At 43.6% G+C, this 576,716-nt stretch overlaps 1 protein-coding gene across 6 annotated transcripts; it reads left to right on the top strand.

Moving 5' to 3' along the window:
* Positions 1 to 231,434: 231,434 nt before the first annotated feature.
* On the top strand, positions 231,435 to 505,964 carry LOC122557046 (gamma-aminobutyric acid receptor subunit alpha-3-like). Of its 6 annotated transcripts, XM_087992291.1 has the most exons (11): positions 231,583 to 232,044; positions 252,512 to 252,644; positions 292,581 to 292,702; positions 312,518 to 312,585; positions 384,525 to 384,745; positions 440,009 to 440,091; positions 440,589 to 440,732; positions 457,744 to 457,896; positions 486,307 to 486,518; positions 496,782 to 497,076; positions 505,554 to 505,964. In XM_087992291.1, the coding sequence occupies exons 2-11, from the start codon at positions 252,559 to 252,561 to the stop codon at positions 505,568 to 505,570; spliced, it is 1,401 nt and encodes a 466-aa protein (XP_087848417.1). In that variant the 5' UTR covers positions 231,583 to 232,044; positions 252,512 to 252,558; the 3' UTR covers positions 505,571 to 505,964. The 6 variants fall into 6 exon arrangements, with proteins under 6 accessions (XP_043560219.1, XP_087848417.1, XP_043560218.1 ...); XM_043704284.2 differs by lacking the exons at positions 231,583 to 232,044; positions 505,554 to 505,964 and adding an exon at positions 231,435 to 231,571 and having other exon boundaries at positions 496,782 to 498,036; XM_043704283.2 differs by lacking the exon at positions 505,554 to 505,964 and having other exon boundaries at positions 496,782 to 498,036.
* Positions 505,965 to 576,716: the final 70,752 nt, after the last annotated feature.

The following is a 576,716-nucleotide window of genomic DNA, read 5'->3' as shown; positions in this document are numbered from 1 at the left end:
CTGTCCATTGAGAACACCAAATATTGAGAGACAGTTCTGGAACACTTTAAATAGGGAAGGAACATAAAGTGGCTGTTCTGAGCAGCTCAAACATTGCTGACCTCTGGTGGTCTAGTTCAGGTTGTCCCTAAATTGTTAAAGCTGGCTTCTGCAGGAGGACTGAAATATCCACAGCTTTGTTCCAACACGAGAGGCTGCCTTTTAAACTTTATTAACTGTAAAATAACCTGAATAATGCAGTCGCTCCCTGTCAGTCAGGGTTTGTGTTTGGAAATGGGGGAGAAACTAATTATTAAGTATGAGTCAATGCAGAAACAGGCCAGTCTGAACTCTGTGAAGATCATAGGCACAACCTTGGGTGGGGTGAGGGTTTGAGTGATTTGGGGAAGGAAAGAGAGGTAGAATGCAAGAGAAGGATGGAGAGAAAGTAAGAGAGAAGGAAAGAGAGGATGATAAAGGAGAATAGTGAAGAAAGGGAGGTGAAATGGAGGTCTATTAGAACCATCGAACAGGTACAAATTAAAAGGAGACCGTTCTGTTGAGCCTGGATCTTTAAGTATTTCAAGGCTAAGATAGACAAATTTTAATCTGTGAGGAATCAAGGATTATGGGGAAAGGCAAGAAAGTGGAGATGGGGTTTATCAGATCAACCATGATCTCATTGAATAGTGGAGCTGACTAGCTTACTTCTGCTTTGACATCAATGTCCACCTGTGTGCCCCATAATTTAGGAAGTGTTTGCAGGCATTAGCAAGAGTAAAGATTAATTCAAATGATATTGGTGATGAGGAGATTCAGTGATGTGGATAGATTGGAGAACCTGGGACTGTTCTCTTTGGAGAAAAGAAGATCGAGAGATTTGTTTTGTTCAAAATCGTGAGGGGTTTCAACGGAGTATACCAATTGAGACCCAATAAGTGTTCCATCAAGTTCTTCATCATGAAATTCCTTCTGTATTCTCTGCCTCTACTAGTTTTCAAATGCCTTTTTAACCATCATTTCAGTGGTTGGTGCACATACATTGCCAGATCTCCCTGGTTCTGCACTCAATTTTGCCATTTGTTTCATATTGCCTCTCCTTGATTTTCAAATCTAAATGCACTATTAAATTGGAAGGGTGGTGGTTTAATGGTAATATCATTGTATTCCAGAATCCTAGATTAATATTCTGGGGACGTGGTTTTGAATCCCAGCATGTCAGATGATAAAGTTTGAATCCAAATAAAACAAACTGCAATAGAAAGCTGACCTAATGATGACTATATAACCAACCTGGTTTACTAATGGCCCTTTAGGGAACAGAGTCTGCCTCCTTTACCTGTTTTGGCCTCCATATGGTCAAATTGGTTGACTGTTTTTTTAGATTACATTACAGTGTAGAAACAGGCCCTTCGGCCCAACAAGTCCACACCGACCCGCCGAAGCGAAACCCACCCATACCCCCACATTTACCCCCTACCTAACACTACGGGCAATTTAGCATGGCCAATTCACCTGACCCTGCACATCTTTTTGGACTGTGGGAGGAAACCGGAGCACCCGGAGGAAACCCACGCAGACACGGGGAGAACGTGCAAACTCCACACAGTCAGTCGCCTGAGGCGGGAATTGAACCCGGGTCTCAGGCGCTGTGAGGCAGCAGTGCTAACCACTGTTGCAGACCTAACCAGTGATCCCCATATCCTATGAATGAATATGAAAAAAAATTGCAGTCCAGATTTTCACCTCATCGATGAGCAGCTCCAACATGCCAGAAATGGTCCAAAATTGTGAGACCTGCCCCTCAAAAGCAGCACGTCCAAATTTCATTGGGATTGGAATGTGTTGGTTTGGACTTCACACCTACATTGCCCCTGAAGAAAGCTGACTGTTTAAATGCCAACTGCTTGCATGTCAGTCCCATCTTGATTATCCCACTGTATGGAACCCACTGTATACATTTCATTTGTATACACCTTTGGACCTGGGCAGGTGCGTCTGTGGTTCGGGTAATAAGGACAAGTTTGTCTGAAGGTCATTTTGGGGGGAAGAGGCCAGCTACCCTTTGATGAGTAGATGGCATCAGGTATCCTTTGAGCTAGCAATGCTTTTTGGGATGGTTAACTTCAGAGAAGATTGTGTCAAGGAGGTACATGTCCCCCTTGGAAATGTCAAACCTGTCAAGAACTATCAAGCCATGCAAAAAAGTGCCAAAGCTGACAAAACCTATTAAAAAGTACTTTTTTTTAATGAATGAGAGTGTTTTTTTCCTGTAGAATGCAGACACCAATATAGACTTTATCTTAATTCCTGTTTTCATGAGTCTGTGTGGATATGTGGTAAATTGGTATGGTGGGTGGAAGTTAGTTGACATGGGGCTGTTGGAAGTGGTGAAGGCCAGACGAATAGTTTATACTTTATTCATTTATTTTATTTTTTATCTTGAGGCAGTCTTTCCACTCTGCCCATCTGGCTCCCACCTTAACCTTTCCCAGATCACTCGACCCAACTCTCAATTCAGCCTGAGCCCTCAGACCAAAAATGGGAAGTGCAGATGGCTGTCTTTAAAGGTTGGATTTGCTGAGCTGAGATTTCTTATGCCTTTGCGAATCTGACCCAGGAATGAAAACTGGAGCCTTCATCTTCCAAGCAGCTGACCATTCTGACATCATGACTATGTCAGCACAAATATGACTGGCTGAATGGCCTTCTTCTGCGCGGTAAGCATGCTACATTTCCAAAGAACAAACAGCAAAGAAAATTACAGCACAGGAGCAGACCCTTCGGCCCTCCAAGCCTGCGCCAATCCAGATCCTCTATTTGAACCTGTCTCCTGTTTCTAAGGATCTGCATCCCTTTGCTTGCTGCTCATTTCCACGAATATCTCTCTTCAACTTTTCCCCTCTCACCTTGAACTCATGACCCCTAGTAATTAATCCCCCACTCTGGGAAAAAGCTTCTTGCTATCCACCCTGTCTATACCTCTCATGATTTTGTACACCTCAATCAGGCTCCCACTCAACCTTCATCTTTCTAATGAAAATAATCCATATGTACTCAACCTCTCTTCATATTTAGTGCCCTCCATACCAAGTAACATCCTGCTGAACCTCTTCTGCACTCTCTCCAAAGCGTCCACATCCTTTTGGCGACCAGACCTGTATACAGTGTTCCAAATGGGGTCGAACCAAAGTCCGATACAACTGTAACATGACCTGCCAACTCTTCTGCTTAAGATCCCATCCGATAAGTAGAGCATGCTTTCTTGTCCACTCAATCAACCTGCGTTGCCACCTTCAGGGCAAAATGGACCTGAACACCCAGATCTTCCTGTACATCCTTTGAAGTCTAACTGCTACTTCCCTTACAGTTCACAATATTTCCATGTTTAGTGTCATCTGTGAATTTTGTAATGTGTACTGAGTAACATTAATATACATTAAGTTAAACAGTATTAAATCCTGGGGAACCCCTCAAAAAACCTGCCTGTTTGAAAAGTAACCATTCACTCTTCCCTTCCTGTCAATCTACCAATTTGTTTCATCGCTTTCAGGAATTGCTGACAAGTCTGTAATGAGACATGGTGAGAGTGCAGACAACAGGAAAGGAGGAAAGACAGGCACAGTGCGGAGAACAAAAAGAGGAACGGAGGAGGAAGGAGGTAGGAGCCAGATTACTAAATAAATTAAAAGATTTATTTTTCTCCATCTATCTTGCCCTTTATATCTGGTTCCTCAGATTCAAGTTTCGCAGATTAAAAGCTGCATATGGAGGACAACTGGTTTGGTCATCCAAATGTCTGCTCTGCTCAGTCTGTTTAAACCAACGTTGGGGCCTGCTCTTCTTGCTAAAACGGTTCATTATTCCAGGATCATCCTGGAATTCAGTGATAACCTTTGGCTTTTTTGGTCAACTATAAACTTATTAAATCACTCTCCTGTTTCTCCTCCACTCTTACCTTCAACAACAGATCTGAAACGTTTGTCATTAACACTTAGACAAACCCACTGACTGTTCAGTCAGGTCCAGTGTTGTGTCTTATTGAATCTGGAAGACTTCACACTCTGTCTTACCGTTCCACCTTTCATCATAGGGAGCACTGCTTTCAACAGAACATTGGCAATGTACATCTCTTCACCTTGCTTGTATGGCAGCTCCAGACAATATCTCAGCAAATCAAGTCAGATTCTTTGCAGAAGCTTTGGAGTTGATAGAAGTGGTTTGAGGAAAACATTTTTGCAGTAGTTGGATTCCATTGTCACTTTATTTCTCCCAAAACAGAATTAATGAAAATGCTGAAGTTACGTGACACCAGGTTATAGTCCAACAGGTTTATTTGAAATCACAAGCTTTCAGAGCGCTGCTCCTTCTTCAGGTGAAGTGGAGGACAGCCCACAGGCATAGAATTTATAGGCAGAGAGATCATTGCAAGATAATTCTAAATAATTAAGAGTGTAAAAAAGAAGTACAAATGATGTGAATGGAATGTTGACGGGTTGAATAAGAAGTCTTTGCAGGTGTACAGAAGTGCCAAACAGTGTGGGTAAAGCTGGACATTTTGCCTCTGATCTTTGGGTAAACATCCTCCAAGGAGGCCTTCATGACATACAACAACGCAGAATTGTCGAGCAGAAACTGATACTCAACCCATGAAGACAGCCTCAACCATGACCTTGGATCAGGTCACACTAGATGTAACCGCACCATATTCTTCTCTGTTTGTAAAATCTTCCTTACTGTTCTGTTATGGCACCATCATCTTGATAACTTGTTATGGCAAAATCACTGGAGTCAGGGAAAGTCCCAGATGATTGGAAAATCACTGTTGTAACCCCCTTGTTCAAGAAAGATCAAGACAAAAGATGGGAAATTATAGACTGGTTAGCCTAATCTCAGTTGTATGTAAAATTCTAGAATCTATCGTTAAGGATGAGATTTCTAAAATCTTGGAAGTGCAGGGTCAGATTAGAACAAGCCAGCATGGATTTAGTAAGGGGAGATCGTGCCTGACAAACCTGTTAGAATTCTTTGAAGAGGTAAGAAGTAGGTTAGACAAGGGAAACCCAGTGGATGTTATCTATCTGGACTTCCAAAAGGTCTTTGATAAGATGCCTCATGGGAGACTCCTGAGTAAGGTGAGGGCCCATGGTGTTCGAGGTGAACTACTAGCATGGATTGGACTTTGGTTGTCTGACAGAAGGCAGAGATTTGGGATAAAAAGTTCTTTTTCGGAATGGCAGCTGGGGACAAGTTCAGTGTTGGCACCACAGCTGTTCACTTTATATATTAATGATCTGGATGAAATCTGGGGGCATTCTGGTGAAGTTTGCTGAAGATACAAAGTTAGGCGGACAGGCAGGTAGTACTGAGGAGGTGGGGAGGCTGCAGAAAGATTTAGACAGTTTAGGAGAGTGGTCCAGGAAATGGCGGATGAAATTCAATCTGAGCAAGTGCGAGGTCTTGCAATTTGGAGAAAAGATTACAGGCATGGACTATTTTTTAAATGGTGAGAAAATTCATAAAGCCAAAGTACAAAGGGATCTGGGAGTGCTAGTCCAGGATTCTGTGAAGGCTGATTTGCGGGTTGAGTCCGTGATTAAGATAGCAAATGTAATGTTGTTATTTATCTCAAGAGGGTTGGAATATAAAAGCAGCGACGTGCTTATGAGACTTTATAAAGCTCTAGTTAGGTCCCATTTAGAATACTGTGTCCAGTTTCAGGCCCCACACCTCAGGAAGGACATACTGGCACTGGAGCGTGTCCAGCGGAGATTCACATGGACGATCACTGGAATGGTAGGCCTAACATATGATGATCGGCTGAGGATCCTGGGATTGTATTCATTAGAGTTTAGATGGTTGAGGGGAGATCTAATAGAAACTTACAAGATAATGCATGACTTAGAAAGGATGGATGCTGGGAAGTTGTTTCTGTTTGGCAGGGAGACTAGGACCCATGGGCACAGCCTTAGAATTAGCAGGGGTCAATTTAAAAGGGAAATGTGGGGACATTTCTTCAGCCAGAGAGTGGTGGGTCTGTGGAATTCATTGCCACGGAGCGCAGGGGAGGCCAGGATGTTAAATGTCTTCAAGGCAGAGATTAATAAATTTTTCATTTCGCAAGGCATTAAAGGCTAAGGGAAGAGTGCGGGTAAGTGGAATTGAAACGCCCATCAGCCTAGATTAAATGGCAGAATGGGCTCGATGGGCTGAATGGCCATCTTTCTACCTTAATTACTTTGTATAGTTTTATATTACTTGTTACTTTGGTTAGACCTTTGTCATGCATCTCTTACACCTATCATGTTATTCCAGCCATTTGGTTTTTCTCTGGCACCATTTTATTTTTGATTTTTTCTGTAATAATCTCTCTGCCTTAATTAATCAGATCATAGGTCACTTGCTATTCAGCTGTTGATACTTTAATAACACCGTATGACACTTTTGATCACCTACACCTTATTCAATCTGTAGACACTCCACTCACACCATTAGTGCTATCTTTTGACATTCTTAATGACCTAGAATTATCTTACAATGATCTCTCCGCCTATAAATTCAGCACCTGTGCGCTTCCTTCCACTTCACTTGATGAAGGAGCAGCGCTCCAAAAGCTTGTGGTTTCAAATAAACCTGTTGGACTCAAATCTGCTTTTCATGTGACCTCTGACTTTATCCCTCCACATCAATTAAAATGCTGATCATTAAACACAATAGTTAGATGTTCTTTCTCAATCTCAGCACAGCATCATTCATAGAACATAGAACATACCCTGCAGCACAGGGTAAGGCCCTTCGGTGCTGTGCTGACCTTTTATCCTACTCTAAGATCAAACTAACCTATATACCCTACATTTTACTTTCATTCATGTGCCTATTCAAGAGTTGCTTAAATGTCCCTAGTTTGTCTGAGGGGAAAGTGAGGATTGCAGATGCTGGAATCAGAGTTGAAAGTATGTTGCTGGAAAATCACAGTAGATCAGGCAGCGTTCGAGGAGCAGGAGAATAAATGTTTTGGACATAAATCCTTCATCAGGAAGCCCTTCCTGATGAACGGCTTATGTCCAAAATGTCAATTCTCCTGCTCCTCGGATGCTGCCTGACCTGCTAAGCTTTTCCAGCAACACACTCTTGACCCTAATGTATCTGACTCTACTACCACATTCCATGCACCTACCACTTTCTGAATAAAGAACCTACCTCTGAAATCTCCCCTGAACCTTCCTCCAATCACCTTAAGATTATGACCCTTTGTGATAGCCATTTCTGCCCTGGGAAAAAAGGTCTCTGATTATTCACTCTATCCATGCTCCTCCTCATCTTGTACACCTCTATCAAGTCATGTCTCATCCTTCTTCTCTCCAATGAGAAAAACCCTAGCTCCCTCAACCTTTCTTCATAAGACATGCCCTCCAATCCAGGCAGCATCCTGGTAAATCTCCTCTGCACCCTCTCTAAAGCCTCCACATCCTTCCTATAATGAGGCGACCAGAACTGAACACAATATTCCAGTGTGGTCTAACCAAGGCTCTATAGAGCTGCATTAATGCCCTGAATGTAAATGCATCTTCTTCCTTGATACTTGAAAATTGCTCCAAATCTTATCTCATTGTCAGCATGCTGCAAGGTGACTTCAGCATAAATGTTGTAAAACCTCAGCACCAGCACTGTCATCACTAGTTGTTTAATTTGAGCAAAAGCTGGTGCTTCTTGTGTCCCAACCCTGCTGCATGTTCTCTGCAATGAGTTTGTGTTGATGTGCATACACTGACAACCAATTGGACAAGACATCCAACAAAGCACATCATCTGGTTACTGTGACTCTGCTGCAGCTCTCTCTCTGGGTGAAGTCCTGTCCCTGTCAGTGCATGACCATGACTTAAGTCATTTTCAATTGCATTTTATTTTGTTGTTCAACTTCAGTTGAACTAGAGAGCTCTCCCTAACAGTTGCACTAGATTCTAATCGTGGTCTGCTGTGGTTTTGTCCATTACTTCTCCAACATTGATAGATCAGAAAATCATTCACTGTGACCTCTCTTTTGGGAAGATCACTGATGATTCTGTGACCATGTTGAAACGTTTACAGAGCAGTAGGGATGTCAAACATCAGGCACAACCATCTATGTTCTGAATGACTTTGAGGATGTAATTAGAAAGTTGCTGCTTCCATTCAGCTTTACTTGCCAGTTGTTATCCATCACAAGGATAGTAAAGACCTTTGCCTTGGCGATTGGTGGCAACATTTCTTCAGTGGTTGGCTTGGCATAGCAAGACCTCTTCAAAGCTTCAATTGATAAATTAAATCATAAATTGATTATTCAATCTCTGTACACTCTCAATTTTCCAGGTTGTTTCTCTGCTGTCTCACTGCTAATCTAATCTGTGGGAGTTTCCACTTTCTTGATTACTCCTTCTGTTCCAATCCCCTGTCTTTTCTTTCAGACTGGCCTTGGGAGCAGTTGGAACTCTCCTCAGCAGATTGGGCTCACTTTCTTATCCATGTCCGGATGACGTAAAGACTACTCAAGATTTTTGTAATTGTCAATGGCTTAGTGCTCTGTGAAATGCTGTCTCTTTTGGCAAGCATCAGTTTTTTAAAAAAAAATCAATCTGTCCAGAGCTGTGATTGCACACCTCTGGAGCAGGTGGGATGTGAACCCAGGCCTCCTGGTATAGAGAAAAGCGCAGCAGGTCAGGCAGCATCCAAGGAACAGGAGAATCAACATTTCGGGCATAAGCCCTTCTTCCTGAAGAAGGGCTTATGCCTGAAATGTCGATTCTCCTGCTTCTTGGATGCTGCCTGACCTGCTGCGCTTTTCCAGCAACACATTTTTCAGCTCTGATCTCCAGCATCTGCAGTGCTCACTTTCTCCTCCTGGTATAGGGGCAAGGACACTACCATTGAACTGCAAAAGCCATGTCAGTTTCATTTTTCCTATACATTTAACATATGTTTCTAACCTACCTTGTTGGTTAATCTACACCTCTGGAGTAGGTGGGACTTGAACCTGAGTCTCACAGTCCAGGGGTGGGAACACTATCACGTCAGTTTATTATTGCAAACATGAGACTTGCTTTAGCTGTAGGGAGTAGAGTTTACTTAACATTTTCTTAATATGTGGAGCTCTAAGTCTTCATTCTTGCCTTTACATTTAGCTCTCAGCTTCATTTGCACTTTGTGGGTGAGAATCATTCTATCATATCCTCGGTCTCACAATGGGGACTTCATCTTCAGATCATTTTCTGGAGCTACCTTGCCCAGATTGCTGAAGTTCAGCATATTGCATGAAGTACCAGTGTCTATCTGACACTTGCCATTCATTAGGTATTCTCCTTCTATAATTATCAATTGAACAGTCGCGTACCATTGGACCTAACAATTCTTTTGAATGATATGGAATGATGAATCAGAATCATCCTCCTACATCTCTTCAGCACCATATTTAAAGCCTTGCTTTCCTGCTAAATACTTGTGTCTAAAGTGATGCAGTTGCTTGCAGTTAGAACACTGCTTTCCCCATTTTGGACATTCTCTCTTTTCCTTTGTGTGATGCCCTCTACAATATTTAAATACCGTCCTCTGACCTTAATCTTCCTGCTGGCTCTTCCTTTCAATTCCAATCTATTCTTTCTAATCATTCAGCAAATAAGAGTGGAGGAAATTCCATTTCTGTTTGCTGTCTCCTTTTTTGCCCACAGCAGCATGGAGTGGAAAATAGACACTATTTACTCACTCAGTAATTCAAAGTTGCAGACAGCTTTTTATTTTTAAAAAAATTCTCAACCTTCCTTTTTTTTTCCCCAGTAGCTGGCTCAATTATGGCTCAGAAAACCTACGCATTTCCAGTAGCATCACTCCTGATGTCATGTTTGAAGTGATACACAAAGAGGCACTGACAGCAAAGGCGGCACGGTGGCACAGTGGTTAGCACTGCTGCCTCACAGCGCCAGAGACCCGGGTTCAATTCCTGACTCAGGCGACTGACTGTGTGGAGTTTGCACGTTCTCCCCGTGTCTGCGTGGGTTTCCTCCGGGTGCTCCGGTTTCCTCCCACCATCCAAAGATGTGCAGGATCAGGTGAATTGGCCATACTAAATTTCCTGTAATGTTAGGTAAGGGGTAAATGTAGGGGTATGGGTGGGTTTCGGGTCGGTGTGAACTTGTTGGGCCGAAGGGCCTGTTCCACACTGTAATCTAATCTAAATCTAAATCTAAATCAAAGGTGAAGGTCACCCAACTGTGGCATGTCAGCCAGTACACTAAATGCAATGACTGAGTTGCAGCATTTCTCAAGGTAAGTCAAAATGTCTTTAAAGCTCTCCCTTGCCCAAGGCCTGACCAGACATAATTCTCTGTTTTTATTTGCATCACTCCTCATGTCCTCACCCTGCTCACCTTGTCGCAGTATCACAGAATTGTTATGGCACAGAAAGAGGCCACGCCAAAATGTTTCTATAACCTCGTGCCAAACACCTGCCTTTCCTCATCTCCCTGTACACTATTTCCATGTGGATAACCATCCAATGCCCTCTTGTCTACCTCAACGAAACCTGCCTCCACCGCATTTTCAAGCAGTGAATTCCATGCCCTAACTACTCTTCATATTCAGAATTCACATGACACCAGGTTATAGTCCAAAAGGTTTATTTGAAATCACAGGCTTTCAGAGAGCTGCTTCTCTGTCAGGTGACTTCACCTGACGAAGGAGCAATGCTCCAAAAGCTTGTGATTTCAAATAAACCTGCTGGACTATAACCTGGTGAGGTGTGACTTTGGAACTTGTCCCAGTCCAACACCGGCACTTTCACATCATGAATACTCGTCATGTGAAAATGTTTTTTCTTACATCATCTTGCTTCATTTGCACATCACTTTAAACCTGTCATTCGTTTTCTACTTTAATGAGCAGAAATAGCTCATAAGACTCTGGTGCGGCCGCATCTGGAGTATTGTGTGCAGTTTTGGTCGCCATACTATAGGAAGGATGTGGAGGCACTGGAACGGGTGCAGAGGAGGTTTACCAGGATGTTGCCTGGTATGGAAGGAAAATCGTATGAGGAAAGGCTGAGGCACTTGGGGTTGTTTTCATTGGAAAAAAGAAGGTTTAGGGGTGACTTGATAGAGGTGTACAAGATGATTGGGGGTTTAGATAGGGTCGACAGTGAGAATCTTTTTCCACGTATGGAGTCAGTTATTACAAGGGGGCATAGCTTTAAATTAAGGGGGGGTAGGTATAGGACAGATGTTAGGGGTAGGTTCTTTACTCAGCGAGTTGTGAGTTCATGGAATGCCCTGCCAGTAGCAGTGGTGGACTCTCCCTCATTATGGGCATTTAAGCAGGCATTGGATAGGCATATGGAGGATAGTGGGCTAGTGTAGGTTAGGTGGGCTTGGATCGGCGCAACATCGAGGGCCGAAGGGCCTGTACTGCACTGTATTCTTCTATGTTCTATATTCTATGTTCTCCCTATCTACTTTATCCAACCCTTTACAGATTTTGAAAACTCCTATCAAATCTCCTCTCAGACTTCTTCGCTCCAGGGACAGCAGTCCCAATGTCTTCAATATATCATCATAAATGAAGTTTCTCATTTCTGGACCCAGTCTTGTAAATTGCTTCTGCTCTCTCTCTCTCTCTCTCTCTCACACACACACACTCTCACTCTCACTCTCACTCTCCCTCTCTCTCTCTCTCTCCTGGTCTCCATGTTAACTGACATTAGAAACAATTTTCTCTCTTCAGGTTTAGACCTGCTATCCTTTGGATCTGATCCTAACCCTAACTCTAACCCTGCCACCACCACCACCGGTCCCACCCCATAAAAAGAATTGTCCTTGCCGTTGCAAAGTACTGTACAATCTTGAACTCAGTTTCCTCCACTTGTTAAATTCTCAGACCGTTTCTTTAACATCAAGCACTGGATAAGCAGAAATCTTCTCCAATCCAATATTGGGAAGTCTGAAGCCATAGTTTTTGGCCGCTGGTCCAACATCCATTCCACAGCTACCAAAACCATTGTAATTGTCTGTTTGCAATTTTAGTGTTATACTAAAATGACAAATCCGCTTCTCCTGGTACACCTGGTCCAAGTTAGTAAGTTTGCCGATGACGCAAAGGTCGGTGGTATTATTAATAGTGTTGAGGGCTGTTGCAGGCTACAACAAGATATTGACAGGATGCAGAGCTGGGCTGAGAAGTGGCCCATGGAGTTTAATCTGCATAAATGCAAAGTGATTCATTTTGGAAGGTCGACTTTGAATGCTGAATACAGGGTTAAAGACAGGATTGTTGGCAGTGTGGAGGAACAGCGGGATCTTGGGGTCCATGTACATAGATCCCTCAATGTTGCCACCCAAGTTGATCAGGTTGTTAAGAAGGGATATGGTGTTTTGACTTTCATTAACAGGGGAATTGAGTTTAAGAGCCACAAGGTTTCGCTGCAGCTCTATAAAAACCTGGTTAGATCACACTTGGAATATTGTGTCCAGTTCTGGTTGCCTCATTATAGGAAGGATGTAGATGCTTTAGAGAGAGTGCAGAGGATATTTACCGGGATGCTGTCTGGATTAGAGGGCTTGTCTTATGAAGTGAGCTGGGCTTTTCACACTGGAGAGAAGAAGGAAGAGAGGTGACTGGATAGAGGTGTACAAGGGAATGAGAGGCATACAGTACATAGGCAGAGACTTTTCTCCAGGGCAGAAATGGCTGTCACGAGGAACCATAATTTTAAGGTGATTGGAGGAAGGTATAGGGGAGATGTCAGAGGTAGGTTCTTTACGCAGAGAGTGGTGGGTGTGTGGAATGCACTGCCAGCAGTGGTAGCAGAGTCAGCGACATTAGGGACATTTAAATGACTGCTGGACAAGCACATGGATGGTAGTAAATTGAGGGATGTGTAGGTTAGATTGATCTAAGATTAAGATAAATGCTCAGCACAACATTGTGCACTGAAGGGCCTGTACTGTGCTATATTGTTCTATGTTCTATGTTCGCATCTCACTTTTGTGCCTTCACAATGACCACTCATCTACCTCAAAGTATCTGCTGCCTAATCCCTCATCTGTGCCTTTGTTACAAAGTTGACTTGACTTCTAGCTTTTATCTTCCCCTGTGGCTCATTCCCATACTTTCTCCAATAATGCTTCTGTCAAATGACTTGGATAGTGTCTCTAATGCAATGGGCTATTCCAAGTTGTTGTCATCAATACATGCCTAGGTTGTGTTGTCTGTTATATAATTGAATCCATTAAGCCACATTATTGTTCTGTGTCACACTCTCTTCAACATAGCTGAAAACAGAAATGTTTTTATGGTTAATTGAAAGATACATTTGTTCAGGAGGGTAAATGTATAATGTCCCATTTGGAAGCCCCAATCCTTCCTTGACCACTTCACAAACAGGGACATTGTACTGTTCAGAGATAGGCTTACAATCAAGTCTCACTATTTCTCTAATCCTTCGAACATGCTGATCTGTGGAAGACAGTGAGATTCCTCATAGGAATATCCCCCAAATATTCAGGACAATATTTATCCTTCAGTCTGAAAAGTGAATGTATTTTCTAACTTTGCTATTACAGTAGGCCGTGCACAAACATTCCCATAGTGATGATATTACAAAAGTATTTAGTATTTGTAATTTGTTGTAGGTTATCCTGAGGTGTTAAATACAGTGATCTGTTCTGTGTGTACAGAGCTGGGAGTAGGGGATGGGAATTCCATGTGAAAGAGAATGGAGTTGTTAATTGTTTTGGACAAAGAGGTGATAATAAATGGATAAATTATTGGATCAATTCAAACGGGAATAGTAGCTGAGGGTAACGCGACCAAGCCAATACTCAGCTCTAATGAAAAATCATACACAGCTTAAAATATGAATTCTCTGTCTGTCTCCATGGATGATGTCAGACTTCAAGAGTCAAGGATCAAGAGTAGTTTTATTTGTCATTTCTACCATATACGACTGATACAGTTAAAACAAGACAATGTTCCTCAAGTGCTGAAAGTGTGTTGCTGGAAAAGCGCAGCAGGTCAGGCAGCATCCAAGGAGCAGGAGAATCGACGTTTCGGGCATGAGCCCTTCTTCAGGATTCTCCTGCTCCTTGGATACTGCCTGACCTGCTGTGCTTTTCTAGCAACACATTTTCAGCTCTGATCTCCAGCAGCCGCAGTCCTCACTTTCTCCTCAATGTTCCTCCAGTAGCAAGATGCTACATGAATAACAACAATAACACAAACTACAATGTAATAATGAATGAACATTAATAAAAAAAACATTGTTTTACCAGTAACTCGAAAAGTCTTGCAACGAATTTCAGATGGAATAAGTGTGATCACACAGTTTTCAGGAGCCTGATGACTTGGGTGGAAGAAACTGTTGCACAGTCTGACCGTGAGAGACTAAATGCTCCGGTATCTTCTGCCAGATGGCAGGAGGGAGAAGAGTTTGAGTGAGGGATGTGTGGAGTCTTTCACAATGCTCTCAGCCTTGCGGATGCAGCGTGTGGTATAAATGCCTGTGAATGAGGGAAGTTTCTCAGCACTTTCTGTGTTTATTTCAAATCTCCAGCATCCACAGAACTTTCCTTTTACAATACCCCAGAGACCGTGGCTCCAGAGATTGACTACAATTCTCATCTCAGCAACCAGGAGAATTAAATGCAACTAATTCGGAACTGTGGAATTAAAAACAAAAGTGATTTGCATTAATAATTATGACAAAATTCCCAGATTGACTGACAGATATATTCACAAAATAATTCCTTACATCCAATCTCCCAGATTCCTTTGCCACCAGTGGTGATAAGAGGTGAACTGTCAGGAGAGAGGCCCTGGGAGATCCAACAGTGTCAGTTAATCATTTCCAGCCTCCACTACCCAGGGTTAGCTGCTGAATCAATACTTATCTATCCTGAGCACCACCTGACTGAGTATAGTAAGGGCACAGAACCTATTCTGCAACAGACTACTCTAGCTACCAAATGTAGCTCATGACCACCCCTAACAACTGAGTTGGCCGAGTTCTGAAAGACATAACTGCTAGATTGGGTTTTTGGCTGATGGTGAAGGAACAATTCGAAAAGATAAACTGATTTGACCTCAATTTCACCAATTTACCTCTCACAGCTGTTAGGAGGCATTAGCACAGTGGTTAAAATCAATTAGGTAAAAACAGTGACTGCAGATGCTGGAAACCAGAGTCTAGATTAGAGTGGTGCTAGAAAAGCACAGCAGGTCAGGCAGCATCCGAGGAGCAGTAAAATCGACGTTTCAGGCAAAAGCCCTTCATCAGGAATATTCCTGATGAAGGGCTTTTGCCTGAAACGTCGATTTTACTGCCCCTCGGATGCTGCCTGAACTGCTGTGTTTTTCCAGCACGACTCTAATCTAGGCATTAGCACAGTGCCTCAATCATGTTAAAATAGATTTCTCACAGATCTAGCAACTCAAGACTGGGTATCCTTGAGGATTTGTGGGCCATCAAAAGCAGCAGAATTATACTCAAACACAATCTGCAAACTCATAGTCCAGCATATTCCCCCTTTCTGCTATTGGCATCAAAGCAGTGCAGCAACCCTCATTCAGTGGTGAGTGCAGGAGGGAAGGAAACTGCTGTCTTTACCTGGGTTGGCCAATATGTGACTCCAGGCCCACAACAATATGGTTGACTCTTATCTGCCCTCTGAGCAATTAGTGATGGGCAATAAATGCTGACCTGGCCAGTAATGCCCAATTCCTGTGGATGAATTAAAAAAATACTTTAACTAAACATGGGAAAAGTCTGCACCTTGTCTTTGTAATGGTGACTGTGAAAATGTGACCATGAAACTTCCAAATTGTGTTAAGTACTCATCGGATGTCTGTTGCCTTTAGGGAAGAATCTCTGTCATCCTTCCCTGGTCGAGCCTACATATAACTCCAGATCAACAGCAATGTGGTTGACTCTTCACTGCCCTCTGAAAGCCACTCAATTGAACAGAAAAATCATAGAAGGATAAAGCTAGCTGACTAACTTGTATCAACCAAGACAATAGAAATGAAGGGCTTTTGTCCGAAACATCGATTTTCATGCTCCTCGGATGCTGTCTGACCTGCTGTGCTTTTCCAGCACCACTGTAATCGAGACTCTAATCTCCAGCATCTGCAGTACTCACTTTCGCCTAATAGAAAAGAGCTACTTTGCAGAATTCTAACAACTAACTTCCTATTTATGCATTTTGGAATTTGGAGTGTCTCTGGCTGAAAGCTCCTGAAATGATGGTGGTAAGCTGCCCCCTTGAACTACTGCAGTTTAAGAATCAAGAGAATGTCCACACTGCTGTTAGGAGGGGAATTCCAGGATTTTGATCCGGCGAAAGTGAAGGAACAGTGATATATTTCCAAGTCAGCATACTGAGTGACTTGGAGGGGAAGTTGGTGGTGGTGGTGTTTCCTTGTATCTGCTGCCTCTGTCCTTTTTTGTGATAGTAGTCATGGGATTGAAGGGTTCAAGTAGTTGATAGGATATCAGTTGAGTGGGCTGCTTCATCCTGGATGGTGTCAAGCTTCCTGACTGTTGTTAGAGTGTTGTTAGAGCAACATAGTACCTCAGTGGTTAGCACTGCTGCCTCACAGTAGTAGGGACTTGGATTCAATTCCAGCCTTGGGCAACTGTGTGGAGTTTGTGCATTCTCCTTGCGTCTGCGTGGATTTCCTCCAGGTGCTCCCGTTTACTCCCACAGTCCAAAGATGTCCAGATTTGTTGGATTGGCCATGGGAAATGCAGGGTTGGGTGGATCTGGGATGCTCTTCAGAGGGTCAGTGTGGACTCGATAGGCCAAATGGCCTGCTTCCACACTGTAGGGATTCTATGTGTACTCAGTGCCATTCACCAGTGGGTGATTTTTTGATTTTTGTAAGTCAGGGCTGCTTGAGTGCAATCTCTGCTCTGCCTAATATAAGCAACAGGGAACTGAGCTGTTGGATTCTGTCGGCCAGAGTTGGGAAATATGGGTAACAAACAAACTATGGCCAAATAATGCTCAGAATGCATCAAACTGCAGATGTGATCAAGACCGGTGCCACAGATTTCTCAGCAATCTGCTCCCAAACATAAGTGAAACTGCAGGCCACCAAATCTCATGAAAACTTGAGACAACCTTCATTGTTGAAGACTTGGCCTTTGAAACTCCCTGAAAGGTTAGTCTCAGCATGAGCTGCCACAGTGGCTATTCTCATTCTGGTGTAGGCAAACAGGAGGCTGAAAGAACACAGCAAGCCAGGCAGCAATAGGAAGGTGGAGAAGTCAACGTATCGAGTATAACCCTTCTTCATGACACCTGAGGAAAGGTTATACTGAAACGTTGGCTTCTTCACCTCCTGAAGCTGTCTGGTATACTACACTCTTCCAGCACCCTGTTTGTCTACTTTGGATTTCAGTATCTGCAGTTTTTATTTTATCTTTAACTCACACACTGGAAGTTTACCTTCCTTTCTTGGGGCTGGGTTTTCCTGCATTCTGAAAATTGCACTCGGGCACTTGCTCACATATACGACTCCAGCTTTTCACCAACAATGAACTTCACCTGCTACCCCAGGAATTTTCTTGTCCTGTTCTCTTATCTTGTCCAGTTACATAAAGCAAACGCTATTTGTGGGTTTCCTCCAGTCTTCCTCACAAACATTCTCAGCCATTAGTACTACCCAGCTTCTTCAGAGCTTGCGCAAGTCCTAGAATGCTTCCTAAGCCATGAATTAGCTTTGTTCTAATGTCCTGAGCTGTTTCTTCATTTCTAACAGCATAGAAGGAGAAAGTGAAGACTGCAGATGCTGGATATCAGAGTCAAAAAGTGCAGCTCTGGAAAAAGCACATCAAGTGGGCGGCACGGTGGCACAGTGGTTAGCACTGCTGCCTCGCAGCGCCAGAGACCCGGGTTCAATTCCCGACTCAGGCGACTGACTGTGTGGAGTTTGCACGTTCTCCCCGTGTCGGCGTGGGTTTCCTCCGGGTGCTCCGGTTTCCTCCCACACTCCAAAGATGTGCAGGTCAGGTGAATTGGCCATGCTAAATTGCCCGTAGTGTTAGGTATAGGGGTAAATGTAGGGGTATGGGTGGGTTGCGCTTCGGCGGGTCGGTGTGGACTTGTTGGGCCAAAGGGCCTGTTTCCATACTGTAATGTAATCTAATCTAATCTAAGTCAGGCAGCACCTGAGGAGCAGGAGAATCGATGTTTTGGTCATAAGCCCTTCATCACATTTCTGATGAAAGGCGTACGCCCGAAATGTCAACTTGCCCACTCCTTGAATGCTGCCTGACCTGCTGTTCTTTGCCAGTGCCATACTTTTCAATTCTAACAGCATAGAGTCAACCAACTACTATCGACTTTTCACTGATGCCCCAATGACACGAAGTTAAAAATCACGCAACACCAACAGGTTTGTTTGGAAGCACTAGATTTCGGAGCGCTGCTCCTTCATCAGGTGATTGAGGAGAATTATCCACAACCACCTGATGAAGGAGCAGTGCTCCGAAATCTAGTACTTCCAATTAAACCTGTTGGACTATAACCTGGTGTTGTGTGATTTTTAACTTTGTATACCCCAGTTCAACACCGCCCTCTCCAAATCAATGACGCAAATGTACAACAATGCAGTTGACATTCAGCAGTACAGTTTGAGTTATTTTCTGCATGGGCTTTCTTCTGCCTTTCCCTGAATTCTTCAATTAACTTTAACCCTGTAACTGCTTTCAGTGATGGTTATATTATCTGAGGGTTGTACATGAAAATAGATAGAAGGATGAGGGTGAGTTGGGATTTGAGAAAGTGCATGATGCAAGGATAGACCATCAGTTTCCTGGCTTAAGTGAAGCTCACTGGTAATTGTTCCAGTCATTCTCAGAAATACAGTCATGCCTTCTCTTCCCACTCCACCTCCTTCGTTACTGGTTTACTGCTTCTCCTGTCTCCTTGCCCTGCAAGAGAGGGAGAAGTGTGCCAATGAGTGTAATGAAAATATGTTTGGGTAATGTGCCTGTCGCAGTTAGCAGCTGGCAGTGTGTGCAAATCGTGGGATGTAAACATGAAGCTGATGCCAGGGCTAAGTGTGTGTGGATGAGAGGAAGTATTGGTTTAAATTGTAGCTGGTGCAGATTGTTAGTTGGTGAGTGAGAGTGGTGAATCAAATTTCTGTGAAGATTGTGGTGTTGTTGGTGGAACGTGTACTGTAAGTCTGTGTTCAATTACCTTGACCGTGTATAAAATTCTACCAGGACTTGACAGACTAGATGCTGGAGGATGTTTCCCCTATTGGTGAATCCAGAACAAAGGGGACTCAGTCTTGGGATATGGGATAGACCTTGTAAGACAGTCAGAGTAGTGATGACAAGAGTGGAGCTGAATCCAGAGGCAAAGTTCTAGAGGTGACACTCAAAAAGTGACGCAGGCTTGCTCAATTCTAGAGACAGTGTGAGTAGTGTCTGGAGGGAGTTAGAGTATAATGTATTTATTTTTGTCATTGTTGGTTTGTTAGGAATACAGAGCAAGAATGAGAAACCTGATTCAGTGAGGAGTGAGTAAGGCTGTGCAATTGGTTTCTACTTTATTGTTTGCGGTTGCTAAGATTCACAATGCCAGGAGAACTCAGCCCAGAGAATGCTCCTCCTGCAATATGTAGGAAATCAAGGCCACTTTTAGTCTCCATGGTGACTGTATATGCAGGAAGCGTGGCCAGCTGCAGCTTCTGATTTGCTGCATGGAGTGCCTGGAGATGTGGAATGCAGTTGAATGTGTTTGTCAAGAGGTGGTGAAGGAGGGAGAGCTGCAGATATTTGGATCATTGTGATCTTTTACAGGGCAGGAGGGAGCTGTACAAGAAGAATGGGTTGCACCTAAACTCCAGGGGCACCAATATCCTTGCAGGAAACACTGAAGAAATGTCATTGGACCCAAAATCTTAAATCTGCTTTCACTCCACAGATGCTGCCTGACCTGCTGAGTTGCTCCAACAATTACTATTTTCCTGACCTTGCAGGGAGGTTTGCTAGTGCCAATCGGGAGGGATTAAACACTGAGGTAGGGAGATAGGAACAAGAGCAATCTACTACTATGTGGAGTAATTGATGGGAAGGCAGAGGATAAACTAAGTAAATCTAATTAGGTCAGAAGTCACATGACACAGGCTTATAGCCCAACAGGTTTATTTGAAATCAAAAGCTTTTGAAGAGCTGGCCCTTCAAGTGAAAGGGCAACACTCTGAAAATTTGCGATTTCAAAACACCTGTTAACAGTATCCTGGTGTCACGTGATTTCTGACCTTGTCCACCCCAGTCCAACACTGGCACCTCCACACTAAGTCTAATGAGGAAGAACAGGGAAGACCAGATTAATGCACACAGTGGGCATGTTGGTCTGAAGTGTATTTATTTCAATGTAAGAATTATAGCAGTTAAGGCTCAGAGCGTGGATTAGGACATGGGACTCTGATGTTGTAGCCATTACAGAAACTTTGTTGAGAGAAGGGTAGAATTGGCAGCTCAATGTTCCAGGGTTTCAATGTTTCAGTTGGGACAAAAATGATCTAAAAAGGGGTGGAAGTTTGCACTACTGATTGAGGAGATTGTCAAAACTGTACTAAGACACCTTGGAGGGCCTATCCAGCAAGGCCATATGGGTAGAACTCAGGAATAAGAAAGGTGCAATTGCTCTGGTAGTTTATACAGGTCCCAATAGTCAACAAAAATTAGAGGAATAGATAAATAAGCAGATCATGGAAAGATGTAAAAACAACAGAGTTGTTGCAGTGTTTTTTTTAAACTTTCCCAACGTGACTGGACTTAGTGCCAGATGCATGGATGGTGCAGAATTTGACAGATGTGTCCAGGAGGGTTTCTTGAAACAATGTATAGATACCCCAACTAAGAAAGACCGATTAGGCCTTGTAGTTAGGGAAGGAACCTGGCCAGGGTATCAAAGTTTCAGTGGGGGAGTATTTTGGTAACAAGTGATCAAAATTCCATAAGTTTTAAGATAATTATTAAGGATAAGATTGGACCTTAAGTGAAAGTGTGAAACTGGGGAAGGCTAGTACTAGGCTAGAACTGGACAAATTAGATTGGCTCATGGCTGTTTGAGGAAAAATCCACATCTGATACATGGAACTATTTGACCAAGGTTCAGGACCAGCATATTCCTGTGAAGAGCAATGACAAGGATGGCAAGATTTGGGAATTTCTGTTGATAAGAGAAATTGAAAGTTTAGGCAAAAAGGAAAAGATAGCATATGTGAGATTTCAGAAGCTGAAATCAAACAAGGCACTTGAGGAATATAAAGGAAGCAGAATAGAACTTAAACATAAGATTATGAGAGTTACAAGGGACCGCGAAGTCCTTTGCAAGTAGGATCAAGAGAATCCCAAGGCATTTTATAAACCTTCAAGGAACGATGAACTTGCACTTCATGGCACAGTGTTAAGAGTTTAGATGGAGATGTTAAGTGTGTACAAGAAAATTTTCTGTTTCATATGTGGATGTACTTACTGGAGAAGGTGCAAAACCTGACCTACTCTTGGGAAATAAGGCAGGGCAGGTGACTGAGGTGTCAGTAGGGGAGCATTTTGGGGCCAGTGACCATAATTCTATTAGTTTAAAATAGTGAGGGAAAATGCCAGACCTACTGTTGAAGTCTAAAGTTGAAGTTCTAATTGGAGGAAGGCTAATTTTGATTGTATTAGGCAAGAACTTTCAAAGTTGATTGGGGACAGATGTTCACAGGCAAAGGGACGGCTTGAAAATTAGGAAGCCTTGAAAAATAAGATAATTAGAGTCCAGAGACAGCATTTTCCTGTTAGGGTGAAAGAAAAGGCTGGTAGATGCAGGGAATTCTAGATGACTATAGAAATTGAGGGTTTGGTCAAGAAAAAGAAGGAAGCATATGCCAGATGTAGACAGCAGAGATTGAGTGAATCCTAAGAAGGGTATAAAGACAGAAAGAGTATACTTAAGAGGGAAATCAGGAGGGCAAAAAGGGGATATGAGATAGCTTTGGCAAATAGGGTGAAGGAAAATCTAAAGGGATTTTATCAATATATTAAGAACAAAAGAGTAACTATGGAGAGAATAGGGCGCCTCAAAGATCAGCAAGGTGGCCTTTGTGTAGAACCACAGAGGTTGGGGAGATAATAAACAAATATTTTGCATCAATGTTTACTGTGGAGAAGGACATGGAAGATGGAGGATATGGAGAAATAGATGGTGACTTTTTGAAAAATGTCCATATTACAAAGGAGAAGGTGCTGAATGTCTTAAAATGCATAAAGGTGGATAAATCCCCAGGATCTGATCAGATGCACACTTGAACATAGAACATAGAACATAGAAGAATACAGCGCAGTACAGGCCCTTCGGCCCTCGATGTTGCGCTGATCCAAGCCCACCTAACCTACACTAGCCCACTATCCTCCATATGCCTATCCAATGCCCGCTTAAATGCCCATAATGAGGGAGAGTCCACCACTGCTACTGGCAGGGCATTCCATGAACTCACGACTCGCTGAGTAAAGAACCTACCCCTAACATCTGTCCTATACCTACCCCCCCTTAATTTAAAGCTATGCCCCCTTGTAATAGCTGACTCCATACGTGGAAAAAGATTCTCACTGTCGACCCTATCTAAACCCCTAATCATCTTATACACCTCTATCAAGTCACCCCTAAACCTTCTTTTCTCCAATGAAAACAACCCCAAGTGCCTCAGCCTTTCCTCATACGATCTTTCTACCATACCAGGCAACATCCTGGTAAACCTCCTCTGCACCCGTTCCAGTGCCTCCACATCCTTCCTATAGTATGGCGACCAAAACTGCACACAATACTCCAGATGCGGCCGCACCAGAGTCTTATACAACTGCAACATGATCTCAGTACTCCGGAACTCAACTCCTCTACCAATAAAAGCCAGTACGCCATATGCCTTCTTCACCGCACTATTTACCTGGGTGGCAACTTTCAAAGATTTGTGTACATGGACACCAAGATCCCTCTGCTCATCCACACTACTAAGTATCCGACCGTTAGCCCAGTACCCCATCTTTTTATTACTCTTACCAAAGTGAATCACCTCACACTTAGCTACATTGAACTCCATTTGCCACTTAGCTACATTGAACTCTGTGGGAAGCTAGGGAAGTGTTTGCTGGGCCCTTTGCTGAGATATTTGTATCATCGATAGTCACAGGTGAGGTGCCGGAAGATTGGAGGTTGGATAATATAGTTAAGAAAGATGGTAAGGACAAGCCAGGGAAGTATAGACCAGTGAGCTTGCCATCGAAGGTGGGCAAGTTGTTGGAGGGAATCCTGAGGGATAGGATTTACATGTATTTGGAAAGCGAAGGACTGATTAGGGATAGCCAACATGGCTTCGTGTGCAGAAAATCATGTCTCACAAACTTGATTGAGTTTTTTGAAGAAGTACCAAAGAGGATTGATGAGGGAAGAGCTTTGGACATGATCTATATGGACTTCAGTAAGGTGTTCGACAAGGTTCCTCATGGGAGACTGGTTTGCAAGGTTAGATCTCATGGAAAACAGGGAAAACTAGCCATTTGGATACAGAACTGGCTCAAAGGTAGAAGACACAGGTGGAGGTTTGCTTTTCAGACTGGAGAACTGTGACCAGTGGTGTGCTGGGTCCACTACTTTTCGTCACTTATACAAATGATTTGGATGTGAACATTGGAGGTACAGTTAGTAAGTTTACAGATGACACCAAAATTAGAGGTAAAGTGAAGAAGTTTACCTTAGATTACAATGGCATCTTGATGTTATGACCCGGGTAAACCCTCCTACTTAATTTAAACTGGCAACACAGAAAAAAACTATCCCATGCAGTAATCTGTGAAAATTCGAAAGGCCAAGAACTATTTAAAGTAAAAATTAACAACTTTATTTCTTAAAGTATAACAGCAAATAATAAACTAACAACTATTAGCAACATTTTCCTCTGATCTATCTTTTACTTTCCCTTCTATAACACCCGTCCAATAAAACCCCTGATCAAGATTTACCCAAAATTTAAATTTCGAAACCAGGCAGTTGTCGAATCTTTCCTTTGCATCTTCCTGTGTAGATTTTCTTCTTCTTAGGAATTTCTGTTTCACAGATCGTTTAAGAGATCTGTGTTTTGTGCAGTCTCTACATGTTGGTGGCTTGGCAGTTCAAAAAAAAAACACTGCAGTTAAAAAAAACACTGCAACAACTTTGTTGTTTTTACATCTTTCCATGATCTGCTTATTTATCTATTCCTCTAATTTCTGTTGACTATTGGGACTTGTATAAACTACCAGAGCAATTGCACCTTTCTTGTTCAATTTTCCCTAGTCTTATACCCCAAAGCATTGGATTGTTTCATAGGGTTTTTTAAAAATTTGTCAATATACTAACTTCAAATTTGATTGGAGGTTAGTTCCTTGAGGTATAATTTAAACAGATTGGCCGAATTCAAATTTGTTTTTGTCTCATAACAACTCAGCCAGTGTTAGGAGCTGGACCAAATGCTACATTGTAAATTCTCGAACACTCTGTGTGTTTGCTAAGTCCTTCACTCTCTTAAAGGTACAGTACACTTCCATGGGCTGGGGAGTGGCAGATGGAGTTTAATTCAGATAAATGCATTTTGGAAAGGCAAATCAAAGCAGGACTTATGCGCTTAACGATAAGGTCTTGGGGAGTGTTGCTGAACAAAGAGACCTTGGAATGCAAGTTCATAATTCCTTGCAAGTGGAGTCGTGGGTAGATAGGATAGTGAAGGAAGCATTTAGTATACTTGCCTTTATTCGCCAGTGCATTAAGTATTGGAGGTGGGAGGTCATTTTGCGGCTGTGCCGGACATTGGTTAGGTCACTTTTGGGATACACTTCTGGTCTCCCTGCTGTAGGAAGGAAGTTGTGAAAATTGAAAGGGTTCAGAAAAGATTTACAAGGATGTTGCCAGGGTTGGAGGGTCTGAGTTATAAGGCGAGGCTGAAGAGACTGGGACTATCTTTCCTGGAGCATTGGAGGCTGAGGAGTAACCTTATAGAGATTAATAAAATTATGAGGAGCACAGATAGGGTAAATAGAGAAGGTGGATGGAAATGTGTTGCTGGAAAAGCGCAGCAGGTCAGGCAGCATCTAGGGAACAGGAGAATCGACGTTTCGGGCATTAGTCCTTCTTCAGGAAAAAGCCCTTCCTGAAGAAGGGCTAATGCCCGAAACGTCGATTCTTCCTGAAGAAGGGCTAATGCCCGAAACGTTGATTCTCCTGTTCCCTAGATGCTGCCTGACCTGCTGCGCTTTTTCAGCAACACATTTCCATCTCTGATCTCCAGCATCTGCAGACCTCACTTTCTCCCTAAATAGAGAAGGTCTTTTCCCTGGGGTGCAGGACTCCAAAACTAAGGTGAGATGGAAAGATTTAAAAGGGACCTCAGGGGCAGCTTTTGCACACAGAGAGTGGTGTATGTATGGAATGAGCTATCAGAGGAAGTGGTCAAAGCTGGTACAATTACAATATTTAAAAGGCACCTGGATGGTATATGAATAGGAATGGTTAAGAGAAGTTTGGACCAGACACTGGCAAATGAGACTAGATTAATTTAGGATGTCTGGTCAGCATGGATGAGTTGGACTGAAAGGTCTGTTTCTATGCTGTATACCTCAATGACTTGTTCCTGACTACCCTGACTGTTTGACTTGCACCTTTGCCTAACTGCGCCAGTCTCAGAGTGATCTCTTTCCTTACTATCTCTTTGGGTCCTACCTCTCCCCACTCCCATCCCCTTACTAGTTTAAATCCTCCCGAGCAGCTTTCGCAAATCTCCCTGCCAGAATATTAGTCCCCTTCCAATTCAGATGCAAGCCGTCTTCTTATGCAGGTCATTTCTGCCCCAGAAGAAATCCCAATGATCCATAAATGTGAATCCTTCCCCTCACATCAGCTCCTCAGACACACATTCATCTGCTTTCTCCTCTTATTCCTCCCCTCACTTGCTCATGGTACCAGGAGTATTCAAAATATTACTACCCTTGAGGACCTCCTTTTTAGATTCCTGCCCAACTTCCTATATTCTCTCCTCAGAATTTTGTCCTTTTCTCTTCCTACACTGTTAGTTCCAATGTGTCCAATGACTGGCCCCTCTTTCCTTTGGGAGTATTCTGCACCCTGTCTTAGATATCCTTGATCCTAGCACCGGGGAGGCGATGCACCATTCTGATATCTTATTATTGGCTACCAAAATGTCTGTCGGTGCCTCTGACTAGAGAGTCCCATATCACAATTGATTGCTTGGAACCTGACATACCCCTCATTGCATTAGAACCAGCCTTGGTATCAGAAACCTGGCTGTCAGTGCTATATTCCCCTGAGAGTCCATCACCCCTCCAGTTTCCAAAACAGCATACTTGTTTGAGGTGGGAATAACCACAGGACTACCTGCTTACCCCTCCTACCTTTTCTGGAGGACCATCTACCAAACGGTATCTGTGGTTTTTCGCCCTTCCTGAAACTGGCATCCATCACCCCTCTTGGCTCCTGTAAATTCCTCAATGCCTCTAACTACCGGTCCAACCAATCCATGCAATCAAATAAGATTCACAATCCAACACACTTCCTGCACAGAGTCGAACCATGTGACACTGGAAAAGCACAGCAGGTCAAGCAGCATCCAAGAAGCAGGAGAGTCAATACTTCGGGCATAAGCCTTTCATCAGGAATGTGGAGAGGAAAGGGGGCTGAGACATAAATGGGGCAATGGGGTGGGGCTGGGAGGAAGATAGCTGGGAGGATGATAAATGGATGCAGGTGGGGGGAAACTGTGATAGGTCAATGGGGAGAGTGGAGCAGATGAGGGGGGATGGAAGGTAGACAGGTAGGACAGGTCAAGAGGGCAGTGTCAAATTGGAGGGTTGGATCTGAAATGAGGTGGGGGGAGGGGAGATTTGGAAACTAGTGAAGTCGCTGTTGATGACGTGTGGTTGAAGGGTTCCAAATTGGAAGATGAGGCGTTCTTTCTCCAGTTGTTGGGTTACTTGGATTTGATGGTTGAGGAGGCCCAGGACTGGCCCCCTTCCCCCTTCACATTCCTGTGCCTGAAACATGGGCATAGATTTAAGGTGAGAGGAGAAAGATTTAAAAGGGACATAAAAGAATTTGACACTGAACTGATGTTTGGGCAGACAACTGAAATTAGTGATGGTTCATAACCCTTCACAAAAGTCAATATTTTGAATATTGAAGTGTGAATATAATTCTTGACGCTGCTTGTTTCAGTTTATGATTGTGTACTCTGAATTGGGAAAGACTTTATGATTTAAATGTGGCACTAAAGAGGCTAATGTGGATTGATTTTGATTAGAATCTATTGTGTAACTATAAAAGCAGAGGGAAACATTCAAAAAGGAAGATTCAGCCCTGAAATTGTCGTTGCTATGGTGCCTGGCAGTTAATTTGAATTTTTCTAAGTACTTTGATATGATTTGGTTTGTGATGTTAATTTTATCTTCAGGTTAGATTAAAAATTTTTTTTCAGTTTTCTGGCAAAATGCCTGAAGAAAGCACTAAAAGAATTACAACACAATTTATTGCATTTTCTAAAGTACATGCTGTTTTGATTATCATATCTGTCCACTATCGGGGTGTTTAGTTAAGCAAAAAGTGGGTTCAAATTTAGAATGGAATTATAGGGGCCAAATAATTGATAATGTTGTGAAAGTATAACTTTCATTGTCACCACAATGAAATTCTGATTATTGGAAATTCTGTGGAAATCTCAAATTTGAATCATGAAATTATTTTATAGCCATTGGCAGATTTGAATTTCTTCAACATATAATGACTTGAAATAAAAATTGCTTTCTCTATGATTAAACCCTGTAATGGGTCTGCATTGAATAACAAAATGGTTAATTCTTAAGGAGGTTTTAAATGTTTCAAATGGCAAGTTGATAGCACTGTCGGGATCATGAAACACCATTAACCCCTACCAATTTGTAATTTATTCCGTGTGAGATTTGCCGATCTCTCACTGCCCGTTCACTTTAATAATTTCCACATGCAGTAAGCACTCCTCGTGCTGCTCATTGGTTGCACTTGTCAACATGGGCCCAATAGCATTGATAACAGGCGTTACTTGAAGTTAGCCTCCAGCTTGTGATGCATTGTGGCTGGAGCAAGGAATGATTTTTAATCCGAATCTAGCTTGGAAAATAATGGGGATGGTTGACTATGGAACAGCTGAGGATCCCTTGGCTTTTGGATATTGTACTAGTGGAGGAGTGGTAAGGAGAAACAAAATCTACTGCATCTACGGGGGTGCGGGTGGCGGCGGTTTGTGGTGGTGCCAGGAAAGTCTCCAGACACCCAGTCAGAAAGGCAATATGACCAGATACCTGGGCAGGACAACATCTCAAGTCAAGCCGCAAACCATTTGCTACAGATGATGTCACTGGAATGGTCAAGGTCAGTTAGTGCACCTTCAAGTATCTTGACTACCCCACTAGCTTCACACACTGCTCGATGCACCACACCCTCATCATTGATGTACCAACATTCTTTTTGGATACAAACTTATATGGCCCTGAAAGAGTTAATACTGAGGAGTGCCTTGATGGTATCATGTGGACTGGTGGAAACAGCTGTCCAAGATCATGAAGGAGTAAGATCTACAATTTGGATCTTCTTCCCAGTCATCGTGACAAATGCATTCCATTATTATAACTTGTTCCTGATTGCTCTCATGCAATGATCTGTGTCCTGCTTAAGACAAGAGCTCCCTCTGATTAGACTGCCATGTAGTTTTCCTCAAGCACATCTGTCCAGGCAGGTCCAGAAGATTCCAAGAGGAGGGAGGCAGCAAACCTACCAGATGGACCTTACACGGTGGTGAGCAAGGCTGAAGATTCATCGACAGCATACTTCACATCCATAGGCTTCAGCTCAAAGTCACAGCCTTAGCACTGCTGCAATTGGCACATTCACACAATGCAGCACATACTACTCTCAGCTATTCAACCATGATAGTTAGAATACCGAAACAGAATGAGCGACAGTAACTGATGTGCCTCTCTCTCTCTCTCTTTGCTGGAGAAGATGATGCAAAACCAGAAGCAGCAGGGACTAACAACCAGCCTGGACATGTTTATTTCTATCCTTGCAGGGTAAATGGGTATTCTCAGCATTTGCTGCCAATTTGCAGTTGTCCCTGAACTGAATGGCTCACTAAGAGGGCAATAAAGATTCAACCACAGTCCTGTAGGTCTGAAATCATAGATAAACCAGACATAGTGAGGACAGTAGGTGTCCTTTCCTCAATAACATAGTGAATTCCATGAGTTTTTAGTGACAATTCATTCTTGGTTATCATTAGGCATACATTTTTTTAACACCAGATTTATTAGTTGAACTCAAAATGTAATTTCTGCCATGGTAGGATTTGAACCTATGTCCCCATACTATTAGTCTGTGTCTCTGGAATTGCTGATGTCGTACAATACTATGTCCCCTAGCCACCAGATCTAATATCAGCAGGACAGAGACTCCAGAAGTGGCAACACATTGATTTGGCCGAAGCCACAAATAGTCTCCAGTTCAACAATCAGAATGTGATCAGGACACACAGCCTTTTCAGCATCAATGTTATTGGGTATTTTCTGATATCATGGAATGAATCAAATTGGCTGAAGACCGTCATATGGTGGAAGCTGAGAAAGGTCCTCTGGAGGAGGCTAAGATGGATCATCCACACATCATGTTTGGCTGAAAATGTTTTTAATACAGTAGTCTATAAGGTGCTATAAGTCACAGAAGTTATCCCAAGAGTCCTCAACATTGACTTGATACCCCATGAACTCATATGGCATCAGATCAAAAATAGGCAAGAAAACCCCATAATAATTAGCCATTTCCCCTTTCCCCACTCTCACTGACCCCACAAAGCTCTTCGCTGATGAATCAGTACTCTGTTATTGAACACAAATTAGAAGCAGCACTGAGGGTAGCAAGGGCACAGACTGTTCTCTGAGTGGAGATGGGTATCTTAAATGTTCATCAACAAGAGTGGCTGAGCTGTGCTACAGCTGACTGGGTTGGTCAGGTCCTAAAGGACAGACCTGCTAGACTGAGTCTGCAGCAGATGGTGAGGGAATCAACAAGAGGGAAAAACAGGCTTAACCTCATCCTCACCAATCAATAAGTGAGGTGCCATCCTCACCAATCAATAAGGGCCATCAGCAGCAGCAGAATCATACGCCAACACAATCTGAAACCTTCTGGTCCAGCATATCCCCCACTCAACCATGACCATCAGCCAGAGAATCAACCCTGGTTCAATGGAGAATGCAGGAGGGAAAGCTAGGAGCAACACCAGGCATACATGAAAATTAGATGTCAACCTGCTGAAGCTGCAATAGGACTACATATAAACCAAAATGTAAAAACAATTTCATAACCTATCAAAGTTCAGTCATCCTGCCACAGGCAGTTATGAATAACCGTGGCTTATAACACATTATAGGCTAATGTATTTATAGGAGAAAGTGAGGACTGCAGATGCTGGAGATCAGAGCTGAAAATGTGTTGCTGGAAAAGCGCAGCAGGTCAGGCAGCATCCAAGGAACAGGAGAATCGACGTTTCGGGCATAAGCCCTTCTTCAGGAATGAGGAAAGTGTGTCCAGCAGGCTAAGATAAAAGATAGGGAGGAGGGACTTGGGGAGGGGCGTTGGAAATGCGATAGGTGGAAGGAGGTCAAGGTGAGGGTGATAGGCCGGAGTGGGGTGGGGGCGGAGAGGTCAGGAAGAAGATTGCAGGTTAGGAAGGCGGTGCTAAGTTCGAGGGATTTGACTGAGACAAGGTGGGGGGAGGGGAAATGAGGAAACTGGAGAAATCTGAGTTCATCCCTTGTGGTTGGAGGGTTCCTAGGCGGAAGATGAGGCGCTCTTCCTCCAACACCTTCCGCCTAGGAACCCTCCAACCACAAGGGATGAACTCAGATTTCTCCAGTTTCCTCATTTCCCCTCCCCCCACCTTGTCTCAGTCAAATCCCTCGAACTTAGCACCACCTTCCTAACCTGCAATCTTCTTCCTGACCTCTCCGCCCCCACCCCACTCCAGCCTATTACCCTCACCTTGACCTCCTTCCACCTATCGCATTTCCAACGCCCCTCCCCCAAGTCCCTCCTCCCTATCTTTTATCTTAGCCTGCTGGACACACTTTCCTCATTCCTGAAGAAGGGCTTATGCCCGAAACATTGATTCTCCTATTCCTTGGATGCTGCCTGACCTGCTGCGCTTTTCCAGCAACACATTTTCAGCTCTAATATATTTATAGCCAAACATGATGTGTGGATGATTCATCTTGGCCTCCTCCAGAGGGCCCTTCTTGATCTCTTCCAGATGACGGTGTTCAGCCAATTTGATTCATTCTGCGATATCAAAAAATGCCCAATAACATTGATATTGAAAATCTGGGTGCCCTGATCACATTCTGGTTGTTGAACTGGAGACTATTCATAGCTTAGATCAAATTGTTCCAGTACAACCCTGGAGTCTACATAACAATGTTCAAATTTGCTTAGGATGGCCTGTTCACAAAATGCAGAACAAATCAAATCCAATTTATTACTGCCCATTGGTCTACTGTATATTAGTGAGGTGATTCACCTTGGAAGGAGTAACAGGAATACAAAGTATTGAGCCAATGGTAGTTTTTCTCACTTAAAAAGGGACTTACCTTGAGAGCCGGGCCTCCATTTTGAACAGAGCAGCGAGGAGAGAGGGCGGAGAGAAACAAAGGCTGCGGGAAGTTTTTAAACTGGTGTGATCTAAACACAAGACCCTACACCGTAGACCTCCCTGCCACCCACCTCCTCTAGCCTTACTAAGAGTTTGTAAACTTGGTAAGTTTTCAGGTTTTCTTATTTTTTTTCTTTTCTTCTCTTCATTTGTTTAGAACATAGAACATAGAACATAGAACAATACAGCACAGAACAGGCCCTTCGGCCCACGATGTTGTGCCGAACATTTGTCCTAGCTTAAGCACCCATCCATGTACCTATCCAATTGCCGCTTAAAGGTCACCAATGATTCTGACTCTACCACTCCCACAGGCAGCGCATTCCATTTAGTCCTGTGTGGGCTTTCAGATTAGCAGGGTATGGCTGATAGGGCAGTTGCATGTTCCTCCTGCAGAAAGTGGCAGGTGAGAGACATGACACATGCCTCTGCTGATCACATCCGCAGGAAGTGCACCCAACTCCAGCTCCTCGAAAACCGAGTTGGGGATTATCCGGGAGGCTGAGAGAGAAATTGAGAGGATGTACAGGGAGGTCGTCACTCAGACATTGGATAAGGACAGCTGGGTTACAGTCAGGGGGAGGAAAGGGAACCAACAGGTACAGCAGGAATCCCCTGTGGGTGTTCCCCTCAGCAATAAGTATACTGTTTTGAATACTGTTGGTGGGGACAGCCTACCAAGGGGAAAGCCACAGTTGTTAGATCTCTGGCACTGAGCCTGGCACTGTGGCTCAGAAGGGAAGGGGGTAGAATAGAGAAGTGCTAGTGGTAGGAGACTTAATAGTTAGACGATTGACAGGAGATTTTGTGGTCGGAACGGGACGCCCGGAAGGTATGTTGCCTCCCTGGTGCCAGGGTCCGAGACGCCTGGAAGGTATGTTGCCTCCCTGGTGCCAGGGTCCGGGATGTCGTCGATTGGGTTTACAGGATTCTGAAGGGGGAGGGTGAGCAGCCAGAAATCGTGGTACATATTGGCACCAATAATATAGCCAGGAAAGGGATTTAGGATCTGAAAAGTGCCTACAGAGAGTTAGGTTGGAAACTGAAGAGCAGGACGAGTAGAGTAGTGATCTCAGGTTTGCTACCAGTACCACGAGACAGTGAGGTGAGGAACAGTCAGCGAGTGCAGCTTAACATATGGCTGCGAGGCTGGTGCAGGAGGAAGGGCTTCAGATACCTAGACCATTGGGATACCTTCTGGGGAAGATGGGACGGACTGCACCTGACCTGGAGGGGCACAAATGTGGGAGATTTATTTGTGTTGTTCGGAAGGATTTAAACTAGTTTGGCAAGGGGGTGGAAACCAGAGCTACATATTTGAGAGGGGGATAGTTATAGATGGGGCACTGACAGTATGTAATGTATCTATTGGGAAGGTTTTCACGTGATGAAACAAAGGGATTAGTTAAAGTGTATCTGCTTTAACTCAAGGAGTGTCAGAAATAAGAATGATGAACTTAGAGCATGGATCAGTACTTGGGACTATGATGTTGTGGCCATAACGGAGATGTAGATATCACAGGGGCAGGAGTGGTTGCAGGGAGGAACATTTAAAAAGGACAGGGAGGGTGGACAAAGAGGAGGGGGTGTGGCATTGCTAATCAGAGAGTACATCACAGCTACAGAAACGAAGGTTGTTGAGGAAGGTTTGTCTACTGAGTCAGTATGGGTGGAAATTAGGAACAGTAAGGGAGCAACCATCTCATTGGGGGTTTTCTACAGACCCCCTAATAGAAGTAGACAGATTGAAGAACTCATGGGCTGGCAGAGTTTGGAAAAATGCAGATGTGGCAGGGTTGTTGTCATGGGTGACTTCAACTTTCCCAATATTGACTGGAATGTCCTTAGTGCAGATGGTTTGGATGGAGCTGTTTTTGTCAGGTGTGTTCAAGAGGGTTTTCTTATGTAGACAGATTGATGAGGGAGAGGCCATTTGGATTCGGTGCTCAGCAAAGAGCCAGGAGAGATGTCAGATCTCGCGGTGGGAGAACACTTTGGTGACAGTGACCACAACTGCCTTACATTTACCATAGCCTTGGAGAGGGAAAGGAGCATTTACCGAAGGAAGATATTTAATTGGGGAAAAGGAAATTATCATGCGATTAGACAAGAGTTGGGAAGTACAGATTGGGAGCAATTGTTCCACAGAAAGGGCACAGCAAACATGTGGAAACTATTCAAGGAGCAGTTGTTGTGAGTGATGCATAACTTTGTTCCTCTGAGACAGGTAAGAAGGGGTAAGATGAAGGAGCCTTGGATGACAAGAACAGAGGAGCTTCTCGTCAGCTTATGTAAGAAGGCAGCTTATGTAAGGTGGAGGAAGCAAGGATCTAGCACAGCTTTAGAGGATTACAGGCTTGCTAGAAAGGAGCTCAGAAATGGACTGAGGAGAGCCAGGAGGGGGCACAAAAAGACTTGGCAGGAAGGATTAGGGAGAACTCAAAGGCATTTTACTCATGCATGAGGAATAAGACAATGATCAGGGAGAAGGTAGGGCCAGTCAGGGATAGCGTAGGGAACTTGTGCGTGGAGTCTGAGCAGATAGGGGATGCCCTAAATGAGTTTTTTTGCTTCGGTTTTCACGAAGGAAATGGACTTTGTTGAGAACCTTGAGGAGCTGGGAAAAAGGCTTCAACAGATCAAAATTGATAAAGTTGATGTGCTGGAAATTTTAAGAAACATTAAGATTGGTAAATCCCTAGGGCCAAACCAGATTTATCCTAGGTTGCTCCGGGAAGCAAGAAAGGAGGTTGCTAAGCCACTGGCGAAGATATTTGCTTCCTCACTCTTCATGGGAGTCATACCGGAGGATTGGAAGGAGGCGAAAGTTGTTCCTCTTTTCAAGAAGGGGAATAGGAAAATCCCTGGCAATTACAGACCAGTCAGTCTTACGTCTGTGGTTAGCAAGGTTTTGGAAAGAAATCTGAGGGATAGGATTTATGACTATTTGAAAAAGCATCACATGATTAAAGGCAGTCAGCATGGCCTTCTAAGGGGCAGGTTATGCCTCACAAACCTTATTGAGTTCTTTGAGGAGATGACAAAACAGATCGACGAAGGTCGAGGAGTGGATGTGGTGTAAATGGATTTCAGCAAAGCATTTGATAGGGTTCTTCATCATAGCTCATTCATAAAGTCAGGAAGTATGGGATACAGGGAGGTTTGGCTATCTGGATTCAAAATTGGCTGGCTAACAGAAGCCAGAGAGTGGGTGTAGATGGAAAATATTCTGTCCGGAGGTCAGTAGTGAATGGTGTCCCACAGGGCTCTGTACTTGAGCCTCTGCTCTTTGTAGTTTTTATAAATAATGAGAGGCATGGATCGAGTCAATAGCCAGAGACTTTTCCCTAGGGCAGGATTGACTGGCACGAGGGGTCATAGTTTTAAGGTATTAGGAGGAAGGTATAGACAAGAGGTCAGAAGTAGGTCCTTTACGCAGAGAGTTGTGAACGCATGGAATGCGTTGCTAGCGGTGTTGGAAGCAGAGTCATGGGGACTGCTGGACATGCACATAGAGAGCAGTGAGTTGAGGGGTGAGTAGGTTAGATTACTCTATTTTAAATTAGGAATAATCCTCGGTATAACATCATGGGCCGAAGGGCCTGTTCTGTGCTGTACTTTTCTATGTTCGATGTTCTATGGTAAGAGTCTTGGTAGTGTGGATGAGAGGAGTCCACATACGTAGATCCCTGAAAGTTGCCACGCAGGTTGATAGGGTTGTTAAGAAAGCATATGGTGCATTAGCTTTTATTAGCAAAGGGACTGAGTTTTGGAGCCATGAAATCATGCTGCAGCTGTACGAAACTCTGGTATGGCCGCACAGTTCTGGTGACCGCATTATAGGAAGGATGTGGGAGCACTGGAAAGGGCGCAGAAGAGATTTACCAGGATGTTGCCTCATATAGAGGGAAGGTCTTCTGAAGAAAGGCTGAGGGACTTGTGGCTGTTTTAAAACACAGAACATTACAGCGCAGTACAGACCCTTCAACCCTCGATGTTGCAACGACCTGTGGAACCAATCTGAAGCCTATCTATCCAACACTCTTCCATAATCATCCATACGTTTATCCAATGATCATTTAAATTTTCATTGGAGAGAAGAAGGTTAAGAGGTCACTTAATAGAGACATATAAGATGATCAGAGGATTAGATAGGGTGGATAGTGAGAGCCATTTTCCTTGGATGGTGATGACTAGCACAAGGGGACATAGCTTTAAATTGAAGGGTGATGGATTCATGTCAGAGGTAAATTCTTTAGTCAGAGAGTAGTAAGGGTGTGGAATGCCCTGCCTGCAACTGTATGCCAATATTAAGGGCATTTAAATGGTCATTGGATAAACATATGGATGATAATGGAATAGTGTAGGGTAGATGGGCTTCAGATTGGTTTCACAGGTCGGCGCAACATCGAGAGCTGTCATGCTCTATGTTCTAATCTCAATCATCTATAGACTGATGGAAGATATTATTAACAGTGCTATCAAACAGCATCTGCGCAGCAATAACTTGCTCAGTTTGGGTATCCCCAGGGCCACTCAACTCCTGACCTCATTACAGCCTTGGTTTTTTTTAACATTACATTACTTACAGTGTGGAAACAGGCCCTTCGGCCCAACAAGTCCACACCGACCCTCCAAAGAGCAACCCACCCAGACCCATTCCCCTACATTTACCCCTTCACCTAACACTATAGGCAATTTAAAATGGCCAATTCACCTAACCTGCATATCTTTGGATTGTGGGAGGAAACCAGAGCACCCAGAGGAAACCCTCGCAAACACGGGGAGAATGTGCAAACTCTACACAGACAGTTGCCTGAGGCGGGAATTGAACCCGGGTCTCTAGCGCTGTGAGGCAGCAGTGCTAACCACTGTGCCACCGTGCCGTCCATTTCCATGGGTTGAAAGGTCTGTTTCTGTGCTGTACATCTCTATGACTCTATGACTATGACAAAGAGCTGAATTCCAGAGGCGAAGTGAGAGTGATTGTCCTCGATATGAGGCTGCCTTTGACTGTGTGTAGCATGAAGGAGCCCTAGAAAAACTGGATACAATGGGAATCAGGGAGAAGCTCTCTACTAGTTGGAGTTATACCTGACACAAAAGAAGATGGTTTTAGTTGTTGGAGGTCAATCACCCCAGCTCCAGAACATTTCTGCAGGAGTTCCTCAGGGTCTTTTTTAAAATGAATCTATTTTTCTCATCAACCTGTTCAGAGATGTTATTACAAAATCCTGGAGTATGTGGACCACCCAGCCTAAGGATAGGGACAGCATCACTGTGCCATAAGAGGACCCAACAATATGATGTGCTGCTGACTGAACTACTCAAGCTCCATGGGAATACCTCAGCATAGTGTCAGAGGCCTAACATCCTTCAGCTGCTTCATTATTGACTCCATCATAAGGTGAGACATGGGAATGTTAGCTGTGGTTGCACAATGTTCAGCACCATTTGTGACTCCTCAGATACTGAAGCAGTCCATGCTCAAGTGCAACAAGACCTGGACAGCTTTAGATTGTTAAGTAACATTTGAGGTGAGCAAGTGCAACTCAAGGGCAATTAGGGATGTGCAATAAGTGCTGACCAACCAGTGATGCTCGCATTCTGTGAGAGAATAAGGAAGAAGTGCTGGGCACTGACTTCTCTAACAAGAGAGGATGTATTTCCCTTAACATTCAATGGCACTACTATCACTGAATGCCCCAGTATGAATAGGGAAATAAGAAGCAGCCTCTACTGGATGTGTGGCTGCTTGTTCTGTAAAATGATCATCCGTTTGTGAAATGGGAACTGATCAAGATAAATTGATATGAGATGTTTTCTCAAGCATTTGAGAAGGGAACATTTATTTGAAGTTCAAGGAGATAATCAAAATTTCATTTAAGAAAAATAGTAGAAGGCAATCTAATAGGTTTGCAGTATTTGACAGTAACATCCCTCGAGGGCAAATGGTTGGGATTGAATGGTAAAATAATGGAATGTGTACAATTGAATGAGATCATACAATGGAGGATGTAAGATAGAAACAGGAAAATTACACCAGCAAATGGACTTTTCAAAAATCTAGTTAAAGTTAGGGAGATATGTGGGAATAATTAATGGGTAGATTTCTAAAGAGATCACAGAAGGCGAAAAAAAATTAATTGGAATGGTTGAATCAACTGTTAATTAGTGTGTGTGTGACTAGTTGGATACAGTATTATCTGGTTACTCACCAGCTATGTCTTGTCCTGGTCAGAAACCAATTGCATTGGTTATGACCAGTCAGTAATTGCCTGTTGTAAACAGTTGACACTGAACCTTATCTCTAACAGTGAACAGGTAGGAGCCTGGAAGAAACCTATGCAGCATCAGAAGGTGGAGAAGTCGATGTTTCAGATGTAACCCTTCTTTAGGACTGGGGGTGGGTGTAGGGGGAGCTGCAGATAAAGGGGATAGTGGGGGCAGGGTGGTGAAGTGGGGGTCGATGAAGAAAGGTAGAGTTGGACCTGATCAATGGGAGGAATGAATCAAGTTGGTGGCTGGGAGGAGTGGAAGGGAGGAGTAGGGGCTGGGAAGGGAGTGGGAGATGGGAAGGGCGGTTATTTGAAATTGGAGAACTCAATGTTGAGTCCTCCGGGCTCAGGCAGAAGATAACTACCAAGTTTTGGTTTGGTTTATTGTAGCAATGGAGGAGACCAAGGATGGTCATGTTGGAATGGGAGTGGGAAGAAGAATTGAAATGGGCCCAGCTGTGATGATTGGCAAACCGTTCCCTAATTTTACGTTCGGTCTCCCTGATGTAGACAAAACCACATCAGGAGCACCTGATGCAGTAAACTTGGTTGGAAGAGAGGCAGGTCTGACCTGGAAGGACAATTTGGGGTCCTGGATAGAGGTGAAGGAGGTGATGTACTGGCAGTTTTTGCATCTTTTCTGTTTTCAGGGGAAGGCAACTGGGGGTTCAGGAGGGTTGATGGGCTCAGTGGCGCACACCAAGGATTGACGAAGAGAACGACAGGTGGTGGGGTCAAGTTGGAGTTGGAAGTGTAATTCCCCTTCCCATTGCCTTTCCAACATGACCATCCTTGGCCTCCTCCATTGCCACAACAAACCAAACCGCAAATTGGAGGAACAACACCCCATCTTCCTCCTGGGCAGCCTACAGCCCAGAGGACTCAACATTAAGTTCTCTAATTTCAAATGACCTCCCTTTCCATCCCCCAACTCCCTTCCCAGCACCACCCCTTTGCTTCCACTCATTCTTACCACCAACCGGATTCATTCCTCCCATTGACCAACCAGGTCATATCCTCTACCTGTCTTCACCTATCCCCAAATCACCATCTGTCCCTGCCATCCCCTTTATCTGCAGCTCCCCCCACCTCCAGTCCTGAAGAAGGGTTACACCCGAAACATTGACTTCTCCACCTCCTGATGCTGCCTGGCTTGCTGTGTTCTTCCAACCTCTTGCCTATCTACTTTGGATTCCAGCACTGTCTCTAACAGTGAACAGCAGGCAGTTAAATGTTTCTTTCTGAGTGAATGGCATAACATATGAACACACAAACTTATGATCAAGAGTAGGCTGCTTGGCCCTTCAGGTTTCCAGTGCCATTCAATAAAATCATGGCTGATTTGATTTTAACCTCAGCACTACATTTCTGCATGTTCTGATAATTTTTCACCCCCTTGATAATCAATTATCTATCTTCCTCTGTCTTAAAATATTTTAAGTTTCTCTATCCACTGCCTTTTTGAGCAAGGGAACACTTAAAGGCTCACAATCTTCTGAGACAATTTTTTTCCCTTATCTCTACTTTAAATGTGACCCCTGATTTTTTATACTATGACATCTCGTTCTAGATTCTCCCATAAAAGGAAATATCCTTTCCACATCCTCCTGATCAAGCTCCCTCTGGGTCTTAAAGGTTCATTTCAGGCACCACTCAGTCTTCTAAACTCTAAAGCATACAGGCCTAGCCTGTCTAGTCTTTCATTATAAGGCAATCCACTCATTCCAGGTATTAGACTAGAAAACCTTCTCTGAACTGCTTCCAATGCATTAGCATTCTTCTGTAAGTATGGAGACTAGTACTGTACACAGTAATCCAGATATGGTCTCTTCCGTATTACTGAAGCTTCACCTCAGTTTTTGCATTCAGTTCCCTTGCAATAAAACATAACATTCTACTCACTTTCCTGATTACTTGCTGTACCTGGACACCTTTGTAAAGTGAAAGGTGGGCAAATGTACCTTGACTAGTTTGCAGTAACTAAATTTACAACTCAGGTGATTTTATGCTGTGAGGTAGACAAAAGAGACAACAGTCAAAGGAAGGTCCAACACAACTTTAATGAACACTTGATCAAGGAAACACCATATTTATCAGACTCTACTATTGTACTTCAATCAAACTCAATCAACATCAGCCTAGGACTCTTGAGTAAATGACCTTAAATTTCTAAGTAAACAGTCTCAAATCCTTACTTGTTATTTAGTTCTAACATATGCTTTGTAAATTTGCTACACCTTATCCATGGGTTCCTATCATTGTATTTGAACTGGTTTTCTGAAAGGGCTGGTTTTCTGAAAGGTCATTTCAATATGACTGGGACAGGCTGGTCCTTGGTCTTTGATTGTTGGCTGATGGTTCAGCATCTGCAGTTGTGAATTTGGGTTTCCTGTCTAGTCTAGTGGTGATTCTGATCTTTGGATTATCTCACCCAGGTGGTCTTCTGGGTCTGGTCAGCCTGACGATGCTCACTATGAGTTATGAAGAGCTGGAGATGCTGACTAGCTCGCCTGCCAGTTGAAGGTGCTCCCTGGAGGTGCCATTGAAGAAGGTGCAGAAGCAGAGTGATTTGGGACTCCATGTTGCCCCTTTTATCCCTGTCTGTGCTTCCTTCTTTAAGATTCTGTGACTTGTATCCAAACTAGTATCGGGCAGGTGCAGAAAGATCCAGTGAGATGAATAATTTCCAGATTTGAACCTGGCTTTGAACCTTCAACTGTCAAGTGCTGTCCCTGTCAAGCTGTGCCTCTGGCTTCCTGCTAGACAGGGTGCCACCCAGTCTTAGTAACATTTTTCCAACAAAGTAGCTTCACCTAAAATGTAAGCAATGGTTCATTTCAATACAAAATGGTAGTTTGCACTTGTTCAGGTAGTTTCATGCCTGTCTCATTTCAGAGGGAAGTTTATTGTCCAAGGCCTAGCTACATGAATATTGTCCATTTCAGCTCTGCAGTTTGTGAATTGCTGAGTCTGGCCAGGTTTAAATTTGGCTTCCACGTTTTGAGCTTTTATTGATGATCATGAAAAAATATCAATACTTCTGTAACAATCCTCGAGGCCATGCACCACCTGACTGCATTTCCTCCCGTTGATTGGGCGAGCATTATATGATTTGGATCACAGCACTGCCCAAGCAATTGCACAGGTAACTACTAGGTTTCCAAGCAAAGGATCCAAATACCGAACAGTAACTCACATTATCTTATTATAATACTGCTAATAAAATAGAAATAGAGAAACAAAAGAACAGTGAAGAAAAACATCCATTAGTTGGTTCTGAAATATTGTACAAATAACTAAGTACATGGTAAAATAGGATCTGCACAGCAATGGTGATCAACCTGTTTACAAGCTGTCTGACAACTTATACGTGATAAGTCACAGTAACCGATGTTGGCTGAACAGGGCTCTCTGCTCAACACTGTTACTATATGCAGGAATTCAGTGAATTCCCTTTTCTACCTAAAAACTTTAACTGCTAGGTCACTCACATACATTGAAGCAAGTAGAATGAACAATAGAGCAATGGGTGATAGGAGGTGGATTTGCAATTTTGTGCCCCTGTTCCAAAAGTCATCTCACCAGCTCATGGCTTCAATTCCATTAATATCTTTTTGTATCTGTTTCGCCTGTTGGACTACAGTCGAGAGAATGTTATATCTGTTAGCCAATTGTTTCCAGGCTGACGTAATTTTTCTAGTATGAGTTGTATTTTGCCAAATAATCTCTTAATTTTTTTTCGGAGCTCATCATTGACACTTACAAAGACCTCACTTCTCTTGTGAATGTCTGTGAGTTCAACTAGACTGACCCTGCCTGGTGTGTAGGGTCTTATGCCAAAGGTGGCGTTGTGGATGTCACAGGTGAAGGTTGTGTATTGAGAATGTTTCTCTATATATAGCGAAGTTGTGACGCAATATTCTTCCTCCCTTCTGTCTGCTATTCGGGTGATGTCAATGTCCATGCTCTTGTTTGCAATGGTGCTTGCCCAAAAACCAAAAAAAAGCATGAATACATGGGATTAGGGCATGCAGTTACTTGTTTGCTGACATTTATCCAGAGTAGCACCTACAAGCCTTCCCCCTTTTTCAACAGCTTACAGTAGGGTCCCATCATATTCTAGCCACATGACCTCTGGGATAATGCCAGTATTTTCAAGCTCAACGACTTTTAATCTATTTGTGTTTGGCATTACGATTGGTATCCACAATAACATGCCGAAGGCCTTTCCTGGGGTTCCTTGCAGTCATTATTAATCCAGACCTTGGTTATTGTGACTGGCAATTTGAAATATTGGGGTCTTCCTTTTCACAGAACAAGTGCTCTATTTGCTCATTACCGATCCAAGACCCCTTGGGCCCTTGGCCCCTCACCACCTCCTAACATTCCTGATGAAGGGCTTATGTCTGAAACATTGACTCTCCTGTTCCTTGGATGCTGCCTGACTGGCACTGCTTTTCCAGCACCATGCTGATCCAAGACCAGTCCAGTCTTGATTAGTTTGCTCAATGTTCTCCCTCAACCATTCAATCATCCACTGGCCATGGAAACTACACAGGACTCCATTCTGCTGCCTGCTAAGGTCATTATTTTGCTATGGATGAATTCCTGGTGTACCCTTCTAGCACCATTACCAAGTGTTGGCTAGCCTGATTCTCCTTTTATTCCTCTTAGACATTCTTGCCAATTATTTTGATTGATCTTATCCAAGGCTTGTGTCATTTGTTTGGATAAAATCCTGAGGTTGTTGTCCAAATGAGTCAAATTGAAGCATTGACTGTAGATACTCCTGCTCCATAAACTTCTGCCAAATCATTAATTATGCTTCTTTTACTGTGACCCGGTGATCTGGGTCTAACCTTGCCCATATCAATTCTCGTTTTCTGTCCAAGTAATCTATGTGTTACTTCAGTTTCTAAGCTGGGGAGGGCACCAAGGCAGCTGAGTTCTGCATATGTATAATACCACAGTTACAAATTTGTGATCATACAGGACTTCACCAGTGTATTTTAAAACTAACCTATTTTGTGGTCCTGCATAGTTCTCAGACAAGTACGGAGAGGACCACTTATATCTGGATTTGGTCTGTTCCTTATTTCAAATACTAAGTATGTACTGTCTATGAGTTTTCAGGGGCATCTTTGACTGAGTCCCAATCCTTTATCTTATCAATGGCTAAATATCCCAGTTCAGTGCACCTGTTGGTGGAGAATCTCCATCAGTCATTCATGGGTTCAACTCGTACATAACAATGGCCAGAACTCCCATTCTTTCTCATAACCTTCTCTCGCTGATTGTTAGATCCATATGTTACTGTGTGGTCTCGATGGACCCAAAGAATACCATCATTGCACTCGGCCACTATGGCAGGAGAGAATCACATGTAGCCAGGATAATTCTCCTGGTCTCCCCAAGGTGAAGTAGACGGTGACAAGAAAGAAATGGAGGCGAGAGAATTCAGGGAAATAAATATTGATGTTTTGAAAACAGTTCACAAAATAGAAAAAGAAATACTGGAGGCCTTAGAAAGCATAAAGGTAGATAAGTCTTCAGGACGTGATCAATTGTATCCCAGAATATTGTGAGAGGCCCGTAGCAGAAATATTTGTATAATTTATAACCACAGGTGAGGTGCTGGAGGGTAGCTAATGTTATACCTTTGTTGAAGAAAGGCTGTAAGGAGAAGCTCGAGAGTCTGGCATCCATGGTGGATAAGCTGTTGGAGGTAATTCTGGAAGGTAGGCTTTACAGGCGTTTGGAGAAGCAAGGAGTGATCAGGGATAGACAGCATGGTTTTGTGTGAGGGAAATTGTGTCTCACAAACATGATTGCATTTATTGAGGAAGTAAGTAAAGTGATTGCTGAGGGTAGAACAGTAGATGTTGTTTACTTGCATTTTAGTAAATCCTTTGATACGATTCTGTATGGTTGATGAACTAGAAAAGTTAGATCACATGGGATTCAGGGTGAGCTTGTAAATTAGACACAAAATTGGCTTTATGGTAGGAGACAGAAGGTGGTGTTGGTGGAGGGTTTGTTTTTCAGATTGGAGGCCTATGACCAGCCTATGATAGGGATCGGTACTGGGTCCACTTTTGTTTGTCATTTATATAAATGATTTGGATGAGATTATGGGAGGCATGGTTAGCAAGTTTGTGAGGACACCAAAATTGGTGGTATAGTGTATAGAGAAGAAGGCTAATCTAAGATTACAAAGAGACCTTGATCAATGGAGTCAATGGACTGAGGAGTGGCAGATGGAGTTTATGTTGAATAAATGTGAGGTATTGCATTTTTGTAAATCAAACAAGGGCATGACTTATACAAATAATGTTAGGGCCTTGGATTGTGTTATAGAATGGGGAAACCTAGGGGTTCAGGTATGTAATTCTTTGAAAGCTGTGTCACGGGCAGACAGGGTGGTTAAGAAGGCATTTAGCGCTCCTGTCTTCATTGGGCAACATGGTGGCTGAGTGGTTAGCACTGCTACCTCACAATGCCAGGGACCCAGGTTTAATTCCACTCTTGACTGACTATCTATGTGGAGTTTGCACATTCTTCCCATGTCTGTGTGGGTTTCCTTTGGGTGCTCCGGTTTCCTCCAAGTCCAAACATGTGCAGGTTGGGTAGATTGACCATGCTCAATTGCTCATAGTACCAAGAGGTGTGCAGGATAGATGGATTAGTCATGGAAAATGCAGGGTTACAGGAATGGGGGAGGAGGTGGTGGCTCTGGGTGCAATGCTTTTTGGAGGGTTGGTGTGGGTTGAATGGCCTGCTTCCACACTGTTGGGATTCTATAATCCATTGCTCAGACCCTTGAATAAAGGAGTTGGGCATCACATTGAGCTTGTATAGGAAATTGGTGAGTCCTCTTCTGGAGAACTGGTTTGCCATTCAATAATTCCCCTTCTGATCACCCTGTTGTAAGAAGGATATTATTAAACTGGAGAGCGTTCAGAAAAGATTTACCAGGATGTTTCCAGGCATGGAGGGTTTGCGGCAAGGTGGCACAGTGGTTAGCACTGCTGCCTCACAGCACCAGAGACCCGGGTTCAATTCCCGCCTCAGGCGACTGACTGTGTGGAGTTTGCACATTCTCCCTGTGTCTGCGTGGGTTTCCTCCGGGTGCTCTAGTTTCCTCCCACAGTCCAAAAAAAAAATGTGCAGGTTAGGTGAATTGGCCACGCTAAATTGCCCGTAGTGTTAGGTGAAGGGATAAATGTAGGGGAATGGGTCTGGGTCGGTTGCGCTTCAGTGGGTCGGTGTGGACTTGTTGGGCGGAAGGGCCTGTTTCCACACTGTAAGTAATCTAAATAGGCTGGGACTTTTTTCGCTGGAATGTAGGAAGTTGAGGGGTGACATTATAGAAGTTTCTAAAATCATGAGGGGCTTGGGTAAGGTTAGAAAAGGTCTTTTGCCTAAGGGAGGAGAGTTCAAAACTAGTGAGCTCTTTTTAAGGTGAGAGAAGAAAGATTTAAAAATGACCAGAGAGGCAACATTTTTACACAGAGTGGTTAGTGTGTGGAATGAACTGCCAGAGGAAGTGGTGGATGCAGGTACAGTTGCAACATTTAAACGTCTTTAGGATAATTACATGAATAGGAAAGATTTGGAGAGATATCATCCAAATCCAAACAGGTGGGATTAGTTTAATTTGGGAACATGGTCAGCATTGACTAGTTGGACTAAAGCATGTGTTTCCATGCTGTATGACCCTTTGATTGTAATACGGATTGTTTGCTGTTTTCTACTTGACTTCTGAAAGAGGTCAATGTAGCATCTGTCACGATCTTATTTAATACCTGTACGCTTTACCATCTACACAGTACTCCCATCCATGGAGACGCGTCAATTGTACAGTTGACCCGTGCTCCTCGATCAAATCTTTTCCACACTGTTTTAATTTTGATCCTTAAAAACTGGTTCCTTCTAATTCCCCTTTTTATTCTGGAATTGCCAATTTTGGTCAGGTACCAATTTCTCCTGATTAGCTTGACCCAAAGTTTGAAGTTGGAATGGGTTGGTGCTCATTGTTTATTGAATGAAAATTGATTGCCATGGGAATAATAATAATAATAATAATAAAGTGATCAAAATGTTAAAAATTCAATGAATCCCACAGACACTAGACTGCATTGTGAGGTTATAAATTTGAAAGATGATGGCAGAGAACCTCAGACTTCAGAAGAGTTTGGGGTAATGATGGTTACCAAACAAGCTGCATCTTAGTGTGGCTTGCTGATTACATACACCAATCATAGTGGGGTGTATGATTGTGGGGTATGACAGCAGGAATCCATGCTCCTGTGTGATCAAGTTGGATACCTGTCATGGGTATGTGGTTGTTAAAAATGGACATGAGATGAAGGGTAGGTGGGGTAGTTGAGGGTGTGCTGACATCAGGGCGAGGTCAGTGGCCGAACATGTGCTCAGGGAGGCTCCCTGCCTCAGTGGGAGGGCTCTGACAACCGAGGACTTATTCCTGTATGACATCATGGCTGGAGTGCCAGAGTGAATGCCTCAGCAAAGGCATAGTCTCTTTCTTGGCTACAACATTGCACTGGACACTTTCTCAAGGGGACTATTTTCTGTCCAACCTCTTTCATGTCAAGGCTGCTGTGCACTAAGGCATTACTCTCCTGGCTGGGGTGGGTGGGATCGGTTGTGTGTTGGGTCCTGAGGTCAATGCCTCAGAAAGGACAGTCCTCAGGGTTAGGGCCTGGATCAGTGACTGGGACTTGCTGGGGATCAGGATCAGGATTGGAAATATTGACTAGGACAAGCACTGGGTCAGGATCCAGAACTGCGACTGGGGCTTACTCGGGATCAGGATTGTGAACGGTGACTTTTGCTTGCACTGGATCAGGATTGGGAACAATAAATAGGGGCATACGCAGGATCAGGAACAGTGGAGCTCCAGTCACTGGAGCTTTCCCGGTATCAAGATTGGGATCAGTGACTGGGACTTGCCTTGGATCAGCAACAGTGACTGGGACTACTATTGAATCAGGATTGGAAACAGTGACTGGGCCTTGTCTGGGTTCAGGATCGGGATGGGCACTGAATCAAGATTGGGATCAGTGACTGGGATGGGCACCAAATCAAGATTGGGATCAGATTACTTGCAGTGTGGAAACAGGCCCTTTGGCCCAACAAGTTCACACTGACCCTCCGAAGAGGAGCAACCCACCCAGACACATTCCCCTACGTTTACCCCGAGTAATGCACCTGACACTTCGGGCAATTATAGCATGGCCAATTCAACTAACCTACACATTTGTGGACTGCGGGAGGACACCGGAGCACCCGGAGGAAACCCACACAGACACAGGGAGAATGTGCAAACTCCACACAGACAGTTGCCTGAGGTGGGAATTGAACCCAAGTCTCTGGTGCTGTGAGGCAGCAGTGCTAACCACTGTGGCACCGTGTTGCCCTTAGGATTGGGATCAGTGACTGGGATAGGCACTAAATCAAGATTTGGATCAGTGACTGGGCCTTGTCCGGGATCAGGATTGGGGTGAATGATTAGGATTGACACTGGATCAGCAGGACACACAGGATTAGGATTGGGATCTGCTTCTTCCAATCCCTCTAAATATAAGTGGGACTGTTGGCTATTGCTCTGGGCTCCCTGTGCCCAGACTCTATAAAATTTCATACATTGACACACTTGTCTTTTCCACGATGAAATAGGGCCCGGAGTATGTGGAGGACAGGAATGTTTCTGGCTGAACTTCCTGCAGCATGACCCACTGCCCTGCTTTGTATTGTACTGGGTTCACTTTCTCATCAAAATAAGCCTTAATCTGCTTCGCTCCCTTCACTATTTTGATGGCTGCTGCCTTCTGTGCATTGTTGTGTTGGTTTTTACAGTTTTCTCATGGCTAAGAGCTCTGACCCCAGGAGCTGTCATGTCCAATCCTAGTAAGGGTTTAATACCTTTTATGGGTGGGGGGGGGGGTCTTGTCAATAAAACATGGGAGCAAATCCCATTGAGTTGTGCGTGACTTCCATAGGATCAAGAGGACAAGGGGTAAGACTATGTTCCAGGTCGAGTTGTTTTATTGGACTATCTTTCTCAGCATCCCTTCAAGACAGCAGTTCATCCACTCTGCAATTCTGCTGGATTGAGGATGGTAGACAATATGAAACCTTTCGTTCATGCCAAATGTATTTATCACCACATGTATTACCTGTTCTGTGAAGTAGGTATTCTGTTCAGATTCTGTATGACAGGGAGGACTCCAGCTGGTGAAAATTTGTTGTATTAAAAACTCCACTGTAACTTGAGTCCCTCCGTGACTACCTGGTCAGGTCCACGCCCCCACTACAATCCACCCTCCCATCCTGGCACTTTCCCCTGCCACCGCAGGAACTGTAAAACCTGTACCCACACCTCCTCCCTCACCTCTATCCAAGGCCCTAAAGGAGCCTTCCACATCCATCAAAGTTTTACTTGCACATCCATTGATATCATTTATTGTATCCGTTGCTCCCGATGCGGTCTCCTTTACATTGGGGAGACTGGGCGCCTCCTAGCAGAGCGCTTTAGGGAACATCTCCGGGACACCAGCACCAATCAACCACACCACCCCGTGGCCCAACATTTCAACTCTCTCTCCCACTCTGCCGAGGACATGGAGGTCCTGGGCCTCCTTCACCGCCGCTCCCTCACCACCAGACGCCTGGAGGAAGAACGCCTCATCTTCCGCCTCAGAACACTTCAACCCCAGGGCATCAATGTGGACTTCAACAGTTTCCTCATTTCCCTTTCCCCCACCTCACCCTAGTTCTCAACTTCCAGCTCAGCACTGTCCCCATGACTTGTCTGGACTTGTCCTACCTGCCTATCTCCTTTTCCACCTATCCACTCAACCCTCTCCTCCCTGACCTATCACCTTCATCCCTTCCCCCACTCACCTATTGTACTCTATGCTACTTTCTCCCCACCCCCACCCTCCTTTAGCTTATCTCTCCATGCTTCAGGCTCACTGCCTTTATTCCTGATGAAGGGATTTTGCCCAAAACGTCAATTTTGAAGCTCCTTGGATGCTGCCTGAACTGCTGTGCTCTTCCAGCACCACTGATCCAGAATCTGGTTTCCAGCATCTGTAGTCATTGTTTTTACCTTTGTGGAGCATTAGTCCAGTATGGGAATACTTCTACCCACTTTCTACAAATGTTCATGATAACCAAGATGTATTTGTACTCCCCCTTTACAGAGTGAAAAGGGGCTGACATAATCTACCTGGAGGTCAGTACGTAGTCCTGCTACTGTCCCAGTGTGTCTTAATATTCCTTTGTTGGCATTGTTGTTCTGGTCACAGATAATGCAATTTTCAACATAATGTTTCATGTCTTTACTCATTCCTGGCTGCCAATACAGTCCCTTAATTCTCTCTCTAGTGTCATCTATTCCCTGATGGCTTGGACAGCATAACATTGATAAATTATCTGGGTATTGGTCTTGGAGCACTACCACGTACCGTCTGTCTTTCAGGACACATCTGTCCTTGATGGTCAGGTTGTCCTTCCTATTACTGTGCAAGGGTGATGTGTGTTCCCTCCTATATTTGCTCTAAATTGTCATTGCTACTCTGAACCCATATAAGACCCTTGAATTTAATTTGGCCCACAGAGAAAAACATCTATCTGTTCTGGGATAGGAGGTTGTCGTGGTTCTTCCCCATGGGTGCTCTGCTTGGCCAATTCATCTGCCCTTATGTTCCCATTTAAGGAAATTCTATGATGGACCATAACTTTAATTTTGTCATAATCATGGCCTTGGGCTGTCTGGAAAATACATTTAAGCAGTGGTATGCAGTATAAAGGTGTTCCATCTAAGAGGACATATCTTCCCACAGTAGCACAAAGTCAGTTACCTTTTTCTATTCAATCGTGGGATCTGGCTAGGCCAATATTTATTGCCTGTCCTTAGTTACTCTTGAGAAGCTGGTGGTGAGCTGGTGCCTTAACCGCTGTAGACCAAAGACTGTAGGTTAACCTACAATGCCCACTTAGGGAGGCAATTCCAGCATTTTGACCCATCGGTGGCACTGGGTCAGGAATGGGAACAGTGACTGGGGCTTACCCAGGCTCAGTATCTACCTTAGGGAACAATGACTGGGATTGGCATGAGATCAGGTTTGGGAACATTGACTAGGTCCTACCAGGGACCAGGATTGTGATCAGTAACTGGCGTTGGTATTGGATCAGGTTCAGGAATAGTGACTGGGGCTGGCACTGGATCAGCAGGGGCTACAGGATTAGATCTTGGATATGCTTTTTCCAAGTTCTCTAAAACAGGTGGAACAGATGGAACACTGAAGGAGTAGTTGGGGTGGTGAGTGACTTGGTGGTGAACCTGCAGGTGGTGGTGTTCCAGCATATCTGCTGTCCATGTCCTTCCAGATGGAACTGGCCATGAGTTTGAAAATACAGTCTAACGATCTTTTGTAAATTTCTACAGTGCATCTTGTCAATAATACACACTGCCATTACTGAGCATTGGTGGTGGAGGGAGTAGGCTGCTTTGTCATGTTCCTTGGATGTTGTTAGAACTGCGCCCATCCAAGCAAGGGGGGAGTATTCCATCACACTCCCAACTTGTGCCTTGTAGATGATGTACAGGCTTTGGGGAATCAGCAGGTGAGTTGCTCGCCACAGGATTCCTAGCCTCTGATCTGCTCTTGTAGCTGCAGTGTTTATATGACAAGTCCAGTTGAGTTTCTGGTCAATGGTAACCCCCCCAGGACATCAATAGTGAGGGATTCAGTTATGGTAAAACCATTGAATGTTAAGGGGTGGTGATTAGATTGTCTCTTATTGGAGATGTCATTGTCTGGCATTTGTGTGGCATGAATTTTACTTTCTACTTGTCAGCCCAAGCTTGGATACTGTCCAGGTCTTGTTGCATTTGAACGTGGGCTACTTCAGTATCCGAGGAGTCACAATAGTATTGTATATCATGCAATCATTGGTGAACTTCCGCACTTTTGACCTTATTAGATTACTTACAGTGTGGAAACAGGCCCTTCGGCCCAACAAGTCCACACCGACCCGCCGAAGCGCAACCCATTCCCCTACATTTACCCCGTCACCTATGGGCAATTTAGCATGGCCAATTCACCTAACCTGCACATTTTTGGACTGTGGGAGGAAACCGGAGCACCCGGAGGAAACCCACGCAGACACGGGGAGAATGTGCAAACTCCACACAGTCAGTCGCCTGAGGCCGGAATTGAACCACAGTACCACTGTGCCACTGTGCCGACCTTATGATTGAGGGAAGGTCTTTAATGAAGCAGTTAAAGATAGTTGTGCCTAGGACACTACCCTGACGAACTCTTACAGAGATATCCTGGAACTGAGATGACTGACCTCCAACAACCACAACCATCTTCCTATGTGCCAGGTAAATAACTCCAACAAATGGAGAGTTTGCCTGATTCCATTTTTGCTGGGGCTCCTTGATGTGATTCTCGGACAAATGCAGCCTTGATGTCAGGGGCTCTCACTCTCACCTCCCCCTGCAATTCAGTTCTCTTCTCCATGTTTGAACCAAGGCTATAATGAGGTCAGGAGCTGAGTGGCCCTGGTGGAACCCAAACTGGGTGTCACTCAGCAAATTATTGCTGAGCAGGTGCTGCTTGATAGCACTGTGGATGAAGTTTTCCATCGTTTTACAGATGAATGAGAGTAGACTGATAGGATGGTAATTGGCTGGGCTACGTTTTGTGTGCAGGAATGCCTGGGTAATTTCCAACATTGTCAGGGAGATGCCAGTGCACTGGAACAGCTTGACTAGGGGAGCAGCAATTTCTGGAGTACAAGTCCTCAGTACTATTGCCAGAATGTTGTTAGGATGCTTTATGGGTGGAGCTAAGAAATGAGAAGGTGGAAGTGACATTGTTGGTGTTGTACTATAGGCCCCCACATAGTCAACAGGAATTAGAAGAACAAATATACAGGGAGATTGTGGAGACTTGTAGGAGCAATAGGGTTGTTGTAGTAGGGTATTTTAATTTTCCTAAAATGGACTGGGACTGCCAAAGCGTTAAGGGCTTGGATGGGGTGGAATTTGTTAAGTGCATTCAGGAAAGTTTCTTCCAGCAGTATATAGAGGTAGCTACTCAGGAAGGGGCAAAACCTGACCTGTTCTGGGCAAATAGGACAGGATAAGTGCTAGGTGATACATAGGGAGCACTTTGGGAGCAGTGACCATAGTTCTATTAATTTTAAAATAGCTATGGAAGGGACAAACTGGTCCACAGTTCAATTCTACATTGGGGCAAGATTCATTTTGATGGAATTAGACAGCAGCTTGCAGGAGTTGGTTGGAGTAGTTTGTTTACAGGCAAAGGGACCTCTGGCAATTGGGAGGCCTTTAAAAATGAGATAGCTAGAGTTCAAAGTCTATATGTTCCTGTGAGCATGATGGGCAAGGTTGGCAGAAATAGGGAACCCTGGATGACAAGAAATATTGAGGCTTTGACCAGAAGCAAGAAGGAAGCGTGGCTCAGGTACAGGCAGCTGGGATCAAGGGAACCCCTGGTGGTAACAGGGAATGCAAGAGTTTACTGAAGGAGGAAATCAGGATGGTGAAAAGGGGGCATGAGATAGACTTGGCTGTTAAGATTGGGGTGAATTCAAAGAGGTTCTTTAAGTATAATAAAGGAAAAAGAATAACTAGAGAGAGAATAGGGACCCTCAAGGACCAAAGTAGACGTGTGTGTGGAAATGAAGGAGATGGTCGAGGTCCTCAATGACTATTTCTCCTCTGTGCTTACCATGGAGAAAGACATGAAGACTTGGGAACTTGGGGAAGTTAGTGGGCGGCACGGTGGCACAGTGGTTAGCACTACTGCCTCACAGCGCCAGGGACCAGGGTTCAATTCCTGCCTCAGGCAACTGTCTGTGAGGAGTTTGTACATTCTTCCCATGTCTGCGTGGGTTTCCTCCGGGTGTTCCAGTTTCCTCCCACAGTCCAAAAACATGCAGGTTAGGTGAATTGGTCATGCTAAATTGCCTGTAGTGTTAGGTGTAGAGGAATTGGTCTAGGTGGATTGCGCTTCGGTGGGTCGGTGTGGACTTGTTGGGCCGAAGGGCCTGTTTCCACACTGTAAGTAATCTAATCTAATCATATCTTGAGGGCAGTCGATATCACAGTAGAGGAGGTGTGGGACATATTGTATGAAGGGTGGATAAATCTCCTGGTGCTGACCAGATATACCCAAAAACACTGCAAGCGGCTATGGGGCCCTGGTTGATACTTTTGCATCATCATTCGCCATGGCTAAGGTCCCAGAAGACTAGAGGATAGTGAAGATTGTGCCCTTATTCAAGAAGGGTTGCAAAGAAAAACCTGGGAACTATAGACCAGTAAGCTTAACATCGTCGGTAGGTAAGTTACTTGAGAAGATTCTGAGGGATAAGATATACATGCATTACATGGCTTTGTGAGTAGGAGGTCAAGCCTTACAAATTTGTTGGAGTTCTTTGATGAAATGACCAGGAAGGTTGACGAGGGCAGTGCAGTAGATGTAAAGCCTTTGGTAAGATTGCACATAGTAGGCTGCTCTGGAAGGTTAGATTGCGTGAAATTCAGGGGGAGCTGGCAAATTGGATTGGACACAATGGGCTTGATGGTAGGAAGCAGAGGGTAACAGTGGAAGGATGCTTGTCAGTCTGGAGACCTGTGGCTAGTGGAGTGCCTCAGGTATCAGTGCTGGACCCATTGCTGTTTGTTGACTAATGATTTGGATGAGAATGTATGAGGCGTGATTAGTAAGTTTGCAGATGACATTAAAATAAGAGGTATTGTGGACAGTGAGGAAGGTTTTCAGAAATTGCAGCAGGATCTTCATCAGCTGGGAAAGTGGGTCGAGAATTGGCAAATGGAGTTTAATATAGATAAGTGTGAGGTCTTGTATTTTGGAAAGTTAAATCAAGAGAAGTTATGTTGCAGTTGTACAGGATGTTGGTGAGGGTGCATTTGGAGTATTGTGTTCACTTTTGGTAACCTTGCTAATAGGAAGGATTGTTATTAAACTGGAAAGAGTACAGAAGAGATTTGTAAGGATGTTGCTCGGTTTCAGCAATCTGAGTTATAGGGAGAGATTAGAAAAACCAGGACTTTTTTCTTTATTGTGTAGGAGACTGAGGAGGGACTGTTATCAGCAGTACTGTGATCTGTTGCAGATGTTCATGTTGTCTGAGTGTACGTGTGCTGGTGGGAGGAGCCTGTCTGGGTGGCTGACCATGTGGGCTACAGCTGCTAGTTAGCAGCTTGAGTGCCTGTTTTAACGGGGAGCTTTAGTGCTAATGCTCCAGAGATTCACTTCTATGTTCTCGATATGTGCCACGTCCAATCTTTCAGTGTCCATCCTCTGCCCATAGAGGATCAATCTACAAATATTTTTACAATTCTCTGTACTCCCTAGGTGTCCTTGTGTCATCTCCCATGTTTTGTTTTGGCACAAATGGTCATTTGGGATCATTTGTTGCCACTTTCTGACACTCACCAGATTCCACTCCATAGCTTCTGCTGTTGCCCAGGAAGCTTGGCAGCTTGGTACATTTGCCTGTAAAGTCATGGCCCTACAGAATTCGGGTCCAGTGTGCTTTGCAGGTTTTGGCCGAATGCATCATCTATATTTCCAACAAAAGTTGGATGGGTTGGTGTTCTGTGAGGACTGCAAAGGGATTCAGGCCAATGATATGGGCAAAGTGGTTCACCGTCGAGAACAAGACTAACAAATGCTTCTCTCTCTCTCTCTCTCTCAAACACACACACACACACATGCACGCACCTGCACACACCTGCTCATGTGCACAAATACACACATACAAACACACACACACAATCACACACACAAAAACACACACACACAGCCTGCTCTACTGGGGAAAGGCATAAAATACCAGTCTGTGTCTGTTATGACAGTCTTGGAGGAGCGTGGCTGTGAGTGGCATCCATGGCTGAAACCTCGAAGGCAAAGGGAAGCTCTGAGTTCAGACAGTTCCAGCTTGGTGGGTCTTCACCAGGGCCCACTTCATTTCAGAGGCAGCTTCCGTGTACTACTCAGCTCACTCTCACGGGGCATTCTTTTTCAGGGAGTCAGACAGAGAGTCAGCTTTAGTGACAAATCCATCAACGTGGCAATATCCCACTAAGCCCAGGAAAGAACACAGTTAGCTCATATCTTGGGGAGGGCCAATGGGCTACGGTCTCGATGCACATGCTTCCCCGGGCTATCACAGTTTCCAAGTCTAAGACCTGTGGCCTCATGATTCATGCTTTTTTTGGGTGGACCTTTAATCCTCAGGTGGTAAGGAAGGTTAACAGTTTCTTAGTAATTTTACATGTTCGGTTTTCATGTCAGTCAGTAAGAGAAGGCTGTCTACATTTTGTATTAAGCAGTCCAGTCAGAGAAACGCTTCCAGTTCATCAGTCACTCTCTGGTGAAAGGTAGAGGGGAAGTTGTGGAAACTGTGGGGCAAGCCATGTATATGCCTGACTCTGGAATATAAGCCAATTTATACTGGCATTGGAAACAAAAATGCTGGAGATCACAGCGGGTCAGGCAGCATCCATGGTTTTGAGTCTAGATGACTCTCTATCAGAGCTGGTGAAGAGTGGAGGGAACAGCATTTATGTGATAGTTGATGAGGGATTGATTTGAGTGCTGGGGGAGAAAGGACATTAATAGTTCAGATTAAGTGATCAGAATGTGAGAATGGCAGAATAATGGTTTGTCTAACTAGATGCAAAGGGGCAGGTGTTGCATCTTCTGTGGTTACATTGGAAATTGCCATGGGAAAGTGGGTAGCGTTGGTGGTCAAGGAATGGACTAGGATATCCAGGAGGGAATGATCCCTGCAAAATGCAGACATGGGGAGTGAGGGGAAGATGTGTTTGGTGGTGGCATTCTACTAGAGTTGTCAGAAATGGTGGAGAATGATCCTTTGAATGTGGAGGCTGGTGGGATGAAAAGTAAGAACAAGGGGGATCCGATCACGCTATTGTGATGGGAAGGGGCAAGGGTGAAAGCATGAGTGATAGGTTAAATGTGGTTGAGGGCTCTGTCAACCATATTGGGCGGGAAACTACAATGATGGAAGAAGGAAGCCATGTCAACAGTTCTGTTTTGGAAGGTGACATCATCCAAACAGATATGTAGGTGAAGGAATTGGAGGATGGGATGGAATCCTTGAGGATTTAGGGTGAGAAGAGCTGTAGTGAAGGTACCAAACAGGGTTAAGGAAAATCCCAAAGCCTTTTATTCATATATAAGGAGCAAGAGGGTAACTAGAGAAGTGGTTGTCCCACTCAAGGACAAAGTATGCCTGGAGTCAGAGAAAATAGGTGATATTCTTAATGAGTACTTTGTATCGGTATTCACTGAGGAGAGGGACATGACGGATCTTGAGGTTAGGGAAAGCTGTTTGATTACTCTAGGTCAAGTCAGCATAAGGAGGGAGGAAGTGTTGGGTATTCTAAAAGGCATTACAGTAGACAAGTCCCCAGGTCTGATGGGATCTATCCCAGGTTACTGGAAGAAGTGAGAGATGAAATAGCTGGGGCCTTAACAGATATCTTGCAGCATGCTTGAAAATGGGTGGCATCCTGGAGAACTGCAGAATTGCTAATATTGTCCCCTTGTTTGAGAAGGATAGCAGGGATAATCCAGGTAATTATAGACTGATGACTCTGATCCTAGGACAAGCCAAACAGAGACATGCATGAGAATTCCTAGAAGCATGACATTCCAACAGGAACTCTATCAACAAACACATTGACTTGGATCCCATTTATCGACCCCTGAGAAAAAGAACAGGAAATGACATCACAATAGGAAATGACATCACAACAGCAAATGACATCACCAACCCAAGAAAACCCAAACATATAAATAGAAAGCAGGAAACACCAGCAGTGCTTTGTCCAGAGGCTCATTGAAAGTGTTACCTAGTATGGTGGCAAAACGTCTGAAAGTGAACCTTCCAGCTCAGTGAGCAAATCTACATCCAGAACCTAAACCTGAGCTACAAATCTTCTCAAATCTTGCTAATAGCCTTAAATCTCTAAGTAAACAGTCTCAAATCTACACTACTTCTGACACGCGCGTCTGAGGATTTGCTACATCCAAGCCACAAGTCCCTACTGCTGTGTTTGAACTGTTCATCTAAAATGACTGGTAATGCCTATTAAATGCATTTGGATAGAGTGTTCCTTGGTCTTTGAGTGTTGGCTGATGTTTCAGGATCTGCACTTGTTGATTTGGGTTTCCCGTCTCTTCTAGGTCTGGTTCTGGTCTTCAGCTGATTTCACCACAGTGGGCTGTCTGGGTTTGACCTGTCTAATGATGCTCACCATGAGTACAAGAAGCTAGAGATACTGAGTAGCTCTGTATGCCATTGATGAAGGTGCAAAAGCAGACAAAGCTGGGACTCCGGATAATCCCTTGCTTGCCCTCTTCCCAAAACTTCTGTGGCCTATATCCATTACTAGCATTGGGTAGGGACAAGAAGATCTGGGCAGATGGCGCCTTTCCATGTTTGAAGGTCACAGGGCTTGTCAAGTGCTGGTCTTATTGGGCTATAGCTCTGTCCTCCTCCTGAACTGGGTGCCACCAAGTCTACATAATCTAACAAATCAAGTTTTACTGGATGTGTAAACAATGGTTCCTTCTGAAACAATATGGCCATTAGTGCCTTGCCAGGCAGTTCCAGATTTGATTTCAACAGGAAGTTGATTGTTCGAAGCCTGGCTGGCATGAATACTGTATTGTCTGTTTCCGCTCTGCAGTTTGTGAATTCGTTTCTCCAGCTAAGTTTAAACTTAGGTTCCACACTTTCCGTTCTTATTGATGATCATGAAAACAAAAATCAATATTCCTTAACCACTTGGTGGCACCCAGCTCAGTAGGAGGACAGAGGTATAGCCGAATAGGACCAGCACTTGAGAAATCCTGTGACCTTCAAATATGAAAAGTAGTCACCTGCCCACATCTTCCTGGAGACTGTGTGTCAACTGAAGACAATACTAACTTTTTGCACTTTATGCACCAATTGAAAGCTCAGTCTCTGAACAGCAGACAGTTTGAAACTTGTCTCTCTGTATTGTGATGAAACAGTGAGTTTTTAGATATGTATTTCAATATTATTTACTGTAAGCTTGCGTTCTTAGAATTCAAAGTTAAACAAATAGTTTTGTCTGTGTCTTCGGAGTTAACAAATAGCTTTTAAAAACTATAATGCCCATAATTCCAAGCAAGAGAAAGTGATGAGAGTTTCTAGGGAAGTACCCAGAGGGTTTGGTAGACTTTTCAAGTCTGATTGGGTAAGTTGGTTGAGGGCGAAGCATGCATCAAGGTCTTTTGATGGAGTAACCACTGTTAAGTGATATTCCAAAGAATATACATATATACATTTTATAATGATCATATCTGAGAATAAAATTTTGTTTTAATAGCAGAACAGAGAGTTAGGTTACAATCAGTTGAAAAGAAGTAAAGATGATTTTTGAATTTCTTAATGAAATAGAATTGAGGCTGCACCAGGGCTAGCTCAGCTAAGAAGGAGATGAAGCCAAAATCACAATAGATAACTGTTTGTTGTTTATCATTATAGTTCCAGCAGATGGCTTGAAATGTTAATTACTTCAAGATCATCAACTTATTAAATATGAAAAGTCTCTTTCTGCTTTGGAAATCAACTGGTCTTGTTCTTGCTGGAGGTGCAGCACTTGATGTTCACAATTGCACAATATTTGTGAGCTGTGGATTTGCTCTGATACAAAAGAGTTGTTTCTATTCAATCTATGAGGAATGCTTGCATTATTCCTACTATGTGTTTAAATATCTTTGAATCTCTTTTACAAGTAGAGTTCTTTTTTAAAAACTGTGTTTATCCTCAGTTCTGTTATTAAACTTGTGATTATTTGCATTATTATTTTCCAATATAATATCACTTAGGTAACAAAAATATTTAACAAATCAAGTTCATTATCCCACAACAATTGTGGCCATTAGATCAGAATAGAATAAACAGAAGAGAGCGTTGGTTGCATGTCTTTATATTAACAGCAAACAGGCTGAAACCTGTGCCACTGTATAAACAGCAGACTACTTCACGTTTGTCCCTTTGTGAACAGGAGATGGTTTGAATCTTGAATCTGCCAAAGCAACAGATTCTTTATGAATCACTTCTACGTATGATCAGCAGATAATTTGCTTCATGTTCCTCTGTTTGAGGAGCAACCAGCTTTAATTATGTCTGTGTGAAAAGCAGACGGTTTGAAAGTTGTGAATGTGAACATTGGACAGTTTAATACTTGTAGCTCTTTATGAACAGCAGACAGGTTGAAATTTGTCACTGTGTATGAATGCAGCAGTGGGTTTGAATGTCATCTGTGTGAACAGCAGACTGTTTGGATCATGTCCCTCTTTCTGAACAGGAGACCCTTTAAAACAATTCTCCTTGTGAGAATCGAAAATTGTTTAAAATGTGATCCCACCATGAACTGCAGACTGTTAAAGTCTTGCCTCTGCGAATGGCAAATGGTTTGAAACGTGACTTTCAGTGTGAACAGCAATTTGAATCATCTGTCTCTATTAAAAACAGACAGATTGAATTGTGTGTCTGTGTGAACAGCAGTTTGAATCGTGCCTGTGAATATGTGTTTGGATGTATCTCCATATGTGGACAATGGAGTGCTTGAAAGTTGTGTCTCCAAAAGTGAACAGTACAGTGTTTGTGTCTCCATGTGAGAAAACACGACAGTTTATAATTTGTCCTTCTGTCGGTTGGCAGACCAAATGAAACATGTCTCTCAGTTGTTCATACAGGGAGACAAGTTTCATACTGTCTGCAGGTCATATAGAAGTTCAAGTTTCATTTTGTCTGCTAGTCACACAGAGAAACAGGTTTCACACAGTTTGCTATTCACGCACACAGACAAGTTTCAAACTGTTTGCCATTCACGTGCAGAAATGTTCAGACAAATGTCTCTCTGTGAATGGCAGACAGTAGGAAACGTGTCTCTCTGTGTGAACAACAATTTGAAATGTCTTTCTGTGTAAACCAGAGACAGTAAGTACCTTGTCTGTCTGTGTGAATGATAGGTAGTCTGAAACTTGTCTCTGAGCAGCAGAAAGTATGAAACTTGTCTCTCTATATGAGTACCAGACAGTATGAAACTTAATTCTCAGTGTGAGTGGCAATCCATACAAAACTTGTGTTTCTGTTTGAATGACAGGTAGTACAAAGCTTCTCTCTCTCTCTTTCTGAACAGCAGACAGTATAAAACTTGTCTCTCTGTGTGAATATCAGATATATAAAACTTCTCTCACTGTGTCAGCAGCAGACAGTATGAGCTTATCTGAATTACAGGCAGCATGATCTTGTGTCTCTGTGTGAACAGCAGACAATATGAATCTTCTCTCCCTGTGTAAACAACAGACAATTTGAATTTGACTTTGTGTTTACAGCAAAAGGCATGACACTGGTCTCTCTGTGTGAATGGCACACAGTAAGAAACTTATCATTCTGTGTCAACAATAAGACAGTGTGAAACAAGTCTCTGTGTGTGAACAACATTTGAAACATGTCTTTCTGTGATAACAGTAAATGGCATGATACTTGTCTGTCTTTGTGAATGGCAGACTGTGTAAAATTTGTCTTTTTGTAAACAACGGATAATTTAAAACTTGTGTTTCAGCAAATCATATGAAATCTCTCTCACTATGTGAACCAGAAGCAGTATGATACTTGTCTCTCTGTGTGGGTAGAACATAGTATGCAACGTGTATGTCTTTGTGAACAGCAGACAGTATGAATGTTATCTCTCTGTGTAAGTAGAACATAGTATGTAACTTTTATATCTTTGTGAACAGGAAACAGTATGCAACTTGTCTCTCGGTGTGAATGGCAAACATTGAGAAATTTGTCTCACAGTGTCAGCATCAGACAGTATGAAACTTGCCTCACTGTCTGAATGGCACATACTGAAACTTGATTCTCTGTGTGAATGGCAAACATTATAAAACTTATCTTCCTGTGAGAACAACAGACAGTATGAAACTTGTTCATGTGAATGGTTGACAGTATGAAATTGTCTCTGTGTGAATGGATGACTGTATGACAGACTACTCTGGTCCCTGGGCAGCATGGTAGCCCACAAACCTACCACCACACTGAAACAGCTCCTGATGAATTTAAAGGACCCTGTACCAACAGCCAGCAGAATGAACTTCATGTACAAAATAATCTACAAGGACTGCAACAATCGTTACATTAGACAGATGGGCGGGAAGCTAGCCACCAGGATACATGAGCACCAACTAGCCACCAAAAAACTTGACCAATTGTCACTGATATCCATACATACGGGTAAAGAGAGAGACACCAGTTCGACTCTGACAACACATGGGAATTCCTAGAGGCCTGGCATTCAAAGCAGAACTCCATTAAAATAACACATAGATTTGAATCCATACATCCATAGAACATGACACACAGTAGAGGCCCTTCGGCCCTCGATGTTACGCTGACCTGTGGAACCAATCTGAAGCCCATCTAACCTATACTATTCCATTATTATCCATATGCTTATCCAATTCCCAGTTAAATGCCCTTAAAGTTGGCGAGTCTATTACTATTGCACGCCCCTTCTACTCTCTGAGTAAAGAAACTACCTCTGACATCTGTCCCTTCAATTTAAAGTTATGTCCCCTCATGCTAGCTATCGCCATCTGAGGAAAAAGGTTCTCACTGTCTACCCAATCTAATCCTCTGATTACCTTATATGTCTCAATTAAGTCACCTCTCAACCTTCTTTTCTCTAACGAAAACAGCCTCAAGTCCTTCAACCTTTCCTCATAACACCTTCCCTCCACACCAGACAACCGAGTAAATCTCCTCTGAACCCTTTCCAAAGCTTCCACATCCTTCCTATAATGCGGTGACCAGAACTGTACGCAATATTCCAAGTGCCGCCAAACCAGAGTTTTGTCCAGCTGCAACATGACCTCAAGGTTCTGAAACTTAATCTCTCTACCAATAAAAGCTAACACACCGTATGCCTTCTTAACAACCCTGTCAACCTGGGTGTCAACTTTCAAGGATCTATTTACCTGGACACCAAGACCTCTCCACTCATCTACACTACCAAGAACATGACCATTAGCCCAGTACTCTGCAGTCCTGTTACACCTTCCAAAGTGAATTACCTCATACTTTTCTGAATTAAACTCCATTTCCACCTCTCAGCCCAGCTTTGCAGTCTCTCTGTGACCTACAACATCCTTTGTCACTATCCAAAACTCCACTGACCTGAGTGTCATCTGCAAATTTACTAACCCATCCTTCTACGCCCTCATCCAGGTCATTTATATAAATGACAAATAACAGTGGACCCAAAACAGATCCTTTTGGTACCCCACTAGTAACTGAACTCCAGGATGAATTTTTCCCATCAACTACCACCCTATGTCTTCTTTCAGCTAGCCAATTTCTGATCCAAACCACTAAGTCACCCTCAATCCTACACCTCTGCATTTTGTGCAATAGCCTACAGGGGGGAACCTTATCAAACCCCTTTCTTACATCCATATACATCAGATCAACCACTTTACCTTCATCCACCTGTTTGGTCACCTTCTCAAAGAACTCAATAAGGTTTGTGAGGCATGACCTACCCTTCAAAAAACCATGTTGACTATCCCTAATCAGCTTATTCCTCTCTAGATGATTATAAATCCTTTCTCTTATAATCCTTTCTAACACTTTACCCACAACTGAACTAAGGCTCATGGGTCTATAATTACCACAGTTGCCTCTACTTCCCTTCTTGAACAAGGGGACAACATTTGCTATTCTCCAGTCTTATGGCACTATTCCTATAGACAATGACAACATAAAGATCAAAGCCAAAGGCTGAGCAATCTCCTCCCTGCCTTCCCAGTAAATTCTAGGAAAAATCCCATCTGGCCCAGTGTACATATCTATTTTTACACTTTCCAGAATTGCTAATATCTCCTCCTTATGCACCACAATCCCATCTAGTCTAGCAGCCAGTATCTCATTAAAAATCACACATCACCAGGTTATAATCCAAGAGGTTTATTTGGAAGCACTAGTTTTCTGAGTGCTGCTCCTTCATCAGGTGGTTGTGGAGAATAAGATTGTAAGACACAGAATTTATAGCAAAGCTTTACAGTGTGATGTAACTGAAAGTATATATTGAAAAAGACCCGGATTATTTGTTAAGTCTCTCATCTTTTAGAATGACCATGTTGATTTCAGTTCTTTCATATGTAAATTGCAAAACTTTTTTCAAAAGTTACATTCTCAAGTGAATTTTAACAATTGGTGTCATGTCGACCCAGATAATGTATTGAAGGTGTGAGGTGCCATGTGTGAGGCTGTCTGTGCCACAATGGTCAGACTGATTCTAATCTAAAAATGGGATTTACAGAATCCTATATGGATTCATGCAGTTTTTGAGCAAAATAAAATGTAACTCTGCAAGTACAAATTCACCCCACAAACTTATATGTGTATGTGTGCATGTGGGTGTGTGTGTGTAGTGGTGGTGGTGGGGAGGTGGTGTGGTGTTATGAGTGTGTGAGAGAGGGCGTGTGTGTGAGTCTGAGTGTAAAAGGGTATAAGTCTGTGAGAGGGTGTGTGTGGGAATGTATGTGCGAGTGTATGAGAGAGAGAGAGTCTGCCTGTGTTTTTGAAGAAAAGAGGTGCTGGAGGTCATAAAATGCATAAAGGTAGATAAATCCCCAAGATCTGATTAAGTGTATCTCAGGAAATTGTGGGAAGCTAGAGAAGAAATTGCAGGGCCCACAGTAGAGATATTTGTATTGTTAATAAACTCAGGTGAGGTGTCAGAAAACTGGAGGATGATTAATGTTACACTATTTTTTAAGAAAGGCTGCAAGGAAGTACAGGCCAGTGAGCCTGACGTCGGTGGTGGGTACATTGCCAGAGGCAAGTCTGAGAGACAGGATCTATGTGCATTTGGAAAGTCAAGAAGTGATTTTGGATAGTCAGCATGGCTTTGCTTGTAGGAAATCATGTCTCTCAAATTTTAATGAGTCATTTTGAAGAGTTGACCAAGAAGGAAGAGTGTTAGATATTGTCTACATTGATTTTGGCAAAGACTTCAGCAAGGTACTGGATAGTAGATTGATCAGTAAGGTTAGATCATATGGGATCCAGGGAGGGCTGGCCAATTGGATGCAAAATTGGCTTGATGGTATGCAACAGAGGGTGGTGTTAGAGGATTGTTTATCGGACTGGAAGTTTTTGACCAACAGTGTGCTGCAAGGATCGGGTCCACTGTTGTTTGTTATTTATATAAATGATTTGGATGAGAATATATCAGGCATGGTTAGTAAATTTGCGGATGACACTAAAATTGGTCATATAATGAACAGTGAAGAAAGTTGTCTCAGAGTACAATGGGATCAAATGGGCCAAGACATGGCAAATAAAGTTCAGATTATATTAGATTTCCTACAGTATGGAAACAGGCCCTTCAGCCCAACAAATCCACACCGACCCTCCGAAGAGTAACCCACCCAGACCCATTCTTCTACATTTACCCCTGACTAACACAACTACCACTATGGGCAATTTAGCATGGTCAATTCACCTAACTTGCACATCTTTGGACTGTGGGAGGAAACCAAAACACCCAGACAAAACCCACGCAGACACAAGGAGAATATGCAAACTCCACACAGACAGTCGCCTGAGGCTAGAATTGAACCCAGGTCTCTGATGCAGTGGGGCAGCAGTGCGAACCCCTGAGCCAACATGCCGCTCACAGTGGAGTTTAATGCAGATAAATGCAAGGTGTTGCACTTCAGTAACAGGGCAGACTTGTACAGTTAATGTTAGGTTCCTGGGGAGTTTTGTTGAACAGACTACAATGGGGTGCAGACACATAGTTCCTTGAAAGTGGCATTGCAAGTAGGCAGAGTGGTGAAGAAGGCATTTGGCAAATTTGCCTTCATCCGTCTGAGCATTGATGCAGGTATTAGGACATCCTGACGTGGACAGTCAGGACGTGGAACAGATGGACGTGGAATAGTCCATCTTCCGCAGTCACACTGACACGACCCTCCCACCTGTTCCTGCATTACATCGATGACTACCTCGTGCTCCCAGCAAGAGCTTAAACAGTTCATCAACCTCACTAACAACCTTCACCCTGACCTCAAATCCACCTGGTTCATCTCGGACCCCTGCCTCCCCTTCCCGGACCTCTCCATCTCCATCTCCGGTGACCGATTAATCACAGACATCCAATGCAAACCCACTGACTCCTGGACTACGCCTCCTCACACCCTACCCCCTGTAAAAATGGCATCCCTTATTCCTAACTCCTCTGCCTCTGTGACATCTGTTCCTTGGATGACCAATTCCACCTCAGAAAGTCCCAGATAGTCTCCTTCTTCAAAGACTGTAATTTCCCCTCCCACGTGGTTGATGATGCCCTCCAGCGCATCTTCTCCACTTCACGCATCACCGCCCTTGAACCCCACCCCTCCTAACACAACAAGGACAGAACCCACCCCCGCCCCCCCACCCGTGTCCTCAGCTTCCATCCCACCAACCTCTGCAAACACTGGATCATCCTTCACCAATTCTGCCACCTACAAACAGAACTGACCACTCGGGTTATATTGGCCCCCCTGCCCCGCATCTGCATTTCAGAAAGACCATTCCCTCTGCAACTCCCTTGTTAGGTCCACCCCCCCCCCCCCCACCAGCACCCCACAACCCTGCCCTCCAATCCACTTTCCCCTCCCTGCACCTTCCCCTGCCAACGCAAAAATTGCAAAATCTACGCCCACATCTCTCCCGTCATGTCCAACCAAGGCCCTAAAAAGGATCCTTCCACATCCGACAGAAATGTACGTGTACCCCCACCAGTGTCACCTATTGTATCCGTTGCACCCGATGTGGTCTCCTGTACATGGGGGAGACAGAACGCCAACTTGCGGATTGTTTCAGAGAACATCTCTGGAACACCCTCACCAACCAACCCCACCGCCCTGTGGCTGGACACTCCAACTCCCCCTCCCACTCCACCAAGGACATGCAGGTCCTGGACCTCCTCCAACACCAAACCCTTACCTCCCGACACCTGGAGGAAGACCGCCTCAAATTCCGCTCTCAAACCCTGCAACCACACGGGGTAAATGTAGATTTCACCAGTTTCATCATTTCCCCTCCCCCTACCTTATCCCAGTCCCAAGCCTCCAACTTGTTACCACCCTCTTGACCTGTCCATCGTCTTTGCCATCTATCTGTTCCATCCTCCTCTCTGACCGAACACCTTCTCCCCCGCCTTCATCTACCTATTGCACTCTCAGCTGCCTTCCCCCCAGCCCCACCTCCCTCCCATTGATCTCTCAGCTCCCTGGCCCACAAGCCATATTCCTGATGAAGGGCTTCTCCTGCTCCTCGGATGCTGCCTGACCTGCTGCACTTTTCCAGCACCAAACTCTCAGCTCTGATCTCCAGCATCTGCAGTCTTCACTTTCTCCTCCCTGTCTCTTATGACATTCAGTTTACTGCCTGTACTGTCTCCTGTTATAGTCAATCCACTGGTTGTATTGTGTTCTGTGACAGTCAGTGCATTGGCTGCATTGCCTCCTGTGGGAATTCATGCACTGAGTGATTTGTCTCCTGTTGTCAAGGTGGGGTCACATATAGTTCTTAGGGCTGAAGGGATCAAAGTGCATGTGGAGAAAACAAAAACAGGGTACTGAGTTGGATGATCAACTGTGATCATATTGAATCGTCGAACAGGCTTGATGGGTTGAATGGCCTTCTGCACCTATGTTCCTTAGTTGGCGATTATTGTAATTTGAAAGGTATAATCTTTAGAGAATTGGTCTTCGTGCTACGGTGGAACATTAATTGAAAAATCTAAAATTTGAATGTTCCAGCACGCTCGAAGAATCTTTCATTTTGCTCAGACTGTGTTTTCGAGTCAGACTGTTAGCATTTTCCCTTCTCAAAACACCCTGAAGAATTGAATTTTGTCTGATTGGTTGAGCCCCTTCAATGATTGCTGGATCTCAGCGAGCCCTTGGCAGCCATTACTGTGCATTTTGAAGGGTAGTCGCTGTCACAATATGGGAAACATGGCAGACAATTTTGCACACAGCAAGCTCATGGAGATTATCACAGCATGAAATTAAATGACAGCGTAACCTGTTTCAGCAGCATTTGGAGCAGAGGATTGTGTTTGCCAAGATACTGCAGATAGTTAGTTCTGTTGAGCAATGAACAGTGTCATTGAATCACCAACATTCACCTGATCTGGCAGGTGGCCGTTCAGTTTACAGTTTCATTTGAAATATAGCTGTGTCAGCACCCCGGTCAGTCCAACACTGGGCATCTGAGGAGCCTGGGCAAATTTCTGGAGTACATCTTGTGGATGGTGCACACTGCTGCGACTGAATATTTGTTCTGGATGGTGTCAAGCTTCTTAAATGTTGTTGGAGCTGCACTGAGCCAGATAAGTGGGGAGTATTCTATCACCCTCCTGATTGAGCCCTCTTGATGGAAAACAAGTTCTGGGGAATCAGGAGATAAGTTACTCACGATAGAAATTTACTGATTCAGAATAGAGCCGTGAGGTGGTTTGGACTTTTTGTGTACAGGACACACCTGTGCAATTGTCCACATTGTTTGGTAAGATGCCAGTATTGTAGTTGTACTGAAAGGGGTGTTGAAAGTCTGGGAGCTCAGGTTTTCAGTACTATTGCTGGAATAATAGGATTCAGGACCCAAATCCTTTGCAGTATCCAGTGCCTCTAACCATTTCTTGATAACATGTGGAGTGAATGGAGTGGGGTAAAGACGAATCTGTGATGCTGGGGGCCACTGGAGGAGCTAGGGATGGATCATCTACTCGGCAGTTCTGGCTGAAGATTGTGACAGGTTTATCTCTTACACTGATGTGCTGGGCTCCATAATCATTGAGGATGGGAATCTTTGTTGAGCCGAGAATATAGTGCTGGAAAAGCACAGCAGGTCAGGCAGCATCTGAGGAGCAGGAGATTCCAGATTTTAGGCAAAAGCCCTTCATCATTCCTGATGAAGGGCTTATGCCTGAAACATCGTCAGTGATACACTGAGCATCAGGGAGAGACATCCATCAGTAATACACTGGGCATCAGGGAGAGACATCCATCAGTGATACACTGAGCATCAGGGAGAGACCTCCATCAGTGATACACTGAGCATCAGGGAGAGACGTCCATCAGTGATACACTGGGCATCAGGGAGAGACCTCCATCAGTGATACACTGAACATCAGGGAGAGACTTCCATCAGTGATACACCGAGCATCAGGGAGAGACCTCCATCAGTGATGCACTGAGCATCAGGGAGAGACCTCCATCAGTGATGCACTGAGCATCAGGGAGAGACCTCCATCCGTGATACACTGAGCATCAGGGAGAGACCTCCATCAGTGATGCACTGAGCATCAGGGAGAGACCTCCATCCGTGATACACTGAGCATCAGGGAGAGACCTCCATCAGTGATACACTGAACATCACGGAGAGCACTCCATCAGTGATACACTGGGCATCAGGGAGAGACCTCCATTAGTGATACACTGGGCATCAAGGAGAGACCTCCATCAGTGATACACTGAACATCAGGGAGAGACCTCCATCAGTGATGCACTGAGCATCAGGGAGAGACGTCCATCAGTGATACACTGGGCATCAAGGAGAGACCTCCATCAGTGATGTACTGAGCATCAGGGAGAGACCTCCATGAGTGATGCACTGGGCATCAGGGAGAGCACCCCATCAGTGATACACTGGGCATCAGGGAGAGTCGTCCATCTGTGATACACGGAGCATCTGGAAGAGACATCCATCAGTGATACACTGAACATCAGGGAGAGACCTCCATCTGTGATACACTGAGCATCAGGGAGAGACCTCCATCAGTGATGCACTGGGCATCAGGGAGAGCACCCCATCAGTGATACACTGGGCATCAGGGAGAGACCTCCATCAGTAATACACTGAACATCAGGGAGAGATGTCCATCAGTGATACACTGAACATCAGGGAGAGATGTCCATCAGTGATACACTGAGCATCTGGGAGAGACCTCCATCAGTGATACAGTCAGCATCAGGGAGAGCACTACATCAGTGATACACTGAGAATCACGGAAAGCAATCCATCAGGAATACACTTAGCATCAGGGAGAGACCTCCATCAGTGATATACTGGGCATCAGGGAGAGACCTCCATGAGTGATGCACTGGGCATCAGGGAGAGCACCCCATCAGTGATACACTGGGCATCAGGGAGAGTCGTCCATCTGTGATACACAGAGCATCTGGAAGAGACATCCATCAATGATACACTGAACATCAGGGAGAGACGTCCATCAGTGATACACTGGGCATCAGGGAGAGACATCCATCAGTGATACACTGATCATCAGGGAGAGACGTGCATCAGTGATGTACTGAGCATCAGGGAGAGACCTCCATCAGTGATACACTGAACATCAGGGAGAGTCCTCCATCAGTGATACACTGGGCATCAGGGAGAGACCTCCATCAGTGATACACTGAACATCAGGGAGAGATGTCCATCAGTGATACAGTGGTCATCAGGGAGAGTCCTCCATCAGTGATACACTGAACATCAGGGAGAGATGTCCATCAGTGATACACTGGGCATCAGGGAGAGACCTCCATCAGTGATACACTGAACATCAGGGAGAGATGTCCACCAGTGATACACTAGGCATCAGGGAGAGTCCTCCATCAGTGATACACTGAACATCAGGGAGAGATGTCCATCAGTGATACACTGAGCATCTGGGAGAGACCTCCATCTGTGATACACTGAGCATCAGGGAGAGACCTCCATCAGTGATGCACTGGGCATCAGGGAGAGCACCCCATCAGTGATACACTGGGCATCAGGGAGAGACCTCCATCAGTAATACACTGAACATCAGGGAGAGATGTCCATCAGTGATACACTGGGCATCAGGGAGAGTCCTCCATCAGTGATACACTGAACTTCAGGGAGAGATGTCCATCAGTGATACACTGAACATCAGGGAGAGATGTCCATCAGTGATACACTGAGCATCCTGGAGAGACCTCCATCAGTGATACATTCAGCATCAGGGAGAGCACTACATCAGTGATACACTGAGAATCACGGAGAGCAATCCATCAGGAATACACTTAGCATCAGGGAGAGACCTCCATCAGTGATATACTGGGCATCAGGGAGAGACCTCCATCAGTGATACATTGAGCATCAGGGAGAGGCCCCCATCAGTGATACACTGAGCATCAGGGAGAGATATCCATCAGTGATACACGGAGCATCAGGGAGAGACATCCATAGTGATACACTGAGCATCAGGGAGAGATGTCCATCAGTGATACACTGGGCATCAGGGAGAGACCTCCATCAGTGATACACTGAACATCAGGGAGAGTCCTCCATCAGTGATACACTGAACATCAGGGAGAGACCTCCATCAGTGATACACTGGGCATCAGGGAGAGACCTCCATCAGTGATATACTGGGCATCAAAGAGAGACATCCATCAGTGATACACTGGGCATCAGGAAGATACCTCCATCAGTGATACACTGGGCATCAGGGAGAGACCTCCATCAGTGATACATTGGGCATCAGGGAGAGATGTCCATCAGTGATACACTGAGCATCAGGGAGAGACGTCCATCAGTGATACACGGAGCATCAGGGAGAGACATCCATCAGTGATACACTGAGCATCAGGGAGAGACCTCCATCAGTGATACACTGGGCATCAGGGAGGGACATCCATCAGTGATACACTGAACATCAGGGAGAGACCGCCATCAGTGATACACTGGGCATCAGGGAGAGACTGCCATCAGTGATACGCCGGGCATCACGGGGAGCACTTCCTCAGTGATACACTGGGGACAGGTGTTGTTCCATGAAACAATTGGGATCATTGTCAGCTATCCCTCTGTGGAATCTCCCAAGTGTCAGTCTTGGTGACCTTGCTGTTTGTTGTATATATAAATGTTTAAGACTAGACCATAGAATGGTTAACAGTCAGTTTTTGGAAGTTATGAACATTGGTGAGATGAAAAACAGTGAGAATAGTCTGAGATTATTAGATTATAGGAGGACTGATCAGGTGACCTGATGATTGACAGTGGAATTCTATCTGGATAAATGTGAGGTAATACACTTACACAGGACCACAAGGCAGGATCGTGGGAAGTATCAAATGGATTTTTGTGTGCATATACAATTCTTCTTTAAGGTATCAGAATATTTAGATAAAGTGGTTAAGATTCATAAATTTGGAGGTGCTGTTGTTGCCCGGGGTGGACAAAGTTAAAAATCACACAGCACCACTGAATTGTCTGCTCTGAAAGCTTCGACATCCAAATAAACCTGTTGGACTTTAACTTGGTGTTGTGTTATTTTTAAAAAGGTTCATAGAGTCATAGAAATGTACAGCATGGAAACACACTCTATGGTCCAACCTGTCCATGCCGACCAAGTAACCTAAATAAATCTCGCCCCATTTGCCAGCACTTGGCCCATATCCCCCTAAACCCTTCCTATTCATACACTCATCCAGATGCCTTTTAAATGTTGTAATTGTACCAGTCTCCACCATTTCCTCTGGCACCTCATTCCATACATGGACCACCCTCCATGTGAAAAGGTTGCTCCTTGGATCCCTTTTAAATCTTTCTCATTGTAACTTAAAACCTATACTTTCTAGTTTTGTATTTCCCCACACCGGGATGGGTGGGGGGAGGGGTGGGGAAGGGATAGACCTTTTCTATTTATCCTATCCAAGTCCCTCATGCTTTTCCAAACTTCAATAAGGTCAGCCGTCAGCCTCTGAAGCATCAGGTAAAATAGCCCCAGCCTGTTCAGCCTCTCCCTATAGCTCAAACCCACCAACCCTGGCAACATCCTTTGTAAATCTTTTCTGAAACCTTTCAAGTTTCACATCCTTCCTATAGCAGGGAAACCAGAATTGCATGCAGTATTCCAAAAGTAGCCGAACCAATGTCCAGTGCAGCTGCAACATGACTTCCCAATTCCTATACTCGATGCACTGGCCAATAAAGACAAGCTTACACACTATCCTGTCTATCTGGGACTCAACTTTTCAGGAACTATGGATCTGCACTCCAAGGTCTCTTTTTTTCAGCAACACTCCTTAGGACCCTTTACATGTATATATCCTGCCCTAATTTGCTTTACCAAAATATAGCATCTCACATTTATCTAAATTAAACTCCATTTGCCACTCCTTGGCCCATCTGATCAAGATCCCATTGCCGTCTGAGGTAACCTCTTTCACTGTCCACTACACCTCCAATTGTGGTCACATTTCCAAACTGACTAACCACATCTCCAATGTTCACATCCAAATTATTTATATAAATGACAAAAACCAGTGGAGCCAATGCCAATACTTGTGGTACACCGCTGGTCACAGGCTCTCGTCTGAAAAGCAATCCTCTACCATCACCTTCTGTCTCCTATCTTTGAGTCAGTTCTGAATCCAAATGGCTAGTTCTTCTTATATTCCATGTGATCTAACCTTACTAACCAGTTACCATGAGAAATGTTGTGGAATGCCTTACTGAAATCCATATAGGTCACATCCACCGCACTGCCCTTTTCAATCCTCTTCGATACTTCCTCAAAACACTTCCTCAAAAATCTCAATTGAATTAGTGAGACATGATTTTCCACACACAAAACAATGTTGACTATCCTTAATCAGTCATTGCCTTTCCAAATACATATAAATCCTGTCACACAAGGTTCCCTCCAAGAACGGGATGGCCCAGTGACTCAGTGGTTCACACTGTGGCCTCATAGCAGCAGGGACCCGGGTTCAATTCCAGCCTTGGGCTGTGTGGAGTTTGCATATTCTCCTTGTGTCTGCATGGGTTTTGTCTGGTGCTCCAGTTTCCTCCCACAGTCACGGTGTGATTAGCCATGGAAAATGCAGGGTTACAGGGATAGAGCAGGAAGGTGAGTCTGGGTGTAATGCTCTTCGGAGAGTCGGTGTGGACTTGTTGGGCCGAATGGCCTGTTTCCACACCAGAGTGATTCTATGATTCTAATACGCCCACCACCGATGTCAGGCTCACCGGTCTATAGTTCTCTAGATTTTCCTTACCACCTTTCTTAAATAATGATATCACATTAGCCAATCTCCAATCTTCTGGCACCTCACATGTGGCTTTCGCTGATACAAGGATCTCAGCAAGGGGCCCAACAACCACTTCTCAAACTTCCACAGAGTTGTAGGATACACTTGATCAGGTCCCAGGGATTTATTCACCTTTATGTATTTTAAGATATCCAACGCTATCTTTTCATGTGTTTTAAGATGTTTAGAACCACATTTTTCAAGATGCCGCTATTAATTGCCCCACATTCTCTATCTTCCATATCCTTCTCCACAGTAAACATTGATGCAAAATACTCATTGAGTATCTCCCCCCTCTCCCATGGTTCCACACATAGGAGGATATATGGTGTGCTTGGCTTTATTTACCAAGGCATATAGTTTAAGAGCAGGGAGATAATACTGGAGCTGTATGAAATGTTGGTTAAGCCATAGCTGGAATATTGTGTGCAGTTCTGGAATTCACATTTTTGGAGGGATGTCATAACACTGGACAGGATTCAGAGAAAATTTACCAGGACATTGCCTGGGCTGGAATGTTTCAGTTATGAAGAGAGATTGGTCAGACCGGGGCTGTTTTCCTTAGACATTGAGAGGGGACGCGATTGAAGTATGTAAAGTTATGAGGGGCATGCATAGGATAGAAGGTGGAAGGTTTTGTCCTTGATGGAGAGATTAATAATCAGGTCAAGGCCAGAAGGTTTACAGAAGATGCGAGGAAAAGCTTTCTTACCCAGAGATTGGTGGGAATCTTGATCTCACTGCTTGTAAGGGTGAAAAAGGCATAAACTCTCATAATGTTTAAAACATTTTTAGATGTTTACTTGTGATGCTAAGGTGTACAACAATTTTGGGCAAATGCTAGAAAATAAGATTAGAGCAGTTGGGAAGATGCATCTGACCAGCTCAAGTTCATTGGGCTGAAGGGCCTTTTCCTGAGCTGCAGACATCTTTGACTCATTGACAGATCTCCTTCAGTGATTCACTAGACATCATTGACAGCTCTCCCTCACTGATACTCTGGGGATCACTGACAGATCTCCTTCAGTAATACACTATGGATCACTGACAGATCTCCCTCAAGGATGCACAAGGGTTCAGGGGCAGCCGTCCCTCAGTGATACACTAGGGACAATCAACAGCTCTACCTCAGTGATGTACTGGACATCACTGGCAGCTCTCCTGTTCTGATACACTCAGCTATTCGAAGTGGGAGTCAAACTAGGCTGAGAGTGTAGCTGACCTGATGATCTTCAACTCCACTTTCCTGCTTTTAGCCTCAGCACCTTGATTCCCTTTCTGAATAAAATCTATCTCAGCTTTGACAGCTCTCTGCAGTAAGGAACTCTTTGGACTCATCGCCCTCCGAAAGAAGAAATTCTCTCTGTCTAAAATGTTTCATCCTTAATCTGATGTTATGCTGTCTGATCCTAGACTCTCTCACAAGAGAAATAACCTTTCTGCATCTACCCTGGCCAGTCCCTTAAATCTTAAATATTCCAATAAGATCACCTCTCATTCATCTAAATTTAAATGAATCTAGCTACAACCTACTCAACCTCTCCTCATAAGACAGTCTCTCCATGCCTGCTACCAGCCTGGTGAATCTTCTCTCGGCTGCCTCCAGTGCCAATATACCTTTCCTTTTATGATGGGCCCAAAACTATTCACAGTATTCCAGCGGTGGTCTGATGTGTGTCATGTACAGTTTTAGCAAAACCTTGTTAGCTTTATACTGCATTCGCTTTGAAATAAAGTTCAAAGTCCGCTTGCATTCCCTGTCATCCACTGAACTTAGGAGTGAGTCTTTTATTATTATTAATTAACCAGGATCCCCAAATCACTCTGTTCTGAGTTTTCTGCAGATTTTCTCCATTTAAATCATCAACTCCTCTACTCTACCTGACAAAGTGCATAATCTCACATTTTCCCACATTAAGTTTAATCTGCCATGTTTTTACACACTTACTTGATTTATCTATCTCCCTCTGGAGACTCTTCATGTTACCCTCACCTCTTGCCCTCCCATTGATTTTTGTGTCATTTGCAAACTTGACTACAGCACAATTAGTTTCCTTATTCAAATCATTAATACATATTGTGAATAATTGTGGCACACCGCTATCGGCAATCACTCACTAATGAATATGATTGTCCATCGAGGGAATTGCATGTCACTGCTCATGGGTTCTATAGATCCTCATGCGGATGAGCCTGATCCTAGAATCAGGTCTCAGACCCGCACAGTTGGCAGGTGTCTCCGGGAGGTGGAATTGGTTCTAGGCCTCAAAATTGCTGGCATTACTTTCTCTGGTTCCTTTTCCATATGTCCTCTTGCTGACGGGTTTTCTCAAAGAATTGTGTCTTTTCATACAGGGAGTTCCTCCAAGCCAGATTCTTCTGGATGAGGGTCTTCCATCTGTTGAGATCCATGTTGAATTTGTTGAGGAAAGCCAACAGGGAGTCTTGAAGTACTTCCTTGGTCCTGCTTGTGCAAAAAGGATTTGCTTTGGCAGTCAGAATTCAGAAGAACATGACACAACAGGTTGCCATCCTGAAAATACCTCCTTTGCCTCAACTCTGTCCCTTTTAATTAGTCAATCCTCTATCCATGCTAGAAAATTACCTCCAATGCATATCTTACTATGTAGCCTGATTTATGAAACCTGAGCAAAATGCCTTCCGAAAATCCAGACATATTACATCCACTGCTTCCCCTTTATCTATCCTGCTTGTTACCTCCTCAAAGATTTGTAATAAGTTTGTCAGGCATGATCTCTCTTTAATGAAGCCATGTTGACTCTGCTTGAGGAACCTCGATTATCCAGCATTCGATTATCTGAATTTCGGATTATCCGACAAGATCGCAAGGTCCCGATACTTGGATAAACTATATTACCGGCATTCGATTATTCGGAATTCAGTTAATCAAATGAAATACTCCCCTGCTGTGTCCTTTGGATAATCGAGGTTCCACTGTTCTGGGGAAGTGGGGAGCTGTTTTGATGGTATGTGCTCCACTTGAATCATGCTGAGACCAGAGAGCTGGCGAATTCATAACTAGGGCCATGGATAGGGCTTTAAGCAAAATAGTTGAGTTCAGTTGCATGGAAAATTATGAACAAAGTTTGGGGAGGGGCACAGGTGGGGGGTGTGGTGAAGGAGAATATTGTTGGTTTGGGGCATGGCTTAGTAGGAGTTATTACAATTTCCACAATAAGTAATAGGACAGAGTCAGGAATCTAACTTCAGGCACAGCAGACAGGTAATAGAACTACGAGAGGTGGGACAGTCAATGCAGGACTGAGGGTGCTGTACTTAAATGAATGCAGACTACAAAACAAGATAAATGAGCTTGCAATGCAGATCGAAATTGGCAAATGGTAGTGCTAAACTTATAAATTTAGTTTTTACTTTATTGTTTCTGTAATTAATATTTCGTTGTAGGTACCTCCTACTGAAGATGACACCGTATGGTGACATTGTACACTTATCACTGTATTCTTACACCCCGTACTTGAGTACACGTGACAGCAATATTTAAAATAAAAAATATAAAAAGTACGACGTGCATGCAAGGAGATCAGAGCTGGGAACTAAATCTCCAATGATACACGTCCTATCGAAAAGATAGGCTAATGGGCAGAGGGGGTGGAGTGGTCTTGTTAGTAAGAAACAAAATGCAATCGATAGCAAGAAGTGATATAGAGTCAGAAGGTGTTGAATCGATGTGGGTAGAGTTGAGGAGCCACAAAGGGAAAATAGACCCTGATGGGACTATTGTCCCAGCAATAGTCAGGATGTCAGATTAGATTTAGATTAGATTACAGTGTGGAAACAGGCCCTTCGGCCCAACAAGTCCACACCGACCCGCCGAAGCGCCACCCACCCATACCCCTACATTTACCCCTTACCTAACACTATGGACAATTTAGCATGGCCAATTCACCTGACCTGCACATCTTTGGATTGTGGGAGGAAACCGGAGCACCCGGAGGAAACCCACGCAGACACAGGGAGAACATGCAAACTCCACACAGCCTGAGACGGGAATTGAACCCGGGTCTCTGGCGCTGTGAGGTAGCAGTGCTAAGCACTGTGCCACCGTGCCGCCCACTAGGAAGGAAATAAATCAGGAGTTAGAAAAGGCACATAAGGAAGACACTATAACAATAATCATGGGGACTTCAATGTGCAGGTGGACTGGGAAATCAAGTTGATAGCCGATCCCAAGGACAGGAATTTGTGGAATGTCTACGAGATGGTCATTTTTAGCGCAACTTGTGATAGAGCTTACGATGAAACAGGCAGTTCTGAATTTGGTGATGTTTAATGAGCAGACTTGATTAGGGAGCTTCAAATGAATGAGCCAGTAAGGGCCAGTGACCATAATATGGAAGAACTCATCAGTCTGAGAATGAGAAGCTGGAATCAGATATAACAGTATAACAGAATTCCTGATGAAGGGCTTTTGCCCAAAATGTTGAATGTCCCGCTCCTCAGATGCTGCCTGACCTGCTGTGATTTTCCAGCACCACTCTGATCTATAACAGTATTACAATTGAGTAAAGGCAACTATAAAACACATGGGAGAAGCTGGCTCGAGTTGGAAGGGGAGCCTGGGAGAGAAGATGGCGAAACAGTAATGGCAGGAGTTTCTGGGAGTAATTCGGGAGGCACAGCAGAAATTCATTCCAACAAATAAGATACATACAGGTATTTCTAGTATAACACAGAAATTGGTGAATTGGCTATAATGCGATTGACATATAGTGAACCCTGTTTGGATAGCACAAACTTTCTACTGCACAGGTATAGCGATTTTTTGTAGCAATCTTCTACAGTGCGATTTTCTATAGTGCAAGGTTGCACAGGAACACAACTATCGCGCTATACCAGAAATACCTGTACTAGGGGGAGGGCGAGGCAACTATCGCTGACAAGGGAAGTCAGGAACAGCATAAAAGTCAAAGAGAAAGCATACAATATCGTGAAGATTAGTGGGAAGCCAGATGTTTGGGAAGCCTTTAAAAACCAGCAGATGGTGGTTATAAAAAACAATAAGGGGAAGAAAATGAAATAAGAGGGTAAGCTAGTAAGTAATATTAAAGCATGAGGTTTTTTGATACATGAATGGTAAGAGGTAGGCAGGAGTGGCCATTAGACTGACCTGATTCATTGCCAAGTAACAGATCCAATATGGCCTCCCCTCTAGTCAGCCTATCTACATATTGAGTCACCCCTGACAAAATCTGTTCCATCCAGACTATTTGCACAGGGGAGGGTCCAATCAATATTAGGGAATTTAAAGTCACCCGCGACAACAACCCTGTTACTTCTGCACCTTTCCAAAATCTGCTTCCCAATCTGCTCATCCGTGTCTCTGTTGCTATTGGAGGGGTCCACAGAAAACTCCCAATAAAGTCACTGCTGCTTTCTTGGTTCTGACTTCCACCTATACTGACTCTGTAGACAAACCTTCCTCGGCGACCTCCCTTTCTGCAGCTGTGATACTATCCCTGATCAGCAATGTCACTCATCCACCTCTTTCACCTCCCTTTTGAAATAACTAAACCCCGGAACATCCAGTAACCATTCCAGCCCCTGTGATTCCAAGTCTCCGTAATGGCCACAACATTGTAGCTCCAAGTACTGATCCATGCTCTAAATTCATCACCCTTATTCCTGACAATTCTTGCTTTAAAATACACACACTGACTGCAAACTCATCACACTGACTGCAACTTTCTCTATCAACTGTCTAACCTTGCTCACAGATTCTCTGCACAATGTGTCTGCCTGTTCACCAGCTACCACATCCTCTGATCTGTAGCTCCAAGTCCCATCCCTCTGCTGGACTAGTTTAAACCCTCCTGAAGAGTTCTAGCAAACCTTCTGCTCAGGATATTCATGCCCCTCCAGTGCAGGTGCAACTCGTCCACCTTGTACAGGTCGCATCTTCCCCAGAAGGTATCCCAGTGTTCCACATACCTGAAGCCCTCCCGCCTACATCAGGTCTACAGCCATGTGTTCAGCTACACTCGCTCTGTGTTACTAGACTCTGTATCGGTACCAAGCCTGAGATTTGTACTCTGCTCATCCTGCCTTTTATCTTCCAACTTAATTCCCTATATTCACTTTTCAGGTCTTCATTCCTTTTTCTAGTCATGTTAATGCTACCAATGTGTACCACACCTTCTGGCTGCTCACACTCCCTCTTATGAATCCTGTAGATTCAATCTGAGAGATCCCTGGCACCCGGGAGGCAACATCCGGGAGCCTCGTTTGTGAATCTCCTGTCTGTTCCTCAGACCATTGAATCTCCTATCCCTATCACTCTCCTATTCTCCTCCCCTTCCTTCTGAGCCACAGAGCCATTACTGTGTCCCTCCCAGTATGTGTTCCTTTTCAACCTGGTATTCCAAACCTTGGCAAGGGGCAGAAACACTGGTGCCTGGAGGAAACAGTTCAATCCACTATACTTACAGACAATTCATGCCGTTTTCTCCCCTCATTTGTGAGTTACCTCAACCACCTTGCAGACAAGCTGAAAGAATCTCAAACCTGTTTGAAATTGCAAAAACACTCCAGCTCTTTAGGCCCCCTTACCTGCCTCACTTGACACTGAATTGACAGACCAGGGCAAATCAGAAGACGAATTGAAGAGGAGTGACTAACTCCTGGTACAAATAATCCAGGTAACATTGCTTCACCCTGAGGTACTATAGTTGGGCCTCTAGTTCATAATCTCCAAGCCAGGTCTCCTCTGGCTACAAACATGTGCTGGAGGTCTGTTTGCCTTTGATTACACTAGCAGCTAGGAGGTCCCACATGATGAAGCTGTGACACATCACCTGTCCCGCCTTCATTAATGTGTTTTAAATAGCTACTTAATTATGTTATTAATTTGTTTTTCTTTTTGATAAAGAATATGAACAGTACAGAACAGGAAGAGACCCTTCGGCCCATCATATTTGTGCCGACCTAGATGCCATTCTAAACTAATACTATCTGCCTGTCCATATCTCTCTATTCCCTGCCTGTTCATGCATTTGTCCAAACACGTCTTAAATGTTGCTCTTGTATTTGCTTCTTGCACCTCCACTTGCAGTACATTCCAGGCACCACCCCCTGTGTAAAAAAAGACTTGCCTTGATTAACCCCTTCTCATCTTAAATATATGCCTCCAAGTGTTTGAGAATTCCATTCTGGTAAAAAGACTCTGACTTCCACCCTATCCATGTTTTTAATGATTATATATACTTCTTTCATTTTGTCTTTCAGCCTGTAGTGAAAACAACACACGGTGGCTCAGTGGTTAGCAGTGCTGCCTCACAGTGCCAGGGACCCAGGCTCGATTCCAGCCTTGGGTGACTGTCTGTGTGGAGTTTGCACATTCTACCCGTGTCTGCGTGGGTTTCCTCCCACAGTCCAAAGATGTGCAGGTCAGATGAATTGGCCACGCTAAATTACCCATAGTGTTCAGTGCATTAGTCAGAGGGAAATGGGTCTGGGTGAATTATTCTTCGGAGGGTCAGTGTGGACTTGTTGGGCCAAAGGGCCTATTTCCACACTGTAGGGAATCTAATCAATACAGTTTTATCCAACCTCTCTGTACAGCTAATACACTCCAATCCAGGCAAGGTCATGGTAAAGCTCATTTCCACCCTTTCAAAAGCCTTCACTTCCTTCCAACAGTGTGGTGACCAGAACTGTACACAGTACTCCAAATGTGACCTAACTGAAAGTTTTAAACAGCTGCAGCATTATTTGCAAATTTTTACACTCAACTGATGAAGACAAGCATATTGTACACCGTCATCATCTTATCACTTATGTTACCACTTTCAGGGAGCTTGTTTCCCAAGATCCCTCTGTCTATCAATGCTGCTAAGGTATATGAATATATTTTGTTCATCTTACTATTTCAAATCTTAGAAACAGATACTCACTGACCTCTGAGCTTCTTCCCGTGAAGTGGAGAAAGGACTAATTCCTCTGGCAAAACATTTAGAATCTGCTAAAGCAATGGAGCACTTCCTTCCTTTCCTCACGTCACTTCACTAGTCACCAAACTCCCAGCACTCGTCACTCCCACCTCTCTCTCTTCTTCCATGTCTACATTCTCCTTCCCCTCTGTACAGCTATCATCCATTCACCAAGACCAAACCTTGACCTCCAGCCCTTAGCTGTGTTGCTGACTGTACTTCAAATTTGAAATCTGTCCTGAAGTAGCCTTGGTATCATCTGTGTGTATGTGTGTGCATGTGAGAGAGACAGCCTGTGTGTTTGTGCAATAACTGTAATTCAATCTTTTTTAAGAAAAAAGTGCCTCATTGGTGAGCATAACTGCCTCGAAATGCCAGCGACTTGAGTTTGACTCTACTCTCGGGCGGCTGTTTGCCTGGAGTTTATATATCCCCCCGTGTCTGCTTGGATTTCCTCCGGGTGCTCTGGTTTCCTCCAACAATCCAAAGCTGTGCAGGTTAGGTGAATTGGCCATGCTCAATTGCTCATAGTGTACAGGGATGTGCAGGCTAGGTGAATTAGCCTTTGGAATGAGGGTTGCAGGGTTAGGGGAGAGGGTGTGGGTCTGGCTGGGTTGCTCATCGGAGGGTCAATGTGGACTCATTGTGTCAAATGGTCTGCTTCCACACTGTAGGGATTCTATGATCTATGAACTGTACAAATCCGTCTCTCTGAACCCATAGTCACCAAGCTGATTCCCAGAGGGAGATGAGCTAGCAGCTGGGAGCACTGAGGCTTTTTCTCGCGTGACCTTTTGTGGTACTGTAAAATTGACCCACTCTAAAATTCCAGACAGGACACTTCAGTTTCAGGAAGCAGTGGAAGCCTCCAAGTGTTTGTGATTGACCTCTCCAGGTGCAGCTACACATACACTACGGTTAACCTGCATGTAGCTGCATTCACTGTTGTTTGGGGTTTTACATTTTTGCTACTTCAGACACGGCAGTCAGATGTAGATTGTGGGCAGGTTGAGGCGCAGGCCCAGTGTTAGTGAATAAACATCAATGTGTGGAAACGAGATGTGGCTTGGGTTTATGATGGAAGGGGTTGATGTTTTCAGAGCTGAGACAAGAGGAGTCTGGATTCAGAAGTGGGGATGAAGGTGGAGGTGGAATATGAAGCAATCATTGCGGAGTGGGGATACCTTTTGGGGGCAGGCTACTGCAGCATTGTTCCTTCACTACACCAACTGCATGGCAATGTATATTGCCATAGAGATAGAGAAACACTGAATCTGTAACTAAGCAGCTGTAGCCAATAGCTGCTGACATCGGGCTACATTTCTATCAAATGAAAAGCTGCACATCACCCAATTCCAATGACAAGGCTCCTGGGACAGCCTGAGCTCATTATACATGGGGGTAGAGCTCACACAGAGAGCACTTCAACAACAAACAGCCCCAACCACACCCATACCCACACCCACACCAGGCCGCTCCCCACTGAAGGTGCTGACTCTCTCTCTCTCTCTCTTTCTCTCTTTCTCCTCTCTCCTCTCTCCTCTGAATGTTTTGTCTCTCTCGCTTTCTCTCTTTCTTTCCCTTGAAGTATCGACTCTATCTCCTGAAAGTGCTGATTCACTCACCCTGTTGTCCCTGACAGCTCTGACTCGCTGCTTTCCTGAGAGTGCTGACTCTATTCTGTCTCCCTTGAACATGCTGAGTCTGTCTCTTTCCCCAAAGGTGACGATTCTGTCTCTGTCTGCCCTGAAGGTGTTAACTCTCTCCTTTCCTCCTCTGAGTTGCTGCCTCTCTCTTGCCTGAAGTTAATTGATTTCATAGAATCCCTACAGTGTGGAAATGCTATTCAGCCCAACAAGTCTACACCCACTCTCCAAAAGGCATCCCATCCAGACTCACTACCTCTGCCAGACACAGAACAACCACTCCCCCTTCTCCCCCATCCTCACCTCTCCCGACCTTATCCCTGTAACCTTGCATTTTCCATGACTAATCCAACTAATTTACATATCCCTGGAGACTATGGGCAACTTAGTATGGCCAAACTACCTAACCATTGATTGATTTATTGTCACGGTGAAAAGCTTAGTTTACGAGCAGTACAGGCAGATCACAGTAAACAAGGATGTACAGACCAAAATATTTCAATGAGGCATGCAGGTAACATTGTACAGGGCGTACAAGAGAGATCAATGTTAGCAAGATCAACATTATTGGAGGCTGGAGAGTCCATTCAGCAGTCTAATGACCGTCAGGAAGAAACCGCCCCTGAACGTGTGAGGTTGGAGGAGATTATGGCCGGGGTGCAAAGGATCTTTGATGATGTTGACAGTCTCTCCGCAGCTGTGAGTAGTGTAAATGGAGTCCATGAATGGAAGGTTGGCTTCTGTGATGGCTTGGGCTATGCACACCACCCTCTGTGGGCAGACCAGTTGCCACACCAGGCCGTTATGCACCTGGAGAGTATGCTTTCAGTGGTGAATCTGTAGAAGTTGGTGAGGGCCCTTGTGGGAATACCAAATTTCCTGAGCTGCCCAAGGAAGAAGAGGCATTGTTGTGCCTTCTTGACCATCACAACTACATGGGAAGACCAGGACATGTTGCCGGTTATCATCAGTCCGAAGAACTTTCCACTTTCCACCCTCTCGACCTCAGTTTCATTGATGTAGACAGGGGCATCTTATATTCCCTACTAAAGTCAGTGGTCAGTCCTTTTGTTTTGCTGATATTGAGAGAGAGAGAGAGATTGTTCTTATTGCATCATGTCACCAAACCCTTCATCTCCTGACTGTATTTTGACTTCTTGTTGTTAGATATGCATCCTACAATGGTGGTGTCATCAGCGAATTTGTGGATGGCATTCATTCAGAATTTGGCAACACATCTGTGGGTGTACAGGGAGTACAATACAGGCCTAAGGATGCCTCCTCCGCGGGGTCCAGTATTGAGTGTTATTGTGGAGGAGGTGCTGTTGTCTATCTTCACTGATTGTGGTCAGAAAACTGAGGATCCAGTTGCAGAGGGTGAGGCTGAGACCAAGATTACGGAGTTTTGAAATCAGTCTGGAGGGACTAAAAATGTTGAAGGCGGTGCTGTAGTTGATCAGCAGAAATCTGCCATTGATGTCCTTGTTGTCCAGGTGCTCCAGGGATGGGCCCAGGGCTAAGGATATGGCATTGCTGTGGGCCTGTCATGCTCGTAGGCAAATTCGGCTGGGAGACTAGACTGATGTGGGACATGTCCAGCATTGAGAAGTACTTCATGATTATTGAGCTCAGAGCCACTAGGCGGGAGTCATTAAAACAAATTGCATGTGCTTCCTTAGGTACGGGGATGATGATGGTCTTCTTAAAGCAGGTGCGGACTACGACTTGTAGGGGGGAAAGGTTGAATATCTCTGCCAGTTGGTCTGCACAGGATCTGAGTTCTGAACTGGGGCCACCGAGCCCATTGCTCTCCTTGGATTGACTCCCAGGAAGACCGATCTGACGTCTGCAGCAGTGACCAAGAGAACAGATGTGTCCAGGGCTGTCAATGGAGGAATCACCGCACCATTTGCTTTCTGCTCAAACTGAGCATAGAGCGTATCAGAGACGGATGTGTCTTTGCTATCTTGCAGTGCTTCATTTTGTATCCCATAATGTTGTTTTTGGCCTTGCCACAGGTGGCGAGAGCCTGGTGGGTATGGGCCTCTAACCTGGTCTGGTACTGCCTCTTGGCATCCCTGATGGCTTTGCAGAGGTCATATCTGGTTTTCTCATTTGATCTTGGTCTGACTTGAATGCTGACTCTCCCTCTATCTCTACTCTGAAGGTAGTAATACTCCCTCGCTCTCTCCCGTGAAGTTGTTGTTTCATCCTACCCCTTCTCCCTGTACTCTGAGGGCAATCAGCAATAAGGGCAATTCAGATGTCCAATTCACTTAACCTGCACGTCTTTGGATTGTGGGAGGAAACCGAAGTACCTGGAGGAATACCACGCAGACAGGGGGAGGACGTGCAAACACAGACAGTTGCCCAAGGCAGGAATCAAACCTGGGTCCCTGGCGCTGTGGTGCAGCAGTGTTAACCACTGAGCCACCGTGCCACCCGTTCAGGGTGTTATTCCTTCAGGGTGTCAGATGTTCACCCATCCAATGAAAACTGGGCTAGGGATATTGGAGAAATGTATAAATGTGGACAAACTTGGTGATAGTGCAACAGGAGAAGAAATAAAGATGGTTAAGTAAAAGGGTGTTAATCATGTGGAATACCCTCTATTACCAAAGCTCTGAATGTAACAATGAATCCTTGACCCAGGATTGTGGAGCCTGTAACAGCAGCACCGTGCACTGACTGACACCAAGCCATCAGACAGTAATCATTCCTAAATACGACAGGAGCAGAATGAGGGAAACAATGGCAGAAAGTCCCCAGCCTCTGAACAATGCAGCATTGACAGGAGAGTTGGTAAAATCAGATGAGCTGGGCAATGAGGAGCTATTTGATACTGAAAGTAAGAAATTGCATTTTCTTGAACAGTGAGGTGTTACTTTCCCAGGTGAGCATTGAGAGGCCTGTTTACAAGTAGTAGCATACAATAATTTCTCATGAATCTTGTGAAATTTGCCTCATTGAAAAAAATGCAAATCTTTCTCCTACCTAGTTAGATGGTTACAATTCCTGATGTGAAAATCAAAAAGGAGAGATTGAGTGTGATGAACAGAATGAGGTTGTTGTATATGAGAGAACAGGTAGGGTAAAGGTGATGAGGTATCCTGAATGAGTAGGCAGTGCAGACTCCATGCAGGGTTAGTCATGCAGGGGTTGGATGGATGAGATTGTGATGGAAGATGTTGCAGATTCATAGTTCCAAGAAAGTGGAATCGCAGGTAGATAGGACAGTGAAGAAGATACGCTTGCCTTTATTGGTCAGTGCATTGAATATTGGGTTGGGAGATCATGTTGTGGCTATAAATTGATTAGGCCACTTTTGGAATACTGTATTGAATTCTGGTCTCCATGAAAGATGATCTGAAACTTGAAAGGGTTCAGAAAAGTTTTACAAGGATGTTGCCAAGGTTGGACGGTTTGAGCTGTAGGGTGAGGCCGAAAAGGCTGGGATTCTTTTCCCTGGAGAGTCAGAAGCTGAGAACTGACCCTATAAAAGTTTATAAAATCATGAGGCGCATGGATAGGGTGAAAAGCCAAGATCTTTTCCCCAGGATAGGGGAGTCCAAAACTAGAGGGCATAGATTTAAGATGAGAGGGGAAAGATGTAAAAGGGACCTAAGGACATGCGGAGGGTGATGCATGTATCAGTTGAGCTGCCAGAGGAGATGGTGGAGGCTGGTACAATTACAACATTTAAGAAGCATCTGAATGGGTACCTGAATAGGAAGGGTTCAGAAGGACATAGACCAAATGCTGGAAAATGGGATTAGATTAATTTAAGCAAGTGTGGACAAGTTAGACCTAAGGATCTGTTTGCATACTGTATAACTCTGAGTCATTAGGAGTGGCAGAGCTTTAGCTTTGGTGGGTTGTTTGTCAGAGATTGTGTGTGTGTGTGTGTGTGTGTGTGTGTGTAGAAGCAGAGAGAAGCACAGCGTTTACCATTGTGGAGCTTACGTTGATGTGGCATTCCTCCTGATCACCGATATTACTCTGAGCCAGCTGGCAGCCACAGACCAAGCTGGCAGAGTCTGGTGGCATGACCACTTCTGCCAAAGCTGAGAGAAGAGAACAGTCCAACTTTGCAAATGCAAATGTGAAATGATGCATTTTGGAAGATCTAGTTCAAGAGCGAACTATACCGTAAATGGAAAACCCCTGGGGAAAGTTGATGGGTGTTCAGGCCCATTGCCCTGAAGGTGGCAACACAGGTCTTTAGTGTGATCAAAAAGGCATACGGCATGCTTTCCTTCATCGGACAAGGTATTGACTACAAGAGTTGGTAGGTCATGTTACAGTTGTATCGGAATTTGGTTTGGCCACATTTGGAATACTGCAGAGGTATACAGGTCCTTAGAAAATAGGCTTCCAGCACCACTGATCCAGAATCTGGTTTCCAGCATCTGCAGTTATTGTTTTTACCCCTTAGAAAATAGGTGACAGGTTTAGAAAGAGGATCTGTTCTGTACCAACCTATATTGTATACCCAGGAGCAGCACTCATATCAGTAAAACAGGGTACCAATTTCCTTTTATTTAACATGCCTGGAGAAATTGCAGGGACTGTGCAGGGAAGCTCCAGACTGACAGAACTTGACTTGATACATCAATATATTTTAAATGTGTCACTGGAATTGATAATCTAGGGAGGTTCCTCAGTAGGGTTGGGTGTTATGTCCTGTGGAAAGAGGGAGAAAACAATAAGCTGGATGTCATAGGGGTCGGTGCAAAGGCAATAAGGCAAGTTTGGAAAGGTAACAGAGAGGAACCATCCATGAAACTTGACAAAATTAACACTTAACCAATTTTTGGTAGATTCAGGTCTTCAGATTAAGATCAAGTGGCCCCTATTGCTATGGGTGGTAAAGTTAATGTGTCCATTCCCTCCATCACCAATGCTCATTACCAGCAGTGTGTATTATCTACAAGATAGCCTGCAGAATTTCACCAAAATCCTTAGATAGCACCTTCCAAACCCACAGCCACTTCTATTTAGAAGAACAAGGGCGGAAGATACATATGAGCAACAACACCTGCAAGTTGCCCTCCATGCCACTCATCATCCTGACTGAGACATATATCACCATTGCTTCACTGTCACTGGGTCCAAATTGAGGAATTCTCTCCCTAATGGCATTGTGGGTCAACGTACAGCAGGTGGACGGCTGTGGTTCAGGAAGACAGCTCACCACCACCTTCCAAAGGACAATGAGAAATGGGGAATAAATGCTGGCCAGCCAGTGACACCCACATCGCATGTGAGAATGACAAGAAAACCTCTGGTGTAGAGTAACAGATGAAGCTGATTGTTTCATGCTGTTACTGTGCAGCAGCAGCGCAAATGTTGTTCACCATTAACAGGATGCTGCTGTCAGCTAGATGATTACATGAAAAAAAAAGCCTGAGAGTTGTAGGAGTCGAATGCATTGCCAGGGTGGTTGTGAAGGCAGATACGATAATGGTGTTCAAGGGTCTTTTAGATAAGCACATGAATGCGCAAGAAATGGAGAGATATGGACCAAGGACAGGCTGAAGGGATTAGTTTAATTTGGCATGAGGGTTCGGAACAACTTCGTGGGCCAAAAGGCCCGTTCCTGTGCGGTTTGTTCTAACTCTGCAGGAGTTCCTCAGGGTTGTGTCCTTGGCCCAACCCTCTTCAGCTGCTTCAAAGACCTTCCCTCCAGTATAACATCTATGGTGCGGTTTACAAGGCAAAAGACACATAGAAGGAAAGAAAGGGGCATTTGATACATGAGCAGGTCCCAGTTGGAGAGATTCAAATCTGGAATTTTGGGAAAGATTAACACAGATTTGTTCAGTGAAATGCTTAAGGTTTTCTCAGGAAAAGAGGTTTGGTGATGGAACGGCACTTTGCAAAGGTGGAGGAGTTGTGTTGTTTTGGATGAAGAAAGTAGTAACAGTGGCAGATTTGAATGAGGTAGGGTCTTCATTATTGAACAGTGTCAAGAATTGGGCATGACTTTGGGAGGTGATGACCTGTAAACTTAGGAATCAGGAAGGGAAGCTGGATGGTCCGTGTTTTAGTGGCAGTAGGGACAAGGGAACAGGCGGCAAAGTAAAAGAGAAACTAGAGAAAGATTTCAGTTTAGGATTGGACCAGGGAACACCTCCCAGGAATGTATACCTTGTGAAATAGGGGAAGAGGGGACATGCCAGATTTAAGTCTAGATTAGAATGGTGCTGGAAAAGCACAGCAGGTCAGGCAGCATCTGAGGAGCAGGAAAATCGACGTTTCAGGCAAAAGCCCTTCATCCCTATTCCTGCACCACTCTAATCTAGACTCTGGTTTCAGCATCTGCAGTCCTTGTTTTTACCTATGCCAAATTTAAGTGATGACCTAACTCCACTTGAGATGCAACTTCCTATTAAAAGGACTGATAGTTAAACCCAGTCAATTATCTGAGGAAGGAATCAACTGATAACCCACATCAAGTTCGCACCTTGTGGGATTTATTTGTTTGGAAAATTTAGTTTCAGGCTTGTACTTCAATTCTGCGTTCCATTCATTTCAGTTTAGCTTATATAAAGTTTTCAGGTTAGTTTTGAAGTGGAAGGGAGAAGTAGCTCATCTCAGGAAACTCAATTGACAGCCAGATGATGATGGTGTGATTTACAAGTCCAGTTATTGTGTCAGAATGCCTGTCTCATGTCAGAGTGATAGTTCAGCTTGTAATTACTGAACACCTATTGTGTTCCTTTGCTTCAATTTGACAATCCAATTACTGGTTAATAAACCTGTCGAACAGTTTATAGCCTCAGCCATGCTCTCATGATGTGTTTACTCAGCTTGTATCTGAAGTAAGAGAGAATCATGAGAAGCTTTAAGATCAATCAGGGCCTGGAGCATAACATGAGGTGTTAGTTGTTGATCTCTGTGTGCCCTATACGTTCTGCAACTAATCGCAAGGGTGCGTAATAGGGAATGAGGGTCCAACTGCAAAAATACAGTGAGCTCAAAAGAAAAAATGCACCTGCATAAAAATCTAGCGATATCACTCATCTTGGAGTTCATTGGGAGATTAGCAATACCAAACAAAAGTATGACAGTCTGTGTAACAAACCATGTGAACGACTGTGTTTCAGACAATATTACACAGTGTAATAGACCGTGTGGCAGATAGGCATGAGAAATCATATGACATGTAAGTATGCCATATAGGTGTGCCAGATCTTGTGGCTATAGTAACTGTAATACGGTCATCCAGGTGGACCTCAGAGAATGAGTTCCCTGTTTGGGGCTGGCTCTGAGGGAGCTGGATCAGTGTCAAGGACTCTCCACATGTAAATAAAGGGTGATTTGGTGACAGGATGGTGGTCTCTTTGGAGTTATTTCAGTGGCAGAATAACATAATCAGAAGTAAATGCATAAATATAGCTAGCAGAATTTCTATGTCATTGCTAATAATGAGTCTGAGAGCATGATTAATAGTCAGTGGATGTATATAAACGAATAGTACATTAACAATATATTGGTATTGCAATGACATAGTTAATTCTGCCCCAAACTGATCAGACACACAGAAGGGATAGACCTGAGAAAGGGATAGCAAATGCTTTGTTTTGCCTGTCCCCCATGCTTTTTTTCCAGAGGAATGGAACAAAGGATGGCCTGCAGATGAGTCTCAGTGCCTCCTGGGAGAGAGTGCACTTTCTGCTCTATAACAGTTTCAGCAGTAGGGGGAGGCCATGAGCCGATGCATTGTCCAGAAACACCCATCGCCAGCAACTCCCATAACCGGGGTGGGGTGAAATGGTGGGGGGGGGGGGGGGTGTGCGGAATGTGCCTGTGAGGGATAAAAACTAACCTACAAATTCCACTAAAACACACTTATGACAACAACAGCAATTTACATTTATACAGCACCTTGAACAGAGTAAAATGTCCATTGGTGCTTCACATGAATGTTATAAAATTAAACGATACCGAGCCATGTAAGGAGATTTAGGTTGGATGAGAATATTTTAAAATACTTTCATGGGATTATTTTCCCAAACTTTTGCATCGAATCTTCGGAATAATTTGCCAAATGTGGATGTTTAATGCCGAGATAGATAGGATTGAGTTAGACAGCAGAAGACTGATTGTATTCACTTTATTACCTTTAGTAACATGGTGCTGACTTTGTGGTCCTACCAATCAAGCTTGATCAATTGCCTAAGATAGTCAAAGAGTATGAGGCAACCAAAAGGAGCCCAAGCACTGGATATAAATTGTAAATTCTATACCTCTGTCACCATGTAGTCAGAGATGTGCTCAGGACATACCGATGTGATTTTCTTTCAGTCGGTATGCTTGAGGTCCTCCTGCTGAAGGTTAATGAGAGTCCGTTCAGTTATCAGACCCTCCTAGTGCCTCAAATATATGTAATTATTACTATTTTCTGTTTAAGAAAGGTTTTTGGGTGGAGTCGAAGTCTTGGTTTGTTTATTTACTTGATATGCAACTGCACAGAACCAAACTACTTTTGTGACAATGTATATGTGCAGAAATGTTTATGAATAAAGTTTATGTTTGAAATAAAAAAAATTCTGTCACCAATTTGTCTTGTTAGTGTAAGTCCAGGGATTTATTTTAAATGGTGAGGAATGACAATACAGAAGACTTGGCAGAGGAGATACACTCTTGAGTAAGATTACATAGCAGGATAGCAAGTTACAGCAATACCAGGCTAAGTTTTATTGTTGTTTACAGTTGGCTAACAGATTGGAACAATTAAAACTGACCAGACTAAAGCTAAATGGAATAAACTAGCTGCTTCAAAGATTGTCTGTTTGCATATGGTTGGGTAGAGTTATACAAAAGCTTTAGATTTAACCCTTTCATGCTTTGGAGATGTCGGTGTTGGACTGGGGTGTACAAAGATAAAAATCACACAACACCAGGTCATAGTCCAACAGGTTTATTTGGAAGCGCTAGTTTTCGAAGCGCTGTTCCTTCATCAGGCTCCTTCATCAACCACCTGATGAAGGAGCAGCGCTCTGAAAGCTAGTGCTTCCAATTAAACTCTTTCATGCTAGCATCTATCGCCACAGTATTGTATATACATATTCTTCTGACACCCCACACACCCCACACCCAAATTCTCTGACTTTATAAATTCAACCTGGAGGCTTGAGGATTCTCCCAGACTGTATATGTATTGAATTCAGAGGATTGGTGTGTCACTGGCCTGAGGATGGTGGATTCAAATATTGATCCTGGCACAAATCTAAGGAATTTCTTATCTGAGAGTTAAGTGTCTTTGGAACACCTTGCCACAGGGAATATAGGGGCAGAGTCCTTGTCTATGTTTAAGGCTGAGATAGATTTTTGATCAGTAGGGGACTCAAGGGTTATGGGGAAAAAGGCAAGAAAATGGATATGAGGTATGTCTGATCAGCCATGACTGTATTGGATGGTGGAACAGGCTTGAGGTACTGAACAGCCTACTCCTGTTCCTATTTCTTATGATTTTATGTCTCTTACTTCAATGTAAAACTTCTTGTTCAAGAAGGGGACCGGAGACGTTGTTCAAGAAGGGCAGTAGAGACAACCCTAGTATTTATAGACCAGTGAGCCTTACTTTGGTTGTGGGTAAAGTGTTGGAAAGATTATAAGAGATAGGATTTATCATCATCTAGAGAGGAATAAGTTGATTAGGGATAGTCAATACGGTTTTGTGAAGGATAGGTCATGCCTCACGAACCTTATTGCGTTCTTTGAGAAGGTAACTGAACAGGTGGATGAGGATAAAGTGGTTGATGTGGTGTATATGGATTTCAATAAGGTGTTTTGTAAAGTTTCCCACAGTAGGCTATTGCACAAAATATGGAGGCATGGGATTGAGGTTGATTCAGCAGTTTGGATCAAAAATTGGCTAGCTGAAAGAAGACAGAGGGTGGTGGTTGATGGGAAATGTTCATCCTGGAGTTCAGTTACTAGTGGGGTACTGCAAGGATCTGTTTTGGGTCCACTGCTATTTGTCATTTTTCTAAATGTCCTCGAGTGTAGAAGGATGGGTAAGTAAATTTGAGGATGAGACTTAGGTTGCTGGAGTTGTGGATAGTGCTGAAGGCTGTTGCAGATTACAGAGGGACATAGATAAGCTTAAGAGGTGGCAAATGGATTTTAATGCAGAAAAGTGTGGGATGATTCACTTTGGAAGGAGCAATAGGAATAAACAGTATGGCTAATGGTAAGATTCTTGGTAGTGTAGATGAGCAGAGAGATCTCAGTGTCCATGTACATAGATCCCTGAATGTTACCACCCAGGTTGGTAAGTTGTTAAGAGGCATAGCTTTTATTGGTAGGGGGGGTTGAGTTTCAGAGCCACAAGGTTATGCTGCAGCTGTATAAAACTCTGGTGTGGCTGCACTTGGAGTATTGTGTACAGTTCTGATCACCATATTATAGGAAGGATGTGGAAGCATTGGAAACGATTCAGAGGAGACTTACTAGGATGTTGCCTGGTATGGAGTGAAGTACTTATGAGGAAAGGCTGAGGGACTTGAGGCTGTTTTTGTTAGAGAGAAGAAGGTTGAGAGGTAACTTAATTGAGACATATAAGATAATCAGAGGTTTAGGGGCAGCATGGTGGCTCAGTGGTTAGCATTGCTGGCTCACAGCACCAGGGATCTGGCAAGTGTTTACGTGGAGTTTGCACATTCTCCCCGTGTCTGCGTGGGTTTCCTCCGGGTGTTCTGCTTTCCTCCCACAATCCTATGGCCCATAGTGTGCAGGGATGTGTAGGTTAGGTGTGTTAGGGGTAAATGTCGAGTAATAAGGTAGGGGTAATGGGTCTGGGTGGGATACTCTTCAGAGAATTGGTGTGGACTTGTTGGGCCAAAGGGCCTGTTACTACACTGTAGGGATTCTATGTCATTCTATATCAGAGAGTGAGAGCCTCACTGTCTGATATAGAATGACATAGATGGTGATGTCTAATACGAGGGGATATTGCTTTAAATTGAGGGGTAATAGCTATAGGACAGATGTCTGAGGTAGTTTCTTTACTCAGAGAGTAGGGGCATGGAACATACTGCCTGCAACAGAAGTAGACTCGCCCACTTTAAGGGCATTTAAATGGATAAACATATAAAAGATAATTGATGGGCTTCAGATTGGTTCCACAGGTCTGCATAACATTGAGGGCTAAATGGCCTTTACTGCGTTGTAATGTTCTACGTTAAAAACAATACTCTGGATGCATTATATATTACCTTCCTTCGTGTTTTGCAACTTCATATTCATCGAAGAGTATGGTTTCTGGAAAAGCACAGTCGGTCAGGCAGCATCCAAGGAGCAGGAGAGTCGACGTTTCAAGTATAAGCCCTTCATCAATTCTCCTGCTCCTTGGATGCTGCCTCACCGGCTGTGCTTTTCCAGCAATACACTCTTCGACTCTGATCTCCAGCATCTATGTCCTCACTTTCTCCAAAGTCATATTTATATCAAACTTAAATTGAGTTAGAAATTCAGGGACATAGACACGATCCATCATGTGTGGCTCAGATAGGTCACAGAATAGCTGTGATGTTTCTTCTATAGGAACTAAGCAATCATCTAAAGATAAGTTCAAATAGAAGTATATTTTGGGTAACAGTATCTGATTCGGGAGGGTTTAAGCTAGTTTGGCAGGGGAGTGGGTATCAGAGCCACATATCTATTACAGATGGGGTAGTGACAGGATGTAGTGAATCTATTGGCAAGGTTTCTCACGCGATGAAACAAAGGGATCGGTAAAAGTGTGTCTGCTTTAACGCAAGGAGTGTCATAAATAAGAGTGACAAACTTAGAGCATGGATCAGTACTTGGGGCTACAATGTTATGGCTTAACGGAGATGTGGGTTTCACAGGGGTAGGATTGGTTGCTTAATGTTCCCGGGTTTAGAACATTTAAAAAAACAGGGAGGGTGGAAAAAGAGGAGGGGGTGTAGCATTGCTAATCAGAGAGTGCATCACAGCTACAGAAACGAAGGTTGTTGAGGAAGGTTTGTCTACTGAGTCAGTATGGGTGGAAATTAGGAACAGCAAGGGAACAGCCACCACATTGGGGGTTTTCTACAGACCTCCTAATAGCAGTAGAGAGATTGAAGAACTCATAGGCGGGCAGATTCTGGAAAATGCAGATATAGCAGGGTTGTTGTTATGGGTGATTTCAACGTTCCCAATATCGAACCTCCTAACTGCAGATAGTTTGGATGGAGTTGTTTTTGCCATGTGTGTTCAGGAGGGTTTCCTTACTCAGTATGTAGACAGACTGATGAGGGGAGAGGCCATTTTGGATTTGGTGCTCGGCACTGAGCCAAGATAGGTGTCAGATCTCGCGTTGGTAGAACACTTTGGTGACAGTGATCACAACTGCCTCACATTTATCATAGCCTTGGAGAGGGAAAGGAGCAGTTACCAAGGGAAGATATTTAAGTGGTGAAAAGGAAATTATGACACTATCAGACAGGAGTTGGGAAGTACAAAAGGGAGCAATTGTTCCACAGAAAGGGCACAGCAGACATGTGGAGACTGTTTAAGGAGCAGCTGTTGCGAGTGATGCACAAATTTGTTCCTCTGAGGCAGGTAAGAAGGGGTAAGATTAAGGAACCTTAGATGACTAGAACAGAGGAGCTTCCTGTCAAAAGGAAGAAGGCAGCTTATGAAAGGTGGAGGAAGCAAGGATCTAGCACAGCTTTAGAGGATTACAGGCTTGCTAGAAAGGAGCTCCGAAATGGACCGAGGAGAGCCAGGAGGGAGCACGGAAAAGGCTTGGCAAGAAAGATTGGGGAGAATTCAAAGGCATTTTATTCATATGTGAGAAATAAGAGAATGATCAAGGAGAAGATAGGGCTGATCAGGGATAACGGAGGGAACTTGTGCATGGGAAGCCCTAAATGAGTTTTTTGCTTTGGTTTTCACGAAGGAAAGGGACTTTGTTGTGAATGAGAACCTTGAGGAGCTGGGAAACAGGCTTGACCAGATCAAGATTGATGAAGTTGATGTGCAGGGAATTTTGGAAAACATTAAGATTGATAAGACACCAGGGCCAGACCAGATTTATCCTAGATTGCTCCGGGAAGCGAGAAAGGAGGTTGCTAATCCGCTGGTGAGGATCTTTGCCCCTCACTCTCCATGGGAGTCGTACCGGAGGATTGGAAGGAGGCAAATGTTGTTCCTCTTTTCAAGAAGGGTAATAGGGAAATCCCTGGCAGTTCCATACCAGCCAGTCTTATGTCTGTGGTCAGCAAAGTTTTGGAAAGAATTCTGAGGGATAGGATTTATGACTATTTGGAAAAGTGTACCATGAGTAAAGGCAGTCAGCATGGCTTTGTGAGGGGCAGGTCATGCCTTACAAGATTAGATTAGATTACTTACAGTGTGGAAACAGGCCCTTCGGCCCAACAAGTCCACACCGCCCTGCCGAAGCGCAACCCACCCATACCCCTACATTTACCCCTTACCTAACACTACGGGCAATTTAGCATTGCCAATTCACCTGACCTGCACATCTTTGGACTGTGGGAGGAAACCGGAGCACCCGGAGGAAACCCACACAGACACGGGGAGAACGTGCAAACTCCACACAGTCAGTCGCCTGAGGCGGGAATTGAACCCGGGTCTCTGGTGCTGTGAGGCAGCAGTGCTAAGAACAAATCTTATTGAGTTCTTTGAGGAGGTGACATGACAGGTTGACAAAGGTCGAGCAGTGGATGTGGTGTATATGAATTTCAGCAAGGCATATGATAAGGTTCCCCATGTAGGCTCATTCATAAAGTCAGGAAGTATGAGATACAGGGAGATTTGGCTATCTGGATTCAGAATTGGCTGGCTGATAGAAGGCAGAGAGTGGTTATAGATGGAAAGTATTCTGCCTGGAGGTCAGTGTTGAGTGGTGTTCCACAGGGCTCTGTTTGTAGGCCTCTGCTCTTTGTAGTTTTTATAAATGACTTGGATGAGGCGGTTGAGGGGTGGGTTAGTAAATTTGCTGATGACACAAAGGTTGGAGGTATTGTCAATAGCATAGAGGGGGCTACTGCAAGCTGCAGCGCAACATAGACAGGATGCAGAGCTGGGCTGAGAAATGGCAGATGGATTTCAACCTGGATAAATGTGAAGTGATGCATTTTGGAAGGTTGAAATTGAGTGTTGAATGTAGGATTAAAGACAGGATTCTTGGCAGTGTGGAGGAACAGAGGGATCTGGGTGTGTAAGTACATAGATCCCTCAAAACTGCCACCCAAGTGAATAGAGTTGTTAAGAAAGCATATGGTGTTTTGTCTTTCATTAACAGGGGGATAGAGTTTAAGAACTGTGAGGTTTTGCTACAAGTCCCTGGTGAGACCACACTTGGAATATTGTGTCCAGTTCTGGTTGCCCTACTATAGGAAAGATACAGAGGCTTTGGAGAGGGTACAGAGAAGGTTTACCAGGATGCTGCCTGGACTGGGGGGCTTACCTTATGAAAAAAGGTTGAATAAGCTCAGACTTTTCTGTTTGGAGAGAAGGAGGAAGAGAGGAGACCGGATCAAGGTATAAAAGATAATGAAAGGAATAGATAGAGTCAATAGCCAGAGACTTTTCCCCAGGGCAGGATTGACTGGTACGAGGAGTCATAGTTTGAAAATATTAGGAGAAAGAGGGGACATCAGAGGAAGTTTCTTTACACAGAGAGTTGTGAATTCATGGAATGCGTTGCCAGCTGTGGTTAGGGACATTTAAGGGACTGCTGGACATGCACATGGAGAGCAGTGAGTTGAGGGATGCATAGGTTAAGTTATTATATTTTACATTAGGATGAAATCTCGGCACAATATCGTGGGCCAAAGGGCCTGTTCTGTGCTGTACCTTTCTATGTTTTATGGTCTATGTTCAGCATTTCTTTCTCATGGTAGAGAGTCATACTGAATTCGAAACATAAATTGTGTTTCTTTCACCACAGGTGCTGCTGGACCTGTTGTGGCTCAGTGGTTAGCACTACTGTCTCATAGTGCCAGGGACCCGGGTTCAATCCAACCCTCGGGTGACTGTGTAGAGTTTGCACATTCTCCCCATATTTGTGTGCTCTGGTTTCCTCCCACAGTCCAAAGAACTGCAGATTAGGTGAATTGGCTATGCTAAGTTGCCAATATCATTTAAGGATGTCTGGATTGGGTGCCTTGGTCAGGGGAAATCTAGAGTATTAGGGTAGGGGATTAGATTTGGGTGAGTTGCTCTTCTGAGGGTTGGTGTGGACTTGTTAGGCCAAATAGCCTGTTTCCATGCTCTAGGGATTCTATGATTCTCCAGGATTCTGTGTGTTTGGTTCTGTCTGATGGTGCTTGATGTTGTTTAAGATTTGTTTCTGACTTTTACACTTTTTTAAAAAACATGTCTCTTGCAAAGGTGACTTTCTTGTGATGGAGCTAGACACTTTTTTTTGCGTGGGGCTTTTTGCTCTATTTGTTGGGTAGTGATTCCTTGCATCAAAAAAAAAGAATTCTCTTTATGTGTGTTTATTTTGTGACTGCTTAGAGTGTTAGAGACCAGGCCAGACCCCCTCAGAATATTTTAAGAAGATAGCCTAGATCCCAACTTTTCTGATTTAAAAGACAGATGTGAGATGGATATGAACAAAAGAGAGTGGAGGTTAGGATAACTTAACTATTGGAAAATTTAACCGACCTGATACAGCAACTTAACTAAGGAACTGTTCCAATGCAGTAACATCCCACAAACACACCCCTTGACAAAAGCATAAATTAAAACACAGATTCTTACAGGCAGGAGGGAACAACACCCAAAGAGATTTCAGAAAGAAAGTCAGTCAGAAATCAGCATCTTGTGACTGCCACAGCTAAACTGAACTGGAGAACAAACCTGAACTGAGAGAACTAGCTGCTCCCCTGCCATTGGTAAACTAGAGTGTTCCTGGACTCCTCGGCGCCTCTGCTTTTACGACCTCTCTTAAAAAATATTCAAGGACAAAATAACCTTGTAAAAGTGACAGCATCATCTCAAGCGGGTTTGCACCTCATGAAGTTCTGATAGTTTTAGAGTTAACTTTCCTTCTGTTCCCCAAATTGTTCACATTTTTTCTCCCGCCAAAGTCTGAGATTCTAACACAATCTGAATGATCTTTTCTTCTGGGCCATCCTCCCTCGACTGTAGTAGATCTAAGAGATGAATCAGAAATTTTGATGACAATTCTGTTTTTAATTTGTTCTTGTTGTAATGCTCCATATTCACTTGACTGAAACAAATACGAACATGAGAAGTAGGAGGAGGAGTAGGCAATTCAGGTCCTGAAGTTTGTTCCATCATCGAAGCCTCAATTCCATTTTCTGCTCCCTTCCCATAATCCTTCAACCCATGCTAATTAAAAAGTATCTGTCTCCTCAAATTTATTCAGTGTCTCAGCGTTCATCACATTGTGGGCTAGTGAATTCCACAGATTTACGAGCCCTTCAGAGAAGTAATTCCTCCTCATTTCTATTTTACATTCACCATCCATTAATCGAGAAGATCTCTCATTCTAGATTACCCACAAGGGAAAACATCTCCAGTTCTACTCTGGCAATCCCCTTTAGCATCCTGTTTACTTCAAGTAGCTCTACTCTCATTCTTCTAAACTCTCGAGAGTAGAGGACTAAACTGCTCAACTGGTCTTCATAAGACACGCCTTGCATCTCTCGAGTTAAATCTAATGAACCTTCCCTGAACTGTTTTCAATGCAACTGTATCCTTTTTCAGCTAAGGAACCTAAACATGTATACTCAGTGATTCATGTGTAAAGGTAATTTTCAACAACTTTTTTATTAAACTTTGTTTTTTAGATAAATGATAGGTTCTTAAATTTTTTGTCATATGCTTTCAAGACATGATCATTATTCTATCTTTAACTTTTTTCTCAGTTCATAATATGGTTGGCTGATGGCCCAACTGAATAATGTAATGTATTAACTTGTCCTGGTTGTCATTTGGTATGTAGGAAGCAACTCTGTATCTCCCATAATGGTTTCTTCCATGTTGACCAGTTAATTTTCTGTTCTGAAGTATCTATAATCATGAATTTGCCTAGAAGTGTAATGACTTGCTCATTTCTTTGTTTAAATTAAAATTCCTACTTTAATTTCTGAAAGTTTTCTTAACAAATTGAAAATCTGCAGTATCTTCCATGTACCTATCGGTTTGAAATGGGCTTTCAATTCAATTACTAAAAAGTTTGAGAGAGAATTTCCATGTATAAAAAGTTTTGAAAGTATAATTGAATTTTAATTGTTAATAATTAGGAAAAATCTCTTCAAAATCTCCTTTTTAAAATAAAGTTTCCTTCCTTAAATTCTTCCTCTTGAATTTTTTTCTACACTTAAGTTGTTGAAGGTTTGAAGATGTGAAGACTTTTTTAGAAGTTATTGTAAGTCATTTGAAGACTGTAAAAGAGTCTTCAAATTTAAGACTGATATAAAAGAAATGTTTTACCATTCAAATAATTGGGTTTCTCGCCCTTTTCAAACATTTCAGACCATTTTCAAATGTTGCACTATTTCTGCTTCTTCTTCAACTCACTTACACCCCTTCAATTCTCAAAAAATAATCGCATTTGGAGTGGAGCATACAGTAGAAATTCAAATGAAGTTAAGAATAATTATTTTTGATAGATTTGTCATCTGACTTCAAAGTCTACACTGTAATGAGATGAATTACGTTATTAATTTATAGAATCTGTGAGATAAGTGCACAGAGGCCAGGTCCCATCACCAAGTCACCCTTTATTTAATAGTGAACAGTACTGCCAGCCAGCTCAGAGTCAATTCTACACTGAGGAAATTCTAATCTCCGAGCTATATAAATTTTTGTTTTTTAAACGGTGGAGATTCTAATCTCCTGGTTGTGTTGGTCAGCCAAGGCTTTCCTGATTGGGGTTAACCTTGGCCAACCTGATCCCAATCACTACACTCTTTCTCCATTCCCCCCTCCCCCCAGCCTGGGGATGTAGGCCTGGTCTGCCGCTAGAACCTTCTCTTGAGATGCTTTCGCTGTGCTTCACCCAACCCAGACACAGGTGGCATGTACTGTACTGGTGGCCCGGCTCTTGCATCTGGAAAGTCTTGGAAAGGTCTCCCCTTCTTCCAGCGGCAACAGTATCAAGGCGGAATCTGAGGTTTCCTCGACTCTAGACAGAGGGGAAGCACCTGTGGTTTCTACTGGGCCTTTGGGCTGTTCTGAGGGGCCCGGTATGCTTTGCGCCTGCTCCATTTGCAATGGCATTCAGATGATCCACGTGTTTGTTCTAGACTGTATCACCTACCCAAACTTGGTAAGTCTCAGGATCTGACCTTGCATCAGCCGCACACCCATACAGGACCATTTCCATGGTTCTGGCACAAAACTTCATCCCTGATTTAAAATTGTCTCCATCACTTAGGGGAGGTATTTGAACAGTATTGGCATTCCTGCTGCCATGTCACCCTGCTCCCCCGCCCCATGTCTAGGAATATCAGGTTTAACCTGGAGTCTTCTCCCGATCAGCAACTCAACTGGAGCATTCCCTATAGTTGTATGTTGGGTGGTCCCATAATTTAACAGGAACCAGGACATTTTGGTCTCGATTGATGCCTCTTTAAGCCTTACTTGGACTACTCTTTCCACCAGACCATTGGATGATGAATGGTATGGAGCTGTCCTTATGTGCCAAGTGCCAGTGGACATTAAGAAATATTCAAATACCTTTCCAGTAAATGCTGTTCCATTGTCCATGACCAACACTTCTGGGAGTTCAGAGTATCACAAATGATGCTCGCAGCTTCTCAATCCTCAGAGTTTGCTGTATGAACTTTCTGCACATCCAACAACTTTCAATGGGTGTCCACAATGACCAGGAACATTGAGCCCATGAAAGGAATGGCAGGGTTGACTTGTAACTGAGTCCAGAGTTTACCCGGTTTTCTCATGAATGTGGGGGTGCTGCCAATGGCAATATTTGCTCTTGTTCACACTTGGGACACTGCCCCACCAGCACAGAGACATCAGCATCCATTCCTGGCCACCAGATAGCTTCTTGCCAGCGTCTTCATCTTGGAAACTCCTGGATGACGTTGGTGGAGTTTGGTCAGTATCTTGTAGCGACCTGAACTGAGGACCATCGCCCTTGTTCCCCACAGTACTATACCAGCCTGTACAGTGATCTGGTCTTGCGAAGTGCTGAAAGGTCCTGTCTAGCCCATTACAACCATCTGTTTCAGTTTTGCTAGGACAGGATCTATGAGTCCACAATCAGATGTTATCCGCAAAGATTGGAAAGGTGTCCAGAAAGCTTAAAACCAAAACGGATTCTTCCAGGGAGGTGCCACCAGGGGAGTATCCAGTGGGAAGCGGCTCAGAGCATCTGCATTAGCCACCTGATTTCCTGGATGGTGTATGTGTTGAGAATAAGGGCCCAGTGCTGAATTTGGAGAAAGTGAGGACTGCAGATGCTGGAGATCAGAGTTGAGAGTGTGGTGTTGGAAAATCACAGCAGATCAGGCAGCATCCAAGGAGCAGGAGATTTGATGTTTCAGGCATAATCCCTTCATCAGAAATAAGGCAGGATCTCTGATAACAGTTCACTCTGGTGACAGGTGAGTAACCGGATTCCATTGATCAATTCTGTTTGAGATTGAGTATCTTTGTGACATTTTGAGAAGAACAGGTTTTCCTCATTTTTTAGACACAATAATTGAATGGGTGTCCTTCACGTCTTCCTTCAGTAGCCCTAGCAGAGGTTGGCAATCTGTTATGGGAACAAATTCTGGTCCGCAAAAGGTACTGGTGGAACTTGCTCACATCAAAGGTGACCACCAAACCTTCCTTCTCGATCTGGGAATACTTGTGTTTGGCATTAGCCAAAGTCCAGGAAGCAAACACTATCAGGTGTTTCTCTCCATTAAGCCACCTTTGAGCCAAGACTACCCTGATACCATGTGGTGAGGCATCACGTCAGCACTACTTTTCATTCAGGATCGTAGTAGACCAGCACCTTCGGTGATTGCAGCTACTTCTTCACTTCCCTAAAGGCTGCTTCTTGTCTTCGCAACCAGTTCCAAAGCTGACCCTTTTTCAGTAGGTGTAAGGATGCCAAGGTGGAGGCCAGGTTACATATGAATTTTCTGTAATAATTCACTAACCCAAGGAAAGACCTCAGCTCCTGTACAGATGTGGGAACTGGGGCTCCTTTGATTACCCTCACTTTCTCTTCAAACAAGTGTAACCTTGTTGTCCACTGTGTAACCCAAGTAGGGGCACCTGGAACACACATTTTTCCCATGTAAGCTCACCTGGGAGAAATGTTGAAGCATTATGTCCGAAGTTCTCCAAGTGCTCTTTATTGGGCTTCCCTGTTATTAGTACGTCATCGAGATTAATGGCAACCTGGGGTAGGCCTTGTAGAATGATCTGCATGGTCTGCTTGGAAAAGAGAGCAGGCTGATGATATCCCAAATGGCAGTCTTGTGTATTGGTACCTTATGGGTATTCAATCTTAGCATAGTTCTGGGACCCCTCATCCAGTCACGTTTGCAGATAGACCTAGCTCATGTCCAGCTTTGTAAAGAACAGCCATTGTCACCAATTTTGCACTCAAGTCCTCTATGCAAGGGATTGGGTATATATCCAGCAGTGAGAAGCAGATTACAGAACTTGTTGTTAACAATTCCCACAAAGGTGATCTGGGCCATCAGGTTTCACACTCAATATCACTGGTGCCCAGGCAAAAGTGAGGACTGCAGATGCTGGAGATTAGAGTCAAGATTAGAGTGGTGCTGGTAAAGCACAGCAGGTCAGGCAGCATCCGAAGAGCAGGAAAATTGAAGTTTTGGGCAGGAGCCCTTAATCAGAAATGAGGCTAGAAGCCTCGGAGATGGAGAGATAAATGGGAGGTGGTGGGGCTGAGGAGAAGGTAGCTGCAGTTCATTAGTTGAATGGAAAAGGGATAAAGGGGATAGGTCGGAGAGGAGGGTGTAGCGGATGGGTGGGAAGGAAGATTGACAGGTGGGACAGGTCATGACGATGGTGTTGAGCTGGAAGTTTGGATCTAGGGTAAGGTGGGGGGAGGGGAAATGACAAAACTGGTGAAGTCCACATTGATGTCCTTGGGTTGAAGGGTTGCGAGGCAGAAGATGAGGCACTCTTCCTCCAGGCGCCGGGCAGTGAGGGAGTGGTGGTGGAGGATGCACAGCACCTGCATGTCCTGGGCAGAATGATGTGGGAGTTGAAATGTTCGGCCACGGGATGGTGGGGTTGATTGGTGTGGGTGTCCCAGAGATGTTCTCAAAAGCCCTCTGCAAGAAGGCGACCAGTCTCCCCAATGTAAAGGAGACTGCATCGGCAGCAACGGATACAATAAATGACATTGTGGAAGTGCTGGTGAAACTTTGATAGATGTGGAAGACTCCTTTGGGGCCTTGGATGGAGGTGAGTGGGGAGGTTGGAGGGTGGGTTGTTGGCTGGTGTGGACCTAACCAGGTAGTCACGGAGGGGACGGTCTTTGCGGAAGGCAGACAGGGGTCGGGAGGGAAATATATCCCTGGTGGTCGGGTCCATTTGTAGGTGGCGGAAATGTCAGTGGATGATGCAGTTGATGCAGAGGTTGGTGCCCACGCTCCCCATCCTGGCACCTTCCCCTGCCACCGCAGAAATTGCAAAACCTGCGCCCACACCTCCTCCCTCACCTCTATCAAAGGCCCCAAAGGAGTCTTCCACATCCATCAAAGTTTCACCTGCATATCCACAAATGTCATTTATTGTATCTGTTGCTCCCGATGCAGTCTCCTCTACATTGGGGAGACTGGACGCCTCCTCGCAGTGTGCTTCAGGGAACCTCTCTGGGACACCTGACCAATCAACTCCACCACCCCGTGGCCGAACATTTCAAATCCCCCTCCCACTCTGCCAAGGACATGCAGGTCCTGGGCCTCCTCCACCGCCGCTCCCTCACCACCCGACGCCTGGAGGAAGAATGCCTCATCTTCCGCCTTGGAACACTTCAACACCAGGGCATCAATGTGGACTTCACCAGTTTCATCATTTCCTCTCCTCCCACCTTACCCCAGTTCCAAACTTCCAGCTCAGCACCATCCTCATGAAATGTCCCACTTGTCAATCTTCCTTCCCACCTGTCAATCTTCCTTCCCACCTATCTGCTCCACCTTCTTTCCGACCTATTATCTTTACCCCTTCCTCTATCCACCTATTGCACTCTCAGCTACCTTTTCCCCAACCCCAACCCCCTCCCATTTATCTCTCCATCAGCATCATTCCTGATAACTGGTGCCTGCCTGTTCCCCAAACTGATGATTCCTTCACTCTCCAGCCTGATTTCCACCTCTATTTTTGCCTGTAAGGCAAATGGCACTGGGCAGACCTTGCAAAATCTCTGAATTGCACTCTGGTCAACATGTAAAGTGGCTTTAGCTCCTTTGATATTCCCAAGCCCTTCCTGAAATACTACTGGGTATTTCACTAGGACTTCACTGACGCTGCCATTTTCCAACCAAAAAAAATTGAATCAAACTTTCTCAACCAATTCCACCCCAATGGACTTGGGCCCAAGCTTTTTGCTACCATCAGTGGTAACTGCACCAACTGCTTCTCATAGGAGACCAGAAATGAAGTCATGCCCTTAATTTGTAACGGTTCCCCAGTGTATGTTCTCAGCCTGGCTGTGGTTTTGCACAAGCTAAAAGGTTGAAGTGAATCTCATTAAAGACAGATTCTGCAACCACAGGTACAGCTATGCTGGTGTCAACCTCCATGGGAACTGGGTGACCACTTGCCAAACATTAATTATAATTCCCAGTTCTGAGGAAGGGTCACCGGAACGTTAACTCAGATTTTTCTTCACAGATATTACCAGATCTGCTGAGCTTTGCCAGCGATTTCTGGTTTTGTTTCTGATTAATTGTAATTGGCTCAGGTTTAAGTATCACTAAGCAATTCAAATTATTCCAACCCACATGTAGGGGAAGTTTCCAAGGTGTGCACTCTCCTGGGTACTGGCCTACATGTTTTCCTACTCGAGTCAGGCCTTTGCTGTCTACAGGCGGAAGTGGGTACTGCAATGCTGGAGATTAGAGTCAAGATTAGAGTAGTGCTGGAAAAGCACAGCAGGTCAGGCAGTATCCGAGGAGCAGGAAAATCAATGTTTCAGGCAAAAGCCCTTCCTCAGAATGATGCTGTCTACAGTCTGCATACAGACAGCAAGGACAATGGCTCACCGGCTCAGATCCTGAAAGACTGTTTAGCCACTTGGCCGAGGCTCGGCTTTGTCATGCATTCTGTTGTGGGCTGGCCTAGGGTCCCTCTACTCCGGACATGTCCTGTGTGAGGCTCTGCGATTGTCTACACTCAAGTGGTGTTCCCCAAGCTCAGTGAGGGTCTCCACTTCTACTGGGATCAGGATTAGAGTGGTGCTGGAAAGGCACTGCAAGTCAGGCAGCATCTGAGGAGCAGGAAAATTGATGTTTCGAGCATAAGCCCTTCATCAGGACTGAGGCTGGGAGCCTCTGGGGTGGAGAGATAAATAGCAGAGGGGTGGGGCTGAGGAGAAGGTAGCTGAGAGTGCAATAGATGGATGGAGGTGGGGTAAAGGTGATAGGTCAGAGAGGAGGCTGGAGTAGATAGGTGGGAAGGAGATTGGCAGGTCATGATGATGGTGCTGAGCTGGAAGGTTGGAACTGGGGCAAGGTGGGGGGATGGGAAATGACAAAACTAGTGAAGTCCACATCGATGCCCTGGGTTTGAAGGGTTCCGAGGCAGAAGATGAGGCATTCTTCCTCCAGGCGTCGGGTGGTGAGGGAGGTCCGTTTGTAGGTGGCGGAAATGTCGGCGGATGGTGAGGTTTACTTGGAGGTTTGTGGGGTGGAAGGTGACAACTGGGGGGTTCCATCCTTGTTGCGGTTGGAGGGTGGGGTTTGAGGGTGGAGGTGCGGGACATGGATGGGATGTGTTGGAAGGCATCTTCAACCACGTGGGAAGGGAGATTATGGTCTTGAAATAAAAAGGCCATCTGGTGTGTTCTGTGGTGGAACTGGTCTTCCTGGGAGCAGATATGGTGGAGGCAGAGGAATTGGAAATACAGGATAGCATTTTTGCAGGAAGTAGGGTGTGAGGAGGTGTAAACCAGGTAGCTGTGGGAGTCGGTAGGTTTGTAAAAAATGTCAGTGTTGAGTTGGTCATCGCTGATGGAGATGAAGAGATTCAGGAAAGGCAGGGAGGTGTCAGAGATGGTCCAGGTGAATTTAAGGTCAGGTGGAATGTGTTGGTGAAGTTGATGAACTGTTCAACCTCCTCGTGAGAGGAGGTGGTGCCGATGCAGTCATCAATGTAGCGGAGGAAGAGCTGGGGAGTGGTGCTGGTGTAACTACAGAAGATGGACATTTCAACTTCTACTGGGATGTCCTGTAGTTCACATGCTTCACTTGCTGCATTTTCTAATGTTTGATGTCCAGTTTGGATTCTGTCAGTAGGCACTTCCGCATGGTTACAATCATTAATCCCACATACAAACAGTCTCTCAGCATCTCATTCATGGTTAACCCTCACATGCCTCTCTGGTCATTGTAACCTCATCAAAAGTCCTGATATGGATTCCCCTGCTTCTCTAACAGCCAAATAAAACCTTAGGATGAGAAGAGATTTAGGAACATAATATTCCCTAACCAACCCTGTCAACTCTTGGAAGGTTTTGGTGTCTGGTGCCTCTAGACAAGTTGTTTGGGAAAGTTGCTGGGAAAGGGTGCCCCCTAGAAGCAAAAAGGCTGCAGGTCCACACACAGTCAGAAGGATTACTCATTGCTTTTCATCTGCCCTAATGTCATTTGCCCAGAAAAAAAATCACATTCTTTCAACACAGTCTTTGACAGCAGTGTCAAAAGAGTCAAGCTTCCCAAATTCAGGATGATGTCAGAATTGCCTACTCCAACTCAAAGATACAGTTGCAAGCAAACGTTCTTCAGGAAGGGCCTACTTTCTTCCCATTGCCACTGAAAAAAACTGCACAGAGGTCAGTCCCATCACTAAGACATCCTTTATATAACTAGGGCACAGTACCCTGACTGTGACCAGCCTGCTCAGAGTCGATTCTCCATTGAGGAGATGCCAGTCTCCTGTTTATTTTTTCTCTCCTGGTTATTTTGTTTCACTCCAGCTGGGCCCAGGTTAACAACCCCAACCAATCACTTTGTAGTTGACGAGATCAACCTGATCCCAATCATTACATTCCCTTTAAAAAACGATCCTGTTTTAGAATAATGTTTCTGCAGTTATCATAGTTTTAGAAATGAAAATGTTGAATAAAACATGCTTAAACTTTCTTTATGAGGTAAGAATTTTCTCAAAGGAACTGAACTTATTTCAGGAGTCTGATATTGTCCATTTTTGTCCTGAATTGCAAGTCAGTTTTTCCCCTTCCAACATTAGTGAGACATTTCTGATCTACACAAGCATTTAAAGACTTTGAGTCCCTGTTTCTTGCTGAAAACTGGTTCAGAAAGATTTGCTGTTGCAACAGCTTTCCTTGTTCTGTGCATCTAGCTAGTACAGGCGCAGAGGCTGACTGGGTCTATGCTTCTTTTTGGAAGCTCTTGTTGTTGGCTGGTGATGGATCCTTTGCACTAATAATGACTTCTTTACTTTAGGTAATAGTGGTCCGTCACTGCCACCAATACTGTAAGGTGGCTTGATGAAATCCACACCACCGCTACCACGTTCTCAGTGATGTTTTCAGCTCTGGCTGGATCTTGTTTGGGAAGACATGCTGCCACTAATCCCCCCTTTATTACAAGTCTTTAAGTTGAAAGATGATCATATGTAATTCTCAACAAAGAGGAACTTCTTGAAGAGCAGGAAAGGTTTGTCACATAGTAATACGGTAGAACCATACAGTACAGCAAGTTAAGAGGTACCAGGCTAACCTGAGTTACATGGTTTTTAATAATAGAGGTTGCGATTATTAAATCACTACACCTATAACTGAACTGATGCGAACTGAAATAGCTCCTCAGAGAGTCACTTATCTCCTGGTAGATGGAGCTATACAGAAGTTTTAAAGTTAACCCATTCAGGCCAAGTGCCTTATATAACACTGGAAAATATCAGGAATAGTTGAAATTCTTAACTAAAAATAATTATTCACCTATGGGAGGTGAGTAGCATGTCTACCATTTCTTGCCCATCTCCAAATTCCTTTGAGAAGGTGGGGATGATCTGCCTTCTTGAACTCCTGCAACCTTTTGGAGTATATACACCCTCCAATACCATGAGCAAGGGAGCACCAGCAACACTGAAGGAATGGCAAGTACATTTCCAAGTCAGGATGGTGAGTGGCTTGAAGGGGAACTTGCAGTTGGTGGTGTTCCTATGTATCTGCTGCCCTTGTCCTTCTGGATGGAAGTGCTCATGGGTTTGGAAGGTAATATGGAAGTCACAGATAGCTTAACATTGATTTGGGGAAATTATTGAAGTATATAATTAAGGATACTGATCACCTTGAAAACCTTCTGTTAATCGGGATGAATCAGCATGGATTCATGAAGATTGAATCATGCCTGACAAACATCATAGAGGGGCAAAAGTTGATGGATTTTGTTTTCTTGGATTTCTAGAAGAGTTTTGATAAAACACTCGAGACTGTTAGCTAAGGTGGAAGTCCACGGAATTGAGGGCAATCTATTGACATGAATAGGAAATTGGTTGAAAGCAGAGAAAGGATAAGTACTCAAATTGGAAGCACATGGCTAGTGGTATCCCATAGGGATCTGTGTTTGGGTCTCCATTATTCACAATATTCATTAACAACTTGGGTAAGGTATAAAAAGTCAATTATGCAAATTTGCTGACAATAAAGAGTGATAAGGCGAAGGTGGGTATTGCAAATGCTGGAGATTAGAGTCAAGATTAGAGTAGGGCTTTTGCCCAAAACTTCAATTTTTCTGTGACTCGGATGCTGCCTGACCTGCTGTGCTTTTCCAGCACTACTCTAACCTTAACACAAAATGGTAGCATTGTAGACAGTTTTGAGGATAGCACAAAATTGCAACAGAATATTGATGGATTAGGTACAAAGGCAAAGCTGTGCAGATGGACTTTAAAAGAAGCAAGTGTAATGTTATCCATTTTGGACTGTGAAAGGATGGATTAGGTTATCTTTTGGAAGGAACATAGTTAAATACAGTGGATGTCCAACGAGATGTGGGTGTTTGTGTGCTTGGCTGTTTAGAATACCACAAACAGGTGCAGAAAATAGTCAAGAAGGCTATGCAAAACTGGCCCTCATACCGAGAGGACTGGACTGTCGTGATGCTGGTGTCATGCTGCAATTATACAAAGCTGTAGTTAGTCCCCACTTAGAGTACAGTGAACAGATAAAAATAAACTATTTCCACTGCTTCCACGAGACATAGTCTGAGAATTAGGATCAGGCTATTCAGGAGAGATGTGAGAAAGTACTTCGACACGCAAAAAGCAGTTGAGGTTTAGAACTTTCTTCCCCAAATGACAGTCAATGCTCATTCAAATGTTAATTTAAACTAAGACAATTTTTTTATTAAGCAAGGGTATCACAGTCTATGGTCTGAAGGAGGGCATATTGAGTTAGGCCACAAATGAGCCATGATCTTATTGAGGCTGGAGGAGCAGGCTGAAGGGGCTGAATGTCTTACTCCTGTTCTTATGCCCCTCTGACCCTTGGTGAAATTCTGCAGTGTATCTTAAAAATGGTATACATTGCTGTTACTGAGCTGCAACTGTGCAGGGTGTAAATGTTTAAAATAGAGGATGGGGTGCCAGTCAAAGGAACTGCTTTAATCCGGATAGTCCTGACCTGACTTTTTTAAGTGTTGTTACAGCCGCACTCACCCAGCCAAGCCAGGAGTATGCCATTCCATACTTATGAATATAAAGACAAACAAACAAATCACAAGCAGAATGAGGTCATTCAGTCCCTCAAGCCTGTTTGGACATTCAATGTAAATAAATCATTCTGCTTATTCCACATTCCTGTTTTTCCCTATAACATTTTACCTTCTTATGATGATGATCAAGAATCGATCATTTTCCGACTCAAAAATATTCAAGGACTCTACATTATTGCCTTTTCAGGAAGAAAGGCTCACAGCCCTGTTGGAACCTCTTCTCATCTCTGTTTTAAATGGTTCCTTGATTAATATCATCACTATTTCATCGTCACTAACACTCAAGATTGAAGCCCCTGAGGGGTGCATACTCAGCCCCCTATTGTACTCACTGTATACCCACGACTGCGTTGCCAAATACCAGACTAATGCCATTTACAAGTTTGCAGTTGACACCACCATAGTCAGTCAAATCTCAGATAGCGATGAAACAGATTACAGACAGGCGGTGGAAGACCTGGAAAAATGGTGCACTGAGAGCAACCAAGGAACTCATTATTGACTTTCAGCCAGATGTTACTCATGCCCCCCTACACATTAACAGCACAGAGGTGGAACGAGTGGAGAGTGTCAATTTCCTTGGAGTGGTCATCGACAACAAGCTTTCTTGGACTCTTCATGTGGACTCTTCATGTGGTTACAAAGGTCCAACAACATCTCTCTATACGGGTGTGCAGGTGAGGAAATTTGGCATGATGGCGAATACCCTTGCCAACTTTTATAAGTGTGCCCTCGAGACCATTCTGTCTGGATGTATCATTACCTGGTTTGCCAACTGTACCATTCCAGATCGGAGATGGTTACAGAGAGTGGTGAACTCACAAAGGCCAAGCTCCCCTCTATAGAATCCGTCTACCAGGCCCGCTGAAGGAAAGGCTGCCAGCATTCTTAAAGATCCATCCCACAACCTCTACCACTGGGGAGAAGGTACAGAAGCCTGAACATACGCACCAGCTGGTTTCACAACAGTTTCTACCCTACTGGTTTTAGAATACTGAATGGACTCACAAACTCTTAACATTTGCCTGTACCTGTGTTTTTGTTTTTGCCACTGCTTACCTATTATTTACGATCTATGCTACTTAACCCTGTGATCTGCTTGTATTCCTCGCAAGACAAAGCTTTTCACTATGCCTTGGTACACGTGACAATAAATTCAATTCAATTCAATTATTAAACACTGACATTGATTCTCCCACAAGAGGGATAAAAGGCTCCATGGATATAGATAAGTTAGGAGAGTGGGCCAAAATGTGGATAAGTGTGAGGTCATGCATTTTGGTCATAAAAATGGTAAGGCAACCTGTTATCTTTATAGGGAGAGGCATCAAGGTGTTACAGTACAAGAGGGATCATCTTTCCCACATACACCCAATAAGATATGGGAGCAGAATTAGGCCATTCTGCCCATCGAGTCTGCTTCACCATTCGATCATGGCTGATGTGCTCCACAGAGCTTAAAAATGTGTTGCTGGAAAAGCGCAGCAGGTCAGGCAGCATCAAAGGAGAAGGAGAATCAACGTTTCGGGCATAAGCCCTTCTTCGGGAATTCCTGAAGAAGGGCTTATGCCCGAAACGTCGATTCTCCTTCTCCTTTGATGCTGCCTGACCTGCTGCGCTTTTCCAGCAACACATTTTTAAGCTCTAATCCCCAGCATCTGCGGTCCTCACTTTCTCCCTGATGTGCTCCTCAGCCCCATTTTCCTGCCTTCTCCCTATAACCCTTCAACCCATTACCAGTTAAACATCTGTCTAACTCACTGTCCCAGCATCCACCGTACTTTGGGGGAGTGAATTCCACAGATTCACAATCCTTTGGAGAAGTAGTTTCTCCTCACCTCTGTTTTAAATTTGTCCTTATCCTAAGACTGTCTATCAACCAGTCACCGATCCAAACTAACAACTTACCTCTGATCTCATATAATCCAATTTTGGCAACTGCCCTTTTGTACGGCACTTTGTCAAACTCCTTCTAAAAGTTCAGATATGTTCCATCTACAGGATTCCATCTACTTTACTTGTTACATCTTTGAAGAACTCTTAGCAAATTAGTCAAATGTGATTTGCCCTTCATAAAACCATGGCATTTTGACTTTCCAAATGTCCTGATATTGTTTTCTTGCTAATTAATTCTAACACTTCCCCAACAACAAATGATAAACTAACTGGTCTGTAATTTCCCACAAATTGCCTCCCTCCATTTTTTAATAAGGGCACTACATTGGCATTTTCCAATTATGTTTCAGTTGAGTCACCTCTTATTCTTCTAAATTCCAGTGGATATAAGCCGAGCTTGTCCAACCTTTGCTCATTAGGCAACCTTCCTGAACATTTTTCCTTCTTCCTGTGAGAACATCTTGTGCACAATACTCCACATATGATATTTCCACTGACATATGTAACTGTGAACATAACCTCTCTACGTTTATATTCAACTCCTTTCACAACAACACAAAACATTCTGTTAACTTTCATGATTACTTGCTGTACCTCCCTAATAACCTTCAGTGATTCATGTCATAGGACACCCAGATCACTCTGAAACCTCTTACTGTTAAAATAATATGCTATTTTATTCTTCCTGCCAAATGGACAATTTCACATTTTCCATGTTACACTCTATTTGCCAGATCTTTGCCCACTCATTTATTATATTCCTTTGCAGCCTCCTTATCTTTTTTCAAAAAGTATTTTTTATCTTTTCCTAATGAACCAGAGATTTCGCAACCATACCTTTACTCCCTTCAAACAAGTAATGTATATAAATTTTAAGAAGTTGAGGCACCAGCACTGATCTCTGTCATTAGGTCTTGCCAATCAGAAAATGTCTCATTTATTCTTACTGTTGGCTTACTGTAGCCAGTCAATCTTCCATCCATGCAATATCCATCCTCCTACAACTTTTAATTTCTCCAATAACCTCTGATGTGACATTGCATTAAATGCCTCTTGGCAATCAAAGTACAGCACGCCCAGTGATTCTTTGTCCACGGCATATGTTACTACCTCAAAGAAGTCCAAGAAATTTCTTGAATGTAATCTCCCTTCTCAAAACCAGGATGACTCTGCCTGAATACCTGGACTTTTGCAATTAATGCCCTTTAATAATAGCTGCAAATAATTTTGCTCTGACAGACACAAAGGTATCTAACTTGTGGTTTCCTGCTTTCTGACTCCCTGTTTTCAAATAATAGAGTGACATCCACAATTTTCTAATCTAATGGAAACTTATTTTAATCCAGGGAAATTTGGAAAAGTAAATTCAACTTGTCTACTTTCTCATTTCACTGCTTCTTGTAAGACACAAGGAGGAAGTCCATCTGGACCAAGGGGCATGCCAGCTGCCATGTGGTTGCTGCAACAATGATCAGTATCACTTCTTCATTGATAGTAATATTTGTCTGTTTCTCTTTTCCTCCCATTTGCTGATTTACAGCTATTTCTGAGATGTTATTTATATCCTTGAAGTAAAGGCAAATGCAAAACTGCTGTTTATTTCATCTGCTATCCCCATATTTTCTATTAACAATTCTACAGATATGCATCATAAATGAGCCACATTCACTTTAACTTTGTCTTTAAAAAAATCTAGAGGAGCTCTTATTATTGGTTTTTATATATCTAGTTAGCTTTCTCTCATAGAATCAATCATGGAAAGCATGGAAACAGACCCTTCAGTCCAACCATCCATGCCGACCAGATATCCCAATCCAATCTAGTCCTAACTGTCAGCACCCGGCCCACATCCCTCCAAACCCTTCCTATTCATATACCCATCCAAATGTCTTTTAAATGTTGCAGTTGTACCAGCCTCCATCACTTCCTCTGGCAGCTCATTCCATACATGTACCACCCTCTGTGTAAAAAAGTTGCCTCTTAGGTCTCTTTTATATCTTTTCCCTCTCACCCTAAACCCAATCCCTCAAGTTCTGGACTCCCCGGCCACAGGGAGAAGACCTTGTCTATTTATCCTATCCATACCCCTCATAATTTTGTAAACCTCTATAAGATCACCTCTCAATCTCCGACTCTCCAGGGAAAACAGCCCCAGCCTGTTTAGCCTCTCCCTATAGCTCAAATCCTCCAACCCTGGCAACATCCTTGTAAATCTTTTCTGAACCCTTTCAAGTTTCACAACATCTTTCTGATAGGAAGGAGACCAGAATTGCATGCAATATTCCAACAGTGGCCTAACTGATGTCCTGTACAGCCGCAACATGACCTCCCAACTCCTGTACTCAATACTTTGACCAATAAAAGAAAGCATACCAAACACCTTCATCACTATCCTATCTACCTGCGACTTCACTTTCAAGGAGCGATGAACCTGCACTCCAAGGTCTCTTTGTTCAGCAACACTCCTTAGGACCTTACCATTTAATATATAAGTCCTGCTAAGATTTGCTTTCCCAAAATGCAGCATCTCACGTTTATCTGAATTAAACTCCATCTGCCACTTCTGAACCCATTGGCCCATCTGCTCAAGATCCTATTGTGATCTGAGGTAACCTTCTTCGCTGTCCACTACGCCTCCAATTTTGGTGTCATCTGCAAACTTACTAACGATACCACTTATGCTCGCATCCAAATCATTTATGTAAATGACAAAAATTAGTGGACCCAGCACCGATCCTTGTGGCACTCCACTGGTCACAGGCCTCCAGTCTGAAAAACAACCCTCCCCCACTACCCCCTGTCTTCTACCTTTGAGCCAGTTCTGTATCCAAATGGCTAGTTCTCCCTGTATTCCATGAGATCGAACCTTGCTAATCAGTCTCCCATGGGGAACCTTGTTGAATGCCTTATTGGAGTCCGTGTAGATCACATCTACTGCTCTGCCCTTATCAAACCTCTTTGTTACTTCTTCAAAGTCTCAATCAAGTTTGTGAGACAAGATTTCCCACGCACATAGCCATATTGACTATCCCTAATCAGTCCTTGCCTTTCCAAATACATGTACATCCTGTTCCTCAGGATTCCCTCCAACAACTTGCCCACCACCGACATCAGGCTCACCAGTCCATAGTTCCCTGGCTTGTCTTTACCGCCCTTCTTAAACAGCGGCACCACGTTTGCCAACCTCCATTCTTCTGGCACCTCACCTGTGACTATCGATGATACAAATATCTCAGCAAGAGGCCCAGCAATCACTTCTCTAGCTTCCCACAGGGTACACCTGATCAGGTCCTGGGAATTTATCCACCTTTATGCATTTCATGACATCCAGCACTTCCTCCTCTGTAATCTGGACATTTTGCAATGTGTCACCTTCTATTTCCCTACATTCTATACCTTCCATATCCTTTTCCACAGTAAATACTGATGCAAAATACCCGTTTAGTATCTCCCCCATTTTCTGTGGCTCCACACAAAGGCCGCCTTGCTGATCTTTAAGGGGCCCTATTCTCTCCCTAGTCACCCTTCTGTCCTTAAAGTATTTGTAAAAACCCTTTGGATTCTCCTTAATTCTATTTGCTAAAGCTATCTCATGTCCCCTTTTTGCCCTCCTGATTTCCCTCTTAAGTATACTCCTACTTCCTTTATACTCTTCTAAAGATTCACTCGATCTATCCTGTCTATACCTTACGTATGCTTCCTTCTTTTTCTTACCCAAACCTTCAATTTCTTTAGTCATCATACTCTTTTTAAAACCTTTTAACATTTTTAAAAAAATTAACGCTGACTAACTTGTCTAACCAATGCTGACTAACTAACAGATGGCAAGTCCTACCCTTGGAACTTTTCTTTCTCATTGAAAAATATCTCTTCTAAGCATTCAGAATATTCCTGAAAATAATCTGGCACTGTATTCGATTATGACGTAGTCTTTAAATTTATTATCAATTCACTTTCATCAGCTCTGCATTCATTCAGTCCTAGCTGTACCAAAACAAGGATGACCAAGCTTTGATGAGGCAGGAGATGAGTTACTCACTGCAGAACTGTAAATACAGCAAAGTTTGTTTTAACCAGCACTTTATAAACAGGCAATCTCAATAAACAGTCAAACATTACATACCTCAAATATGGCAATGTTTACTGTTTTATTCTGTTCAGTTGTTATAGTTTTAAAGATTTATTTACCTCAGTATAAAATACTTGTTGTTCAATTGAATGGCCGCACAAAGTACCAACTATTGATTCAATTTCAAGTCAATTTCTCCTCAAATACTGAGATGTCCAAGTAGGCAGTGGAGGATGTGACTGAGAAAGTTTTTTTTAAGATTAGATTACATTACAGTGTGGAAACAGGCCCTTCGGCCCAACAAGTCCACACCGACCCGCCGAAACGCAACCCACCCATACCCCTACGTTTACCCCTTACCTAAGGCTACGGGGAATTTAGCATGGCCAATTCACCTGACCTGCACATCTTTGGACTGTGGGAGGAAACCGGAGCACCCGGAGGAAACCCACGCAGCCACGGGGAGAACGTGCAAACTCCACGGGAATTGAACCCGGGTCTCTGGCGCTGTGAGGTAGCAGTGCTAACCACTGTGCCACCGTGCCACCCAAAGTTCTCTGCTGGTAAGTTTTATTTCAGGCAAAGTTGCAATTTTATATAAGTGGTTTATGCTGTAAATAAACCTCTGTATTACATTTTTATTACTTAATGTGTGCTATATTTATATGTATTTCTTGATTGTCTGGAATATTTGATCCACCGACGCAGTATTGGTTGCATGGGTGCTGGTTAATAAAACATTTGCTGTATTGTTGGTGAGGAGTTGCTGTTTGGTGGAGGGAGGATGGTGTATGCCCCTCTGATACATAGGGGCTTTACAGAATTAATGCATTCAGTTTTTCCAATGATCTGAAGTACCTGAAGATGAGCTCATGGAACATAGAACATTACAGCGCAGTACAAGCCCTTCGGCCCTTGACGTTGCGCCGACCTGTGGAACCAATCTGATGCCCATCTAACCTACACAATTCAATTCTCACCCATATGCCTATCCAATGACCATTTAAATGCCCTTAAGTTTGGTGAGTCTACTACTGTTGTAGGCAGTGTGTTCAATGCCCTGACTACTCTCTGAGTAAAGAAACTACCTCTGACATCTGTCCTGTATCTATCACTCCTCAGTTTAAAGCTATGTCCTCTCGTGCTACCCATTGCCATCCTAGGAAAAAGGATCTCACTGTCCACCCTATCTAACCCTCTGACTATCTTATATGTCTCCATTAAGTCACCTCTCAACCTTCTCTCTAATGAAAACAGCCTCAAGTCCCTCAGTCTTGCCTCATAAGACCTTCCCACCATACCAGGCGGCATCCTAATAAATCTCCTCTGAATCCTTTCCAAAGTTTCCACATCCTTCCTCTAATGTGGTGATCAGAACTGTACGCAATACTCCAAGTACGGCCGCATCAGAGTTTTGTACAGCTGCAGCATGACCTCGTGGCTCCGAAACTCAACCCCTCTATCAATGAAAGCGAACACACGGTATGCCTTCTTAACAACCCTATCAACCTGGGTGGCAACATTCAACGATCTATGTACATGAACATCAAGATCTCTCTGCTCATCTACACTATCAAGAATCTTACCATTAGCCCAGTACTCTTTATTCCTGTTGCTCCTTCCAAAGTGAATAACGTCACACTTTTCTGCATTGAACTCCATTTGCCACCTCTCAGCCCAGCTCTGCAGCCTATCTATGTCCCTCTGTAACCTGCAACAGCCTTCAGCACTATCCACATTTTTACCAACCATAGTGTCATCCGCAAATGTACTCATCCATTCTTCTACACCCTCATCGAGGTCATTCATAAAAATGACAAACAGCAGTGGACCCAAAACAGATCCTTGCAGTACCCACTAGTAACTGAACTCCAGAATGAATATTTCCCATCAACCACCACACTCTATCTTCTTTCAGCTAGCCAATTTCTGATCCAAACTGCTAAATCACCCTCAATCCCATGCCTCCATATTTTGTGCAATAGCTTATCATGGACACCCATACCAAACACCTTACTGAAATCCATATACACCACATCAACTGCTTTACCTTCATCCACCTGTTTGGTCACCATCTCAAAGAACTCAATAAGGTTTGTGAGGCATGACCTACCCTTCACAAAATCATGTTCACTATCCCTAATCAACTTATTCCTTTCTAGGTCATTATAAATCCTATCTCTTATACCTTTTTCCAACACTTTACTCACAACTGAAGTAAGGTTCACTTGTCTATAATTATCAGGGTTGTCTCTACCCCCCCCCCCCCCCCCCCCCCCCCCCCCACTCTTGAACAAGAGGACAACATTTGCTATCCTCCAGTCTTTGGTACTATTCTTGTAGACATTGACAATATAAAGATCAAAGCCAAAGGCTCTGCAATCTCCTCCCAGGCTTCCCAGAGAATCCTAGGATAAATTCCATCTAGCTCAGAGGACTTCTATATTTTCATACTTTCCAGAATTGCTAACACCTCCTCCTTGTGAACCTCAATCTCATCTAGTCTAGTAGCCTGTATCTCAGTATTCTCCTCAACAACATTGTCTTTTTCCAGTGTCTCCAGCACCACTGACCTTTGTGTCACCGGTAAACATACTAACCCACCCTTCCACTTCTTCATCAAAGTCATTTATAAAAACTACAAACAGTAGAGACCTAAGAACAGTTCCTTGCATGCTACTTGTAAAAACAATTAATCTCTGGTTTTAAGTAATATCTTTAACAGACTGTTAGAGTGAAGGGTAAGGCTGGAAAGATTAAGGAACAATAGCTGCGTAAAGGTATTGAGGTTCTCGTCAAGAATAAAAGGGTATCTTATTTTAGTTATAGACAACTTATTTCATTGAATCCCTTAATTACTATAAAGAGTGTACGGGCATTCTTAAGAGAGAAATCAGGAAGGCAAAGAGGGAATATATGATAGCATTGGCAGATAAGGTTAAGGATAATTCAAAGAGATTCTACAAATGCATCAAAAGCAAGAGGGTAACTATAGCGAGAGTATGGCCTCTTAAAGGTCAAGGAAAGCATCTTCGTGTTGAATCCCAGGAGATGGGAGAGATACTAAATGAATAGATTGTGTCAGTTTTTACTGTGAAGAAAAAAATGGAGCCTAGAGAATGCATTGAAATAAACTTTGATGTTTTAAAAACAGTTCAGGAAGCTCAGGAGGTCCTAGAGAATACAAAAATGAATGAATCTCCAGGAACTGATCTAATGTTCCTGAGAATGCTATGGGCAGCAAGAAAGGAAATTACAAGACTCTTTGCAGAAATATTTGCATCAATCATAACTACGGGTGAGGTGCCTGAGAACTGAAGGGTGGCTACTGTTGTACCTTTGTTTAAGAAAGTTTGTAAGGAGAAACCGGGGAACTATGAACCTGTGAGTCTGATGTCGGTTGTGGCAAATTGTTGGAGGTGTTTAGAAAAGATAGGATTCATGGATATTTAGAGAGGCAAAAAATGATTAAGAATAGTCAGCGTGGTTTTATGTGAGGAAAATTGTGTCTCACAAGCTTGATTGAGTTTTTGAGGAAGTTACCAATAAGATTGATGATGACAGAGCAGTAGACATTGTTTATTTGGATTGTAGTAAAGCCTTTGACAAGGTTCCACATAGTAGACTAATTAGTAAATTTAGTTTACATGAGATTCAGGGTGAGTTTGCCAATTGGATACATAATTTGCTTGATGGCAGGAGACAGTCAGTAATGGTGGAGGGTTGCTTTTCAGAATGGAAGCCTGTGACCAGTGGTGTTTCACAGGGATCAGTTCTGGGTCTTCTTTTGTTTGTCATTTATATAAATGATTTGGATGAGAGTATGGAAGCCATCGTTAGTAAGTTTGCGGACAGCACCACAATTGGTGGCCTTTTGGACAGTAAAGTGGTTTTCTAAGATTACAAAGGGATCTTAATCAAATAGGTCAATGGGCTGAAAAATGGCAGATGGAGTTCAATCTGGATAAATGCGAGGTATTGCATTTTGGTACAACATTAGGAGGCGACACGGTGGCTCAGTGGTTAGCACTGCTCAGTGGTGAGCACTGCTCAGTGGTGGCTCAGTGGTTAGCCTCACAGCACCAGGGACCCGGGTTCAATTCCAACCTTTGGCAACAGTCTGTGTGGAGTTTACACATTCTCCCCATGTCTGCGTGGGATTCTTCCAGGTACTCTGGTTTCTCCCCACAGTCCAAAGATGTGCAGGTCAGATGAATTGGCTATGCTAAATTGCCCATAATATTAGGTACATTCATCAAAGGGAAGTGGGTCTGGGTGGGTTACTATTCAGAAGGTTGGTGTGGACTTGTTGGGCTGAAGGGTCTGTTTCCACACTCTAGGGAATCTAATCTAATCAAACAAAGGTAGGGCTTATACAATTAATGGTAGGGTCTTGGGTAGTGTTGTAGAACAGAGGGACCGTGAGTGCAGGTACATAATTTGTTAAAGCCTGTGTCACATATAGACAAGGAGGTTAAAAAAGCGATTGACACACTTGCCTTCATTGCTCAGACCTTTCAGTCTCGGAGTTGGGATGTATGTTGAGGTTGTACAGGACATTGTTGCAGCCTCTTTTGGAATACTATTTCCAGTTCTGGACACCCAGTTATAGGAAGGATGTTATCAAGCTGGAGAGGGTTCAGAAGAGATTTACCAGGATGTTGCCGGGTATGCAAGGTTTGAGTTATGAAGAAAGAATGGATAGGGTGGGACTTTTTCACTGGCAAATAGGAGATTGAAAAGCAATCTGATAGAAGTTTATAAAATAATGAGAGGTATAGGTAGTGTTAATGGTAGTTGGTTTTCCCCTAGGATGGGGGATTTCAAGACCAGGAACATGTTTTTAAGTTGAGAGGAGAGAGATTTAAAAAAGACATAAGAGTCAAACATTTTGTGCAGAGGATGGTTTGCGTGTGGAATGGATTTCCTGAGAAAGTGGTGGTTGTGGGTACAATCCCAACATTTAAAAGACATTTGGATAGATACATGAGTAGGAAAGGTTTGGAGGGATATGGGCCAGGAGCAGGTAGGTGGGACTAGTTTAGTTTGGGATTGTGTTTGGCATGGACTGGTTGGAGATGGGGGTCTGTTTCCGTACTGTGTGACTTTATGATTCTATGATGTCCCAACTATGGAGCTCAGTGCAACCGCTAGAGAAACTTTCACAAGAAACAAAAGTTTTTCAGCAGATGCAAGGAATTTCATTTTCCTAAATTAAGTGAATAAATCTCTGTGACTGTTGAGTTTGCTATTCTGCCAGTCTTGGATAGGGAGGATGTGCCTGGTCTGTTTGAGGTCTCCGTGGTTCATTCATCCATTGATTTCCCAGTTAATTAGCTAGTGAGACTGAAGCATGAACTGCACCTTCCAAAACCCAACAATTGATAAACTGTTCAACGAACTGAATGTCAAGAGATGCTTACCACAGCAAATCTCCCAACACTGTCCATTTCTCTTTTAAACAAAGTCTTTATTAAATTCACAACGTTTTTGGTTTCAATAGAGTCTGCTCAGCGGGAATTTGGGAAATGTGTCATTATACCTGCAAATGCAAGTGTGCAGGTTGGAAAAGACTAAATAGCTAAACGACTTCAGTCCTCACTTTATGATGGCTGAAGTACTGAATGTATAATGACCCTTCCCCTGCACTGAAATAACCTATCTGAGAGTCCCCTGCCCCCGGATTCCAACTTGCCACAGATGGTCCCTGTTTCAGACTTGTCCTGCCTGGAAATCCTCTGTGCAGCTACCTCTTCCCCTGTCACCCTCAACCCTTGTTCCCTCTGCCCCATGGTAATCCAATCCTAATGTCCTACTGCCCCAGATGCCCCTTATTCCAGATACTCTCAACTCTAGATGCTCCCTGCTACAGACATTCCATGTTCCAGACTCCCTTTTTGCCAGACTCCCACAGTCATCTGCAATCCAATCCCAGGCTCTGTCTGACTCTGACAGCCCTTTTTTTAGAACCCCCACCCCAGACCCCACCCTCTCAAGATTCCCTCCATTTCCCCAGACTCTCCCTGTTCCACATTCTCCCCACTCCAGAATCTCCCGACTTCAGGCAATCTTTGCCCAGACTACCTTTATTCGTGACACACTCTGCTCCAGAATCCCTCTTCCAAATTTCCCTAACATAAACAACTTCTTGTCCTTGCAAGCATATTGCCAAACTCTTACCGTGAACTCTACGGAAACTGGCACTCAGCCCAAACTATCTGGAAGTCAGTGTGTTGCCAAGAAAACCCCATGTACATCTATGAGTGCAAAAGCAAAATATTACAGATGCTGGAAATCTGTAAGATGTACTGACTTGTGACCTGTAGGTGCTGGACAGGTTTTTGAGGGTCAAGAGGTCGGTTACTTACTGCATGATTTCTAATCTCTCAGCTGGTCGTGTAGCCACTGTGTTGATGGTTAGTCAAGTTCAGTTTCTCAACAATCCAGTGACGGTAATGTCATCAAAGGGTAATGGTTAGATTCTGTTTTAGTGAAGATGGTCATTCCTGGCATTTGTGTTATTTGCCACTTTTCCTGGATATTGTCCATATCTTGTTACATTTGAACCTGGACTACTTCAGTTTCTGAGGAATCGTGAATGGTGTTGAACACTGTGCAATCATGGTGTACATCCTGACTTCTGACCTTATAATGGAGGGAACATCATTGATGAAACAGCTGAAAATGAGTGAGCCGCAGACACTACCTTAGGGAGCTCCTGTAGACATGCCCTGGAACTGAGATGACCTCCAACAATCACACCCATCTTCCTGTGTGCCAGATAATACTCCAACCAGTGGAGAATTCTCCCTGGATGCCCATTTACTTCAGCTTTGTAGGGCTTCTTGATGCCACACTCAGTCAGGTGTGGCCTTGATGTCAAAGGCTACCATTCTCACTTCCCCTCTAGAATTCAGCTCTCTTGTCCATGTTTGAACCAAAGTTAATATGAGGTCAGGAGCTAAATGGCCCTAACGAAACCTAAACTGGGCATCACCGAGCAGGTTATTGCTGAGCAGATGCTGCTTGACAGCACTGTTGATGACACCTTCCATCACTTTACTGATGATCGGGAGTAGATGGATGGGGCAGTAATTGGCTAGGTTGGATTTGTCTTGATTTTTATGTGCAGGGCATACCTGGGCAACTTTCCACATTGTCAGGTAAATGCCTGTGCTGTGATTGTACTGGAACAGTTTGGTCAGGGGTGTGACAGGTTCTGGAGCACAAGTCGTCATTGCTATTGCCAGAATGTTGTGAAGTCCCATATTCTTTACATATGCCTCCTTCCTTAATATCACATGGAGTCAATTGAATTGGCTGAAGACTGGCATCTGTGATGCTCAGGATCCACTGAAGGAGACCAAGATGCTTCATTGAACCAGGGTTGATCCCTTGGCTTAATGGTAATGGTAGAGTGGGGGATGTGCTGGGTCATGAGATTACAGATTGTGCACTTGTTCAGTTCTGCTGCTGTCGATGCCCCTCAGTACCTCTTGAATGCTTAGTCCTGAGTTGCCTGATCTGTTTGAAGTCTGGCCCATTTTTCACAGTAATAGGGACATGCAGTAGTAGAGATTCTCAATGTGATGATGAGACTTCATCTCCGTAAGGACTGGACGGTTGTCAATCTTACTGATATTGCCACAGACAGATGCATCTGTAAAAGCAGATTGACGAGAATGAGGTCAAATATGTTCTTCCCTCTTGTTGGTTCGCTCACCATCTGCCAGAGAACCAATCTAGCAGTTACATTCTCTAGGACTTGACCATCCTGATTGGTAATGCTGCTACCATGCCATTCTTGGTGGTAGACTTTAAAATACCCCACCCAAAGCACATTTTGCACCCTGTCACCCTCAGTAATTCCACCAAGTCTTGTTCAACATGAAGGAGTACTGATTCATCAATTGAGGGAAGACGGTACATTGTAATCAGTACGAGGTTTCCTTGCGCGATTAACTTCAGGGTGTCCAGAGTTGACGTTGAGGACTCTTTGGGCAGCTCCCTCCCAATTGTATACCACTTTATTGCCTCCTCTGGTGGGTCTATCCTGCTGGTAGGACAGGACAGATCCACAGATGATGATAGTATTGACTGGAACATTGTCTGTAAGATGTGATTCTGGAAGTAATGACTATGCTACGATGTTGCTTGACTAATCTGTGAGACAGATGTCCCAATAATGGCACTAGCCCCCTGATGTTGGCAGGATTATGTGGGAAGCAAGAGAGGAAATTGCAGAGCCGTTGGCAATGATCTTTTCGTCTTCACTGTCAACAGGGGTGGTACCAGGGGACTGGAGAGTGGCGAATGTTGTGCTCCTGTTCAAAAAAGGGAATAGGGATAACCCCGGGAATTACAGGCCAGTTAGTCTTACTTCGGTGGTAGGCAAAGTAATGGAAAGGGTACTGAGGGATAGGATTTATGAGTATCTGGAAAGACACTGCTTGATTAGGGACAGCCAGCACGGATTTGTGAAGGGTAGGACTTGCCTTACAAGTCTTATTGAATTCTTTGAGGAGGTGACCAAGCATGTGGATGAGGGTAGAGCAGTTGGATGTAGTATACATGGATTTTAGTAAGGCATTTGATAAGGTTTCCCATGGTAGGCTTATGCGGAAAGTCAGGAGGCATGGGATAGAGGGAAATTTGGCCAATTGGATAGAAAATTGGCTAACCGGTCGAAGTCAGAGAATGGTGGTAGATGGCAAATATTCAGCCTGGAGCCCAGTTACAAGTGGAGTTCTGCAGGGATCAGTTCTGGGTCCTCTGCTGTTTGTAATTTTTATTAATGACTTGGATGAGGGAGTCGAAGGGTGGGTCAGTAAATTTGGGTCAGTAAGGGTAGGTTCTTTACCCAGAGAGTGGTGGGGGCATGGAATGCGCTGCCTGTGGGAGTGGTAGAGTCAGAATCTTTGGTGACCTTTAAGCGGCAATTGGATAGTTACATGGATGGGTGCTTAAGCTAGGACAAATGTTCGGCACAACATCGTGGCCGAAGGGCCTGTTCTGTGCTGTATTGTTCTATGTTCTATGTTCTATCTATGTCAGTGTAGTCAGTTGGCAAAGTGCAGGCTTAGGTGAAAACTGGGCCTCAGTGAGGAAGGCGAGTAAAGTTAAGGCAAAGTAAGATTCTTTTATCTTTTATAGTGGATAGGGACAGAGATGACAGGGCAGTGATGTCCTCCTCCTGCCAGATGTGGGAGATTAAGGAGCAGTCTAGTGTCCATGATGTCTAAATGTTCCAGGATATATATGCTTCAGACAGGACAGGGAGGGAAGTTAAAGGAGGGGGGTGGGGGGGTGGAGTTGCACTGCTGGTCATGGCTGTGCTAAAGGAGGATACTATGGGGGTCTTGGGTAGTGAAGCATTGTGGGTGGAGCTGAAAAATAAGAAGGGTGCAGTTACATTGTTGGGGCTGTATTACAGAGGCCTCCCAACGGTGAGCGTGAGGCAGAAGAACAAATAGGTAAACAGATTATGGAAAGATGTAAAGTCAATTGACTAGTGGTGATGGGAGATTTTAATTTTCCCAACATTGACTAGGATACACTTAGCGTCAGAGGTCTGGATGGGGTAGAATTTGTAAGAAGCGTCCAGGAGAGTTTTCTGGAGCAGTATGTCAATAGTTCAACAAAGGAAGGGACCATATTGGACCTGGTACTGGGGAACGAGCCAGGCCAGGTGGTAGAAGTTGCGGTGGAGGATTTCTTTGGGAAAAGTGACCACAATTCTGTAAGTTTTAGAATAATCGTAGATAAAGATGAGAGTGGTCCGAAGGGAACAGTCTAAACTGGGCCAAGACCAATAATATCAAAATTATGCAGGAGCTTGGAAATGTGGATTGGACACAGTTATTTGAAGGGAAGTCCACATTTTATATGTGGGAGGCTTTCAAAGATAGGTTAAAGGTAGTGCAGGATAGGCATGTCCCATTGAAGGCAAAAGATATGAAGGGCAAGATTCGTGAACCGTGGATGACAGGAGGAAAAGGGAAGCGTACATAAGGTCTAGGCAGCTAAAAACAGAACAGGCCCTGGAGGAATATCGGAAGAGTAGGACAAGTCTTAAACAAGGAATCAAGCAGGCTAAAAGGGTCATGAAATAGCTTTAGCGAGCAGAATTAAGGAGAATCCCAAAGCATTTTATTCTTATATAAGAAGCAAGCGGGTAACTAGAGAAAGGATTGGCCCACTAAAGGATAATGAAGGAAGGCTGTGTGTCGAACCTAAGAGAATGGGTGAGATTCTGAATGATTACTTTGCATCAGTGTTCATGGAGGAGAGGAACATGATGAATGTTGAGATTAGAGACAGAAGTTTGATTAGTCTATATCATGTTGACATAAGTAGGGAAGATGTGTTGGGTCGGTTAGAGGTTATTAAGGTGGACAAATCCCCAGGACCGGATAGGATCTATCCCAGGTTGCTGAGGGAGAAGAGAGAGGAAATAGCTGAGGCCCTGACAGATATCTTTGTGGCAACCTTAAACACAGGTGAGGTGCCGGAGGACTGGAAGGTTGCTCATGTTGTCCCCCTTTACAAGAAGGGTAGTGGGGATATTCTGGGTAACTACAGACCAATGAGCCTGACATTGGTGGTGGGAAGGTTGCTAGAGAAGGCACTGAGGGATAGGATCTATTTATATTTGGAAAAGAATGGGCTTATCAGTGATAGGCAACATGGTTTTATGCGGGGGAGATTGTGCCTTACCAACTTAATAGAGTTCTTCGAGGAAGTGACCAGGTTGATAGATGAAGGAAGGGCTGTTGATGTCATATACATGGACTTTAGTAAGGCTTCCCCATGATAGACTAATGGAGAAAGTCAAGTCACATGGTGTGCAGGGTGTTTGAGCTAGGTGGATAAAGAACTGGTTGAGCAACAGGAGACAGAGAGTAGTAGTTGAAGGGAGTTTCTCGAAATAGAGAAAGGTGACCAGTGATGTTCCACAGGGATCAGTGCTGGGGCCACTGTTGTTTGTGATATATGTAAATGATCTGGAAGAGGGCACTGTTGGTATGATCAGCAAGTTTGCAGATGACACAAAGATTGGTGGAGTAGCAGAAAGCATAAGGGACTGTCAAAGTATACAGGAGGATATAGATAGACTGGAGAGTTGGGCAGAAAAGTGGCAGATGGATTTCAATCCAGACAAATGTGAGGTGATGCATTTGGGCAAGACTAATTCTAGAGCGAATTATGCAATAAACGGAAGAGCCTTGGGAAACGTTGATGGGCAGAGAGATCTGGGAGTGCAGGTCCATTGTACCCTGAAGGTTACTGCACAGGTGGGTAGAGTGGTCAAGAAGGCATATAGTATGCCTGCCTTCATTGGACAGGGTATTGAGTATAAGAGCTGGCAAGTCATGTTAAAATTGTACAAGACATTGGTTTGGCCACATTTAGAATACTGTGTACAGTCAGATAGATGGGTGACCACCAGAGAGGCAAACAGGTGGTTCAGAAGTCTCCTGTGATATACCGTTTTGGATACTGTTGTAGGGGCATAGCCTCTTAGGGGATATAACAGCAGCAGCCAGACCTGTGGCACCACAACTACCTCTGCTGTAGAGCAGGAACAAGCGAAGTCCAAGAGCATTCAAGGCTCCAGGATGGGGTATTGTCTCCTGGTGCCAGGGCCAAAGATGTGTCTGAGTGGTTGCACGAAATTCTTAAGGGGGAGGGTGAACAGCCAGAGGTGCACATTTGTACCAATGACAGAGGTAGAATGAAGGATGAGGTCCTGCAGAATGAGTACAAGGAACTTGGAAAGAGGCTAAAGAGCAGCACCTCGAGGGTAGTAACCTCGAGGTTATTTTCAACACCACGTGCTAGTAAAGTAAACAACAGAAAGGCAGGGTGTATGTATGCACAGCTAAAGAGCTGTTGCAGTGGTCAGGGTTTTAGATTCTTGGATCATCGGGACCTCTTCTGGGACAGGGTGACTTGTCCAAGACGGATGGGTTGCACCTAATCTGGAGGGGAATCATTAAGATTGCATGAAGGTTCACTTGTGTAACTCAGGGGGGTTTAAACTAAAGTGGCAGGGTGCTGGGAACCTGAGCAGTGGGTCAGCAAGAGGATGGATTGGGGGGAAATTAGACATTAAGACCAGTAAATCAGAAAGAAAGGACAGGCAGAGACAGGTAAATAAACACAATGACACTAATGGGCTGAAGTGTGTTTATTTCAATGCAAGGATTATTATAGGTAAGACAGATGAGCTTAGCTACTGAATCTGTGGCCATTACAGAGGCTTGGTTGAGAGAGAAAGAGGATTGGCTGCTCAACGTTCCAGGCTTTCATTGTTTTAGATGAGTTAGAGAAGAAGGTAAAAGAGTTGGATGAGTTGGATTACAAATCAAGGAGAATGTTATATTGGCACTCAGAGAGGATATACTGGTGGGCTTATCCACTGAGGCAATGTGGGTGGAGCTTAAAAATAAGGTGGGTGCATCACTCTGATAAGATTATACGTACGCCCCCAGACATTGAGGAACAAATATGTAGGCAGATTATGGAAAGGTGCAGTAAAAACAGAGTTTTCATAGTGGGTGACTTTAACTTCTCCAATATTGACTGGAACTCCCTTACAGCAAGAGGCATATTCAGGTTGGAATTTGTTAAGTGCATCTTCAAATAGTATGTGGATAGTTCAATTCGAGGAGCGGCCACACTGGACTTTTTTTTTAGATTCCCTCCAGTGTGGAAACAAGCCCTTTGGCCCAACAAATCCACACTGACCCTCTGAAGAGTAACCCATCCAGACGCATTCCTTTATGCTATATTTACTCCTGACTAATCACCTACACTATGGGTAATTCAGCATGGCCATTTCGCCTAACCTGCACACCTTTGGACTGTGGGAGGAAACCGGAGCACCCAGAGGAAATCCACGTAGACACAGGGAGAATCTGCAAACTCCATACAGTCGCCCGAAGCTGGAATCAAACCCGGGTCCCTGAGCCACCGTACCGACCTTGTATTGGCGAATGAGCCTGACTGGGTGACTGTCCTTTTTTTAGGAGACCATTTTTGAAACAGCAATCACAACTCATTAGCTTTAAGATAGCTATGAACAAAGGATAAATCAGGGCCTTGTGGGAAGGTACTGAATTGGGCAATAGCTACTGGCCTACTTAGTGAAGTCCACACCTTCAGAATAAATAAAGAAAATTGCCAATAGAATACTCCCATCTCCTCACTACTCCCTGACTTCACAAATTCAGGTGGTTTATTGTTTTCACAGTTCCTCTCAATTCTTTCAGAATGTATTTTCTTCTGAAATGGAAGATTGGTACAGCTTTATCTTGAGGTCTTTATGTTGAGCTTGATTCTGATCTTCTGTAAATCATTTCTCTGCTGAAGAGATTTCATATCTCTTGGGTTTTCTTTGTAGAGGGTGCAACTCATGCTAAGCGTGGTAGTTGATCTTATGTAAACAACCTTTTAATATCCTGAATTTTCTTCCCAGAGGAATTCATCTCTAGTAATGTAGATAGTTTTACCAAAACCTCATCCTGAGTACTTTTAATGGCTTGAAATCCATCATGGAAGATGTTGACATAAGTACTTGCTTCCCTGCAGTATCTTGGATATTTTGACGAAGTTATTTCTTCTTAACTAGATCTTGAACTTGTACAGAAACAAATTACTGCAGTTGTTTCAATTTGTACTGAAAAGAAAAATGCTGGAAATCTCAGTGTGTCAGGCAGCATCTGTGGATCTACCTTTTCAGTGACTCTTCATCAGAGCGAATATGAAGGGTGGAGGAAGCAGCATTCACACAATGGTATGCAATTGGAGTGCTAGGGGAGAATGGGTGCTGATAATGCAGATTACATGATCGGAATGTGAGAATGGCAGAAGAATATTGTGTCCAACTGCTAAAATGGAAAGAACAAAATGGAGTGGTGGGGAGAAGAGAGAGGACATGGTGACTGAGGACGCAAAAAGTAAAGCTAAAAGAAATGGAAGAAATTGGAGTGAATTTACAATCTGAAGGTGTTGAACTCAATGGTAAGTCCAGAAGGTTGTTAAGTGCCCAGTCTGAAGATGCAAGTTGTCCCTCCAGTTTGCACTATGATTCACTGGAGCACTGCAGCATGCTGAGGTCAGCGGGCAAGTGAGCAGGAAGCTGTGTAAAAATGACCAGCTACGGGAAGGTCAGGGTCATGTTTGCACATGGAGTGGAGGTATACTGCAATATGGTCACTCAGGCTGGGTTTGGTTTCTCTCCAATATAGAGCAGGCCAAATTGGTTGCAGCGAATGCAGTAGCCCAGATCAGAGGAAGTGTATGTGAAATACTGTGGAAAGACTGTTTAGGCTCTTGTATGGTGAGCAGAAAACTAGTGAAGAGGCAGATGTTACACCTTCTGCGATTATGTGGGAAGGAGGGATGGTGTTGATGGTCATCGAGGAATGGATGACGGTGTCCTGGAGCAAAATGCAGACAGGGAGGGTGAGGAGCAGATGTGTTTGGTGGTGGCATTCTGCAGGAGTTGTCTGAAATGGTGAAAGATGATCCTTTGAAAGCGGGGCTGGTGGGATGAAAAGTGAGAACAAGGGGAACCCGATCACGCTGTTGTGAGGGATGGTAAAGGGCAACGGCAAAAACATGGGTGATAGGTCGGATACAGCTGAGGCCCTGTATCCACGGTGGGAAGCCATGGCTTTGGAAGAAAGAAGCCATGTCAGCAGCACCACTGAAGGTGGCATCATCCAAACAGATGAAATGTAGGCAAAAGAGAGTTAGGAGAATTAGATGGAATCCTTTGGGACATGGCATGGTAAGCAGAGGAGAGTGGTAGTAGACTGATATTGTTCAGGTTTGTGTTCGAGGAAGAAGCTGAGTTCTCTCAGACTATCCTGGTAGGGAATGGAGGTACAGAAGGATTGGATATCCATGGTGAAGAACAGGCGGTTAGGACTCGGCAACTGGAAATTGTTAAGATGGCGGAGGGCAGAAAAGGAATCACAGATGTAGACAGCCAAGGTTTCAACAAGCAGAGAGAGGATGGAGTCAAGATAGGAGGAAATGAGCTCAGTGGGGCAGGAATAGGCTGATACAATGGACCTACTGGGACAGTCTGGTTTGTGGACTTCGGTTAGGAGGTTGAAGTGGCCTATCCAGCGTTCCAAGACCAAAAGGTTGGAGGCAGTGAGGGCAAGAACTCCGAAGGTAATGAGGTTGGTGACAGTCCTGGCAATGGTGGCTTGATATTCAGATGTGGGGGTCATGGTCTAGGGGGAGGTAGGAAGAGATGTCCAAGAGTTTGCATTGCATCACTGCAAGGTAAAGATCAGTGCTCCCGACAACAATGGCATCATCCTTGTTGGTGGGTTTGATGACAAAGTTAGGGTTGAACCTGAGAGAGTGAAGTGCGGTGATTTTAGAAGGGGACAGGTTAGGGTGGGTGAGAGGAGCAGAGAAATTGGGACAGCCAATGTCACTCTGACAGCTTTCAATGAAAAGATCGAGGGCAGGTAAGAGGCCAGACCTAGTGGAGGGAGAAAATTGGAGGCAGGTGAAAGGATCAGTGGGACAGGGATTGGCGAGGGAGTGGGGGTGGGTGGATTCCTGCATAGAGTCAGAGGTGGCAGGAAAACAGTTCAACATCACGGTGAACCCAAAATACATTTAAGGTGGAGACATAAGTGAACGAAGCTGAGTCCTTTGCCAAAGACAGTATGTTCAGTTTCAGAGAGGGGAGGGTCAGGGAATATGGTGGAAACACAGCAAAAGCTGAGCCTGTGGATAGTGACCTCTGGGAACAGAAAGGGACAGCATCTGAGGGCTGGGAAGGGGTGGGTGCTAAGGGGCCATAAGGGATCGGCTTTGAGTGATGGTAGGGATTTGGTTTAACTCCCATGGAGTCACATGCAGCTCCTCTCCATTTTGTTCAAGTGAATCCTTCCTGTCCATCTTCTGATACATCAAGCATATGAATTGGGTGGGTTGGGTGTCTTTGTTCATCCTCTATGATTGGTGAACTAGACACTTTCACATCCACAATCATGTTACTGGAAGATTGCTACTCACAATATTATCTCTGTCACTGGTTCTTTGAAAGATACAAGATTGAAGAGTTGCCCTTGAGCCTGTGCCAGTTCATCATCCAGCATCAAAGTCAAATCTTCCATTTCAATTTGTTCAGTGGGCTGTTTTGCTACCTGAAGAACTTCAGCACTCATAATCAGTTCAAGTGGATTGTACTGCTCATTAATGTTTGCAGTATTGGCTTGTTCTAGCAAACTTTGCTAATTTTCCTGATCTGAACTTTTTTCAGTGATGATAAGGGTTGAAAACCATTCCAATAAAATTGCATATTTCCTTCCAATGGATAGTATGCAATAATTTTCTGATGACAAAGCTAGTAATCTCACCAGATTCCTTCCTGTCTATAAAATCAAATGATATCTTCTATTGTCTGTGCCTTAACTGTTTGAACAATAAGTTTGTTCCTTAACTATGTTGTTCTTTAGTTATTTCAACTTCTTGACTTTATTTACCCTATGCCAGTTTGCCCATGAATCAGATAGTAATTAAATTAGATTCCCTACAGTGTGGAAACAGGCCCTTCGGCCCAACAAATCCACACTGACTCTCCGAAGAGTAGCCCACCCAGACCCATTCCCCTATCCTATACTTACCCCTGAGTAATGCACCTAATACTATGGGCAATTTAGCTTGACCAATTCACCTCACCTGCACATCTTTGGATTTGGGGAGGAAACCCACACAGGCACAGGGAGAATGTACAAACTCCACACAGGTAGTCACCCAAGATGGGAATCGAGCCCGAGTCCCTAGCACTGTGAGGCAGCCGTACTACCTCACTGAGCCACTGAGCAACCATGCCACCCAATAATCCAGAGATTATTATGTTAGAGGTGCTGCTTTTTAATTTAGCTCCTAACTGTTCAAATTCTTTAAGCAGAACTTAGTTTAACATGTCATTGGTACCAAGATGGATTATGAAAATTAATCCCTTCCCTTCATCTTCATCTTCTTCTCCAGCCCTGAAGGGATGTCCTTAATCCTGGCACCCGGCATGCAACAAAACCCATTCATGGTTACTGAGAACAGTATCTTTCACCCCACCTTTACTGTCCCCCACCGCTACTATGTTCCTATTTCCTTCCCTAACTGAATACCACAGTGCTCAAGATACTGTGGTCATTTTGCTCAAACCCTCTGCAGTCCTCAATCTAATCTGCCCACTCACAAGAACCCTGTAAATGTTGGGCAATTGCAGGCGCTGAGACTCTTCACCTGTAACTCTCGGGTTCTCATGCTTGCTTCACCATCAGTCACACCCTCCTGTCCCTGATCAAAACCAATTTTGTATGAGCTAGTGTGAGGTATGGTATCACCCTTCGGAGCAATTGTGTCCAGGTAACTTTCCCACTCTCTGTTGTGTCCCAGTGTCTGCAGCTCATAATCCAGCTCCTCAACTCGGATCTGGAGTTCCTTGAGCTGCAAATGTTTACTACAGATGTGTTCACTTCAGATCACATTAGTGTCCAGCAATTTCCCTTTCTAATGCTACTTACACTACTTTGCCAATGGAGTTTTGAATTGAAGATAGGCTAAACAGATGGTGCCGTTCAAGGGTCCATCTGGGCCACCTCAGAGGCTGTTCAACAGTGAAGATGCCTACAGAACATTCACCACTGAATCACTGTCAGTGAATGCCCAGCAATGCTAGAAATGTGTTCCAAATGATTTTAATAATTGCTCCCTTCATGGGACTGAGTCTTGTGAACAAAAAATATTACATGCTTGAGATGATTTTAGTTTAGAAACTTCCAGTCAGGCTATCTTGAGGATTGCTACATTCTCAATGCCAATATGATGCTAGCCTGACGTATGAAACAAGATTTACTGCCTCAGTGAAAACTTTGGGGCAATCTACTTCAGAAGAGTTATATTGAGTTGCAAGCATCATGCGGTTCGATAAATGCTGCACGAGACAGTTTTCAGATATAGGAGAAAGTGAGGACTGCACATGCTGGAGATCAGAGCTGAAAATGTGTTGCTAGAAAAGCGCAGCAGGTCAGGCAGCATCCAAGGAGCAGGAGAATTGACGTTTCGGGCATGAGCCCTTCTTCAGGAATGAGAAGAGTGTGCCAAGCAGGCTAAGATAAAAGGTAGGGAGGAGGGACTTGGGGGAGGGGCATTGGAAATGCGATAGGTGGAAGGAGGTCAAGGTGAGGGTGATAGGCCGGAGTGGGGGTGGGGGCAGAGAGGTCAGGAAGAAGATTGCAGGTTAGGAATGTGGTGCTGATTTCGAGGGTTGGGACTGCAATAAGGTGGGGGGAGGGGAAATGAGGAAGCTGGAGAAATCTGAGTTTATCCCTTGTGGTTGGAGGAGGATTCCTAGGCGGAAGATGAGGCGCTCTTCCTCCAGCCGTCGTGTTGCTATGGTCTGGCGATGGAGGAGTCCAAGGACCTGCATGTCCTTGGTGGAGTGGGAGGGGGAGTTGAAGTGTTGAGCCACGGGGTGGTTGGGTTGGTTGGTCAGGGTGTCCCAGAGGTGTTCTATGAAACATTCCGCAAGTAGGTGGCCTGTCTCCCCAATATAGAGGAGGCCACATTGGGTGCTGAAAAGACCACTCCCTCCGTGACTCCCTTGTCAGGTCCACACCCCCCACCAATCCAACCTCCACTCCCGGAACCTTCCCCTGCAACTGCAAGAAATGCAAAACTTGCGCCCACACCTCCCCCCTTAGTTCCCTCCAAGGCCCCAAGGGATCCTTCCATATCCGCCACAAATTCACCTGCACCTCCACACACATCATTTACTGCATCCGCTGCACCCGATGTGGCCTCCTCTATATTGGAGAGACAGGCTGCCTACTTGCAGAACGTTTCAGAGAACACCTCTGGGATACCCGGACCAACCAACCCAACCACCCCATGGCTCAACACTTCAACTCCCCCTCCCACTCCACCAAGGACATGCAGGTCCTTGGACTCCTCCATCGCCAGACCATAGCAACACGACGGCTGGAGGAAGAGCGCCTCTTCTTCCGCCTAGGAACCCTCCAACCACAAGGGATGAACTCAGATTTCTCCAGTTTCCTCATTTCCCCTCCCCCCACCTTACCTCAGTCCCAACCCTCGAACTCAGCACCACCTTCCTAACCTGCAGTCTTCTTCCTGACCTCTGCGCCCCCACCCCCTCCGGCCTATCACCCTCACCATAACCTTCTTCTACCTATCGCATTTCCGTGGCCCCTCCCCCAAATCCCTCTTCCCTACCTTTTATCTTAGCCTGCTTGGCACACTCTCCTCATTCCTGAAGAAGGGCTCATGCCCAAAACGTCGATTCCCCTACTCCTTGGATGCTGCCTGACCTGCTGCGCTTTTCCAGCAACACATTTTCAGTTTTCAGATATACCCAGAGAGGATGTGTCTCAGCTTGTGAGTGTCTCTGAAGTCAGGTAATGTTGAGGCACAGTGAGCTGGTGATGAAGATACCTATCAAACCCAACAGTGAAGGTTGAATCAACTTAGTGCTATATACTGAGTTAAAGCAACTCCTGAACATCTATCAGGGGGTCCTGGAGACATTGATAGGAATGGTGATAGTTTGATGCTCTGACCCAGATAACAAGTCAATGTATGTCAGTATATCATCGAGTCCCATAGACACAGCAGGACAAAGGCCATTCAATCCAGTGATACCAATGTCTTATCATAGAAATCATAGGCGGAGACATTGTGAGCAGTAGGTTGAAGATAATGAACCTCATGGTGTGAGAGTTTGATCAAATAAATCACCTGAGGGTGGATGTGATCACAGTATGCTGCCTGGTGCATCAGTGAAAACTTCACTTTTGTCTACCCAACTACATCGAAGAGGCATTCATCGTAAATTCAACAATAAACCTGTCCTTGAGCTATCCACAGAAACTTCAAGTGAGACTGAGTATCAAAGGAAATTACTATTAAGGAAACTGGAGTTTGTAATATTAGGAACAAAAACAGAAATTGCTGGAGAAATTCAGGTTCCTCTGGGGAGAAGAGCAATTAACTTTTCAAGATGTGGAGTTGCCGGTGTTGGACTGGGGTGTACAAAGTTAAAAAAATTACACAACACCAGGTTATAGTCCAACAGGTTTATTTGGAAGCACTACCATTTGGACCGCTTCTCCTTCGCCAGGTCGCCAGTGGGCCAGGATCATAAGACACAGAATTTATAGCACAAGATCATAGTGTCATTCAACTGAAATGATATATTGAACAAACCTAGATTGCTGTTAAGTCTTTCATCTTTTAGAATAGGTTGCAGGTTTCGATTCCTGTTAATAAAAAAAAAGTGACAGTTCAGTTCAGACAATGCATTAAAGGTGGAGATTAGAGTCTGTATGTATTCCAACCTTGATTCAGACTGGTTCTACTTCCAAAGTAGGAATTTATAAAATGTCGAATGGATTGATGCCTGCATTGACTGCCTGCAGATTGTGCATATTTTGAGCAAAATAGAACATATCTGCAAATGCAAATTCACCTTATAGACTTATATGTGTGCGCATGTATGTGAGGTAGAAAGAGAGAGTGTGTGTGGGAGAGATTGTGAGTGTGTGTGTGTTTGTGTATACAGTGCATGAATACAGTTTGACATGAATCCCAGCTTCTGATTGAGGCCATCCTTATAGGTATCCAACCAAGTGTGAGCATGTGCCAGTTTGAGTGTATGCAAGTGTGAGAATGGCCTCAACCGAGACCTGAGGTTTATATCGCACGATAGGTGACCCCACTACACTATACACTCTCACACACAAGCACACATACACTTACACCCTGACATATTCACACACTCATGCAGACCCTCTCATAGGCTTATTCTCCATCACACTCACGCACAGACTCTACCAAGCACGTATGCACACGCATGCACACGAACGCGTATGCACACGCACATGCATGCATGGATACGCATGCACACGCGCGCAAGCACACACTCACACTTGCACAGACTCACACTCGCATGCACTCACACTCGCACTATCTCCCACACACACATACACACACACAGACACGAACACACAATCTCTCTCCCTCACATGCACGCACACGTGCGTACACACATACACACACGCACAAATATGTCTTTGGGGTGAATTTGCATTTTAAGAATTGCATTTGCAGACACATTCTATTTTGTTCGGAATGTGCACAGTCTGCTGGCAATCAATCCACGTGACATATTATAAATTCCTACTTAGGAAATAGAACCAGTCTGACTCAAGGTTGGAATACAGCCAGGAATAACCTCACACGGTGGCACAGTGGTTAGCACTGCTGCCTTACAGTGCCAGAGATCTGCCGCAGGTGACTGACTGTATGGAGTTTGCACATTCTCCCCGTGTCTGCGTGGGTTTCCTCCCACAGTCCAAAAATGTGCAGGTTAGGTGAATTGCCCGTAGTGTTAGGTGAAGGGGTAAATGTAGGGGAATATGTCTGGGTGGGTTGTGGGTCAGTGTGGACTTGTTGGGCCGAAGGGCCTGTTTCCATACTGTAAGTAATCTAATATAATTTAGTGCATTGTCTGAGCTGAGATGTCACTTTTTTTGATGAAACCTTAAGTTATCTTGAAAATGTGACTTGAAAGGAGTTCTGGGATTAACGTAATAATGAAGTGAAACCTGCAACCCATTCTAAAAGATGAAACCCTTAACAGTAACCTAGGTTTGTTCAATATACCATATTACTTGCATGATACTATGATCTTGACCTATAAATTTTGTGTCTTATGAGCCTGCTCCACTGGCTAACTGATGAGGGCACAGCACTCTGAAAGCTAGTACTTCCAAGTAAACATATGACTATAACCTAATTTTTCAAGTCCAGTGATGCTTCTTCAAAACAATAATACATCTATACAAATATAGATGAAGAATGCATTGTTATGGGAGTCATATCCTGAATACTAAATATGCTTGTTGCACCCCAAAATAGTTAAAAGTCATGAAACCTATTGAGTCATAGAGATATACAGCACAGAAATAGACGCTTCAGACGAACTTGTCCATGCCGACCAGATATTCCAACCTAATCTAGTCCCACCTGCCAGCACCTGGCCCATATCCCTCCAAACCCTTCCTATTCATATACCCATCCAAATGCCTTTTTAATGTTGTAATTATATCAGCCTCCACCACATCCTCTAGCAGCTCATTCCACACACACACCACAAACATTACCCCTTCAGTCTGTTTTATATCTTTCCTGTCTCACCCTCTAGTTCTGGACTCCCCCACCCCAGGGAAAATACTTTGTCTATTTATCCTGTCCATGCCCCTTATGATTTTATAAACCTCTATAAGGTCACCCCTCAGACTCCGACGCTCCAGAGAAAATAGTCCCAACATATACAGCCTCTCCCTAAAAGCTCAAATCCTCCAACCCTGGTAATATCCTTGTAAATCTTTTCTGAACCCTTTCAAGTTTCACAACATCTTTCCGATAGGAAGGAGCCGAGAATTACATACAATATTCCAAAATTGGCTTAACCAATGTCCTGTACAGCCGCAACATAACCTCCCAACTCCTGTCCTCAATACTCTGACCAATAAAGGAAAGCAGACCAAACGCTTCTTCACTATCCTATCTACCTGCAACTTTACTTTCAAGGAGCTATGAACCTGCACTCCAAGGTCTCTTTGTTCAGCAACACTCCCTAGGACCTTACCATTAAGTGTATAAGTCCTGCTAAGATTTGCTTTCCCAAAATGAAGCACCTTGCATTTATCTAAATCAAACTGCATCTGCCACTTCTCAGCCCATTGGCCCATCTGGTGAAGAACCCGTTGTAATCTGAGGTAACCTTCTTCATTGTCTACTACACTTCCAATTTTGGTGTCATTAGCAAACTTACTAAGTATACGTCTTATGTTCCACATCCAAATCATTTACATAAATGACAAAAAGTAGTGGACCCAGCACTGATCCTTGTGGCACTCCACTGGTCACAGGCCTCCAGTCTGAAAAACAAATCTACACCACCACCCTCTGTCTTCTACCTTTGAGCCAGTTCTGTATCCAAATGGCTAGTTCTCCCTGTATTCCACAAGATCAAACCTTGCTAATCAGTTTCCCATGGGGAACCTTGTAGAATGCCTTACTGAAGTCCATATAGATCACATCTACTGCTCTGCCCTCATCAATCTTCTTTGTTACTTCTTCAAAAAGCTCAATCAAGTTCATGAGACATGATTTCCCACACACTAAGCTATGTTGACTATCCCTAATCAGTCCTCGCCTTTCCAAAAACATGTATATCCTGTCCCTCAGGATTCCCTCCAACAACTTGCCCACCACAAACGTCAGGGTTGCAAGAGTCGCAGATAGATAGGATAGTGATAAAGGCATTTGGTATGCTTTCCTTTATTGGTCAGAGTTTTCAGGACAGGAGTTGGGAGGTCATGATGCGTCTGTACAGGACATTGGTTAGGCCATTTTTGGAATATTGCGTGTATGATTCCTGGCTTGTCTTTACCACCTTTCTTAAATAGTGACACCACGTTAGCCAACCTCCCGTCTTCCAACACCTCACCTGTGACTATCGATGATATAAATATCTCAGCAAGGGGCCCAGCAATCACTTCCCTACCCTCCCACAGAATTTTGGGGTACACTTGATCAGACCCTGGGGATTTATCCACCTTTATGCTTTTCAATAAATCTTGCACTTCCTCCTTTATGGACATTTTTCATGATGTCACCATCTATTTCCCTACAATCTATATCTTCCATGTCCTTCTCCACAGTAAACACTTATGCAAAATACTCATTTATTATCTCCCTCAACTTCTGCAGTTCCACACAATGGTCACATTGCTGATCTTTGAGTGGACCTATTCTCCCTTGTTACCCTTTTGTTCTTAAAAACTCTTTGGATTCTCCTTAGCCGCACTTGCCAAAGCTATCTCATGTCCCCTTTTCGCCCACCTGATTTTCTTCTTAAGTGTACTCCTACTGCCTTTGTACTCTTCTAAGAATTCACTCAATCTATCCTGTCTGTACCTAACATATGCTTCCTTCTTTTTCTTAACGAAACCCTCAATTTCTTGAGTCACCCAGCATCCCCTATACCTGCCACCCTTTCCTTTCACCCTGCCAGGAATATACTGTCTCTGGACTCTCGTTCTCTCATTTCGGAAGGCTTCCCATTTTCCAGCTGTCCCTTTACCTGCAAACATCTCCCCAGTCAGCTTTTGAAAGTTCTTGCCTAATACCGTCAAAATTAGTCTTCCTCCAATTTAGAACTTAAACTTTTAGATCTGGTCTATCCTGTTCCATCACTATTTTAAAACTAAATAGAATTATGGTCTCTGGCCCCAAAGTGCTTCCCCACTGACACCTCAGTCACCTGCCCTGCCTTATTTCCCAAGAGTAGGTCAGGTTTTGCAGCTTCCCCAGTAGATACATCCACATACTGAATCAGAAAATTGTCTTGTACACACTTAACAAATTCCTCTCCATCTAAACCCTTAACACTGTGGCAGTCCCAGTCTATGTTTGGAAAGTTAAAATCCCCTACCATAACCACCCTATTATTCTTACAGATAACTGAAATCTCCTGATAAATGTGTTTTTCAATTTCCCGCTGACTATTAAGGGGTCGATAATACAATCCAAATAAGGTGATCATCCCTTTCCTATTTCTCAGTTCCACCCAAATAACATCACTGGATGTATTATCCTCCCTCTGTACAGCTGTAATGCTATCCCTTATCAAAAACACCACTCCCCCTCCTCTCTTGCCTCCCTTTTTAACCTTCCTGTAGCATTTGTATCCTGGAACATTAAGCTGCCAGTCCTGCCCATCCCTGAGCCATGTTTCTGTAATTGCTATGATATCCCAGTCCCATGTTCCTAACCATGCCCTGAGTTCATCTGCCTTTCCTGTAAGGCCTCTTGTATTGAAATAAATGCAGTTTAATTTATCAGTCCTACCTTGTTCCCTGCTTTGTCCCTGCCTGCCCTGGCTGTTTGACTCGCTTCTTTTATCAACTGTACCAGTCTCAGATTGATCTCTTTCCTCCGTGTCTACCTGTGTTATCCCCTCCCCCCCAACCCCCCTCCACCTTACTAGTATAAATCCTCCTGAGCACCTCCAGCAAATCTCCTTGCCAGTATATTAGTCCCCTTCCAATTCAGGTGCAATTCATCCTCCTTGTACTTCTACCCCAGAAGATATTCCAATGATCCACAAATGTGAATCCTTCTCCCATACACCAGCTCCTCAGCCATGCATTCATCTGCTCTATCCTCCTATTCCTTCCCTCACTCGCTCGCAATCTAAATATTACTACTCTCGAGGACCTCCTTTTTAATTTTTTTGCCTAACTCTCTGTAATCTCCCTTCAGAATCTCATCCTTTTCCCTTCCTATGTCAGAGATGGGTTCAAGTGTGTATACTTCAACGCAAGGAGTATCAGAAGTAAGGTGGGTGAACTTAAGGCGTGGATTGGTACTTGGGACTACAATGTTGTGGCCATCACGGAAATGTGGATAGAAGAGGGACAGGAATGGTTGTTGGAGGTTCCTGGTTACAGATGTTTCAGTAAGATTAGGGAGGGTGGTAAAAAAGGAGGGGGTGTGGCGTTGCTAATTAGAAATGGTATAACGGCTGCAGAAAGGCAGTTCGAGGGGGATCTGCCTTTGGAGGTAGTATGGGCTGAAGTCAGAAATAGGAAAGGAGCAGTCACCTTGTTGGGTGTTTACTATAGGCCCCCCAATAGCAGCAGAGATGTGAAGAAACAGATTGGGAAACAGATTTTGGAAAGGCGCAGAAGCCACAGGATAGTAGTCATGGGTGACTTCAACTTCCCAAACATTGATTGGAAGCTCTTTAGATCAAGTAGATTGGATGGGGCGGTGTTTGTGCAGTGTGTCCAGGAAGCTTTTCTAACTCAGTATGTAGATTGTCCGACCAGAGGGGAGGCCATATTGGATTTGGTACTCGGTAACGAACCAGGACAAGTGATAGGCTTGTTAGTGGGTGAACATTTTGGTGATGATGACCACAATTCTGTGACTTTCACCTTGGTTATGAAGAGAGATAGGCGCATGCAACAGGGTAGGTTTTACAATTGGGGGAAGGATAAATATGATGCTGCAAGACAGGATCTGAGGAGCATAAGTTGGGAGCATAGGCTGTCAGGGAAGGATGTCATTGAAATGTGGAACTTTTTCAAGGAACAGATACGACGTGTCCTTGATATGTATGTACCTGTCAGGCAGGAAAGAAATGGTCGTGTGAGGGAACCTTGGTTGACGAGGGAGGTTGAATATCTAGTAAAGAGGAAGAATGAGGCTTACATAAGGCTGAGGAAACAGGGTTCAGACAGAGCGTTGGAGGGATACAGGATAGCCAGGAGGGAGCTGAAGAAAGGGATTAGGAGAGCTAAGAGAGGGCATGAAAAATCTTTGGCGGATAGGATCAAGGATAACCCTTGATCAAGGCCTTTTATGCGTATGTGAGAAGCATGAGAATGACGAGAACGAGGGTAGGTCCAATCAAGGACAGCAGTGGGAGGCTGTGTATTGAGTCAGAAGAGATAGGAGAGGTCTTGAATGAGTACTTTTCTTCAGTATTTACAAATGAGAGGGACCGTATTGTTGAAGAGGAGAGTATGAAACGGACTGGTAAGCTAGAGGAGATACTTGTTAGGAAGGAAGATATATTGGGCATTTTGAAAAACTTGAGGATAGACAGGTCCCCCGGGCCTGACGGGATATATCCTAGGATTATGTGGGAAGCATGAGAGGAAATTGCAGAGTCATTGGCAATGATCTTTTCATCTTCACTGTCAACGGGGGTGGTACCAGGGGACTGGAGAGTGGCGAATGTTGTGCCCCTGTTCAAAAAAGGGAATAGGGATAACCCCTGGAATTACAGGCCAGTTAGTCTTACTTCGGTGGTAGGCAAAGTAATGGAAAGGGGTACTGAGGGATAGGATTTATGAGTATCTGGAAAGACACTGCTTGAGTAGGGACAGCCAGCATGGATTTGTGAGGGGTAGGTCTTGCCTTACAAGTCTTATTGAATTCTTCGAGGAGGTGACCAAGCATGTGGATGAGGGTAGAGCAGTTGGATGTAGTATACATGGATTTTAGTAAGGCATTTGATAAGGTTCCCCATGGTAGGCTTATGCGGAAAGTCAGGAGGCATGGGATAGAGGGAAATTTGGCCAGTTGTATAGAGAACTGGCTAACCGGTCGAAGTCAGAGAGTGGTGGTAGATGATAAATATTCAGCCTGGAGCCCAGTTACAAGTGGAGTTCCGCAGGGATCAGTTCTGGGTCCTCTGCTGTTTGTAATTTTTATTAATGACTTGGAAGAGGGAGTCGAAGGGTGGGTCAGTAAATTTGCAGACGATACGAAGATTGGTGGAGTTGTCGATAGTGAGGAGGGCTGTTGTCGGCTGCAAAGAGACTTAGATATGATGCAGAGTTGGGCTGAGGAGTGGCAGATGGAGTTCAACCCTGTTAAGTGTCAGGTTGTCCATTTTGGAAGGATAAATAAGAATGCGGAATACAGGGTTAATGGTAGGGTTCTTAGTAAGGTGGACGAGCGGAGAGATCTTGGGGTCTATGTTTATAGATCTTTGAAAGTTGCCACTCAGGTGGATAGAGCTTGTAAGAAGGCCTATTGTGTATTAGCGTTCATTAGCAGAGGGATTGAATTCAAGAGTCGTGAGGTGATGTTGCACTGTACAGGACCTTGGTAAGGCCACATTTGGAGTACTGTGTGCAGTTCTGGTCGCCTCACTTTAGGAAAGATGTGGAAGCTGTGGAGAGGGTGCAGAGGAGATTTACCAGGATGTTGCCTGGAATGGAGAATAGGTCATACGAGGATAGGTTGAGATTGCTAGGCCTTTTCTCATTGGGACGGCGAAGGATGAAGGGTGACTTGATAGAGGTTTATAAGATGATCAGGGGAATAGATAGAATAGACAGTCAGAGACTTTTTCCCCGGGTACAACAGAGTGTTACAAGGGGACATAAATTTAAGGTGAAGGGTGGAAGGTATAGGGGGGATATCAGGGGTAGGTTCTTTACCCAGAGAGTGGTGGGGGCATGGAATGCGCTGCCTGTGGGAGTGGCAGAGTCAGAATCATTGGTGACCTTTAAGCGGCAATTGGATAGATACATGGATGGGTGCTTAAGCTAGGACAAATGTTCGGCACAACATCGTGGGCCGAAGGGCCTGTTCTGTGCTGTATTGTTCTATGTTCTATGTTGTTGGTTCTAATGTGTACAATGACCTCCTGCTGGGCCCTCTCCTCTTGAGAGCATTCTGCACCCTCTCTGAGGCATCCTTGATCCTGGCACCAGGGAGGCAACAAACCATTCTGATTTTTCGCTACTGGCCACAGAAATGTCTGGTTGTTCCTCGGACTAGAAAGTCCCCTAACAAAACCGATCTCCTGGAACCTGACGTACCCCTCATCGCATTAGAGCCAGTCTCGATACCAAAAACCTGGCTGTTCGTGCTACAGTCCCCTGAGAATTCATCATCCCTTACATTTTCCAAATCAGCATACTTTTTTGAAATGGGGATAGCCACAGAAGACTCCTGCACTACCTGCATACTTGTCCTACCTTTCCTGGAGTTAACCCATCTACTTGACTGTATCTGCCAAAAGAATTTTAAGCAGACCACCAGAATATCAAGAAAGGGAAAAAATAATCCAAATCATACACCAGGGAAACATCAGTTGATATCAGACACCCAAAATAAGTTAAGGAAGGTCAGAAATTCTCACATTCAAATGAAGTTCCAGGCTGAGAAATTAATAGAATGCTTCAGCTTTTTATTTAGTAAAAATAAATCATTGTTCTAAATGTTTAGAATTGTCAGGAAAGCTGCAGAAAAACCTTGAGAAAAGTATACTCATTAAGATAATTGCTAGATCTGTGGTATAATTTGACTAATTAGGGTGTAGAAGCTGAGGACAGAAGAAGAATTTGTTAAACATCATTGTTTTGATGTTTAAACAATTTTTTTGTTGTGTAGCTGAAAATAATCTTCAAGATACCAAATTTTACAATTTAAGAAGGTGCAATTTTTTTGGGAAGGTGATTGGCTGCTGGTATTATTGCTCAACTATTCATCCAAAGACCCAGATAATGCTTTGGGGATCCAGGTTCAAATCCTACCATGACAGATGGTGGAATTTAAATTCAATAAAAAAAATCTGAAATTAAGAATCTACTGATGACCATGAAGTCATTGTCGATTGTTGGAAAAACCCATCTGGTTCACTAATGTTATTTAGGGACATTCTCACCTGGTCTGGCCTTAATGTGACTCCAGACCCACAGCAGTGTGGTTGACTCTCAATTGCCTTCTGAAATGGCCTAGCAAGCCACTCTGTTCTTCCAATCACTCCAAAGTCTCAAAGAAATGAAACCGGATGAATCATCTGGCTTTGAGCTAGGGTCCGGAAAAGACTAACAGCAGAAACAGCCCTGTCAATGATGCAAAGTCCTCCTCACTAACATCTGGGGGCCAGTGCCAAAATTGTGACAGCAGTCTTACAGAGAGGGAGGGACTTCCTCTGGAAGTCCTCAACATTGAATCTGGAGACCACGAAGTCTCATGGCTTCAGGTTAAACATAGGCAAGGAAACCCCCTTCTGATACGAAAGTCGGAGGAGTTGTTGACAGTGAGGAAGGATGTGGCAGGTTACAGCAGGATATAGAGAAGCTGCAGAGCTGGGCAGAAAGGTGGCAAATGGAATTCAATGTAGCTAAATGTGAGGTGATTCACTTTGGGAAGAATAACAAAAAGATGGGGTACTGGGCTAATGGTCGGATACTTGGTAGTGTGGATGAGCAGAGGGATCTTGGTGTCCATGTACACAGATCTCTGAAAGTTGCCACCCAGGTAAATAGTGCGGTGAGGAAGGCATATGGCGTACTGGCTTTTATTGGTAGAGGAATTGAGTTCCGGAGTCCTGAGGTCATGATGCAGTTGTATAAAACTCTGGTGCGGCAGCATCTGGAATATTGTGTGCAGTTTTGGTCGCCATACTATAGGAAGGATGTGGAGGCACTGGAACGGGTGCAGAGGAGGTTTACCAGGATGTTGCCTGGTATGGAAGGAAGATCGTATGAGGATAGACTGAGACACTTGGGACTGTTTTCATTAGAGAAAAGAAGGTTTAGGGGTGACTTGATTGAGGTGTACAAGATGATTAGGGGGTTAGATAGGGTTGACAGTGTGAACCTTTTCCCGCGTATGGAGTCGGGTATTACAAGGGGGCATAGCTTTAAATTAAGGGGGGGTAGATATAGGACTGAAGTTAGGGGTAGGTTCTTCACTCAGCGAGTCGTAAGTTCATGGAATGCCCTGCCAGCAGCAGTGGTGGACTCTCCCTCTTTATGGGCATTTAAGCGGGCATTGGATAGGTATATGGAGGATAGTGGGTTAGTATAGGTTAGGTGGGCTTGGATCGGCGCAACATCGAGGGCCAAAGGGCCTGTACTGCGCTGTATTCTTCTATGTTCTATGATACTGTCCTCTCTCAGCAGATGAATCGGTACTTCTCCATGTTGAACAACACCTAGAGATTAGATTAGATTAGATTAGATTAGATTACATTAGATTAGATTAGATTACATTACAGTGTGGAAACAGGCCCTTCGGCCCAACAAGTCCACACCGACCCGCCGAAGCAAAACCCACCCATACCCCTACATTTACCCCTTACCTAACACTACGGGCAATTTAGCATGGCCAATTCACCTGACCCTGCACATCTTTTGGACTGTGGGAGGAAACCGGAGCACCCGGAGGAAACCCACGCAGACACGGGGAGAACGTGCAAACTCCACACAGTCAGTCGCCTGAGGCGGGAATTGAACCCGGGTCTCAGGCGCTGTGAGGCAGCAGTGCTAACCACTGTGCCACCGTGCCGCCCACAGGTGGCACAGAGGTGGCACTGAGGATGGCCAGGCACAAAATATACACTGGGGTGGGGGATTTCAATGTCCATCATCAAGAATGGCTCGGCAGAAGTACTACTGATCGACTGGTTGGATCTTAAAGGACATAGGTGCCAAACTGGGTCTGCAGCTGGGTGGTGAGGGAATCAACAAGAGGGAAAAAACATACAGCACATTATCATTACCAGCCTGCCTGATGCAGATGTATCTGTCCATGACAGTATTGGTAAGAGTGACCACCACACAGTCCTTGTGGAGATGAAGTTCTGCCTTCATATTGAGAATAACCTCCATCATGTTGTGTGGCAATATAACCGTGCTAAATGAGACAGACTTCAAACAGATCTAGCAACTCAAAATTGGGCATCCATGAGATGCTGTGGGCCATCAACAGCAGCAGAGTTGTACTCCAACACAATCTGTAACCTCATGGTCCAGCATAAACTTTACTCAAGCATTACCATCAAGCCAGGGGATCAACCCTATTATAATGGAAAGTGGAGGAGAGAAAGCATAGAACAACATCAAGCATACCTGAAGTTGAGGTGTCATTTGGTGAAGCCACTAAACGGGCCTACTTGCATGCCAAACAGCATAAACAGTAAGTGATAAACAGCAAGTGATAAACAGAGCGTTGCCACAACTAACGGATCAGATCTCAGCTCTGCAGTCCTGCTACATTCAGTCAGGAATGATGGTGGTCAATTAAACAACTCATTGGAGGAAGAGGTTCCACAAATATCCCCATCGTCAATGAAGGATGAACCCAGCTTATCGGTGCAAAAGATAAGGCTGAAGCTTTCACAGCAATCTTCAGCCAGTAGTGCTGAGTGGATGATTCACCTCGGCCTCCTCCAGTGGTCCACAGTATTACAGGTACCAGTCTTCAGTCAATTTGAGTCACTCCACATGATATCACGAAATGGTTGGAGGCACTGGATATTCCAAAAGCTACAGACCCTGACAACATTCCAGCAACAGTATTGAAGACTTGTGCTCCAGAACTTGCCACTCCCCTAGCCAAGCTGTTTCAGTATAGTTATAACAGTGGCATCTACTCGACAACGTGAAAAATTGCCCAGAGATGTCCCAGACATAAGAAGCAGGACAAGTCCAACTCGACCGATCACCGACCCATCAGTCTAGATTAGATTTAGATTACATTACAGTGTAGAAACAGGCCCTTCGGCCCAACAAGTCCACACCAACCCGCCGAAGCGAAACCCACCCATACCCCTACATTTACCCCTTACCTAACACTACGGGCAATTTAGCATGGCCAATTCACCTGACCCTGCACATCTTTTGGACTGTGGGAGGAAACCGGAGCACCCGGAGGAAACCCACGCAGACACGGGGAGAATGTGCAAACTCCACACAGTCAGTCGCCTGAGGCGGGAATTGAACCCGGGTCTCAGGCGCTGTGAGGCAGCAGTGCTATCCACTGTGCCACCGTGCCGCCCACCAACTGTTGATCATCAATAAAGTGATGGAAGGTGTCATCAACAGTGCTATCAAGCAGCACCTGCTCAGCAATAACGTGCTCACTGACACCCAGACTGGGGTCCGCCAGGGCTGATCAGCTCCTGACCCCATTACAACCTTGGTTCAAACATGAAGAAGAGAGTTGAATTCCAGAAGGGAGGTGAGAGTGACAGCCCTTGACATCAAGGATGTATTTGACCAAATGTTGAATCAAGGAGCCCTGGGAAAACTGGAATCAATGGATATCAGGGGGAAAACTCTCTGGTAGTTAGAGTCATACCTGTCACATAGAAAGATGATTGTGGTTGCTGGAGGTTAGTCCTCAGCGTAGTGTCCTAGGCCCAACCATCTTCAACTGCTTCATTAATGACCTTCCCTTCATTATAAAGTCAGAAGTGGGGATGTTCAATGATAATTTCACAACGTTCAGCACCATTTGCGACTCCTCAGACACTGAAGCAATCCGTGTCCAAATGCAACGAGATCTGGACAATATCGAGTCTTGGGCTAACAAGTGGCAAGTAACATTCGTGCCACACAAATGCCAGGTTATGACTGTCATCAATAAGAGACAATCTATCCATCACCCTTTGATACTCAATGGTGTTACCGTCACTGAATCACCCGCTATCAACATCCTGGGAGTTATCATTGTTCAGAAATTCAACTGGACCCACCGTGTAAACGCAATGGCTACAAGAGCAGGTCAGAAGCTAGGAATACAGTGGCAAGTATCTCACCTCCTGACCCCTGAAAGCCTGCCACCATCTACAAGGCACATGTCAGGAGTGTGAAGGAATACTCCCCACTTGCCTAGATGAGTATAGTCCCTACCACACTCAAGATGCTTGACACCATCCAGGACAAAGCAGCGGGCTTGATTCATATTGCATCCACAGCATCCACTCCTTCCACCTCCAGCGCTTTTAAACAGCAATGTTTACTATTGATAAGATACACTGCAGAAATTCACCAAAAACCCTCAGACACACTTTACAAACTCACAACCACTTCCATTTAGAAGGACAAAGGCAGCAGATATATGGGAATAATATCACCTCCAAGGCACTCCAAGCCACTCAACATCCTAAATTGGAAGTATATTGTTGTTCCTACACTGTCGCTGGGTAAAATTCCTGGAATTCCCTCCCAAAGGTATTGTGAGTCAATCCACAGCAGGTGGGAGAAAATGAGGACTGCAGATGCTGGAGATCAGAGTCGAGGGTGTGGTGCTGGAAAGCACAGCAAGTCAGGCAGCATCCGAGGAGCAGGAGAATTGACATTTCAGGCATAAGTCCTTCATTAGGAAGGCCACAGTTTCAAACCCACAGCAGGTGGACTGCAGTGGGTCAGGAAGGCAGCTCTGCACCACCTCAAGGGCAACTATGGACAGACAATGGATGCTGGCAAGCCAGCAGCACCCACATCCTACAAAATAAGTCTTTAAAAAATCTCAAGGACAAAGAGCAGAAAGAGTGTGCATCATCTGTTTTGTTCAAAAAGCTATTAAACTTATCATGGAGAAAAGAAACTGGAAAAATAAAAAGAGTCCTTCCTTCCATCTTTTCTCTGATTTTCAATAAATAAAAACACGGTATTTTTTTCATTATAAAATACTTCACCAATCATTGAAAATTTGAAAATATTCTTTTCAGCATAGGTAGAAGGTTAATTCTGAATGATTTCTGAAGTTTTTCAGACTTAATTAACAGAAATTAAAGAACATTACTGATACGGAAAATAAGAAGATAGAATTTAAATATCTTCATTAAAACAACAAAGCTTCTTAATGACAAAATTTCAAGTAATCCGTCTTCATTAACCATTAATTAAAGAAAATTAGTGCAATATTCTTTTATTAAATGCTGAAGAAGAAAACATTTAATGCAACTGAAGTGATAAACATTGAATGGCAATTCCAGCTACATCTACAAAATAATTACAGATTTCCAGTGAAACATTTAAATAAATAAAGTAACACAGAAGCCTACAGTGACAATGCATCAATATATTACACCTCTAACAGATTTAAGTTTGCAGATAGTTTTGATTTCCTTTTATTCAGAGGATGTGGGCATCACTGTTTGAGCCAGTATTTATTGCTTTTCCCTAGTTGCTGGGTACTTTCCACCTACTACTACCCTCTGCCTTCTACAGGCACAGTTATGGATAGGACCAATCAGGGATAGTGGAGGGAACTTGTGCCTGGAGTTGGGGGAGTTAGGGAAGGTCCTTAATGAATACTTTGCTTCAGTATTCACTTGTGAGAGGGACCTTGTCATTTGTGAGGACAGTGTGAAACAGGCTGATATGCTGGAACAGGTTGATGTTAAAAAGGAGGATGTGCTGGAGATGTTGAAAAATATGAGGATAGATGAGTCCTCTGGGCCAGGTGGGATACACCCAAAGTTACTACAGGAAGTAAGGGAAGAGATTGCTGTGTCTTTGGTGATGATCTTTGCGTCTTCACTGTCCACTGGAGTAGTACCAGATGATTGGAGGGTGGCAAATGTTATTCCCTTGTTCAAGAAAGGGAATAGAGATAACCCTGGGAATTACAGACCAGTCAGTCTTATGTCATGGTGGTCAAAGTACTGGAGAGAATTCTGAGAGTGAGGATTTATGATTATTTGCAAAACTATAGTTTGATTACAGATTGTCAGAATGGTTTTATGAGGGGCAGGTCATGCCTTACCACCTTATTGAACTCTTTGAGGATGTGATAAAATACATTGATGAAAGTAAAGCAGTGGATGTGGTGAATTTGGATTTTAGTAAGGTGTTTAATAAGGTTCCCCATGGCAGGTTCATTCAGAAAGTAAGGAGGCATGGGATACAATTGGCTGGCATAGAAGACCGGGGTGATGGTAGATGGAAAGTATTCAGCCTGGAGCTCGGTGAACAGTGGTGTTCCTAGGGGATTTGTTCTGGGACCTCTGCTCTTGGGTGATTTTTATAAATAAGTTGGATGAGGAAATGGAAGGGTGGATTAGTAAGTTTGCCAGTAACATGAAGATTGGTGGAATGTGGAGGACTGTTGTAGGTTGCAATGGGATATTGACAGGATGCAGAGCTGGGCTGAGAAGAGTAGATGGAGTTCAATCTGGAAAAAATTAAAGAGATTCATTTTGGAAGGTTGAATTTGAATGAAGATTACAGGGTTAAAGGCAGGATTCTTGGCAGTGTGGAGGAACAGAGGGATCTTCGTGTCCACATCCACAAATCACTCAAAGTTGCCACCCAGATTGACAAGGTTGTTAAGAAGTTGTATGGTGTTTTGGTTTTCATTAGCAGGGGGATTGATTTTAAGAGCTGTGAGGTTCTGCTGCAGCTCTAAAAAAAACTTGGTTAGATGACTCATGGAATATTGTGTTCAGTTCTGGTCGCCTCATTATATGAAAGATGTGGAAGCTTTAGAGAGGGTGCAGAGGAGATTTACCAGGATTCTCCCCGTACTGGAGGGCATGTCATATGAAGAAAGGTTGAGGGAGCTAGGGCTTTTCTCATGGGAGTGAAGAAGGATGAGAGGTGACCTGATAGAGGTGTACAAGTCTTAGATAGAGTGGATAGCCAGAAACCTTTTCCCATGAGGGGGCATAATTTTAAGGTGATTGGAAGAAGGTTTAGGGGAGATGTCAGAGGTAGATCCTTTACACAGAGAGTAATGAGTGCATGGAATGCACTGCCAGCAGTGGGAGTAGAATCAGATATATTAGAGACATTTAAGCGACTCTTGGATAGGCTCGTGGATGATAGTAAAAATGAAGCGTATGCAGGTTGGTTCTATCTTAGAGTAGCATAAAAGTTTCGTACAACATAGAGGGCCGAAGGGTCTGTACTGTACTGTGCTGTACTGTTCAATGTTTGATGCTCTAGTTGCCCTTGAGAAGGTGATGATGAGCTGTTTTCTTGAACTGCAACATTCTGTAGGTAGACCCACAATGCCATCATGGAGGGCGTTCCAGGAATTTGACCCAATAACAGTGAAGGAATGGCGATATCTTTCCAAGTCAGAATGGTGAATGGTTTGGAGGGGAACTTGCAGGTGGTGATAGTCCCATGTATCTGCTGCCCTTGTCCTTCTAGATGCTTGTGGTCGCGAGTTTAGAAGGTGCAGTCTAAGTAGCTTTGAAGGATTTCTGCGGTGCATCTCGTTGATGGTACCCACTGCTGCTGCTCAGCATCAGTGATGGAGAGAGTGGATGTTTGTGGATGTGGTGTCAATCATGCAGACTGCTTTGTCCTGGATGGTGTCAAACTTTTTGAGTATTGTTGTAGCTGTATTTGTCCACATAAGTGGGGAGCATTCCATCACACTCCAAACCTGTGCCCTGGAAATGGTGGACAGGGAGTCAGGAGGTGAGCTACTCACCACAGTCTTCCTCGCTTCTGACACGCTCTTGTGGCTACAGTGTTTATGTCACAAGCCCAATTCAGTTCTGGTCAATGGTAATCCCTGGGCTTTTGGTAGTCAGGGATTCAATAATAGTAACATTATTAAATGCTAAGGTATAGTGGGTAAATTGTATGCTCCATCAAATACAATGTTGAGACATGGAATGGAACTGATTTTTGTGGAAGAGTCAGTGTACAAAATACAGAATTTTTCAGAATTATAGAAGAATTTCAGTGAAGAAGTAAAGCTATTTAGGCCCTTGATCTTGTTTTAAAATCTTAGAATATAAGAGAAGAGATAAATATGTTTTATGATATCATAAAACCATTTGGCAATTAAAGAACACTAAACACTAATCATTGAGTGGAGAGAACACCATTTAGTGAAAGAATACATCTTCCTGTTAACACTGTTACTAATGATCAATATACACTGTCAGAATATTGTGATTTTACAAATTTGCAGCTAATGGGCGACAGAATTATGATTGGAATTTCTGACGTTTTTCTTTCAGATATATTACAACCAAAAGAGCGTTTTGTTGGGGAAGAGTTTTCCAGATGGTGGGAAAACTGCACAGCAGGTCAGGGAGCATCCGAGGAGCAGGAGAATCGACGTTTCGGACATACGCCCTTCATCAGTGACCAGATGGTGGGAGAAGCTGGATCCATAACAGCTCAAAGGAATGATGGGAATAGAAAGTCAAGTTCTATGAATTGGATCTGACATCAATTTTCTAAAGTATAATTACGCCAAAATATCTTCATAAGTTGACACAACATGTCTTTAGATTCTAGACACTAGAAATGACTGTTCCAGATGTAGGTTTAAAATACCACACAACCTGCTTTAACATGCCAATGTAATCTTTGTAAGAAAGTGGGACATTTACAGAAAAGTGTAAAGAACCTTTGAACCTCAGAACTAATAATGTCTACTTGGACAAAAAGATGATCATCTCACAGCAAGCATCTTTGGAAGAAATTCCCAGACTACAAAAATATTGCTTCATTGGAACTTCTTCTATCTAAGATGTGAGGAGAAAGTGAGGGCTGCAGATGCTGGAGATCAGAGTTGAAAATGTGTTGCTGGAAAAGCGCAGCAGGTCAGGCAGCATCCAAGGAACAGGAGAATCGACGTTTCGGGCATAAGCCCTTCCTCAGGAATCCCTGAAATCCTTTTAAATCAAAGCGATATTAAAAAATAATCTTAAAAGACCGATCCCAGATGGAACAGGTGTACATTGCTGAAAAAAAACACTTCATTTCTGAAAAGAAACTTAAAATTCACTGGTAAAATTTGACAGTGTATTACAGATGTCACTCAGCTCAGAAGCCATAAACAATGACCAATGTAACTTTATTAAAATAGAGGAAAACTTTGCAGTTCTCAGAAGACTGCTTCCTGAATGGAAAACAACAGTACACGACATGCCTTAAGTTAGTTGATACAGCACATTATCCCCTGCCATTTTCACCACCTACAATCAGACCCCAACACCAGAGATATATTTCTCTCCCCAACCCTAACAGCATTCGGCAGAGACCATTCCTTCTACGACTCCCTTGTTAGGTCCATACACCCCCACCCTCCACTCCCAGTACCTTCCCTCGCTGCCACAAGAGGTGTAAAACCTGCACCCACAACTCCCCTCCTCATCTCCATCCAAAGCCTCAAAAGATCCTTCGACATCCAGCAGAAATTTTCCTGCACATCCAAATACCTCATCTACTGTGTCCGTTGCTCTCGATGTGATCTTCTCGACATTGGGGAGACAGGACTCCAACTCCCGGAACGTTTCAGGCAACAACTCTGGAACACAGGCACCAAATAATCCCACTGCCGAACACTTCAACTCCCCCCGCTCACTCGGCCATGGACATGCAAGTCCTGGGCCTCCTCCACTGCTAAATCCAAGCCACCCGATGCCTAGAGGAAGAACACCTCATCTTCCACTTGGGCACCTCCCAGCATCAATGTCGGCTTCACCAGTTTCCACATCTCCCCTCCCCCCACCTCATCCCAGATCCAACCCCCCAACCGGGCACTGTCCTCTTGGACTGTCCTACCTGTCCAGCTTCCTTCCCACCTATCTGGTCCACCCTCCACGCTGACCGATCACAATCACCCCCCACCCACATTTATCTATTGCCTTCGCAAACACCTCACCCCCACCCCCATTCATTATCCTCCTATTTATCTCTCAGCCCCCTTCCCCCCAACCTGATGAAGGGCTTATGCCCAAAACATTGATTCTCCTGCTCCTCGGATACTGCCTGACCTGCTGTGCTCTTCCAGCACCACACTCTTGACTCTAATCTCCAGCATCTGCAGTACTCACTTATCCTGTAACTCAGATATAATGCAACTAGCAATAAGTTAATATATAAAAATGTACTGTTTATCAAGACTTGTGCTGAAGATGTCAGGTGGGCATCCATCCTTACTTGGTAACAGCAACTCAGAACATTACCATTAAGAAGGAATTATAACAGTAGCTCCACCCTAGGCATCCCAGATGGCTCAAGTGGTTACAACCATGGGAGCAGATACCTTGCCAGCAAAGATCGCATCTGAAAATATACCACATTGACAGTGATTGCTTGTCCCAGATCTCACTTATAGAATGATATCAGTGCCTACTGCAATCAAAACCCATCTCTCCTTTTAAGAGATACAGGGTTACATTAACCACTTATGATATTTGGCCCTCGGATGTCACACCAATTGCTGAACAACATGCGGACGACTGTGTGTTCACAGAAATTAAGTTAGTCAACTGAAATGTGCTGTCTTGCTTTTCCAAATTGTAAAGGAATGGATCAATCACTATGCTTGTGGTTATATTGGTGGGGGAAATTAACTAATTTAACTTGTGAAATGTTATCATATAACATTTCAAAAGGGCTTCACTACACATGAGCCAATTGAAGAAGAAATGAGTGAATCATTTAAAAGGAATAATGAATGATAAATCATATCAAATAATGGAAGGGATGGAGGGAAAGGAGAAGGCAATTGGATGAGGACAGATAGCTTGAATTAATGATTTAATTCCATTAAACCCAAAAGAGGATGTAGTGTCATAGTGTTAATGTCACTAAACTGATAATTCAGACACCCAGGACGCGGGAACTTCGAAGTTCACAGTTTCAAATTAAATGTGTTTAGTAAATTTAGAATTAAAAGCTACTATTGGTATTGGTAATGGGGCTATGGCTAATATAATTGTTGTTTAAAAGTCCATCTGTTTCCCTGACGTCCCTTTAGGGAAGGAAATTGATTGGAAACTCCTTTGTTTAAATAGTTTGGATGGAGCAGTTTTTGTCAGGTGTGCCCAGGAAAGATTTCTGACTCAATATGTAGATAGGTTGAATAGAGGGGAGGCCATATTGGATTTGGTGCTTGACAATGAACTAGGTCAGGTATCCGATCTCTCAGTGGAAGAGTATTTCAGTGATAGTGATCAGAGCTCCCTGACCTTTACAATAGCCATGGAGTGAGATAGGAGCAGGCGGTATGGGAAAGTAGTTAATTGGGGAGGGGGAATTATGATGCTATTAGGCAGGAATGGTGGAGCATAAATTGGGAACAGATATTCTCAGGGAAATGCATGACAGTAATTTGAAGGTTTTATAAGGAGTACTTGTTGCTAGTACTGGATAGGTTTGTCCCACTGAGGCAAGGAAGGGATCATAGGATGAAGGAAACGTGGGTAACGAAGGATGTAGGACATCTAGTCAAGAGGAAGAAGGAGGCTTACTTAAGGTTGAGGAGGCAAGGATCATACAGAACTCTAGATGGTTACAAGGTAGCCAGGAAGGAACTAAAGAATGGACTTAGGAGACTGAGAAGGGGGCATGAAAAAGCTTTAGTGGGGAGGATTAAAGAAAACCCTACATTACTGTGAGGAACAAGAGGATGGCCATAGTGCAGGTAGGGCCAATCAGGGATAGTGGAGGAAACTTGTGTCTGGAGTCAGAGGAGGCAGGCAAGGCTCTTAATTAAAACTTTGCTTCAGTATTCACTACTGAGAGGGACCTTGACATTTCTGAGATCAGCATGAAACAGACTGATATACTTGAACAGGTTGATGTTGAGGAGGAGGATGTGCTGGAAATTTTGAAAAAACATTATTATAGATAAGCCCCCTGGCCAGATGGGAAGTGTGGGAAGAGATTACTGCACCTTTGGCAATGATCTTTGCGTCCTCACTGTCTGCTGGAGTATTGCCAGATGATTGGATGGTGGCAAATGTTATTCCCTTGTTCAAAAAAGGGAATGGGGATAATCCTGGGAATTACAGACCAGTCAGTCTTATGTTGCTGGTGGGCAGATTATTGGAGAGGATTCTGAGACAGAGGATCTATGATTATTTGGAAAGCTATAGTTTGATGAGAGATAGCCAGCATGGCTTTGTGAGGGGCAGGCCATGCTTTACAAGCTTATTGAATTCTTTGAGGATGTGACAAAACACATTGATGAAGATAGAGCAGTGAATGTGGTGTATATGGATTTTAGCAAGGAATCTGATAAGGTTCCCCATGTTAGGCTCATTCAGAAAGTAAGGAGGCATGGTTTACAGGATTGGCCCATCCATAGAAGACCAGAGGGTGGTGGTAGATGGAACATATTCGGCCGAGAGCTCAGTGACCAGTGGTGTTCCACAGGGATCAGTTCTGGGACCTCTGTGCTTGTAATTTTTATTGGTGGAGTTGTGGGTAGTGTGGAGGGCTGTTGTAGATTGCAACAGGACAGTGACAGGACGCAGTACTGGGCTGAGAAGTGGCATATAGAGTTCAACCCAGAAAAGTGTGAAGTGATTCATTTGGAAGGTTGAATTTGAATGCAGATTACAGGGTTAAATGCAGGATTCCTGGCAGTGTGGAGGAATAGAGGGATCTTTGGGTCCTTGTCCATAGATCCCTCAAAGTCACCACCCAAGTTGATAGGGTTATTAAGAAGGTATATGGTATGCTGGCTTTCATTAGTAGGAGAGCTTAAGAGCTACGTGGTTCTGCTGCAGTTCTATGAAGCCCTGGTTAGACCACACTTGGAATATTGTGTTCAGTTCTGGTCATCTCATTTTAGGAAGGACGTGGAAGCTTTAGAGAGGGTGCAGAGAAGATTTACCAGGATGCTGCCTAGACTGGAAGGCATGTGTTATGAAGAAAGGTTGAGGGAGCTAAGGCTTTTCTCATTGGAGCGAAGAAGGTGAGAGGTGTCTTGATAGAGGTGTACAAGATGATGATTGGCATAGATAGAGTGAATAGTTAAGAGACTTTTTCCCAGGGTGGAAATGGCTGTCAAGAGGGAGCATAATTTTAAGGTGATTGGAGGAAGGTTTTAGGGAGATGTCAGAGGTCAGTTCTTCACACAGAGAGTGATGGGTGTGTGGAATGCACTGCCGGCAGTGGTAGTAGAGTCAGATACATTAGGGACATTTAAGCTACTCTTGGATAGGCACCTGGATGATAGTAAAATGAAGGCTATGTAGGTTTGTTTGATCATGGAGTAGGATACAAGGTCAGCACAACATCGGGGGCCAAAGGGCCTGTACTGTGCTGTACTGTTCTACGTTCTATAAAACACACTGTCTTTACTCAGTCTGGTCTACATGTGACTCTGGACCCAAAGCAATGTGGCTGACTCTTAACTGCCCCTTAAAGTGGTGCAGAAAGCCACTTAGTTCAAGAATAATTATGGATGGCCAGCAAAGATTGTCTTTAATAGTTATGCCTACGTACTATAAAAGAGCGAATTCGGGCGAAACCAGTCTTTACCTTGCATATTCTAACCTATATTTATTATCTCTGGTCATAGTTTTCAGTTGGAGTTCATCATGATAATCTACATTGTCTTTTTGATCCCAAATCGATCTTTGCACATGATCCCTGCACTCTCGTAGCAATGATAACTTGAAACAACTTTAAATCAGTGGTCATGGCTGTCTCACTAGCTTCATTTTATTTTTTGTGTAATATCTTCTAAAATGTAATTAAGTGTATTGCTTTTATACTTTTAGAGTTAAAATCTGAGTGATTTTATTTCAGGAGTGTAATGTGTTCGTGATGATAAGATCAGTACATTTGCCTGCAGGGATTCCCTGAATTTGAACACAGCTCGAGCAATTAGGAGTTCATTTTCCCATAACCTATTGCAGCAGATTTTCCTGTATTGTTAAACAGAGTGGCACACTCAACATGACAGACAACTCACAGGGGATGATAAATGTTCACAGTATGGAACTCACAGCTCTATGCCCACGAAACATGCATCTACTCAACATCCTGCACAAATGCAAATCAGTTTATTTAATTTTGCATGGTGTCACTTATCACAGCTAACTTAATTAAAAAAACAAAAAAGTCTTTTTTTAAATGTCCTATTTGCCTTGCTCCTGTGCAGCTTTTTAGATTTGTCGCTGATCCTTTCTTGCTTGGTACTCAGCTGTCCTCCAGCTGAGGTGTCTGCCCTGGGGCCTTGACTTTGCAATGTGTTAACAGCATCAGGACTCACTTGTTTCCACTCAGAGACTGGAACACTGCCCCTTCCATAATTCAGAGAATCAGGCAAGGTGGCTACTGGTCAGAAACATGCAGTCAACTGATTTCAATGCTCCTTTGCCCAGTGGACAATGGTGGCACCCCACCTGTGACCAGTGCAGCAGCCCTAGCAAGGGTCAGAGATGACTGGGTATTCAGGTCTCCTATATGAACTGTGGCTCTCCATTTCACAAACTTTTCCAGAGGGAGTAAAAAAAGGCAGAAATACAGGAATGCTTGGAAATGAAGGCATGTGTCATACTGGAACTCCATTTGGAAGTGGGTACAAGATGTGTCCAAACACAAAAAATCTAAAGCGTCTGAAAGATACTGACATCTGCTTTCATTCATCACTTTCTTCCAATGATGGTCACCACTTGCAAAGGTTAGGAATTACCTTGAGCAGCCAGAGTCAGACTTGGGTAATTAGACCCCACAGTCAGACTGGCAAGTCAGGACTTAATCTTTCAGCTGATGATTCAACAAATCTGATCCCAGCAATAATCAGGTCTCCATTCAGGTGTTTGCCAGACACTACCTGAGCAGGAGAAAGTGAGGACTGCAGATGCTGGAGATCAGAGTCGAGAGTGTGGTGCTGGAAAAGCACAGCAGGTCAGGCAGCATCCGAGGAGCAGGAGAATCGACGTTTTGGGTATCAGGAATCTGCTTCAAGATGTGGCTGAAGAGCTTCAGGGCAGAGGAGATGACCTGGGGTTGCGGTTAGAGAGAGACTCACTGAGATCCTTATAGAGAGAGGAGAAGAACTTATCAGGAGTTATCAGGATGAAGGGCTTATGCCCAAAACATCGATTCTCCCTATCCTCGGATGCTGCCTGACCTGCCGTGCCTTTCCAGCACCACACTCTTGACACTACCTGAGCACAGTGAAATATTAAAATAAATAAAGTGAGCTCCTAGCCAATCTTGGGGCTGGTTTTGACAAATTATGGCTTGGCATAGCAATCATGCCGAAATAGGATAGCGTGAAATTGATGAGCAGCCAATGCTTTCTAAGGAAAAGTTGCATTGGACTCAAAGCATTAACTATGTTTCTCTGTCTACAGATGCTGCCAGAGCTGCTGAATGTCTGCATCACTTTCTGTTTCTAGGTCAGTTCTCCAGCATCTGCAGTATTTGCTTTTATTTTGCTAATTATTGGCTGTTTGGGCTTGGAATTGGATTGAACGCTCACTAATGCAACTGGGAGACTTTGGTATCCATTAGAAGTTGCTATTCAGAAAATCTCGATGGCTGGGATTGATAAAAGAACAGGACTTGATTCACAATGTGAACATGGAGAAAGAATGCACACAACTGCCTCCTGTGAAGAGCAGAGTGCATGGTCATCATTGGTTCCCGAATACTCAAGAACCTATCCATCTCAGTCTTAAACATACTCAGTGACTTGGCCTCCACAGCCTTCTGTGGCAGTGAATTCAATAGATCTGGCTGAAGAAATGTCTCATTATCTCCCTTCTAAAAGGTCTTCCCTTTACTCTAAGGTTATGCCTTCAGGTGCTAATCTCTCCTACCAGTGGAAACATCTTCCCAACATCTACTCTGTCCAGGTCATTCAATATTCTATATATTTCAATTAGATCTCCCCTCATTCTTCTAGACTCCATCGAGTATAAACCCAGAGTCCTCAAATGCTCCAGAGCCAGTACATCCTTCCTGAGTTATGAGGCCCAAAACTGCGCATAATTCTCCAAATGTGATCTGACCAGAGCCGTACAATGCCTCAGACAAACATCCCTGCTTTTATATTCAAGTCCTCTCAAAATAAATGCCACCATTGCATTTGCCTTCCTCAGAATGCCCTCAGTTTCTTCATCTTGATCATTAATGTATAAAGTGAAAAGTTGTAGTCCCAACACTGAGCCTTGCAGAATACCACTTGTCACTGGCTACCATCCTGAGAAGGACCCTTTCATCCCCTTTCATCCCCACTCTCTGCTTCCTGTCAGACAGCCAAGCTTCTATCTATGCTTGTCTCTGACACCATGTGCCTTTATCTTACTCAGTAGCTTTGCCCTATTTTACTATAAACTTCCAAGTATTCAAAACTCTCATCCCTCACAATGGATTCCAAGATCTTACCCACGACCGAGGTTTGATTTATCCATCTGTAATTTTCCACCTCTGCCTTACTCCCTTTCTAAACAGTGGTATCATGTTAGCGATTTTCCAATCCTCTGGGACCTTCCCTGATTCTAGCAATTCCTGAAATATCATCAATAACACCTCCACTATCTCTTCAGCTATCTGCCTGAGAACTCTGGGGTGTAGTCCATTTGATCCAGCTGATTTATCCACCTTCAGGCCATTCAGTTTTTCTAGCACCTTTTCCTTGGTGATGGGTACCATACTCAGCTCTGCCTCTTCACTGTCTTGAATTTTTGAGATATAACTCATGTCTTGCACCATGAAGATTAATGTGAAGTAATTCAGTTACTCAGCCATTTCCTTGTTCCCCATTACTAGCTCTCCAGCGTCATTTCTTTTGCCCTTTATATATCTAAAGAAACTCTTACAGTCTTCCTTTGTATTACTAGCTTGCTTATTTAATCTTCCCCCTCCTTATTCCTGGGGATTGTTGCTGAACAAAGGTTCATAGTTCGTTGAAAGTGGAGTCGCAGGTGGACTGGATAATGAAGAAGACTTTTGGTATGCTTGCCTTTATTGGTCAATGAATTGAATATAAGAGTTAGGAGGTCATGTAACGGCTATACAGGAGATTGGTTTGGTCATTTTTGGAATACTGCATCCAATTCTGAAACCCTGCTATAGGAAGGATGCTGTGAAACTTGAAAGGTTCAGAAAAGACTTACAAGGATATTGCCAGGGTTGGAGGGTTTGAACTATAGAGAGAGGCTGAATAGGCTGGGGCTGTTTTCTATGGAGTGTCAGAAACTGAGGGGTGACATAACAGAGTTTATAAAATCATGAGAGGCATGGATATGCTAAATAGACAACTTCTTTTTCCTGAGATTGGGGACACCAATATTAGAGGGCTTAGGTTTAAGGTGAAAGGGGCAAGAATTAAAAGGGACCTGTGGGGCAACGTTTTCACACAGAGGGTGGTGTATGTATGGAATGAGTTACCAGAGGAAGTGGTGGAAGCTGGTATAATTACAATATTTAAAAGACATCTGAATGGGTCTATGAATAGGAAAGGTCGAGAGGGATAAGGGCCAAAGGCTGGCCCTCTCACCTGGACTAGATTTATTTAGGATATCTGGTCAGCATGGACACATTGGACCAAAGAGTCTGTTTTCGTGCTATACATCTGTACGACTCTGTGTTTATAAACTCCAACTTTAAATAGATAGGAAATGAGAGGTGAACTCAGTGACAAATTGGTTATTCAGTTTTATTATTGAGTGAAAGGTGAGACAAGTTGGTAATGAAGAATATTAACCAACAAAGTTATCAGTGTTCACTTGCTTCAGGGCCTTGCTTTGCTGTAGATTTCCAGTGCGCAAGATAAGTTATGTCAGATTTGGCAAGTTGGATACAAGGAAAAATTATCACTGGAAACAAACCTTATGACTGAATGTACTGTTAATTGGCAGAGAAATCTAATTAATCCCATTCTCCAGCCCTTTCTGCTGAGCCCTGTCATTATTTTTTTCCTGCCAGGTATTTATCAAACTCTCTTTTGAACGTCACTCTCGAAGCTGTCTCCGTCACCCTTTCAGATGGTGTTTACTAGATAACAACTCTGACTGCAAGGAAAGAAAACTCCTAATCTCCTCTCAGGCTCTTTACCCAATTACTTTAAACTTGTATTCTTTTGCCACTGGGAACAATTCCTTTTTATTTATTCCATCAACAAAGCTCCTCTGTTAAATCACCTCTAACCTTCTCTGCTCAAAGAAGCTGTTTCCCTGTTTCTTCACTGAACTGATATACCTCATAGCATGTGAGAAAACCTCTTCCTCAGCCTTTCTTCATGCCTCATATCATTCCAAAAGTGTTGTATCCTTACCTGTACTTTTCTGTCTGTCCTCCATAATGGTGTCCTCCTTGTCAATCAAAATCTGTCTGGCCAGCCTCAAGTATATTTGTCCACTACTTCCTTAAGAATTCCAAAGACTCACGACCCTTTTAAGAGAAAAAAATTTCTCAGCTGCGTCTTAATTGGAAAATCCTTTATTTTAAAACCATGTTCCCTGTTTCTTGATTCCCCCGCAAGATGAAACAACCTTTCAGCGTGCTCTCTCTTTAGCCCCTTCAGAATCTTCTTGGTTTGTGGGATTGCAAAAATTGTGAAGCAATCTCTCTCAGTGAAACTCAGGAGTGTACAGTGAAAATGGACCTCACTGCATTGAGTGATGCTTATGCACATCAATATGCTGGTAGTTAACATTGTCCAGAAATCAATCTGAGCTATCCATATGAATACAATAGCTACAAGATCAGCTCAGAGGCTAGGAATCCAGGAACAAATAACTCACTTCCTGACTCTCCAGTGATTTCCAAAGGAAGAGTTGACCACGGGTGAAAAAACTACAGAGGCCAGTATCCCATCACCAAGTCACCCTTTATTTATTTGTGGCGAGTCCTGGACATTGTGCCAGCTCTCAGAGCGAACAGGATGATTGACACTACTGTTTATTTTTTGTTCTTTTTTTTCTTTTCTGTTTATCTTTTTTTTTTAAAACCCCCACACTACCACCTAACTGTGGTAGTGCTTATTTTTTCCCCAGCACCCATGTGTGTGTGCAGGTGTGAGACACAGTGAAAGACACAAGGTGCACAAATCTTTATTCAAATTTCCACCACCAGGAAGAAAGGAAACAACCGAGTGGCCAGTGACAAGCAGACACTACTGTTTATAGCTGTCAGCCAGGGCTCCCTGATTGGTCTAGATTAAAAACCCCAATCAGGGAACTCATTTTCTCTGAGGTACACCTGGCTGATATCTTTGCATTCGCTATGGCAGGAAAAGGTGATCATTGGAAGGAGCATTCAGGAGTATGTGCTCATTATGGGAGCGGTGAGTTCTCAGGAGGACAGGGGGACATCAGTCAGGATGGTGTGTATTAGATAACAACCACTGACCGCAAGAAAAAAATGCCCAAATCATGTCAGGTTCTTTACTCAATTTAATTTAATTTAAACTTGTGTTATTTTGCAAATGGGAACAATTCTTTCTTATTTACTACAAAAATGCAGATCTTCTACTAAGGCGCCTCTTAACCTTCTCTGTTCAAAGATGTAATATGCCTGTTCTCATTATGGAAGGGGTGATCACTCAGGAGGACATGATCATGTGGGGAGTTTTGATCACAAGGAAGGGTTAATCACTAGAGTTTGGCAGCAAGGAGAAATCAAATCATTTCTGCATCTCGCTTGAAATCTTTGTCAAGAAATGCTGCTTTAGTCAGTGACACCTAAATTCCATCAACGAATAAAAAGAGAACTTGCTTGTGGTAAGAAAATGAAACACAAAGAGAGCAATATCAGTCAAGCGCTTGATCAAAAAACTGACAGTTATTGGGGATGTTAAAAGTGATGGAGGAGGTAAGGAAGAAGTGAATTCCAGAGGTTCTGGGTTCTCGTCCAAGGTGTGGATGAGGTACTTTTAACTCACATACTTGTATGCTCATGTGGGTGTTTACTGCAATGCCATTTGCTCTTTCTTGTCCGGCAGTTGTTTAGAAAGATAATTGCAGAGCATGTGTTTCAAAAAGTGTGAGAGATTCTGAGTGTCAGCAAGCGTAAACCCAGGGAAGACAAACAATTAGTCCCTTCTGAAGGGGAGAAGCCTCTTCATTATTTATAAGAGAGCAAGAACACTAGCAGTGACAGGAGACTGCAGCCATCATTGCAAGGTGTTGTCATGGTGACCAAATGGCTCCTGTTTCAGACATCAGGTTTGTATGATTTTGCATGATTTGGAGGGTGTGGTAGAAGGTGCATTAGATGCATGAGAAAGAAGCCTGTCCCACAGCCATAACACAAGTCTTTGGCAAAAATAGGCAGAGAAGGTGTCTCCTTCTATGAGTGGAAGGAAGTTATGCCTTCAAGCGCTGCTGGGCTCGTAGTGAATGACCACCAGCTACTGTAGCAGCACCAGAGCTCAGTAACGGACATTGTCTGGACTGTGAGGAAGATAAGGATGATGTGTGTTGCCCACCAAAACCAGATATGTTGCATGCTCTTAGAGCAGGGGGGAATCTGAGGGCCCAGGAAGGGTGGAGAGGGGACTGGGATTTGGAGGGCATTCTCAGAGATATGAAAGGGAATGGAGGGGGGTGACACCTGGGGAAGGTGACCTAGATACACTCAGATGTCCCCAGATTCAATCATGTCCTTTCTCTGCCTGGCCTCGACGATCGGTCTGCCAACTGCCATCTACATACCCATGCCAATGCTGTCATGATGTAGTCAGCACAGAATCCCACGCAATTAATTAACTTGGTGACAAGTTTGATTTTGTTTACATCCAGAGATGCCATCTGAAACCTACAAAAGTCTGACCATCACCTTACGGTAGTGGGTGGGGGATTGAAGGGGATGGCATGGACAGCTGTCTTACTGTATTTGCCTCTTCACCTTAAACATGAGCAATGGGGGTGGCCATAAAATCCATCACAATGATTTAGATCCAGTCCGACCCCAGGCCATAACAATGAAGAACACTTTGAGATCAGAGGAAAACTGTCTGGTAAAACCCAAACATCCAGACCTGAAGAATATCATCGATTCACAAATTTATGGGAAGTCCATGAATTGCACTTGGATTTAGACACAGGAGTTGGGAGGAGAAAGTGAGGTCTGCAGATGCTGGAGATCAGAGCTGAAAATGTGTTGCTGGAACAGTGCAGCAGGTCAGGCAGCATCCAGGGAACAGGAAAATTGACGTTTCGGGCATAAGCCATTCCTCAGGAGTTGGGAGGTCATGTTGTGGCTGTACAGGACATTGGTTAGGCTACTGTTGGAATATCGCGTGCAATTCTGGTCTCCTTCCTATCGGAAAGATGTTGTGAAACTTGAAAAGGTTTAGAATGATTTACAAGGATGTTGCCAGGGTTGGAGGATCTGAGCTACAGGGAGAGGCTGAACAGGCTGGGGCTGTTTTCCCTGGAGCGTCAGAGGCTGAGGGGTGACCTTATGGAGGTTTACAAAATTATGAGGTAAAAAATCACACAACACCGGGTTATAGTCCAACAGGTTTAATTGGAAGCACACTAGCTTTTGGAGCGACGCTCCTTCATCAGGTGATTGTGGAGGGCTAGATCGTAACACAGAATTTATAGCCATAAATTTATAGCTGGATTAGATTACATTACAGCGTGGAAACAGGCCCTTCGGCCCAACAAGTCCACACCGACCCGCCGAAGCGCGACCCACCCATGCCCCTACATTTACCCCTTAACTAACACTACGGGCAATTTAGCATGGCCAATTCACCTGATCTGCACATCTTTGGACTGTGGGAGGAAACCGGAGCACCCGGAGGAAACCCACGCAGACACGGGGAGAACGTGCAAACTCCACACAGTCAGTCGCCTGAGGTGGGAATTGAACCCGGATCTCAGGCGCTGTGAGGCAGCAGTGCTAACCACTGTGCCACAGTGCTGCCCACAGCTATAAATTCTGTGTTACGATCGAGCCCTCCACAATCACCTGATGAAGGAGCGTCGCTCCGAAAGCTAGTGTGCTTCCAATTAAACCTGTTGGACTATAACCTGATGTTGTGTGATTTTTAACTTTGTACACCCCAGTCCAACACCGGCATCTCCAAATCAAAATTATGAGGGGCATGGATAGGATAAATAGACAAAGTCTTTTCCCTGGGGTCAGGGAGTCCAGAACTAGAGGGTATAGGTTTAGGGTGAGAGGGGAAATATATAAAAGAGATCTAAGGGGCAACATTTTCACGCAGAGGGTAGTACGTGTATGGAATGAGCTGCCAGAGGATGTGGTGGAGGCTGGTACAATTGCAACATTTAAGAGGCATTTGGATGGGTATATGAATAGGAAGGGTTTGGAGGGATATGGGCCGGGTGCTGGCAGGTGGGACTAGATTGGGTTGGGATATCTGGTCGGCATGGATGGGTTGGACTGAAGGGTCTGTTTTCATGCTGTACATCTCTGTGACTCTATGACTCTATAAGTAAGCAATGTGAAACTATATTAATGGTAGACAAGAAGAAAGATGAAGGGAATGAGAGCAGTAAATCAATTCCATATACGGGAGAGCAGGATGAATATTGACCAAGTGTGTCAATGGTGAAATCCACATTGATCCCATGTGGTTGGAGGATCCCAAGGCGGTAGATGAGGTGTTCTTCTGCTCCCTCCGCTCCAACCCCCAACCTCATGATCAAACCAGCGGACAAGGGGTACGTTTAGTAGTTGGGCGCACTGACTGCTACACCACTGAAGCCAGGCATCTACTCATGGATACCTCCTCCTACTGCCTCCTTGACCATGACCTCACCTCCCATCACCAAACCATCATCTCTTAGACCATACAAACCCTCATCACCTCGGGGGATCTCCCACCCACAGCCTCCAACCTCATCGTCCTGGAACCCCGTACCACCCATTTCTACCTCTTACCCAAAATTCACAAATCTGACTGCCCTGATCAACCCATCATCTCTGCCTGTTCCTGCCCCACCAAACTTATCTCCTCATATCTTGACACCATCCTATCGTCCTTGGTCCAGGATCTCCCCTTATACATCGGGACACCACACACGTCCACCTCCTCCATGACTTTCATTTCCCCAGCCCCCAATGCCTCATCTTCACCATGGACATCCAGTCCATATACACATCTATCTGCCATGATGAAGGCCTCCAAGCCCTCTGTTTCTTCCTCTCCCATTGTCACCAACAGTACCCTTCCACTGACACTCTCATTTGTTTGGCTGAACTGGTCCTCACCTCAATAATTTCTCCTTTGAATCCTCCCACTTCTTCCAGCCCAAAGGGGTAGCCATGGGCACCTGTAAGAGCCCCAGCTATGCTTGTCTCTTCGTCCAGTACATGGAAAAGTCCAACATCTGCAGCTACACTGGCACCTTTTCCTCCATTACATCGATGACTGTATTGGTGCCACGTCGTGCTCCTACGAGGAGATTGAACAGTTCATCAACTTCACCAACACTTCCACCCTGACCTCAAGTTCACCTGGACCAAATCGGACACCTTCCTTTCCTTCCTGGACCTCTCCATCTCCACCAACGATGACGACTCAACATGGAAATCTTGTACAAAACCACTGACCCCCACAGCTACCTGGATTACAATCTCCTCCTATTCTGCCTCCTGTAAAAATGCTATCCCTGAATTCCAATTCCTCTGCCTCCACCGCATCTGCTCTCAGAAGGACCATTTCCACCATAGAACACACCAGGTGGCCTCCTTCTTCAAAGACCACAATTTCCTTTCCACGACATCTCCTCTATTTGCCACACCTCCACCATTGAACCGCACCCCTCCAACCCCACCAACCTCCGGATGCATCGCATCATTCTCCGCCATTTCCGCCACCTACAAACAGACCACACCACCCTCCCTACCCCACTTGCATTCCGTAAAGACCATTCTCTCCGTGACTCTCTTGTCAGGTCCACACCCCTCAACAACCCACCCTCCCCTCCTAGCACTTCACCTGCCACTGAAAGAATTGCAAAACTTGTGCCCACACCTCCCCTCTCTCCTCCATCCAAGGCCCCAAAGGAGCCTTCCACATCCGTCAGAAGATTTAACTGCACTTCCACACATGTCATTTACTGTATTCATTGCTCCCGATGCAGTCTCCTCTACACTGGGGAGATAGGATGCCAACTTGCGGATCGCTTCAGAACCATGCAACATCCTAGTAAATCTGCTCTGAACCCTTTCCAAAGCTTTCACATCCTTCCTATAATGCGGTGACCAGAACTGTACACAATACTCCAAGTGTGGCCACACCAGACTTTTGTACAGCTGCAGCATGACCTCATGGTTCCGAAACTCGATTTCTCTACTAATAAAAGCTGACACATCGTATGCCTTCTTAACAACCCTATCAACCTGGGTGGCAACTTTCAGGGATCTATGTACATGAACACAGAGATCTCTCTGCTCATCTGCACTGCCAAGAATCTTACCATTCACCCAGTACTCTGCATTCCTGTTACTGCTTCCAAAGTGAATCACCTCACACTTTTCCACATTAAACTCCATTTGTCACCTGTCAGCCCAGCTCTGCAGCTTATCTATATCCTACTCTAACCTCTAACATCCTTCGGCACTATCCACAACTGTACCGACCTTAGTGTTATCCGCAAATGCATAAAATACTGTGAAGAGGTTTGGGCCCCTTATCTAAGGAAAGATATACTGGAATTGGAGGCAGTCCAAAGGAGGTTCACTAGACTGATAGCAATTATGGAGGGTCTGTCTTATGAGGAAAGCTTGAGTAGATTAAGCTTGAACTCATTGAAGTTGACAACTATGAGAGGCGGCCTTGTTGAAGCATACAGAATTCTTTGGGGATTGACAGGGTAGAAGCAGAGAGGTTGTTTCCCTTATGCAACAGTTTAGGACCAGATGGTATCATCTCAGCAGATGAGTCATGGAGTCATAGAAATGTACAGCACAGAAACAGACCCTTCGGTCCAATTCGTCCCTGCTGACCAGATATCCTAAGTTAATCTAGTCCCATTTGCCAGCACTTGGCCCATATCCCTCCAAACCCTTCCTATTCATATACCTACCCAGATGCCTTTTAAATCCTGTAATTGTATCAGCGTCCACCACTTCCTCTGGCAGCTCATTCCATACACGTACTACCCTCTGCATGAAAATGTTGCCCCTTAGGTCTCTTTTATATCCTTCCCCTCTCACCCTAAACCTGTGCCCTCTAGTTCTGGACTCCCCCACCCCAGGGAAAAGACTTTGTCTATTTACCTGCCCCTCATGGTTTTGTAAGGTCACCCCTCAGACTTCGACGCTCTCGGGAAAACAGCTCCAGCCTATTCAGCTTCTCCCTCTAGCTCCAATCCACCAACCCTGGCAACATCCTTGTAAATCTTTTCCAAACTCTTTCAAGTTTCACAAAATCCTTCTGATTGGAGGGAAACGAGAACATGGATGCAATATTCCAAAATGACCAAACCAATGTCCTGTACAGCTGCAATATGACCTTCCAACTCCTGTACTCAATACTCTGACCAGTAAAGGAAAGCATACCAAATGCCGCCTTCATTATCCTACCTAACTGCGACTCTACTTTCAAGGAACTATGAACCTGCACACCAAGATCTCTTTGTTCAGCAATACTCCCCAGGACCTTACCATTAAGTGTATAAGTCCTGCTCTGATTTGCTTTTCCAAAATGCAGCACCTCACAATTATCTAAATTGTACTCCATTTACCACTCCTCGGCCCATTGGCCCATCTGATCAAGATCCTGTTGTAATCAGAGGTAACCTTCTTTGTTGTCCACTACAGCTCCAATTTTGGTGTCATCTGCAAACTTACTAATTATACTATCTATGGTCATATATAAATCATTTATATAAATGATGAAAAGTAGTGGGTCCAGCACCAATCATTGTGGCACTCCACTGGTCACAGGCCTCCAGTCTGAAAAACAACCCTCCACCACCACCCTCTGTCTTCTACCTTTGAGCCAGTTCTGTATCCGAATGGTTAGTACTCCATGTATTCCATGAAATCTAACCTTGCCAACCAGTCTACCATGAGGAACATTGCCGAACATCTTACTGAGGTCCATTTTGCTCATGTCCACATCTCTGTCCTCCTCAATCTTCTCCTTTACTTCAAAAACCTCAATCAAGTTCATGAGACATTATTTCCCACGCACAAAGCCATGTTGACTAGCCCTAATCAGTTCTTGACTTTCCAAATGTATGTAAATCCTGACCCTCAGGATTCCTCCCAACACCTTCGGGTGGCATGGTAGCTCAGTGGTTTGCACGGCTGCCTCATAGCACCAGGGATCCCGGTTCAATTCCAACCTTTGGCGACTGTCTGTGTGGAGATTGCACATTCTTCATGGGTTTCCTCCCATGATCCAAAGATGTGCAGGTTAGGTGAATTGGCCATGCTAAATTGCCCATAATGTTCAGGGCTGTGTAGATTAGGTGCATTATTCAGGGGTAAATGTAGAGTAATAGGAGTGGAGGATGGGTCTGGGTGGGTTGCTCTTCAGAGGATGAGTGTTGACTTGTTGGGCCAAAGAGTCTGTCTCCACATTGTAGGGATTCTTGTGTAGTAACTTGCTGACCACCAATGCCAGGCTTACTGGTCTATAAGTTCCCTGGCTTTTCCTTACTTCTTATGATAAATAGTGGCACCATATTAGCCAAACGCCAGTCTTCTGGCACTTCACCTGTGATTGTTGATGATATAAATATCTCAGCAAAAGGGCCAACAATCACTTCCCTAGCTTCCCACAGAGTTCTAGGATAGACCTGATCAGGTCCTGGGGATTTACCTACTTTAATGTGTTTTAAGACATCCAGCACTTCCTCCTCCATGATATGGACATTTTTCAAGATGTCTCCATCTAATTCCCCACATTCTATATCATCCACATCCTTCTCCACAGTAAACACTGATGCAAAATAGGTTGCACATTAATGACAGAATTGAAGGTAATGAATCTGTGTAATTACTTACTACAGATGGCATCAAGTCTGAGTCATTGAGTACATTCAAGACAGACAGATTTTTAATCATTAAGCGAATCAAGGGTTAGGAGAAAAAGATTTGAAGGTGGAGTTCAGAACCACCAGGTCTGCCATGATCTCATTGTTAGTGGAACAGTTCCAAATTCTTAGACTCTACATTGAAAAATAAACTCATTGACTTACTTCTGCTCAATGTCTTATGGTCTCATCCATCTCTTCTTTCCATGTTCATTGCCTGCATCTGTTTTTCCCTCTGTGTCTCCCTCTCTGCTCATTTGTACTCTATCTGAAATCCATCCTTCCACTCATCCAGTGAGGCAGATTCCCAACTGTAGGACACACATGTTTCAGCCACTCATTTCTTGGATTATTTCAGACTGGATCTGTTTCACCAATGCTTCATCTGATCCCCAGCAGAGAGCACTACAGCACACTGTATTAATTCTAACTCAATAAGCCAGTGTACATGAATCAAATTCCATACACCCAACCTACACGTTTACATCCTCATGGAGTTATGACAAGTTGACTGGAAGTAATGTGTGACTTGGATAATGTAATCAGTCACAAAGTCAGAACAAAACAACTGCTATATTTATCACACTGGTGAGAATGCTCAATTGCGTTGTCTGTCTCATTGGTTAGTTACATTATGTTGCTGGTTAGTGATGTTGCCTTGCAGGTTAGTGAGATTGCCTCACTGTTCGGAGATGCTGTTTTACAGGTTGGTGATGTTGTGTTAATCATTAGTAATATTGTCTCTTTGCTGAGTTATATCACATCATGTAGTGAGGTTGCCTCCTCAGTTAGTGAGGTTGCCTCACTGGTTAGTGATGTTACCTCATCGGTTAATGATGTTGCCTTGGTCATTGGTGATGTCATCGGTCAGTAATGTTGACTCACCAATTAGTAATGTCTCACTGGTTAGTGATGTTGACTCAGTAGTTAGTGATGTTACCTTACTGGTTAGTGATATTTTCTTCCTGGTTAGAGATATTGTCTTACTGATCAGTAATATTGCCTCACCATTTAGTGGTGCTAACTTGTCAGTTAGTGATGTCATGCCAGTTAGTGACATTACCTCGCCGAGTAATTTTGTTGACTTACCAATTAGTGATGTAGCCATGCTAGTTAGTGATGTCTCACCAGGTAGTGATGTTTCCATGCAGATCACTGATGTTGTCTTGCTGGTTAGTGATGTTAACTTAAACATTAGTGATGTTGTCATGATGGTTAATGATTTTGCTTGTATTGCTGATCATATTTCCGACTTTCCAGCTTGCCTTGGATTGAACATAAACCTTATTCCTTCTCATTTGCTTTTTGGTCTTAATAATGTCTAAGGATGAAGTCTCTGTTGCACCAGTACCTTTCACCGGGCTTCCAATTTCCAATATAAATCATGTACATTTACAGGTAGTCCTTTCAGACTCTCAGATGGGGGTTTGCCATTGGCTTGTCCAAGTGTTGATCTCCTTCTTCCTGAGCTCCTTGTGGTCTGACTTACTTACTCCAAGTGAGCAAGTGTATCATGCAAGACAGAGTTGTTTTGTGTCTTTTTCCATCCTACTTCTCTGCAGGTGGTTTTATGTCAGTCCCTGAGGGGTGTAATCAGACTGACAATGAGGCAATGTTGGGATCGTCCCTTGCCCTTTGGCTTTTCCTTAAAGTCTATGGAGGTGAACTGGATTATCACATCTTATTCTTTCAAGAATCCCTCATTCACTGAATATAGCTTATATTGCTGAGATAATAATCAAAACATTCACCTTTCAGCTAGAAGGAAGCATTGAGCATTCTGTGACTTTGAGAAATCATTCCTTATTACATGTTACTAAATCAACTGGCAAATGAATCATGGTCTGAAGGGAGTACTTCAGTGACTGCCATCATTACCTTCTGCTGTGTGCTTCTCCACTCCTCACATACATTATATATGGGTCCCATTCTTTTGCTGCCCTTGTTAAAGCCAATCCTATACACAACTGATCTGGCTCTGCATTGACATTTCTCCATTCCCTTGTGGCTTTCCTGCATGATCTGTATAATCTTGCTGCATTGCTGTAGACTATAAGAAGCAGGAACACAGGAGTAGGCCATTCAGCCCTTTGAGTCTATTTTGCCCTTCAATGGGATAGTGGCTGATTCATGGATTTAGCCGTGGATTATTCTGGATCTGGATAGCTGAACCATATCTTCAAACAAAATGTCAACTTTGATAGACTATACTACTGTATGTTGGTGGAGTTTGCTGTATCCTATCAACACACCCTTGGGCCACTTGCTGAAAAGCATCTAACTTTTCAGTTTTGCTCCTCTCATCTCTGATTTAATGGCATTACATTCACCAGATGGTGATTTTTTAATACTGCAGTTTCCATTTTGTGTTTCTGCTCTGCTTATCACTAATCATTTCTTTTACTTCTGACTGAAATCATAGCCATGAATGCTCAAGGATCTACAGACTTGTCGTTATTGCATTTGCAAATGGGCTGCTTCAGTATCTGAGGAGTCACAAATTGTGCAATCATCAGTGAACATCCCCACTTCTAACCTTCTGATGGAATGAAGGTATGATGAAGCAGCTAAAGATGGTTGGACCTAACATTAACCTGAGGATCTAATGCTGAGATGTCTTGGAGCTGAGATAACTGACCTCCAACAACTATCACCATCTTCCTTTGTTCAAATATAAACCAAACCAATTGGAAAATTTTCCCCAAATTCCATTGACACCAGTTTTGGTAGGGGTCTTTGATGCCACACTTGGTCAGATGAGGCCAGATGAGAGTCACTGAGAAGGTTATTGCTGAGCAGGTGCTGCACAATAGCTCAGTTGAACCACAATTGTTCCCTTGGCTTGAGGGTGATGGTTGAGTGAGAGATATGCCAGGCCATGAGATTCTAGATTGTGATGGAGTACACTTCTGCTGCTGCTGATAGCTTACAGCACACCATGGATGCCCAGGCTAGATCTGTTTGAAGTCTGATTCATTTAGTACTGTGACAGTGTCACACAACATGTTGGAAGGTATTCTCAAAGTAAAAGTGGAACTTTGTCTTCACAAAGACTGTGGTAGTCACTCTTACAAATAATTTGAAGGACAGATGCATCTACAGCAGCTTGATTGGTTGAGAATGAGTTCAAGAAGGGTTTTCCTAATTACCTGTTCCCTCAGCACCAATTGCAGGACCACTCTACCAGCTGTGTCCTGCAGGGGTTCTGCATTGCATGGAGTTAGGGAGTTAACTTTGCAAAGTCACCAGGCACATGTAGGCTTCAGCCATGTTAGGGTGAAGTATGGCATGTCTGCAGGCACCCTGAAAGATGATATTGCAACCATGTTCCATTGCAGAAGCTGAGCTGAGAGCATTGCTGGGCTGCTGTATATGCTCACACGTGAATTCACTCCCACATGAAATCAGTGATGTACCTGAATTGATGCCAGCTCCAGCCAGCAGATTCCATTTTGCACCAAAAGTCTCAGCCCCTTGTCAGCGCCATCGTTGCCCTGCATACAGTTTCAGTCTGATCGGAAGAGCTGGTAAATCTCTGAGACCTCCATCTTGGTTAGTAGTCACTGTCTTAAACATTGTTCCTGGTTCTGCTGAAGGGGGGATCAGGTACAAAGCCACTCACATTTGATGTGTGTTTTGCCTCCCTCAGGGTATTTTACTAGATGTGACAATGCTTATGTTATCCCTCATAACATGAGAAGCTGGGCATAGCTAACATGGTTTCTAAGGATCCAACATATATTTATTACCATTGGTTGTGATATGCAATGATTACATTTGTGCTAATATGAGCATATAGCAGATGTGCGTGCTTCAGGTGATCCTCAATATGACTGAGCCTGAGATCTTTATGCCCTCAGGTCACATGTTTTGCTACGGTATTGAAATTGTCAGCATGCCTTTTAGGTGTATACTGACTGTAGACCATGTCGACCTGCTGTACAATTTGGGTGGCCCTGATTCCTGACTGGATGACAAGCCACAGATAATAATTTGGTAATGATCTCTGCATTGTATAGTTTGACCTGGTGTCAGGCATGATCCAAGCTATTGAAAGCTGCGAGACTGCACCATAAGACCAGTCTGGAGAGCATACAAATCCTGTCTGAATAGTGATATGGCAGAATGTAATTATGCTGTTAGATTGATGAAGATTCTCATATCTCCTGTTCTGCAATTGTAATTATCACTGTGTTTGGCTGCTGATATAAAGGATTTTATGCTCCAATTAGTGGGTTCATTACTTCAGAGAAGTTTTATTTTGTCTGTTGAAAATGATAAAAGTTTCTAAATTCAGAAAGAAAGGACCAGGGTCAGCTTGGAGACAGGAATGCTAATTAAAATAGTGAATGTAACACAAGAAGTTCAAATAATCAATGACCTCTGGATTTCTGAGTGACTGCAGTACAAAGAGAATAAAGATTTGCCCATGAAAAAAAACAGTGCGGAACACAGTTATGTGTGCGTGGGATATTGGTGTACATTGCATGTGAGTGTGTGTGGGATTTGGATGAGTGGGGAGGGTGCTGGTGTGTGTGAGGTGTTAGTTTATGTGGGATATGTATAGGTGGGTGTGCCTTACAGGTGTATGTGTGTGGAGTAAGAGAGTGTGTATGGGGGATGTGTGTGTATGGGATAGGGGTATGTGAAATCTGTGTCTGTGTGAGTGTGGATGTGTGTAGAGGACAGGTGTGTATGGGATAGGTGTAGATATATATGAGGGACAGATGTGTGTGAGGGGTATGGCTGTGCTTACATATTCCACACATGTCTACAGACCTTTTGATAGTCAATGCAGAACATTGTGGATCTCTCAGCTTGTGCGTGAGCACAACTAGAGAGCTCCAGCTGCTACTAGGCTTTATGAATTATGCTCCAGCATGTAGTTAATATCCTCCCAAACATGGGCCAGCTTTTCTGAGCTTCATCAATAAAAACGTTGTCATGGGCAATTTAACATGGCCAATCCTACTAACCTGCACATCTTTGGACTGTGGGAGCAAACCAGAACACTCAGAGGAAACCCTCAAGGAAAATGTGCAAACACCACACAGGTAGTCAGCCAAAAGTGGAATTAAGCCAAGATCCCTGTTGCAATGAGGCAGCAGTGCTAACCACAGAATCACCATGCTGCCTGTACTTGTCCCCTTCTTGATGGCTGTATTGCTTTATCATATCATGTGTTATTATGATTTTCCAATCTGAGCTCTCAATTTCACTTCGCCAAACTTCTTGCTTATTCTCTCTGGACCTCTGAACCAGGTGTTTAAGGGTTCACCTGATGTTAATAAGAGAATTAATACATGGTCTACTGGCTGAATGCTCTAGGTCCTGGAATGTTAGTCTGCTTTTTGGTTAATCACTATTTGGGATATATTCAAGTGTTTCTGGGTCACTTCACAGGCTTACCACAGTCGGTCTCAGAACCCTACAGTCAACATAGAGCCTTCTGCTATTCTATGGATTTCTCCTTAATTTCAGAGGCTCTCACACTTGGTGCCCACAAATTGTTTCAGATAGAATAAACCGGATAGACTCATTGGGTGAGCCCCTCTTGATGAACAGAAGAAAACCTAATGTTTCATCCTAATCAGGGAGAAACCAGTGGCAGTAAGCTCTGATTATTGTTTTAAGGGTCTGTGCTTCTGTTGGCCTCTGCAATGGTGAGTGATACACTGAAGACTACCACTGGGTCATGCTGATGTTGTCCATGAATTTCTGGAATTTGATCCATAGTCTAGTTGGTTTACTATGTACAGATCATTCCATATGAAGAATAACATCAACTCCATCCCTCACTGTTTTGACAGATATGATTCTCAGGGAAATAGCCTCTGGAAAGTAGATACCTACATCCATGATGGTGAGGATATACTTGGGGGTGGTGGGGTCAACCCCTTCTGTTTAATCACCTATGGATACATTAAACATTAATTCCAACATGGCTTATTTTAAAGAAAGGAATGATGCAGCCAGAGTAACATTCAGCCTGATAGCCTGAGGCTGACAGTTTAGATTAAGTGAATCTGAGTTGTCAACATCCTTTCTCCACTCCATCTTTCCCCACTTCCCCACCCCCTGCCAGGTACTACATAAATGCTGTCCCCCTCCACAATTCATATCAGCTCTGATGAAGAGTCATCTCAACTTAAAACGTTAGCTTGCTTTCTCTCTATGGATGCTGCCTGACCCACTGTGGTCTCAAGCATTTTTTGTTTTCAGTACAGATTCCATCATCTGTAGTAATTTGTTCCTCAACCCAAATGTAATCTTAGGAAGTTAGTTCAGACCGTGAACATGATGTGAGAAACAGACAGCAGTCTGAGTGAGAGACATGTTTTGTTTCTTTGTCTTTCAAGAATACTCAAGAACAGGGGTTAAAAGCTAGTTTAACCCTTGTCTGTATGTATTAGTGGAGGAAGGTGACCACATGCCAATGGGCTGAGGTATACATTGTAGTGATTGTAGTGAGGTCAGCCAAGTGGACTTCATAGAATATGAATCCGGATTATCCAAAGGGATTAGTTTTCTGTTGAGAAGTGTAGTTGACCTCTTAACTGTCTCTGTTTCCCTGATACCATACAGATGAGACATTCTAGGAACACAACATGCAGCTACTGAACATCTACCCAGAACCATACTTTGATTATGCGCTCTTTTTAAACAAGTACACACTGCAATTAATCATCCAGTACATCTGTAAGTAATTCAGGGTTCTGATCCATTGTCATAGAGTCATAGAGATCTACATCATGGAGAAAGGCCCTTCAGCCTATTGCATCTGCACCAGTCAAAAACAACCACTTAAATATTCTAATCCTATTTAGCAGGACTGTTGTGACAAGCTCTATTCATGTTAATCTTCCATGACCGTAGGCATTGTTAACATTTGTTGCACATACCTAGTTGTCCTTGAATTTACTGACAAAGCCATTTCAAGCAGTTCGGAGTCAACCACATTGCTGTGCATCTGGAATGTGTGGGCCAGACTGGGTAAGGGTAGCAGACTTTGTTTCTGAAAGGGTGTTCGTGAACTCGATGGCTCTTTAACGATAATTGTATGACCACTGTCAATTTTCGATTCCAGATTTATTAACTGCGTTTAAATTCCGCTAAGTGTCATGGTAGAATTTGAGTGCACATCCCCAGAGCATGGGTTGAGGCCTGTGGATTAATAATGTAGTGATATTGCCATGATGCTTCTGGCTCCCTTACTCCAGGGGCTGATGTGCTAGGCTGTCTGAATCTGGGCAGAGAAAACAATAAATCATGCAACATGGCTACATCCAGGAAAATCCTCATGGGGAGTGAGGAGCTGGAATGGAGTAAAATCTTGCTGAAATGAGGTGGGTCAAACTGCTACAAAAACCTCTGAGAAGTTAGAAAGTGATATTTTGCCTGAGGCTGCCAAGTTAACATCAAAGCTTTCATACATTCAACTGCTTCAAACAGGTTCTATATAAAAAAAAACCTGGGTTCAACACTTGAGCCATAAAGGAGAAAGAACAATGCTTAGAAGAGAAGGCAACAGTTAAAATTGTTGTGAGATGGAAAGAGGTTAAGAGTTTTCAGCATTCTCAGTATTTTTATTTGAAATGGAAAAGGCTGTGGATTTCTTCAGGTATGTGAATGTGTGTGTGTGTGTTTCAGATGCAGGAAGATAGCTGTGGATGGTAAACTTAGAAGCTCTAAGCATGTTCATAGAATCCCTACAGTGTGGAATAGGACCTTCGGCCAAACATGTCCACGCCAACCCTCTGAAGAGCAACACACCCAGACCCATTCTCCAACCCTATTATCGTACATTTACCCCTAACTAATGCACCTAATCTAAACATCCCTGAACATGGCCAATTCACCTAATCTGCACACCTTTGGACTGTGGGAAGGAACCCACACAGTTACGGGGAGAATGTGTAAACTCCATACAGACAATCGCCCAAGGCTGGGATTGAACCCAGGTCCCTGGCGCCGTGAGGCAGCAGTGCTAGCCACTGAGCCACCATGCATTTTTGGATTTGAAATACAGCAGAATTTCAGAGTTCATGAGCAAGAATCAATATTTCTATTGCACACAAAAATGTGAATATGATTATTGAACACGTTCATTTTGATTTAAGATTTGGCTCTCAAAAAGCTGAAGAGAAACGACTGACATATCGGGAAAGTGTACGAAAAATGAGTTTGGATTTTCATTGTGGAAACTTTCAGGACATGGTTTCAATTCAATTTAAATTTAAATAATAAATATGAATTGTACAATAATGGTGATCATGATAACTACCATTGATGTTTGTCCAAGCCTGTCTGGTTCACACATGGCCTTTAGGGAAGGAAATCTGCCATTCTTACCTGGCCCGGCCCACATGTGACTCCAGACCCACAGCAATGTGGGCAACTCTCAACTGTCCCTTGAGATGACACAGTAAACCATTTGGTTCAAGGGCAGTTTGGGAATGGGCAGCAAGTGTTGGCCTGGCTGTTGACACCCACAGGCCATGGAACAAGAAAAAAAACACATTTTACCTAAAATATCATACTTCAATGCACAAAGCGGCTTTGTAAGTTTAACCCCTTATTCAATGACCAAGGACCAAAAGGGTAAGGGAGTAGATGAGCAAGATACATTGGTCAAGTTGAACACAGGAAGAACAAAATCACGATACTTAATAGAGGATGTGGTACACTGTGTCATCACTTGGTCAATGGTTCTTGCTGCATGACTGACTGTGGTGCACGTTTCTCCATGATGTTCTGCTGATTGAAGATCTCTCTGGTCAATCTGCTTCTACTCCCAAAGGTGTGTGCTGAATGTTCTTGTCTTCATTTAAGCTGTCCTTCCCTACTCTTGTTTACCTTATTTGGTCATTGTCTATGTGGTTACTACCATGTCCCTTATCTAGGTGTTGTCCTATTAACCAAAAGTCATGTGCAAGCAACATGATTGTGTTAAATTACCCTCATGTACATCTGTAGTCACTTTGTAGGTCACACATTCCTTCTGTTTCTTTTAAACAAATATTTCTGGCCTCTGCCCAAACTACTGATGCTTCAGCTGGTGATTTCACGAGGTGAGAGTAACAGTTTACAGGACAGCTTATTGCATCTTTTAATTTTCAGCTAAACATTAGCTGCCTTGTATTTTGTATGTTAACATGCATTTTTAAGAAACATATTCTGAACAATCATTGATCAAGTAAAAGATTTAAGATCCAGCAAAATATGAATATTACAGGACAAATGAAATTAACAATCGTGTTTTATTTATCATTCAACTTATCATATTATACCTCAAATCAATTGGTTTAACATTTCTTGGTTTACCCCTACAACCTTGCTTTAAATAAAGCAAATTGAATGTTTGGAGAGCTAGGTGTAGACAGTATTATTGTGTAAGAAACAGAATGCTGGAGAAACTTAGCAGGTCTTGTAGCATCTGTGAAGAGAGAAGCAGAGTTAAAATCTTGAATTCAGTATGACCCTCAGAATACAAAGTTGAGGACCATTCTGAAGAAGATGGTTCTGAAGAAGGGGCGGTACAGTGGCTCAGTGCTTACCACTGCTGTCTCACAGCGCCAGGGATTTTAGATTAGATGATTAGATTACTTACAGTGTGGAAACAGGCCCTTCGGCCCAACAAGTCCACACTGACCCTCCGAAGAGCAACCCACCCAGACCCATTCCCCTACATTTACCCCTTCACCTAACACTGGGTTCTGGGTTTGATTCCAGCCTTGGGTGTGGAGTTTGCACATTCTCCCCATGTCTGCATGGGATTCCTCCCACAATGCAAAGATGTGCAGGTTAGGTGAATTGGCTATGCCTTGAAGAAGTTTTCCTCCTCTCTCTACAAGACTCTGACCTATCACCTCCATTCCCACCCCAATTCATCTATTGCATTCTATGCTACTTTCTCCCCACCCCACCACTCCCCCCCCCATTTATCTCTCCACTCTGCACGCACCCTGCTTCTATTCCTGATGAAGGGCTTTTGCCCGAAACGTTAATTTTCCTGCTCCTGGGATGCTGCCTGACCTGCTGTGCTTTTCCAGCACCACTCTAATCGAGACTCTGGTTTCCAGCATCTGCAGTCCTTGTTTTGACCTATGCTAAATTGTCCATTGTGTTAGGTGCATTAGTCGGGGTAAATATAGGGGTGGGGTGGGTTACTCTTCGGAGGGTCAGTGTGGACTTGTTGGGCTGAAGGGCCTGTTTCCATACTGAAGGAATCTAATCTAATCTAAACGAATTATACTGGACTCAGAACATTATATACTGCCAGACCTGCTGAGTTTCTCTAACATTCTCCGTATTTGTTCAGATTTCATGTATCCACAGTATTTTGCCCTTATTAAACAATTATTGTGTGACTGATTCCACCCACAACCTCTACGTATCTCACAAACAAGAATTAATTAACTCCCATGTCTTTCTGTCAGATTGTAAGACTGGATATAAGAAATGATGCATTAGTCCTGTTGAAGCATCATTTATAAGATGCAAAACAATACCCTCATGCCAGTGTCCACATGAACAACCAAACACTCATTTAACCAGCCAGTGCTTGCAAGTCTCAGAATAAGTATTTCCACAATTGCATGTGATTCTGGAAATCACTTATTAGATTATCTGGACAAAGTTATAGTGGAAACAAATTTAAGTTAATCAGTTAGGCTCACAGTGTGATGCATTCATCCATGCTCAAAGCCATATATTGAAATAAACAGTATCAGGTAAGATGTGATTTATACATGTTATAATATTACTTATTTTAGATTTATTAAAACTTTGAACTAGTGCACCTGAAGTTGTGTAACAGTTAATTCAGTACATAATTCAGTAGCCATAGTGATTTTTTTTAAAACAACTGAGAGAGATATTCATAGAGGCTAACGGGAATTTCTTCACTTTGGGAATTTATGAGCATTGTATATAACTGTGCACTAGGTTTTCAGTTTAGAAGGTCAGCTATTGACTTTTTTTCCTGAAGAATTGTCACTGGACTCAAAATGTTAATATTATTTTCTCCTCAGGGATGCTGCCAGACCTGTTAAATTTCTCCAGTAGTCTCTGGTTTGTTTGTTTCAGCTCTTCAGCATCCGCAGTTCTTTGGTTTTACTGATTTTTTTTTTCTTTTTCTTTGTGGAAATACTAATAGTTTGAAAAAAAATTATCGACATTACTTAGAGTTGAGGCAGTCTGTATAAGTCTTGGCTGCATCTGTCTGTGTAAAACTGTGGCTCCTAAGAAAGAGAGGTTGTTGGAACTGTTAAGAAAGAAGTTAGCTCAGTGGAAGGAGTTGATTTGAAACGTTTCAGATCAGAAGTGTTTGGCTAAAACCCTATCTCATTATGTGAAGCTGAGAAAATCTAAGCTCATGTTGATGAATCAAGGAAGAGGCTATCAGAATCTATAACAAGTCATTAAAATACATATGTGAGATGAAGAAAGGACTTTCTGAAGTTTCAGAACTGTTGAGATTAATTTAAAAATCACACAATACCAGGTTATAGTCCAAAGGTTTATTTGGCAGCACTAGTTTTCGGAATGCTGCTCCTTCATCAAGCGCATCTCTGAAGGTAAGTGCTTCCAATTAAACCTGTTGGACTATAACCTGGTGTTGTGGGAGTTTTAACTTTGTCCACCCCAGTCCATCAGCTCCTTCACATCATGGTTGAGATTAATGTGATTGTATTTTTACTGTGTGCTTCTAAATATTTACATTTGTGTAAGAAGTGCAGGTGTGTGTGTGTGGTGTTTGGGTCTTCACTAACAAGATAGACCTGCTGGCAGTTTCCATTTCCACCGTTGTAACTCTGGAAGGTTTATACCAGTGAGAGTATTTGGACACCAAAATACTTGGCTACATTTTAGAAGCTGATTGATCAGATTGTAGCAGTCTTGTCTAATTGTATCCAGAAAACCTTCAGAGTCTTTGCAAGGCAAACTATTTTACCCAAATATCACTGTAATCTTCTAGCTGGACTATTGGGTAGGAGTTGGTTTGTCTCATGATCCACAAGCCTGACCACCCTGGCCGACACATTGTCTCAGCATGCTCCTGCCCCACTGAACTCATCTCTACCTACCTTGATACTGTCCTATCCCCACTAGTCCAGGAACTCCCCACATATGTTCGAGACACCAGCCATGCCCTCCACCTCCTCCAAGACTTCTGTTTCCCCGGCCCCCAACGCCTCATCTTCACCATGGATATCCAATCCCTCTACACCTCCAAGCCCTCCGTTTTTACCTCTCCCGACGTCCCCAACAGTACCCTTCCACCGACACTCTAATTTGTTTGGCCGAACTGGTCCTCACCCTTAACAATTTCTCCATCGAATCCTCCCACTTCCTCCAGACCAAAGGGGTAGCCATGGGCACACATATGGGCTCCAGCTATGCCTGTCTCTTTGTTGGCTACGTAGAGCAGTTGATCTTCCGTAATTACACCGGCACCACTCCCCACCTCTTCCTCCCCTACATTGATGACTGCATTGGCGCCACCTCATGCTCCCGCGAGGAGGTTGAGCAATTCATCAAATTCATCAACACATTCCATCCTGACCTTAAATTTACCTGGACCATCCCTGACACCTTCCTCCCCTTTCTGGACCTCTCCATCTCCATTAATGATGACCGACTTGACACCGACATTTTTTACAAACCCACCGACTCCCACAGCTACCTGGATTACACCTCTTCCCAACCTACCTCCTGCAAAAATGCCATCCCGTATTCCCAATTCCTCCACCTCTGCCGTATCTGCTCTCAAGAGAACCAGTTCCACCACAGAACACACCAGATGGCCTCCTTCTTTAGAAACCGCAATTTCCCTTCCCACGTGGTTAAAGATGCCCTCCAACGCATCTCGTCCACATCCCGCATCTCCGCCCTCAAACCCCACCCCTCCAACCAGAACAAGGACAGAACGCCCCGGTGCTTACCTTCCACCCTACCAACCTTCGCATAAACCAAATCATCCGCCGACATTTTCGCCACCTCCAAAAAGACCCCACCACCAGGGATATATTTCCCTCCCCACCCCTCTCCGCCTTCCGCAAAGACCGTTCCCTCCGTGACTACCTGGTCAGGTCCACGCCCCGCTACAACCCACCTTCCCCTGCCACCGCAGGAACTGCAAAACCTTCGCCCACACCTTCTCCCTCACCTCCATCCAAGGCCCTAAAGGAGCCTTCCACATCCATCAAAGTTTTACTTGCACATCCACTAATATCATTTATTGTATCCGTTGCTCCCGATGCGGTCTCCTCTACATTGGGGAGACTGGACGCCTCCTAGCAGAGCACTTTAGGGAACATCTCCGGGACACCCGCACCAATCAACCACACCGCCCTGTGGCCCAACATTTCAACTCCCCCTCCCACTCTGCCAAGGACATGGAGGTCTTGGGCCTCCTTCACCGCCGCTCCCTCACTACCAGACGCCTGGAGGAAGAATGCCTCATCTTCCGCCTCAGAACACTTCAACCCCAGGGCATCAATGTGGACTTCAACAGTTTCCTCATTTCCCCTTCCCCCACCTCACCCTAGTTCCAAACTTCCAGCTCAGCACTGTCCCCATGACTTGTCCTACCTGCCTATCTTCTTTTCCACCTACCCACTCCATCCACCTCCCAGACCTATCACCTTCATCCCTCTCCCCCACTCACCTATTGTACTCCATTCTACTTTCTCCCCACCCCCACCCTCCTCTCGCTTATCTCCCCACGCTTCAGGCTCACTGCCTTTATTCCTGATGAAGGGCTTTTGTCGATTTTGCTGCTACTCGGATGCTCCTTGAACTGCTGTGCTCTTCCAGCACCACTAATCCAAAATCTGGTTTCCAGCATCTGCAGTCATTGTATTTATCTATTAACTTTTCAACACTCATTGCAGATTCTTGTGGAATTATTAGGCTTGTGCACCAGTGAAATGTACTAGGGGCAGTTAAAAGCCCTCTTCAGGAAAGTACAATCAGCTAACCTAGTGGTCAATATCACAAAGAGTGAGTTTTCCATGGCATGAGTGAGCTGTCTAGATCACATAGTGGGTCAAGAAAGAGCACTGCCAAGGGATCGAAAGATAGAAGCAGGAGTACAATTACCAATTCCCACAACAAAATGAAAGGTCATGCGGTTCTTTGGAATGTGTTGGTACTGTCAGCACATTAGCTGCCTCCTCGATAGATACACTAAAGGCAAAGTTAACATGCACCAACGTCAGAAAGCTTTGGAAAAGCTGAAGCCATTCAAATTAGTGAATCAGTACTGACAGCTCTGAACTCTAATTAAATAGCCATTGACATTATGGTAGGAGCTGTCCTCCGTCAGAGCTGAATCATAGAATCATAGAATCCCTATAGTGTGGAAGCAGGCCATTTGGCCGATCAAATCCAGACCCAGACCAAATCCAAGCCCCCACCCTATCCCTCTAACTCTGCATTTCCCACGGCTAATCCGCCTAACCTGCATATCCCTGAACTCTATGGGCAATTTAGCATGGCCAATCCACCTAATCCGCATATCTTTAAACTGTGGGAAGAAACTGGAACAGGCAGAGGAAACCCATGGTGGAATTAAACCTGGGTCTCTGGCACTGAGATCTAAGATAGAGTGACCAATTGAGTATTTTTCAAAACAAAATGAAAACTCAACAAGCATCAGAGATGGCACTTCACAGCAGGCAAAGAAACCCTTGGCTTATTATCTGAAATGGGTATCGGAAAACCACAGCCTGGCAAATTGTCATGACAGTGGATTTGAACCCTGAATTGCAAATGTACATATTGCACTTTTAATTCTGCCTTATGTCTTCTTTTTTTAAGAGGATAGGCAGTCACTAGATGAATGCAGATGTAAGCTCAGTCGCTATCTGATAAGTCCCTGTTGAAATCCATTGAATGTCACACCTGTAGAGTTTCAAAATAAAATCAAGCAGCGATGATGAGAATCTGACTTCCCACTCTTCATAAAATATCATCTCCTGTAGATCATGACCTAAACTCTAAATATCTTTGTATTATAACCTCCCAGGAATATACAAGTAAAAAGGTTAAAAAAAAAATTCCAAACCCTGGTCTCTGTGTGGTAGTGCGGTAGCATGGGCGAGTGTGCTGTGAAATTTACAGTTGGAGGACAGCTATTAGATGCCTAAGCAAAACAGGTAAAGTGTGACTGTTTCTCACTCTGTGTATTCAAATCCAGGCAAGTCTTTGAAGGCACGACTGAAAAGGAAACAGGATAAAAACCTGTCAGCTAATTTGCAGAGCCAAGAATCCCCAAATCAACTGCTGACTATCAACGCCAGAATTACCAATATCACACAACTTAATGGCCATAAAACTCCACTATCTACTCTTCACAGACACAGAGAGTGAGTTGCATAAAATACTTTTAAAGCATAAACGCACTTGGATTGGGAAAATGTCTTCGTATGGGAAAGAGTCTTGTTTTAAAAATACCCCAGTTGTGACTAATTAATAGATGGATTAAAGAAAGAGAGGGAACTAATTCATGCTTCCTCACCCAGGCACATAAATATTTGGGGGTATCCCATTTGGAATCATAATGTATTTGTAGACACTCAATGAAGGACTGGTCAGAGAAAGCCAAGAAATAACAAAAGGCAGAAAAAAAATCAGTGGAGTAAGAGTCCTAACAGCATCCACCTTGCGTCAGATGGAAGTTAGAACAACAGGTAACAAGGGAAATGCAATAATTGTGGAAGATTTAATCTCCAGACAGAAAATCAGAGAAGCCAAATTAATAAAAGTTACTAGGAGGATGACTATATAGAATGCTCTGAAGACAGTTTTCCGGCCCAAAATATTGTAGAACTACCTGGGAACAAGAAACCTAGGACTATCTTAGATCAAGTACTGTGTAATGAGTATTGTTCTCAGAGGGACAGATCGACTGGGGAGGAGTAAGCATAATAAAAGAGATTTTCAGAATTAAATCTGTGATAGGGCTACATTTATGGTTGTGGTGTTGTGGTGTTGAGAAATAATCAAGTGTCCTAATTTTAAACAAGATAATTTCAGAGGAATGGAAGGTCGATTTGCAGAGGCGATTGAAAAATTAGATTTAAAATATACTGAAGATAACCAACAATGAGCATTTACATAAATATTTCATTATTCTAAATTATTGTCTAAATTCCCTTAAAGAATAAAAACTTCATTGAAGGGGTGCTGAAATCATAGCTAACTGGAGAAATCAAGGATATTATTAGATTAAAAGAATAGGCTGACAATGATGTTAAGCCAATATTTTATACCCGATCTACAGTAAATGTTAGAAGGAGCATTTCCAGGGAAGTAAGGGCCTAATAAGAATTAGAACCTTATAGTAATTAATATTAATCAAAAAAAATTGCAGGAGAAATTAATTGGCCACCACAGTTCCAGGGTCACTATCAACATTCTCACATACATTCATCCTGACACATGTGCTCCTTTTTTACAACAGAGGGTGGCAGGAGCTGGGTAGAAGTGAGGGTGGAGCAGAGACGCTGTTGGAAAGCAAGTGATTGCTATTCAAGTAGGTGTGTTCTAAGCTCCAGGTCCTACACAGTAGGGCCTTCCTCCCACCCTCCTTCTCTAATCTAAATAAGAATCCACAGATTCGTAGCAGGAAGAGCAGGAGCATCGATGAGGGGGCATACAGGGAAGGTGAATCCCCACTTTAAGGTTTCAAAAAAACTTACCTCGACTGGCAGAGCCCTCTATTTCTGTTTAAGCCGCAGGAAGAACGGGAGCTCTAACCAAGAAGGACTCTTGTGTGTTGTTAAGGTAAGGCTTTCCAATTTATATTTCTTGTGTATCGTGTGATTGATTAAACATTTAATTGGCTAATTGAATAAGACTATTGCAGAGAGTACTAGAAATTATCTAATACATGAATTGTAAAAGTTAATTAAATAAGTAGATCTGGCGGGACAGGTGATGTGCTGTAGCTGTATGATGTGGGAGCTGGCTGAGCCCATTGTGAATGGCAGTGACCACATCTGCAGCAAGTGTTGGTTGCTGGGAGAACTCCGGATCAGAATTGATGATCTGGAATCTGAGCTTCAAACACTGCGGCACATCCGGGACGAGGAGAGTTACCTGGACACTTTGTTTCAGGAGGCACCCGGTAGATTAAGTAATTCAAACTCAGTTAATGATCAGGGACAACAGGGTGTGACTGTAAGTGAGGCAGGTAGGGGGATTCTGAGTTCAGGAGTGGAGGACCCTCAGCCCTTGACCTTGTCCAACAGGTGTGAGATTCTTGTTCCCTGTACAGGTGAGGAAAAGGGCTCTGGACAGGATGCACCAGCTGACCAAGGCACCATGGTGCAGAAGGCCATTCAAGAGTGGGGAGCAAAAAGACAAGTAGTTGCTATAGGGGATTCTATAATTGGGGGTCAGATGGTATCCTATACAAGCCGGACCGGGAGTCTTGCAAGGTGATTTGCCTTCCTGGTGCCAGGGTGCAGGACATCTCCAACCGATTTGAAAGGATATTGGAGCGTGTAGGGGAGGATCCAGTTTTTGTGGTCCACATTGACACTAACAACATAGGCAAAGCTAGGGTGGAGAACCTGCTTGGGGATTATCAAGCACTAGGAAGGAAATTGTAGAACAGGTCCTCAAGTGTCATAATCTCTGGATTATTACCCGAGCCATGTGCCAATTGGCATAAGGATAAGAAAATTAGGGAAGTAAACATGTGGCTAAGGATTGGTGTGGGAAAGAAGGATTCCATTTCATTGGACATTGGCATCAGTTTTGGAACCGTGGGGATCTGTATCGTTGGAATGGTCTCCACCTGAACCAATGTGGAACCAGTGTTCTGGTGAAAAGCATAACTAGGATGGTCAGTAGGGCCTTAAACTTCAGAGTCAGGTGGAAGGGAAAGCAAAAGCGACAGGGAGTATGGAGTTAAATGGAAAGATAAGCAGCAGGATAACATGTCTGCAGGTGGGTTTAAGCTCGAGGCAGACTAGTAATGCATTAGGACATCTTATTCTTTCCAATATCTCTAATAATGAGAAGAAAGTTAGCATTAAGGCACTTTACCTGAATGCTTGTAGTATTCGTAACAAAGCAGATGAATTAATTGCACAAATCATCGTAAATGAATATGATGTGGTAGGCATCACAGAGATGTGATTGCAGGGGGTTTAGGACTGGCAGTTAGACATCCAAGGGTTTGCAACTTATCGAAAGGACAGGGAGGTGGGCAGAGGGGGTGAGGTTGCCTTGTTAGTTAAGTATGAAATTAAATCTATGGCACTGAATGGCATAGCGTCAGATGATGTGGAGTCTGTGTGGGTGGAGTTGAGGAACCACAAGGCAAAAGAAAACCCATAATGAGAGTTATGTACAGATCTACTAACACTGGTCAGGACCAGGGATGCAAGATGTACTGGGAAATCGATAGGGCATGTCAGAAAGGCAAGGTCACAGTGATCATGGGGGACTTCAATATGCAGGTGGACTGGGTGAATAAGGTGGCCAGTGGATCCAAAGAAAGGGAATTAATGGAATGCTTATTGGATTACTTTTTGGAACAGCTTGTGATGGAGCCCACAAAGGAACAGGCTATTCTGGACTTAGTGCTATGCAATGAGCCAGGCTTTATAAAAGATCTTAAAGTAAGGGGACACTTAGGAGACAGCAATCATAATATGGTAGAGTTAAATAAAGGTAATTACAGGGGCATAAGCGAGGAGCTGACGAAAATTGACAGGGGAAGATAGTTCAGTACCAATGCCAGGAGTTTCTGGGTATAATCGAGGACACAGTACAGAGGTTCATCCCAAAGAAAAGAAGGCCAGGGGCGAGTTAGACAGCCATGGCTGACAAAAGAAGTCAGGACATGCATCAAAGAAAAAGAGAAAGCCAAGAAAGTGGCCAAGAGCACTGGGAAACCAGAAGATTGGGAAGACTACAAAAACAAACAGAGGGTAACATAGAGAGAAGTAAGGAAGGAAAGGATCAAATATGAAGGTAGGCTAGCTAGTAATATTAGAAATGATAGTAAAAGTTTCTTTCAATACATAAGAAACAAACGAGAGGCAAAAATAGATATTGGGCTATTCCAAATTGATGCTGGAAGGCTACTGATGGGAGATAAGGAAATAGTTGAATAACTTATTAAGTACATGAGTAATGTTCCAACAATTAAGGAGAGTCAAAGGGCAGAGTTGGGTATTATAGCCATTATAAAAGAGAAAGTGCTAGAACAGCTAAAAGGTCTAAAAATTGATCAATCTCCAGGCCCCAACGGGCTACATCCTAGAGTTCTGAGGGAAGTGGCTGAAGAAATAGTGGAGGCATTGATTGTGATCTTTTGAAAGTCACTGGAGCCAGGAAAAGTCCCAGATGATTGGAAAATCACTGTTGTAACCCCCTTGTTCAAGAAAGGATTAAGCAAAAGATGGAAAATTATAGGCCGATTAGCCTAACCTCGGTTGTAAGTAAAATTTTAGAATCCATCGTGAAGGATGAGAATTCTAAATTTTTAGAAGTGCAGGGTCAGATTAGAACAAGTTATCACGGGTTTAGTAAGGGGAGGCTGTGCCTGACAAACCTGTTACAATTCTTTGAAGAGGTAACAAGTAGGATAGACCGGGGAAACCCAATGGATGTTAACTATTTAGACTTCCAAAAGGCCTTTGATAATGTGCCGCATGGGAGGCTGCTGAGTAAGGTGAGGGCTCATGCTGTTTGAGGTGAGCTACTGGCATGGATTGAGGATTGGCTGTCTAACTCCTCGGATGCTGCCTGAACTGCTGTGCTCTTCTAGCAACCACTAGACAGAAGGCAGAGCGTTGTGGTAAAAGGTTCTTTTTCGGAATGGCAGCCAGTGACAAGTAATATCCTGCAGGGTTCAGTGTTGGGGCTGCAGCTGTTCACTTATATATTAATGATCTGGATGAAGGGACTGGCGGCATTCTGGTGAAGTTTGCTAATGATACAAAGTTAGGTGGACAGTACTGAGGAGGTGGGGAGGCTGCAGAAAGATTTAAATCTTTGAGGAGAAAGTGAGGTCTGCAGATGCTGGAGATCAGAGCTGAAAATGTGTTGCTGGAAAAGCGCAGCAGGTCAGGCAGCATCCAGGGAACAGGAGAATCGACGTTTCGGGCATAAGCCCTTCTTCAGGAATGAGGAAAGTTTCCTCATTGTGGGCGGCACGGTGGCACAGTGGTTAGCACTGCTGCCTCACAGCGCCGGAGACCCGGGTTCAATTCCCGACTCAGGCGACTGACTGTGTGGAGTTTGCACGTTCTCCCCGTGTCTGCGTGGGTTTCCTCCGGGTGCTCCGGTTTCCTCCCACAGTCCAAAAAATGTGCAGATCAGGTGAATTGGCCATGCTAAATTGCCCGTAGTGTTAGGTAAAAGGGGTAAATGTAGGGTAATGGGTGGGTTGCGCTTCGGCGGGTCGGTGTGGACTTGTTGGGCCGAAGGGCATTACTTACAGATTACTGTAAGTAATCTAATCTAATTTTCTAAAAGATGAGAAAATTCATAAAGCCAAAGTACAAAGGGAGTGCTAGTCCAAGATTCTGTGAAGGTTGATTTGCGGGTTGAGTCCGTGATTAAGAAAGCAAATGTAATGTTGTCACTTATCTCAAGAGGATTGGAATATAAATGCAGTGACACGCTTTTGAGACTTTATAAAGCTCTAGTTAGGCCTCATTTCGAATGCTGTGTCCAACTTTGGGTCCCATACCTCAGGAAGGATATACTGGCACTGGAGCATGTCCAGCGGAAATCCCTGGAATGGTAGGCCTAGCACACAATTAACAACTGAGGATCCTGGGATTGTATTCATTCAAGTTTAGAAAGTTGAGGGAGATCTAATAGAAACTTACAAGGTAATACATGGCTTGAAAGGGTAGAAGCTGGAACGTTGTTTCCGTCAGGCAGGGAGACTAGGATCCGTGGACACAGCCTTAGGATTAGAGGGGGACAATTTAGAACGGAAATGAGGAGACATTTCTTCAGCCAGAGAGTGGTGGGCCTGTGAAATTCACTGCCATGGAGGACATTAACTGTCTTCAAGGCAGAGATTGATAAATTCTTAATCTTGTAAAGAATTTAGGGATACGGGGAGAGTGCGGGTAAGTGGGGTTGAAATGCTCAACAGCCGTGATTAAATGGCGGAGTGGGCTCGATGGCCTGAATGGCCTTACTTCCACTCCTATGTCTTATGGTTTTATGCTCTTATATATACACAGTCAGTATACGCATAAGCATACATACACGTTCTCACATGTCCACACAGTACACTATGTATGGGCACAATCATATACACTCATACACAAACAAGCACATATCACACATGTATTTCATACACCCACAAACTTTCACTCCTAAACACTTTTACACATCCACACTTTCACTCATTCACTCAAACACATTTATAGGCACAATCAGACAGACACAAACTTTTACACACACACACACACACACACACACACACACACACACACACACACACACACACACACACACACACACACACACACACACACACACACACACACACACTCATCCTGTAGAGCCTGCCCGATTACTTCCCCCATCACACACACTCCACAACTCACATGCACCTGCACTCTCATTGATACATATGTACACTCACACACACATTCACTTTCAAACGTACACTCCTACACACACAGACATGTGCACACATGCATGTACACACATGCAGAACTATGAACAAAGAACAATACAGCACAGGAACAGGTTATGTGGCCCGCCAACACATGGTGCCTTATCCCACATGAATATTCTCACCACGTGTAGCCTGCTCCAATATTCCCTATCATAATTATACAATCATTGACAGACTAACACACATGTGGACATTCCCTTTCCCTTTCTCTCTCTCTCTCTCTCCTCTCTCATACACACACGCATACACACTCTTACTCACAATATGCAGCCAGTGTGCAAACAGTAAAAAGTCTTTATATTGTTATGCACAGAATGGCCACCATGATGCTATTGTCCCAGGTGAAGCCAAACTGCACACCTAGAATCTGAGATACTGGACGGCTGCTTGTAGTGATTGTAATAAGTTCAGCCACGTGGTCCTCAGAGAATATGGGTTCCCTGTTTGGGGCTGTTAATCCGGTCTGATCAGAGAGCCCTAGATGACAGATATGAACAGAGGGGTCAGAAATCCAGTTCACTTACAGCTGGCTCTGATTGAGCTTGATTAATGGACCTGGAAAAGCACTGCAGTTCAGGCAGCATCCGAGGAGCAGTAAAATCGATGTTTCGGGCAAAAGCCCTTCATCAGGAATACAGGCAGAGAGCCTGAAGCGTGGAGAGATAAGCGAGAGGAGGGTGGGGGTGGGGAGAAAGTAGCATAGAGTACAATAGGTGAGTGGGGGAGGGGATGAAGGTGATAGGTTAGGGAGGAGGGTGGAGTGGATAGGTGGAAAAGAAGATAGGCAGGTAGGACAAGTCATGGGGACAGTGCTGAGCTGGAAGTTTGGAACTGGGGTGAGGTGGGGGAAGGGGAAATGAGGAAACTGTTGAAGTCCACATTGATGCCCTGGGGATGAAGTGTTCCAAGGCGGAAGATGAAGCGTTCTTCCTCCAGGCGTCGGGTTGTGAGGGAGCGGCGATGAAGGAGGCCCAAGACCTCCATGTCCTCGGCAGAGTGGGAGGGGAGTTAAAATGTTGGGCCACAGGACGGTGTGATTGATTGGTGTGGGTATCCCAGAGATGTTCCCTAAAGCGCTCTGCTAGGAGGCGTCCAGTCTCCCCAATGTAGAGGAGACCGCATCGGGAGCAATGGATACAATAAATGATATTAGTGGATGTGCAGGTAAAACTTTGATGGATGTGGAAGGCTCCTTTAGGGCCTTGGATGGAGGTGAGGGAGGAGGTATGGGCGCAGGTTTTGAAGTTCCTGCGATGGCAGGGGAAGGTGCCAGGATGGGAGGGTGGGTTGTAGGGGGGCATGGACCTGACCAGGTAGTCATGGAGAGAACGGTCTTTGCGGAAGGCGGAGAGGGGTGGGGAGGGAAATATATCTCTGGTGGTGGGGTCTTTTTGGAGGTGGCGGAAATGTCAGCGGATGATTTGGTTTATGCGAAGGTCGGTAGGGTAGAAGGTGACCACCAGGGGCGTTCTGTCCTTGTTATGGTTGGAGGGGTGGGGTCTGAGGGCGGAGATGCAGTATGTGGACGAGATGCATTGGAGGGCATCTTTAACCACGTGGGAAGGGAAATTGCGGTCTCTAAAGAAGGAGGCCATCTGGTGTGTTCTGTGGTGGAACTGGTTCTCCTGAGAACAGATACGGCGGAGGCGGAAGAATTGGGAATACGGGATGGCATTTTTGCAGGAAGTAGGTTGGGAAGAGGTGTAATCCAGGTAGCTGTGGGAGTCGGTGGGTTTGTAAAAAATGTCGGTGTCAAGTCGGTCGTCATTAATGGAGATGGAGAGGTCCAGAAAGGGGAGGAAGGTGTCAGAGATGGTCCAGGTAAATTTAAGGTCAGGGTGGAATGTGTTGATGAAGTTGATGAATTGCTCAACCTCCTCGCGGGAGCATGAGATGGCACCAATGCAGTCATCAATGTAGCGGAGGAAGAGGTGGGGAGTGGTGCCGGTGTAATTACGGAAGATGGACTCCTCTATGAGCGAGCTGGATCAGTGTCAAAGACTCTGCATATGTAAGTAAATGATGCCTTGGTGATGGAAACTGGCCTCTGTGGAGTTATTTCACTGCTCAGAGACAGGAGACACAAACCTCTTACTGATGATTGCTCTCAGAAGGTTGAGGAATGCAGCGCAGAACAATTAGAGTGCGTGCCATGTAACTGTCCTGACTAGACATGTATGTGATTGACGAGATGAGTGCAGAGGTCCAAGGTAAATTTTCAGCTGGGAGGAAGGCAAAAAACAGTGTTATTCATAGCTTACACGAATTGGATGGAGGCATGAATAAACATGAGATTTGTTGAAGATACTAAACTCAGGAGTGTAGCTAAGACTCCGAAAAGGAAAGCCAATGCAATACAAGAAATTGTTGGAAATCTTTTAAACTAGGCACTTAAATAGCAAATTAACTTCAACTTTGACAAATGTGAGCTGCTGCCCCTTGCTTCCAATAAAAAAGAGAAACAAGCTTACACCATGGAAATGAAGAATCTGAACAGGGTGGCAGAGTAATGGCATCTCAGGGTGCAAGTGAACAAATCATCAAAGGTAACGTTGCAGGTCAACAGAGCAAATAAAACCACTAGCATCGACTGCAATTTATTTCTATGTGAATAGAATTCCGAAGTAGTGCAGTTCTATTAAGGATTCTAATCAGGGACACTAAAAGCAGTGTGTATGGTTCTGGTCTCCATTGTATAAATAGGATAGAGGAACACTGGCAGAGATGTGACAGTAATTTGGAAGTGGAGCTGAGAGACTGAACGGTTCAGAGACTATGACAGAACAGAATCCCTACAACATGGAAATGTGCCCTTGGCCCAAACAAGACCATATCAATCCTCTGAAGAGTACCCCACCCAGACCCATTCCCCTACCCTATTAGTCTACATTTCCCCTGACTAATGCACCTAACTTACACATCCCTGAACACTGTGAGCAATTTAGCATGGTCAATTAACCTGACCTGCACATCTTTGGACTGTGGGAGGAAACCAGAGCTCCCAGAGGAAACTCACACAGACACGGGGAGAATGTGCAAACTCCACACAGACAGTTGCCCAAGGCAACTGTCAAACCCAGGTCCCTGGCGCTGTGAGGCATCAGTGCTAACCACTGAGCCACCATGCCACCCTTTTCAGATTACCTGAGCCACACATACAGTGCAGCAGACAATTCAACACAGCTAGTCTGAGCTGATGTTCATAATCCGCACAAATTTCCTTTAATCTCGATCTTTCAGTTTATCTTCATATTCTCTTTTATTGTTAGTGCCTGTCCAGTTTCCTTCTGAAAATATATCAGCCACATGTCTCAACTACTTGTAGATTATTGGCCCAGTGACAATGAAGGATACATGTTGACACAACGTTTTCACTTGTTGGAGAACACTAGACTCAAGGACAATAAATATGTGTCAGGGAAATAGGTTGTTATAACGGTGAAGTTGGCCGCAATCTCTTTAGTCAGGGAGTGTGTAGAGCTCACAACTCAAGAAGTAGTTGAGGCATGTGGCTGATATATTTTCAGAAGGAAACTGGACAGGCACTTACAATAAAACAGGCGACTGACTGTGTGGAGTTTGCACGTTCTCCCCGTGTCTGCGTGGGTTTCCTCCGGGTGCTCCGGTTTCCTCCCACAGTCCAAAGATGTGCACGTCAGGTGAATTGGCCATGCTAAATTGCCTGTAGTGTTAGGTAAGGGGTAAATGTAGGGGTATGGGTGGGTTGCGCTTCGGCGGGTCAGTGTGGACTTGTTGGGCCGAAGGGTCTGTTTCCACACTGTAATGTAATCTAGTCTAATAAAAGAGAATATGAAGATAAACTGAAAGATTGAGATTGAAGGAAATTTGTGCGAATTGTAAACATCAGCTCAGACTAGCTGTGTTGAATTGTCTGCTGCACTGTATGTGTGGTTCATGTAATCTGAAAGGAATGTTTCCAACATTTGATATGACATTAATTTATAGGTCTAAATTTATAAGTCTACAGCTCATAGACAGAGAAAGAATAGGGTAAAGGATACAATGGAATGTTCCCAAGGTATAAGGTCAGTTGGAGTATGTACAAAGTATGGGCATGCAAGGGCAGATGGTTAACTTGGTTATTAATTGGATAAGTGATTGCAAGGCACAAAAATAGACTAATTATTCGTCATAGGTTGAAGGGGCAGTTAGAATATAAATAGAATGCAGAGTTAGTTGTGATATAAACAAAATGGAAAGGATTATTTAGGAAACTGATGTAATAAGTGAGCTGATCATTTCCATCTTATGAGGCTGACCTTGGGAAAATATGAACATGTTCAAGAGGTCATGTCTCGAACCCTGAATGTTTGTTCTGTCGACATCAACCAAATATGGTTGACAGGAAATTGCTCGTTAGATCACAAATATGCCAACTACCTTATTGAATCAAGCTTCTCTTATGCTCTTTAACTTCCACCAGATCAAACTCACTTAATGAATAACTCGTTCAAATTAGGCTTAGGCTTTGGAAGAAACCTGGATGATATTGGCCTGCTTGGTGCCTAACTCACTGTGTGCTTCACTGTGGAGGCTTCACTTGTGGTATTATTAATCTAACTGTCAAACCAGACACCCAGATAATGTTCTGGGGACCCAGATTCAAATTCCACTGTGAAAGATAATGGGATTTGAATTCAGTAAAAAAAAATCTGGAATTAAGAGTTGAATGATGACCATGAATCCATTGTAAATTATTAATGGGCTGGATTGAATTTGCTCTTTTTGTGTACAGTACATATCTGGGCAATTTTCCACATTGCTCAACAGATGCCAGTGTTGTACCTGTATTGGCACAGCTTGGTGTGGCAAATTCAGGAGCACAAATCTTTAGAGCTATTGTTGCAATGTTGACAAGGCCTATAGCCTTTGCAGTATTGAGAGCCTCCAACCATTTCTTGATGTCATGATCTCATGGTGCTCATTGGTTAGCATTACCACCTCACAGCACCAGGGACCCAGTCTCAATTCCACCCTCAGGCGACTGTCTGTGTGTAGTTTGCACATTCTCCTTGTGTCTGCTTGAGTTTCCTCCGACAGTCCAAAAATGTGTAGGTTAGGTGGATTGACCATGCTAAATTGTCCATAGTGTCCAGGGATGTGCAAATTTGGTGGAATAGCCATGGGAAATACAGGGTTAAAGGAATAGGGTAAGGGGGTGAGTCTGGGCGGGAAGCTCTTTGGAGAGTTGGTGTGGACTTGTTGGGCTGAATGACCAGTTTCCGCACTAGAGCGATGATATATTCTATATATTGATTCAATGCTGGGGACACAGTCCTTTGGCTGCAGATGATTCAAATCCTTGGCTTTGTGTTTTGTAGTGTTGTACTTGGGTGTCCGCCATCACTGGGGGTGGAATATTTGTAGTGCTTCCTGCTCTGGGTTACAGTCTGATGCTTTCAAGTGTTCTGACTCACCTACTGAGTTCAGTACCTGGAAAGCTTAGAGAGATTAAAACATGCACAAGTTCTTATACAAGTAAAAATACTGACTCCCTTGAATCACCAGGACTCTCCTCCATGCCCTTCTCAAACTCCACCCAAACTGACTCTGTCATAACTCACCCTACCACTTTACACCACTTACCTTATACTTATATCTTCTTCGCATCGTTTTCCAAACTGGCTTCAGAATGGTTAAACTCTTCACATACCAGAATGGTATTAATGCTGTTAAAAGAGTGCATGGCTTGTTCTCCCCCATTGATTCTACACTGAGATAATTCGGCTGGGTTAAAGATACACTGCATAATTTTGAAGGCTGTGGCATAGCAATCTAGGCCCATAAGTTCAGAGTATGGGTGCAGTGTAAGAAAGTAGGTTTGGGTGTCACAATCAGATCCAGGATACAATGCTGTGGCTAATACAGACACTTGTCTCAAAGAAAATCAGGACTGAATACCAGGTTTTCAGGAAAGACAGGAATGGAAGAAAAGAAGGAAGGCTGGCAGTGTTGGTTAAGGAGATGATTCCTGAAGAAGGGCACATGCCCAAAACGTCGATTCTCCTGCTCCTTGGATGCTGCCTGACCTGCTGCGCTTTTCCAGCAACACACTTTCAGCTAAGGAGATGATTGCAATGCTAAAGAGATAGGATGTCCCAGAGGGGTCAAGACAGTGTTATTAAGTTAGGGCTAAGGAACAAAGATAACAGCTGCATGCTTGATGTTGTCTAGAGGCTGTCAACTATTAAGAAAGACAGAAAGGGAATGTTTGCAGGGACATTACAAAGTGAAGCAAATGTTGAGTATTTATGACAGAGAGCTCTAATTAGAGTCATAGAGCCATAGGGATGGAAACAGCATGGAAACAGACCCTTTGGTCTAACGCATCCATGCCGACCAGATATCCTAAATAAATCTAGTCCCATTTGCCAGCATTTGGCCCATATTCCTCTGAACCCTTCCTATTCATAAACCTATCCAGATGCCTTTCAAATGTAATTGCACCAGCCTCCATCACTCCCTCTGGCAGTTCATTCCATACACACACCACCCTCTGCATGAAAAAGTTGCCCCTTAGGTCTCTCTTAAATCTTTCCCCTCTCATCTATGCCCTCCAGGTTTGACCTTCCTCACCTTGTCTATTACCCTATCCATGCCCCCTATGATTTTATAAACCTTTATAAGGTCACCCGTCAGCCTCCGACTCTCCAGGGAAAACAGCTTCTCCCTATTTCATCTCCCGTAGATGAAACCCTCCAACCCTGGCAACATCCTTGTAAATCTTTTCTGAGCCCTTTCAAGTTTCACAACATCCTTCCTATAGGAGGGAGACCAGAACTGGATGCAGTATTCCAAAAGTTGCCTAACCAACGTGCAGACATAGTCTGGAAAAAGAGGGGCAAGAGCTCCTAGGGAGTGTTTGGAAGAATTTTCTACAGCAGTGTGTTCGAATCCAGTATGAAAGGAGGCATTGTTAGACCTGGCTCTTGGGATTGAGATAGCCTAAGCAGATCAGGTGATGAGGGAATATTTAAGATACATTGATCATCATACCTTAAAGTACAGGTTGTTGTTATACAAGAACAAGGGACAATCCCGACTAAGAATAATTAGTTATGGGAAGGTCAACCACAATGTTGACATATCTATATCTGATCACCTTTCAACAAGCATAAATATAGAGAATTCAGAAAGGAAGAAATAGAAGGAAAGGAGATAAGCAAAGAGAGAGAGAGCGTATGCAAAGTGATTGGCAGCTAACATTAATAGAAATCCCAAAAGTCCTTTACAGGAAAATAAATCAGAAAAGGTGATAAAAAGAAGAGTGATGTAGATCAGGAAACAAAATGGGGAATTGCACATAGAGGCAGAGATATGGCTGAGGCATTAAACAAATTACTTACATGTGCATTTATCAAGCAGTAAGATGCTACCCATGTCATGAACGAAGAGACAATCAGGCAGTTGAAGGGTTTAAAGTTGATATGGGGGAGGTAGTGGATTGGCTATCTATAGAGAAAGTTGTTCAGGAACCAGACCAGATGAGATGCAATGAAGGATATGGAGGGAAATGAGTTTGGAAATTGCAGAGTAACTGGCCATAATCTTTCGGTCTTCCTTAGAGTTAGATGGTGCCAGGAGACAGAGGAATTATAACACTACAACCTTACTCAAAAGGGAATGTAAGGACAAGCCCAGTGCTTTGGATGGGCTGAAGGGTTAAAATTGTTGATGATATTCGACAGCTGCATGACTTTGAATGAGTCCTGTAAACATTCTTGTACGTGCACAATCAATGTGTTTTTCTGTAAATGTTTGGTTGTTTGTTATACTGTATTAGAGAGAGGGTTTCATTCCAAGTCGCTGGAGTTCACCTCGTACTGGGATTGCATATGGTGCTAGGAGCAACCTCAGTTTCGAGACCAGCTGTCGACTGAGGAATCCCAACGGGCAAAAAGGCAAGAAAATTACTTTTTGTTTCCTCTCCTTTTCATTATCTTTTATTTAATTAATAAATGTTCCTTTCTTTTATCATCTTTTATTATTATTCAATAAATGTTCATATTTAAGCAAATTGTTGTTGTCAAGAGTTCTCTTAACGACATTTGACTGAAGCCAAAAAGAGCTACTTGGATACATTCTGTTTTCCAAGACCCCCAACAACTACAATCGATTCAGCTCAATCTTAATCGTGGGAAAACCTCTACTGACAACGATTCCAAACAACGTTAATAGCCACTTGGTTGAATTTAAGGAATCGAGCTGAAAATGTGTTGCTGGAAAAGCGCAGCAGGTCAGGCAGCATCCAAGGACCAGGAGAAACATCAATTCTCCTGCTCCTTGGATGCTGCCTGACCTGCTGCGCTTTTCCAGCAACACATTTTCAGCTCTGATCTCCAGCATCTGTAGTCCTCACTTTCTCCTCGATGAATTTAAGGAAAGCCAGCACAGCTTTTTAAAATGCAAACTGTGTTTTAGTTAACTTGTTGGAGTCTTTTGAAGAAGTAACAGAGGCAGATGATGTGGTGCACATAGACTTCCAAAAGGCATTACCTGCCGCATAAAGGAATGGCCAGAAGAGCTAGAAAAGGTCATGGAATAACAGGGATGGGAAGTAATATGGATTTTGTGTTGGCTGACAGTCAAGATTTCCATGTTCAATACAAATGTTAGCTATTTGACTACTGGTTGTTTTTTCAGACTGGTAGAAAGCTTTGCAGTGAGAATCCTCAGTGCTCATTGTTGGGCCTCTTGTCCTTCCTGACATTTCTTAGTGACCTGGAGCTTCATACACACAGCACCTTTTCAACACCTGCAGATCATACAAACTGAGAAGCATCACAAACAGTATGCAGGAGAACGTGGAGCTTCAAAAGGACATATATTGTTGAAATTGGCGGACCAGTGGCAGATGAAAATTAATGAAGAGAGGGGTGAAATATTTCATTTTGGTGAGAAGCAAGATGATAGACAATACAAAATTATGACTGAAATCCTAAAGTGAAAACAGGAGCAGAGAGATCCTATGTCTCATATGATGGAATACGCGATTTCAAAGCTTTATATATTGTATTCATTCATAGGCTGCGAGTGTCACTGGTTGGACTAACATTTATTGCCCATCACTAATTGTCCTGGAGATGGTGTTGGTGAGCTTCCCTTGTTGAACCACTGCAGAACATATTGCGTGGGACAGTGGGAAAAGCATAAAATGAAAAAAAAAAGAAATCAAGATAGGACACAGAACTCTCAGTTTTTAAGGAGAATAATTCTGAACCTGAAATAGGAAGGCAAATCGTCTGGGAGACGGGAACCGGTTGAACAATGTGAAAGTGACACAAATGTACCTGAGCTCAGATAATGATTCTCGTGATACAACACAAGCAGGCTGAAGAAGGCGGAGGCTAGATTCAAAACCTGAGGACACAGTTGCTGCAGCAGTTTCTGTGACTTAAAGGTAACATTCATGGACATACAGCACTCAGACTAACACAAACAGAGATTGGGGTTGTTGTGCTGATGTGTACTGTTTTTAGCGAAGACTACATCTGTAGAGCTTGGTTTGGTTGTGCACTGCTGTCAGTTGAGCATTGTATTAACCTTTGAAGAATAGAAACTGATTTTTTTTGTGAGGAAGACAGGGTGCTGAGGGACTTTGTGACTGGAGTTGATGGTATATATCCTGCTGGACTGCCAGAATAATTGGTGAACTCTCTCTTAAGTGGCTATCTTTAGTTCTTGTTTTGTTTGCCTTTTGTTTGGTGAAATCATTTTTTAAAAAAAATCATTATGTCTTGCGGATTTATTTTTCTGGTAATTGTTGAGGTTTTGAAATTCTTTTCTTTGAATAAAAAGTTTCTGATCTCAACTGAGACCATAATATCTTCAAAAATAATAGAAGGTATCAGGACAGGTTGAGAGAATAGGCAATAAACTTTATAGAATCTTAGTCTTTATGAATAGGACCACAGAGAATAATAGCAAGGAGGTTATATTAAACTTGTGATAGAACCTTGGTTCAACCTCAACTGAAATGTTATTTTAACTTTGGGAATCAAACTTTAGAAAGAATGTGAAAGCATGAGAGAGAGAGAGAGAGAGAGTGTGCAGAGAAGATTCCCAAGCTTCTAAGCATGAGGAATTGTCGTTATGTGGATAGATTGGAGAAGTCAATGTTGTTTTCAGTGGAAAACAGAAGTTTGAGACAGATTTGCTCAATGTGCACAAAATCTCGAGATGTGTGGACAAATATAATTTATAAATTTGACACACACCAACAGGAGGATAAAGCAGCAGAATGGGATACGGGATAAAGCACTCAGAGTGAGATCTGGGATAATGTAGTGGAAAAGTGAGCTAAAAGTAATAAAATGGGAATGGGAGCTGGTTATACAATGGGAATGAGAATGATGATATTCCTGTGGGAATGGGAGCTGGGAAAATATAGCAGGAATAAAAACTGAGAAAATATAATAGAAATGGGAGCTAGGATAAGGTAGTGAGAATGGTAACTGAGAATGGTAACATGTGAATGAGAACTGAGACAATGCAGGGACTGGGAATTGAGATAATAAGCGGGATTGGGAACTGGAATAATATAGTGTGGGAATTAGAACTGAGATAATGCAGTGAGAATGGGAACTGGGATAATACTGTGGGGAGGGGAACTGGGATTATTCTGTGGAAATGAGAACAATGAAAATGCAGTGGGAATGAGAACTGGGATAATGTCTTGGGTATTGGAGCTGGGACAATGTAATGTGAATAGGAATTGAGATACTGCAGTGGGAATTAAATCTGGGTTGATGTAGTGAGAGAGGGAGCTTGGAAAATGTCATGGGATTAAGAACTGGGATAATACAATGGGAATGAGAACTAGGATAATCCAATGGGAATGGTTGCTGGGAAAATGTAGTGGGAATGAAATCTGCGATTATACAATTGGAATGAGGGCTTGTATATTGTAGTGAATCTGGTAGCTGGGATAATCTATTGGGAATGAAAACTCGAATAACATAATTGGAATTGGGATAGTGCAATAGGAATTGGAGCTGATCTATTGCAATCCGAATGAGAATGAAGATAATACAATGAGAATGGGAGCTGTGAAAATTTAGTGGAAATTAAAACTTGGAAAATACAATGCAAATGGGAGCTGGGATAATGTTGTGAGAATCAAAACCGGGATAATGTAGTGGGAATGAAAACTGGAATAGTATCGTGGGAATGAGAACTGGGATAATGCAGAGAGGCTGGGAACTGAGGTAATGCAGTCGGAATTAGAACTATGAAAATGCAATGGGAATTGGAGCTGGAATAATACAGTGAGAATGGAAGCTGGGATAATGTTGTGGGATTGGTAACTGAGAGAATAGTGTGGGAATGGGAACTGAGAATGATGCAGTGAAGGTGAGAACTGGAATAATGCAGTGGGAGTGGGAACTGGGATAATACAATGAGAATTGTAACTGGAAAATGCAGTGGAAATTGGAACTAGGAAGATGAAGTGGGTATGAAAACTGAGATGATGCAGTGGGAATTGGAGCTGGGATAATGTAGTGCGAATGGGAAGACACAATGGGAATTGGAACTAGGAAGATGACGTAGGAATGAGAACTGAGATAATGAACTAGGAAAAGGAGCTGGGATAATGTGGGAATGAGAACTGGGATTCAACTGTGGGAATTGGAGTTGAGATAATACAGTGAGAATGGGAGCTGGGATAATATAGTGGGATTGGTAACTGCAGTAATGTAGTGGGAATGAGAACTGAGATAATGCGGTGAGAGCTGGGATAATGTAACAGGAATGAGAACTGGGGTAATGAAGTTTAAACTGGAGCTGGAAAAATGCAGTAAAATTGGGAGCTGGGATAATGCGCTGTGACTGAAAACTAGGATAATGTTGTGGGAATTAGAACTGGGTTAATGCAGTGGGAATCAGAACTGTGACAGTGCAGTGGGAATTGAGCTGGGATAATTCAGTGAGATTATGAACTGGGATTATGAAATGCAAATTGGAGCTGGGATAATGGCATGGGAATGTGAATTGGAGTACTGTCGTGGAATGGGATCTAGGATAATGTAATAGGAATTTGAGCTGAGATAATGCATTGAGAATGGGAGCTGGGAAAATATAGTGGGAATTATAACTGGGATTGTATTGTGGAGATGAGAACTGGGGTAATGCGGTAAGAGTGGAAGCTGAGATAATTTAGTGGGAACAGGAAGAGGGATTATGCTAAGGGAATGAGAACTGGGATAATGCAATGTGAACTTTTCTATTTTGATGTTAAAATGTACTTGTTTGGTTATAAGCTGATTTGAAATGTTTGATTGTCATGGGCAAGTGATAATTCATGTGTTTTCCAAACCACATGCCAATTCCTTATTTTAGGCCCTTATTTCTATTTATCTCCAGTGTCATTCCCATTGCCAAGTTGTACGGTTTCTGATTTTACTGTGGCCTCACTCTCTCACTATCTGCTTCTGTTAATTAGTCACACTGACTGTCTGCCTCTGTTAAGTTGCTCATGTTGACTGCCTCTGTTAAATCACTCACTCTAGGGTGGCATGGTGGCTCAGTGGTTAGCACTGCTGCCTCACAGTGCCAGTGACCCAGATTCAATTCCAGCCTCGGGTGACTGTATGTGGAGTTTACACATTCTCCCTGTGTTTGTGTGGGTTCCCTCCGGGTGCTCTGGTTTTTTACCACAATTCAAAGATGTGCTGGTCAGGTGAATTGGCTGTGCTAAATTGCCCATAGTGTTAGGTGCATTAGTCAGGGGTACATAATGGGGAATGTTTCTGATTGGGTTACTCTTTGGAGGGTTAGTGTGGACTTTTTGGGTGAAATGACCTATTTCCACAGTGTAGAGAATTTAATCTAATCTCTCACTGTCGGCCTGTGTCAAATTACTCATCCTGTCTGACTGGCTGTATCAATTAATTAAGAGAAAGTGAGGACTGTTAATGTTGGGGATCAGAGTCAAAAGGTCTGGTGCTGGAAAAGCACAGCAAGTCAGGCAGCATCCGAGGAGCAGGAGAGTCGACATTTCGAGCATAAACTCTTCATCAGGATAGATATTTTCTGAAACGTTCCACAAGTTCCGCTGGGTTGGGAGGGTGGATTGGTTGGGGGCTTGGACCTAATGAGGCCACAGGGCGGTGGGGTTGATTGGTGCATGTATCCCAGAGATTCTATCTGACAGTTCAAACCCACTGACTCTCACAGCCACCTGGGCTACACCTCCTCCCACCCTTAAAACTGCTATCCCTTACTCCCAATTCCTCTGCCTCTGCCATATCTGCTCCCAGAAGGACCAATTTCACTCCAGAACATCCCAGATGGTTTCCTACTTCAAGCACCACATTTCCCCTACCCCTTGGTTAACAATGCCCTCCAGCGTATCTCCTCCACTTCCCACACCTCTGCCCTTGAACCCTCCAATCACAACAAAGGTAGAACCCTCCTGGGTCCCATCTTCCACCCCACCAATCTCCAGATATAACACATCATCCTCCACTATTCCAGCCACCTACAGTCAGATCACACCACCAGTGATGTATTTCCTCCCCACCCATTCCAGCTTTCCGCAGACACCAGTCCTTCTGTGACTCCCTCATTAGGTTTACGACCCTCACCAACACACCCTCCACTCTCGGCACCTTCCCTTGCCACCAGAAGAGGTGTAAAACCAGCACCCACACCTTCCCTCTCACCTCCAGCCAAAGCCCCAAAAGGATCCTTCCACATTCAGCAGAGATATCCCTGCACAGCCAGACACCCCATCAACTGTGTCGATTGTTCTCGATGTGGTCCCTTCTACACTGTCTAGATCAGAGTGGTGCTGGAAAAGCACAGCAGGCCATGCAGCATCTGTGGAGCAGGAAAATTGATGTTTCAGGCAAAAGCCCTTCATCAGGAATGGAGGCAGGGAGTCTCTGGGGTGGAGAGGGGATGGGGCTGGGGAGAAGGTAGCAAAGAGTGGATGGGGATGGGGATGAAGGTGATAGGTCAGAGAGGAGGGTGGAGCGAATAGTTGGGAAGGAAGATAGGCAGGTAGGACAAGTCATGAGGACAGTGCTGAGCTGGAAGGTTGGAACTGGGGTAAGGTGGGAGGAGGGGAAATGAGGAAACTGGTGAAGTCCACATTGATGCCCTGGGGTTGAAGCGCCTGCTCCTCGAATGCTGCCTGACCTGCTGTGCTTTTCCAGCACCACTCTAATCTAGACTCTGATTTCCAGCATCTGCAGTCCTCACTTTTGCCTAGTCTCTTCTACACTGGAAACACAGGACGCCAACTTGCGGAACATTTCAGAGAACAGCTGCGGGATACATACACTAAACAACCCCACCACCCCGTGACCGACCATTTCAACTCCCCCTTCCACTCCACCAGGGACATGCAAGTCTTGGGCCTCCTTCAACGCCAAATCCAAACTACCTGATGCCTGAATGAAGAACGCCTCATCTTCTGCCTTGGGACCCTCCAACCACATGGGATCAATGTTAATTCCTCCAGTTTCCTCATCTCCCCTCTCCCCACCTCATCTTAGATCAAACCCTCTAACTCAGCACCACCCTCTTGAACTGTCCTACCTGGCCATCTTCCTCCCCACCTATCAACTTCTCCCCCACCTTCATCTACCTATCGCATTCTCAGCTATCCTCCCCCCAGCCTCAAACACCTCCATTTATCTTTCAGCACCCTTGGGCATCCCCACTTTCCTGATGAAGAGCTTATGTTCGAAATGTCGACTCTCCTGCTCCTCAGATGCTAATCCACTGTCTGCCTGTGTCGAGTTGTATACTGTTTCAGTGTGTCTGTGTCGAGTATTTACTCTGTGCTGTCACTTTTACTCTCACTGCCTGCCAGTGTAGAGTAAATCATTACCTCACTGATGTCATGTGCTAATATCTTCCCTGTCCGTCTGTGCTGAGTAACTCACTATCTCCTTGTCTACCCATGCTGAGTTGCATAAACACTCAGTGTCTGTCTGTCACATTGCTCATTTCTTAGTCTTTCTCTCCCTTCTCTTTCCCTTTCGGATGCAGTTGTTGCTGGTAGTTCTGCCATCATGCTTTCACACCCTCTAGACACATTTTTGATCTCCTGTTTCTCAATAATCATTGCTTTTTGTTTTGCACAATCACAATCACATATTTTATCACCGTGTCGCAGACACACCTTTTTGAACTCTCCTCTGGTTTTCCCAGCCTGATTAAAAACAGCAGCTTTCATTGTGACAAAGAATTCCCAGCCTGAAATATCAAGTTGAGACATTCTGCGTTTCACCTCTTAGCTGTGAGCCAATGTGAGACCTACGTTGCCACATTTCAGGAAGCTCTACCAAACCAAACGTCAATGACAAGCTACCACCATCAAACAAAAAAGAAAAGGTGGTGAAATGGCATTGCTGATTAAAGAGAAAATTAACACTCAGAGTACACCGGGATAGAGTTCAGAAATACCAAGTATGAAAGGAAGCTTGCAGGGAACATAAAGACTGACACTAAGAGTTTCCACAGGGACGTGAAGAGAAAGAGATTGGTGAAGATCCCCTACAGGCAGAAACAGGGGAATGTATAATCGGGATGAGAAAATGGCTGAGCAACTGAATACGTACTTTGGTTCTCTCTTCAAAAAAGATGACACAAATCAGATACCAGAAATGTTGGAGAATGCAAGATTTAGTGAAATGGAAAACTCAGGGAGATCAATATTAGTAGAGAAACTATGCTGGGAAAATTGATGGAGTTGAAGGTGGATAACTCCTCAAGCCTTGATACTCTACATCCCAGAATACTTAAGGAAGTGGCTCTAGAAGTAGAGGATGCGTTGGTGGTCATCTTCCAGGATTCTACAGAACAGTCTCTGCAGATTTGAGGGTAGCTAATGTCACTCCAATATTCAAAAAGAGAGGTAGAAAGAAACCAGGGAATTATAGATCTACAGTTCTGATTTTTAAAAAAATATAAGTTCAATATTCTCTAAAGATAGAAAAATCTACTGATGGAATGCCAATGAGTAGTTAAAGGTGTTATCATTGGGCCAACAGAACTGAACAGTTACTCGTAGACAGCATTTTTGTGGCTGACTGATATATTCTAAGTCTAAGTAAGTCTAACATTGGTCATGGGGAAAATTCTTGAATCCATTATAGTGGACATTATAGTGGAGCTTTTAGAAAGCAGTGGCAGGATCAAACAGAGTCAAGCATGGACGTATGAAGGGGAAATCATGCTTAACAAATTTGTTGGAATTCTATGAATATGTAACTAGTAGAGTTGACAAGGGGGAGCCAGTCAATGTGGTATATTTGGAATTTCAGAAAGTGTTTGACAAAGCCCCATATAAGAGATTAATGTGCAAGTTTAAAGCATATGTGATTGGAGGAAGTGCATTGAGATGGAGTGAAAACTGGTTGGTAGAGAGGAAACAAATTGTCAGGCAGTAAGTAGTGGGGTGCCACAGGGATTGGTGCTGGGACCCCAGCTATTCACAATGTATATTAATTATTTAGATGAGGGAACAAAATGTAACATCTCAAAATTTGTAGTTGGGTGGGAGGGTGAACAGTGATGAAGATGCAGAAATCCTTCAGCATGATCTGGACAGGTTGGCTGAGTATGGCAGATCCAGTATAATTTGGATAAATATGAGGTTATTCACTTTGGAAGCAACAATAAGAAGGCAGATTACTACCTGAATAGCTGTACATTGGAAAGGGGTGTGTGCAGTGGGATCTGGGTGTCCTTGTTCACCAGTTGCTGAAGGTGAACATGCAGGCAGTAAAGAAGGCAAATGGTCAGTTGGCCTTCATTGCAAGTCCAGGAGCAGGGATGTGTTGTTGCAATTATACAGGGCCTTGGTGAGGCCACACCTAGGATAACGTGGAAACAAGGTTCAGACAGAGCGTTGGAGGGATACAGGATAGCCAGGAGGGAGCTGAAGAAAGGGATTAGGAGAGCTAAGAGAGGGCATGAAAAATCTTTGGCGGGTAGGATCAAGGATAACCCCAAGGCCATTTATGTGTATGTGAGAAACATGAGAATGACGAGAACGAGGGTAGGTCCGATCAAGGACAGTAGTGGGAGACTGTGTATTGAGTCGGAAGAGATAGGAGAGGTCCTGAATGAGTACTTTTCTTCAGTATTTACAAATGAGAGGGACCGTATTGTTGAAGAGGAGAGTACAAAACGGACTGGTAAGCTAGAGGAGATACTTGTTAGGAAGGAAGATGTGTTGGGCATTTTGAAAAACTTGAGGATAGACACGTCCCCCGGGCCTGACGGGGTATATCCTAAGATCATGTGGGAAGCAAGAGAGGAAATTGCAGAGCCGTTGGCAATGATCTTTTCGTCTTCACTGTCAACAGGGGTGGTACCAGGGGACTGGAGAGTGGCGAATGTTGTGCCCCTGTTCGAAAAAGGGAATAGGGATAACCCCTGGAATTACAGGCCAGTTAGTCTTACTTCGGTGGTAGGCAAAGTAATGGAAAGGGTACTGAGGGATAGGATTTATGAGTATCTGGAAAGACACTACTTGAGTAGGGACAGCCAGCACGGATTTGTGAGGGGTAGGTCTTGCCTTACAAGTCTTATTGAATTCTTTGAGGAGGTGACCAAGCATGTGGATGAGGGTAGAGCAGTGGATGTATTGTACATGGATTTTAGTAAGGCATTTGATAAGGTTCCCCATGGTAGGCTTATGCGGAAAGTCAGGAGGCATGGGATAGAGGGAAATTTGGCCAGTTGTATAGAGAACTGGCTAACTGGTCAAAGTCATAGAGTGGTGGTAGATGGTAAATATTCAGCCTGGAGCCCAGTTACAAGTGGAGTTCCGCAGGGATCAGTTCTGGGTCCTCTGCTGTTTGTAATTTTTATTAATGACTTGGAAGAGGGAGTCAAAGGGTGGGTCAGTAAATTTGCAGACGATACGAAGATTGGTGGAGTTGTGGATAGTGAGGAGGGCTGTTGTCGGCTGCAAAGGGACATAGATATGATGCAGAGCTGGGCTGAGGAGTGGCAGATGGAGTTCAATCCTGTCAAGTGTGAGCTTGTCCATTTTGGAAGGACAAATAAGAATGCGGAATGCAGGGATAACGGTACGGTTCTTAGTAAGGTGGAGGAGCAGAGGGATCTTGGGGTCTATGATCATAGCTCTTTGAAAGTTGCCACTTAGGTGGATAGAGCTTGTAAGAAGGCCTATGGTGTATTAGCGTTCATTAGCAGAGGGATTGAATTCAAGAGTCGTGAGGTGATGTTGCAGCTGTATAGGACCTTGGTAAGGCCACATTTGGAGTACTGTGTGCAGTTCTGGTCGCCTCATTTTAGGAAATATGTGGAAGCTTTGGAGAGGGTGCAGAGAAGATTTACCAGGATGTTGCCTGGAATGGAGAATAGGTCATACGAGGATAGGTTGAGAGTGCTCGGCCTTTTCTCATTGGAACAGCGAAGGATGAGGGGTGACTTGATAGCAGTTTATAAGATGACCAGGGGAATAGATAGACAGTCAGAGACTTTTTCCCCGGGTACAACAGAGTGTTACAAGGGGACATAAATTTAAGGTGAAGGGTGGAAGGTATAGGGGGGATGTCAGGGGTAGGTTCTTTACCCAGAGAGTGGTGGGGGCATGGAATGCGCTGCCTGTGGGAGTGGCAGAGTCAGAATCATTGGTGACCTTTAAGCGGCAATTGGATAGGTACATGGATGGGTGCTTAAGCTAGGACAAATGTTCGGCACAACATCGTGGGCCGAAGGGCCTGTTCTGTGCTGTATTGTTCCATGTTCTATGTTCTAATGTGGTCTTGCTCTTGCTCTCGAGGGAGTGTAGTAAAGGCTTATTAGGCTGCTTCCAGGATGGCTGGACTGACATATGAGGAAAGATTGACTGGGATTGTTTTCACTGGTGTTCAAATGAAGGAGGGGGCATCTCATAGAGACTTACAAAATTCTAACAGGGTAGATGCAGGAAGGATGTTCCCAATGGTGACTGCGCTCAGAACCAGGGAATACGGTCTGAGGAAACGGGTTGGATCATTTAGGATGAAGATGAGGAGACATTTCTTCACCTAGAGAGTGGTAAGCCTGTGGAATTCATTACCACAAGAAGTAGCTGATTCCAAAACATCGAATGTATTCAAGAGGCAGCTGGATATAGCACTTGGGGTAAATGGGATCAAAGGTTATAAGAAGAAAGCAGGGTTAAGACCATAAGACCATAAGAAATGGCCCATGGAGTCACTCTGCCATTCAATCATGGCTGATGGGCATTACAACTCCATTTACTCGCACTCTCCTTGTATCCCTTAATTTCTTGTGAGATTCAGAATTTATCAACCTCTGCCTTGAAGACATTTATTATCCCGGCCTGCACTGTGCTCCGTCGCAGTGAATTCCACAGGCCCACCACTCTCTGGCTGAAGGAATGTCTCCTCATTTCCATTCTAAATTGACCCCCTCTAATTCTAAGGCTGTGCCCACGAGTCTTAGTATTCCCACCTGATGGAAACAACTTCCCAGCATCCATCTTTTCTAAGCCATGCATTATCTTTTAAGTTTCTGTTAGCTCTCCCCTCAACCTTCTGAACTCTAACGAATACAATCTCAGGATCCTTGGCTGTACATAGTATGTTAGGCTTACCATTCCAGGGATCATCTGTGTGAATTTCCGCTGGACATGCTCCAGTGCCAGTATGTCCTTCCTGAGGTATGGGGACCAAAACTGGACACGGTAATCTAAATGGGGTCTAACCAGAGCTTTATAAAGTCTTAGTAGCTTTCTTACCTTCCAACTGTCTTGAAATAAATGACAACATTACATTTGCTTTCTTAATTACGGACTCAATCTGCAAGTCAACCTTTAGAGAATTCTGTACTAGCACTCCCAGATCTCTTTGTACTTTGGCATTATGAATTTTCTCACTGTTTAGAAAATAGCCCTTGCCTGTGTTCTTTTTTCCAAAATGCAAGACCTCGCATTTGCTCACATTGAATTTCATCAGCCATATCTTGGACCATTCTCCTGAACTGTCTAAATCTCTCTGCAGCCTCCCCACTTCCTCAGAACTACCTGCATCTCCAGCTGACTTCGTACCATTGGCGAACTTTGCCAGAATGCTCCCAGTCTCTTTATCCAGATCATTTATATAAAAAGTGACCAGCTGTGGCCCCAACACTGAACCCTGCGGGACACCACTTGACACCAGCTGCCATTCCGAAAAAGAACCTTTTATCCCAACTCTCTGCCTTCTGTCAGACAGCCAATCCTCAATCCATGCCAGTAACTAACCCCAAAACCATGGGCCCTCACCTTACTCAGCAGCCTCCCGTGAGGTAGCTTATCAAAGGCCTTTTGGAAGTATAGATAGATAACATGCACTGGGTTTCACTGGCCTAACCTACTTGTTACCTCTTCAAAGAATTTTAACAAGTTTGTCAGGCATGACCTCCCCTTACTAAATCTGTGTGACTTGTTCTAATTCGACCCTGCACTTCTAAGAATTTAGAAATCTCATCCTTAACAATGGATTCTAGAATTTTACCTACAGCTGAAGTTAGGCTAATCAGCATATAATTTTCCATCTTTTGTCTTGATCCCTTCTTGAACAAGGGGGTTACAACAGTGATTTTCCAATCAGGGACTTTCCCTGACTCCAGTGATTTTTGAAAGATTACAACCAATGCCTCCACTATTTCTTCAGCCACCTCTCTCAGAACTCTAGGATATAGCCCATTGGGACTTGGAGATTTATCAGTTTTTAGACCTTTTAGCTTATCAAGTACTTTCTCCTTTTTAGTGGCTACCATACTCAGCTCTGTCCCTTAACTCTCCTTAATTGTTGGGATATTACCCACATCTTCCACTGTGAAGATTGACACAAAGTACTTATTAAGTTCTTCAGCTAATTCCTTATTTCCCATCGCTAGCCTTCCAGCATCAACTTGGAGCAGTATACTTTTGCCTCTTGTTTGTTTCTTATGTATTGAAAGAAACTTTTACTATCATTTCTAATGTTACTGGCTAGCTTACCTTCATATTTGCTCCTCTCCTTTCTTATTTCTCTCTTTGTTATCCTCTGTTTGTTTTTGTAGTCTTCCTAATCTTCTGATTTCCCAGTGCTCTTAGCCACTTTATTGGCTCTTGCTTTTTCTGTGATACATTTCCTGAGTTCTTTCGTCAGCCATGGTTGGCTAATTCCTCCCCCTGGGTAATCTTTCTTTTCTTTGGGATGTACCTCTGGACTGTGTCCTCAATTACACCCAGAAACTCCTGCCATTGTTGCTCTACCGTCGTCCCCACGAGGCTCTGTTTTTAGTCAATTTTCATCAGTTCCTCTCTCGTGCCTCTGTAATCACCCTGTAATGGCCTCCTCCTGATCCTAACTTCTATGTTTTACCAGGACTTCAATAGAATCAAGACTCCAGGGGTCAGTCCTCATCTACCAACTGCTAATGACCAATCAGAGACTGTTGTGTTCAGTAGTGCCACTCATAGAGCGATCCAGTCTGGGAAGAGTGTACAGCAAGTCAGTATCACAGGGAAGCAAACTGTGTGCGTTAAGTCTGGAGTCTATTCTGATTTGAAGGGGAGCCAGATGGAGTGGAGCAATCCTGGAGTGAGCAGCTACATGGGGATTGCTGATAACAGTCTAATGAGCAAGGCACAGATCACAGTCAGCATTACACCCCAACAGAAATCCCACTAGAATTCAAAAAAGCTGATGAAAGTCACATCACTGTTTGCCAATAGGTAGGTCATGAGTATGTTGCTTTTGTCCACTTTAAAACTACATTAAGGAGACATGGCAGGGAGGTAGTCAGGAAACCTCCAAGGTGCAGTACACTCAAGAACAGATTTTCTGTGTTAGAAAATAGTAATAAGAACAGCTTGTCTTGGGAGCACACCCTGAGCCCAGCTGTAGAAGGTGGGAGGAGAAAGAGAGGAGAACTATAGTGGCAGGAGACTCAATAATGAGGAATACAGGCTGATGTTTCTGCAGCCAATAACAATGACTCCAGGATAATGCATTACCTCCCTAGGGCAAGGGTCGGAGATGTCCCTGAACATCTACAATGCATTCTGAAGGGGAGAGCAAACGGTTCAGATATTGTGGCTCACATTGGAACCAATGACATGAGTAGAAAGAGGATTGAGGTCCTACAACAATAATTTCGGGAGATTGAAAAGCAGGATCTCAAAGGTTGCACTCTCAGTGCCACAGGCTAATGAGTATAAGACAGATTCAACATAGAATCCCTACAGTATGGGAAAAAGTCATTCAGCTCATCAGGTTTGCACCAAGTCTTTCAGGGGCCACCCTATGGCCCAGTGGTTAGCACTGCTGCCTTACAGCGCCAGAGACCCGGGTTCAATTCCCGCCTCAGGCGACTGACTGTGTGGAGTTTGCACGTTCTCCCCGTGTCTGCGTGGGTTTCCTCCGGGTGCTCCGGTTTCCTCCCACAGTCCAAAGATGTGCAGGTCAGGTGAATTGGCCATACTAAATTGCCCGTAGTGTTCGGTAAGGGGTAAATGTAGGGGTATGGGTGGGTTGCGCTTCGGCGGGTCGGTGTGGACTTGTTGGGTCGAAGGGCCTGTTTCCACACTGTAATGTAATCTAGTAACCCCACATTTACCATGGCCAATCCATCTAGCCTGTACATCCCCAGACACTATGGGAAGTTTAGCTTTGCCAATCCACCTAACCTGCACATCTTTAGAGTGTGGGAGGAAACCAGAGCACCCAGTAGAAGCTTACACAGACATGGAGAGAACATGCAAATTCCACATACAGTTGGCTGTGGGTGGAATTGAACCTGGATCTGTGGCACTGTGAGGTGTTGGTGCTAACCACTGAGCCACTCTTCTACCCAACAAAGGGTAGAATAGACAAGCACGTGGCTAAAGAGTTGGAGTACTAGAGAGGGCTTAAGATTCTCAGATCACGGGGCTAGTTCTGGAGATGGTGAGTTGCTGGGGCCTGTACAAATCTGATAGACTGTTTTTGAATCATGATAGAACTGATATCCTTGCTAGTGTGGTTTGGAGGATGGTGTGGTGGTGGGATTGCGAATGCAGTTGATGGATGCTTAAACTAATTTGGTAGGGGATTGAGTTACAGTGGGAAGCTTGGGGGGTGATGAAAAGCCAACTCGGACTGGCAGGCAGAGTGCAAATAGTCAAGTTAGCACATGAGGAAGCTCAGCAAGATTGTATAGGATTTATTTTTAATGCAAGGAGTCTTCTGAGTATGGCAGCTGAGCTGAGAGTGGGGTATTATAAGAGAATGCGATGTCATTGCTCTCATGGAGACATGATTAAGGTAGAGGACAGGCTGGCAGTTCAATATTCCAGGGTACCGAATCTTTACAAGAGTCAGGGATGAGTGTAAAACAGGAGCTGGTGTCACAGTGTCTATCCCGAAGTGAATTATTTCGATAATGAGGGATGATATCTTAAAAGGTCCTCAATTAGTTATGGAAATGATGGCTTGATGATATTATTGTAGCTTCATAATCCAGAAAACTAGGTTCAAATTACACCATGGTAGATAGTGGAAATTGAATCCAATAAAAGTCTGGAACTATGAATCTAATGATAACCATGAAACTGTGGTTGATTGTCTAGAAAAATTTATCTGGTTCACTAATGTTGTTTAAGGAAGGAAATTTGCTGTCCTTACCTGTTCTGGCTAGCATGTAACTGCAGACCCATACCAACGTGGGTGACTCTTAATGGCAATTAGAGGCGGGCAGTAAAATTCAAACCATATGGCGAGAATTTGTTGGGAGTTTTCTTTTTATGCATTCACATGATTAGGGCTAGGCCAGTGTTTATTGTCCATCCTTACCACATGAATGTGGGTCTGAACTTACATGTAGGCTAGACCAGGTAAGGATGGCAGTTTCCTTCCTTAAAGGACTTCCATGAACCAGATGGGTTTTTCCAATAATTGATTATGGATTCATGGTCATCATCTTACTTTTAATTCCATATATTTACTGAATTCAAATTCCACCATTTGCTATGACAGGATTCAAACTCAAGTCCCCAGATCATTACCTGGGTCTCTGGATTAACAGTTAAGCGATAATACCACTAGGCCATGCCTCCCCCAGAAGGGTATACTATAGACTCACAAATGGCTAGGGAGAGATAGAAAGACAGACATGTCGAGCAAATCTCAGGGAAATGTGAAAATAATAGGATAACAATAGCAGATGATTTCAACTTCCCCAAATATGTACAGGAGAGTTTTATAAGCTCTATAGAACATCCTACAAAAGAAGTGCTTCAGCTAATTTTAGAAAATTAAGCTGGGTATGTGGTAGATATGGCAGTGGGGGAGCATTTTGGTCATAGTGAGTAAGTTTTAGGCTGTGCCTGGAAAAGACAAGGATGGACCAGAAATAATTGGAGGAAGGCTAATTTTAATATGATAAGGCAGACATATGGTTAAAATGGACTCAGAACAATGACTTGTAGGAAATTCTCCATCGGAGCAATGGGAGTTTTCAAAAAGAAATCATGCAAGGCCAACATGTTCCTGTAAAGATGAAGAACAGGAGCAAACATTCCACAGAATCCTGGTTATTGAGGAATGTGGAGGATTTAATAAGGAATAAAATGGTAAATACCGAGAATTAGGAGAGCAAAGAAGGAACATGAGAGAACACTACTGAGCAATACTAGGAAAATTCTTAGTACTTATACTAAGGTGTCTCCTTAGTATATTAGTGGCAAAAGAATAGTCAGGGAAGGAGAGGGGCCATTAGCAATCAAAGTGGTCAATGTTGACATTGAACGTTCAATTCAGTACTGTACTTTATATCTGTATTCATTATGAAGAACACCAATATAGGTAAAATCAAAGGGGAGGATTCTGAGATAGTTAAATGTATTCACAATTGAGAAGAAGGAGGTATTGGCAGTTTTGGATGCTCAAAATTGAATCCATTCCCAGGACCAGATGAGGTGAATCCCAGGCTGCTGTGGAATTAAAGAGTTATATAGAATAGAAGCAGACCCTTTAATCCAACTGGTCCATGCTGATCAGGTATCCTAAACTGCCTGCAGCTGGCTCATATCCCTCTAAACCTTCCCTTTCCATGTATCTGACCGAATGTCCTTTAAATGTTGTAATTGTACCAGACTTGACCACTTTCTCTGGCAAAGGAGGAGATTGCAGGGGCTCTCATGCTAATTTTCAAATTCTTTCTGGACAGATGGGAGGTCCGAAAGGACTGGAGGAAAGTTAATTTGGTACCGTTATTAATGAATGGTGGTTGGTATAAAGCAGGAAGTTACACGCCTGTGAACTTAACATCTGTGGTAGAAAGACTCCATGTCTTGCCCCCAAGGGGTGACAAACTCACCGCCCAGTTTTAATTGCAGCGCAACACTGTGGAGAGACAGGTCCACCTGATGTGGGATTAATCCAAGCAGCAATGGCATTATACCCTGTGGTGGTGATTATTAAAGAGTTAACATTTCAATTCCAGCACAGCACAGGCAAGAAAGGAGATCCCCCAAAACCTTTTCCGACAAAGACGTACCCCCTTCCTGCCTAATTACGTGCCCTCTCTATCTTCAGGTTTGTTACCAGAGTGGAAGGTTTTACCCGTTAACTCTGTTTCCCTTACACAGATACCCCCAAGGGAGCCTAGTGTTCCCACATGTTTTGTTTTTATGTCTGATCTTCAGCCTTCACTATGTTTTGCTGGGGAAGTGTCACATTTCATTTGCCGCCACTCCTATAAATCACCCCAGGTCATTTTTGGATGTTAAAGACACTGAAACATTTTATTTTGATTTTGCTCTTGATTTGAAACGAGGCTGTGAATCTCAAATTGAAACTGAATAAAGCAGTAACAATTTTCAGCAGTGATGCAATTAAATCCAAGTGTTTTGAAGGTGTTCACATGTATGCACAGCTACACACCATAGCAACTGTTCATTGTCATACTTCAAGGCTGAATCTCATTTTTTGTAAGTTATGTGAGTAAATTTTAGTCAATATGTATTCATGCAAACATTTTCAACCTAAAATGTGCATCCATAAATATTTTCCAGTAGGGTGCACAATCTTACATTAAGATGAATACATTGAACAACCATACCCACACTTCTACGCAGCTTAAGTATCAGTGAATGGAGTTTTAATCAGTGAGGTGCAATCTTTTTATGTGACATTCCCACATCACAAGATGAACCATCAGTCTTCCAATTTAAATCAAAAGCATAACACAATGTATATCAAAAATAATTTGCATGTATACTGTGTATGCCTTGAGAGAAGAAAACAATTTACAACTGTTCACACTTCTCGAAAGGCTTAAAATATTGCATATATCAAAGGCAAGATGACTGGAGGCTTAAATTGCTTTTCAAGTCATCGAGTCATACAGTTGTACAGCACAGAAACAGACCCTTCTCTCCATGCCAACCAGATATCCTAACCTAATCTAGTCCCATTTGGTCCATACTCCTCTAAGCTCTTCTTGTTCATGTACCCAGTCAGATGCATTCTAACTGCTTTAATTTTACCAGCCTTCACCACTTCCTCTGGCAGCTCATGTGATACACGCAAGATTGTCTACATGAAAGTATTGCCCCGCAGGTCCCTTTTAAATCTTTTCCTCTCACCTTAAGCCTATGTCCTGTAACTCTGAACCCCTCCCCTCAACAAGGAAAAAGACCTTATCTATTTACCCTACCCATGCCTCTCATTTTACAAGGTCTACAAGATCACCCCTCAGCCTCTGACTCTCCAGGGAAAATAGCCCCAGCCTATTCAGCCTCTCCTTATAGCTCAAACTGTCCTGCTCCAGCAACATCCTGTAAATCTTTCTTGCACCCTTTCAAGTGTAACAACATCTTTCTTGTAGCAAGGAGAACAGAATTAAACTTAGTATTCCAAAAGTGGCCTAACCAATGTCCTGTACAGCTGCAACATGATGTCCCAACTCCTATACTCAATGCACTGACCAATAAAGGCAAGCATGCCTTCATTATCCTATCTGCCTGTGGCTCCACCTTTAAGGAACTATGAACCTGCACCCCAAGGCCTCTTTGCTTGGCAACATTCTTCAGTGCCCCACCATTAAGTGTATAAGTCAAACCAAAATGTGTATTTATCTAAATTAAATTCCAACTGCCACTTCTCGGCCCATCTGCCTACCTGATCACAGTCTCATTGTACTCTGAAATAGCCTTCTTCACTGTCCAGTACACTACCAATTTTGGTGTCACCTGCAACATGACTAACCATTCCTCCTATAGGCACATCTAAATCATTTACAAAAGTAACAAAAAGCATTGGACCCAGCACTGATCCTTGCAGCACACCATAGGTCATAGTTCTCCAGTAAAGGAAAACCTCTCCCTCTGTCCCTTACTTTCAAGCCAATTTTGTATCCAAATGGATAACCAAATCTTCCTGGATTCCATGTGATCTAACATTGCTAACCAGTCTACCATGTGAAACCTTGTCGAACGCCTTACTGAAGTCCATGTAGATACTCATTCTGTCTTCATCAACTTCTTTGTCACTTTTTCAAAAAACCTCAATCAAGTCAATGAGATGTGATTTTGCACACACAAAGCCATGTTGATTAACCCTAATCCATCCTTTATTTTCCAAATGCATGTAATTCCTGTCCTTCAGAATCCCCTCCAATAACTTACCCATTACTGACATCAGGCTCACTTATTTATACTCCCCTGGCTTTTCCTTACCACCTTTCTTAAGTAATGGCACCATGTTCTCCAGTGACAGTCTTCTAGCAGCTCACCATCACTGTTGACGATACAAATTTCTCTTCAAGGTGCCCACCAGTCACTTCCCTAGCTTCCCACAAAGTTCTGGGATACTCCTGATCCGGTCCTGATTAGGTTTTAGCTCTGCTATTCTTTTCTAATTCAGCAACTTAACAAGCATTCACCGTGTCATGTTAATAAGTCCAATGTCATTTCCTCCTTTATTTTTACAAATTGTATTAGTCTCATTACTGCTTGAGGAGCTTCGTGTATGTCAGGAGTAATGGTACTATCCCTACTTGGCCTAAATTCATATCCTAAATTTTGGCACAGAGCAGTTTATACTTGGGTGGAACTAAGTTTAGTTTAGGGATCAGTGGTGCTGGAAGAGCACAGCAATTCAGGCAGCATCCGAAAAGCTGAAGTTTAGTTTAGGACAACGTGTCCATAGGAAGTGGACCAGCTCACAACATGATCACTTGGATTTGGTTCTGGTTGGTCTTGTAATGTTTGAAGGCAAGGTTCGATTTAGCTCTGACTAAAGTTTCTCGTTCAGAGTAATCGTCATCATATCACTGAACGAGAGCCCAAAAATACTGGTCGTGTTTAATAAATCATCAGCTGGGGAGTCCAGCCACATCCTGAGCAGTGCAGCTATATCAGGGTTAATATCACTGGATTATAGGGTTATTAATAGTTACAGGGAGGATAAATGAAGGGAATATATAACACTACTGTCCTATTAGTTATTAAGTTACCACAAGGAAAAAACAAGTGGGCGGCACGGTGGCACAGTGGTTAGCACTGCTGCCTCACAGCGCCAGAGACCCGGGTTCAATTCCCGCCTCAGGCGACTGACTGTGTGGAGTTTGCACGTTCTCCCCGTGTCTGCGTGGGTTTCCTCCGGGTGCTCCGGTTTCCTCCCACCATCCAAAGATGTGCAGGGTCAGGTGAATTGGCCATACTAAATTGCCCGTAGTGTTAGGTAAATGTAGGGGTATGGGTGGGTTTCGCTTCGGCGGGTCGATGTGGACTTGTTGGGCCGAAGGGCCTGTTTCCACACTGTAATCTAATCTAATCTAACTGCCCCCAGCAGACTATCGGTATATTTCCAACTGGTTATTAAAAATCTCAGATTTTTTTTTAGATTAGATTAGATTAGATTAGATTACTTACAGTGTGGAAACAGGCCCTTCGGCCCAACAAGTCCACACCGCCCCGCCGAAGCGCAACCCACCCATACCCCTACATTTACCCCTTACCTAACACTACGGGCAATTTAGCATGGCCAATTCACCTGACCTGCACATCTTTGGACTGTGGGAGGAAACCGGAGCACCCGGAGGAAACCCACGCAGTCACGGGGAGAATGTGCAAACTCCACACAGTCAGTCGCCTGAGTCGGGAATTGAACCCGGGTCTCTGGCGCTGTGAGGCAGCAGTGCTAACCACTGTGCCACCGTGCCGCCCACTGTGCCACCGTGCCGCCCATGTTCATGTACCCTTTTAAGGGACTGTCATTCTTAAACTTGGTTAATTAAGTTTGATCCTTTTCTTTAAATGTGTAGTTTGAAAGGATATAAAGAGACATATACTGCAACTGTGGCGTAGTTGAGGTCAGAGGTACATGCCAGTAATACAGCTTTCTGCAAATAAATGTAAGACTGAGCAAAGATTGACTCCAGTATCATCCTTTATCAATTGGCTTCCATGATTAAAACACCCTTTGGGCTGAAAATAACCTACTGCTGGAGCTAACATTGTGCTGTGTCTGTTTTCTGCACTAACTGAGGGTTTTAACTTTTGATACAATCACTCTCAGTTCAGAAGCTTTGGTTGAGTCGAATTTGTAGCCTCTGGCTGTGATGTCTGTCTGCTACTAATTGTGTTTTTATTTTAATAATTTGCTGTTCTTACAAGAGCACAGTCACAGCATTACAATTTTCCAGTTTAAAATGCAACTCAATGCTTAGCATTTTAACCTCCTTCCGAGCTGGTTGATAGTTTTAGCCTGTTTAAATTTTATGGATTCTAATCTCTTATGGGCTGTGGTCATCACTGGCAAGGTTAACATTTGTTATTTATCCCTAATTGTACTGGTTATGGTGGTTTGATCTGGGGGCCGCAACACCTTAGGTGAGGGGAAAGGTTGAGAAGGCAGGATTTTCATAGTAATCTCAGCCAGTGTGTGAATTGAGCCTGCACTCTGCATGATAAATCATCTGGTTAGCCAAATGAGCTAACCAACTCCACGATTTCATTAACCATTGATTAATAACAGGAATGGTCTTGTAGCATTCTTCTCATAGAGTCACAGAGGATGCTGTTTCTTCCATCAAATCCATAGTGGTCCTTAAATCCAGTCAGTCTCACCACATTGTCTTTCAGGGTTATTTATGCCAGTGTCCATCCAATTGCCTTTGAAACTGTGGATCTATTTTGGTTGGAACCATCCCTCCCGCTACCCCACCCCACCACCTCAAGCCCACCCAGTTATATCTTTACAGGATTACAGATCATGCAAATTCACACATCCCACTTTCTCCACATGCTCCAAGCAGATTAAATTTGCATGTTTTAGATTAGATTAGATTAGATTAGATTAGATTAGATTAGATTAGATTACTTACAGTGTGGAAACAGGCCCTTCGGCCCAACAAGTCCACACCGACCCGCCGAAGCGTATACCACCCAGACCCATACTCCTACATGTTTGTGTGTTACTTTAAGCTTCAAGTGTTCTAACTGTGAGAGCTCTAACCTTTGGAGAGGGTAAAGTTTATATTTAGGTTGAAACTTTATTGCTGGAACAGCACAGCAGGTCAGGCAGCATCCAGGGAACAGGAGATTCGACGTTTCGGGCACAGGCCCTTCTTCAGGAATGAGCAGAGAGTGTTCAGCAGGAGAAGATAAAAGGTAGGGAGGAGGGACTTGGAGGAGGGGCGTTGGAAATGTGATAGGTGGAAAGAGGTCAAGGTGAGGGTGATAGGTCGGAGTAGGATGGAGGCGGAGAGGTCAAGAAGAAGACTGCAGGTCAGGAAGGCGGTGCCGGGCTGGAGGGATCCGGCTGAGACAAGGTGGGGGGAGGGGGGATGAAGAAACTGGTGAAGTCCAAGTTCATCCCCTGCGGTTGGAGGGTTCCCAGTCGGAAGATAAGACGCTCCTCCTCCGACCGTCGGGTTGTTGTGGTTTGGCGGTGGATGAGTCCAATGACCTGCATATCCTCGGTGGAGTGGGAGGAGGAGTTGAAATGCTGTGCTACAGGTTGGTTGGGTTGGTTCGTCCGGGTGGCCCAGAGGTGCTCTCTGAATCGCTCCGCAAGTAGGCGGCCTGTCTCCCCAATATAGAGGAGGCCACACCGGCTGCAGCGGATGCAGTAGATGATGTGGGTGGAGGTGCAGGTGAATCTGTGGCGGATATGGAAGTTTCCTTTGGGGCCTTGGAGAGAAGTGAGGGGGGAGGTGTGGGCGCAAGTGTTGCACCTCCTGCGGTTGCAAGGGAAGGTGCCGGGAGTGGAGGTTGGGTCGGTGGGGGGTGTGGATCTGACAAGGGAGTCGCGGAGGGAGTGGTCTCTACAGAAAGCTGATAGGGGAGGGGAGGGAAATATATCCTTGGTGCTGGGGTCTGTTTGGAGGTGGCGGAAGTGACGGCGGATGATGCGCTGTACATGGAGATTGGTGGGGTGGTAGGTGAGGACCAGTGGGGTTCTGTCCTGGTGGCGGTTGGAGGGGCGGGGCTCAAGGGCGGAGGAGCGGGAAGTGGAGGAGATGTGGTGGAGGGCACCGTCGACCACGTCGGGGGGGAAATTGCGGTCCTTGAAAAAGGAGGCCATCTGTGTTGTACGTATTTTGAACTGGTCCTCCTGGGAGCAGATGCGGCGGAGACGAAGGAATTGGGAGAATGGGATGGCATTTTTACAGGGGGCAGGATGGGAGGAGGTGTAGTCCAGGTAGCTATACTTGCGGAGTGATTCAGAGAGCACCTCTGGGCCACCCGGACGAACCAACCCAACCAACCTGTAGCACAGCATTTCAACTCCCCCTCCCACTCCACCGAGGATATGCAGGTCATTGGACTCATCCACCGCCAAACCACAACAACCCGACGGTCGGAGGAGGAGCGTCTTATCTTCCGACTGGGAACCCTCCAACCACAGGGGATGAACTTGGACTTCACCAGTTTCTTCATCCCCCCTCCCCCCACCTTGTCTCAGCCGGATCCCTCCAGCCCGGCACCGCCTTCCTGACCTGCAGTCTTCTTCTTGACCTCTCCGCCTCCATCCTACTCCGACCTATCACCCTCACCTTGACCTCTTTCCACCTATCACATTTCCAACGCCCCTCCTCCAAGTCCCTCCTCCCTACCTTTTATCTTCTCCTGCTGAACACTCTCTGCTCATTCCTGAAGAAGGGCCTGTGCCCGAAACGTCGAATCTCCTGCTCCCTGGATGCTGCCTGACCTGCTGTGCTGTTCCAGCAATAAAGTTTCAACTTTGATCTCCAGCATCTGCAGACCTCACTTTCTCCTTAAAGTTTATATTTATGCTACTCAAGAATCTGGGGCAGGAGGCAATCATGAAAATATATTCAGTATTCTGTTCTATTACCCTGATGTACCTGATAAGTTATGATTTGCCTGGATAGCATGCAAAATTACACTTTTCACTCTATTTTGGTACGCATCACATTAAGTGGCATGTAAACTCAGTGGTCAACACTGCTGCCTCACAGCACCAGGGTCCCAGGTTTGATTCCAGCCTTGGGTCACTGTCTGTGTGGAGTTTGCACATTTTCCCCGTGTCTGTGTGGGTTTCCTCTCGCAGTCCAAAGATGTGCAGATCAGGTGAATTGGCCATTCTAAATTGCCGATAGTGTTAGGTGCATTAGTCAGAGGGAAATGGGTATGGGTGGGTTACTATTCAGAGGGTTGGTGTGGACTTGTTGAGTTGAAGGGCCTGTTTCCACACTATAGGGAATCTAGTCTAATCAATAACCAACAAATTGACACAATATAGAGCATTCCCTCACAATGTCTCCTTCTTTAAAAAAATGTTGCGCACAGCCTATTCATTTCATTGTCTTCAAATATTTTATATTGTTGCTAAAGACGGATGACTAATGTACAGATTGTATGTTAACTTATGGATTGTTGGGTCTCTGAAATAGAACATTGATCCTAAGCTCTCCACCTCGGTCCTGCATGTCTTTCTTGTCTCTCTATTTTCCTGTAAAGGTCTAGCTCTTTTATCCAGTATTAGAATACCAGCCCACTTATGGCCTTGCAAGTTAGATATATGGTCTCCTAGCAACTAGATGGATTGAATGGAGCAAATCTTGACCTATGTGCTTCCCACCATTATGTCTTTGAGCTTCTGAAACAATATTCACCTTATCCTTCTCCCATCAACATTTATTTTCTACATTTTCTCTGTGATTTTAATGCTGGAGCAACGCATGCTGGCTTACCTTAATCATTAGTGTCACAGTAAAATACTGTAAAACCTGCCAAGTTCTTTCATCTCTGTTCTGAAAAGTATATGTTATACATTATTATAATTTTCTCAGCTTTATCTACAAACCAGGTCTGTCACATCGAGTATTTTATGTATATATTGCAACACCAATCATTCAATGTATGCCTCACACATTTTTACATCAGCCTTACTGTTCAACCTAATTCTGCTACATCCATCATTCTGTGTAAGTTTATGACAGGTATTATTCTAAATAGTACTCTCACATCCATCTACGTTGTTCTTACACCTATCATTCTACCTTATGCCAATACCTATCATTCTACCAAACTATCACATCTATTCCTTAACCTGATCTCCTCACATTTATTGTTCTAATTAACTGTCAAACCCATCATTTTATGTAATTCTTATACCATACTTCTGCCTTACACTGACAAGATTATCATTCAACCAAAGTAAACCAGACCTTAGCACTGGAAATAGCAAATGTGGATCCAACTCTGTGACATTCTCTTCATCAAAGACCAAAATTGGGAATACTGTCCCATAGATTAGTTATGAAATAGCCCGATTGAATTAATACAACCAATGCCCCATTGATCATTCCTGGATATATATTGTGTGGCAAAACTGTGGTATACAGTTTGGAGGAAGTTACCTTTGGAGTCCTCAACACTGACTAAGGCTTCTGTTAAGGTCCACACGTGGACAAACAAACTCTTGCTGATTCCCACGTACTGACCTGTGGGAAGTGATGGATCAGTGCTTCTGCATGATGACCACTACTCGAGGTGGAAACGAAACTGAGGGTATTCTGGTGGGAGAAATGAATGGGTTGGTTACAGCAAAGGCTATAAATACCAACCACTGAAGAACTGGCCAGGTTCTAGCCAATATGATTTAATGCAGCTATAACACTGGCATTAACCAGCAAAGTGGAAAATTGCCATGTTGACAAAAAAAGCTGGACAAATCCCAGCACCACTGTTATCAAGCAATGCACACTCACCAATTACCTATACAGCAACCCTCAGTTTATCTTCTTCCATGACCACTCAGCCAGATCACATTACAACCTTGGTTCAACTATGGACAAATGATCAAAATTCCAATGATGAAATGAGACATCCTGACATCAGCAGCATTTGACCCCCATACATTGCAAAGGAGTCCGAGCAAAGTGAGAGTCAATGGGATTCAAGGAAAAAACTCTGATGGTTGAATCGTACCAAACACAAAGGAAGATGGCTGTGAATGTTGGAGGTCAGTCATCTCAGCTCAAGGACATCGCTGCAGGAGTTCCTCAGTGTAGTGTACTAAGTCTAACCATCTTCATCTGCTTCATCAATGACAATCCCTCTAACATAAGGTCAGAAGTAGGGACGTTTACTGATGATTGAACATAGTTCAGCACCATTTGCAACTCTACTGAGACTGAAGCAGTTCATGAACAAATGCAGCAAGACATGAGCAATATCCAGTCCTTGGCTGATAAGCAGCAAGATATATTAGTGCAATAAAAAAAGACTGAATCTAACCATTACCTCTTTGAACTGCTTAGCGTTATAATTACTGAATCCCCCAGCCTCAACATTCTCAAGGTTACTACTGACCAGAAACCTAGCCAACTGGATAAATATTTTACAAGAGCAGGTCAGAAGCCAGGAAATTCACAACAAGTAGGCACCTTCAGATTCCCCAAAGCTTGTCCAAGGAACAAGTCAGAGGTTTGATGGAACACTTCTCACTTGCCTGGATGAGTGCAGCTTCAACAACACTAGTTGACACTATCTAGGATAAAGCAGTCAGGTTGATTGGCAACATATCCAACACCTTAAATATTCACTCCCTCCACTATCAATGCACATTGGCAGCAGTACGTACCATTAACAAAATGCATTGCCATAACTCACCAAGACTCCTTCAACAGCACTTTCTAAACTTGTATTTTTAACCACCTTGAAGGATAGGGCAGGAGCTGCATGGGAACACCATCAAGTCATACAAGTTCCTCTCGAAGCTGTACAGTCATTTGGAACGATGTTGCTGTTCCTTTACTGTCATTGGGTCAAAATCCTGAAATGCTGTTTTGCACCTGCTCGAAATGGACTGCAGTTGTTTAAAAATGCAGTTTGCCATCATGATTTCAAGAGCACAAGAATGGACATAGGTTCTGGCCTTGTTAATGGTACATGTGTCCCATGAACAGAAAGATGTATGTAACACCCTTTGCTGTAGCATAATGCATATCATTATGTCAAACCTTGTCACACCTAAAACTATATCTAGTTCTGTCATGGCTAAAATCTTACCTGACTCCAGTATATATTCTTGTCCTTATTGAGCATTATTGTCTGTCCCTGGGGGCTCTATCTGGCACCTACTCGGGCATACCCCAGTTGGTTCTGATTTTGCCCTCTCAGTTTGTAGTGTCACTCTTTTGTATTGATGTTTCTGCTTATTCAAAAATGAGGGTTGTCAAAGAACAGCTTCTCAGTCACTGTAAATAAGCTGCAAATGTATGATGACAGACATTGTGCAATCTCCAGTCTAATTGCAGGTCAAAGATATACTGTCCATTTTTCCATTAATTACTGTTTGTCAAACACAGACTGGATGAAAGTGAAGCTCTATGCTTAGTACTTCAGTGTATTGATTATCAGAGTTACACAGACTCTTTGGGTAGTGACAGGAGAGATATGTAGGATAACAAAGAGCAACACAGCAAAAGATAGGATTGGAATAAAAAGAGTGGGAGAAAACTTAAGAATTAGCAAGCAGCCAGAGATAAAAAGAAAAGGATGGTAGAAATTAAAAGAGAAGGATGAAGACAAGATGATAGATGCCAGATGGAAATAAAACAAAGTGAAAAGAAAAAGAAGAAAGATGTGGAAGATGTTTCATCAACCTTACCTCGGTTACCATAGTGATGGAAAATCCCTCTTTATAATTCCTCAGTGGGTATTAAGTGCACCAGATAAACAGGATTGGGCCTGATGAATGTAAATAGAATTGAAACAGGGAGTCACAGTGATATTTCCAAAATAATATGTCTAGACTGTGTTTGTTTGCTCCTGAATGTATGTATTTGTGTGTGTAATATATTTTATGTATATGGGGGAAGGGGATATTTGTGCAGTGTGTGTGTGTGGATATACAGGTCACGGGGAAAGCATATTTGCAGTGTATGTATGTGTGTGTGTGTACGAGTGGGAAGGTGCGTGTATATGTGAATGTGAGTGTGGTTGCATCCGAAGTTATATGAGAGTTGGTGGATTTGAGACTACGTATCTGCATCTGGGTGAATATAGGTATGTGTGTAGGCATGAGAGAGAGAGACATCTGTGCATATGCTTTGAGATATGAATGCTTTCTAACTATTGTATGTAGGGGTGTGTTTCTATGTCAACATGCATGTGTGGGGTGTGAGAGAAAGCATGTGTGTGTGTGATTTTGTGTGCCTTTGAGTATGTATGCATGTATTTTGTTCTGTTTGTCTGTCTGCGTCTATGTGTGTGTTTCTGTCCAAGTGTGTGTCCGTATTTTTGTCAATGTGCATTTGGTGATTTTAACAGACATCACTGATTCCACCTCCAGGGGGAATCTGGTCTGCCACTGACAGTGGGGAAGATATAAAGCAGCGAGTACACATAATCGTTTCTTTCCAGAAACAACATCTCGCAGACACACTGTGGGATATTAGTAAGACTGCACCAACACGAGGATATGCATTTAAAAAAAAAATCCGACACTGGTAAGAGCTGAGCGATTGCTTATTGTGTAGTCTGCTTGCAGTGCTAGTCTAGCTTGCTGTTTGAGCTGAATGCAGTGCATTCTATCAGAGGAGAGGAGAGATGTTTGAATTTGTGAATCCAATTCCAGACAAAATAATAATCAAGGATTGTCTGAAAAAGTCAGCATCTCCAAACGTCAGCATCCAGCTGGCTGGAAGAGTCTGAGTGCAGTGACCATGGATCCGAAAATGTGTTAATGCATGGGGTTTGAATTGCAGCATGTCGGACTCCAGACTGAATCAGTTTATTTGAAAAAAATACGCTCTGAGGGTGAAGTGCAGAAGGGGACGGCTCCACAAATATGTTTTAGCAATCTAGCTTCAGAGAATGAAGAGAGAGGGAGAGAGAGAGAAAGAGGAATGCAGGATGGATGAAACAAAGTAATTGCTTCCCGTTATCCAAAGGGTGTTGAGAATATAAATCATTTTGAAAGGTGAGCAGTAATATGTATCAGTTGTTTTTTTAAAATCTCTTTTGTGTTTGAAAATGTTGTAAAACAGGGAGTTAAACTATGGGGCAAACTTAGAGCCCGAAGGGGAGCATAATGTTGCTTGTATTCTGAGAATGTGTCTTTAACGTGAATCGTCCCTCACTAAACAAAAATTCAACGTTTAAGTATGCTGAGTTCGTTTCTGACTCTTCACTGAGGAACAGTGCGTCCAGCAAAACACCCTGTTTAAAATTTAAGTTCAAAAAGAAAAAAAAAGTACATGTTTTTGTTTGTGTTGGGGAGTGTGGACATTGAAGCTGAATGGAATAAAAGAAAAAAAAAATTGTTCTAAATTGTGATCAACTTCTTCCAGCTGGGGGGAATGTCATGGAGCCACAAGCAGAGAGACTGGATTTGAAAGGTACAGCTGTAGTAAGCACTGATCCAAGTGACTGTTTACTGTATAAAGAAATGTAAATCGTTTCTATTGTTGTAGGCTTCTGTTGCTGTAATCAGTACTGGATTCACTTCTGCAGTTTCCCCATAAATACAAGATATAGCAGAGTGCCAACTCTGCTTGACATTTCATTGTGCTCTCCATGTTAGGATATTGATGCAAACATGCAGTAAAAAAAATGGTACGGGACTACAAGAATGGAGCCAAGTGTTTGTGGCATGTGCATTTGCAGAAGAGATAGATGTTGTGGCTGTAGGATTTGAAGGTTGGCTCAGTTTGGAGTGTTTCAGGAAGACAAGGGTTCCCTTTCCCTTTTGCTGCTGTGCCCGTGTTGTACACATCTGTATCCTGTTGTATTTTGTCATTGCTAGCAGCTCAAATGGGTTCATCTGATTTCCTCGTAGTCATGGTGCAAGCTCTGAATACAGCACCTGTCAAAAACATCCTAGCCCCCCGAGTTCACAAAAAAGTGGCCTCGAATTTCACACAATGAAGGGTCCGACAGTTTGTGTGTACGGACCTTATTTACACCCTGACATTATACAATTTGTCTTCATTTTGTTTCCGACAACAAAATAAACAACTGACATGATTTACTTTCTAAATGTCTTTGATTTATTTCTTAAAACTGGAAGCATTGACTACACAATAAGCATAACTCGTATCGTTCCCACGCACCGTTGACAATCATCAAAAAGGGACAACAAACCAGATGTTTACTTGAGATGCAAAACCCCTTCACCATAAAAATTCGGGAACTGCTGTTCTGCAGGAGAGATGATTATCCTTTCATTGGCTTGTTCATAACCATCTGGACATTTACAACAAATCTAAAGCTGCTTGGTGTAATAAGGAGTTTTGAAAACACGGTTTAACATAGACCCAACAAAAGAAGCCCACACACATTAATGTCCCGCGGGGTTAATACATCACCAGCTTCAGGAATATTTATTGTGCCAATCTGATGTTGCTAATGCCACATGTCACTGGTGTCACATGGCTCTGATGTCATGGCTTTAAGCTAAATAGTTGGAGGAAAGCATTATGTGAGATATGATGTGGTTTCTCAAAGGGATACATTAAAGTAATATAGCAGGGTGGTGGTTCTGCAAATTATCACCAAAGTGTAGCAAGGAGGTACACCAGTTACAAACTCAAAAATGTACCAGCAGATAAGGCCAAAGATTGAAAAGAGGGTAAAAAGATAAAGTCAGAATTCTGCACACAGCATTGGTAACAAAATGGTTGAATTGGTCACAGAGATATATATTTATATGAACTGATAGTCATTGTACACAGGGTTACAGGGTGACTAAGGCTGGGGCTTGAATATTAAAGGGCATTTGATATTTCAGAAAGTTAGGTACATAGGAAAAGATGGTGGACTAGCTCTGTTAATTAAGAATGTCATTAGTACAGCACTGAGAGATGAACTTAGCTTGAAAGGGCAAGCAATATAATCAGTTCAGAAGGAGATAAGCAATACTAATGGTAAAAGGTCATTTGGGGGGAGTAGTTTTTAGACCTCCTAAAAGCAATTACACATAGAACAGAGTACGCAGGGGAAAGTGCGGGTCTCAGACTACTGTTTTAAACCTGAATAAAAATGATTATAATCGTATGAAGGCAGAGCTAGTTAACATAAATGGGAAGCCTAGGTTAGAATGTTGAACTGAAGCAATTCAGTTGTAGACACTTAAAAAAAAGATTTAACTCAGCAAAGATTTATTCCCAATGAGGAAGAAAGACTCACTGAGGAGTATACACCATCTGTGGCCACATAAAGATGTTCAGGACTTTATTAGATTGAAAGAAACATGATGTAATCTGTAAAATTTGGTAGTGTGTCAGAAGATTACATGTGAAATTAGGTTTTTTTGGAAAGAGAAAGTAGAATATGTGAATGAGTGAGTGAGTTGGACATAAAAAAGGTAGATAGAGTTTCCATATAAACTAATTGGAAAGGCATTAACTAAAGCTAGTGCTGATCTTCTGGAGAATGAGTTTGGAATTTGATTGTAGAATACAAAAACTGCAGAGGCTTTGAATTTGTGGTAGAAAATTTAGAAAATTTCTCGAACACAATTGAAAATCATGAGATGGATAACTGGGAGGAATTTAAAACAATTAACAAGGAAAGGATGTTGGGCACACTGTTGTACCTAAAAGGCTAACATATCCCCATAACAACAACGCAGTTGACTTTTAGTGAACCTCGAGGCGATTCAGGATGGGCAATAAATGCTTGCCTGGCCAGTGATGTCCACATCCTGTGAAGGAATAAGATAAAAAGAGACCAGATAGTCAACACCCTAAGGTCTTAAAAATAGTGGCTGCAGAGATAGCAAATGCATTTGTTCTAATTTTCTAAAGTTCTTTCAATTCTAGAATGGTACACTTATATTGGAAAGTAGCCAATGTAACATCTTTATTCAAGAAAAGAGGAAGACAAAAAGGTGGAAAGTTATAAACTATGGGCGATTTAACCTAACATCTGTCATTTTGAAATTGTTCGAATCCTTTAACAAGAAGATTGTGCCAGGATACTTAGAAAATTGCAATGTGATCAGACAGTGTCAATATGGTCTGGTGAAATTTTTAACTAGTTTATTAAAATAATGGTGGATCCACAAGATTGATAAGGTGAGACAGGTAGATGCGGTAAATGTAGATTTCCAAAAAGCACATTAAAGGCTGGTGCACAGGATACCAGCACTTGGTGTAAGGAGAGATTAGCATGGACAATTATTGGCGGACAAACAGCAAGTTGGGAATAGATAAGGCTGCTTGGCAAGATGGAACAATTTGAGTGTCACAGGGATCAGTAATGTGGCCTCAATTATTTACAACCGATATCAAAGACATGAATGCAGGTAACAAAGATATGGTGCATTAATGGTGTCAACTTAAGTAAGAAAGTAATTTTGTCAAACATTTTTCAGAATGAAGTAGAGGATAAAGAATCCAGACAGATGTTTTGATTGGGCAAAAAATTGGCAGGTGGAGCAAAATGTAGCAAAATATGAGATTGTTCACTTCAGCAGCAAAAATAAAAAAGCAGCTATCTGTGTAAATGGAGAGAGATTACAGAACTCCATGTTATAGAAGGATCTTGGTGTCTTGTTATGTGAATCTCATTGAGATAGAATACATAGATTAGGAAAGTAACAGGCTGTTGATAATATGAAAATGTAATGTAAAATTAGGAAGTTTTTTTATAGTTGTACTAAGCAATGGGGAGATCACATCTCGTGTACTATGTACAAGTTTGGATTACTTTTTTTAAAAAGTATGTTAAATCCAGTGTGGAAGCAGACCATTCAACTCATCAAGTCCACACCATCCCTCTGAAGAGCATCTCACCCAGACCCACCCCCTACCCTATCCCTGTAGCCCTGAAATCCCCTGGCTAATCCACCTAGCCTGCACATCCCTGGACTGTGGGAAGAAACCAGAGCACCTGAAGTAAACCCATTCAGACACAGGGGGAAGGTGCAAACTCCACCCAGTCACCCGAGGATGGAATTGAACCCGGTTCCCTCGTGCCACGAGGCATCACTAATTACTGAGCCTTAGAAGCAGCTCAGAGAACAGTCTATTAACTCATGCCTGGGATGAGGTATTCTTCTATGTAGAAATGTTGAATAGGTTAGGCCTTTACCAAATGAAGTTTTGAAGATTGAGAGGCGATCTCACTGATAAGATCCTGAGAGGAATTGACTGGATAAGAGCTGAGGAAATGTTTCCTTTTTGAGAGGTGACTACAACTAGGAGGACAAAATGAAAGATTGAGACGAAGAAAAATGTCTTCTCTCAAAGGGTTGTTAGACTGCAGAATTCTCATCCCCAGAATGTAGAGGCTTAGTCAGAGAATTTCCTCAAGCAGAGAGAGTTTTAAAAAAATCAAGACTTCTTGAAGGTGAGACAGTAAAGTTAGATTGAGACCAGAGCAAAAGGATCAATAATCTTATTTGAATGCCTCAGCACATTGAAGGGCTGAATTGCCTATGTTTTGTTATGACATAAAGTTGTGATGTCACTGATGACCCATAGATGTGATGTCACATTGCCACAATGTCACTGATAACCCATAGTCATAATGTCATGGATGACCCAAGCTCATGATAATACACATGATATATCAGATTACATTTGGCTGCATTTTCATTTTAAAATCAATGTTATGTTCCACCAACTTCATCTTGTGGCTGTAGTGTCACTGATGACACGGGCTTAATGAAATGTTGATGAGTTGTTAGTGATGGAACATGGTTGGAATATCAGTTTTTGATTAATGTCTTTGATGTCACTCATTATGCTAAACTGTGAATTTGACTTTACTAACATTAAACATGGAAGCTAATTCAGATGATAACTGATAGAATGGGAATATGATATTATTGACAAGCCATGACATTTCATGGCACTGAATACACATTATTATAGGGCATCATTGACGGTACATTGATGCAATGTCATAAAGGGTATGCAGATGCAATCTCATTGAGGGGATGCAGCTATTGTCATTAATGATTATTGATTATAATGTTACCAATGATAAATGGCTGAAACCCCATTGATGACCTTACTTCTTGATTTCCCTGATGGCACTTTCCATTAATTCCATTGATGATACTTGTCTGAATATCATCAGTAATTTTGACTGTAATGTCACTGATGTGGCATCATGTAATTTCATTGATGATACATGGTTTTAATTTCTTTGCTGACACATGGATATCATTTAATTGGTGAATATCATGGGTGGTGCATGGATATGAAGTCATTGACGATGCATGAATATAATTTCGTTGATGCATGAATGTAATTTCATTGATAATACATGGATATAATTTCATTGATGATGTATGGATGTAATTTCTCTGATAATGCATGAATGTAATTTCATTGATAACACATGAATGTAATTTCAATGATAAATGCATGTAATTTAATTGATGAAAACAAATTGCTGTAATTCCATTGATGGCACCTTGGTGTGATTTTGGTGGTAGTGCCACTGATGACACATCTTATAATTTAATTGACAGTACGTGGATGTACTTTAACTGAGACAATCATGTTATGATTTCAGACCAAGACCACCACATTATTAACAATATGGCTAAGGACCAGTAGCTTCCTGTTTAACATAGATGAAATGTAAGATCCCAGGTATTTACAGGAGGATAAAGGCACAAGATTCAATACTTTTGGACAAGCAACAATAAATGTTACGAAAGAATTTTAGAAAAGTAAAATCATCTGCATATCTATAGAATTTATCTTATAATATCTTGATTTAAAATTAGGTAAATATGGGTAACAGACAAACCTGGTCAGTGAAGACCAAACAAATTTCTCAACTGTCTCCAGACAGTAATGACACTGCAGGCCATCAAATCTCCTTAAAAGTTTTCAAGGAATCTCCTTTTTTTTTCTCTGTTGAAGACCTAGCTTAGAATTTGCTCAAAAGTGTTACATGAAAATCTTTGACTGTCCTGTCCTACGTGCCTATTGAATGGCATCAAAATTGAGGGGAACCCACAGAGAATTTAATTACAATTACTACGCATCCACATAACATGTTCAGAACATAGAATGAAGAAATGTACAGCACAGTACAGGCTCTTTGACCCATGATATTATGCCAACCTTTTATCCTACTGTAAGATCAAACTAACCTACATACCCTTCATTTTACTAGCAACCATGGTCCCTATCCAAGAGTTGCTTAAATGTCTCCAATGTATCTGACTCCATCTGCTGGCAGTGCATTCCACACACCCACGACTGTCTGTGTAAAAACCCTACCTCTGATATTTCCCCTAAATCTTCCTCCAATCACCTTAAAATTATGTCCCCTTGTGATAGCCAGTTCTGCCCTGGGAAAAGATCTCTGGCTATCCACTCTATTTATGTCTCTCTTCATCTTGTACATCTTTATCAAGTCATCTCTTATCCTTCTTCACTCCAATGAGAAAAGCCCCAACTCCTTCAACTTTTCTTCATAAGACATGCCCTACCAGTCCAGGCAAGCATCCTGGTAAATCTCCTCTGTACCCTCTCTAAAGCATCCACATCTTTCCTATAATGAGGCAACCAGAACTGAACATAATATTCCAAGTATGGTCTATCCAGGGCTTTATAGACCTGCAGCACAACCTTGTGGCTCTTAAACTCAATGCTCCTGCTAATGAATGTCAACACAGCATTCACCTTCTCAACAATCCTATCAACTTGGGTGGTAACTTTGAACTATCTATGGACGTGGACCCTTCACATTGTCAAGAATCCCACCATTAACCCTGTAATCTGCATTCAAATTCAACTTCCAAAGTGAATCACTTCACACTTTTCCAGGTTGAACTCCATCTGCCACTTATCAGCCCAGCTCTGCATCTTGTCAATATCGCACTGCAACCTACACAGCCCTCATACTATCCATAACACCCCCAACCTTCATATTATTGGCAAACTTACTAACCCACCCTTCCACTTTATTATCTAAATCATTTATAAAAATCACAAAGAACAGAGGTCCCAGAACTGATCCCTGCAGGACGCCACTGGTTACTGAGCTCCAGGATGCATACTTTTCATCTACCACCACCTTTTCTCTTCTATGAGCCAGCCAATTCTGTATCTAGATAGACAGGTTTGCCTGAATCCCAAGTCTCCTTACTTTCTGAATGAGTGTACCATGGGGAACCTTATCAAATGCCTTGCATGTACACCACATCCACTGCTCTACCTTCATCAATGTGTTTTGTCACATCCTCAAAGAATTCAATAAGGCTTGTGAGGCATGGCCTGCCCCTCACAGAGCCATGCTGATTATTTCTAATCAAGCTATGGTTTTTCAATTAATCATAAACTGTATCTCTCAAAATCTTCTCCAACATTTTGTCCACCACTAACATAAGACTGACTGATCTGTAACTTCCAGGATTATCTCTATTCCCTTTCTAGAACAAGAAAGTAACATTTGCCTCCCTCCAATCATCTGGTACTGTGAGGATGAAAAGATCATTGCCAAAGGCACAGCAATCTCTTCCCTCACTTCCCGTCGTTACCTTGCATATATCCTGTCTGGCCCAGGGATTTATCTATCCTCATGTATTTCAAAAATTCCAGCACATCCTTCTTCTTGGCATCAGCCTGTTTTACACTGCCCTCACAAATGACAATGTCCCTCTCACTGGTGAATACTGAAGCAAAGTATTCATTAAAGATCTCCCCTACCTCCACCGACTCCAGACACAGGTTCCCTCCAATATCCCTGATCGGCTGTACCCTCACTCTGGCCATCCTCTTGTCCCTCACATCCGTGTAGAATGCCTTAAGATTTTCCTTAATCCTGCCCGCTCAGGCTTTTTTATGCCCCTTCTAGCTCTCCTAAGTCCCTTCTTCAGTTCCTTCCTGGCTACCTTGTAACCCTCTAGAGCCCTGTCTGATTTTTGCTATCTCAACCTTAAGTAAGCTTCCTTCTTCCTCCTGACTAGATATTCCACACACCTCTTGTCATCCAAGGTTCCTTCATCCTACTATCCCTTCCTTGCCTCAGTGGGATAAACCTATTCAGCATCTGCAGCAAGTGCTCCCGAAACAACCTCCAAATTTCTGTTGTGCATTACCCTGAGAATATCAGTTCCCAATTTATGCTCCACAGTTCCTGCCTAACAGCATTGTAATCCACCCACCCCAATTAAAATACTTTCCCATACCATCTGCTCCTCTCCCTCTCCATAACTATAATAAAGGTCAGGGAGTTCTGATCATAACCACTGAAATGCTCTTTCACCAAGAGATATGACACCTGACCTGATTTGTTGCTATGCACCTAATCCGAATAGCCTCCTGTCTAGTCGATCTATCTACATATTGAGTCAGGAATCCTTCCTGGACACACCTGACAAAATCTGCTCCATCCAGACTCTTTACACTAAGGGATTTCCAATTAATATTAGAGAAGTTGAAGTCATCCATGAGAACAACCTTGTTACTTCTGCACATTTCCAAATCTGCCTCCCAATCTGCTCTTCCATGTCTCTGTTGCTGTTGGGCATCCATAGAAAAACTATTCCACTATGGACTGCTCATGGTCTGGCACTTCACCCTCCTTTCCTGGGACTCTGCTCCCTTGGATTCTTGAAACTGTATTGTAATCATGACTCTAGCTTTTTCACAGTCAGCCAGTTTCACCGAGCTAGAACTACCCCAGGTTTCTCTGAATTCTAATGCTCATCAGCTGCACAAAGCTTGTGGGCTTCCTTCACTCTGAATCTTAGCTGCTCTGAACTATAAATGACATACACCTTCTATCAAAAGCAAACAGCATTCACATTTTGTTATGAGCCCTAACCTCAATACTGTCTCTATGTCAAAGGGCTTCTCCTGAATTCTACATGCTGAAACAGGATTGAACTCTCATCTTTTTCCATCAGTAGCTCACTGACCAGCAGTTTCCTTTGACTACTGACTTCCTCTCCAATGACTAAACCTTTAAACTATTCTAAATGACTTACTGAATATCTCAGAACAAACCATGCATTTGTTCTGTGGTGGGATTGAATGCAGCAACCATTGGAACAGTTGAACATAGCAACCACTAGAACACCCATTCCTTGAATGTTGCAATATCCACAGATTTCTGGCATATTTCAATAGATAGAGTTAAAAATCACACAACACCAGGATATAGTCCAACAGGTTTAATTGGAAGCACACTAGCTTTCGGAGCGATGCTCCCTCAACAGGACAATCACCTGATGAAGGAGCGTCGCTCCGAAAGCTAGTGTGCTTCCAATTAAACCTGTTGGACTATAACCTGGTGTTGTGTGATTTTTAACTTTGCACACCCAGTCCAACACCGGCATCTCCAAATAATCAATAGATAGAGTGAGTCAAAAAGGATAATATAGCTGGTGACACATTATGGCATGTCATTGGTAATACATGATTATAATTTCACTAATGGCTGTAATTTTATTGATGATGCATGATTGTAGTATCAATTTCACTGGCAACACGAGGGTGCAGTTTAGTTGATTACACATGGTTGTGATAATACTAATGACACATGGTTTTAAACCCATTGGTGAGATATGTGTGCAATTGCATTGATGGCATTTCATTGAAAGCTTCTGCATGTAAGTATGCTCTTCATTTTCACATGGCAGTAACATTATGATGCACTGAGTCTGTATTTCTCATGCTAGATGAATAGCCCTTCTATTGGTCAGAGTGATGCTTGTAGTCATCACTGCCACCATGTAGAATGTCTAGGCTCCATGAATGAACATTAACAACTTTTATTGAACATAACCATACATAGAGGATGGAAAGAGAGAGAGGGAAGCCCCCCAGAATGCAGTGCTAGTTCTGTCTGATTTGAAATCACTATGACATAAGTAATTATAGATAAGCTCAGTTGTTTGTTTTTTTCGATAAATAGTTAACCCTTTTCTTCACAAAGGGATCCATCCTTAATGATAAAATGTTTGTTATCAATTTTGATGAGCATCTTTATTATGGTTCAGAACTGATCTAACATTCATAATTTTGATCAGCTGTTTTGTTTACTCGGTGGGTGTGAGTTTTGGTGATAAATTCAGCTGTGTAAATCCTTGAGAAGGTGATGATGAGCCACCGTATGGAGCTGTTGTAGTCTCTGTGGTATAGATTCACCCACAGGAATGTTATGGAGAAAGTTCCAGGGTTTTTGACCTTGTGAAAGTGAAGGAATGGTAATATATTCCCAAGTTAGGTTGATGACTGGCTTGAGGGGAAATTCCTTCAATGAGCTTCTGATCATCTTAGCTACAACTCGTTCTGAAGAAATGTCACTGGATCCAAAATGTTAACTCTGCTTTCTTTCCATAGATGCTGTCAGGCCTGCTGAGTTTTTCCAGTAATGTCTCTCCAAACCAATGTATCACCAACTACACCATAAGGTCTTGATGGTTGCACCTTATAAAATGTCTTCTGGAAATCTAAGAATACTACATCTACCAGTTCCCCTTTCTCTATTGCACATGTTACTTCAAAGAACTCTGAAAAACTTTTAAATAGGAATTTTCTTTCACAAAAGCATATTGACTCTTCATGATTACTTTGAACTTGTCCAAGTTCCCAAGTATAACACCTTTAATAATAGCTTCTAATATTTTCCTTATACCAAATGTTCAGTCAACTGACCTTGAGCTTCATGCTTTGTGCTTTTCTCCTTTCTGAATAGAGTTACATTTGTTTTCTTCATAATCTAATAGAAATTTCCCCACAACAAGGGAATTTTCAAAAATTAGAGCCAATGCATCAACTATCTAACAAGCTATTTCTTTAAATATTCTAGAATGAAGTTCATCAGGAGACATGAACTTGTCAGCCCACAGTTCCAACTATTTGCTCAGTACCTAGAGATTTCAATTTTTCTGTATTCCTCTATTCCTTCCATTTCCTGATTCGCACCTATTTCTGGGATGTTAGTTGCATCTTCCATAGTGAACCTGTTCAATTCATCTGCCATCTCTTTATTTTCCATTACTAATTCCCCAGTCACACCTTCTGTAGGAACAATGTTTACTTAGTTAACTTTTCTTTGAAATATGTATTGATACTTCTAACTAACTTTATCGCATACTCTGTTTTGCTTTCATATTAATCTTTTACTTTTTTTTTACATTCTGTCAAATCTGTCAAAGAACTGTGGACTGTCTTTAGCTTCTTTAGTTAACCACAGATGTTAGTTCCTCCCTTGGAATTTTTATTTCTATTTGGATATATCTATTCTGTATATTGTCTAATACCCCTTTAAATGCCACCTACTGCATCTCTATTGATTTATCCTTTAATTTAGTTTGTCAGCTGACTTTAGTGAACTCTGCTTTCATGCCTTCATAAGTCTCAATCAAAACGTGTGGTGCTGGAAAAGCACAACTGGTCAGACAGCATCTGAGAAGCAGGAGAGTCAATGTTTCGGGCATAAGCTCTTCATCGGGAATGTGAGGGCCCCCTCATTCTTGATGAAAAGCTTATGCCTGAAATGCCGACTCTCCTGTTCCTCAGATGCTGCCTGACCGGCTGTGCTTTTCCAGCACCACACTCTTCGACTCTGATCTCCGGCATCTGCAGCATCGGCAGTCTTCACTTTCTCCCTCATAAGTCTGCCTATTTTACTTTAAGTGCTATTCTTGGACCCACTCTTGCCTTCCTCAAACTTAATAAAAAGTGAATAATATTATATTTGCTGTTATTGAGGGGTGCTTTCATATGAGGTCTTTAATTATTCATATCTCTTTACATAAATTCAGATTGAGTCTAGCCTTCCCTCTGGCTGGCTACAGAATGTGTTGTTCTGACAAACAATCTCACAAACATTTTATGAACTCCTCATTTACTTTTGTTCATCTGATTGTTCCAATCTAAATGTAGGTTAAAATCACTCTTGAAAATCACTGTCCCTTTCTCACAAGATCCCATTATTTCTTCCTTTATTTTCCATCCAAACATGTGACTACTCTTAGGAGATCTTCCACTAGAGATTTTTTGCCTTTATGATTTCTCATGTCTTTCAAAACCACTTTTATATCCTGTTTCAGAACTTCAGTCATCTGCTCTATTCTGCCAATACTATCATAAATTAACAGTTCAAACCCAACATTTGTTTCCTGGTTTCTTGTCCTTCTTAAAGACTCACAACCCTCAATATTCAACCTATGTCATCCTGCAGCTACGTTTCTATAATGGCTACCAAATTGTACTTAATTATTTCTGTTTACATGCTCAGTTTATCAGTTTGTTTGGTGTGGTACATGACAAAAAATCATTAGCAATTCTTTCAACAATTCTCTGACTTGAGTCATTATTGTTGCATTCCTCCACTAAGCTTGGAGGGATCATTAATGAAATCATTTATTGTTTTTTTCCTAGATGCTAAACTTTTTTGTTAAATCTTGCTCATTCAAGAATTTTATTAGTTTTAAAGTAATTATAAAAAGTTTTCAATATCCCTTCGAAAGTATCTGTTGCTTCTTTTAGCCCTTGGCAACCATAACATCATCAGTTACATGAGGCAGTAGCTAGGGCCCTGGACCAGGGCTTTGACAATCGGCTAGAGGTCCAATGCATGGCAATGCCTGGGGACTTGGATTGGTGCTTTGATAGTTGGAGATTGAGCCCAATGCAGGGAGATTGAGCTCAATATGGCAGTGAGGGAGCCCCCCCCCCCACCCGGTATCTGCGGTGACAGTGAAAGTAGACAGCCCGAGGTCTCCCAGAGAGCGGGCCAAATTTGAGGAGATCTAAGCACTTAAGAAAGAGTACTGAAATTTTATTTCTTTATTTTTCTACTTTATACTAAGAAAGACTGCAATGTTTAACTTATAACTTTATTTATTTTTCTATTTGGTACTTAAGATGGCTCTAGAAATGGTGACATTGTACACTTTTCATTGTGCTCCTGTATCTGAATACACGTGACAATAAAATCTACTTCTAATTTTGTTTCTAATTGTCATGGAGTCATTCTAATTATTACATTTTTGAGGCCTTGTCTTCAACGGAAAATTGGTACATTTGACAGACTGAGGTGGGATAGATATTATTTTGTAATTTAATATTTACTAAAAAGACATGTTAGATGTTTTTTAAGGAAAATTATTGAAAGTCACATGTCTTATGCAATGGAAAAGAATATTTTTGAGAATCTGACCAGGGCTCCTTCACAAATACAGTGTCATCCTTCCATTCTGACATTTCACACTCAGACACACTCTCACAGGGCCACACACACTCATATACCTATTCAAAAAACAACACCTGATGAAGGAGCAGAACTCCGAAAGCTAGTGCTTCAGAATAAACCTGTTGGACTATAACCTGGTATTGTGTGATTTTTAACTTTGTCCGCCCCAGTCCAATACCAGCTCCTCCTCGTCATATTCAAAGAGGTATAGACACATTGAAATAACTCCACAGAAGCTGGTATCCCATCACCAAGTCACCCTTTGTTTACATGTGGAAAGTCCTTGCCACAGATTCAGTTCCCTCAGAGCCAGCTCTCAGACAGGGTGATTGACACTCCTGTTTTTAATCTGTCACCCAGAGGTCCCTGAGTGAACCAGATTAACAGCCCCAATAAGGGAGCTCAGTTCTATTAGGTCCACTTGGCTGACCTCATTACAATCACTACACACATAAATATACATATACACTCACACATTCTCACATAAATACACGTACACCCACACATTCACATATATACACACATACACTATCACACACTACGTGCTCATACAAGAAATCACAGACACATGTCCATGCACAGACACAGCCACGTGCACACACCATGTTTGTATATCCACACTACTTCAGACAGACACAACCAAACATATACCTGCTAGCATGCATGCACATACAAACACACACATAATTAACACCACACTCCAAAATATGTATACACAGACACACCAAATCACACAGCCATGCACTACAACACAGGCACACACAAACACATACATAATAACACCCAATCCCACAAAAACACACCCACACTCAGATACACATGGAAACACACATAAACACATGTACACACACCCATGAAGTAAAGAATTATTGGGTCTGCCACTGAGATTGTAATTCACAAGCAGGAAATCCGCTGGCAAAACAACATTTAGATTTCCCTCTTTTGCTCAGGATGATCAGAGGCTGCTTGTCTCCAGTTAAAGTATAGACCAGTTAAAGATGGCAACAGTTAACAGCTCTCAGGCAAAGTGTCGGGATAAGCTGTAATTATGTTGAGCATGCTTTACTTTAAGGGAAATGACAGTCGGCAATCTCACTGTTGGAGGTCAATCGAAGCTCCAGGACATCTCTGCAGGAGTTCCGCAGGCTCGTGTGCTCGGCCCAACTGTCTCCAGTCGTTTCACCAATGCCCTTCACTTCATGATAAGGTCAGAAGTGAGGATGTTCGCCGATGATCACACAATTTTCAGTACCAATAACAACTCCTTAGATACTGAAGCAGTCCATGACTAAACACAGCAAGACCTGGATAATATTCAGGCTTGGCCTTTCAAATGGCAAGCAAAATGCCAGGCAATCACCATCTCCAACAAAATAGAATCTAACCATCACACCTCAATATTTAATGGGAACACCAACACTGAATCCCTCTCTATCGACATCCTGTGAGTTGATATTGACCCAAATCTGAACTGGACCACCTTTATAAATAACTTTTTTTATTCATTCACAGTACATGGGCATCACTGACTAGGCCAGCATTTATTGCCCATCCCTGGTTCCCCAGAAGGCTGTCATCGACATTGCTGTGGGTATAGCGTCACATATAGTATAGACCAGTTAACGATGGTAATTTCCTTTCCAAAAGGACTTCAGTGAACCAGATGGGATTTTCTGACAGTTAAAATGGTTTCATAGTTATCATTACACTTTTAATCTCAGATTTTTATTAATTAAAAATTCCACAATCTGCCATGGCAGGATTTGAACCCAGGTCCCTAGAACATTGTCTGAGTCTCTGGATGAATAGTCTAACAGTGATGCCACAAAGCCATCATCTTCCCAAAGCCTGTCCGTCATCTACACAGTCCAAATCAGGAGTATGTTGAAATACTCCCCACTTGCCTGGATGAGTGCAACTCTAGCAACACTCAAGAAGCTTGACAGCATCCAGAACAGGGATTAGGCGCTGAGATTTGGCTCAGTGGTGCAGTGAACATCATATTTACCCATTGAGACATCAGGAAATGTCTGTCTAACTTTGAATAGATACCCTGCAGACCCATACTTCAACCATATGGGAAATCATGTCTATTTCTCCAGAAAACCATTTAAATCATATTGGTGTCTCTTTGATGAGCATATAATAACCTTGCAATGACAGAGATTCATAACTGTCATGTGTAAACTTATATATAATTACAATTATCAGCAGCCTGTCTGCCCCAAGTCACTGACTATACAAGTTCAGGTAGTCTGAAGGTGTCCCTCTTTTTCTAGAAGGTGTTTGTTTTGGGTTTGGAAGATTGGTAAGTCTTAACTCAAGGGCCATGAACCTAGGTTTTGGTTTTGATCAAGTGATTAGATTAGATTAGATTAGATTAGATAACAGTGTGGAAACAGGCCCTTCGGCCCAACAAGTCCACACCGACCCGCCGAAGCGCAACCCACCCATACCCCTACATTTACCCCTATATCTAACACTACGGGCAATTTAGCATGACCAATTCACCTGACCTGCACATCTTTGGACTGTGGGAGGAAACCGGAGCACCCGGAGGAAACCCACGCAGACACGGGGAGAACGTGCAAACTCCACACAGTCAGTCGCCTGAGGCGGGAATTGAACCCGGGTCTCTGGCGTTGTGAGGCAACAGTGCTAACCACTGTGCCACCGTGAGGTCTGTAAGTCCATTTAAATTGGACTATCTTTTATTTCTTGGATACTCACTGCAGAGGATGTTGCTATTTTTGATGCAGGGAATTGATTAATTACATCATCTGGAAGATACAGAACCTCGTGGATTTCCTCCTCAGAGGAATTCTTCTTCGTTGAATCAGATAACTACTCCTTTGCATCATCTGTGGTACCTTTTAACTCTTCAGTGTCCTTCACAGGTGGCTGTTCTGTTAAAACAGTAATTTATTTCTTTGCAATATCTTGGTCTCTGAATCAAGTAATTTATTCTTGACTGTGTTCTGAATCTGTGATCATTGGACATCAGATGTTCCTGCTGGCTTTCATCAAGACTTATGCATTTAATCTGTGTGAGCAAATCTTTATTCTTAATCCATTGCCAAAGTGGGAATATGAATTGTATGCTCTCTATGGTTGTTTTATTGGTGAACCCAATGTGTTCACTCCCTCAGTTGTGTTTCTTGAAGATTACTGCTTGATCCGTGTCACTGGCAATGGCAATTCCTCCTTGCAAAATTATAAATGGAAATGTTCCTCTTGGATTTGTGGCATCTCATCATCTGACATTATGCTCAAATCTGACACAATAATTTGTTCATTAGGCTGTGCTACTGTCTGAATCAGTTAAAGATTCATGAAGGAGATTAAATGGGTCATCCCGCTCATTATTTTAATTAAAACAATATACTGTAGATGCTGGAAATCTGAAGAAGAGACATAGTGGGTTAAAAATATTAACTGTTTCTCTCTTAACATACATAATTTCAAAGTATTCCCTTACATTATGAGTCCAATGAAATCATCCAGAGATGTCATTTGGTTGTTTGACAACTAACCTTTCCTTGACCTGTAGTTCCACGACTGGCTGACTGACCCTGGACCAATTGTTGTTTGACTGGTATCTCTTTGAACGGACATGACATAACTGGTTGTTTGTTGACTTAGTTGCAGTCAGTTGTAACTAAATGAACTCTTTCTGCAATTTGAATAAAACAGAAGTCAAGACAAACATTCAGTCTCAATATTGACAATTCTTGATTGAAAGTACATATACATTCTCTACTTTCTGACAGCTTTTGAGCAACACAGTTTCTTGGAGGATAACATAAATACTGTTGCATCGGATAAAACCTACTGGAAGAGGCAAACTCCCACAATGTAATAGTTTAGGTCACCTACTAAAGATACCAACAGTTGAATGGACGATATTTAGAAAGCTAATTGAAGACCAGGTAAGGCAACATTGCTGGATAATACAGAACTCAAACAAAGGGGCAGTTTCTCTCCTTGTGAGTCAGAGAGAACATAGATTCATTGATAGGACATTGTCCACCAACAAGACAGAGCTAATTTCTCTTCAATTATTTAAACATAAAAATGGTTGAAGTTACAAATATGATCAAAACCAAGAGTTATAACAATGCTATGAAGCACAATGTGTACTCTACCACTACCTCTCAAAAATAAAGGGAAGGCTGCTGATCCAATTTAAAAATAAATGATAGTTAAGTAGACCTGAAAGCTCAAAAACATGACCAGAAAAAAAAATAGATTAAAAACCAAGGCTTACCTGTTACCAGATGTTAGTTGATTCCACTATTTTCTAACTCCAAATTTGCATAAATGTTTTAAAAAAAGCCCCACATAATTCCATCATTTGTTTTCTGATGGGAATGCCTTGTAAAGCTGGAAAATGTATTAGAAGCAGCAATTCTTGAGTCGTTTGAAGGGAAGTAAGGCCAGTGGTACAGCAGTTTCAATTGACACATATCTTAAAGTTGAACATTGCAAACTTCTAAAGATGGGCTAACAGGCTCTAACTTAAGTCCTGCAGACAGACGAATCTCCAGACAATTGACCAATGCAGTTGACAGATGCTGCAGCAAGGTCATTGTGTGTGACTTTCTCAAAGAAGAGCTGCCAGAGAGGTTCATTCACCTCTGCACCAATTAAAATTTGCAACAACAATCAGAGTCACTGCTTAGGTGTTCCCTGCTGGTCACTAGACAATGATCACTCTTATTGAAGGGATTTGTCATTGGTCAAGGTTGGTTATAATCCTTCACACAGTTGATTAGCCAATGCACATTCATATAACATAAACAGCACTACTTGCGTGTGATTAGACTGAACTATCAGAGCCAGAGAGTGAGACCAAAGCAAGAATGGGTAGTTCTAGAAGAAGGGGGAGAAAGAGAGAGCTGGAGCAGCTGACAAATATTCATTAGATGTGAAAAAAAATACAAGAGGATTGTTCTACTGTCAAGGTGAAGGTCACTTGTAGGAAGGTGAAATAGCTCCTAATGTCTTGGTGTCAGATTTTTCTCCAGAAGGATGGATGTGGGAGCTGAGATATTTCCTGAATCAGTGATTGTGTCTCCATTCCGGGGAAGCTGGCCCAATCTATTTTAATGTCAAGAGGTGGCCTGAGGTCACTCCTGAGGCTTGCTCGAGGAGACAGAGAGGTAGCAAGACCTGCAGGTCAATATGCTTACCTCCAACATTGGAATCTAGAGCCAGTTGTGTTCATAGTCTTTAAGGCCTCTTTCTTTCATCTCCTTATCCCTTGACCCACAACTCAAACTCATGCTTCCCCCCTTCCCCTTGCTGTCTTAATGTGCCAAACCTGAGAAGTCAACCTGTAAGGGATCTTGCCATTTCTGTAGTGAGAGGGAGAAGGAGTTGGCAAAGTCTGTTTGTCAAAGAAACCCAGTGATGGAATGAGAAATTGGACATTGGCCTGCACACTGTCTACTGAGAAGCACCCTCTATCCCAGGTTTCAAACCCAATCCTCTCTCCCACAGCCTCCCAAAATGACATTCCTTCCACTATCCCTCACAACATCCACCTCCTCCACAAATCATTTACGTTACTCCTAGGTCCTCTGCAATCCAGGCCCTCCCTGATTGGCCCAAGGTCTGGAATCTAGGTGAAGGTGACCTCAGTAATGCCCAATATGAAACGAGAACAAAGATTGCTGGAGAAACTCTGCAGGTGTGGCAGCATATGCGGAGACAGAAAGCAGAGTTAACGTCTCGAGTCTAGTGATCCTTTGTTAGAACAGAATGCCAAAGTTGAAGTTCAATTGGGTGGGCCAGAGACAGTCCAGGTTTTTCACTTGCTCTTCATAAACTTACTGCCGTCTTGACAAAATTCTGCCAATCATCTTCAACAATTGAGCATTCGCACATACTGCCATGGTCAGTCTGAAGTGTACACTCAATTGTTTAGAGTGGAGCACAAGCCCATCAGTCTCTGATTTCTGGACAAGGGAGCTAACAACTAAACTACAGCTGTCTCTGTAAGAGAATAAATGCAATCAGAGTAAGCACATTAGAATCTGAATTCAGCACAATGAAGACTTGGTTGAAAGGAATCGTGAGGGATAGTGTAATTGGTGTTCTTGGGAAACAAGCTCAGAGGAGCACTGAACATCACCTTGTGGATCAGGCGAAGAGAAGAATGATGTACAAGTGCAAAGATAAACTGGTTGAAGCCAGAGGTGAATCAGAGAATGTGGGTGTGAGAGTTTGAGGGTGTGGTGTAAGAGTGTGAGTGTACGGGTAAAGGTGTGAGAGTGTGGGAGTGAGAGTGTGGGTGTGAGACAGTGAGTGTGAGAGTGTGATGCTGTAGGTGTGAGAGTATGAGGGTATGGGTCTGAGAGTATGGGTGTGAGAGTGCGGGTGAGGGTGTCAGGATGCAGGTATGAGAGTGTGGGTATGAGAGCATAAGGATATGGATGTGATTGTATGAGAGTTTGGCTGTGGGCATGAGAGTGTGGACGTGAGTACAGATGTGAGAGGGCAAGTGTGAGAGTGCGGGTGTGAAGGTGCGGGTGTGTGGGTTAAAGAGTGTGGGTGTGAGAGTACAGTTGTGAGAGTACGAGTGTGAGTGCGAGAGTGGTGATGTCTATAAGTGAGGATACTTTTGTGTTTTGCCCAGTAACATGGAGATGTTATAATATTCACTGAAGGTAGTTTAAGACCTGATCAATATTGTGTAAAATAAATGCACATTGTCATCTCATGTCATAATGTTCATGGATCACAATGCAAATGGATTATTGATGTGGATGAGCTAAAGGAATGGTTCCATTAATGTTCCCATGGACCCAATAAAGTTAGACTCTCGAAGGTCATAAATGACCATGCCGTCGCATCAAATAGTTGTTTTACTCTTGATGTCAATTGATGTGGCTCATGGTGAAGATGAGTGCTGAACCTAGCAAAGTCCAGCAGTACTATTCCATCCCACTGAAGGGTAACTCTGACATGAAGGAGTTAGCTTTTTTGTTAGCTTTTTTGCTTGCACGGTGTGTGGGTTGAGAAATGTGCTAAGTGGAGAACAAAGGCAGTAACAAATTGAAAGGCAGCCATCCATGAGCCTAAACAAACCTAAATTAAAAATTAACAATTCATAAAAAGCAGTAATGTCAATGATGAGAGTAACATTTCCAAACAATTAACTACCCAGAGATCCAAATCTAGAGAGAAAGGTTCAGTCAAAAGGAGAATGTGTATTGACTTATCTATCCTGAACTGAAAGTTATTCTGACTTTGACTCTCTGCAGATCACCATCTCATGTGAGTGCGCTGATACAGGGGACAGATTCAGGACATGGCTGAACAAGTTTTGGGATTCTTCGTACTCTATAGCTTCCTTGTGATAGCCCTTCTTTCCAAGAGCAGCCTCACTGTGCACGGGTAAGTGCCTGCACCAAGCATTTCACAGTCATATAAATGTTACTCAGGAGTTGGCTGGCAAATTGGATTCACATTCAGTGTGCAAGAAAGACAGCAGAGGGACTCAGGAGCCTTAAATGTGGGGCTTTCTGATGTGTGATGTTAGGTCTCTGTAATCTCTTTGTTTCTTTTCTTCCACTTGTTTCTTTTATTTTTCAGCTTGGGGCAGTATTGACACCTTTGGGTAGGCAACATGTGCCAGTGATTCAAACATGTCAGACACATTCTGGGTGATATATGTCTTCACAGCTTTTAGCCAGTTGGCAGCCCTGGAAAGGTGAGGAAATTCAAGCAGTTTTGCCTCCAATTCAATGCCCTCAGCCTGGGTGGAGAGTGTCTCCTCTCGATCCCCATGAGATTTAGTTTACAAATAGCTGCCTGTCAACCCAGAAATCAGAGGCTAGGGTTTCCTGCTTTGAAGTCGCAGCTGGTTCTTTGAGGTAAAACAGTCATTAGAATCAATGGATGTTGTCCAAGGCCTGGATACAAAGAGTTTGCAGATTAAGGGAAAGATGACAGGCATCATTCTGCTGTACAGCCATCTTTGCTTGTTGTTGATTGCTCAGAGCCAGTCTAAATCTCACCAAGGACAGTGCAGTTTTGTTTTATTTGTTCATGAGGTGTGAATATTACTGGTCCAGCATTTATAGCCCATCCCTAATTATCCAGAGAGCAGTTAAGAGTTCATCCCACTGCTGCGGGTCAGGAGTCATATGTAGACCTAAAGAACATCGGTGAACCAATGAGACCTTTTTACAAAGACCAACATTAGATCTGTTTCTCAATTTGATAATTCTTTTCATTAAGGGCGTTTGTCACTGTGGAGTTTGAACTCACATGACCAGAACATTAGCCCAGGATACAAGATGCCTAGTCCAATGATGCTTCCATTGTGCCACCACTTTCCCACAAACTGGGGAGCTCAAATCTGATCATATTATGTGCTATATTCTCAAATGGATATGCTGACCCCGACACCACACATTGACTGGAATCATAGTGGGTCAGCAATAACTGTCCTCCAGTAACAGAGCAGAAACATGAACACTAGAATTGAGGCCCATCTGCCTCTAGTAAAAAATTTTAAATCTGAATGAACAAACTATCAAGCTGATAAGAAGCTATTTTTTGGGAATTCTTTATGGCACACTAAATTTGTGAGACCCAGACTTTTGGGAATATATTTGGCGAATGATTCTGAGGCAGCATACAGGCTTTGATACCGGGACCAGGGCTGAACATCATGACAAATTTTGCAGGGGAAAGGTGTGTTTTTTTTTCCAAACTTGTTTTCTAATGTTTTGAAGTGAGCGTAAGAGTCAAAGAGTCATAAAGCTGTACAGCATGAAAACAGAATCCTCGGTCCAACTCGTCCATGCCAACCAGATATCCTAAATAACTCAAGTCCTATTTGCCAGCATTTGGCCCATATCCCTCCAAACCCTTCCTATTCATATACCCATCTGAATGCCTCTTAAATGTTGTAATTGTACCAACCTCCACCACTTCCTCTGGCAGCTCATTCTATACACGCACCATTCTCTGCGTGAAAAGATTGCCCCATTGGTTCTTTTAAAATCTTTCCCCTCTCATCTTAAACCTATGCCCTCTACGTTTGGACTCCCTCACCCCAGGGAAAAGGCCTTGGTGATTCACCCTATCCATGTCCATCATGATTTTATAACCTCTATAAGATCACCTCTCAGCCTCCAATGCTTCAGGGAAAGTAGCCCCAGCCTATTCAACCTCCAACCCTGGCAACATCCTTGACATCTTTTTTGAACCCTTTCAAGTTTCACAACATTCTTTGTGTAGGAGGGAGTCCCGAATAGAACACAGTGTTTCAAAAGTGGCATAACTTAGGTCCTGTACAACTGCAACATAACCTCCCAACTCCTATATTCTTTTGACTGACCAATAAAGACAAGCATACCAAACACCTTCTTCACTATCCTGTATACCTGCAACTCCACTTTCAATGACCTTTGAACCTGCACTCCAAGATCTCTTTGTTTAGCAACACTCCCCAGGATCTTGCTATTAAGTATACAAGTCCTGCCATGATTTGCTTTTCCAAAAAGCAGCGCCTCATATTTGCCTAAATTGAACTCCAAGTATCACTCCTCAGCCCATTGGCCCATCTGCTCACGATCCTGTTGTACTCTGAGGTAACCTTCTTCTCTGTCCACTACATCGTCAATTTTGGTGTCATCTGTAAACTTACTAACCATACTTCTGATGTTCTCGTCCAAGGCATTTACATAAATGACAAAAAGTAGTGGACCCAGCACCAATCCTGTCGCACACTACTGGTCACAGGCCTCCAGTCTGAAAAGTAACCCTCCACCACCACCCTCTGTCTTCTAACTTCAAGCCAGTTCTGTATCCAAATGGCTAGTTCTCCCTGTATTCCATGAGATCTAACCTTGCTAACCAGTCTTCCATGGGGAACCTTGTTGAACGCCTTACTGAAGTCCATATAAATTACATCTATCGCTCTGCCCTCATCAATCATCTTTGTTAATTCTTCAAAAAAACTCAGTCAAGTTTGTGAGACATGATTTCCCACGCATAAAGCTATGTTGACTATCCCTAATCAGTCCTTGCCTTTCCAAATACATGTACATCCTATCCCTCCAACAACTTGCCACCACTGATGTCAGGATCATTGGTCTATAGTTCCTCGGCTTTTCCTTACCACATTTTTTAAATAGCGGCACCATGTTAGCCAACCTCCAGTCTTTGGGCTCCTCACCTGCAGCTATCGATGATGCAAATATGTGTCAGAAAGGGGCCCAGCAATCACTTCCCTAGCTTCCCACAAAGTCTATGGCACACCTGATCAGGTCCTGGGGATTTATCCACTTTTATGTGTTTTAAAATGTTCAGCACCTCCTCTTCTTGACTATTTTTCAAGATGGATATTTTTCAAGATGTCACTATTTATTTCCCTATGTTCTCTATCTTCCATATCCTTTTCTAACATAAATGCTGAATGAAAAATACACATTTAGTATCTTATCCATCTGCTACAATTCCACACATAGGCAGACTTGCTGATCTCTATGGGGCCCTATTCTCTCCCTAGTTACTTTTTTTATCCTTAATGTATTTGTAAAATCCCTTTGGATTCTCCTTAACCCTATTTGCCAAATATGTCCCCTTTTTGCTCCCTTGATTTCCCTCTTAAGTGTACTCCTACTGTCTTTATACTCTTCCAAGGATTCACTAGTTCTCTCCTGTTTCTACATTCCTGATGAAGGGCTTTTGCCTGAAATGTCGATTTTCTTGCTCCTCAGATGCTGCCCGACATGGTGTGCTTTTCCAACACCACTCTAATCTTGCCTGTACATACACTTCCTTCTTATTCTTGACCAAAATCTCAATTTCTCTTATCCTTCAGCATTCCCTACAAATACCAGCAATGGTCTTCACCCTAACAGGAACATGTTGTCCCTGAACTCTCGGTATCTCATTTTTGAAAGCTTCCCATTTTCCACCGTCCCTTTAGATGAGAACATCGCCCCCAATAAACTTTTGAAAGGTCTTGCCGAATACTGTCAAAATTGGCCTTCCTCCAATTTAGAACTTCAACTTTTAGATTTAGTTTCTCCTTTTCCATCACTATTTTAAAACTAATAGAATTATAGTCACTGGCCCCAAAGTTCTCTCCCATTGACACCTTTGTCATCTGCCCTGCCTTGTTTCCCAAGATTCAATCAAGTTTTGAACCTTCTTTAGTAGGTGCATCCAAATACTATATCAGAAAATTTCCGTGTACATACGTAACAAATTCCTCACATCTAAACCCTTAACACTATGGCAGTCCCAGTCTATGTTTGGAAAGTTAAAATCCCCTACCATAACCATCCTATTATTCTTGCAGATAACTGGGATCTCCTTACAAATTTGTTTCTCAATTTCCCTTTGACTACTGGGGAAACCTAAAAGAGATTTGGCAAGCACAGGGCCTTCACAATTCTAGTGCCAACTGCCTTCCTGATTGTAGCATCAGCTCTCTGCCTGCTGATCGGCTTTATTTGTAGCACTGATTGTGCAAGCATACACCTCTGGCACCATAAATTAACATTTTGGTTGCTGGCATCCACTAATTGATCCATCTGAGCCTTGATTGAGATGCTGAGATGTCAGAGGCTGAAGTGCCCAGGGGGATAAAATAGTCAAAATAAAACACCAAGACTTGGAAATAAAACTCCTGGTCATGGGGATGTTTCATTTTAGGAGTACACAAGATGGATTAGATCAATATATGTTAATCATAAGTTCACTGGCATATCTTTCTGGGTGAGCAGAGCACTCAGTCTCGATTTCTGCAGGCTAAATGGCCCCTGTCCGCTCCCACGTTTTATTCTGCCTCACTCAGCCTGCCCTGAAATGTAAAACCAAGCCTGTGAGGTTTTAATTTCAACAATGAAAGTAACAATCAAGATCTGGTATTTCCCCAGGTTTGTGCTCAGTGACACTGGTAACCAATTGGCCCAAACCACTTTAGTGGCAAAAATGATTCTTGAGGTTTTTGGAGTGTGAAAGGGATATATGTCAATACAGTATGCCAAATCTCCTCAATTTGTTATTTCCATCCAACACTCATTCAGTCTAAATGAGGCCTCTGCTGGAAAACAACTAGTCTCTCACCCCAGTCCAACCTGACTCATTCAAATACTGGCATCCTGTCAATGTTACAACCAGACTTTCAGGTAATAAAGATACTTCCCATGATTTTCTGGTTGTAACGGTTGAGCTTTCATTTTATATTCTCCTCACTGAGTGCGGCTGTTTCTGTATTCTTTGAAATGGATTTTCATGGCAAGTTTTCACTCCCAATGAAAACTTTAAAATCTCTGAAAGGTTCCGGGCCTTCAGTTAAAGCAACACTACCCCACCTCCACGCTGCTCACCAGCCTGACTTGGAAATCTATCACCTTTCCTTAATTGTCACTGGGTTAGAATCCTGGAATTCCCTCCTAACAGAACTGTGGGTATACCTACAACAATGGACAGCAGTAGTTCACAAGTAGCTAATCAAGAGCAACTCAGGATGGACACTAGCCTGTGTCCCATGAATGAATAAAAGAAAATACAATCTTATAATTGACTTAGAAGAAGAGACAAAGAGTAACGGATCTCAGTTTGCTGACAGTACAAAGAAGGTGGGAGGGAAGCTGTGGCAAGAACACAATAAGACACATTAAATGAGTGGGCAACAGTGGCAGGTGCAGGAAAATGTTAGGAATTATGAGATTATTCTATTATGAATATATAACTCAGATTTATATGGTTTAGGAAAATAGCATTTAGTTTGTGGATTTAAAACTTTAAATGTAAGATAAATGAAAGCAGCTGGTTTGAGAAGGAAGTAACCAGCCCTGGAGTAATTACAAATCAAATTGAAAAATAGTGACCATTATATGATAGGATTTCACATTAAGTTTGAATGTGATTTATTTGTTTCATAGTGTCATAGTGGGAATAAGTTTCTTGTGAAGGTGCCTTTGGGAAATAGTCACCCCAATATGATAGAATTTCATACTAAGTTCAAATGCGATACATTTCATTATAAAATGAATGTGTTAAATCTGAACAAAGCAAACTATGAAGGTATGAGGGGCAAGTTGTCTATGGTGGATTGGGAAAATATATGAAAAGTTTGAATGGTCAATAGCAAACATTTAAAGGAATACTACAGATGTTCAATATTGTAAAAATCCTCGAGCTTCCAGTTGCCTGCCTCTTCAACACATCACCATGTTCCCATGCCAACATTTCTGTGTCATGTTCAGGTGTCTGTAGTGCTCCAGCAAGGTTGAATGCAACTTGGAGGAACAACACCTCGCCTTCTGTTGAGATACCTAAAGCCTTCAGCAATCAACATTAAGTTTAACAATTCCAAAAGGTGGACACTCCTCCATATTTGTTACCCTCCTTCTGCATCCTTAGATCCTACATTGATGGGTTACCCCAGCATTGCCAACCATTTTAAACTATTTCCACTTCTCATTGACACCCTACTCTATATATCTCTCCGCTTACAATCAGAAATCCCTTTGTTTACCTCGCCCTTCTTTCTCTCGGTCTCTCTCTGAGCACCATTTCCATATACTCTCTTCACTCCCCCCACCATCAATTAGTTTAATTCTGATGAAGGGTCAGTGGACTTGAATCATTAACTCTGTTTTTCTCTCTACAGACATTGTCAGACCTGCTGAGTTTCTTCAGCACTTTGTTTTTGATTCAGATTTCCAGCAACTACCGTTCTTTGTTTTTATTTCAACATACATTCTTTGCTCTTCAACACTAAGACCCATTCTTACAAAAGGTGAATCAACCATGACTAACAAATGGTGTCAAAGATTGCATTAAATAAAGTGGCTTTTAAAGATGCTAGAAAATGGGGTAAGCCTGAGTAGTGGGAGAAATTTAGAAACCAGCAAGGGTTGACTAGGAAATTGAGAATGAAAGAAAATGTAGAAAATAAATATGAGCTAGGACGAACCACAAGGTGGGCTATAAACGCTTCTTTAAGTAGGTGTCAGGAAAATAACAGCTGGGACAAATGTGGGGATTAAAGAGATTGTAGTGGAGAACTGAGAAATAGAGGAGAACTAAACAGTCACTTTGTATTTATTTTCACAAAAAAGAGAAAATCTTGTAAAATTATTAGGCAAATGTGGGAATTATGAATCTGAGGAACTCAAAAATACTAGTAAAAAGGTAGTCTTGAAAAATTGACAGGTTTGAAGATTGATAAATTATGTCCTTGGGCCAAGTGACTCTCCCCGGTACCAAAGAAAGCACATGCAATGTGCCTTAATGACTACCATCTAATGGCTCTTACCTTCATAATTTTGAAATGCTTCAAAGGCTGGTCATGGCCCATGCCAACTCTAACCTCCTAGCCTGCCTCAATCCCTCACAATTTGCCTACCAATGAAACAGGACTACAGGGGACACCATTTCCCTAGCCCTAAACTCATCCCTGGAACATCTTGATAACTTCTACTCATTGACTGCAGTTCCGCCTTCAACACTATAATTCCACCAGACTCAGGCGGCACAGTGGCACAGTGGTTAACACTGCAGCCTCACAACGCCAGGGACTCAGGTTCGATTCCAGCCTCAGGTGACTGTCTGTGTGGGGTTTGCACATTCTCTCTGTGTCTACGTGGGTTTCCTCCAGATGCTCCGATTTCCTCCCACAGTCCAAAGATGTGCAGGTCAGGTAGATTGGCCATACTAAATTGCCCATAGTGTTAGGTGCATTAGTCAGAGGGAAATAGGTCTGGGTGGGTTACTCTTCGGAGGGTCGGTGTGGACTTGTTGGGCCAAAGGGCCTGTTTCCATATTGTAGGGAATCTAATCTAACATAATCTAATCTCAAACTCTGAGACCTAGGTCTTGGTTCTGCCCTTGCACCTGGATCCTCAGCTTCCTAACCCACAGACTGCAATTGGTGAAGATAGACAACTGCATCTCCTCCATGATAACCCTCAACACTGGAGCCCCCCCCAAATGATGTGTTCTCAGACTCCTACTGTACCATCTGTATGCCCACGACTGTGTAGCCAAATTCTGAATGAACCCCATCTACAAGTTTGCTGATGACACTTCTACAGTAGGATGGATATCCAATAATGATGAGTCAGAACACAGGAGGAGATAGAGGGCTTGAAGCCTTCTGCTAATTACCATCTACCCCTGACCCTATCCCACTACCCTCAGCTGAAGAATCAATCTCCTCCATGCTGAACATCGACTGAAAGAAGCAGTAAGGGTGGCAAAAGTAGAGAATTTTCTCTGGGTTGAGAATTTCATAGAAGGCAAACAAGTCTGCTGTATTGTGAATGTGATATATTGTGTAACACTTCACTACATTTGTTACTATTAGCATTATATGTCCGAAGAAAAGTGACAAACGCTCAGTCATAGCTAAAGTCAACACGTGAATAAATACCTCACTGGTCGGAATCCTGAAAGATATGCAACTGGATCATTGGAAGTTAATTATATAACCTACGACAACTAAGTAAAGTGCAATATAATGGATCTCTTATTCCTTATATTTGCACATTGACATTACATTGCTTCTACAACAAGTCTGCACAGAAACCATTAGTATTTGACCCCGGTTGACACAGAAACCGCTGATAGCAGGGTTACTAGCATGCACTGATCCTGTGACCATATATGGCAGGTACCTATACCCCCACAGTAAAATCGGATCTACACTTTGAGTGAACATGAATATGACTGTATATGAGACATAGTAAGAAACACTCAGAGTCAAGTTCCATGTGATCTAACATCAGTATGACACAGATTCTTTTTTACATGCTTAGATTAAAGCTACAATTAACTCTTGATTTTGCATTTTCCACAAGTTCATTTACTATTCCCATTTTAATTATTGATGTTTGACTATGAAAATTTAACTTTTTATTCCCACTTCTTACTTGTGATGTAGCTGTGAGATTTATTTATATATATATATATATATATATATATATATATGCATTTTAATATTATTTCCTTTAAATTTTCATCTTTTGAAATTCAAGTTAACCATATGAGTTGAGGGGGTGAACTCAGAGTTAACAATTAGCTTTATTCTAAAAAAATTACATTACTCATAATTCTGAAAGAGGAAGTTACCCAGAGTTCCAGTCAATTATCCAGAGGCCTTAGGGGGAGAACTTTCTAAGTTCATGCAGTATGTGTTGAGAATTATTCAAAGAGATCAATGAGCAGGAAGTATAGATTTAAGATAAGGAGCAGAAAGTTTAGAGGGGATGCGAGAAAAAAAAATCAACCAGAGTGTGGTGGGAATCTGGAACTCGTTGTTTGTAAGAGTGGTAGAGACAGAAACATTCATAACATTTAAGAATTATTTAGATGCACACTTATGATGTTAAGGTATAGAAGACTATGGGCCAAGTGATTGAAAATGGGATTAGAATAGATAGGTAGTTGTTTTTGACCAGTGTGACTTAAGTGAAAGGGCCTTTTTTTCTCTGCTATACATTTGTATGACTCTATGAGAAAGATTTGTATCAACTGACCAAAATGCTGAAAGGCTTGTGATGAAGTAACGTGTTAAGCAATGTTCTGAAGAAAAGGAATTTGTAAGAACTAAATTACCTTAGAATAATAATCTTACCAGTGTTCTCAGGCTGGAGTACTGGGGATAGAGTTGGTAGAAAAAAAGTGAACCATCACTTTTGAAGCTTTTAAATAAAAGGGTAAAAGGAATTGGGGTTGTAGGAAGGAATCTAAGACAGGAGCATAACATCAGAATTAAGGACAAGTTATCTGCACTTCCATCAGGTGAGTTGAAATTTTAATTATTTGAAGTCCATCAAAATATTTTGAAAAATTTCTGTCTTGGAAATGAACTGGATTGGTCCTGTTAGAGATATAGTATTAGATGTTCTCAGAGTTGTAATAATGTTGGTAAGTTGCCTTACAATAGAAAGGATATTTTTAACCTAGAAAGATTGCAGAAAAGATTAACTAGACTGCTAGGTGGACTGAATGAGGCAGGGATTCTTTTCCCTGAAGCATAGGAGACTGAGGGATGACCTTATAGAGGACTATAAACTCATGAAAGGTAGGTAGCTAACAGTTTTTCCCCTTGGGAGGCAAGTCAAAAACAAGACAGCATTGGTTTAAGGTGAGAAGGGAAAGACACAAAAGGGTTTAGAGAGGCAATTTTTCACACACAGGGTGGTGAATACCTGGAATGGGCTGCCAAAGATAATGCAGATTGTTCTCTCAGATCAGCCTAGACCCCATCCTACTGCATGATGGTAATAGTGACTCTGCATATGGAACAAAGGAGCGACTAAAGTTAAGTCCAGAAACAGTGCAATGCTGTAGGTGAAGGTGAAGACATGCCTAGTGATTGAACCCACAAGGGAAGAAGAGCTCAGTGGTGTCAGGAGGCACTGAGTAAGGCCTATCTAGGGACAGCACCAAATCGTGGACAGAAAGAGCATCCACAACAATTGGAGAAACACTAAAACAAGAAGAAAATTAGTCAGCTACAGTGAATAAAAGTTTACAGTGAATCAAAGGTGTTTGCACAAATAGGAAAGAAATGAGCAAATACAATTTTGTCATTTAAGAAACATTTGGACAGGTACATGGATGAGATAGATATGGAGGGATATGAGCTGGAAATGTGTTGCTGGAAAAGCGCAGCAGGTCAGGCAGCATCCAGAGAACAGGAGAATCGACGTTTCGGGCATAAGCCCTTCTTCCTGAAGAAGGGCTTATGCCCGAAACGTCGATTCTCCTGTTCCCTGGATGCTGCCTGACCTGCTGCGCTTTTCCAGCAACACATTTCCAGCTCTGATCTCCAGCATCTGCAGACCTCACTTTCTCCATGGAGGGATATGAACCAAATGCAGGTAAATGGTACTCGATTAATTGTGGAAACTGTGCAGCATGGACAAGTTAGGCTGAAGGGCCTGCTTCCCTGTTGCAAACCTCTTTAACTCCAAGTTGTACCAGAGTGCACTGATTCCATATGGATTTTTTTCTATTGTGTTTGAATCTATGTTATAAGGGAATAGATGACTTTTCCATTTTTATCATTGTTTCTATTGTTGAGAAACATTTTGTGGTATTGTTGAAACAATGACTGCAACATTGTGTGCTTATGTTCTAGTAAAGAAATCACTTTGCTTAAAAATTTAAAAAGAAAATTGTGATTTACTTAGCCAAGTTCCTGTTATCTATCTGGCACGTTTAGTACAACAGTTAGGCATTCGTAAACAACAATAAAGGCCTTACAATCTCACCATCCCAACGTAAGTTTCACAACAGTGTCATCAGCTCTGAGGGCACCTGAAAGGCTGCCCCTTCTAAAGTTGGCAGGGTTGAGTTCCAGTGGTTGAGCTTCCTTCATGGCATGGACTAGGCCTGGTGATGCATATGCCTGTCTCTGGTGCATTTTCGGAGTGCTCATTTCTTTCCTATTTGTGCAAATACCTTTGATTCACTGTAAACTTTTATTCACTGTAGCTGACTAATTTTCTTCTTGTTTTAGTGTTTCTCCAATTGTTGTGGATGCTCTTTCTGTCCACGATTTGGTGCTGTCCCTAGATAGGCCTTACTCAGTGCCTCCTGACACCACTGAGCTCTTCTTCCCTTGTGGGTTCAATCACTAGGCATGTCTTCGCCTTCACCTACAGCATTGCACTGTTTCTGGACTTAACTTTAGTCGCTCCTTTGTTCCATATGCAGAGTCACTATTACCATCATGCAGTAGGATGGGGTCTAGGCTGATCTGAGAGAACAATCTGCATTAAATGTTATTGTATAGAAATGATGATAAAAAGGGATGTCTTTCCAGACCCTTGCATTTTCAGGTTTTACATCCATGTGATCTGGCATCCCTGTGACAGTGAGAAAGCAGCATGGCTATTCTTAGAGGAAAACTATAACACCTTCATGAGCTTCCATCACTTCCCTGATTTGAAGTTGTGACAAATTTATTTTCTCCAAGGCATTAATTATGAGGTCATGAGTCAGTTAACAGTCTGACACAGCTGAAAATGTGTTGCTGGAAAAGCGCAGCAGGTCAGGCAGCATCCAAGGAACAGGAGAATCGACGTTTCGGGCATAAGCCCTTCTTCAGGAACACATTTTCAGCTCTGATCTCCAGCATCTGCAGCCCTCACTTTATCTCAACAGTCTGACACAGTCAACCTCACTGAAGGATACCTTCCAGTCAACATCATGGACCCCCCCACCCCCCCATTAGGTGGGAACCAAGTCTAGTATAAACCTCTGTGGCCAATAAACAGTCCTCACAATTTGATGGAAGTGATAATACAATGTTCCCATATCCCACTCTAACTGATTATCAGATCTCTCTACACCACTCCTTATTATTGGACCTGTTTTTTACAGATTTCATCTGAGAATCCCCAAACCGTATAGCCACTATCTCAATGTATTTGGTTTGCCTCACTTCTTATTCAATAAACCTCCACCAAGTCACTCATGTTACTAATTAACTTAGTAAATTGTGTGCATTACTCACCAGGGCAGACTAGCTTACTTCATCAGACTCATAATTGACTTTGATCACCCATTCTGAAATCTCTGGGACAGGAGGGCAAATTGAGAAGACAGAGGGAGAGGCGATGATAGTAATGAGCAGTCGGTGTGGTTGACTAGAGTTTCTACAGTTTTAAAAATGTAGACCAGACAAAGAAAGATGAGTAAATTTAAAGATAGACTCTCTGCAGTCCATGAAATTACCCATGCCAGAATTCTTGGTTTTCTTCTGTAATTACACATAGACAACATGGCACAGTTTATTGGTTTGTAAATAATGAATAGTATGTCTTACCAGTTCAACTGAAATTGTAAGCGAGATGAAATGATTGAATTTCTGTCTATTTTATTGCTCATTTAAATGAAGAATGGAATTAAACCAACGGAGCTGAAAATGTGATAACTGAGCAAAGCTTGCCTTTAGCTGACACCTGAAAGAGGCTGAATTATGCTGGTTATAGCTGATGGGATTGCTGGAGATATAGTTACAGGTGACTTGGTGCTTGTTTAAATTTTACTGGAGTCAAAAAGATATTCCAAGGAGTTAAGTTCCCTTTCCCAGGTACCCTCAATGCTGAAAGAGGAGGCGAGAGCAACAAATCTAAAACATTTGAAAGGCCTCTCTATTGCTGATATTGTAAATAATAAGGCTCTCTGCTAGTATTTTAGACGGTTTCCCAACAATTGACAATGCTTTAATTTCTGAATCTTATTGAATTCAAATTCCATTTTCTGCCATAGTGAGATTCAGACTGGTATCCCAGAATGTTATCTGACATCTCTGGGTTAATAGTTGCGCAATAATACCATTAGGCCATCGCTCCCCCTAGACTATGCTCTCTCGGCTGGTATTCTCAACAGGATTTTATTTGTATCTGTATTATAGACTAATTTTTCTTTCAGCTGATATTACATACAAGGCTCTCTTTGCTGATATTATAGTCAGGGTATATTTTCTTGGTATTAAAGGTCATGCCCTCACTCTTTGGGCAAGACTCTGCTGCTTTATATAGGCTACTATCTGCTGGTATTAAAGACAATGCTGTTTCTGCCCTCTCTCTGCTGGTTTTATGGATGGTACATTCTCTGATATTAGAGGTAGTGCTCTCTCTGCTGGTATTATGAACTGGCTTCTCTCTGGTGTAATAGGCAACATTCTGCTGGTTTTACCCAAAGTGCTTTCTCTGATATTATGGAGAGTACACTCTCTGGTAGTGTTATGAGCAGGGTGTTATGAAGAGGAGGCATACACAGAGCCTCCTCTGCTATTATTAGATATAGGGCTGTCTCTGCCTATACTATATTCAGAGCTGTTTCTCCTGGTTTTACAGGTAGGGACACTCTCTGCCTAGTATTGTAGATATGGCTCTTTCTGTTGGATTTACAGTGTCTTCTCTGCTGATATCATAAACAGTGCTCTTTTTTTCTGCTGTTGATATGGCATTCTCTGCTGGAATTATAGACAGAGTTTCTTCAGCAATTATAGCCAGTATTTACTTTGAACTGGTATTATATGTAGCTGGAAAAGCGCAGCAGGTCAGGCAGCATCTAAGTAACAGGAGAATCGACGTTTCGGGCATAAGCGCTTCTTCAGGAATGCCCGAAACATTGATTCTCCTGTTCCTTGGATGCTTCCTGACCTGCTGCGCTTTTCCAGCTACACATTTTCAGCTCTGATCTCCAGCATCTGCAGTCCTCACTTTCTCCTGGTATTATATGTAGTCCCCTCTCTACTGGTATAGTATATTCAAATCTCTCTTTGGTATGATATGATGTTCTTTCTGTTGGGATCTTAGATAATGCTTTGGTATTACATATAGTAACCTCTGCTGGTATCACAGACAGGCCCTGGATCACTGAGCATTCCGACATTCTCCTGTCTTTTCCCTCTGTACACACCGTTTCTATTTAATCATCCGATGTTATCTTGAATGCCTTAATCAACTCTGCCTCCACCACATTTCCAGGCACTGTTCCTATCCTACGCACTACTTGCTGTGTGAACGTTTTTGTCTGACATCGTCCTTGCTTTGTTTGCACATCACTTTAAACCTACGCTCTCTTATTCTTTTCTTTTATGAGTAGGAACAGCTTCTCTTACCTACACTATCAAACCCCACTCATGATTTTGAAAAAGTCTCTTTTCACCAAGGTAAACTGTCCAAATTCTCAATCTTTTTGTATAATTGTAAACAAATTTTGTATCATTTTCAAATGTTGAAATTGACTGCTGCACACCAAGAACCAGATTATTAATATCGATCAGGAAAAACAAGGCTTCCAGAACCTATCCCTGGGGAAATCCACGACAAACCTTCCTCCGTCCAGCCTGAAAAGTATCCATTGATGATTACACTGTTTCTTATCACTCAACCAATTTTGGAGCCATGTCACCACTCTCTATTTTATACCAAGGCCTATCACATCCATCACATGTCTGTTGTGTGGTACTGTATCAGCTGCCTTTTGTAAGTCCATTGATATCGCATCAACAGTGTTATCCTCATTGAACCTTTCTGTTACCTCTACACAAGATTCCATGTTAGTTAAACACAATTTCCTCTTTCGAAATCCATGCTGGATCTTCCCAAACAATGCAACTTTTTTTCCATGTGGCTACTAATTCTATCTTAAGTAATTCTTTCTAGAAATTCCCCCATAGCTGGAGTTGAACTGTAATTGCTGAGGTGATGCTTTCAAAATGTTTTGAACATGAGCAAATGATGTCTAATTCTCCATTCTTCTGACACCTCTCCATAGTCTCAGAAAGAATGAGGGATTATGTCCAATGCCCATACAATTTCCACTTCCTTCAATATCCTTGCATGCATCTCATCAAGCTCTGCTGTCTTGTGACAGAGCCTCTTTCTCAATCACCATGTCCTGGGTAGCAACTCCATCTTTGGTAAAGACAGTTGCAAAGTATTCATGTAAAATTTCAGTAGTGTACTGCATTTGTGTGTAAATCCCTTTTGTGGTCCTGAATTGACTCAACTCTTCCTTTAAACACTTTTTAAATATTTAAATGCCTAGAGAAGATTTTGGGACAACCTTTATGTTTTTTTTCCTCATAATTCCTCTTTGCTTCTCTTTACTTTTTCATCTCCCCTCTGCAGAACCAATGTGGGACTGGCCACTTTAATTGCCATGCCACCTAATTGAGAGAGATAAAGAAAGCGTCCACCTCTGCAACCTCAAACTTAGGAATTAAATGAGCAAATTGAGTTACCAGTAGCCTCCAGTTTGTGCCAGTGGCGTATTCCTGCGACAGAAGAGGCTTCCTTATCCTCAACTCCATCTTAGTTCAAACTCCTTTTCCTGAAACAATTGCTCCCTCTCTCTTTTGGTTTCAAGGCTCCTTGTTTTTTCCTTAATTCTAAATTCTGCTGTTCCAATTTTAATCTCCCTACCTCAACTCTGTATTTCCTGTCACACTCTGGTTAAAATAAACCTTTTCATTACTATGCATTATTATCTTGTTCTTCGTCTTTAACATTCCAAAGCTCCCTTTACATGAACCTGTCCTGAAGTATTCAGTTTAAAGTTCTCTCTAGAGATTCACAATACCCCAAGAGTCTGGTTCCAGTGCATTGCAAGTGAAGGGGTCCTGATCGACACCTCCCCTTTTCCCCAGTATCAGCACTGATTCCCTATAATTGAAACGCGTCCCAGTCTTTGAGCCTCTCATTCTATTCACTGATCCAATCTATCCTAAACCATTTCTCATTGTGATTCGGACAGTAATCCAGAGATTGACCTCTGTGTTTCTGGTTTTTAATTCCACCCCAAGCTGCTCAGCAAAACATCTTGCTTAGTTCTATCTATGCCTTTTATATCCACGTGGGCTATGACGACTGGAATCTTCATCTCTCGTTTAAAATTCCTCTCCTTCACCCGAACATATCTTTAACCCTTGCATCAGGCAGACACTGCAATATGCTGACATACAGGATACAGGGTCTATCCCCTAATGAGACTGTTACCTTTTGACACCCAGCCCTAAATGGAATAGTTTCCCTGCACCACAGTGGTTATGGTCAGTTTGCTCATCCTCCCTGCAGCCACCCGCTCTCACCTACAGGCACTGCAAGCACATCGAGCAATTGAAAGGCTGATGCTTCCCCATTGTTACCTTCTGGGATGTTTAAATCTATATCTCCTACACTCATGTCCTCCTGTTCCTGATACCTGAGTAAATCAAAATCCAAAGGGATGTGACTGTCTTCTGGATCAAACTGTCCATGCCTGAGGGAAATGTGCATAATCATATCCCTTATTGCCTGATGCTGCTCAGAGGAACAGGGAATGTAATGACTCATTATGCCTTCCCTCACTAATACCAGTAAGTTTCATGCTGTGCAGCTGATAGACTGTCTGCCAAAGCAACTGTTTCTTGCATCAAGTTTGGTATTTGAGAACCAATTTAGTAAATGCAGTGCTGAACCTGTTAAAATCAGTTCCTTCCTAAGTGTGAAATATTACCATGTCCATTAAACTCTACCTTCTCCATCTTAAAATTTGAATGATTTGATTTGTATGATTTTATTGTTGTGTATTTTACAGTAAGAATACAGTAAAATAGTGAAAAGCTTTCATTTGTCACCACGATTGAGCACCGTTGAGTGATTTAAGAATAAGGAACAAAAAAGGAAAGATATAGCTTGAAGAGAGTTGATCGGTCCTGAGCTAGTTCGTCACGAGTAAGGACACCTATGCCGCCATCCTTCCTTCACCAGTGCACACTGGACCAACCAATGATGAAATCGCTGATCCTCAGTTGCCATCTATTGCCTCTACCATTATAACAACTGCCAATTCAGGTACCAGGTTTTGTGCTTCCCTCTGGAAAGTGAGGCCCACTCTCCTCCATGCGTTGGGCCTGTGTGAGCTTGCTCAGTTTGCCAATGCTGTCTGAGCTCAGGACAAAATGTAGGTAAAGGTATAGAGAGGGAGGAAAAAAGGAAATAGAGAAAAAAATTGTGAGTGGACAAGCTGCAGCTCAGGAGCCCTACTCCACCATCTTGTTCAGTATATTTGCTCTGTGTTAGTCACCACATGGAGATGTCAAGTGGTTTCCGCCTTCATGATTCAAGCTGCTCTGTATTGTCCCCAGCTGATCTGAACTATGAGTACACATTAGACAAAGAGACAAAAGTAATAAGTACTCATCAGAACAACCAGGAAATGTTGTGTGTAGAAAACTCAAGGATTGGATGAGGTCATTTTATCCTCTTGGGATCCTCGAATAAATTATGTGCACCTTAACTCCCATTAGTGTGCATCATTCCATTTTCCTTGATTAACAAAAGGCTGCCAATGTCAAAGTTGCAAACAGTTTGGCATTCTCCATGTTTCAGACTCTCAATGTGAAGGCAGGATTTCATCTCCACAAGGTCGCTCTTACCGATACTGTCATGAACAGATGCAACTGCAGCAGACAGATTGGCGAGGATGAGGTCAGATATGTTTTCCCTTGCGTTGGGTCTGCTGCAGGTGATTAGTATAGTAGCAACCGCCTTTAGGACCCGACTAGCGTCGAACAGTAGTGTTGCTGCCGGTGGACATTGAAATCCCCACCCAGAGTATATTATGCACCCTTGACAGCCTCAGTTCCTCTTCCAATTGTTGTTCAATATGGAGGAGTACTGATTCATCAACTGAGGTAGGACAGTATAACTCTGCAGGAATTGTTACAATTTGATTGGTTCATGGGCCATCACCACCACTCCATCAGTGCATTCCAAACTCCTACCACTGTTTTTAAAAAAAAAACTTGCCTTTCACACCTCCTTTGAACTTTACGCCCCTCACCTTAAATGCATGTTCCCTTTATATTAGACCTTTCAACTCTAGGAAAAAGATTCTGACCGTCAACCCTAACTATGCATTTCATAATTTTATAGACTTTGGTCAAGTCTCTCCTCAGCCTCCACCACTCGAGAGAAAACAACCCGGGCTTTTCTAGTCTCCTTATCGCTCAGACCCTTGAATCCAAGCAACATGGGTCCAAACACATCACCAGGTCAGAGTAATTGGATACTCCAGAGTTGCACACAATGATTTCCTGCAATAGGATTAGCGTTAGGCCATTCAGCCCATCAAGACTGTGTCTGCTGTCTGTGGAGCAGGAGAATGGAGCAGATTAGATTGTTCTATCTCCAAGACCACATAAGGTTATGTTCCTCATGCCCCCATTAATTTCCTTCTGAAAGTATTTAACATCTCCACATTCACCCATGTTATGAGTAAGGTGAACCATGTCAGTACCACTTGAGATGTAAAAAAACTGTTTTCCACATGTTCCCCTCTGACATCTTCTGACTGAACCTCTAAATCTTTGTCCCGAAGTCCTTGCGCCATCAACTGATAGGGATAGTTTTACTTTGTCTACCTTTATCTAATTTCATTTCACCTCTTTCACTCCACAGTCCCAGGTTCTCCAACGAAACCTTGTCACTCATCCCGGGAACATTCTGGTGAATCTCCTCTGCACCTTCTCAAATTCCCTCACAACCTTCCTAAAGTCATGATCCCAGATTTGGGGACACTGTCCTAGTTGTGGCCAAATCCGATCTCTCAGCATAAGTTCCTTGCTTTTGCATCTATATCTCTATTAATGAAACTCAGGTTTCCATAGGATTAATTAATCACTCTCTCAATGTGTCCTGTTACCTTCAATAATTGATGCATATGATCCCCAGATCACCTGACACTGCAAACTCTTTAGAACTGGACAATTCCATCTATGTTGTCTTTTCCTATCCCTCCGCCAAAATGCACCACTTCCCACCTCACTGTGTTAAACTCTATGTACCTCTTGTCTGCCCACACTGCTTATCTATCTGGTACAGGTGATTCATATTGTCTATGCTATATGCATCCAAACATTCTCCAAATTGTGCAATATGAATGGCAAGTTTTGAAATTGACTCTGTATTCCAATATCTAAGTCATAATAGGTAACAAAAGCACTGATCCCAGTCCTGTGCCTTAGGGATATCACTGTCTACTGTACTGTAATCTGGGAAACAGCCAGCTATCCTGAGTCCTTTCCTTGAGGTAATTTTTATCTAATTTGACACTGACCCTCCTCTTCCATGAGACTCAATTTAACCTCCATTTAGTTAACTTGTCTTTTGTGTGGTACCTTGTCAAATACTTTCTTAAAAGCCCTGTAGACAACATTTGCTGCATTCTTTTCATCAGTTATCTAATTTAGCTTAGTAGGAAACTGAATGAGAGCAGTCAAATAGAATTGGCCTTTTACAAATCCTGCTGGTTTTCCTTTATTAACGTAAGCCTCTCCGAATGCCTGTTGACTTTTTTTTTAAAACCCTCATTATGAATTCCAACACTGATGTTGAACTAACTGGCCTGCAGTTGCTAGGGGCATCTTTTGTTTTTGAAAAAAAGACATCTCCTTTGAACTGTCCAATCCTTTAGTATGTTTTCTGTATCTGAGGAAGATAGGAAAATTAAGGCAAGCCCTTCCTCTTTATCCAGAACTTATTGGATGTAAGTTGAATCAGGAGCTGAAATTGGCCTGTCGTAAAGATGTTACTACAGTTGTTATGGGGGATTTTAACATGCAGGTAGACTGGGAGAATCAGGATGGTATTGGACCTCAAGAAAGAGACTTTGTGGAGTGCCTCAGAGATGGATTCTTAGAGCAGCTGGTGCTGGAGTCGACCAGGGAGAAGGCAATGCTGGATCTGGTATTGTGTAATGAACCAGAATTGGTCAGAGACCTCGAAGTGAAGGAGCCATTGGGAAGTAGTGACCATAATACATTAAGCTTCAATTTGCAATTTGAGAGGGAGAGGGTACAGTCAGAAGTGACAGTACTTCTGTTGAATAAAGGGAACTATGGAGCTATGAGGGAGGAGCTGGCCAAAGTTCAATGGTGCAATACCTTAGCAGGGATGACAGCAGAGGAACAATGGGTATAATGCAGAAGTTGCAGGATCAGTTCATTCCTAAAAGGAAGAAAGATCCCAAGAGGAGGCATGAGCGGCCGTGGCTGACGAGGGAAGTTAAGAAACATATCAAGTTAAAAGAGAAAAAGTATAACATAGCAAAGATAAGTGGGAAAACTGAGGACTGGGAAGCTTTTAAAGAGCAACAGAGGATTACTAAGAAGTAAATACGCAGAGGAAAAATGAGGTACGAAGGTAAACTGGCCAATAATATAAAGGAGGATAGTAAAAGCTTTTTTAGGTATGTGCAAGGCAAAAAAATGGTTAGGACTAAAATTGGGCCCTTGAAGACAGAAACAGGGGAATATATTACAAGGAACAAAGAGATGGCAGAGGAATTAATTGGGTACTTCAGATCTGTGTTCACTGGGGAAGACACAAGCAATCTCCCTGAGGTAACAGTGGCTGAAGGACCTGAACTTAAGGGCATTTATATTTGCCAGGATTTGGTGTTGGAGAGACTGTTAGGTCTGAAGGTCGATAAGTCTCCGGGGCCTGATGGTCTGCATCCCAGGGTACTGAAGGAGGTGGCTTGGGAAATCGTGGATGCATTGGTGATTATTTTCCAGAGTTCGATAGATTCGGGGTCGGTTCCTGAGGATTAGAGGGTGGCTCATATTATACCACTTTTTAAGAAAGGTGGGAGAGAGAAAGCAGGAAATTGTAGACCAGTTAGTCTGACCTCAGTGGTGGGAAAGATGCTGGAGTCTATTATAAAGGATAAAATTACGGCACACCTGGATAGTAGTAACAGGATAGGACAGAGTCAGCATAGATTTATGAAGGGGAAATCATGCTTGACTAATCTTCTTGAATTTTTTGAGGATGTAACTCTGAAGATGGACGAGGGAGATTCAGTAGATGTAGTGTACCTGGACTTTCAGAAAGCTTTTGATAAAGTCCCACACATGAGGTTAGTGAGTAAAATTAGGGCGCATGGTACTGGGGGAAAAGTACTAGAGTGGATTGAAAATTGGTTGGCTGATAGGAAACAAAGGATAGTGATAAACTGCCCCATTTCGGAATGGCAGGCAGTGTCCAGTGGGGTACCACAGGGATCCGTGCTGGGACTGCAGCTTTTTACAATATATGTTAATGATATAGAAGATGGTATCAGCAATAACATTAGCAAATTTGCTGATGATACAAAGCTGGGTGGCAGGGTGAAATGTGATGAGGATGTTAGGAGATTACAGGATGAGCTGGACAAGTTAGGTGAGTGGGCAGATGCATGGCAGATACAGTTTAATGTGGATACATGTATGGTTATCCACTTTGGTGGCAAGAACAGGAAGGCAAATTACTACCTCAATGGAATCAATTTAGGTAAAGGGGCAGTACAGAGAGATCTGGATGTTCTTGTACACCAGTCAATGAAGGCAAGCATGCAGGTACAGCAGGTAGTGAAGAAGGCTAATAGCTTGCTGGCCTTCATAACAAGAGGGATTGAGTATAGAAGCAAAGAGGTTCTTCTGCAGCTGTACAGGGTCCTGGTGAGGCCACACCTGGAGTACTGTGTGCAGTTCTGGTCTCCAAATTTGAGGAAAGACATTCTGGCTATTGAGGGAGTGCAGCATAGGTTCACGAGGTTGGCGGGATTACCTTACACTGAAAGACTGAAGCGACTGGGCTTGTATACCCTTGAGTTTAGAAGACTGAGAGGGGATTTGATTGAGACATATAAGATTATGAAAGGATTGGAGACTCTGGCAGCAGGAAACATATTTCCGCTGATGGGTGAGTGCCGAACCAGAGGACACAGCTTAAAAATACGGGGTAGACCATTTAGGACAAAGCTGAGGAGAAACTTCTTCACCCAGAGAGTGGTGGCTGTGTGGAATGCTCTGCCCTAGAAATGAATGCTCTGGATTCATTTAAGAAAGAGTTGGATAGAGCTCTCAAAGATCGTGGAATCAAGGGTTATGGAGATAAGGTAGGAACAGGAATGGTCAGCCATGATCATATTGAATGGCGGTGCAGACTCGAAGGGCTGAATGGTCTACTCCTGCACCTATTGTCTATTGTCTATCTATTGTCTATAACTTCCTCCAGCAACTGGCATTTGATTCATTTGGACCAGGTGATATATCTACGCCTTTTTAATTTTCACACTAATTTTGCTGCTGCCATCCCTGATTTTGTTGATATTTTGTCAGATTCCTCCTCAGTAAACAATGATAGTAAGTGTACATTAATTACTCTAACATTGCTCTGTGCTTTGTTCCTAATAGGATCCACCTCTTACTGTCCACCTCTTATTCATAGGCTAGTAAATGATTTTCAGCTTCACTTTTAAGTTGGTTGCCATTTTTGTCAAGTGATTATACTTGACCTTTCTCACTCAAAGAATTCTCCTGGCTTGCATCGTGTACCTTCCATGTTTGACATTTGTTTTGGATCCATTGACTCCAGTACTTGTTACACTCAAACACCTAACTGAGACCTCTCTGGTGAATGTTCTCATCTGTGCCAGCAGCATCTGAGCACTGATTTATTAAATGCTCTCCTCACAGGTCATCATTGGTCACTACTGTGCGCATTTTGAGGACAAAAATGGACTCAAATTCTCTGCTGATCCATACCCTTTCATCACCCAATAAATTAGCTTTCAGGTCCTTGCCTTCCAATCAAGCTACGCTTTGGTCTTAGCCTGAGCCCCTGTACACTCCCTTCTTGACTGTCTTACAGAGCTATTTCAGTCAGGTATTCATTTTTGTCTTTAGAAAGTGCTTTCAAACAGTACCTTGCTGTTCCTCCCTTGTTCTCTTTACATAAAACAGCTTGTTCATAAGGAAAGTGTAGTTCTGGGAATTCTGCTGTATAACAAGGAAATGCAAATCCTGTCTATATCCTTGTTCAATAGGTAGGTGAATACCCAATCATGCTTACACTCATGCCCACCCTTCTAAACACACACCGGGTATGCTGGACAGATAACTTGGTACTCAGATACTCAGGCAGTTAGATACCAAGATGCATGAGTAACTAGAAATCTGGATTGTTATACTTCTGCAGGGGGAGTGGATGGATAATTAAGTCCCACAACTCCATGAGCAATACTAAAGGTGTACATGTTTTATTGAATCATCAAAATAGTCACTTTGTCTCTCTTTTATATGACTATCTGGAGTAAAAGAAATGTCCTCTGGCTTCTTTAATGAATGCAAATATAACCCGTTTATATTAAGCAAGACTTGTTCTTTAGCAAGTGTTGTTAGTTAACAATTAAGCTACAATTCAGAATTAAACTGTATCCTGTTATTCTCAACAACTTGCATCCATACGTAAACAAGACTCTGCAGAGATATTACGGGTTTGGTAAAATAGGTTTATAGGTAAGAATTCAGAAGCAATGAAAAACCTTTTTGCAGTTCCTTTTTGTTTTAAGTTAAAAATCACACAACACCAGATTATAGTCCAACAGGTTTAATTGGAAGCACACTAGCTTTTGGAGCATCACTCCTTCATCAGGTGATAGTGGAGCTCAATCCTAACACACAGAATTTATAGCAAAAATTTACAGTGTGATGTAACTGAAATTATACATTGAAAAATTGATTGTCTGTTAAGCCTTTCATCTGTTTGAATACCATGATAGTTTCACTTCTGTCATGTGTAAATCACAAAATCTTTTTTTAAAAAGTTGCATTCTCGGGTTAGCTGTTAACAATGATGATAGCTAGACAATATGTTGAAGGTGTTAACCCCCTGTGTTCTCTGTCTATGCCATGATGTTTAGATTGATTCTAATCTAAAAAGTGAGATAACGGAATGTAACCCCACAACGTGTGTGTGTGTGTCTGGGTTGGAGGTTGTGTGCAGAGTGTCTTAAGTGTGTGTGCATGCTTACATGCGTGCGTACGCAGTGTGCAATGTGCAATGGTGGTCACCTGTAATGTAACATGAACCCAAGGTCCCAGTTGAGGCCCTCCCTACGGGTACTGAACTTAGCTATCAGCCTCTGCTCGGCCACTTTTCGCTGCTGCCTGTCCCGAAGGTCCGAGGTCGAATATCCTGGACCACTGAAGTATTCCCCAACTGGGAGGGAACACTCCTGTCTGTTGATTGTTGTGCGGTGCCCATTCATCCGTTGTCGTAGCCTTTGCTCGGTTTCCCCAGTGTACCATGCCTCCGGGCATCCTTGCCTGCAACGTACAAGATAGACAACGTTGGCTGAGTCACATGAGTGCCTGCCACGTACATGGTGGGAGGTGTCCCCACGTGTAATGGTGGTATCTATGTCCACGTCTTGCAGCACCTACTGTGACAGGGTTGTATGGAGTTGTCCTGAAAGTCGGGCAGCTTGCTACGAACAATGATCTGTTTGAGGTTTGGTGGTTGTTTAAAGGGAAGTAGTGGAGGTGTGGGGAAGGTCTTGGTGAGGTGCTCATCCTCATTGATAATGTGTTACAGTCACGAAGAACATGACGTAATTTTTCAGCTCCTGGGAAATACTGAACTACGAAGGGTACCATGTCAGTTGCAGCACGTGTCTGTCTCCTGAGGAGGTCATTACGGTTCCTTGCTGTGGCATGTCGGAACTGGCGGTCAATGAGTTGGGCATTATACCCCATTCTTGTGAGGGCATCCCTGAGTACTTCCAGGTGTCCATTACGTTCCTCCTCATCTGAGCAGATTTGGTGTACACGCAGGGCTTGTCCATAGGGGATGGCTGTTTTAATATGTTTTGAGTGGAAGCTGGAGAAGTATAGCATTGTGAGGTTGTCTGTGGGTTTGCGGTAGAGTGTGGTGCTGAGGTGTCCATCCTTGATGGAGATGCATGTGTCCAAGAATGAGACAGACAGTCGAGAGTAGTCCATGGTGAGTTTGATGGTGGAATGAACTTGTTGATGTCACTGTGTAGTTTTATCAGTGACTCCTCGCCATGGGTCCAGAGGAAGAAAATGTCGTAATGTACCTGGTGTATAATGTTGGTTGGAGATCCTGCATAGAGAAAAAGTCTTGTTCTAACCTGTGCATAAAAATGTTGGCATATTGGGGTGCAAATTTGGTCCCCATGGCTGTTCCGTGTATCCGGATGAAGAACTGGTTGTCAAAGGTGATCAAGGATAAAGCGGATGAGTTGTAGGATGGTGTTTGGAGATTGGCAGTTGAGTACTGGTGTTGGTGTTGTTTTAGTTTATTAGATTCAATTGCCAACAGTTGCAGAATGAAGGAATATCTTTAGACCTGATTTTAGTTTCAGCTATGAGTTCTGATAATTGAAAATGTTATCAGATTTTTCAAATCCTTTATTGAGACCTTTAAGCCTGTTTTACTCTGTCTCTTACTGATTTAAAAGTGAGAGAGGTATTTTCCTTTTCCCTTGCAAGCTTCTCCAACAACAACTGTAAAAACACACACCCAACTTCAGGCCAGAGGCTGCTGCTCATCAACAAGCAGCACAGATCCTAGTCTCTTTATCAAGCAATTAAAGGCTATAAAATTCATCACTTTGTCACCCTCCATTTAACTACTACTTCTGAAAGACAACATCCAGAGGACAGGATAGAGTGTCAGCCTTGATTTTTGCACTCAAACACTAAAGCACGATATATCCAGAACATTGCGATTCAGAGGCAAAAAAGTACTGCAAGTTGAGCCATAATTCCATGCCCAGACACTTGAACATCTTGTATCTTTTGACAGCCAAATATCTTGATAGCTGAATACTTGGTAACTTAGTACTTGAACAGCTGGATACACTGAGCATTAACTCAGTGCACAGATGCAGCTTCAAAGAGAATACGGTAGGGGTATGGGTCTGGGTGGGTTACTCTTCAGAGGGTCATTGTGGATTTGTTGGGCCGTAGGGCCTGTTTCCACACTGTAGGGATTCTTAAAGAAAAAGATTCAGACAGAGATGCAGAGAGGAAAAGTAGCAAATCACTTCTGGTAAAGATCAATGCTTTTGTTTGGCAGTAAAATTCATTTATATGAGTCTAAAACTAGGTAAGTGCTCAGAGATGCTAAAGAGCTGCATGTTTTCCCAGCATTGAATGAACTGGGGTGGGGGGGTAGTGTAGTTCTTGATTGAAATGGAACTCTGGAAAACCACATAAACAGAACTGTCATGATCTAATGGAGAGAGGTTTTCTAGACATGCGTCTTGCCATTGTTTATTATACGTGAAACTCAGTTGGAAGCTGGCATTGGTTAGGACTCCTGATCTACCTGGGTGAAAACGGAACAATACATTGTGAATCTTTGGAACAAGATAGAGCCAAATGTTTGTGAAGAGTGAAGTGAAAACCTCCAGTTGTTTAAGACATTAAATTATGGTATCACCTATTGAAAGTGAAATTTGCTCTTTTATTTAAGCTATCCATTGCCTGTTAATTTGTATTTCTTTTATCTTGGCTCTGATGTTAAAGTAAAAACTCTAAAAGGTTATGGTAACTTCTTTGTATTAGGGGTCTTTCAGAAAATTTGGTAATTTTGCTTAATGGCTTCCCCACAGGGTTCATAATGAGATCAATTTTACTTTATATTTACTCCCAGCTTCCTAACTGCTCCTGGCAAGAATGGAGATATTGACAGGCCTTGATTTGACACCAGCAGAAGTATTCATGTTTGAATCTCAATCTCCTGAATAATAATGAAAGGTTTGACCAGTGTATGTGGGCAGCATTTAACTTCACTGATCATACAGATGTAAACAATTGCTTGTAAAATTTGATTTAAAAATGTCACAAAACTTGATCAGCTTTCTGCTTGGTATGGGTCTTTGTTGAAAGTCCAACCTCAATTACACAGGAAGGAAATACCTTTCAGATTGAACATTGAGTTGAGATCTTGCTGACCTCATCCTGCTTATTTGTTGATACAGAAGGAGTGGGATTTGGGAATAGGTTCGCTTTGCTCAGACCCCACAAGAGGCATGGCAAGAAAGCCAATGTTCTGGGTCTGTTGTCTAATCCATGGAGGCAGAGGATCCATTACATGGGCTATACCATAAACAAGGCTGAAAATGTGTTGCTGGAAAAGCGCAGCAGGTCAGGCAGCATCCAGGGAACAGGAGAATCGACGTTTCGGGCATAAGCCCTTCTTCAGGAATGAGGAAAGTTTGTCTAGCAGGCTAAGATAAAAGGTAGGGAGGAGGGACTTGGGGGAGGGGCATCGGAAATGTGATAGGTGGAAAGAGGTCAAGGTGAGGGTGATAGGTCAGACTGGGGTGGGGGCGGAGAGGTCAGGAAGAAGATTGCAGGTTAGGAAGGCGGTGCTGAATTCGATGGATTTGACTGAGACAAGGTGGGGGGAGGGGAAATGAGGAAACTGGTGAAATCCGAGTTCATCCCTTGTGGTTGGAGGGTTCCTAGGCGGAAGATGAGGCGCTCTTCCTCCAACCGTCGTGTTGTTGTGGTCTGGCGATGGAGGAGTCCAAAGACCTGCATATCCTTGGTGGAATGGGAGGGGGAGTTGAAGTGTTGAGCCACAGGGTGGTTGGGTTGGTTGGTCCGGGTGTCCCAGAGGTGTTCTCTGAAACGCTCCGCAAGTAGCCGGCCTGTCTCCCCATAAACAACCACAACCACAGTAAATGTCTTAACTTGTTCTGTCGTAAAAAGATACAGACAGCATGAGGGCCCCTCTAAACTATTTTACCATTCAGGACTGACCTGTATCTTAAATCCATTTTTCCATCTTGCTCTGTATTCTTTAATGCCATTCCCTTACAAAATTATTTTAATTTCTTTTTAAGTGAAATCCGAAAGGAGAATATTCCAGTTATCCACCTTTCTTTTATATGAACTCGCTTCCTGATATCACCCCATAATGATGTAGCTCTAGTTTTGAGGTTTGTCCTCTTATTCTGGTTTGTTTATCAACTGCCTTATCAACTTCTTTAACCAGCAACTGCATGACCATACTAGTCAGGTTCATAAAAGCTTTGCTAATGATTTAACTATTTTATTCCCATCTCGTTTTCAGTGAACCTACACTGCACCCCTAACATGCTTTTTCTGAGGTGCCTTGGCTCGCAACCAAATGTCCTGCACCACTGAAGCATAAGCTCCCTACTTTGGTACTGAATACCCCTCACAATAATGATAACATTGTATTTGTTTTCATAATTGTTCATGCACTAGGATACCTAGGCCTGTCTGCATGTCAGAGCTCTGCAACCACTCATCATTTAAATGCCATACTTCGTTTATTGTTCCTGTCAAATAGACCGTTTCGTATTCTCCCACATTATACTCCATTTGCCAGATCTTTGCCCATTCACTTAACCTATTAATATCCATTTGTAGCTTCTTTGTGTCTCCTTTGCAATTTACTTTTCTACCGATCTTTGAATGCTAAATTTGCTGATGACTCAAACCTTCAGTCCCCTCAACAAAGTAACTAATATAAAATGCTGAGGCACCAACATTTGATCCCTCTAGCATGCAACTCATTATATCATGCTATCCAGAAAATGACCAACTTATGTCCATTCTCTCTCTTTTCTTTCAGCTAACTAATCTTCTATACACAGGAATATGTAACACCCTCCCCAGTCCCCATGCAAAACAGCTTCTATTTTGTGAAAGGACATTTATTGGGAGAGAAGATGGTCTAGTGATATTATTGTTGGACTATTTGATCCAAAGACCCAAATAACGTCTTTGAGATCAGAGTTTAAATCCCACCACAGCAGATGGTGAAATTTGAACTCCATTAGAAATCTGTAATTAAGAGTCTAATGATGAGCATGAAACTATTGCTGATTGTTGGAAATAAAAACCCATCTGGGTCACAAATTTCCTTTTAAGGAAGGAAATCTGCTGTCCTTACCTGGTCTGGCTACATGTGACTCCAGACCCATGGCAATGTGGTTGACTTTTAACTGCCCTCTGGGTAATTAGTGGTGGGTGATAATTGCTGAAGGCCACATACTGTGAATTTCTTTTTAAAAAAACGCCCTCTAGAAATCCAAGACCAATGATACAATAGTACCCTTTATTCAACACCCAAATTACATTCTCAAAGAACTTCAACAAATTGATTCAACGTGATTTCCTTTTCACAAAACCATGTTGACTCTGCCTGGAAGGAACTGGAAAATGGACTTAGAAGATCAAGAAGGGGGCAAGAAAAAGCCTTGGTGGGTAGGAATAAGGAAAATCGCAAGGCGTTCTACACTGAGGAATAAGAAGATGGCCAGAGTGAGGGTAGGGCAGGTCAAGGGTAATGGAGGGAACTTGTGCCTGGAATCGGAGGAGGTAGGGGAGTTCTTGAATGAATACATTGCTTCAGTATTCACTATTGAGAGGGATCTTGTCGTCTGTGGAGACAGTGTGAAACAGACTGAGATGCTCAAACAGGTTGATGTTAAGAAGGAGGATGTGCTGGAAAGTTTGGAAAAACATGAGGATAGATAAGTCCCATGGACCAGATGGGATACACCCAAGGTTGCTACAGGAAGTGAGGGAAGCAATTGCTGACCTTTGGCAATGATATTTGCATCCTCACTGTCTACTGGAGTAGTACCAGATGTTTGGAGGGTGGCAAATATTATTCTCTTGTTCAAGAAAGGGAATAGGGATGATCCTGGAAATTACAGGCCAGTCAGTCTTATGTCAGTGGTCGGCAAATTATTGGGGAAGATTCTGAGAGACAGAATTAATAAGTATTTCGAATAGCATAGCTTGATGAGGGGTAGGTCATGCCTTACAAGCCTTATTGAATTCTTTGAGGATGTGACAAAACACATTGATGTAAGTAGCGCAGTGGATATGGTGTACATTAAATTTAGCAAAGAGTTTGATAAGGTTAGCACAGTAAAGAGGCATGGGATACAGGGAAACCTTTCTGTCTGGATACAGAATTGGCTGGCCCATAGAAGACAGAAGATGTAGTAGATGGAAAATATTTACCTGGAGCTCGGTGGTCAGTGGTGTTCTGCAGGGATCGGTTCTGGCATCTCTGCTCTTTGGGATTTTTGTAAATGACTTGGATGAGGAAGTGGGAGAGTGGGTCACTGATGACACAAAGGTTGATGGAGTGTGGATAGTGTGGAGGACTGTTATAGGTTGCAAGGGGACATTGACAGAATGCAGAGTTAACCTGAAAAAGTGTGAAGTGATTCATTTTGGAAGGTCAAATTTGAATGCAGATTACAAGGTTAAAGGCAGGAATCTTGGCAGTATGGAGGAACAGTGGGATTTTGGTGTCCATGTTCATATTTCCCTCAAAGTTGCCACCAAAGTTGATAGGGTTGTTAAGGTGCATGGTGTGTTGGCTTTCATTAGCAGAGGGATTGAGTTTAAGAGCTGTGAGGTGATGCTGCAGCTCTATAGAGCCCTTGTTAGACTACACTTGGAATATTGTGTTCAGTTCTGGTTGTCTCATTTTAGGAAGGATGTGGAAGCTCTCAACGGAGTGCATAGGAGATTTACCAGGATGCTGGTAAATTGAGAAAGATTGAGGGAGCTAGGGATTTTCTCATTGGAGTGAACAAGTATGAGAGGTGACTTGATAGAGGTGTACAAGATAAGAGGCCTAGAAAGAGTGGATAGCCAGAGACTTTTTTTCCCAGAGCAGAAATGGCTATCATGAGGGATCATAATTTTAAGGTGATTGGAGGAAGGTTTAGGGTAGAAGTCAGAGATAGGTTCTTTACAGAGAGTGTGGTGGGTGCGTAGAATGCACTGCCAGCAGTGGTAGTGGAATCAGATATATTAGGGACTTTTAAGTGAAACTTGGATAGGCACATGGAAGACAGGAAAATAAAGGTATATAGGTTACTTTGATAAACTGTCAGCACACCATCAAGGGCTTGTACTGTTCTATTTTCTAAAATACCTGTTTAATTCATCTACTGTTTCCTTATTTTCCAATATTAATTTCGCAAACTCATTTTTTCTGGGACCAACACTCACTTTGTTAACTGTTTTCATTTTTAGTTAACTGCAGAAACTCTTACTATCTGATTTAAAGATTTCTAGCTAGTTTTCTGGTGTACTGTATTTTTTTCTTCATAGCTTTTTTAGTGATTTTTGCTGTTTATGAATTCTGTCCAAGATTTTGATTTGCTGCCCATCTTTGCACAATTATATATTTTTCTTTCAGCTAGATGCTATCTTTAATGTTTTAGCCAGCTATAATCATAAGACCATAAGATGGTGGAGCAGAATTGGGTCATTTGGGTTATCAAGTCTGCTCCAGGATTTGATCTTAACTGTTATTTCTCAATCCCATTTCCCTGCATCCCTTGATCCACTTGGTAATCAAGAATTTACTTATCCATGTCTTAAATTTGCGTAAGGAATTGGCCTCCATAGCCTTCTGTGCCAATGAATTCCACAAATTCGCCACCCACAAAGGTCTTTTTTGTTTCACTGAAGAGCATTAGTGAATCAGATGGATTTTTACTACAATTGTTGTATGAACATTGTTAGGCTAGCTTTTAATTACAGATTTTTAAATTGAAATCAAAATTCACCACCTGCTGTGCTGAGATTTGAAACTATAGCACAAGAACATTAACTAGGGCCTCTGGATTACTATACCAATGATACTACCACTAGACACTGCCTGCCCTGAGATGATGGGTCTCCCCCTAAAATTTTCCTTCCTTATTGGAATGCATTTATTCTGTGCATTCTAACACCATCCCCTTAAATGTTTGCACTGACCTATCCCTGTATCTAATTTTAGCTGGCTCTGCTTTCATGCCTTCATAATTAAGCCACTGTCTTCTCCCTCAAACTGAATGCTAAATTCAATCATGTTATGGTTGCTGCTACCTAGGGGTGTGTTCATTTTGGGGTCATTAATTTGGCTTTGCACAATACTAGATCTAGTTTTGCTTGTTCTCTAGTTGACCCCAGAAAGTTCAAATAATCAACTCCATTTCTGTGAAAACATTCTTTAACCACGTCTTCTTGGCTATATTTGGTTCATCTGATTTTTCCATTTATATAGGTAGTTCAGAATTCCCCATTGTTATTGCTGTACCTTTCCAACAAATATACCTAATTTCACCTTTATTTCAGCATATCACGAGATGACCATTAGGGAGGTTGTACGACAATTTCAGAAATGACGTTTTGCCTTTATCATTTAGCTTCTCTACCCAAAATGCTTCTACATCTTGATTACCTGAACTTGTGTCTTTGAAGTCTATTATGCTAATACCATCATTAATTAACATAACCACCTCTGCACTTTTTCCAGGTCCCTAACCTTCTTGAATCTTTTGTATCCTTCAGTATTCAAGTCCAAATCTTTGTCTTTCTGCAGCCATCTCATACATGTACAATCTATCAGATCAAACTTAGTCATTTTTATTGACGCTGACAGTTCCCAGATAACTTCCTGCCTGATGCAGTCCACGTTTGGTCAGGGTGAATCAGTAACCCCACAGCAAACCTGAGCGTGTGGTTAATGACCCTGGACAGAGGTTTGTAGGCTACATTCAGCAATGAGTTTGCTGTGTGCTCTTAGGTAGGGAGTTCCAGGATATTGCCCCAGGGTCACTGAAGGAACAGAGATAGATTTCCAAATCAGGATGGTGAGTGGCTTGGAAAGGAACTTGCAGCTGGTGGCGTTCCCATGTATCTGTTGCCCATGCCCTTCCAGATGGAAATGGTCATGGGTTTGGAAGGTGCTGCCTCAGAATCTGTGGTGAATTTCTCCAATGCATCTTGTAGATATTAATACCACTACAACTGAGAGCTGGTGAACTGGTGTAGATGTGGTGCCAATCAAGTGGGCTGCTTTGTCCTGGATGGTGTCAGGCGTCTTGAGTGTTGTTGGAGCTGCACCCATTCAGAAAATCCAGACCTGATGTGTGCTTTGTAGGTAGTGAACAGGCTGTAGTCACAACATCTTACAGTCAAAATGTTGTAGAGTCAACAGCATGGAAACAGACCTTTCGGTCCAACTAGTCCACACCAACTGTGTTCTCAAACTAAACTAGTCCCAAATCTCTGTATTTGACCTATGTCCCTCCAAACCTTTCCTATTCATGTGCTTGACCAAAGGGCTTATGCCCGAAACGTTGATTCTCCTGTTCCTTTGATGCTGCCTGACCTGCTGCGCTTTTCCAGCAACACATTTTTAAACACTACCCAGAGCCCAACTATTAATTGCATAAGTCCCGCCCTTATTTGTTTTACCAAAATGCAATCCCTCTCATCTATCCAAATGAAACTCCATCTATCACTCCTCAGCTCATTGACACAGTTGATCAAGATCTATTTGTAATCTTAGATGACTATGTTCGCTGTCCACTATACTACCAATTTTGGTGTCATCTGCAAACTTACTAACTATGTCCTTATTCAAATAGTTTGTATAAATGATAAACAGAAGTGGTCCCACTACCGATCCCTGTGGATTACCACTGATAACAGGCCTCCAGTCCAAAAACAACCCTTCACCACCACCCTCTCCTACCATAAACCCAATTTTGCATCCAATTGGCAAGCTTGCCCTTAATCTCACATGATCTAACTTTACTCATAGTCTACCATCAGCAACTTTATCAAAGGCTTTACTAAAGTCCAACTAAACAACATCTATGGCTTTGCCCTCATCAACTCTTTTGGTTACTTTGTCAAAACCTCAATCAAGTTTGTGAGACACAACCCTGGCAGATGGAGTACATTGTTGGTAAATGCGAGGTTATTCACTTTGGAAATAAAAAATAGTAGGTCAGGTTATTATTTAATTGGTGAAAGATTGCAGCACACTGTTGGGAAAAGTGACTTAGGAGTGCTCATTCATGAATTGCTACAAGTTGATTTGCAGGTACAACAGATAATCAGGAAGACAAACAGAATATTAGCTTTCATCACAAGAGGGATTGAATTTAAAAGCAGGCAGGTTCTGCTGCAATTGTACAAGGTGTTGGTGAGGCTGCACCTGGAGTATTGGGTGAAGGTCTGGTCTTCTTACTTGAGGAAGGATATATTGGCTTTGGAGGCGGTGCACAGAAGGTTCACTAAGTTGATTCCTGAGATGAGGGGTTACCCTATGAGGAGAGGTTGAACCACCTGGGACTATACTCACTTGAATTTGGAAGAATGAGAGGAGATCTTATAGAAACATATAAAATTATGAAAAGGATTGACAAGATACAGGCAGACAAGTTGTTCCCGCTAATGGGTGAGACAAAGACTGGGGGACATGGCCTCAAGATTAGGGGGAGTATATTTAGGACAGAGATAAGGACAAACTGCTTTTCCCAGAGAGTAGTGAATCTGTGGAATTCTCTGAGCAAAGAAGCAGTCAAGGCAGCATCATTAAATATACTCAAGACACAATTGTATGGGATTTTGCATGGTAGGGATTTAAGGGTTATGGGGATAATGCAGGTGGGAGGAGCTGAGACATTGGATAGATCAGCCACAATCTTAATGAATGGTAGAGCAGGCTCGATGGCTCAAATGGCCTACTCCTCCTTCTATTACTGTGAAACTATGAATTTCCCTTGTACAAAACCATACTAACTATCTGTAATCATTCCTTGACTCTTGAAATGTTACCTTGCAGAATCACCTCCAACATCTCATCCACCATCGATGTTAGACTCCCTGGTCCATAGTTCCCAGATTTCTCCTTTCAGCCTTTCCTTAAATAAATGCACAACTTTAACCACCCTCCAGTCCTCCAGCACCTTGCCTGTGGTTATGGATGACACAAATGTTTCTGCTAGGGGTCCAGCAATTTCCTCCCTAATTTCCCACAACAACATAGGATATACTCGATGATATCCTGGAGATTTATCCACCTTTATCTTTTCTAAGACATCCAACACCACCTCTTCTGTAATGTGAACTTTTTATAAAACATTAATGTTTATTTTGCTGAGTTCTACACCTCCATTTCTCTCCATAGCCAAAACTGATGCACAATATTCATTTAATGTCTCTCCTGTCTCCCAAGGTTCAACACAAATGATTGATCATAAAATAAAACAAACCAATCATAATCCTTAGGATTTCAATAGTGGGTCATTCACTGATGATCATGTCATTAAATGCCAGGGGTTGATGATTAGAATATGTTGTTTGCAAATGATCAATGCATGGCATTTATGTGGCACGAATGTTATTTGCCACTTATGGCCCCAAATTTGGATATTGTCTAGGTCTTACTGCTTTTGGCTATAGGCTACTTCAATATTTGAGGAGTCACAATGATACTGAACAATATGCAATCATTAGTGAACATCCCTGCATCTGACTTTATGATGGAAGAATGGTGATTGATAAAGCTACTGAAGATGATTGGGCCTAAGGCAGTACTCCAAGAAATTCCTGCAGTGATGTCTTGGAGCTGAGATGACCGACCTCCAGCCACAACCATCTTCCTATGTGTCAGGTATCACTCCAAATAGCAGAAAGTTTGCCCCGATACCAATTGATTTCAGTTTTACCAGGGTTCCTTGATGCCACACTTGGTCAAATGTGACCTTGATTTCAAGGGCTGTCACACTAACCTCACTTCCTAAATTCTTTTGCCCACGTTTGAACCAAGGCTGGACTTCACTAAGCAGGTTATTGCTTTGCAAGTGCCACTTGAAGTGTTGTCAATGACCCCTTTCATGACTTTTACTGATGATCGAGTGTAGAGTGATGGGGTCACAATGGATTGAATTTGTCCTTTTTTTTATAATGTACAGGAAATACTGAAGCAATTTCCCAAATTTTCAGATAGGTGTAAGTGTTGTAACTGTACTGGAAGAGCTTGGCTGGAGTTGCGGCCAATTCTGGGGTAAAGCTCTTCAGTGCTGTTGCCACAATGTTACCAAACCCATAGCCTTTACAGTATCCAGTGCCTCCAACATGGAGTGGGTTGAAGACTAAGACTAGCACCTGTAATGTTAGGGACCTCTGGAGGAATCTGAGATGGATCATACACTCGGCATTTCTGGTTGTGAATGCCACAGCCTTATCTTTTGTACTGATGTCCTGGGCTCTTCGAGGTTGAATGTAGGACTATTTGTGGAGTGTCCTCTTTCAGTGAGTTATTTAATTGTCCACTGCCATTCATGATAGGATGTGGCAGAACTGCAGAGCTTGGTCTGATCTGTGAGTCCTAAAGAAGTGTCCTGCTTGAAATGTCGACTCTCCTGCTCCTCGGATGCTGCCTGACCTGCTATGCTTTTTCTGGTGCCATGTTTTCTCAACACTTAGTTCTGTCTATCACATTTTTTACCTTGTTTAGCATGCAAGTATTCCTGTTTGGTAGCTTCAGCAGATTGGTGCTCTTCCTGGCATGCCCTCCTGCACTCTACATTGAATCAGGGTTGATTCCCTGGCTTGATGGTAAAAGTTGAGTAAGGGGTATGTCGACCCAATGAGGTTACAGATTGTGCTTGAGTATGATTCTGCTGCTATTGATGATCCACAGCACCTCATGGATTCACGAACTTCACCTCCACGAGGACTGTGCTATTATCTCTGTGATTCATCAATCGAGATATAATAGAGGAAGGTACATGGTAACCCTTAGAAAATTCTTGTCCATGTTTGACCCAATGTCAGGAGATTCCACAAGGTCCAGAGTCGTGGTTGAGGACTCCCAGGCAACTCCTTCCTGACATATACCACTGTGCCGTCACCTCAACTGAGTCTGTCTTGCTGGTGGGACAGGCCATACCCAAGGATGGTGGTGTCTGGGACATAGAATTGTACCTTACAGACAAAGTATGACAATGTTGGCTGTTGCTTAACTAGGCTGTGAGACATCTTTCCCAGCTTTGGCATAAGCCACCTGACATTGCAGGTTGATAGTGCAGAGTTTACTGTAATTATTTCTCAGCCACCCCGGAATATTGTATTGTTCAGATTTTTTAGTAATTTGATACAACTGATTAAGTTGCTAGCCTGTTTCAGAGGGTAGACAACAGCATTGCTGACTGCAGCATTCACTCAACACTGATCTTCTGCCAGTGCAGGGCACCCTCGGTACCAGCAGTCTGCCAGTGCAGGGCCCATCTGTACTGACCGTCTGCCAGTGCAGGGCAACCTTATTATTTCATACATGTGACTTATTCAGCCATGGTCCATCTGGGGATCTGACCTGTCCAGATGTGCAATGAACTGGGATAATTGCACAGATAAGAATGCGGAATACAGGGTTAACGGTAGGGTTCTTAGTAAGGTGGAGGAGCAGAGGGATCTTGGGGTCTATGTTCATAGATCTTTGAAAGTTGCCACTCAGGTGGATAGAGCTTGTAAGAAGGCCTATGGTGTATTAGCGTTCATTAGCAGAGGGATTGAATTCAAGAGTCATGAGGTGATGTTGCAACTGTATAGGACCTTGGTAAGGCCACATTTGGAGTACCGTGTGCAATTCTGGTCGCCTCATTTTAGGAAAGATGTGAAAGCTTTGGAGAGGGTGCAGAGGAGATTTACCAGGATGTTGCCTGGAATGGAGAATAGGTTGTACAAGGATAGGTTGAGAGTGCTAGGCCTTTTCTCATTGGAACGGAGAAGGATGAGGGGTGACTTGATAGCAGTTTATAAGATGATCGGGGAATAGATAGAGTAGACAGTCAGAGACTTTTTCCCCAGGTACAACAGAGTGTTACAAGGGGACATAAATTTAAGGTGAAGGGTGGAAGGTATAGGGGGGATGTCAGGGGTAGGTTCTTTACCCAGAGAGTGGTGGGGGCATGGAATGCGCTGCCTGTGGGAGTGGCAGAGTCAGAATCATTGGTGACCTTTAAGCGGCAATTGGATAGGTACATGGATAGGTGCTTAAGCTAGGACAAATGTTCGGCACAACATCGTGGGCCGAAGGGCCTGTTCTGTGCTGTATTGTTCTATGACAATGTTTGTAGTTCTTTGTACAAATCCTAGTTGCTGTATTTTCGAACAAGTATAGAAACACTGGACAACACAGGAAAAAATGCAAGCATGGTAACAGAACTGTAAAGTTTTATTCTGTGGTAAACAGCAAATGTAGAAAAGTACAGTCCAGGATAATCACCAGAAAAATGAAGTCGCAAACTCAGACAAAGTTTCCTGAGCCAGAGAGTGGAGAGAATGAAGCTTCAAGAAGTCATCAAGGCAAATAGTAGATAAAGGTTTGTAGGAGCAGCTAGATAAGCACATGATGGGGAGGATATTGAATTCCAATGATAGGTTTAGATGAAGAAAGATGAGAGTTCGCCCAAGTGGGGTGTGAATTCTGGCAGTGAATCATTACTTGTCTATTAATTATATAGGTGGTCAGCATTAAGTAGGAACTGACTTAAGCCCCTATAAATAGACACAAATTAAACTTAAAATTGAAACTGCTGTGTTGGAAGCAGTGTGCTATAATGAGTAATCGTGTAAATAAATAGAAAAGATTGTTCCCAGTATGATTGTTCAACGACTAGTTTTCTGGAATAGAACCATGTTGGATTGTCCATTTGTACACATTCATATTCTGGGTAATTCTGTGTGTACGTTTTAGAATGAGACTTGTTGATTGTAGTTAAATAGAGAACATTACTTGTTTTGGTCCATTATGTAAAAAGAGTGAATGATGCATTCAGTTGAGCATGATTGAGGAGCCAGAGCAATCCCCACCTCAGTACCCTTTTCAATCATAGTTAAAAATCGTACCACACCAGGTTATAGTCCAACAGGTTTAATTGGAAGCACTAGCTTTCGGAGCACTGCTCCTTCATCAAGTGGTTGTGGAACCACCTGATAAAGTAGCAGTGCTCCAAACGCTAGTGCAGAACTATAACCTGGTGTTGTGTGATTTTTAACTTTATACACCCCAGTCCAACACCGACATCTCCAAATCATGACTTTTCAGTCATGAGTGTTAACAGCAACATCAACTTAAATATATATGATGCTTTCAACATAATAGTCCTCAAACTTCCTTAGGATGCTTCATTCTAAGATATGATGGAAAACTTGGTCAAAGAGAGAGATTCGCAACAGCTGAAAGGAAGAAAAGAAGATAAAGGTGTAGAAAAGAGAATTCCAGAACCTGGGACCAAGGCAGTTGATAACACAACTGGTTATTGGAGCAGATATATTTCAGAACATGCAAGAGAATTGGAGGAAATGATTGTGGAGATGGGGAGGGGGAAGACCATGAGGGTTTTGAAAACAAGGAGGAGAATTTTAAAATAAAGACACTGTTTAACCAATTGCCAATTGTTTGACCACTAACCTAATTGACAGGGGAACAAGACTCTCTGTGAGATGAAACATGTGTTATTAAATACTTTCTTACCTTTCAGATCACATCCTAAAGTTAGAGCTAGGCTATTTAGGAGACCAAAGGAGAGAAGTAGTTTGGAACTTCTAACGTACCCGCCTACAATCACCACCATCACTAAAACAGAATGGATGCTTTTAGTTATTATCCAACACTGAGACTGCTAGATTTATCTTGGATAAGATTTGGAACAGAACCAGATAAATGAAGGTCAGATACACAGCAAACATGAGTTTTCCCTAACGGAAGAATCTAGGACTGGAGAGTATAATCTCAGAATAAGGGCTTGCACATTAAAGAGATAAGAAGGAATTTCTGTTCTGAGAGGGGAGTGAACTAGCGGAATTCTTCAGCACAGAGCGCATTTGAGGCTAGATCACGTAAGTACATTTGAGGGTGAGATAGACAGATTTTTAATCAGGAGGAGGATCAAGAATTATGGGGAAAAGGCAGGAAAGTGGAGTTGAAGATTATCAGATCAGCTATGATCTCATTGAATGGTGGAGGCAGACTTGATGGCTGAATGACCTACTTCTGCTATGACTTGTGATCTAATTGAATGGTGGATCAACTTTGAGTGGAATGGTCTCCTGTTCCAATGTCAGCATCCTTTGTCAAAATATCGAAAATATTTGGGAATATAATTGTTTTATTTGTCTTTTGTTTGTAGATTTTCAAAAAAACATGCTCGACCAGCACCAACAGAGGGGAAGGACAACATTACCATCTTCACCCGAATCCTGGATCGCCTGTTGGATGGATATGACAATAGGCTGCGGCCTGGTCTTGGAGGTAAGACTCACCATTTTACTTTTGGCCAGTTTAGAAACATTTACATAATCTGATGTACAATCCAACTATCTGTTGCATGTTTTCCTGAATAGAATTCAAATTGTTCAGAGTGATGAAGAGTTCAAAACCCAAAAGATACAAGTTGAAAGATAAAGTCAGGAATCAGAAGAGATCAGTCCGAATGTTTGCAACTAACAATGAGTCAAACTTCTAGCAAAGTCCATTGAAGCAACGGTGAATGTGCATGTCCCTAGAAACTACCACATCACCCGCAGCAATTTAAGGAGCCCATCATCATTACTCCTCAAGGGCAATTAGTGATGGGCCAGCAATGCTGCTCCTGCTTGTAGCAACTACATTCCAGAAATGAACTTAAAAAGCAAAACCTGAGAGTAAATACATGCCTGGACATAGGGTTTAGTGATTAGCTGAAGGGACACAGGTGAGGTTAATTCATGAGATCAAAGCTCCCAGTGAGCAGATGTGCTTACGGTTCACAGGGTCAGATACGCTTCAGGGTCACTTGGTGGTCAGTTGTTTTGAGGGCTCATGGGGGTGTCAGAAGTGTTGAGGGTCACTGTGGGGAGAGGTCAGATGTGCTGAGGTGTTCACGTGAGGTCAGATGTGCTGTGGGGTCACAGAGGGGTCAGAGGTGCTGCAGGATCATGGGTCAGATACACTGAGGGAATCACGAGCCGTGGGTCAGCTGTGCTGAGGGATCCACGGGTTTGGGGGGTGGGTAGATGGGGTTGAAACAAAGATGGGAAAGTGAAATAGAAAATGATGGTTGCTGGGGTATTTTAGCGTGTGGCAAGTAAAGGTACCAATTCTATCCCTGAATCCATGTGCTGCAGTGTCATGTGCTGCACTGGTGAAAGTGCAATCTTTCACACAGCTAAAGCTCTAGCTGTCTTCCTAGCTGGTTGTAAAAGACCCCATGTCACAATCTTGAATTACTGGATTGAAAAATTGCAAATGTTATCAAATTATTTAGAAATGATATGAGAAAGACACCAGGCAATAAGTGGCCTACTAATCGATGTCACTTGTAGGGAGCTCACTTGAATCTGTTATTTGGTACAGAGTGTCACAGCATTAAGATAAATATGAGCGGATCAGTGAGAAGACATAACCATTTGCTGTTATTAGGTCAGGTCCAACTGACACAGTTGAATTTTATACAGTCATTGGTAGACACTTATGGATATTAATTATATGGAGGGGTAGGAAATTGATAAAGAGGTAGGAAACAGGCATTAACAAATAAGAACTACATGCTTTAAGTGACGGTATGTGAACAGTGGTTTGCCTTTGGGAACTGTCCAAAGTATTTGTTTTCACTAAATTTATAAATGACGAGGAGGAAAGAAGAGGGAATGATATATTCCAAATGTTTTAAGTTGACTAAGTTATATGATTCTTGATGGTATAAGAGTTTGAGCGGTGCTGAACAAAAAAGTCATTTTGTCAAAGTTTTTTTTTGTTTTCATCAAAACAATTCGGGGGGAAGCAACATTATACTACATTTGAGGAGATTGCTGATTGGTTAACAACTAGCCACTAATTGGTAGAGGCATGACAATTGGCAATTAGCTACCAGGCTTTATGATTGCAAACCAGACAAGTTGACCCTGATTGGTCAGGCCATTGTGCTGAGAAACAAAGCAGTGAATGGCTGTAACTTTTGTTCCCTCTTCTTTCCTCCTCGTCATTTATAAATTTAGTGAAAACAAATACTTTGGACAGTTCCCAAAGGCAAACCACTGTTCACATGCCGTCACTTAAAGCATGTAGTTCTTATTTGTTAATGCCTGTTTCCTACCTCTTTATCAATTCCCTACCCCTCCATATAATTAATATCCACAAGTGACAGAGGGGGTATGCTGTTTGATAATAATATTGTTTCTGTCTCAAAAGGACAGGAGTTTGTATATTAATTATGTAGCTTCCAGTACACACAAGTGCGCCATACTGTGAGGAAAACTAACAATCCTAAATTGCTTGTTAGTGGAATTTTTCACAAACTTTGGAATTATCCAGCAAATGTTATCCAATTGCAGAAATGTGTTAATTCTTGGATGCTGTGTTGTGAGTATTGCAAGTGCAGGCGAGTTCGTTATGTCAGCAACTTGTTTGCTTCAAGTGACAGAGGGGGTATGCTGTTTGATAATAATCTTTGGGATATTTGGCCTACATACCTGACTTCACACTGACAGTGAATTCATTGGCCAATTGAGTGTATCTTTGGCCTGACATCAGCATCTAATAATGGTAAAGACCATTATCTAAATCTGCACAGTAGCTGTGTGAAACAGCTAGCTTCACCAACTGTTAAGATACATTATGCTTCCAGGGGGTGAGCTGAGTTAATCTTGGCACACTCTCTGGACTGAGAGTGATTGCCTTAGGCCTGCTGAAAGGTCTGCATGATGTACAGTGATAAGTTATCTGATCAGAGTAGCTGTGATTCTGCCGAATAGTTTTGATGTGCTCTGTTTCAAGTTTGGTGAACAAATGGCTTGGGCTCAACCCCTTGCCAACCAAGCAGCATTCTCCTATCACATAGTATAAATATTGATTTTTCCTTTTTATTGGTGTCCTGATAAGAGCAAGATAAAAATGTTTTGACAAAATGTCTTTTTGTCCAATGCTGAGATTACACTGTAAGTAATGTTGGGAGCACGTAAACTAATTAACAGTTATAGAGAAATCTGGTTAAACCCAAAGTGGGAAGGTTGGCACAGTTCTGAGCACCTTTAAAGAGGATATAGTGGCTTCATAGAATAGATTCACAAAAATGAAACTCAAGTTGAAAAGATTACATCATACACATAAGTTGCATCGACGAGCCATATATTTTATTGAGTGTAGAAGATAGAGATGATGTAATTGAGGTGTTCAAGGTCATTATAAAAGATTTGATTGAGTAGACATTGAAGAATTGTAAAGGTCACTCCATTATTAAAGAGAGGATTGAGGGAAAACTAAGGAAATTATACATGCTCAGTTTACAGTGAGTCATAAGGAAGTTACTATAATGTATCATCAGGGAAACTGGATTGGATTTGCAACAGAAGGTGGAAAAAGGGGGGTGGAGGTGATCTGAAATTTGCATTCCCAGAAGGTGGATCTGGACCTGATGCCTGTGGGATATTTTACAAAAGTCCTGCAGGCGGTGAAAGTGAGAAACTGACTCACAACCAATTAAAATCCTTTTGAGGCTGTTTGGGGCATGTCAGGAACAGAATAAGATCTTCATTTTGTTTTTGATGAAAGTAATGAGTGCATTATAATGCACTGGTATTGGATCATTGTAGGACACGGAAAGTTGCTTCCATTTGTCTTTTTATGAAATGTGGAGGATCAACCAGAGCTTGCCCATGCATCATTGTGAGAATTGGCATCAAAGCCACCTTGTGACATTTTCTCCTTCCGTTCATGAGCTGTATGCTCTTGTGGTGGTAGCAGTCCTCAACATGGCTACTACCTCCACTTCCTTGATGTACTCAAAAAATCGCAATGACATTGAGTTTGTTTTTAGGTCATTTCTGTTTAAAAATCTCTTCGTGAATGTGATGCTATTGATGCCAAGAGTATCAAAGCATTTAGGAGGAGAAAGTGAGGTCTGCAGATGCTGGAGATCAAAGTTGAAACTTTATTGCTGGAACAGCACAGCAGGTCAGGCAGCATCCAGGGAACAGGAGATTCGACGTTTCGGGCACAGGCCCTTCTTCAGGAATGAGCAGAGAGTGTTCAGCAGGAGAAGATAAAAGGTAGGGAGGAGGGACTTGGAGGAGGGGCGTTGGAAATGTGATAGGTGGAAAGAGGTCAAGGTGAGGGTGATAGGTCGGAGTAAGATGGAGGCGGAGAGGTCAAGAAGAAGACTGCAGGTCAGGAAGGCGGTGCCGGGCTGGAGGGATTCAGCTGAGACAAGGTGGGGGGAGGGGGGATGAAAAAACTGGTGAAGTCCAAGTTCATCCCCTGTGGTTGGAGGGTTCCCAGTCGGAAGATAAGACGCTCCTCCTCCGACCGTCGGGTTAAGAAGAACCCGACGGTCGGAGGAGGAGCGTCTTATCTTCCGACTGGGAACCCTCCAACCGCAGGGGATGAACTTGGACTTCACCAGTTTCTTCATCCCCCCTCCCCCCACCTTGTCTCAGCCGGATCCCTCCAGCCCGGCACCGCCTTCCTGACCTGCAGTCTTCTTCTTGACCTCTCCGCCTCCATCCTACTCCGACCTATCACCCTCACCTTGACCTCTTTCCACCTATCACATTTCCAACGCCCCTCCTCCAAGTCCCTCCTCCCTACCTTTTATCTTCTCCTGCTGAACACTCTCTGCTCATTCCTGAAGAAGGGCCTGTGCCCGAAACGTCAAATCTCCTGTTCCCTGGATGCTGCCTGATCTGCTGTGCTGTTCCAGCAATAAAGTTTCAACTATCAAAGCATTTAAACAGCTGAGCTGATTGAAAAAATTAACATTGACTAGCAAAGATCGGGGTGGGTCTGACAGTCCTGTAGCATATTTTTGAGGAGTCCTGGCATGGTAGATCATGTAAGAATGGACTTTCAACACAGGTGTGTGATAAAATTCCTTACAAGAAATTACAACCAAAAATTATGAATCATTAAAATGGTGGTAGCCTTGCTTAAAGTAATTGTTTGGGAAATAAGAGATGGGAAGAAAATCCTGCATTTATACATCACTTTTTATGACCATGGGAAATCTTTAAGTGCTTTACAAACTTTGAATTACTTTTGAAGCATAACCATTATTGTATTTTGAAAAACAAAGTCATCAATTTGCGCAAGAGAGTGAATGGTAATGGACATGGATATGGTGCCAATTAAGAGGGCTGCTTTGATCTGCATGGTGTCATGCTTTTTGAGTGTTGTTGGAACTGTACCCATCCAGACAAGTGGGAAATATTCCATCATGCTCTTGACCTGTGCCTTTTGGGGTGGATGTGCTTTTGGGGAATTAGGAATTGAGATACTCATTGCAGTATTCATAGAATCCCTACAGTGTGGAAACAGACCATTTGGCCCAACAAGTCCACACCAACCCTCCGAATAGTAATCCACCCAGACCCATTCCCATACCCTATTACTCTACATTTACCCCTGACTAATGCACCTAACCTGCACATTCCTGAAACTATGGGCAGTTTAGCATGGTCAATTCATCTAACTTGCACATCTTTGGATTGTGGGAGGAAACCCGCACAGACTTTGGGAGAATGTGCAAACGTTCAAGGCTAGAACCAAACCTGGGTCTCTGGGGCTGTAAGACAACAGTGCTAACCACTGAGCCACCGCGCCACCCTCATGTGTTATCTGCTCATACGCCGCTGAATTTATATGGCTAGTCCAATTCAGTTTCTGGTCAATAGTAATTCACCAAAGCCTGTTGATAGTTGGGGAATTCAGGGATGGTAATGCCATTGAATGTCAATGGCAGTATTAAATGGCCTCTTATTAGAGATGGCCATTCCCTGGCATTAATGTAGCATACATATTACTTGTTACCAATCGGCCCAAACCTGTATGATGTCCTGGTCTTGCTGTATAAGGACACAGACTTCTTCAATAATTGAACATTGGTGAACATCCCTACATCTAATATTTTGATGGAGAAAAAGTCATTGATGAAACAGCTGAAGATGGTTGGTCCTAGTACACTACTCTGAGGAACTGCAGAAGTATCCTGGAACTGAACTGACTGATCTCCAGCAAACACAATCACCTTGTTTTGCACTATGTTCCCTCTGACTACCATTGATTCCAGTTTTGCTGGGGCTCTTTCACGTCACACTCAGTCAAATGATGCCTTGACCTCAAGGGCAGTCAGTCTCAGTCTCACCTCCCCTCTGGAATTCAGCTTGTTTGTCCATGTTTGAACCAAGACTGTATTGGGATCAGGAGCTGAGTGGCCCTGACAGAATCCAAACTGGGCCTCACTGAGCAGGTTCGTGCTGAGCAGATGCTGCTTGATAGCACACAATGACAATTTTGTAGACCCTGTGTCTTCTCTGAGATATCATTCCATCATTTTATCATCACTTATCACCTTCCTGGCCACTTTACTGATGATCAGGGGTAGTCTGATGGGGTGATATTTAGCCAGGTTGGATTTATCCTGCTTTTTGCATCCAGGACATACTTGGCCATTTTCTACTTTGTTGACTAGATTCAGTTTTCCAGCTTCGCTGGGTTTAGATGTCAAGATACTGTTATTCATTTTGTGATATATTAGGCCAGTGATGAGATTATTGTCTCTGTAACATAGTTTATTGTAAACATTGCAGAATCGTTAATAGTTTGATGCAGTCATTGTCAGTTCCAGCGCGGCCTTTGTTAATTTCAGCGTGGTCGTTTTCAGTTTCAATGTCTGCGCAGAGTCCATTGCAGTAGTACTGGGTGCTCATTGCTCTTCCTGAGAAGGATGATTACAGCAGCCCTGGCTATTAGCACTTTGTATTGATACCACATCAAACAGTTAGCATTTCAATCCAAGGTGTTGGTTGGACTCAGACACTTTGGCGGGCAGTGTATGCTACTCATTTGTATTCTCTTCCCCCACCTGTCTTAAACTAATCAACTAGTTTATGAGTGCTAGGTAAAAAGATTTTGACTATTCACCCTATCCATACCCCCCTGATTTTAAAAATCTAAATAAGGTCACCAGCAAACCCCATCCCCCCACCCCAGCCTTTCCCAATTCCTAACTCTCCAGGGAAACGTGCCGCAGCCTATTCAGCCTCTCCCTATTGCTGAAACCCTCCAATCCCGGCAACATCTTTGTAAATCTTTTCAGAACCCATTCAAGTTTAATAGTATCCTTCCTATAATGTAGAGGCCATTTATCTGGCATTCACAGAATTTTGATTTAATTCAAGGAAGGGGAAGTCTGGGTGTTAAATATTCCTGGTTACAAGATGTTCAGAAAAGATAGAAATGGGAGGGGGGTGAGGAGGTGTAAAAGAGGAAGGTGGCATTTTAGGTTACAGAATGTTACAGTTTTCAGGAAAGAGGATATTTAAGAGGGTTCAAAGATAGCGTCAATTTAGACCTAAAAGGGTACAACGTTTGATGTATTCTATAGATCAGCTAAGAATAATAGAGAAACAAATCTCCAATGAATGCTTATCCTTTTCTGTAGCTATCTCAACTGAGAAAATGGATAACGGCAGTCCCAATTATAACTATGGTCTGGTTAGTAAGTTTGTAGATGATATGAAAATTGGTGGAGTTGCTGATAGTGCTGACGATTGTGAAAGGATACAACAGGAGCTGTTAACATCAAAGAACACAGGAGTATACCACAGGAAAAGGCCCTTCAGCTCTCCAAGCCTCTGCTGATCGTCATGCCCTAACTAAACGGAAAAACAAACCTTCTGCCCTATTCAGTCCAGATCTGTCTATTCCCTCCAGATGCCTCTTAAATGTTGCCAATGTGACTGCTTCCACCACCTCTTCTGGCAGGGCGCTGCAGGTTTCTACCACTCTGTGTGAAAAACCTCCCTTGCATGTCTCCCTTTAACCACCCCCCCCCCCCCCACCTTGAACCCCCCTTGTAATTGAAACTTCAACCCTGGAACAAGCATCTGACTGTCCAACCTATCTTTGCCTCGTAATTTTGCTGACTTTTATCAGGTCTCCTCTCAGGGTCTCCATTGAAAACAGTCAGAGTCTTTTTAACCTTTCCTCATTACCAATGCCCTTGAGACCAGGCAACATCCTGGTGAATCTTCCCTGCATGGTCTCAGTAGCTTCCACATCTTTCTGGGTAGTGTGGTGACCAAACCTGCACACAGTACTCCAAAGGAGGCCTAACAAGGCTTTATGTAGCTGCAAAATGGTTTGCCAACTCTTGTACTGCATGTCCTGGCTGATGAAGGCCAGCATGCTATATGCCTTCTTAATCACTTTGGCCACCTCTGTTGCCACTTTTAGGGAACTGTGGAGTTGTAGCCCAGATCCATCTTTATGTTAATGTTCCTAAGGGTTCTGCCATTTACAGCATAATTCACGCCGAAATTTGATCTTCCAAAATGCATCGCTGTGCCATTTGTCTGGATTAAACTCCATCTGCCCTTCCTGTGCCCAAGTCACCAATCTATCTGTATCCTGTTGTATCCTTTTCACAATCACTAACTGCATCCGCAAACTTACTAATCAGACTGTAGCTATAATTGGGACTGTAGTTATCCATGAGTTGGTTGGGATAATGTTTGTAATGGATAAGCATTTCTAGATTGTATTCAAGAGAATTCTCTACAGCAGTATGTGTCCAGTCCAACAAGAACTAAAGCACTGATTGTTGGGCAAATGATAATGAGTGAACAGTTGGGGAACAGTATGCTTTTCTATCCTATAGTTCATAGGGATGGTGGTGAACAGCCCAGGTCAATCTAGAGTATGAAAAACCAACCAACAAAATGGCAACTACAATGGGTCAAGAACAGCTGAGGAGGACAGACTGAAATGAAAATTTAGAGGGAGAAATTGCCGCTAAAGAATGGGCTACCTTCGAAAAGAAAATAGGTCAAATGGAAATGTGAGACAAATAAATCCAGAGCTCTCTGGGCAAAAAGAGAGATTAAAATTAACTTAAGAAAAAGTGTGGTTATGGAGGTGTCAGGTAATAAGTACGGAGAGAGAAACTGAGTTCAGAAAGTTTGGAAGGGAGGTGGAAAAGTCAATATGAGAAACAAAAAAGGATTATGAAACATGACTGGCAGCTAACACAAAGGGAAATCCTAATGTCTTCTATAAAAGTTGGTAGTACTGTTGCCTCACAGCACCAGGGACCCAGGTTTGATTCCAGCCTCGGGCAACTGTCTGTGTGGAGTTTGCACATTCTCACTGTGTCCGCGTGGGTTTCCTCCGGGTGCTCCGATCTCCTCCCACAGTCCATAGATGTGCAGATCAGGTGAATTGGCCATGCTAAATTGCCCATAGTGTTAGATGCATTAGTCAGAGGGAAATGGGTCTGGATATGTTACTCTTTGGAGGGTCAGTGTGGACTGGTTGGTCCCAAGAGCCTGTTTCGACACAGTAGGGAATCTAATCTAATCTATAAGTCAATAGTAAAAGAGAGCTGAAAGGATGAGTACGGATAATAGGGATGATAAATTTGTATTTAAAACCAAGGAGTGTAACTGTGATATTAAATGAGTACTTGTAATTTCCCTTTACCTAAAAGGGAAATTTTGTTAGCAATTGGAGAGGCAATGGCAATAAGCTTTCAGTCTTCCTTAGATTCGGGGCGATGCTGGAGAACTGGGGAATCACACAAATTCTGACCTTCAAGAAGAAAATTATAAAAAAAGCCCAGCAATTAGAGATGAATCGGCTTAACTTCAATGATGGTTAACATTCCAGAAACAGTCATTCAGGAGAGGATTAATAGTCACGTGGAAACATGTGTTGCTTTGGAAGATTCGGCATTAATTTGTTAAAGGAAAATCATTCCTAAATATCTGACAGGAGTGTTATCAAGTGGAAATGGAGAAGATTGATGAGGACAAGGCTGTTACATAGTGAATGTGGACTTTCAGAAGGTGTTTGAGACAGTCCCATACAACAAACTTCAAAGAAAAGTGATAAGTTATGGAATAAAAGGGAGAGTAGCAACATGGGTACAAAGTTAGTTGAGGGAGAAAACAAAACAGAGTAATGGTTAATGGATGTTTTTAGGCCTGGACAGTCAGTTTTTGAACCCTGTTTCCTGATCTGTTTTAATGATCTCGTTCTCTGTGTGCAGAGACAGTTTCAAAGTTTACAAACATCACAAAGTTTGGAAGAATAGTAAACTGTGAGGAGGGTAGTGTGGAACTTTGAAAGGACATTGATAAGTTGGAGTGTACGGGTAGGTGGTTGATGAGGTTTTAATGTGGCAAGGAATGGAGTGACAAATGTTGGTAGGAATAACAAGGAGAAACTGTAGCAGGAGCTCAGACATAGTCGAATGCAGTGGGGAGATCTTAATGGGCTGGGGGTTATTAACTAAAGTTCATCTCAGCTAAGGGACCTTGTGACACTATCCTTACATTTAGGTCAGGAGGCTTGGGTTCAGGTGCTAGCATCTCCAGAGGTATGCGAACAGGTTCATCTCACAATATCAGTGTGTCAGCTCTGCTTCAGCTGCAGTCCCACCTGAAGCGTTCAACCTCAGACTCTGATGATCAGTCAGGCTGTCTCATTAAATATGGAACAAAGGAAATCCCTCGTTGGTCAAAGAATTGCAGGACATTCCCATAAAATATGCAAGTCACCTGCAGCTAAGCATTTAAAACTTGCAAAAGGGAATATCTGGAAAATTAATTTATCCACTCCATTCACAGTGATACCACAGATAAATGAAAATGTATGTGTAATGTGGACAGTGAAATGTAACATGCCTGCATTGTGTTGTAAACTTCAAATCTTCTTGTGATATAGAATAATAATACAAGTTATTGAAAGAAGAACCAAACACACATTGAGGCGGTGGGGGGGTGGGGAGGGGGCAGGGGTTTGTGGAGGGATGAAATGACACTTAATGTGCAGAAATGTGAAATTGGAGCAAATCATCAAAACCCTGAACTTGAGATTCATTTTCATTTGCACCATGATTTTTTTTTTCACAGATTTTTATCTAAGAACTGGGATTTTCTCAGATGTTGTTCATTTTCTTTCTAGCTGTTAGTTTCCTCCCTAGGTCAGATGAAACATGTAAGAGAAAAGGTTTCCGCTTAAAATTAACATTGGACTTGTCAAATAAGTGACAAAGATCACACAGCAAGGCGATCATTTGGAGATATAAGATTCTCAATGCTACTTACAATAAAATAGCCTTCCCTTCCCTCATCAAACCCTCTCTCTCAGGTGCTAACAGCTAAAGACGTGAAGGCTAATAAATTTGCCCTCATTCCACGCTCCCTCTGTTATCTCACTATCTTTCACTATCTTATGGCAGTTTACCCGAAAGTAAAATCAAGGCCACACTTGGTATATTACCAATTGAGATTAACTGCAAACTGTAATTTAGCTGTCGAGTCTCTCTGAATGACCAGTCATTAATAGCATAGGTTAGTCTAAGACAACTGTCATAACGAGCATCATGCTTTGCTGAAACCAGTATTGAATACCAAATGTTTTGAAAATTAATTCTAAAAGTCATCGACTTGCTGCCATTTGCCATGTAAAACTGCTTCTTGGTGTCCTGATGGCTTTCTGATTTATAGAAGGAAGAGAAGGGTACTTGGGAGATCAGCAAGCATCATGTAGCTGAGTTGGAGTAGAAAGTGACCATTTCTGGGAAGGCAGGGAAGAAGGAAGTATGGGTGACCTACACAAGACAGGATGTTCAGTCATTGTTCCCCTATTGTACTTCCATGTTAATTTCCTCTGGGATTACACCACTACGAAGCAACTTGCAATGTTTTACGACATGAAGAGAATATGTAAACGTTGTTGTTTACCAACTAAGCTCAGTAATCAGGACTAAACTTATCCCTGCTGTTTGAGAAAGTTTATTGTGTTTGCTTATTGTTCGAATCTGGTCATAAATCGTTCAATGATGCTTGAGTAAAGTTATGACTGCGTTGAATTGTACATGAGCTGGGGAAAAATTGGCCAGTGACAAAGCTGCTCTGGTCTCCCTGGATCTTCTGTAAATTGAGGGAGTAGACAACATTGAATCGAGGCTCCCTGTGTAACATCCAGTCACTGAGCTATTCCAATTGTTACAAATAACTGTCCTTACAAAGAGATGCATCCAGTAGCTGTAGTGAATTATCTTACAATCTTCAATATTCTATTACTCTGTTTGCAAACATTGTTACATTTTGCTAGTTTTTCGTAGCGGCTGAATATTTTCAACAGAATCATTTGGGTTCAGACTGTAATTTTATTTTTGCCACTCAACAGAACAAGCAGGATAAGGGAGTTTACACAGATCCAGCTGATTGCAGAGCTTCCAACCTTCCCAGACAAGGCAAACATCACCAAGATCCTACTGCCCACTCGACGGAACCCTCCCTTACTAAACCCCACCCCTACCCAGCTCTCCAATGTCCAGCCCTGTCCATCCACCCCCTCCACCCTCTGACTGCTGCGAAGCGGCCTTGCCTACACTGCTGGGAGGCTGGCACAGCAGGGGCTCTATGTGACATTGCCAACATTGACAGACGGTGTGAAAGGTGCCAATAATTCAATAATTCACTCAGCAACCTAATTGGCATCCTGCTGCGAGTGAGTGGGCTGCCAGCACAGAACAGCATGCCATAAGAAAGCAGGCATGATGCTCTTGGTCAGAATTTACTTGGTCCTGGCACCCCGTTCTTCACATTTCCCATCCCTCACCCCGTTGCGACAAAGGGCAGGGGGAATTGAATGCAAAGATTATCTCCTCTTGCCTATTTTCACTGGTCAGGCAGCCTAGCACCAAGCATGTCTTTAAAAACTGGAGCCAGACCTTTCAGCGTATCATTAAGAAACACACCTACAGTGGTAATAATTTGGACCTCCGTTCTGTAAAAGGCATTTGATGTTAAATCATTTGTAAATTTTCAGTGTGAATAAGTTAATGTTAAACAAAGCTATTCAGGGATATTATGTAAAGCTGGCTCTATGGATTAAAGAACAAAGTACAGTACAGCATAGGAACTGACCCTTTGACCCACCAAGATTGCATCAATACATGATGCCCTTTCTAAACTTACATGCCTACGTGATGTGTATCCCTCTATTCCTTGCGTATTCATATATCTGTCAACATGCTTCATAAATGTTGCTTTTGTACCTACCTCCACTGGTTCATCTTGCAGCTCATTACAGGCACTTACAACCCTCTGTGGTTTGCCTCTTAGATCTCCTTTACATTTTCCCCCTTTCACCTCAAACTTATGTCCCCTAGTAATTAACATTTCTACCCTGGGAAAAAGACTCTGATGGTTCATGCCTCTCATAATTTTATGAACTTCTATCAGGTTGCCACCTCCCCACCCCATCCTTCACCATTCTGGTATAAACAAATCAATTTCTCCTCATAACTATTATCCTCCAAACCAGACAACGTCTTGTTAAACTCTTCCTGTACCCTCTGAAATACCTCCGTACCCTTCCTGTAACCTGGCGACAAGAACTGGACACAATATTCCAAATGGGGCCAACTAAATATCTAGATAGCTGCAAAATGACTTGCCAATTCTCATATCCTATGCTCCAAGTAATGAAAGCAACATGCCATATGCCTTCCTGATTACCTTAGACACTTGTGTTGCCACTTGCTGGGAACTGTGGGCCTATACTCTAGATCCCTTTGTATGTTGATACTAAGTCAGAGATCAATCAAGCTCTTAGAAACCTCACATGCGAATGATTTCCCATGTAAATATCTAGGAAATCTCCTGCTACAGGTGTGCCACATCTCATTGCAGGATTGGTTCTAAAAATCCCATATCAGTAACGACAAAATTGACCAGCTTTACATGAACAATCTATTCATTGTAGGAAAAGAGGTAACAATTTGAAGATGTGTTACAATCTAAAAAGCACACCCAAGCAACATAGAGTCATAGAGATGTACAGCATGGAAACAGACCCTTCAGTCCAACCTGTCCATGCCGACCAGATATCCCAACCCAATCTTGTCCCACCTGCCAGCACCCGGCCCATGTCCCTCCAAACCCTTCCTATTCACATACCTATCCAAATGCCTCTTAAATGTTGCAATTGTACCAGCCTCCACCACTTCCTCTGGCAGCTCATTCCATACACGTACCGCCCTCTGAGTGAAAAAGTTGCTCCATCGGTCTCTTTGATATCTTTCCCCTCTCACCCTAAACCTATGCCTTCTAGTTCTGGATTCCCCCACACCCGGGAAAAGATTTTGTCTATTTATCCTATCCATGCCCCTCATGATTTTATGTACCTCTCTCAGGTATATCAAACTCCAACGCTCCAGAGAAAACAGCCCCAGCCCATTCAACCCCTCCATATAGCTCAAATCCTACAACCCTGGCAACATCCTTGTAAATCATTTCTTAACCTTTTCAAGTTTCACAACATCTTTTTGATAGGAAGGAGACCAGAACTGCACGCAATATTCCAACAGTGGCCTAACCAATGTCCTGTATAACCACAACATGACCTCCCAACTCCTATACTCAGTACTCTGACCAATAAAGGAAAGCATACCAAACACCACCTTCACTATCCTATCTACCTGTGACTCCACTTTCAAGGAGCTATGAACCTGCACTCCAAGGTCTCTTTGTTCAGCAACTCTCTGTAGGACCTTACCACTAAGTGTATGAGTCCTGCTAAGATTTGCTTTCCCAAAATGCAACACCTTACATTTATCTAAATTAAACTCCATCTGCCACTTCTCAGCCCATTGGCCCATCTGATCAAGATCCTATTATAATCTGAGGTAACCTTCTGTGCTGTCTTGTACATCTCCAATTTTGGTGTCTTCAGCAAACTTACTAACTATACCTCTTATGCTCGCATCCAATCATTTATATAAATGACGAAATGTAGTGGACACAGCACTGATCCTTGTGGCACTCCACTTGTCACAGACCTCCAGTCTGAAAAACAACCCTTCACCACCACCCTCTGTCTTCTACATTTGAGCCAGTTCTGTGTCCAAATGGCTAGTTCTCCCTACATTCCATGAGATCTAACCTTGCTAACCAGTATCCCTGGGGAACCTTGTCGAACACCTTACTGAAGTCACATCTATCGTTCTGCCCTCATTAATCTTTTTTGTTACTTCTTCAAAAAGCTCAATCAAGTTTGTGAGATATGATTTCCCACGCACAAAGCCATGCTGACTATCCCTAATCAGTCCTTGCCTTTCCAAATACACGTACATCCTGTCCCTCAGGATTCCCTCCAACAACTTGCCCACCACCGACGTCAGGCTCACTGGTCTTTAGTTCCCTGGCTTGTCCTTACCACCTTTCTTAAACAGTGGCACCACGTTAGCCAACCTCCAGTCTTCCGGCACCTCACCCATGACTATCAATGATACAAATATCTCCGCAAAAGGGCCAGCAATCACTTTTCTAGCTTCCCACAGAGTTCTAGGGTGCACCTCATCAGGTCCTGGGGATTTAACCACTTTTATGCATTAAGACATCCTGCACTTCCTCCTCTGTAATATGGGCATTTTTCAAGATGTCACCATCGATTTCCCTACATTCTATATCTTGGTCGAATTTGAAAGCTGAGTACAGGATTAAGGATAGGATTCTTGGCATTGTGGAAGAACAGAGGGATCTTGGGGTGCAGGTACATAGATCCCTTAAAATGGCCACCCAAGTGGACAGGGTTGTTAAGAAAGCATATGGCGTTTTGACTTTCATTAACAGGGGTATTGAGTTTAAGAGTCGTGAGATCTTGTTGCAGCTCTATAAAATTTTAGTTAGACCGCACTTGGAATACTGCATCCAGTTCTGGTCGCCCTATTATAAGAAAGATGTGGATGCTTTGGAGCGGGTTCAGAGGAGGTTTGTCAGGATGCTGCCTGGACTGGAGGGCTTATCTTATGAAGAGAGGTTGACTGAGCTCGGACTTTTTTCATTGGAGAAAAGGAGGAGAAGAGGGGACCTAATTGAGGCATACAAGGTAATGAGAAGCATAGATAGTCTCTGGCTATCGACTCTATTTCCCAGGGCAGAAATGACTAACACGAGGGGTCATAGTTTTAAGCTGGTTGGAGGAAAGTATCGAGGGGATGTCAGAGGCAGGTTCTTTACACAGAGTTGTGAGAGCATGGAATGCGTTGCCAGCAGCAGTTGTGGAAGCGAGGTCACTGGGGATATTTAAGAGACTACTGGACATGCATATGGTCACAGAAATTTGAGGGTGCATACATGAGGATCAGTGGTCGGCACAACATCGTGGGCTGAAGGGCCTGTTCTGTGCTGTACTGTTCTATGTTCTATGTTCTATAACCTTTTCCACAGTAAATACTGATGCAAAATACTTGTTTAGTATCTGCCCCATCTCCTGCGGCTCCACCCAAAGGCCGCCTTGCTGATCTTTGAGGGGCCCTATTTTCTCCCTAGTTACCCTTTTGTTCTTCATGTATTTCTAAAAACCCTTTGGATTCTCCTTACCTCTACTTGCCAACAAACTGAACCATTCACAAACCAACTTAGATATTCAACTCTCGGAGGAGATTCTTGAACATCAAATCAATATTATAGTGGAAGAGGTTCTTAACTTTAGGTAAACCCTATCATCTGAAGCAGATTCTAATGACAAGAAAGAAGAAACAACCCAATGTGCCCATACATTCCTGCAGTTACATTAAGTTCAGCCACTTTAGCAAGCTCTGCCAATCTAATGGAAGCAACAGAGAAAGAGAAAGCTCGGCAACTTTACTTTTAAGCGTTTTTATACCTTGTCTATCCATGACCAGACTGACCCACCTACAACACAGATCAAGTCCTAGATTCGGGGTGGAGTAGGACATAAAAAGTAAAGACAAAATCAAAGTAAATGCAATTTTAAAAAAAAATCTCAGCAATTTATCTGAGAATGTGACAGTTTTATGAAGGGTATAAAAAAGATTGCGCAAGTGATGTTGTGTAAGGACTTGCAGAAGCTAGAATAATCTTATATCGCAGAGCTGCACCACAGTGGGTATAAATAGAACAGTACGGGTAAGATTGCAAGAAGTTATTGATTGAAATAGTTGATTGGCTTCACCCATGTGAGAGATTGAGACAGACAGAAATATACATTGATGTGAATGGAATAGACAAACTAGCATTAGATGTTAGTTTACGGAGTTGTCGTTTAATAGTATAACAGCAAAATTAGAATTGATTACTCAGATTTAATATGTAATAAACAGTGTTAGAAAGAAACCCATGCCTGAAGATAGCTCTTGACCTTGCCTTCTCTTCAATCAGTTTATGTTGAACACAAACGTATGGTTTTGGGTATAAAACTACACGATGAAATAAATCTCCCACTATCAACGTCCTGCGGTTACTTTTAACCTAAAACTCAACTGGGCCAGCCATATAAATACTATGCGGAAGTAGGTACTGCAGATGCTGGAGATTAGAGGGGTGCTGGAAAAGCACAGCAGGTCAGGCAGCATCCAAGGGGCAGGAAAATTGACGTTTTGGGCAAAAGTCCTTCATCAGAAGTGAGGTTGGGAACCTCTGGGGTGGAGAGATAAATGGGAGGGGGGTGGGGCTGGGGAGAAGATATCTGTGAGTGCAATAAGTGGATGAAGGTGGGGGTAAAGGTGATAGTCGGAGAGGGGGGTGGAGCGGATAGGTGGGAAAGATGATTGGCAGATAAGTTTATGAGGACGGTGCTGAGCTGGAAGGTTGGCATGGCATCAATATGGACTTTGCCAGTTTTCTCATATCCCTTCCCCCCCCCCCCCCCCCCCAACATTATCCCAGTTCCAACCTTCCAGCTCAGCACCATCCTCATGACCTGTCCCCCCTGTCAATCTTCCTTGATGGGATGCACTTGCCTGGATGATTACAACTCAAATCATATTGACGAGGCTTCACACCATCTAAGGCCATTTGATTTATCATCCACGACATTCAACATCCACTCCTTCCACCATTGACGCTCAGCAGTAGCAGCAGTGTCTACTATCTACAAAGTGCACTGCAGCAATTCATCAAGACGACTTAGACAGCACCTTCCAATCTTGCAGTTGCTACCACCTAGAAGGACAAGAGCAGCAGATGCATTGCAATACCAACACATGCAAAACACTCACATCCTGACTTGGGAACATATTACCATTTCTTCAATGTCACTGGGTCAAAATCCCAGAACTCCCTTTCAAATAGCATTGTGGGTATGAACTACATTCTCAAGGGCAATTATGGATGGCAAATAAATTAACCTTACCAGTGAAGTTGAATTTATAAAAATCTTTGTTTTTGCACAAAGATTTCTTAGGGCGCTAAGATAGAGGAGCTGGGATAAACCAACCCTCAAGATTGTCCATTCTATAAGATCATGACTGATCTGCTCCTGTTCTCAACAGCTCTTTCATTCCAGGTTATCATAGACCTCAATTCTTGCAATATTTCAAAAATCTATGTACCCACCTCTTGCTGAGATATTTGTATCATCGAAAGTGACAGGTGAGTTGCTGGAAGACTGGAGGTTGGCTAACGTGGTGTCACTGTTTAAGAAAGGTGGTAAGGACAAGCCAGGGAACTATAGACTGGTGAGCCTGACGTCAGTAGTGGGCAAGTTGTTGGAGGGAATCCTGAGGGCCAGAGTATACATGTATTTGGAAAGACAAGGACTGATTAAGGATAGTCAGCATGGCTTTGTGCGTGGGAAATCATATCTCACAAACTTGAGCTTTTTGAAGAAGTAACAAAAAAGATTAATGAGGGCAGAACGGTAGATGTGATCTATATGGGCTTCAGTAAGTTGTTCGACAAGGTTCCCCATGGGAGACTGGTTAGCAAGGTTAGATCTCATGGAATGCAAGGAGAACTAGCCATTTGGATACAGAATTAGCTCCAAGGTAGAAAACAGAGGGTGGTGGTGGAGGGTTGTTTTTCAGACTGGAGGTCTGTGACCAGTGGAGTGCCACAAGGATCGCTTATGGGTCCTTTACTTTTGTCCTTTACATAAATGATTTGGATGTGAGCGTAAGAGGTACAGTTAGTAGGTTTGCTGATAACACCAAAATTGGAGGTGTAGTGGACAGCGAAGAGGGTTACCTCAGATTACAACAGGATCTTGACCAGGTGGGCCAATGGGCTGAGAAGTGGCAGATGGAGTTTAATTCAGATAAATGCGAGGTGCTGCATTTTGGGAAAGCAAATCTTAGCAGGACGTATACACTTATTGGTAAGGTCCTACGGAGAGTTGCTGAACAAAGACACCTTGGAGTGCAGGTTCATAGCTCCTTGAAAGTGGAGTCACAGGTAAATAGGGTAAAGAAGAAGGCATTTGGTTTGCTTTATTTATTAGTCAGAGTATTGAGTACAGGAGTTGGGAGGTCATGTTGTGGCTGTACAGGACATTGGTTAGGCCACTGTTGGAATATTGTGTGCAATTCTGGTCTCCTTCCTATTGGAAAGATGTAGTGAAACTTGAAAGGGTTAAGAAATGATTTACAAGGATGTTGCCAGGGTTGTAGGATTTGAGCTATAGGGAGAGGTTGAACAGGCTGGGGCTGTTTTCTCTGGAGCGTCAGAGGCTGGGGGCTGAGCTTATAGGGGCTTACAAAATTGAGAGGCATGGATAGGATAAATAGAGAAAGTCTTTTCCCTGCGGTTGGGGAGTCCAGAACTCGAGGGCATAGGTTTAGGGTGAGAGGGGAAAGATATAAAAGAGACCTAAGGGGCAACCTTTTCACACAGAGGGCGGTATGTGTATGGAATGAGCTGCCAGACGAAATGGTGGAGGCTGGTACAATAGCAACATTTAAGAGGTATTTGGATGGGTATATGAATAGGAAGCGTTTGGAGGGATATGGGCTGGGTGCTGGCAGGTGGGACTAGATTGGGTTGGGATATCTGATCGGCATGGACGGGTTGGTCTGTTTGCATGCTGTACATCTCTATGACTCTAGAGGACACTGTGCATAATAACAGGGATCTATTGATGAATTGTTCAATCCACCCTGTACTTTCAGTTGGATGTTCTGCTGTCAGGCAAAACCCGTTCATCTTCTTTCTGCTTTTCTGCCCTGGACTGTGTTGGAAGTTTAAATGACTCATCAAGACTGATATTTTTAATGTTAAAGAAGAGTATGTTCCAGTCACTTTTACTTTCAAAATGTTCCTCCTTTCTTTTCCCTCACAGAAAGCGTGACTGAAGTTAAAACAGACATCTACGTTACAAGTTTTGGGCCAGTGTCTGACACAGACATGGTGAGTTTGTGAGAAAATAGACTCTGGTGTCTCTGAATGGTAGACTGGGAAGTGAAAAGATGGGAGTATGCGCCCCTCCGACAAAACAGGGTGGGAATGAGAGGATGGAATTGTGCATCTCGCAGATCGAGTGAGAGTGCGATTGGAGTGAAAGATGGTGATGTGAGAATCCGTACACGTTTGGGAGACATATACAATGATGGATACTGACTGAGGGGGGTGTGATTGTGCATTCTAGTGGGCTCTGGATTGTAGTCACATCCTGGCATTTCTCTGGTTCTCAGAACACTCGCCCGGTTTCCTGTGTGTGGACGACCAGCCTGCACCAGGTTTCCTGTGTCCTGACAATGAGGCTAACCCAGATTTCCTGTTGGATGGGCTGGTCTTTGTTGTGAATGTTATAGATTTGATAGTGTAAGTCACTGGTTAAAAAGTTAATGCTCAGGTTTGATTCAGAGAGGATTTGTTTATTTTCATCCAATGGTGAGAATTATTTTCGAATACAAAATATTCCAAAAAAGCATTGTGCCAAAAATTGTGTGAATCAAAATCTACAAATTACTAATAGTAACATAAAAACTGAGTAAGACAATTTTACAGTTACACAACTAGAGTTTGTTCTGAATGGACCAGTTATTACATTAAGAGTTCTTCAGAAGAATTGGAGGCTGCAACATTTCAAGCAGCTTGCTGTCTAGAGGAATAAATGGAACAGATTTCAGAGGCTGTTTTATAAAGATAAGAATGGGAATATGGAAAAGATTTTACTTCCATCCAGAAAATTATTACCTGAAATATTTCTTTAAGCAATTATTTTAAGGTAAATGACTCATTGTATTCCCATAAATTCATCTTTCTCAAAGGTAATACTCTCACCATGAAAAGTGTTGTACATGGGTTCTTCAAGGTGAAAACATCTTTCCTTGAATCCACCCCCAAACCTTCTGAACTTTGCTTTAATTCTGTACCCCTTGGTTATTAAGCCCACCACTAAGAGGAAAGAATATTTCTATTCATCTCTGCCCCTAACTATTTTGTACATCACAATCATATCCTCCTCTCAATCAACTCTGCTCTTGGGGGAACAGCTCCGGCTTATCTATTGAATAAAAGTAAAATACTGAAAATGCTGGAAATCTGAAACAAACACAAAAAATGCTCGAGAAACTCAGCAGGTCTGGCAGTATCTTTGGACAGAGAAGCAGTTAATATTTTGTCTCATCTTCAGATCAATTCTGAAGATGCAAACTAATCTCAACTGTGTTCAGGTCCACACACAGTCTACTTCTGTCCCTAATTGACACTACTTGTTCCCTAGTTATCCTCTTTATCTCTAATATTCTTACAAATTTCCTTTCAATTCTCCTTTATTTTCCTCACCTGTGTATTTTCAGGGCCTCTGTTTGGAATCCTACTTAATTTTTTAAGTAGCCCCCTGCACTTCCTCTGTGTATCTAACACAAGCTTCCCTTTATTTCCCCCCTTATCAATCCTCTACATTCCTCTAATATTCAGGATTTTCTGGAATTTTTTTGTCTCATTATTCAATGCGGCTCAGTGGTTAGCACTGCTACCTCACAGCACCAGAGCTGTGGGTTCAATTCCAGCCCCAGGCAACTGTCTGTGTGGAGTTTGCACATTCTTCCTGTATCTGGTTTCCTCCAGGTGCTCCTACAGTCCAAAGATGTGCAGGGTAGGTGAATTGACCATGCTAAATTTTCCATAGCATCCAGGGATGTACAGGCTTGGTGGATTAGTCATAGAAAATGTAGGGTTATAGGGATGGGTTTGGGTCTGGTGGAATGCTCTTTGGAGGGTTGGTATGGACTTGATGGACTGAATGGCCTGTTTCCACGCTGAAGCAGTTCTGTGATCTATGATTTGAAACGTAATGGGAACTTGTTGGCCCTCCATTTTCACTGTTTCCTGCCTGAACGACTTTAACTACTCTGCAGATTTTCCTACAAGTAGCTGCTCACTGTCATTTTATTAAATCAGATTAGATTCCCTACAGTGTGGGAACAGGCCCTTCGGCCCAACAAGTCCACACCAACACTCCGAAGAGTAACCCACCCAGACCCATTTCCCTCAGGGAATGCACCTAACACTCTGGGCAATTGAGCATGGTCAATTCACCTGACCTGCACATCTTTGGACTGTGGGAGGAAACCGGAGCACCCAGAGGAAACCCACACAGACACGGGGAGAATGTGTAAACTCCACACAGACGGTCACCCAAGGCTGGAATCAAACCCAGGTCCCTGGCACTATGAGGCAGCAGTGCTAACCACTGAGCCACCGTGCTGCCCAAATATAAATTGGACTCCCCCCTCAATTCAAAACTTTACATTCTTTCCAAGTTTGTCCTTTTCTGTGTCCGGTAATTGATGTCTTGAACAATAATGTGACACTACCTCGTCATTTATACCACTCCTGTCTCATCTAATGTTTTTATACCCTGGAATATTGAGCTGGCTGTCCTGCCACTCCCTTAACCATGTCTCTGTGAGAGTGATGATATCACATTCCCATGTGTTAATCAACACCCGCAACTCATCTGCCTTACTCGCAAGACTTTCATTCTAATCTGTGACATCCAGCCTTGACATCTTCTTATGTGCCTTAACATGACTATGTGCACTTTGCTTTCCAGGCTGACTTGTTTTATCTTCTACGTTTTATGTTGGTACATTACTCCCTATTGCACCTCCATTCCCTAGTTTGTCCTACTCCCAAATTTGTTCAACCCTCCACCATTCATTCACCTTCTGAGATCGGTGAACAAGAACTTCACAATCCCCTGTTCCTTTGCACGTCTCCAAATTCTGTTTGTTGTCTGTTCCCTCACCTTGTTCTTGTTCCCCAGTACATTACCTCAATTCTCTGAAAGGGATTCTGTCCCATTCCTGTCCATTTGACCAGTTCATTCAATTCTTCCTGCAGTCTGCAACATTCCACCTTGCTATCACCCACACAACCACTTTACCTCTTTCCTGCAAACCTATTCAATCATATCCCCTATTTAACTCCAAATCTTTAACATATGAGGTAAATTGCTGCTTGTAGTATGTTTAACTTTTTGAACCCCACTGGAAATAGCTGACCAGCCGCAAAGTCAACCATTACCCATTGTCCGCCAAGCTATTGAAATATTTTAGATCCACCTTCACACTTGCCCTTGGCTTCATGAGCTTTTCATTTTCTGACCTCCTTACCAATTGGGGATTGGCCTGAAAGCCTTGCTCAAAGAAATATTCCCTAATTCTAACACCGTACCCTCATTATTTCTTCTGTTATAGAATCCCGACAGTTTAGAAGGAGGCCATTTGGCCCATCAAATCCACACCACCCCTCCAAACAGCATCCCACTCAGACCAACTCCCCTATTCCATCCCTGTAATCCTGCATTTCCCATGGCCAACTGACCTAGCCTACACACCTCTGAACACTATGGGCAATTTACCATAGCCAGTCCACCTAACCTGCACATCTTTAAACTGTGGGGGGAAACCAGAGCACCTGGAGGAAACTCTCACAGACACTGAAAGAACATGTAAGCTCCACATAGACACTAGTCCAAGACTGGAATCGAACCCAGATCCCTGCTGCTTTGAGGCAGCAGTGCTGACCGCTGAGCTATGGTGTCTTGAATATTCTGTGATGTATCACACAAGTGATGTACCTCAGGGGTCGGTGCTCGGCCCATTGTTGTTTGTTATGTATATCGATGATTTGGACAAGAATGTGTAAGACATGATTAGTAAGTTTGCAGATGACACTAAAACAGGTAGTGTTGTGAACAGTAAGGAAGCTTATCAGGAATTGCAGCAGGAACTTGATCAGATGAGGAAGTGGGCCGAGAAATAGCAATTGATGTCTAATATAGATAAGTGTGAGGTGTTGAATTTAGGAATGTCAAATCAAGGTAAAAGTTTCATGGTGAATGGTAGGGCCTTAAGGAGTGTCGTGGAACAGGGGGACCTTGGAGTTCAGGTGCACAGTTCTCTGAAAGTAGAGTCGCAGGTAGACAGGGCAGTGAAGAAGGCTTTTGGCACACTGGCCTTCATCAGTCAGGACATTGAGTATAGAAGTTGGGAGGTTATGATGCAGTTGTACAGGATGTTAATAAGGCTGCACTTTGAATATTGTGTTCGGTTTTGGTCACCTTGCTATAGGAAGGATGTTATTAAACTGGAAAGAGTACAGAAGAAATTTGCAAGGATGTTGCCAGGAATCAAGGGTCTGAATTATAGGGGAGAGATTGGACAAGCTAGGGCTTCTTTCTTTGGACCGTAGGAGACTGAGGGGGAATTTTATAGAAGGGCATAAGATCATGAGAGGCATGGATAGGGTGAATGCACTCAAGTCTTTTTGCCAGGGTTGGGGAATTGAGGACTAATGTGCAATGGTTTAAGGTGAGAGGGGAAAGAATAAAAGGGAACCCAAGGGGTAACCTTTTTACACGGAGGATGGTACACATATGGAATGAGCTGCCAATGGAAGTGGTTGACGCGGGTACATTAACAACACTTAAAAGGCATTTGGACAAATACATGGATAGGAAAGGTTTAGAAGGATATGGCCAAGTGTAGGGAAATGGGGTTAGTGTGGATGGACATTTTGGTCAGAATGGACCAGTTTGGGCTGAAGGACCTGTCTTTGTGCTGTAGGACTCTATGACTCGATGATCCTAAGATGTTCACTTTCAGTCCATCGGTTGGCTGTATTTACTATCCAGTCGACGAAGACTCTCGGGTCTCCGTAGAGAATTCAGTGCTCGTCATAAATTTATTTATTTTTATGAAATTACAGCTGTCACATTTTAAGATCTTGGGAAGGGTTTTTGGGAGTGACTTAGATTTACAGATTTTGTATTAAAGCTACACAAGGTTAAGAGAGAGGCTGCTAACTGATGGACTGGATGGATTGAATTTAATTGGATTACAATGGGTCTGATTGTAACGCAACAGTATTGTGCTTTTATCTAATTAATTGTTGGGCATCACAGTCAAAAGGAGGACGTAAAACCCTCAGGCTCATTAGTGGAGAGCATGCAAGAATATATCTGAAGTGGATTCAAAATCTGTCAGCTGATAAATAATTCATTGAAGCTTCGCTGCAACATGATGTAGTGGGACTAAGGCAATGAGGGTCTTGGACTGTGCAGGACATGACAGAAATCAGAGTGAGTAGGGCATGGTGGCTGAAGCTCTGAACAACATATTATTATTGGAAAACGTTTAGGGCACTGAGCCAGGATAGTATATGGGCAATCAGGCTGGTAGTTGGCATCTCAGACACAAATTTGAAGAAGGATACAGGTGGGAAGTTATTGCATTTAGTTTTAGTCACTCTGTCTCTTCATCCGTCCATGTAATGTTGTTTCCATAATGACAGTGTGTATCTGAGACATAGCATGATCACACATACACATTGACTCCAATTCCATGTATTTGTCAACATAACAACCATGATAAACCACTTCTGCTTCCAGCCCATCACACAAATGAAGCCTTTCTTCATTTTCACTTGTAGAGATCCAATATCTTGGGTAATAATCAGGTTATCAAACAGATTTATTTTCACTGTTCAGCATAGCTATGGCACAAAAATCACAGAAGTTTCTAAAATGAATTATTCCAAATGACACTTCATGGAATTTCATTCAACCGTACACAATACCAGATTTATATCTTCTGATAAGTCATCCAGAATGAGTTGTGCTACTTGGGAATCAAAATCTTTGTCTAACCCCTTAGAATTGGCTTCTGAAACATACCTAGAATCACTTAGAAGGGCAATGGTCTTAAACCCCGTTTGATCTTGTTTTGATTCCCATTTTTACTTGATCTTTTCACCATTTAACTTTTAAAAACTTATCACATTGCCATTTTATTTCTTCATAAGCCCAGGGCTACTTTATTGTTGAATATCATTAATCCTTCAGTTGGAGATTATAAGATGCCATTTCATGCCAATTAATGCCTGGGTCCATTTGAACTTGTCAAGATTACTCCACTTATAGAAGGCGTCCAGTTTGCATGATGAGTAGTGGTATTTACTTCTAACACAACAAGTCTCCCATCTTCCTCCAGTCCTGAACACCAGCAATAGCTGTGGTTGGGCTGGTAAGACTTGTCTGTTTTTAATATGGTTCCCCTGGAAAAAGGCATGATGAACAGCTTGGACAGGACTGTTTTGAAAAATACAATGTGATTATCACTTCTGGAGTGCTTGAACAGGCAGTCACATCAATTTATATTTCAATTTCAGCATCAGGATAAAAATAATATCCGGGTTTGACATTGTCCATTGAATGAGAAATGTTTGTAGTCCATTTCAGAGTACAATATACCTCTCCCAATCAAGTACTCTGACTCGGATGATAATTAATGAGACTCCATGGATTGGAAACCAAGCCCTCCAGCCTCGCTATGCTGTCCTCCAGTTTGTTATTATGCTGCGATATTTCATGATTCTGAAGTGCGCTGGGGCTCCTACTTGCAAATAAAAAAATGCTCTCATGCCATCTATTTCATCTCCATCTTCCTCTCGCTCTCAATATTCCTGCAGTATTGCCATTGATCCAATCCAAATGACCGGTGACACCTGTTCTTACAAATAAAAAATCACCAGTTGAGAAAACCTCTTTCTGAGAGCCCAGTGGGTTAATTACTTAACATATGCTTTTAATTCTAATTACCTTCTGTCACGGTTCAGAAATTGATAAATGAATAGTGCCCGATCTAAATTTATTTTCAGCACTATCAAAGTTATTGCTCTGTGAATATGTGAGCAGGATTACTCTCATCCCTGAAACGTTGAGATCCACAGTCTATGGAAGGACTGCACGAAGTGGGGATAAGGCTCCCAAGTGGGATACTGAGTTACAGGCCACTTCAGTGGTTGGCCCACTTTCTGGAAGAAGTGAGGAGAAAGTGAGGGCTGCAGATGCTGGAGATCAGAGCTGAAAATGTGTTGCTGGAAAAGCGCAGGAAGAAGGGCTTATGCCCGAAACGTTGATTCTCCTGTTCCTTGGATGCTGCCTGACCTGCTGCGCTTTTCCAGCAACACATTTTCAGTTTTGGCCCACTTTCTCCCTGCTCTACTCTGGTATGTTCTCCTCCTCCACTTGCTAAATGGTCACTGGATTTTAAGCTTCAATAAGGGATCACAGTGGAAAAGATTTGGAAACATTGGCTTATCTTTTTAATGTCAAACTGGCCTGCATTAGCCTGGAATGAACTGGGCCTGCTCACGTTGTCAGTACATTATCCAATAATTCCACTGCTTTAAAATAGAATTAAAGAATCTTGATCAAATGGCAAAGAATTAAAGCCATTTCTTTTTTTTTCCCCTAACATCCTTGTGCATTTTACAGTGACTCTAGGAATTTATTAAATCTGCTGCCATCAATTTTCTTTGAAAGTACACAATGATGCTCCGGTCGTAAATCATGGCCAATACATTTAAGCTCCAGTTCAACTTACAATTTTCTGCTCGAGCCATGGAGGCAGAAACATTTTACCAGCATTTTTTAAGGAAATGAAGATCTGTTTAAAACAAGCAGAAATTGTCAGCAATATGACATTTTATACCAGGGGACATCAGAATTTCAAATTCCTCATCTCATTTTAAAAAAGAAGACATTTCTTATCCTTGCATTTAATCTAAATATGCCTCTCAATTTTTGTTAAATCGTTTATTCCTGTTTTGTAGCTGAGAGCTGTCAAATATTTCTTGCATTATGAACCCTTTGGCCTGTCTCTGGAATGTTGCTATAGAGATAGCACTAAATCTTTGGATCAATTTTACTCCTCTCAGTTTTCCTAGCTGCTCAGTCAATCACACGATCAAAGGGTACTGTCACCTTAACAACAAACAGATTCCAGTACAACCAAAATCCCGTGTACTGATTTAATCAGTTTAGATCGGAAACATAGCACCACTTCAGTTGGATTAATTACACTCAATGTTGGGTTTTCCTTAACATCCCAAACTCCTATCCATTATTGAAGATTGTTCACGTAATTTATCAAAATATGAACTTCATTATGACCACGTTAAGAGCTTAGTTTCCACAATCTAATGCATTAGTTAATCCATAGAATGCAAATGTTAGCTTAAACTATCTCAATACAGTGCAAATATAATTACCCAAATGGCAAGTGGTTACAAAAAAATGCCAGTATTCCGTTTTCTTCTTGCTGCTTTCCTGCCTATGTCTAAAACATTCTGGCACGTAATTGTAGAAAAATGTAGGTGTCACTGATGAAGGAAACGTTTTGAGCTGCAGCTTACATTCTTTTGGGTAAGTGTGCATTACACCAAGTTTTATCAAGGGTTCCTCACAGCGAGGCCAAGTGAGTTTTCTCGGTATTGAGAGTGTGGTGCTGGAAAAGCACAGCAGGTCAGGCAGCCCTTATTCCTGATGATAGGCTTATGCCCGAAACATTGACTCGCCTGCTCCTTGGACGCTGCCTGACCTGCTGTGCTTTTCCAGTGCCACACTTTCGACTCTGATCTCCAGTACCTGCAGTCCTCAGTTTTGCTGCGTTTTCTCAGTATTTCTTATCAAAATGCCCACTTTAACTACTTAGCCTATTCCGATGGCACCTCACGTATCCAATATTAGCCCCATAATTTCATAAACCGCTTACTACCCAGCATTCCTGGCAGCCGCACCATCTTTAAAAGTTTGCTTTGTGCCAGGATGAGCACCGGCAATCCGAAATTTCCTCACTCACTCGAGGATGTGTCAGAGAATGGGAAGATGGCACCGTATTCCTCTGACAAAACATGGTCGAGGGGCTGATGCAAAAGATAGGAATCCTCTTCCCAGAGGACCAGGATGTGGAGGTGCCGGGTTGGACAAAGTCAAAAGTCATGCAACGCCAGGTTATTGTCCAACAGATTTATTTAAAATCACAAGCTCTTAAAACACTTCTCCTTTATCTGAGAGCTTGCGATTTGAAATAAGTAGAAGGTCATAGAATCCCTACAGTGTGGAAACAGGCCATTTGGCCCAACTAGTCCACACCAACCCTCCAAAGTGTAACCCACCCAGACCCATTCCCCTACCCTAATACACTGCATTTACCCCTGACTAATGCACCGAACCTACGCATCCCTGAATATTATGGGCAATTTAGCATGGCCAATCCACCTGACCTGCACATCTTTGGACTGTGGGAGGAAACCAGAGCACTGAGGAAACCCACAGAGACTCTGGGAGAATGTGCAAATTCCACACAGCCTAAGGTTGGAATTGAACCTGGGTCCCTGGCGCTGTGAGGCAGCAGTGCTAACCACTGAGTGACCCCCATTTTAATAACCAAATGCTACTCCCTATAATTATTTAGTCAGCTGATTACCTATATTTCAGACCATAGAGTCCCTGTTGGACTATAACTGTATATCATGTGACTTTTCACAGAGGACCAGCAGAAGAGCTTGGAGCATCAGACCTGTCAGCTTGGTCTGAGATTGCCATTCAAGTGAGTACAGTCGCCATAGTCCAAAGGAATGGCCAGGAAAAGGTTAATGACCCTTTTCCACTCCAGCAGGATAAATGTCTCTGCTATCTGACACTCATTCCTTTTCTCTACTACACTCACCTCTCACCATGGCTCATGCTCTATCACTCTTACAGTAACCTGCAGCATCTTCATTCATTCTTACACTGACATGCTCATGCCCCCTCCCCAGCCTCTGACATCATTAACTTTGCAGTGCCGCTTCAATCCTTTTAAAATATTCACTCATGGGATATGGGTGTCTCTTGGCAGAGAATAATACCTTATCTTCTGGCTGGGCAGCCTACAGCCCAGAGGACTCAGTATTGAGTTCTCCAATTTCAAATAGCCTTTCCACCCATCCCCTGCCTCCCTTTCCAGCCCTGCCATCTCCTTTCCATTCCACCTACCAACCCTTCCCTTCTGCTACCAACTGGATCTATCTCTCCCATCGACCAACCAGGTCGTACCCACCACTTGTGTTCACCTATCACTACCTTACCATTCTGCCCCTCTTTCCCCATCCAAACTCTCCCCTCCTTTCTGCAGCTCCCCATAACCTCACCTCATTCCTGAAGGAGGGTGAAATGTTGACTTCTCCACCTCCTGATGCTGCCTGGTTTTCTGTGTTCTATTAGCTTTCTCCTTGACCACTTTGACTTCTAGCATCTGCAGTTTTTTTTGTTTGTCTCATCTCTCATGCCCGGAGGGCTGTTAGAAGTAAACTACATGCTGTGGGTCAGGAGTCACATGCACGCCAGACCAGATAAGGATGAAAGACTTCCTTCTTTAAATGACATTAGTGAACAAGATGGGTTTTTCCTGACAATTGACAATGGATTCGTGCATGTGATTGGACACTTAATTCTATATTAAATTCAAATTCCACCATCTGCAATAGCAGGATTTGAATGCTGGTTCCCAGAACATTAGTGGAGTTTCTGGATTAATAATCTGCCAATAATATTGGTAGGCGATTACCTCCATAATGTTCCATTGTCTCCCTCATTTGGAGGAGAGGACCAGGCCTGCTCCTATGGGGATAGTGAGACATCTATGTCTTATCAAACAGCTTTCACATTCAACTCTTCATTTCTCTGCAACTGTCACAGTAACCTCGTTGTCAATCTCATCTATTAAACACTGTTTCTAATCATTGGCCATAGCAACTTCTGTCTCATATGCCCTGCATGTACTGTTAGCATCTCCTAACATCTCCCAGAGGTAGTCAGCTTCCCCAGATGCCCCACCTTGACCCCTGAGAATGATAGTACCAAGGTGTATCAGAGAAAGCATTGGTAAGATTGCCTCCTGCATCCCCACCAGCCCAGATACTGGCACCTTGGTGGAAACGTTAGCCGTCGATAGTTTTGGAGCACATCTTGGTGAGCACCTTGCTGCGATAGCTCCATAGTTGATCAAGGAAGCAATGTGCCAGGCCACTGACACTCAGTGGACTGTCTGAGACCAGGCACCTGCTTGGCTCCAGGCAAGAGAAGACCCTGTGGTGTTGACGCTCAGGCACATTGTCCGCATGCACAGGGAGGGACAGGGGCAGCAGGCAGGTATGTGGGAGGCAATGGCCCTCATTGTCCAGAAGCTGCAGGAATGCATCAAATCCTGCAATGTAGACCTTCTGCCTATCTCTATGTGTAGGTTGGCACCTGCCATGGAGAGAGAGGCCCAGCACCCTCTATCTGCTGGAGAAGAATGCACATCTACATTCAAGTGACCCAGCCACTGATCCCCTGGATTGAAGCCATAGTGAAGGGACACAGGGAATCTGGCACATACTCCAGGAGAAAATTATCTCCAGTTCTATGATATGACCAGCAATTTGAGCAGTCTCTGAAGAAACAGATGGTTCTGCACAAAGGCAGACATAAGAAAGTTCAATTATTGAAGGCCCTACCACCAGGACTCTTTCAAACACTTCTCTCCTCTTTCCTCACCCAGCAGCAATGCCTCAAGTCCAACAAGGAAGCTGACACTGAACTGCCAGACTCTTCCTCGTTACTCATCTCTTCTGAATGAAGTCATTTTGCTTGTATCTGGACACTGGTAAAATTCTATCCAATCTTTCAGTCCAGAAAATCCATGTGGTTCAGTGACAGCCTTATATCTGCCTGCCTTTTACCCTGCACCATTTTATCTCAACATCCTCTAGTCCTCTGACAATAAGATGCTTTCTCTTTTGACAAATAATCTTTTATATTAATCAGGAATGGATTACTGAAAGAGAAGTAATAGATTAGATTCCCTATAGTGTTGGAACAGGCCTTTCAGCCCAACAAGTCCACACCGACCCATTTCCCGCTGACTCATGCACCTAACATGATGGCAATTTGGCATAGCCACTTCACCTGACCTGCACATCATTGGACTGTGGGAGGAAACCAGAGCACCCAGAGGAAACCCACGCAGACACGAAGAGAATATGCAAACTCCACACAGACAGTCACCTAAGGCTGGAATCGAACCTGGGTCCCTGGTGCTGTGTGGCAGCAGTGCTAACCACTGAACCACTGTGCCACCCCACAGGCTAAAGCAAGGAACTAAAAGTCTAAACTAAAACTTGAAATACCTATCAAGACATTTTAACCACTTAATTTCAAATAAATCTCCTATAGAGATTTTCCTAATCAATCTACTCTGATATTGTGATACAGCTCTACAGCAGATGGGAATTGACCCTGGATATCCCAGCTCTAGGTAGGTACACCACCCCTGTGCCACAAAACTCCTCAACAAATCTTTTATGTTCCATTGACTAATCTGAGGTGTATATGCACTAGAACAGTTCACCTTTTTAGGCATCAATTAACGGTGATTCACTCCCTTAACTCCAATCAAAGGACTAGTATTTGTCTGTGTAGCAGTTACAAGTTCCATCTTCCTCTGGCCTACATCTGGTTCATGCCTTTTGTCTAAGACTTCTCACTGTGCTGTAAAATTAATTTCTTCACACATGCATTCACAACTCTTAGTAAGACTTAATGCTCCATTTGGTCATACACTTCGGACTGAAGACAGCTTTAAGGCAAATCTCAGTGTGTTGTGCTTCACTTCATTTGCTTCCAGATCTGTTTAATCTTGCCCCTGACTGTAGATTCTCAGTGATATTTCAGATTAACTGGGCTGTCACTGCATTTCAGGTAGCATCTACAACTGCTTCTGCTAATTGTTAATTATTCTGCTACGCTGTCCTGAGCAATAACGACCCCTTAGCTGATAACTTCAGAAATGCTTAACTCTTCCATATGATGGCAATTGGGATCTTGCTGACAAGAAACAGTGAGTATTTTTCAAAAGCAGTTTCTAGCTGCAAAGTCTTTTGGAAAGATTTGAGGGTGTAGGTTGTGTTTGGTGTCAACGTAGACCCACTCTTCCTCTATCTTTGTTATGCTTTTAATCTCTTTCCTAGGGACTTCAAAGTATGATATTTCTCCCTTTCCTCAGGCTTCCTCATCATCCAATGGTGTTTTTAACTAATTTGAGATGATGAAATCATGCATTTCAGAAAACTTATTTCAGAAGATGCCGTCATTCTACCCCAAACCAGGCCTCATGCCTGGGAGAGTTAGTCACCTGTAATTGAAAGCTAGTCTTAGTAACAGTAACTGTGCAACTAACAACACATTGGGTCCAATAATGTCCTTTACAGAAGGAAATCTGCTGTCCCCACTCAGTCTGGCCTACATATGACTCCAGATTCTCAGCCATGTGGTTAGTTCTTAACTGCCTCCTGAAACGGTGCAACAAACCTTTCAAGAACAATTAGAGATGGGCAATCAATGTTGTCCCTGCCCATATACTCCAAGAGAAATTTAAAAAATCACTGCTGGGAGTTCCTGCCACGCATGCATCAATTAATACTTGTACAGCAGAAACAAAAACCGATGTTGCTAGGAAAGTTCAGCAGGTCTGGCAACATCTATGAAGAGAAATCAAAGTTAACGTTTCAGGTCCGGTGACGCTTTCTTCAGAATTTTTTCTGGCAACTCCTGTTTTGTTTCTGATTTACAGCATCCACAGTTCTTTCAGTTTTTATATTTGTATAGGAGCTTTAAAGCAATGCAACATCCCGTGGTACTTCAGAAGAAATTAGGAAACAAAGGAATGACACCAGCTAAATAGTCAGCTATGAGGTCAAATGGTCAAAGAGGTAGATTCCCTGACAGGTCCTAAAGTGGGAAAGTCGCTCAGGGAGGTGGAAAGGCTGAGGGAGGGTTTTCAAAATGCTGCAACAATTGTTATTTTAAAACAAAGGTTCATTTGCTTTTTGCACTCCAGAGATACGATGTGTCCAGTTGGTATTTGAACCAGCCAGGACCTCTTTGAATGGCATAGAAAAAGGACCAGGAATAACCCCTCAGGTGTGCCCTACTGAAAGACTGCTGCTGATGTGTTCCAGGCCTCATCTTCTCATTTATGCCAATCCCTCAATATTTCAAAAATCTATCCACCTCCTCTTTAAGTGATCCAGCCTCCACAACGCTCTGGATTAGTGAGTTCCAGACATCCATTAGCAGCTGGGGGAAGAAATTCCTTCATGGTTTCAGTTTTAAATGACTGTCCCCTGGTTTGAGACATCCCCATGAGTCGAACCAAAGTAAACAGACAGGTTCAAGGCTAACTGCTGCCTGCCCCTGCATAACTATGGGAAGAAAGCGAACTTTGAGGGGAAGAGAATGGAACTTTCTGCATAATGTACCAGTTCTGAAAGAGTTAATGTTGAAGCTCAATCCACTCTGATAGCGCACACTGTCTCTGGGCAAAGAGAGAGTGAAGAAGAGCCAGGAGGGGACATGAGAAGTCTTTGATAGGTAGGATCAAGGAAAACCCTAAGGCTTTCTTTAGGCATGTCAGGAAAAAAAGAATGACGAGAGTAAGATTAGGGCCGGCCAAGGACAATAGTGGGAAGTTGCGTGTGGAGGGTGAGGAGATAGAAGAGGTGCTGAATGAATATTTTTTGTTGGTATTCACACAAAAAAAAGACAATGTTGTCAAGGAGAATATTGAGATACAGGCTGTTAGACTAGATGGGATTGAGGTTCATAACAAGGAAGTGTTAGCAATTTTGGAAAATGTGAATATGTAAGTCCTCTGGGCCGGATGGGATTTATCCTTGGATTCTCTGGGAAGCTGGGGAGGAGATTACTAGCCTTTGGCTTTGATTTTTATGACATCATTGTCAATAGGAATAGTGCCAGGAGACTGGAGGGTAGCAAATGTTGTTCCCTCGTTCAAGAAGGGGAGTGGAGACAACCCTGGTAATTATAGACCAATGAGCCTTACTTCAGTCATGGGTAAAGTGTTGATAAGGATTAGAAGAGAGAGGATTTATAATCATCTAGAAAGGAATAAGTTGATTCGGGATAGTCAACACAGTTTTGTGAAGGGTAGGTTGTGCCTCACTAACTTTTATTGATTTATTTGAGAAGGTGACCAAACAGGTGGATGTGTAAAGTGGTTGATGTGGTTTATATGGATTTCAGTAAGGTGTTTGATAAGGTTCCCCACAATAGGCTATTGCAGAAAATACATAAATATGGTATTGAGGGTGATTTATTGGTTTGGATCAGAAATTGGCTAGTTGAAAGAAGACAGAGGATGGTCATTGATGGGAAATATTCATCCTGGAGTTCAGTTACTAGTGGGGTAACACAAGGATCTGCTTCAGGGCCACTGCTGTTTGTCATTTTTATAAATGATCGGGATGAGGGCGTAGAAGGATGGGTTAGTAAATTTACGGGTGACACTAAGGTCGGTGGAGTTGTGGATAGTGTTGAAGGATGTTGCAGGTTGCAGTGGGACATAAGCTGCCGAGGTAGGCAGGGAGGTGGCAAATGGAGTTCTGGTCACCACGTTATAGGAAGGGTGTGAACACATTGGAAAGGGTGGAGGAGATTTACCAGGATGTTGCCTCATATGGAGGGAAGGTTTTATGCAGACAGGTGGAAGGATTTGAGACTTTTTTAATGAGAGAAGAAGAAGGTTAAGAGGTGACTTAATAGAGGCATACAAGACGATCAGAGGATTAGATAGGCCCTCACTGTCCATCCTTTCTCCTCTGGTGATGGCTAGCATGAGAGGATATAGCTTTAAATTGAGGGGTGATAGATGTAGGACAGATGTCAGAGGTAGGTTCTTTACTCAGAGTAGTAAGGGTGTGGAATGCCCTGCCTGCAACAGCAGTGGACTCACCAACTTTATGGGCATTTAAATGGTCATTTAGGCACAGACGGGCGTTTCTGAGGCCAGCGGGGAAAAAAAATCAGTATGGTGTGTTGCTTCCCTGGTACCAGGATCAAGGATGTCTCCGAGAGGCTACAGAATATTCTCAAAGGGGAGAGGGACCAGCAGGAGGTCATTGTACAAATTGGTACAGACGACATAGGAAGGGAAAAGGATGAGATTCTGAAAGAAGAATACAGAAAGTTAGGCAGGAATTTAAAAAGGAGGTCCTTGAGGAGGGTAGTAATATCTGACTTACTCCTGGTGCTATGAGCTAGTGAGGGCAGGAATATGTGGATAGAGTAGATGAACATGTGGCTGAGGAGCTGGTGTATGGGAGAAGGATTTGCATTTGTGGATCATTGAAATCTCTTTTGGGGTAGAAGTGACCTGTACAAGAAGGATGGATTGCACCTATATAGGAAGGGGACTAAGACACTGGCAGGGAGTTTTACTAGAGCTGCTCAGGAGGATTTAAACTAGTAAGGGGGTGGGACCCAGGGAGATAGTGAGGAAAGAGATCATTCTGAGACTGGTACAGTTGAGAACAGAAGCAAGTCAAACAGTCAGGGCAGGCATGAAAAATGCAGAGAACAATGTAGGACTGATAAATTAAACTGCAATTATTTCAATGCAAGAGGTCTAACAGGGAAGGTAGATTAACTCAGGGCATGGTTAGGAACATGGGACCCTAGTCCTATGATATCCTAATATCATAACAATTACACAAAAGTAGCTCTGGGATGATTAGGACTGGCAGCTTAATGTTCCAGGATACAAATGCTGCAGGAAGACAGAAAGGGAGGCAAGAGAGGAGGGGGAGTGATATTTTTGAGAAGGGATAGCATTACAGCTGTGCTGAGGGAGGATATTCTCAGAAATACATCCAGGGAAGTTACTTGGGTGGAACTGAGAAATACAATGATCACCTTATTGGGATTGTATTATAGACCCCCTAATAGTCAGCAGGAAATTGAGAAACAAACTTGTAAGATCTCAGCTATCTGTAAGAATAATAGCGTGGTTATGTTAGGGGATTTTAACTTTCCAAACATAGACTGGGACTGCCATAGTATTAAGGGTTTAGCTGGAGAGGAATTTGTTAAGAGTGTACAAGAATATTTCCTGATTCAGTATGTGGATGTACAAACTAGAGAAGCTGCAAAACTTGACCTACTCTTGGGAAATAAGGCAAGGGAAGGTGACGGAGGTGTTAGTGGCGGAGCACTTTGGGGCCAGCAATCATAGTTCTATTAGTTTTAAAATGGCGATGGAAAAGGATAGACAGGATCTAACAGTTGAAGTTCTAAATTGGAGGAACGTCAATTTTGAAGGTATTAGGCAAGAACTTTCAAAAGTTAATTGGGTGCAGAAGTTCGCAAGTAAAGGGATGGCTGGAAAGTGCCTTCAGAAATGAGATAACAAGAATCCAGGGACAATATATTCCTGTTAGAGTGAAAGGGAAGGCTGGTAGGTTTAGGGAATGCTGGATGTCAAGAGAAATTCAGGGTTTGGTTAAGAAAAAGAAGAAAGCATATGTCAGGTATAGACAGGATGGATTGAGTGGATCCTTCGAGTATAAAGCCAGTAGGAGTATACGTAAGAGGGAAATCAAGAGAGCAAAAAGCGGACATGAGATAGCTTTAGCAAATAGGGTAAAGGAGAATCCAAAGGGATTTTATAAATACATTCAAGGACAAAGGGAGAGAATAGGGCCCCTCAAAGATTAGCAAGGCAGCCTTTCTGTGGAGCCACAGGAGATGGGGGGGGGAGATACTAAATGAATATTTTGCATCAGTGTTTACTGTGGAGAAAGACATTGAAGATATAGAATGTAGGGAAATGGATGGTGACATCTTGAAATTGTCTATATTGCAGAGGAACAAGTGCTGGATGTCTTGAAACGCATAAAGGTGGATAAATCCCCAGCACCGGATCTAGTTTACCCTAGAACTCTGTGGGAAGCAAGGGAAGTGATTGCTGGGCCTCTTGATGAGATATTTGTATCATCGATAGTCACAGGTGAGGTGCCAGAAGACTGGAGGTTGGATAACATTGTGCCGTTATTTAAGAAACATGGTAAAGACAAGCCAGGGAACCATAGACTGGTGAGCCTGACATCAGTGATGGGCAGGTTGTTGGAGGGAGTCCTGAGGGACAAGATTTATTTGGAAAGACAAGGACTGATTAGGGATAGTCAACATGGCTTTGTGCGTGGGAAATCATGTCTCACGAGCTTGATTGAGTTTTTTGAAAATGTGACTAAGGGGGTTGATGAGGGTAGAGCAGTGGACACAATCTATGTGGACTTCATTAAGGCATTCGACAAGTATCCCCATGGGACACTAGTTAGCAAGGTTCGATCTCATGGAATACAGGCAGAGCTAGCCATTTGGATACAGAACTGGCTTGAAGGTAAAAGACAGAGGGTGGTGGTGGAGGGTTGTTTTTCAGACTGGAGGCCTGTGACCAGTGGAGTGCCACAAGGATCAGTGCTGGGTCCACTACATTTTGTCATTTATATACATAATTTGGTTATGAACATAGGAGGTATAGTTAGTAAGTTTGCAGATGATACCAAGATTGGAGGTGTAGTGGACAGCAAAGAAGGTCACATTATAATGGGACTTTGATCAATTGGGCAAATGGGCTGTGGAGTGGCAGATGGAGTTTAATTTAGATAAATGTGAGGTGCTGCATTTTGAGAAAGCAAATCTTAGCAGGACTTATATACTTAATGGTAATGTCCTAGGGAGTGTTGCTGAAAAAGAAAACATCAGTCCATAGCTCCGTGAAAGTAGAGTTGCAGGTCGATAGGATAGTGAAGAAGGTGTTTGATATGCTTTCCTTTATTGGTCAGAGCATAGAATATATTAATTGGGAGGTCATGTTGTGGCTGTACAGGACATTGGCTTGGCTACATTTGGAATATTGCGTGCAATTTTGGTCTCCTTTCTATCAGAAGGATATTGTGAAATTTGAAAGGGTTCAGAAAAGATTTGCAAGGATGTTGCCAGGGTTGGAGGATTTGAGCTATCAGGAGAGGCTGAATAGGCTGGGTCTGTTTTCCCTGGAGCATCGATGGCTGAGCAGTGACCTCATAGAGGTTTGTAAAATCATGAGGGGTATGGATAGGATAAACAGACAAAGTTTTTTTTTTCCCTTGGGTGGGGAAGTCCAGAATTAGAAGGCATCTGTGTAGGATGAGAGAGGAAAGATTTAAGAGGGACCTAAGAGGCAACATTGTCACACAGAGGGTGGTACGTGTGTGGAATGAGCTGCCAGAGGAAGTGGTGCAGGCTGGTCCAATTACAACATTTAAAAGGCATCTGGCTGGGTATATGAATAGGAAGGGTTTGGAGGGATTTGGGCCATGTGCTGGCAGGTGGGACTAGATTGGGTTGGGATATCTGGTCGACATGGACAGGTTGGACCGAAGGGTGCTGTACATCTCTATAACTCTGGAAACATATGAATGATAATGAAATAGTGTCGGTTAGGTGGGCTTCAGATTAGTTTCACAGGTTGGCACAACATCGAGGGCCAAAGGACCTGTGCTGCTCTGTAATGTTCTATGTAAAAGTGGGATTTTTTTCATTAGCTTTCATACAAGCAATAGTGAAAACTATTAAGCTGTTACTAATAGAACATACTTCTAGTATTCTTCTAAAAATGAGCTAGTATTCTACAGATACTTAAATAACAAATGTCCGATCAAAATAGAGATAATTTAATGCATAGGATACAGCCATGAGGAGACAGATAAATTGCAATTATTTCATCTCAATATTTAGCTGTAAGATCAGCAAGGTGCACATGCCATTAGAAGAACTCAGTTCTGGTGTTAAGTATTTTAAAGGATCCCAAGGGGACCAAGGTTCCTACGTCTTTTTTTTCAAAAGTGAGGTAGAACAATGCAGTCCTGAGAGGAGTTCATCCACTGAGTCCATATGGGTAGAACGGAGACCTAGAAATAGTGAGATTGCTTTGATAGCATTGTACTAATGGACTTTAGCAAGGCCTTTTGCAAGTACAGGTGGTGCTTTCTGGAAAGGAAAGTAGCAAATGGGTTCGAGATACGGAGAGGTCGGGGCTACAGATACACAGCTCCCTGAAAATAGTGTCAAAGGACAATAAGGAACCACTCGAGTTAGACACATAGAACATTGTTTAATTGTAAAAACTGGGTGGCATGGACAAGTTGGGCCAAGGTGGCTGTTTTTATGCTGTAGAACTCTTTGACAAGCCCAGGAAGCTTAATGTCAATGATAGAAAAACTCATGGAACACCCAAAGCATGTGGCAAAGGTAGAACAATGAATTATGGCCAGCTACAAAAACAGAAATCAGAGAGACTATGTTACATTGGTCACTTAAATGTTGGGCAGTCATGTTCCATCATGATCAACACTTTGTTCAACAAAGATTTAGGTACAAGAATTCGATGTACTGTGTTCAAATTTGGAGATGACCATCTAGTTGTTGGGCATGGTTAATGTCGAGCAAGGCTGAGTTGAAATACACTTGACATTAACAAACGTCTGGAAGGGGTGTGTAAATGGCAGACTAGTTTTGTAAAGACAAATACAGGTGGTGCTTTCTGGAGGGGTAAGTATTAAATGGGTTTGAGGTGTGGAGAGATCTGGGGCTACAGATACACAGCTCCCTGAAAATAGTGTCAAAGGACAATAAGGTCACGTAACACAACGGAAACGCTGGAGTTAGAACATTGAACAGTACGCAGAGAAACAGGTCCTTCAGCTCATGATGTTGTGCCGAACATGATGCCAAATTAAACAAATCCCTTCTGCTCCTGCCCTTGGACCATTATCCCTCCATTCCTAGTAAATTCCTGTGCTTATTTCAAGCTCTCTTAAACGCCCCTACCGTGTCTGCCTCCACAACCACCCCTGGCAGCACATCCCAAGCTGCTATCCCTCTCTGTAAAAAAAAAACTTGCCCCTCACATCTCCTTTCCCCCTCTCACCTTGAATGCATGTATCCTAGTTTAGACATTTCAACTCTGAGGGAAAAAAAGATTCTGTCTGCCCATTATGTCTATGCATCCCATAATTTGATAGACTTCTATCAAGTCTCCTCTCAGCCTCCACTGTTCCAGAGAAAACAACCCTAGTTAGTCTCGCCTATTCTAATAACTCATACCCTCTAATCCAAACCTTTTCTCCACCCTCTCCAAAACCTCCACATCCTTCCTGTAATGTGGCAACCAGAATTGAGCGCAGTACTTTAAATGTGGCCCTACCAAAGTCTTTTAAAACTGCAACATTACATCCTGACTCTTGTACTCAATACCCCTACCAAAAAAGGCAAGCATGCCAGATACCGCCTTTAACACCCTGCCTAATTGCATGGCCACTTTCTGGGAGCTATGGACTTGAACCCCAAGATCTCTACATCAATGCTGTTAAGGGTCCTGCCATTTAACTCTATATTTTTCCTTGACATTTGATCTCCCGAAGTACGAGAATTCTAGTGAGATAATATTGCAAAGCTGCAAAATCATTTAAATCACCTAAACTTGGATCAAAACTTGGTGAGACCACAGTTAAAGTTCTGTGAATAGCTCTAGTCATCAGTTTTGAGAAGGATACAAAGGCCCTGGAGAAGGTAAAGCAAAGGTACACAAGGATGTCTGAGAACTGAAAGTTTGTAATCATCGCCGGTGCTTATTATATTTGTGTAGTTGTATCAGATAAGAGTCTTATGGTGACATGCTGCTGTAATATCTCTGAACTCTGCAGAAAAATGCCACCGGATATCCTCGAGGATTCTTTCAAAGGGATTACCTTGTCGCTTACACTGTTTCTCACAGTGAAAAAGGAATAAATAAGACATCAGATTGAAATTTGCACAGAAAGCCAAATGCTCAGCAGACAAGGGAATGGTGTTCTGTCTGTGTACCCTGGAGCTGCAGATCAGCAGCAGTGCAAGAACTATTGGAGAGAGAACAGGGTCAGGCTCCCTTTACTTCACTGAGCCTGAGAGTGAAGCATTCAGCACAATCCATATGTCCAAAGCTTCAGTGGTTCCCAGTCTGATATTGTGAGAGCTCTCTCTGAGCTGACGACTTTCATCTTACTGCTGTGCAGTCGGGACTGGCGTTACTGATTAACGTTTTTGCAAATGTCACTTCACTAAAAATGATCTTACATGAAATCAAATCTCAGAAGTGCTCCAGCACTCTGTGCTACACTGGAACATTGCGTTACCAAGCAGTTTTTATCAGAAATGTATTTGACTCAGCATGCCGCCTTTTGCTTTCTTATACTGAACACCAGGAGGGGGAAAAGGGAAACATCAGCTCTGGTGATGGTCCAGACAGAGAGCAGTACAGCACAGTGTCGGTCCTTCGGCCCATTTTGTTGTGCTGAACATTTATCTTAATCTAAAATCTTAATCTAAACTACACAGCCCTCAATTTACTGCTGTCCATGTGCTTGGTCAGCAGTCACTTAAATGTCCCCAATGTCTCTGACCTACTACCACCACTCTCTGCGTAAAGAACCTACCTCTGACATCTCCCCTAAACCTTCCTCCGATCACCTCAAAACTATGACCCCCTCATGACATCCATTTCTGCTCCGGGGAAAAGTCTCTGGCTATCTACTCTATCTATGCCTCTCATTACCTGGTACACCTCTATCAAGTCACCTCTCTTCCCCTTCTCTTCAGTGTGAAAAGCCCCAGCTCACTCAACCTCTCTTCATAAGACATGCCCTCCAATCCAGGCAGCATCTTAGTAAATCTCCTCTGCACCCTCTCTAAACCATCTACGTCCTTCCTATAATGAGGCATTCAGAACTGGACACAATATTCCAGGGATAGTCTAACCAGGGTTTTACAGAACTGCAGCAAAACCTCACGGCTCTTAAACCCAATCTCCCTGTTAATGAAAGCCAAAACACCCTACACCTTCTTAACAACCCTATCAACTTGTGTGGCAACTTTGCGGGATTATTTTATTTAGATTCCATATAGTTTGGAAATAGGCCATTTGGCCCAAAAGTCTACACCAACCCTCTGATGCATCTGACATAATGGGCAATTTAGCATGGCCAATTCAGCTAATCTGCACATCTTTGGATTGTGGGAGGAAACTGGAGCACCTGGAGGAAACCCACGCAGACGGGGAGAATGTGCAAACTGCACACAGACAGTCGCCCGAGCTGGAATCGAACCCAGAGCCAGCGTGCCGCCCAATAAGGCTTCTGAGGCATGACCTGTCCCTCACAAGACCATGCTGACTATCTTTAATCAAACAATGTTTTTCCAAATAGTCATAAATCCTATCTCTCAGAATCCTTTCCAGTAACTTGCTTACCATAGATGTAGGGTTGACTTGGTTTGTTATTCCCAGGGATTTCCCTATTCCCTTTCTTGATCTGTGTGCATGGTCCCCAAGATCCCGCTGTTCCTCCACACTGCCAGGAATCCTGTCTTTAACCCTGTATGCACTTCGCATTTATCCAGGTTGAACTCCATCTGCCACTTCTCAGCCCAGCTCGGCATCCTGTCAATGTCTTGTAGTCTATAAAAGCCCTTGACACTATCTACAGTACCATCGACCTTTGTGTCATTAGCAAACTTACTAACCCACCCTTCTACTTCTTCATCCAAGTCATTTGTAAAAGCTACAAAGAGCAGTGGCCCAGGAACAGATCTCTGCGAGACACCACTGGTCACCGACCTCCAGGCGGAATACTTTCCATCCACTTTCAGTCCGCCAATTCTGTATCCAGACAGCCAAATTTCCCCGTGTCCTATACCTCCTTACTTTCTGAATGAGCCCACCATAGGGAACCTTATCAAATGCCTTACCGAAATCTATATACACCACATCCGCTGCTTGACCTTCATCAACTTATCTCATCACGTCTTCAAAGAACTCAAGGAGGCTAGTGAGGCATGACCTGCCCCTCACAAGGCCATGCTGACAATCTCTAACCAAAGAATGTTTTTCCAAATAGTCATAGATCCTATTTTTCAGACTCCTTTCCAGTACCTTGTGGGCGGCAAGGTGGCACAGTGGTTAATACTGCTGCCTCACAGCGCCAGAGACCCGGGTTCAGTTCCCACCTCAGGCAACTGACTGTGTGGAGTTTGCACATTCTCCCCGTGTCTGCGTGGGTTTCCTCCGGGTGCTCCGGTTTCCTCCCACAATCCAAAAAATGTGTAGGTCAGGTGGATTGGCCATGCTAAATTGCCCACAGTGTTAGGTGAAGGGGTAAATGTAGGGGAATGGATGGCACAGTGGCACAGTGGTTAGCACTGCTGCCTCACAGCGCCAGAGACCCGGGTTCAATTCCCGCGTCAGACGACTGACTGTGTGGAGTTTGCACATTCTCCCTGTGTCTGCGTGGGTTTCCTCCGGGTGCTCCGGTTTCCTCCCCCAGTCCAAAGATGTGCAGGTCAGGTGAATTGGTCATGCTAAATTGCCCGTAGTGTTAGGTAAGGGGTAAATGTAGGGGTATGGATGGGTTGCGCTTCGGCGGGTCGGTGTGGACTTGTTGGGCCGAAGGGCCTGTTTCCACACTGTAAGTAATCTAATCTAAGTAATCTAAAAAAAAAGCAGGATCTGGGTGGATTGCGCTTCCTGTTCGCTCAATAGGCTACTTACAGACTGGAAATGGGAAAATTGCTTAATCTTGAAAATTGTCATTATTGCAAGGCCTGATTTGGAATGAAGTACCTCTTATCATGCAAGCACCAACCAAGCACAACTCAATGGCTCACAATAAAAAGGAAGTTGCAATACCTTATGTCTGAGAATGTTCAGACGACTGCACACTTGAAACGTCAACTCTCCTCTTCTCTGCGCAGATGCTGTGTTACCTGCTGAGAATTCCAACACGTTCTGTTTTTATTCCAGGTTTCTGGAGTCCCCAGTATTTTACACCTTTACAGGAGTGATAATGATTATCAGTGACTCCTTTACTTCTTCCAGCTGTTGCTCAGTTGTTATATGTTTACCTCTGTATCAGACGCTTTTCAGATAGCTAAGCACACAATCTCAATTGACACTTCAGATCAAATCAGAGTGAGTGCTGTTAGAAGATGGTGTATTAAACATAGGTCCTGGTTACTCTTTCTGTTGCTTGTCTTGATCAGTGGCAATTAACATTCATGCCACACAAGTTCTAGGCACTAACTATTTTCAACAAAAGAGAATCTAACCCATTGTTCCCTTGACATCCATATCTTACTTTGAACATCCAGAGGATCACCACTGATAGAAACTGAATAGGTCATTTAAATACTGTGGCTAGAAGAATAGGTCAGAGACGAAGAATCTTAAAGCAAGTATTTCATTCTTTGACTCCAAAACCATCTAGAAAGTCTAAGTCAGAAGATGCAATGCTCCCCACTTGCTTGGATGAGTGCAGTTCCAACAATAACCTTGATGCCATCCAGAACAAAGTGGTCCAATTGCTTGCCACCACATTCACAAACTTGCACTCCCTTCACCACCAAGACTCAGTAGCAGCAGTGCATATGATCCACCAGTTATATTGCAGAAATTCACCAAAGCTTCCTGACAGCACTTTCCAAACCTACAACTGCTACCATACTGTCAGCCGGCCATAGGCAGCTCTCTCATTGCACAGAGACAGGTGGTAGTGAATTTAACATGAGGGTAAGAAGGCATGGTCTCTAGGGTGACCTCATGCAGGAATTGAACTGATGCAATTGTATTACTCTACATCACAAACCAGCTGTCCAGCAAACTGAGCCACCTGCCACATAGAAGGACAGGGGCAGTAAATACATTGGAACATTACTACTTGAATGTTCTCCTCCAAGCCACTCACCATCCTGACTTTGAAATATATCTCTGTTACTCCACTGACAGTATTTTGGAACTCCCTCCCTAACAACACCCTGCACCCTGAAGACTGAAGTGGTCCAGGAAGGTAGATCCCAATGCCTTTTCCAGACCAATAAGAGATGGATAATAAATGCTGGCCAGACCAGTGATGTCCACATTCCCCTGAATGAATGAAAAAACAAAATCTTTTTCACTTTTGGAAGAAACGCAATAGTGTTGTCCCTGCTGTCCTTATTTATTCTCAAATAATGCCAACATCCAAATTGTCTTTCATTATTATAGTGACATTGATGGGATCTTGCTGTGTGCAAAAAGGCTGCTGCACTTTCTACGTTAAATCAGTAATTGTACATCAAAATTAGCTACAAAGTGTTTTGTGATGTGCTGAGTTTATGTTGAGGAGCATAGTACTCTGTAAATTAAGTGCTGTGCTCAGGAACTTAGAATGGAATGGTTGCTGCTGAATATCAGAAGACAGGAAAAGATTGTTTGGTAGCTGCATCAAGTTGGAGGTGGTAAGGTAGTGGAGCATTGTTTGTGAAGGCTGGTGGAGGGGAAATTGAGGACAAGAGGCAATCTTATCATGTTTTGGTGGGGCTGGGTTGGGGGGGGTGGGGTTTGTGGTGGAGGATGTGAGAGCTGAAATGCAGCAAATTGTTTGACACAGTTGAGGACCTTGGCCAGCCATATTGGGGGAGCAGAAAAATATCTTTTGTTGAGGCAAATGGGAATACATATCAGCTATGCTAGTTTGGAAGATTTAATTGTCAGCTTGAATTGTTATGTTTGGAAACTGGAAGAGCATCTGAAAATGGTGTAAGCATAGGGAGCTGAAGGAGTTTGTGGGTTTCGTAATGAATGTTAATTCAAATTAATACTGCATCAGTGAATATGTTCCTTGCAAAGAATAGATTAAAGTTCTTTATCACAATGTGAGAAATACCCATTATAAGTTAGATGAGTTAAGTTGGTAGAGTTAAGATCTGTTCACTATTGTCAAGCAATGATTACAAAATGATTAATATTGAAAAATAAATACTGCAGGGTGAAGAAGACAGAATAGAAGGGGTGAGGAGTAAACTCGATAGCAAAGGATGACTGAAGAACAGCAGTGAGAAATAGCATCAGGTTCAGAACATCAGAAACAGTCATTTCTGTTGGAGGTTATGAATAGCAAGATTCTGAAATGCTGTAGGGAGTAGATTATTGGCTGCCTCACTGTAATTCTATATTTGGAGGAACCGGTGTTGGGCTGGGGTGGACAAAGTTAAAAATCACACAACACCAGGTTATAATCCACAGGTTTATTTGAAAGCACTAGCTTTTAAAGCACTGCTCCTTCATCAGGTGCTTGTGGAGTATAAGATCATAAGACACAGAATTTATAGCAAAAGGGTTACAGTGTCATGGAGCTGTAACATGCACGCATGCACACTCCTACATACTCTCACCCTCACACAGACTCTCTCTCATATGCACACATATGCACTCCCTGCATGCACACCCACACATGCACCCTCTCGCAGGTGCATACCCCATCACACTCTCACAATTACTTGACCAAGCTTATACACACACACTTTCACATGCACTCACATCCACACATAGACACTCACATGCACACACTCTGTCTCTCCTGCATGCGCACCTAAGTTTATGGGGTGAATTTGAATTTGCAGAATTACATTTTATTTTGCTCAAAAACAGCATAAATCCATGTAAGATCCTGTAAGTCCCACTTTAGAAATAGAACCAGTCTGACTCACATTGGGACACAGACAGATTTTAACTTCACACCTTTTAAGACATTGTCTGAGCTGAGGTGGCACTTATTGTTCGAAAAGCTAAAGTTATCTTGAGAATGTAACTTAAAAAGAGTTCTGGGATTTGCATATTAAAGAATGAAACTAGCATATCCGATTATAAAAGATGAAAGACAATCTAAATTTGTTTAATATATCATTACAGCTCCATGATACTGTAATCCTTTTGCTATAAATTCTGTGTCTTATGATCCTATACTCCACAACCACCTGATGAAGGAGCAGTGCTTCGAAAGCTAGTGCTTCCAAATAAACCTGTTGGACTATAACCTGGTATTTTGTGATTTTTAACTTTGTAATTCTATAATCAGACTCAGCAAAAATAAAAGTGAAGTTAGCAACAAAGACAATGTGATAATTGTTGGGGGACTTCAATTTTCATATGAGCTAGACCAATAAAATTTGCAAATGGTGTCGGGAAGATAGGTTTGTAAAATACTTTTCTGATAGTTCCATGGAGCAAAATGTTAAAGAATCAACTAAGGACACAGCTATCTCAGATCTAGTGTTGTGTAATAAAGTAGGATATATTAATTTCACATTAAAAGATCCACTGACAAATAGCAATTGTAATATAATACAATTCAATGTTGAATGAGAAATCTCAGTCACAAGCAACCTCTTAAACAAAGCATATTACAAAGCCATTCTCCCAGGTACTAATAATGTAATGGAGTGAAATTGTTGGACTTCTGTAACAGCGTGTATTCACCTGGTATCCACAGCTATGCTGATTGGAATCTAAGTTTGCATGTCTGCAAGTTGACCCTCCGCTCGGTTAATGTTGGCTTCTGCCAGTAGTGCAATGGAAGTGCAGATATCAGCCATCAAATGCTCTGTCTTCACTGTGGCCATAAATGGCACCATTGAGTGAGCCAGCAATTCCATCCTGGGATGAATGGCCTGTAAACTCTGTATGAAATTCTTCTGAAATCCTCCATCTTCCAAAGATCGTAATGTTAAGCAAATATGAATGAAAGGAGAACTGGCTAACGTTGATTGGGTCAGTGGACAGAATGTTAAATTGAAAGTTGCATGTAAAATCATAAAGTCAAAGGTAGTGGGAAGGGTAGAACTGCTGGTTAGTGATGGGGCTGATTCTGACCAGAAAGTACTGGAAGGGACAAAGTGTGCCAATCTCATAAAATTGTAGAGCGGCACGGTGGCACAGTGGTTAGCACTGCTGCCTCACAGCGCCAGAGACCCGGGTTCAATTCCCACCTCAGGCGATTGACTGTGCGGAGTTTGCACATTCTCCCCGTGTCTGCATGGGTTTCCTCCGGTTTCCTCCCACAGTCCAAAGATGTGCAGGTCAGGTGAATTGGCCATGCTAAATTGCCCGTAGTGTTCGGTAAGGGGTAGATGTAGATGTAGGGGTATGGGTGGGTTGCGCTTCGGTGGGGCGGTGTGGACTTGTTGGGCCGAGGGGCCTGTTTCCATACTGTAATGTAATGTAATCTAATCTAATCTAAATGCTCAAAATATTCGGAATAAGATAGATGAATTGACTGTACAAATTGTTGGAAATGTATATTATTTCATAGCCACTACAGAAACATAGTCACAAGGAGATCAAAACTGGGCACTTATTTAGGGAGATTTGACTTTTCGGAGAGACAGGAAAGATGGAAAAGGTGTGGAAATAATAAGGAATAGAATGAGAGAGATGCTCTGGGCTCAGATGATATAGAATCCATTGGGTGGAGGTAAGAAATAGCAAGGGAAAGAAGACTTCAGTCGGAGTAGGGTACAGATTCCCATTCTGCAGGGAAAGGTATGCGTCAATAAATGATAATGGGGGACTTCAATTTTCATGTTAATTGTGTATCACATTGGAAAGGATAGCTATGGCAACAAATTCAATCAGATTAGTTTTCAAGAGAAATAGCAAAGAAAAATGGGTGGCACGATACTCAGTGGTTAGCACTGCTGCCTCACAGTGCCAGGGACCCAGGTTCAATTCCAGCATCATGTGACTGCATGGAGTTTTCACATTCTCCCCGTGTCTGCGTGGGTTTCCTTCAGGTGCTCCTGTTTCCTCCCACAGTCCAAAGATGTGCATGTTAGGTTAATTGGCCATGCTAAATTGTCCATATTGTTCAGGGATGTGTAGGTTATGTGCATTAGTCAGGAGTAAATATAGGATAATAGGGTATGGGATTGGGTCTGGCTGAGTTACCCTTTGGAGGGCTGGTATGGACGTGTTGGGTCAAAAAGCCTGTTTCCACACTATAGGGATTCTTTGATTCTATGTCATGGAGCCAACAAAGGAGCAGGCTACCTTAGATCTGGTAATAGGAAGTAGTGATCAAAACATGATATAATTTAATATTCAACCAAGAATGAGAAAGTTAGGTCAGAAAGTAACTGTATTTAATTTAAACAAAGCGAATTACAGTGAAATGAGAATAGAGTTAGCTAAAATGAACTGGGTAGATTGCTTCGCATGAATGACTGTAAGCAAATGGTTCTATCATTTAAGGATGATAGAACTCTGTGGGTAGCTACAGAAGTGTTTCCTGGGACCCTTGCTGAGATATTTGTATCATCAATTGTCGCAGGAGAGGGGCCAGAAGACTGGAGGTTGGCTAACGTGGTGCCACTATTTAAGACAGCTGGTAAGGAAAAGCCAGGGGACTGACATCAGTGGTGGGCTAGTTGTTGGAGGGAATCCTGAGTGACAGGATTTACATGTATTTGGAAAGGCAAGGAATGTTCAGGGACAGTCAGCATGGCTTTGTGTGGAAAATCATGTTTCATGAACTGGATTTGTGTTTTCTGAGGGAGTAACAAAGAGGGCAGAGCGGTAGACATGATCTATATGAACTTCAGTAAGGAATTTGACAAAGTTCTTCATGGGAGACTGATTAGCAAGGTTCAGTCTCATGGAATACAGGGAGATCTAGCCATTTGGATATAGAACTGACTTGAAGGTTGAAGACAAAGGGTTGTGGTGGAGGGTTGCTTTTCAGAATGGAGGCCTGTGACCAGTGGTGTGCCATAAGGATTGGTGCTGGGTCCACTACTTTTTGTCATTTATATAAATGATTTGGATGTGAACATGGGAGGTATAGTTAGTAAGTTTGCAGATGACTCCAAAATTGGAGGTGTAGTGGACAGTGAAGAAGGTTACCTTAGAGAGATCTTGATGAGATAGGCCAATGGGCTGAGGAGTGGCAGGTTGAGTTTAAATTCAATATGTGTGGTGCTGCATTTTGGAAAAGGAAATCTTAGCAGGACTTATACACTTAATGGTAAAGTCCTGGGGTGTGTTACTGAATAAAGAGACCCTAGAGTGCAGATTCATTGTTCCTTGAAGTGGAGTCATAGGAAGACAGGATAGTGAAGAAGGCGTTTGATATGCTTTCCTTTATTGGTCAGAACATTGAGTGTAAGAATTGGGAGGTCATGTTGTGACTGTACAGTACATTGGTTAGGCCATTTTGGAATATTGTGTGCAATTCTGGTCTCCTTCCTATTGGCAGGATATTGTGAAACTTCGAAGGGTTCAGATGTTGCCAGAGTTGGATCTATTTGAGCTATAGGGAGAGGCTGAATAGGCTGGGGCTGTTTTCCCTGGAGCATCGGATACTGAGGGGTGACCTTAGAGATTTATAAAATCATGAGGGGCATGGATAGGATAAATAGACTAAGTGTTTTCCCTGAGGTAGGGGAGTTGAGAACTAGAGGGCTTAGGTTTAGGGTGAAAGGGGAAAAGATATAAAACAGATCTAAGGGGCAACCTTTTCATGCAGAAGATAGTACGCGTATGGAATGAGCTGCCAGAAGAAGTGGTGGAGGCTGGTACAATTGCAGCACTTAAAAGGCATCTGGATTGGTATATAAATAGGAAGAGTTTAGAGGGATATGGGCCAAGTGCTGGCAAATGGCACTAGATTAGGTTGGGATAACTGGTTGGTATGGTCAAGTTGGATCGAAGGGTCTGTTTCCATGCAGAACGTCTCTGTGACTCTATGATATAATTCATGTCTCCTAGTAAGTAGGATAAATCAACCAAGCAAGTTAAAGAGACTGCTAAGTTGAAAGAAAAATGACATAAGAAGGCTAAAGTCAGTGATAGCCCCGAAGACTGCAATAAATTCAGAATCCAGCATGGGATGACTAGAAAAGATAATAAAGTCAGAGAAAATACACTATGAGAGCCAGCTAACAAGAATGATAAAAACTGACAATAAGACCTTTTAATATACAAAAAGGGAGAGAGAAGTCAAAGTTAACTTAGGCCCCTTAACTAATGAATCTAGGGAGATTATTTTGGGAACAAGAATGCAGAAGAGTTAAATAGATATTTTGCATTATCAAGTCATATCGCATAGAAACAGGCCCTTGGGCCCAAACTGGTCCATACTGATCATGGTGCCCCCTCAGCTGGTTCCAGTTGCCCACATTTGGTCCATATCTCTCTCAGCCCTTCTCATCCATGTCCCTATCCAATTTTTAAAAAAAATTATTACTATTGTACCTGCTTCAACCACGTGCTCTGGCAGGCAGAAGTGAGTACTGCAGATGCTGGAGATCAGAGACAAGATCAGAGTGGTGCTGGGAAAGCACAGCACGTCAGGCAGCATCCGAGGAGTAGGAAAATCGACGTTTCGGGCAAAAGCCCATTGTCAGTAAGGCCATCCCTAATTCTCCTGTGTTCCGAGGAATAAAGTCCTATCCTGGCCAACCTCTCCCTATAACTCTGACCTACTAGTCCTGGCAACATCCTCGAAAATTTTCTTTGCACTCTTTCCATTTTAATCAAGGATGCACAGTGGATAGGGAGGCATAGTAGCTCAGTGGTTAGCACTGCTGCCTCACAGAACCAGGGACCCAGTTTCGATTCCAGCCTTGGGTGACTCTCTATGTGAAGATTGCACTTTCTCCCTGTGTCTGCGTGGGTTTCCTCCGGGTGCTCCGGTTTTCCCCCTCAATTCAAAAGTTGTGCAGCTAAGGTGAATTAGTCATGCTAAATTTCCCACAGGGTTACGTACATTAGTCAGGGGTAAATATAGGATAATAGGATAGGGGAATGGGTCTGGGTAGGTTACTCTTTGGAGAGTCGGTGTGGACCCAAGTTTGGCTTCAGTAATGACTTATACAACTGTTAAAAATCACACAGCACCAGGTTATAGTCCAACAGGTTTATCTGGAAGCACTAGCTTTTGGAGCGCTGCTCCTTCTCCAGGTAGTTGTAATCTGGTGTTGTGTGATTTTTAATTTTGTCCACCCCAGTCCAACACCGGCTCTTCCACATCATTATACAACTGTAACATAATGTCCCAACTCCTATACTCACTGTTTTGACTGATGAAGGCCAGCATGCTAAATGCCTTCTTCACCACCTCGTCTACCTGTGATGCGGCTTTCAAAGAAATATATACTTGAAATCCTAGGTCTGTCTGTTCGACAACACCCCTCAGAACCTTACCATTCACTGTATAAGTCCTGCCTGGGTTTGACTTTCCAAAATGCAACACCTTATACTTATTTGTATTGAATTGCATTTACCATCTCTCAGCACACTTCGTCATCTGATCAGGATCACTTTGTAAGTTTTGATAACCTTCCCCTCTATGAGTGATACCTCCTAATTTTATATCATTCACAAACTTACTAATTATTCCTTGTACATTCACATCCAGATCATTTATGTAAATAACAAATCGGTCTTTATACTTCAAATGTCCCATTAATAGTTGAAGAATATGGGGGAGGAATTAAGTACCATCATTATCACTAGAGAAGTAGTATTGGGTAAACTAAGGCAAGGCAAAGAAGCTACAGACATAGTGCATGCATTGATTGTCATTTTCCAAAAAACTGTTAGATTCTTAAAAAGTACTGGAGGACTGGAAAAGCACTACTGTGACATCATTGTGTGAGGGAGGCAAAACAGGTTAACTATAGGCCGATTAGCCTAACATCTATTGTTGGAAAAATGTTGGAATCAATTATTAAGGAGGTAATAGGAGAACACCCACCCCATATCTTGAACCTGTGTCACCTAGTAATTGACCCTCCATCCTGAGAAAACAGCCTCATACTTCCCACTCTATCCATGGCCAATCATAATCTTATAGACTTCTATCAGGTCATCCCCTCGACCTCCTGCATTCCAGTGAAAACAAACCCAGTCTATCCAACCTTTCTCTATAACTAGGACCAGAGGTCAAACTCTCTCAATGAAGGGGCACCAACTTATGATTGAGAGGAGAAGAAAGAAGACTGAGAACTAGAAGGGGGCATTAAAATGCTTTAGCGGATAGGATTATGGAAAACCGTAAGACATCCTACACTTAAGTAAGGAGAAGAGGATATCCAGAGTGAGGATAGGGCTGATCAGGGATAGTGGAGGGAACTTATGCCTGGAGTCAGAGGAGGTTCTTAATGAATACTTTGCTTCAGTATTCACTGCTGAGAGGGACCTTGTCTTTTGTGAGGACAGCGTGAAACAGGCTGATATGTTCAAACAAGTTAATGTTAAGAAGGAGGATGTACTGAAAAATTTGCAAAACCTGAGGATAGATACGTCCTCTAGGGCAAAGGGGATAAATCCAAGGTTACTATGGGAAGTGAGGGAAGAGATTGCTGCACCTTTGGCAATGATCTTTGCATTTTTACTGTCCACTGGAGTAGTACCAGATGATTGGAGGGTGGCAAAAGTTACTCCCTTGTTCAAGAACGGGTATAGGGATAACCCTGGGAATTACAGACCAGTCAGTCTTCCGTCAGTGGTGGGCAAATTATTGGAGAGGATTCTGAAATACAGGATTAATGAGTATTTAGAATAGCACAGCTTGATTAGAGATAATCAGAATGGCTTTGAGGGGCAGGTCATGCCTCACAAACCTTATTGGATTATTTGAGGATGTGACAAATCACATCGATGAATGTGGAGTACATGGATTTTAGCAAGGCGAATGTGGAGTACATGGATTTGATAAGGTTCCCCATGGTAGGTGCATTCAGAAAGTAAGGAGGCATGGGATACAGGGAAATCTGGCTGGCTGGCTGAATATAGAATTGGCTGACCCAGAGAAGACAGAGGGTGGTAGTTGATGGAAAGTATTCAGCCTGGAGCTCGATGACCAGTGGTGTTCCGCAGGCATCTGTTATGGGATTTCTGCTCTTTGTGATTTATAGGATCACAGTGGCTAAGTGTTCAGACTGCTGCCTCACAGCGCCAGGGACCCAGGTTTGATTCCCACCTCAAACAACTGTCTGTGTGGAGTTTGCACATTCTCCCAGTGTCTGCGTGGGTTTCCTTTGGGTGCTCCGGTTTCCTTCCACTAATCCAAGGATGTGCAGTCCAGGTGAATTGGACATGTTAAATTGCCCAGTGTTCAGGGACATGTAGGTTAATTGCATTTCAGGGGTAAATTTAGGGAAATAGAGTAGGACAATGGGTCTGGGTAGGTTAATCTTCAGAGGGTCGATGTGGACTTGTTGGGCCAAGAGGCCTATTTCCACACTATAGAGAAATGACTTGGATGAGGAAGTGGAAGTGTGAGTTAGTGAGTTTATCGATGACACGAAGGTTGGGAGTGGTGGACAATGTGGAGGGCTGCAACGTGATATTGACAGGATTCCGAACTGGGCTGATAAGTGGCAGATGGAGTTTGACCTGGAAAAGTGTGAAGTGATTCATTTTGGTAGGTCAAATTTGATTACAGATGTAAAGGCAAGATTCTTGGCAGACTGGAGGAACAGTGGGATTTTGGGGTCCATGTTCATATTTCCCTCAAAGTTGCCACCCAAGTTGATAGGGTTGTTAAGAAGGCTCATGGTGTGTTGGCTTTCATTAGCAGAAGGATTGAGTTTAAGAGTTGCGAGGTTATGCTGCAGCTCTATTAATCCCTGGTTAGACCACACTTGGAATATTGTGTTCAGTTCTAGTCACCTCATTATAGGAAGAGTGTGAAAGCTTTAGAGAGGGTGCAGCGAAGATTTACCAGGATGCTGCCTGGACTGGAAGGCATGTCTTATGAAGAAAGGTGTGGGACTTTTCTCATTGGACTGAAGAAGGACAAGAGGTGGCTTGACAGAGGTGTATAAGATGATAAGAGGCATCGATCGAGTGAATAATCAGATACTTTTTCCCAGGGCAGAATTTTAAGGTAATTGGAGGAAGGTTTAGGGGAGATGTCAGAGGTCGGTTTTTTACATAGAGAGTGATGGGTGCATAGAATGCTCTGCCAGCAGTGGCAGTAGAGTCCGAGACATTAGGGATATTTAAGCAACTCTTGGATAGGCGCATGGATGATAGTAAAATGTAGGGTATGGAGGTTAGTTTGATCTTAGAGGAAGATAAAAGGTTGGCACAACATCAAGGGCTGAAGGGCCTGTACTGTGCTGTACTGTTTGATGTTCTATGTTGAGATGAGGAGGAATTTCTTCTGCCAGAACGTTGTGAATTTTTGAAACTTCTTGCTACAGAGAGCTGTGGGGATAAAGTCCTTGTGGAAATTTAAGGCTGAGATAGATAGATTCTTGATCAGTTGGGGAATCAAGGGTTGTGGAGAAATGGCAGTAAACTGGATGTGAGGAATGTTAGATCAGTTCCAATGCGACTGAATGGTGGAGCAGGCTGTGGGTTAGAACATTCTATTCTTATTTGTCATGGCCTTATGATCTTACAGCAATAATAAGCAATGCAACATTTAGAAACTGTTCAACAAAAATGCATTCCATTTAAAAAAAACAAAATACTTAGCAAGAAATGTCTACCTGTGGCTCGCAAAGCTGTTAAGAATTAAAAAGTTAAAAATCACACAACACCAGGTTATAGTCCAACAGGTTTAATTGGAAGCACACTAGCTTTCGGAGCGACACTCCTTCATCAGGTGATTGTGGAGCGTCGCTCCAAAAGCTAGTGTGCTTCCAATTAAACCTGTTGGACTATAACCTGGTGTTGTGTGATTTTTAACTTTGTACACCCCAGTCCAACACCGGCATCTCCGAATCATAAGAATTAAGAAGAGAGATGTGAGTGATGCAAAAGAAAATCTGTGAATTAAAAGTATTTTCAGAGGGCTACAAGAATTTTATAGCATGGAGCATAAATGAATATGAAAATAAAATAGCCACAAATGTAAGCTCAGATTGTGAGAGCTCTTTAAGATGCAGAGAAGTGACTGATGTAAACTGATGAATGACTGATGAATCTCTCTGAGGCAGAGGCAGGAGAAATCAGGAGAATGAGGAAATGGCATGAAAGAAATATTTTGTGCATGTCTTCACAGCAGCAGACAGATTACATATCAAAAATAGAAGGTAACTAAGGAGCTGTTAAGAATGAGGAATGTCAGATAATTAGCAGATATTAGCAGAGAAACCATATGGAGGAACATAAGAGACTAAAGGCTAACAAAAGCTGCAGGACCTATGGGCTTGCATTCTAGGATTCTTAAAAGAACGTTAGACATGTTGCTTATTATTTTCCAATAGCAAATCTTAGCAGGACTTATACACTTAATGATAAGGTCCTAGGGAGTGTTGCTGAACAAAGTTGCTTATTATTGCTGAACAACCTTGGAGTGCAGGTTCATAGCTCCTTGAAAGTGGAGTCGCAGGTAGATAGGATAGTGAAGAAGGTGTTTGGTATGCTTTCCTTTATTGGTCAGAGTATTGAGTACAGGAGTTGGGAGGTCATGTTGCGGCTGTGCAGGACATTGGTTAGGCCACTGTTGGAATATTGCGTGCAATTCTGGTCTCCTTCCTTTTGGAAAGATGTTGTGAAACTTGAAAGGGTTCAGAAAAGATTTACAAGGATGTTGCCAGGGTTGGAGGATTTGAGCTACAGGGAGAGACTGAACAAGCTGGGGCTGTTTTCCCTGGAGCGTGGGAAGCTGAGGGGTGACCTTATAGAGGTTTACAAAATTATGAGGGGCATGGATAGGATAAATAGAGAAGGTCTTTTCCCTGGGGTGGGAGAGTCCAGAACTAGAGGGCATAGGTTTAGGGTGAGAGGGAAAAGATATAAAAGAGACCTAAGGGGCAACCTTTTCACACAGAGGGTGGTACGTGTATGGAATGAGCTGCCAGAGGAAGTAGTAGAGGTTGGTACAATTGCAACATTTAAAAGACGTTTTGATGGGTATATGAATAGGAAGGGTTTGGAGGGATATGGGCCAAGTGCTGGCAGGTGGGACCAGATTGGGTTGGGATATCTGGTCGGCATGGATGGGTTGAACCAAAGGGTCTGTTTCTGTGCTGTACATCTCTATGACTCTATGACTAAATGTAATCATCAAAAAAAAAAGGAAAAACAGCAACCTTTATGTTGGTTAGCTTGGCATCAGTCATTAGAAAAATGCTGGCATTTATTATCATAGAACTCTTAACAAAGCACTCAGAAATGTGTATTATTAGACAAAGTCAGACTGGCTTTATATGAAAAAAATGAATTTTATTTGATTTTTTAGAGTCTGAAAGGAACATACTCGTCGGCAAGTGGGTTCTGATTGGCGAAGCCGTTAACATGGAGAACATAACAGTTAATGACAATTAGCAATTAACTGCCAGTCTTTGATAGATTTTAAAGCAGGCAGGTTGACTTTGATTGGTAAGGGCATTTCCAAGAAATATACGAACAAATGGCTGTCACCTATTTTCTTGTGTTGAAACAGATGCATTACGTGAAAAATAAATTGTCTATCCATAAAGAGCAGGACTCTGTAAATTAACATATGTAACTTCTAGTACACTGCAAATGTGCCACACTGCCAGGCCAGCTAACAACCCTCAATTGGTTGTCAGTGTAATTCCTTGAGCATTCAGCATTATTCAGAATGACAGTGAGTATTTGACACCTGTACCAATCAACCCCACCGCCCTGTGGCCCAACATTTCAACTCCCCCTCCCACTCTGCTAAGGACATGCAGGTCATTGGCCTCCTCCACTGCCACTCCCTCACCACCCAATGCCTGGAGGAAAAACGCCTCATCTTCTGCCTCGGAACCCAGGGCATCAATTTGGACTTCACCAGTTCCTCACTTCCCCTCCCCCCATCTTACCCCAGTTCCAACCTTCCAGCTCAACATGATCTGTCCTACCTGCCAATCCTCCTTCCCACCTATCTGCTCCACCCTCCTCTCTGACCTATCACCTTCATCCCCAGCCCAATCCACCTATTGTACTCTTGGCTACTTTCTCCCCAGCCCCACATTCCCCCCCCCCTCCCATTTATCTCTCCATCCCAGAGGTTCCCTGCCTCATTCCTGATGAAGGACTTCTGCCCAAAATGTCGATTTTCCTGGTCCTCGGATGCTGTCTGACCTGCTGTGCTTTTCCAGCACCACTCTAATCTAGACTCTGATTTCCAGCATCTGCAGTCCATTTGCCATTGAATATTTGACACTAAGTTTGGTAATTATGGACTGGTTGGGTGTGATCCAACCCTTGCGTGTTGTGAACAGCCAGAGAGAAAATGCTGTTTGATATAGAATAGCAGTCTACATACCAACAATGCAATTCATATACCACGCTACTCATTTGTGTGATCGGCAGAATGTCTTTTGTGCTTGACAACAGCATCTTCATTGCGGATGAGCCAGAAATAAAGGCTCTCAATTGGGTGAAGACTGATTTCAACACAATAAGTCAGAATCTCGCCAAACTGGATTGGGAACAGTTGCTTGCAGGGAAATCCACATGGCTCAAAGGTCAGGGCCAATATGTTGCCATAAAAGTGAAAAGGAGAACCAACAAGTCCAGAGAACCTGGAATGTCCAGAAATGTGCAGGATAAAAGAAAAAAGAAGCAGCTTATGTTAGACACCAAATGCTCAAACTAATGATAGCCTGGAGGACTGTGGAAAGACTACTTAAAAAGAGAGTTAGGAGAGTAGAGAGGGAGCAGAATGAAGCACTGGTGGACATTGTTATGTAAAATCCAAAGGTGTTTTTAAAAACTGTTAGGCACAAGAGAATAAATAGGAAAGAAAGTAGTGTCATGTGAGAAAGTGGATAAGGGGTGGTCCTCTGTCTCGTCAAGTGTAGGTGGTTGCTGTCGATCAGGGGGGTTATGGTGCCATTAGTTATGGGCATGGTCTGCATACCATCCAGGGGCTAGGCCATGGACATTTGCCCACTTGAGCTGGTCACAGTCAGAGAATCTGTCTAACTCTGATCCAGGGAGCAGGCAGTCATCAGTCCTGCAGATGCAGCAGCAGCATTCAGGGGCAGTAGTTGGGGAGCTGAAAGGACTAGTGGTCAGGGCTCTGATCAGTCATTTCCAGGGCTGCTCATCAATGTCAGTGAGATGAACGGGACCAATTGAGTCCCAAGATCCATGCATCAACCATTGCAGAGGGCTTAAGAAGGGTTGGGCAAAGGGGTATCCTTATCAAAAGGGATGGGAGTTAAGGTTTGGGGGTGCAGTGAGAGCAGTGGCATGTGTTGAGTTGGGTACAAGCATAGTGATGCAAGGGATTGGGTGGTATTATACAGATGGAGTGGTAGCTTCTGAGAGGGGATTGTTATTGGCAGTGACTATCACTGTGGCCTCCACAGAGGGAATGTAGAGGAGTAGAATGGGTAATAGGGTAATTAAGGTGTGATGTTGGTGTTCAGGGGGCAGGGAGGACAGTTGGAGATGTGAAGTTCAATGTGGTGGCTATTCACATTGGGAAGGGATGGGTGGGAATGGGCTGTTGAGGTCACGCGAGATAAAAGAGGACATGGAAGCTTTGGGGGCTATCTAGTGACCAGGAGGAACCCAATGTTCTTGATGCCCACTGCAAGCAGTATTCCCTGCCATCACTTGCCCTTTTCTTTGGTGAAATGCTGTTGAAAAATGCTGAGGATGAAGGCAGTGTTAGTTTGATGGGTGAAAGTGTGGGATTCCCGTTGGCTGGACACTAGGACATTGAAGAGGCAAATACATGAAGCATGCATTTGTAAACTGCAACCACATTTCATTTGCAGTTGTTTTGTCATCCATTTGCATTGTGTGCAGAGTGAATATGCTGAGACTTCATTTGCTGGTCACAGGCAATTTGGACATTGCCATGTTACTTGCTCCAGGAACTGAGATTGGGAGCAGTTTTCTGAGGAGAAGGACGACAAGGGACACTGGGGAAAAGGGAACCCTCCTAATCCGTGTCAGCTCAACTGTGTCAGGAACTGCAGGACCTCATTAATGCCTATCCCAGTGGATGAGAGCTGGCTGCCACAGAACATCATGAAATTAAACTAAAGGTTGATAATGATGCTAACACTCAGTTTGCATTGTGGGGCAGACCTGCAGCAACCACACATTTTATTTGTGTGTGTTTTTGGTGACTGTAAACAGAAGCTCATCTGTTTCATTTTCTGATTTCTTGCCTGTATGTGATGTTCCCCAACTAGACGTAGGTCTCCAGCAGACATTGGTGTCAGGATCGCAGTGATTTAGAGAGGGTGTTTAAATGGGATGTAGCTTGGGACAGGTAAACTGTGTGGCCCTGTTGCTTAAAGAGTGACTGGGATGAGAGAATAAGATAATAAGTATGAGAAGGTTTTAGCCTTGCCAGCTGTGAGCCATGTGGCTTTGTAACTGAGAAGGAGCAGCATCAGGTTGTCAATACTTGCCTGGCTGCACAGTGACCATTTCTACATGGCATGGTGTTATGGTCCAGTTCAGACCCGCTCAAAATATAGCATGGACCTTAAAGGTCGATACGTTCTAGATGCAATGTGACTGGTTCAATTATTTGACATTAAGTAAAACACAATTTATTGAAACACAACAGTTAAAATACAAACAAAAGAAAGAGGAATTTAGAATAACAACTATTGGAAAATCTAACCAATTCCAATTATTAATTAATTCTTCCAATGTAGTAATATCACATAAACACACCCCTTGGCAAAAAGGAGATCTCTAGTCCAGGAGGAAAAGAAATCGAGAAAGTTCAAAGGAAATAATAGCTAGGATTCACTGATGCTTCTAACTCTTTTGAGACCCCAAAGGCTCCTGGTTAAAACTAAACCTAAACAAATGAAAATAAAGAGTCTGGTCTCTGAGAGCTGGCCACACCCAGGCTGCTTCCATTGTTCCAAATTTTAAAAAAAAACCTAAGGCTTCACAAATTGTTTACTTTCTTAGAGACAGCTTCCTATCTCTACCTTACAACCTCTCTTCCAAACGAAAGGACAAAATAACATCTTAAAGTGACAACATAATCACAATGATCACAAGGGATACCAGGTAGAAAGTGAGGACTGCAGATGCTGGAGAGGCAGACTTGAAAAGGGTGGCGCTGGAAAAGCGCAGTCGGTCAGGCAGCAGTAGAGTTGACGTTTCAGGCAAAGGCCCTTCCTCAGGAATGTCTGCCTTTTGGTAAATATTCACTGGGTGGTGAGCTGTTTCAGAAATGGCGTGTGCTAAGACGGGACCAGAATCAAACAGGGGCTTATCATAGGACTGAGATAGATAATTAATGAGGTGAATTTGGTTTGATACGACAAATGATCTTGTTGAGACATGCAGCAAGAAACCCTCCCAAAAAACTCCATGAGACTGGCACTTAGCAAAACAAAAGCTGAAAGAGACAATTCAGAGATGTGCAGGTTAGGTGAATTGGCCATGCTAAAATTGCCCGTAGTGTTAGGTAAGGGGTAAATGTAGAGGTATGGGTGGGTTGCGCTTCGGCGGGGCGGTGTGGACTTGTTGGGCCGAAGGGCCTGTTTCCACACTGTAAGTAATCTAATCTAATCTAATCTAATCTAATCTAATCTAATCTAAATATAGAAGGTTAAATGCGTGGGCAGCAAGTTGTTGATGTGAAGTTATTCAGTGTTGAGAATAGTAGAGCAGCATATTTTTAAAAAGGTATGAAACTTGTATTTACTCATACAAAGGATGCAGAAAATTAGCACTTGAATTCAGCAAGTATTGAGGAAAACACATTTGGATGTTAGCTTTTATTGCAAGATGAATAGATAAGGAAGACCTACTACAGGGCTTTGGTGAAACTACATCTGGAATATTGCATGCAATTTTGGTCTTCATTTCGAAGAGAGTTACACTTACCCTGGGGACAGTACAGTGAATGTTCATGAGGTTGTTCAGTGGGATGAGGACATTGTTCTACGATGAGAGGTTGCATAAATTGGGCTGATATTCTCAGGAGGTTAAAAGAATGAGAGGGAGGGCTGTTGTAATGCAGTGGCAGTGTCCCTACCTCTGAACCCAGAGACCTGGATTCAAGTCCCACCTGCTCAAAAGTATGTAATAACATGTCTGAACAGCTAGATTAGAAAATATCTCAAAAAATGAGAGGTGATCTCATTAAATCATAGAGAATTCCAAATGACAGGGTAGATATTCAATGATGATTTCCCATCGTGTGAACTAATTTGTGGAGGCGCGATCTCGTGATAACAAATTGAGAATTTAGGATTGAGATGAGAAGTCTTTTCACTCAAAGGCTTGTGAATGTTTGGAATTTTGTATTGTATAGACTTAAGTTCTATAAATTTATAAATTCTATACATTTAAGGCTGGGATAAACAGATTGGCCTCGCCATGCATCAAAGGAATAGATAGGATAGTGGAATTGAAGCTCACGATTACATTTGATTGTATTGGGAATAATGGAACAGAATCAAGAGGCTGAATGGTCTGCTCTTGTTCCTATATATTATGTCCTTCAGTATGAATTAGTTACTTGCTTTTGGCAATTTTCAAATCACGGAATTGGGGTGAATGCCCAGTTGCCTGAGTGCAAACTAGTATGATCTTTACAATGGGTGGAAAAGGGAGATGTGAAGCAATGTCAGGAGTGCACTTCACTCAGCATTGATTCCCAACGTCTGTGTTAACAGTTCTGCTTATCCTCAATCCTTTCCTGGGACTTTGTGCAAAGCCTGATATTCGATTTATATGTGTTCTGTTTCCACGTCTTTTGAAGACTTACCTGCAAAACATAAACACTCCAACATCAGAGATAAGTTTGAATATTGCCCCTACTCATAAATCACTGGGATTAATGACAATGAATAACTTGGTAACTGGTTTGCAAGATAAAGATATTCCAGAATAATGAGGTTCAGGCTTAACAAAAAGGCCTTAAATACATAAGCAAGTAAATTTAATGTGGAACAAAAAAAAACCCCGTACAACTCCTGTCAAGACACAGCTAAGGAGCACTTTGGGACCAAAAAAGGAAATGCAAGTATGAGCTAAAAAGACAGAGATTCAGGCCAATTACAGCAGCTCGGGCTGGAGAGAAGAATGAGAAAACCATCTGTAAAATGAGCTCAAGGGGAAATGGGGCAGTTAAGTGTACCCAAAACTGAACCTCGAATATGACCACTGATGCCACAAAGAAACAAAAGGACAAGGGTTGAAAGGGATGAAGGAAACTTTTAAGACAAATATGAGAAAATTCTTTTTCATATGGTGACAATCAGCAGTTGTGATTAATTCAGAGATTAAACATCAAAACTAATGCCTGGAATCATATAAACGTCAATTCAATACAGTGGGGGGGGGAGGCAGGGAGATGGTTGGGATTCCTCAAATGCAAATGAGTTTACAGATCAATCTGTAAAATGCACAGAGACAGAAATTCAAGGCTTTGGCTGGCATCCCACTATCATCATCTTAGATACTCCAGACTACAAAGGGAGAAAAAAATAGTTAGGTTCCTGACATTTGTTCACTGACCCCTGCCATCATGTGTTCATTGATGATTACTAGTTGAGTAAGGTCGCCAGCTCGAGTTGCACAAATTTCTGGAGCTTTCATCACAGGATCTCCCCTCTCTTAAGCACTTTATTCCCATTCTGCTGTCGTTGGTTACATGGTCACCCCACAGACAAACCTGTTCAGTAGACTGCCTTCAGATGTGGTCTCTCCATTGACCTGCACAGTTACAGCAGAACCTCCATACATTTATATTCCATTCACTGTGTAATGAATGACAGAATTGCTAATCACTTTCTGTCCCTGTTACAAACTATTTGTGAATCATGTACTGGGACATGCAGGTCTCTCGGTTCCTCCAAGTTCTGAATTGGAACTTAGGAAATAGGAGTAAGAGAAGGTCATTTGGCCTATCGAGTGTGCTCCACCACTCTAATTGATCATGATTATCTGCCTCAACACCACTTTTTCTCATCTTTCCATATCCTTTGATAGCTTCTCATATTTATATAAATGTGTTGATCAGTGTCTTGAACATACTTAGTGACTAAGTTTGCACAGCTCTCTGGGATACCGATTTAGCACCCTCTGGGTAAAGAAACTCCTGCTCATCTTAGTCTTAAATGGCCTACCCCTTAACCTGAGGCAGTGATTAGATTCACCAGGCAGTGAAAACATCCTATTGTTATGGCTGAGATTGGAGGACTAAACCATATCTCTGTCGAGTCCAGCTATATCACTGGTCGCAACATCAATTTAATTGCTTTACCCAGTTATAGATATGGTCATTTATCTACTTTCTCTTTATTAAAATTAAAATAATGAAACAAAACCAGATTTTATGAGAAACAACAAAATTATTGATTTATTGTGAGAACAGGACTTATTCAGCAAAGAAATAAAGCTAATTCACATCATTTGAAGGAGGAAATTATAAATATTTATAATTCAAAATGATCCCCATATATATACAAACACTAACTAAAAGTAAACAAAATCTGCTGAGATTAATTTTGCTATAAAAGAAACACTTTGATCAATATTTCTTTGTTCTTGACAGACAAAAGGGACAATGTTTGAAATGTTTAAGGTGGTTTTCAGTCTGTGCGTGGCCCATGTAGAAGGGTGTCATTGAACACAAGTTGTCAGTAGGCCATTTACAGATGCAGTTCATTTTAAGAATCATTGAAAATTCAGAGATTTTTCAGGAGAACAGCCTCATTGGCTGCTCCTTCCTCAAGGTTAGGTTGCCCTATGGGTCATAAACATATAGATTCCAATGTGTCTGGTTTGTATGGGTTTTAGGGCCAACTTGATTACAGCTAACAGATTCTGCATCAGGCAAAGGCTTTCAAGTTTTCTTAAAAGCAACATTTGTGCAATGAAGGAGCAGTGGTCAGTCCTCCGAGCTCAGCTTTTAGAATCAGAGTTCAAGAGATGTACAGCACGGAAACAGACCTTTCATTCCAACTCGTCCATGCGGATCAGGTATCCTAACTTAATCTAGTCCCATTTGCCAGAACTTGGCCTATATCGCTCTAAACCCTTCCTATTGGGCGGCATGGTGGCTCAGTGGTTAGCACTGTTGCCTCACAGTGCCAGGTTCTGGATTAGTGGTGCTGGAAGAGCACAGCAGTTCAGGCAGCATCCAAGGAGCAGCGAAATCGGCGTTTCGGGCAAAAGCCCTTCATCAGGAATAAAGGTAGTAAGCCTGAAACGTGGAGAGATAAGCTAGAGGAGGGTGGGGGTGGGGAGAAAGTAGCATAGAGTACAATAGGTGAGTGATGGAGGGGATGAAGGTGATAGGTCAGGGAGGAGAGGGTGGAGTGGATAGGTGGAAAAGGAGATAGGCAGGTGGGACAAGTCCAGACAAGTCATGGGGACAGTGCTGAGCTGGAAGTTTAGAACTAGGGTGAGGTGGGGGAAGGGGAAATGAGGAAACTGTTGAAGTCCACATTGATGCCCTGGGGTTGAAGTGTTCCAAGGCGGAAGATGAGGCGTTCTTCCTCCAGGCATCTGGTGGTGAGGGAGCAGCGGTGAAGGAGGCCCAGGACCTCCATGTCCTCGGCAGAGTGGGAGAGGGAATTGAAATGTTGGGCCACGGAGCGGTGTGGTTGATTGGTGCGGGTGTCCCGGAGATGTTCCCTAAAGCGCTCTGCTAGGAGGCGCCCAGTCTCCCCAATGTAGAGGAGACCGCATCGGGAGCAACGGATACAATAAATGATATTAATGGATGTGCAAGTAAAACTTTGATGGATGTGGAAGGCTCCTTTAGGGCCTTGGATAGAGGTGAGGGAGGAGGTGTGGGCGCAGGTTTTACAGTTCCTGCGGTGGCAGGGGAAAGTGCCAGGATGGGGGGGCTGGGTTGTAGGGGGGTGTGGATCTGACCTCACAGTGCCAGGGACCTGGGTTTGATTCTAGCCTTGGGGCATCTGTCTGTGTGGATTTTGCACATTCTCCCCGTGTCTGCATGAGCTTCCTCCGGGTACTCTGGTTTCCTCCTGCAATCACAAAGGTGTGCTGGTTAGGGTGAATTGGCTGTGCTAAATTGTTCATAGTGTTCAGGGATGTGTAGGCTAGGTGCATTAGTAAGGGCTAAAAATAGGGTAGGGAAATGGGTCTGGGTGTGTTACTTTTCAGAGGATAGGTGTGGACTTGTTGGGCCTGTTTTCACACTGTAGGGATTCAAATTCTAATTCTAATTCTAATTCCAATTCTATTCATAATACTCATCCAAGTGCCTTTTTAAATGTAATTGTACCAGCATCCACCACTTCCTCTGGCAGCTTATTCCGTGCATGCACCACCTTCTGTATGAAAACGATGCCCCTTAGGCCCCTCTTAAATCTTTCCCCTTTCACCCTAAACCTATGCCCTCTAGTTCTGGACTCCCCCCCCACCCCAGAGAAAAGACCTTGTCTATTTATCCTAACCATGCCCCTCATGATTTTATAAACCTCTACAAGGTCACCCCTCAGCCTCTAATTCTCTCAGGGAAAACAGCCCCAGCCATTTCAGCCTCTCCCGATAGCTCAAATTCTCCAACCCTGGCAACATCCTTGTAGATCTTTTCTGAACCCTTTTAAGTTTCCCAACATCCTGATTTGTTTTGGTTTTAGCAGTCTGGCTGTTCAGAGCCACTGGTCAGTTTTCTGATCCTCTCTCTCTCTCTGATATCTCTCCTGTAAGAAACTGTATTTGACTTTACCTTTTTTGCCAAGGGGGTGTTCATAGGGGCATTGCAAATATTTGGAACAGCATCATTAAGTTGCGATAGAGTCGGTTAGGTTTTCAGACAGGTTGATATTCTGTATTCTGTTCTTTTTTGTCTGTGTTTCATTTGGTAAAATGATTTTTTTTTAAACTGAGGGCTTTTGATCAGCTGCATCACTTCTAGAATATCCACTATATACCTGCTTAAAATAACCAGGAAATGGGTATGGGCTACCTTCTTGACATGTTTTAAGGAGAGATTAGGAATGATAAAGGGCTTTGCCCGAAACGTCGATTTTCCTGCTCCTCGGATGCTGCCTGACCTGCTGTGCTTTTCCAGTACCATTCTAATCTTGACTCTAACCTCCAGCATCTGGAGTACCCACTTCTGCCTATGTTTTGAGGAGGTATGGCCTGGTCCATAACAGCTGTCATACTGGACCCTGGACAAATATTTTTCCAGAAAGGCACAGCTGTGCTGGGTAACTTCTTTCTCAGCAAATTGTGTCCCAGCTGAACTGCACACAACAGCCATAAACCTAGAGGAGAAATGTCAACCTTTTTGAAAGTTTGGGACTAATCTGTGATGTTCATTATTTCAACAACCTGTTCAGACATTCTGTAACAGACTTCGAGCGCAGGTGGGATTTCAGTGCAGGTCTTCAAGCCGAGAGATAGGGTCACCACCACAATGCCGCAAGAGCCTTTTGGTTAAACAGGGCTGATACAAGGATTGGCATCTGATGTTCCTGGCTGTTTGATCTGATTATGTGTTACCCAATCAGGTTACTTTGTCCTTTTGTTTCCTTATTCTCTCATGTCACTGGCAAGACTAGCACTTGTCGGCTATCCCTGAACTGAATGGTCTGCTGGGTTCTTATAGAGGGCAGTTCAGAAGCAATCACTTGCTGTGAAGTGTCATGTGTAATATCTGCTGGTTAGCTTGTCAATGTTGCTGCATTATTACCCCACAGTTAGAATGCATCCTGTACAAGCAGATAATGTACACAACAGGTAGTTCAATCATAGTTTAATTATAATTTCAGATTTTAACTCAAAGGGTTAATTACACATGAGGCTGGCAGCGGAGATAACAGAATTCTCTTTCAAAATTAGATGATCCGTCTCTAATACATCAGTGTCTACAATTTCAAACCTATGCTTTTCTTTTTGGCATTTTGAGCAGGATTGAAATGCTTCAGAATTATTTTCATCAGTGAGAGGACAGACTGAATGTGACTGCAGGTGGGTCAGATCTCTGCTCACAAACATTTGCATTTATGCAGCACCTTTCCCATAATGCACTGTTTGAACTGTCATTACTGTTGCAATGTAGGAAACATGAAACCTAATGTAGTCGCAGTGAGCTCTCACAAACTGCAAAGTGATAATGACCAGTAAAACTGCTTCTGGAGTTGGTTGAGAATTGAATTTTAGCCCGGATATGAGGGATAGGTCTGCTGTACATATTCAAATAGCACCACTGCAGGTACCATCCATTCTGGGGGTCATATGGAGATTCAGTTTAACATCTTGTATGGGAAAACAGCACAAGTGAGCATCCAGCACTCCTTCAGTACTGTATTCACTTCTTTATTTACCCAAAACTTCGAACTGAAACTTGAGTACAATCAGTTGAACCACATCAAAGGCTGCAGAAATGCTATATTTTGGACCAGGGCATCTTAAACATAAGGAATCTTTCTATAATGGATGTAATAACTAATGCAATCATTTAACTACTTTTTCTCTTTTTATTAATTCATTAAGATCTAATTGTCTGTATAAAAAGGAAAAAAAAACGCAGACCTCCTGATGGATCTTACCACTGCTCTGCTTGTTGTCAGAGAACATACATGCTGCAGAGACAGGCAGGTGGGGTTGGCTTCAGTACTGCTCTCTGTGCCGTTAGGTCACTCCAGCCTTTTCCCTCCAAACCCCAACTTGCAAATCCTCAGCTTCTGATACATCTGAGTATAGGAGATAGTGAAATGTGAGGCACATTGATGGCCATCAATGTTTAAGAGTCCTTTTGTTTGCAGATAATTAAAATGTAGGGCACAAGTACAAACACTAATCAAAAACACCAAGACAATGTTAACCTTTAGAACAAGAGGTTTAGAGTGAGAAGAAATTTTGTTACAGCTACACAAAACCCTGAACCGGACACATTTGGAGAGATGACTACATTTTTGGACAATGCCTTAGAAATGATATTGTGAATTTGATTAGAGTGTAACACAGGTGCAAATCAATCAAGGTCTTACACAAACTCAAAGGAGTTTAGTGGCAATGCCTTGTAACAATACAACAAAGTTAAAGGACTGAATAGTAGATCCATCCTGTGTGACAAGCAGAACAACTGAGTGCCCAGCTATTGTTTCCATTGAATAGGCTCAGCTGGCTCAACAGCGTTCAGTTAATGATCAGAGGAGCTAAATGGCTTCCTCCTGTTTCTGTGGATGTGTAGCATCGGTGGAACATATAGAGGAAGTGGATTGCGATTGTCCAACCTATTTCACAGGGCTAGATGTAACTCTATAAGAAATTTGCTTGTCTTTGAGGTATAAACAATGTGGATATAACATAGAAACTTAATTAACTTTAGTAAATATTTTTGGCATATTTTGTCATAGAAATCATAAAGATGGGGTTTATTTATCACTGATGAAAAATAATATATCACTTGACAGGATTCACAGCCAATTTTCTTGCTAAGCTGTTTTCTCATCTTTTCTGACTCACTGTTTCTTCATCTTCTAAGGATTTCTGGGCTGTCTGGGACTTTCCTCTGGTATTATGAGATTCTCTGATTCCAACATTTTCCCTCTTGCTGATATCCACTGCCAAGTTTCTGAAATTAATTTTCACAACATTCTCTCTGTATATTTGGCTTTGCCAATGGGAGGTGGGAGTCACTAGTAAGGCTTTTTGCCCATATCCATCCAGCTAGTGTCTGTATTTTCTGAAACATCGCCGTGTGCCAATCCACCTTCAACCTCTCTGTTCCACTGAAACAGGAAGAGATCCTTGATCTTTTCAAGTCATTTGTGTAGGAACAGGAAAAGGCCACTCAGCCCCTCAAACCTGCAACACTCAGAACAGGAGGAGATCATTCAATGCTTTTAATCTGCTACATTGAGTACAGTGTGGAACCATTTAAGCCCTGCAATTCTGTTGTACCATTAGGTTAGATCCATTTCAATGGATAACTCAATTTCTTCCATATCTCTTGTTAAAGTTGCTTAATATAAATCTATTAATCTCATCGTGGAAGATCTAGCTGACCACCTGTACTCACAGAAATTTGAGGGAAGAGTTTCATCCTCCATGGTATTTTGAGTGAAAAGATTTTTCATGGTTTTCCTCCTGAACATCTTGGATCCATTTATAAGATTACACCTCTTGTTGTAGACTCCACCCTCTTCATGACCCTGTTACCTTAGGTGATGGTCAGTATGTCGATATACCTTTAAGAGACATGCCCATGACATTATTACCATGTCACAGCATGTGACCTGAAGATACAAAGCTCTTAGACTCCATGTTATTCAGGGCCATGTGCAGCAAGACACACTGAAAGGACCATGCCAAATAGATTGCTATCAGTCCAGACTCTGATGTGTCTGTGAAAGTAGTATTTGTGAATATTAGTGAGGCATAACAAAGGTTTGTTGGATCTTTCAATATTACCCAGTTTCTCATGTTACATGATATAACAGAAATATTTCCACAATTGTTCTTATAACTGGAGCTGGCCATAGTGTGTGTGTGTGTGCGTGTGTGTGTGAGAGAGAGAGAGAGAGAGAGAGAGAAAGTGGCATTTTGCTCTTGCTAGTTTTCTGGCATTTCTTTCTTAACACATTGACAGTAACCCTGGCACAGAGACAGTGTAAGAGCATAAGCAGCGAGGCAGTGTTAGGATGAGATCCTGGGACACAATGCAGGGGTGCTGCAACTCCCATTGCCTATTACAGTGTGATGTTTAACAAAGACTGAAGAAGAGCAGATATAAAACATCGTTTCTGTGTGTTTGAATGTAATGGTTCCCTGGTAACATGATAAGTGTGCCACATTACCTCTGAGGATAAGGAAATATTTTTCGATGTGAGTTGCTTCATTGATAAAGCCTTGGCCTCCCCCCACTACTCACCTCGTAATCACTGTTTTGCTGTCATGACAACACTTCACATCACTTTGTAATTCTCGCATGGGGGTCACATAGCATTTCCATGGCAACTTCCTTAGAAAATCACTTCTGTAAATACAACCTTATCCTCATACAGAACATTCCCACCAATTCGCAGGGAGATTACCACACTGGGAAACTTCGGCCGGCCTAGCCTTTGTTCTTGTTTAAAAGCTAGGATGAAGTGAGGAATCACATCAGAATTTGGAGACGCACCGTGTGGCACAAATCGCTAACTTAGTTTTTTTTTCCATATACAAGAATTCTGTTTCAGTAGGATATTTGAATGCATAGAAATTAAGAGCACAGAATAAGGCTATTCACTCCATTGTGGCTCTGCTGACTCCTTAACAGATGTCTTAATAAATTTTACACTGCTCCATGTTTTCCTTATTGCCCTATATCAATCATAAGTAAATCCCATTGCCCTACCTTTTCCTCATCCCCTCCTATCAATCCCAAATGAATCCCTCTTCTCCACAATCACTCCATAGCCCTATTCCATGGCTCAAAGTGCATGGAGACAGATGGCAGCTTTGCTCCCAAGAGACTATGGAAACACACAGATCAATTCCATCGTGTCAACCAATCAAATAAATTTTATCTGTAAGTCAAAAGGACAGAATCTCTGAAGAGCTGCTCCTCTAATCACAGCAGCCTTTCTTCTGTGCAAGTTACAGTAATTATGGGAGGGTGTGGTGGTGGGTGGTGGGGCAAGGGGAGAAACAGCCTGTTCTTGGAGGAGCACCAAATACATGGCAACGCAAGTGGCAGCAGTAAGGGAGTTACTGGGAGTCCAGGAGCTGCCTTTGTACCTGACTTCAGGGTTTTTGTTTCCCCTGAGAGTTAAGCCTCACGGTTTCTTTTTGCCAAAGGATGCACCTTTTGCCAAGTGCAGTAAGGCAGGAAACTGCAAGAGGAAAGGCTTCAGAGTGCTAGGGGTGGGGGAAGGCTGGAAATGGTGTGAGCGGAGAGGGAAGTTGGAAATGAGAGAGAAAACAATTTTAGACCAGTAAACAAAAAAATATGCAGCCAGGAAAAGCTGCAATTATTGAGGTAATGAATTATGAGCAATTCCATGTGAAATGTACATTTCAGGGTGGATTAGTTCAGGTGCTATTATATGGGAAATATGTAACAGGTATTATTGTGATGAACACTATATATACTTACATTTTAAATCTGGGATTGAAATTTATGATGCAGGAAAAACAGTGGTGCCTGCTGAAAATCCTCCAGCTTTATGGAAATGTGATGAAAATGCATGTGCTGTTGTCTTGTACCAGTTTAAGTACCATGGTGTCAAGGGAATAAATTACTTTGTTGTTTATTGCAGCTTTAAATTTAATTAAGGATCTCCTTCGCTCTGTCTTAAGTCTTTCCCCAGTACAACAATGTCTCTCCATAACCTTGTATTGAACCTAAAACTAGTTGCACTGACCCATTCTCTCCCCGTAGCGCTGTGTCAAACCCAAATCAATTTATCTATTTATTGTCACATGCATTTTGTTTCAAGATACTGATAATAGTGTTGTACAGTGTCGCCAGTCTCCAGCGCATCTTAAATCACAGAAAAGTAAACCAAAACATAGAACACACAGGCAGGAAAATACAGAAGTAAAGAAATAGTGTTCAGTTTTACAGTCCTTCTTGTTAAGTGCTCTGTCATCAGCATGGTGACCAGCCACGAGTCCTCGTCACTGCGCCACAACAGCTTTGGTGTCATCTTGCCTTCACCTCTGCTCTTGCCATTATCAGATCTCACTCAACCTTGCCAATGTAGCAAAAGTGAGGACTGCAGATGCGGGAGATCAGAGCCTAGATTAGAGTGGTGCTGGAAAAGCACAGCAGCTCAGGCAGCATCCGAGGAGAGGGAGAATTGATGTTTTGGGCAAAAGCCCTTCATCTGGAAGGAAGGCAGGGAGCCCTCCGGGGTGGAGAGATAAATGGGCAGTGAGAGGGGCTGGGGAGAAGGTAGCATAGAGTACAATAGGTGGATGGGGGTGGGGATGAAGGTGATAGGTCAGAGAGGAGGGTGGAGCAGATACGTGGGAAGGGAGATTAGCAGGTAGGACAGGTCATGAGGATGGTGCTGAGCTGGAAGGTTGGAACTGGGGTGAGGTGGGGGAGGGGAAATGAGGAAACTGATGAAGTCCACATTGATGCCCTGGGGTTGAAGGGTTCCGAGGCGAAGATGAGGCGTTCTTCCTCCAGGCGTTGGGTGGTAAGGGAGCAGTGATGGAGGAGGCGCAGGACCTGCGTGTCCTCAGCAGAGTGGGAGGGGGAGTTGAAATGTTGGGCCACAGGGCGATGGGGTTGATTGGTGCGGGTGTATTGGGGATGTTCCCTAAAGCCTTCTGCAAGGTGGCGTCCAGTCTCCCCAATATAAAGGAGACCTCATCTGGAGCAATGGATACAATAAATGACATTTGTGGATGTGCAGGTAAAACCTTGGATGTGGAAGGCTCCTTTGGGGCCTTGGATGGAGGTGAGGGGGGAGGTGTGGGCGCAGGTCTTGCAATTCCTGCGGTGGCAGGAGAAGGTGCCAGGACGGGAGGGTGGGTTGTTGGGGGGTATGGACCTGACCAGGTAGTCCCGGAGGGAAAGGAGTGGGCAAGGAAATATATCCCTGTTTGTGGGCTCCGTTTGTAGATGGCAGAAATGTCGGCGGATGATGCGATGTATACGGAGGTTGGTGGGGTGGAAGGTGAGGACCAGGGGAGTTCTCTCCTTGTTGCGGTTGAATGGGTGGCATTTAAGGGCTGAGGTGCGGGACATGGATGAGATGCATTGGAGGGCATCTTCAACCATGTGAGAAGGGAAGTTATGATCTTTAAAGAAGGAGGCCATCTGGTGTTCTGTGGTGGAAATGGTCCTCCTGGAGCAGATATGGCAGAGGAATTGGGAATACGGGATAGCATTTTTGCAGGATGTAGGTTGGGAAGAGGTGTAATCCAGGTAGCTGTGGGAGTCAGTGGGTTTGTAAAAAAAAAAGTCAGTGTCAAGTCGGTTGTCATTTTTGGAGATGGAGAGGTCCAGAAAGGGGAGGGAGGTGTCAGAGATGGTCCAAGTGAATTAAGGTCAGAGTGGAATGTGTTAGTGAAGCTGATGAAGTGCTCAACCTCCTCATGAGAGCACAAAGTGGCACCGATGCAGTCATCAATGTAGCAGAGGAAGAGCTGGGGAGTGGTGCCGGTGTAACTACGGAAGATGGACTGTTCTACATAGCCGACAAAGAGACAGGCATAGCTGGGGCCCATACGGGTGCCCATGGCTACCTCTTTTGTCTGGAGGAAGTGGGAGGATTCGAAGGAGAACTTGTTAAGGGTGAGGACCATTTCAGCCAAACGAATGAGTGAGTCAGTTGAAGGGTACTAATGGGGACATCAGGAGAGGAAACAACGGAGGGCTTGGAGGCCCTGGTCATGGCGGACAGAGGTGTAGAGGGATTGGATATCCATGGTGAAGATGAGGCAATGGGGGCCAGGGAAATGGAGGTCTTGCAGGAGGTGGAGGGCATGGATGCCTGGACATCCTGGACTAGGGGGGATAGGACAGTATCAAGGTGGGTGGAGATGAGTTCGGTGGGGCAGAAGCAGGCTGAGACAATGGGTCAGCCGGGGTGGTCAGGCTTGTGGATCTTGGGGAGGAGGTAGAATCAGGCAGTGCGGTGTTCCTGGACTATGAGGTTGAAGCTGTGGATGGGAGATCTGCTGAGGTGATGAGGTTCTGTATGGTCTGGGAGATGATGGTTTGGTGATAGGGGGGGTGAGGTCATGGTCGAGGGGGAGTTCGGAGGAGGTGTCTTTGAGTTGGCATCTGGCTTCAGTGGTGTAGAGGTCAGTGCGCCAGACTACCACTGCATCCCCTTTAACTGCTGGTTTGACGGTGAGGTTGGGATTGGAGCAGAGGGATTGGAGGGCTGCGCATTGTGAGGGTGAGAGGTTGGAGTGGGGGAGGGAGGTAGACAGGTTGAGGCAGTTAATGTCTGGCGGCAGTTGGAAATGAAGAGATCGAGGGCAAGTAATAGGTCAGTGCGGGGTGTCCAGCTGGATGGAGTGTTTGGAGATGAGTGAAGGGTTCCTCAGAAGGTAGGTGGGAGTCCTGATTGAGAAAGTAAGCTCTGAGGCGGCGGAAGAAGTGTTGAATCATGACGCATATTGAATTCATTGATACATGGATGGAGGGGAATAAAGGTAAGGCCTTTGCTGAGGACTGATTGTTTGTCCTCAGTGAGGGGAAGGTCTGGGGGGATGGCAGGGCTGGGAGCTAGGACCTGGTGTCGGTGTGGAGCTGGGAGTGGGGTGGAGTTCACCCAGTTTCCTCATTTCCCCTCCCCCTTACCCCAGTTCCAACCTTCTAGCTCAGCACCATCCTCTTGACCTGTCCTACCTGCCAATCATCCTTCCCACCTATCTGCTCCACCCTCCACTCAGACCTATCACCTTCATCCCACCCCCATCCACCTATTGTACTCTTGGCTACCTTCTCCCCAGCCCCACATCCCTCCCATTTATCTCTCCACCCCAGGGGCTCCCTGCCTTCATTCCTGATGAAGGGCTTTTGCCCAAAACGTCGATTCTCCTGCTCCTCAGATGCTGCCTGACCGACTGTGCTTTTCCAGCACCACTCTAATCTTGCCAATGTAGCTGTACCGATGCCTCTGGATACTGCACCAGCTCAAACTCGATTCCACTGGCACCATGAGTCCACTTCGGGCCTACCTTACTGATGTAGCAACTGCTGATGCTGCCAGTCTTGTACTGGGCACACACTTGCTTCCACCACTGCATCCATGAATCTACATTGGATATAGTTGCCGCCTGGAACCCCCCCCCCCCCCCCCCCCCAAACTTACCACCACCACCACCAACTCTGCAGGTGCGAGTCAATGCTAGGACTGCCGTTCGATTCAGGGTCCACTGACTGACTCTGGGTCACTCGCCACAGCCAATGCCATTGATCTCTTCAACAAAAGGCAACTAAAGGAAAAAGAAACAAGAAAAGAGCAAAGAAAGGTAAGCTAAAATAAAAGTAGATCGAGCAGACGAGCACCTCCGTTTTACCAGAGTTCTGCTGTTCCAATTCTACCATTCCACTGTTTCCTCATTGCCCTGTATCAATCCCATAATTGTAATACCTCCCTGTACCCCAAAGCACTGAACCCATTTATCCCCATCATGCTTTCTTAGTACCACTGACCCTGCTCTCTAACTGTGGTTCATTTTTCCCATAATCCTTGATTTGCTTTCTGTACCAGGTGAATGTTTCTGTCATCTGTTCTTCAAGCACACCCTGTCAGAAAGAATTCCCAGAGTCAATTACCCACTCTCATACCTCTTTCCCTCCCCCGCCCTGCTCCACTTACCTTTCTCAACTGGTAACTGCATTAAACCATCACAGCTCATCAGTCACTCCCAATCAGACAATATTTTTTTTCTTTGTGCTCTATTATACACTTCAGTCTACGGAATATTTTACAAAGTTCCCAATAATCTCGTATAACATTGGGAAGTAGGATAAAATGTTTGTGCATCACTTTTTATTACCTTATGTTCTTTGTTGGTGGTTAATCAATAAACTCTGAACCTAGAGTTCACTCAACTCCTGATTCCTTGAACGTGAGATTTAATAGTGAGTATCAATAGGCTTTACTTCACTGAAAGGCTTCATGACCATTCACTCGACGTTGTCTTCTACCCTAGTCTCTCAGCATTGAGGGTGACTTGCTTCAATCCCAGTTCGATGGGTCCCAAAATGACTGATAAACCTAATGTGTGATCTATAGACATTACTACAGAGGAACCTCAATTATCCAAATGACATAGGCAGGAAGTATTTTTTTCAGACGATTGAATGTTCGGATAATCGAATGCCTGACAACACAGTTTATCCAAGCATCGGCATCTTGCGATCTTATTCGGATAATCCGAAATTTGGATAATCGACGTTCCTCTGTATATGGGAGGTGAAAGGTCGGGTAAGTGAAGTGGTCAGAGGTTTCTGTGCTCTCTTTGCCACCTTGACTTCTGCAATTCTCTTCGTTTGGTGCTTTCAGTAACTTCCTGGGTGAACATTCTCCATTGTGATTGGTCACTCACGGTCAGGCTCTCCCATTAATGGGAATGTTTTAACCTCTTCAGGGACACCCTTAAACCTTTCCCAATGGCATCCTCGGAGTCTCCCACTACAGCTGAGTTCCAAGTAGAGCAAATGCTTCAGGAATATGAGCGTCCTCCCACAGAACTAACAACGAAAGTTATTAGCATCTCAAAGCCTTGGGAGAGGACACTGCGGTTGGAATGGTTTTCTTTCCAAAGGCTTTGGCAGGTCTTGTGAACACCTTGGTGGTGGGATTCCCCAAGTGCGATGAGTTGTCTGCTGAAGGTTATCAAAATCTGAAGCCTATAAGAGGATGGGGGTCACTGCTGCACTGTAAACCCGACCTTTGACTCATGTTTTGAGATCCTGGTCCACAAATACTCTTTCTTCAGTTGGAGACAATCTGAGCTGCCACATTGTGGAGGTAATGATGGATGTTGTCGCCCTTATAGAGAGGAAACTCCCAAGGCACAGGAGTTGAATCACATTTTCCAGGATCACACCATTGACCTGAATCATCAGGGTGGGAGGGGATATTGTTTGTGGGCCGTTTGGAAGAGGATCTTAGTTTTCCTTAGGTTTCCTTGTAAGCCTTTAATGAAAGGCTCATTTGCCCATGTGCTTTAGAGGAGGAGTCGAGAATAACTTGGAATTCAGTTTCTGATTGGATACACACGCAAGTGTGTATTCCTGAAGAAGGGCTAATGCCCGAAACGTCGATTCTCCTGTTCCCTAGATGCTGCCTGACCTGCTGCGCTTCTCCAGCAACACATTTCCATCTCTGATCTCCAGCATCTGCAGACCTCATTTTCTCTACACACGCAAGTGTCTGCAGTACAAAAGTAGGGAACTTTTGCTAAAATTGTACACGTTATATGTCAGAGCACAGCAAGAATACTGTAAACCATTTTGGACCCCTAAGGGAAGATGTACTGGCATTGGAGGCAGTCCAGAGAAGGTTCGCTATGTTGATCCCAGGTTTTGACTTTTTTTTAAAAGAGAAGTTGCGTAGGTTCGGCCTGTACATGTTGGAGTATAGAAGAATGAGAGGCAACCTTATTGTAACATACAAAACTCTTAGGGGATTGACAGGCTAGATGCAGAGAGGTTGTTTCCCCTTGTGGGATTAAGTATATTCAAGATTGAGACATTTTTAATCAGTAAGAAAATCAACAGTTATGGATAAAAGAAAAGATGGAGATGGTGAGGACTGCAGATGCTGGAAAGTCAGTCGATAAAATTATGGAGCTGGTAAAAAAACACAGCAGGTCAAGCAGCATCAGAGGAGCAGGGGAGTCGATGTTTCAGGTTGGATCCTTGCATCAAGACTGGGGAGGGGGAAGGGGGCTGAGAAATAAATAGAGGGAGGGGATGGGGCTGGGGTAAAGATAAGTGGGATGGTGCTAAGGGATGGAGGTAAATGAGGTTGGGAAGGGTGGAGCAGATTGGTGGGAAGGAAGATGGACAGGTTAGGTCAGGTCAAGGAGGTGGGTGGAGAAGGAGGGTTGGATGTGGGATGAGGTCGGAGGTGGGGAGAATTGGAAGTTAGTGAATTCTATGTTGAGGCCATAAGGTTCCAAGGCAAAAGATAAGGTGTTCTTCTTACAGTTTGCGTGGGGCTTTATTTTGTTGGTGGAAGAGGCCCAGGAGGGACATGTCATTGGGAGAGTTGAAATGGCTGGCAACTGGGAGGTGGGGTTGCGACTGGCCAATAGTGGGTGCCAATGACCAACATATCCTCTTAACCTTGGCACTGCCAACACAAATGATCATGTTCTGCCACTTTCTTCAATCCAATGCGATCTCCACCTCTCACTGTTCCCTTTGACTACTGTTTTTGGATTGTACAAAAATGTACATTTGCAGCAAATGATCCGTTCATTCTTTGAATGCTAACCATTACTGGGCTACCATGGTGCAGAGAAAGTTGACCAGGTTGATTCTGGAGATGACAGGATTACCCTATGAGGAGAGGTTGAGTCGCCTCACTAGAATTTAGAAGAATGAGAGGGGATCTTGGAGAAACATATAAAATTATGGAACGGATAGATAAGATAGAGGCGGGCAAGTTGTTCCCACTGGTGGGCATGATGAGGACTAGGGCACTTGGCCTCAAGATTAGGGGGAGTATATTTAGGATAGGGATGAGGAGGAACTGCTTTTCCCAGAGAGTAATGAATCTGTGGAATTTTCTGCCCAAGGAAGCAATAGAAGTAGCTTCATTACATATATTAAAGATACAGTTGGATGGGATTTTTGCATAGTCGGGGAATTAAGGATTATGGGGATAATATACATAGGAGGAGCTGTGATGATGGATAGATCAGCTATTATCTTAATGAATGGCAGAGCAGGCTCAACGTGCCAAATGGCCTACTCCTGCTTCTATTACTGTGATGCTATAATACATTAACCAACATCCGTGTTCTTCCCTGCATAGTTTTCTTCATTTATATATAAGAATTCAGAAAGCTTGAAGAAAAGGGAATGAGTTGTACTGGATAAACACATCACTGAACTCCAGATTATCTGAGACATTATCACTTTTTGCGATCTAGCTGTATACAAAATGGCTCTTGCATTTCCTGCAAAACAGTACAACAGTCACTACACTTCACAAGTAAAAGTTAAACACTGTGTTTGACTGAAATCTGAAATAAAAATATAGTTGTTTTTTGCAAGGTTTGTGAAGGTTTGTATCTCAGGTTGATATTTACAGTGTAGGTTTGCTCGCTGAGCTGTAGGTTTGATATCCAGACATTTCATTACCTGGCTAGGTAACATCATCATTGGCGACCTCCAAGTGAAGTGAAGCTATTGTCTCCTGCTTTCTATTTATATCTTTCTCCTGGATCGGGTTCCTGGGGTTTGTGGTGATGTTATTTCCTGTTTGTTTACTGGAGGGGTTGATAGATGGCATCTAGATCTGTGTGTTTGTTTATGGCATTGTGGTTGGAGTGCCAGGCCTCTAGGAATTCTCTGGCATGTCTTTGCTTAGCCTGTCCCAGGATAGATGTGTTGTCCCAGTCGAATTGGTGTTTTTTTTTCATCCGTGTGTAGGACTACGAGGGAGAGAGGGTCTTGTCTTTTTGTGGCTAGCTGGTGTTTGTGTATCCTGGTGGCTAACTTTCTTCCTGTTGGTCCTACGTAGTGTTTGTGGCAGTCCTTGCATGGAATTTTGTAGATGATGTTGGTTTTGTCCATGGGTTGTACTGGGTCTTTGAAGTTTGTTAGTTTTTGTTTGAGAGTGTTGGTGGGTTTGTGTGCTACTAGGATTCCAAGGGGTCTTAGTAGTCTGGCTGTCTGCCACAAACTCTACGTAGGACAAACAGGAAGAAAGTTAGACATCAGGATACACGAAGCTGAAAATGTGTTGCTGGAAAATCGCAGCAGGTCAGGCAGCATCCATGGAACAGGAGAATTGACGTTTCGGGCATAAGCCTTCTCTGGTGTGTTACCCGTGCCACGTGATAAAGATTCGAGGAATAGGGGAAAGAGAACAGTTAAATGCGTGGCTACAGGGATGGTGCAGGAAGGAGGGATTCCGGTTTTTGGATAACTGGGGTTCTTTCTGGGGACGGTGGGACCTCTATAAACAGGATGGTCTACACCTGAACCTGAGGGGCACCAGTATCCTTGGGGGGAGGTTTGCTAGTGCTCTTGGGGGGGGTTTAAACCAACTCTGCAGGGGCATGGGAACCCAGATTGTAGCTTCAGGGTGCAGGGCCTGGAGTGTAGGGAGGTTAGGAACATGGCATCAATTTCCAAGGAGGGTGCCTGTAAACAGGAAAGTGGCTTGAAGTGTGTATACTTCAATGCAAGAAGTATACGAAATAAGGTAGGTGAACTTGCAGCGTGGGTTGGTACCTGGGACTTCGATGTTGTGGCTATTACGGAGACATGGCTAGAACAGGGACAGGATTGGCTGTTGCAGGTTCCAGGATTTAAATGTTTTAGTAGGGTCAGAGGTGGGGGTAAAAGAGGGGGAGGTGTGGCATTGCTTGTCAAAGATAGTATTACAGTGGTGGAAAGGACGATGGATGAGGACTTGCCATCTGAGGTAGTTTGGGCTGAGGTTAGGAATAGGAAAGGTGAGGTCACCCTGTTAGGAGTCTTTTACAGGCCTCCTAATAGTCCTAGAATCATTGAAGAACGGATAGGGAAGGTGATTCAGGAGATGAGTGACAGTAATAGGGTGGTTGTTATGGGGGACTTTAACTTTCCTGATATTGATTGGGAAAGCTATAGCTCAAGTTCGTTAGATGGGTCAGTGTTTGTTCAATGTGTGCAGGAGAGTTTCCTGACACAATATGTAGACAGGCCAACAAGAGGTGAGGCCATACTGGATTTGGTTCTGGGTAACGAACCAGGCCAGGTGTTAGAATTAGAGATAGGTGAGCACTTTGGGGATAGTGACCATAATTCGATGATTTTTACTCTCGTGATGGAGAGGGATAAGTGTGTACTACAGGGCAAGAGTTATAGCTGGGGTCAGGGAAATTATGATGCGGTGAGGCATGACTTAGGATGTGTGGCTTGGAAAAGTAGACTCCAAGGCAAGAGTGTAAATGATATGTGGAGCTTGTTCAAGGAGCAACTATTGAGTGTCCTTGATAATTATGTACCTGTCAGGCAGGGAGGAAAGGGTCGTGCGAGGGAGCCGTGGTTTAATAAGGAATTGGAATCCCTTGTTAAATGGAAGAGGGCGGCCTATCTCAAGATGAGACGTGAAGGTTCAATTGGGGCGATTGAGAGTTATAGGGTAGCCAGGAAGGACCTGAAGAGAGAGCTAAGAGCAGCAAGGAGGGGACATGAAAGATCCTTAGTCGGTAGGATTAGGGAAAACCCTAAGGCTTTCTATAGGTATGTTAGGAATAAAAGAATGACTAGGGTAGGAATAGGTCCAGTCAAGGATAGTAGTGGGAAGTTGCGTGTGGAGGCGGAAGAGATTGGGGAGACACTGAATGAATACTTTTCTTCAGTATTTACTCAGGAACAGGGCATTGTCGTCGATGTGAATACTGAGTCATAAATAAGTAGAATGGATGGCTTTGAGGTATGTAGAGAAGAGGTGTTGGAAATCCTGGAAAAGGTGAAAATAGATAAGTCCCCTGGGCCTGATGGCATTTATCCTAGGATTCTCTGGGAAGCAAGGGAGGAGATTGCAGAGCCATTGGCCTTGATTTTTATGTCCTCTTTGTCTACAGGAGTAGTGCCAGAAGACTGGAGGATAGCAAATGTGGTTCCCTTGTTCAAAAAGGGGAGTAGGGATAACCCTAGTAACTATAGGCCGGTGAGTCTCACTTCTGTTGTGGGCAAAGTCTTAGAGAGAATTGTAAGGGATAGGATTTATGCACATCTGGATAGGAATAATGTGATCAAGGATAGTCAGCATGGTTTTGTGAAGGGCAGGTCGTGCCTCACAAACCTTATTGAATTCTTTGAAAAGGTGACGAAGGAAAAGCGGTAGATGTGGTATATATGGATTTTAGTAAGGCGTTTGATAAGGTTCCCCATGGTAGGCTACTGCAGAAAATACGGAGATATGGCATTGAGAGTGAGTTGGAGGTTTGGATTAGAAATTGGCTGGATGGAAGAAGACAGAGGGTAGTAGTTGATGGCAAAGTTTCTTCATGGAGTGCCGTTACTAGCGGTGTTCCGCAAGGATCTGTTTTGGGACCATTGCTGTTTGTCATTTTTATAAATGACCTGGAAGAGGGGTTAGAAGGTTGGGTGAGTAAGTTTGCGGATGATACGAAAGTCGGAGGAGTTGTTGACAGTGAGGAAGGATGTGGCAGGTTACAGCAGGATATAGAGAAGCTGCAGAGCTGGGCAGAAAGGTGGCAAATGGAATTCAATGTAGCTAAGTGTGAGGTGATTCACTTTGGGAAGAATAACAAAAAGATGGGGTACTGGGCTAATGGTCGGATACTTGGTAGTGTGGATGAGCAGAGGGATCTTGGTGTCCATGTACACAGATCTCTGAAAGTTGCCACCCAGGTAAATAGTGCGGTGAGGAAGGCATATGGCGTACTGGCTTTTATTGGTAGAGGAATTGAGTTCCGGAGTCCTGAGGTCATGATGCAGTTGTATAAGACTCTGGTGCGGCCGCATCTGGAATATTGTGTGCAGTTTTGGTCGCCATACTATAGGAAGGATGTGGAGGCACTGGAACGGGTGCAGAGGAGGTTTACCAGGATGTTGCCTGGTATGGAAGGAAGATCGTATGAGGAAAGACTGAGACACTTGGGGTTGTTTTCATTAGAGAAAAGAAGGTTTAGGGGTGACTTGATCGAGGTGTACAAGATGATTAGGGGGTTAGATAGGGTTGACAGTGTGAACCTTTTCCCGCGTATGGAGTCGGGTATTACAAGGGGGCATAGCTTTAAATTAAGGGGGGGTAGATATAGGACTGAAGTTAGGGGTAGGTTCTTCACTCAGCGAGTCGTAAGTTCATGGAATGCCCTGCCAGTAGCAGTGGTGGACTCTCCCTCTTTATGGGCATTTAAGCGGGCATTGGATAGGTATATGGAGGATAGTGGGTTAGTATAGGTTAGGTGGGCTTGGATCGGCGCAACATCGAGGGCCAAAGGGCCTGTACTGCGCTGTATTCTTCTATGTTCTATGTTCTATGATACACGAACACCAGCTAGCCACAAAAAGACACGACTCTCTCTCCCTTGTAGCCCTACACGCGGATGAAAGAAAACACCAATTCAACTGGGACAGGCTAAGCAAAGACATGCCAGAGAATTCCTATAGGCCTGGCACTCCAACCACAACACCATAAACAAACATACAGATCTAGATACCACCTATCAACCCCTCAGAAGACGAACAGGAAATGAAATCACCACAAACCCCACAAACCCCATCCAGGAGAAAGATATAAATAGAGAGCAGGAGACAACAGCTTCGCTTCACTTGGAGGTCGCCACTGATGATGTTACTTAGCCAGGTAATGAAATGTGTGGATATCAAACCTACAGCTCAGCGAGCAAACCTACACCCCATAAAAATACAGTGGCTGAGAGAGAACCACTGCTAATGTTTTGAGTAGAATATACAATTCTTCTTCTAGGGCAGCACGATGGCTCATTGGTTAGCACTGCTGCCTCCCAGCACCAGGGAGCCAGGTTCAATTCCAATTTGGGTAATTGTCTGTGTGGAATTTGCACATTTTCCCAGTGTCTGGGTGCTCCAGTTTCCCTCCCACAGTCCAAATATGTGCAGGCTATGTGGATTGGCCATGCTGATTTGCCTATACTGTTCAGGGATGTGTCGGTTAGGAAAATGCAGGGCTACAGGAAAAGAAGAGGAGGCTGGGTCTGGGTGAGATGCTCTTTGGAGAGTCAGTGTGGACTTGCTGGGCCAAATGGCCAATTTCCACACTGCATGAAGATGTTGCAAAACTCAAAGCTGCTCACTGGCTGTAAAGCAATGTTTGTCCAAGGTGCTATGTAAAGGTTACTCTTTCTTCACTGCACCTTCAGCAAATGTTCCATTTCTGAGATTCCATCCTGTACGCTGTCACCAACCACTATTAGTATCCTGTCTGGAAGCGTGTCATGTGATCAGATAAAGAGAAGCTTACAATGTTCTGGCCCTGAGCCAGTCCTGCCTGACAGGAGATGGAGACATTGCTTCTGATGGGGTCTAGACAAGACCTTAAGGTTTCTCATAGCAGTGTTCATCAATTCATTCTGCTCAAGCTGTAACCTAACTGCTCAGCTAGGACAACTCACCTTCGCCTATCAATAGAACATTTATCCTGTGTCATAAATCACCCAATGACACTAACAGAGCATTCTGTCTGTATGCATCCCTGTGAAGCACGTTCCTCAACATGCCAGCTCTTGGTGGTATTGAGTATTTGCTCTGATACTGCAGGATCTGTTATCTTTTGTAAATCTCCACTGTTTCAGTTCTGTCCCTACCACTCCTGAAGCTCTTAACTCCTTCCAATAGTACTAGCAATGGGCATTGGCTAACTGTTCACCAAGAACATTCCAGAACATGAGAACATTCCAGAAATTGATGGACTGTAAATTGGAGCTGACTTTGATGGCCACAACACCACCATGGTGAGCAGCACTGGGCAAGGAAGGATCAATTCTGGGCCTTTCTCAACAGCACACTGCCATTTACACTGCATTCCTTCCTGATGCTGAATCACTGGGAGCATAGCTGGATTGTCATATAATTACATGAAATTACTTCTGTATCCAATCAGTGCTCATCTAATCAGAACTAGATGAGATACAATTGAGGATGCTGAACGTAGACACACTGGCTATGATTTTGCGGTCGTCCTTTGATGCAGCCATAGTGTTGGAGGCTGACATCAATACAAGATTCAATTTCTCCTCCAATCGTGAGTGTCATCTTTGGGCATCTAAGGATAAGAATCTTCAATGACTGTGACATCTGTGTTGACAGCAACATCCCTGTCTCTATGGCAGTTACCCTTTCAGCTTTTCTATATGGCTTCAAAACTATAATTACATTTAGAGACCCGTATGAAGTACCATCAATGCTGTTTGAGACAAATTCTCGGTATCAGCTGGGAGAAAGCCTGATAAACATCATATTGATGCAGCCAATAGCACCATCATTGAGACCATGATCATCCAAAACCAACTGCACTGAGCTGGCCTCATGCTTAGGATGCATCAGTTCTGACTACCAAACCAAACTATCTTCCAGGAAGGCACATAAATGAGTGAAGAACAAAGAAAGAGATTTTTAAGTACTCCTTGAGGGCTTTCCTCCAGAAATGCAGCATAGATGTCAATGGATGAAGGTTTTCTCACTGAGCTGGAAGATTCATTTTCAGAAGCTTCGTCCGGAGGCTCACTGATGATGTTACCTAGTATGGTGACGAAATGACTGAAAATGAACCTTCCAGCTCAGCAAGCGAACCTACATCCAGAACCTTAACCTGAGCTGCAAATCTTCTCAAACATTAGATGTCAATGTATGGGAGACCCCCATTCAGAAGAACCTTACTTGAAGGCACCTCCTTTTGAAGGGACACAACTCTTTTGAGAAAAAATATCAGGAAGAAAAAGTACAGAAAAAGAAGCAGAGAAAGGAATGCCAGTGGTTTGGGGGCCAGTGGCCAATTCCACCTCCCGGAAGCACCTGCAAACATGTGGTCAGAGATGTGGCTCTAGGGTGGGGCCCATCAGCCAGGCATGGACACGCAGAACCCATCAGCAGTGACACAAAAGTTCCTAGGGGAACCATCTTGCTCATTAGCGAATGATTGTGGATGACTGACTGTGTCAGAAGACTGGAGAATTGCAAATGTTACATCTCTGCTCAAAGAAGAGTGTAAAGATAAAACCAGCAAATCAGGGACAATCAATTTACCCTCCATGCGGGGAAACATTTAAAACACTAATTTCATGACAAAATGAATATAACTTTGAGCAAAAGCAAGATATCTAAAAGAAGGCTGTGCTTATTATCAACAGTGACTGAGCCCATGCAGAGATACAGCACCTGCCAGGGTCAAAGGTGGGGATGCCTCAGTGGGCACACTGCAGGATTGGTTATTGGGGAGATGGGGGAATCCGCCTCAAAGCGATTGGAAGAGAGGGACTATTTTATTTACTGGATACATTGAGGTGCCTAGCCCCAGTCTGAGTAGCTTCAGGCTTTAAGGAGTCTGTTCCATTTCAGGCCCTGTTGGAGTACAATATTAGACTATTTGAACCATGCTGATCCCCTCCCACATTGAACCGTGTGAGAGACAGGGGAACACTGACCCCCTCCCACATTGAACCGTGTGTGTGAGACAGGAGAACACTGACTCCCTCCCACACTGAACCGTGTGCATGAGACAGGGGAACATTGACCCCCTCCCACATTGAACCGTGTGTGTGACAGGAGAACACTGACCTCCTCCCACATTGAACTGTGTGCGTGAGACAGGGGAAACATTGACCCCCCCCCCCCCCACATTGAACCATGTGTGAGACAGGGAAACACTGACCCATCCCACATTGAACCATGTGGGGGCTAGGAGAGTGCTGACCCCCTCTAATTATGAACCATTTGGGGGGGGGGGGAATAGGGGAACACTGACCCCCTCCCACATTGAGCCATATGGGGGCCTAGGGGAGTGCTGACCCCCTCCAATTATGAACTGTTTGGCAGGGGATAGGGGGACAGTTATTTCCCACCCACCCCCATTGAACCATGTGTGTGACGGGGGAACGCTGACTCCCACATTGAACTGTGTATGTTTTAGCATTCCTATGTTCCTCCATGTCAGACAGACTCTGAGATTGTTTAATTTTCATTCTGAGAGCTTTCTCTATGATCTGGATTTAATAGTAAAGCCTCATCTTCTAATAACATACGAATTATCTCAGTGCAACTATTCCAATTCTGGTTCCACTTCATCCTTTGTATTCATCCTTCTTGACACAATGGTTGGCATCTTGTGCCACATTGAATATCAAGATGCCCCTATCAACTGGGCATGGGCACACTTCAGTTCCTTATTTAAACAACAGCTTGTAACACACGTGCACGGAGTGCTGTGATTCAAGGCAGGAACATGTCCTCTTCGATGCAGTAGATCATTCTTGCGTCCATGGGTCTGTCGCAGTGACATGACATTGCCATTGCTACATGCAGAGGGGTGGTGGCCATCTTTGCTGCTCACCTTGCTCTTGGTATAGTACATGCTCTGACAAAAGGAAGCCAGGCTAGATTTGCTAAGGGAAAATTGTGTTTGAATAACTTACTGGAGGCTTAGTAAAGGTTACTAGGATGTATTCATGTTTTTCTTATATACATTTGATCTGTTTAGGAGTAAGTATTCTATGAATTGTAGCTTTCAGATAACTTGGTGTTCGACTATTAGTTACTTCGCATTAGTTCTGATTTCTCTCCACAGATGTTGCCAGACCTGCTGTGTTCTCCAGCAATTTTTGTTTTTGTTAATTACATTCAATTTTTCCTGTGAACGAGGGCAGGGCTTGTTCCAAGGTTTTAAATAGGGCGTCCCAGAGCAGTTCAAGGGTTTCAGAACAGTCAATTTATTCACTTGGATGGAGGCAGTCAGAGGAGAAGATTGACTACAGCCAAATCATAACGATCGGGTGCTTAGGAGCAGAGAGAATAGACTCCATCTTGAAAACATGTATCTGAACCTTTAACGCTCAAGAGAAGCCTTTGAAGACAGGAGGGTCAGTTAAGTTGACGTTGGGACTCAGGACAAGTCACGTGAATGTGAAGAACCTTTGTGGCAATATTAGTTAATGCGGCAGAGAGCTAAATTGAGGGAAACCACGTATTTGTTTTGAACAGTTGAGAACACTTAAAACTCAGAGAAAGTTGGGGTAGTACTAGCTTCGTGAAGCTAACTGTCTGTGAAGTAATAGGAGTTATGCCTATGAGCAGGTGCTGGAGTGCAGTTGCAGGATTCAAGAACACAGTCCCAGAAAGAGGGTGAACCATCTGAATGTGAGCAGTCATTGAGGCAGTGCATGATGGAATGGCTTTTGAAGGACCTCTGAGGCTAAGTCTTGTAAGAATCCCATTTGATGACTTAAATTCTGAGTAACATCTGTGCTTTACAGGGTGTTTGATCAAAATTCATGGTGGTACAGTGGTTAGCACTGCTGCCTCACAGCGCCAGGGACCTGGGTTCAATTCCCGCCTCAGGCGACTGACTGTGTGGAGTTTGCACATTCTCCCCGTGTCTGCGTGGGTTTCCTCTGGGTGCTCCGATTTCCTCCCACAGTCCAAAAATGTGCAGGTCAGGTGAATTGGTCATGTTAAATTGCCCATAGTGTTAGGTACATTAGTCAGGGGTATATATAGGGTAGAGGAATGGGCCTGGATGGGTTACTCTTTGGAGGGTCAGTGTGGACCTGTTGAACCAAAGGGCTTGTTTCCATACTGTTGGGAATCTAATCTAAAAAAATTCATTTACCCATATTTACGTCAAGTGAATTTTGGATGATAGAATATAAATTGTTTTACTTTTCTAACTTTGTGTGATAAAGTTTATTGTAGTTTTTCTTAAAGAGCAAAGTAGAATTTTGCGACTTTTTTTCATTTGTAATTATCTGGGATCACAGAGTTCCAAAAGAAAATGACCCACCATAAATTTGATGCGTCTAGTTCGGGATCATAACAGGACAATTGATGTGGTGTACATGAACTTCGGAAGAGATTTCATATTCTGTAATGCTGTACAGGAGACTATAGCTCATGGAATAAAAGTGATCTAGCATTATGAAAAACAAAACTTGAATAAAGGTTTCTGAATTTTTTTTTTAGACAGGAGGCAGCATCATGATGTTCCCCAGGGATTGGTGATTTGTTTTTCTTGGTAAATATTAATGGGCTAGATTTTGGTGTACATACTTGCAGATGACATGCAACCTGGAAGTATTGTACACTGTAAAGATGACAGTGTAGAACTGCAGTGGGGCTTTACAGTTAGGTGTGTTGTGCAGACAAATGGCAGGTCAAATTAATCATAAAGGGAGTGTAGGGTGATTTGTTTTAGCAGGAAGAATGGCGAGACGCAATGTAAAATAAATGGGATAGTTATAAAGAAGGTGCAAAAGTAGAGTGTATGTGTGTGTAAATTATTGAAATGATTAATAGCAACCTAAACTTCCATTATAGTTATGGAATACAAAAGCAAGGAGGTTATTGTAAACTTGTATAACACATTGATTTGATCTCAGCTGGAGTATTGTAACCAGTTTTCGTGCCATACTTTATGTAGCAAGGATGCGAAGGCATTAAAGAGGATGCAGAAAAGTTTCACATTATTGAATTTTCTCATTCCTGGGATCACTAATGTCGATTGATCAAAGAGATTAAAGATGTGTTGAAAATACTGAGGACTCTGGACAGAAGTGATGGGGAAAAAGTTGGTCCCGTAGGTGGAAAGATTGAGACTCAAAGGATCTAAATTGAAGGTAACTTGCAAAGAATCGATGGTGATATGAGGGAAACCAATTTCACACATTGTGTGGTTTGGATCTGGAATATACTGCAGTAGTATGATTGAAGCTGGTTCAAGAATGACTTTCAGAATTATGTGGATCATTATCTGGAGAGGGAATTATTTTTAATCGCTGTAGGTGAAAAGGCAGGATGTGGTTCGAGATGAACTGCTTCTATTAAGAGATCGCTTTTTGCAAATGTACAAGGCCTTGGTGAGACCACACATACTGTATCTGTTTTCAGTTTTGGTCTCCTTAACTCAGGATGGATGTCCTGGCTATGGAAGGATTATAACAAAGGTTTTCCAGACTCATTAGAGGGAGAGAGAAAGACTGGATCAGTTAGGACTGTATTCACTGAAATTGACGAGAATGAGCAGAATCTCATAGAAACCTATAAAATTTAAACAGGATCAGACACAGTAAACACTGAAAGGAAGTTCCCAATAACCAGAGAGTCTAGATCACTTCAGTTGACTAAAGGACCACAATCTATGGGGTAGGCCATTTACAACTAATGTGAGAAATATCTTCACCCAGAGAGTGGCGATCTTAAGAATTCAGTGCCACGGAAAACAGTTGAGGCCTAAACATTGAACGTTTTTGAGAAGGAGTTAGATATAGTTCATTGGGCTAAAGGGATCAAAGGGTATAGGGAGAAAGTGGGAACAGGGTACTGAGTTGGATGTTCAGCTGTGATCGTATTGAATGACAGAGTAGGCTTGAGGGACCGAATGGACTTCTACTGCTCTTATTATCTATGTTTCTATGATGAGGGGCTGAATGGCCTTCTCTGCTGAAACCTAGCCATGACCCTCTATTGCCTTTTCCCTCCTTGCTTCCCCTTAACTTCCTCTGTAATATCCAGTATGACAATTTTTATTTGAATGACTGAATAAGACCATCACAGCCTAGAAAATCAGTGAAAGAGAGGTGCTCACAGATGCACAAAATAGGCACAAAGCATATCAAAATAACAGTGGACATTCTGAAGTTGGTCTGCACTGCAGATGGCTTTGTCACCAAATTTGTGTGGACCTTTAAGATGCTTAATTCACATGTTAAGCTCTTGTCAAAGTGTGTTAATGCCTAATGTGTGTTGAAGGACCACATTGATACATTGAGTTAGCTCTGAGTTGGTCAGGTGATCGTTCCCAGCAGTGTTAGATTAGCTTAGATTACTTTACAGTGTGGAAACAGGCCACATGTTTTTTTGCTGAAATCATTCTGTTTCTATTCTTTAGAATGTTAGAGACTGAACCATTAACTGTGGCCCAGGTGCAATGGTTTAGTTGTACCAGGACACCTCTGAACAGCAGGTACAAGCTTCGGGGACACATTAAGAAGACAAACTGAGCTCCTAACCATCCTTATTTTTCTTCTTGAATCCAGGAGTACACCGTCGATGTATTCTTCCGACAGAGCTGGAAGGATGAACGGCTCAAATTTAAAGGACCCATGCGCATATTGCCGCTGAACAACCTGCTGGCCAGCAAAATATGGACTCCAGACACATTCTTCCACAATGGCAAGAAATCGGTGGCACACAACATGACCACTCCCAACAAGTTGCTGAGGCTGGTGGATAACGGCACCCTGTTGTACACCATGAGGTAAACAATCACCCAATCTTTCTGCCATTCAAACTCAAACCACTCTGCATTCAATTGCAAATCCAGAAGTTGCGTCCAGGCCTGCTGACCTCCTGCTGCAAAATCCACCTCTTGCTAAGAATTCCAAAACTCTGATTGATTGAGTTTCACCCATTCATTCATCCATTTCATGATGTAAGGCTCACCAATATTTATTGCACCAACCTGATTGCATTTGAGAACGTGGGGGTGTTGATGAGCCATCTTGAACCACTGGTACCATTTCAAGATACAACTGAGAGGCTTCCTAGGCCATTTCAAAGGGCAATTATGACTCAACCACATTGCTCTGGTCTGCAGTCATGTGAAACCCAGACCAGGTGAGGATGGCAGATTTCCCTCCTAAAAGGATATCAGTGAACCTGAGATGAGCTTTTTCTGACAATCTGACAGTGTCATGCTCACTTGAACTGAGAAAGTTTTATTTATGGATTAAAAAGAAATGAATTCTGATTCTCAATTTGGTAGATACCTGGTCGAGTACAATACCAACACCCAATCCAACTGGCAATGCACCCATTTAATGGCCAGGATTGTTGGCGAATGATGGGGAAGGTGGGCTTGCTGGCGAGTGGAAGAAATGGGCAGGAGCTTGGCAGCAAGAATAGTGTGGCTCTCAGCAGCTTACCTCCTCCTGCATGGGTGAATACCAGCAACATGGCTATTCTGCAGGCCCTACTTTAGGGGTGAGATGGTGCTATCCATGACATTTCCCATCCTGGATTTAATTGAGGCAGAGATTGGAAAGTGACATAGCACACAGTCCTCACCCTCTGCCCAAATAAATCGCCTTATGTCACCAAACTCAATTGAGGGGAAGATGCTAAATTAACACCTTGTGCCTGCAGATCTGTGTTTGAAAATGTGAATCAGAAATACCTTTTTGTGTTGATAGTGATGTCTTTGAATGTGCACAGCGATATAAGTTTGGAAGTGATTCTGTGTGTATTTGTCTCTGAGTATGTGTGTGCACAACTGTATCTTGTGTGTCTATGTATATATGTGTTATTATGTGCCTGTATGCATTTACATTTGTGTGTGTATTTATGTGAATATTAATATATACGTGTGTACATGTGTGTGTGAGCGGGTTATGAATGTGTATATGTGTGGTTTTTTTTTATTCATTTGTGGGACTTGAGCGTCACCGCCTGGCCAGCATTGATAGCCCATTCTTATGTGCCCTTGAGAAGGTGATGGTGAGCTGCCCTCTTGAATCGCTGCACTCCACCTGCTGTGGGTTGACCACAATGCCGGTAGGGAGGGAATTCCAGGATATTGACCCAATGACTATGAAGGAACAGCAGTATATTTCCAAGTCAGGGTGGTGAGTGGCTTGGAGGGGAACTTGCGGGTGGTGGTGTTCAAGTATCTGCTGCCCTTGTCCTTCTATGTGGAAATGGTTGTGCATTTGGAAGGTGATATCTAAGGATTTCTGCAGTGTATCTTGTACATAGTACACACGGTTGCTACTGAACGCCGGTGGTGGAGGGATTGAATGTTGTGTAGATGTGGTGCCAATAAAGCTGGATGCTTTGTCCTGGAAGGTGTCAAGCCTCTTGAGTGTTGGTGGAGCTGCACCCATCCAGGCAAGTTGGGAGTATTCCATCACACCCCTGAACTGTGCCTTGTAGATGGTGGATAGAATTTGGGGTGTCAGGAGTTGAGTTACTCGCTGCAGTATCCCTAGTCTCTGACCTGATCTTATAGCCACTGTTTATGTGGTGAGTCCAGTTAAGTTTCTGGTCAATGGTAACCACAAGGATGTTGACAGTGGGGGATTCCGTGATGGTAATACCATCATGTGGACATATTTGTATCCATGGCATAAGGTGTTAAATTCCTTGCTCCTGAACTTTCCCCGGGCTGGAGGAAAAAAAGAAGAATGTCAGGAATTGTGTCCTCTTGGATCAGGAACACCTGCCCTCGACAACAATCTTCCAATCAGAGGCTGCAGTTCTCCAGCACTTTGGAAATGTGACATTGATTATTTGGGCAGATCTTACCAGGTGCCAAGCCAGCAGATCCCAGCAAGTAGGGAGGTGTTTGGTGAGTGGCTTGGTTGGGCTGTGATAGATCATGGGAGCAGGAGAAGGGAGCAGCCTGACTGGAGGAAAATCTCGGAGTTGAGGGGTGGGGAAGTGGAATCCAGCAGATTACTTTGGCAGTACCCTTCTTCTGAATCCATAATCAGCCTATTGTAAGGAAGCTGCAGCCTGCACCCTTATTAAGGTCTCTCCCTCTTGCCATTTAGTTCTTGTAATGATGGCATGAGGACTTTAATTGTGTCATTAATGTCCAGTGTATTTACACCAGTTGGTCCACTGTAATGGAACTGATGTGCCCCCACCTCCAAATCCATTGACAGGTCACTGTCAAACTCAGCCCGAGCATTTTGCTTTGCCCACATATTTGCATTGCAATTGTGTGCACTTGCATGTTAGTAACAGCTGTTAATGTACATGTTTGTGTAATCCTGTGAGCACATATTTATAACCATTTTAGTTTACTGTTGTGGGGAAAATCACCAGCCTTGGAGTCAGAGTCGAGATTCAATGACAGAGTTTATTGTATCAAGGAAATACCGGAGCTCTGGGGAGAGAGAGAGACACCAACAGCACAGTGGTCAGCTGCGAGTCTTCTCTCAACCCGGGGCACATGTCAAGATACTTTTATACATTTTGTGATATAATAGATCAGTGATGAGGTTATCATTTCTGTAGCATAGTTTGTCTGTTGTAAGCATTGCAGATTCGTTGATAGTTTCGATGCAGTCATTGTTAGTTTCAATGTAGTAATGGGCGCTAATCGTTCTTCTTGAGAAGGACGATTACTGCAGCCCTGGCTATTGAGTCCGTATCAAACTGCTAGCATTTCAATCAAAGGTGTTGGCTGGACCCAGACTCTTTAGCGAGCAATGTTCATTGCCTGTGTATTCTCTTCCCACACCTGCCTTAAACTAATTGATTGGGTTGTGAGTGCATTGTGCTGGCATCCTGGTGATCTCAGGCAGTATCTGAGTTTGCTCTGCTGTCTCTCTCCATATTGTGGTCCGACGGCCATTTTGTGTGTCAAGTGGCCAACTAATAGTCAGCGGCCATTCCGTGTGCCTAGTGTCACCCTGTCCTGTGCCATCTCCCACTTGACTCCTCCCTTTGTGGTCAAAAAGGTGACTTCGAAGATCTCCCGCATACCACCCAATTTACATGTAGAGGTAGGTCAACTCTAGGAGCACCACCTCCCGAGGGGTATCACAGAGTGCCAATTTCATTGGGGGCTCTTCCGTGGTGACACTCGCTGCCGGCACAGTTCTCATCAGTAGCGCCTTACAGCAGAGCTTTAAACATTCGAGGCCCACACAGAATACCAGCATGAGTGCAATGAGGAGAACTATCCTATTTGCCAAACAGGGTCCCCAAGATTTACCTAGCAACAAATTTAGCCAGCTGAGTGTAATTGTGGCTCCCTGTTGAAAAGAATCTAGCTGGTCTCAGATATTCGTGATGGCTTCTGTAATGTTACAAGAGACATCAATAACATGGGTAGTACAATTTGTGGGCGGCACGGTGGCACAGTGGTTAGCACTGCTGCCTCACAGTGCCAGAGACCCGGGTTCAATTCCCGCCTCAGGCGACTCTCTGTGTGGAGTTTGCACATTCTCCCCGTGTCTGCGTGGGTTTCCTCCCACAATCCAAAAATGTGCAGGTTAGGTGAATTGTCCATGCTAAATTGTCCGTAGTGTTAGGTGAAGGGGTAAATGTAGGGGTGTGGGTGGGTTGCGCTTCGGCGGGTCGGTGTGGACTTGTTGGGCCGAAGGGCCTGTTTCCACACTGTAAGTAATCTAATCCAAGTAATCTAACCTAATTGTACAAACTGTCCCTTGCTGTGCTATTTGATAATCTACCGCATAACATGTCTGCTGTGTGTAGAGTCTGAGTTCAGCCAACTTTGTATTAATTGCTTCCAGAGGTATTATTGCCTAAGATAGTTAGGCCACATACAAGGCAATTCCGGTTTTTAGTGCTGACGACACCTGCACCTCCCAAAGATAGAGATCCCAAGAATCCATATCCCAGTGATGACCCCAAAGTGGTGGGGGGCTTGCCAGTCAGCACAGAACCCCTGACTGATGGAGCGGGTCACTATCCATCTTCGAACATGCCCCCCCCGCTGGGGCATGGGACAGTAAGGGGTGCAATTGTCCCTACTGCGAACAGGTTTGGGAGGTCTGGGGTGTCTGTCTCATAGGTCCCCTTAAATAGAAAAACAAATCCCTTTGCTGCAAGGTAACATACATTATCCTGTCCTCCTTCCTGTCTGTCCACCCATGTCGCCCTGATCCCCCAGGTGCCCCCTCCCAGCTGTCAAACGGGTATGTCCATGTGGCTGAGCTGACATGGGTGCCATTGCACTGACTACACATGAATTGTCTGCCCGCAGTCACATTCAAGCATGCCTGCTTGCTGCAGGTGCAGATAAACTGTCCCTGGTGACTGTACAGTGCTGATAAGTGCACTGTCTGGACACGTGAGTTGTATTTGGGAACCAGGGCATAAACGCATACCCACCCCTGCCCTATGAAGCAGAGTGGGTAATTACTGGGTTTTTAATGGATCTTCCCTTCCCTAGGCACCTGGCCAGTGGTCCTGCCCAGCTGCACACGTCTACCCTGGAGTCCCCGTTTGTATTTTCCTATCTGCCCCTTACATGGCACTCCCGAGGTGTCCACTGTATACAGGTTGCGAGGTGTCCACACCGGAGTGGCCACAAATAGGGATTCCACTGATCGCACCAGTGGGCAGTTCCCATGCAAGCTTAGGTGGGTTTCATAGAAGAGGTTATCCTCAAATCCTGACATAATCCTGATAATTGTAACCCTTAAACACAGTAAAATACCTACGGGTATATACATTTTGCAGTTAAAATAAAGTTATCAGTCAAAGTCATTATTCCCGTTAGGAGATGCAGTCGTGCTCCTGTGTGGTTTGTTCTGTTGTGTTTTCGGTACTCCCCCCAAGGATGACTGTCTTGTCCGCTGTTCATGTCTGTGCCTGGGGAATGGTCAATGATATTATTTTGGTCACAGGACTCTTTAAACAGTTTCAGTTGAATCCAGTACTTCCCTTTAATATCTATGCAGGCACAGGTTTCCCTCCCACCCTGGTTTTTAATTCATATGGTGTTAGCCCAGTTGCCTGATTTGTGGTGGCTCTTAATTTCATTAGTATGGCTGGCAGCACAGGTTCTGCCTGAGGTTTGCATTGCCTTAGCTAAAGTATTTTTGAGCGTTCTATTCACTCTGTCTACCATCCCTGAGCTCTGGTAGTGATAGGGCACGTGAACCTTTTGTCTCATGCTGAGTAATTGGCATACAGTCTTCATGACCTTGCTTGTAAAATGCATCCCTTGGTCAGAGTCAATCTGGAGGGGCACCCCCCACCTCGGGATCACCTCCTCCGCTAACATTCTGGCTACAGTGGTTGCAGTACAGCCTTTGGTTGGGAATGTTCTACCCACCGGGTGAGTTGGCCGATGATGACCAGGCAGTACATTTTCCCACCGGAGGGTGGTAGTGGCCCTGTAAAATCTATTTGAAGGTGTTCCCAGGGTCCCCTCGATCTGGGTTTGTATCCCATCTTAGCGTTTATGGGTCTCCCTGGGTTATGTTGAGCACAAACCGTGCACAAACCATGCACCTGCAGCAGAACTTGGCCACGTCTCTTCCCATTCCCTTCCACCACCACTATCTCCCTAGGCTTGTTATTATGGCCTCGCTACGTGTATGGGAGAACCTGTGGTGCAGTTCGAGCAATGTGTTCTGTATACATGCTGGTGCTACCACCTTGTCTGCTCACCTCCAGATACCATCTCCCCTTTGAATACCCCCTGCAGTTTCCATTGCTCTCTCTCTTCCTGCCGGGTGTCCTTCTGTAGCTGCTGAATTTGGATAGCATCTTTTGCTAATTCAATAATGGCTATTGCAACCTCATCGGTAGCTTCATGCTCTAGGGCTTTCTGAGCTGCTCGGTCTGCTGCCTTGTTTCCTTTGAATTTTAGCCAACCTGGACACTCTTTTGCTGGCTCCTTTTGATGGGCTTTTATTTTTATTACTGCAGCCTCTTTTGGCTGTTCACTGGCACACAATAGTGCCTGGATTCTTAACTGGTGCCTGATAGGGGCTCCCCCCCATAGTGGCAAATCCTCTTTTACCCCATGCCATCATGTAGTCATGGACTACACCGAACGCATATTGACTGTCTGTATATATATTCACGGCTTTTCCTTTTGCTAGTTCCAATGTTTTGGTGAGTGCTACCAGTTCTGCTACCTGTGTGGACTGACTTCCATCAATCCTTCTGGACATAACTGTTTCTAAGCTATCATTTAGCGCAGCCAATCCTGTTCAGGGCGACCCTGCTACGCATTTTCGTGACCCGTCCATGAAAAGGGTCTCCTTGGCTGTGTCTCGGGGGGTATTATTTACTCTTCCCCCTATCGTCATCCCCATCTATATCCCCACAGTTGTGCAGTTCCCCTGCGTCTAGAATTCCCCCAGCTGGGTTTTCTCCCACATCCCTAACTATTACCACGGACTGATTTGGGGATAAAATAACTACCTCTAGCTTTGCCCTTCTCATATTGGAAACAGCCCTCAGTTTCCCTGTGTTTAGCATCCCTATTAGGGTGTATTTGATGTACAGGATGACATTCTATGGGCTCGCTAACCTAAACGGACCAAGCAGCATAGTCTAAGGCTGCTGTGCACCTGGGCAACCCAGTGGAGGGGCCTGCTATAATGAGGTGCAATTTGGTGATGACCTTATTTAGTCCTGTATAATCAGTGATGAGCCTGTAGCTCCCATTAGGCTTTATTACTGGCCACGTCGGGGAATTAGTTGTACTTGTGGTTGTTTTCAGGATTCCTGTCTCAGTAGTCCTTTCACTATCTCCACAACTGCTTTTTCTGCTTCGGATTGGGTATTGCCGGTGGGGTTTATGCTCTGGTCCGGGAACCTTCTCGGATCTATGTTAACTTTGTTCCTGCCCATGCTCTGAGGATGGAGGCGCAGATGGCTCTGAATCCCCCCTTTTCGAGGCTTCAGTCCCTGCTGGTGACTGTAGCCACTTTTTGTTAGTTTCAAGATGACTTGAAAGTTTCCCAGTCTATCTTTCAACTGTCCTGTTTGGGCCAAATCAATTTCCCTTTTGCGCAATTGATTAGAACATTATATTATCTCATAAAATCATTGTCCGTTATGGTGCCTCATTATTTTGGCGTACATAGAATTTCATGGGGATATATATATTGTTTATTTCTACAAGGGTAGTTTTGCTTAGGTAAGCTGGTGTTTTATCCCCTCCTACCCCAGTCAAGTGAATCATTTTATTTGTGTGGGGTAAGGGTAAGTTTGTGATGGATACAGAGGTTCCTGTATCCACTAACATTTCACATTTCCTCCATCCTATTACAGCGGGTACGTACATTCTCCCCTCTCCCTTAGCCTGACGAATGGGGCCAGCTGGTTGTCAGCTCTGCCGACCTCGGGATCCCTGCGTGTGTTCCGGGTGGTGTTTGGGGGTGCCCCATGCTTTTCCCAGCACACTGCTTCTGTGTGTCCTATTCTATTGCAGTGGCTGCAGTATTTTACATTGTTCACTGCTCGTGGGGCCCTACATTTTCTAGCAAAGTGTCCCTGTCGGCCTCAGTTGTGACAGGATAGTTTTATTCTACCCTCGCCTCCATTCTGGTTTGTCGGGTCTTTCCTTTATCACAGGAGCTTCTGCACCCTGCTAGCCCACTCAATTACATCATCATATTCCTGAGGCATTATTACTCCCATTTTCAGGATGGCTTGGTGGGTGCTAGAGACCCCATCTCTAAAAGCTTGGATGAATGCCCGGTTCCCCTCGATCTGGCTTTGCTTGCCCTGACTCTTCCTGATAGACCCTTAATAATCTTTCCCCATACTTGGAGGCTCCTTCCCCTTTAAGTTGCTTAGTGGTTGTGATCTTGCTCCAGTTTGTGGGAGCATTTCCTAGCACCCTCTGGATTTCCTCTTTAAAATTGATGAAGGGGGCATTTATCAAAGCTGTAAGGGCGTCAGCATGTGTCCATCGTCCTCCCCTAAAGTCTCGGGCTGCTGTGGCGTCGGGTCCACAGGTACCTGCCTCCACTTGGCTGCTGGGCAAGCTGCCCGGACCAGCTTGGTCCCTCAGGTGTAGTTGGTGCTGTACCCATACACTATCCAGCTCTTCCCAGAACCGGGTGTTTGTGCTCGGACTATAATTTGCCCAGGGAGGCCATACATTGTTGCCTCTCCCCTGGGGTGAAGGATTTATAATTCGCTTTGGGCTGAGTCTATGCCTCCTCTAGTAACCAGCACTAAGTTTTACTTTTGTACAGTTCATCCAACAATTGGTTCCTACTGAACAGTTTCGTAGGAGGGGAGAGTATTAATCTCCCTTTCCCCCTCTTAACAACTGGTTTAAGGCAGGGCTTTTGAGGCAGGTACTACCTTGCCCTCTGGCTGTTTTGGCTCAAGCAGCAGGTTCTTACAACAGTTAATACAGTTAAACACTTATTCTCCACAGACATGCATTTAATTTTTTTTAAACTCCGTACTGTAGCAAGTTAGACGTTACAATCAGTATACCTTTTAAACTGTGCCTTTGGCCCATTTGCAGGTACAAATTGGTTCTTACCCCGGCTCCCCAATCATGACCTTCGACCAGGGCACCAGTAATAAGAATCCTGCTCACAGCGACAACTGTTGTGGGAAAAATCGCCAGCCTCGGAGTCAGAGTCGGGGTTCAATGACAGAGTTTATTGTACAAGGAAATACCGGAGCTCTGGGGTGAGAAAGACACCAATAGCACAGTGGTCAGCTGCGAGTCTTCTCTCAATCTGGAGCACATGTCAAGACACTTTTTGTAATATAATAGGTCAGTGATGAGGTTATTGTCTCTGTAACGTAGTGTGTTCGTTGTAAACATCGCAGAATCGTTGATAGTTTTGATGCGGTCGTTGTCAGTTCCAGCGCAGCCTTTGTTAATTTCAACTCAGTCATTGTCAGTTTCAGTGCAGACATTGTCAGTTTCAATGTCTGCGCAGGAGTCCATTGCTGCAGTAATGGGCACAAATCACCCATCCTGAGAAGGACGATTACTGCAGCCCTGGCTATTAGCCCTTTGTATTGAGTCCATATCAAATAGTATTTCAATCAAAGGTGTTGGCTGGACCCAGACACTTCGGCGGGCAGTGTTTCTATTAATGTGTATTCTCCTCCCCCATCTGCCTTAAACTAATCAACTAGGTTGAGTGCATTGTGCTGGCGTCCAGGTGGCCCCAGGCAGTATCTGAGCTTGCTCTCCACATTGTGGTCCAGCGGCCATCTTGTGTGTCAAGTGGCTAACTTATGGCTCAGCGGCCATCTTGTGTGTCGGTGTGCCTCATGTCACCCTGCCCCATGCCATCTCCCACTTCATTACATTCTTGCTGGTGGTTATGCTAGCTGTATTGGGTGGACTTCAACTAGCTCCTGATGAAGGAGCAGTGCTCCAAAAGCTAGTGTTTCAAATAAACTTGTGGGACTATAACCTGGTGTTGTGTGATTTTTGACCTTTAAATTAGTTTGACAGGGGGATGGAAACCTAAGGGGAGGCTCTGAGTTGGCTAAAGTGAGTGAGGGCTGAAGGAAAAAGAAAAACAAGATAGGAAGTAAAAAGCAAGAAGCAGCTGAGCAGTGTAGCACTAAGATGAATGGAAACCAGGCAGTGACAGAAAAAGAGAGAATGTTTGAAACCAAAGGTTTTTCTGGTAGAAGTCTTGGGATTCAAAAAGAAGGTATAAAAACTAGCATAAGATCACTTTTTATCTGAATGCTCATAGCATTCGAAACAAGATAAACAAGACAGCACAAAATCATCATGAGTGTGTATGAATCAGCAGCCATTACCTGGTTGGAGTGTGGTCAGAACTGGGAGTTATATATCCAGGGGTATCTGACTATTCGGAAGGAAAGGGAGATGGCTTACCTCTAATACTTACTGATGACATCAAGGTGGTGGTGAGAGATGATATAGGTTCTATAGGCACCACGGTGACACAGTGGTTAGCACTGTTGCCTCACAGCGCCTGAGACCCGGGTTCAATTCCCGCCTCAGGCGACTGACTGTGTGGCGTTTGCACGTTCTCCCCATGTCTGCGTGGGTTTCCTCCAGGTGCTCCGGTTTCCTCCCACCATCCAAAGATGTGCAGGGTCAGGTGAATTGGCCATACTAAATTGCCCGTAGTGTTAGGTAAGGGGTAAATGTAGGGGTATGGGTGGGTTCGCTTTGGCGGGTCGGTGTGGACTTGTTGGGCTGAAGGGCCTGTTTCCACACTGTAATGTAATCTAATCTAACAAAAAAATATAGAGAGAAAAGTTGATCGATGTGGAAACTAGAAATAGTAAGGAGAAAAAGTCACTGATAGGTGTCCCACCAAATAACTACATCACAATGGGATAGGCAATATACAAAGAAATAACTGATGCATGTAAAAATGGTATGGCAATTATCATGGGGGATTTTAATCTCCATATTGATTGTGGGCGGCACAGTGGCTGGGTGGTTAGCATTGCTGCCTCACAGTGCCAGGGACCTGGTTCAATTCCACACTTGGGCTGTGTGGAGTTTCCATGTTCTTCCCGTGACTGCATGGGTTTCCTCCCACAATCCAATGATGTGCAGGCTAGGTGGATTGGCCATGCTAAATTACCATTGGTGTTCAGGGATGTGTAGGTTAGGTGCATTAGACATGGGCTGAAAATGTGTTGCTGGAAAAGAGCAGCAGGTCAGGCAGCATCCAAGGAACAGGAGAATCGACGTTTCGGGCATAGCCCTTCTTCAGGACATGGGAAAACCAGGTTACAGGGTTAGGGTAGGGAGATGGATCTGGGTAGGATGCTCATCGGAGGGTCAGTGTCGATTTGCTGTCCAAATGGCCTGTTTCCACATTGTCTGGGTTCTATGGATTGGTCAAACCAAGTTGGTCAAGACACCGTTGAGGAAGAGTTCATACAATGTATCCGCAATCATTTCCTCGAAGATTATGTAATGGAACTCACGAGGGAGCAAGCTAGCCTAGATCTAGTCCTGAGTAATGAGCCAGGAATAATCAATTATTTCATAGTTAGGGATCCTGTTGGAAGAGCAATCACAGTTTGGTTAAATTTAACATACAGGTGGAGTGTGAGAAAATCAAATCCAACAATAATGTCGTCTACTTAAACAAAGGAGATGACAATGGGATGAGGAAAGAATTGGCTAAGGTAGATTGGGAGCAAAGAATATATGGTGGGACAAATGATGAACAGTGGAGAACTTCAAAAGCAATTTTTTTACAGTGCTCAGCAAAACTATATCCCAATGAAAAGGAAGGACTATCGGAAAAGAGATAATCAGCCATGGGTAACTAAGGAAGTAAAGGAGGGTACCAAACTGAAAGCAAATGTATATACAGTACCAAAGATTAGTGGGAAACTAGGGGATTAGGAAATCTTTAAAGATCAACAGAGAGCCATGAGAAATGCCATTAAGAAAAGTAAGATAGAATAGAATCATAGCATCCCTAAGTGTGAAACCAGGCCCTTTGGCCCAACCAGTCCACACTGACCCTCTGAAGACTAACCCACTCAGGCACATTGCCCCCACCCTACATTTACCTCTGACTAATGCACCTAATCTAAACATCCCTGAATATTATAGGCAATTTAGCATGGCCAATCCACCTGACCTGCACATCTTTGGACGATGGGAGGAAACTGGAGCATCCGAAGGAAACCCACGCAGATACGGGGAGAACGTGCAAACTCCACATGGACAGTCACCCGAGACTGGAATTGAACCTGGGTCCCTGATGCTGTGAGGCAGGAGTGATAACCACTGAGCCATCGTGCCACCCAAAGGTTTCTTTATAGACAGTGTGGAAGCAGGCTATTCAGCCTACCAAATCCACGCCGACTCTCTGAAGGACATCCCATACACCCTCCGTTTCCTATGGCTAATCCACCTAGCCTGCACATCTCTGGGTACTATTGGCAATTTGGCATGGTCAATCCAGCTAACCTGCACATATTTGGACAGTGGGAGGAAACCAGAGCACCCGGAGGAAACCCACGTAAACACTGGGGCGAATGTGCAATCTCCACACAGACAGTTGCCAAAGGCTGGAATCGAACCTGTGACCCTGTGGCACTGTGAGACAGCAGTGCTAACCACTGAGCCACTGTGGATTATGAGAGTAAATTAGCTCAGGATATAAAAACAGAGCAGAAGTTTCTACATGTATATAAAACAAAAAAGATTGGCTAAGTTAAACATCAGTCCTTTACAGGATGAGAAGAGGGATTTAATAATGGGAGATGAACAAATGGCTGAAGTGTTGAATAGGTATTTTGTATGAAAGCAAATTACTGCAGATTCTGGAATCTGAAACCAAAAGAGAAAATGCTGGAAAATTTCAGCAGGTCTGGCAGCATCTGTAAGGAGAGAAAAGAGCTGATGTTTCGAGTCTAACTGACCCTTTGTCAAAGCATAACGTGCCAATAACTGCTGACAAGGAGGCTATGGCAGGTGAGGACCTAGAAATGACCATTATCATTAAAGAGGTAGTGTTGAGTGAGCTAATGGGGCTAAAGACAGACAAGTCTCCTGGTCCTGGTGAATAGCAAATGAACTCATGGTAAGTTACCAAAATTTGCTGGACTCTGAAGCGTTTCTGGCAGATTGGAAAACAGCAAGTGTGATGCCACTGTTTAAAAAAAGGAGATTGATAAAAGCTTAATTTCTGCATTGGAGAAAATGCTTGAATCCAGAGTGAAGGAATAAATAGAGAGACGTATGGATAGAAAATATTCCATCCGGCAGACGCAGTATGGGTGCCTGAAAGGCAGGCCATGATTAACTAATTTATTGGAATGCTGTGAAGATATTACGAGTGTGGTAGACAGTGGTAAACCGGTGGATGTGGTGAATCTGGATTTTCAGAAGGCATACAACAAGGTGCTGCACAAAAGTTTGCTGCATAAGATAAAGGTGTACAGTGTTACAAGTAATGTATTAGCATGGACAGAAGATCGGTAAACTAACAGAAAGCAAAGAGTTGGGATAACTGGCTGTTTTCCTCTTTGGTGATCAATGGCTAATGGTGTGACTCAGGGACTGCAATTGTTTACAATTTACATAGATGATTTAGAGTTGGGGTTCAAGTCAAAGTTCACAGATGACAGTAAAATGAGTGGTAGAATAAAGTATGCAAGGACACAAAGTCTGCAGAGGGATATAAATAGGTTTAGTGAGTGGGCAAGGGTGTGGCAGTTGGAGTACGGTGGTAGTAAATGTGAGGTCATCAACCTTGATAGGAATAACAAACAAAAAGACTATTATTTAAATGGTGAAACATTGCACCGTTCTGCTGTGCAGAGGCACCTGGTGTCCTTGTGCATGATTTACAAAATGTTGGTTTGCAGGTGCAGCAGGTTATTAAGAAGGCAAGTGCACTGCTGAAGGGATGGAGTTTAAAAACAGGGAGGTTATACTGCAGCTGCCGAGGGCGTTGGTAAGGCCGAGAGTACTGTCTACAGTTTTGGTCTCCTTACTTGAGAAGGGATGTATTAGCACCGGAGGGAGTGTGGAGGGTGTTCACTAGGTTGATTTCAGAATTGAGAGGGTTGTATTATGAGGAGAGATTGAGTTGACTCATGCGATACTTATTAGAATTTAGAAGAGTTGTAGTGGGGGAGGGATTCTTAAAAGATTATGAAGGGAACAGATAAGATAGAAGCAGGGAGGTTGCTTCCACTGGTGGGTGAAACTAGAACTGGGACACACAGCCTCAACATTAGCGGGAGTAGGTTTAGGATTGATTTGAGGAAGAACTTATTCACCTGAAGTGTTGTGAATCTGTGGAATACTCTGCCCAGTGAAGCAGTTTAAGCTGCCTCATTGAATATTTTTAAGGCAAAGATAAATTTTTGAACAGTAAAGAAATTAAAGGTTGTGGTAAGTGAGCAGGTAAGTAGAGCTGAATCCACAAAAGGATCAGCCATGATCTTATTGAATGGCAGAGCAAGCTCGAAGGGCCAGATGGCCTATTCCTGCTCCTAGTTCCTATATCCTTATGTATGTGACTGTAACCACATGTTTATAACTCAGTTTAAATGTGTGTATTTCCGAATACATCTGCGCATGGGGTAGATTGTGACCCTGTTTGCACATGTGAAATCATGTCTGCACATGGATATGTTTATCACTTTATGTACAACTGTCTGTGTGTGTGTGTGAGAGAGATTTGTAATCATATAGGTATGCCTGCATGTTTACACATGCTTATTTGTTTGTAAATTTGTACTTGGGTAAACATGTGTCATATGTAGTTATAAATGCTTGTCCCTGTAAGTGTGTGTAAATAAAGGTATATCTGTTCCTATTTATTTGTATATGGGTGTCTGTAATGGCACGTGCACATTTATGTGTATGTATTACACATTTGTCACCATATACAGACATGTCTATGTTGGAAATGTGTGTTTAAGGCCACACATACTTGTGTGTCCACATTATGTGATTATTGTGTTTATTTTAACAATATGTACCATGTTCTAGGAATCAGATAACTAGGGTTCTAGATATAGCATTAAACTAATTAGTTGGGGGAGGGGGTGCAATTCAAGTGAAGGTAAACTCAAAAAATCAAAAACAAATGAGAGAGGGTGCAGAGTAATGAAGAGGCAAACAATAATTAAAGTGTGACAGGAAAAAGCAGAACATATGCACAGAAAAGTGCAATAGAATTTAGAAGCAGAAAGAGTAATAGTGATAACAAGTCAAAGCTTAAGGCTTTTTAATGAGAATGTATTGCAGCATTTGTATTCAAGGTGGAATAAGTTGACAGCCAAATAGAAATAAATGTAAATGATTTGATAACTATTATGGAGACATGGTTGCAAGGTGACTAAGACTGGGAACTCAACATTCAAATGTATTTGATGTTCCAGAACAAAAGGCAAAAATGAAAACCGGATAAGATAGCTTTGTTAATAAAAAAAAAGATATCAATGCAGTGGTGAAGAGTGAAATTGGTGCAATAGATCATGATTTGGAATCAGTTTGGGTGGAAATAAGGAATGGCAAAGGAAATAATTCATGCATGGGAGTTGTCTGTAGCCTCCTGAAAGGTTGCCTCACTGTCAGAACAAGTATAAATCAGGAAATAATGGAGGCATGTAAAAAAGGTACCACAATTTCTTAGACCATAAGACAAAGAAGTATAGAAGTGGAAGTAAAGCCATTTGGCCCATTGAGTCCACTCTGCCATTTAATCATGGCTGATGGGCATTACAATTCCACTTACCCACACCCCCCACCCACCCCACCCCACACCCCCATAGCCCTTAATTCCTTGCGAGATCAAGGATTCATCAATCTCTGCCTTGAAGACATTTAATGTCCCGGCCTTCGCTGTGCTCCGTGGCAGTGAATTCCACAGGTTCACCACTCTCTGGCTGAAGGAATGTCTCCTCATTTCCATTCTAAATTGACCCTCTCTAGTTCTAAGGCTGTGCCCACAAATCCTAGTCTTCCCGTCTAACGGAAACAAATTCTCAGCATTCACCCTTTCAAAGCCATTATCTTAGGTATTTTTAATCTGCATATTGACTGGACAAATCGGATGGATAAGGGTGACATGGATGATGAATTTCTACAGTATATTGCAAGTTGTTTCTTGGAGCATAGATCAAGTAACATTTAATGAGGTAGGATTAATAAGACATCTCATAGTTAAGTTTCCTCGAGAGAATAATGACTACAAAATAGTCACATTTCAAATTCAGTGTAAGTTCAGAAAACATTCAATAAGGTGCCCTACAAAATAACTGCAGTGCAGAGGAATCTGAGTATCTCTATGTACGGAACACAAGAAGTTAGCATGCAGGTACATCAAGTAATTAAGAAAGCAAATGGCCTTTATTGCTAGGGGACTCGAGCTTAAAAACAGGGAAGACTTGTTACAACAATATTAGGTGTTAGTGAGAGCACACCTGGAATACTGTGTACAGTTTTTTGTCCCCATGTTTAAGAAAGAATACACTGGTGTTGGAGATAGGCTCATGATTCTCTTATGAATGCCACTTTCCTGGACTGAAGGCATTGATCTTTCAAGAATAACTAAACAGATTGAACTTTTATTCTTTAGAGTTTAGAATAATGAGTAGTGATCTTATTGAAACATAAAAGATTCTGAGGGGATTGTCAGGATAGATGCTGTGAAGGTGTTTCTACTGGTGGGAGAATCTTGACCAAGGAGACATAGTTACAAAATAAGAAGACACTCATATAAAATGGAGGTGTGAGACAATTTTTTCTCCAAGATGGTTGTGAATGTTTGGAATTCTCTACCACAGGAAGTTGTGGAGGCTAGATCCCAAAATACTAAAAGATAGATAGATAGATTTCTTAAAATATCAGGGAGTTCCTGGCTATGCTGAGCTGGCACAAAATAAAAGTTGAAAGAAGAGATCAGCCATGATCCCATTAAATGATGGGGCAGACTTAAGGGGCCGAATGGACTACTGTTGCTCCTATCTTTTAGCTTCTTAGGCGTATGTTTTTAAACAAGTGTATTAGAAACTATGACCAACAGTTTCCGTTGGCAACATAATTGTTTCTGAAGTGTAGTTAGGAATAGTACATGAGCGCTTTTCAGAATTATTATTGTCGCATACTCCAAATGAATCATCCAGGAAACTGAAGATTCTGATGAGTAGCTCCCTGATATCTGAAGCCTTTTAAATGTATCCATCTAATTTGAAGAATTGAGATGGTTTCTCAGCATTTAAGTAAACTGTTCCTCAGGAAAAGTTGATAATTAAAAACCAAGTCTAACTCCTGAGTGACAATTAAACAGATCCCAGTGTACACATTCCCAACTACATCTACCCTAACCGTTTACACGGGTCATACTGCACCTTACAAGAAACCCCACACCCTCAAAAAAAAAACTCAAAAGCATCCACTGCCTCCACCACTGACTTGACATCCCCCACTCCCCAGGATGCAACCTTACTCCCCCAACTGCCTGACCTGATCCACTCACTTCAGCCCAACCCAATATGACCCAACCAGAGACACTTAGCTTGCCACCTTGCACCCTATGGCACTCTACTTATTGGCATTCTATTGATATTACACTCTATCTCCTGGCATCATACCTCTACCCATCTGTCTCTCTACCTACTTGGCACCCTACTTACCCGACATCTTAATTACCTTGAACCCTACCCCTAAATGCCCTACCTTTTAGCTACTTGGAATCTTGCCCACATGGCACCCTGTTTACCTGGCATCAAGTTTCCTGGCGCCCTACTCAGCTGGCACTCTTAGCTCACACTTACATTAAGTCCTTACCCTTTGACAGGAACTGTCAGTGTGGATTTCTATGATTCTGGAACTTTACATTACAGAATAAGCCAACTGACTTGCGAAAAAAGGAACATGGTTTGCAAACTGCTGGCTAGTCTACACTACAAGGGACCAGTCAGAATGGAAGTACAGCTTTGTATTTCTGAAGGAGCCTAGTCAGATTCTGTTCTCAGAAATGTGGAACTATACTGTGGCACAAAATGAGGAGTGAGGTGGTGATCTGAATGTGATTGTTGCTCCTCAGAAAATCTGGCCCAAAGTTACATGTGTGTTTGTGACCATTTATATGTATATGTCTTTGCGCTCATCTTTTACATATGCATTTTCAACAGTGTTTACTTGTATTTGTGGTCATATACGTGTTTGTAACCATCAGTGTACTTGGGTGCATTTGCAATTATGTTTAAACATATAGGAGAAAGTGAGGTCTGCAGATGCTGGAGATCAGAGATGGAAATGTGTTGCTGGAAAAGCGCAGCAGGTCAGGCAGCATCTAGGGAACAGGAGAATCGACGTTTCGGGCATAAGCCCTTCTTCAGGAATGAGGAAAGTTGGTCCAGCAGGCTAAGATAAAAGATAGGGAGGAGGGACTTGGGGGAGGGGCGTCGGAAATGTGATAGGTGGAAAGAGGTCAAGGTGAGGGTGATAGGTCAGACTGGGGTGGGGGCGGAGAGGTCGGGAAGAAGATTGCAGGTTAGGAAGGCGGTGCTGAATTTGATGGATTTGACTGAGACAGGCTGGGGGGAGGGGAAATGAGGAAACTGGTGAAATCCGAGTTCATCCCTTGTGGTTGGAGAGTTCCTAGCCGGAAGATGAGGCGTTCTTCCTCCAACCGTCGTTTCGCTGTGGTCTGACGATGGAGGAGTCCAAAGACCTGCATATCCTTGGTGGAGTGGGAGGGGGAATTGAAATGTTGAGCTACAGGGTGGTTGGGTTGGTTGGTCCGGGTGTCCCAGAGGTGTTCTCTGAAACGCTCCGCAAGTAGGCGGCCTGTCTCCCCAATATAGAGGAGGCCACATCGGGTGCAAAGGATGCAATAGATGATATGTGTGGAGGTACAGGTGAATCTGTGGTGGATATGGAAGTTTCCTTTGGGGCCTTGGAGGGAGGTGAGGGGGGAGGTGTGGGCGCAAGTCTTGCACCTCCTGCGGTTGCAGGGGAAGGTGCCGGGAGTGGAGTTTGGGTTGGTGGGGGGTGTGGATCTGACGAGGGAGTCACGGAGGGAGTGGTCTTTACGGAATGCTGATAGGGGAGGGGAGGGAAATATATCCTTGGTGGTGGGGTGATGCGCTGTATCCGTTTGGAGGTGGCGGAAATGACCTCCAAACGGACCCCACCACCAAGGATATATTTCCCTCCCCTCCCCTATCAGCATTCCGTAAAGACCACTCCCTCCGTGACTCCCATCAGATCCACACCCCCCACCAACCCAACCTCCACTCCCGGCACCTTCCTCTGCAACCGCAGGAGGTGCAAGACTTGCGCCCACACCTCCCCCCTCACCTCCCTCCAAGGCCCCAAAGGAAACTTCCATATCCACCACAGATTCACCTGTACCTCCACACATATCATCTATTGCATCCTTTGCACCCGATGTGGCCTCCTCTATATTGGGGAGACAGGCCGCCTACTTGCTGAGCGTTTCAGAGAACACCTCTGGGACACCCGGACCAACCAACCCAACCACCCTGTAGCTCAATATTTCAATTCCCCCTCCCACTCCACCAAGGATATGCAGGTCTTTGGACTCCTCCATCGTCAGACCACAGCGAAACGACAGTTGGAGGAAGAACACCTCATCTTCCGGCTAGGAACCCTCCAACCACAAGGGATGAACTCGGATTTCACCAGTTTCCTCATTTCCCCTCCCCCCAGCCTGTCTCAGTCAAATCCATCAAATTCAGCACCGCCTTCCTAACCGACCTCTCCGCCCCCACCCCAGTCTGACCTATCACCCTCACCTTGACCTCTTTCCACCTATCACATTTCCGACGCCCCTCCCCCAAGTCCCTCCTCCCTATCTTTTATCTTAGCCTGCTGGACCAACTTTCCTCATTCCTGAAGAAGGGCTAATGCCCGAAACGTCGATTCTCCTGTTCCCTAGATGCTGCCTGACCTGCTGCGCTTTTCCAGCAACACATTTCCATGTTTAAACATATAGCCTATGTCTGTGTGTTTAGATGTGTGTACATGCAGCCATGTTTATAATGCATGTGTGTTCCTCTGTGTTTGAAAAAAATTTGCATATATCTGTTGTGTATTGTGTATTTTGAAACTGTGTGCGTACCTGTGAATTTGTAATCATGTGTGTCAATATTTGTGCTTATATCTTAGCTGCCTCATAAGATTGTTCTTTGTCATTAGATTTTTGAATTTGTAAGGGAGTGTATGCATGTGTCTGCCAACAACTGTTGACATAGAACAGTACAATAACCATATCAACTTGGTAGCAACTTTAAGGGATCTGTGGACATGGACCCCCAAGATCTCTCTGTTCTTCCACGCTGCCAATAATACTGCCTTTAAACCTTCTATTCTGCATTCAAATTCAGTCATCCAAAGTGAATGACTTCACATTTTTCCAGGCTGAACTCCATCTGCCACTTATCAGCCCAGTTCTGCATCCTGTCCATGTCTCGTTGCAACTTAAAACAGCCCTCCACACTATCCACAACTCCACAAACCTTCATGTCATCGGCAAAATTACTCACCCACCCTTCTACTTCCCCATCCAAGTCGTTAATAAAAATTACAAAGAGCAGAGATCCCAGAAACGATTCCTGCGGAACACCACTAGTCACTAGGCTGAATGCTTTCTATCTACCACCACGCTCTGTCTTCTATGGGCCAGCCAATTCTGTATCCAGACAGCCAGATGTCCCTGTATCCCATGCCACCTTCCTTTCTGAATGAGCCTATCAGGGGGAACCTTATTAAATGCCTTGTTAAAATCCATATACACCACATCCATGCTCTATGTTCATCGATGTGCTTTGTCGCATCCTCAAAGAATTCAGTAAGGTTTATGAGGCATGACCTGTCCCTCACATTTACATCTCTGTTTGTAACTGTCTGCATATTTGTGTGTTGCGTATGCTTTTAATCATTTGTGTATGTGTGTTTGAACAGTGCCACATGTATATGTTTCCAACTGCATGTGCACATGTTTTGGAAGCAGTATGCATGCAAGTGTTTGTTAACAACTATATGTTTAGTACTGTTTATATACATGTATACTTGTATCTAATATATGGATATGTACTTGTGACCATGCTTTGAAGTGTTTGTGACTGTGTGTACATGTGCATGTATTTTTTTGACTATGCGTGTTTACGGCCATGGGCGGGCATGAGTGTCTTTGAAATCAAGTAGTGGTGGCATGGTGTCTTAGTGATTAGCACTGTCACCTCACAGCGCCAGGGAGCTGGGTTCAATTCCAGCCTCGGCTGACAGCCTGTGTGGAGTTTGAATATTCTCCCCATGTCTGCGTGGGTTTCCTCCGGGTGCTCCAGTTTCCTCCCACAATCCAAAGATGTGCAGGTTAGGTGAATTGGCCATGCTAAGTTGCCCATAGTGATCAGGGATGTAGGTTAGGTGCATTAGTCAGGGATAAGTGTAGAGTAATAGGGTCAGGGAATGAGTTTGGATGGGATACTCTTTGGAGGGTCGGTGTAGACTTGTTGGGCCAAAGGGTCTGTTTCTACACTGTAGGGATTCAATTATTCTATGAATTCTACATGCGTGTGGAGATCAGTTAGCTTGGATGCCTGGCTTGCAATACAGAGTGATGCCAATAGTGCGGATTCATTCCTGCTTGGCTGAGATTACCTTAAGGGCTCTCCTTCTCAACTTCTCCCCTTGCCTGAGGCATAGTGACTCTCAGGTTAAACCATCACCAGTCCTGTAGTTCTAATGCGAGAGTAGCCTCACGGTCTCTCAAGACTATGGTGATGTCACCTCTATTTTACATGTGTGTTTTTGTAACTATTTGTGTGGTTATCTATGCTTGACACATTAGAACATAGAAGAATACAGCGCAGTACAGGCCCTTTGGCCCTCGATGTTGCGCCGATCCAAGCCCACCTAACCTATGCTAACCCACTATCCTCCATATACCTATCCAATACCCGCTTAAATGCCCATAAAGAGGGAGAGTCCACCACTGCTACTGGCAGGGCATTCCATGAACTTACAACTCGCTGAGAGAAGAACCTACCCCTAACTTCAGTCCTATATCTACCCCCCCTTAATTTAAAACTATGCCCCCTTGTAATACCCGACTCCATACGCGGGAAAAGGTTCACACTGTCAACCCTATCTAACCCCCTAATCATCTTGTACACCTCAATCAAGTCACCCCTAAACCTTCTTTTCTCTAATGAAAACAGCCCTAAGTGTCTCAGTCTTTCCTCATACGATCTTCCTTCCATACCAGGCAACATCCTGGTAAACCTCCTCTGCACCCGTTCCAGTGCCTCCACATCCTTCCTATAGTATGGCGACCAAAACTGCACACAATATTCCAGATGCGGCCGCACCAGAGTCTTATACAACTGCATCATGACCTCAGGACTCCGGAACTCAATTCCTCTACCAATAAAAGCCAGTACGCCATATGCCTTCCTCACCGCACTATTTACCTGGGTGGCAACTTTCAGAGATCTGTGTACATGGACACCAAGATCCCTCTGCTCATCCACACTACCAAGTATCCGACCATTAGCCCAGTACCCCATCTTTTTGTTATTCTTCCCAAAGTGAATCACCTCACACTTAGCTACATTGAATTCCATTTGCCACTTTTCTGCCCAGCTCTGCAGCTTCTCTATATCCTGCTGTAACCTGCCACATCCTTCCTCACTGTCAACAACTCCTCCGACTTTCGTATCATCCGCAAACTTGCTCACCCAACCTTCTAACCCCTCTTCCAGGTCATTTATAAAAATGACAAACAGCAATGGTCCCAAAACAGATCCTTGCGGAACACCGCTAGTGACGGCACTCCATGAAGAAACTTTGCCATCAACTCTGTCTTCTTCCATCCAGCCAATTCCTAATCCAAACCTCCAACTCACTCTCAATGCCATATCTCCGTATTTTCTGCAGTAGCCTACCGTGGGGAACCTTATCAAATGCCTTACTAAAATCCATATATACCACATCTACCGCTTTCCCCTCATCAACCTCCTTCGTCACCTTTTCAAAGAATTCAATAAGGTTTGTGAGGCACGACCTGCCCTTCACAAAACCATGCTGACTATCCTTGATCACATTATTCCTATCCAGATGTGCATAGATCCTATCCCTTACAATTCTCTCTAAGACTTTGCCCACAACAGAAGTGAGACTCACCGGCCTATAGTTACTAGGGTTATCCCTACTCCCCTTTTTGAACAAGGGAACCACATTTGCTATCCTCCAGTCTTCTGGCACTACTCCTGTAGACAAAGAGGACATAAAAATCAAGGCCAATGGCTCTGCAATCTCCTCCCTTGCTTCCCAGAGAATCCTAGGATAAATGCCATCAGGCCCAGGGGACTTATCTATTTTCACCTTTTCGAGGATTTCCAACACCTCTTCTCTACATACCTCAAAGCCATCCATTCTACTTATTTGTGACTCAGTATTCACATCGACGACAATGCCCTGTTCCTGAGTAAATACTGAAGAAAAGTATTCATTCAGTGTCTCCCCAATCTCTTCCGCCTCCACACGCAACTTCCCACTACTATCCTTGACTGGACCTATTCCTACCCTAGTCATTCTTTTATTCCTAACATACCTATAGAAAGCCTTAGGGTTTTCCCTAATCCTACTGACTAAGGACCTTTCATGTCCCCTCCTTGCTGCTCTTAGCTCTCTCTTCAGGTCCTTCCTGGCTACCCTATACCTCTCAATCGCCACAATTGAACCTTCACGTCTCATCTTGAGATAGGCCACCCTCTTCCATTTAACAAGGGATTCCAATTCCTTATTAAACCACGGCTCCCTCGCACGACCCTTTCCTCCCTGCCTGACAGGTACATAATTATCAAGGACACTCAATAGTTGCTCCTTGAACAAGCTCCACATATCATTTACACTCTTGCCTTGGAGTCTACTTTTCCAAGCCACACATCCTAAGTCATGCCTCACTGCATCATAATTTCCCTGACCCCAGCTATAACTCTTGCCCTGTAGTACACACTTATCCCTCTCCATCACGAGAGTAAAAATCACCGAATTATGGTCACTATCCCCAAAGTGCTCACCTACCTCTAATTCTAACACCTGGCCTGGTTCGTTACCCAGAACCAAATCCAGTATGGCCTCACCTCTTGTTGGCCTGTCTACATATTGTGTCAGGAAACTCTCCTGCACACATTGAACAAACACTGACCCATCTAACGAACTTGAGCTATAGCTTTCCCAATCAATATCAGGAAAGTTAAAGTCCCCCATAACAACCACCCTATTACTGTCACTCATCTCCTGAATCACCTTCCCTATCCTTTCTTCAATGATTCTAGGATTATTAGGAGGCCTGTAAAAGACTCCTAACAGGGTGACCTCACCTTTCCTATTCCTAACCTCAGCCCAAACTACCTCAGATGGCAAGTCCTCATCCATCGTCCTTTCCACCACTGTAATACTATCTTTGACAAGCAATGCCACACCTCCCCCTCTTTTACCCCCACCTCTGACCCTACTAAAACATTTAAATCCTGCATGCATCTAAAATGTTCTTTCTTAAATCCTGTTTATAAATGTACATTTATAAATTTTTTTTTAAAAAGAGTTCTTTGTAGATGCGATGTGGGTATTCCGGGTAAGACCAGCTTCTGTTGCCTATTCCTAATTGCCCTTGAACTGAATGGCTTGTTTGTCCCTTTCAGAGGGCACCTAATATTGAACCGTTTTGCTTTGGGTCTGGAATCATGGAGGCCAGACCTGGTAAGGATAACAGATTTCCCTCCATAAAAAAAATAAATTAATGACATGCTTTTTATTTTATACAACAAATAGTATTAACTTCACAGTCATGAGCTTTCAACTTCAGATTTATGAATACCACCCTCTGCCATGGTGAGATTTGAATCCAAATCTGCAGAGCATTAGCTTGGTCCAGTGACATTACCATTAGGCCACAACATCCCCTCATATTTTTACAGATCTGCTTTGAACCATATCTATATATGTGCATTTGTAATCAAGTGTTTATATGCATATTTTTAACCCTATGATGAATATGAGTTTGTAACAATATGTGATTTTGTAACAATATGTGAGTTTGTAACTATATGTGGTGAGATTGGAACTGCTGCATGGTTGTTACTGTACGTTCACACATGTTTCTATAATGCTCTCCATAAACAGTTATGTCCCAACTGTGTGTGTGTAGGTATTTTGTTTACAACCATGAGCGTTCATGCGTGTTTCTAAACAGGTGTGTACATGGGTTTGTTTGTAACCTTGTTCATCCAAAAGTATGTTCATGACTTGTGTTTTACATGGTTATACATGAATATATTTGTGATCATGGCTATTCTTCTTTGTTTTTTTTTAATGAGTGTTTGTATCCAGGTTACTACATGCCTGTGTTTATAATTATATAAGTACATGGAACATAGAAAAGTACAGCACATGATGTTGTGCCGAGATTTCATCCTAATGTAAAATATAATAACTTAACCTACACACCCCTCAACTCACTGCTATCCATGTGCATGTCCAGCAGTCACTTAAATGTCCCAAATGACTCTGCTTCCACCACCACAGCTGGCAATGCATTCCATGCATTCACAACTCTCTGCGTAAAGAACCTATCTCTGACGTCTCCTTTGTACCTTCCTCCTAATATCTTCAACTATGACTCCTCGTACCAGTCAATCCAGCCCTGGGGAAAAGTCTCTGGTTATTGACTCTATCTATTCCACTCATTATTTTGTACACCTCGATCCGGTCTCCTCTCTTCCTCCTTCTCTCCAGAGAGAAAAGTCCGAGCTTATTCAACCTTTCTTCATAAGGCAAGCCCTCCAGTCCAGGCAGCATCCTGGTAAACCTTCTTTGCACCCTCTTCAAAGCCTCTGTATCTTTCCTATAGTAGGGCAACCAGAACTGGACACAATATTCCAAGTGCGGTCTCACCAGGGACTTGTAGAGCTGCAGCAAAATGTCACGGCCCTTAAACTCGATCCCCCTGTTAATGAAAGCCAAAACACCATATGCTTTCTTAACAACCCTATCCACTTGGGTGGCAACTTTGAGGGATCTATGTACTTACACACCCAGATCCCTGTGTTCCTCCACACTGCCAAGAATCCTGTCTTTAATCCTATATTCAGCATTCAAGTTCGACCTTCCAAAATGCATCACTTCGCATTTATCCAGGTTGAACTCCATCTGCCATTTCTCAGCCCAGCTCTACATCCTGTCTATGTTGTGCTGCAGCCTGATGTAGCCCCCTCTATGCTATTGACGACACCTCTGACTTTGTGTCATCTGCAAATTTACTAACCCACCCCTCAACCTCCTCATCCAAGTCATTTATAAAAAACTACAAAGAGCAGAGGCCCACGTACAGAGCCCTGCAGGACCCCACTCAACACTGTCCTCCAGGCAGAATACTTTCCATCTACAACCACTCTCTGCTTTCTGTCAGCCAGCCAATTATGAATCCAGATAGCCAAATCTCCCTGTATCCCATACTTCCTGACTTTATGAATAGGCCGGCCATGGGGAACCTTATCAAATGCCTTGCTGAATTCCATATACACCACATCCACTGCTTGACCGTCGTCGACCTGTCTTGACACCTCCTCAAAGAACTCAATAAGATTTGTGAGGCATGACCTGCCCCTCACAAAGCCATGTTGACTGATTTTAATCACACTATGCTTTGCCAAATAGTCATAAATCCTATCCCTCAGAATTCTTTCCAAAACCTTGCTGACCACAGATGTAAGACTGACTGGTCTGTAATTGTCAGGGATTTCCCTATTACCCTTCTTGAAAAGTGGAACAACATTCGCCTCCTTCCAATCCTCCGGTATGACTCCTGTGGAGAGTGAGGAGGCAAATATCCTCGCCAGCGGCTTAACCTCCTTTCTCGCTTCCCGGAGCAGCCTAGCATAAATCTGGTGTGGCCCTGGGGACTTATCAATCTTAATGTTTTCAAAAATTTCTAGCACATTAACTACATGTGTGTTTTTCATAGTGTGAGTACATGTGCATGTTTATGACCATGTCCACATGTGTAGGTTTATAACCAGGTGTTCAAATGTCTGAATTTGTGTCCTTGTATGTATCTGTATAGGTTTACCATCAATTGTGTACTTGTGGGCGTGTTTGCAGTTGTATTGATACAGGAGTATATTTGTGATAGCGTGTTTTCCTCTGTATCTCCAGTTATGCATGTACATGTTTGTGACTGTGAATGGAAGGGCATTGTTGACTATGGATGCAATTAATTGAGGGAATTGGTGGCTTAACACCTTCCATCAAAATTAATGATTCTGTCCCAACATGATCTCTGGTATGAAATCACTAATTGGCAGTGGGAATGCAGGTTCACAGGAGAGAAGAGGAACAGGAGCTCTTTGCTGAATGTTCCTCTGTAAATGCCACACCAGAGAACACCTCTGCTGGCCATAGAAGACCCCTTCCCCCTACTGGATAACCAATAGGAGCAGTGCCTGCTATCCTTCACAGACTCTGGCTTCCAGCAGGGACTATCTTTGGAGTTCTGGACATAAGAAAGGAAGACTGGATGGGGATCCCAGGAAGGGTCACCCCAGGAGGAACAGGGGCAGGGAGAAAGAGGTTAACAGGCAAGGACGACTCTCAGCAGACAGCACACCCTACCCCCTCCGCGGTCCACGGCCACATTTATTCTGTTGTGCTCTCTCCACGTGGTGAGTGCCATGTCCATCACTGGGCTCAGTACCATCATTGGTGGCTTCAATGCCCACATACAGGCCTCAACTGGCATGCATGTGGAAAGGACAGATCAAAGCCTTCCTGTCTCAGACCTAACGGGTAGGAAGTGGGTAGGCAGAAGGGTCCCCATCCTCATCCCCTTGGTCAAGCAAATAGCACCCCCAACCCCATTGCCCCCCTCATCCCCCACTCACCATGGAGCGCAGAAAGAAAAGTCAGTGATACTGGGAATGAATGTGCTCCTCATACTGAGTGTCCATTTTGCGTTATACAAGATGGAGCAGACCAGAATGTCTCATTTGCTGGTTTTACTGTTGTTTTCTGGATCAGTAAAACCTGCCGTGTGTATGTGTGTGTGTTTTTCACCATGTTTGTATATGTATGTATTTATACATGTGTATAATGACTATTTATATACATACTATTCGAATAGATTCCCTACAGAGTGGAAACAGGCCTTTCGGCCCAACAAGTCCACACCGACCATCCAAAGAGTAACCCACCCAGACCCATTTCCCTCTGACTAATGCACCAAACACTATAGGCAATTTAGCTTGGCCAATTCATTTGACCTGCACATCTTTGGACTATGGGAGGAAACCGGAGCTCCTGGAGAAATCCCACACAGACACTGGGGGGAGCGTGCAAACTCCACACAGACAGTCGCCTGAGGCTGGAATCAAATTTAGGTCCCTGGCGCTGTGAGGCTGCAGTGCTAACCACTGAGCCACTGTGCCGCCCTTACATTTGTAACTGTGTGCATATGTATATTTGTAACCCGCTGGGTACTTCCGTTTGTAATTTTGGAAGATATGTGACTTGGTTATTCAGTATATGTGTGCTTGTAAATGGATATTTCTGTATGTTAATTGTCATGCATGCATGTCCATTTTGTAACGTGTCTCTATGTCTCTGTCTTTGTGCATGCATATATACTCTGTGACTATTTACATAGCATTGTTTCAACTGAGTGGGTGCACGTTTGCTGCACAGGTCTCTATAGCCGTGTTTGTGCATATGAGTTTTTAACCATGGGCTTGCTTTAACTCCAATAATTTGTTGTGTGTATGCCTGTAACCTTGTGTTTACATGCGTGTCAGTTCCCATGTGCAAAATTGTATGTGTGTGTTCATGTCTGTGCTTTGTGTGAGTCGGGGAGTGTGGCCGAGTGGTCTAAGGCGCTGGATTTTAAGCTTCAGTCTCTATTAAATCGTGGGTTTGAATCCCAGCGCTACCAAGATGGCGGCGGGTCTATTGCAGGCAGTTGAACATAGCCGAACCGGTGCAGGTCCTATACGTTTTGTGGGCGGCATGGTGGCACAGTGGTTAGCACTGTTGCCGCACAGCGCCAGAGACCCGGGTTCAATTCCCGCCTCAGGTGACTGACTGTGTGGAGTTTGCACATTCTCCCCGTGTCTGCGTGGGTTTCCTCTGGGTGCTCCGGTTTCCTCCCACAGTCCAAAAATGTACAGGTCAGGTGAATTGGCCATGCTAAATTGCCCGTAGTGTTAGGTGCAGGGGTAAATGTAGGGGAATGGGTCTGGGTGAGTTGCGCTTCGGCGGGTTGGTGTGGACTTGTTGGGCCGAAGGGCCTGTTTCCACACTGTAAGTAATCTAAATGGGGCACGTGGAGGATAGCTGTAAGCGCTAGAATGATTTAGAAGGGTTGGTGGAGTGGGCAGGAAAATGACAGATGAAGTTCTGATCAGTGTAAGGAGGCAACACAGTAAAATGAAGTGCAGGAACAAATTACTGCAGACGCTGGAACCTGTACTGAGAATGACAAATGCTGGAGATCACAGCTGATCAGGCAGCATCCATGGAGAGAGAGCAAGCCAACGGTTTGAGTGCAGCTGAAGAAGAGTTATCTAGGCTAAAAATGTTAGCTTGCTCTCTCTCCATGGATGCTGCCTGACCCGCTGTGACCTCAGCGTTTGTTGTTTTCAGTAAAAGGAAATACACAGTAAATAGGAATACACTGAGAGGGGTAGATGAAGTGAGAGATCTTGGGTCCCTAAAGGTAGTAGTGGAGGGAGATAAGATTGTAAAGCAGGCATATGGAATGCTTTCCTTCACTGGCAGAGGCATAGAATATAAAAGCAGGGATATAATGATGAAACTGTATGAGGCCTTAACTGGAAGATTGTGCACAGTTCTGGTCACTGCATTATAGGAAGGATGTAATTGCTCTGGAGAGAACACAGAAGATTTACCAGAATTTTGCCACAGCTGGAGAATTGTAACTACAGGGAGAGATTGCAGGAGTTGGGGTTGATTTCCTAGAAATAGAGAAGACTGAGAGGTGGTATGATTGAGTTGCACAAAGTTGTGAAGGGTAGAGATAGACAGGAGGAACCTGCTTCCATTGGCAGAGTTCAAAGACTAGGGGTCATCGATTCAATTAAGTGACAGAGGGGCCATAGTACCAGGGACCAGGTTTGATTCCAATCCATGGGTGACTATCTGTGTGGAGCTTGCACATTTTCTCTGTGTGGGTTTCCTCCAGGTGCTCCGGTTTCCTCCCACTGTCCAAAGATGTGCAGGTTGGGTGGATTCCAGCATCTGCAGTCATTGTTTTTACCTAGGTTGGGTGGATTGGCCATTCTAAATTGCCTGTAGTGTCTAAGGGAATGCAGGTTAGGTGGGCAGGTCATTGGTAATGCTGGGTTACAGGGGTAGGAAAGTTGGGGCGGGTCTGAGTGGGATGCTGTTCAGAGGGTCAGTGTGGACTCGATGGATCTAATGGCCTGCTTCCACATTGAAGGGATTCTAGGAGGAAAACTTTTTTTTTTGCACAGAGGGTGGTGGGTGTTTGGGACTCACTGCCTGAGTTGGTGGTGGAGGCAGAGACTCAAAACTCTTTTTAAAAATACCTAAAACAAGTGCTGTCAGCCTCAAGGATATGGGCCATGTTCTGGAAGTTGGGATTAGCAAGTAGAGTCTCAGTCGACAGGATAGTGAAGACAACGTTTGGTATGCTTGCCTTTATTGGTCAGCGCATTGTATGTAGGTGTTGGGAGGTCATGTTGCAGTTGTACAGGATGTTGGTTAGGGCATTTTTGAAATACTGTGTCCAATTCTGGTCACCCTGTTACAGGAAAAATGTTATGAAACTTGAAAGGGCTCAGAAAAGATTTACAAGGATATTGCCCGGGTTGAAGAGTTTCAGCTATAGGGAGAGGCTTTTCCCTGGAGTGTTGGAGGCTGAGACCTTTATAGAGATTTATAAAATCATGAGGGACATGGATAGGGTGAATAACCAAGGTAGTTTTCCCAGGATGGAGGAGTCCAAAGCTAGAGGGCATAGGTTTAAGATGACAGGGGAAAGATTAAAAAGGGACCCGAGGGACTACTTTTTTCACAGAGTGTGTTGTACGTATGAAATGAGCTGCCAGAGGAAGTGTTGGTACAATTACAACATTTAAAAGGCATCTGGATGGGGACATGAGTAGGAAGGGTTTAGATAGATATGGGTCAAATGCTGGCAAATGGGACTAGATTAATATACGATATCTGGTTGGCATGGACAAGTTGGAATGAAGGGTCTGTTACAGGGCTGTATAGTTCTCTGACTTTAGAAAGGGCATCTCGTTATCTTTGGATTGGCCTGGACAAACCAGGTTGATGGTCCCCTTCTGTGCTGTGTCATTACTATGGTTTTACATTTTCAACAGGGAGTGGGCTTTGGGGCATGTTAAAGGAGAGCAAATGTCCAGCCCAATACCGCACTCCACCCAAGCTGACCTTGGTCATAAATCAATAAATAAGGACTAGTCAAGCTTGTTAAAAGCTTGATTCACCCCACTACCCTGCTCACATTAAAATACAGCTGATGTGGGCAGGTAGCCAGGAGTTGCAGGTAGAGGTGGGGTTACCATCTTTGAATAACATTTTAGACATTGAGGGCACCTCCTTTTTCCTGAAGATTCCTGAAGAAGGGCCTGTGCCCGAAACGTCGAATCTCCTGTTCCCTGGATGCTGCCTGACCTGCTGTGCTGTTCCAGCAATAAAGTTTCAACCACCTCCTTTTTCTGTCTTCCCGATCCGAACTTTAAAACCCAATGCTCCGCCCAAGTCAGGCCCTCTCCCTGAGCTAGGTAACACCTCCCTGCCCAATGTCCCCTGGCTCATGCGTCTGGAGTTCCACTGGGCCATGTTCTGGGATTGACTGCAACCCCAACAATGCTCACTTCCATGCTCCAACAAAACCTGGACTGAAAACTGGAGCTATCAACTAATTCAGATCCATCTGAGAAGAGGGGTTCTCACTGTGAATCACTTGTTATGTGGGATTGGGAAGCAGAGTAAGGCTTCCCAGCAATCTGTCAGCATGCTGCTGGCCTTCCTTCCTGGAAGGACATCCACTGCATTCCCATCGCTCTTTAAAATTGTATCCCATGCGCGTGTAACATAAGCTTTTCACAATCGGACATATCATGCCCATGTGTGAGATCAATTGATTGTGTATATATGGTTTTATATGTCTGGGTTTAGCAGTGTCTGTGATGTAAACATGTCCAGAAATGTATATCTAACTGGGCAGTGAGAGCCTTTTTCAGAGGACAGTGATGGCTAGCACAAGGGGGCATAGCTTCAAGTTTAGGGGTGATAGATATGGGACAGATGTCAAAAAGGTAGTCTTTTTACTCAGAGTAGTAGGGGTGTGGAACGCCCTGCATGCAACAGTTGTAGACTCGCCAGTTTTAAGGGCATTTAAATGGTCATATGGATGAGAATAGAACAATGTGGGTTAGATGGGCTTCAGATTGGTTTCACAGGTCAGCACAACATTCGGGTCGAAAGGTCTGGACTGCGCTGTCATGTTCTATGTTCTAACCACACACATTTAGATAACACATATGTTCATAACATTTGCATGTTGGTTACTAGATGTTCAGACACATACATTTGTAACCAGGATTGTATATGGACATGTTTGAAACTGTCTGTGTATTTAAGTGTGCTCGTATTTGTGCAGGTATATAACTGTGACCCAGTATGTTAATGCCATTGAGAGTGACATGGGATTGGTTGAGGGGGACAACTCAAGGGTGAGGGATTCAGGCTGCTGAGGGGGTACTCGAGGGTGAGGCGGGTTCAGGGTGCTGGGGGAATACTCGAGGGTGAGGGGTTTCAGGGTGCTGATGGTGTACTCGAGGGTGAGGGGTTTCAGGGTGCTGAGGGAGTATTTAAGGGGGTTCAGGGTGCTGGGAGAGTACTCTCGCGTGAGGGGTTTCAGGGTGCTGGGGGAGTACTCGAGGGTGGGGGGGGTTCAGGGTGCTGGGGGTGTACTCGAGGGTGAGGGGTTTCAGGTTGCTGGGGGAGTTTTCGAGGATGAGGGGGTTCAGGGTGCTGGGGGTGTACTCGAGGGTGATGGGGTTCAGGGTGCTGGGGCAATACTTGTGGGTGAGGGGGTTTAGCGTGCTGGGGGTCTACTCAAGGGTGATGGGGTTCAGGGTGCTGGGGAATACTTGAGGGTGAGGGGGTTCAGGTTGCTGGGGGAGTACTCAAGGGTGTGGGGATTCAGGGTGCTGAGGAGTAATTGGGGGTGCAGGGTGCTGGATGAGTGCTTGAAGGTGAGGAAGTTTCTGACTTGTGACCTGGTGCAGGAAGGTGGAATTCAGGTTCTTACGACACTGGGACTCATCCTGGAGCAGGAGGTACTTATTCAACAGTGATGGGCTATGCCTCAAAGAACTAGATTAACGTCCTCGTGGTGATCACTGGTTGTGGAGAGTTTGAACTAATTTGGCAGTAGAGTGGGCGACATTATATAGAAGCAGAAAAGAGGAATAAGGTACCTAAAGGAGTGAGAATGTTGGACAGTTTTCGGGAAGGCTTTTATTCCAATATTAGATAGAATCAAAATACGAAGGATGACAAGGAATATAAGGACTGGATTGCAATGCCTATATATAATCTCACAAAGTGTAGTAGATAACATGGGTGAGATATAATCACAGATAGCTTATGGTGTAACAGCAGTTACAGAGACATGGCTTAAAAATAGTGATGACTGGACATTTTCATATTCCTGAATGCTGGGAGCTCAGGTGATCGAGGTGAAGCAGAAAGGAAAGTGGAGGTAATTCTGTTTAGGGAAGAGAATGTGGGTGTTTGAAAGAAAGGATGGTCTCTAACAGGAGGAGGACAGGATACATTTGCTTATAATTGAGAAGAAATTGAGGAACTGAGATCAATAAAATCACAGGTGAAAATTGAAAATTCTAGAGAAAATCAGCAAGTCTGGCAGTGAAACACCCCAGTAATCTGCTTTTCGATAAACCTGCTGAATTTCGCTGTATTTTCTATTTTCATTTCAGATTTCCAGCATCTGCAGTATTTTATTTTCATAAGATTACTTTATTTTGATAAAATCGCAGATGTACAAGAACTATAGTGTTGAAATGCTCTGGGACTTTCATCACCAGGTACTGACCGAGCTAAGGTTTGAGTCAATGTTAAGAAGTGGGAAGTAGATTCTCAGGAAATGGGAGAGATCTTCAAGATTTGAGCAACAGGTGAAGCTGGTCGTTTCGTGCTATGTCTGTGCAGCAGCATTGCATGTGGTGTTCACCACTACAGGATACTGCTGTCCAGCCAAACAGACATTCTGCCTATCACACAAATGGTGGGAGTCTGGAATGCACTACTTGAGAGGATAGTTGAGACAGGTAACCTCATGACCTTTAAAACGTACTTGGCTGAACACTTGGAGTGTCATGGCATTCAGGCTATGGGCCTAGTGTGGAAAGATGGAACTAATGTAGGTAGTAGTGTACATTTTGGCAGAGACACAAATGGGCCTCCTCTGTACTGTTATATGATTCTGTGAGTAACATGATGTATGAGTTTTGATGTCTGTGTGATTCCAGCTATATAGGCCTCGCATCCCAAAGACAAGTGGGTTGTATCTAACAGCATTTCTTGCCCTTGGCTATTAGCAACATGAAAGCATACCCAACCAATCCACATTTGAAAAACTCACAACAGTGTCCAATATTGTTCACGATACTGTAATTGGACAACATTTACTCAATAATCCTGAGTGTGTGAAAAATTATACTGACAATCCATCTAGGGCTGCCAGTCAAGCTCACGGACTTGCATTTACTGAAAACTATATCTATTAAGAAAAAGGACTCTGCTCTTTTCAGATAGAAATAATATATTCATGTATTGCAACCAGTTTAATATAGCAGAAAAAGTGAATATTCGTATACTACGAATGTTAATTGCTTGGCAAGTGGGTTCTGATTGGTCGAATTTGCTGTTTCAACCTGTCTGATTTAAATGTAAACAGTGCTTGGCAATTAACTGTGAATCAGTACGAATAGGTGCATTCTCTATGACTGAGCTTCGACCAATCAGAACCCACTTGCCAAGCAATTAACATTCGTAGTATACATGTTGATTTCACCCCTATATTGGTATTCTTGCAAAACTTCCTGATGAGTTCAAGACTAAATGTCTCCACAAACTGTCACCTTTCAGTGATACTCAATTTCTGAAATGTTCAGGCGAATATTCTTGATGAGAATGTTTCACTTCAGATAGGAGGTATTGCTGGGTCTGGTGCTAGGTAATGAAGGGGACTAAACCGCCTCAGTGTCTGTGGAGGGGCACTTGGATAAGAGTGAACGTTGATAATATGGTTTTGAGGACAGAAGACAAGCAGAGAAGATCAATGAGCAACCTCGGTTGAAACAATTTGAACAGGGATTTTTTTTAAATGGGGTGAGATGGGATCCGGCCAGAGTAAAATGGAACTAGAAGTTGACAGGGAAAACTTGTAACAGAACAATAGGTGATGCTTAAAGAGCAGATGTTTCAGGTACACTTTCAAGAGTGACAGGAAAGAGAACCAAACACAGGACTCCTTAGATGATGTATGATAAAAATTATGTAAAACAACAAAAGCGAGTGTGTGATGTTTTCTGGTAAAATCTTCAAGTGGGAAGCAAGCCAGAACTAAGTTGAGAAGGAATGAGAAGAGGAAAATAACTGGCAGAGAGAGAGAGCATGAAAATGGAATGGCAGTCAACATAAAAGGATATCCCATTAGTAGTAAAGTAGATAATAGGAGCACAGTGGGTTTCATTATGGAAAAGTGGGTGATATATGCTAAAAAACCTTCTTCACTGTCCCACCATACCTCCAACTTTGGTGTCACTCTATGTGCACATGGATGTTTTAAATGGGCGTATTTATTGTTTTGGATGAGGGTTGGAATTTAATGATCCTTGGGTCTATTCATTGGTCAGACATGCCATGATAGCCTCATTGTTGCCATTTCAGGGCCCCCATCCCAAACTGAACCAATACCAATAAGGTACCATCTCCTCCTGACCCCAACCCCTGCCAGCCCCACGCCTCAACCTGATTTAACACCATTAAGATACTGACCTCAAACCTGATTTATTGCCATTAAGGTACCATCCCCCACTGCCAACCTTAATGTCATAGAGTCATATTTATAGAAATGTACAACATGGAAACCCTTGCCACCCCCACACCTCAACCTGATTTAACACCATTAAGATACTGACCTCAAACCATTAAGATACCATCCCCCACCCCCAACCTTAATGTCATATTCATACAAATGTACAGTATGGAAACCGATCCACCCTGCCCATGCTGACCAGATATCCTAAATTAATTGAGTCCCATTTGCCAGCACTTGTCCCATATCTCCCTAAATCCTTCCTATTCAGGCATTCATCCACCGTGGGGTGGCACGGCACAGTAACTCAGTGGTTAGCACTGTTGTCTCACAGCACCAGGGTCCCAGGTTCAATTCCAGCCTTGGGTGACTGTCTGTGTGGAGTTTGCACATTCTCCCCGTGTCTGCGTGGGTTTCCTCCGGGTGCTCCGGTTTCCTCCCACAGTCCAAAGATGTGCAGGTCAGGTGAATTGGCCACACTCAATTGTCCAGAGTGTTAGGTGTGTTAGTCAGAGGGAAATGGATCTGGGTGGGTTACTCTTTGGAGGGTCAGTGTGGACTTGTTGGGCCAAAGTGCCTGTTCCTACACTGTAGGGAATCTAATCTAATCTAATCAAATGTTGTAATTGTACCAGCCTCCATCAGTCAGAAACTTTTCCATAGAGTAGACAGTCAGAAACTTTTTCCCCGGGTACAACAGAGTGTTACAAGGGGGCATAAATTTAAGGTGAAGGGTGGAAGGTATAGAGGGGATGTCAGGGGTAGGTTCTTTACTCAGAGAGTGGTGGGGGCATGGAATGCGTTGCCTGTGGGAGTGGCAGAGTCAGAATCATTGGCGACCTTTAAGCGACAATTGGATAGGTACATGGATAGGTGCTTAAGCTAGGACAAATGTTCGGCACAACATCGTGGGCCGAAGGGCCTGTTCTGTGCTGTATTGTTCTATGTTCTATGTTCTATCACTTCATCTAGCAGCTTATTCCATACACGCACCGATCTTTGGTGTGAAAAGTTGCCCCTTAGGTCCCTTTTAAGTCCTTCCCCTCTGATCCTAAACCTATACCCTCTAGATCTGGACTCCCCCCCATCTCACCCCACCCCACCCCACCCCAGGGAAAAGGCCTTGTCTGTTTACACTATTCATGCCCCTCATGATTTTGTAAACCTCTATGAGGTCACCTCTCAAACTCTGATGCTCCAGAGAAAACAGCCCCAGCCTATTCAGCCTCTCCCTGTTGCTCAAGCCCTCCAACTCTGGCAACATACCTGTAATCATTGAGGTACCTATCCTGCCAGGTAACCAGTCCTCAGAGCTTTCCAGAAGATGACCTAGCTTTGAGAGTACTGTAGTTGGCTAATGAATGGCTGATGGCTCTCCAGCACTCCTGAGAGTAGTGGTCAGAGCAGGTATTGCAATAAGCCCAAGCTGAAGATCAATCCTGCAGGAGAGGTAGCTAAGGCAGAATCACATAGAACCATTATGGACCAGTAATTTGAGGAAGAGGTTGGAGGGAGGTGATAAGAATGTTAGCTTAAAGGATAAGTCAGGTGGTCGCCCTTAGTGACCCCAGCCCTTCCACCCTCTATTTATTTAGAATAGGCCAGAAATGTGTGAGACTCTATACCGCATCTTCCTGCTCCATTATCTGCTGACTCTATTTCTCACAGCCTCCACAGAGGGTAGCATCCTCCACTCTGTGTATGTACATGTGTGTTTGTAATATATGTGTTTAGGTTTGAGGTAGTGTCATTGTGTTTATGATTGTGCCCCTTTATATCTGGTTCGTTAGAAATACCTGTCACGTTTATAACTAAAGATAGAAACTTGTAAAGGTGACATGGGTCTCAGCTGCCTCAGATCAGGGAGGGGAATGGCTGAGAGAACTTGGTGACAATGGCATGGAGTTGGCTCTCAGCAGGTGCAGGGTCCCTCATCCTGCACTGAGTGCCTTTGACTGAGGGGATCTCCTTGGGAGCCCACATGTTGTACTCGCTGCATGGCAAGCCCCTCACCTGTTGCTGGATTAATACCACTGGCAATAGAATGTGGCCCTAAATTGGGATGTCCCACTGCTGACCATAAGACACAGGAGCTGAACTTAGGCCATTCAGTCTATTGAGTCTGCGTGGCCGATAGATTTTTTAACCCCATTTTCCCACTTTCTCCCCATAACCTTTCATCCCCTTGACAATCAAGAACTCATCTATCTTGGTTTTAAATATACTCAATGACCTGGCCTCCACAGCCTTCTGTGACAATGAATTCCACAGATTCACCACTCTCTGGCTGAAGAAGTTTCTCCTTATCTCTGTTCTAAAGGGTCTTCCCTTTGCCCTAAGTCTGTGCTCTCGGGTCCTCATCTCTCCTGTCAATGGAAACATCTTCCCAATGTCTACTCTGTCCAGGCCATTCAGTATTCTGTAGGTTTCAAACCGATTCCCCCCTCATCCTTCTAAACTCCATTGAGTATAGTCCAAGAGTCCTCAAATATTCCTCATATGTTAAGACTTTCATTCCTGGGAGCATTCTTGTGAACCTTAGGGTTGAAGTAAGATCCCCACCCACCACTTTCCCTGCCCAATTAAATGCCCCCATCAACAGAATCCATCAGAAGGGAGAGAACCAGATTAGGACCCTTGACTGTAAATATTTGTATAATCATATCTATCTATTTTCATGATGGTAACATACAAACAGCAGGAGTGGATCATTTCGCCACTCAAACCTACTCTGCCGTTTAATAAGATCATGGTTGATCTGGTCATCCTACATTCCTCTGTATCCCCTGATAACTTTTCATCGCCCTGCTTTAATAAGAGCTGAAAAATGTGTTGCTGGAAAAGCGCAGCAGGTCAGGCAGCATCCAAGGAGCAGGAGAATCAACGTTTTGGGCATACGCCCTTCTTCAGGAATGAGGAAAGCGTGTCCAGCAGGCCAAGATAAAAGGTAGGGAGGAGGGACTTGGGGGAGGGGCGTTGGGAATGCGATAGGTGGAAGGAGGTAAAGGTGAGGGTGGTAGGCTGGAGTGGGGGTGGGGGCGGAGAGGTCAGGAAGAAGATTGCAGGTCAAGAAGGCGGTGCTGAGTCCGAGGGTTGGGAACTGAGATAAGGTGGGGGGAGGGGAAATGAGGAAGCTGGAGAAATCTGCATTCATCCCTTGTGGTTGGAGGGTTCCAAGGCGGAAGATGAGGCGCTCTTCCTCCAGGCGTTGTGTTGCCATGGTCTGGCGATGGAGGAGGCCAAGGACCTGCATGTCCTTGGCGGAGTGGGAGGGGGAGTTAAAGTGTTCAGCCATGGGGCGGTTGGGTTGGTTGGTCCGGGTGTCCCAGAAGTGTTCTCTGAAACGTTCCGCAAGTAGGCGGCCTGTCTCCCCAATATAGAGGAGGCCACATCGGGTGCAGCGGATGCAGTAAATGATATGTGTGGAGGTGCAGATGAATTTGTGACGGATATGGAAGGATCCCTTGGGGCCTTGGAGGGAAGCGAGGGGGGAGGTGTGGGCGTAAGTTTTGTATTTCTTGCGGTTGCAGGGCAAGGTGCCGGGAGTGGAGGTTGGGTTGGTGGGGGTTGTGGACCTGATGAGGGAGTCGTGGAAGCAGTGGTCTTTCTGGAACACTGATAGGGGAGGGGAGGGGAGGGAAATATATCCTTGGTGGTGGGTCTGTTTGGAGGTGGCGGAAATGACGAAGGATGATACGATGTATCTGGAGGTTGGTGGGATGGTAGGTGAGGACCAGTGGGGTTCTGTCCTGGTGGCGATTGGAGGGATGGGGTTCAAGGGCGGAGGAGAAGGAAGTGGAGGAGATGCGGTGGAGAGCATCGTCAACCATGTCGGAGGGGAAATTGTGGTCTTTGAAGAAGGAGGCCATCTGGGTTGTACGGTATTGGAATTGGTCCTCCTGGGAGCAGATGCAGCAGAGATGAAGGAATTGGGAATATGGGATGGTGTTTTTACAGGGGGCAGGGTGGGAGGAGGTGTAATCTCGGTAGCTGTGGGAGTCGGTCGGTTTATAGTAAATGTCCGCGTTGATTCGGTCGCCCGAGATAGAAATGGAGAGGTCTAGGAAGGGGAGGGAGGAGTATGAGACAGTCCAGGTAAATTTAAAATCGTGCTGGAAGGTGTTAGTAAAGTGGATGAACTGTTCAACCTCCTCGTGGGAGCATGAGGTAGTGCCGATACAGTTATCGATGTAGCGGAGGAAAAGGTGAGGGATGGTGCCAGTGTAGCTGCAGAAGATGGACTGTTCCACATATCCTATGAAGAGGCAGACATAGCTGGGGCCCATGAGGGTGCCCATGGCTACTTCTTTGGTTTGGAGGAGACGTTGTTCAGAGTGAGGACCAGTTCAGTCAGTCGAAGGAGGGTGTCAGTGGAAGGGTACTGGTTGGTTTGGCGGGAAAGGAAGAAGCGGAGGGCTTTGTGGCCTTCGTGATGGGGGATGGAGGTGTACAGGGACTGGATGTCCATGGTGAAGATAAGGTGTTTGGGATGATGGTTTGGTGGTGGGAGGTGGGGTCATGGTCAAGGGGGCAGTAGGAGGAGGTATCCGCGAGCTCGCGTTTAGCCTCAGCAATGTAAAGACAAATTTTTACCATTCCCATAAAGTTTAATTTCCCAGTTTCATCCTCCAACTTTTACTTTAGCTTCTCTCTTCCTTTCATAGAATTGTAGAAGCGTGTATTTCTTTTTCCTTTACTCTGACCCAAATGCTAATCTGACCCAAATTATTATTTTACCGTCATTTTCTGCTTCAGCCTTTCCGATCGCTACTGCTAATCTTCATAGCATTTCATGTCTTTTTTTCATTTTGATACCATCTCTAGCTAATACAGATTTAAATGCACAACATAGTTTACACCAGTTTATTATAAGAGTCAGACTCCACATTCCAGAGAGGGGAAAGATGAGACAGAGCAGGAAGGACAGTGCAGGAGGCAGGTGGGGTAAGAGGAGCGAAAGAAAGGGAATAAATATTAAAGGGAGATGAAAGAGGGAAGAGGCTGAGAGAAAAGAAAGACAGCACGGAGGACTGTAGGAAGATGAGAAGGAGTGATGAGTGGGCGAAGAACAAAGAGCAGGTGAAGGAGGAGGAAAGGAAAGGGGGAGGCAGGACTACTGGGCTAAGACATGTACCTTATAATAAAAGAGAAGAAATGCTGCCTGTAGGATATTAGAGTGAGAATGGGAATGTCTGCAGAGGTCAAGGAGTGGAGCAGCCGGTGGGGAGGATTAGATTAGCCCTGCAGTGTGGAAACAGGCCCTTCGGCTCACCGATCCTCCGAAGAGCAACCCACCCAGCCCCATCCCCCTACATTTACCCCTGACCGATGCACCCAACACTTACGGGCAATTTAGCATGGCCAATTCACCTAACCTGCAAATCTTTGGACTGTTGGAGAAACTGGAGCACCCAGAGGAAACCCACACAGACACAGGGAGAATGTGCAAATTCTACACAGACAGTTGCCCGAGGTGAGAATTGAGCCCAGGTCTCTGGCGCTGTGAGGCAACAGTGCTAACCACTGAGCCACCGTGCCACCTATTGTGGGTGTCAAAGAGCATAGGACCATGAGTTTGACAAACAGAGGTACATGGGAACTTGGAGGAAATGTGTGGTGACACAACACTATTTCAATTTTGTACCAGCCTGCCATGAGGGACCTTGTCAAATGCTTTACTGAAGTCCACGTGCACAGTATCATTTGCTTTTCCCTCAATTATCTTCATCACCTCCTGAAATTAAGGGCTACAGGGAGAATGCGGGTAAGTGGAGTTGAAATGCCCATCAGCCATGATTGAATGGCGGAGTGGACTCGATGGGCCAAATGGCCTTACTTCTGCTCCTATGTCTTATGGTCTTATGAGAGGTGAGGGATATGTGATGGCTATTGTCTGTCAGAATAATTAGCTTCAGCAAAACATCCATCGAAACAGCACAAGGCAGTGAATGTCATGGATTTCTGATCACTAAAAGGTAATGGACTTACTTAGACGGGTTATCTTAATACTAAATGTTGGGTAGAATGGCCTGACATAAATCTGTTGCTAGTATTCAGGATTTGACTTAGAGAAGCACGTAGTCACTTGCATCAGCTTTGATTCCAATTACTGTGACACCATTGTTATGGGAACAGCCATGAACAGTGACACCTACGGGTCTACCTGGTACTGCATGTTCGGTAAACACTTACAACTGAGAAGCTCATGAATCACAATGGTGCCTTACTTCACTTCAGGATGTCCTAAAGCACCTTGCACTATTTCAGAGTGTTATGTGGACAATCAAACTCTTACTGCTGCCTGCTAATTTTCTGCCGACTGCCTAGAATCTGAACCAGCCCCAGGGTTTTGTTTTGCAAGATTTCAAAGCTCAGCTGTGAAAATGCAGTTTGACTCAGTGTTCAGGCCCTCCATGATCTTGCAGATGGCAGAATTTATTTTCAATTAATAAATCTGGAATCTCAGAATTGTTACAGGAGACTTTTAGCCCATTGTTTGCTCCCAGCTCCCCAAATGAGCATTTCCTTTATTTCCATTCTCTTTGTGTCAGCAACTTCCATTAGCTCTGGACTCACTTCTCGCTTCCAAAGACCCAGAGTATTCTAAGACACAATAATAACAGCCATACTTTAAGCTGATTAAGCCCAGGTACAAAACATCTCCAGCTCCATAAATCTCTGTTCAAAACCAAGCCCTTCCCCTAATCCCCCGTCATAATCTTTTTTTTGTTATGATGTCTGTTCCCTTTATATTTCTGTGAACCTTTTTCTGCACATCAACAGCACTCTATAATTTGAGAATATTAAAGGTGGCACTGATATTACCTTAGTTAGTGTAGATATGTGGGAGCAGTACACCCAGTGTGGAACTCACGCCCAGTGCAGAGTTCACACTCAGTGCATCACTTACGATCAATGCAGAATTTATATCCTGTGCAACGTTTCCACTTTGCAAGTGTTAACACCCAGTTTAGGGCTCAACCATGCTTAGCTCTGTAATCTCCTCTAGTCCCACAACCTCTAAGATATCTGTACTCTTCTCATTCCAGTCTCTCAAACATTCCCAATTTGAAATATAGCAGCAAAGGGTGGAGCGGTGATTATGTTGCTGAAAGAGTGATCCAGAAGTCCAGACTCTGGAAATAAGGGTTCAAATGACAACTGGTAGTTTATTTTCAATTAATAAATGTGGCATCTTGGAATTGTTATAAGAGGGCAATTGGCCCATTTTTCTGTCCCAGTTCCCCAAATTAGCATCTCCTTTGGTTCCATTCTTCCTATAAACTGCATTTTCTTCCTTTCCAAATAACCTCTTCATTTTACTTTCTCAAGCCATGCATTCCAGACACAGATTTTTCCTCCTATCATTTTTGGTTTATTTTTACTACTTTCTTGAAATTTGTGCTGTCTTCTTTTCCATTCTTTCAGAAATGGGAATATTTTCTCCCTATCTATGCTGTCTAAGGCTCTCATGATACTGAATGCTTCTGTCAAATACTTCTGCCAGTTTATCAGGCTCAGCTCTGTAATTGAGCTATCAAGCAAGTATCGATTGTCATAAAAATCCGTCTGGTTCACTAATATCCTCCAGGGAAGGAAATCTGCTGTCCTTACTTGGTCTGGCCTGCACGTGACTCCAGAACCACAGCAATGTGGCTGCCTTTAGCTTCCCTCTGTAATGTTCCAACAAGCCACTTCAGGGAAAACAAGCCGTGGGCAGCAACTGTTGCCCACACACACTCGTAAGAAAAAAACGAAGACTGAAATGAGATCAGATTGAGGTATTCAAAACCATAAGTGGGCTGGGCAGTATACACAAGATGAAGCATTTTACACTTGTAAATGAAATGGCTTTGTGCGTGGAAAATCATGTCTCACAAACCTGATTGAGTTTTTTGAAGAAGTAACAAAGAAGATTGATGAGGGCAGAGCAGTAGATGTGAATCTATCTGGACTTCAGTAAGGCGTTCAACAAGGTTCCCCATGTGAGACTGATTAGCAATGTTAGATCTCACGGAATACAAGGAGAACTAGCCATTTGGATACAGAACTGGCTCAAAGGTAGAAGACAGAGTGTAGTGGAGGTTTGTTTTTCAGACTGGATGTCTGTGACCAGTGGAGTGCCACAAGGATCGGTGCTGGTCCTCTACTTTTTGTCACTTAAATAAATGATTTGGATGCGAGCATAAGAGGTGTAGATAGTAAGTTTGCAGATGACACCAAAATTGGAGGTGTAGTGGACAGCGAAGAAGGTTACCTCAGATTACAACAGGATCTTGATCAGATGAGTCAGTGGGCTGAGAAGTGGTAGATGGAGTTTAATTCAGATAAATGCAAGGTGCTGCATTTTGCGAAAGCAAATCTTAGCAGGACTTATACACTTAATGGTAAGGTCCTAGGGAGTGTTGCGGAACAAAGAGACCTTGGCGTGCAGGTTCATAGCTCCTTGAAAGTGGAGTCGCAAGTAGATAGGCTAGTGAAGAAGGCGTTTAGTATGCTTTCCTTTATTGGTCAAATTATTGAGTACAGGAGTTGGGAGGTCATGTTGCGGCTGTACAGGACATTGGTTAGGCCACTGTTGGAATACTGTGTGCAATTCTGGTCTCTTTCCTATCGGAAAGATGTTGTGAAACGTGAAAGGGTTCAGAAAAAATTTACAAAAATGTTGCCAGGGTTGGAGGATCTGAGATATAGGGAGAGGCTGAACATGCTGGGACTTTTTTCCCTGGAGTGCCGGAGGCTGAGGGGTGACCTTATAGAGGTTAACAAAATTATGAGGAGCATGGATAGGATAAGTAGACAGAGTCTTTTCCCTAGGGTCGGGGAGAAAATGAGGAAAGAGATCAATCTGAGACTGGTACAGTTGAGAACAGAAGCAAGTCAAACAGTCAGGGCAGGCAGGGCCAAGGTAGGACTAATAAATTAAACTGCATTTGTTGCAATGCAAGAGGTCTAACAGGGAAGGCAGATAAACTCAAGGCATGGTTAGGAACATGGGAGTGGGATATCATAGCAAATACAGAAACATGATTCAGGGATGGGCAGGACTGGCAGCTTAATGTTCCAGGATACAAATGCTACAGGAAGGATAGAAAGGGAGGCAAGAGAGGAGGGGGAGTGGTGTTTTTGATAAGGGATAACGGCTGTGCTGAGGGAGGATATTCCTGGAAATACATCCAGGGAAGGTATTTGGGTGGAATTGAGAAATAAGAAAGGGATGATCACCTTATTGGGATTGTATTATAGACCCCCTAATAGTCAGAGGGAAATTGAGAAACAAACTTGTAAGGAGATCTCAGCTATCTGCGAGAATAATAATAGTGTGGTTATGGTCGGGGATTTTAACTTTCCAAACATTGACTGGGATTGCCATTGTGTTAAGGGTTTAGATGGAGAGGAATTTGTTAAGTGTGTACAAGAAAATTTTCTGATTCAGTATGTAGATGTACCTACTAGAGAAGGTGCAAAACTTTACCAACTCTTAGGAAATAAGGCAGGGCAGGTGACTGAGGTGTCAGTGGGGGAGCACTTTGGGGCCAGCAACTATAATTCTATTAGATTTAACATAGTGATGGAAAAGGATAGGCCATATCTAAAAGTTGAAGTTCTAAATTGGAGGAAGGCCAATTTTGACGGTATTAGGCAAGAAAGTTCAAAAGCTGATTGGGGGCAGAGGTTCATCAGCATTTTCTCAGTTACTTTCTATTTCTTCTGGTCTTAAAATTATAGCCAAGTTTTTTCCTATGATCATGATTATCTATCAGGAAAGTTACTTTATTAATACTCCCAACAAGTTTGAATGTACAACTGACTTGCATTTTCAGAGGCTCATCTTAGAAGTCAGCAATGCCAACACTTATCTCTCACCTAAAACATTATGGTTGCTGAATGTTTGCCTATTCTTTCGCTTTTGCCAGTGACTCTTTCAAATGTTCTTGTGCCCCCTTACATGCTCCTGAAGTCTTTGTAAAAACACGGACATGTAATCCAGTATTGACGATTCATCATTTTGGTTCAAGAGCTTCTCCTGGATAAGTTTTGACGGACCATTAATCTCATGTCCATAAAATAATTCAAATGGGCTAAGTTTTTTTTTTATTGATGGGATGAGGGCAGTGTTGGCCAGGCCAGCATTTATTGCCCATCCCTAATTGCCCAGAGGGCAGTTCAGAGTCAACCACATCGCTGTGGGTCTGGGGTCATGCATTGGCCAAACCGGGTAAGGATTAATCCAGAGACTTAGGAAATGTTCCAGGAATCTAGGTTTGAATCCCTGCCATGTTAGATGGGAGAATTTAAAACCAGTAGAAGTCAGGAATTAAGAATTTAATGATGATCATAAGACCATTGCTGATTTCCAGGAAAACCCCATTGAGTTCAGTAATACTCTTTAGTAAAAGGTATTAAACTGTTGTCCTCACTTGACTTACATGTGACTCCACATGCACAGGGAGATAGCGAGGACTGCAGATGCTGAAAAGTCAGCATAAAGGGTAGCACTGGAAAAGACACAGTAGGTCAGACAGCATCTGAGGAGCAAGAGAGTCAACATTTCGGGCATAACCATTCATTGGGACTGGGGAGGGGGAATGGGGCTGAGAAATATGGGAGGTGGGGTAGGGTTAAGGGAAAGGTAAGTGGGGTGGCAATAGGTGGGTGAAAGTAGGAGGTGATTGTGATGGGTCGGTGGGAAGGAAGATGGACTGCTAACCTATCCCATTGCCCTATCATAATCACCTCCGACCATAACCCACCTGCCTTTCCCCTAGCCACACCCCGCCTCCCCCTACTTATTTCTCAGCCCCCTTCCCCCTCCCCACTTCTGGTGAAGGGTTCTGCCTGAAATGTTACCTCTCTTGCTCCTCAGATGCTGCCTGACCTGCGGTGCCTTTTCCAGGGCCACCCTTCATTGACCCCACATGCACAGCAATGAGGTTAACTCTTATGCTGACTAGGAAATTAAGGATGGACAACAAATATTGCCTTAGCCAGTGACACCGAGATCCGATGAATGATTTTTTTCCTGAAAATCAGGTTGCCATATCAATAATTGTAAGGATATACTGTGATGTCCTGCTTTCATTTTTGTTAACAAGCCTATATAGTTTATTAACACTGGACTGAATGGTCTTTTAAAGATGCTAGTCTGATTACGTGATGAGATTTTCCTGCTATTGAACATAGAAGACATGTTTTACGTAAATGCAGTATATCTTTATGAAGTTGTAAAATGCTTAGCAATGCCTAGGTTTTCCACATTCCTTTATGCCCTGCCTAGAAATTTCATGTGCAACTTATAATATCTCCTTCTGCTATCTGGGTAGTATCACTATTTGATGAATGCCTGTCCACTTGCAGGTCTATGAGAACATCTTCTTTTCCTCAGCAGAACACTTTTTAATATAACAGTACTCGGGAGTTCCTTGAGCCTTCAGAATGAGCTGTCTCTGTCTCAATTGACTCTGGATCTGCTTCTTATAACTCAATGATAGAGACATAGAGTCATAGAGATGTAGAGCACGGAAACAGACTCTTCAGTCCAACCCGTCCATGCCGACCAGATATCCCAACTTAATCTGGTCCCACTTGCCAGCACCCGGCCCACATCCCTCCAAACCCTTCCTCTTCATATACCCATCCAGATCCTTTTAAATGTTGCAATTGTACCAGCCTCCACCACTTCCTCTGATAGCTCATTCCATACACCACCCTCTGCGTGAAAAAGTTACCCCTTAGGTCTCTTTTATGTCTTTCTCCTCTCACCCTAAACCTATGCCCTTTAGTTCTGGACTCACTCCACCCCAGGGAAAATACTTTGTCTATTTGTCCTATCCATGCCCCTCATAATTTTGTAAACCTCTATAAGGTCACCCCTCGGCCTTCGATGCTCCAGGGAAACAGCCCCAACCTGTTCAGCCTCTCCCTATAGCTCAAATCCTCCAACCCTGGCAACATCCTTGTAAATCTTTTCTGAACCCTTTCAAGTTTCACAACATCCTTCTGATAGGAAAGAGATCAGAATTGCACGTAATATTCCAAAAGTGGACTAACCAATGCCTTGTTCAGCCGCAACATGACCTTCCAACTTCTGTACTCAATACTCTGACCATTAAAGGAAAGCATACCAAATGCCTTCTTCACTATCCTATCTACCTGCGACTCCACTTTCAAGGAACTATGAACCTGCACTCCAAAGTCTCTTTGTTCAGCAACACTCCCTGGGAATTTATCATTCAGCGTACAAGTCCTGCTAAGATTTGCTTTGCCAAAATGCAACACCTTACATTTATCTGAATTAAATTCCATCTGCCACTTCTCAGTCCATTGGCCCATCTGGTCCAGATCCTGTTGTAATCTGAGGTAACCCTCTTCACTAACCACTACACCTCCAATTTTGGTGTCATTTGTAAACTTACTAACTGTACCTCTTATGCTCGCATCCAAATCATTTATATAAATGACGAAAAGTAGTGGACCCAGCACAGATCTTTGTGGCACTCTACTGGTCATGAAGATACGCCAATATTCTTTAAACCTATCTTCATTCTTAAATACAGGATAGCTGCCCTAACATTTGATGTGGATTTCTGTGATGTCTGTTGATGAGTTTTGTTAAGCTATTGTTCTGGTCACTACACACAGTAGATTAGGACCCAGAACATGTTCCTCCAATTGTTCCATCTCTTTAATCTTAACTTGACTTTCCATGATTATAGGCAAAGCTATGACTCTCACCCCTGCAAAATCATTCTCCAGAAATAAATCAACTTCATCCACAGATGGTTTAACTACTCTGACCATTGCTAGTCCAGACAACAGGTCACACTCCTATTGGACTTTGTACAATGGAGCTGGGATATTCTCTCCACTTATCTCGGTTACCAACACTGTGACTTTAATTGAACTGTCTGAGGGAAAACTAAGTCCTTCTCCAGTTGGATAATGTGAATAGTCTCCTGTATCCCTTAATATTATTAGGAGTTTAGATGCATCCTATTAAGATTAAATAATTTGCAGCAAGCAAAATAAATGCTTTCAATATTAGCTACGTTTATAAACACAGATTTTAAAAAAACTACATTATCAAGCCCAAACTTTTACAGGTAGTAGCCTGTGCTACATTTTTAAAATGTTCAACATCATCTCGTTACAAGTATTCCTTGAACTTATGTACCCTGGTATTGTGGAATCACAGTGCACGATGGCTCAGTGGTTAGCACTGCTGCCTCACAGCAACAGGGACTGAGGTTTGATTCCCGCCTTGGGTGACTGTCTGTGTGGAGTTTGCATATTCTCCCCGTCTCTGCTCTGGTTTCCCCCCACAGTCCAAAGATGTGCAGATCAGATGAACTGGCCATGCTAACTGCCCAGTGTTAGGTGCATTAGTCAAGGGTAAATATAGGCTAGGGGAATGGGTCTGGGTAGGTTGCTCTTCGAAGGGTCTGTGTGGACTTGTTGGGCCGAAGGGCCTGTTTCCATACTGTAGGGAATCTAAGATAAAAGGGTTACTTTTCCCTTTCACATCTCTCATTTACCGTCTGTGATTTATCTGCACCCGCAGCAGAGTTTACCTTTAGTCTCTTAGTTGTACTTAAAGCTACAATTTGATCCATGACCTTTTCCATATGAGTTTTATTTTCAGACTTGCTCTTATAAAATTCAGTAAGTACCATGGGCTTCCAGCGTTCGAAACAAACGTTTCCCACCTTGTTACAATGAAACATCTCAGCTCTGATTTTCATCACCACCCTCAGTACTTTCCTTTTTGACCTGAGGAGGAGAACTTGGTCACTCCCAGCTGTCAATTCTTTACCCTGGCCAATGCCTTCCATTCACTCGCCCAATTCTTTGGGGTTGATGGGAAGTTTAGTTTTATGAATTAACATCATCTTCAGCCATTATTGATGCCTGCCTAGCACTATCAATACTTTGCTCCTCATGAGTTCTTATCATGGAAGGTCATGAGTTTTTAAAATTCTGTCAAGAAAATCATTTCCCTAAGAGCTCCTTCATGGTTTCAGCATCTAATGCTAATATTCACTTGGCAAAATTAATTTCAAATTTGTTTTTGGTTTGCCCAGAATATTTTCTTAAATTCTGAACATTTGCCCATTTACCTCTGGCAATGACTCTCCTATACTGCTCATGGTTTTCCTTACAGCATTATAATCCCAAGAGAAAGGGCCCTGAGGAATATCATAGAACAAAGAGATATAGGGGTACAGGTTCATAGCTTCTTGAAAGTGAAGTGAAAGGTAGATAGGGTGGTGAAGAAGGCTTTTGGCATGCTTGCTTTTTATCAGTCAGAGCATTGAGTATCAGAGTTGAGACATCTTGTTGCAGCTGTACAATGGTGAGATCACATTTGGAGGATTGCTTACAGTTCTGGTCACCCTACTGTGGAAAGGATATTGGTGAACTAGAAAGAGTGAAGAAAAGATTTACTAGGATGCTATCTAGACTGGAAAGCTTGAGTTATAAGGAGTGGTTGGATAGGCTGAGACTTTTACCTCTGGAGTGTAGAAGACTGAGGGGTGGCCTTGTACAGGTTTATAAAATTATGAGAGGCATAGATAAGATAGATTGCCCATGGTAGGGGTGTCTGAAACCAGAGGGCACAGGGTTAGGCGAGAGGGAAGAGATACAAAAGGGTTCAGAGAAGCATGTTTTTTTACACACAGGGGAGTTAGTATCTGGAACAGGCTGCTCGAGGTAGTGGTGGAGGTGAGTACAATTTTGTCATTTGAGAAACATTTAGACGGGTACATGGATGAGATAATTATGGAGGGATATGAAACAAATGCAGGCAAATGGGACTAGTTTAATTGTGAAAACTACATGGAACGGGAAAATTAGACTGAAGTGTCTGTTTCCATGATTTCTGTGACTCCATGGCTGTGAATATCTTTAACAGTTCAGCATAAACTTCCTGCACTTTACCTGTCAAATTTCTCTGCAACAACGATGCTCAAACTGTTTTTTTGCTTAGTTCATTTGTCTAGTCATTTCTTGAAATGATGTGAAGAATATTTCCTTATCCTTTTCCTGAAATTTTGATAGGATCTGTGCAAATGTAAACACTTATTTAATGGATTTACAGTATGACTCAAATTCTTCCCACTAACAACTGCATCAATACCTGATGTCTCCTGTTTCAACTGTATTGTCTTAAGCTTAAATTCATATTCTTAGCTTTATCTTCTCTTTGCACTTCTTATTATAGCTTTCCCATATTTATTTCCTGCGTTTTCATGTCAACCTCTAGTTTTTTGATTTTCTCCTTATATGAGGGTGGCACAGTGGCTCAGTGGTTAGCACTGCTGCCTCACAGCATCCGGGCCCCGGGTTCAATTCCAGCCTCAAGCGACTGTCTGTGTGGAGTCTGCACATTCTCCCTGTATCTGCGTGGGTTTCCTCCAACACCTCACCCTGAACAACTTCTTTTTCCAATCCTTCCACTTCCTCCAAACCAAAGGAGTAGCCATGGGCACCCGCATGGGCCCCAGCTATGCCTGCCTCTTCATAGGATATGTGGAACAGTCCATCTTCCGCAGCTACACTGGCACCACCCCCCACCTTTTCCTCCGCTACATCGATGACTATATCAGTGCTGCCTCGTGCTCCCACGAGGCGGTTGAACAGTTCATCCACTTTACCAACACCTTCCACCCTGACCCCAAATTTACCTGGACCGTCTCAGACTCCTCCCTCCCCTTCCTAGACCTCTCCATTTCTATCTCGGGCGACTGAATCAACACGGACATCTACTATAAACCGACCGACTCCCACAGCTACCTAGATTACACCTCCTCCCACCCTGACCCCTGTTAAAACACCATCCCATATTCCCAATTCCTTCGTCTCCGCCGCATCTACTCCCAGGAGGACCAGTTCCAATACCGTACAACCCAGATGGCCTCCTTCTTCAAAGACCGCAATTTCCCCCCAGACGTGATCGATGATGCTCTCCACCACATCTCCTCCACTTCCCACTTCTCTGTCCTTAAGCCCCGCCCCTCCAATCACCACCAGGACAGAACCCCACTGGTCCTCACCTACCACCCCACCAACCTCCATATACATCGTACCATCCGTCGTCATTTCCGCCACCTCCAAACGGACCCCACCACCAGGGATATATTTTTTCCCTCCCCTCCCCTATCAGCGTTCCGAAAAGACCACTCCCTCCGTGACTCCCTCGTCAGGTCCACACCCCCCACCAACCCAACCTCCACTCCCGGCACCTTCCCCTGCAACCGCAAGAAATGCAAATCTTGCGCCCACACCTCTCCCCTCACTTCCCTCCAAGGCCCCAAGGGATACTTCCATATCCATCACAAATTCATCTGCACCTCCACACACATCATTTACTGCATCTGCTGCATCCAATGTGGCCTCCTCTATATTGGGGAGACAGGCCGCCTACTTGCGGAACGTTTCAGAGAACACCTCTGGGACACCCGGACCAACCAACCCAACCACCCCGTGGCTCAACACTTTAACTCCCCCTCCCACTCCACCAAGGACATGCAGGTCCTTGGACTCCTCCATCGCCAGACCATAGCAACACGACGGCTGGAGGAAGAGTGCCTCATCTTCCGCCTAGGAACCCTCCAACCACAAGGGATGAACTCAGATTTCTCCAGTTTCCTCATTTCCCCTCCCCCCACCTTGTCTCAGTCCCAACCCTCGAACTCAGCACCACCTTCCTAACCTGCAATCTTCTTCCTGACCTCTCCGCCCCCACCCCCACTCCGGCCTAACATCCTCACCTTAACCTCCTTCCAACGCCCCTGCCCCAAGTCCCTCCTCCCTACCTTTTATCTTAACTTGCTGGACACATTTTCCTCATTCCTGAAGAAGGGCTCATGCCCGAAACGTCGATTCTCCTGCTCCTTGGACCAGGTGCGCTTTTCCAGCAACACATTTTCAGCTCTTTCCTCCAACAATCCAAAGATGTGCAGGTTAGGTGAATTGGGCATACTAAATTGCCCGTAATGTTCAGGGATGAGTAGGTTAGGTGCATTAGTCAGGGGTAAATATAGGATAATAGGGTAGAGGAATGCTTCTGAGTTGGTTACTCTTCGGAGGATCAGTCTGGCCTTGTTGGGCTGTAGGGCCTGTTTCTATACTGCGGGGATTCTATGACTCCCTGAGCTGCTTCAATTGTAACTGAATACCACCTGATTCTGATGCTTCACCACCTAAAGCACCCAGCAGGTCTTATATTCCATCTAATCCAAGCGCCATGCTATTACCTCAATTATTTCTGCATACCTAGCTCTGTAAGGCAATGCTGCCTCCAGCTTACCCACCAATTCAATTAATGTGATCATTGAAATTTCCCTTGAGACTTCCATGGTCAGCTTTACCATGTTCAGAAAGTTGTTTGTTTTCTTCAGCATCGTCTCTTAAACTGGGAAGTTCCTTCACATGGGTTCTTTATCAATTCCACACCCAAATCACGATTACTTCATTTCAAGTCTGATCCAGACACGTCCCTAGACTTTGTTATGGTTCACTGAGGTATTACACTGGAAATCAAACCCCACTATTCCTAAAGTCTCCACAAAAGTTAATTTCTTTTTTAAGTATGCAAAGATTCCATAATTTACCTTTGTTTCAATCCAGATTAACAGAAAACTCAGACCAGGTTTCTGTAAATAATAAAATTACTATTTATTGCAAGTAATTATACTGTAGCTTTAAGTAATCAATTATGAACCATCAGTATATAACCCTACGAGTAACTCCAATCCCTTTGAGTTCCCCATTATATATACATACATACATACAGACAGAGGAACTATCACCTGTGTTATGGAGGGAGGGGACACTGAATAAGCAGTTCAGAGTTTTCTGTTCACATGGGTTGCTAAGGAGATTGTTGTGCTATTCAGAATATCATTTCTCAGTTTTCCTTCTTTGGATGCTTCCAGCAGTTTGCAAGAGGAACAGGGTAGTTGGTTCATTTATAAAAGATTCCTGACTTATCAGTTAAAAGTCACAGCTTAAAGCAACTGCTGCACAGACTTAAAAAGGCTTATTTTAGAGAACAGAGAGAGACCTCCTAAACTTGGGGTGGTCCAAAAGCTTCTCTGTCTCTCTCATTCAGAGCCTCAACTGCCTGAGAATTAATCACGTAGTTGTTGGCAAATGGAAGTCATTTATCATTGATAATTGGTCACTCGCCCACAGACCAATCAGTTGCTTATTGCTAACGAAAGCTTCAACTGCAAACTAAACTTCAGTTACTGCTTGAACAAGCAACTGTATAAATGATGTTTGTGATGAACGTCAGGCTGCTTGCTTTCAAACATGAAGCAATCCTCATTTTTTAGAACACTTCTTACTTCAGCTCAAAATTAATCGTACAGAGAAATAAAGAGACATGGTATGTATAGCAAGAAAGCCTTGGATTTATCAAAGACAGTCAGCAAGAACTTTTGAAGGAAAGCGAAGTTGCCTGATCTGAGTTGGGTTTCAGTTGAGATGATAAGGAGAGTCGATGAGGGTGGCATACTTAATGTAGTCTCCAAGTTTCAGACAAGGTCCCTGCTGGCAGACTGAAAATTTAAAACTCATAGCATCCAAGAGAAAGTGAAATAGGATGGAAAATTTGCTCAGTGGCAGGAGACAAAAGGAAATAGTTGATGACTGTTTTTTGTGACTGGAAATCTGCTTCCAGTGGTGTTCCACAGGGCTCGCCACTGGGTTCCTTAATGGTCTACATCAGTTGCTTAGGCACAAGAAAGAAATTTGCAGATGATACATAAATTGGTTATGTTTTTCATAGTGAGCACCTCTGGAGCCTCCATAGGGAGTCACAGATGATGCTACACATTACGAAGAGCGTTGCTGGTCGGAATAAGGAGTGAACTCATCACCCTGAACTCACCAAATGAGGAGGTGTTTGCTTAGCTCCAGGATTGGCGTTCACAAAATAAATAACAGTAGAACTGTATAAACTACAATCCAGATTATAACTCAAATCCTGATTACACTGGTGAGGACACAAAGATTTATGCGGCTGCTGCCGGGAATAAGGGTTATCACTGTGGAATTATCAGGGAGGTTTTTGTTGTTTACTTTGAAATGGAGGAGGCTATGAGGGAAAATTAGTTGAGTTAAATGAAATGATGAGATGCCCACACAAGAATAGATATGAAAGACCTAATCCCCTGAGCAGATAAGTCCATAACGAGGGACAGAGATTTAAAGTAACTCTGGAAGAATGATGGGGAGAACTATTTTTACCCAAAGAATGATGGGGGTCTGGGATTTGCTGCTTGAAATGTTAGAAGAAGCAGAAATCCTGGTCACCTTTAGGAAATACTGCAAAGTGGTTATGAGTTGTCATGCAGTAACTGATTCTTTCCTTTTTCCTGTGTCCGCAGGCTTACAATTAATGCAGAGTGCCCCATGCATCTGGAGGACTTCCCCATGGATACACACGCCTGCCCACTGAAATTCGGCAGCTGTAAGTCTGGCTAGTCAAATGCGCCACCAATTCACTTACACCATCTCCGATGTAATTGGTTCTTGCAACATTGGGAAGAGGCTGGTGACCCTGCAAATTGATTCCACAATGAGTGGTCAAATTTAATGTAGTCTGCAAATTTCAGCAAAATTTCAGACAAGGTCCCTCATGGTATCCAAGAGGAAGTGGAATTAGGATGGAAAATTTGCTCAGTGGCAGGAGACAAAGGGAAATGGTTGATGAGTGTTTTTTGTGACTGGAAAACTGCTTCCAGTGGTGTTCCACAGGGTTCACAACCTTCTGACATAAAGCTGCTTCCAAACCTCCAACAATAGTCCATCATGTTAAAGGAGAAGCTCATTTATCTGACTTGGCAGATTAAAGGAGTAGGCCCGATATCTCATACTATAACGATCAGATATCCTTTTGCCATGCGGGGGAGCAGAGCAGACCAGGACATTACACAGAATGCTGACTCCGGTTCCTTGTTTCCATAGATGCCTATACCAGGTCTGAAGTGGTCTACGTCTGGACCCATGGTCAAAAGGAATCAGTAGTTGTTGCTGAGGATGGATCCAGATTGAACCAATATGATCTGTTGGGACAGACCGTCGGGATGGAGATTATTCAATCAAATACAGGTAGGTGGCTTCAGAGGCAGAGCCAGCACATCCTCACACATCACTTCTTTAGTCAAATTAATTTGAGGATACAGAGACCAACGATTTTAGAGAAGGCCAGAAAAAAAAAACAGGTTGATTCTTGATTCTTCCATGTCACACCAGTGGCCCCGTAATCTTGCAAACTCCTTGTACGATGAAAATGTAGGCCTTGACATGAACAATACTGAGAGTGAAGGAAAGTTCTGATGTCAACTTCTTGATCTATCCATCCTGTCGCAGACACTAATCTTTTGTTACCGGGGGAGAAATATTTCAGGGGTTTAGAGAATGATGTTAGAAATCAATCTAAACTGAGTAGCTGGGAGTCCAAAGGCTCAAAGGCAAAACAGTGTTTACTGATTAGAGATGATGCAGAGGCATTTAAAGATGAACATTTTATATTGTACAAACATACTTCATTTGGCAACTGAAAGGAAACTGCAGAAACGGTAAAGATCAGGCAAGCATTTGAACACTAATGAAGTCTTCCAAGTACTCTGCAATTGGAAAGTATTTATTATTCTCCATTATCTGCTCTCCTTACAGAAGGCCGAAGTGGAGTTTCATAGTTAGGGCAAACAACTGAAGACCTAAACATATTCCATTTCTCATCTGCTGCAGTGGTGATCCTCTTAAAGTAACACAACCCACATGACAAAGAGATATAAGTAGGAGTAGACCATTCAGCTCATCAAGCCTGTCCTGCCGTTCAATGGCTGATCTTGAGATTTAAATCCATTTTTCTACTCACTTCTTTTATCCTTTAAATCCCTGGCTATCAAACATTTGTCTCTTCCAGCCTTAAATATATTCAATAAATGCCCACCTCAAATCTCTGGGGGTAAAGAACTCTGAAATTTCACAATATCTCTGAAGTAATTTCTCGTCAGCATGATGCTCAATGGCAGTCCCCTCATCCTGAGATTGTGTTCCTCTGACTTAGATTCACGAAACAGCAGGAACCTTCTCTCAATGCCCACTCTGTCATGCCCCTTCAGTATCTTGCATATTTCAATGAAATCACCGCTCATTCCACTAAATATGCAGTTTTGGTCACATTACAGGAAGGATGTGGTTGCACCTTGGGAGGTGCAGAGGAGATTCACCAGGAATGCTGCCTGAGTGGAAAATTTAAGTTATGAGGAGAGGTCGGATAGTCTTGAGTTGTTTTCGTTGGAGCCAAGAAGGCTAAAGGACGAGGTGATTCAGGAGTACAAAATTATGAGGGTAATGGACAGAGTGGATAAGGAGCAGCTATTCCCCTTAGTTGAAGGATCAGTCAAGAAGGGATACAGGTTCAAGGTGAGGAGAGATTTGAGGAAAAGCTTTTTTATGCAGTGGAGGGTGATAGTGTGAAATGGGCCGCCTGGGAGGGTGGTAGAGGCAAGTTGTCTCACAGCCTTGAAAAAGTACCGAGACAAGCATTCATTGCGTGATAACAGTCAAAGGCTATGGGCCAAGTGCTGGTAAATGGGATTAGGTTGAAGATCAGATGCTTCTCGAGCGTCCTCTTCTGCACTGTCTGATTCAATAATTCTAAATCCCAGACAATGTAGATCCAATTTGCTGAACCTTCCATCATGGTACAACCCTTTCAACCCCCAGAAATCTTTAAGGAATCTTTGCTGAACCACCTCCAATACAAGCATACCCTTAATTAAGTACAAAGGTCAAGATTGCTAAGTTTGACCAAGACTGTATTCCAGATGTTGTCTCACCAAAGCCCTCCACAATTGCAGCAAGATCTTTCTATCCCTGTCTTTCAATCCCCCTGACCACAAAGGACAATATGCCAGTTGCCTTCCTAATTTCGTGTAGCCCCTTCATGCTAATTTTCTGTGCACCCTGTACAGGCATATCCAAGATTCTTGAAGATCAACATTTGCAAGTTTTATGTCTTTTAAAAATGTTCTTTTTTTTGGCAAAAGTAAATAACTTAACATTGCTCTACATTTTACTCCACCTGTCATCTTGTCTCCCATTTACTGACCCTATTCTATATTTCTTTGCAGCCCCTCTCTGCCCTCCTCACAGCTTATCTTCCCATTCAGCTTTGTATCACCAACATTGCTCTCTGTCACTTCACCTGAGTCATTAATATAGATTAGATTACTTACAGTGTGGAAACAGGCCCTTCGGCCCAACAAGTACACACCGACCCGCCAAAGCGCAACCCACCCAGACCCGTTCCCCTACATTTACCCCTTCATCTAACACTACGGACAATTTAGCGTGGCTAATTCACCTGATCTGCACATTTTTGGATTGTGGGAGGAAACTAGGGCACCCGGAGGAAACCCACGCAGACACGGGGAGAATGTGCAAACTCCACACAGAGTCGCCTGAGGTGGGAATTAAACCTGGGTCTCTGGCACTGTGAGGCACTGTGCTACTGAACTGCCCAATATAGTTTGTAAATAATTGTAGACCCAACACTGACTCTTGCAACGCTCCCCTACTTACTGCCTGCCAACTTGTACACCCACCCTCTGCTGCCTTTCCATGAACCAATTCTCTGTCGTTGCGAATATACTACCCCTAACTCCGTGAGTCCTTATCTTGTCTATAAACTTTGATTGGCACCTTATGGAATGTATTTTGGAAAATCTGCTGATTCTTCTTTATCAACCCTATTGAATACATTCTTATAACACAGATAATGTCTGTCAACATGATTTCCCTTTCATAAAGCTATGTTGACTTGTTATTGTAATACTATACTTTTCTAATTACACTCTGAAGACTTCCTTAATAATAGACTCCAACATTTCCCAATGACTGACGCCAGACTCACTGACCTATGGTGCCCTGTATCATCTCTCCTTCCTTTTTTCAATAACATTTAATTTGCTGTCCTCTAATCTGACGGGCTATTCCCATTTACAGGGAATTTTGGAAAAGTATAGCTGGTACATCCACACTCTCTGCAAACACCTATTTTGGATGCCCATCAAATCTCAAAGCTCTGTCAGATTTTAGTCTCTTAGTTTTTTTTCTGATTTTCTTTCTCTGTTGGTATTAATTACATTTAACTCCGCATTCCTTTTAGCCTCTGACTCACCTACTACTGCTGCTATGCAATTTGCATCTTCTATTGTAAGAATAGATACAAATATTTGATCAAGCCCCTATTATTACTTCATTTTCCATCATAATTTCTCCATTTGCTGCTTTTAAGTGTCTAACATTTACTTGAAGTATTCTCTTCCTTTTTATGTATTTATAAAAGATCCTACAATGTGATTTTGCATTCCTTGCTAGTTTACTCTCATTTTGTTTGTTCCCTTTTTTATCACCTTGGAAGCTCTTTGTTGATTCCTACAGCACTTTCAATCCTCAGACTTTACTGTCCTTTACATATTAGAAAGTTCTTCTTTTAATCTTATAACATACATAACATTCTGAGAAACCACAGGTCTGTCTTACTGTGTTTGTTTTTTCAGTGAAATTCATTTTGTTGAATATTTTGAATGGTTTGTTTATGAGTGTTATACTTTTCATTTACAGCAAAATTTGTTGTCTATTTACCCAATTAACTTGAACCCATAAAAATGGCTTTGTTTAAATAATACTTCCATTTGTAAGTGGAGTATTTAACTTTCAAACATAACATGACACTCCGTGGCATTTAGATGATTATTTTAGATGCTTTTATGTCATCCTTTACAATCAGAGCTATCCCTCCTCCTTTACCATTCCATTGTCTTCCCAATATATTGTGTACACCACAATATTTAATTTCCAAACCTGAACACCCTGTAATCATGTCTCTCTAAGTGTGATTAAATCTAAACCTTTATTGCTATTTGTGCCACTGGTTCAGATATCTTCGTGTATTCTGGTAAAGAAATTTTATATTTGTCCTTCTATGGCATACGTTGACTGTATTTACAGATGTATAGTTTTTGCTAAACTCTTCATTCATGTTCTGCCTATCTTTACCCATTGTCACTGTACTGTTCTGATGCTTCAATATTTCTCTTTGAATTTCTAATCTCTCTTCACTCAAAGCCCCTCTTAATTTAAAGTCCTGTTCTACAGTTGATCAGAATATTAGTCTAACTCTACATTATGTATCAGTTTATAACCCAGTCCACTAGAATATCTTCTCTCTGTGAGTCCCTTTATTCAGGAGCAATGTTGACACATGTTCAGTGTATTATTTATACCTGCACTCTCCATAAGTCTGAGAACATACAACATAGAACAGTACAGGCCCTTCAGCCCATAATGTTGTGCCGAATATTTGTCTTAATTTAAGATCAACCTAAACTACACCGCCCTCAATTTCATGCCGTCCATGTGCTTGTCCAGCAGTCGCTTAAATGTCCCTAATGTCTCTGACTCTACTACCACTGCTGGCAGTGCATTCCACGCACTCACCACTCTCTGTGTAAAGAACCTACCTCTGACATCTCCCCTATACCCTCCTCCAATCACTTTAAAATTATACCCCCTCATGACAGCCATTTCTGCCCTGGAGAAAAGTCTCTGGCTATCTACACTATCTGTGACTCTCATTACTTTGTACACCTCTATCAAGTCACTTCTCTTCTTCCACCTCTCCAGTGTGAAAAATCCCAGCTCACTCAACCTCCCTTCATAAGACAAGCCCTCCAATCCAGACAGCATCCTCATAAAGCTCCTCTGCACCCTCTCTAAAGCATCTTCACCCTTCCTATAATGAAGTGACCAGAATTGGACATGATATTCCAAGTATGGTCTAACTAGGGTTTTATAGAGCTGCAGCAAAAACTTGTGGCTCCTAAACTCAATCTCTGTTAATGAAAGCCAAAAAAAGCCTTCTTAATAACCTTATCAACTTGGGTGGCAACTTTGAGAAGGAGGCACGTATACCCCAAGGTCCCGCTGTTCCTCCACACTGCCAAGAATCCTGTCTTTAACCCCGTATTCAGCATTCAAATTTGACCTGCCAAAATGAATTACTTCACATTTTTCCAGGTTGAACTCTATCTACCACTTCTCAGCCCAACTCTGTATCCTGTCAATGTCCTATTGTAGCCTTCAACAGCCCTCAACACTACCTACAACACCATCGACCTTTGTGTCATCGGCAAACGTACTAACCCATCCTTCTACTACTTCATCCAAGTCATATATAAAAGCTACAAACAGCAGAGGCCCAAGAACAGATCCCTGCGGGACACCACCGGTCACTGACCTCCAGGCGGAATACTTTCCATCCTCTACCACTCGCTGTCTTCGTTCAGCCAGCCAATTCTGTATCCAGACAGCCAAATTTCCCTGTATCGAATACCTCCTAACTTTCTGAAAGAACCTACCTTGGGGAACCTTATGGAATGCTTTACTGAAATCTATATACCCCAGGTCCAGTGCTCGACCTTCGTAAGCTTGTTTCATCACATCCTCAAAGAACTCAATAAGGATTGTGAGGCATGACCTGCCCCTCACAAAGCCATGCTGACTATCTTTAATCAAGCTATGTTTTCCAAATAGTCATAAATCCTATCTCTCAGAATCTTTTCCAGTACCTTGCTTACCACAGATATAAGGCTGACAGGTCTGTAATTCCCAGGGATTTCTGTATTCCCTTTCTTGAACAGAGGAGCAACATTTGCCTCCCTTCAATCATCCAATACTACTCCCATGGAGAATGAGGATGCAAAGATCATTGCCAGAGGTGCAGCAATCTCATTCCTTGCTTCCCGTAGTAACCTTAGATTTATCTGGTCCAGCCCTGGGGACCTATTTATCTTGATGCTTCCTAGAATTTCCAGCACATCCATCCACTTCTTTAATTTCAATCTGTTGAAGCCTATTAACCTGGTCCACAGTGTTCTCATTATCAGGAGAAAGTGAGGACTGCAGATGCTGGAGATCAGAGTAGAAAGTGTAATGCTGGAAAAGCACAGCAGGTCAGGCAGCATGTGAGGTGCAGGAAAATTGATGTTTCAGGCATAAGCCTGAAGGGTTCCTTTTTGATGAAGGGCTTCTCCTGCTCCTCGCATGCTGCCTGACCAGCTGTGCTTTTCCAGCACCACACTCTCGACTCTGTTCACACTATCAACAAGATTCCTCTCTCCAGTGAATACTGAAGCAAACAAAGTCATTTAGGGCCTCCCCTACCTCTTCAGACTCCAGGCACACATTTTCTCCTCTATCCCTGATCAGCCCTACCCTCTCTCTGACTGCTCTTTTATTCCTAATACACATATTGAATGCCTTTGTGTTTTCCCTAATCCTTCCCATCAAGGCATTTTCGTGCCCCCTCCTTACGCTCCTCAATCTATTTTTGAGTTCTTTCCTACCGACCCTATAATCCTCTAAAGCTGTGCCAGAGTCTTGCTTCCTCTTCCTTTAGATGAGAAGCTCCTCTTCTCTTGTCATCCAAGGCTCCTTCACATTACCATTCCTTGCCTGTCTTAGTGAGACAACGTTATCCAACACTCGCAACAAGTGCTCCTTAAACAGCCCCCACATTTCTGTTGTGCATTTCCCATAGAACAATTGTTCCCAATTTAAACTCCAGAGCTCCTGTCTAATAACAGTATAATTTCCACTCCCCCAATGAAATACCTTGTCATATTATCTACTCCTATCCCTCTCCATGGCAACGGTAAAGGTGAGGGAATTGTGGTCACTGTCACTGACTGCTCTCCAACCTAGAGATCTGACACCTGGCCTGGCTCATTGCCTCGCACCAAATCCAATATGGCCTGCCCCCAATCGGTTTATCAACATATTGAGTCAGGAATCCCTCCTGGAGACACCTGACAAAATTGGCTCCATTCAGACTATCTGCACTAAGGAGGTTCCGATCAATATTGAGGAAGTTGAAGACCCCCATAATAACAACTCTGTTACATCTGCACCTTTCCAAGCTCTGCTGTCCAATTTGTTCTTCCATTTCCCCCCACCCCCCCGCCCCACTGCTATTGGAGGGTTGATAGAAAACACCCAATAAACTGTCCACTTCTTTCCTGTTACTGACTTCCACCCATACTGACTCAGTAGACAAACCCTCCTCAGCGACCTCCTTTTCTGCAGCTGTGATGCACTCTCTAGTTAACAATGCTACAGCCCCTCCTCTTTTACCCAATCCCTGTTCTTTTTAAAAGATCTAAACCCTGGAACATCCAGCAACCATGCCTGCCCCTGTGAAATCCATGTCTCCGTTATGGCCACAACATCGTAGTTCCAAGTACTGATCCATGTTCTAAGTTCATCAGTCTTATTCCTGACACTCCTTGCACTGAAACAGACACGCTTTAACTCATGCCTTTGTCCTATCAGCTGTGCATGTTTCCTGACAGACTGTCTGCATGCTATTTCTGCCCATTGAACAACTGTCGTCTCCTCTGATCTGTAGATGAGACGACAGGGGTTTCCATCCCCCTGCCAAATTAGATTAAACCCTAGTTTGTGCATGACCAAATTTCCTGCCCAGGACAGTGGTTCCCTTCCAGTTTAAGTCCAACCAGTGCAACAGGTCCAACCTTTCCCTGAAGATACCCCAATGATCTATATATCTGAAGCTCTTCCCTTGTTCCAGCCCTGTAGTCACATGTTTAGCTGCACTCGCTCCCTGTTCCTCACCTCACTAGCACGTGGCACTGGCCGTAATCTTGAGATTACTACTCTGCTTCTCAGCTTCCACCTAACAGCCTGAAATCACTTTTTAGATCCTCGTCCCTTTTCCTGGCTATGTCATTGGTGCCAATGTGCACCATGACTTCAGGCTGCTCACCCTCCCCCTTCAGAATCTTGTAGATTCGATCAGAGACATCCTGGACCCTGTCATCTGGGAGGCAACATATCTCCCGGGAGTCCCATTCGTGACCACAGAATCTCCTGTCTCTACCACTAGTGCTTTTCTATTCTACCCTCCTTCCCTTCTGAGCTACAGAGCTAGGCTCAGTGCCAGAGACCTGGCCACAACGGCTTCCCCCAGTTGTTTGTTCCCCCTAGCAGTATCCAAAACGGTATGCTTATTATTGAGGGGAACGGCCACAAGGGATCCCTGCACTGTCTGCCTGTTCCCTTTCCATCCCCTGACTATAATCCATTTATCTTTTTCCTATACCTGAGGTGAGACTACCTCCCTATAACTCTTCAAGTCTTGTTGGATGAAAATTAGAACCATTGTTCACTCTTCTACAACCCAGGAGCCCTCTGACCTCATAAAAAAGAGCTTGCATTTACAAAGGAGCTTTCATAACCCAGTTAATCCCAAAACACTCCTTCAATGTTTACTAAAACACTTCTTCATAGTGCCCAAAAGCATCTCTTGCACAATATTCACACCAGAGTGTTTATTTTCCTAATACCGAGATATAATAATATTTTAATTGTATTGAAAAGTACTTCCAAGGCAATGAAGTCTATTTTATGTACAGTCATTGTTGCACTGAATACAGCAATCAATTTATGCACAACGAGATCTCATAACAATCATGCAATAAATGACAAGATTACTGTTTTTGATGGTTATGTGAATGATAAACATTGTCCAAATGACAGTGGAAAAACATGCCTGCTCTTTTTTTGACATCATCTGCATGTCAATATCCACAAATTGATTTCACAACAGGGTGAAGCCTCACTTGCTGTCTCACAAGACTGCTCAGAAAATAATTTTAACTTTTTGTTAGTTCTTCTCTGTACTGTTATGATCCCACCTGAGGTTATTTCTGAAAAGGTCGAATTCAAGACTGATATCTGGCTTGATAGACCAAATCTTTTTTGGTCTGGTTCTAAATAAAGGTGATCTCTCACTGAAGCAAAGGCACATAATGTGACAGATATTAACAAGAAAACAGAATTTATTAAGCAAATGAAATGGAAATATTATCAATAGATCAAACTACAGTTAACATTTTGGGTCAAATGGCTCTTCCTCAGAGGAGTTCTAGGAGGGTTCATTCGAACCAACACATTAACTCTGATTTCTCTCCACAGTTGCTGCCAAACTTGCTGAGTTTTTCCAGCAATTTCTGGATTTTTTTCCTGTTTTACAGCATCCACAGTTCTTTTCCATATGTTGCATCTTCTTTAAAGATTTTGTAATACATGGTGGAAAAATAACCCAATTAATCCCAAAACACTCCTTCACTGTTTACAAAAACACCTCTTCACCGTGTCCAAAAGCGTCCCTTACACAATATTCACACCAGAGAAATGTTTTTAATACCAAGATAGATTTAAATTAACCATGACTCCAACTCCCAGTCTGGAAAATTGAATAGGCTTTTCCTAGAGCTGTCATATTCCTGAGTTTAAAAATTCTCAGCTTCAAATAACCTCTTCAGTGTTAGAACAAAGAACATAGAACAATACAGCACAGAACAGTCCCTTCGGCCCACGATGTTGTGCCGAACATTTGTCCTAGCATAAACACCCATCCATGTACCTATCCAATTGCCACTTAAAGTCCGCCAATGATTCTGACTCTGCCACTCCCACAGGCAGCGCATTCCATGCCCCCACCACTCTCTGGGTAAAGAACCTACTCCTGACATCTCCCCTATACCTTCCACATCACTTCACGACTCTTGAATTCAATCCCCTCTGCTAATGAATGCTAATACACCATAGGCTTTCTTACAAGCTCTATCCACCTGAGTGGCAACTTTCAAAGATCTATGAACATAGACCCCAAGATCTCTCTGCTCCTTCACCTTACTAAGAACCCTACGTTAACCCTGTATTCCGCATTCTTATTTGTCCTTCCAAAATGGACAACCTCACACTTGGCAGGGTTGAACTCCATCTGCCACTCCTTAGCCCAGCTCGGCATCATATCTAAGTCCCTTTGCAGCCGACAACAGCCCTCCTCACTATCCACAACTCCACCAATCTTCGTATCGTCTGCAAATTTACTGACCCACCCTTCGATTCCCTCTTCCAAGTCATTAATAAAAATTACAAACAGCAGAGGACCCAGAACTGATCCCTGTGGAGCTCCACTTGTAACTGGGCTCCAGGCTGAATATTTACCATCTACCACCACTCTCTGACTTCGACGAGTTAGCCAGTTTTCTATCCAACTGGCCAAATCTCCCTCTATCCCATGCCTCCTGACTTTCCGCATAAGCCTACCATGGGGAACCTTATCAAATGCCTTACTAAAATCCATGTATACTACATCCAATGCTCTACCCTCATCCACATGCTTGGTCACCTCCTCAAAGAATTCAATAAGACTTGTAAGGCAAGACCTACCCCTCACAAATCCGTGCTGGCTGTCCCTAATCAAGCAGTGTCTTTCCAGATACTCATAAATCCTATCCCTCAGTACCCTTTCCATTACTTTGCCTACCACCGAAGTAAGACTAACTGGCCTGTAATTCCCGGGGTTATCCCTATTCCCTTTTTTGATCAGGGGGCACAACATTCGCCACTCTCCAGTCCCCTGGCACCACCCCCATTGACAGTGAAGATGAAAAGATCATTGCCAACGGCTCTGCAATTTCCTCTCTTGCTTCCCACATAATCCTAGGATATATCCCGTCAGGCCCGGGGGACTTGTCTATCCTCAAGTTATTCAAAATGTCCACCACATCTTCCTTCCTAACAAGTATCTCCTCTAGCTTACCAGTCCATTTCACACTCTCCTCTTCAACAATACGGTCCCTCTCGTTTGTAAATACTGAAGAAAAATACTCATTCAAGACCTCACTTATCTCTTCCGACTCAATACACAGTCTCCCACTACTGTCCTTGATCGGACCTACCCTCGTTCTTGTCATTCTCATGTTTCTCACATACGCATAAAAGGCCTTGGGGTTATCCTTGATCCTATCCGCCAAAGATTTTTCATGCCCTCTCTTAGCTCTCCTAATCCCTTTCTTCAGGTCCTTCCTGGCTATCCTGTATCCCTCCACTGCTCTGTCTGAATCTTGTTTCCTCAACCTTATGTAAGCCTCCTTCTTCCTCCTTACAAGACATTCAACCTCCCTCGTCAACCAAGGTTGCCTCACACGACCATCTCTTTCCTGCCTGACAGGTACATACATATCAAGGACACGTCGTATCTGTTCCTTGAAAAAGTTCCACATTTCAACGACATCCTTCCCTGATAGCCTATGCTCCCAACTTATGCTCCTCAGATCCTGTCTTACAGCTTCGTATTTACCCTTCCCCCAATTGTAAAACCTACCCTGTTGCATGCACCTATCTCTCTCCATAACCAAGGTGAAAGTCACAGAATTGTGGTCACCATCACCAAAATGTTCACCCACTAACAAGCTCATTACTTGTCCTGGTTCGTTACCAAGTACCAAATCCAATATGGCCTCCCCTCTGGTCGGGCAATCTACATACTGAGTTAGAAAAGCTTCCTGGACACACTGCACAAACACCGCCCCATCCAATCTACTTGATCTAAAGAGCTTCCCAATCAATGTTTGGGAAGTTGAAGTCACCCATGACTACTATCCTGTGGCTTCTGCACCTTTCCAAAATCTGTTTCCCAATCTGTTTCTCCACATCTCTGCTGCTATTGGGGGGCCTATAGTAAACACCCAACAAGGTGACTGCACCTTTCCTATTTCTGACTTCAGCCCATACTACCTCCAAAGGCAGATCCCCCTCGAACTGCCTTTCTGCAGCCGTTATACCATTTCTAATTAGCAACACCACCGCCCCTCCTTTTTTACCACCCTCCCTAATCTTACTGAAACATCTGTAACCAGGAACCTCCAACAACCATTCCTGTCCCTCTTCTATCCACGTTTCCGTGATGGCCACAACATCGTAGTCCCAGGTACCGATCCACGCCTTAAGTTCACCCACCTTATTTCTGATATTCCTTGCATTGAATTATACACACTTGAGCCCATCTCTGTGTCCGCAAGTACTCCCTGTCAGTGCTACCTTCTCCACAGCCTCCCTACATTCTTGGACATCCTGACAAACAGCTAGCCTACTTGCTGGACTACAAGTCCGATCCCATCCCCCTGCCAAATTAGTTCAAACCTCCCCGAAGAGTGCTAGCAAACCTACCTCCCAGGGTATTGGTGCCCTTCTGGTTCAGGTGCAACCCATCCTGCTTGTACAGGTCCCACCTTCCCCAGAATGCAGTCCAATTGTCCAAATACCTGAAGCCCTTCCTCCTACACCATCCTTGCAGCCACGTGTTCAACTGCGCTCTCTCCCTATTCCTTGCCTCACTGTCACGTGGCACCGGCAACAACCCAGAGATGGCGACTCTGTCCGTCCTAGCTTTTAGCTTCCAGCCTAACTCCGTGAGCTCCTGAATGACCTCCCCACCTCTCTTCCTACCTATGTCGTTGGTGCCAACGTGCACCACGCCTTCTGGCTGCACACCCTCCCCCTTAAGGATTTATCCAACTGTTTCTGTTGGGACTACCTCTGAGCATCTTACTCTAGGATAATCTAGTTTTACTGTTTTCTCCTGTTCTCAGGGGCACTGCTTGAACACCTATTTTCATGCAAAAACTTCTGCAGACCTGTCCCAAATTTAAAACCAAAAGCATTTATTTAATTCACCAAGCTATGGGTATTTCACTTCAGCTTATTAAAAGAAAAAGACAATTTGAGAATTTTATAACATAAAATGGTGGCATGGTGGCTCAGTGGTTGGCACTGTTGCCTCACAGTGCCTGGGACCCGGGTTCAATTCCAACCTCGGGCAACTGTCTGTGCTGACTTTGCACATTCTCCCCATGTCTGCAGGGGTTTCCTCCCCCAAACCAAAAGATGTGCAGGTTAGGTGAATTGGCCATGCTAAATTGCCCATAGTGTACAGGGATATGTAGGTTAGGTGCATTAGTCAGGGGTAAATGTAGAGTAATAGGGGAATGGATCTGGGTGTTTTATTCTTCGGAGGGTCAGTGTGGACTTGCTGGGCCGAAGGGCCTGTTTCCACACTGTAGGAATTCTTAAAAGAAAGAAACTTGGCTGCACAATTGTTTACCTTGTTTTGTCATAAATCCTTGTGAGATTAATAATAACTGATAAGTTCTGAAAGCTACTCCCTCAATCTGTTTAAAAAGAAAGTGCCACGGGTACAAAGTTAGCTATAAATTCATCATTTAAACTCTTCAGACACACAAAAAAAGAACAAATGCCACAAATTGAAAAATCCAAATTAAAAAAAATGATGTTAAACACGGTGTTTGTAATAGTAAGCCTTTGATTGCAAGTATACATCAAATTGGTTGCTACAGAGGAAGCAAAAGTGGGGTCTGTTGCAGTGCAACGTGTTGCTGAGTGAAGCTGAGCTACCTAATCAGCCTCTGATAGAGACTGATTCATATGACACATGAAGCCGCTTGAAGTATCTGGGACCAGGGGTCTGAAATTGTAGTATTTGGTAGTAGTGGAAGTTGCTTAGACCTTGGTCCTTTTGACTATGCTGGGTGAGGGAGTTAATACAACTTTGTAAAGTTGTAGGTTGCTGCTTTACTTGCTAACCCCAACAGGAATTTATAGTGTTCCCAATTTAAACTTATCATTCTAAGTGGTGGAGTGATTGTTGTTTTAATCACAGTGCTAGTTTGTGAGTTTAAATTTTGTTGCTTGTTAACCTCAATAGTAATTTTCAAGATCCATTTATGGAATGTTGGCCTGGTCTGTTTTTTTTGCTCATCCCTACGTTCTGTTTCAGGGTAGTTAAGAGTTAAACACATCACTGTAGGTCTGCTGTGACATGTAGGCCGGACTGGGTGCAAGTATTAGATTTTTCTCCCTCTAGGACATGAGGGAACCGGATAGGTTTTTACAGCAATAGTTTTATGGCTGCTATTACTGAGACTAGTAATATTACTGAGACTTCTTTTGATTCATTAACTAACTTAATTTTTCAATACAGTTTGTAAATTTTCCCAGCTGCTGTGGTGGTGTTTGAACGCGCATCCTTAGACCATTAGTTTGTGCTCTGGATTATTAGTTCAGTGATGTTACTACCATTTTCTTGTAAAGCTGATAACAGATACTCGGATAGTTGGTGAGTTGTGTGCTTGCAATTTGTCATGTTGTAGATGAGTCGATCATGAATTAATTGTTGCTTTTATCATAGTAGTGATTTGTGTCTTCCTAGAATTTGCACAACCATGACTCAGGCTTCAGGCATAGGTAAGGCAGTGTGTTTCTGCAGGCTCCTACTGCAATTACCTCAGCAGTCTGCTCTCAAGTGTCTATTTGTATGTGCAGGCACAACCAGGAAGCGCACATGTGCATAACAAGTGTTGTGCCTTGCAAGCAATTTCTCGATCTAGCTTTAGGAAGCTTTCGGATACAGAGACTTAGACTTCTTCAGAATATCTTGTTTGTCTTATTCACCTACTCCTCAATCAGAGTTACCAGAGTTGTAAATGTGATCCTCTAACTGTTAAGACAGAATAACAGATAAGATTTTAAAGTGTGTTGTAAAGCACTTTCCACGACCAGCAAATACTACAATTTCAGGCCCCTGGTCCCAGATACTTCATATGATTCATATGATTCAGTCTCCAGCCGAGACACATCAGGTAGCTCAGCCTCACTTGGCAATGCATTGCACTGAAACAGACCCCATCTTTCAGTATGTGCAACAAAAACAAAATTGCTGGTACGCAATTCCTGTTTTTATTTAACATTTCCAACATTGGCCATATCTTATTAATGTTCAGATGCAGTCAATCACATTTTCTGAACAGTTGTTTGTTTATGACTTCAGCTCCGATCTTTTAACTTTAAATAAGTTATTAATGATGTTTATAACTAACTGTATATCTAATTTAGTTAATGATATGAAACAAATAATAAGAGTGTTGATGAGATAGTGGGTTTGGCAAGTCTGGAAAAATGCTATGGGATCTTTTACATTCATCTGATAGGACAGAACTTGCCTTGCTTTGACTTCTCATCTGAAAGATAGTACCTCTGTCTGACTCTGACCATTCTCTCAGATAAAAGATACTCACACCAGACAAAAAACAAAGAAAAACTTCCTTATTATAATAAAATTATCCTCTAACATGTGCCATAACAGGTTATTAATTACTAAAATGCAAACTTAAACTGGACACCCTTTATATCCAAACACACAGACATTCATTCACACATGAAGTGTTCACAACTGAAATGACAAACTGATCTTGTAGGTATATCATGGGTATAAAGTAAAGATAAAACAGCACAATGTCTGTGGATCAGATTCTAAGCCACAAAAGGGAAGTGAAGAGATTTTTCTCAAAATTTAATTTTTGCATTTTGTTGATGGTATATTATTCCCCACTGCAACAGTCCTCAATGTAGTAGTTGGTTAGTTGGATCTAAGTCTTGGCTTGAGCAAGCAGTTGTTTCTTCTTGGGAAGTCTTTATATATTACTTTCTTTCCCACTCAGCTACAGAGAGGGGGGAGGGGAGAGAGACCTTGCTTGTTGTCAGGCCTTATATAGATCTGAGTTCTAACTCTCCCTCTTTTCTCTCAAACTACTGAAACTAGTCCACAAGATGTTGCTGAATGATTACTGTTTTTGCCTCAAAGATACCTTGTGCCAACTTGCCTCATAAAAATATCAAACCCATTTCCAGCAAAAATGGCATACAGTTCCACTGGTCCTTCTAGATGTGTAGAAGTGTGAATAATCCAAAGTCCCAGTTTCCAGTTTATATTACTATATAAAATACATGCAGTCATTTACACAGTCAACAGAGCACTGATCAGGAATGGAGCAGACAGTCATACTGTTCCAGGAGATCTGCTGTCCATCTGGACTATTTAATTCAGCGGTATTCCTCAACCTCCTGCCGTTGTTCTGGAATCTGATCAGCCTGCCTCATATGCTTTGGGTGTAGTTGTTGCCATTCTGCCTTTGAAATAGATCAGTCACAGCTTGATTGAGCAGTTTGGAAGTTTTGGAAATGAAGGCAGCATTATCATCCATTAGCTGCTCATTCATTTGCAGCTGTCAAATTTCACTCTTCCTTAATTGACGGTATCATTCACCTTTGGAACAATAATGACTAAAATTAAAAAAGTATGTATTAAATCGTGAAGAATTTTGGAACATCCTCAGGTCTTATAGGAGAACAGAGAACATAACAGCTCAGTACAGGCCCTTCAGCGCTCAATGTTACGCCAATCTGTGGAACCAATCCTACACTATTCCATTTTCATCCATATGTTTATCCAATGACCATTTGAATGCCCTTAAAGTTAGCGAGTCTACTACTGCTGCAGGGAATGCATTCCACCCACCTAGTATTCTCTGAGTAAAAAACTACCTCTGACATCTGTCCTATATCTATCACCCCTAAATTTAAAGCTGTGTCCTCTCGTGCTAGCCATTACCATTCAAGGAAAATCTTTAATGTGTTCTCTAAAGATGCATTAAGGCCAACAAGGTACCAAATAGATGCTGATTCACACAGAATCCTGATGTGATCTAAATCTCTGCTGCCTATGTTGTTCTTTGCAGTGCTGCCATTCACCTATCATAATTGTGTTCATGAAGCTACATTGGCTGTTGGTTAAGTAATACCCGAACCTTGATATTACAATTTAGCAGTCTTCCCTGATATCACCAATCTATGTGACTTGGCCTCAAATGTTTCTTCACAATGCTTCTGTGAAATGCCTCAGGACATTTCTGAAATATGACACATTTATCAAAGCTTTTTATTCTGCACTCACGAGGACAATTTGTAAGAATACCAATATAAAAAAAGGACAATGTTTGACATTCCCCTTTATATTGGTATTTCTTGAGTTTTTCCCTGATGAGCAATGATGAAAAGCTTCCACAAATTGTATCAGGACTCAAGTTATATCAAACAACATTTTATTTTATTAAAGATTCTTGAAAGTTGTTGATATGGGAATATTTATAGGGAGTCCCTATGACTCAATGCCGACAGGGAAGTCCCATGAATGTGATAATATATGCTCATCACAGATAATGGGGCTTGTCATTGTGTGTCACAGTTTTTCAGATGATGGCTTACTGCATGTGTGATTTTACTACCTTTGCCTAATTCTTTACTTTTCATGTCCCTTCAGGTGAATACATTATCATGACAACCCACTTCCATCTGAAGAGGAAGATTGGTTACTTTGTGATCCAGACGTATCTGCCCTGCATTATGACTGTGATTCTCTCCCAGGTCTCCTTCTGGCTGAACAGGGAATCCGTCCCTGCACGCACTGTGTTTGGTGAGTAAACTGTCATTTCCATCTGCACACTGGGCACAGCACATAATCACTTCTCTTTATTCTAATGCACTTCCACATTCCCAAAAACTTTGTCATTGAAAACTCTGCTGCCTGTGTTTTAACCCTGTTAGAGGTAGAAAAAAACTGCAGATGCTTGAATCCAAGGTAGACAAGCAGGAGGCTGGACGAACACCGCAAGCAGGAGTCCTGAAGAAGGGTTACTTTCGAAACGTCAACTTTTCCACCTCCTGATGCTGCCTGGCTTGCTGTGTTTTTCCAGCCGCCTGCTTGTCTTTGTGTGTTTTAACTCTGACAAAGTCCTGTTACCCAATAACCCTTGTGTTCAGTGACCTACATTTGCTCCAGGTTAAGAAATTTCTTTATTTTAAAATAATCATCCCTGTTTTCAAACCCATCTATGACCTCCTTCTCCCCTTTCTTGTTAACTCCTCTAGCCTTGCAGCACTCTGAAAGAAATGCACTCCTCTAATCATAGCCTTTTCAATATCCCAACTATAATTGCTTCATCATTGCATAAGTACATAAATGGTGCCTCGTACATCGTTGGTGTTTTCTCCTTAACCTCAAGCTCTGGCTTTCCTTCCCCAGTACCTCTCCACCTCTCCACCTTTAAGACACAAAGTAAAACCCATCACTTCCACTAAGCCTTTGTTCACCGGAACAAGCCTTTCCTGATGTGGCTTGGAGTAATGTTTCATTTTATAATGGTCCTGTGAAGCACTTTGGGATGTCTCGTTACATTAAAAGTACTATACAAATATAAATGGTTGTTTGTGTGTGTATTTTGTGAACGTAATGGCCTTTTCAAAGCCAGTCATTTGTAGCCAGATGTAAAGGAGGGGAAGGCGGACTCAGTTTGGAAATCCACTTGTGTTTGCCTTTGATTTCAACTGCAGTTTTTCTCATGCCTGGTGTATTTTGGCTGGAGTCAGCAGGGAGGCTAGTCTAATTAACCCACTTCCAATACCCTGGCAATTAGCTTTGTGCTATGTTGAGCAGCAGATTCTGGTTCAAGGGAACTGAAGCTAATATTACCAATCAATATTCAGAGGCAATAATCTATCTCCAAACTAATCACAACACAGATGTAGAGACACTGCTGTCCATTCATCTGTCATGTACAACTGCTCCAAAAAGAAAACTTTTGTTTCTTCATTCTTTGATGCAGTGCTAATTTCACTATCTCTGACCCAGAAGATTCAAGTGCCAGGTCAGGCATTACACCTATATCAGATGTCTTAACACATCCTAACAGTTTGGTGAAAGTAAACATTTCTTTACTGCAACTAATACCACTCCCTTTGCCTTTTTGTACCGTGAAATCTTTTAATATGTAACCTCACCCTACCATGGACCTTCCCAATTAGTCTTTCTTTCCCCTCCTGATCTCCCCACTTGCTCAAAGTCTGTTACATTTCTATTTTCTGTCAGTTCTGAGGAAAGGTCTTTGGCCTAATACTTTAACTCTGATTCCCTCTCCACGAATGCTGCCTGACCTGCTAAATATTTCCAGCACTTACCATTTTTATTTTAAGTTTTCAGCAGGCATAGTCTTGTGCATTTTTCTGTCAAATCTTTCCCCTAACTTTCTGTTTGTCACTGTTTTCTGTTTCCTGCCGCTCAGTTGATGTTGCGCCCATGTCATCATTGTTACTTTCACTCGAGGTGTCACAACAGTGTTGATAAGTTTGTTATGTGATATTTTATTGGAACCAAGGCCATAATAAGGTCAGGAGCTGAATGGCCCTGGTGGAACCCACACTGGGTGACACTGAGCAAGTTATTGCTGAGCAGGTGCTGCTTGATAGCACTGTTGATGACACTTTGCATCACTTTACTGATGATCGAGAGTAGATTGAAGGGGAGGTAATTGGCTGGGTTAGATTTGTCCTGCTTTTTATAAACAGGACATAACTTTCTACATTGCCAGGTAGATGTCAACATTGCAACTGTACTGGAACAGCTTGGCTGGGATATGGCAAGTTCTGTGCACAAGCCATCAGTAATATTGCCAGAATATTGGCAGGGTCCATAGCCTTTGCTGTATCCAATGGCTTCAACCATTTCTTGACATCGCGAATTGGCTGCTATCTGTAATGCTGGGGACCTCCAGATGAGGCTGATATGGATGGCATTCAGCACTCTGGCTGAAGATTGCTGCGAATGCTTCAGCCTTATCTTTTTCACTGATGTTTTGGGTCCTTCTATCAGTGAGTTTGGGGATATTTGAGGATTCTCCTCCTCCAGTGAGTTGCTGAACTGTCCACCACCATTTACAATTGGATGTGACAGGACGGTGGAACTTAAATCAGATAATTCAATTGTGGAATTTCTTAGTTCTATCACTTGTTGATTTAATTACAACAGTGGTTACATGATCATCATTAGACAAGATGTTAATTCCAGATGTTTGTTTCATTCAAATGTCAACATTGGTGGTGAGATTTGTATCCATGTCCAAGAAGATCAGTCTGGTGTTTTTGGTGACTAACTACACATTACAAAGCTACTTGATGTTACCACCACACTAAGGAAAATCCCAAAGCCTTTTATTCACATATAAGGAGCAAGAGGGTAACTAGAAAAAGGGCTAGCCCACCCAAGGACAAAAGAGGGAAGTTATGCGTGGAGTCAGAGAAAATGGGTGAGATTCTTAATGAGTACTTTGCGTCGGTATTCACCGAGGAGAGGGACATGACGGATGTTGACAGATCGCTGACATCTGTCCTATATCTATCACTCTTCAATTTAAAGTTATGTCCCCTCGTGCTAACCATCACTATCCGAGGAAAAAGGCTCTCACTGTCCAACCTATCCAACCCTCTGATTATTTTATATGTCTCAACTAAGTCACCTCTCAACCTACTTCTCTTTAATGAAAACAGCCTCAAGTCCCTCAGCTTTTCCACATAAGACCCTCCCTCCAAAGCAGGCAACATCCTAGTAAATCTCCTCGGCATCCTTTCCAAAGCTTCCACATCCTTCCGATGTGGCCTTACCAGAGTTTTGTACAGCTGCAGGCATGACTTTGTGGCTCTGAAACTCAATCTCTCTACCAATGCCGTTATGCCTTCTTAACAACCTTATCAACCTGCCTGGCAACCTTTAGGGATCTATTTACATGGACACCGAGATCTCTCTGCTCATCTACACTACCATTAGCCCAGTACTCTTTATTCCTGTTGCTCCTTCCAAAGTGAATCACCTCACATTTTTCTGCATTAAACTCCATTTGCCATCTCTCAGCCCAGCTCTGCAGCTTATCTATGTCTCTCTGTAACCTACAACATCCTTCAGCACCATCCACAACTCCACTGACCTTAATATCATCCATAAATTTACTAATCCATCCTTCTACGCCCTTATCCAAGTCATTGATAAAAATGACAAGCAGCAGTGGCACTGAAACAGATCCTTGAAGTACACCACTAGTAACTGAACTCCAGGATAAACATTTCCCATCAACCACCACCTCTGTCTTCTTTCAGCTAGACCAAACCATTTGATCCAAACCATTAAGTCACCCTCAATCCCTTGGCACTGTATTTTCTGCAATAGTCTACCATGGGGAACCTTATCAAACACCTTACTGAAATTCATACACACCACATCCACTGCTTTACCCTCATCCACCTGGTAGGCCACCTTCTCAAAAACCTTAAGGTTTGTGAGGCACGACCTACCCTTCACAAGACCGTGTTGATTATCCCTAATCAAATTATTCCTCTGTGGATGATTATAAATCCCATGTTTGAAAACCTTTTCGAACACTTTACCCACAACTGAATTGGTCTACAATTACCAGGGTTGTCTCTACCCCCCCTCTTGAATAAGGGAACAACAGTCTTCTGGCACTATTCCGGTAGACAATGATGACATAAAGATCAAAGTCAAAGGTGAAGCCAATCTCCTCCTTGGCTTCCCAGAGAATCCTAGGGTAAATCCCATCTGCCCCAGGGGATTTATCTATTTTCACATTTTCTAGAATTGCTAACTCTTCCTCCTTGTAAACCTCAATCCCATCTTTAGTAGCCTATATCTCAGTAATCTCCTCGACAACATTGTCTTTTTCCAATGTGAATACCGATGAATAATATTCATTTCACGCTCCCCCATCTCCTCAGATTCCACGCACAACTTGCCACTACTATCATTGATTGGCCCTAATCTTTCTCTAGTTATTCTTTTATTCCTGATATACTGACAGAAAGCCTGAGGGCTTTCCTTGATCCTACTTGCCAACAACATCTCATGTCCCCTCCTGGCTCTTCTTAGCTCTCTCTTTAGGTCTTTCCTGGCTAACTTGTAACTCACAAGTGCCCTAACTCAGCCTTTATGTCACATCCTTACAGAAGCTGCCTTCTTCCTCTTGACAAGAGATTCAACTTCTTTAGTAAATGATGGCTCTCTTGCTCGACCACTTCCTCCCTGCCTGACAAGTACATGCTTATCAAGGACACTATATATAGTTTGGGCTGAGGTTAGGAACAGGAAAGGTGAGGTCACCCTATTAGGAGTCTTTTACAGGCCTCCTAATAGTCCTAGAATCATTGAAGAAAGGATTGGGAAGGTGATTCAGGAGATGAGTGACAGTAATAGGGTGGTTGTTATGGGGGACTTTAACTTTCCTGATATTGATTGGGAAAGCTATAGCTCAAGTTCGTTAGATGGGTCAGTGTTTGTTCAATGTGTGCAGGAGAGTTTCCTGACACAATATGTAGACAGGCCAATAAGAGGTGAGGCCATACTGGATTTGGTTCTGGGTAACGAACCAGGCCAGGTGTTAGAATTAGAGGTAGGTGAGCACTTTGGGGATAGTGACCATAATTCGGTGATTTTTACACTCGTGATGGAGAGGGATAAGTGTGTACTACAGGGCAAGAATTATAGCTGGGGTAAGGGAAATTATGATGCGGTGAGGCATGACTTAGGATGTGTGGCTTGGAAAAGTAGACTCCAAGGCAAGAGTGTAAATGATATGTGGAACTTGTTCAAGGGGCAACTATTGAGTGTCCTTGATAATTATGTACCTGTCAGGCAGGAAGGAAAGGGTCGTGCGAGGGAGCCGTGGTTTAATAAGGAATTGGAATCCCTTGTTAAATGGAAGAGGGCGGCCTATCTCAAGATGAGACGTGAAGGTTCAATTGGGGCGATTGAGAGTTATAGGGTAGCCAGGAAGGACCTGAAGAGAGAGCTAAAAGCAGCAAGGAGGGGACATGAAAGGTCCTTAGTCGATAGGATTAGGGAAAACCCTAAGGCTTTCTATAGGTATGTTAGGAATAAAAGAATGACTAGGGTAGGAATAGGTCCAGTCAAGGATAGTAGGGGGAAGTTGCGTGTGGAGGCGGAAGAGATTGGGGAGACACTGAATGAATACTTTTCTTCAGTATTTACTCAGGAACAGGGCATTGTTGTCGATGAGAATACTGAGTCACAAATAAGTAGAATGGATGGCTTTGAGGTATGTAGAGAAGAGGTGTTGGAAATCCTGGAAAAGGTGAAAATAGATAAGTCCCCTGGGCCTGATGGCATTTATCCTAGGATTCTCTGGGAAGCAAGGGAGGAGATTGCAGAGCCATTGGCCTTGATTTTTATGTCCTCTTTGTCTACAGGAGTAGTCCCAGAAGACTGGAGGATAGCAAATGTGGTTCCCTTGTTCAAAAAGGGGAGTAGGGATAGCCCTAGTAACTATAGGCCGGTGAGTCTCACTTCTGTTGTGGGCAAAGTCTTAGAGAGAATTGTAAGGGATAGGATTTATGCACATCTGGATAGGAATAATGTGATCAAGGATAGTCAGCATGGTTTTGTGAAGGGCAAGTCGTGCCTCACAAACCTTATTGAATTCTTTGAAAAGGTGACGAAGGAGGTTGATGAGGGGAAAGCGGTAGATGTGGTATATATGGATTTTAGTAAGGCGTTTGATAAGGTTCCCCATGGTAGGCTACTGCAGAAAATACGGAGATATGGCATTGAGGGTGAGTTGGAGGTTTGGATTAGGAATTGGCTGGATGGAAGAAGACAGAGGGTAGTAGTTGATGGCAAAGTTTCTTCATGGAGTGCCGTCACTAGCGGTGTTCCGCAAGGATCTGTTTTGGGACCATTGCTGTTTGTCATTTTTATAAATGACCTGGAAGAGGGGTTAGAAGGTTGGGTGAGCAAGTTTGCGGATGATACGAAAGTCGGAGGAGTTGTCGACAGTGAGGAAGCATGTGGCAGGTTACAGCAGGATATAGAGAAGCTGCAGAGCTGGGCAGAAAGGTGGCAGATGGAATTCAATGTAGCTAAGTGCGAGGTGATTCACTTTGGGAAGAATAACAAAAAGATGGGGTACTGGGCTAATGGTCGGATACTTGGTAGTGTGGATGAGCAGAGGGATCTTGGTGTCCATGTACACAGATCTCTGAAAGTTGCCACCCAGGTAAATAGTGCGGTGAGGAAGGCATATGGCGTACTGGCTTTTATTGGTCGAGGAATTGAGTTCCGGAGTCCTGAGGTCATGATGCAGTTGTATAAGACTCTGGTACGGCCGCATCTGGAATATTGTGTGCAGTTTTGGTCGCCATACTATAGGAAGGATGTGGAGGCATTGGAACGGGTGCAGAGGAGGTTTACCAGGATGTTGCCTGGTATGGAAGGAAAATCGTATGAGGAAAGACTGAGGCACTTGGGGCTGTTTTCACTAGAGAAAAGAAGGTTTAGGGGTGACTTGATTGAGGTGTACAAGATGATTAGGGGGTTAGATAGGGTCGACAGTATGAACCTTTTCCCGCGTATTGAGTCGGGTATTACAAGGGGGCATAGCTTTAAATTAAGGGGGGGTAGATATAGGACGGATGTTAGGGGTAGGTTCTTCACTCAGCGAGTCGTTAGTTCATGGAATGCCCTGCCAGTAACAGTGGTGGACTCTCCCTCTTTATGGGCATTTAAGAGGGCATTGGATAGGTATATGGAGGATAGTGGGTTAGTGTAGTTTAGGTGGGCTTGGATCGGCGCAACATCGAGGGCCCAAGGGCCTGTACTGCGCTGTATTCTTCTATGTTCTATGTTCTATGTTCTATGACACGCAGTAGCTGTTCCTTGAATAAGCTCAGCATTTCAATTGTACCCATCCCCTGCAGTTTCCTTCCCCATCCTGTGCAATCTTGCCTACTCGCATCATAATTGCCTTTGTGCAGGGAAATTACCAACTTAATACAATCCTTTGAGGAAGTGACAAAGTTGATTGATGAGGGAAGGGCTGTAGATGTCATAGACATGGACTTCAGTAAGGTGTTTGAGAAGGTTCCCTTAATAGGATGATGGAGAAAGTGAAATCGCATGGGGTCCAGGGGGTACTACATAGATGGATAGAGAACCAGCTGGGCAACAGGAGACAGAGAGTAGTAGTGGAAGGGAGTTTTTCAAAATGGAGAACTGTGACCAGTGACGTTTCACAGGGATCTGTGCTGGGACCATTGTTGTTTGTGATATACATAAACAATCTGGAGAAAGGTATAGGAGATCTGATTAGCAAGTTTGCAGATGACACTAAGATTCATGGAGTAGCAGACAGTGAAGGGGACTGTCAGAGAATACAGCAGAATATAGATAGGTTGGAGAATTGGGTGGAGAAATGGCAGATGGAGTTCAATCCGGGCAAATGCGAGGTGATGCAGTTTGGAAGATCCAATTCAATAGTGAACTATACGGGAAATTGAAAGGCCCTGGGGAAAATTGATGCACAGAGAGATCTGGGTGTTCAGGTCCATTGTACCCTGAAGGTGGCAATGCAGGTCAATAGAGTGGTCCAGAAAGCATACAGCGTGTATTGAGTACAATAGTTGGCAGGTCATATTACAGCTGTATCGGACTTTGGTTCGGCCACGTTTGGAATAGTGCATGCAGTTCTGGTCGCCACGTTATCAGAAGGATGTGGGTGCTTTGGAGTGGGTGCAGAGGAGGTTCACCAGGATGTTGCTTGGTATAGAGGGTGTAGCTATGGAGACGGGTTCAGTAGATTAGGATTGTTTTCATTAGAAAGACTGAGGTTGAGTGGGGACCTGATTGAGGTGTACAAAATCATGAGAGGTCTAGACAGGGTGGAGAGTAAGAAGCTTTTTCCCAGAGTAAAGGACTCAATTACTAAGGGTCACGTGTTCCAGCTGAGAGGGGTAAAATTTAAGGGAGATATGCATGGAAAGTTCTTCACGCAGAGGGTGGTGGGTGCCTGCAACATGTTGCCAGCAGAGATGGTAGAGGTGGGCACGATAGCATAGTTTAAGATGTATCGAGACAGATACATGAATGAGCAGGGAGCAAAGGGATACAAACCCTTAGAAAATAGGCAATAAGTTTAGATAGAGGATCTGGATAACCTAGATTAAACCTAGATTAAACAGGTTTGGAAGGCTGAAGGGCCTGTTCCTGTACTGTAAAGATTTTTGTTCTGTGTTCTTCGTACTGCCTCTCCTTGATTAGGAGTGGGTTTAATCTAGGTTAACGAACCTTGTCAATTGTTTTCAGGAAGTATAGAGAACGTGCTCTGAGTGCTGCTGTGGTTATACAGAATGTCAAGTGGGAGTTCGGTGTATTTTGACGGAATTGGATGAAGAATGTCCTTTCTTCCTCAACTGTTTCATGCTCCTGGAACTGGCACTCACTTTGGTGCAGGAGGAAGGAGCTGATTGATCTGTAGATGTGCGAGGTTATCCATTTGGAGAGAGCAAATAAAGCAAAGCCATATACAATTAACAAGAGGGTATTGCAACGGCGAGAGGAGGTGAGACACATTGGAGTACAAGTAGATGAAGTGGTAACAAAGGCATTTGGTGAAATATTGAAGCAGGGATGTAGTGCTGAAGTAGTATAAGATACTAAATTTAATTAATTTTATTGTCACTTGCTTTCAAATGAGAGCAGTCAAACATTTGCAGGGTCACTTAGGTTTAAGATACCTAGGCGCAGATATTTAAGCACAGGTACACAATACTTTATCTGCAACAGAATCCAGTCCGGGACACACCTCCCCGCGCCAGAATCCAGACTGGGACACACCTCCCCGCGCCAGAATCCAGTCCGGGACAGACCTCCCCGTGCCAGAATCCAGTCTGGGACAGATCTCCCCGTGCCAGAATCCAGTCTGGGACAGACCTCCCCGTGCCAGAATCCAGTCCGGGACACACCTCCCTGCGCCAGAATCCAGTCTGGGACAGACCTCCCCGCGCCAGAATCCAGTCTGGGACAGACCTCCCCGCGCCAGAATCCAGTCCGGGACAGACCTCCCCGCGCCAGGCTCCAGTCCGGGACAGACCTCCCCGCGCCAGAATCCAGTCTGGGACACACATCCCTGCTCCAGAATTGAGTCTGGGACACACTTCCCCATGCCAGAATCCAGTCCGTTACACACCGCCCTGCGCCACAATCCAGTCTGGAACACACCTCCCCCTGCCAGATTCCAGACCGGGACACACCTCCCCGCGCCAGAATCCAGTCTGGGACACACTTATCCGCTCCAGAATCGAGTCTGGGACACACCTCCCCGTGACAGATCAGTCCGGGACAGACCTCCCTGTGCCAGAATCCAGTCCGGGACACACCTCCCTGCGCCAGAATCCAGACTGGGACACACCTCCCCGCGCCAGAATCCAGACTGGGACACACCTCCCCGCGCCAGAATCCAGTCCGGGACACACCTCCCTGCGCCAGAATCCAGTCCGGGACACACCTCCCTGCGCCAGAATCCAGTCCGGGACACACCTCCCTGCGCCAGAATCCAGTCCGGGACACACCGTCCCGCGCCAGGATCCAGTCTGGGACTGGCCACCCCGCGCCATACACCAATCTGGGACACACTGCCCTGTGCCAGAATCCCTTCCGGGACACACAACCCCGCTCCAGAATCCAGCCCGGGACGCACCGTCCCGCACCAGAATCCAATCTGGGACTCGTCTACCCGCGCCAGACACCAATCCGGGACACACTGCTCTGTGCCAGAATCCAGACCGGGACACACCTCCCTGCGCCAGAATCCAGTCCGGGACACACCTCCCCGCGCCAGAATCCATTCCGGGACACATAACCCCGCTCCAGAATCTGTCCGGGACACACAACCCCACTCCAGAATCCAGTCCAGGACAGACATCCCCGCGCCAGAATACAGTCTGGGACTGGCCACCCCGCGCCAGACATCAATCCGGGACACACCTCCCCGCGCCAGAATCCATTCCGAGACATACATCCCCGCTCCAGAATCGGGTCTGAGACACACCTCCCCGCGCCAGACACCAATCCGGGACACACTGCCCTGTGCCAGAATCCATTCTGGGACACACCTCCCCGCTCCAGAATTGAGTCTGGGACAGACCTCCCCGCGCTAGAATCCATTCCGGGACACACATCCCCGCTCCACAATCCATTCTGGGACACACTTATCCGCGCCACACTACAATCTGGGACACTCCTCCCCGCACCAGACTCCAATCCGGAACACGCCTCCCTGTGCCAGAATCCAGTCCGGGACAAACCTCCCCCACCAGAATCCAATCTGGGACTCGCATCCCCGTGCCAGACACCAATCCGGGACACACTGCCCTATGCCAGATTCCATTCCGGGACACACAACCCCGCTCCAGAATCGGGTCAGGGACACACCTCCCCGCTCCAGAATCCAGACCGGGACAGACCTCCCAGCGCCAGAATCCAGACCGGGAAAAGACCTCCCCGTGCCAGAATCCAGTCCGGGACACACCTCCCTGCGCCAGAATCCATCCGGGACACACTTATCCGTGCCAGAGTCCAGACTGGGACACACCTCCCCGCGCCAGGCTCCTGTCTGGGACACACCTCCCCGCGCCAGGCTCCTGTCTGGGACACACCTCCCCGCGCCAGGCTCCTGTCTGGGACACACCTCCCCGCGCCAGGCTCCTGTCTGGGACACACCTCCCCGCGCCAGGCTCCTGTCTGGGACACACCTCCCCGCGCCAGGCTCCTGTCTGGGACACACCTCCCCGCTCCAGAATCCAGTCTGGGACAGACCTCCCCGCTCCAGACACCAATCCGGGACAGACCTCCCCGTGCCAGAATCCAATCTGGGACACACCTCCCCGTGCCAGAATCCAATCTGGGACACACCTCCCCGTGCCAGAATCCAATCTGGTACACACCTCCCCGTGCCAGAATCCAATCTGGGACACACCTCCCTGCGCCAGAATCCAGTCCGGGACACACCTCCCTGCGCCAGAATCCAGTCCGGGACACACCTCCCCGTGCCAAGCTCCTGACTGGGACACACCGTCCCGCGCCAGGATCCAGTCTGGGACTGGCCACCCCGCGCCATACACCAATCTGGGACACACTGCCCTGTGCCAGAATCCCTTCCGGGACACACAACCCCGCTCCAGAATCCAGCCCGGGACGCACCGTCCCGCACCAGAATCCAATCTGGGACTCGTCTACCCGTGCCAGACACCAATCCGGGACACACTGCCCTGTGCCAGAATCCAGACCGGGACACACCTCCCTGCGCCAGAATCCAGTCCGGGACACACAACCCCGCTCCAGAATCCAGACCGGGACACACCTCCCCGCGCCAGAATCCATTCCGGGACACATAACCCCGCTCCAGAATCTGTCCGGGACACACAACCCCACTCCAGAATCCAGTCCAGGACAGACATCCCCGCGCCAGAATACAGTCTGGGACTGGCCACCCCGCGCCAGACATCAATCCGGGACACACCTCCCCGCGCCAGAATCCATTCCGAGACATACATCCCCGCTCCAGAATCGGGTCTGAGACACACCTCCCCGCGCCAGACACCAATCCGGGACACACTGCCCTGTGCCAGAATCCATTCTGGGACACACCTCCCCGCTCCAGAATTGAGTCTGGGACAGACCTCCCCGCGCTAGAATCCAGACCGGGACACACCTCCCCACACCAGAATCCATTCCGGGACACACATCCCCGCTCCACAATCCATTCTGGGACACACTTATCCGCGCCACACTACAATCTGGGACACTCCTCCCCGCACCAGACTCCAATCCGGAACACGCCTCCCTGTGCCAGAATCCAGTCCGGGACAAACCTCCCCCACCAGAATCCAATCTGGGACTCGCATCCCCGTGCCAGACACCAATCCGGGACACACTGCCCTATGCCAGATTCCATTCCGGGACACACAACCCCGCTCCAGAATCGGGTCAGGGACACACCTCCCCGCTCCAGAATCCAGACCGGGACAGACCTCCCAGCGCCAGAATCCAGACCGGGAAAAGACCTCCCCGTGCCAGAATCCAGTCCGGGACACACCTCCCTGCGCCAGAATCCAGTCCGGGACACACCTCCCTGCGCCAGAATCCATCCGGGACACACTTATCCGTGCCAGAGTCCAGACTGGGACACACCTCCCCGCGCCAGGCTCCTGTCTGGGACACACCTCCCCGCGCCAGAATCCAGTTTGGGACACACATCCCCGCTCCAGAATCGAGTCTGGGACACACGTCCCCGCTCCAGAATCCAGACCGGGACACACATCCCCGCTCCAGAATCGAGTCTGGGACACACCTCCCCGCTCCAGAATCCAGTTTGGGACACACATCCCCGCTCCAGAATCGAGTCTGGGACACACGTCCCCGCTCCAGAATCCAGACCGGGACACACATCCCCGCTCCAGAATCGAGTCTGGGACACACCTCCCCGCTCCAGAATCCAGTTTGGGACACACATCCCCGCTCCAGAATCGAGTCTGGGACACACCTCACCGCGCCAGAATCCAGACCGGGACGGACCTTCCCGCTCCAGACTCCAGACCGGGACACACCTCCCCACTCCAGAATCGAGTCTGGGACACACGTCCCCGCTCCAGAATCCAGACCGGGACACACATCCCCGCTCCAGAATCAAGTCTGGGACACACCTCCCCGCTCCAGAATCCAGTTTGGGACACACATCCCCGCTCCAGAATCGAGTCTGGGACACATCTCCCTGCGCCAGAATCCAGTCCAGGACACACCTCCCCGCGCCAGAATCCAGACCGGGACACACTGCCCTGTGCCAGAATCCAGTCCGGGACACACTGCCCTGTGCCAGAATCCATTCTGGGACACACATCCCCGCTCCAGAATCCATTCTGGGACACACATCCCCGCTCCAGAATCGAGTCTGGGACAGACCTCCCCGCGCCAGAGTCCAGACCGGGACAGACCTCCCAGCGCCAGAATCCAGACTGGGACTCACCTCCCCGCACCATACACCAATCCGGGACACACTGCCCTGTGCCAGAATCCATTCCGGGACACACATCCCCGCTCCAGAATCGGGTCTGGGACGCACATCCCCGCTCCAGAATTCAGTCTGGGACACACCTTCCAGTGCCAGAATCCAGTCCGGGACAGACCTTCCCGCGCCAGATTCCAGTCCGGGACAGACCTTCCCGCGCCAGAATCCAGTCCGGAACACACATCCCTGCGCCAGAATCCAGTCCGGGACAATCCTCCCCGCGCCAGAATCCAGTCCGGGACAATCCTCCCCGCGCCAGAATCCAATCTGGGACTCGCCTCCCCGCGGCAGACACCAATCTGGGGCACACTGCCCTGTGCCAGAATCCATTCCGGGACACACATCCCCGCTCCAGAATCAAGTCTGGGATACACCTCCCCGAGGCAGAATCCAGTCCGGGACACTCCTCCCCACGCCAGAATCCAATCCAGGACATAACTCCCCGCGCCAGGCTCCATTGTGGGACACACCTTCCCGCGCCAGAGTCCAGTCCGAGACATACATCCCCGCACCAGAATCCAGTCTGGGACACACACCCTTCCCAGAATCCAATCCGGGACGCACCTCCCCGCACCAGGATCTAGTCCGGGACACACTTGCCCGCGCCAGAATCCAATCTGGGACTCGCCTACCCGCGCCAGACACCAATTCGGGACACACTGCCCTGTGCCAGAATCCATTCCGGGACACACCTCCCCGCTCCAGAATCGAGTCTGGGACACACCTCCCCGCTCCAGAATCCATTCCGGGACACACCTCCCTGCTCCAGAATCCATTCCGGGACACACCTCCCCGCTCCAGAATCCATTCCGGGACACACCTCCCTGCTCCAGAATCCATTCCGGGACACACCTCCCCGCTCCAGAATCCATTCTGGGACACACCTCCCCGCTCCAGAATCGAGTCTGGGACACACCTCCCCGCTCCAGAATCCATTCTGGGACACACCTCCCCGCTCCAGAATCGAGTCTGGGACACACCTCCCCGCTCCAGAATCCAGTCCGGGACACACCTCCCCGCTCCAGAATCCAATCTGGGACTCGCCTCCCCGCGCCAGACACCAATTCGGGACACACTGCCCTGTGCCAGAATCCATTCCAGGACACACCTCCGCGCTCCAGAATACAATCTGGGACACACCTCCCCGCTCCAGAATCCAATCCGGGACACACCTCCCCGCGCCAGAATCCAGTCCGGGACAGACCTCCCTGTGCCAGAGTCCAGTCCGGGACACACCTCCCTGCGCCACAATCCAGTCTGGGAATCGCTTCCCCACGCCAGACACCAATCCGGGACACACTGCCCTGTGCCAGAATCCATTCTGGGACACACATCCCCGCTCCAGAATCCAGTCTGGGACAGACTTCCCCGTGCCAGAATCCAGTCCGGGACAGACCTTCCCGCGCCAGAATCCAGTCTGGGACATACCTTCCCGTGCCAAGCTCCTGACTGGGACACACCGTCCCGCGCCAGGATCCAGTCTGGGACTTGCCTCCCCGCGCCAGACACCAATCCGGGACACTCCTCCCCGTGCCAGAATCCATTCCGGGATACACTTCACCGCGCCAGGCTCCAGTCTGGGACACACCTCCTCGTGCCAGAATCCAGACTGGGACGGACCTTCCCGCTCCAGAATCGAGTCTGGGACACACGTCCCTGCTCCAGAATCCAGACCGGGACACACATCCCCGCTCCAGAATCAAGTCTGGGACACACCTCCCCGCTCCAGAATCCAGTTTGGGACACACATCCCCGCTCCAGAATCGAGTCTGGGACACACCTCCCCGCGCCAGAATCCAGTCCAGGACACACCTCCCCGCGCCAGACACCAATCCGGGACACACTGCCCTGTGCCAGAATCCATTCTGGGACACACATCCCCGCTCCAGAATCGAGTCTGGGACACACATCCCCACTCCAGAATCCAGTCTGGGACACACTTATCAGCGCCACACTACAATCTGGGACATACCTCCCCGCACCAGACTCCAATCCGGAAAACACCTCCCCGTGCCAGAATCCAGTCCAGGAGAAACCTCCCTGCACAAGAATCCAATCTGGGACTCGTCTCCCCGCGCCATACACCAATCCGGGACACACTGCCCTGTGCCAGAATCCATTCTGGGACACACATCCCCGCTGCAGAATCGGGTCTGGGACGCACATCCCCGCTCCAGAATCCATTCTGGGACACACATCCCCGCTCCAGAATCGAGTCTGGGACACACCTCCCTGTGCCAGAATCCAATCCAGGACACAACTCCCCGCGCCAGGCTCCATTGTGGGACACACCTTCCCGCACCAGAGTCCAGTCCGGGACAGACCTCCCAGCGCCAGAATCCAGTCTGGGACATACACACCCTTCCCAGAATCCAATCTGGGACGCACCTCCCCGCACCAGGATCTAGTCCGGGACACACTTCCCCGCGCCAGAATCCAATCTGGGACTCGCATCCCCGCGCCAGACACCAATTCGGGACACACTGCCCTGTGCCAGAATCCATTCCGGGACACACATCCCCGCTCCAGAATACAATCCGGGACACACATCCCCGCTCCAGAATACAATCTGGGACACACCTCCCTGTGCCAGAATCCAGTCCGGGACACACCTCCCCGCGCCAGAATCCAGACCGCGTAACACCCCCCCCGTGCCAGAGTCCAGTCCGGGACACACCTCCCTGCGCCACAATCCAGTCTGGGAATCGCTTCCCCATGCCAGACACCAATCCGGGACACACTGCCCTGTGCCAGAATCCATTCTGGGACACACATCCCCGCTCCAGAATCCAGTCTGGGACAGACTTCCCCGTGCCAGAATCCAGTCCGGGACAGACCTTCCCGCGCCAGAATCCAGTCTGGGACATACCTTCCCGTGCCAAGCTCCTGACTGGGACACACCGTCCCGCGCCAGGATCCAGTCTGGGACTTGCCTCCCCGCGCCAGACACCAATCCGGGACACTCCTCCCCGTGCCAGAATCCATTCCGGGATACACTTCACCGCGCCAGGCTCCAGTCTGGGACACACCTCCTCGTGCCAGAATCCAGACTGGGACGGACCTTCCCGCTCCAGAATCGAGTCTGGGACACACGTCCCTGCTCCAGAATCCAGACCGGGACACACATCCCCGCTCCAGAATCAAGTCTGGGACACACCTCCCCGCTCCAGAATCCAGTTTGGGACACACATCCCCGCTCCAGAATCGAGTCTGGGACACACCTCCCCGCGCCAGAATCCAGTCCAGGACACACCTCCCCGCGCCAGACACCAATCCGGGACACACTGCCCTGTGCCAGAATCCATTCTGGGACACACATCCCCGCTCCAGAATCGAGTCTGGGACACACATCCCCACTCCAGAATCCAGTCTGGGACACACTTATCAGCGCCACACTACAATCTGGGACATACCTCCCCGCACCAGACTCCAATCCGGAAAACACCTCCCCGTGCCAGAATCCAGTCCAGGAGAAACCTCCCTGCACAAGAATCCAATCTGGGACTCGTCTCCCCGCGCCATACACCAATCCGGGACACACTGCCCTGTGCCAGAATCCATTCTGGGACACACATCCCCGCTGCAGAATCGGGTCTGGGACGCACATCCCCGCTCCAGAATCCATTCTGGGACACACATCCCCGCTCCAGAATACAATCCGGGACACACATCCCCGCTCCAGAATACAATCTGGGACACACCTCCCTGTGCCAGAATCCAATCCAGGACACAACTCCCCGCGCCAGGCTCCATTGTGGGACACACCTTCCCGCATCAGAGTCCAGTCCGGGACAGACCTCCCAGCGCCAGAATCCAGTCTGGGACATACACACCCTTCCCAGAATCCAATCTGGGACGCACCTCCCCGCACCAGGATCTAGTCCGGGACACACCTCCCCGCGCCAGAATCCAATCTGGGACTCGCATCCCCGCGCCAGACACCAATTCGGGACACACTGCCCTGTGCCAGAATCCATTCCGGGACACACATCCCCGCTCCAGAATACAATCTGGGACACACCTCCCTGTGCCAGAATCCAGTCCGGGACACACCTCCCCGCGCCAGAATCCAGACCGCGTAACACCCCCCCCCGTGCCAGAGTCCAGTCCGGGACACACCTCCCTGTGCCACAATCCAATCTGGGACTCGCATCCCCGCGCCAGACACCAATCCGGGACACACTGCCCTGTGCCAGAATCCATTCTGAGACACACATCCCCGCTCCAGAATCCAGTCCGGGACAGACCTCCTCGCGCCAGAATCCAGTCTGGGACACACTTATCCGCGCCACACTACAATCTGGGACACACCTCCCCGCGCCAGGCTCCAGACCGGGACTGACCTCCCCGCGCCAGAATCCAGACCGGGACTGACCTCCCAGCGCCAGAATCCAGTCCGGGACAGACCTCCCCGTGCCAGAGTCCAGTCTGGGACACACCTCCCCGCGCCAGAATCCAGACTGGGACACACCTCCCTGCGCCAGAATCCAGACTGGGACACACCTCCCCGTGCCAGAATCCAGTCTGGGACACACCTCCCCGTGCCAGAATCCAGTCTGGGACACACCTCCCTGCGCCAGAATCCAGACTGGGACACACTCCCCGCGCCAGAATCCAGACTGGGACACACCTCCCCGCGCCAGAATCCAGACTGGGACAGACCTCCCCGCGCCAGAATCCAGACTGGGACACACCTCCCTGCGCCAGAATCCAGACTGGGACACACTCCCCGCGCTAGAATCCAGACTGGGACACACTCCCCGCGCCAGAATCCAGACTGGGACACACCTCCCCGCGCCAGAATCCAGACTGGGACACACCTCCCCGCGCCAGAATCCAGACTGGGACACACCTCCCTGCGCCAGAATCCAGACTGGGACACACCTCCCCGCGCCAGAATCCAGACTGGGACACACCTCCCTGCGCCAGAATCCAGACTGGGACACACTCCCCGCGCTAGAATCCAGACTGGGACACACTCCCCGCGCCAGAATCCAGACCGGGACACACCTCCCCGCGCCAGAATCCAATCTGGTACACACCTCCCCGCGCCAGAATCCAGTCCGGGACATACCTCCCCGTGCCAGAATCCAATCTGGGACACACCTCCCTGCGCCAGAATCCAGACTGGGACACACTCCCCGCGCCAGAATCCAGACTGGGACACACCTCCCCGCGCCAGAATCCAGACTGGGACACACTCCCCGCGCCAGAATCCAGACCGGGACACACCTCCCCGCGCCAGAATCCAGACCGGGACACACCTCCCCGCGCCAGAATCCAATCTGGGACACACCTCCCCGTGCCAGAATCCAGTCTGGGACAGACCTCCCCGTGCCAGAATCCAGTCTGGGACAGACCTCCCCGTGCCAGAATCCAGTCTGGAACTGGCCACCCCGCGCCAGCATCCAGACCGGGACTCGATTAGATTCGATTACTTACAGTGTGGAAACAGGCCCTTCGGCCCAACAAGTCCACACCGATCCGCCGAAACGCAACCCACCTAAACCCCTACATTTACCCCTTACCTAACACTACGGGCAATTTAGCATGGCCAATTCACCTGACCTGCACATTTTTGGACTGTGGGAGGAAACCGGAGCACCCGGAGGAAACCCACGCAGACACGGGGAGAATGTGCAAACTCCACACAGACAGTCGCCTGAGGCGGGAATTGAACCCGGGTCTCTGGCGCTGTGAGGCAGCAGTGCTAACCACTGTGCCACCGTGCCGCCCTTAAACTGTGCCACCGTGCCGCCCTGGCATGGGGACACACCTCCCCACGCCAGAATCCATTCTGGGACAGACCTCCCCGCTCCAGAATCCAGTCTGGGACAGACCTCCCCGCTCCAGAATCCAGTCTGGGACACATCTCCCAGCGCCAGAATCCAGACCGGGACACACCACCCCGTGCCAGAATCCAGTCTGGGACACACCTTCCGCACCAGACTCCAGACTGGGACACACCGTCCTGTGCCAGGATCCAGTCTGGGACTGGCCACCCCGCACCAGAATCCAATTTGGGACTCGCCTACCCGCGCCAAACACCAATCCGGGACACACTGCCCTGTGCCAGAATCCATTCCGGGACATACATCCCCACTCCAGAATCGAGTCTGGGACACACCTCCCTGTGCCAGAATCCAATCCAGGACATAACTCCCCGCGCCAGGCTCCATTGTGGGACACACCTTCCCGCGCCAGAGTCCAGTCTGGGACAGACCTCCCAGCGCCAGAATCCAGTCTGGGACACACACACCCTTCCCAGAATCCAATCCGGGACGCACCTCCCCGCACCAGGATCTAGTCCGGGACACACCTCCCCGCGCCAGAATCCAATCTGGGACTCGCTTCCCCGCGCCAGACACCAATTCGGGACACACTGCCCTGTGCCAGAATCCATTCCGGGACACACATCCCCGCTCCAGAATCGGGTCTGGGACACACCTCCCCGCTCCAGAATACAATCTGGGACACACCTCCCCGCGCCAGAATCCAGTCCAGGACAGACCTTCCTGCGCCAGAATCCAGTCCAGGACAGACCTCCCCGTGCCAGACACCAATCCGGGACACACTGCCCTGTGCCAGAATCCATTCTGGGACACACTTCCCCGCTCCAGAATCGAATCTGGGACAGACCTCCCCATGCCAGAGTCCAGTCCGGGACAGACCTCCCCGCGCCAGAATCGAGTCTGGGACTGGCCACCCCGCGCCAGAATCCATTCCGGGACACACCTCCCCGTGCCAGAATTCAGTCCGGGACACACTTATCCGCGCCACACTACAATCTGGGACACCCCTCCCCGCGCCAGACTCCAATCCAGAACACGCCTCCCTGTGCCAGAATCCAGTCCGGGACAAACCTCCCCGCACCAGAATCCAAACTGGGACTCGCCTCCCTGTGCCAGACACCAATCCGGGACACACTGCCCTGTGCCAGAATCCCTTCCAGGACATACAACCCCGCTCCAGAATCCTGTCTGGGACACACCTTCCCGCGCCAGAATCGAATCCGGGATAGACCTTCCCGCGCCAGAGTCCAGTCCGGGACAGAACTTCCCGTGCCAGAATCCAGTCCGGGACGCACCGTTCCGTGCCAGGATCCAGTCTGGGACTGGCCACCCCGCACCAGGCTCCAATCTGGGACTCGCCTCCCCGCGCCAGACACCAATCCGGGACACACTGCCCTGTGCCAGAATCCACTCTGGGACACACATCCCCGCTCCAGAATCCAGTCCGGGACAGACATCCCCGTGCCAGAATCCATTCTGGGACACACCTCCCTGCGCCAGAATCCATTCTGGGACACACCTCCCCGCGCCAGACACCAATCCGGGACACACTGCCCTGTGCCAGAATCCACTCTGGGACACACATCCCCGCTCCAGAATCCAGTCCGGGACAGACATCCCCGTGCCAGAATCCATTCTGGGACACACCTCCCTGCGCCAGAATCCAGTCTGGGACACACCTCCCTGCGCCAGAATCCAGACCGGGACATACCTCCCCACGCCAGGCTCCAGCCTGGGACTTGTCTCCCTGTGCTAGGATCCAGTCCGGGACACACCTGCCCGAGGCAGCTTCAAGTCCAGGATACATCTCTGGGAATGGTGTCCCCATGACAAGCCTCTCTTGCTAGCCTGATCTGGGACTTGCCTCTGATGGCCTCTGGTCTTGGAGTTGACTTCTCCATTCCTCTCCAGATAAGTTTAAGAAGGTAAATGTTTGAAAAAAAAGACATTCCAGAAAAGATTAGAAAAGAGAGAAAGAAAACTACCGGAGGAGCAGAGGAGCTCCAGCTGAAGCGTTCTTCTCGGTCGCCATCTTGCCTTCACCCTGGCTAGACCACAGCTGGAGTTTTGTGTACATTGAACATTGAACAGTACAGCACAGTACAGGCCCTTCGTGCCTCCATGTTATGCCGACCTTTTATCCTACTCTAAGATCAAATTAACTTACACGTCCTACATTTTACTTTCATCCATTTGCCTATTCAAGTGTCACTTAAATATCCCTAATGTATCTGACTCTACTACCATTGCTGGAAATGCATTCCATGCACCCAACACTCTCTGTGTAAAGAACCTACCTCTGAAATCTCCCCGAAACCTTCCTCTAATTACATTAAAGTCATGCCCCCTCATGATAGCCATTTCCTCCCTGGGAAAAAGTCTTTGGCTATCCACTCTGTTTATGCCCCTCATCATAGTGTACACCTCAATCAAGTCACCTCTCATCCTTCTTCACTCCAGTGAGAAAACCCTTAGCTCCCTCAACCTTTCTTCATAAGACATGAACTCCAGTCCAGGCAGAATCCTGTACCCGTTCTAAAGTTTCCACATTCTTCCTATACTCTAATGAGATAACCAAAATGGAACACAATATTCTAAGTGTGGTCTGACTAGGGCAGCATAACCTTGTGGCTCTTAAACTCAATCTCCCTGCTAATAAAAGCAAACACACCATACACCTTCGTAACAACCCTGTCAACATGGGTGGCAATTTTGAGGGATCTATGGACATGGAACCTTCTGTTCCTCCACACTGCCAAGACCTCTGCCTTTAACTCTGTAATCTGCATTCAAATTTGACCTCCAAAATAAATCACTACACACTTTTCCCAATTGAACTCCATCTGTCATTTCTCAGCCCAGCTCTACATCCTTTCAATGTCAATCCTACCACAACCCTCTTTACTGTCCACAACTCCACCAACCATCATGTCATCAGAAACTTACTAACTCCCCCTTCCATCTTCTTATCCAAATCATTTATAAAAATCATCAAGAGCAGAGGTCCCAGAACAGATCCCTGTGCACACCACTGGTCACCGAGCTCCAGGCTGAACACTTTCCATCTACTACCATCCTCTGTCTTCTATGGGCCAGTCAATTCTGTGTCCAGACAGCCAAATATCCCTGTATCCCATGCCTCCTTACTGTCTGAATGAGGGCGGCACAGTGGCTCAGTGGTTAGCATTGCTGCCTCACAGCACCAGGGTCCCGGGTTCGATTCCAACCTCAGATAACTGCCTGTGTAGAGTTTGCACATTCTCCCCGTGTCTGCGTGGGTTTCCTTTGGGTGCTCTGGTTTCCTCCCACAGTCCAAAGATGTGCAGGTCAGGTGAATTGGCCATGCTAAATTGCCCGTAGTGTTAGGTGCATTAGTCAGAGGGAAATGGGTCTGGGTGGGTTACTCTTCGGAGGGTCGGTGTGGACTAGTTGGGCCAAAGTGCCTGTTTCCACACTGTAGGGAATCTAATCTGATCTAATCTACAATGGAGAACCTTATCAAACACCTTGCTAAAATCCATGTACATCACATCCACTGCTGTACTTTCATCAATGTGTTTTGTCACATCCTCAAAGAACTCAAAAAGGCTTGTGAGGCAATACCTGCCCCTCACAAAGCCATGCTGACTATCTCTAATCAAGCTATGCTTTTCCAAATAATCATACAACCTGTCTCTCAGAATCCTCGCCAATACTTTGCCCACCATCAGCATAAGACTGACTTCTCTGTAATTCCCAGGATTATCCATATTCCCTTTCTTGAACAAGGGAATAACATTTGCCACCTTCTAGTCATCTGGCACTACTCCAGTGGACAGTGAGGATGCAAAGATCATCGCCAAAGGTGCAGCAATCTCTTCCCTCACTTACCATAGTAACCTTGGGTATATCCCGTCTGGCCCGGGGGATGTATCTATCCTTATGGTTTTCAAAATTTTCAGCAAATCCTCCTTCTTAACATCAACCTGTTTGAGCATATCAGCCTGTTTCACATTGTCCTCCCAAATGACAATGTCCCTCTCACTAGTGAATACTGAAGCAAAGTATTCATTAAGGACCTCCCCTACTTCTTCCTACTCCAGGCACAACTTTCCTCCACTATCCTAATTGGCCTTACCCTCACTCTGGGAGAAAGTGAAGACTGCAGATACTGGAGATCAGAGCTGAAAATGTGTTGCTGGAAAAGCGCAGCAGGTCAGGCAGCATCCAAAGAGTAGGAGAATCGACGTTTCGGGCATGAGCCCTTCTTCAGGAATCATTCCTGATTTGTAACCCTGTAGAGCCCTGTCTGATCCTTGTTTCCTCAACCTTGAGTTAACATCCTTCTTCCTCTTGACTAGATGTTCCATATCTCTTGTCATCCAAGATTCCTTCACCCTACCATCCTTATTTTGCTTCAGTGGGACAAATATATCCAGTACTCTCAGCAAGTGCTCCCTTAACCACCTCCACATTTCTGTTGTGCATTTCTCTGAGAATATCTGTTCCCAACATATACTCCACAGTTCCTGTCTAGTTGCATTGTAATTCCCCCTCCCCCAATTAACTACTTTCCTATACTGTCTGCTCCTATCCCTTTCCATGATTATAGTAAAGGTGAGGGAGCTGTGATAACTATCACCAAAAAGCCCTCCTACTGAGTGATCTGAGACCCGGTTCATTGCCAATCACCAAATCCAATATGGCCTCCACTTTAGTCAACCTATCTGGCCCTGGTTACCATGTTACAGGAAGGAAATTATTGTTCAAGCAAGAGTACAGAGAAGATTGATAAGAATGTGGCCAGTGCTTGAAGAATGCAGCTATGAGGAAAGATTGAAAAGGCTAGGATTTACTTGGAAGGCAGGCTTAGAGTCATAGAGTCATGGACTCCTACAGCATGGAAACAGGCCCTTTGGCCCAAACTAGTCCATACTGACCAAAATGTCTATCAACGCTAATCCCATTTCCCTGCACTTGGCCCATATCCTTCTCCACCTTTCCTATCCATGTTTCAAAATGACTTTCAAATGTTGTTGGGTACCTGCCTCAACCACTTCTGCTGGCAGCTCATTCCATATGTGTACCACCCTCTGTGTAAAAATGTTGCCCCACAGGTTCCTTTTTATTCTTTCCCCTCTAACTTTAAACTGATGCCCTCTCGTCCTCAATTCCCCAACTTTGAGAAAAAGACTGAGTGCAGTCACTCTATTCATGCCTCACATGGTCTTATACACGTCAATAAGATCCTTCCTCAGTCTCCTGTGCTGTAAAGAAAAAAAGTCCTAGCTTGTCCAACCTCTCCCTATAACTCAGACCCTTGAGTCCTGGCAACATCCTTGTAACTTTCTTCTGCACTCTTTCCAGCTTAGTAACAACACCTATAGCAAGGTGACCAAACTGAACATGGTATTCGAAGTGTGCCCTCACCAATGTCCTGTGCAACTGCAAAATAACTTCCCAGCTTCTATATTCACTGGCCTGGCTGAAGGTCAGTGTGTCAAAGCCTTCTTCACTAGCCACACTGGTATCTGATGAGAGTAGGTAAACTGGTAGGTGAGGGAAGACCTTCTTAAGAAGAGGTATCTTGAGTGGTCTGAGGGCAAGTGATCAGCCAACACTGTTGTTTGTTTACACCTAAACTCCATTCAATCCAGGAAAATCACACTCCTATACCAGACATTCAGAATCCATCAGTTACCTAATACCTCCTTCTGTGACACTGCTGGCAGATGAAAATCAACTCTTATTTCACATGTGCAATTTATGAGAACAAGACTTATTTTTTACGACTTTGGGCTTAGCGATGCACAGGTACTACACCTGAAAAGCTTACTCTGATGTTGACTGAGTTCCACTTCATAATATATTATGACTACTGTTATTACTAAGACTTTGGTTAGGCCATACTTAGAGTATTGCACTCAATTCTGGTCATCACATTATAGGAAGGATGTAGAGACTTTGTAGAGGGTGCACAAGAGATCTATCAGAATGTTGCCTGGATTGAGAGTATGAGCTATAAGGAGACACTGGAAAAACACAGGTTGTTCTCTCTGGAGCAGCAGAGATTGAGGGGAAACTTGATCGAGGTCAATAAAATTATGAGATGCATAGATGGGGTTGACGGTTAGAATCTTTTTCCCAGAGTTGAAACGTCTAATACTAGGGGGCATGAAAGGGGGAAAAGTTCAAAGGAGATGTGAAGGGCAAAGGTGGTCAGAGTCTGGAATGCGCTGCCAAGGTTGGTGGTGGAGACAGATACAATAGGGGCGTTTAAAGGACATTTAAATAAACACATGATTATGCAAGGAGTGGAGGGATATGAACCAAGGGTAGACATAAAAGGTTAGTTTAAATTGGCATCATGTTTGGCACAACATTGTGGGCTGAAGGGCCTGTATGTGTGCTGTACTGTTCTGTGTTCTATGTTGAGATTTAAACCGGTGGCTTCAACTTCACAAGGAATTATCACAGATTTACAACGAACCATGGGTTTGCTCAAAGCTCCACCTGCAATCTGGCTAGAAATCAAAGAGGAGAACTGTCACATTAAAATGTTTGAACTTGACCTAAGCCACATATAAGGGGCAGCTCAAATATTTTTGTCTTTTTGTAAAAGATCATCTGATAAACCTGTAACCCATGAGTTGTAACCTTAAGTCTCACCATAGTAAATTACATAATTGAGTTCAATTAAATGGAAGATTAGAGTTATGTTTTTACTACTCACATCCTGGAGAGCAAATTATTTGTCATTGGTGGAAAATAAGAGCCACATAGATAGCTGGTTGAGCTCATCATATGGATATGCCTGTAACTAGCTGTAGTTGCTATCAACAGTCTCAACTGCTCCAAAAATGAAGTGGAAGTGAATACTGCAGATGCTGGAGATCAGAGTCAAAATTAGAGTGGTGCTGGAAAAGCACAGCAGGTCAGGCAGCATCCGAGGAGCAGGAAAATCATTGTTTCGGGCAAAAGCCCTTCACCAAGATTCCAGATGAAGGATTTTGCCTGAAATGTCAGTTTTCTTGCTCCTCGGATGCTGCCTGACCTGCTGTGCTTTTCCAGCACCACTCTAATCTCTTCTCCAAAAATGAGTCTTACTGGTCGGATCTCTTCCGTCCTGCTGACCAATTTATTGAACAGGTTCACAAACCCCCATAGGAAAGGCAAGTCCTGCCCAGTTATGGTGTTATTCACAGTCTGGGGAGATTAGTCCTCTTCTCTTGGAGTTTCCAGGACAATTAGGACTCGTTTGAATCCTGAAATCGTTTTTCAGCTTCTCACCCAACAACCTTTGTACGAAGTCTGAGAGATAGAAGAAAATGGCTTCATGTTTGTTCGTGCTGCCAATCATATTTTCTAAGTTTGAGGATTCTTTAGTGTAGCTTAAATCTAAATGTGTGGTTTCTTCAGGGGCTTATGTGATTGAGTGAATCTGAGGGTAATCACTTCCTGGTCAAACAAGGCAAGGATTGCAGAGTAAACAACATGTTTTGCATCTCTGCACTATTTTAATGCTGTAAGAATAGGCTGTACAGTGTGTCAAAGACTTTGGAAAAGTGTTGCTGTGGTAGTGTCCAAGTCATTGAACCAGGTGGGCCTGGGTTCAAGCCCCACCTGCCCCAGATGTCTGTATTAATATTTCTGAACAGGTTGGTTAGAAAACGTTTTCAAAGTCTGTTGGAAGGACCTTGCCTCAAGTTTGACTCTCACAAGGTTCTATTTTACCCTTTCAAGAGGTCCTCATGACAGAATGCGTGCTGTTTATTGCACTCAATCAAATATTAACCCTCTCAGATTCATATGCAAAACTTCACAGGGGCAGAATCCAAACGAAAATAGAAGCCAGGCCAGATTTGAAAGGCTGATCAATCAGATGGGCATTGAGAAGATTTTAATGGATAAGAGGGAAATGAAATGGTCTCAAGAGAATATAGCTACAGAAGATGGTGTGTTACGGGAGACTGGTACAGTCTGAGAGGAATGGAGAGTCCCAGAGGGTGCTCTCGGAATGGAGCACTCGAGAGAGCACTGTCAGGCTGATGGTGGTGCCTGTGACACTATGCCAATCTTTCAAAGATGAGCTTTAGCTGTGGTTCAAGGAATTGACCCTTTCAATCATTCAGCATGCTAACAAATTTCATAACTTCTTGAAAGTTGTTGAATGATTGTAAGAGTGAATATAACCCAACTCTCCTTTAACATTTTTGGTGTAGGAACAAATATGAGAGAAGAGGAAATCTTAATCTTGCCTCTGCAACTGAACAATGGACAGTTTTAAAAAGCAAAGCAAAAAGAAGTTTTATCCTTCAGGGTCCAAAGAACTTTTTGTGTGATAAGCAAAGCCTGTATCACAGAGGGAATAACTCAGAAATTATTTGTGTTCTGCAAGTAACATTTCTTTTATCAGTTTAAGAGATGAGGGTGGTCTGGCTGGGTCAGCGTTTATTACCCAATGCATCTCCCTCATTGCCCAGGAGAGGTGGTGGTGAGCTGCGTTTTGAACCACTGCAGCGCATGTGATGTAATTTCACCGACAGTGGTGTTAGGGAGGGATTAAGAGAGTGCATCCACAATTTTGTAGAATTACTCCAGAATTGAGAATCTTTAGCCATGAGGATAAATTGAAGAAGTTGGGAATCTTCTCCCTGGAGAGAAGGCTGAGAAGAGACTTGGTAAGGGTTTTCCAAATTGTTAGCAGGCTAGTTAAGAGTAGACAAAAGGAAATTGTTCCCAATCATGGAAATACCAAGTCAATGAGGGAAAAGCTTTAAAGCAAGAGTGAAATGAGGATTATTTTTTCACACATCAAGTAATTTGGGTCTGGAATGCACTGTCTGGAAATGTGATCGAGGCAAGTTCAATTAAGTATTCAAAAGGGCATTGAATGATTATTTGGAGAGTAAATATGTGCAGGGACATGGGGAAATGAAGATTGGCATGAGGCGATGATGTTCATTTGAAAAGTGGATGCGGTCACAATGGAACGAATGGCCTCCTTCTGTGCTGTAACAATTTTGTGATTCTGTGATTGTGAATATTTGCATGTTATTTCATATAAATGGAAGATCAAATTAATAATTTTAATGAGTTTGTTGTTATCAAAACCACTCAGACATGAATCACAAATGAAGTTCTTATCACCATGGTAATTATTAAGGAATCCACTTGAGTCATAGAGATGTACAGCACGGAAAGAGATCCTTCGGTCCAAGTCGTCCATTCCTATCCCAACCCAATCTGGTCCCACTTGCCAACACACAGCCCATATCCCTCCAAACCCTCCCTATTCATATACCCATCCAGATGCCTTCGATTCAACAGGTCTTATGAAAGTGTTTTATTTTACAGGAGTCACCACAGTGCTGACCATGACAACCCTGAGTATCAGTGCCAGGAACTCCTTACCCAAGGTTGCCTATGCAACAGCCATGGATTGGTTTATTGCCGTCTGCTACGCATTTGTATTCTCGGCACTGATTGAATTTGCGACCGTGAACTACTTTACCAAGCGGAGCTGGCCATGGGATGGCAGAAAAGCCATGGAAGTTCAGGAGCTGAAGGTGAGCCTCATAACACTCCGTTGAACTTCATTGGGTGAGTTCCCATAAACCTCAATTTTACGGGTATAGTTTTATGTGTACATTTGTGGCAAGGCAAGGAGAGGGAAACATTAAGCCTCTATAAATATGCAAAGAGAGAAAGATTAAGGAGACAAATGTAGGTCCCTTCAGTTAAAATCAGGTGATTTCATGATAGACAACAAAGAGATGGTAGACCAATTGAACAACTATTTTGGATGCATGTCCTCTAAGGAGGACACAAATAACTTTCCAGAAATGCTAGTGGGCAGAGGGTCAAGCTTGAAGGAGGCACTGAAGGGAATCTTTATTCATCAGGAAATGGGACTGGGGACACTGATGGAATTAAAACCTGATAAATCTCCAGGGCCTGATGCTCTGCATCCCAGACTACTTAAGGAGATGACCCTAGAAATGGCAAATGCATTGGTATCATTTTCCAGCATTCTGTTGATTCTGTACGAGTTTAAATGGACTGGAGGATAGCTAATATAACCCCACTCTTTAAAAAAGGAGGAAGAGAGAAAATAGGGAATTAAAGATCATTTAGTCTGACATCGGTGGGGGTGGGGGAGGAATGCTGGAGTCAATTATTATGGATGTAATAGCTAAGTGTTTGGAAAGCAGTGACAGAGTTGGTCCTAGTCAGCATGGATTCACTAAAACGAAATCATGTTTGACAAATCTTCTGGAATATTTTGAGGATGTGACCAGTAGAGTTGGCAAGGGTGATTCAGGAGATGTCATGTATCTGGACTTTCAAAAGGATTTTGACAAGGTTCCACATAACAGATTAGTAAAGAAAAGTTAAGTTCATAGTATTGAGGTAATATATTGACGTGGGTAGAGAACTGCTTGACAGACTGGAAGCAGAGAGTTGGAATAAATGGGTCCTTTTCTAAGTGGCAGGCAGTAATGAGTGGGGTACTGCAGAGTTCAGAGCTGAGACCCCATCTGTTTACAATAGACATTCATGATTTGGACAAAGGAATGGCACTAAGCTGGTGGCAGTGTGTATTGTGAGGATGGTGCCAAGAGGTTTGAAAAGTGACTTGAACAGACTGCCTGGGAGGGCACATACTTGGCAAATGTAATATAATGTGGATAAATGTGAGGTTATCCACTTTGGTGGCAAAAGCAGGGAAGCAGATTACCATCTGAATGGTGGCAGTTCAGGAAAAGGCGAGATGCAGCAAGATCGGGCTGCCATGGTGGAACAGTCACTGAAGGTGCTGCAGAATGTAGGTGCCACAGGCAGTGAGGAAAACTAGTCATAGAGTCCTACATCATGGAGACATGCCCTTTGGCCCAAACTGGTCCACGCCTACCAAAATGACATTCTCGCTAACTCCATTTCCCTGCACTTAGCCCATATCCTTCTAATCCTTTCGTATCCATGTGTTTGTCCAAATGCCCTAAATGTTGTTAATGTACTCACCTCAACCACTTCCGCTGGCAGCTCATTCCATACGTGTGCCAACCTTTTGTGTAAAAGATTTGCCCTTCAGATTCCCTTTTATTCTTTCCCCTCTAACCTTAAACTGATGCCCTCTAGTCTTCAATTCACCAACCCTAGGAAAAAGACTGAGTTCATTCACCCTGTCCAGGCCTCTCATGATTGTATACACTCTTTCCCCCCCCCCCCCCCCAGCCTCCTATGCTTGAAAGAAAAAAGCCCTAGCTTGTCCAACCTCTTCCTATAGCTCAGACCATTGAGTTCTGGCAACATCTTTGTAAATTTCCTCTGCACTCTTTCCAGTTTAATAATATCTTTCCTATAGCAAGGTGACCAAAACTGAACACAATAATACTCCAATGGCCTCACAAACATCGCATACAACTGCAACATAACTTCCCAATTTTGGTGCTCAATATCCTGACTGATGAAGGCCAGTGTGCCAAAAGCCTCCATCACTACCCTGTCTACCTGTAACTCCAATTTCAGTGAACTGTGCACCTGTACTCTAAGGTCCCTCTGTTCCACTACACTAATGTCCTAATATTCACCATAAAACTCCTACCTTAATTTGACTTTCCAAAATGCAAGACCTCACATGACATGTGGTCTTCATAGTGAGAGGATTTGAGTATCAGAGTAAGGATGACTTGCTGCGGTTATACAGGGCCTTGGTGAGGCCACACCTTGAGTATTGTGTGCAGGTTTGGTCTCCTAGTCTGAGAAATAACATTCTTGCTACTGAGGGAGTCCAGCCAAGCTTCACCAGACTGATTCCTAGGGTAGCAGGACTGACATATGAGGAAAGACTGGATTGACTGGGCTTGTATCTGCTGGAATTTAGAAGGATGAGGGGGAATCTAATAGAAACATACAAAATTCTGATGGTACTGGACAGGTTAGATGTGGGAAGAATGTTCCCAATGTTGTCAAAGTCCAGAACTAGCGGCCACAGTCTAAGAATAAGGTGTAAGGCATTCAGGACTGAGATGAGGAAGAATTTCTTCACTCAGAAAGATGTGAACCTGTGGAATTCTCTCACGCAGGAAGCTTTTAGGGCCAGCTCGTTAGATATTTTCAAGAGGGAGCTGGATATGGCCCTCGCTGTTAAAGGAATCAAGGGATATAGTGAGGCGCCGGGAATGCGATACTGAGATTGCATAATCATATTGATCAGTGGTTCAGGCTTGAAGAGCTGAATGGCCTATTTCTGCACTTGTTTTCTGTCTTTCTATGTTTAAGAGCTGTCTGTTAGCATGCTAGTTGTATTGTGTTAATACTAAATACTCTTACATATGGTAATCTGTCATATACCAGGCTCTGACTGTTGTATTGCTGGACAGTTCTGTTTATATATTTCTGTCTTCTAACCATCATGCTACTCTATTCCTACCTATTGGATTCTTATCTATTCCATTCCAAACATTCCTAACTAACAACTCGATTGGCATCATCACAATGTTGCTCCAGGATCCTAAAGTCCTTACACAACACAAGGTGAGAAGCCCAAGAATGTAATTTCCATCCTGGTCATTTCCCATGAATGTTTTGCTGCAGTATTTGTGGTTTTGTCAAACTTGCCTCGTCCCTGTTCAATTTGAAACCTTGAGCAGAATAGTGAATTAGTGTACTTCTGGTGGAGAGCACTGACTTAGCTAAGTCGCAGGAATGTGCTATGTGGTTTCGGTTGCATTTCTGGGACCCACATTCAGTGCTGTCAAGGATGGCTTTGTTCCCTTGCCATGAGTGCCCAATGCCCAGCTCAATACTGGATCTTAATCTTTATTAACACCTTGTGCCCAAGCTTGATACACCTCCACAAGTGACTTCATCAATGACCTCCATCATAGAGTCAGATGATCACTGGTGAATATACCCTGTTCAGCACCATTTGCGACTCCTCAGATATTGAAGCAACAAGAACTAGGTAATGCCTGATTTGGGCTGACAAATGGAAAATAATATACATGCCACACAAATGCCATCTCCAACAAGAGAGAATCAATCCATCACAACCTGATGAGCCATTTGAATACTGTGAACACAAGAGCAGCTCAGAGTTTAGGAGTACTGTACCAAGTTACTCACCTCCTAAATCCTCAATGCCTGTTGAACATCTACACAGCACCAGTCAGGAATGTAATAGAATACTCCTCACTTACTGGATGGGTGGAGCTCCAAAATCACTCAAGAAGCTTTACACCATTCACGACAAAGCAGCCCAATTTATTGGCATGACATCCATATACTTTCATACCCTCCAACCACTGACGTTCAGTAGCTGCAGTGTGTACCATCTACACGATGCACAGCAGAAATTCACCAAAGCTCTTTAGGCAGCATCTTCCAAATCCATGCCCACTTCTGTCTAGAAGGGCAAGGGCAGCATATACAGGGGAACACCACCATCTGCAAGATCCCCTTCAAGTCACTCACCATGCTGACTGGGAAATATACCACTATTCCTTCATTGTCATTGGGTCAAAATCCTGGTTCTCCCTCCCTAACAGCATTGTGGATCGACCTGCAGAACATGGGCGGCTGCATTTCAAGAAGGTAGCTCATCACCAACTTCTCCAGGTCAACGAGGAATGGATAATAAATAGTGACCAGGCACTGACGCCATGTTCCTGAATGAATGAAAGAAAAATAAATTGTCTTATCCACTTGAGGATTATAAATATTTGTGCCACTTGTTTTATGTTAGAAGTGAGTGTGTGTTTGTGAGAGAGTGATAGCTGTGCATTCTTGGTCGTCTTTCCTTGGATTTATTGCACAAAATATGGAGGCATGGAATTGAGGGTGATTTAGTGGTTTGAATAGGAAATTGGCTAATAAAGACAGAAGGTGGTGGGTGATGGGAAATATTCATCCTGGAGTTCAGTTACTGGTGGTGTACTGCAAGGATCTGTTTTATGTCCACTGCTGTTTGTCATTTATATAAATGACCTGAATGAGGCCATAGAAGGATGGGTTAGTAAATTTGCAGACGACACTAAGGTCAGTACAGTTGTGGGTAGTGTCGAAGGGTGTTGTAGGTTACAAAGGGACATAGATAAGCTGCAGAGCTGGGCTGAGATGTGCCAAATGGAGTTTAATGTGGAAAAGTGTGAGGTGATTCACTTTGGAAGGAGTAACAGGAATGCAGACTACTGGGCGAATGGTAAGATTCTTGGTAGTGTAGATGAGCAGAGAGATCTCTCTGTCCAGGTACATAGATCCTTGAAAGTTGTCACCCAGGTTGATAGGGTTATTAAGGAGGCATACAGTGTGTTAGCTTTCATTGGTAGATGGATTGAGTTTAAGAACCATGAGGTCATGCTGCAGCTGTACAAAACGTTGGTATAGCCGCACTTGGAGTATTGTGTACAGTTCTGGTCACTGCATTATCGGAAGGATGTGGAAGCTTTGGAAAGGGTTCAGAGAAAATTTACTAGGATGTTGCATGGCATAGAGGGAAGGTCTTTCGAAGAAAGGCTGTGAGGGACTTGAGGCTGTTTTCGTTAGAGAGAAGAAGGTTGAGAGGTGACTTAATTGAGACATATAAGATGATCAGAAGGTTAGGTATGGTGGACAGTGAGAGCCTTTTTCCTCAAATGGCGATGGCTAGCACAAGGGGACATAGCTTTAAATTGAGGGGTGATTGATACAGGACAGATGCCAGAGGTAGATTAGATTAGATTAGATTAGATTACTTACAGTGTGGAAACAAGTCCACACCGACCCGCCGAAGCGCACCCACCCAGACCCATTCCCCTACATTTACCCCTGCACCTAACACTACAGGCAATTTAGCATGGCCAATTCACCTAACCTGCACATTTTTGGAGTGTGGGAGGAAACCGGAGCACCCGGAGGAAACCCACGCAGACACGGGGAGAACGTGCAAACTCCACACAGTCGGTCGCCTGAGGCGGGAATTGAACCCGGGTCTCTGGCGCTGTGAGGCAGCAGTGCTAACCACTGTGCCACCGTGCCGCCCAAGGTAGTTTCTTTACTCAGAATAGTAGGGGCATAGAACGCACTGCCCGCAACAGTCGTAGACTCGCCAACTTTAAGGGCATTTAAATGGTCATTGGATAAACATATGGATGATAATGGAATAGTGTAGGTTAGATGGGCTTGAGATTGGCTTCGCAGGTCAGCGCAAAATCGAAGGCCAAAGGGCCTGTACTGCGCTGTAATGTTCTATGTTCTATTTATAGAAAGGCTCATTTTGAACTTTGCTTGTTTTGATGGCTGCTACTTAGGATGCTTAAGAATGCTGAATGAAATGACACACGATCTGCCATGTTCATCAGAATTGAGAATCTATGGATGACCTGAAGCAGATGTTGAGACACTGATTTATCTACTAAAAGTATTAAAAGGGATATGTGATATTGCATACTTTGATTTGTACTCTTTTAAATGTAAGAGCAGCTTTCAAAATGAGACAAGAAAGAAATTGGTGCGAGAGATGGACAGAGATAATTTCTGAGGCAAAAGTGAGGACTGCAGATGTGGAGATTAGAGTCAAGAGTGTGGCGCTGGAAAAGCACAGCAGGTCAGGCAGCATCCGTGGAGCAGGAAAATTAACATTTCGGGCAAAAGCCCTTCGTTAGGAATCTTTTAAAATTTCTTTAATAGTGAAGGGGCCAAGGGAAAGGACACAACTTTCGAGATTATTGCTTCACTACTCAGGTTTGATGTCAGGAGACACACCTTCACACAGATGTTGGTAGAAATATGGATCTCCTTCAAAAGAAATTGTCAAACATCTTCTGGAAATCCAAGTATACCACACTGATTGGTTCCCCTTCATCTTCAAAAAAAAACTCTAATAAATAATTTAAACACAATTTCCCTGTCAATGAACCATGCTGACTTTGTCTGATTCCATTATAATTTTCCAAATATCCAGTTGTAACCTCTTTAATTGTGGATTCTGCCACTTTCCCTGGCTAGGCTCATTGGAGTCTAGTTTCCAACTTTCTGCCTTTCTCCTTTCTTGAAAAAAGCAGTAATATTTTCAATTTTACTGGGAAAATTTGCTTGGAAACTTCCACAATCTAAAGAAGTTTGGAAGATTCTAACCAATGTCTTTGACATTTCTGCTATATTTTCTCTGTTATATATTTTAAGACTCTAGGATGAAGGCCATCAGATCCCTGGGACTTATCAGTTTTTGGAGCTAATAATTTTTTCTTGTCATGGTGATTGTTAAAATTTCATTTTATTTTCAAGTATTGTAGAGACGTTTACTTCATTGCTTTTAAAGTGTCACAGGTTGCTGCAGTTCAAACAACGAAAGTACTCGCCTAAAATGTGGACATCTACACATACATGCACATACATCCCTCACACCAACACACATGCACACAAAACCCCCGCACCGACAGACACAAACCCAAGTCCACACATTCCCTCATAGCCATACCCTCCACAAATGCTCCTATACACAGTCTACATACACTCTCACATAACATGGATCCCATGCACACGCGCACACACACATGCGAGTTAATATATTAGGAGAATGAAAAATGTAAAACTGGTGGGGGTTTGGAAGCATTTTAAAATAATGGTTATCTTATTAAAGATGGTAGTGACGAGGAAATTCTTGTATCAGATCGTTATATATGTTTGGAATTCTCCTCCAAAGAGTAGTGAAGGCTAACTCATTGAGTCTCTGCAAGGCTGAGAGAAATAGATTTCTGATAGACAAGGGAATCAAGGAATGTAGACAACAAAATGGAGCCAGCCCACAATCAGATCAAAGATGTTCTTTTTGAATGGCAGAGCAGGTTTGAGGGACTGAATTTCCTCATCCTGCTCTTAGATCCAATATTCTGTCAAAGGTTTGTCAGTTTCCTCTAATCATACAATATAGTAAATTCCCCTTGGCCCAGCAAATCTGTACCATAAACTCCTCCTTGGGTTAAAGAACAAAATTCTGTCATGTGTTCTATTTATACCCAATGAATCCGGAAGAGCAGGGTCCAATTTCTGTCCCACAATGATTAAATATACCTGGTCACCTGCTTTTATACCCACAGCCATATCTCCTGCCTGCCAGTACGTGAGGTATATGTCCCTATTTTATATCATTCATTTCAGAATGGTCTTCTTTTTGACAATCTGGCTGTTCTAAACTCTTAAATTGGACAATTTCCAAATCGGAGACTTCTTGAAATGTTCTGGCTCCAGAGTAATTTGATACCATGCCAATATAAGAAGAAATTGTAATGTTGAAATAGTGATTTTTGTGGCATTAGATTAGTTTGTGTGAAGTATTGAGTGTTTTACTGGGCTCACAGTGATCGGGGGCTCAGATTTCATTCCAGTGAAACATATAACCAATAACGAAAACTCTCCCAATCAAATGTCATCATAACAACTAATCAAGTGATGGTCTGAAGGGTCTTTTTCTGTGCTGCAGATCTCAATGACTCAAGAAATCAAAGCGATTGACTTTATTTTATATTCATTCTTGGACACTGATATCACTGGCTGGGCCAGAATTTATTGCTTGTCCTTAGTTGCCCGGACAAGATAGTGGTGATCTGCCTTCATGAACCACTACAGTCCTTGATATGCTGTTAGGGAGGCACTCCAAGGATTTTGACTCAGCGACATTGAAGGAATGACAAAATATTTCCAAGTCAGGATGGTGTGCGACTTAAAGGAAAACTTGCAGATGACGGCGCTCCCATTTATGTACAGTCCTTGTTCTTCTAGATGGTAGTGATGATGGTTTTGCGAGGTGCTTCTGATGAAGTGCATCTAGTGGATAGTATATACTGAGTGCTGGTGATGGAGGGACTGAATGTTTGTGGATGTGATACCAATCAACCAAGCTGCTTTCTCCTGGATGGACCTGCACCTCATTCAGGCAAGACGGGAATACTTTTCCCTCTGGACAGGCTTTGGGGAGTTAGGAAGTGACTTACTTACCAAAGAGTATTTTAGTCTTTGATCAGTTCCTGTAGCTACACTGTTCAGCACCTGAATGAGGCAAGCATTTAGAAAGTCATACTGTATTTTGGCTTTTACGCTATGGGGATTTCAGCATAATATTCCTGCCACAGTTGTCGAGAGATTTTGTGACTTTACCTGGAGTATTGTGTACACTTTTACTCTCTGTATCTAAGGAAGGATATACCTGTTAGAGAGGGAGTGCAACAGAGGTTCACCAGACTCATCCATGGGCTGGTGGGATTGTCTTATTATTGAGGATATGCAATCTGTATTTGCTGGGCTTTGAAGAATGAACTGGGACCTCATTGAGATTTCTTACAGGACGTGGCAGTGTGGATGGGGATAGATCGTTGCCCTTGGCTGGTGAGTCAGGAACCTGGGGACGTAATCGCAGGAAAAGGGGCAGGTCATTTAAGACTGAGATAAGGAGGAATTTCTTCACTCGTGGGATGTGAATGTCTAGAACTCTCTACCCCAGAAGGTTATGGAAGTTCAGTTATTGAAGGCAGAATTCAATAGATTTTTGGCAACTATTAACATACAGGGATTTTGGGAAAGTGGCATTGAAGTAGATGTCCAGCATCTGCAGTCCTTGTTTTTACCTAGATGTCAGCTATGACCTAATTGAAAAGCAGAGCAGTCTCAGTGGTCTGAATGGAGAAAGTGAGGTCTGCAGATGCTGGAGATCAGAGCTGAAAATGTGTTGCTGGAAAAGCGCAGCAGGTCAGGCAGCATCCAGGGAACAGGAGAATCGACGTTTCGGGCATAAGCCCTTCTTCAGGAAGAAGGGCTTATGCCCGAAACGTCGATTCTCCTGTTCCCTGGATGCTGCCTGATCTGCTGCCCGGTTCCAGCAACACATTTTCAGCTCAGTAGTCTGAATGGCCTACTGTTTTCCACCTGGGTTCAATTCTCACTCCAGAAACAGAGCTTCTGATTCAGAGGCACTGACACAACCAACTGCCCCACAAATCTCCAATGCAGTTAGTTGTTTTCAACATTTCTTTAATTAGCCAAAACAAATGGTTCACATTGAGACAACTTTCAGGAGGTGTTACCATTTGAGAGGCTCAGACATCCTTCATTTGTTCAGGATGAAATATAGGCAGATGGAATCCTGTCAAAAAAATGACAGTAACAAACAAGGTGAGCATCCTCCCCCCTCCATCACCAGCACCATTGAGTCTGACCTTCATTCTCCCTCCCCCAGCCTGTACCAAGTCTGACTTTCATTGTCCCGTAATCTGACAGTTCATTGCCTCTTCTACTGCATTGCCCTCCTACAGTATGGCCTACATCAATCAGTCTGCTGTGTCATCACTTCTTTATCTTTAACAAACATACCCATTCTGACAGAAGAGACCCATCTCCCTTCCTTTGCTCTCCCAAGTCTGAGACCATACACGGTAGGTAGAATTTGAGGATATAGACCACCTCTCTCTCCCATTTCTTATTAAAAGACATATTGAATTTCCCGTCAGATGATTCTGTTTGCGTTTCCAATCAGACTGAGACTGGAGTAGCATGAAGCAACCTGAGCAGATGTGAAAAGACGTTAGTAAATTGTTTCAACATTACTGACCATCTTAGTTACCAATAGTTTGTACTAAATCAATCAGCCTTGCTAGAAAAATAATCTAAAATATCAAAAGCAGTGTATTCTCCCATAGCTGCTGCCAGACCTGCTCAGCTTCTGCAGCACTTTCTAATTTTATTCCATTTATCTTTCTCTTGTCATATTGTCTGATTGCAGCCCCACATTCCCCTTTCACTTGCAAATCCCAGCCTGTTTGCTCTTTTGCTGTCTAAATCCACATTCTCCATTCTAGAAACGGGAACCGGTCACCCTGGCCAAGAAAACCAACAACACGTACAACATCGTAGGGACAACGTACACTCTGAACATCACCAAGGATCCCAGTCTGGCCACCATCTCGAAGAGCGCAGGGACGCACGCTCACACCAAGCTGGCCAAAGTGGAGGAGAAACTGCTCGAGAGCAGGAAGACATACAACAGTGTCAGCAAAGTCGACAAAATGTCCCGAATTGTATTTCCTGTTCTCTTTGTCATTTTTAACCTGGTTTATTGGGCCACATATGTCAGCAGGGAGCCAGTCATTGAAGGTATGATTCCACAGAAAAAGACTCCACTTAAGGCTTGATCTCAGGTGGTTTCTTTAGTCAGTGTTTTCTAAAGAAAGCTGTTTGATGTGTTTGAAAGAATGTGCCTGTTCATCGTATCAGTCTTACTGAAGTTGTACTTCACCATTTGCATGCCATAGAATCAGAGGCATGTTCTTACAGAACTGGTTACCTTAAGCTGATGGCCAGGAGGGTATTTTTGCCACTGTGAGTGCCTGATTTTCTTCGATGTTGATGTAAAGGTGGACACCATCTCCCCTACGCTGGACACTGACAGAGTATCTGTCACAATAGATGCTGCTCATGTATTCAATACAGCTGACATTTTCAGGCCAGCATCTATTGCCCATCTCTAAGAGTCAGCCATGTTGCTGTGGGTCTGGGGTCACATGTAGGCCAGACCAGGTAAGGATGGCAAATTTCCTTCCATAAAGGACATTAGTAAATCAGATGAGTTTATCCCAACAATTGGAAATGGATCATCATTAAACTCTTAATTACAGATTTTTAAAATTGAATTCAAATTTAATCATCTGCTATGGTGAGATTTGAACTTGTATTCCACAGAACATGACCTGGTTCTCTGGATTAATCAACTAGCCATAATACCACAAGGCTATTGTCTCCCCCTATTCAGCTACTGGCTGACTGGTGGAACATATGCTGTTACTTTTGATCCAATTGAAAAATGAATTTCCATCCTCTCTTTACATTGGGTACCCAATGAACGAATAAAGCTAATTGCTTCAGGTCTTGGACTCCATACATCCTGCACACACACACTTGTCCACACACATCCGTGTCTTTACACACTCTGACCCACATGCTAGGCCTCTTCCCCCAGCGTGAATGTACACACCCTCTAAACACACACACATCATTTCAAGCATACACACCTTTGCATCAGGATACACACATGCGCACCCCCCCCCCCCCCCCCACACACACACACCCATGCACACACACACCACACAACTTCTCAACTTCTCAACAAGGCACTAAATAGTGATCAGGAGCAGAAGCCTGTGACTGATACTAAACTGCCTCCCTTTTCAACCCAATTACAATGAAAATCCTCATTGTAATCAGTGAACTCAACACAAAGTAAGAATTGATTCTGTGAGCTCATTGGCTTTGACCAGCTCAGTGTCACACTGGTGACCATATTCACTGATAGTTACTAGCTCTGACCAGCTCAGTGTCACACTGGGAGCTGTATTCACTAGCTGGGACAGTGGCTCTGACAAGCTCAGTGTCACACTAGGAGCTGTATCCATTGGCTGGAACACTGGGACTGACCAGCTCGGTGTCACACTGGGGGCTGTATTCACTGCTGGGACACTAGGACCGACCAGCTTGGTGTCACACTGGGGGCTGTATTCACTGCTGGGACACTAGGACCGACCAGTTTGGTGTCACACTGGGGGCTGTAGTCACTGGCTGGGACACTAAGACTGACCAGCTTGGTGTCACACTGGGGGCTGTAGTCACTGGCTAGGACACTAGGACTGACCAGTTCGCTGTCACACTGGGGGCTGTATCCACTGGCTGGGACACTGGGACTGGCCAGCTCACTGTCACACTGGGGCTGTATCCACTGGCTGGGACATTGGGACTGACCAGCTCACTGTCACACTGGGGGCTGTATCCACTGGCTGGGACACTGGGACTGACCAGCTCAGTGTCACACTGGGGGCTGTATCCACTGGCTGGGACACTGGGACTGACCAGCTCACTGTCACACTGGGGGCTGTATCCACTGGCTGGGACATTGGGACTGACCAGCTCACTGTCACACTGGGGGCTGTATCCACTGGCTGGGACACTGGGACTGACCAGCTCAGTGTCACACTGGGGGCTGTATCCACTGGCTGGGACATTGGGACTGACCAGCTCACTGTCACACTGGGGGCTGTATCCACTGGCTGGGCCACTGGGACTGACCAGCTCAGTGTCACACTGGGGACTGTATCCACTGGCTGGGACACTGGGACTGACCAGCTCACTGTCACACTGGGAGCTGTATCCACTGGCTGGGACACTGGGACTGACCAGCTCACTGTCACACTTGGGGCTGTATCCACTGGCTGGGACATTAGCAGTGATACTCCTCTCCTTTTTGATAAATGTGATATTAAAAATGTGATTATTAAATGGAATATTTGGGTTGATCATCAGTAATAAAGCAGGGCTAGCATTGCAATCAGGAAAGCCATGCATGCTTCAACCGTTAGCTAATGATCAAGTGTTGAGTTATAGCCTGGTGATGAGGTAACCAGTGTGTCTGACACATGCCTCACCATTTCATGTAATGCTGTAGACATTCACAGTCTATAATAGAACTGATCTATTGCGTTATTAATAATGATTTGATATTTACATAAAAATACTGTTGAATTAAGGTAGCTCAGGACAAAAGGGCCCGTTCCTAGCCCAATACCATAAGCAACTGAAATACCAGGCTAAGTTCTAGTTACTTTAGATAAGGGCTCATCGATCTTCTGTCTCCATGTACTTTCAAGACTCTGTCTCAATCCAGAGTGTCACAGTCTGGTGGTATTCTTCTGGAATGTTGGAACACCATCCACTGGGTCTCATTTCTACTCAATGATGTGCAGCTCCATGGTATCATCACAAGGTTACTCCAGGGTCCACCAGTGAGATCAAACTGAAAATTGCACCTTATTATCAAGCATGCAGGCCCTGTGCACCGAGTGCTGCAAGTGTCCAGGTACAATGCCTTGTAATATTGCATTGCCTCTCAGTACTGGAAGAGGACTTTGCATCCAAGTGTCAAAATATGACATCAGAGAGAACTTGCATTTATCTAGCACTTTTAATACAACAAAACATCCCTGATAGTATACATAGGATATGGAAGAAGCAGGATTTTGTATGGCCTCAAGTTGACAGAGGGTTAACCACGTGTGTAGTGAAGTTCTCCATTCTAGTGGCATCACAGATATTGATGAAGGTTTCAGCAGCAGATAAGCTGCTACACAGGTAGAGACAGATGTAGTTAAGGAGGTGAGAATACCAGTCCTCATGCAGATGTGGATATATGTTCACAAGTTCATCTCAGAATCAAATACAATACTGATTCTGTCAATACTCAGACAGTTGTCAGGGAGAGAGATGGGCTGTGACATAGCATGGAACTGCAACAGGAGTCAGAAACATATGGCTTCATTTCCTCAATATTTACAGAGTCATAGAGATGTACAGCTTGGAAATAGACTCTTTGCTCTAACTCATCCATGCCAACCAGATATCATTGATATAAGTGATGAAAGGTAGTGGACCCAGCACCAATCTTTATGGCACTCCACTAGTCACAGGCCTCCAGTCTGAAAAACAACCATCCATCACCACCCTCTGTCTTCTACCTTTGAGCCAAATGGCTAGTTCTCCCTGTATTCCATGAGATGTAACCTTGCTAACTAGTCTGCCATGGAGAACCTTGTCGAACGCCTTATTGAAGCCCATAGAGATCATGTGCACCACTTTGCTCTCATCAATCCTCTTTGTTACTTCTTCAAAAAACTCAAATTTAATTGGCAAACATTTTTTTTTCATTATATTCTGTGTGTCAAAAAGAAGTTAGATCATTTTGAGAGAGTGGAGGAGTTGGAAGAAGTGATGGTAAGGTAAAGCTGGACATAATCAGCACATAGATATGATCAGTTGAATGGCCTCCTCTGATAGATGTAGAACCTGATGCTGTATTTTTGGACAACATCACTCAGGAACAACATGTCAGTGAGTATTAGGAGGGGGATGGAAGACACTCGGGATACTGAAGGTCATGGTGTAGGACCAAGAAGAGAAACCATTGGAGGTGATTTGTGTGGTTGCCATTAGTTAGATAGTAATAGACCTGGGCGAAGGTAGTGCTCCCAGCTGGACCACAGTGCAGAGGCACTTGAGGAGGTCAACCATTTTGAACATTTCAGACAGATCCAGAAGGACAAGGAAGGAATGTTTATCAGTTATAAATGTCAAATGTGGCCTTAAACAAAATTCATCTGGGCCTATTCCAGGAGCAGAAATTGGAAGAATTTGTAGGTGGAGTGTCAGGGAAAAATAGGAATGCATTCAAGACACAGCAACTTGTTAGGGAATTTGGAGGGGAAAGAGGATTGGAACTGGTCTAGTAGAGTATGAGGATGGGAAATTATAGAGTTTTTTAAAAAAAGAGATTGATGAAGACAAAATCAAACTTCCTGGACACCAATCAAACTTCAGCCATGTTTTAACAATGGCCTGATTGAGAATGGTGTAAAGAGCCCTGGGAGCATTTTGGTAAATGAAGAGACCTAAATAAGGTCCTATAAGAAATTTTACATCCTCTCCTGGCCTGGATTCCCCTCACGCCTATGCCCAGGTTCCTGATTGGTAGCTGGTGTCAGTGTAACACTGAGCTGTAGCCACACACTACAACCCAGGTGCTGAACTCCAGCTCAGTGGCAGCTACAGTTCTCTCTCCCCGAAAAACCTGTTAAGAAGGGACAGTCAATTGAAAACTGGCAAAGTAATAGATTTTTATTCAGTAAGGACGTTAAGGGTTATGGATTGAAGTTGGGGGGTAAAGCATGTTAATACACAGATTTTCCATGATCAATTTGATCAGCAGAGCAAGTTTGATGGGGTGAATGGAACAATGATAAGCTAAAACCCCAATTATCAAAAATAAAAATAAAATGTACTGGAGAAAGTTAACATTTCTACCAGCACCTGTGGAGAGAGAGAGAGAGACAGAGTCTAGTATTATTCCAGTTTGGAACTGTCCAAGTGATCAATGACCATGACGACAGGAGTACACTACCTCACAGCATCAGGTTTATGAATCTCACAGCTGGGACCATCCACATGAATGGATAAAAGAGTGAACAATTCCAGCAAGTTATTCAATGACCATGTAGACAGCTGTGTGAGAGAAGGGCAGAGACGTGAGGGAAGGTAAAGCACAGTGGGAGTCATAATGGTGTGAATCCAGCCCTCTCTTCCCACACAGCTGTCTTTAAGTGATGTTGAAGGGAGCATCAGCAATTCCTGATCCAGTGACCTCCAGGAAGTCCAAAGTGACTAATTTGTTGCAGTGAAATTCCTGTGGGTGTGGATGTACATTTACTCTGTCTGTCACATTGAAGGAAACGTGGGAAAAGAGCCATAGTAGAAAGTAAACATCTTCAAATTATCGATGAAAATAAAGAGCTGTTCCCTTTGTAGCCCACTTCACTGTTGTACACCCTTCTCAGTCTGCTCGTGAGGAGACGTTTCAAACTGAGACTTCTCCAAATGCTCTCCATCAGTTCATCAAATATAAGTGCACTTGACATGCTGCAGCCTCCTCCAGCTGAGAAACCTTGTTTCAGTAACTCCTCCAATTGAAAAATAACAGATTTAAAAGGCACATTCACCTTAAAGGCATGTGCCCACCTACACTTCTACTTAGAGATGTTCTCCAGAACTATACTCTTCTGTATTTAGAGACAGTTGCCGCTCTTCTCCATTTGATAAAACATTTATGAATTATTTCTCATCTCCTCAACTGCTTTCCAGTGGGTTCTCTGCTGAATGTCAAGACTGAAGGAGATTGTTGCTTATTAGAAATGCAAGACTCAATTATCAAATGAATGACGGAAAGCAAACAATGGAATGCAAATTTCAAAGAAGGCAGAGGCACTTATCCCATGGAGTATCCAATCTTGAAGTAATCCATAACAAATTGGTTCTTTGTCTGTAGAACATAAAATCATCAGATAATAGAATAGTAAAGAGCACAGAGGAGGCTCACTGGGTTGCAAATTCCAACAAAGCGTTTTAACAGCTTTGCTAATCTGCCCTACTGGCATTTAAGATTTGTTCTCAAGCTTCATCTTTTATTGTCTCTCCTCATTCTACTAACCAAGGCATTTCCGCTCAATTTTCATTTGTCATGTCTCTGCCTATTAGCCAATCCTGCCTCCAGCTTCATGAAGTTTACATCAAAAACTCAACTTAGTCAAACGTGATTTGCCCTTCAGAAATCTGTTAGTTCTCCATCCTTAGTCTATGCTTTTCCCAGTGACTGTCAGTGTTCTCCTGGCTTATTGTTTCCGACAGCTTCCCCTGCAACATTGTTAAACTGACTGCGCTATAATTGCCAGGTTTCCTTTGCCCCATTTTGAACAAGGGTGTAATATTTGCAATCCTCCAGGTTTCTAACTCAGCCCATGTTTCAAAAAGGGGTTGGAAGAGGTGATAGCACATCCGTGGTTTCTATCCATACATCCCTCAGGAGCCTTGGATACATTCCATCTAGATCTGGAGACTTGTTCACTAAAACTACCACCAAACATTCTGGTGCCACTCTTTTACCTATGTTTATCTTATCTTGTGATATCAACAACCTGTTTGTTATGACCTTACCAAAGTATGTATTCAGTACCTTGGCCTAGCATCCTGCCTCCAGTAGTAGGTGTCCATATTGAATTGCCTTCACCTGCCCATTTCTTGTGATTATACCTTTGCGAGTCTTCGAGGTCCCTTTTAAAAGATAGCTACTAGTCTGTTCTCATCTGCTTCTTTGCTGCTTTATTTCTTATTGAATTTGTCCTCTGTACTGTTTTATATATATTTGATTCCTTTGAGTCTGATATGTCATGTACCTTCTTTTTTTACTTCGTCTTACTCTCCAACTCCTTTATTGTCTAGGAGTTCTTTTTTTCAAATTTCATTTGTGGGATGTGGGCATTGCTGGCTGGCCAGCATTTATTGCCCGTCCCTAGTAACTCTTGAGTAGGTGGTGATGAGCTACCTTGTTGAACAGTTGCAGTCCACCGTAGGTTGACCCACGATGCCATTTGGAATGGAATTCCAGGATTTTGATCCAGCAACTGTGAAGAAGCAACGATATATTTCCTAGTCAGGATGGTGAGTGACTTGGAGGGGAACTTGGAAGGTGGTGATTTCCCATGTATCTGCTTTCACTTCCCCCTTATAGGAATGTACTGGACTCTTCTGCCTAAACCATGGAGGACAAAGTGAGGACTGCAGATGCTGGCGATCAGAGTCGAAGTGTGGTGTGGGAAAAACACAGCCTGTCAGGCAGCATCTGAGGAGCAGGTAAAGGCTTATGCTCGAAACGTCGATTCTCCTGCTCCTTGGATGCTGCCTGACCGGCTGTGCTTTTCCAGCACCATACTCTTCGATTCTAATGAAACCATATCTCTTTTTACAGTCAACCCATTGATTTGGGCAGCAAGGTGGCTCAGTGGTTAGCACTGCTGCCTCACAGCACCAGGGACCTGGGCTCGACTCCCACCTCAGGCGACTGCCTGTGTGGGGTTTGCACATTCTCCCTGTGTCTGCGTGGGTTTCCTCCCACAATCCAAAGATGTGCAGGTCAGGTGAATTGGCCATGCTAAATTGCCCATAGTGTTAGGTGCATTAGCCAGGGGTAAATATAGGGTAGGGGAATGGGTTTGGGTGGGCTACTTTTCGGAGGGTCGGTGTGGACTTGTTGGGCCGAAGGGCCTGTTTCCATACTGTAGAGAATCTAATCTAATAATTTATATCATTTCTGCCTGCCAGTCTTTAGCTTGACTGTACTTGGAACAATCTCTCCACAGCTCAGTAAACTATCACTCCTCTTGGTAAATATTACTACTTTAGTTGCTCCTTGTTGTTCTTATTGACTAACTTAAACTCAGTGATGCCACGATCACTGTTCCCCACTGTGAGACTCTCCACTGAACCAATTTTATTCTCTCAGGCTAGATTTCAGCAATGCCTCTCTCTAATTGGGTAGGAAATAGACTAATCAAGAAAATTCTTCTGAATATTCTTCAGAACATCCTTACTCTCCTGGCTCCTATCACAATCACTATCTTTAAGACATCTCATTTTTACTGTTCTCTCATTCTTGGAACTTGCAGAAATTTCACTGAAAATCTGCTCCTATACCTCATCTCTCAATTTGTTGATCGGAGTGTAATAACTTCCCAATTATTTCTCTTCTCCATCCATCTTTGAGACCTTAAGGACATTCTTTCCAGCACTGTATCATTTTCTTTCAAAACTGCTGCCCTTCTTCCTTTCTTTCCTTCTCCATCTTTTCCGAATAACTTGTAGTCAAGACTAATAAGTATCCAATCCTTCACTTTTTTAGAAATAGATATAATTTCATGAATGCATGTGACTGTTCGTGCCTGAAACCTAACAACTTTATTAACCACATTTTGTGCATTCAGACACATGGGCACTCTAAACTTAATTTAGATCACTTTTAATTATCTAGGGATGGGCGCTTGTGCAGTGGTAATGTTCCTACTCCTACATCTAGGTGATCTGGGTTCAAGTCCTGTCTGTTCCAGGAGAGTAATGAAGTATGTTTGAACTGCTTGAATAAAGATGTCTACATTTTCTATAATTTCAACTAATTATGTATATTTTACAACTCTATTTGTTTCTTGCAGCACTCGGTGTACAATAAAGCTTTGCATAATGACATCTTGGCTCCCAACCAAGGCTTTGTGGAATTACTTTAAAGCTTCCCCAATAGTAACATAGCCCTGAGCTACCTGCATTCTGTACTAGTTACTGTCTTGGTATTAATGCTACATTATCAATTGTGTATTTGTGCATTGAGCTTATTCTCAATTGTCTTTGTCTCAAATAATCAAAAGTACTTTAAATAACTCCAACGCATCAGGTAATGCATCTCTCACTGTATCCAACCTACGTATGTAAATAACAACTGTGAGATGCTCAACAGCAGTTTTACCATATGGACATATATAATCTTGAAAATGCTGTAACTTAACCTATGCTAATGTTATACAATGTACTTGATGATTAAAATGCTGGAATGCAAGACCTGGCTTAATACAAAATTGGTCTTTGGTTTTTTTCAAGGTAGTACAATATGCAAGTGACACTGTGTGAAATAGATGAATTATCATGCTGCATCAAGTTTTGTACGTCAGTATCATGGATATTAGATTGTTTTACGTAAATGGGGGAGACACAAATTCATACTGAAACCATTCCAATATTCCAATCCCCAAACTGCATGCAAACTGCACAAAAAAAACAAAACATTTCATTGGAATATAGAAATCAGATAATTGATTCCATTTTTCATCTTAATAATTATAAAGTCATTCCTACCCAATGTTATCTTTCTGTGACAAACCCCAAAAAAACTAACATCTATGTAAAGTCAATCAGGAATGAACAACAAATGCTGGCCTGGCTAGTGACAGTCATATTCCACGAACTGATACAAAAGAAATTGCTTGAAACTATCCAATCTGTCTCCATTTAAATAACATGATGCAAATCAACTCATAAAAATCCCAACCTGATTCAATCCAACCCAATCAAAAACAGTTAAGTGAATTCATCATTCAGTGGAATACAATTGGATCCCATTAGTTTCATTTTAACTTCAATTTTCGATTAGATTCCCTACAGTGTGGAAACACGCCCTTCGGCCCAACACGTCCACACTGACCCGCCGAAGCGTAACCCACCCAGACCCATACTTCTACATTTACCCCTTCACGTAACACTCCAGGCAATTTAACGTGGCCAATTCACCTGACCTGCACATTTTTGGAGTGTGGGAGGAAACCGGAGCTCCCGGAGGAAACCCACGCAGACACGGGGAGAATGTGCAAACCCCACACAGAGAGTCGCCTGAGGCGGGAATTGAACCTGGTCTCTGGCGCTGCGAGGCAGCAGTGCTAACCACTGTGCCACCGTGCCGCCGTGCCGCCCATCAATTGTTAACGGAAGAATAACTCCACAAGATTAATTTTTAATCAAAAATACTATTCTAGAATGAAACAAAGTAAGTCCAACCTAGTTAATACCATTTACAAAAAGGCTTCTGTTTTTAAATGTGAAAATATTGACAGACCTTTTCGCATACTGCTTTTAATTCCAGTCAAGAGTGCCAGAATCTTGAACATTCCTTCAGCTATCCTGAGACCAAAGCAGGGTGTGCCACAGCTTTCAGGAATTCACTTTGATTCTGCTCTGTGTTCCTCTATTCTCCAAAGTTTGAGATTTCTTGGGGTCTTTCCATCGGCATCAAGCTAGGTAGCCCTCTAATTTTTGTTTGAGCACCTTAAGATTGTGGAAACTATAGATCAGGCCTGGATTTGACTGCTTACTTGCCTACTAGTCTGAGGCTAATTGCTACTTACCCTTTTTGTTTGTTGCTAAGATGTTCTAGTTCAACGCATAAACTGTTGCACCCATCTTCCAGCAGCCTATGCCTACTGCACCATTGGATGTGCCATTCAGAGATCCAGACATACCATGCATAATTCCCAAACTTGTTTCTGATCTGAAAAGTATACGGATTCTTTAAGAACATCCCTTGTTTGCCATTGCTTTACAATTTTGTTTAACCAGGAATTATATGAATAATTCATATCTCTAACAGAGTCACAACAATTCTCCTAGCTAAAGGTTTCTACCTAATTTATGGATCTTTCCTTTCTAACACTGACTTTTTAAATGCATACAGAACAAAGTGATATGCAAAAACCCTACAAATACAAAGTTAAAAATCATACAACATCAGGTTGTGGAGAATAAGACCATAAGACACAGAATTTATTGCATAAGATTATTGAAATGATATATTAAACAAACCTGGATTGTTATTAAGTCTTTCATCTTTTAGAATGAGTTGCAGGTTTCAGTTTATATAACATGGCTACAATTACAAAGTTAATAGCACCAAAACTAAAAATTACATTCCTACAACATACAGGTCATGAAATTAGACATTTTCACAACAGTACATCTACATAGAATTTAGCAACCAGGGTAACAAGAATATTACATTCCAGCTATCTCATATCTTTCCTTATTTAAATCTAACTTGTTAGGATAACCTTTTATTCATCTAGTCCTCATATAAGACCATAAAAATTGGAACAAGAGTAAGCTATTTAGCTTCTCAGGCCTGCTCTGGCATTCAATAGGGTCATTGGCTGATCCAACATTTTTCACAACCACTTTCCTTCATTTTCTTCATAATTCTTAATTTAATTTCTGATTAAGAATCTATCTAGCCCAGTCTTATATGTATGCAAGGATTCTACTCCCACTAGCACCATGTTTCAAAGAGTCACAACCCTCAGAGAAGAAAACTTCCTTTGGTCAGTCTTATTCTGGGACTATGCCCTCTTGCTCCTCTCAGCATTAACACTGCCAAGACACTTTATAATCCTATATATTTCAGTGAGATTACCTCTCGTTCTTCTAAACTCTAGTGAGCAGATTCCCAACCTATTTCGCCTTTACACAAGACAATCCCTCCATATCAGGGATCATACTTGTGAACCTCTGAACTGCTTTTAATGAAATGGTGTCTTTCAATAACGGGACCAAAATTATTTACAGTATTCTAGATTTGCTCGCACCAGAAATCTGTACATTTGCAGTAAGACTTCCTTACTCTTATACTCCAGCCCACTCAAAATAAGGGCAATGCTCCATTAGCCTTCTTGATTACCTGTAGCACCTGTGTGCTAGCTTTCTGCAGTTTTTAGCCTTTTAAATAATATTCTGTTCTTTTGTTTTCCCTTCCAAATGAGCAACTTCACATTTTCCCACATTATACTCATCTTGCCCACTTTTTGCCCTTACTTCATCTCTCAATATTTCTCTGTAAACGGTTTGCATCCCTCTTGCAACTTATTTTGCATTTATTTTTGTGTCGTCTGCAAATTTGACTACGGAGCATTCACTTTCTTCCTTCAAGTCATTACAGAGGAACCTCGATTATCCAAATACCAATTATCCGAAAATCGGACTATCCGAATGAGATCTTGAGGCCCCAATGCAAACATGACATCAAAGACGTGTTTCCAACAGTGATCGCGTCTTTTGTTTATAGTGATTAAACAGGCACAGTCTCCAAATGACTGTCTGCCCGCCCTCTCTCTTGCCCCACACTTCCCCTGGAGTTCTGCACAGGCGTGTACCCTAAACTCCACACCCCTGCCCCCCCGCCACTATCCCGAGATAATCTTTCCAACGTTGTCCTGTACAGGGCAAAGGTGGAACCTGTCAAGAAGTTGCAGTAAGGAGATGTGTGTGTGTGTTTGTGTATACGTGCGCAAGCGAGCGATTTGGAGACTTACCCACAAAGGCAGCTGCAGCAGTCTTGGTGTCTAGTCCAGCTGCCCCAGAGAGTGGGCAGGGTGGGGGACAGTTTTGGATGGAGTTTGGGGGCGGGGGTCAGTGTTGCACGGGGTTGGGGGCAGGGGGCGGGGTCTCACGCACTGTCCAGCTGCAGTCTCCTGAACGGGGAGCAGACTTTAAAAACTCCGAGCCCCAGAGGAAAGGCGTTTAATCGATTAACCGAATAATCGATTATCCAAATGAAATAGTGCCCGCCCATCTCGTTCGGGTAATCGTGGTTCCCCGTAATATATTTTTTTAAATAACTGTGGTTCCAGCATTGATTCCTGTGGAGCCTCACTGGTTACAGATCACCAACCTGAAAAAGAGTCCCTAATTCCCCATTTGTTTCCTACCCATTAGCCAATATTCTATACATGCCAATATATTACTGCCAAAACCATTGGCTCTTATTTTATGACTTAAACTTTTGTGAGGTACCTTGTTGAATGCCTTCTGGAATTTCAAATACAACACTGGGTCTCTTAGTTTTCCTTCATCCCCTCTGATTGAGACTTTCCTCAAAGAAAACTCTCATAAATTACTCAGACACAATTTCCCCTTCATGAAGCCATGTCAACTCTGCTTGATTTGATTGTGATTTTTCAAATGTTCTATTACTTCCTTAACAACTGATTCTAATAGTTTTCCAACAGTAGGTGTTGGCCTGTAGTTACCTGCTTTTTGGATCCCTCCCTTTTTGACCAAGGATGTCACATTAGCACTTTTCCAATCCTCTAGTACTTCTCCAGAATCCAAGAAATTTTGGAAAACCACAGCTAATGCATCCACTCTCTCTATTGCAACCTCTTCTAGGATCCTAGGATGCAAGCCATCAAGGACAAAGGCATACCAGCCTTACGTCCCATTGGTTTGTCTAATATGTCTCTAGGGATGATGATGGCACTTAATTCCTCTCCAGTATTCATTTGTTGTTTGAGATATTTTTCACCATAAATACTGTTGCAAAAGAGTTGTTTTACTTCTCTGCTATTTACTTGTCCCAAATAGCATCTGCCCAAATTCATTTTCTAATGAGCCTATGTTCAGCTTTACTCTCTCTCCCTTCTTGTATATTTAAAGAAGGTTTTATTGTCATTTTTTATATTTCTCACTAGGTTGCCTCATAGTTTACTTTTTCTGTCTTTATTATCCTTTTAGTCCTCCGTTGCTGGATTCTGAATTTAGCCCAGTCTTTGGGGCTATCACTGACTTTTGCCTCCTTATATGCTTTTTCTTTCAGCATGGTATTGTCCTGAACTTTCTTGGTTAGCCATGGTTGGCTTATCCTATTTACTGGGATATCTTTTTACTGAGAGTCATGAATTACCTCCTGAAATGTCTGCCACTGCTTGCATATTGTCATTCCCGTTAATCTTTCCAACCAGTTCACTTTAGCTAACTCTATCCGTATTTCATTGTAATTCCCCTTATTTAATTTAAAAACAGTTGTTTGCAACACACATTTCTCACTCTTGAGCTGAATATTACATGTTATGATCACTACATCCTAGGGGGGATCTTTTATATTGAGATCATTATTAAACCTGCTTCATTATCAATTATCTAAAAACCTTGGTTAGATCCATGATATAGTGCTTTAGGAAATTATCCCCACTAAACTCTGTGAATTTATTATCATAGCTGTCCTTTCCAATTTGATACTCAATCAGCATGAAGGTTAAAGTCACCCATCATCATTGGTCGATTCCTTTTACATGTTTCTATTAATTGCTGATGTTTAGCCTTTGCCAAAGTGGCTACAGTTTGGGAGTCTGTCCATTACTCTTACCAATGTCTTCTTTCCCTTGTTGTTTATCTATCTCTGCCTAAATGGACTCTATATCGTCCAAGTCTAGAACATCTCATGCAACTGTCCTCATTTGATTTCTTAATAACAGTGCTACTCCACCACCTTTTCCATCTCTCCTGTGTCTCCAAAAATCAAATTTCTCTGAATGTCAAGTTCCCAGTTTTGGTCTCCTTGTGTTTTAAAAAATTCTCAAGGTCAAGGACCAGGCTCGCAGGAAAGTAGTCTGACACAGAACAAACAGCCAAGAGGCGAGTCTGCTAGAATATAAGTGTTTTATTCCCCGCAGTGTCCCCACAACCAGTCTCGTACTTACAACGGGTCTGGCTTATACTCACTCTACATGTTACCAAAACTGGGAGCCGTCAGTTCTCGTAGAGCGGTTGCCAACAACCCACGCTCGGCGGTTAAACGTAACCCCGGAGCAGACTCTACCGAACTGGAGACTTCTCCAGCTGATATACCCTTTTCCAGATATAAACATTCATGTGAACAGCAGAGCAAGGCTAAAAAACACATTCCATTCTGGTTACATACAGATAAGAAGATTCACACGGGAAGGTGTATAACAAGATTCACACGGGACTAAGCGACACCTTCCATTTTCGGTTAGATTCACACATGTATTGGGACACAATTTTAACCCTTTCACCACATTCCACTGCTTGGCCCAATACATGTGTTGCATAATGATTCACACATGTATTGGGACATAATTTTACACCACATTCCACTGCTTGACCCAATACATGTGTTACATTATGCCCATATGTATTCTTTCTAACAAGCGCCTACGTACACGCCAAATATACAAGCAAGTCAGGACATTACAGCATGTTAAAATCACCAGGACCGCTACCAGGATCGACAAGGGTGGGAACAGGAATGTCCCCGCAGTGGAGGACATACCACTCAATATGTCCCACCAATGATGAGCTGACTCCACGTCCACTACACGGGCAGCATGTACTACCTCCTGTCCATGTATAAAGGTAGACACCGTAACCTTGGTGACATTGGTTTGATGCTTTCGTAATATCTGCTTAAGCTCCTCGGATCGGTCCAATGCCCGCTTAAACCGATCCAGGGAAATGTTCCAGGGATTCCTCAGCACTTTCCACTGCACCTTGGTAAAGTGGCGAGCACTGCTATAAGTGGTCAACAAATAGGTGTGATTCTGCCAGTGCCACTGATAGACATTTGAGAGGCATCCCGAGAACGGTGCTGAGGGAAGCATAGGATGTGGATTATTGGTAGCCACACAGAGCGTGTGTGGCCCAATCTGCCACATCATGTCCCTTGGAGTCTCAACAGTCCATTCGCACAGGGCCGTTCCCTTAGTCAAGCAAGGGTCCCGATACCTGTCCATCAGTAGGCAAGTTTTCCCCTGATCAGTCTGTTCACAAGCGGACAGATCATAGGTAATATTGGTATCTGGGCTAAACCACTGTCCCCTTGTCTTCAGAAAATAATATCCAGAAGATGTAATCACTGGTAATACATAATATCGACAGACCGTAACAGTGTGGGTTACATTCATGGTAACAAAGTATCCGTTACACATAGTTGCGTTACACCATGTTCGCTCTGGATGGGTTATCATCCACAATTTCTCAGATACATTCCATAGTCCCCTCCACGCCTGTACATTGGGGGATGTTACCACACGCAAAAAGCGTTCTTTCTGTATTTGAGCATGCAACATTTGAATATGACAGGCAGTCCAATTTAACTGAGCCGTAATGTTCTCAAACAGTTCCTGAGTGGCGCCCCAGACATCCAGTTCCCATTGCAGAGATCGTATCATTATTTCAGCTGTCTCTCCTTGAGTCATCATTACGGATGGCATCCACCTTCCAATAGTATGTAGTCCTTGTGAGGTGGCCTGTCCCGTGTTAGATAATTTAGTACGGGTTACCTCAGAGTCAATGGCATTCGAGATACCCATAACAGTTCCTGCGCCTCCCAGCAGGGTGTCGTACCACGCTCGTCGCCGCCTCTTGGTATGACACTCGGGTATGAGGGGCAACTGTACCCGCCAATGAACATCAGTGTGCAGTACCGCCCGGGCCATCTGTTGACAAGTTGACATAATAGGGGCCAACTGTGTTCGATGCGACCGCACGCCCCCCGTGGCACCCCTCTTCGGTGCTGGCCCGCCCCGCGTGGGGTTTAATAACGCCTCAGACGGGGCGTTCGTCGAGGGCAGTACCATTATTAACCACATGAATCGATGACGATTCCGAATATCGGTGGCATTGCGCAGCCACAGATCTTCCCCCCGAGCTGTGACGCTCCAATGAGTCCCCGTTGTCCCGCATGTCTGGGTGCGTCGGTCCCACAAACACGTCTTGACTTGGGCATTTACCACCAGGGTGCAATTAGGCGGTATGAACGATATGTCATATTTTTCCCCATCCCGGCGCATGTAGCACTGTGCACACGTGTACAATTGACAGTCGCTGGTGAGAGTCAGAACAACGCACTGCTGACCGGGTTCACATGTAAAGTCGTCCTGCGTCCGTCGCTGGCTACTGGCCTCCCACCGCACCTCATGGCGGGCGACCGGTACCAGCGTCCAGGCCGTGATACCGATGCCCTGGAGTGGCCATCCGATCGCGAACATCGCCAATAGGAGTCGCAATCCCCATGACCACCCCATGTTCAAGGCGGAGGGTCAGCCTGCGGGTGCATAGCAATTACAACATTATTTAGGTCTCACGTAAGTAGCACTGGTTCGCCGGGACGTTTGCCCAGGTCGGGTCTCCGGGGTACATAATGGTGACCAGACTGTCCTTCCCCTGTGCTATGATTTCGGCCGGCCTGGGGGGGCCGGTCGTCTGGCGCACCCATACCTTGGCCCCCTTAGTGTCAGTAGACCCAAATCCCCCCGTCCCACGCTCAGTAACCGTAACGGGAGCTCCCATCTCTTCCACCGTTGTAAGGTTACATGGCTTAATGACCAATTGCGCTATTCTGTCCCCCTTCTGTATCACGTAAGGTTCAGCGGTGATGTTGACCAGGATCACCCCCAACTCCCCTTGGTAGTCTGCGTCAATTACGCCTGCCATCACATCAATCCCCTTTAGTGACAGTCCCGACCGCGGGAGGATATGCCCATAGGTTCCAGGGGGACAAATCAACCCTAACCCGGTCTTAATCACCGTAGGTTTCTGTTGGATCAAAGTCTGGGCAGTTAGTGCTCGTAGGTCCAGTCCAGCCGAAGCCGGCGTGGCCCTTACGGGAATATCAGCTTCCTCAGCGAACTTCCACATTTTAATAGGCTGAGTCTTTGGGGTATCACATACTCGTATCATCCTATTCAAGGGTGTTACCCCATTTCCTAATGGGCGGTTATTAATTTGTTTCACCACCCGAATTAGTTGCTTCCTCCAACCCGTTAAGTCATTGCAACCTCCTGCTTTTCGTAGTGAGGACTTCAGAAGCCCATTCATTCGTTCTATAAGTCCCGCAGCTTGTGGGTGATAGGGTACATGATAAACCCATTCCACGTGGTTATCGTGACACCACTGCTTTACCGCCCTTCCTGTGAAATGGGAGCCATTGTCACTCTGGACCTGTATGGGCAATCCATAAAATTGTTCAATCAAATCTAAACATCGCAAGGTAGCCTGTTGATTGTTGTGACGACAGGGATGGGCTACCAAAACCCCAGACATAGTGTCCACAGCTGTACATATGTGGTTACATCCTTGTGAGGAGGGTAAGGGACCCACAAAGTCCATTTGCCAGCTCTGTCCCGGACCATCCCCCCGATGGATATGTCCCATCATGTGTTGGGGCACTCCCTGCCGCTGATGTTGACACTGCTCACACTGGTTTACTGCAGTCTTAACATCATCTACCATAAGATCTATTCCTCGGTCTCGAGCCCAGTGCAAGGTTCCTTGCACTCCCCAGTGCCCAGCCTTAAGGTGTGCCCATCTAGCTAGGTCCACTGAGGTGCCCCTTTGCACCATCATGGTTCGGACGATACCATCCACATATCGGTTATGTAGAGCTTCCACATCATTTCGAGAGGTATGGGCATCTACGTGGGTGATGTATATGACCAGGTATTGAGCTTTCTCCCATATATCCTCCCATAACTGTTTACCCCACACTTCCCTATTCTGGATCATCCACTGATTGGCCTGCCAAGTTGGCATCCATTGTGTCATGCCGTTAACCACTGACCACGAGTCAGAGAACAAACAAACTCCCATGACCCCTGCTTGCATGACTACCATATGCACTGCCTTTAATTCTGCCCACTGACTACTTTTTCCCTCCCCTAATTCTTCTAGGGTAGTGCCTTGTTTTGGGTTAAAGGCGGCAGCTTTCCATCTACGCTGTCCCGCTTTCCATTGGGCTGACCCATCTACGAACCAAGCCGTGGCTTGTTCATCCGGGGTCAGTTCATCATACCGTTTTCCCATCTTAACGGGTGATTCCTTGTATTCAATCACCTCAAACCGCTTTTCCCCTTCCTCAGGGGCCTCCGCCACTTGCTCATGTAGGACTGACACTCCTTTCTGTCCAGTCCGCACTCTCTCCGACACATACCATTTCCATTTAATGATGCTGCTCTCTTGGGCAGTTCCTATTCGGTGGGTAGTGGGGTCACTAAGTACCCACGGAAGAATAGGGATAGCTGTTCTCATGATCACTTCATGTCCAATGGTCAGGGCTTCGGTTTCCACCAAGCCCCAGTAGCATGCTAATAACTGTTTCTCAAAGGGGGTATACCGTTCCCCTGCCGGGGGTAATTTTCGGGACCAAAATCCCAGTGGCTTACGGGTCCTTTCCTGTTTTTGCCATAAGCTCCAATTGGCATAATCCCCCTGTGCTGAGACTTGCAGTTCTACAGGTCCTGACTGTATCTTTCCCAAGGATACAGCTTGCTGTATCGCTTGCTTGGCCATTTCAAATGCAGTTTGATGGACCTCCGTCCATTCGAACGCTGCCTTTTTCCTCGTAACTCGATACAAAGGTTTTAAAATTTGTCCTAAATGGGGAATATGCTGTCTCCAGAATCCGAATAACCCAATAAATTGCTGCACGTCCTTCTGGGTGTGAGGGACGGCAAAGACCTGAATCTTATTTTTAGCTTTCGCAGTGATTTCCCTTTCCCCCTTGTTCCACACGATTCCTAAGAATTTTACCGTTTGTGAGGGACCCTGGATTTTGGCTGGGTTGATCTCCCACCCATATCCTCGCATATGTTGAACCAGTTGGTCCAGCAATTCCTGAACCTGCTTCTGACTTGTCCCCTGTATCATCATATCGTCAATATAGTGCGAGATCATCACTTCGTCAGGCACTTTAAAGGCAGCCAAGTGTTCTGCAACTATCCGGTGGCAGATAGTAGGGCTATGCAGATATCCTTGGGGCAATCGCGTGAACGTGAATTGTCTACCCTCCCAAGTGAATGCGAACTGTTCCTGCCTATCTTCGGGAATAGGAATTGTGAAGAAGGCATTAGCCAAATCAATTACTCCGTACCACACCCCTGGATGATGTTGGATTCGTCCTATAATAGTGACGGCATCCGGGACCGCTGCCGTCAAGGCCGGAGTGTGACGGTTTAGTTGCCGATAATCTACCGTCATCCGCCATGACCCATCGGCTTTATGTACGGGCCATAAGGGGTTATTCCACGCCGTGGTGCATGTCCTAAGCACTCCCGCTTCCAAATAATCCTTAATTGTGGCGGATATTTCTTTATGTCCGCCGGGAATCCTATACTGTCTAAGACTTATTACGCGATCGGCGATCGGGATGGGGAAGGGGTCCATCTTAACCTTTCCCACTAACACCGTCCTACAGCGCAAAGCCATTTTCGTGATTCCAAATTCAAACTTCCCTTGTTGGAGGTGAAGTGTTAAACCGGCCAGAATGTCCATTCCCAGGATCCATTCTCTAACCGGTGTAATGATAATTGAATAAGTTTTAATGGGCATTGTACCTATCTTTAGGGGCAATTGTACTGTTCTTCCTTCAATCAGATTACCTCCCAGCCCAACCAGCGTGACTGGGGTTCCTTTAAACTTATGGGGCGTCCCATAGATTAAGGTGGCCTCCGCCCCTGTGTCCACTAGAGCCATAACGGTTTGGACGGATTTGCGCCAATAGATAGTCAATGATACATGAGGTCGAATGTCGTCTGCTGACCATTGGCTCGTTCGTGGGCAAACCCTTGGGGCTTGGCCCGATTCCTATTGTTCCTCCCATTCATCTTCCCCAGACAGCACTGGGTAAAGACGTTTGCCTCGCCCTTCTTTGTTCTTGCCTTTCTTACTAGGTTTCCGGCCACGCCTATCCACTTTATAACACTCTCGGAGGGGAGGCCGTACCTCCTCCTCCTCCTCGTCCTCCGAGGATTCCCACCGCTGGGAAGTGGAAGTTCTACCCCTTCGAGGCTCATTAACAACCGGACCCCGTGTCTGACATTTTTGTGTTAGTAATTCCACTAGGTCTTCCATAGTGGGTCGGGACTCCGTCTCTACCCGGGACACCTTCAGTCCCTTTCGTCTGCATAAGTCTTTTAATTCCGGTGTAGGTAGGCCATCAATCTCCGATGCTGGGACCTGCGCCCGTATCAAAGCTTGCCACAAAGCACGCCGTGAGGGGCCTTGGTTACTTCCTTGATTAGGGTTTACTTTTCCCCCTGCTCGAGCCTCAGGGCGACGCCCCTCCGTGCCCCCCTGAGAAGCACGGGTTGTGGGTCCCCAATCCCCCAAACCACCCATCTCCCTCATCATACTACGGGCATCTCCTAGGGTTTCTCCCCGTCCACTCAACATTATGGTTAATAACAGTGGTTTATAATGGGGGGGGGCAGTCTTCACTAGATGGTCTCTAGTCTGTCTACTAACATTTGTGTTATCTACCTCGTCCAGCACTCCCAGCAACAGGGCATCCCTCACACACAAACGGGTTAGCCTCTGAACCCCTTCCTTAATCGTTGTCCAAGTTCCTTCCAAGGGGGGCCAATCGGACGGGAAGGGATACTGTTCGGCCACTGCCCTGGCATACATCCCAAATAGGGTCCCCATACTGCGATCTATTACCATATCCTTGGCTTGGTTGCGGTACCCCAGGTCTATGGCAGCATCCTTTGCTAATCCACCAAACTTGGGAGCATCCTGATAGTCTACCTGCACTTGTTGCCCCCCTTCCTCGAGGAGCCGAATTAGCCATAGCTCTAACGGCTCCCCAGGATTACGTCGGGTTTTCTGGGTGATAAACAGCACCTCATCGGTAGTGAAGTCTTCCGTTAATTCAGAGAATTCTGCGGGAGGCTGAGCCCGCGGTAATTCATGCATAATTGCCTCCCCTTGTTCATTCCGTATAGGGTTTCCTTTCTCATCTAACATTACCTCCCGTTGCACTGGGAGACGTCTCTGAACCTGCTTTCTCCTAACCACTGGTTTAGCTTGGAGTACGGGTGGGTCCTCTTCGTACTGATCATCTAAATCTCCCCAAATGTTCCCATCCCAATGATCGATATCCCACCGATCCCCGTTATTTAACTGGGCTACAAACGCCCGTACTTGTACCGGGTCCGGGGTTCGAGGGACCTTCCTTTTCTCTTTCCGTTTCTTAGCAGACAAATACATAATAGTTCGTCCTGCTAGTTCAGTTAATGCTGTCAATTCAGCTTTTAACTTCATAATTTCCTGCCTCAACATAGAGGCATCTCCCGAACTGAGTCCCTGCTCATGTTTCAGGAGGGCTAATTCTGCTTCAGCTTTTTGGCGCTTGTCTGACTGTTGTCTACAAGCCGCCGCACAGGCCCACATCCTCCGCTGTACCCCAGGCAATGGGTTCTTCGGCAGGACTGGGATCCTCTCAAGGGTGGACAGCAGCGACCCTGGGGTTCCTACGCCCTCGGCCTCCCAGTCCTCCGGTCGCCCCCCACCATTTCTCAAACAAACTGCCACGCCATGCCACGGCCCATGCCATCCCGGGACGGTCAGGAACTCCACAGTTTGTTCCTCTGGTTTCTTAGCCTTTTTCCAAAACATTGTTCTGTATCAAAATCTTTCCTCAATTGCGATTGATCCTGCCGGCTACGCCAAAATGTTTTAAAAAATTCTCAAGGTCAAGGACCAGGCTCGCAGGAAAGTAGTCTGACACAGAACAAACAGCCAAGAGGCGAGTCTGCTAGAATATAAGTGTTTTATTCCCCGCAGTGTCCCCACAACCAGTCTCGTACTTACAATGGGTCTGGCTTATACTCACTCTACATGTTACCAAAACTGGGAGCCGTCAGTTCTCGTAGAGCGGTTGCCAACAACCCACGCTCAGCGGTTAAACGTAACCCCGGAGCAGACTCTACCGAACTGGAGACTTCTCCAGCTGATATACCCTTTTCCAGATATAAACATTCATGTGAACAGCAGAGCAAGGCTAAAAAACACATTCCATTCTGGTTACATACAGATAAGAAGATTCACACGGGAAGGTGTATAACAAGATTCACACGGGACTAAGCGACACCTTCCATTTTCGGTTAGATTCACACATGTATTGGGACACAATTTTAACCCTTTCACCACACCTTGTAACTATTTTTCTGTAACATTTATGAAATTCATATTCATTTACCTCAACTTGCACTGTCAGTTCATCCAGCTAACTCCAAATGGTTTGTGTATTAAGGTAAAAAGCTTTTAAGTTCATTCTTATCAACTTTCCCTCCATTTTCATGGTTCTTGGTACAATAACATTCACACATTCTGTCTCTTCCTTTTATTTCCTGGTATCAATCAGCTCCATTCAATAAACTGCAATGCTACCTCACGTTCACCTTTGATTTTTATCATTTTCCATGCAAATGAAACCATCCACAACTACTTAGTTTAAACGCTATCCACAGCCTTAGTTATGTGATTCACTAGGACTCTTGTCCCAGTTTGATTCAGGTAGAGCCCATCCCATCAGAACCACTCCCACCTTCCTTTGTACTGGTGACTATTTCCCATGACTTTGAACCCAGTTCTCCTACATTAAATGTTGAGCAATGCATTTACCTCTTTAATCTTGTTGACCCTATGCCAATTAGCTTGTTGTTCAAGTTGTAATCTGGATACTACTATCATTTTGGTTTTACTTTTGAATTTAACCACTAGCTGCTCAAATTCCCTTAGCAAAACCCCTTTTCCTCCTTCTGTGGTTGGTATCTATATGGACAACAACTGAATCTTCTCCTTTCCAGCCCAGGTTCTTCTGCAGACAACACAACCTTTGGGAGTCTTGATCGAGGCCATAGAGAACAATGTGTATTCCCCTGACTATACCATCCCTGATTACAAACACATTTCTATGGATGTAAGTTTGCTCGCTGAGCTGGAAGGTTCATTTTCAGACTTTTCGTCATTGGGTGACATTAACAGTGAGCCTCCATCCCGGTGGTATGGCCCGCTTTTTATTTATGTGCCTTGGTTTGTTGATGCAATTTCCTGTGGTGATGTCATTTTCTGTGGTTTTTCTCGGGGGTGGTAATTGGGATTCAAGTCAATGTATTTGTTGATAGAGTTCCAGTTGGAGTGCCATGCTTCTAGGAATTCTCGTGGGTGTCTCTGCATCATGTGAGTGCAACACATCGCAGGGTCCTGCATCTCCATTTTATTTACTTAGTTCTTGATTTGATTTTTACAATATCCTACTGGTGTTTTAGTTTTTAATTTGTAAATAATTTTCCTATTTACCTTCAATCTGGAAATAACCTATTACCAATGTAACTATTATCAACCAATGAAGTTATAGTTTCCTGTGATGTCACACTTTCTTTTGTGCTGAGTCCCCAATCCTGGGCTTCAGTGTATCCTTTCTTAAAAAAAACCTTACAAATTAAGAGCCAAAAAGCAAGCAAATAGCACCAAATTCCCACATTGCCTCCAAAATCTCTAAAATATATTCTCACTCATGCTTTGCTTCACTCACCATGTGATCTCTCCTTGCTGATGTGTGAAGCTTATTGGTTTATATATACAACTCACAACAACTTTACTCTTTGAGAACGGGTTCCACATTCTCACCTCATCTTGCATAAAAAGAGGTGTTTGATTGATTTTTTGATGTTATTTCAATCTGACAGCATTTAGTCTTGCTGTTCCCACAATTAAAAGCACCTTTCCTTTCACCCTATTAAGTCACTGCACATAATTATATTTCTAAAAGTAAATTGATCCAGTTTATTTCTCCTTTCCTGTTTGGTACAGGAAGAGCTGGGAAAAAGATGAAAGAAGACACATATATGATCCTCCAGCTACTGGTCAAACTCTTGTTGATTGTATTCTTCATAAACTGATCAATTTCCTGGTGATGGCAATGATTTTGAAATCTATTTTTTAAGACGAGCAGCATTTAGAATTTACAGTAAAATTCACCTTAAACTACAACGTGGCACCTAATTTATGTTTAGAGTCTATTCTGTCATTGTACATCTGTTTTAAACTCTATTCTGTAATTTTGCAAATTTTTTAATATTAATGTCAGCACATACAATGGCCTGAGAGCCCGTGAGTGTTGTCAACAGCATGTATTCAGTTCCTGCATCGATCCTATAGTGACTTGGCTTTACCAGCATATACACTAATTTCCTTTCTTGGTCACACATATTTCAGGTCAACAAGATCAGTTTAAGAAGTCTTTCAAATTACTGATTTCTCAGGGGTTGTTGCTGGGCCAATTAAAAAAAGAGGCCATGTGACAAAGCATATTCAAAATGCCATGATTTCTTGGGCAGTAAGCTCTTCTGCATTTCAAAAGAAAATAAACTCTGACATCTTCAATCCAAGTCACTTTTGTGTCCCATTCAGCAACCCTCAAAATACTCTGTGGATCACAGAAAGCATTCAAATTAATGCATTTTAACCATATTCCATCACGTCTGTTTTTTATTAATCTTAAGTGGTTGCATTTTACAGCTATTCAGGACACACCTACATCTCCCTGTTCTTTTTGTGGTTTACAGTTATAAAGTTTCACCTGAATTACACAGCTTTGTTTTTGCTAGTTTCAAGCTGGTTTTATGACTTCTGTCCTCTTGCTCAACATTGACCATCTTTGAAAATGTTATTTTCTATAATTAATTTGTTTAGTGAGTTTACAAAAAAAAAGGGACAGCATTCATTAGGAAGCTTTATAGTACTAACATGCCGATATTGTAATGCATGCCATTCAGATTTGGTCAGTTTCTGTATACCTGGTTATAGCAGGTATTCTGCATTTCTTCTAAATAATGTTACAACATGGGGTAAACTCTCCTGCTTAACTTAAAACCAGTAACACAGAAAAGATTTATTCCATGCAGTAATCTGTAAAAATTTGAGTAGCCAAGAATTATGTAAAGTAAAAATTAACAACTTTATTTCTTAAAATAAAACAGAGAATAGTTAACCAACCACTATTTACAATTTCTTTCCCTAACCTATATGTTACCTTCCCTTCTATAATACTAGTCCAATAAAACTCCCAATTAAGATTGACAAAACAACACTTCTTATCTCAAAACCAGACAGCTTTCGGTTCTTGTTTTCAGATCTTCCTGTGTTTTCTTTTCTTCTGGTTAGGATTTTCTGCCTTACAGGTTACTGATCGAAAAGGTACTTTTAAGAGAGAGCTACTTTCAAGCAGTCTGCTTACATGCTGGGCCATGGCAGTACTCCTCTCGACTGTTCAATTTTTCCCGGTCTTATACTCCAGCGCATCGGATTATGTCATTGGCGTTTAACATTGTCAATGTATTCATTTCAATCTTGATTGGAGTTTGATATGTTTCAGGTATAATTTAAACTGATTGGCCAAATTCGAATTTGTTTTTGTCTCCAAGTAACAAACTAATTGAGTGGTTCAACCCAGTGTTACGTTGTTACCATTTTTGAGTACACTTGGTGCCGAGTCTAGTAGTTCTGCTGCTTTTAACTCTCTTAAACTCATCTTCATAACAATTATCAATGCTCCCCCTAATTCCAAATGACCTTTTGAAAAATTATGAATGGATTCATAAAGAGTCTTGTTGAGTGGCACTGCTTGACAATAAATTGCTCATTGATGGTCAAGTTGGATTTCCCCAGGACCATTCAGCACTTGATCTCGTTTGTCCAAACATGCACAAAAAGATTGAAATCCAGAGGTGACAGTGACTTTCTTGACATCACTGCTACATTTGACTGAGTGTGGCATCAAGGAGTGCTGGACAAACAGAGGTCCATGGGAATCGGGGGAAAGCTCTCCACTGATTGGAATCATACCTGACACATAGGAGAATGATTTATTTGTTGGAGGTTAATCACCTCAGGACATTCAGGGCATCTCTGCATGAAATTCTCAGGGAAGTCTCCTAGGCCCAAACATGTCAGCTGCTTCATCAATGACCCGCCTTCCACCTCTAATGTCAGATCTGTGAGAATGTGCAGTCATCACCAAACAATGTTCAGCACCATTCACAACTCCTCAGATAGTGCATCCATGTTCAAATGCAACAATGCCTGGGTAACATCCGCGCTCATTCTGATAAGTGACATTTACATCACACAAGCACCAGGCAATGACTATCTTAAGCAAAAGAAAATCTAAACAGGGCGGCACAGTGGCTCAGTGGTTAGTACTGCTGCCGCTCAGTGCCAGAGACCCAGGTTCAATTCCAGTCTTGGTGACTGTCTACGTGGAGTTTGCATATTCTCCCCATGTCTGCGTGGGTTTGCTCCGGTTTCCTCCCACAATACAAAGATGTGCAGGTCAGGTGAATTGGCCATGCTAAATTGCCCATAGTGATAGGTGCATTAGTCAGGGGTAAAAATAGGCTAGGGGAATGGGTCTGACTGGGTTACTGTTCAGAGGGTTGGTGTGGACTTGTTGGGCTGAAGAGCCGGTTTCCATACTATAGGGATTCTAATCTAATCCAAACACCTCCAATTGATATTCAGAAGCAATCTCCCACTACATTGGACATTAGAACACAAGAACTAGGAGCAGGAATAGGCTGTCTGACCTTTTGGGCCCACTGCACCAATAATTACCTTCAATAAGATCATGGCTGACCTTTTCATGGCCTCAGCTCCACTTACCCACCCTCTCTCCATAACCCTTAATTCCTTTACTGTTCAAAAAGTATCTAACTTGGCTTTAAAAACATTTACGGAGGAAGCCTCAACTACTTCACTGTGCAGCGAATTCCACAGATTCACAGCCCCTTGGGTGAAGAAGTTCCTTCTCAATTCAGTCCTAAATTTGCTCTCCCTAATTTGAGTATATGCTCTCTTGTCCTAGTTTCACCCGCCAGTGGAAACATCCTCTCTACCTCCAGCCTATCCATTCCCTTCATAATTTTATGTGTTTCTATAAAAGCTCCCCTCATTCTACGAAATTCCAATGAATATAATCCCATTCTACTCAGTAAATTCTTATAAGCCAACTCCCTCAAGTCCAGAATGAATGTAGTGAACCTCTTCTGCATCCTCTCTTGTGTCAGTATTCCAGGTGTGGCCTCACCAACACCTTATACAGCTGCAACATAACCTCCCTGCTTTTAAACTCAATCCATTTAGCAATGAAGGAAAAAATTCTATTTGCCTTCGTAATTACCTGTTGCACCTGCAGACCAACCTTCTGCGATTCATGCTCAAGGACACCCAGGTCCCTCTGCACAGCAGCATACAATTTTTTTTACCATTCATATAATAGTCCATTTTACTGTTATTCCTACCAGAATGGATCACTTCACATTTATTAATATTGTACTCCATCCGCCAGACCTTTGCCCACTCATTTAAAGTAGCTCTGTCCCTCTGTCAAGTTTCACAGTCCTCAGCACACTCATTACAGTGTCATCTGCAAACTTGGGGAAGACACAAGCAATCTCCCTGAGGTAACAGTGGCTGAAGGACCTGAACTTAAGGGAATTTATATTTGCCAGGATTTGGTGTTGGAGAGACTGTTAGGTCTGAAGGTCAATAAGTCCCCGGGGCCTGATTGTCTACATCCCAGGGTACTGAAGGAGGTGGCTCGGGAAATCGTGGATGCGTTGGTGATTATTTTCCAGAGTTCGATAGATTTGGGATCAGTTCCTGCAGATTGGAGAGTGGCTAATATTGTACCACTTTTTAAGAAAGGTGGGAGAGAGAAAGCAGGAAATTATAGACCAGTTAGTCTGACCTCAGTGGTGGGAAAGATGCTGGAGTCAATTATAAAGGATGAAATTACAACACATCTGGATAGTAGTAACAGGATAGGTCAGAGTCAGCATGAATTTATGAAGGGGAAATCATGCTTGACTAATCTTCTTGAATTTTAACTTGGATTGAAAGTTGGTTGGCTGATAGGAAACAAAGAGTAGTGATAAACGGCTCCATTTTGGAATGGCAGGCAGTGACCAGTGGGATACCGCAGGGATCAGTGCTGGGACCGCAGCTTTTTACAATATATGTTAATGATATAGAAGATGGCATTAGTAATAACATTAGCAAATTTGCTGATGATACTAAGCTGGGTGGCAGGGTGAAATGTGAGAAGGATGTTAGGAGATTACAGGGTGACCTGGACAGGTTAGGTGAGTGGTCAGATGCATGGCAGATGCAGTTTAATGTGGATAAATGTATGGTTATCCACTTATGGCAAGAACAGGAAGGCAGATTACTACCTAAATGGAATCAATTTAGGTAAAGGGGCAGTACAAAGAGATCTGGGTGTTCTTGTACACCAGTCAATGAAGGTAAGCATGTAGGTACAGCAGGTAGTGAAGAAGGCTAATAGTATGCTGGCCTTCATAACAAGAGGGATTGAGTATAGAAGCAAAGAGGTTCTTCTGCAGCTGTACAGGGCCCTGGTGAGACCACACCTTGAGTACTGTGTGCAGTTCTGGTCTCCAAATTGGAGGAAAGACATTCTGGCTATTGAGGGAGTGCAGCGTAGGTTCACGAGGTCAATTCCTGGAATGGCGGGACTACCTTATGCTGAAATACTGGAGCGACTGGCTTGTATACCCTTGAGTTTAGAAGACTAAGAGGAGATCTGATTGAGACATATAAGATTATTAAAGGATTGGACACTCTGGAGGCAGGAAACATGTTTCCGCTGATGGGTGAGTGCCGAATCAGAGGACACAGCTTAAAAATACAGGGTAGATAATTTAGGACAGAAGTGTGGAGAAACCTCTTCACCCAGAGAGTGGTGGCTGTGTGGAATGCTCTGCCGCAGAGGGCAGTGAAGGCCCAGACTCTGGATTCATTTAAGAAAAAGTTGGATAGAGCTCTCAAGGGTAGTGGAATCAAGGGTTATGGAGATAAGGTAGGAACAGGATACTGATTAAGGATGATCAGCCATGATCATATTGAATGGTGGTGCAGGCTCGAAGGGCAGAATGGCCTACTCCTGCATCTATTGTCTATTATCTATTGTCTATTGATACCCTACACGTAGATTCCTACTCCAAATCATCGATGCAAATTGTGAATAATTGCGGATCCCAACACTGATCCTTGAGGCACACCACTAGTCACCAATTGTCAACCAGAAAAGCACTCATTTACTCCTACTCTTTGCTTTCTGTTAGTTAACGAATCCTCTATCCATACTAATACAGTTCTCATAATACCATGCACCTTATGCAGCAGTCTTTTGTGCGACACATTCTTGAATGCTTTTTTGAAATCTCGATACGCCACATCTGCTGGGTCCCCATTGTCCACTATGCTCATAATGTGTTCATCAAATTCCAGTAGATTAGTTAAGCATGACCAGCCTTTCATAAACCCATGCTGCTTCTGCCGAACAGGACAATTTTTATCAAGATTTCTTGCTATTTCTTCCTTGTTAGTGGATTCAAACATTTTCCCTACTACAGAAGTTGTTAGCATTGACCACAAACTGACCTGGACCAGTTATGTAGATCCTGTGGCTACGAAAGGGTCCAAGGGACTTTTTCTGTTCTGTCGACCTCTATGATTCCAAACGTACAAGAGGTCAAAAGGATTCTGTGCAACTAACTTCTTAGCTCCTGAAAACCTATCCACCAGCTACAAGTCACATGTGAAGGAATATGCTCCATTCATCTGGATGAGCATGAGGAAAGGCTGAGGGACTTGAGACTGTTTTCATTAGAGAGAAGGTGGTTGAGAGGTGACTTATTTGAGACATATAAGAAAATCAGAGAGTTAGATAGGGGTGGACAGTGAGAGCCATTTTCCTCAGATGGCGATGGGTAGCACAAGGGGACATAACATTAAATTGAAGGGTGATAGATATAGGACAGACTTTATCAGCAAGTGTGTGGAGGAATGCTGACCGAGGAAGTCAATCTAGGGGTTCCCCAACCTGGCTTCAACCCTGGATGAATCAGGACATATAGAACCTGCTAAAAACAAGGCATGAGGCCTTCAGATCAGGAGACCCACTCAAATATAAGGAATCCAAATATGACCTTCGTAGAACCATTAAGACAGCCAAGGACCAATACAAACTAGAGACCCAGACAGACACCTGGCGACTATGGCAAGGACTGAATGACATCACAGGTTCTAAAAAGAGACTGTGCAAGATAGCAGACGATGACACATCCCTCTCAGATCATCTCAACGTCTTCTTTGCTCACTTTGAGCAGAATTTCGCCGGAGAGGTAACACTTATCCTGATGAACCTATCACAACAGTCACTGCATCAGAGGTCAGATCAGTTTTCCTTCATGTGATTGCAAAGAAAGTGATGGGACTAGACAGAATACCAGGCCATGCACTCAGAGCATGCGCAAATGAACAGGCCTTCGCGGACATCTTCAACCTCTCCCTGCGGCAGGCCTCTGTCCCTGCCTGTTTCAAGAAAGCCAAGGTCATCCTGTGCCTAAGAAGGCTCATGTAACATGTCTCAATGACTATCGCCCAGTTGCCCTAACTTCGGTGATCATGAAGAGCTTTGAAAGGCTGATCATGACATTAATCAACTCCAGCCTCCCCACTACTCTTGACCCACTCCAATTTGCCTATCAGACCAACAGATCCACGCCAGATGCAAGATCCCTGACCCTTCGCTCCTTCCTAGAACATCTTGACACCAAAAACAGCTATGTAAGAATCCTACCCATTGACTACAGTTCAGCCTTCAACCCTATTATCCCCTCGAGACTGAGTACTAGAATTAGTGATCTCAGACTAAGCCCCACTCTCTGCAACTGGATTCTCAGTTTCCTGACCCACAGGCAACGATCAATGAAGATTGGGGACAATATTTCATTGTCACTAACACTCAACACTGGAGCCTCCCAGGGTGTGTACTCAGTATCCTACTGTACTCACTGTATACCCATGACTGCATTGGCAAATACCAGATTGATGCCATTTACAAGTTCACTTTTAACACCACCATAGTCGGTCGAATCTCAGATGGCAACAAAACAGACTACAGACAGGAGGTGGAAGACCTGGAAAAAATGAGAACAACCTAGCTATCAATGCTGGCAAAACGAATTAACTTTTTATTGACTTTCAGCAGGAAGTTACTCATGCCTCCCCCCTACACATTAACAGCACAGAGGTGGAAAGAGTGGAGAGTGTCAAGCTCCTGGGAGTGGTCATCCACAACAAGCTTTCTTGGACTCTTCACGTGGACTCACTGGTTACAAATGCCCAACAATGTCTCTTCTTTCTCAGGCAGCTGAGGAAATTTGGCATCACAGTGATACCCTTGCCAACTTTTATAGGTGTGCCATCGAGAGCATTCTGTCTCGATGTACGATATGTTCATGGTATGGCAACTGCACCTTTCAAGATCGGAGACGGTTACAGAGAGTGGTGAACTTGGCCCGGACAATCACACAAAGGCCTACCTCCCATTTATAGAATCCATCTACCAGGCCCGCTGTCAAGGAAAGGCCGCCAGCATTCTCAAAGATCCATTCCAGCCTGGCAATGTTTTTCTACAACCTCTACCATCAGGGAAGAGTTACAGAAACCAGAACACATGCACCAGCCGGTTTCAAAACAGTTTCTACTCTACTGTCAGAATACTGAATGGACTCACAAACTTTTAATATTCGCCTGTACCTGTGTTTTTAACTCTGTGATCTGCCTGTATTGCTTGCAAGACAAAGCTTTTCACTGTGCCTCGGTACATGTGACAATAAATTCAATTCAATTCAGTTCAGTTCAGATGTCAGAGTGCTTCTTTACTCAGAAAGTAGTAGGGATGTGGAATGCACTGCCTGCAACAGTAGTAGACTCACCAACTTTAAGATTATTTAAATGGTTATTGGATAGACATAGTGATGAGATGGGCTTTGGATTGGTTCCACATTCGACACAACATTGAGGGCCAAAGGGCCTGTACTGTGCTGTAATGTTCTATGTTCTAGTGCAGCTCCAACAACACTTTTAGAAAGCTTGGCACTATTCAGGACATTTGATTTTCTCCTATCTATTAACTTGAACATTCACTTTCTTCACACTGAGGCATAACAGCAGCAATGTATTCTATCGACAACATGCACTGCAGGAACACATTGAGACACTTTTAATAGCACCTTCCGAGCCTGTAACCTTTACAATTGAAAAGAACAAGGACAACAGATACTCAGAAATATCACCACTGTAAACTTCCCTTCAAGCCACTCACCATCCTGATTTGGAAATGTCACAGGATGAATAATGCTGCAATTGCTCGTCTACCTATACCACATGGACAGCAACAGTTCAAGAAGGCAGCTCAAGGGCAACTAGAGACAGGCAATAGATGTTGGCCTATACAATAAAATCTACATTCCATGAATGTTTTGTTTTAAATTCCATCTACAAATATCACATAAAGCATGGTTAAGCAAGTAGGAAAATGTTACAGTCATTTGAAAGATTGCTGAGAGGGATACCACCTTACCTAGGGCACAACTGGTTTCTTAAAATAAATAAACCAAGGATGATATGAGTATTTGTGAAAGGAAACATTTAACAAAATGTGCTGGCTATAAGACTATTAAAATACACTAGAATGGCAAATACAATGAGGTCAAAACATTGAAATCCATTGAAAGTTTGTTATCCCAATATCCCCAGTATCAGTTTGCAAAGCTGAGAATTAAAATACTTGAAGTGAATGTGGTAGTGGGAGATGAGCAACATGGATGAGAGGGTTCTTCATGGCAACAACATTTCTCAAGGCTAGAAAAAGCAAACTGTCTCGCCAAAACACAATGGGAGGCACTCAAATTGAAACCTAAAAATAAAGTGAATGATGAGTTCTTTACACAATGCTGCAACTTGGCAAAACGTTTTTTTTTTGCTTGTGGGAAGTAACATATTCAAGCTGTTACGAGAAAATAATTACAATCGGTTGCCTTCGGAAGTAGAATTGAAGTCTCTGCAGCGCTGGCTGTTAACAGGCAGGAGTTAGTCACAATAGATTTACCGTCTGTTTGCACATTAAAAGTAACAGTACAGTACACTGAAAAACTTAAGTTGGTGTAAATTTTCTCTCCCCTTCCTCTAACTATACCTAACAACAACAAAAAATTGTCAATTTCTGTGATGACTTTCACCACCTTATGACATGCTAAAGAACTTTGATTGCAAAGAAATGCTGTCAAAATGTGATCACCTTTGCAATGCAGGAGACACAGCAGCAGCCAGTTTGTGCACAGCAAGTTTCCACAATCAAGATAATGAGCAAATAATTTATTGCATCTTAATCTTTGTGTGTTTAATGGTCATATAAAGTATTTATAAACTTTTACAATCAACTTAATGGAAAATAAACTTGCACCATAACATCACTGGTCTAATTCTGATAATCAAGTGTATATATTTTGTGCCAATTGCATTTCAACCTAGGTGGATCATTCAGTCATGAAAACCCATCTTTAATTTTTAATATGATCCATTATTGAACAAAATGTACCTGGACTTCTAACATTTTCCTCTTAAGCATCAGGAGTGAAATCAAAACAGAGCATGCTGAAAATACTCAGCAGGTCAGACAGCATCTGAGAAGGGAGTTAAAAAGAGTGATCTTTATCAGAACTGGCAAAAGATAAGCAACAAGTGTCAAGCAACAACAGCTAGGAAAAAGGAAGGAGAGAAGAACAAAAGAGAAGGTCCTTGATGTGGTAGAAGGCAGAGAAAATTCAATGCGAAAAGAGATAATGGTGGAAACCTAAAGGAAATGACAGCATGGCAAATGAAGGAAGATAGGACGTGTCTGAGGGAGGGATAAATGGCAAAAGCCAAATCATTGGCAACAACTGCTATTGAAAAACAACAACAATAAATGGAAACAGTGACTATGATCTGAAGCTGTGGAACTCAATGTTGGATGTGGAAGGCTAAAATGTCCAATCAAAACACAAGGGACTGTTTTTCAAGTTTGCCTTAAGCATAATTGGCACAATGTAATAGGCTTTGCCCAAGTAAGTCAGAGGTCTTGGGATCACAGTTACAGACTGAATGGAGGTGGTCCTCAAACAAATCACTGAATCTACAGCTGGTCTCCCCACTGTGAGAGACTGCAAAATGAGCAGTGAACATAGAAATGCAATTGACGTTTTTGCCATATCTGTTATGATTCCTCCATCACACGCACTTTTGTCCCCTCACTTTCTAAAATCCCAAAGTGGTTGTTTTCTCCATGAGGCCTTAGTCTATTCTTCAATCTGATCCAACAACTTCTTCATGCTTGTGAGACTTTCCCATGTAAGAGTTTTGAACCTCCTCCCATTTTGCATTCCAAGGCTCCAAACACTCCATCCACGTGATATACCCATTTAAATAATTTTCTTTTGACTGAGACCAAATGCAGATTTGTTGGCTGTTTCACTGAACACACCTCCATTCAGTCTGTCCGTGGGACTTGGTGTTTCTACTCTTTGACCATTTTAATTCGCTGCCCTGCTCACACACTGACCTCCCTCACTGTTCCACTGAACTTCTGTGGAGACTTCAGAAATTCCTCATATTGGCACCTTGCAGCATCGTATTCTCACTGTTCAGTTCAACAATTTCAAATTACATCATCCTCACCATTTTCTGTCATTTTCTATGTAGTTTTTTTTGTTCCACGTAGCAGTTGTGGACAATAATTCTACTTTTACCATTCACCTCCCTCTAGATCCATTCTGTGTACCTTCACCTTCATTTGCCTTTCATCACCATCACTTTTTATATTGGCCTCCCATCCCTTTACACAAGTCTCTAATGTCCTCCTTGCCCTTTGATTGATTCTGCACTCTCTCTGAGCCTATCAAGATTCCTAATGCTTCCCAGTTTAGACGAAAGGCCACTGACCTGAAACATCTCTCCACAGATGCTGCTGGAGCTGTTGAGTATTTGCAACATGCTTTATTTTTCTTTTCCAATGCCATGTAATTTGTCCAGTCACTCAGTCTGCAGTTTCAGGGTGAGTGAATATCACGTGGTGCTCACTTGAGTGAAATTTCAGTTTACATACCCAATGCATTGAAAATAGAATTGAAAATCTCACTGACTGAATGTCCAGCTCCTTGAGATGTTAGAAGTTTAATCCAAAATCTTGTCACTGACATAATCGCACAACCAACAGCACAATGGAGCTGCTTGAAGAGCTGATTTTTGGCTGAAATCAGCAGGCCTGTGTACTTTCTGAAGTGCCTGAAATAGCTGAAATGCTAAACACATTGTAAACCATACCCCCTTGATTGGCTCCTCTGACAATAGCAAATGGTCAGCTCCATTTAAATAACACAAAGAACTGTGGATGTTGGAAATCTGAAACAAAAACCGAAGTTGCTGCAGAAACTCAGCTGTCAAGACAAAACAGTTAACATTTTCAGGTCTAGTGACCCTTTTCCTGAACGAAGATCACCGGACCCGAAACATTAACTCTGCTTTCTCTCCACCGATGCTGCCAGACCTGCTAAGCTTCTCCAGCAATTTCTCTTTGGATCAGTTCCATTTGCCTGGTGGGCACAGCAGCTTGTGATAAACAGGAATGCTATGTGGTGCACTGTTGAGGTCTCCAGAGCTACTTAATAAAATGTCTCAACAGGTTCATAGAAAATACCTACTAATGCCTAAGTGCTAAGGCTGGGGCTAAGGGATCATATGGTACTCTGATAGTGACCCTGCCTCTGAGCTTCAAATCACATCTGCTCCAGATGTAATAAATCTCTAAGCATAGAACATAGAGCATAGAACATAGAACATAGAACATAGAACATAGAAGAATACAGCGCAGTACAGGCCCTTTGGCCCTCGATGTTGCACTGATCCAAGCCCACCTAACCTACACTAGCCCACTATCCTCCATATGCCTATCCAATGCCCGCTTAAACGCCCATAAAGAGGGAGAGTCCACCACTGCTACTGGCAGGGCATTCCATGAACTCACGACTCGCTGAGTAAAGAACCTACCCCTAACATCTGTCCTATACCTACCACCCCTTAATTTAAAGCTATGCAGTTAATTAGAAACTATCCATGCTGATTTCTTTAGGAGCTATGACAAAGCTTCCATTCTACGGTATTCCACCTTCATTTCCACCAATTGATAACGGTCAGTTGATGGATGTTCAAGTGATTCACCCTGTTTGATATTGCCTCATCTTCAATTGTGCTTGAATGTAGGTACAGACTAAAGATAAAATGGTCAGCTCCATTTGCCTGATGTACACAGAAGCTTGTGATAAACCAAGGTTTTGTGGGGAAATGAGGTGAGGGCTCTTGTGGTGCAGTGGTGTGGTCCTACTTCTGAACTAGGAAGCAGGGTTCAAGTCACACCTGCTCCAGCAGTGTGTAACAACATCTTAAAACAGTTTTGTTTGGGAAATATCTAGACTGCAGCAGTTTAAGAAGACAGCTCATCACCACCATTTCAAGGTCAATCAGGGGTGGAAAAGAAATGCTGGCCTTGTCCACAACCATTAACCCAGAAGTAGCACAGGAAGAACATGACTTATGCCATGGACAGGTCTCTTGAGAATCAGTGGGTAATGTCTTTATCTCTGATCCAGGAGGCCCTGGTTCACGTCCCACCTGCTCCAGAGGTATGTAATACAGTAACATCTATGAACAGGTTGATTTAGGAAATGGCTAAGTGATGCGGGCTGTACGTCAAACCAGACCAAAAATTGGAGGGATTCACAGTGTAATACATATGTTTAGTGAGGACATTGTATATTTACACAGGGCAAAAGTGAGGACTGCAGATGCTGGAACCCAGAGTTTAGATTAGAGTGGTGCTGGAAAAGCATAGCAGGTCAGGCAGCATCCGAGGAGCAGGAAAAATCGACGTTTCAGGCAAAAACCACAGCCAACAGGTTCCAAGTGATCCTCACCTAGTTTCTTTAGTACGTCTTGATGATAACTTTAAACCCATGGATTTAAATACACCGACATGACAAGGTCAAATATTGGAAGATTTGTCACAATGTTAAGTGAAGGTCTTGAAAGAGAGAGAGACTGTGAACAAGACATACTGCTGAACTCTGTCCGGACCACGGAATAATTTCACAACACAACCGCACACCCCCTTCTCCTAAATGCTGGAGCAGTTTGGGAACTTTACCAATGGGTCTGAAATGATGGATCTGCGACTATGATGTGATACTGTTCTCTCCTTCCTGTCAGTGGAGTCTATGAAGTTATGGTAAGTTTGTCATTGTCAAACCCATAAACTAGGTTCACTGACCCAATGTTGTATCCTACAAATAAAATAAATGCTAACAAGTAAAGAGAACCTAATCGAGGAGATCCAACGTTTCAGGTGTAAATCTCTAAAACCTTAATTTTCCCAGATTAAATGTAAGTTTTATATCTTTACTTGACTGCATGTTCTTAATCTAAGTGCCCTGATAAGGCATGCAGTAACTCCTCAAAACACATGAAGCAGCAATGGTTACACAGAAGACACATTGAGAGTCAGTTGTTACTTCAGTTTCAAGCAGGGGGAGATGGGTAGGTGAAGGTCGAGTGATCTGTAGCCCCCTGTCTGAGTCTGGGGTGAGGTGGAGGACAGAAGGAAGGGGTCTCAGGTGGGTTTCAAGAGACAGAAAGGGGGGCTAGTCTGGGTAGGTGAGGCTGTGATTTTCATAAGCAGAATGCAATGGAACACTGCAGCTTCTCTGAACTTGAAAGATTCTGATTGATCGAAAGGGTGTAAGGCAACTTGCTCCTTCTTAGTGGGAAAGCCATAACCATCCAACTCATGATTCACTGAAGCCATTGTATAACCCTGATTAGCAAAGTTTAATCCCAAGCTCTCAGCTTCCAGCACTCACTCCTTTGGCATTACCAAAATCAGTGGCATCAACAAGTCGCAGAGAAATGTAGTCAATCCATTTGAACGTCTCATCTGGGGCAGTTGTGTTCAATGTGATGAACATTTCCTTATAGTCTCCATTGAATAGTTCCAGTAACTCAGAGGGAAATCCATGAGTCTTCCTTCAGTGGCAGCCCTGGCTTGAAGGGAATCAGTCTCTGACCTCGGAGTCAGTGGTTAAAGGTTCAAGGCCCAATTCAGAATCCGGAGGATAAAATCTCAGCAGATACTGCAGTGCAGTGTTGAAGGAACGTGCCACCTTTAGAGGCACTGTCCATTCTAGGAGCTGCCAGTCTGAGTCCCTGCTGTCCTCTGATGGTGTCTGGCATGCTGATTGAAGATTCACCCTCAGTGAAGACCAACAAACTGTATGAAGTATATACACAAGATGGTGAGAGAGACAAGGTTCAGACGTCACTATTAAATAGCCCTGTATGCACATACTCCTTAGTAAAGACATCGTTAACCCTTTATCTTCCACAACTTCCTTCAAGTCTTTATCCCCATTTATTATTTACACTGTTGCACATCTTTCTACACTTTTCTGCCTAGACCTTCATTGCTACTCAAGGAAAATCTATGGATGTTTTCACCAGTCTCTGAATGTGAACAGAGTTCCTTTGAAGATTGGGGAGGGTCAGTGCAGTCCAACCACTATCTTTGAGCAGCGACATCTGTTCTGGCTCTGTTGTCACAGGTTCAGTGCTTGCAGGTCAGTCAGCCACTAACTTCTTGTCCAGTGAATTCTTGTTATTTGAGCAATGCCATTTGACATTCGGAAGGTACAATGCCAATGTTGGCACCTTGCAATCATGGTGTCTTCTTACTGTGCACAATGTGGACAAGTTAGAGCCACATTACAGACTTATTCTGCACCCAAAGTTTGTGATTCTTAACATTTGTTTCTGGGAAAGAGAGGGAAGTTGTTCTTTCAGCCTGCAATGCTTTAGTATGCTAATTGAGTCAGGTTAAATGAAAATCTTTATTTCTCCCAGGAAACGTTTTAAGGTGAATTGCCCCTCATCCAACCTCACTATTAGTTTGAGTGTACCTCAATGAGTTTGTAATGTGACAACCCTGTATAAAGCTGCAAAGAATTTGAACACTCATTGGTGAATTGTGATGAATTGTTGAAGATGACTATATTTGGGATTCCATAAGTATAAATATCCTCTTCAAAGAAATGATAACAGTTTCTAAGTTGAGTTGGTTTGAACTTCCGAACCTCAATCTTAAAATGAGAAACACCATCTTCTTAAATTTAAATTGATGCAAGTATTTTTTTAAAGTTGTGTCTTAGAATTTTTCCAAGGGCCACCTTTTTGCTTTTAGGTATTACGTTTCCATTTTCACTCACTCATTTATTGTGTGATACAGTCATATTTCCATAGTACCTTCTGTATTTGAGTTGATAGATGGATTTGGAATCACACAGAAACAGAATTAGAAGAACTGATCAATATCGTCAATTATCGTTATTAAATTTAAAACTGCAAAACACAAGGAAATGGCCATTAAGCAAAACATTAATTTCTCCGACATATGGTATTTAAACTGATAGAAAACCATAGAGGTAAGTTAGCAACATTATTTCCCCAAAATAAATGACTTACACTTCTAAATATAAAAGGCCATCACATTAAATGTATTTTCCGAAGACTGGCGAGGTCATAGTTAATGCTTTGCTGTCATGTGCACAAAACTGGAAAATTGTAAATGATTTAATACCCTAATTACTGCAACTGAAACCTCAAGCTCATGTGTTAGTTTAACAATTGTCAATGGCATTCCTTTCCCAAGTATAGTCACTCCTGAACTTGATATAGCTTTAAGCTAGGGATTCCATATTCATTTGTAAGTGAGTAACTGCCTCAGTGAGTTCAAGATTCATTTAGATTCTCATTAGCTGAGTGTACCTTTGACGATAGGTTTAAAATTTGAATCCCTATTTTGTAACTTCCTTCCTCTTCTATCCCCCTGCAGCCTCCTGCTGCTCCCTGCCCCCCACCCCCCACCCCTACCCATCAACCTGATCTTGTAACATCAAACCAATTTTATACCTGCCTCCTCCTCACACTTTCTCTGCCAGACAGTCCTTTCCTTGTCAGCTGAAACTCTTGGATGCAGAGGAAAGCACCTCCCAGACTTGGTCCCTGGTAGACACACCCATGGTAACTCCCTCACTGCCAACACTTACTTTCCTAACTGCTCTTGCAGTCACAGGTTGATTTTCTCCTGTCTATCTTGCGTCACCCTCATGTATCCACTGTCCTTTCATCTGAAACTGCTCTGTGACATCCATCGTCTGAGTACATAGGTTGTTCCTCCCTCTGCTGCCCTGCACTTCATCCCTTCACACAGAACTTTTCAGCTCTGATCAAATGGCCAAAGCATTGACTTTTTCTTTTCTGATGAACATTTTAGAGTTCCTTTAGCTTCTTGCAATTTCAAGCACCTGTTTGTCTTTTAATCTGTACGTGGAATTTTTGGCATATTTCATAGAATCCACGACTTTAAAAGTCTTTTTATGTTCTCTAGATCTTTGCTTCTTATCCTAATTTCTAAGGGCTTCAATGTTTTCCTTATAACCATCTTGAGTTTTCTTGTTTTAGCTCCTCATTTATCTTTACAAAATTATGTCTGGCTATCTCTATTCTTGTTCTAACTTCTGCATTACATCTGCTGCTTTCTATTATCAGTTGTCCTTAATAGACAAACTTATCAACTCATTGCAGTGCCACACCTTCCATTTCAATCCTCATTCTCAGTGCTACCTTCTCACTATCGCCATTTGTATCTTTGTGGTGTTCATACTCATTCTGTATTCTGAACTTTTTGATGCTACTTCTTCAGTGATAGTTCACAGGGCCTCCCTGTGATTTCGCAGGTCAGTCTGTGTCATCAGAAAGTCTTTGAGGTCCAGAGAAACGAAAGGCCCTTTGGCCCATCAAGCCTGCACTGGTCAAAAACAAGCACCTAACTGTTAGAGTGTTATTTTCCAGCACTTTGCCTTGGTATCACAGGCTCATGTGTTCAATGTACATTCTGGCCACCAATTTTTTCTGCTGGAATGAGATCTAATTCTCTGAATATTTGTTTTGGGCAAATTAAATAATTTTGGTGACACTACACAGTCTTGTTATTCTCCTTTTTTAATTAGAAACTCATTTGATAGTCCCTCTCCTAGCCCAATGCTCACTGTTTGGTGCAGTACAGGTTCTGGCTATGTCTCAAATCTTCACTGTCAGTGTCAGAGTTCAGCAATGCATCAAGTACCATTGGATGATAAACACAATCAAGCACTTTGTTACAGTTTATGAAGCACCTATAAATGAACTGGTTAACTTCAAAGTCTGCTCTCAGGTTAAATATTCCATCTTTCATTCTTATTGCAGATCTAAATCTAGATATTTCTTCTCCAATCTCGGCTTTCAGGATGTTATTATTTCTTTCTATTATCATTTTCAAGACAGTTTTAATGAGATGACTCATTAAGCTTTCATTGTAAAATGATTGCTTTAGTATTCGCTGGTAAATGAACAAATAATGAATGTCTCAAGTCACTTGCAAGTCTCCTTTGGTTTCTATTTGATCACAAGCTTCTACTTCTGTTTCTCCAAGGGAAATTAAAGAAGTTGTTGCTTCCTCATCGGTGTCTGGAACTTATCCTGTCTCATCAGTTTTACAGCAGCCTTTACTTCTGATATCCTCCATCATTTACCACCATGCCTTGAGAATTCCCTCAGTTTGGAAGGAATTATATGGTATATCCATATATTTTCTATATGTTATGTATGTATATTATATAGAAAAAGAATAGATAGCCAGACATAATTTTGTAAAGATGAAAGATGAGATAAAACAAGAAAACTCAAGATGGTTACAAGGAAAACATTGAATATATGTATTATATTATGTAAATTCTGTCCACATTTTCTGCCAAATACTCTTTCAAATGGTTGCAAAGACAAGTATATGTCTCCAGGCCAATATTCATCTGTTAATGAAGACCATTTAAGGAGATTACTTGGTTATGATCACATGGATGCTAGATCTTGCTGTGCACAACCAGACTGCATTAAAGCAGCAACTACAAATAAAAGCACTTCATTGGCTGTAAAACACTTGGCTGTGCAGAGGTTGTGAAAGGTGCTACAGAGATGCAAGTCTTTTCTATTCCCCCTTTTCACACAGTCCATATGATCTGAGCTTTCAGATCCTGCTTTGTATGAGGGAAGCATGGTCAGAAATCTTCCCCAATTCTGCTGCTAATCACTTTCAAAACTGCAGCAATAACAGCTCCCCTAACTTTCCATCGCTGCACATCAAAGTGCTTACCACAGACATTCCATACAATCAGGAGTACACTCAGAACGGCCACTTCAGTATTGAGAGTGGATCATGTGTCTAACCTGAACTCCCATTGACACTGAACCCTCACAGCAATCAAACTTCACTCACTTCAAAAGTGCAAATGCTCATTTGAATGTTAAAATGCATCTACCCAAACTCCAAGTTCTACTGCCAGGCATGAGTGTATGCCACTATCTACTGGTTTCCCTTCCCATTATTTCTCACAGCCTGATCTCTCTGCCCATCATGCTGATATTGTGCCAGGAAAGAGTTTCAAGCTTGGTTGTTGTGAGAGACGATTTCGGTACAAACAATTGAGATGTGCATGACCCCAAAGTCTAAGGGGAATAGAGCCATAGGGGTAGGGTAAAACATGCTTCTCTATAATAAAGGACGAGACATCTGCTGCTACGGATTGATAAGACCACTCACATTGACAGAGTAGAAAAACAAGTCCTTGATTGATAAGACCACTAACTCTGACAGAGAAGAATAAGTCCTTGACTGATAAGACTACAGGGTAGAAAAACAACTCGGGAGACATCGGCTGCAGACTTTACGATAAGGGTGCAGAATGGAAAAATACTGAACGGTTTAGAATGTGAATCTCGTGACTCTTTAGAGCCAAAGAGGGGAGGGACTTGTCCTGTATTTAATCAGAAACATTGTTAGCCTCGGCGCGCTTTTCTCAGAAGGGTGCCCAACTCTGCAGACTTGCTAATAAAACTTTGTTTTCCTGAATTTGTCTAAAGCGATTATTGAGAAGCGATTTTCGTTTCTAACAAACTTGGGGGCTCGTCCGATCAACACTCCGGCCACGAGGGGGGCTGAGGAAGGACATCGGAGAAGGTGCACCCTGCCGAGTTCGGCAGTCCCTGATTCCTTGCTTGTCGCCCCGCGCGGCTTGAGCGAGTGATATCCGGAAGGCTCAGGAGAACAAAGGAGGGGTGTGGCCGAGGCAGTGGGGACGGTTAACGATCGAATAATTTCGGTGCACCGAACCCAGGTAAGAACAGACTTGCGGGAACCATCTTTCCGGAGAACTGGGGACCTGCGGAGTGCCTGTAGATTTTTCTACAGAGACGTGGGACTCAGGAATCTAGAGACCGGGGCTCGTCTGTGCGAGATTTTGCAGAGACCGTGTTTGCAGAGGAACGTGGACCTACGGGGTGCCTGTAGATTTTTCTACAGAGACGTGGGACACAGGAATCCAAAGACCGGGGGTGCCTGCAAAGGGACCTGGGCGATCACGGGACTGAAGGTCCGGGAATTGGCTAAATAGTGATAGATTATCACGGGATAATACAGGAATCTCCGATTTTACAAAGTCCCCGGCAATGGGAAATAAGGGATCCAAGGCGAATAAGGGACAGGTAGGCTTGAGCGTAGACAATGAAAAATACCCCGGGGTACCTGACGATAGTCCGTTAGGAATGATGTTAAATAATTGGGGTCAGGGTAGGGAAAAAGGAAAATCTAGAAAGAAGATGGTGAGATACTGTCAAACGTGGTCCCAAAAACCTATTCAGGGAGACTCAGTGTGGTGGCCTAAATTCGGCACTGATGAAGACTGGGTCCGGCAAGCTCTAATTTTATATGTCAATTTGAAACCTAATGTTACTCGGGAGGAAAGTGATTACGCCCTTTGTTGGCTACCAGTCACACTATCTTGCAAAATGAAGGTAACCAATGAAGACTCGAAAGGGCAGAAAGAATGGGAACCTTTAGATCACTTACCGCCGCCCTACGTGACCCCGTCTGGCCCGCAAAATAGTCCTTCGGGTGGCGACGATTCAGGGGAAGGGGAAGAAAGCGGGGAGGGACCACCCGGTGCCTCAGGAGTACAGACTAGATCTCAAGCTGAAAAGAGTCACAGACAAAACTCTGTCCTGATTGCAAGAAAGAATCCACTCCGGGAAGTGCCCATGGGAGGCGCGGAAGGAGGGACGGGATATGTGAACGTCCCCTTAACGAGTACTGAAGTACGGAATTACAAGAGGGAGATGAAGGGCCTACTGGAGGACCCCATGGGCCTGGCTGAACAATTAGATCAGTTCCTGGGGCCAAATACTTACACGTGGGATGAGATGTATTCCATCATGGGAACATTGTTCTCTAGCCAGGAGCGACAGATGATACGACAAGCTGCGCTGTTGGTCTGGGAGAGAGAGGGAGGAACAGGAGGGGAGCAGAAATTTCCCCTCACCGACCCTGGGTGGGATAAGCAAACGGAAGAAGGACGACGCAACATGAGGCACATGCGGGAATATTGGATAAAAGGAATAAGGCAGGCAGCCCCGAAGGGGCACAATTTTACCAGGGCCTTTGGGAATCATCAAAACCCGGAGGAAACCCCTACAGACTTCCTAGACAGAATTAGGAAGAACTTGCAGCAGTTCGCTGGGGTGGACCCTGAGACGGAAGTGGGACAACAACTCATACGGGTAGAGTTTGTATCAAAAGCCTGGCCGGACATACGAAAGAAGTTAGAGAAAATGGATGATTGGGATAGTAAACCTCTGAGTGAACTACTACGGGAGGCGCAAAAGGTGTTTGTGAGAAAGGACGATGAGAAGCAAAAGAAGGCGACAAAGATAATGATGCAGACAGTGCAACAAGTGACAGCTGGAAGGAGGGAAAAGGGGGAGCCGTGGCAGGAACTGGAAAGGGGAGAGTCGTGGCAAGAGCAGAGGAAAAGAGGACCGGGGCCGGAACAAAGGAAGGGTGGAGGAACTCGAGGCCGCGACAGGGAAACGAGGAGGATACTCAGATGTTACTACTGTAATGAAGAGGGACATTTTAAGCGAGAGTGCCCCCGCTACAAGCGGGAAGTGCGGTCTGATGGAGGAAGATTAGGGAGGTAGGGGGTTCCTACCCTTGGGGCAAAAGGACTATCGACAGGAACCCCTGGTAAACTTGAAAGTAGGGCCCCAAGGGTCGGAGATCACATTTATGGTGGACTCGGGAGCCGAAAGATCAAGTATAATCCAAATACCCCCCGGCGCCCGAGCAAGAAGAACAGTTATGGGGGTATCTGGCATTGGAGGAAAGACATTGCAAGTCCCAGTAGTGGAGGACGTGGAAATTGGGTATGAAAACAGAACTACTAAATGAGACCTCCTTCTACTGCCATCGGCGGGGTTTAATTTGTTAGGAAGAGACTTGCAGGTCAAACTAGGGATCGGAACGGTACCAAGTAACGGGGAAATTGTGGTAAGGTTGTTCGCCCTCACCGAAGAAGATGATCAACAAATAGACCCGGGAGTTTGGTACCGAGAGGGGAACAGAGGGGGTCTAAACATCAAACCTCTCCAAATCACCATGTTACCAGGAAGAGGCCCGGTAAGAAGGAAACAATACCCGATTGCTATGGAAGGACGGGAAGGGTTACAACCTGTGATAGAAAGATTAATCACAGATGGACTACTGGAGGAATGTATGTCCCCTTTCAATACTCCAATACTCCCTGTGAGGAAGCCGGACGGGACATATAGGCTGGTGCAAGACTTGCGGGGGTTGAATGAAGTAGTCCAGGCTAGATACCCGGTGGTACCCAATCCCTACACGTTAATGAGTAAAATTCCCCCGAACATGAATGGTTCAGTGTAATAGATCTGAAGGATGCCTTCTGGAGTTGCCCCCTTGACGAAGAAAGTCGGAACCTTTTTGCATTTGAATGGGAGAATCCCTTCACAGGACAAAAGCGACAGTTAAGATGGACAGTCTTGCCGCAGGGATTCACGGAGTCACCCAAATTGTTTGGACAAATACTGGAGCAGATCTTAGGAGGATTTCGGTGTAACACGGAGAATCAATTGCTCCAATATGTCGATGATCTCTTACTCTCAGGACCAAGAGAAGAGGAGGTACGAGCAGACACCGTTGCCCTGCTGAACTTCCTGGGGAAACAGGACCTACGCGTCTCCAGGACAAAACTCCAGTTTGTGGAGCAAGAAGATAGATATCTGGGCCATCAGGTCAGTAAGGGGCATCGCCGTATCACACCAGAACGAATATCGGGGATTACGGGTATGCCAATACCCAGGACGAAGAAGGAAATCAGACAATTCCTGGGGCTAGTAGGGTATTGCCGGATATGGATTGAAAGTTACACCACTCTAGTAAAGTTTTTGTACGACAAACTGGGACAAGAAGGACAAAAGGTGGACTGGTCAGATGAGGAGGAGCAGCGATTTAATATTATTAAAAGTAAACTGATCCGAGCTCCGGTATTGGCTTTACCCACCCTGAAGGAACTGTTCCAGTTATATGTTAATAGCGCCGGCGGAATTGCCCAAGATGTGCTTACCCAGCTGCGGGCAGGGAAACGTCAGCCGGTTGCATTTTTGTCAAAGATGTTAGACCCTGTGTCATGTGGATGGCCGACCTGTATACAGGCAGTGGCAGCTACGGCAATGTTAGTAGAAGAGGCCCGGAAACTTACCTTTGGAGGAAGAATCACAGTATACTCCCCACATTCGGTTAGTACCATACTGGCTCAAAAGGCTCACCGCTGGATAACAGACTCTCGCATCCTGAAGTATGAGACGATTTTGATGACCGGAGACGATCTCAATTTTGCAAAAGATCTCAGTTGCAACCCTGCCCAGTTTCTATACAGACATCCTGCAGATGGGGAACAGGAGCATGATTGTGTGGAATTTGTAGACTTACAGACCAAAAGCTGAGAGGACCTGCAAGAGGCCCCGCTGGGTGAAGGACAGGAACTGTACATCGACGGGTCCTCCCGGTGCATCAGTGGGGTACGGTACAGTGGCTATGCTGTCGTAGATGGCGCAACGAAACGGACGATCGAGTCCGGACGACTGCCCGGGAAGTGGTCAGCCCAATCCTGTGAGTTGTACGCCCTCCAGAGGGCCCTGAAGTTATTGGAAGGGAAAGTGGGGACCATATATACTGACTCAAAGTATGCATACGGAATCGTTCATACTTTCGGGAAAATCTGGAAAAAGCAAGGATTGATAACTTCCCGGGGAAAATAATTAGCTCACGAACAAATGATCAGCCTAACGTTGGAAGCCCTGGCGTTGCCTACAGAACTCGCAGTAGTCCATGTACCCGGTCACCAGAAGGGGTCGACACCGGAAGCGGTGGGAAACCGGCTGGCAGATGAGGAAGCCAAGCGGGCAGCGGTCGAAAAAGCCGTCCAATTATTAACATTAATACCATTGAGGGAAGGGCTCGCTAAACAACCCGTCTTCACCCAGGGGGAGATTGATAAAATGGATCAATTGGGTGCCCGGCTAGAAACTAACGGGAAGTGGACGGTTCCTGATGGGAGACAAGTACTGAACAAACAGATCACCCGGAGTATTCTGCACTGATTACACCATCAGACCCACTGGGGGGTGCAAGCCATGTGTGACACGGTCTTGAGAGACTATGTATGTAGGGGGATATACACGTTAGCCCAACAAGAAATAGTCGGATGCCCCACTTGTCAACATATTAACAAGAAAACCATGCGTTCTATGCCAGCTGGTGGTCAGCCCCTCGCAATTAGGCCATTCCAGAGGATCCAAATTGACTTTACAGACTTACCCCCAGTACAGAAATGGAAGTATCTGCTAGTAATAGTAGACCATTTCACTCACTGGGCAGAGGCTTTCCCAACCGCCAAAGCCGATGCACCAACCGTGGCCCGACTATTGTTAGAGAACATAATCCCGAGATATGGCATAATGGAATCTACCGACTCAGACTGCGGGACACATTTTGCTTCTAGGCTACACCATTTGATCTGTACTGCCCTGGGTATCCAATGGAAATTCCATGCACCCTGGCATCCCCAGAGCTCGGGTCGAGCTGAGAGAATGAATGGCACACTCAAGACCCAATTGACTAAGCTGATGTTAGAAACTAAGTTACCCTGGCCAAAGTGCCTTCCCATTGCCCTATTGAGGATACGTACAGCACCTCGCCGGGATATCGGGGTCTCCCCCTATGAGATGCTGTTCGGATTACCATATTGGAGTAAGGTTGATGGGTGTCCCACTCTACAAGGGGGAGATGTATTTGTCAGAGACTATTTACTGGCCTTATCCCTTTCTTTTGCAGAACTCCGGAGGAAGGGTCTCCTGGCTCAGACTCCGCTGCTCGACTTCCTCTTGCATAAGGTGGAGCCCGGAGATTGGGTACTTGTAAAGATCTGGAAGGCCGAAAAGCTCCAGCCACAGTGGGAAGGACCGTTCCTGGTCCTGTTAACAACTGAAGCCGCTGTTCAGACGAAAGAAAAAGGGTGGGCCCACGCATCGAGGATAAAGGGGCCTATTCCGCCAGAAGGAGAGAGCACTTGGACATGCGGGCCAGGGGACAAGCCGTTGGTGGTAAAGCTGAAAAGACAGCGACAATGAACTCTACCTGGACTGTATTGGTGGGGATATTGATCGGTTTACTCCTGTATGTGGGGGAGGGCGAGGGGAGATGTGACAAATGTCGGACTACGGTGAGACTTGGGAGTCAGATCTACTCGGGATCATTTGTGTCTCACTCCCATGTGAACGATCGGTGTTACGATGTGAATGCACGGCAAGAATGTTGGGAGGATGGAAAACCCTATTATCAGGTGTATAATAAAGGGTACGGTGGCAAAGCCCATGGATGCCCTAACAATGACCGCTGGGTGTGTGTTAACAAAGCTGGGCAGTGGGGCCTACCCTCTGTGTTGCTCAAAGAACATGTGGACAGAGTCAAGGAGACAATAGTACAGAACATTGAACGGAAGTTAGAGAAAGAGCGCAACAGTCAAAGGACGGTCGTTGTCTCCAAGGTGCCGTCTATATACAAGGAGGTAGAAGAAAAGATCAAACTCCCCGATGTAACACAGAACCTGTTTATTGATCTTACGTCGAGGATAGCCACCGTGTTAAATATTAGCAATTGCTGGGTTTGTGGGGGGCCACATATGACTGAACAATGGCCGTGGTCTGGTCAAAGCTTAGATATATGGGAGTTGCTTCAGTATAATTGGACACATGTCAATGAAAGGAAAGGGCAGGTGTGGAGACTGACTAACAGCCCGGAAGGCCAGTTCTGTGTTGAAGGGAAAGGGAAGGTTGAGGTAGGTATCAGCCCCTGTCAGAGTGTGTTGAATGCAACCACACAAGTCTGGTGGCCTGAGGATATCACATGGTACATTGCGAAACAGGAGAACCGCAATTGTGTGAGGCTGAGTGATGACTCTCTGTTTTGGAATTGTAGCGGCTCCGGCCCTTATGAGGGCATCCCTGGGATAAAAGAGGTGTGGAACGAAGTTGCGAAACAGGGGGGCCCTGCCCCAGATGGCCTATTCTGGATATGCGGTAATCAGGCATATGCCAAGTTGCCCATAGGATGGGCTGGGGTATGCTTCCTGGGTCTAATTAGACCAGAGTTCTTCTTATTACCCCGGGAGGAGGGCCACGACTTGGGGGTTAAACTATTTGACTCCCTGCGGAGGCCAACAAGGGATATCCAAGTTGGTGATTAGGGGGATGAATGGCCACCGGCCCGTATTATTGAATACTACGGGCCTGCTACATGGGCACAGGACGGATCATGGGGATACCGTACTCCTATCTATATGTTAAATCGAATTATCAGGCTCCAAGCAGTCGTAGAGGTCATTACTAATCAGACCGCCCTGGCCCTGGAGTTGCTGGCTAAGCAGCAGAATCAGATGAGGGCTGCTATATACCAAAACCGGCTTGCCTTGGATTATCTGTTGGCCTTGGAAGGGGGCGTGTGCGGGAAGTTTAACCTGACTAACTGCTGTCTGAAAATTGACGATAATGGTAAAGCGGTTTTGAAGATTTCCGATAAAATCCGGAAATTGGCCCATGTGCCGGTACAATCCTGGCGTCCTCTTGGTGGCATCGGATGGTGGGATGGTCTCTTAGGTGGTAGTTGGTGGCTGGGGGGGGGCGTAATGCTTTTACTCATCTTACCCTGCCTGACCCCCTGTGTTCAATCTTTAATCCAGAAAAATATTTCCCAACTCCAGGCAGTGGCGGTACCCCAACATGGAACGCAGGAACTTAAGGTGCTGTTGCTGCGAAAGACCAAGGATTTCCCGGGCCCTTGATGGGAGGAGGCTTATCTTTGTCATGCACATCTTAAAAAAAAAGGGTGGAATTGTGAGAGACGATTTCGGTACAAACAATTGAGATGTGCATGACCCCAGAGTCTAAGGGGAATAGAGCCATAGGGGTAGGGTAAAACATGCTTCTCTATAATAAAGGACGAGACATCTGCTGCTACGGATTGATAAGACCACTCACATTGACAGAGTAGAAAAACAAGTCCTTGATTGATAAGACCACTAACTCTGACAGAGAAGAATAAGTCCTTGACTGATAAGACTACAGGGTAGAAAAACAACTCGGGAGACATCGGCTGCAGACTTTACGATAAGGGTGCAGAATGGAAAATACTGAACGGTTTAGAATGTGAACCTCGTGACTCTTTAGAGCCAAAGAGGGGAGGGACTTGTCCTGTATTTAATCAGAAACATTGTTAGCCTCGGCGCGCTTTTCTCAGAAGGGTGCCCAACTCTGCAGACTTGCTAATAAAACTTTGTTTTCCTGAATTTGTCTAGAGCGATTATTGAGAAGCGATTTTCATTTCTAACAGTTGTCAATGCCTTTGTTGATGAATATTGTCATTACATTCATTGATAAGATCTGAAGCATTGCTATGGCTTTGGTGTGTTGGAAGGTCCACATTTCACCACAGGGCACAATGCTGTATCCCTCCCCCCTCCACAAAATAAGGGAAGACAATATATTGGAAAGAGAGTGTGAAAACCAGGAACATCTTTCACTCATCATGAAGGACAGAGTCACTGCAGTAAGGCAGGTCAACTCATCCGCAAGAGTTTATCCCTGAATTCGGGGGTGGGGTGGGGGGGGGGGTGCTCAGTGAGAGCAATGTGACACTCGATGCATGGGTGTAAGGTACCTTGTCATGCCCTTTGTGACAAAGTATTTGCAGTTCAGAACACAAGTCAGTAGCGTTGATGATCAAACACAGTGTCTGCTTTTCATCATTTGTCTGAGCATGGATCCAAGACCCAGATTCATTGATCCTCAGACACGGCTTCAATGACTTGGATGAATGTTTAATGAGACATTCTCAGAGGGACACCGAGAAAGAATTTTGCTACTCTGTGAAAGAATAAACTCTGATAATAATGCCTGATATTTCACTTGCCTGCCAATCTGAGAGGGGTCTTTCTGAAGCAGCTCAGGATCAATAAAAGAAACGGTGGCCAGGGGATTGAGAATTCATCTTTACAAATTAAAGATTCTTTACAAGATGTTTCAAGCTGCTGACTCATGCTGGGAGACAGTTTCCAACAGCGTTGTCCAACTCTGCAATCTTCCCATATTCTTTCAATGCGAGTTCAGCCGAACAACGTTGAGTGGTAGTTTGACTGCAGGGGCATCACCCAATCCTTTCCTCGTTTTCATCACTGCATGGTCCAGCAATGGACAGTAATAAGGAACAGGATTTCTGACTGATCTCTCACCTTTAAAGGCAAGATAGCACACAGCACAGAAACAGGTTACTCAGCTCATTGAGATTGTTGAGCCAAATCTTTTGAAGAATATTTGGAAAATACTTTAAATTACTTGCTTCCCAACCTCTCAAGAAACTGACCTACAACAACAACTTAGGCACCTAAACAAACTCAGCTTAGAAGTCACCTAGTTTTCATTCAGACTAAATCATCATAGAACCAGAGAAATTCTGATATGCTTGGCTCAGGATTACACCAGATTGTGAAGGGAGATGGATGTTTTTGAATGAGTGATGTTGTTGCTATGGTGACTCAGGAGGAGACATGTGATTGCCGATGTGACAATGAGAATATTTAGTTCTTAACCTCAATTAAGTGTCAACTTGAGTCAGGGAAAGCCACATTTTACATTAATGAGATGGTAAATTAGCAGGATCCACAGATCACTCGAGAATGCAGGCAGGAATTATTAATCACTCCTAATTAAATCCAGTCCAGGCTAAAATTACTGCCAACATATAGGATCATACATTGTCAAATGCAATAACGAGCAAAATAGCAAAGGGAAATAGACATTTTGTTTAACTTGCATGTATAACATTTAGTGAGAATCAATTGGACGTCTCTCTCTCGGGTTCAGTGGCAAGGGAATGTTTCTCTCTCTGTCTCTCAGGGACAGTGAGCAGGACACTCTCTCAGGGTCAATGAGGGGCAACGCTCTCTCTCTCTCTCTCTCTCTCTCCCCCCCCCTCCCTCTCTCTCTCTCCCCCAGGGTCAGTCAGTGGGAACCATCTCTCTTTTCATGCCAGAAAAGCAGTAGGAGCTTTTCTGTAATTTCCTTTCAAGCATTCGTGAATTGTTCATTTTTACCAGGTTTATCCTGTGAGAACAAAACCTCAGTCCCATCAATCTTGACTTCTCTCTTCAATATGCACTAACTAATTCTCTTTTTTTTTATTAGTAATGTAAGAATCACAGCTAAATATATTTTGAGCTGAACCTGATGTTGTGGATCTTATTCCAGTTCCTGGTGGTGATTGAGAGATGTATGATGGCTGAGTGATTTCTTTCAAGTTTTGAAGACTGTGAATCAGCGTTCGCCTTTGCTCTGTGCTCAGCTCTAGTCCCTTCTCTGTGCTTTGGAGTGAGGGCTTGGATTAATCACAGGATTAATCATTCAGAACCACTGGGGAGACAAGTTCGAAATCTGAATTCAACAAGAATCTGGAATTAAAAGTTTATCCCAATGGTGACCATGTAAACCAATTTTGATTGTTGACTCCCATCTGGGTCACTCATGTCTTTTATGGAAATAAATCTGCCATCCTTACCTGGGCTGGCCTATATGTGACTCCAGACCCACATTAATTTGGTTAACTTTTAACTGCCCTCTGGGCATTTAGGGATGGGCAATGAACATTTACATAGCTGGTGACATCCACACTCCATGAATAAGTTTTTAAAATGAGACTTTTCAGTTGGAATGCATTTAAATACATATATTATAGAGGTATAGGCTGTGATGCCAACCAATACTAGCTTGTGATTGGGGTAGTTTGTTGCCACCATTCTCGTTGTTTGACTGTACCAAAGATCTACTTGTCTTACACTGGTCGAGAAAATCCACTGGCCAATCTTAATAAGAAGAGGATTTTGTTGTAAATGAGCAGGAGTTTATTTATGATAGCACTCAGGTACAGATTACGGCAGCAAGTTAAAACATCCTTACTAAGGTTGGGAGAGACGATCCAAATATAATTCTGCCTTGCATCATGCAGGATCTTATAACATCTTTGGATTCATATGGAGCTTAATCTAGTCTCCATCATTAACGCTTGAAGAATCATGTTATATAACGACAGGGGCTTGTAGTTGTGTTTGACTGCAAGTGTCTCTTCCTTAGATAAGGCAATCATTCCAAAGGGTTTGGGCAGGTTTAATCAAAAAACCAACACAGGTTGAGGAGAATCACCTGAATGATTGAATTGGTACAGCCAGCTACCTGGACAGAAAGGGCACATTTGAAGACCACAGGCCAGATCTTGGTGCTTTCACCTCCTGTCCATGATTGTGGATTGACAGAGAGGATTCCTTCCTCCTCTATAGTGCTGCTATGGCCCACTGTGCACCATTGGGCATCGAATAACACTGTGAGCAAACCATATACAAGTTTCCTTAAGAAAACTGCAGTCTCTACAATTCTGAGGGATAGGATTGATCTGCACTTGAAGAGGTAGGGATTAATCAAGGACAGTCAGCATGGGGAGGTCATTTTAAGGGGAGGTCATGTCTGACCAACTTGAATTCCTTGACTAACCTAACTAACTTGCTCTAGTACAAACGCTCTCATGTAAAAGACCTCCGTCTTATGCTTGTGGGTCCACAAAGAAAAAAAATCACATCTATCAACTTTACTAGAGTCATAGAGTTATAGAGATGTACAGCATGGAAACAGACCCTTTGGTCCAACCCGTCCATGCCGACCAGATATCCCAACCCAATCTATCCCCACCTGCCAGCACCCAGTCCATATCTCTCCAAACCCTTCCTATTCATATACCTATCCAAATGCCTTATAGATGTTGTAATTGTACCAGGCTCCACCAATTCCTCTGGCAGCTCATTCCATACATGTACCACCCGCTGTGTGAAAAAGTTGCCCGTTAGATCTCTTTTATATCTTTCACCTCTCACCCTAAACCTACGCCCTTTAGTCCTGGACTCCCCAACCCCAGGGAAAAGACTTTTACCAATTTACCCTTTCCATGTCCCTCATAATTTTGTAAAACTCTATAAGATCACCCCTCAGCCTCCGACGCTCCAGGGAAAACAGCCCCAGCCTGTTCAGCCTCTGCCTGTAGCTCAAATCCTCCAACCCTGGCAACATCCTTGTAAATCTTTTCTTGAGTCCCTTCAAGTTTCACAACATCTTTCCGATTGGAAGGAGACCAGAATTCTTTGAGGAGGTAACCGCAGGATAAAGGGGAACCAATGGATATAATATTTAAATTTCTAAAAGGTACCACACATTAGGCTATTTAAGATCAGAGACCGTTGTGTTGGAGCTAATATATTAGCATGGATAAAGGAAGAGCAAACTGAGAGAAAATGGGGAGTTGGAATAAAGGACATTTTCTGGATGGTGACCTGTAATTGTGGGGTGCTGCAGAAATCAGTGCCAGGACCACAGCTACTTTCTGCAACTTGATTAATGCAAGTAAATGTACTATTGCAAAATTGGTGGGAAAAATAGGCGGGAAGGCAAGTGGTGAAGTAAACATAGAGTCTTCAAGGGATACATTCAAGTTAAATGAATGGGAAAAGTGTGGCAGATGCGATAGAATATCAGAAGAGGAGAGGTTATGGACTTTGATAGGATGAAGAGAGGAGTTGAACATTATTTAAATAGAGAAACGCCTCAAAAAGCTACAGCACAGAGGGTTTTAGAAGGTCATGCATAAATCACAAAAAGCAAGAATCCAAGTTTAGCAGATAATAGGGAAGTAGGCCTAAATGGAATGTTGGCCTTTATTTTGAAGAGAATTGAGTATTAATATGGGGAAGTCTTGTTAAAGTTATGGAACACATTAACTAAATCACACCACAATACTGTGATTTGGAGATGCCGGTGTTGGACTGGGGTGTACAAAGTTAAAAATCACACAACACCAGGTTATAGTCCAACAATACTGTGAACAGTTTAGTCCCCTTATTTAGCCTTATCAGTTTATCACAATTATGAGCAGCAAGATGGAAGAAGTTGCTAAAAGTGCTACTGGTCAGTATTTATTTACCAATAAAGTTCTCACTGTTGCTTAGTTTAGGTTCTTACAGGGCCTCTCAGCCTCTGAAATCAATACAGCATTGGTCGAAATTGAAGCTGGCCAATTACCATCCCTTCAGTCTGTTCTTTCTCATCAGCAAAATGATGGAAGGCGTCATCAACCATGCTATCAAGCAGCACTTGCAAAAGAATAACCTGCTCACTGATGCAGAATGGCCTACTCCTGCACCTATTCTCTATTGTCTATTGATGCTCACTTCCGATTCTGCCAGGTCTACTTAGTTCTGGATCTCATTACAATCTTGGACAAAACAGCTGAAATGCAGAAGTGAGGTGAGAGTATATGCCCTTGACACAAGGCCGCATTTAACAGCATATGGTATCAAAGCTAGCATCAATGGGAATCATTCGGAAACTCTGGTGGAAGTTATACATGGCACACAGGAAGCTGGTTGTAGTGATTGGAGATCAGTCATCTCAACTCTAGGATATCTCTGCAGGGGTTCCTCAAGATAGTGTCCTAAACCTAATCATCTTCAGCTACTTCATTAATGACCTTCCCTCCATCATAAGGTCAGCACTATTCTCGACTCCTGATACTGAAGTACTTCATGTCCAAATACAACAAGACCTGGACAATATCGAAGATTGGACTAACAAGTGGCAAGTAACATTTATGCTGAAAATGTGTTGCTGGAAAAGCGCAGCAGGTCAGGCAGCATCCAAGGAGCAGGAGAATCGACGTTTCGGGCATGAGCCCTTCTTCAGGAATGAGGAAAGTGTGCCAAGGGGGCTAAGATAAAAGGTAGGGAGGAGGGACTTGGGGGAGGGGCGTTGGAAATGCGATAGGTGGAAGGAGGTCAAGTTGAGGGTGATAGGCTGGGGTGGGGGGTGAAGAAGTCAGGAAGAAGGCGGTTAGGAGGGCGGTGCTGAGTTCAAGGGATTTGACTGAGACAAGGTGGGGGGAGGGGAAATGAGGAAACTGGAGAAAACTGAGTTCATCCCTTGTGGTTGGAGGGTTCCTAGGCGAAAGATGAGGCACTCTTCCTCCAACTGTCGTGTTGCTATGGTCTGGCGATGGAGGAGGCCAAGGACCTGCATGTCCTTGGTGGAGTGGGAGGGGGAGTTGAAGTGTTGACCCACGGGGTGGTTGGGTTGGTTGGTCTGGGTGTTCCAGAGGTGTTCTCTGAAACGTTCTGCAAGTAGGCGGCCTGTCTCCCCAATGTATAGGAGGCCACATCGGGTGCAGAGGATGCAATAAATGATGTGTGTGGAGGTGCAGGTGAATTTGTGGTGGATATGGAAGGATCCCTTGGGGCCTTGGAGGGAAGTAAGGGGGGAGGTGTGGGCACAAGTTTTGCATTTCTTGTGGTTGCAGGGGAAGGTGCCGGGAGTGGAGGTTGGTGGGGGGTGTGGACCTGACGAGGGAGTCACGGAGGGAGTGGTCTTTTCGGAACACTGATAGGGGAGGGGAGGGAAATATATCCCTGGTGGTGGGGTCCATTTGGAGGTGGCGGAAATGACGACGGATGATACGCTGTATATAGAGGTTGGTGGGGTGGTAGGTGAGGACCAGTGGGGTTCTGTCCTGGTAGCGATTGGAGGGGCGGGGCTCAAGGGCAGAGGAGCGGGAAGTGGAGGAGATGCGGTGGAGGGCATCGTCGATCACGTCTGGGGGGAAATTGCGGTCTTTGAAGGAGGCGGCCATCTGGGCTGTACGGTATTGGAACTGGTCCTCCTGGGAGCAGATGTGGCGGGTAACATTTATGCCACACAGATGCCAGGAAATGATTATCTCCGACAAGAGAGAATCTAACCATCATCTCTTGATATTCAATGCCATCACACTATCATTGAATTCCCCACTATCAACAACCTGGGAATGATGACCAGATAATGAACTGGACTCACCATATAAATACAGTGGCTACAAGAGTAGGTCAGAAGCTAGGAATACTGCAATGCGTAGCTCATCTTCTGATTCCCCAAAGCCTGTCCACAAATGACAGATGTACGATGAAGTTATTGTGACACAATGCATTTGACAACTTGCATTTCTGGCAGAACACTTTAGTGAAGTGCCATCATGTCAGGTTATCAAACAGCGAGTCAAATTTCAGTATGCTTGGACTGATCACGGGTATCTTGATCAAACAGTCATGTCAAAGGAGGGGAGATGGAGGAATAGATATTTCAAGAATTTGGAGCATGGTAGCTGAAAGCACAGCCGTCAATGCTGAATCCATTAAAATCAGGGATGTGCATGAGGCCAGAATTGGAGGGACACAGAGAGACATAAGAATTTGAGCTAGTGCTCTGGAAGTGAACACTTGAACGAGCACTGTTCAGTGAAGCAGTTTGGAATTGTGAGAACAAACGCCAATTCATTCACATTGACCTATTCAATGACCCAGTATTTTTGGTGGTAAACACAGGATTAAAACATAAAATGCACAAAGGTTGCACAGCAATCCTTCATTAGTCTGGTTTCAAGTCCGTGAGCAAGTTCTTGAGAAACTTAAAGAAGTGAATGTTTTACAATGCACATTCCAGGCACACCAGAAAACCATTGAGATCAGGGCTCTTAACCTGGAAGCAGCCAGGTAGCAGAGCTAGTTATAAACCAGTGGGAGCAGTGATCCTTATACCCAGAAGAAGTGACAATTACAGATTACAGGAAATAAGGAGAATGCTTGTGGCATTCTGAAGGCTAGTTCTTACATACAAACAGAGGACAAAAATAGACTGATCTGATTTTAACCCAACTCTACATTCCTGCACAGCCCCCCAGTCATCTTCACCTCCTTGGCAATCAAGAATCTATCTGGCTCTGCCTTAACCTTTCTTTATTCATGGCCTTTTGACTCACAACCTCAGAAAGTTTTGTCCACATCTGTCTTAAATGGGTAACCCCGTACTGTACACAATACTCTAGATTTGGTCTCACCAATGTCCAGCATATCATCTCTAATCTTGCATTCAATTCCATTCACAATAAATGCAGTTTTTCTGAAATGCATAAACCAGCCTTTGTTCTGTTCTGTCTCATGGTCAGTATGTTAACGTAACTTTCAAGATCTTGCTCATGATACTTTTACTGCATCATAATATTGTGGGGTATAAAGGTCTCAGACTCCATCCTAACCACAACCTCCTGAAACATTATTGGAAGCATATGATTCTTTGTAATTTAATACCAGCACTGGCATTAATGTGTCTGTAAATGTAGGGATGGAAAGTGTCTGCTGTACTCTTCAATCCTCATTATCAAGTTATTTATTAAATTACCGGCGATAACAAAACTATTGCTGCATCAAGTAAAATATGCTCCTAAAGCCAAAAATATGTATCACCCTTCCCTTCCTCAGCATGGGGCTACTCAGACTCATGCGAAGTGCTGTTGCATTGAGAGCTGGTACAGCTTTATGCTTGCCCCAATTTCCCTCATGGTTTCTCCAGACATCATGAGAGTCTTTGGGTTGCTTTATTCACAGCTCTTGCTTCCACTGTGCTACAGCTCACTATTCTACAGCTTCTGCTTCTATCTGCCAACTGCTGATTTGTGTCTCACTCCTTCCTTGGAGCTTCGGCCTCTTCTCCACGCTTCAGCCCACACTCAGGGCTCATAGACCCTCCTCTTAGAGGACATCGTTGCTCCCCCATTACCACTGCTGGTGGATGTCTGGCCAACGGCAGACTGCAACCATAGAGAATGCCCTACAGCAAACATAAGGTCTGTAGGCAGACCCTCACCATAGACTGGAGTCAGGAGTCAGGACACCAAATGACCTCTAACCTCTTCTCTGTTACCCAAACCCTTCTCAGCCAGTCAAGAGTGTGGTGCTGGAAAAGCACAGCAGCTCAGGCAGCATCCGAGGAGCAGGACAATCGACGTTTCAGGCATAAGTCCTTCTCATCCAGTGTAAAATTCTGATCAATCAAAATGAGACTGAGCTGAGTGATGTAACCAGGCATGACCTCGTTTCTTGACATCAGTCATTCCTTCTCAATTATTCCTCTTTTGAATTAGTGTCTCTCATTTCCACTCTGGGGGCTTTTCCACTCATTAAGCAAAACTCTTCAGAAGAAGGAGACTGTGAAAGTCGAAGGTACAAAACACATGACAGACTGAATATTTTACATATTGGAAAGATGTTTCCTCGCAAGTTAATCCAAGTGGGAATGACAATCCATTGATTAGTACTTTGAAGTTGCTAGTCTGGGTCCCAGCCAACACTTTCGGAAATGATTCCATCGTTGAAAGAATGAAGCCAATAAAAATGTTGCAGGATTATACAAAACGCATAGGGCAGTGGGAGCAATACAAAAGTGGAATATGAGGGATACTGGAAATAATAACCGTTAATGCAAGGAATATTCAGCACACCAGGCTGAATTGAAGGACACAGAGACAGGGTCAATAACACACAAAATTACAAAATAAGATCAGAAGTAGGCCCATTCTGCCCATCAAACCTGCTTTATCATTCAGTAAGATCTCATATGATATGTTTGTGTTTCAAATTCCACATTCCTATGTACCGCAGATAATCCTTTGCTTCCCTTGCCTGAAACAATCTGTCCACCTTCGTCTTAAAAAATATTCAATGACCCACCTTCACCGCCTCATGAAGCAGAGTCACAAACCACTGAAAGAAAATAAAATTCTCTCACCTGTGTCCCGAAAGGGCAACCGTTAATTTGTAAACATGGTTTATTTCCAGGTCAAAACTGCACGCAGAATCCATCAATGCCCTCCATAACATCTGCACTCTTATGCTCAGTTCCTCTGATAGTAAAGGATAGCATTCTATTTGTCTTCCTAATTACGTGCTGTACCTGTTTCTAACCTTTTGTAACTCAAGCATCAGACACTTCGGTCCCTCTTCAACTCAGAATTCCACAGTCAGTCATTCTCCATTTAAGTAACAGCCTGCTCCTTTATTCCAGTTGACAAATTAAACAACCTCGCAGTTTCCCACATTACACTCCATTTGCTGGATTTTTGCTCTCTCATTTCACCTATCTATATCAATCTGCATCCTTGTTGAGTCATGTTCACAACCTACTTGCCTAACTATATTTATGTCATTTGCAAATTTAGCAACCACCCCTTCAATCTCCTCACCTAAGCCATTGATATAAACTGTGAAAAGTTGAGGGTCCAGCACAGAACCCTACAGGAGCTCACTTATCACATGCTGCCAATCAGAGACTCATTTACATAATCACAGTTTTCTAATACACAGTGCTTGTGGTGTTGAGTTTGAACTGGGAGAGGGGTGACACATTAAGGTGAGGTGCACCCTCAGCCCTCATATTAAAAGAATGCTCAAACGAAAACAAGCGATTCCAAAAATGATCACAAAAGTTAATCACGATTTCAGAATAAATGGAAAATTATATTTGAAATAAAAACAGAATGTACTGGTGAACCTCAGCAGGTCAGACAGAATCTGTGGAAAAAGAAACAGAGTTAATGTTTTGAATCCACAGAAGCTTTTTTTTGGAACTGAAGTGATATCTAAATCTTGTCAGTCTTCAGTTACGTGAACCTGGTCCTTCCCAGCATTTTGTCACAAGGCTATTAATTAATTTTGTGAAATAATTGTCTGCTGTTTATCACCAAATGATTGTTGCGTATTCCTCGAATAACAGTTAGGGAATGTGGTCCATATTATGTTGTTGTGGATAGTAGTATTATCCTGGATTAATAATCTGGAATCTGACATAAATACTACAAAGACATTAATTTAAATATAATCAGAACAAGTGCAGAATTCAAATCAGTTAAATTAAACACATCTGGTATAAGGAGTGAATATCAGTTATGATGACCTTGAGAACTGTCAGGCTATCAAAAAATATCATCTGGCTCATTATTATACTATAGCGAATGAAATCTTCTGCACTAACATCGTATTTCTTTATGTTTGTTCTTTAATAGGATGTGTGCCATTGTTGGTAAGACCAGCATTTGGTGACCATCCCTAATTGCCCTCAAACTGAGCAGTTTGCTCATGGCCAATTCAGGGGGCAATTATCAGGTGGCATGTATCCTGCCACGATGGCTGGTGAAACTTAGAAATGAAGTTATCTGGAATTAAAAGCTAGTTTCAGGAACAGTAACCATGGAACAATAATTGATTATAACAAAAGCTCATCTGGTTCTGAGCTAATATTATTCGGGGACAAAACTTCCATTCTTACCCGCTCTGCCCTACTTGTGATTCCAGACCCCTAATAATGTGGTTGACTCTTTTCTGCCCTCTGAGGTAATAGAGGAACAAAGTATCTGAATCACGATTTGCAGTGGCTCATTATTCGAAGTAGCAGGCTTCTGATTTTACTCCTGTGCATGTACCTTTGAAGTGAAAATCTGGTTTACTTGTCGTAAAGGCTAGGCCCAATTTACTGCTAGCTGGTTAATGCTAGGCAGGGCTCTTCTCTCTGGTCAACTGACACTGATACTGCTAACAGAATGTGTGTTGGTAAATGGTCCTTATCACAATCTGGATTCTGTATGGCTGCTTTACCATTTTCCACCCCAATGGTCTTTAGTATCTTTGGTGTTGCTTCATGATTATGTTTGAATTTCATCATTTACACTTGCTTGAGATAAAATAGGTTTCTCCTCTAACCCATTTTTTTCATGGAATTCTGTTTTACAATTCTGCAAACCCATTTTGAATAAGTTTCATGTGGTTACTTGCAAAATTGTATCTACTAACTCCATAGAAAAGATCTGTTGCATTTCAATGTCTTCACAATGGTGTGTTCAGAAAGGTTATTTGTATTTTATTGCATTTTAATGTACTGACTAGCTAGGTTTGCTAACATCTGGTCTTATGTAGTTGCATGTTTAATAGTAGGAATGAAGAGGTAATCTACCCTCTCAAATCTGTTTTGTAGCAAGACTTGGAGATGCTGGTGTTGCACCGGGGTGTACAAAGTTAAAAATCACACAACACCAGGTTATAGTCCACCAGGTTTATTTGGAAGCGTTAGCTTTTGGAGCGCTGTTCCTTCGCCAGCCATCTGACGAAGAAGCAGCACGTCGAAAGCTAGTACTTTCAAATAAACCTGTTGGACTATAACCTGGTGTTGTGTGATTTTTAACTTTGTAACAACAGATTATTAATCCCCTTTTTGTTGTTAAAAGTAATGTCTATTCTCCATAAATCCTTGATGTGGAGATGCCAGTGTTGGATGGGGCTGGACAAAGTCAGAAGCCACACACCAGGTTATAGTCCAACAGGTTTATTTGAAATCACAAGCTTTCAGAGTACTGCTCCTTCGTCACTTCACCTGATTTCATAAATCCTTGGACATAACTGTGAATGCTGGAAATTACATATAATAACCTTATCGTTTCCAAGCATGTTAATGGAATATTATAGGGACATTAAAGTTATAGTTGCCTTACACTTTTATAAAAATAACTCCTATATCAGCTGCTGGGCCTGAAAAACACAAGATGTTAAAATGTGTTATCTCTGCTAAGGACATGACTCAAGTGTAGGCACTTAAAATAGAAATGACTAATTCTAATAAAAGGTGCTGTTATGGGGATAGTTGTGGGGTGGAATGGGAGTGACTCATATTTCTGAAGGTTAAACAGGGCATCCAAGCAAGTGATGAGCCAAATGATGACTTAATGGGAAGGAGGAGGAATGACCTTGAATATCTGTCTTTTGACCATGGGGTGATCAAATAAATGATAGACTTAAAATTTCCAGAATTAAAATGAATAACAAGCTCCTGAGAGGGAAAGTATAACTCTCTTCTGGCGTAAGAAAGCTTCTTGAGTTTGGAGCAACATTAACTCCACTCTGACAGCTCAAGAACTGAGGGCAAGGAAGAGTTAAATTTCTCAATGATCAAAGTGGTCGATCTTCTTTAGATAGATGAAGATTGGGGAGAGAGCTTCCTGGCATTGTGGTTAGGTTGGTAAGAAAGGAAATAAAAGAGAAGAAGGCTGTGAATAGACAAGATACTATAATCTTTCCTGACGAAGGGCCTTTGCCCGAAATGTCGATTTTCCTGCTCTCAGATGCTGCCTGACCGGTTGTGCTTTTCCAGCACCACACTCTTTGACTCTCTATTGTACAGGAGTTTGGTTAGACCACACCTGGAGTACTGTGTGCAGTTTTGGTCTCTTCATCTCAGCAAAGATATTATTGCATAGAGGGAGTGCAATGAATGCTCACCAGGCTTGTTCCTGGGATCACAGGACTGTCCTATGAAATTAGATTGGACAAATTGGACCTGAACCTTCTTGAATTTCGAACAATGAGAGGTGATCTCTTCGAGACTTAAAAAGTACTTAAAGGCTAGTTGCAGATAGGATGTTTTCCCTTGTTGGAAGTATACAACCATGGCCATCTTTATAAATCATGGGGATGTCATTTCAGTCAAAGATGAGGAGAAATTATTTTACTCAGAGAATTGTTAGTCTTTGGAATTCTTAGGCTTTGAGTCTATTTAAGGTAACAATTTATAGATTTCTAATTACAAATGGTGTGCAGGATGGAGATGGGGTATTTATAAGGATTTGTACTGTTCAATCAGCCACCATAGTATTAATTGGAGAGGTGATGACCTGGTGGTATTACCGCTGTACTGCTAATCCTGCTCATGGTAGATGGTGGAACCTGAATTCAAAATAAATCTGGAATCAAGGGACTAATTATAACCATAAATCCATTATCAATTGTTGGGAAAAACCTACCTGGTTCACTAATATCCTTTAGGGAAGGAAACTGCCACCCTTACCTGGTCATAATCCAGAACAATTTGGATGACTCTTAACTGTCCAGTTAGGCAATAAATACTGGTGATGCCAGTGATGCCCTCATCCCATGAAAGAATTAAATAAATTAAATAGTGTCCTCTCCTGTTCCTAAGAGCAGTTGTTAGACAAAGCGATTCCACAACCAATGAGTTAAATCACAGTCCATCCATATCCAGTTGTGAATAGTATAGGCAATTAATAAACTAACAGGAAGCTCCTCAACAGGAAGCTCCTCGATAATACAAGATTACAAGATGTCATAGTTGATTATTAATGGCTGTATCTACACCTGTTGTACCTCACTGGATGGATTGTGTACTATGCACTTATGGATAGATGGTGGGAGTAGTGTTTGAGACCCGACATGTTAAATACCTACACCAACTTTGTTGTATATAGTGTTAATGGTGTTATGAAGGGATGTGAACACACATAAAGATATCTCAAACTTTGAAACAAAGGACATTTTGCATCAGCAGCAATGTTGTACTTACAGGGAGTGCAGAGATCAGATGGTGTCATATATTCTGGAGGAGCTCGTGTGTGAAATAAGGCTATTGAGTGGTTTAACTCTCAGTGAAAAAGAAAATTTGGGAAAACCTATGATGTTTTTTTTAACTGTTATTGGGCCTAAAGTTAACACTCTGCAAATTTAACCCTTTCTTAGTTTTCTACCCAGACTTGAATGTATGTGTTAGTTTGTTTTTACAGTGAGGCAGACATACATTTTCTTAATCCAGCTGTTTGCCAATATTTTTATTTGTTCACAGGATCTGGGTGTTGCTGGCTAGGCCAGTATTTATTGCTGATTTCTACTTACCTTTGAGAATGTGGTGGTGAGCTGAATTCTTGAACCACTGCAGTTCATGTGGTGTCAGGAAACTCACAATGCTTTTAGGGAGAGAAGTCCAGGATTTTAACTTGAAGGAATGGGGATATATTTGTAAGTCAGAGTGGCATGTAGCTGGAGGGGTCTTTCAAATGGTGGTATTCTTACACTCTTTCCTTTGAGATTGCAAACAAAGAGACCTTAGGGTGCAGGTGTATAGTTACATAAATTGGAGTCGCAGGTGAACAGGGTAGTGTAGAAGGCATTTGGTAAGTTTGCCCTTATTGGTCATAACATTGTGTATAGGAGTTGGAATGTCATGTCGCAGCTGTACAGGACATTGGTAAAACCACTTTTAGAATATTGCACACAATTCTGGTCACCCTTCTATAGGAAAGGTGTTATTAAACTTGAGAGGGTGCAGACAAAATTTACAAGTATATCATGGTGAGTGGAGGATTTGAGCTATAGGGAGAGGCTAATAGGCTGGGGCTATTTCCTCTGGAGTGTCGGAGATTGAGTGATGACCTTACAGAGGTTTATAAAATCATGAGGGCCATAGTTAGTGTGAATAGCCAAGGTTTTTGTCCAAGAGTGGGGGAGTCCAAAACTAGAGGATATAGGTTTAAGGTGAGAGGGGAGAGATTTAAAAAGGACCTGACGTGTTAACTTTTCACACAAAAAGATGGTATTTTTATGGAATGGGCTGCCAGAGGAAGTGGTAGAGGCTGGTACAATTACAGCAATTAAAGTCACCTGGATGAGAATATGAATAGGAAGGGTTTAGAGAGATGTGAACCAAATGCTGACAAATAGGACTAGGTCAGATTAGGATGTCTAGTCGGTGCAGATGAGTTGGACCGAAGGGTCTGTTTCCGTACAGTATGACTCTATGATTCCATGATTCTATGGCAGAGCAAATGATTTTACAAGGTGCTATTCAAGCATCTTTGACTAATTGATGGATACCATCTTGTAGCTTGTACACACTGCTGCCACAATGTGCCAGAGGAAGTGGAGTGAATGTTGAAAGTGGTGGATCTGGTGCCAATCAAGCAAGCTGCTTTGTCTCGGATGGTGTCAAGCTTTTTCAGTGTTGTTGGAGATGCCCCCATCCAGGCAAGTGGGGAGAACTCCATCAAACCCCTGACTTGCTTGTTGACGAAAGAAGGCATGAATCTGGAACTCACTGCCTGTAAGGGTGGTGAGGCAGAAACCTCATAACATGGAAGAATGATATGGAGGAGCTGGTGTTGGACTGAGGTGGACAAAGTTAAAAATCACACAACACCAGGTTATAGTCCAACAGGTTTATTTGGAAGCACTAGCTTTCAGAGTGCTGCTTCTTCATCAGGTGGTTATGAAGCAGGACCATAAGACACAGAATTTATTACAAAAGGTTACAGTGTCATGCAAGTAAAATTATATATTTAACAAACCTAGATTGTTATTAAATCTTTCATCTTTTAGAATGGGTTACAAGTTTCAGTTCATTAATATGTAAATCCCAGAACTTCTTTTAAGTCACATTCTCAAAGTAACTTAAGGTTTTATTTTTAAAAGTTGACATCTCAGTTCAGACAATGAATTAAAGGTACGAGGTTAAAGTCTGTCTCTGTCCCAATCTTGAGTTAGATTGGTTCTGTTTCTAAAGTGGAATTTACAACATATTATATGGATTGACTGTCTACATTGACTACATACAGGTTGTGCATTTTTTGAGCAAAATAGAACGTATCTGCAAATATAATTCTGCAAATACAAATTCACTCCATTGACTTACATGTGTATGCACATGCAGTAGACAGAGAGAGAATGTGTGCATGTGAGTGTGTGTTTGCAAGTGTGCAAGCTTGATAAAGTGTGCATGAGTGTGATGGGGAATAAGCCTGTGAGAGGATGCATGTGTGGGTGTGACTGTGGGGAGTGTATGTATGTGCATATGAGAGCATGTGTATGACAGAGGGTTAACATGAGTGTGTGAGTGTGTAAAAGTGTGTGTGAGAGAGTGTATAGTGTAGTGTGGCATGAACCAAGGTCCAGGTTGGGGCCACCTTCCAGGTGGATCTTCAGGTTACCATCCTCCAGGGCGGACTTCAGGACAGGCAACAATGCAAAGTGGCTGAGCAGAGGCTGATAGCCAAATCCAATACCCATGAGGATGGCCTCAACTGGGACCTTGGGTTCATGTCACACTACAGGTGACCCCACTACATTACACACACACACCAAACACACACTCTCACTGGCTTATCACACTCACACACATACTTTACTGAGCTTGCACACACTGCAAACACATACTCTGTCAGGTGCACTCACAGTCACACACACACACTCACGTGCATACACTTACTCACTCTCTCTCCTGCACATGCACACACACATAAGTCTATGGGGTGAATTTGTATTTGCAAACTTATATTTGAAGATACATTCTATTTTGCTCAAAAAATGCACAACCTGTAGGCAGTCAATGCAGGCAGTCAATCCATATAACATTTTGTAAATTCCACTTTGGAAATAGTACCAGTCTGACTCAAGATTGGGACATAGACAGACTCTAACCTCACACCTTTAATGCACTGTCTGAGCTGAGATGTCACCTTTTTTTTATAAAACCTTAAGTTATCTTGAGAATGCGACTTAAAAGAAGTTCTGGGATTTACATATTAATGAACTGAAACTTGTAACCCATTCTAAAAAATGAAAGATTTAACAACAATATAGTTTTGTTAAATATATCATTTTACTTGCATGACACTCTAACCTTTTGCTATAAATTCTGTGTCTTATGGTCCTGATTCACAACCACCCAGTGCTTCCAAATAAACCTGTTGGACTATAATTTAGTGTTGTGTGATTTCTAACATTGAATAAACGTTAAGATGTGCACTTGTGGTGCAATGCATACAAGGCTACAGGTCGTAATGGAAACAGGATTCGAGTAGTTAGGTGGTTGTCTTTAACTGGCACAGACTCAATGGGCTGAAGGGTCTTTTTCTGTTTCTGAGGCCCACAACCTCTGAGTGTAAATGCTTTTCTTCACATCTCCTCTTAACCCTCTACCCCATACCTTAAATCTATGTTCTTGGTAAATGATCCCTCCAGCAAGGGGAAAGCTTTCTTCCTATCTATGCCCCTCATAATTTTTTACATTTTAATAATGTCTTCTCTCAATGTACTCTGCTCTAATGAATACAACCCCAATTGATCCAAATTCTCTTCATCTAAATTCTCCAGCCACCGGCAACATCTGTTAAATCTCCTTTGCATTCTCTGCATCAATGCCAGATTTCCCTCTTCTTAACTCGAAATGGTGGTAACAACTTTAACCAGCTCACCCTTATGAGAACCTGCTTTAATTTATACCTTCAACTAATCCACTAACTCTCTTAGCGTAGCCTTAGACAACTATTTCAACACTTTTTGATCCCAGAAAAAAGTCCCCACTTATAAAAAAACCCAGCTTACATTAATTTTGCACAATTCGCACTCCAAAGTAGAACCCAGCTTGAATGTACATAAGTTTTAGATTAGATTACCTACAGTGTAGAAACAGGCCCTTCAGCCCAAACTGACCCTCCAAAGAGTGACCCACTCAGACCTATTTCCCTCTGACTAATGCACCTGCACACTATGGGCAATTTAGTGTGGCCAATTCACTTGACCTGTGGGAGGAAACCAGGGCAGACACAGGGAGAACATGCAAACTCCACACAGACAGTCGCCCGAAGCTGGAATCAAACCTGGGACCCTGGTGTTGAAAGGCAGCAGTGCTAACCACTGAGCCACCATGCCTCTATGTTTTACTTAGTTTTTACATTCATTTTTACATTCCTGCCTTTTTATTTTTACGTTTACCAACAGAATGTAAAATGTTGCTGCATGCTGAGGGAAAAATAAATATTAATTATTTTAAAATATATAATATCTATTTCTATTCCAAATATCAGAAATAGAGATTCAACCTTTTTAATGTTAACAACAACCTTACAGATATACAAACCTCAGTGAGAGGTCACCCCATCTACACTTTGGAGTTCTTTACTTAATTGGAACAACTGTTATTGCTTTTTTCTTACTTTTCAAATGCTTTCAGAATCAGCAATTTGGTTTTCCATATAGTTTTATCAGTATCAATTTTTGACCAGTCTTCATATTAGCTTAGTATGTCAATTTTATTATCTAATTTCCACAGACACAGTCTCACTGATTTTCTTGATGGATTTCTCTTAAGTCATGCAAAACATTTCGCACAGCCCTGACAGTTTTAGAGACTGCTAAATGAGCAGCAAGTTTTTGATATGACTGAACCAGGTATTAACAAATTTCTGTTTCTCCCTATTTTCCTGAATACATTGAACTGTTAACTTTAAACTCAACTCCAGAGCTATAAACAAATTTCAGACAGCCCTCAACCACTGACAGAACAAATCTAAAATTAAACAGAAATAATCCCTCCTTTTCATAACCATCACAATATGGAAGTACAAATCAAGCTTAAAGTTCTTTGTTCTTTAATCGTAGCACATAAGTTTCCAAATAACTGCAATAAAGCCTACAAAAGCATTATCTGGTGTAACACACAGCATCTACGAATGGAACTGAAATTTGTGTCTCACAGATATGTTCAAGGACATTTCTTTTTTTTAATCAATCTTTTCAGCTGTGTTTATGTTACATAACTGAAGCAGGTAGGACTTGAATCTAGGCCTTCTGACTCAGAGACAAGGCCATTACCAATGTGCCACCAGAACCCTCTGGAGCATTTGAGAAAGACTTCTAATAAAAAGTGACCAGATGTAAATAGTTGATCTGCATTATTTCACAACCCATGGATGAACAGAACCACGGTTATGATTAGTCTCAGTTCAGTGCATACAATTTGTCTTGGGGTTAGAATGCAAAATGACAAGCAAGCCAGACATTGGTGGTCTTCTTAACTGATTTAAACAGATTACTTCCTAAATACTTCTCTGAACCTGGCCGCAACTTCGCCTTGCAGATTTCCTCTTTAACCTGCTGACTGACTTAAATTTGAATGCACATTGCTTTCAGAGCCAAAATGAAAGGCCTGATGGATAAACACAACTGCCAATTGAAGATCAAAAATTACTCAAAACATCTGATGATAATCTTTCCTATTTCCAAGGGAAGATAAGTCTCAAGCCTGCCTCAATCCCTTGCAAATTTCCTACCAGTGAAACATGTCCACAGGGGACACCATTTCCCTAGCCCTACACTCATCCCTGGAACATATAAATAGTAAGGATCTTAGTTATCGACAAAAACTCTGCCTTCAATATCGTAATCCCAAACAAACTCATCACAAAACTCTGAGACCCAGGTGTTGGCTCCACCCTCTGCAACTGCATCCTCAGTTTCCTGACCTCCAGACTGCAATCAGTGCATATAGGCACCCACCTCCCCCACAATAATCCTCAACAATGGCAGCCTACGAGGATGCATACTTAGCCCGCTGCTGTACACCCTGTACACTCATGACTATGTGGCCAAATTTCGTACAAATGACATCTGCAAGCTCACTGACGACACCACCATTGTAGGCCAGATAACAAACAAAGATGAGTCGGAGTACAGGAAGGAGACAGAATACTTGTTATCATGGTGCAATGATAACAATCGCTCCCTCAATGTCAGCCAAACTAAAGAACTGATTATTGATTTTGGGAAGAAAGGAGGACACACCCCTATCTACATCACTCTGTCCTGGACCTCCCATGGAGTTACAATGGTCAAGGAGTCACAACAACGCTTCTTCTTCCCCAGGTGGCTTAGAAAATTCAGCATATCCAAAAGGACACTCACCAATTTTTACAGAGGAACTACAGACAGCATTCTATCTGGGTGCATAATGGCTTGGTATGGCAACTGCTCTGTCCAGGACTTTATGAAACTACAGAAAGTTGTGTACGCAGCCCAGACCATCAGGAAAGTCAACTTTTCATTCTTGGACTCCATCTACACTTCTCGTTACCATGGAAAGGCTGCCAACATCATCAAAGACCCCTGCCACCCTAGGAATACTCTCTTCCATCAGGCAGAAGACACAGAGCTTAAACTCACATACCAAAAAGTTCACAAACAGCTTCTTCCTTGCTGTTATTAGGCTGCTGAATGAACCTTTCTAATTCCAAATCTAATATTGACCTTGCTTTTGTGCACTTCCTGTGCAGCTATAACCTAATATGCCTTACTCTGTCTAAACACCCTAGTATCTGTATGTTAAGATGTGCCTGTACTGCTCGCAAAATGAAACTTTTCACTCTACATAGGTACAAGTGACAACAATAAATCAAATCAAGTCAAAATCAAATTTGCAATGAAAATAGTAAGTGCAAGTGAGACTTGGTACATTTGCATCTGCAGAGAGAGAAGCAAAGTTAATGTTAAAACACAATTACTTCTTTAGAACTTCAAATTTCCAATGTTCATATGTTCAATCTTTTAATCTTGTGTAAATACGCTTTTCTATAAAATTTCATTTAAATGCAACTATTTTTTCCAAATCCCTTCTTGGAAAATGTGGTCAACAAATCTCCAAGCATGAAGACTTCTCAGCGAACTGTCTAAAAATACATCGAAGCATTCCTAATGCTCTCTTTCTAATTTTTGATTTTCATAGTATCTAAAATCATCTCCGATTGAAGATGTTTAATTAATAGTTTTATCTTCCAATCACAGTACAAGTGTTAATGCCGGAGAAAATAACACTTGATATTGCAGATAAATGCTTGTAAACGTTTTGCAAGCACATTATAAATGCATCTTAAATGTATAAATCTAGGAATTATGCAGTTTTTCAGAACATTGTAGAATATATTATGAAATATTCTGAAACGTATACTTCTGATATAAATTCTTCATATAAATATTGTAAATTTGTTAGAGATATAAATGAATTGCAAATATATTGAAAATATATGCCAACTTTATCATTTGGATTACAAATACATGCTAATGCATTATGAATATTTATTTGTTGTACTTTCTAAATGTGCTATCTGTTCATTACTGGGTTCTTTTGTCAGTAATTGATCGGAAAATGGGGTGCTGTGCTAATCTGATACCCTGGCTTAAAATTTTACTCAAGCACACAATTTTGGTTTTAATTGCTAATAAAATCATTTGAACTTGCCGTTAAATGTTAAAAAACAAAACTTGCAAGTTTGCACTTGGGAAGTGATTAAATGTGATATTCATGGAGCTTCTCACATCCGTTTCCACTGAAGATGTAATGAATATTTTTGTTTTCATGGGATATGGGTGTTGCTGACTGGGCCAGCTGCTTTCTTGACTTGCTGCAGTCCGTGTGCTGTAGGTAGACCCACCATGCCTTTAGGAAGGAAATTCCAAGATTTTGACCCAACAGTGTAGAAATAATGGAACTGCAGTAGCTCACGATGCTCTGCCTGGACCCGTTCTTCATCCCATCAACCATTTTTCTCTACTTCCATGTCCAGACCAACGATGACCAGAACTAAGCAATCTCCTCTGCTGCTAACTCCTATAGGCTTCCCAGCAAGGTGGAGCGACATAGCATTCACTGTTTTTAAGATAAACTACAGGATTTTATGGAATAAACTCTCCGTGCATTATCCATCAAGAAAAGATTATACTCAAAGTCGCTGAAGTGTCATGCTATCTCATCCATTAGCAAACTGGAAATTATTTGCAGCTGACACTGCTTCTTTACTGAGATGTCTTTGAACATTCATGGCTGGACCATGCCCACTGTGAAATTAATTAACAACAGGAAATGTGCTCTCCAACCTGGAGATCTAATGGAACATCCAATGGACCAGATTGATAGCTGGTCCATTGTTCTTGTATTGAATACTGGCTAAACTAGTTTTTGTACTCAAGACACCAGTTTGGCCACTTCATGGGATCCTTCGTGCTCAAGCACAGTACCACAAATGCTGCCAAAGTATTCATTTCTCACATTGTGATCTTCCACACAGTGTTACAACAAGGAGAAGAGGGAGAGTTGGAACCTTTCATTCTAAGTAGCACTTGGTTAGTCATAACAAATATTTACTATTGATAAAAGGCCACTTGCATATTCCTGAGTCTGCACATTGTTTTTACAAGCTGAATACTTTACAGACAACCTTTCATCTCAAGTTAAAACTTCCAAAAAGTATAATTCAATCTGAAGATGCAGATTGGAGTTTCAATGCCCCTTTTCAGTCATCAATTTTAGCCCAGCCTGATCCTTGCATATTGATAGGTTCATGATCTTGGCTCAGCCTGGTCACAGCAACCATAGTTTATCCATTTATCCATTTTCAAACACTTTTATGATATCAAAACTCTCAGGTATTGAAATCAGGTTTGGATATCAGTAAATCAATTTTTGTTACATGTGTAATATGCCCCTCATTGGATATACAATGGAAACGCCACAAATGAGAATTCTCCTAGAAATGTCACACCAACACAGAGAAATAGGGTAAGCTATTATCCATAAGGTTGAGGCACCAGGCTTAGTGTCCAATGAGGATCATGACCGTAAACATCAGATGGCATGCTCACTGTGAAATTAACAACAATAAATGTGCTCTCCAACCTGGAGATCCAATGGAGCACCCATGATTCAGAAAAAAACTAGGAGAGAAGCTCAAGCATAAGGCAATCTGTGGCTGTGGCTGTGAGCAGGCAGGAACAGTCTCAATACTTGCTTGGAGCAGTGGCTTATCTCAGTTTTTCATAACTCAGCTATAGTCCTGGCACTGGGTACTGTAGATTGTAGCAGTGTGGTATAACACTGAGGGCTGTATATTAAAGCAGTGCAATCTAAAACTGGATGTTGTATACCTAAGCAGTGTGATAAATCACAGTGTGATAAATCACATTTCAGCAGTGTTGATGTCAAAGAGAGAGAGATGCATATCGATGCTGTGTGATACTACACTAAGTGTTGTATATTTAAGAAGTGTGGTATAACAGAGGGTTTTATAATGAAACAGAGTGATGACAGTATTATATATTGATGCAGCATGAAGTAATACAGTGTTGAATATTGAAGTAGCTTGATCTGACAATGTGTTTTAGTTTTAAGCAGTGTGAAATAACATTGAGTGTTGTATATTGATGCAAAGTGATAAGCGAGCGTTGTATATTAAAGTATTATGATATTACTGAATTTTATATATTGTGGGAGTGTGATATAATAGAGTTTTGCATATTCACAAAACTGTGATGTAACAGAGTATTTTGCATTGAAGCAGCGAGAGTGAATAGTATTAGATACTGAAGCATGACATAACACAATATTGAATATTGAAGTACATTGATATGACACCATGTTGTACCTTGAAGCAGTGTTATATAATACAGAGTATATTAAAAGAGGATGATTTAACAGTATTGTATGTTACTACAAACTGATATAATGTGTTTTACCTTTAAAAAGCATGAAATAAGTTGTATTGTGTATTGAAGCAGTGTGATATAACACTGAATATTGTATATTGAAACAGAGTGCTTTAATATAGTGTTGTATATTGAAGCACTGTGATATCAGAGAATTCTATATTGAAACACTAATATAAATCCATGTTTTATGTTGAAGGAGTTTTAAATAACAGTGCTGTACTTTGACACTGCATGATATAACACAGCATTGAATATTTTAGTAATGTGATATGACGATAATTGTTTACGTTGAAGCAATGTGAGTGTTCTATGTTGAAGATGTGTGAGTTAACATTGAATGTTGTATATTCAAGAAGTCTGATATAACTGAAGGTTGTATATTGAAGAAGGGTGATATAACAGTGTTGCATATTGAAGTGGTTCGATATGTGTTTTAACTTGTAGGAGTGTGAAATAACATTAAATGCCATATATTGAAGCTGTGTGATATTATATTGAGTGTTGTAGATTGGGTAGTATGATATAACACTGAGTGGTAGTTTGAAGCAATGTGATTATACTGTATATCATACATTGAAGTATATATGAAAGCAATATGATATGAGAAAAGTGTATGTTGAAGCAGCATGATATAACAGGGTTGGTTCTTGAAGCATTATGACGTAACACTGAAAGTTGTACATTAAAGAGGTGTGATACAACAATGTGTTGTATATTGAAGATTTGTCTTATAACATGGTTTATTATCATAGAATCCATACAATGTGAAAACAAGCAATTTAGCCCAACAAGTCCACACTAACCCTCCGAAAAATATCCCACCCAGATCCATTCCCCTACCCTATTACTTTACATATACGGGTGGTTGGTGACGGTAGAGCAGTGGAGATGGAGTATATGGATTTTAGCAAGACATTTGATAAGGTTCTCCATGGTAGACTCATTCAGAAAGTAAGGAGGCATGGGATATAGGGAAATTTTGCTGTCTTGATACAGAATTGGCTGACCCATAGAAGACAGACAGTGGTAATTGATGCAATGTATTCAGTCTGAAGCTCAGTGACCAGTAGTGTTCCACAAGGATCTGTTCTGGGACCTCTGCTCTTTATCATTTTTTATAAATGATTTGAATGAGGAAGTGGAGGTGGGTTAGTAAAGTTTGCTGATGACATGAAGGTTGGGGGAGTTCTGAATAGTATGAGGGCTGTCGTAGGTTGCGATGGGACATTCACAGGATTGACAGGATAGAAACCGGTCTGGTAAGTGGCAGATGGTGTTCAACCTGGAAGGTCAAATTTGAAGGTAGAATACAGGGCTAAAGGCAGGATTTTTGGCAGTGTGGAGGTACAGAGGGATCTTGGGGTCCACGTCTTTAGATCTCTAAAGTTGTCACCCAAGTTAATAGGGTTTTTAAGAAGGCATATCGTGTGTTCGCTTTCTTTAGCAGGGTGATTGAGTTTAGGAGCCACAAGGTTATGCTGCAGCTCTATAAAATCCTGGTTAGACCACACTTGTAATATTATAATCAGTTCGGGTCACCTCATTATAGGAAGGACGTGGAAGCTTTAGAGAGGGTGCAGAGGAGATTTGTCAGGATGCTGCCTGGACTGGAGGGCATGTCTTATGAAGAAAGGTTGAGGGAGCTAGGGCTTTTTGCATTGGAGAGAAGAAGGATGAGAGGTGACTTGATAAAGGTATACAAGTTGATAAGAGGCATAGATAGAGTGGATAGCCAGAGATTGATTTTCCCTAAGGCAGAACTGGCTATCATGAGGGGGCATAATTTTCAGGTAGTTGGCGGAAGGTCTAGGGGAAATGTTAGAGGTAGGCGAGTGGGAGAGTGGTGGGTGCGTGGAATGCACTGCCAGCAGAGTCAGATACATTAGAGATGTGTAAGTAACTCTTGGACAGGCTCAAGAATGATAGTAAAATGTAGAGTATGTAGGTTAGTTTGATCTTAGAGTAGGATAAAAGGTCGGCACAACGCTGAGGGCTGAGGGCCTGTACTGTGCTGTGCTGTTCTATGTTCTGTATAACACTATTATATCATACCACAACAATATATAACACTCAGTGTTATTTCATACTGCAACAATGTAAATCACATTATCATATCAAACTACTTCAATATTCAACACTTACATCACACTATCAATAAATAGCACTGTTATGTCACACTGCTTCAATATAAACTTTGTTACATCACACTCGTTGAATGTAAAGCAATCACATTTCCTCAATATACAATATCATGGTATATTAAACCGCTTCAATCTACATCACTCAATGTTGTATAATACTGCTTCAACCTTCAGTGTTAAATCATACTAGTTCAACAGAAAACATTCAGTTACATCACACTGCTTCAGTATACAACTTTACATATCACATTCCTTCAAGATACACACTATTTTACAATACTGTGCTTTAACAAACAATACACAGTGTTATATCACATAATTTGGAGACACCGGTGTTGGACTGGGGTGTACAAAGTTAAAAATCACATAACACCAAGTTATAGTCCAATAGGTTTATTTGGAAACACCAGCTTTCAGAGCGCTGCTCCTTCATCACAACCACCTGATGAAGGAGCAACGCTCCAAAAGCTAGTGCTTCCAATTAAACCTGTTGGACTATAACCTGGTGTTGTGTGATTTTTAACTTTATATCACATAGCCTCAATATACTACACTCAATGTCATTTCACACTGCTTCAACATAAAACTGTTATATCACACTTCTTGAATGTACAACACTTAATTATATACAGAACAGCGAACGATGACTTGCTTCAATATGTAATAATCAATGTATATCATATAGCTACAATATACAACTCTTGTATCGCACTACTTCAATATACAATTCATAATGTTATGTCACACTGCTTGAATACACCACACTATTAAATTACTTCAAAATATAACACTGTTGTATTTGATTGCTTCAACATACAACATACATTGATATACAGCACAATGAACGATGCTATTTTTCAATATATAATAATAAATGTTATATCACATTGCTTCAATAGACAGTATCCTGTTTTATCAGTGTTTCAATTGTCAACATGCAGTGTTACTTCACACTGCTTCAATACACAACACTTTGATGTCTTACATTGCTTCAATACACAGTGCTGTTACTTCACACTACCTCAACTTACAACTGTATGTAATATCACACTTCTTGAATATACAACACTATTATACAACATTTCTACAATGTAGAACACTCAGTGTAATATTACTTTGCTTCAATATACAATACTCTGTTATATCACAATGGTACACTATACAACACATCATTATATCACATCTTCTCAATATACAACATTGTGTTATATCAAACTACTTCAATCTACACCATGCCAGGTTATATCACTCTGTTTCAATATACAATCATGTTACACTGTTTTAATATAAAACACTCAGTATTAAATTACACTACTTAAATAGAAAACTTTTTTTTAATCAGAGTTGAGAGTGGGGTGCTGGAAAAGCACAGCAGGTCAGGCAGCATCCGAAGAGCAGGAGAACACTATCCCCTGCACCCTGCCTCCTTTAAAAACTCTTTTGAATCCTCCCACTTTGTCCAGACTAAAAGGGGTAGCCATGGGCACCCACATGGGCCCCAGCTATTCCTGTGTCTTTTTCAGTTACGTGAAACAGTCCATGTTCCACAGTTACACTGGTGCCATTCTCCACCCTTTCCTCAGCTACATTGATGACTTTATCAACACCATCTCATGCTCCCACAAGGAGTTCATCAACTTCACCAACATGTTCCACCCCATCCTCAAGTTCACCTGGACCATCTCAGACACCTCCCTCCCCTTCCTGGACCTCTCCATCTCCATCAACAGTGACCAACTCAACATGGACATCTTCTACAAACCCACCGACTCCCACAGCTATCCCACCCTCTTCCTATAAAAACGCTATATCTCCTCATCCCTTTTTATCCCACTGCTTCAAGGTAAAACGTATTGTTAGATCAAACTACATAAATATTAAACACTATGTTATATTACCCTGCATCATATATGACACTGCTACAATATACAACACTGTGTAATATCACAATGTCTCAATACATAACACTCTGATTATATCACACTTCCTCAATATACTACACTATATTACATCAAAATGCTTCAATGAGCAACATACAATGTTATGTTACATAGATTCAAAGTACAACACTCAGTATCATATCACTACTTTAACACACAACTCTACATTATTTCACACTATTTCAATATACAATATTCTGTTATATTACAGTGCTTCAAATGACAACAGAGTTTTATTTCACACGACTTTAATATAAAACACACTTAGATCAAACTGCATCAAAATTCAATATTGTTATATCACACTTCATCAATATTCAAAACTATGTTACATGACTCACCTTAAATATATAACTCACTGTTATATTACAATGCTTTAATCTTAAGAACTCTGTTATTTCTCTGCTTTAGCATTAAAAAAACTGTTATATCACAGTTTCAGTACACAACACTGATATATCATTAATTCAATGGGCAACATGTTGTTATGTACTTGTTTCAGTTAGACTCAGTGGTGATGCCTCACAGCACCAGGGACCCAGGTTCAATTCCAGCCTTGGGCGACTGTCTGTGTGGAA

The sequence above is a fragment of the Chiloscyllium plagiosum genome, unplaced genomic scaffold, assembly GCF_037043375.1.
Source record: "Chiloscyllium plagiosum isolate Xiang-an unplaced genomic scaffold, Cpla_swu_hap1 HiC_scaffold_11, whole genome shotgun sequence".
In the NCBI taxonomy this organism is placed as follows: Eukaryota; Metazoa; Chordata; class Chondrichthyes; order Orectolobiformes; family Hemiscylliidae; genus Chiloscyllium; species Chiloscyllium plagiosum.
The sequence above is the reverse complement of the archived record's forward strand: the minus strand, read 5'-3'. Positions and strand labels throughout refer to the sequence as shown.

What these genes read in the sequence shown, in the direction of transcription:
- LOC122557046 (XM_043704284.2), top strand. Translation starts at nt 252,559, where the DNA reads ATGGCTGAACAAGTTTTGGGATTCTTCGTACTCTATAGCTTCCTTGTG. An exon ending in ACCCTGTTGTACACCATGAG is followed by an intron (nt 384,746 to 440,008) that starts GTAAACAATCAC and finishes CTGTGTCCGCAG; the next exon opens with GCTTACAATTAATGCAGAGT. An exon ending in CCCTGCACGCACTGTGTTTG is followed by an intron (nt 457,897 to 486,306) that starts GTGAGTAAACTG and finishes TTTATTTTACAG; the next exon opens with GAGTCACCACAGTGCTGACC.